The sequence below is a fragment of the Meleagris gallopavo genome, chromosome 1 (assembly GCF_905368555.1).
Source record: "Meleagris gallopavo chromosome 1, MGAL_WU_HG_1.1, whole genome shotgun sequence".
NCBI lineage: Eukaryota > Metazoa > Chordata > Aves > Galliformes > Phasianidae > Meleagris > Meleagris gallopavo.
This window is the reverse complement of record NC_139404.1, coordinates 37,943,427-38,439,669: the sequence shown is the minus strand read 5'-3', so window position 1 is coordinate 38,439,669 and position 496,243 is coordinate 37,943,427. Positions and strand designations below refer to the sequence as shown.

Below are 496,243 nucleotides of genomic sequence, written 5' to 3'. Positions count from 1 at the left end.
GCAATTGGGAAACTTTTTTTTTTTTTTTGGGGGGGGGGGGGGGAACCTAGATGTGTTATTTCTTTATTTTAACCCTTGGATGGAGGTGGTTGAGTTCCTGTGCACGAGTATGTTTTTGAAGGACGTTCTGCCTCTCAACAGCATCATGTTGTTGACTCATTATTTGACTAACTAGTTGTTCTCCTCCTTCATTACTTGTAGTAGAGCCATGGGAAATTAAGTGTCTTAACTATTTGTTACCTACAGTGTTCATGGCTTACAATATGCCTATACAGTTTAATTGATCTTTTACTTCCAAGAATTCCCTGGCTAAACCACCTCCACTCACATGCTGTAAATCACTTTCTTTCTCTCCTACTCTTTTGGAACTGGAATTGTCATTATGTCAGCCAAATGCAAAGTGTTTATCCACATTATACCCCAAGTGTTATTTTCAATTCCATTCTTCAGATCTCCCAGCAACGCATATGCCTTTTGAATCACCCCTCTGAAGTAAGCAGAGGTTTTTCCACAGATGGTCAAGTGTTTGCAATTAATTGAGAACTTACAAAACTGTATGAATAATTCCACGTTTATTAAAAGCCGAATTACTTACATTTGCTAATGCATTTTTCACTTGCCATTATGTGCTCGTGTTGTTTTTTTTTTTTCTTTCTTTTTTTTTTTTTAAACTCTCCAAAGATTTTATGTCCTCCATAGTCTAGAGAGAACCACCTCCAGACGTTACTATCGAAATAACACTCTTGCCCACAATTGTTGACAGCTCAAAGTTCAACATATTTCCAGGTCATTAATAATCATGATATAGACAGTGATAGCCCTAGATGCAGTGTTATTTGAATATATAAAGCTGTCATGATCTCATTTCCTTCAATCACTAGATCTACCTGTAAACTCTTGACATTGAACATTGCCCTTAGATGTTCACTCATCTATGTCACACACCTTTAAATAATCAAGGAGCATCAATAGCTCTGACCTTGGGGAGCAATCAGTATGTGTCTTGCATTATAACTGAAAATTTGCAAAAGAAAAAGCGAACTCCTGACCTGCAGGCAGTGAATTACAGCAAAAAGCAGATTATTCAGATTATTCTTTTTATTCAGAAGATGGGAGGATTATCTGGAAGTTTTTCTTACTGGATTGTAATAGAGAGGTATTGAAGAGAAACATAAATGGGAACTGCTACTGTTCCCACTTATTCTCTACAGATGAATTTTAGTTGCATGCAACCACCTGCAGTGTTTCATTTTAATAAATGATAGACTTTTTAAATAGGGCCAACCTTGGTTTCTTTTTTGATAATTCCCAGAAATACAGAAAAAGGAAGATTGGAAGTAACTTCTGAAGGTTATGTTGTCTGACCACTTGCTGAAGGCAGTTCTAACTTCAGTGTTGGAGTAGGTTGTTCATGGCCATATCTTTTAAAAAGTTTTGAACTTCACCAAGGATGAAAATCTCACAGCATCTCAGCATTCTCTTCCATTGTCTCACCACCCTCATTCTGATCCCTGCTCAGCTTCTTCATCCTACAGTTTACCATTTTAGGTGGGAAGAGAAAAATCATTTTGCTCCTTGCTCAGTTTTTACTTCTGAAGACAGAAAAGAATGTAAAACACCCTGACAGTTGAGAACAGCTCTGTATCACCAACCTCAGATTTCTTAACTAACCTAAATCCTACTAAACTAAATCCTTCCTCTGCTACTAGTAACCTCTTTTTCTCAGCTGCAGTGAGAGAATTAGATCCAGACAGATTCCAGCTGTGCCACCTGGAAAGTACAAAGCAGAGACCACTCACCTCTCTGCACTGATAACCATCTGAAATCAGAAGGGTATGAAGGAAAAGGCAGTACAGAAACACTCCTTTAGCGTTTAGATAAGGACCACCTCTCAAACACTACTCCTACAGCTGTCTCATGACAGCAGAAATAGACGGAAGGACTGGCAACAGATCAGAGAAGTTATTTCTTTGCAGGAAAGCTTGTTTCCCTGGGTGAAATTCTTCCAAGGAGGAGATGGGCTATTTTCTGTTTAGATTCTTTTTTCTTTTAAGTGATGCTTATGATCAGAGCCTTTTTTCCCCAGCCAAGAAGAATTAGCTGATGGTCTAGATTCATGTGAACAACACACTTAACTCATCTTTTATCACAAGCAATTATATCATTGCCACCTATACAACCCTGTACTTAGATGTGATCAATACACCAACAAAAAGTGGCAGGCTGAAGCGGAACATGAATTACAGTCAGCAAAGACAGCAGAGGTTGAGAGCAGGGTGATTGTTATTCTCTATTTGTCACCTGTTAGCTGTCAAGAGTCCCTTTGTTTTATCTGAGCATGAAGTCCACAGGCCTAGAAAACTCCAAGTGATGCAGACCACTATAGCTGGGCTAAACAGCAGCCCTCAACAAATCTATATGTGCAGTGCATCCGAGGTCTGTGAGAGCGATGTGTCTTGCCTATTACAATGCTCACCTCCTGCTGCCCACGACCCCTCTCTCACTTCTTCATCCTTGCAGCAGAACACACATTTAAAGACAGACATGTGAAAGCATCTTCAAAAAACATTTCTTCCTCCATCTATTCTGGTAGAGGAACAATTATAACACTAATAGGACATGACAGATGTTCATTATTGCATACAAGTCATCAGGTGCTCTTGATATCACATCAGAAAATATATGGATTAAAACATAAAATAGGTCTCTCTTCTCCCTGCCCACCTCTCCCATATTATTGTCCCTTCTTTCATCCTTCACCTCCTCATCACCTGCTACAGCCAACTGAAATCCTGCTTACTATCTGACACAGACACTGCCTGCCTGCTCATGCCTTTCCTCTTTGACCCTCTGCTCCATCTCTGTAGGCAAGTTGATGGCGGTGACATGCAGTAGAGCTACCTTGTCACAGCATTGCTTACAATGCCTTTGTTCAACTGTATCAAGAAGAAAACCCTGCATTCGGTTACCTGTAACATGTTTGAGTTAGATAGGGCTAGCTAACTCAGACTTGTATATTTCTTTAGCTATATAATTTTGACCATTGCTTGCACTGATGAAGGTTATAGGCATGTGTTTCTGAACATAATACTCCACATAGCAGCAGGGAGGACTTTTTCAGGGCAAATGGAGGAGTTGTTTCCCACTCAACGATTGCTTTGCACCCAGAATAAATGGAAGTGACTGCAGCCATCTCAGGAATGATGCTGCTGCCATCTCCTGAGAAAAGCTAGGCTGAGCATGTTTAACAGAACGTTACAGGCTCCACTGCCAGAGGTTGTGCCTGTGTCCTAGTAAAATGGAGTATTTCAGCTTATGGCTGGAACAGTGTGGTCTGTAAATGAGCAATACCTAAGATAGCTGTTATCAAACTAAAAACACAGGATCCAGAAATATGTCTAGCAATTGTCTGGAAATTGCATTTGCAGACATAACATTATATTATTGCATATGAGGTGATTAATCTTCTCTGTTTCCCAGAGGCAAACAGGAAATTCCTGCTCCACTAAGCCATGGAGGACTCCAAGCTCAGCTAACTGTGAGAGCTGAAATTTGGAATTCAGAAATAAGTGCTTTTGTGACTTGAATTAAGTGCTCATCCTTGTCACGTTTGACCATAAGCACGTTTGACATAAGAGGAAAATTTCAGAAACTATCAATGGATAGTACATCTATGGTAGTTTGTGACAAGTCTGTTGAAGCAGTCATCAGTCTTTATTGGAAGTAGAGCTCAGACTCCTTAGTCACTTAGATATCAACCACATTTGATAACTACTTCAATCTAGTGATTGTTTTTTTTTTTCCCCCCTCCCTTTTTCCGCACAGGGACATATATTTACATGCATTCGCACAGACAAGAAAATGTTTCTTATTTTCTAGGATCAGTCTCGTGGGTCTAAAACACTCTTCCAATGTCATTCATTCACCAAAAGCAGTATCTTCCATTTTGACAGTTAACAAAAATGTCCTGGAGGTAAGTATTGTATACAACCCCCACCAACAAATAAAGGATAGACAATAAGAATCTTAATGTCTGTAGTTTTCTTCATTAGCAGCATCTAAAGGTGCAGGTCTATGCATGAAGCTGTGCTGTATTGCCATCTGCACCCTGCTGCTGTTAATGAGATTTCTTTCCCATTCATTCCTTAACAATAAGATCCTCCTGACCTTTGTGAAGTACTTTGAGATGACGCTTGAATAGCACTAAGTACTAAATAATATTATCTGATAATTATAACTCCAGTGGTGGCTATGGAAAAATGTTTTCTGCTTTCCCCAGAGCTCATGACTACTTAACAAATATCACTATAGTAACATGACTATTCCTAATTTTCTTTGAAAAAGGCGAAGGAACTTTGGTTTACCATCAAGACAAAATGTATCTGTTTGTTCTCTAAAACTGATTCAAAATCCCACTTTTTTTTTTTTTTTTAATACAGTGAAAAATTCACCTTTCTTGGTCTGCAAATCATCACAGAAGCATCAGTGCAGATATTACACTTTGCAAGCAATAAAGCGAGAGAAGTAAACTTCTTTGGAAAGACCCAGACATGGTCTGAAAGTTTTGGAATCCTGTCCTAGCTCAGCACGTCTCCTGTCTTACATCCCACAGGGTCTTCAAAGCTAAGGAAACTACAAACTATTTTTGGTGCAGTACTGAAAAAACAGTGAAATACTGTTCTTTGGCTTAACATTTCCTAGTCAGCAGAGAGAGTGGGATAAGGGAAGCCGCAGCCCCAGAAACCATGCAACTTTTTCCCTGTGAATACACTGCTGTGGGTGAGGGTTAGGGCTTCTTCTCACAGCCTGCTACCCTCTCCCACTGCTACACCCGCAGAAATGCCAGCACTCAGGCAGCAAGCAGGAGACAGTGCGGTTCTGGATGGCTGTTGCCACACTCTGCTCAGCTGTGACAGCATATGCTCAGTGTTCAGAGCCAGAGAAGGACAGGATGCTGTCCTGGCACGCTCTGAGCAGCAAGCGGCCTTCTGGGGAGCAAGGAGGTGGTCAAGTGAAACGTGCCAGGGAGGGACAGGGAGCAAAGTGGGACATCAGCAGGAATGGCAGTGAGAAGAGGAACACTCAAGAAAGGCTAAACATCAGAAGGGCAGAGAGGAGAGGGAAAAACACGGAGGAAAAAACTGTGACAGTACCAAGAGCTATTTTCCTACCCAAGGGGAAAATAAAAAAAAAAAGAAAAAAAAAAAAAAAAAGGAAGGCTAAAAGTGGAGTGCAGTGCTTGGGGGGTGCTTTGAGCATATGCCTTCTCTGTTGGAATGGCACCTCCCAGAGTCAGCAGGATGGCTGCCTCAGCAAGGTGAATCACACTCCAGCTCACACTGAAATAGCAGCCTAAACCAACTACGATGGTAGCAAAAAATGATGGTTTCATAGAGAAATTAAGAATATAAGAATTTCCTTTCCTTTCCAGCTAGAATACTTCATGTTTTCATATCAGAAAGCATGCAAAAAGTTTTGGTCATATGGTCAGCAACGGATCAAAACAATCATGGACTCTGTCTCCTACCTCTTACTCATATCTTAGTAATTTTTAGACCATCTCCAGCACTGGGAGGCATATTCATATGAGCTGGAGGTGGCAAAGGTATTCCACTGCAATCTACCATAGCTTCAGAAGCAGCATTTGGAGCTGAAGTATCACAGCAGGGACTCTGGCTCTACAATGAGAAGCTTCACACCCTGAGTCCTAAGCAAAACTTCAGCAGATCTGCAGGCCTTCTGAAGCCTCAACTCATTGAGCTGGCAGGAAACAAGGCCCAGAGCACACCACACGCAGAGGACATCTGACATTTGTTTATTCTGACATTCTTGGGTGCATCACTTTGGCCTAAAAGGACAGCTTGTGTGGTTGCAGACTTCCTGACCAGCTGTGGTTTGGTATTCAGCAGTCCTGCTGAAAATGCCAAGGGGACAGAATCAGCAGTACATTGACTTTTTGTGAGCATAGACAGGCAAATGAAACAGAAATCCTTTTTTCTCTTTATCCTACTCCCTTGAACATCTATTGGACGAAGAGCAATATGCAGCATTCTTGTGCAGAGGCTTCTATGGATACAGCCATGGTTTCCATTTGCAATAGCACATCCCTGATTGTTAGGCAGAGTGTTTCAATATAAAACAGCCTTTGGAGCATACATACTTGTTTTAAAGTTCATATTCAACCTCAGCCTCATGTTTTATGTCTTGATAACTGCACATATATCAGACAACTAGTAAGATATGTTATAAATAGTTATAAAAGTTACCTGATTAATTCTACTAAAGGGTAGTAACAGTTGAATAATATTTTTCCAGCTTGCTCTGTGTAAAGCAATGGAAGGCTCAGTGGTGACAGCAAAATAGCAAGGTCCCAGGCTGCAGCAAGTGAGGATTCGCTCAAATGCAGCAGATGTGAGCACAGAAACGAAGGAAAAAAAACCACTTACCTTCAGAAGGCCTGCAGAGATCTCCAACAAGATACCTTGCCTCCACTGCCAACCCTTACGTGAGGTCTGAGAAGGGATAGAGCCAGAATCCACCCCTCCCAGTCACTCAGGTGCACTGCACGTACCTGAGCTCCCCTGAATTAGCCCTGCCTTCCCACGAGGTGCTCAGTCACTGCTTCAAGCCCTGACTTAGCATTTCTTCTTCACTCTGAAAAACATACTACAGCTTTTCTACCTTCCTTGAAGTGAAGCAACCTTTCTATTATCCTGCAACTACAAACAGGCACTTAGGTTTTATTGCTAGCAGCTGCTACACTCCAGAAAAGGAGCCCTCTCTCCATTCTGATTAGTAACATAGTCTGAAGGTTTTATTCAACTTCAGAGACTGTTAGGACAGGTAATACGGCATCTTACTAAATACCATGCCTAAGTGTGCAATTAAATTATAATTCTTGCATGTAATATTCTGAACAGTCACTACAAACCACATTTAGCTGAATCTCACAGCATTTAGTTGACCATCTTATCCTCTAAAGACAGTGGTTTATGGAAGAATGAATTGCAAGCACTGAAGTCTGAATTAGGAAAACACTTCAGCACATGTTTAACACTATCCAGGGCAGAAATTAAACATTGCTGGGTCATTTGTTCTTTAAAGTTATAGGCACTTAAGCTAGAGGTGAAATTTACTTTGTGGATGTAATGCATTAAATAGGTTGTTGGTATGAAATGAAGTACTAATCAACTCTTGAACAAGCAGTATTGTTACTCAGGAAGGTAATGTGTCGATGGCTGAAGTTTTTACAAGGAAATTATAAAGTATCTGAGACACACTGACACTGCAAAAGAGTAATGCAAAGACATTAAACAATAATGAGATAAACCACAGCAATAACGAAGAAGCATTGAAGTTTTTTTCACATTGTTAGATTTCTTCTTCCTATTGGATGAGAAATACATCTTCTCTGTAATGTTAGCTTAGATATAATGTAAAATTTTGTGTCCATTGTGACAGCACCGGACGTAATCAAGCTTCAGTACCACAAGTCTAACACTTAGCCATTAGCTCAACCTGAATTGGCATGGATGGAGTACACTAAAAATTACGCCAAGTATATAAAGTGTGCAGTAACAATGGAATTAAATCATTCATTCTGCCACCTAATTATTTCTTCTAGTTCAGGGACTTCTCTACAGAAACAGTAGATCTTTATTGGACGCAGTCTGCAGGAACTAACCTGCATTGAGTTGCACTGAGGAGTCCTTTTTCAGTCTGTGTACATTTTGTCATTGCATTTGTGAAGTGCAGAACACAGGACTATCCAGATGCATTTTTAGATGCATTAAATCGTAGCTAAAATAGAGTTTAGTGGTCTAAAGGATTTAATTCACTAAGACCCTGGGGTTTGGTGATACAGCCAATAAGTATTTTGTCTGCTTCTTCTTTCAGAGCCATCCATTTATGGTGTGATAAAATTATTAGTGCTGGTTATGTATCATCATGCAAATGCTTTATTTTGTTGCACTGCAGTTACTGGGTGCCTTTTCTTTCAGTTTTGGCATTTAATTGTCAAGATGCCTTTTAGTTTCCTAAATTATGTGGACTGATTTAATAAAGCTGCTTACAAAACAAGAAAATACACTGACAAAGACAAAACATTATTTCATTTATGAAATTTATTACTAAAAATAGGACTTAACTCTGTGTGCTCAGTCATTGCTATTTATCAATGTTTGCTTAAGGTTACAATTGAATGAAGAACAGTAAATGCAATTTAGTGTAGAAAGGCAAGGTCACGTGGCTTGGGTCTTAGTTAATTTATCTTTCATGACAGATCCTATTTTCTGCTACTGGTATTATTACCAAGCAATACATTTCTTCCATGATAGTGCATCTGCAGCTTACGCACTGTCAAACTTAGTGGTAGCATTTAATTTATGTGACATTATTCAGTTATCAAGAAAAAGTAGTGCATGCTGAGAAACATACTGGCTATTTAATAATGGCTTAAAAAATGAGTTCTTATGAGCGAGAGCAATGTCTCAAGTACTGTGCAAAAAACACTTCATTCCATGAAACTGTGTTGTCCTGCTCCTGTTCCTGCCATGGACGCCTGAGTGCTCGCTGGCAGGCCTCCAGATGAAGGATAATGGGTAGATGTGCTGACACAATAACTGCAGAAGGAGCTTGACAATTAGATTTCATACCTTCTCCCTTAAGTAATGGCAGATGGATAACATGTAGATATTACTACACTGAATGATAGGAAAATCACACTGAATGAGGTATTGCGGTACTCTGTTCTATTCCCCTTCTTGTATAAGACCAGCTCGACATATATCACTTTCAACAGAAACTAATGTAATCCATCCTTAGAGACTGACAGTGATGGAGAAACCTTGCAACTTGTTATATACACACATGGTTCTGTATATGTACTGATATTCATATCCACATTCACTGGAACACAAATATGCAGATGACTTAAGTGACCCGGCAACGTAAGTGTAAAACAGATTCCTTGCAGGATTGAACAGGAGTTCTTGTTACTATCTTCATCTACAAACTGGTTGGTTAGCAGTTTTTGGAAAACAGGGAAGCTGGTGGAGTGATAAATTATACAGATGCCAGTTGTAGATAATGACCTGAAACATTTGGTAGGTTGGGCTGATTTGAATATCCTCTTTTAATACAGTTAAATTTGCAGTCTTATATCTAATGAACAAAAAGCATGGCTTATATGGGCAGGATTGGACAAAATATTTCAAAATGATGCAACATGAAAAGAAATCAGGGTCTCGGTAGATAATTAACTGAACATGAGCCTGCAGCAGAACGATGCAATTAGAGAGTGAATGTCACCACTGAAGCCTAAGCAGGGAAAATATAAAGTGGGAGCAGGAAGGTGACATCAGCCCTGCCTTTAGCATAAGTAAAGTCATCACAGGAATACCACGTACAATTCTGATACCTGCATGTCAGACATGACAAGATGAAGAGTTCAGAAAGTCTTCCAAAAATGTGTTGAAGTCTGTATGGTGTGCCTTTCCATGAAGAGATGAGAATGAGCAAGCTATTTGCTTTACCAGAGAGAAGCAAGAAAGACTGTTATCTAAGCATAAAATATGTTTTTGGTTGTGTTTTTTTTCTTAGTATAAGAGGAAGAGGCATAACAAAAGGCAGTTTGGGGTATTTTTTCTCCCTAAAAGCAGGAGTTTTGTAAGATCTAACTACAAATAAAGCACTCAAAAAACAAACCAATCTAGTGAATAATTAGTCATATCGACAGCGGTACGCTCCATCTTCTAATCCCCACTTTAATCATTCCAAAGGTATGACAATTTCAGGGAAATAACAGACCTGCTGCTGTGGTTTAGAGCTGAGGTGCTACCATTCACAGGATCATAATGATCTCTTCCAGCCTCAAAATACGTTTGATTATCTAACTAACATATTTCTACTTGCTTTCTTTGAATTCTATTAAATTACATTGATTTATACCAGCTGAGGAAGCGTCCCTGAATCCTTCAGGTTTGAAAATGAGCCATAATACTGCACCAGTTGTTCTGCGCAGGTCCACCACCACTGAAATCAATATCCTTGAATTTGATGAAATTCTTGAAAATGGGAAACCTGTAAAGTTGTTTCTGAACTCCACAGCCTGTTCTCACCATGGAAACAGTTGGCCTAAAATAATACTGAATCCTGGAACTAGAAGCAGTACTTCACTTTGTTTTTACCAAGATGAGTTCTGCTGAAATCAGAACATTACATTCTTCATTTTGTCACATAGTTTCTGTGTTTTGTTTGATGTAATATAGAACTGTTATGGTCCTGACTGCAAAAACACCAGACTGTGTTTTCAATAAATAATTCCACTTTAATGGCAAAGTAATAATTTAGACAGATACAGTGTGCACACCTGCAAAAAAATATACGCAAGCTGGTTTACAAGCTAGAGGAACAATAAACCAATAGAAAATACATCATCCAGTTAAGTCCGATGACACCAAATACTTATTATTAGGGCTTTACAAAGACTACAAAACTTTTCAGATGATTTATTTCACTGTTTCTGCCTATTTACACGATATGTTACATCAAAAATGTACAAAATATAAAATGTATACAGACAAATGTTTCACAAACAATTTCTGAGTTGTAAACTAGGTGGACTCACTGAGATGTATTGCAGGAAGTTTTGTGTATGTGGAACGTGTGTTTGTGTGTTAAATATGGCAGGAAGAGATCTGCAAGCTTGCTCAGAGCACAGGTACAGGAAAGAGTAGCTTTCCTTTAATTCTTTGAGTCAGTCAGGATATACGCACTGACATTTTACAAACAGAAACAGATCCAGCTTCTGGGGCCATGATGTTGGTCTGGCTGAATCCGACATGCATAACATCAGTTGGAGTTTTATTAGGGCAATAGCACCGTGTAGGAACCTCTAGATTCAGTGATGCAGCTCAGTGCCATTTGAAAACTGCATTGATTTATCTTTGTTTTACAGCGAGTGACCACGGGGTGGCCACAGTTAATAGCACCAAATACACATCCTGAAGGTAACATCGATGGAGGTGTACAGGACACATCTACACAATGCCAAAGCCCTTAGATACCTTCTGGTTTATATGCACCTATTTGAACCGGATGCCTCTTGTGGAAAAAAGAGCACGTCCGATTATTCTGAGCAGTTTTAATGCAATCTGGTTGTAGCCTGCCATGACATATGCACTTAAATCATTTCCAGATGTTTAGTCCCCCAAAATGTATTGGTTTCATAGAGATATTGAAACATGATCACTGTAGCATTGATAGCTCCTGCATAGTCATAACAACTGTAAGTACAGGACAAACACACCAGGTAAGAACAGCTTTTAAGGTTTGCATTCTGTATTTGTTTGTAACATACTGGAAATCTCAGCAAGTGAAACATCTCTTAACACCAACAGAATAAAATACAATTTTTTGTTTGTTTGCTTGTTTTTATTTGATTTGTGCAAGGCTTTTTTTTTTTTTTTCCTTTTTTTTCTTTTTTTTTTTTTTCTTCATATATTTACATTACCCACCCAATAGACTGTGCAAAACCAACCCACTTTTACAGTATAAACTCTTCCTCTTCCACAGTGGACATCACTGCTTCAGTGTTCTTCTATGCTGAATTTTTTCATGTACAACAATAGCAATCAAAACAACATGCTAAAATCAGAAAAAGGAAAAAAAAAAAACCGAAACAAAACCAAAACCATATATTTGTGCTCATGCTGCATCAAGTGCATCCAGCTCTGCTGGATAAAAATTCAAAACATCTGTCCTCCAAAAACTCCATTCCATGGGACCAAATGGATTTGAGCCGATTTTCTCAGTGTTTAGGTGGCAGTGGAAGTGGGTTTGGGTTCCTTGTGTATTTCTGAGGGTAGGCAGAGCAATCTATTCACAAGATAAAAATATTATATAGCAACTGTTCTTTCTCCTATCCATTTCTTTAAAAAATCATGATATACAGATATGAGGCTACTGTGTTAACTGACGCTTTCTCATTAGTAAATGAAGAAAAAAACAGTGTAAATTACCAATGGTTTAGGAATTAAACCAACTGTAAAACTGTTCTAGAAATCTGTTTTAAGGCAGTGAGACAGCACCATAAGAAATGTTCCTTCTTTCACTGAAAAGGCTCAAACAAGTGAAGCCCTAAGAAGCCTTTAATCAGTGTTGGTTAATAATTGGTATAAAACTGTTGTTAAGGAGTGGGCAGGTGGTTAAAAAAGACCTTTGTGGTAAAAACAACTTTATAAAATCTGTGACTCGTATACTAAAAACTTGATGGAGCGCCATCACCGTGACCATGGCAGTTAGAATTAAATTGGCACTTATCCAGCATATCACAGTCATGTTTTCTGGTGATTGCACAATACTGTTTGTGCTTTCTGAGTTACGATCATCATCTTTGATTCATTTTGGAATGGGCAGTAGCGTACAACACCAACACCACTGCAGTCCTGTGACCAGCACCACGTGGCACAACAGAGGTTAGAAGAGAATTAGAAGACCGCATTGTTCATGCAGCACCTCAGGGTAAAGGAAAGGAAAAAAAAAAAAAAAAGAAAAAAAAAACCAACAAAAGAAGTTGCACTGTAAACTTGTACAGATAAACAGAGACAGAGAGAGAGACAGAAAGAGAGAGAGAGAGAAAAAGAGAGAGAGAAAAAGGAAAAAAAAAATTCCAGTTTGGCTAACGTGTGCAATCTGCTTAGATGCCCTCGATCCAGGGCCCCTTCCAGTTGACAAATGGAGTCTCACTTGGCTCCATAGGTATCAAAATGCCTTGAAATTAAGCTAATTCAAGCTTCCCACTTCAATTTTTCGTCCTGACTTTGCAGTTAGGTCTCCTGCCTATCTACAACACACCGTTCTCATTCAGGGACCTCGGCGTGCTGCTTCAATACTGGCAGTGGTCTCGTGGAAGCAGATTTTACCATAATCCTCCACCAAGCGCTGTCCATTTCAGAGAGTCGATTCAAGGGATGAATCCAAAATGTCATCGTGGTGGCTGGTGCTATCGCTGTCACAGCTTTGTGCGCTCGAAAAGTTGGCTGCCTCTTGAAGCCTCATTAGCATATTCATCTGAAAGAAGAAAGAAATGTTTACATAATCTTGTCTCATTTAATGCTGCAGCAGCCGTGTTAAAATTTAATTAAGCTGCCTTGCTGTACGAGGTGTGCTGGTATCTAGCTGAGGGGACCGTACAAAAGGATTTCTGAAAGGGCAGGGAGTCAGCAGCTCCTCCTGGCACCCTTTTCGCTGCCTTCTGGTCTTTAAATAGCAATGTGAGTTTAAAGGTCCAGAGAGCCAGAGGGATATAATGAAGCTGCCTGATAGCTCTCTTTTATTCAAGGCTGAGAATGGCTGCAGCTGCACCACCAGCAGGGGAAAGAAGCCGTATCACAGCCGGACATCTGGGTCCATATTTGCAGACAGTAGAGCTTCCAGATCATTTTTGGATGGCAAAGAAGTATCACACTGAAAAAGCAACTGCAAACAAAATCACACTAACATAGCCACTCCGCAAGAGGGAGAATGGGAGAGAGTGGGTGTGGGGTGGTTTGAGGCCAGCTGCTTCCAAAAAGGGTCCATTTGCTGCTGAAGGAACAGCCTAGCAGGGGAGCAGCAAGACACCCTCCTTCCCAGGAGAGTGGAAACACCAAATAACTCATTAGGGCATTGTTAGGATTTGAGGCCACCTGAAAACAAAACATCAAAAAGCAGCAATAGGCTCCAGAAAATTACTTGGGTGCTTGATGCCTACCTGTATAACTACCAGGATTTTATTTATAAATTATCTACTTCTACTTGCATACTGGGGGCTTCAAGCGACGCTGATGCTGCTTTAGTGTTGTTTTTTTTTTAAATGAATAAATAGGTTGTCCATTGGAAAAAACAGGTAATGAAAAAAAAACAGAGGCAAAGGCACATCCTTGTATATGAATATTAAGCTCTTTTTCTCTGTTTTCGGGGGAAACTACATTTCTGTAGTTTCTGTGGCACACAGTTTGCAAAGATTTCTCCTAGAATTGAAGAGCATTTAATAGTCTTTAATGCTATCAGGAAGCTTTTGCTGAAGGTTAAGAAGTATTCATGTGGAAGAATACTGGATACATGCATTGGGTGTGTAATACAGCCTTCCTGTGGAATGTCCTGCTTGCACAAGCACAGTGTTTAGATATGATCACGCTCCCCTTGTGTCATTGTGTCTCCCTATGAGCTCCACCTTAAGCCACACATTCACAAGTTTCATCTTCTGACAACTGGTCAGATAGATGAAGCTGTAAACAACAAATGATCACAGTGTGCAGGGAGCATGGGTGACAGGATGCTGAAATCTGCCTACCCAAGTATAGTGACCTTAGTGGAAGGAGATGCATGTGTGCTGGAAGCCTAGGCAATATGCTCACTGAGAGGTCAAATCGAAGGGTCAAACAATCACTCCAAATCTTTTGCTCATCTGGAAGATGAAATCAGATGAGCTGATTTCCTACACTTCCTTGGAATGCAAGGTCTGATTTGGGTACCAAATGCTTCCCCATACATTTGAAGGAGGCTGAAAAGTCACTGCTTTAGCATTGATAAGAGTTTAATGCATTTTCCTCTATGAAATTCCCTTCTTCCAAGAGCTCCCTGTATTCCAGAGGTACAATTCTCTAAAATAATACTACAAATTATGATTGACATTCTACAGAAGAAGTGCTATATGGGAAGAACAGCTCAATATATGCAATTTAATATCCCATTATCACAAGCGGAAATGGTTAATCTCAAACATTTGGAATCACATTTAGGTAATATGATATATTGCATTTAGGGAAATCAACCTCTTATCTTTTAAGGCCATTATATTTGCATTCTTTTTACATTAAGACTCTTATACAGTCATAAGTTTTCTTGAAATGTTCAGAGGAATGGAAGAGTATAACTTGCATTTCCACTAAATTCTCCACTATAGCAAAGTTAGATTATGTGAGTTTCTCAGTTATCCTTCTCATATATATATATATACAGGATATCCTTCATATATAGGATGTACATGACAAATTGGCTGACCTGGAAAAGTGTATTCAGAGCAAGCTGATTAAGCATGTTGCTTAGGAGTGGTGATCTAGATGATCTAGATGAGTACTAGATACACGGAAACACTTCTCGGCAGATAAGAAAATGATTGTGATTTAGGGACCTATCAGTGTGAAGGTGATTCTTGCCCTCTTGCTAGATTTTCCTTTTGTTTTCCTTACTTCATCTAAAACACAGTAGGCTTCATTTTAAAAGCACACTTTGGAACAGGTACAGAACACATTTACTGTAGAATGTACAATTTAACATATGACATCTAAGTATATACCGAAAATCATTTTTCCCTAAGTTTAAGTCATACCAAGGGATCCCCCTCTGTATCAGTCTGTGGAACATGCTTTGAGGTTGTTCCTTCTTTTGCTGACGCATAACCTTCATAACCAACATCTTCTGGTCTTAACTGGAGTAATGATGGCCACTCATGCTGTAGAGATGCAGAGCTCCACGGATATGTGTCAGCTACCCACTTGGAGGGATCTTCCCAGGGTGCCCTCTTACCATACATCTGTAGTGTGAATATAACACAGGTAAGTATCCAACAATTTTCCCTACTGGTTTTAATGGCAGACAAAAGTCATCAAATTCATCTAAACCATTCTAGTATAAGTTTGCTTTCAAACACGCTCAGCACTCAGATATGATAACACACTGAAAAGACTTCATCTCCATTAGTGCTCCTTCAACACTCAGAGTGGATGCAAGTTGAACAGCACTCTGTAACTAGTGATACTTGTAGGCAACGGTAGGAGCTACAAGCCTTTGGTATGAGAAATGAGACCTTTAGGTAACTTGCCTAAGATCTAAGGTGAAATTATCTTTGATCTATCTAAAACATTCAAGTTAACTGGATTTTATTTAAAGTGAATTAGGAAGTGCCAGCATTGATTGTTTTTTTCTCCTAGCAAAATGGGATGCAGAAGCAGACATCTATACAAACCTTGAGATCTTTCACAAGGTTAAGTGAAGAAATTCACAAAGGACAAGTTTTCCCCACTGTAAAGCACAGAAAGGCTTATAAATCTGTAATGCCAGAAGGAAGGAAGAATGAGAATACTATATATTTAGGAGGTCTAGTAACTTCCTCACTAAAATGCACTCTCTCTACCCTGCTGTTCATTAGCAACATGTCAACTGAGAGACCCTTGGCTGCAGCTTTACAAATTTCCTTTAGCTGTGCTGCCTTCAGTGACAGTGACATGTGGGGCTTGGGAGCCTGCCACCAGGGTCTTCCATGATCTCTCTCAGCTCAAACACCTTCATACAATCCAAGAAAAAGCATAACACTGGCAGAGGCATTTGGATGGGCTGTACTCCTAACATGATTCAAACAGTGAATGATTCTAGTGCTGTACTCCTAACATGATTCAAACAGTGAATGATTCTAGTGCTGAAGCCAGAAAGATGAGTTGTGCTTATCACTGCAACACCTGCTCCCAGGCACTTGCTTGATCCAGAGTTTCAGGTTAGACAGCCCAGTTCCCTGTATTGTATACAGAAATACTCAGACTCTTGCCTTAAACAGAGGCACAGCAGCTTAGAAGGGATCTGATTAAACAAGCCAAGAAAAAATGGAAGGTAGCAAGCTAATTCCTATGTCCTGGCTGTAAGTAGCACTTCCTCTCATCTGAGACAAACAGTGGCTAAACCCTCCTGGAAGCTGGGGCAAGGTTTGTAAATTGTGTGTTTGACAAGTGAGCTTACAAAGTACCAGGCTAGAAAGTAATTTTCTACCTTTCCCTGGTTCCAGGGACATCTAACTATATCATATAAAAGGTTTCTGTTTATTGTTAGTAATGCTGTTCTTTGGAAGGCATCCTAAGCACATAAAAAGTGGAATGGCTCATGAAACAACATATTTTCTTCTGTCTGCTGCCATCTTCTGCTCCAAAATTGAAGTTTTTATTTAAGGAGGTACCCCTGTATACTTGGAAAAATATGAACACGATGAGTATCACTGCGTTTTTATGGCTGATCTAAACAAGCGCTCTTAATCTTCCTGTGGCTGTTCTATTGGATGTTTGGCAGTTTTTTGCACACCATAAACACGCTGTAATTTCCAGAGAGATAAGCAGTTTTAGGATTGTGGAGATATTCAACAGGCAAGATGTGAAACCTCCATCTTGTCAGCATGCCACTATGTCAGTACAAGGCGTTAAAGAACCTGCAGCTGCTTACACGGATCTTTGACTGTTCCATAACAACCCCCTCTGCATCATGAAGGAATTTCTTTTGCTGTCATGTGTGGCAAAAAAAAGAAAAAGTAGCCTTTTCACAATGAGCCTTGCCAGGGGGCACAGAGTTGCAGTATGTAAAAGGAAAGGAAAAGGGAGAAAGCCAAATACAAACAGAAAAAAAAAAATAAAAATGGGATTAATTGCAAGATTTAAGTTTGCTCCAAACCTGCACAGAGGTCCCAGATCATAACCTGCATGGGACAGCTTACAGTCCTTGATACTGTGAAACTATTTGTAGTCTTACTAAAATTACTATTAAACATTACTGGTTCAATATCAATAGACAGGGAATGCTAAGAGACTGGAGCTGGTGTTAAAGCCTAGGTCTGGAGAAGACATGATGGAATGAGCAATGAAGTACTCTGAACTGATAATGCTGTTATCCACAATGATAATTACAGTCATTAGAAAGCCCATAATGAGAAAAAGATAAGGAAAAAACAAAATTCAGGGAAAGAGAAGTGGCGGTGCAAGATACAAGGATGAAAAGGGACAGATCTTCATGATCAACATGGCCAAAAAGTAAATTATCTCAGTCTTCTGAATGGTGAAAATATCCTTGTTCACAAGCTTTCCTCCACATGCCTACATGTGTACTTCTCTACATACGTTGAAGAAGATCACGCAGACTAAAGCTCTTTTCTTACACCAATATAGGATCTACTGACTCTCACATCCAGAGGTAGACTGAGACCTGCTCAGGTTATGAGCAAGTCAAAAGGAGCCAAACACTAATATCTATGATCTCATCAGAGATTTTTTCTTATAAATTCAATAGTATTCACAATTGGATGCATTAGTTAAAAGCAACTTAGAGGAAGTCTATAAGCAATTGCTAGGGAGCAAATGACATACCTGAAGTCCTTCTCTCACTGCTTCCAGAAGATACGGCACCAAGGAATAGTTCCAGAGGTCTGTGAACCACACTCTGGAGCCATCAACATCCATGGGACAAGGGAGGAAAAGGCGGGGACCTGAGAAGTCAAGTTGTGTATTGAAAAAGTAGCCCTAGTAAGCCCACTGAAAATAGCCTTTATAAAATTAAAAAAGTGGTATTCAAGCATAGAGAATACAAATAAAGGACTACAGTATGGGATCTACCAGTAACCTCTTATTAAAAATGAACTAGCGTCACTTTATCCGTTCTATGGTCAGATGAACACTTACCAGTTTTACTGCCAAACCAGAGTAAAAGGATGACTTGCTAACAAAGCTTTTCCACTAAAAGACCTCAGGTATATCTTCCGCTAGTTTGCAGAACTGACAGTCCAAGTGTTTTTATTGCTTTGATTATGCTGCAGTGTGATGGCCAGAAAAAGTAAAGTTTAGCAAAATTGTTGTTGAGGTAATATTTTGTAGAGTTATTTTCTTAAGATGATAGCAATTTACTTTAAAGTCTAGCAACCAAAGCACAGAAATATATACTATCTTTTCATTTTCATTTCAGCCTTGCTGGCAACACTAACTAGGTGAACTCCTCACACTTATTTTGTATTTACCACTGACAGATGACAAATTTTAAAAAGAGAATTCAACTTTCACAAACCTCTAAAACAGTCAGCCTGTGTCTTTATTTCAAACCAGTTTGCTAAGACTCACCAATGGTTACATCTGAAGAGCTGTGAGTTTCTAGGAAGCTGTTGAGATGATGCCATGTTTTTGGGATCCAGTCAATGATTTTGATGAGCTCATTATTGCGTATGTTCTTTTCTATTTCAGTCTCAATCAGTTTCCTTCTCAGGTATCTTCCTAAGAAACCTTTAACAGGTTCTGTGTGATTAGCACACAGCACCCACCTAGGTAGAAAGGATAAATGTCAAGTAGCAATTAACTGCAAGTAGATAACTTCCTCTTTAACAGATAGATGACAATAATGCCATACGTTTCTAAATCTTGTAAGCCAGCAAGTATAAAACTGCTCTAATAAACTGCATTATTGCACACTGTCACAGTTCTCAGCAGGAATTCAAGACATTGTTGAAGACAAATGGAATGCAAAAATGCTGTCATGTTCAGAATAGTGCTAGAGATGCTGGAAAGCATCTTGTTTCTTTCAACATTCCTAAACACCATACTGAGATCTCTCAGTACAGGGAAGTCACAGAATCTCAAACATTTTCCTGTGATGAGACACAAGAGCAATGTTTTTTGAAGAGGTAGTCAGAGCAGCAGGAAGCTTGAGAGTTCTGTGCAAACACAGACATAGTAAAAACAAAGTGAAGGTACCTGAAATTGTGATGCAGCTCCAGATTTGGTGAGGAGGAAACTCCCTGGTTCATAGTTCCAATAATATAGGGACTGGAAAGAGAAGTAGCATGTTTTGTTGACGGATATTCTTTTCAGATATTCAGAGAATATTCTTAATTTTATTTGTGCTATGCTAATTTTGAAGAGTGTGGATGTGTTCTACTCTGAGATTTAAGATATTTGTGTGGAAATGCTTGTTCTTGTATGATTTCCCTCTCTATACATTTGTAGTTTACTATCACTCATCTATAATAAAGAATAAATGAGGCAAGTTGTTCATATGCCTCATTATTTTGTGGGAAGCTTAGAATTTTAATTTCAGAAGACAATAAATCTCATGAATAAGACATAGCACTCAGCAATTTTATGAGGGAAAATCCCTATGATGGTGCTTTTACAGTAAAAATAGTCAATGACCAATAGAAATCCCAGAAAACATTGTTATTCTTGCTTAGCAATAAAGGACATTCAGCTAACTTCATACTTCTTCGCTATTACAACTCACAGAAAAAAAACTATCCACAGTTGCTTCTTCATGGCATGGTTCATGTGTTCCCACATGTCCCAAATTCCCCTATTATAAAGCACATTTATTATTCTTTCCCATAGGTCAACCTCATGGTACTAATGATCTTATGTGATCTGTCAGGGTAAAAGAGATAAGACCCTAATTCAGTCAAGTACGTTCTTAAATTCAGTCTCAGTGCAATGCAAGAGATCATAAAGAAAGCTGGCACATAAGTACTTGGCCTTGAAGAGGGTCAAAATTATTCAAGTGCTTAAATTGAAGGTGCTGTACAGAAGCTTTGCTGAAAGCCTAAGGGAATCTAAGTATTTACTGGAACATTTTATTTTGCAAAGTAATAAACAGCTTTTACTGTAATGTGAGTAAATGTGATGTGAGAAAGGGGAAAAAAGAGCTTCTACTTACCATTTATTATATTTACAATTGAGGAAACCGTTGAAGATGTCACTTAGTGAACTGATATGGTGGAGGTTATCCAGAATTATGACCACAGGGAGGTCAGCACCGTTGTTGTCAGCACTGCATTGCTCAGCTAAGTTAGCTAGGTATTGTCGCAGATCCTTCAGCAGAATTAACAAAAATGACGAAAGATTAGCTCAGTTAGACCACAGATGTAATTTTGGGGGAAAAGAATTTCAGAAAAAGAGGCTGCTACACAGTTTCACCACTGTGGACTGCTCAGCTGGATGAGCACATGCTTCTTAGACGGAACAACACTGAAGCCACGTGCTAGGAAGAACAAAGGCTCTAAACTTAAGGCAAATGACTGAAACAGACACATTTCTATTTGGTGGACACTGTTTTTAGAAACCTGCTGGCAAAATATGTCCAGTAGAAAACAGGTTGCAATAAAATATCCTACCCATTTTTATGAATACTACACACACATATATATATATATATATAAAACAATGAAACAAACCAAAATCCAAAAAACAATGAAACAAAATCCAACCAAATTGTCACACAAAGTAAGCATACTGAACTGCTCCCATAGATATCTCTTTTTACCATTCTCCTTGAAAACCTGATCTTTTGGGGTTACTATATCACATCTTACAGTAAAGATCCTCGTGTGAATCTTGTTTTTTTTTTTTTTTTCCTGTCTGGCTGTCATTTAGTGCTGAAGTAAAAGCAAGCCTTCTATAATCAAAATATTTCATATTTTCCTTGATGCTTTATTGCCCTTGAGGTTCTGAGCTATACAGTTTTATAGGTCTTTCCCTAGAGGTAACTAATTGTGTCAGTGTTAGGAGTGTTCAATATTATAGGCAAAGGTCCTATTGTCATTTCACTTCCTGGACTGAGGATAGCAGAATCTTCTTCTCTTTATTAAGAACATGTCATCCTTTTCTTATTTCAAGAAAGATTTTTCTTTGGCTTTCTATGCTCAGGTGTCTCTAGGGAACATCATGGGCTTCTTCCAAGAAAAAGCACCATCTGTGTTGTTTGAGCACACTGGCATTTGACAGTGATGTTTTTTCTTTTTTACTACAAACTCAAAAACTCTATGCAAATAGAAAGAAAGGCGGGGGGTGGGTGGGGGAGGAAGAAACCCACCGCATACATCAAGCAATTTACCAGCAATCTAAAAGCTTGCTCATTTGTGGGACAATTTCCATTATAAATGTATATGCAGTATAGCAATAAAACATGAGCACATTCCCCGCCAAAGTAAAAGGCACCACAAATCTTCTGTATAAAGACAATGGAAAGCGATGTTTGTACTGGAATGGTTCTCTCACCCCTTTGAGATCTGTATGTTCTTCCTTCTTATATTATGTAAACATTCATTATGTTCTGTGCAAGTCAGAAAGCTCTGGACAAAACCTTTCATTTTCTTTTCCCGGGGTACCAAGTTAGGAGTATACCCAATCTAGGATAGCAAGTGATTAGTATGATCTGGGGCTGCCACAGTAGTCACGTTAGAGGCTTGATAATTTAAGCCATGTAAATTGCTCTGACAGTGACATGATGTCACATTTAGGCAATTTTACTATGGTCAGCTTCCTGACCGATGTACAGCAGAAACCATGGCAGCAGTCATATTTATAGCTGATTCCTGCACCCAAGACAGTGGATCAAAATTCCCATTCTCAAATCTTCACTAACAATAGGCTGCTACTGCCACTATACAAAAGCAACCTAGACCAGCTGATCTATAATGTTTCTGATGAAGGAATTACAGATACATCAAGAATTGACATGTGACTGTGCATACAGCCTTAAGATAGAATTCCTCAAACGAGAAAAAATTCTGTTTTTCCTTCAGTACTTCAATAGTTTGTTTAGAATAGAAAGATCTGGTCTCTATTCTCAACTGGGATTGGAGAGTGAATCCTTGTCGAAAAAGATGCTAACTGAGCAACAATCAGTATGCCAGCTAACGGTATACTCTACATTCTCCCTACAAACCAGGAAATAAGTTATTATTTCATTTGTAACTTACCTTGCTTGACTTGTGATCTACATTAAAAGTTGTAATTGCATCTTCAGTTTTTTTCCTGCCAGATTTAGTTATAATATATTCAGCCAGCCTATTAGCTAAATAGGTTTTTCCTGTGCCACTGGGTCCCGAAAGAATAATTCTGCGATGCTCCATCAGTAAATTAAAGTACCGCTGCGTAATTGGCTTAGGAATTAATGTGTCAAACACAAAACTGTCCAAACTGTTTTCTTCCACTCCTGGGAAAGAAAGGAAAGAAAAATGGCTTTTCTTCATCCATGCTAAGGTAAGTACAGGTGTGGACCAGCATCTGATGACATCAGCTCTAAGCAAGGTAAGATACTTCCTAAACCAAAGACCTGTCAAGGGCTCCGTTAATGTGGAAATGCTGATATCCTTACGCAGGGGCAAAACATAAAACAGTGGCAGTGTGACTAAATGGATGGGAGAAAGCACATCAAAGTAAATGTGAAGAGAAAGGATCAGTGAGGCAAAGATGTGTGTTTCAGACACTACAGGCAACTATGCTAAAAAAAAAAAAAAGGTCAATTTGACAGCTACAGGGGTTACTGGTTGTCAGATCCATACATGGAGAATTCTGAAGGCCACTCCCCTCCAACAGCAAATCCCTACAGCTATCAAAATGTTTCAAATTTTTGCTGAAGAATTGGGTAATACACTATCAAAATGTTTCAAATTTTTGCTGAAGAATTGGGTAATACATACATATTTTTTGTCACAGTCTATGGGTTTTTTCCTGTTTGTTAGCTTGCTCTTCTTTGTCCAGAAATTTACACTCTGTCGTAGTAATTTGGCAATTAGACAGAGGAGAGAGAAATTCTTAGGTTTACCTCAGAATGTCCCTGTGTTAGGTACTGTACAATGTCATACAGAGAGTTTATGTGATAAATGAATCCTTGAACTGGACACAAAATACAGAAAGGTCAGGCTTTAGGAAAGAAGAAAGAAGTTATGGAGAAATGTGTTGAAGAGCTGTACAGTGTCTGCAAAAATATTCTTAGGGTTTTACCTTTCAGGTTCACAGTGATGATGTTATTATCTCCAACCAGATATCCACAAGGCAGCAGTTCAGGCACTTCTAGGCTATGGGCTCTAATTACATCCCCTATACAATAGCTAGCAATGCAGTCAGAGCTTAAACCCAAGCTAGCAGCTGGATCCACTCGGAAAATATATTCCTGAAATTATATAAAAATACAAGATGTAGAAGTGGATACAGTTATTGAATGAAAGCAGTATACCAAAGTATAGATGAATTCATTTGGAGAGGAGATTCTTGCAGTCAAATTCAATAGGAACCACCTATGATCATTAAAAAAAATACAGCAACATTAACAGCAAAGGTTAATAGTGGTGTTAGCTATATATTAAAAAAAATGACTTGGTAAGACAAACCAAACACATAGGCTTTTTCTTAATTGAGAAAAGATATTGAATTAATATTTAAGTTATGTTTTTAATACCTTACCTTAAAGAGACGTCTGATTACACCATCTAAAACGTCCCATTTTGTTTTGCCGCTAACTCCAATTGATCCTATCAGATACGTATGCGATTTCTGATCCTGAAAAGACAGATACTTTGAAAACTAGGCTAAAAATTGTGGCAATAAACTTGCTATAAAGACTCCTAATTTTCCCAAATAAAGAAAAGTAGTGTCATTTGGTATATGATGTTACACGTCTGTTAATAGCCTCCATGCCAGAAATAGGTATAGGTGATATTACTTTGGTGCATATTTATACAGAAGGAAATACAGTATCTTATTCTTCTATAAGCTTTCATCAGTAATTATAAAGACCTGAATGTAAATAAAAGTTGCACTGTATTTATAATTTTTCTGCAACACAGAACATGAAAAAACAACTCTATTTCAAATTGATTACCCAGCAGCATATTCATAGTTGCACTCTAAGGGGTATAAAGCATATATCTAATTTATAACTACTTTTAAATGGAGCTAGCAAGTCCCAGAATGTATTACTACTAATTAAACTGAGAATTGGTAATGTCTGAGCCACAACAAAGGCAGGAGGAGGACATATGACTTTAGTCTATGGAGAGTGCCAAACTGAACACAGACAACAGGGCAAAAGGCTGCAGCCTTTTGGACATTTATTCACTTCCTGGCTGAAAACACTGAAAAGAGCTTAGTTACTGTAATGGAGGATGTGCCAGAGTAGTAATTTTGTGACTGCTGGGTAACACACTTACCTTGGATCGACTATAACCCTTATTTATAGTGACTAAAATTTTCACACTATGGCCCTCTTTGTGGAGTGCCCCATCTGTGACATCATCCAACAAAATATCTGCAATAAAAGACAAGAGATCTAAGAAATCATATCAATTATGTTCACTTCATCAGTTCAACACTTGCTCAAAGGGTTTTTTGATTAAAAACAAAGGTTGCCATCACAACAACTTGCAATCATTTTAATCTCTATTTATCTACATTTTTCCTTTTTCTGATAGAGAAGAAAAAGACAATTACAATTTGTCAATTTTTGAAGCAATATTAGTAGCATTAATCACATAGAAATGAATTGGGAAACCAAAAAGAAAGACATTTTTGCATTATAATTTTGCCTTTTCTTTCCTTCTTGAAAATTGTTCAAAACCATTCATCTACAAAGAGATGTTGTTTAAAGCTTAAATTGAGTTTATGTCTTTGGGCACTCACTATGCCCTTTATAATGCTGTCAGGAGAAAAACAACAAGTCATTGCAATGATATGTTTGCTGCTCCAGTAAAACAGAATTTTAATTTCCCTTTCTAGATTATTTTCTTGCCTTCTGTACATATGGCATGGATAGAACGCTTTTCCCCCATAGTACAGACATAAAAAGAGAATCCTTAGACAATCATTTTTCGTTCCTCCAGAACATGTGACTGTATTTAGCCATTTCTCTAAAAAAAGTTTTACTTTTCTTGGAGGTAAGGAGCAATTCTGATCTGCACTGTGCCTCTGTTCCTAGCTCCTCACTAAGTCCTTAAACGAGAATATGGAAGGATTTATTTCTGAGTGAACACTGAGCCTGTAGCTTTATTTCAACAAATAAAATGTCGTCCTCTAGAAGTTCTGTTGGAGTCTTTAATGTTAGACATTTAATCTGTCAAATTTGGAGAGTTTATGAATTTGCATTTTCTTCAAAGGTCAGCACAGTAATCCACAACCATAAATCCTGCTTATTCCCATTATTACGATTGAACAAATGCACTGACTTAGGTCATAGTTTGCACAAAGTCCAATTCCCCTCAAGTTAAAGAAGGTGAGATTCAATCATAGAAGTATTCGCTTGAAGCAAAAGAAAATAAAACTTACCAATATGACCTCAGTGAATGTATTAAAAATAAGTAGGTCCTCATGTAAAATATTTGACAGTTTACTCCAAGACCTAGAAAACTGAGGTCTAGAAAGCAGATTCTACTGGTTTGTTTACTTATTTATTTTTAATGGATCAGATGAAGCACATTTTGCTGTGAGCTTGAAAAAATCAAATCTCTGCATATTTTGTTCTAGGCAGCCAGTTCTTCTGTCCACTAACACTGAATGTTTCACTTCACTTGTTTGGCATTTTGGCATATATGATAAACCTTGAGAGTTTTCATAATGTCACAGTTTATCTGAGGGCAATTTAAAATATCTCTGATCCTCTAAAATTTTTCAGTTTCTAAATGACTCCTAGGTAGCCTTTCAATACAGTTTTCAGTAAGCCTTTAAGAACAAAGCACCATTCTTTGGCTAGAAAAAAAAATACATTTGCTTCTGAGAAGTCTCTCTCATGGACACAATAAGCTGAGAAGGTGCACCCAATGGGCCTAAACTCCAGATGCATGCCAATTGCTACCTACTGCTAGGCCTCTGATAGCATACCTAGCTATGCTATGATGGCCCCAGAAACCTTTTGGTAGGGCTTTAGCATGCTTTTCATCAGATAGTGCAGAGAAAGATCTGTACTAGTCCTTGTTTTTTGTTCTTCACTCTCACCTATCTAGAAGATATGGCCATATTCTTGGGAAGAGGCAGTGAATTGGTTTGGTGATTTCCATCTGACATTGGTTTCTTAGAAAATGCCATAGCACTTGTAATGTGAGGAGCAAAAGCCCTCAGTACCTGTCTTAGCTTAGTTCCCAACAGGATTCACCCCTTCATATCTCAGGGACTTTAGTTCAACAGTGCCTCAGAAACTCCAAAGACCCCAAAATTCCTAAAACTACCCTTCTGAAAATAAATAAATAATTTATTTATTTATTTATTTATTTATTTATTTATATCTGTGTGCAAATGTGTGAGCAGGGACAATAGACAAACTTCTCTGTTTTTCACACTTCCTTGTATATCATGGTCCAATTTGATTTCATACATACTAAAAGGTAGTACCAGATTAAAAAAATAGATTGGAATGTAGATAAAAATATATTGATTTTCATATCAAATTGATCCTAACCAGAAGAAATATTTAAATATCCATGTAATTAATGACTGGCGAGATAATACGTCTGGCTGCCAACCCAAATTACAGTCAGGCAGTTTGGCCCATTCCCAGCTGTAGTCTTGCCTAGACTCTTTCTACAGTTATTAGCATTTTATTGCTTCCAGAGACTACATTATTCTTTCTGTGGAGTCTATGCTAATGAGTGCTGCTTTGCTTCTGCTGTGCTTCTGATTCTAATGTTAGAGACAGTACTTCTGTTTCTTGGCTACATTATCAAAACAAATGCAGAAGACTTATTGTCATAAATTCTGTGGCATGGAAAATAATGAAATGTTAATGTTCAGGATGTACACCACAGTTCTGCTTGCTTTCTCTCATTCATGGAAGACAATGAGTGCTTAATAAGGCCAGGCAGGATTTAGCTCCTGTGATGAATGATTTTTTGGTCCAACATGGGCTAGCTAGCTGTATCACATAAAGCATACGTAAGGAATAAAGCTAACTGAGACCACCTTCTGCTCAACATGCAAATGTGATGTTAAGGAAGATGACCAAAGAGATCGCTAAATAAACAAGGAAAGTTGCATGTACTACACTGATATTTGTCCCATATGGTCATGAGAATCTGTCTATACTGTTATTTTCAGAAATGTCTGTCAACTTTATTCCTCATCTCCATTACTGAACGTGTATCTGATGTTCATATGAGTGATATGAGGCATTTTAATTTTCATGTATATTTCTTAAGAAGATGAAAACTAATAAATTATTATAAATTGATGAGTCATGCAGGTGCTCAAAATATGTTTACCTGATGTAACAGATTCAGTGATGTTTAAATTGTTCAGAGAAAGTCCTAGCGACTGCCGTGATGAAGAAGATGATGTGCTACTTGAAGACTCTGATGATGGCCGGGCAGGTTTTCCAGTATTTCCAGTCTCTGCCTTTAGACGATCATTTTCAGCTTTCAATATCTCAATTTCATTCTGTATTCAAAAGAAATCAACATGAAAGCACAGGAGGTTATTCTTTTAGAAAACCACTGATAGTGCTCTTTCTGGTGCCTGCTGTTCACCTGGAGGAGATAAGTGGCTCAGCAGTTTATTTGCAGCATGTAGCAGTGTATCAGAAGCATAAACTCAATGAATGAAAAGTGGATTGCCCTTACGCTTGAAATGGTAGGAAAAGTCCTACAACATTGTTCTAGCTTTTGCCTCAACATACGTCACAAACACCATATTCTCCAAGATTCCACGTTTCTTGTACAGCTGACCATAGTTCAAGTACAGTGGAAAATTCTTTAGCTACTCCCAGTTTTAGAAGCTATTTTTAATTGCCAAGTAACTTAGATAAGTTATTAGCAAAATCTTAGATATATCAACATTTCTAAAGTTATGAAAATGATTACTGACACTGAAGGTAAAATATTCTTCTTCACAGAGGAGAAAGAAAATTAAAAATAAACAATTAGAAACTGATATTTTAACAGTTTCATAACCTTCCTTGTTATCAGATAAGATTTCTTGATCATTCAGACATGGGATTGGCCATGCAATGGCCAGCAAATCCTCTGATGAAAATACACAATGACAGATGAATCAGCACAACTAGAACTTTTTTTTTAACTAAGTTCTCTGTGATGCTAGGTGATTACTACATAATAACAATAAAATGAAATAATAAATAATAAAACGCAATAATAAAATGAAAACAGCCTGACAACAGCTTGGTACCAGGTAGAGCTAGTTTTCAGTCACATCACAAAGCACAGCACAAAGCAATGTTTATTCTCGCACACTGTTTTGCACATCAAATTTAATTCCAGATTCATTAACACTCTGCTAAAAGCCTTTTTATGAAGGCTGTTCAGCCACATTATACAAGTAAATCATATAGGATATTAGCACAGAAAAATGCAACTGCTACAAAATAAAAAGATGTTATTGGCAAAGATGAGAAAAAACTGAAATGGAAGGGTCAAAACAGAAAATTATTGACAGAAGGAAACAGGTGAATGTACCATTTAGCCTTGCCATCATATCAGGAGCTATGGTGAAACAAGTAATGTAATTTCAATCTACTCCACACTACATACTGACTAATCATACAGCTCTTAGCAGAGCTTCAGATTTTTTGCAGTGCTTAGAATTCACACAGCATTCTTATACCTTCCTCACCAATCCTACTCTTCCCCTTTCCTAATCCCCACCCATCCTCCAAAATGTCAGAGTCTGTCATCTCCAAGGTGGCTGTTTGTCTGACTGGGAAAACTTGAGAAGAATTGGTGATTACAAAGGGAAGCATCTGATGTAGTTACCTCTGCCCAGTTTTGGTGAAATTAAAGCTTTGGAGGCATGAAACTATGTCAAATCCCTCTCTTGGGGAAGTTCAACTTGTTTAGGTCTTCATATCCCAGTGTAAGATTGTGTCCTGTCTATATGAACATTGTGGGTATTTCTGAGCATGCAGCTCTAGACAATTTTGTGACAGAACTGAGTCCCACAGAGCTCCATGCCACACTGAAGCATGACATTCTTTCTGCATCTTTTCAGCCACATGAAAGGAAAAGTCTTCTGAAATAGTAAAATGTGTTCAGGAAACAGTTGGAGCACTATCACAAGTAATAATGTGGTGAAAACTGAGTGATGCTGGATACAATAATACAGTTCAATTTTACATAGTTTGCCTCTGGAAGCCATGACTAGGTTAGGAATTAGACATGAAGAGAGAATATGCGCATATTTATTGCCCCTTGGCTAAAGCATTTAAAGATCTACAGAAATCACTTCTTGATCTGCTTATCTGTCATGCACCTTTCACCAGATACAGAGTATAATGGATTTTATCTTTTTCCACCTCTCGCAGCCATTTTAACTGATAATATAAATGCTAGGGCTGCTATCATTGTAAGATGAACACTTCTTAGCCTTTTGAAGCACTGTCAATCTTGTAGTTTGCTGCATATCAACACCTACCTGAAACAAAGCAGAGGAAACACACCAAGCATACTTTTGGTGTGCACCCCTGTCATCGCTTTAGCTACTGCACTGACCTGCATGCGGTTCATGGCCTCCCGAATCTGATCCAGATGATGTGCAGAGCTGAGGGCTTCAAGACGAATGTCCGTTAATTTTAGCTCTTTCTCTCTCAGCTCACTCTTTAGCTGAAGAATAATTTCAGCCTCTGCCTCCGTGCACTCACAGATCCTAAAAAGGAGCAGGTGACAGGCAGGAGATTAAAGGAAGATTCTCCCCCCAAAGCAGTACCAATACTAAACATCAAAGTACAGAAAACGCTTGCTGCTGGTGAAACCCTATGAGTGAAGAGAGAATCTTATCAAAGAAACATGAAAAGGCTTAAATTGCAAATTAAAAAAGGGAAAAACCTCCTCCAGATGAAATGATCAGCTTGCTTTGTACCTTCCTATTTTAGTTAGATCACTACAGAAAACCCTTTCACGAATCTCTTTTTGGCTGTGCATCACCCATGAGCTTTAACTTGATTTTTCTGCATCTTTTCTTCAGTGTAAAGGTTATGATTTTTCTAAGCACTAATAGTAAGAACTGAAGTATGCTGGTCAAACTGTGCTACTGACACTGATTATCTTTAAGGCACAATTTTTTTTTCTGCTTTGAACAGACATTGATTTGTTATCCAGAAGATTTTAATCCATATTGGTTTTAATTGATCCATTTTCCTATTGTTTTGGAAATCTACAGTGTCTAAATTAAAAGGTGTTTTTTCTTAAATAGCTTTTTTTCCCCCTTGAATACAGAATTAAAAGTAGTCACCATATGATTACTTTTTGTATTAATTTTAAGGGAAGAAACCATTATTTTATGAGAAAAGATAAAAACATGACCAGCTGAGGCATTCAGCAACTCTTCAAATCTCGTTTCAGATTGTTTGGTATCTGTGTGTCTATCACACCCAGATCCATTGCATAACAGAACCAGTGCAAAATAGAACACTGAATTTTGGACCCATTGTTATACTGTGCAAAATTTTCAGCTAGTTCACCAAATGTTATTCATTTCTTATTACTGAAACTGTAAACAGTTAATATCTGCAGAACAATTTAAATATAAAACACATTTTATGACGATAAGTATTATTATTATTATTGTAATTATTACTACTAATACGACAAACAAGAAACAGAGGTCAAATTTAATCGCCAAATGCATGCAAATGCATTTTGGAGGAGAAGATGCAGCACTTTTCAGGTCAGCAGCTGGGTACACAACTCCATGCCCCACACTCAGTTTTACCGGGATCTATGCCTGTAGACCACGTGACCATTTTGCCTTTTCTTTGGTGCCCAGCCTAGAGAGGACCTGCACACACACGCATTGGACAGATGCAATTGGAAGAAAGTAAAGTCAGAGTTTTAGAACAAGAAACTCAGAGCAAGAAAAAATGCAAAGAAACTACAAGCAAATGGAAGATGATGAAGTTCATTGGAAATAAAAAATATGGCAAACTGAAGAAGAAAAAGAAAGAATATTATTCACAACACACACAAATATTTTAAATGTGAGCAGAGTGAAAAAAAAAGAAGCATATACTCGGATTTTTTTTTCCAAATATTATGCCACAATTCTTGGTTTGGAGTGCTCATACCTACACTAACAAAATAAGAAACGAAATTTCATTTAAATCCATATTTTAGCTCATAAAATAACTTTGACAGCTGGGAAGTCACCTAAATATTTTTTCATTATTTTCTTTCGGGCCTTTTTTCAGTACATTATGAGAAGGAGTACAAAAAAAAACACCTTGACAAACATCTTCAAAGTAGATAAAAACTAAGCAGAAAGCCTGGATATGGTTCTAGAAAAATCAGGAAATCAGGAAGATGCCGTCTAGATTGTTAGCAGAATGGAAGCAGAAAGTATGAAACAATTTTTGTTTTTGCAGTTCTTCAACATGCAGTTCCTACATCTATAAAGTCAAGAAAGATGTTCAGGCTTCATCAAAAAGGGAAAAAAAAATAAAAATAATTAAAAAAAGGAATGTCAGCATTCCTGAGCAGCCAGGAGGAAAAAAAAAAAAAAGGCAGAATTCTGATCGGCAGAAAAAAAATTTTAAATGTTTATGAATAATTTTAAGTTTTCTCTCTTTTGACAGTTGCAGGATTGTCAAATCATTAGGTTATTTTGGGTGAAGAGAACATCTTTAAACAGCAACTGCTGACAATTATGAAAGACAACAGAATTTTAAATGGTGCAATGGAAAAAAGTCCTGCAAAGAAAGTCACATTGTCAGTATGACAGAAAAAAAAATAATCTGAAGAAATATATTTTATGTGAAAAAAATGAACTTATTATATCCTTTGTAGAAAGCTCACAATAATAAAAAATTGATCCAAAAGATCAGTGTCCAGAAATGTTACAGACAAAGAACTAGAAGGGCATTAATTAGACAGAGCTTAGGAAGACAATGCTCAGAAACCTGAGCAATCATGGGAAGAGCTTGGAATAAAAAGACATGTAGTATTGTTCTTGATAAATCCAAGTGACTGGGACATCTAGACAGTAAGTCAAAAAGATACAGTTGGAAGAAAAAAAAAAGGTTATGAAAGCAGATCTGTGAATCAGGAATAGATAATTTTGTTGAAGAACAGTATTGTGTTTAACTTCAAGCATTTTCTATTTAGGTTTTTACTGGTGATTTTAAGATTGATAGCAAATCAGACTGAAGGGTACCAAACACAGAAATTATTCCCCAAATACACACATATACCTGAAATCATAAAAGTGTGAGCTTCACATAAAATGCCTAATAAAACTAGACATCTAGATGAGTTACTCTTTAATAGGCTGCATGGAATATGTGAAATGAAAAACATTTATTGTGGAGCAGTTTCTTTTATGCAAATATTTGCTGCCTAAACCTGGTAATAAAAATCCTTACAATCTATCAAAAATTGATCGTAAAAAGATGCATACCAAACATACGAAAACTCTACTCTAAACTTCAGCCATCGTTTACAAGAAGAGAATTCCCTGCATGCTCTAAGGAAGAATAGTTCTGAACTGGTTACTCTCAGAGCAAGAAAAGGAAGGTGGATGGCAGTTGTATATGCTTGAGTGAGTGTTCATGGAGGATGATTTATTTACCCATGTTGGAAAAAACTAGGATTGAATTTAAAGGCATTAGGAAAAAAAACCAAAGGTAGGAGAATATGATTGGGAACTGAGAATTCAATAAGAACGTATTGAAAATAAAAACAATGACAAGAGCACAATGATTTCATAGTGAAGAAATGAGATAACTTCTTCTGACTGATGATTTGTTCTCAGCCCTAACAGAGTAAAGATGTTGATCAGAATAAAATTAAAAGGTAAAGTCCTGCAAAAAAAAATTCAAGCTGAAGAAGCAGGGGAAATTGATTTAAAAAAGGATATAAATTAGTAGTTGCATAGTAGAAAAAGCAAGAACAGAAGGGATGAACATAGTTGTTAATGGTATAGGAAGAGCACAGCATAAACTTTTGAGGCATTCATTTTTAGAGATTTGTACCTAGATGATTTGGGATAAAAGCTGTGAAAAGAAGAGAGAATATTCTAAGAAAAAGCTGCTGGAAAATAAGTGTGTAAATGGAGTAAATCTGGCAAATGGACAAAGTAAGGGTTTAAAAGACCATGACAGCTAGCCACTTTGAGGAGGTCTTCACAGCTCATCCCATTTGGATAGAAAGGTTTGTTGAGGGAGAGACTTACGCAGAAGCTGATTGTGACGGTTTCATTGATGTTGCCCCGCACTCTCCTGAGCTGTGGGGCAATTTGGGTGATGAAGGAAGAGAGGAGTCTGTTTGTTCTTCAATGTCAGAATGGGAGGAGGGAGGCTTGGTGGACTTCTTCTTTCCAAAGGCCTGTTTGAAAGAGCTTCTTAGCTGGAAAATAAACACAGATCAAGATTATTTCCCTCATCTCAGTAATCTGCATGCAGGTCATGTTTTGAAGAGTTAGTTTGCAGATGCCATCCTAGCTACTGCCTGAGGTCAGTATACAGAAGCAAGGTATTAACATATGCAACACGGTATCTCTAAAAACATGATACAGTGTTTGTTTTTCATTTATTAATCCAGCACAGCGCAAACATAAGTCTTTGGAAAAGATGCAGGACTGAGTGTTGCAGCTCTGGGAGAGAGGGGTGCTCATTTAAAGCCAGTAGACCCCAGAGGAATCCCATTCCCATGGCATTCCCCTCCAGGGATGGCTTTAAATAACCACTTCACATCTAGGTACAGGCAGATCCTGGTGTTCCTAAATGCTGAAATCAAAAGACAAGTCCAATTTATTAGGTTTGCCAATTGACTAAAATTTGAACGGTCAAACCATTTCAATGCTATGATTTGGATCACAAACGAGAACACTTAAGTTGGGATGTAAGATTTGCTTTGTTGAACTGCTAAGAAGAACGTTAGCTGAAAGGTATCTACTCTGTGCTGCCGTTTCCTTTAGAACAGTAAGATCTCTGAATATACAAGCATTGCGTTTTTTCTCTAGAAGCTTTGCTGGCATTGAAAAGGGACAGAATAGCCAAAGAGCCATTTATTTCAGGAGCCAAGATGAGAACAGTTTTGTTTACATTGAATTGTAACTAGCCCATTCTTTGATACCTTCGTCTAAATACAGAAATTGATCATCTTAGGAGGAATATGTTGCTTTATTTATTTATTTTCAGAAAGTTGTTCTGATTTAAAATTGTATAAAACTCAATGACAAACGTCTACAAAAAAAAATGAGGTACTCAAACATTTTATTTTCATGATGTAACTGGGGAGTGTGACCACTGACCAGAGAAACATTGCCTAAGTATTTTTCTATTTTTCAGATCATGAAATCTAACGAGAAAGAAATGGATTTTGGCTACACTCCCCCTTTCTAGAGTCTAAACTTTGAGATTAAAATGAATGAAGAGAAACTGAGAAGACAAACAAGATAATCTGTTTTTAGGAGGTATAAAAGCCTACTGCCAAAATAAATAGCAATCATGCCAAGATAGGGTTCTTTATAGATGCATGCCAAATTTTCCATGGTACATATTCACCTCACTTCCTCTAGAGTTCACCTTGCAGAAACATGAAAGAGTGTGGAATTACAAATCAAGGGAATGAAGGCTGATCAGTACTTTAAAACAAATGTTTACGCAGGTAATACTTCTAGAGCAACAAAAACATATTTTCTGATTATTAACTGTAAATATTTGATTAAATCCTTAGTACCATGTGGTATTTGTGTGTTCCTGTGGGGAAGTATCTTACTTTCTTTAAACACTATACTAATTTCACATGATAATTATTAACAGATTTCAACTCCCTTCACAGCTAGATAATGTATTTGAGTCAAGTTTTTGAGTCAAACTCTTACTGAAGAAAAATTAAGTGGGATTTCAACATGGTCCATATATATTTTAAGGTCATTTCCAGTTGTTATTATTAATATAGTTTTTAAAATTATCCTGACTTATGCAAATAAATCCCCATTAGTATTCAACAATTTTTAGTTTGCTAGTAGTGTCACAGTATGTATCACAAGTGAATTGCTTTGCATCTGTCTGGCCCAACATGAATACTGTAGACAAAATGGGCCAAGTTTCCTACAGCATAGGAAATGACATAGTAGATAAAAGATAGGTTTAGACCTGTTGGGCACTTACCCAGTTTTTCTTTTTCTTTTTTTTGGAGTCAGCATCATTACCACTGCCAATACTGGAGTGGCTTGTTGCACTGTTGATGCTGGAAACACTTTCTGAAGAATGTTGCCGTCTAATACGTAAATCTAAATAAAAAACAAAAAAGAAAGAAAAAAGAAAAAAAAGAAATACATTGAAAGATATCTGACTAGGAAATATAAGGAGATATAGACTCTACTTAAAGGTGATTTTTTCTTGTATTATACAGCACCACCCTCCTCAGCTGAAGCCTAAATGCACATAAATGGCATTGATTCTTACTGTGGCTTGTATCCAACCTACTGCAGCTTGTGAGAAACCGAATGGGAGTCAATGGAGATGCACTCAGAATATGTATGTGATTCTCTGGATGGGAAGGCATGAGGGCAATGACCATGAACAGCAATTATGCAGATGTAACTTCACAGCAAAGCAGCTTTTGCTACAGATGGATTATTTAAGTTATCAAATGTGCTATAGGACTTTTTTTTTTTTTTTTTGTTTGAGAGTATAGGCACTATATAACTTGTAGATGGCCTAATCAGAATTCCTTGATTTCTAACAGAAATAAGTAGGTAGGTTCATTTAAAACAAATGAAACAGAAAAAGAATTGGAGATTACTAAAATGATGGCTGAGGCTTTTGAGTTTCAATTTCTTACAAGTTTCTAATATCTATAATTTAATCACTGAAATATATTCTTGGAGAACATACTCACTAATACCAAAGTATATCACTTTTTAAGTTAATTTTTTACTTTCAAGAAGTTGCATTTCATACAATTAAATGATCTCAGGACAGAGATCCAAGTAATGACCTCTTTAAGCAAAGACCAATGATGCTGTCAAAAATGAATGCTATTATTTTTTTTTCTGCAAGTGATTACTTTGCTATTGCTCATCAACACACACCTGTGAAGTATATATTTATCACATAACATCCGCCAAACCACATGACAAATTAATTCAGAATCCAGAATTTAAAATGCCTGGTCTCCTGCACTGCTTTGGCAACTTGTGAAGAGAGAGACCAGTTGTTGTCAGTCTGTCTCTTAATGATTAAAACAAGTTGCAGAGCTACATCTTATGCTGCATTTCCAAGGTATAACAAAGTTTTGCCTTAAGATTTCACTGGAGTCTTGGGATTACTTCAATATACAACTGCAGCAACAGGTTTAACTCTTGAAATCTCTTGACAGGCCATGTCTGGCCACCCAGTTCTGAGATGATAAGGTTCCCAGAACTCTTCAGCAAAGAGGAGATACAGGCAAGGTTTCCAGCCATGGAAATACCACAAGTATGCCTACAACTTGCTTCAGAACATGCTTGCTTTTGCAACAGAGCCCCCAAAACAACAGGTAAGTAGTGATCAGCCTTTTTTTTTTTTTTTTTTTTTAACCTGAAGAGAAACTGTATTTATTTTAATTTATTTTAATTGTGACACAAGCATACCTTTGTGGGTGTGATCAGGGCCATTCAGAGCTCCTTGAATAGCAGCCTGTGCAGCAGAATTCTGGGCTTTCAGCATTTCAATGGTTTCCCGTAGCTCTATAAGCTCAGATTCCTATGGAAAGGGAAATGAGAGCTGGAAATATATGGCACGAAAACAATATTTATCGAAGCCAAGAAAAGTGACAATAGTGATCAAACTGAAGTACCATAAGACTGTCAGGATGAACACAAGGATGACAGAAAATTCAAGTAGAATCTCTCCAACGATATTAAACTAAACTAATGTATAATTGTGTATTTTTTTCTATGCAATGTGATTATGTTATCCCTAAGGAGAAGAAATCCTTTTTTATATATCAAATTTGATCTAAAAGGAGTCTTGGTTGAATACTCTTTATTAAGTGGAAAAAAAAAGACAAAAACTTTATTGGCAAGAGGCAATAAAACCACTTGGATTATATCTTTTGTATCTTTCAGAATGAGAGGCTACTCTTTAGTGGCTGAAACTCAATCTAAATTTGTGTACTTCTCAGTAATACTAAAAAATGAATAAATAATTCGATTACAAAAAAAATCTGTTTAACAGTGACTGTCTTGTAATTTAAAGTGAAATTACTCTACTTCAGTGCAGGAAGTTCTGTACTGAAATGTAGAGTCGATTTTAATTACAAAAACACCTTTTTATAGTGATGTGTTAAAACCTTTCCTTCCAGTCCTTATTTATGTAACGAAGATTAAAGGAATTTAATCTCAACACCAGGGAAAAGAAAAGAAGGGATGTTACAAATCTTAGGTGGAAAAAGCTTGCTTATGAGATGATTTGTTTCAAAGTATTTAATCTCTTCTGGAAAGAAAATATTTGAGGGAAATTATACTTTGTAAAAAGTTGATTTTGAAATAAAACTTTTTATTTATTTAATAATTGTGCTTTAAAAAAAAAAAAAAAAGCAACATCAATATTATCTGCCCAGCTCACAATGCATCTTGCAATATTTCATGTCTTGGTCCTCAATCAGTCTGCAAAATTTTATTTTATACATAGGTACACTGATTTTAGAGGTGAGAAACAGTTCACTGATATACAGTTTCTTTCAGAGTTTGGCTCACTGAGGCCCCTTACTTTATAGGACAGTGTTCTATTAAGGGCAGAAGACAGTTATAAAAGTTCAATATTGAAACGTGCTAAGCACCCCCCTAATCTTCAGCTGGGGACAAAACCTCACATTAAATTTATTAGCTACCAGGTTTTTGTTTCTTCCCTGACAGTCACAGCAGCACGTGGAAAACCAAAACTGTTTTTAAGTGAACAGGCACACCCAGCCTGCATTAACAATGAATGAAGGCATTTTTCTCTGCCTAGAGTCCTTCCCTTCTCATAGTGTTCTCATTCTGACAAAGTTGTTAGGCTGGGCTATGACTGGTCTTTGTTACAGGATCTTTCAGTATGGATTAATTTAGAAATGCACACATTTAATTAAAATCTGGAAGCAAAGATTTTATCATCAAGCTATTCTGTGATATTGTATGGATAACCCTGATGTGCCGAGTTTAATTCTCCTGGAGCTTTATGAAGATTTGATCACAACAGCCATTAAGGAAAGATCTGTCTGCCTTACTGACTCCTGTGTTTCTGTTTCCCTTCAATGTTTTTTAAACAAAACTGTAATACAATCTGCTGACTTCATTCCTCATTACAGCATCTTCTCTGGTAAACATACCTTTTGCTCAGCTGTCATTGTAAGACTTTGCAAACGGCCAGTCATATTTCCCAAGCTTTTTTCAAAAGCTGCTACTAGATGAGCCTGTGAAAGAAACAGAAGACATCACTACTTGTGGTAATTGGTCTTACTTGCATTGTAAAACTTCAAGAAATTGTGGGATGCTCTATACATTTTGGCAGGACAAACAAGACTTCATAAAAGTCAGCACTCCCAGTTTGGGCTTTCCCCCAGATCTATTTCTTCTTCTTTTTTTTTTTTTTTTTAAACACTCTTTCCCCTCCAAGTTTATCTTCTCCAAACCTCTTGTATTAATTTTAAATTCAGACTGAACTAAATTGGCTATGTGTAGCAGCCAAGTGAGCCCAGTGTTCCTTGGGCTTCTCTCATTCCCAAGGAGTTTAGCTTCGGTACCTCTGCCTGCAATGAATTATAGATTTAATGTCCTGCCTGAAGTTACTGATTTATTGACCAGAAGTCTGCTCCAAGTAGAAGTCTACAAGTGATTATTTTCAATTACCGAACACTTCAACAGAGGAATTCAAGTGCTTTATCTTAAATGGAAAGTTCTAGGCTTCCAAATAAAACGTTCCAGTGGAATCCTGAGGATCAAAAACATTGCAGTTTTTTTGTACAGAAGATCATTGCTTGATCTCTTTCTCTTATATTGATTATATGTATGTACGGGTGTGTGTGTGTGTTTGTGTCCTTATGTATGAAATTAATATTGAGCTTACATAAAATATAATTATGATATTTATACATATAAGTGCAAAAAGGCATACCAAAGAGAATCTTGAAAACTGTAACTCCTGCTTTTCAAAGAGCAGGACACTGAAACTGAACCAAAGATTTAATAAAATAAGCTTCATTCTGTTTCTAACGTTATTCACCCTCTAACCTGTGTCCAAATAATACATCACTTCTTTAGCAGTTGCAATTTATATTGAGCTTCATAGGCAAAAAAGGGCACGCAGTCATAAAAAAAATCAACAAGATAATCCATCTTTGACAGTAAAGGGAAAGTGAGAATTTACTTTTCATGAAATTCCATAAAATCAAATCTCTCTTTACAATACCAAGTAGTTAAAACAGAAGAAAATACTTGTCTGTGTCTAGAATGATAATAAGTGAAGTTTTCTAACATAAGGACTATAATACACTTAGGAAGATAACTCACAAACAGCTAATTTATATCCACAAATGGATTAACTGAGCATCTTCACTCCTAAAGAATGACAATTTCTTTCTTTTAATACATTAATAGACTTACACTTTGCTTAGCAAATTTTCCCACTAGAGACTGGCATGCTTCTGTAAGTGTTGCTAACACTGGTCAAACATAGTTGGTAGTAAAGTCTCAAGTATGTACAAAAAAAGACGTAATCCAAAAAGGATTGTTAAACAGTTCCTTCAATCTCTCATCATAGGGCATATTCTCCAAGCCTTTCACACACCTTGTTGCCCTTCTCCTTGACCTGCTCCAGCACCTCGATGTCCTTTCTGTACTGAGGTGCTCAAAACTGAACACAGTACTCGAGGTGAGGCCTCACCAATGCCCCAACAGGAGCAGGATGACTTCCCTACACCTGCTTACCACACCATTGCTGGTACAAGCCAGTGGCCACCTGGGCACACTGCTGGCTCATATTCAGCACTGTCCATAAGTACTCCAAGTTCCCTTTCCATCAGGCAGCTTTCCAGCCACTCCTACCCAAGCCTGCAGGGCTGCCTGGGGTTGCTGTGACCAAAATGCAGGACTGGACACTTGGCCCTATTGAAACTCATACAGTTTGCCTGGGCCAGTTGATCCAGTCTATCCAGGTCCCTCTGTAGTGCCTTTCTGCCCTCTGGCAGATCAACACTCCCTCTCAACTTCGTGTCGTGAAGATGATGACCAATGTCCCAGAGCACAGAGACAAAGCAGACGCACTAAAACAGAGCTACAGCCAAATGTGTCTTTTCTACGTATGTTTAACAGGAACCTAATGGGGCTCTCTGTTCACTGCCTCATAACAAAATCTGTAGTTCTGCTGACGGCCCATGGGTCTGCTTTACTATGAAAATAAAAATGGGTATTTAAGGTTTGAAAAGAGAAATCATTTGCTCAATTATGCATTTCTATTGCTGATTTCTCACAATTGTATTGGGATAACTGCAGTTCTTTGGTACCTAATCATGCATGCTTGTGCAAAGTAATTTCCTATTCCATAGATACAACTTCAGCTTATATTTTACACGAATAAAGTACAGTGAACTAAAGAACTAAAGAGCATCACTGAAAATGTCATTAAAGGTCACTGAAACTATGAAGTTATTGTCTGAAGGTCTCTAGAGAATGACAGCCATGTCACAATTACGAATTCTTACAAAAATTTACCCAGTGATAGCGTACGTTACCTCAGAGTAGCACACTGTGATTTTTGCATCCTAAATGTAATTGGATTAAGATAATAATGGATCTTCCCCAGGTCATTTGAGACTACAGGTCTTGATTTGCTAATAATTCAAAGGCCCATCAACTGAAAACTAGTCATGAAAAAACCTTCAATCACACTGGCCATTTTAAATGTTTGTTACAAAAGAACACTATCCTATGAAATACAAGGTGTCAATTTTGTAATGAACTGTGCTATTTTTCCCCATAGTAGCAAATATTTATTTATTCAGCAGTCTTGGGGATACCTATTTGTATCCAGCAAATATCCAGCTTTATTATGATATACACCTTAGATACATAAACAATATACAGCTCTTAATCTCTAGATCCGACAAATACCAACTAATTTTGGCTGCTGCTTATAGCTGAAATTCCCACTGGAAAGTCAGAGATACACTCTCAAGGAGATATATGCTTCAATGTGAAGATAACAGATTTGATATAAAACATTTCCCAAGCCCCAAATACCTCAGATCTTAGATGTACAACCTATCTTGAACATACCCCTGGCATATCTAAAGACTTTGCTCATGCACATTCCCTGTTGAGTCCAGGCTTATAAAACAAAGGTAAATAAATACATGTCCTCCCACTTGACACAGCTGGAAGGAGTTGTGAAAGGGTGGGGGGGTCTGGTTGGCTGCAAGTAATGACTGCTGACCTTTTTTCTTCACTACTAGCTATTATCTTCTTGTTTGGTTGCAGAACTGGCCAAACAAGCATTAGCCAGCAAAACCCCTCCACTTTCCACTGGCATCCAGATCTACTACAATGGGTAAGCATACATCCTTCAGCTTCATACAGTATAAAGCAGTGATCAAAGACCCTCCAAACAAGCTGCTCGCTGGAATTTGAGCCGATTAGTCTCATAGGAAGTCTGCTGGCTGAACACTTTCAGTACTGAAAACAGCCCTTTCTTAATTAGCACTGAGATTTGCCCTTGAGCAACAGTGAAAGAGACATCAGGGAAAAGCCAGAATATATATATATAAAAGAAAAAGTAAATTAAGCATCCAAATAACAGCTGGGCCTGGCATGGATTTAATCACATGCAGGCAAAACACTTTGGGGTTAATCAAATGAAATAAACAGCTGAAATCAAGCATAGTACTTGAGTCCAACAGTGCCTGAATAATAAATGAAAACGAGTAAGAAAAGTCTCATCAGAGGTTTCCAAACGCCTAAGAAATGCTTTAACTTCCAAATGGTCAGATTCTGATATAAAATAGTACATGAAGAAAAGGCTTGACCAAGCAGGTCAAAATTCATTCTGATGGTCTTTTAATGACACTTGCACTATGAAGTGTCTTTTGTTGCAAAGCAAGGGAAAAAAGATACGAAAAGCATGGCTATGAAATGACTGAAAGACTTTTTTTGCTCAGTTCTACAAAGGGAAAGGATAACAAAAAATTCCAGCCCAAAATGAAATGAGATCTCTCATTGTTGGCTTCAGTTTGTTGCTCTCAGGCAAATGAAGAATTGTACAGCCTGGCAGAGACGAAGATTAACATTTTACTTCTAAAATACATAATAGAAGGAACCCCAAAAAACAGGATGGGAACACTGGCAATAAATTCCCAAATATATATCCTGAATTGCATTTAAAAATCACTATAAAACAGATTGTTCAGTAACTGTCTGGTAATATCATCTGAAGCCATAGTAGCCAGACCGGACTGCAGCTCACGTTCCCTATCTGGCATTATTTTCTGATAACATGTTCAATAACTCATATTATCAACTAATAACTGATAATTATCATATCAACAATTGGAAATTAAACCTGGGATCTCTCTGTGAAATGTCCAGTCTTCACTGGTTATATATCAGCATAGTTATTGAAGCCTGTAAATTCTCGGTATAATTTTATATTGTTCACATCTGTCTGTATTTTGCTGATCTTATCTTTGTGAAATTTAACTATCATGAATTCTATCAAAATCTTCAATTCATGCCCTTTCATTGGTTGTGTCTCCTTACTTCAGAGTTTTCCTCCTAGCATACAAAAAGCTGGGTATGAGCCAGGAGTGTGCTCCTGCAGCCCAGAAGGCCAATGGTATCCTGAGCTGCATTAAAAAAGGGGTGGCCAGCAGGGAGACAAAGATGATTGTCCCTGCTCTACTTGGCTCTTGTGAGGCCCCATCTGGAGTACTGCGTCCAGGTCTGGGGCCCCTGGTACAGGAAGGACATGGAGCTCTTGGAGAGAGTCCAGAGGAGGGCCAAGAAGATGATCAGAGGGCTGGAGCACCTCTCCTGTGAGGAAAGGTTGAGTGAGTTGGGGTTGTTTAAATTGGAGAAAAGATCAGCCTTCAAGTACTTGAGCGGAGCTTATAAGCAGGAGGGAGACTGACTTTTTACATGGTCTGATACTGATAGGACAAAGGGTTTTAAACATGGCTTTAAACATAAAGAGGGAATATTTAGGTTAGATATTAGAAAATTTTTTTTTTTATTATTCAGAATGTGGTAAGGCACCTGCACAGGCTGCCCAAGGAACTTGTGGATGTCCCATCAAAGAGGATGTTTAGGACTAGATTGGGTGGGGCCCCAGGCAGCCTGATTTGGTGTGTGGCAACCCTGCCCATGACAGGGTGATCAGAACTGGTGATCTCTAATGTCCCTTCCAACTCAAACTATCCTATGATTCTACGATTTTTTTATTTTATCAGGTATTCACCTTGGCAATGGAAAAAGACAGTCTCTGAAGTATGCTTACACAACTCAAAGTTGAGAGCTTTGCAGCATAAAGACACAATATTAAACAGATTTTAAGGAAATCCAGTAATTTACAATTCAAATATTAACTGTTTGGTTTTTTGTTTTGTTTCTTTCTTTCTTTTGGTGCTTGTATCATTTTGTATGTCAGAAAAAAATGTTTATTTTCCATTTAAGAAGTGCAGTAGCATATTGGTATTGGCAGTTTAATATCAACAACACTGACATAAATTTTTCTATGCCTCAAGATCTCTAATAAGCTTTAGTTTTGATAGTTTGGATGACATGTAATGGAACAGAGTATTTCACGTTACTGTTAAGCCACAGCATCTTATTTATCCTGGTCCATATTGAGCCCATCCCTATACATTTCAAAATGATTTTTAACAATCTAAATAGAATGGATTGATACTTCTGTCACAAAGCATCGATCTGCCACTCTTACTTGTGCAGAATCCAATTAAAATTGCTAGACACTAAATCTAACATTTCAAATTTCATCTTAAGGGACAGGTAACAAGACCAGAAAAAAAAAAAAAAAAGAGAAATCACAACCACTACCCTTTTCAGAACCATTGTGTTTGATCATAAGATTTCTTTTCTGCCTGAAGGTGCGGAGATGTAGATGTGAATGAAACAATTCATTTTAAAAACACCAAGATAAATAAATAGTAAAAGTATCTTAATCACATCTCGGAACCTGAATTGAATAGAAGTTATTAATCTATTTGACAGTGTTTTTCAGCAGCGGCAGAAATACTTACATTTGCAGAAAGTTGAGATGTAAGAGTAGCAACTTTTTCTTGTGATGCAACAAGCTCTCTCCGTAGTTTCTGAATTTGCTAGATGGAAAGAAGGCTACCGTCAGTATTTCAGCTACTGTCTTCTGTTGAACTTTTTTTTTAGTTTTTCTTGTGTGTGATCACTGTGTTAAACAATACCTTAACTTTTAATTTTAATCTCTAAACTGTGAAGAAACACAGATTAATAAAAGTAAGCAGTTAAGGGTACTCCAAAAATTTTCTTCCACTTAAGCATTATACCTGCTTCCAGTTAAGGAGCACAAGTGAGCATGTGCTTCATTACTTCATATGTACAGTTCCTTGTTTGTATATGCAAACGACATACTTTCTTTTTACCAAACTGTGGAGACTTCAAACATATCTTTAGTGTAACCAATGACTCTTTGGGGCCTGAAATTATGCAGTACAAATTTGCAAAGATTCACCTTGCCAGACAGTAGCTGTGTAATGCAATTATGTGTTGAACGTCTGCATTAGATGCAAAATAAAGTGCCAAAAGGTACTCCTCCACTGTCCATTATGAAGAAGGCTTCAATGGCAACCTCTGACAGAACATTATTTCATAGATGTCTAAAGTTAGATTAGATATGGCTATATATATATATATATATATATATATATATATATATGTATTTTCTCTCTAACACTATAGTTCCTGCATAACATTTGATTCAAATATGCAACCTTTAACCTTTCTAAATCTTATCTTTTTTTTTCTCCAAAAAATCTCTGGTCTGCTCACAAAAAAAAAAATAAATGTAGCTGTAAATGTACATGCTGATGTAGAAATAAACTACATTCAAAGCTCCTATATCCTTTTTACGAGAAACATAATCCTGAATAAAAGCTGAAAAAAGGCTAGATATCAAGCATGAAACTTGCATACCATTTTAAGAGCATTTGACTCTACTTGAGATCTTATAGAGACTCCAGGCATTTCACTGAACTTAAGCACAACATAAAGTTTCACTTTGAACCCCTTTCATATTCAGACATAAAAGGAATTACTGCAAACTAGAGAAGTAAAATGTCTACAGACATCCTAGCAAACAGAGCACATGACATTCTCATACTAATACTTTCACTGCAAGGACTACTGCAATATTTTAACTTTACGATTACCGTGAAAATCAACAGGGAATATTGTACATGCTTTAAAGGTAAACAAGCTTCTGTATGCCAATGATACAGAATTAATTAAATAATTTGCACTGACTCAGAATAAAAGACATTTTTGAGCTGTTCTCCATCCTGGCCTTCTCCTTTTCTTTTCCCAAGATTTGTCATTGGTTTTCAGTAGCAGTAATTCAAGCTTCCTGCTTAAGCTACATTTTCATCAGAACCCTCTGATTAGAAATGCAGATCTCACAGGGCACATCTAGATACTAAGAAAGCTTCATAAATGCTGTTGCATCACTATATACAGCCCTTTATGAAGGGAAATGAAACAAGGAATTGTCATTTACACTACTGAGCTATGATGCATCTTTTAAATTTGTTTGGTTTAATTGTCAGACAAAGGAGCTTAGAAAATCTCAAGAAGTCATACTGAAAAATAATGCAGTAATCAAGGACAAATATGTTTATTTGTTCAATCTTCCCAAAATATCTTTTTTACTTTTTTACTTTTTTTTTTCTTTAAATTTTTACTTTTTGCCTGATCAGAATAGTGAAAACAAGAGCAGAATAAATACAGTTTGAAGACATGCAGCTCTGGGAAGTGGACATGCACCCCTTGGTGCTGCAGCTTATTGCTGCTATTCCTTGGTGCCCTTTCAATACAACCAGAACTTTGTATGAAGAAAGACTGTAATTGTATCCAGCTGCTGACTCACTCCTGTCACTCGTTCTAATGTACTGTGAGGAGAAAGGAGCTGTTGTCCATGTCAGGTTTGATTTATATCTGAAATCAATCAGCGTTTCTCCGAAATTCATCAAGATGGTCAGTTTTGGAAATTTAATATAAAGCAAAGTGTAAGCGATGGAAGTTCAAAGAGAACATTTTAAGTACTTTTCTGCTGAAGTACACAGGGTTACCTTGAACTGTACAGTCCTTTAGACCCAGTACTGAGTGGTTTAAAGTCTGAGATCAGATGTATTACAACTCTTCTGCTCAGCAGCTTGATTCTTACTGATTTTTTTTTTTAACTTTCCAGAACCTCAGCCAGGAATCCTTCAGCACAATGCTAAGAAAACACCTTTTAGTGCAGTGGATCATAATTTTAGTTTAGATAAACTATACATTTCGAAGAAATATCAAACAAATACACAATTACAAAGATGAAGAAGTGTTCTTACCTCTGAATGTGCCTTTTCTTCTGCCTGGAAGAAAACAAAGAAGAAATGGTTTAGAAACAAGAGCAACATAATTGAGGTAATAGAAAATAAACACCAGATATTCTAAAGTGAAATGAATAGCTTCATGGATCCCTGACTTTAAGGGAGGTATGCAGTAAAAACAGTAAATGGAATTCTTTTTAACTTACTTGGAAAGGCTCCAGCTGAAAACCCAAAGAGTTTTCCAGCATACTGACAAGATGAAACCAGGGGTAGAGGAGGAATGGTAACAGAACTGTAAACTGCAGCTACATTTCTAACAAAGGAAAGAAAACTTGCTATGCTGTCAGCAAATGTACCTAAATCTCTACACATGAACTTTTATACCATAATGAATATTATGGCTCCTGTAACTATAGTTGCTTAACTGTATACTGTGCAGTAATCCTAACAGACTAATCCCTGCTAAGAAAAGTTGGCAGCGTACCAGTAAAACATATACAGGATAAGGTGGGGGGGAGGGCTACTTGTAGTTTAAGGTAATTTCTTCCATACAGAATATTAAAGTATATCAAGGCATGTTAAAGTTTTAGCTTACATTTGTTAATAATACTTAATAATTCTAGATGTTTTCCACATTTTTATGTATTACGATGCCAAGCTTCTTATTTATTTAGCAGCCTTTTTCAACAAGCTAAGCAACTAAGTCATTACAAAGCATACCTTTGGATGCCTGCTAAGATAAAAGTCATTGAATTTGTAAGCAGGGGAGTGGACTAATTTAGGAGGCATTTGGCAGACAGAAAAATCTCGCTTCAGTGGGATTCTAATGGAAAATAAAGATGTAATATGAGAGAAGAAATTATTCTGTAACACAAAATAAGAATGAGTGTACTGGAAATCAATGCACCCCATGATCTGAGGTAGCTGAACTTCAGAGAAACAGTCTGATGTTAGGTGGAAGAGTAAAACAAACATGAGTAGAAGAATTTGATGTAAAAAAAAAAACACTAAAAAAGGCTAGGAAAACCCAAGGTAAGCGTTCCTCAGAAATTTCCCAGATGTCAGGTAGTATCTTTTTTATTGTTTGCTTGTTTATTTTTGAGGCTCTAGAAAGCACAACTTTCATGTCACTAGAATTTTGCTACCTGACTATAGAAACATTTTCTTTCCTTACCTAGTGTTGGTGAGTAAAAGACTTAGAATAGTCCTTTTTCAGTACATGTCTATGTGTTAATTGCCAATAAAAAGGCTGAGATGCTATGATATTTCCCTGTGCAACACTTAGCTGAAACTACTGTAATATCTACATTACCACATGGGAATGATTTAGAGTAGCGATTGTTTTATTTGTCAGCACTGATGTGACACATCCTGACATTGGCTTTCTGATTTACGTTCACAAAAACAGGATCTGCCTACAGAAAATTTTGAAAATCTATTCTCATTATTGTTACTTCAAACACGTCGTGCATGAAAAGCCATTAGAGGATCAAGAAAGACTAAGCCTACCATGCCAAGAAAAGAAAACAAAAATTAGGTTTGGTGATCTTTTGCTGGAACTGCCTTGTGGGGACCTCAGGTCACTGTGGTCCCATTGATGAGAGAAGTGCTGCATGCTGCTAGCAGATGGCTCCCACAGCATACAAGGAAGTTTTGGCCCTCTTCCAGAAGTCACAGTGGCAGGTGCCACAAGTCATCTTTAGTGGAGAGTGGAAGGAGTAGATGAAAGAGAAAAAGGGTTCTGGGTGTTTTATAACTTATAAAGTAAGATCTGAAGCCCATATAGAAGTGTGCAGTTTTCAGTTAGGAGTTCATGCTGACATCACTGTCATCTAGTTCTCAGTCATAGGCTCACAACTTCAAAACTCCGCTCTGAAAGAAAGCAGTATTATTCCCTGTATTTCTCTATTGCACCCATGCATCTCATCCTTGAAATGTAATCTTTTCCTTTTTTTTGAAGTCTTAAAATATTAGCATACAAATGACATATCCTTACTCATCTCCTTTAAGCTTGGCTTAGCACAGCTAATGAATTCTGGAGATTCTAAGTGTAGCTAATGCTGAAGAGGCAGTGCGAGAAATAGAGCAATTAACTAAGTATGTGCAAATTGCAGTGTCTCACCTACTGAGCAGGAGATTAAAACTGGAGACAAACTATCATAATTTACACTATCACACATCTTTCTTCAGCCTCTTGGAGAGCTAGATGTACTCACTGTCAAAACGGGATCAGTGTTTCAACCCTAGAGTCTACTATATGCACCACATGGTATACTTTTCTGTGAAACAAAATGTTTTTCTCTGTAAAAGTATATCTCAACAAGCTAGATTCCCAGTTTATTCAAGTAAGTTCTGAAAATTCAAATGCAAACCCAGAAAGAAAGCCAATACATATAGAAAATACTAGAAGATCTGTCTCACTGGATTTATTCATTGCAATAACAGCAAATCATGAAGCGTCTCTTCTGAATCTCATATTCTAATTTTCAAAGAGGCAATCTTCTGAGAGCATGTTCAAGCTTTCCAGCTATCCTCCGTTAAAAATAGGTAAAGATCTTGATCTTTAGTGCGTACTTTATCTGAAGCATCAAGGCTTAATGCAATGCTTGAAGTCTGATAAACGACTTTTACTGATACATTTATGGAAAGGTAGCTGCTTTCGAGTTCACACTGAGTGATTTTGGCCTTCAAAAGTAAGGTAAAGCACCCAGCTCTTGTATTCCTCCTAGAATCTAGTAATAACTGAAAGTGAGTTACATGGAACATAATTCTGTGAAGCTAACCCTTTCTGGAGGCAATGAGGCACTGCATGGTATCACTGAAAAATGAATCATGGCTCTTATACTTCCAGATGATTTGATACTGATTGTCTACCTTCCATCTTTCCACTCCGTTTTTTCCTCATTTCTTGATTAATTTCTGAAAATGTTTACATTTTTCACAGGATCGAAGGGATCAAGTAGGAGAAATTCTAATCAAAACCATCCCTGGAGCTCAACGCTAGTAATTTTAGCATACTAATTCTTTCCTTGCCATTTTCAGATTTTTTCTGTAACTTTTATTATTCTGTCTACACAATTCAAGATTTAAGGAACAGGGCTTAGCAGCAATGTGAATTTACAGCCAGAAGTTTCAGAAGCTATCTCACTGGCTTATAGCATTATGTTCGATAAACAAGTTAAAGTTTATTTTACAGGAAAATTACCAGTTAAACCACGAGGTTTAACTAATATTCTCAAAATACTCTGCAATCTTGAGTGATGGTTATATAAATGGAAAGCATTAGTAAACCTTTACTACAATGCAAACATCAGAACACAGATACGTCAGAAAAGCATAAATATCAGGTGCTGAAAGCATCAATTGTCACTTTATAATTTGATTTTTACCACCCATCAGTTTCAAAATATTCTTCTAAAATCTGACTATAAAGCTTGAATGCATAGCATCTCACTGATGGGGAAATAGTTGTAAAGACTTCTTCCACTATCAAATCAAAAGGAAGAAGCTTTGCTTTGTACTTTACTTACATCTCACATGCAGACAGTTTGTATGCACCCTCTGTTCCTCAGATAATTCAGGTCTGATCACTACTGGAATTCCTTGCAACTTTGCTGCTAAGCCTAGACAGAACTAATGGATGTGTACTGACATTTTAGGCATGTCCCTGTATGATTAAATGCCTTTTACGATTAAAAAGAAGTAGGAGAGGCACTGTTGCAGTGGATGTTAGATTATTCTGTGCATAGATGCATCCCACTTTCCAGGCTAACACAAGTTAAGTATTGAGACAAGTGCTACCAGCCGTACAAGTGGTACAGCTGCATCAGCCAACAGGGTTGGGTATTCCCAGGCTAGAACTAGTGCTGGCCTAGGACACAGGAGCCCATGTTGTTCCAGGGCAGTGGAACACTATTCAACACCTGAAAATGTGGTGAAGAGGAGACTGTTCATGAATGCATTGTACAAAACAGGTGCAACTACAGCATGTAATTGTGGTTCGCAAATAGGTTGCAAAGCAGCTGTTTTCTATTAGCAAGGGAATGGAGAAACTTGTTTAACTCCTCCCATCTGGATGATTTTTTGTTAGTAGAAGAACTGGAAGAACAAATCATGCAGAAGAAATAAAAAGAAAAACTAAAACAATAGTAAAATAGAAAATAGCTTCTGCTTGAGACAGGAGAATACGATTAATGATTACTTAATCTAATTATCTAATTAACTAAGACTAACGACTTTAAAGATGCTCTTGACATTGGAAATAATACTGTCATTTTCAACAAAGATCAAAAGAAATTTAAACTGAAAATTCTGTCTCCGTTATTATGAAGCAATTTTTTTTTTTTAAAGTACAAACAGTAACAGGACAAAACAACTTTGTAAACTGTACAATTAGAAAAACAGCTTGAAAAATGTCAGAACCATTCAAGATTATTAATTACAACAGCATAAAGTCTCCCCCGAAGTGAGAGAGCTAGATTATTACCTTCTTTCTAGCTTTCAAAATATACAGTAGGTGATTTTGAGCAGTTTTATGTCAATCACTTAAAAAGATGGAAATAATGTATTTTAAAATAGCATATCAGTAACACCATCACTAAAAATAAATCTTCCTGCTTTATTCCAGTGCAATTTTTATCCTTCTAACCCTTAAACTATTAAAAGTGTTATGGAAAATGAAGAAGAGCAGAGGCAGGCAGAACTTTCAAAAATGTCAATACTCACCGTAGAGTAGAGAGAGGATGTGCTGGAGACAAGTGATAATGAGGACCCATGTACTTTAAAAAAAATGAAAATACAATGAAATATTGCAAGCATAGAACACTCCCAATAACTCAATAAGCTCAATAACTATGCATCTTTTTTTAAAATGAGAACCGATTTTCCACAAAGAGCAGTTATTATGAGTTACCAGTATAGAAAAGCTACTGACATTCTCTTTTTCTTTGACAACAAATCATCTTATAAGCACACTCTTTGTAGAAACCAGAAATTGAGTTATTTATGTACCTGTCCAAAGCTGAGCAAACTGATTTTTAATAAGAGACTATGCTCAGCAAACTAGTTCTCATTCCCCAGGATGAACTCCAAGGGTTTTCTCAGATGGTTTCTCTCTTCAGCACAGCACAGACTAGTGCATTATGGCATCTGTAGTTTCTGTGAAGGGGCTACTGTAAGATGTAGTGACATACTTCCAGTAATCATCAGCAGAGTCAGTCTCAAGAGCACTGAGTGAAGATTGGAAGACCTGACCTCAAGTTTTTCCTGACCTCTCTGAAAATGGGAAGTGAAAATTGAACTGTGACCCTTCTGCTGCTGGTGACTCTCTCGAGAATAGACACACTAACAGGGAACTTTGCAGGATATCATTCATTTCTTTAATACTTTTCATTTTTGTTTCACATGAAATGTGTTTAATTTTTATGCTCTGCTGTTCTAAATATACTATTTTGCTTAAATAGCTCTCTATCTGGCACGTGTCTGCATACCAAACTGAAAATATAAGATGCTTGGATTAGCTGAATAGACTTCAAATCTAATTTTGTAACTACATAATTATTTACAAATATATGGATGTCCTTCTGCTTTCAGTCTATCCCTGATTTTCAATCTCTGGTTTTAAAATCTTATCTAAGCTCCTATTCTGTCCTTGCACTCAGTGGCTCTACCCATTACCTGACTTGCTTCCCTAAAACCTTCCTTAGAGCTGCTATCTTAAATAAAAGACATTTGTCCTTCCAACAATATAATTTAATGTGATTCTCTAATGACCATGAACTGCTTAAAGCTGTTAATTACCACTGCAGAGTATTCACTTCTATTTACTCAGGTTTGATCATGGTTATCCACTTCAGCTGGATATGAGATGTGAACAGTGAAAAAGCTTTCATCAAAGTCATTGATGACAGATTATTGAAATTCTAGTTTTAACACCTCTTTTTCAATGCACAACTGTTTGTCTTGTTTTCTCTATTATTCGTCCACAACTATCTTTGACAATTCCTCCATTCCTCAGCAAAGGCTGCATTGCCACCTCTGTCCTTGAATATGCTTCCGTGCAGTCAGCCATCCTCTTTGTACTGACAGCTCACAGCTTAATCTGTCCTGCACCCTACTGCTAGTATTACATACCCAGATGTCTTCCTGACACATCATCTAAATTGCAGAAGAAGGAATAGAAAAATAAAAGTGTTATTTGTCCGCTATGTCACCCAGGACTTCTTTTTCTCCTCTTTATTTCTTGACTGTGAGCTTTGGGGGCAGAGGAAAATTTTTAATTTTCTTGTTATAAAGATCATTTGTATTGTCATCACTTAGCAGTAAGCAAGACTGAAAAGATGATGTTCTAGAATGAAGCTCCATTAAATTTTACATTTTTAAAATGAAAATATGTGAGAACTTTGTACTTAGGGGAATTCTGCAAATGATCAGATTTAATAGAAGTGTTAAGCAGAAGAAAATGTTATCACACATTTAATTAGGACTTGCTAAATGCTCTGTGGTTAAAAAAAGGACAACAAAACAAAACCAACAAATAATCTTTAAATTCTAGGTGTTGTGCATAGCACTAGAGAAACCAGAAAGACTAATCTCCTAAAAGAAATTAGATTAAATAGAGGTCAGACTAAATGGAAGAGTTAGAAAAGAAAGATGGTGGCATTAGAATTTGAAAAAAAAAAAAAAAGGAAATGCAGAAGTAGGACTACAAAAACATGAAGTCACAGTTAAGATACACTCAGAGACTTTAAATTTGGATACAAAAAGAATAAAATAATTTTCCAAGAATGGCTTCCTTTCCCTAAAATTTTTTGGGCCAAAAGTAAAGTACATTTGGAATGTATACAAAGGAATGATTACTCTGTATGACTAGAGAAATATCTATCTGTGCCGTCGGGTAAGGAAGTACTGTCAGTCCAGCTCAAAAGAACACAAAGTTATTAATAACTTTATTTATATTTATTTATTTATATGTATTTACAATTAGAAAATTATTTAAACTTTCATGTTGTAGAAGAAATATTGATGATTATGGGGCCTATTCAGTGATTCAAATAATAATTCAGTCTTACCTTCTTCCATGCTGTCCCTGAATGAACCTGAATGACTAATTGCACGTGGCCTTTCTTCTAGGGATGTAGCACTGCCGCACAGTTGGGAGTCATCATACAGATCAAAAGAAGTATCTTGTGCAGGAATGCTGTTTGAACGCATCATACTGGGTCCAGGAAGGTTAAACTGAGACAGGTTGGTTGGACTCACTGGAATACAAAGCTTTATTAATGAAGTATATTTCCATTAAATGAATTCTGGTTCTTAAAAAAATTGTAATTAAGGACTAGTATGGTTATGTGGATTTTACACTGCTGAGAAAATTTAAAAATGCATTTATTCCAATATCCGAAGCTATACAGAAAGGGGAAAAAGATGATTTCCAAGGAGCTGGAGTTACATGATCGTATTCCTGAAAAATACATGTAACACTAATGCTGGTGTATGAATAAAATTGCTTACTTTGACTTAGTGCCTAAAAGAAGCAGCTGTCTATTCAAATTCAATCAAACTTTTGGTTTAGATCATTCAAGATGTGCCTGAAATTTTGCTGTGAAAACCAGTTGTTCAGTGGGGCTATGATAATGGTAAACAGAGAAGGACATCAACAAAATAAATTAAACAGATCCTATTACTTTCTGATGTGAGTGCAAGAACTATGAACTACGAAAGAAAAGAAAGATAATAGTAAGCAGAAAATTGATAGAGTGAGAAAATCAACGTTTAAAGAGCACTGTGTCTTAAACTACTGCAGGTATATGGAAAAAATCCAAAGTAGTGATTTACTTAGGCAGCATCCAATTTCATTTTCAAAATTGGGTTTGTTCAACTTCTTTTCCCCATATGTAATAAAGACCGATATTTTTAAGGGTGATCAAATTGCTTTTGAGTTACTATAACCTACAAATGCCATAAGCTGTGACAGAGTGACAGAAGTATGAATACTTCACCAGCTGCAGCAAATTCCACAGTAAGGATCTAAAATACAACAGCTCACTGTGAACCTAGGTTTGTGTCTAGTGCTGTAAAAATAAAAGGTTTTATATCAATAATTAAAGTATAAATACATTTATTAACAAAACTAGATTTGGGTTGTATTAACTTGAAGAAAAACCTAGAAGAATTAAATCTAACTCTTGACCTGTAATCAAATAAAGTGTGATTCATATCCTGTAATATTATAATGATTAAGGATAGAACACTGATTGGATCCAAAGCAGCTGTATGTAGGTCCAGACACTTCCACTGGAATGACTAGAAAGACCTGCCTCAAAACAAGCTTGTTTACAGGAAAAAAAACAATGTTTAGCATCTGGGATGAAATCCAATAAACTCACTAGAAAGAATCCTAATACCTCAGATAGGCTAAAAGACGAGTAGCTCTGAGTTAAAGGCTAACTTCCAGCTCTGCCTTTGATTTTCCTATCCTTGGGCAAATCACAGAAAATTTTTGCTTTTTTCTTGTAAACAAAATAAGAAGTATCCTCATCTACTCCATGAAAAATGTTGTTTCTCTTTATTAATGAAATACCAAAATGTGGTGATAGAGCAGTCTAAATAAATTACTGAATTTAATAAAATTTAATAAAATAAATATGAACAGTTGGATATTCTGACATTATTCTGAAATGGGAGAAACAGTGAAGGGAAATAGCATTTACCCAGGTTAGAAAAGTGATATTTTCCAGTTGCAGATGTAGACATAGCTGAAGGAGAAACAAGTGGGGACTGACTGCCAGTGTCCTGCAGGCCTCCAGTGGAATGGGAGCGTAGCCATTCCTTGCCTTCTTCCTGACTTGTCTGCCGAGATGATGGAGTGTATCTGAAAAACCACAGCTGACAAGCTCAAAACAATGACAAGGTGGTGGTTTAGAAAGAAATGAATGTGTCATAAAAAGCCTTCTCCAGTTACAGAAAACCAAGCCCTTAGAATGCATCAAGTCTAGTTAGTGAAATGATTACCATCAGGAATTTTACCAATGTAATGTTTACTGTCTTACAACACAAAAAACATAAGGCTTGAAATCCCTTCCGTTTCATCCCCCTCCCCAAAATAGCATTCCCTTCATTTTAAGAAATACAATGATAAACCACAGAAAACAGATAGCTGACAGGAAAGAACTTCAAAGTTAAATGAAGTGTATAGGTTGATGTAAAAGCTTGGGAGCTGCATGTCTAGAATGGGCAATGGACAAACTAGAAGCCAAGAAAGGTGAGTAGCTGCTTACAAAATGACACCTGCCATATCTCATGGGAAATTGGTTAGATGAAAGGAATGAAACAGATCAACAGTTCTGAAAAAGCAGTTTGCATTGGTAATGATAACCACTAATGTTCACAGTCATGGTCTGCTGCTCTGAATGCTACTTGGCACTGTGTCCTGCCCCAAACTGCAGGGAGGGAAAGGGACAGGAAAAAATTGCAATTAGCAGAAAAAACTATTCGGAAAGAAGTCTGGAAATCAAACAGTTCATCTATTGCTTCCCACAGCAATCCAATAAAACATGTGCAACTGCCACATGGGCTAAGAAGGAGTAATGGTAACTCATTGCTTCAGTCTTTTATAGCTGAACTGGAAGAAAGGCAATTCCAGCAGTGGTTAAAAAGTAAAATGTGCAAGCAGAGCGGGTCATAACCAAGAGATTGCTTTCAGCATTGTGTGCAATAGTATGCTTCACTCAGCACAGTCGCCTGCTTAAAAATGAGCATGTTCTTCACCACTGTCATGAGCCATCAGTGTTCCCCAAACAGAAGAGCTGAAAGGGCTTTTCATATTCTGGCCTCAGGCCTATGAGGCAGGAGTATTTCTGCTTAGAAAGCAGATTGAATGAACATGCAAGTTCCCATGTTGTGCTTGGGGTTTTGTGCAATACTTTAAGGCATTAGAACATCTTGTCCTGATTAAATATTTACCTCCTTTCTTCTTTCAAAAAATAGCTATGATCTTTGCTTCTGAATGTGGTATAGAAGAGTTACCCAATGGTTATCAGATCAGAAAGATGGTAAAACGAGAATTCAAGATCTGGGTTTTGGTCTGGGATGTCTGCACATTGAATCAATCTGACAGTTCTTCTAGGATAACTGATCAGGCTTGCATGCCTATAAGTTGTTTCTCCATTTCACTTTCAGCTTTCAGCCACCATTACAATCTGTCAGCCACAAACCTCAATCATTCCATTGTACCCCTTCAGGGTCCCCTTTATGCCTCTTTCATATGCTCCACCTTTTCCATTCTCTCTCAATCCAAAATGATTGTTTTGGGATAATGGGAAATTTGATTAAATACTTTTAAGGAGAGGGTAGTGCAGAAGAGCAGAAGGTGCTAATTACTGACAACACTTTAGCACAATTTTAATAACAAAATACTGTTATTTATAAAGAACTTAAGAGATTTCAGCCATATAGTTTCAACAACTGGAAGGCTGTAGAGTGTCTCTGTGCGTGTATATATATATACACCTTTGCTTGCCAAGTCTACTAGCTGGACTAGGGCCATAAAGTGCCATGCCTGAGGAGACACAATAAATTAGTACTGATTCCTTCTTTTAAACATGGAGCACAGAAGAAAGCAGATGACTTCTGTTTTCTGTGTTGAAGACAGCTCTAATTAGTAGAGAATTAGTAGCAGAACGGGACTCAGTATTGCTATGTACGTACCAAGAATAGTAACTGGAGCAGGGATCATTTTATACTTTAAAATCTTGGAGAAAAGAATTAGTGTTTTCTGGATTTACCCTTTACTAGGTCTTCAATTCAGACTGCGTGAGTGTTTGCATTTAGAGTTCAAGTTCAGATCCACCTCTTAAATTTTGTTTTTCTCAATGTTTTCAGCAGCTAGTCCTACTGAATTGCAAAAGCACTTCGCTCTTTCTCCAGGATTGAATATCCCTTAAGAATCATCTCATAAGGAATCTATTAATTTTATTCAATTTCCAAGATATATCCAGAAAGGATATTTATGCACGAGGCAGACTTGGAAAGACAAAATCCATTGTTAAAATCTATGAGTTTTGATTGGAACCTAAATACAAAGAACTCTGTTGGGAACAGGATCGACAAGAGGAAAAAGAAAGGGAAAGACAGTGTAGAAAAAAATACAGTAAAACAGAGAAGTAACAGTCATGCTCAAAATATATGTATATATACCTTAATCCCTTTTTGGGTAGTGTATTTCTGTCAAGGTGCATGCTGTTAAAACAAAAAAAATCCCTAAGGACATATAGAAACATGACTGTTCAGAATTACAGATTTAAAGGTCCAGATACGGGTGCAAAACAGAAGGTCATTTAACGTTTTTAATGTATCTTTCACAATAAATCCCTGACTCATGGGAGGGGACAATAGAACATGTACTGTCACCATTCATTTTTCAAACAGACAAGCTCTGAGCTGGGTCAGTAGTAATTTGGAGACTGCCCAAGTCATAAAGAAGTCCTTCCCTATCATTTCTATCCTTCTTACAGCTTCACCGCACAATCTGTGCAAGAATCATATGGTCACAGTATGAATCTTTATTTTTCACAGTTTCCTATGATGCGCCAATAGTTTTTCAAAAGAAATGAAGGTTGTGGCACCTGCTAGGAGACAGCATGGCCTTGCCAGAAGCCAAATGACAGCTCAGCTTGAAGAAATACGTGCCAAACATACAGACCTTCGGCTTTCTGTTGCTGTGGGGCTCACATAGCTAAGTCGTATTGTGGACAATGAAAAGTGGCACTGAGACAACGCTATTCCATATTCATGCACAAAGATGGCAGGGTGGCTGATTATCAGAGATCTATGGCTGGCATTTTCCTAATTCAATCTCCATCACCATTACAGAGCTGTCTACAAGGGCACTCTCTATCCTTCCTTCGAACAGAGTGCAGTTTGGGCATTTCCTCAAAAAGACTTAGAAGATCAGTCCCTGGCTAGTGTGGGCTGAACTTGAACTTGTTATCATCAATTAAATGTGGCAATGCTTTTTCCCTTAAGAGCACAATGTAGTCTCACCACATGGATTAAATTACAAAATGGCCTTAAGAAGTATGTATTACATATCATAATCACACCTCTGAGAGCAATGCTAACTTAGGACCATACTTCCTATCTAAGAAGACTCTCATGCTGTTACTAAAGGTCAGTTCCTATTGCATCAGGGATGCTGGGTACTTTCATGTAACTACCTTTATCAAGGTAGGTAAAGGCAGTAAAATACTACTGGAGTTACAATTATGGTCATTCTAATGGCAGTAAACCACCTTTAGCATAAGGAACACTTATAGGCAATTTTCCTAGTTAATCAGGGCCTCGCCCTGCATGGGGAGTCAGCAAATCGAAGGAACTTAGCAGGATGTCAGTACTGGCCTAGTGGTCCAGGTGACAATAGTTCTGACAGAGAGAAGACTTAATTTTCAGCATTTTGCTCCTGAAATAAGTAACAGGAATGAATAACAACTAGTAAAAAGAGAACATCATTATGAATGTATGATTCCTGGATTTTTTAGTTCTCTACAAACAAGAACGAGGCCTTGATATTCCTTTATGTATCTTTATGCATTTCTAAATCTCAAAGCAAATAAACATGATCGTAAGATAAACAGCTCCCACAAATATTTCAAATACTTTAATAAAGATTATATTTTCTAATATTTCTTTAGCTTGAAGTCCTATATGTTTAACAATAATCTAAATCACATTATCTAAAAACAAGGGAGTCAGTCATTGCTTCTTTAAATCAATCCACAAGTTGTGTGTTTGAACAAGCCATATACACAGGTTAAGAGCACCATAGCGTTCTGCTGAAAAACTTTTGAATTCACATGCCCAAATGAAATTGAGGTGAATATTCCTAAACATAAGTATGGAGTTATTGCAATTGCATAAAAGTGAATGTATAAAACATTCATTTTCCTTTTTTAAAATACTAAAATTCACAAAGGCGATCCTAGATTTTAGCTAGTTACATGAAAATATTAACTAGGGTTCTATGTAATTATTTTTTCAAACCCATAAGTGGCCATATGTTTTTACTATCTGAAAACACTGTCTCTCCAAAAAGCTGGGTATGTTACTGCTACAGAAACTAAACTTCTTGTGAACGGAATTGAACTGCAATATCCTGTGATCCCCTTTGGAGACACCTCCAGTCTCACCCAAGAGCTCTAAATATCTTTAGAGATGATATGAACAAAAAGTCCTTCCTTTCCCAGAAGAGGCATTGCATTTATAGAAATCTGTTTCTGGCTCAAAAGAAATAGGAGCCACACACTCATTTAATCTATTAAATGAGATTGAGAATTTGCCACTCTTCCTGATGTCTTTCTTTGCCATGTCAGTTGCCAAAACTACTCTTTCAGGAATATACCTGTACCTGTAGGCTGATTATTGATCCCACCATCTATCATTCCCTTAATTTATTTTGCACTGCTGCCCCCATCTGCAAGTTCTCTTGGGAGAATCCCCAGGGAGTCTTATAGTTTTTGGTTCCTTTTCCTTGGTGTTGACTTCAATTTGGGAAAGGCAGACAATGGCCATAATGAAATATCTTTGGGCTATATTTAACTGTTGCAGAGCTGCTATGGAGTAAAACAAATTATTGCAAGCTAAGAACACTGAGGGCAGTCTAGGATAGCCAACCTGATATGGGACTTACAAATGAGTTTATATGATTGGCTGAGCACACCAGAAAATCTGATACATGATGCACTGTTTCACACCTTTAAAATCACACAACCATCAACTCAGCTGATAATTCATTACAACTGAAATCTTCAAGTGCTTAAATGGGTATCAATGCACATTCATGGTTCTCAGAACTGAACCACGTTCTAATGAAGTAAACCAAAACAAATCAGTCATGTAATTATAAAAATGCTCCCAATTCTGCTAACCTTGAAGTGCAGCCATTTTCGCTGAAGTAAAATTGCACTGTAAATTCCTGTATTTTTGCACTTTTTGTGCATCTGTTGCTGTCACTAAGACCAATCAAAAAAAAAAGGCAAATCTGTAATACTCAATAGTAATTAAGTATTAAACTAATTACTAGTGATGACTACCCATCGAAAATTTTATCAATTAAACCAGTGTTATTTCACCAATTAAGTCCAGTTGAGAATTTTATTTTAGAGTACCTGGAACTCTCCAGTTTATTTGAAACCCTCTAAATTGATGTAAGCTGAAATATAAGTGCCCTCCCAGATAGTGAGTTACACTGCAATAACAGAAGTAGACTTATCAAATAAAAGCTGCTAGTGCAAAACTAGAAAAGGCCCTGAGGGAGATGCAAATTTTGCTGAAAAAGAACCTTTTTTTCAGTATTTACTGAATATATTTTCTGTTTATTACAGTCAAAAAATCTTTGTGGAATGGCATAAAAATTGGCTGGAAGAGACACTGATGCTGTATCAATTCAGCAGTTGTCAGGAGGCCTGTGTTTGCGTCATGCCATTACCTGGTGAGTATCCTGAAGGGCTGTGGGCACTGCCCCCAGAAGGTCTGAGACCTGCCAGGTATGCGTGAGCACATGTGGCAGAGACCTCGTAGACTTACTGCCTCTATGGCTAGTGGATAATTTCTTGAAGGTAGCCAAGGGCTACTATCCTTAGCAAGAAAACCATGCCTTGAGATTTTAATCTCATTTTCTGTGTTCTTTCAAATCACAAGAAGTAAATATTTTTTCAATTTTTCATCACAAAGTCTTCAATCTAAAGACTTAACAAGAAAAAGTAGTATGGGATAACTACTTTCTAAGTCTTACACGGGGATTGGAACTAGATGATCTATATTAAAGGTCCCTTCCAACCCATTCCATTCTATGATTATATGATTCCATGATACATGAGATTATAGATACTGGGACAATGCTTTATCCTCCAGAAATGGCATTACAACTCCTTAGACACTCTTTCATCATTCTTTATTTTGTATTTGTGAAAATATATCGTGCTTTGTTACATCCCTTCAATCTAACAAACAATTGCTCACTATTAGATAACTCTTTTTCAACCTGGCCAAGCACCTTACTTTATTCCCTCATTTGTTTATGAGAATGTCATTTGAAACAACACATGAAAATTTACTAAGTTTCAGATTTCTTACTGTAGTTACCAATTCCTCTCCTTTAATCGCAAAGCCCAGACTTACGTAAAAGGATGGTAATGACAGACCCCACGCTGTTACTTAATCTGTTTTAACATCCTCTTTCCAAGGACATAAGGTCAAAGAGGCCTTGCCCACAGTCACCTCTATCCCATCCTTCCTCCTCATTCCCCTTACTCAGTACACGCCCTTTGAAACCTCTTCTTCATCCCCAGAAACTGCAGGGCCAATTCAGACTCTGTCTGAAGCATGGAAGTGAAAAGTTCATCAGACTAGTGAACTGGAGATGTCCCTAAGTAATATTTAACCTTTTCATTCACTTTTAGCATGCATGCCATAAATTTATTTGTATTATTTATTATTAGCTCTCTCTTCTCTTCTACCTTTCCCTATACTTTCTCTGCAGAGAATGTGTGTGGCTTGCTAGTTCTGTCTCTTTTTACACTGATCTTTCTGATCTTGTCTCTACATTATGTTAGTATATCTCACTGTGCAGACTGCTCACTCAGTCTTGTGCAAGCCCCCAGAGTGACCAAAAGATCACTCTATGACTCTAGGATATAACCTGGGTTCCCCCATAATGGCTTACCAGAGGAAAAACCATACAATATATATATCTGCCTCTAGCATTGCAAAGTAATGCTTTTGTTTGAGAAAACACTTTCCGGCATGGAGGTTTTGCTTTATAAAACATCTCGGAAATCACACATCACTTGTAAAATATCTTTTAGAAAAATAAAACTGCAAAAATCCTACTGGGGCTATAATTCCAGAATGGACACCCTTTTCTCGAGGTGCATTTATTAATTTTGAGGCCAGATCAATATGATAAATGGTTCTCTCTGGACATAACCATGATATCCCCATACGGACAAATCTGAAACTTAAAATATTGCCAAAGGCAAAGTATTTGGAACCACTGAAATTAAGTCACTGAACAAATACATACAGGATTAGAAGCAGAGGTTGCTCAGGAGCTTATGCCAAACCATTAACATTTCAAATGTGATGTTTAACATCCCCTGCATAAATATGATCTTTAGCATAAATTCACCACTCTTCTACATCATCTTATTAACCTCACCATCCATATACATAGTCGTAAAAATCAGTGGAAGGTTTTCTAATCTAAATATCGATAATTAAAGTTCTGAGAAATATTTGGTTGATGGCATACAAAGCAAATTGCTATTAGAAAAATTAAAGGCACAGTGCAAGTTATGAATCACTCATGTATCAGTGTACTATTAACTGCAAGATCATAGATTACATTGGTATATACATATATAATACTGTAATGATGTTAGTTAGAGGTGTGATTTGAGCTGATATAATAATATTTATGGAGGCAACTTAAGAGAATGAAATGTGTGGAGAGTTTCCATCTAGATTTGACCAAAAGTTACCTAGTTTTTGTTTTGTTTTTCATGCTGCTTCACTGAAAGTGAAATCTTTCCATTGGAAAGTCTTGGTATTGAATAATCTCTGGTTTAATACAAAGGAGAAAAGCTCTTAACAGTCTGTTTTTCAAATGTATACAAAAATTTTTTTCTTTCTTTTAAATAATTGCATTTTCCAAACAACTAATTTTAACCTTAAAATGTTTTAAATATTTCTGACTCACTATAATTTTCTTTTTTGAATCAGATGCTGCATATATATTGAACACTGAATTTTCAATCCTCATGTGAGATAAGAATTTCATTATCAAATCTTGGAAATTTTCACAGGATGTGAAAACTACTGACTGCCTACCAACACCTTATTTTGTCTCCTTTACAAAAGTCAAGTAAATGTTCCTCAAAAAAAAGTTAAATTATAAAAAAGAAATCTTCTCTCAGGGTGGCTACACTTAAGTGGTAAAGCAAAAGTCTTTCAGAGAGCAAACAGAGGAAAACCCTTTCTTGTTTTCGTCCATCTGTTCCAGATGACACTCCTGTTTTCTAAACAATATCCCTGCATTTTAATGTTTGTGTAACGATTACCAGGTAAGAAAAATTGGTCAGGGCTGGATACTTTAATACAAGTCTGTGTGGTCATCTGGAAGGCAGGGACCCTCTAGCTCTGCCCCTGCACTGTGCTTGTGGGAAGAAAACTGATGGGGTCCCACGTGTGGAGCAGGTTTGTCAGCTGGGGGGCAGTGAGACAGCTGTGGAGCTTCTGAATGCTGGGAGGGCAGGCAGAGCTGGCACGCAGGACTCATTGTGTGGCCCTTTAGATAGATATGCCTTTAGTTAGGCAATGTTCCCCTTTCTCTGGTTCTTCTCCAGAACAAAGGAACAACAAAAAAAAATCTCAAGGTAGAAAAAAGTGCTTGTAAAACCTCAAAAGGTGGTTGATTCCACATCCAATGCCTGCAGTAGCTTTGAGCTTTCTTTTCTTCCTTTGATCTTTTTTACATATAGGACTAGGCTGCTAGTTAAGCAGCGTCCTTTTAGGAAAATGGATGCAGGCTTCATTTTTTTTGGCTCCTGTCCTTTTGCCTCTCACTGGTTTTGTGGTCACTGTATCTATAGGCAAGCTCACCTTTCCGAAAGAGTAGATCTGACGCTTCCCGTCCTCATGAGCAGGCTCTGAACCTCCTGAGTGCTTGTTGTCAGTCCAGAGAGAGAGCCATGATGGCTAAGAGGAAGGTCAATAGACTCGGAACTGGTGTGCAGGCTAGTCATGGACTGGTAACTTGGTGTGTCCTTACTGCCCGCTGAAGAGCTGCTCAGGTTTGCAGCCCACACAAGAGCACCTGATGTGAAAGAGTGCACTGAGGCGGGACTGGAAGCCAAGGAGTGACTTAAGCTTACAACATCTGCATTTAAGTCCGAAGGTTTACTGAAGAGGGGGCTGCTGCTACCACTTTGCCCACCTGCACTGCCCATGCTGCCTGTGCCCGAGGACGGCGATTCCAGGCTGCCTTGCCGTGCCAAGGTGGTACTAGGGCTGGGCATTGCCGATGTGGGTTTCACACCTTCAGTACTGGGTGCAGAGGCAGCTTTACCACTTGCCTTGGCACCAAACAACCTAAATGTAAAACAAATAGCTTTAGAGAAACTGATAGCCACATTAAACATTCATGGCGTAACATCCTAAGAGCCGAACGACACATTTTAATTACTGCTACTAAAACCATGCCTACCTAGTTGTTCAACGGCATCTCAAAATTAAATTCACTTAACCATATCATAATAATCAGGGTTTGTTTCATTAGCAACAGCTATCATTTATTCCTATTCAGATGTGCTCTTTGCACATGCAGACCCTCCCAGAGAGAGGGAAAATAAGCACATTTTTGTCTTATTATTGCATGAACAGATTACACTTTCACCCAAATTCAGGAATTTAACATTCCCACAGTCATTAGGCTTTTAAACCTCTTGCTTCTCAAATCTGCTAAAATGACTGCAACAAACACTTGCCAAATCCTTCAAAGTTTAACAAACATCTGAGTATTTCTGTAAAATTTTCCTTTGTTGCTCTTGTGCAGAGTTCCTCATGTGGTCCCGTCATTTAGTAACCCTTCAGACAGAATAAACTGCACCAGAGCTAAACATGCCCCATTTGTTTCCAAGGGCAGTCCTGGCAGAGGTGTATTTCACATAATTGCTCTCAGTAATTATATAGAAGAAAATGTCCACAGCAATGATGAAAAAGTCCCCCAATTCTCTAAAATTGTTGAAATAAAGGCCATGTGATGATTCAATGTCTTACTGAAAATGTATTAAGCTTTAACTAAAGTGCAGCTCATAAATTAATGAGAAATAAATGCAAAGCTTATCGTGATGTGAAAAATGCATGGCTAATAATGTAAGAATCTGTTTTACTTATAACCAAGCCCACAAAACCAAGCTGCAGCTCCTTCAGCAGCTGGAGATGCTGTTTCGGTATCTAGCCACCAGAAGGCAGACTTGGCTTTTTTTTTTTTTTTTTCAGCAATGGAACTGCTTCACCCAAAAGTGCAAGCTGACTTTCACATCCCAAAACGTTACAGTAAGGCATCTCCAACTGAAATTTAATTTTGATTAATGTTTTTGAAGAAAGGCATGAGAAAGCTGCTTGGATAAATGAAACTCTTCTAGCTGGAGCTGCTGACAATGTACAAGAAAATACTTTATTAACCTACAGAGCTCATCAGTTCTCTGAACAGGCTACACCACCTGTTCAAGTGACAGAAAGTGCCTTAACAAGGTGTCCTATTTGTGGATATATCAGAATATTGAGAAAGAACTTCTCATGTGCTTGAACAGTCAGTAAGAACTTATTCTATCATCATGAGAATGTACTTAATTTGGTGAAACCTCAAGCAATAGCCACGGCCAAAGTTCAAGCAACAGCCATGTCATGTCTGGAGAGGACTTTAGGCCTAAACAAATAATTGTGTTGTGGGAAAGAGTATTACCCTGCTTGCTGCTTTCTGTATTTGGTTCTCTGCTTATGGGAAAATATACTCCAAAAACACTTTTTGCCCACTAGATACTTGTTTCACACATCAAAAATCTCTCTTTTATCTACAGCAACACCAGGAATTCATAGAAAAGCACGTACCTTCGAAATGTGGGCGATGCAATATCTGGGTATTTGGATCCTGGCTGCCTAAGTCCCGGTGTGCCAGAGGCGCTTGCTGAAGTTGGGCTGGATTTTGGAGAACTTGACAGTGAGACACTCTCAGAATCAGACACGGCCACTTTTTCCTTCTCCTTATCCGTCTGGTTGATGGTGACAGGACTGGACCGCCCAGACCCAATCTTGCTTGGCTCTCGCAGTTTGGTGGCAGCGGCGCCCGCAGACTTGCTGCTGACATTGGAGTCGATGCTGCTGGTGCTGGAGCGGTGCCCACCCCTGCCTGGGATCCCACTGCCGCTGGACTTAGATGGGCGAGGCAGGCTTCGATACTGCAGCGTTGTCTTCGAGTTCACGTGCAGAACGCCATCGTCCTGGTTCTGAGAACCGTCTAAGCTTGTCTTCCGTCCCGCGTTGGACTTGCTACCGATGGCTGAGGATTTGGGCATTTTCCCCAGAGTTGCCGATCCGCTTGTGATAGTTGCTCCACTTGTGGTGATTATGGTAGAAGATCCCATCCCAGACTTCTTGAACCCGAAGGACCCAGTAACAGTTGATCGCCCAATACCAGAGGGAGGCTTCTTTCCTTCGTCACCACTGCTTTTCCCTGCATCTGATGGAGAGCGCTGAATGGAGGCTCCTTTCAGAGGAGTTTTCACTTTTTCTGAAGCTTTTGCATCGTCTGTTTTTCCTAAATAAAAGTATATTTGAAAAGGTCACTTGTGTTTGAAGCTGAAATGTCTCCAAATCTAATTTTAATGCTATGCGATTACAATTTCAAAATGAAAAAGTAAACAGAAACACCATCGTAAAAAAGCAGATCCATTTAGGACTCTTTCAGTTCCCAATAAGCAGTCAGGATCAGGTACAGTACTTCTAAGTAAGCATCAAGTACTACAATTCTGAAACCCTCCTGAGTATTTCCACATTTTATACATAGCAAGAAAATGTAGATGTACAAAACACTCCAGGACGGACCATAAAAAATCTGATTTTCTGCTGTTTTGGTTTTCTTTTTCTATTAATGGTATTTTATATGTAAGAAATACTATTTGAAAGTAAAACATGACATGTAACTAACATTTCCTGAAGAATGACATTAATTATGAATGTAGAAATCAGTGGTACTTACTGAGTTTTCATCAATTACTTTTTTAGCTTATCACTAAATTTGTTCTTTTGTTAGCTACAAAAATTATCAGAGAGATTATGTTGTCATGGTACAAATCTTCTTGATCTATAATGATATCAATTATATGAGTTAATAGTCTTTGTCCTATCCTTAATGTCTTTTCAAGAGCCTCAAGAGAGCCTCTCCCATACTGCCTACATGCCATATATTCCTACATAAAATTATTGTGACATTCAGAAAGGTTTAAATAAGATACTCTCTTCTATCTCAAAAAAAAAAAAAAAAGAAAAAGAAAAAGAAAAAAAAGTGGTAGACAAAAATGCCATTTTTGTTCTTGTCTGATTTATCTTTAAGCATTTACTGTATGCTCTTAATTAGCCACAAATATTAGGCATAACAAAAACATCAATTCATATTTAATTCAAGTGGTTACAGAGTTTTTGGAGGCAGGCGGCCTGATTTTTCTTAATGAACTAAACTTTAACAAAGAGCAACAACTCCAAGTCAGAAATAAATCCACGTGCGTATTTGTGCAGTGCACATTTTATGCCACACAAAGGCACACCAGGACACTGATCAGGCACATGCACTGCGAACACACAGGCTATTACTACGTACTTAAGAAATTAGAGCCTCTGTTCTGTGTTGCATGGTAGCAAGTTCAACTGAACCTTCCACAAAACAGAAGACCTGTGAAACTTAGCTTGGCACATGGCTACCTTGGTAGGATCTCTTCTTTTAATTGCTACTATGAGGGTGTCACTGCTGCAACCATATGAGCACTTACTGCTGCAATGATCCTGAGTGATCGTACAAGATCAGAGGCTGACTAACAGCAGTTCCAAATTGCTAAGAAACAAAAGTGGCTCACAGTAAGTTCATTCTGAGAAGTTCCTTATTAGTACAACTGAGGGTTAATACACACTCATGAAGTGTTTCATCAGGACAGGTCAAAAGTGCTAGAAAATGTCCTACAAAGGACTGATAGTGCTTTAATAACATGATAAATTAGAAGGTATTAATAGATGGCTTCCAACAACTTTGGATTTTTTGCTGCAAAAGTAGATTACAAAAGCAGCTATTACTTCTGAGAAGCTTTTCAGAAGATAAGAAGTCATCTAGAATAGAAGGAAGTTTGTAAAATGAATAGTTTTAGAATTTTTATTTCTTAAAAATAGACTATAAGATACCTACAGTACATAGAATGTGGCAATTCAGGTTTAGTTCAGAAACACTAAATTTGAGTCCCCTGGTTTGACCTTTAAAGGTTGAAACTTTTAAACTCAACTTTTAACCTTTTGTGATTTCTACACATATGTTCAGTATAGGTTTATTTTTTCTAGAGAATAATGACAAGGCAGAAATGAGTCCAAAATTTTTTTTGAAGAATTGCCTGGTAGATATTGTGTACTGACATGATAATGAAACAAAATGCAATCACAGATTATCTACACATGTTTGATTAATAACTTAATAGTGTGCAATGTAGCACACAATCTTGGCTTGGAATCAGTTGGGAGAATAAACACCAACACACGGTTTTTGATGTCTGCCACTCACTTATAACATCCATTAACTATTTTCAACCCTTTAAAAAATCCTTATTGCTTTTAAGTGAAGTCAAAGTATAAAGCTTAATTCTTAATGCAGGAAACTGAACTACAGAAATCTCCTACCTGGGGTCTTGAGAGCACTGGTCCCTGCTTTGTGCCTGGACTGAGTGGCTCCTACTTGTGTAGTCATGCCTCTCCTCCAGGATCCCGTCTGCGAGAGGGGTGCTTTCTGCCCCCCCTTCTCTGACTCTTCAGACAGCCCCGAAGGAAGGCCTTTCCACTTGCCACTGCTGTCTATGTTGCTGTCAAAATCTTCCTCTGGTTTCTTCAGCTCTTCAGTGCTGCCCCAAGTTTCGCTGTCTGTAACTGAGCGCTTCTCCAAGTCTGTCTTCAGCTGCAAGAGATTAGTATGGAAAACAGTCAGTTTCAGCACCTTCAGAACTTGCTGATTTAAGTCCCAGGAAGGGAGAAGAATAAGCTTGTTGCATTTGAACTGAAGGACATAGAAAACTCTCGCCTAAAATGTCTCCTATTTTGGGAAAGACGTTTTCCTTTTTATACTCTTATTTTCAGAAGAATTCAACTCTTCCCTTCACAGGCGAGCTGGTATGAAGTAAAATATAATTTACTCTCATCATCAGCTCTAACACTTTATTTTTTATCATCTGCCTATGAATTTCACAGAAAACTCACTGTGCTGAGGGGTTTCACTAAAAGCCTGATTAGGACAATCTCTAAAGATACTACTAGCCTCATTGTAGGCTGCTTTCTTGCTTTTATTTACCTGCTGAAACCTTCTGCTAACCAAGTTAGAACCACTGCTCCAGCAGCACTGATTATGCTATACCACCAGTGACAAAGCATAGCATCTCTACTAACATCAGTGCTGCAGGGGCTGATGGCTTTTCTCCACATTTGTCTCCACTAAGCTTAATCATTTTGATCAAGAAAGTTGCTTTAAGTGCATAAGCCAGAAGAACAGCTTTTGCAAGCAGTACCCCACCAGGAGGGAAGGTAACCAGCTGGGCTCATGATTGCTCAGAAACTCAGACCCACGTGGAAGATCCCAGGAGATCCCACAGTGCTGTGGCAGTTGCCCCCCCATAGCTCCAGGTGAAAGCAGCATGTTGCAGGGAGCAACCCAAAATGCAGGCACCACACCAGCTTTGGAAGTGGCATAAATAGAAATGCCAGGGACTGATCCTACCTCTGGTGTTGAGACTCACTATCTCTGTGCTGACAGGTTGTTTGTTGTCACCTTTCCTCCTCCGTTTTCCCAAAGCCTCCCTACCTCAGTCTCAAGCCTCAATGGCACATCACCATCCCAGCAGCCTGTCCTCTTTCCTCTTTCATCTTTACATTTAGTTTACCTACACCTCTAACAATAAAACCAGTGTGTCAGTCAGATATCACTACTTATTGTGTGACAGCCCTGTCCCTACACAGCCACCTTAAGCAGTCCTACAACCTGGATGGTGATCAGAGGAGAGTTATTTATTATTCTGTTACCACAGCTCTTTCACAGAGACCCCTCTGTTGTTGTTTCCTAGGCGCTGCTGTCATAAGAAGGATTAATACTGACTAGATAATCAGAGTAATCAATTATTATTTACACATTTTTCATTTAAAGCATAGAAAACACAAAGGCAGTCAGCACTCCCGAAATTTCATATCTATTTTGGAGAGGCTTGCATAGATTTGGGATAAGGACTGTTGGGAAAAAAAACCTAAACAAAACTTCTACACAAATATTACAGGGTCCTTCAGATGAGAGTTTGTCTTGGTGCTATTTTCAAACGTGTAATGTTCTCAGAATTTTTCTCATAAATGAGCAGTTATAAATACATAGCTATACATTTTTTAAAGCAACCTACACCATTTCCAAGGAATGACAAAAACAATGCTTTTTAAAAGCCTTTTTTTTCACTATTACTGGACCCCAAAAGCAATGTTAATCCTGTTTTACTATGTAAACAACAACAAAATATGCAATGTAAACCTCAGGTTATAACCAGCCTGCATTGCTACAATCATGTGAAGATGGCAAAAGGGACCTCTGCATTGCAAGATTATGTCCAGCACCTGGAGAACAGCTGGCAAAATCCTTAAATACTGAGCTTATCTCAGCTTCTGGCTCAGATTGCAGCCAGTCTGGAATACTCAGTTTTCTGATTAATCTGCTTGATGTAAAAACTAATGTTCATAGCTTTCATGACATAATGCAGTGTTGGCAGAAAAGCAGTGTTTGAAAACATGCTGCTTTTATGTTTATCACAGAACAAAATGCAGCTAGTATAATGAGCATTCAGAAGGTGAGTTCACTCAAGCAGAAAACCCAGAAAGAGTTAAATGGTCAGTCTGAGATTTCTCAGTGATGATGATGATAGTGCACTGGAACAAGTTAGCCAGGACCCAGCTGGCTGTCACTGTTGGTACGAAAAGAGAGAAGCAGATCTCCAGTTAGCAACCATGGGAGGACCTGATTGAATGGGAAAGCAATGGTAAAAACTGAAGAATGCTGGCATCTGTGTGAGTACCATCTCACGAGTACAGAATCAGCCTGAAACTCATTTCAGAGCTTCTATTGCAGATTAAAGCAATCTCCGTTCCCAGGTAACTACTTCTCCATTGTCTATGGGGAAATAAAAAATGTGCTCTCATATTGACACAGTCCGCCATAACGTACATCTACAAAATGGCTCTCTCAACTGCAGGCACTGGCTGCCTGCAGAAGTCTCTATGGAATTCAGGGTGTCAGTCTTGGCTCCTGGATTTTTGACATGAAATCACTGGAGGCAAAAACTTTTCTCCTATGCTGAGTTTTCAGTCTCAAGGTTCCTTGTTTATAAACAGAAGATGCCATACTGTTCTAGCGGGACTAACTCTTCCCTTTTTTCTTGATTTTTCATGAACCAAGTCCTGTAAGCAGCCTATGTCAGCTTTTTTATCACTTGAAATTTTAAGGGGAGCTAGGAAGAAATAGAAAGGTGTCTGGCACAAAAACTTTTCATTATCTATCTATATATTTGTCCATCCATTCACCTATCCACCCACATATGTATATACTTACCTACATACACAAATATATGTACCGTATATGAAGCTTTATATAAAGCTATATAGAGCTTTCTCAGAACTCACAGCTTTCACAGTGTTGTGCAAAACTTGGATAAAAGGATCAGTGTTTGTGATTTAAAAGGAAAAAAAAGATTAATTATGAATCAAAAGTGACAGAGACCAACAGATCACGGGCAGTGTTTCATCTGCAATAGGGAACCAAATAATTAAAATTTAAGAGATAGTTAGACATTTAATGTTTCCTTTGTGGGGCTTTGGAAAATATGATTGGACAAGACTTCAAGACATGTGTTGGTCCATAACCCTATCCAAAATACAAGCTAACATCCAAAGACAGGATCTGAGCTGGTAAAATATAAATATTTCATTTGTTTTGGAGGCATTTTTTGTTTGTTTTTTAATACTGCATACCTGAGTGGTGTAGCAGAAATGGCAATGGAAAACTACTTACCTGGGCATGAGCATTCTTTCTTGAAGAGGCAGTTATATTGGAGTAAGAGCTGACAGATGAGGTGGTGTTCAAATCATCTGTGCTGAGGTTGTCAAGAGTGTCGCTGAGGCCACTACTAACTGAGCTGCTGTCATCCCAGCTGCAGTGAAAGAAGTACATCTATTTACATACTGTGTATCAGTAGGAAGAAAGCATCTCAAAATCAACAGACAGCATTACTTATTTTTCAATAGGTTTATCAGAAAATTTTCAGTTTTGCTTCGTAATGTACAGTGCATATTAGTTTTCAGACCTTAAAATTAATTTTCCACTCACTGACAAGTGGTTGCTTGTTCAATTAATAAACAAACAGTTGCCTTTGAAAAAACTAACGTCAGGTCTAAGCAAGCAAGGTAAGTCATTAAAACAGGTTGTTTCACGCTTCACTGCAAACACATTCAGTGCACTGGCAGGGAAATCCATTAAACCTACCTGGCATTGCTAGCTAAATCATTATTAATAGCTTGGAGAACACCTGATGGATTTCCAGGCTACAGAAAAATAGAAGGAGCATCTCTTTTGCAGTCTAATCAACTGTCAGTAGGAAGCCAGTATTTCCAAAAGTTTTATTTTCTTATCTTAAGCCTTTGTCTCGTGGGTGCAATGCCATCATAATAGGATTCCCTGACAATACAGTCACCAGAGTTGACAGAGAACATGTTATACATCTCTCAAGAAACACAGGCTGTCAACTCCTGTTTTGGGAGATTGAGGCAGAGAATGTGAATGAGTAAAAAGCTATTCTCACAGAATTGTCATCTCTCTACTTTCACAAAAGATTTGTTTTCCCATTGAAGGGAGGTGCATTAGTATTTCTCAGACCCTTCTCCACACAACTGTTTCTCCATGCTATTACACTATGACTACCATGGCTCTTAACTTATTGCTGTATCCAACATTATAGCTGTATACTTCCAATTCTGCCACATTTCCACCTGCTAATCTTGCTTTGGGTTATCCCCAGTCCAGGGTTTTAAAAAAATCCACTTTGTGGATTTTCTCTCTCTCTGATAGTTTTAGCCATCTAAAAGTTAGGTATCTCATTTAATCTATCTGCCTTAGCATCCTTTCTAACTAAGAAGGCTCCAAAAGGAGGCAATTTATCCTATTTTAAAATATATCATAGATTTGCAGGATGAAGGTACATTATATACCTCTTTCTCCCTCCTGGAGTAGAAGATTGATTAAGCCTATTACAGACACGTAAGCTTTGCAGAAACAAAGGTAGGTGACATGTTTAGGCATAATGGTAAAATTCAAAAAAACAAGAAAGGGTATATCTTCTTCTGCTGCAGCCTATGTCACAGGCTGCCTTTTAGGTGAGATTCTGTAATTCACACCCAGATTCTAATATTCAGCCCTACAGTCTAGTTAAAGCTAAGTACTATTGCTATTAGTCATTCAGAGAATGCTAAGAAAATACCAGTAAATCCTGTTTTGCAAGATTCGATTAACTATTTCACATAGGAGTTTAGAAAGTTCTAGCAGCAGTGACAATGAATTGGGTGACAACAGAATGTGTGCTGCGATGCAGCAGAAAGTTCAGTGCACTAGTCTTGTATCATAGCAACTGCAGCAAGCGTTATCTTCATTTTGTGAAGGGTAGAAAATCACATTAGTAAGCTACCTTGGTGACAAGGTAAATGTATTTTAGAGGGCAAGAGTTTATTGCAGTACTGTGCTTTCACTGTTAAGTACAATGACAATAAATAAATTCATCTTCTGCAACATTACCAGGCAATATACATACAAGTTATTTTAAAATATGATTTCATATCTAAGCCATTATATTATAGATTGTCCACATTGACCTAAGAGCCCTCTGTGAAGCACTAGGCATTTATAGTGTCTGTATTTTTCAGTGTCTATGAGATATGGAATTTCACTGATGCTAAATGCCATTACTGAAAAGTTATGCATCACATAAGAACATACCTTGTATAACTACAACAATCAAAAACCTTAAAGTTGAATAAAAACATAAACATTTCAAAATGTGATCTGTTTTTTGCAACGATGATATCACCTCATCACTTTTAAAAGTAAACAGTCATAAGATAGATCCAAAGTATTGGGTACTTGCACAAGCAACCTGAATTTCTGAATATGACAGTCACATTGATTAATACTTGACCATTAGTTTCTTGAGTCTATTGTAAGGCCCTGGGGATAAAGATCAACATTTAATTCGATTTGTTCGTGTCTTCTCATTATTTTATTCTATTTAATTTTTTACTGCTTCATTTTATGCCCATTTTTCTCAGTAAGAAGATTCAGGTTTTCTGAGTTCTGAAATAGTCCACATCTGATTCACAAAATATTAACACATAATTTTCTCCCAACAGCTGAAGTTGTCAGGCAGAAATGACTATGATTATATGCTCATTCTGTATGGCTTCTCTGCAGTGTTTCGCACTCATCACACCTCACTCACCAGGGGATTATTAGTAGGTTCTGGGAACACTCATGGCCATCTTGTAAGATACATACAAGATTACTTTGACACTTCCACTATTGACCTTTCAGAGTCATCACTGTATTTGTCTGGAATTTTTTTCTCTGACAGTAGGTGCTCAAGATGTTTTCTAAATGTGAATCATAGCATCATAGAATCATTAAGGAAAAGACCACCTAAGATCATATAGTCCATCCACTGTTGAACCCTTACCACCATGTCCACTAAACCATGTCTCTAAATGTCACATTTGCACTGTTATTGAACGCTTCCAGGGACTCCACTACTTCCCTGGGCAGCCTGTTCCAATGCATCACCATTCTTCTGGAAAAGAAATCGTTCTTAACACCTAACCTGAACCTCCCTTGGCTCAACTTTCAGGCAGTTGTAGAGAGCACTAGGGTTTCCCTTGAGCCTTCTCTTCTCCAGACTAAACAAGCCTAGTTCCCTCAACCACTCCCAACAAGACCTATGCTTCAGACCCTCCACCGCTTCACTGCCCTTATCTGGACACACTCCAGGGCCCCAATGTCTTTCTTGTAATGAGGGGACTTTCATACCCCAAATTTTCTACTAACATTCAGAATATCTAAAGCAACAGGATTACTCAAAATCTCCGTCTTTCCTATAGGTCATTTTTCTAAGCAGAAATTGATTCCTTCTTGACACACTTTTTTTTTTTTTTTTTGGTAAGATCTTTCTGAAAATATATAGTAAAAAAATGGTAACTCAAAACAGACCATATAATGAAGTAATGAAGAACACTGTCCTGTGTTTATTTTACTGCATTATCCAGAGTTGTTTTAACTTGATCAGGCAGTTTAATCTCTTTTGTTTTAGCACACAGTGCTTCTGCCTTTTGAGCTCCCTTTATTCATGTCTAGATAGTATAGTTGCCATCAAATGAGTTAATATAATTTCTGGATAATGAAGATGCCTCATTTAAAATTTGGAACATTTCCTGATGATTCATATTCATTTCTCCTTTAAACTAGAAAAAATATATGACAAAGAAATCCAGTAAAATCCAGTAAAAGACTGCAAACCCATTATTGGTACTCTGCAGCAAATTTTCACTATAACTTTTGCTGTTGTTCCTCCTACCCTTCACCAAAATAATATTGACATTATTCATTGTCAGCCTACCTAAGGGACTTAATATAGATTTTAATATATTGGAAAGGATTTATCTTTCATTTTAATTTAGTCTTTCATTTACTTTTCTCTTTTTCATGCATCCTACACAGTTTATGACAAGTCAGGTTAGCCCTCCTATTCATTAATGACTCATGTCACAGAAGCACATCTTACCTTTCTGTAACTTCGGCAAAATCTTTATTTTAATGTCAGCCTCAGGTTGATTTTATTAGAAGAAAGCTCAGCAAATGCAGCTGTGCTATCTGGGAGACTGAGGCTAAGAAAAATATGCCTTGTTTTGACAGATTCTGGCAGCCTTTTCTTTAGGAAACCGTTGGATCCCAAGAGGAATAGAACTACCTTGACGTTTTGCAAGTCATAATCCTCACATGAAGGATGTTGATTTTGCCTTTTATGGGAGTAATCCTATCAAAACTATCTAATTTAAAAATTTCTTCCAAGTCACACTTTGCTGGGCACAGACTTTTTAGTTTTTCAATCAACTAATGGCCCAAAGTCTTACCTCAATCTGCTGTGGTCTGGAGTTCAAAACACCAAACCGAGAGCAAGTCAGCAAGCCAGCTCACATTGTGAATAAATGTAACAGTTTCTAATAACCCAACCACACACTGGTACTTGTTCTCTAGGAACACTCATAAGATGTCTACTCTAGGGAAGAATCTGAATTTTGCATTAAAGCATGCTGTCTCTTGTCATTATTTTGTGAAGTTGAAAGACTTCTGTAGCAGAAGGGACTATACGAAGCATAATTGAAGACTCCTTGCAACCTGCAGGTTATTAGGTGACTGCTTCAACCAAAGTTTTTAACAAGTTGGACATGAATAAAGGGTTTCTAATTTTCTTCAGAGCTTAACATCTAACTTGCAAAGATGTAATGCTTGCAAGCGTACTCTTTGAAACTACCATGTGCTGCAGGCATAGCTAAAAAATTAGATTACCAGCACCTCAAACTGCAATTAAGTAAAACAAGGGACCACATGTGATGAGTGACAAGAGATATACAAAATTCCAAACAACTACTTTAAAAATGAACAGCCTAACCTCACATTATATAACACAAGGGCTCTAGATTTCAGGGAAAGTAGATCAAATCACGATTGCTTGCAAATGCATCTGCACAAGAAACATGCATTCAGGTGAAACAAGCAACTGTTTTCCTACTTCTGAGAGCCTTTACAATCCCATGTAGTTGTTTTCATACTGATAGCATTTAGTTTTATCAATAGTTAATTCTGATAATTATTAAAACACTTCAGACATACAGAGAGTTGAAAAGGAATCTGTGCAAAAGGAATGCCTCTTCAATTTGGGACGTAGAAAAAGCATGCCTAACCATGTGACAGGCACAGAATAGTGGCTTCCCTCCCAATTCCTGGTTAGATTTATGGCCAGCATGCTAGAATCCTTACTGAAGCATACCTCATGCTAGTTGAGTTTGCCTGGGATTTTTGCAGTAACATTTTCAATGTGCTTTCTACTCAGAGGATCTGTGGTTTGGGCTTTCTTCGATGCATCAGATGCGTCTATCAGATTATTTGCACCAGCTAAAGCTCTAAAACTCTATTTCTATCTTGGCTGCTTTAAATCCAAACAATTCTCATGCATTTTGAAGCTAGCAATCATATTTCCACTGGAAAAGACAGTCACTTCTGAACTGGGTTTAATTGCAGAAGATGCCTGTGAATATTACAGAAATCCCAGTTCTCCACAAATTGCTCAAAATTCTTGAAGTAAAATTCTGAATACTCTAGGAGGTCTAGGAATCCACAACTTGCTATCTACACAGTAGGTTAGTTTCCACTATCACCCTTTGTCTCATTTAATTAGTGTAAGGTACTAAAAAGATCTCTCTGTAATAATCCTCTTATTGACCTTCCTGCTGCTTAGTTATTCTGGAAATAGCAAGGTGTCTGAAGTCAAAATACCTAGTGCTTAACATCAGTATGTAGAGCTGAATGAAGATTGTAAGCATATCCCCATAAGTATATAAGTATTCTCTCAAATGGAAAGATAAATTGCACTCAGCTGTGCTCATGTAACTTTTGTGTTTATTTTCCACAAGTATTCAGTTTTCTCTGCTTCAAAAAAAAAAAAAACAACCCAGTTTTAAGTTCACACACTGAAGTATATCAACCAAAAGAGGAATATTTTATATGGAATAAGACACTGTTTTACACAGCAGGTGGACAAGCAGTGGAGTTTCAGGGCAAAGAGGCAGTGAAACAAGACAGAAAATACTTCATCATACGCTACATAAAAAAGACCTGCAGAAATATGCAACATTTTCAAGATGTTTTGAGTGACTGCCAAAAGCACAGAATGCACTTTATTGGGCAAGCAATGAATACTGAAGGTAAATGACAAGAGGAACATGAAGCTCACAATCCCTCTTAGCTCCATGGATACACAAAATTATTCTCCATTCACAGTACTGGTTTTAGAAAATCAAAGCAGTCTCTAATTGCAGAGAAGACTCGATGGAGAGCACAACCAAAATGATTGTTCCTTCCACCTTTCCTGTTTCTATTTTCAGCATTTTCCTATCAGCCCTTAAACTTGCCAGCTCAGTGAAGTTCACCATACTGATAAGCTGGGTCAGGGCCTGGTATTTGTTTCAACAGTGGTGTAATTCATTAATGTTTGAGAGTGCCTCCAGCCAAAGTGGCCTAAGAAAGTAAATAAAAAAGCTTTTCTCAAGCTGATCATCAGGCTAATGAAGGCAGCAAGACTCCAATCAATGTGAGAATGCTGGAAAAGTGTGGTTTCTTCAGAACACTCAGCCTTTGGAACGGTTGCACAAGTTGGAGATTTAGTTAGATACTAAGAGAAAATTCTTTACTCTGAGGGTGGTGAGGCAGTGGCAAAGCTGCCCAGAGAAGCTGCCCCATCCCTGGAGGCGCTCAGGGCCAGGTTGGATGGAGTCCTGGGCAGCCTGAGCTGCTGGGGGACAGCCCTGCCCATGGCAGTGGTTGGAACTGGGTGGGCTTTACAGTCGCCTACAACGCAAACCATTCTCTGTGTCTCAGGGAATCACACGTTGACATTTAATCCTCTAAACAGTGAGCAAAGGCAGGTGCATACAATGGTTAAGAAGCAAAGAGAGAAAGGATATGAGGGATATATCTTTAAACCAGATGCCCACAGTAAAAAGATTAAACTTAGTGCATCTTTCTCTACACTACTTGCACAAGTTTGGCCCTGCAAAAGTAAGACAAAACTCATTTACACCCAGTCCATGCTTAAACAAATCTCACACACTTATATCCACAAAGTAGGAAACACTGCATCAAACAGCCTCCACAACATACTGCACAGATGTGCATTTTTCTTCTCTACCATGTATCAGTAAAATGGATATCAGCATGAAGTCCAGGCTGCTGCCATGAACCATCATCTTCTCTGTATTTCAGCACATTTCAGGAAGACTAAGATTCAGCCTTAAAATAAAGACTACAGCAACTCCCCTATATGACTTTTGAGAACATAAATTATCTCTTAGCTCACTAAGAAGGTAATATAAGAAAATAATTGGACTGTTTTACTCAGAGCAACTCCTCAATAGCATGTCAATATATCAGCTGGAGAACTTTCTCCCTCAAAGCTCAGTTCATTGTGAATTAATCCATTTTACATCTTTTACTGGGAGCTCACCTGCCCATTATTCATAAAACAGATACAATGACCACTCGCACACGAAATCAAGATGGCACAGAGTTTATAAAATCAATACTTTGTTTCAATCCACAGACTGCCAGAGCAAAATCCCAGGCCCTGAATCAAACGAGAAACTGTCCAGGGTTACAAATTTCATTATAGCTATTCTGTCCTCACAGCTAAATGAAAATGTAGTCAGCTGGACTCATACTTCACTGCCTTTTCCTCAGCAAGTTTAATGCATTACCTGTCATACTAAAACAAGGCAACCACTGAAGCATTAATCTTGCATTACTTTGGGGTCACTGATAGAAAATCATGTCATGTACATTTCAAAATGCATTTATTTAGCATATTCTAAGGAAAAATGTTTACAAATAGGAAGAATAGCAATGCATTTATGGATTAGCTTTTGTGTAGCATCACTTTGGGAGAATTTTTGTTTTATGTTTGAAAAAAATTATATCCTACTAAAGCACAGTTAGAGCAAAATGTACTTTTGCAATGTCAATATGCTTCTGTATTTCTTTTTCCACATTTTAAATATGTTCTTCAAGAAATAATTTGGCTTTAGAGCCTGCAAGGAGAAAAAAAAAAAAGAAAAAAAAAAAGATTTGATAGAAGATTTACATTTCTTGTGATTACCTTATGTACTTCATTTTTCACATCTCAGAACCTGAACAATTCTTATCAAAACCTCTCATTGGTTTGCACTTATTTCTGAATATAATGCTTAGTGTGACATCAGAGGGACAGTGGAAACTCAGTAACTAGCTCTAAATTCATAACAGAATATTGCTACAATCACAGGAAGTAACTTGCAAAATTGAATTAGGCATTACCTAAATAATAAATTTTCAACTTAAAAGAACTTGTGTGTGTGTGTGTGTGTGTGTGTGTGGAATGTACAGTTCTTTTTTTGTATGAGGTAGATAAACAGCATCTATTTTTAATTACATTTCAAATAGCCTATGGAAAACACTAATATATGGGCTGAAGCAAGATGTAAGGAAATAATTCCATCAAAAACTGTTGACAATATCATAACAAACCAAGAGAGAAAAGCTTTTGATGGAATTATCTTCCCACTGCTGGTTGTTATGTTTTTAATACACTGTTTGGATCCAAGAGATGTTTAAATTTTTCAAATGCAGATCAGACAAGTTAATTAACACCAGCTGAATAGAGATAAATAAACAAATTAAGGAGCCCAAGCAATTCTTCAGAAAATACAAAACCAACTTTATTCCTTGCTACCTAGCCTCTTTAGGAAGTAGAAATGTCATGTCTGTACATGGTCAATTCGCATCCCCCCCAAAACTGAGAGACGTGAGATCCTGCAAGTATAAAGAAATATCTCATGGGAACCACTTTTGTGTTTAAAGGAAAATCATTTTAAAAACACCCTAAACCCTAAGCATAGTTTATTATTCACCTTTGCAAACTGCCAATCAAATTAGCTGAGGGAAGGAAGGGGTGCTTAGAAAAATCAAAGCTCTTCACTCAACCTTGCCTATGCAAAACATGAAGAAACCAAATAGATCCTGCTGAAAATTGTTCAGAGAAGTCTTCCTGGTAATTATTTGCCTGATGTCAAAGTTTTGATTTATTGGTAACATCCTCTCTGTGCACAGTCTCTTATTGTTAAGAAATTCTATTGCTAGAACTATCTACTCTGTTTTTGCTTATGTACAGGGATTTATTTTTCCTGCTAATGACTAAATTCATTCTGAAGAAAGAACATACATAATTATGTTAGCAGAATGGTTCTGTTCTAATCATGATTTTTTTTCTATAAAACTCCAACAAACCAGCAGTTTTCCACAGTTTTCCTATTGCAGTAAAGCAAGGTTGGGAACTGTTTCTGGCTTTTGACATGCTATTGTTACCGCTCATAGTTTCCTCACCTTTCTCCTTTCCCCTTTCCTTTTTCCCCTTTCTCCTTTCCCCTTTCCCCTTCCCTTCCTTCCTCTCTTTTCTCTCTTGGGAAGCAAGGGTGTCCCCCCAGGTCCCCATTCTTCAATTTCTCCCTGCATGTCTGAAGACAGTGATGTTTCGAAAGGTTATTGGTTTGTTGAGTTAAGCAACAGGTTGTTACTGTGGGAAAAGCTGCTAGGTTGATGTCTGAAGGGGCTTTTAATAAAAACCTTCACCACTGAAATTCTTTGAGAGCTTGATCCACATAAATATGTTCAGGTAAGAGGGTAAGCCTATTATTTGAAGTCTAATGTGCTTAGTTGCTTATAGTCAGCATCACAACAATTTGGCTAACAAACAAGCTGAACACAAAGCTGTTTCTTTTCTTATTTTTATTAGTCGAGGTTCTCGCATGCACTTGTTGCTCTTCTTGGAGTCTGCTGTGTGAGACCCAGATTACTGCTTTAGTGAAAACGAGAAAGGGACTTTCTCTTTGTTCTGCATGGCCTGATTTTTAGTGTCATTTAAGTATGGAAAGAAGCTGAAATGCTTTGTACACATCTGGCCTTCAGGCCCTTGCTCATTACTTGTCAGCATGGTTTTGATGGTTTTGAAAAGGGGACCCATTTCAATCTCTATCTCCTAAGCATGTTCAGAAGGAAAAAAATAATGAATGATATCCCTTGAGGTATACAAACAGCAGCCTGAGAGGATTTACTACTCTAACACACCAGGATTTAACCAAGTGCCTAATGAATGTGGTTCTAAACTTTCAGGGATTCCAGGATGATGGGGCTGCACATTGAGTTCAACACCAAAGGGCAGAAAGAGGTGGTGGGAGAGGACAAGAAGTGATAAAACCCCTCTGGCTCATCTTCTCCCAGTTGTGCTCGTGTGCTAGAGGAGAGGTAGCAGCAGAACAGACTGAATGGAAGAGACACTGGCGCATGAAAAGCTTTACATATCCACAGGACTGTGAGTGCAGGCTCACAGCATCCTACCTGGGACAGTTACCTGCAGAGCTCTAGCAGCCAGTTCACTTGGCTGCGTAGGACAACTCACCTCAGAACTAGTTTTAAACTCTCTGCAAACTGATAATTATATCGGGGTTGCAAATATGAGGGTTACAATTAAGACATATTTTCAGTGCAACTTATCTTTGTAGTTGCGTGAACTTTTAAATAGCTTTAGTAATACAAAAAGCAAGTTTGTTATTTGTTGTTACCGCCTGAAAAAGCCCAGGAAATTACAGCTTGGTAAGTGGGGAAATAAAGTTATCATGAAAAAGAAAACCCAGTAACAAACAAAAATTCCACAAAAACACTGCAGTTCTTCAATGCAGTTATTTCTTGCAAGAAAAAGAGAAAAAAATACAGTAATAGATGAGCAAGAAGCCTGCAGTTCTGCTGGAATCAGAACAAAAAGGAACAGCATCCTCTTCACCTCCTGCTAAGAGAATAAAGAATGAAAATACTCTGTAAAGTTACACAAATAATTAGGATGCAGGAAAGCCATCAGAAGATCAGAAAGATGTGGAAAGATGATGAATTGTGGTGCAGAGAGACACCAGTGTTCGTATCCTGGATGCACACTGGATGGATGTTACCCACAAAGGTCAGAGCAGAGACTGAGGAATGAAATCGCAGCACTCCCATGCAATGCATCCTTGGAAAGAACAGTGTGTTTACATCATTCAAGTATTTTGTATGTTTCACCTGTAATTGCCCTGTTCTGTCCATTTAAACCAAAATTCAGATAATCCTTGCTCTCTGACAGACCAAATAAAATCACTGGAGACGGGAAATGAAAGGGCAGAAGCTACCACAATAATGAGAACAGACTATGACAGGATGGGACCTCTGCCAGAAGTTTACCATACAATATTTACTACTACAGCTCTACAAATAACCAATGTGTATAATGTCAACAGCTTTTTCCCTAATAAAAATATTAATTTTCAAGTGTAAGCCTCAAAATGTCCATTTCCAGGAAAGGTACAGGTTTACTGGGATACTTATGTATCACAAAATGTCACAAAATTGTTTTGAATGAATGCATTTAAGGGTGAAGGGATACTTAAGCTTATTTTTGGTAACAATCAAGGTCACTGTGCTAATGCATTTTCTTACAAATAAAGGAGATAGGAACAACTAAGAGAGAAGTAACTTACATGTAAGTATTTAATTTGTAAGAAGTAAAACAAAACTACCCTTTGCAGCAGCACAGAAATCCTTGCCAAAAAACACCACTCTCTTATCTTGATTGTATTTCTTCAATCGCAGCAAAAGCAAAGCAGATTCTACTGCAAAAGTACTGCTTTTACGTGATTCTTCATTCACTTTAGTATGTTTTTGAATTCTTCCAAAGAAATAGTGTAACAAAACAGGACACAATTAGACCTCTGACTTTCTTCCACTTCTTGCTAACTTACTAGCTAAAGAATGACTTGCTCCCTCATCCTTCCATCAAAGCTCTGTTCTTCATATGGCAGCTCTCCATGTTCCCATTGCAAGTAACAGCGGTTTGAATGGTTCATTCTGAACATCATGTAGTACTTAATAATAATCCCATTCTAATTTTCTGATCAGAAGATACTGAAACACAGATGATCACTACTAAACTAATAATGAGTTAAAAATTCAATTTTTACATCTTTATGAAAAATGGAGATTGGAAAGAATATATACACACTATCCCAAAGCAAATCAGTTACAGGGTACTCTAAATTCAAGAGCGAAGCATGACACATCTCTTTCCCCTCCTCTGGTGCTGCTTATTTTCTCATTGAGAAAAGAGACATGATTCATGCACTGGAGTAAGTACCCTTCTTCTCTTGGCCCCAGATTCATTCTTCAGACACATAGGAGCTGAGCCAAAACATTGCTGGAATCATTGCTTGTGAAGAGCAAGACACGAGGATCTCAAACCAATACCAAAATCCAAAGCTAGTTGTAGGAGCCTGCAAGTAGACTTTTACATCGACCTGATACAGCCACCAGGAGCATCTCCCACATGCTACAGGTAAGTGCAAAAAACACCACAGGGCTCCTGCTGCTTAAGACAAAAGATACAGATGATGTCTTGGAGCATGCTGAGAGCAATGAGCTGCTTGGCCTCCCCCTTTTGCTGCAGCGCTGCTATTAAAAGCATTCAGCATAGTTGAACATGACAGACTGCAGATTCAGGCCTCTGGTCATACTCAACTCTGTCAAATGAGATGGCTTGCACTTGGGAATTTTGAAGTCTACAACGATGTAAAATAAACAAGCCAACTGTGCAGTTTGAGTCCAGCTTGTTGTGTCTTCTTCGCTTTTCCACTAAAAAAATAGTCTGTTAGTAGAAGTCAACACATTTCTTTGAAATAAAGAAATAAATAAATCTGACATCCTAGAACTATTTGATTTTCACAGAATCACAGAATCACAGAATTGTAGGGGTTGGAAGGGACCTCTAGAGATCATCGAGACCAACCCCCCTGCCAAAGCAGGTTCCCTACACCAGGTCGCACAGGTAGGCGTCCAAGCGAGACTTGAATATCTCCAGAGAAGGAGACTCCACAACCTCCCTGGGCAGCCTGTTCCAGTGCTCCGTCACCCTCACCGTGAAGAAGTTCTTACGCACATTCATGCAAAACTTCCTATGCTGCAGCTTATGTCCGTTTCCCCTCGTCCTGTCTCCACGTACCACTGAAAAGAGACTGGCCTCACCGCTATGGCTGCCACAGCTCAGATATTTATAAACCTGGATCAGGTCCCCTCTCAGTTGTCTTTTCTCAAGGCTAAACAGACCCAGTTCACTTAGCCTTTCTTCATAGCGGAAATGCTCCAGGCCCTTCACCATCTTTGTGGCCCTCCGCTGGACTCTTTCCAAGAGATCCCTGTCTTTTTTGTACTGGGGAGCCCAGAACTGGACACAGTACTCCAGATGAGGCCTTACCAGGGCAGAGTAGAGGGAGAGGATCACCTCCCTCGACCTGCTGGACACGCTCTTCTTAATGCACCCCAGAATGCCATTGGCCTTCTTGGCCACAAGGCACACTGCTGGCTCATGGCCAACCTGTCGTCCACCAGGACGCCCAGGTCCCTCTCTGCAGAGCTCCTCTCCAGATTTTCTGTTTAGTATACTTTTACCTTACCAAGTACTTCAGTTCAGGTTTTGTAACACATCTTTCTGGCAGACTTTTGACTGGTTCGTTTTTTTTTGTTTGTTTGTTTGTTTGTTGTTATTACTGTTTTATGATAGACAAACTTCTAGCAGAGTTTGAAGGAAATCCACACTGTTTTATTTATAGCACTATTTCTGAAACTCATTTCTTTTAAAATCCCCTACTCAGGAGGACTTGCAAAAGCATAGATCTCTTGGGGAAGAAACAAAACAAACTGAGATATAAACTGGCTTGACAAAATAAATTTGAAATTGAAAAACATCAGCAAGCGACAAAAATGAAATGTATTCCATAGAGTAGTGCATGATTAAATGTTAGAGCCTAGCTAGTGTTTTTAAAGGAATTAGGGATCTGTAAGAATAATGAGAATATTTTTGTATTAGAATAAACGTGAAAAACTTTACATTCTTAGGTATAAATCATCCTTAAACATCTTTGTTCTAGGATTCAGATTATCCTAGAACTTTCCCTTAGAGAAAAGATGTTTCCATTATTGTTAGACCATAACTTATAGTGACTTTAGCATTTATTTCTGAGTGACTCAAAATTCTAAATTAGATGGTATGTGGCATTGCTTTTCTTTATGATGTGTGGAATTTGGGCAAAGACCAAGCCTAAAAATGTGACACATAAGCAGTTAAGAACATGATTAAATGGTCTGATTTTCCCAAGGTATTACACACCCTTTAGTCTTTTGAGAAAGCCTGCCTAAAATTATAGCAAATAATGCATCTGAGCAAAGAAAGGAGGGAGGATTCCTATTGACTTTCTTTCTATCTAGCACTCCCACATGTCAGACAGATTAATTTAAATCTTTAATTATCAGAATGCATTCTTTTTCCTCTTTTTGTTTTTAAAGTTTGACGGGGGAGGAATTGGTTTACTCCAGAGTACTAAGTTTCCATCTTTTACACATTGCTGCCTTCCATTTCTCTGAAATCAATGACCTTTACCAGTACCGAAAAAATAATAATAATGGGAAACTGGCAAAATATTCTGCTTAATGCTGCTTGAAAAGATTCTTCCATCTCAGAGTTAATAATTTCTACATCAGGTTATGAATGCACTGTACATCAAACTTGACAGCTTTTCCCATAGAAAGGCTGTGCTTAACAATTATTTTAAGTGATCTAGATCTGATGAATATTTACCTAAACCTAAATTCAGTGCCTCCTCGCTCTTCAAACTAGTCATTTGTTTTCCTCTATCTTTTGTAATAAGTGCTAAGTGCTCCTTGCAAAAGGGTTGGGTGACAGGCAACAGGTATGGAAACCTAATTGTCTTTACAAGACCAGGCCTTCCCTTCCAAAAGAACCCGTGCCATTCAGGAGCTAAAAGTTTGTGGGTAAGCCAAAATGTTGCCTGGTTCAAGTAGATTAGTTCCTAAATTGAGTATACTGTTAAATTGATTCAGAAGCTGTGTACAGGCCTTGAGGCCTCCTGTTATCATTTGTGAACCCTACAAGTATAGTGCATTTTTGCAATGTCATTAAAATCAATGGCAGTTTGATATGCGTGTCTTTAGCAGATATGGGGTTACTCTTTACATGAAGTTTAGTCTTTTGGAATTAGAAACAAATATCTATCACAATAATTAGTTTATCTCCTAGAAAATAAGAAAGTCTCTATTTAACATTGCAACTGGTATAAGAAAAATGCAGCCGAAACAGAGGAATCAAGCACAGTATTAATCAAAATTACCCATATGAAGCAGCTCCAGATGGTCAGCGTATCAAATTCAGCTAGCCCTTAATGCAGCTGTGGACAAGGGCCATTAAATGCAAATAGAAAAGTGCCAATCAATTCTTACTTCTCACAATTCACTTCTCATTTTGCAAATTCAAGTTCTCATGCACTTCCATTTACATACAGCATGCTTATTGTGTATGTAGTATTCAGTATACAGCCTAGTGAGTTTGCAACACACAGCACTGTGAAAGATAAGTCTTTGAAATGGCATGACATTTCAGGGTGAACTGCTGAGCCATCATTTTTCAGGCAAGCAGTACTTCACGGCCTGTATTACCTCATGTGAACAAAACTGTCTCCTAAGGCCACTACGTGATACATTTTTTTTGAATCTTTAGAAAACCTGTACCCTCATGGCTAGTAATTCACAGTTGAAAGTAATTATTCCAATTTAAATGAGATGCAAAATGTACTTGGATTAAACAAGATCTCTCCATGAGATATAAACAAGTGTACGCAACTTATATAGAAGAATATAGAATAATGTGGGCAACTTTGAAAACAGGACAAAAAAAGGAAAAAAAAAAGAGCTTTCATATATAAGACTCTGTCGGTAGAAAAAGATCTTTCATTTTTACCTATTCACCGAGCAGCACCATGCTTGCTGAAGATTTTCCTTTTGGAAACATCACCAACAAATAACACAGGGCAGGCAAGAGCAGAGCTGACAGTCCTGTGAAAGTGACAGCTGCCTGGCAATAGTGATTAGAAACCTGGAATGCTGTTGGTAGGCAAAGATAAGGAGGGAGGATGCAATAAGCAAATCCTACTTATACCTACCAATGACTATTTTGTCCAAGGCCAAACCTCTCTTTGAGGCCTCACCTCTCCCAGTGGCAAACCTCCCTTGGGCACTGCAGCAGTGATCTTTTCCTACAGGGCTCAGCATCACTAATCTACCCTGTCAGCCATCCCAGCAACCGCTGTACCAAAACCTTCAATCTCATCGTAAGGAGAGTTAGTAGCTGCTGCCAGAACAGAATCATTAAGGCCAAATATTTCATCGACGTTGCTGTCACTACAATGAAGAACCTAATCTCAACTACTGTAAAAGTATTGATCAACAAAAGATTTTATAGAAGCGGCTGCAGTTATTTTCAAGAAAGTGCCTGCAGAAAAACGGAATTTGAAAATGGCATCCTGAAAAATTATCTTGTTTTCATTTAGGTTGAATGATTTTACCTAACTTAGATCTCATTATTTTCCAGTCATTTTACTGTGAACTGTTCTCATTTCACCCAATATTCAGATATTTGATGGATGAACACATTCTTAACCACTTTCTGGCAATGTAGTGAATATTTTATCATTACTGTAGTAATATTTCCATTAACTTAATGATACATTAACAGTAATAGTAAAAGAAGTGTGAATGAGAGCAATAATTTTGAAATAGTGCAATTCTCCTTGCTTCCTCTTTTTTTGTGTATGTAATAAAAGTAATTTTTTAATAAGCAAATCTTATTTAACTATTTTTTTTAGTAAAGTTTTTAGTAAAGATCAATCCAACGTGATCTTAGTGTTAGTGTTCAAAGTATACACGTTTGTGTAATACAATAAATTGAGTTGGGAGATGCCTTGATTAGACAACGAGCTCTTCTGGAGTTGTCAAATAGCAGACCATATTGCAATCAAGGAGATAATATGGGCAATTTTATGACAGAAATTAACTAATCATGAGAGGCACTACTGAGAACTTTATTAAATAGTTTCTTCCAGGAATCTGTAATGAATGCAAGGGAGTGGCACTACTGAAGAGCAGCAAGACGCTTGGCACATTCTCTTTCATCTCACCTTGGCTGCTTGTCAATAGATGATGCTCCTCTCTACACGTAAGGATGATGTAAATAATATATGCTCGAATATTCTGAATAAGGCATCAGGATTACTAAGCAGTTTCTCTTGATTCCACATGCATTCTATTCCCATAATGTGGTTCTGCATTTAACTTCTCTGATTGACTGGTACTCCCTTACTGGGTTCCAAAATTAAGTGAAGAACATCTTAAAGATTTTTCCTGCCTTTCCTTCTAAATGGTTGGATGTTCTTTGTCCAGATATCTTGCACTACTAAGCTATGAAGCAACATTTCTCCCTGTCACTGTTACTAAGTGCTAACTGCACCTTGATAACTAACTGCAGCCATATAGAGAATCAGTGGAACGCTCTACCAAAATGGGCACAGACATTAGTATGATAAAAGCACCTTTTACAATTCAATTTTTGAAAGATTATGAAAACTACCACTATTCTTATTCCATGGTGATTGCTTTATTGTTATTTTTTTAAACTCAGACAATGTTCTCATTTCCTTCAACTCCTAGCTCAGAAATTATTGTGTTTTGCTTTTTTGTTTCGCTTATTCTGACTGCTTTCCTGATAGCTACCTCACATATGTTTCTTTAAATTTCTTGCTTTCTACCATTTACAGCTATTTTTTATTTAGTATTTTACATTTATATGTTTGAGAAAATCTATATAAAAACACAACTCAGTGAGAAAAGGCAATTTAATATCCTGCAATGGCAGACCATAAAATTGTCACTCAGGGAAATAGAATATTCTGGGAACAGAAAGCCAGAAGTCTTTACTCAGCAACAGAGAAGAATTATGCTAGATGGGACAACAAAGGTGCTTTCCAATCCAAAATCTCTAATTTCACAGCCCCACTTCCTCAGTGCAAAATACCCTCAATTAACTTTTCATGTGTTGTTTCATCCCCTCTATTTTAGGCAAGGTATTTCAAGGAGGAATTCTGCTGGAAAAAATAACAGTACTCTGAAAGAAGTGCATGACTGAGTCATGGAGAAATAACATTTGGTGATGGCTTTGAATAAATTCAAAAAATGAGTGCAAAGTTAATTTTGTGAAGGCTGCTTTGAATGACTGTCACTAATAGTTACCATAACATTGACTGTGATATCTTCAAAAGAATAAGAACTCAAATATTTTAGTTGAACATGCCATATGTGCAGAGGAGCAATACACCAGTAAGAATCTTTGCCCCAGAAAATTTACAATTTCCACGGCATTTAGGACAGGGCAGAATGGGAAAACAGGGTGAGCACTGTGTAGTGAGCAGTTTCAGAACTGAGCAAAGCAGCAGAGCAGCAAGAAGCTGCTTGCCTAATCAATAACACAAGCAGCAGATGTAAAGGGCAGACTTACCACAGATAATAGGAAGAAAACATTTCCCCACTGCAGAAATAAAGCACAAGAAATGTGCAGATGCTTTTGAAGCATTTGGAAAACTTAGCATCGAGGGACTAAAAGTCTAGAAACCAGCAGACTTGTCTAATGATTAAAAACAATAACAACAACAACAACAGCAACAAAAACTCCTTCCTCCTCTATTTCCCTAGGTGCTTGGAGTATCTGTTAAAGTTGTGGAGACAAAGAAAAAAAATATTAAGTACTGAATGACAGAGTATAATTAAAGAATACTTCCTTCTTTTGTCACTGTAACAAAGGCAAAGAGAACACATGCAGATTTTTTCCATTCCTACTTCTGATATGTACAGTAAAATATAATGCCAATTAGGTCTGACACACAGCACCGTGCTGCCAAGCAAAAACTGATAAATAATTAGTAGTTTTGAACTGCACTGTCAGGGTAATTTTTAATTATCTAGTTCAGACAGTGGGAACCAAAACAGCTTCTCGAGCCTGATGTATCTTCACAAAATGCTTTGTTAATTTTAACTTATCTATTTGGAATCACGATGAAAACATTTTCACTGTGGTTTTTCTCCCTTGGCCCATAATGTCATTCTTTATCTGTTAGCTTCCTAGGACTCTTCTTATGTTTATCTTCCAAGAGCTGAAACCTTAGCGCGCCGTGTCAGTGCAAACCATTTAAGGTCACATCCTCTTAGCTTTTAAATCCCACCAGCTTGCTAGGTGACTTTCAAAGTCAACCAGCTTTGAGCACAGAGTCTGCATGAACAGTGACAGCATGAAGAGGCAGCACAGCTTGTGGAGCATCGCTCCTTCCACTGCTGACAACAGAGACACTCACACATAGTGTGTATGTGTGCACATGCTCCCACTGCTTGGGGACACCAGTAGGCAGAATGCACGCAGGTATACATCAGTGAGCTTCTTGGAAATTTTTTTGCCTCCTCTGGCACCTCTCAACAGTACCACTGGCATTACAGGAGATATATGGCATCTTTAACCTTGCAGGACACAAAAATAGTATTTAAATTCACTCAAATCTTGCATGGCTTACGGGTGGGAGGTGATAAAAATATAAGGCAAGATTCTTTCTACTGCAAAATTTGCCTTTTACAATACACGGACATTTCTTTCTTACTCCTTGGAAAGAAAAAAATCAGCCCCTAAAATGTACAGTACCAAGAAAATTTAAAATGGTAAGAGACATAGCATTAAGCCAGGAATTTCAGTTTTCTGTCCAGCTTGTCTATTCAATTAGAGGTTATATCTGCTTTCATGTTTGTTTCTTTTTATGTTGTCATTTTGTTTTGATTTTAGGTAAAGCAATTAAATTCAGGTAGCGTGAAATAGACTATACATACTTAATATCACTTCCATCAGTTCTGCATTGTGTTTCATATAATTGTGGGCTGAATGACAGCTATAAGTTAGTGACTTCGCACTAGCTAAACAGAGGAAAGATAGTTTTTTCCTAGAAGCAAAGAGAACCCATGTCATACTAATTTTCCTGCCTTGTTGTTTGATCGTTCTCTTAGAATGTCTCCTAATTATTAAAGCCCAAAGCATCTTCATAAAATTAAAAGATATGTCCAGAATTCAGAAGTGTTCATTCTTCTCTAAAAGAAAATGAAAAACATACATTACTTTTTCTAAGAAAAAAACCAAAACAACTCAGCATTCACAGGGCCAATACGTATCCACAACGTCTGCTTGCTGCAATGAAGCACAGTTTACTTATAACATGCCAATATTTGATATTAGAAAATGAAGTCATTCTTCAGCTTTGAACTTGAATGTCAAAGTCTGTGACACAGGAAAGTTCTGCTGAGAAGGTTCCAAGATCTCTGGCGAGCTGGGCTTATGGCAGTGAATGTGCCAGAATCTCAGTTAGGGAGATAAGGCTGCTGCTTTAATAAATCACTGCCAGAACAGCAGCCAGTCACCCTGGATCTCTCCCCAGCATCCTGAATTTCTCTCTTATCTCCCATAAACGTCATCCTGATTTAAAGCTGGAGCAGACTAAAAATCAGGGCTACTGTTTGGCTTAAGCTAGGCAAGAAAAGAACAAAACCAAAGCAAATGGAAAAAGAAATAAAACAAAAGCAAATAAAAAAAATCTTTCATCAGTTAGAAATGCTTCAAGAAGATGTAACAGCACACATCTCTAACCCACAAATTACTCCAGTTAGACGCCCAAGACTCAGAGGCAGATCACTAACATGAAGCTGGAGAAAACCTTGAATGGCTTCCGCATATCGGGAAAAACACAAATAATCAAAGAAACTCTTTGTTACTAAGAAACCCTTTATCTCTTTCTATATTAATAGATGACAGCAACGCTTGAGCTGGAGAGTAGACTAGCAGGACAGAGCTGAAATACAAATAGAACTGCAGACAGTGAACACATTTGAAGCCTGTTGCAATTAATAGTCTCTGCCAGTTTAGGAGATGTTCCTCTCTCACATTCCAGCCTTCTTGTCTGTCGCATTTGTTACCACCCACTCCGAGATGCCGAAGCAATTTCTATGAGTGTTTCACATCGGCAGTATTTATCAGGATGTCAAAGGCTTCTTTCCTAATTGAATACTGACAACAGCCTTTTGCTACTTTTTCTCATTTTTGCCTAACGATCCTGTCTTCCACCTCCCAGTCAGTGCCTAGCACAGAGTGCAGCTTCACACCAGAATGAACATGAGTGTGCCAAAACCAGGGTAAGAGATTGAAAGAGAAGCTGAAGAAAGACGGGGCTGTTCAAAGTGCAACACTGGGCTAGCATTTAACACCACAAAAGTAAACCTAAAACAGAAGGGCAATTGCCTTCATAAGTGTAACTGAACATCAACAATGCTTCTATTTCCTGAAGGGAGCCACTAAGATGATCAGATGGCTGGAACACCTCTCCTATGAAAAAAGGTTGAGGGAACTGGGCTTGCTTAGCTTGGAGAAGAGAGGAGAGGGAGACCTCATTGTTGCCTTCCAATACTTGAAGGGAGCATATAGACAGGAGGGAGAATGACTGTTTACAAGGGTGGATAGTGATAGGACAAGGGGGGATGGTCTTAAACTGAGGCAGGGGAGATTTAGGTTAGATATCAGGGGGAAGTTTTTCACACAGAGGGTGGTGACGCACTGGAACAGGTTGCCCAAGGAGGCTGTGGATGCCCCATCCCTGGAGGCATTTAAGGCCAGGCTGGATGTGGCTCTGGGCAGCTTGGTCTGGTGGTTGGCAACCCTGCACATAGCAGGAGGGTTGAAACTAGATGATCATTATGGTTATTTTCAACACAGGCCATTCTATGATTCTACAATTCTATGATTCTATGATTCTATCATTCTATGAACATAGATTTCAGACTGGTATCATCACTGAGCTATAATCCCACCATCAAAAATGCAGTGGTGATAAATTTAAAATGATGCAATCACTATGGGAAAATGTAAGGGAAAGTCTTACAGCTATTTACTGCATTATGCATTCAATCAAATGCTTATCAACAAGGAGAACCAGAGTGTATTTTGAAGTATAGTCTCCTTCAGAAAGATAAGACTACTGATTAGCATTCTCTTCTTTTATAATAAGAAAAAATAACAGTGGCAGATGCCGAATATAAGATTAAACATCCACATGAAAGGAGCTGGAAGAAGCCAAGAAGGAAAAACACTGCAAATAACTACCAGGGTATAGGAAAGCTGGTCAAGCCTAAAGGACACCCCAGGAGGTATAAAGGGATTCAGTACTGCTTCAGAAGATGAATGCAAGGAGAAATAAATGACTGGTGTGATTTCAGAGTTCGAAGGTTAAAAATGTCCTTTCTTGTAAAATGAAAAAGGGGAGGAAACCAATTAATAAGTTAGCTTCAGCCAAGTCTTGCAGGCAAGAGATAAGGCCTGAGAAGAAGCATCATGAAGTAATGCTATCCAAATGGGAATACAGAAGGCTTTTATAAAAATATCAGAGGACAAAACCAAGAAGTAGGCAGAAGAACCCATTAACGAAGGGGGTATGCTTTTAAATTAGCTTAAAAATAAAGGATGTAGTGCCTTCTTAAAAAACCTTGTTTAACCACATTAATTTAAACTCTGGCAAAACTTTGGCTTTAAAATCCCATGTTTTTCCAGTGATCATTTTTTAAAAATAATTCTAAATTTTTTCTAAAATTTAGAGAAAAATAGCAGACAGAACGTCTTCATAGAAAAACATTAATATACTACCAGCTTTCCAAAAATGCATGGATGATTGCCTATGTTCTTATCCAATACGACATTATGTGGCTGACAAAAATTAAGACAGTCAATACAAAAACAAAAACATACTCAGAATGCAAAAAAGTATTGTAATTGTTTAACTTAAGGAAAATTAAAGGAACTTGAGTATACAAAGTTAAATAGTAAAGCACACTGTTTGTACAACTAATCTAACTTGCAACATATCTACCACAAGGTTAGTCATTTGTTTGTATAAAATAATTACAGTCATATATTGTTTACCATCTTTGCTGTTGGTTTCATGTGATTTACTGGGATCGTGATAGAAGCCAGCTGATCCTTAGGCTTGTACAAAGTCCTGATGGCACTGGCACATAGACTTCATTACAACATGGCACATAAATATGGATTAGAGAATTTAGAAACTGCAGTAGAGAAGAAATCAGTACTTTTTTTGCTACTATAGGATATTACTCTGAAGTACTATTCTGATAAATATATTTTTCAGACGTAATACAGCACTGACTTATCTAGCATTTAATATAGTTTTCTATCTCATCTATCTGACTAAAATGTTACACAGAGATATTGCAAGTTACATTCCCTCCTTCACATCAACTGCACCCAGGGCACCTCCAGGCCATACCAGGATTTTCACAGCCTAAGGACAAATGGAAATTAGTGAAATGTCTTTTATAATTGAGAGCATCTGAAGGGCTCTTGAGCAACCATTCGGGTAAGTGCAGCAGCTGGCAAGAGCTGAAGCATGAAGCTAAAGGAGCCACACCACCTCTGTTGTGCTGCTGGCAGTACGGCAGGGACTGCTATGGCTCCTTCTGCACTTGGCCCATCTCCTCTGCAACAAAGGGCCAAGCGTAACCCACTGCAAAAACCTACTGCACCCATGCCGAAAATAGAGTCAACAGATATACTTGCAGTCTTTTCAGCAACAGCCTATAAAGTCATTTCAGAGCATCCCAGTTGAGTGGGATGAGGATAATGCACAGTCCTATTTTCCTGGTGTACTAACCAGGGCCAAAGTCAGCCTCACATTTTTGCAAACTGTACTTGTCATGGCACATATGTGTTCTCAGTATCCCTTTGATGTCTTGTGTGCACACAGCCTCAGAAGATCTCTAGGTGTTAAAGAGATATGTGATCATTCCCCTTAGGTACATAATTAGCAGTAAGATCTGCCCATTCTTCATGATAAAGTCACTTCTCTGCTGTGTCCCTAGGAGTTCCCTGCTCCAGGTTCAGCCCAGACCAACAGTTCATTTTCTGGCTGCCCTTTTCACATATGCTCCTTTTTAAGAACTACAGGGAAAGTACTAAATCATTCTTAGCACTCTCTGGCTAACTGTAAAGAAGATTTAGAGTGTGTTAACAATCTTTTTGGGGAAGCTTTTAATGGTGAATATGGTCTTGTGTGTAGAGTATGCGCTAGAGACCCACAAGAAAGCAGACAACATGGGGGGGCCAGTGTAGGAGTTGCTCCATCTTTCACTGGGGACGAGTACTAAATGCAAATAATAAATGGTAGACTGATTCCATATATCACAAATCCACAATATTCTCATGAGATTGTTCCAGCAAAAATACACTAGTCTTCTAAAATCATACTGGTTCAACATAGTGATGTTTATTCTTCTTTCAGGAACGAAAAGTACAAAGAAACACAGCAAGATTCATAGCTGAGTTTCTTCAAAGAGCAAAGGTTTTCTGTGACATGTACATTAATCTACAAATTTATCCTGAGGAAATTCTCCAGGATCAATTGAAAAGAGTAAGTAATTTGCTAAATCTACAACTTAAGCATCCATCTTTTGAATCTAATCATGTATCATTCAGGAAGATCTGCTTATGTGTGTGGCATAATCTTAAACTTATGGCACACTCTTACAAAAATATTTTTAGAAATAGTGTGAAGAATAGGGTAGAAGGCTGGAAAAGCAGGAGACGCTTCAAATCCAGCTTTATGAGGAACAATGACTTCTTAGAAGGATAATCAGCAAAAACAAAATCTGAGATCCCTTTAGTTTGAGAAGTATTTTTACAAAAAGCTGCAACTTGAAAAGTTGAAGAGTCAACAGCAATTTGGCATCATAATAACCTATGGCAAGACCACAACTACAAACCCAGAAATGCGCTGCTGCCTTCTGGAAAGAAAAGATCAAAACTCTTATTCTTATGACAATTCAATTCTTGGTGAATTAAATGTAATGTTTGGATTTACTGCTGTTTTCCTAGAAGACAGGGAACAGCTAAATGTTCCTAAAGCTTCAAGAAAATGAATATCACATACAAAACTCCTCACTGTTCTGTTCCTCTTTGTATCAACACCACGGCCAGTGCGAGAAATAAAGCTCCTGTCAAGGAAATAGTTATTATTCCCTGAGTAAGTGCTAGATATGCTCACTGAGGACTAAGAACCAATACTGCATGAAGCATTGATGGTCAGTTACCTTCAGTATTTATCCCCTCTATGCAAAGTTGTACTGAGCAGCAATCCAAAATTAATAAACTCTCTAATGTAAATTTTCTGTGATGGAGTCTGCTCTTACTGCCCACAGTGGAAATCTGCAGAAATTCTTGAGTCTCACTTACCACTACTCAGCAATTCAGAGGCACACTGGAATGACACACATATACAAAGCATAGTCTTATTAAAATTTCCTACACTGCCAGTCCAATCAAGTTGTTCCAAAAGAAAACATGATGGATAATATTATACAATGTAGCACTAATGAAAATCTGGTTGGAAAATTAGCTTTCACAATTTATCTGCAAGGCTTTAAATTATAACTGTCAACACAAAAAGACTATTTTTCCTAAATGGTTTTCAATTGAGTTTATCCACTTTATATTCATCCATTTCTTGAGAGTATTATTTTATCATTAATTTAAATGATTAAAGAAAGAGAAAGAAAGATGTACAAGATAGGAGATCATAAACTTCTTTCTATCCTGAACAAAGGGGAAATATATAGAATAGAGCCAATTCAGTGTTGTTTTTTTTCTTAAGCATCAAAAAGATTTCGGTCATATATGGCATACTGAGGCAATTCTTTTCATGAAGGGGAATGATTTTTACTGAAGAGGAAAAAGAATAACTTTTTATCTTTAAAGAAACATTGAATTTTCTTTCAATACCTTTTCTGTACAGAAACTGGTTTTCCTAAAATGGAGCTATTCTAAAATCCCTTGAAAGGCAATTCCTTCTACTAAGGGATGACCCCTGGATGACACTGTCATGTCATGCTGTGACTGTGTGGCTGATGTAAGTACATACAGGTTTGTCACATCACTTCAGTGCATCGTTAGAATTTCTTTTATTTTAGGAGAAAACCAAACAAAATCAAAACCAAGCCAAAACAAACAAATAAAAAAACCATCTTTTTTTTCAGTCTTCAAAAGAAGGGTGCTCCATCTTAACATAAGCTAAAAGCTAGCTGTCTAGTTATGTTTTAGGTGTAGACAATGAAAAGATGAGAGCTTCCAGACAATGGTTCACAAGTTATGAAGATTATACACTGTTACTGATCACTTGCTTCTCATAAAGCTTTACCTTTCTTCCAGTTACACCAGATACAGATCATTCATTAAATTCAGTCTACTTTGGTGTTTGAATCTGGCATAAATATCTAATAGAAACATCAAGATTTGATTTCAAAAATTAAGATAAGCACAGCTCACCTTAATTCTCGTGGCTTGTTCCTAACTTTCATGATCTTACTCCTAAAACTGAGTGTGTATTTCAAATCCGAATAAACATATTTTCAGATTTCAGGCAATGGCTAGCAATATTAATCTGTTAATTAATGAACAATTGGAAGATAGGTAATACATAGATTCGTATTTTCTGTCTCTGCAGTCTTTTTTCCAGAACACAATTGAAATCTCATTGATTTGAAATATCTGAATTTCATCTTTAACATGATATCCTGAGGAATTCACAAAAAAAATTGTAACAATAAAATATGAAACATTCCAGCTTGTCTCAGTAAGATTTATTTCTAAAAAAAAACACCTTGAGGAATGAAGAATATCTGTTCTGTCAATTATTGTATTTCTCAGGGAAATGCAATTATTTTCAAAGCCATATATGCCTTTATATTTCAGTAAAGCAATTTTTTGCTTTCCTGAATTTACTTACACAGCAGTTAACAGCTTTTGCAGCCATTTTACATTCTATTCTACAGTGCGAAATGGATCTAGAAAAACATACATCCAAAATAAATATAAGAAGTTTAAAACACTGGAGATAAAAGTTGATGTACACAAGCAATGGATTAAGGAAATATTTGTTCAGATAAGATTAAATGAGGAGAAGCTATTTATTTTTTTTTTTTAAATAATATAGTTTACACCATTTAATCTGCTATAGCTATATTGCATTCTTTTGTACAAAACTTGATTTGCAAAACGTACTGCGGCTTTCAGTCTAAAGTTTACACAACTGATCATGCTTAAATAGTTATAGTAATCTCTTGTTTACAAAAGAGATCTTTGAAGACTTAATATTTTAGCAATTAGGTACAGATGAGATTGGTGCTGTAACTTCAAAAGAAAACAAACTCTAAGCACATCGCTGCACCGTTTCCCTGTAAGCAGCTGAGGCTGTCACAACAGCAGTCAAAGAACAGATAGGAGGGGAAGGATCGTCTCTTACTCTCCCCATCACAAGAAGACTCAGAAGTGATACTTAAGGTTTATAAGCAAAATCTTCACACACACACACAAAGGAGGTTTTTTTGTTTGTTTGTTTGTTTGTTTTTACAATTAGAAAGGTTAGCAGGCGTTGAGTTCGACAGCAGGCATCATGCAGCAAGGAGCATTTGCTGCTCTGGCTGGTTGCTTTGCAGCCATTGCTGCATCCTTTCCAACTTATCCTCCATGCTTTCTCCTTTTGAACAACCTGTTTAGCCAGCTCACAGGGATGACAGCCCATTTCTTCCTCTGGAAATAAAAAGACTCCCACTTTTTTTTTTCAACCTGCCTGGCTTTTGATACATCCTTCTCTTCATTTTGTTTGATCATAAACAGCCTATAATCAGATTTCAACTAGATTCCAGTCTTCTTTTTTAGACACTACTGATGAAGTTACCTTGCAATGCAGTTCCCAATACAAAATAGATTGAACATCACCACAAGACAGATAGCATCACTGCTTTAAACTAAGATTAGCACACTGCAATTGAAAGGGTCAAAAGCTTGTGGTTTCCCCTGCCACACTGCAGGCGTCCTCACAAGTGAAGTAAATATGCACTCTCATCCTTGGGATGCTAAGCTTAAATTAACGTTATCTCCATTTTTTTTCTTCCTCATCATTCTGCTGAAGATGCCAAATCCAAATGATCTTTAAAGTGAACTTACCACTAATAAATCAAAAGCAAAGGATTTTTGTGGCATTTCAAAAGAATTGCTTTCTATGGAAGTGCTAATTGGAATATTCTCTTAATTTTTCAATTATGTTTGTCAAACGTGCGTATGAAAAAGTATTTCAATCTGGTAAGAAGCAATCAGAAAAACAGTTCTTCAATAAATGACTTAAGTAGTAAACAAGAATAGCTTATTCCATGAGGAACTAAGTCCCTCTGCTGAAAATTAGAACAAAAGACAGCTAAGTGATCACAAATTGCTCCCTCTCCAATACTAAATTCTCAAAATTACAATTTTTATATCTGGTTTCATGAATTATATCTAAAACATGCCATGTTTTTATGTCTGAACTGTAACCTCAATTGGAATTACTTCATTGCATATTTCAGTAAGTTTCTTTGTTTTGTTTTGTTTTTAAATAGGTAGGCAGGAGAACAAAATTACAACATTATTTCCTCCAGCCATCAACCAAATAACCAAATCAAGACATCTGAAAGAACATCATACGCTTCTTGACTTCAAGGCTCAAATATGCATCACATGGGAGATGCAAATTCTTTGATTTTATGTTTTAGGTATTTTGGGTCATGATTTACATCTTGCTACCCGTGTTTTGTTCTAACACAAGGGAGCCAGTATGATAGTCTTTGCTGACAGTGGTGAACTACAGTAGTTAACCAAAATCACGCTGCTACAGAAACTGGAAAATGCATTTTAGGTTGTTATTATTAAATAATATTACTATTAAATACACTGGTACTCTCCTCAGAAGTAAATTACAATCAAAATAAACCATCTGCATTTTTCCTGCAGGGAAAGTAATAGCAATCTCTTAAAATATGTTAAGTCCAGCCTCGTTTCAAATAACTTTTAAGTATCTAAGCAAAACTTGGAGATGAGCAGAAATAAAGACTGCACGACATTAATGCACAGCTCCACACCACCCACTCTGAAGAAACAGATTTGTGAAAAAGTTATATGTGTCAGCTGTAAACAGACACCCTTCAGTTTAATGGCTCTACAGAAAATCATATGCTCAGTTCATTTAGCACCACATGAGAATGTAATTCACTTCCATTCTTTGTAAGTCTAAAAACTTTCTTCCAATAATCCCTTTTTCACAAAACTGAAATTAGTCGATATTGTCCCTCTTTCTGCCACTTGACAAAAAAAAGAAAGAACAGAAAACTTCATTTGTCATTCACTCCATGTAAACACTTGCAGCTCATTCTTGTTTTAAAGTAAGCATCTGCCATGCACTGTTCTTGCATTTCCAAATGTCATTTCCTTATGTAAGCTGGATGTAAATAAACATTTCTGCAGACACGATGATGCAGGATCATGACAGTTTAACATACTAATGACAGCATGCTAACAATGCACTTTATGCCACCGATACTAATAAAATATCCAATCTAACAGCTTACACAGCTGTTAAGTGCTTCCATGTTCTGGTTTGCAGTTCTGTAGGCAACTTCCACAGACACTTAAAGCAACTAAAGAAGGGGACAACCTCACAAAGCAAGATCAAAGTCCAGTTGTTCTGCTTACCTTATATTGTCCAAATCCTTACTTTTGGAAGCATGATCAGAAATAAAGTCATACTCAATTCAAATGCAATTCTTTCTAAATTAATAATGTTGTACAAAATCATATTACTGAGAATTTTAATTTTGTGTTATAAAATAAGGAACTTATTCTCAAAGGATCCTAAGTACTTTAAAATAAAATGAGCCAAAAAACCAGGAGCACTCCTTTTTGATATAATTATTCTATTCTTCATGCATGGATGCACATGTGTTTATACTGTAGGTAGTTAAATTTAGTGTCCTTATTTTGCAGAAACATAAAAAAAAAGAATTATGTACTGAAATAGATAGTTCTGACTAGTAACATTCTTGATAGCCTAACAGATGCCAAAATGAGGAAAGATTTACACCAGAGATTATGAAAATGCAGGATCATTCGAGAATAATAAAAGTAAATGGTGGGAAATGTTAACAGTAACAGCTGTGAAAAGAAATTATACAAGATTAAAAGGATAGAAGAGAGCAACAATAGCAAAAACAGAGCTTTAAATTTAAATTGCTCCACAAGAGGCATACTTTAATTATGCTGTCTTGAGATATTTGAGTAATAATTGCAGAAACAGTGAAATATAGATGTTTATAATTATTTCAGTGTCCTAAGGACCTACTAATACTGTAAAATCACAGCCAGGAAAGTTATAACAGGTCACGCAACTGGATGAATGATGCTAAGTTTAAGGTCTATAACCACTTTTTTTAGTTTAAGCCCCAACCTCAGCACAGCATTCCCAGGCACACTAAGTAATAAAGACAGGTGCAGCAGATGTATAGGAAGCCTTCCACAGTGCAATAGATTTACAGCAAAAGACGACTGGCGTATATATAGAGGTGTATATGTCAATTTTATGATTTATTATTTCATTTCTACAGGATAATATTTGTGCTATTTCCACTGGCACTGATCCTTAGAGCTGGATAGAGCTGAAACGTTAGGAGATGGAAGGGCAGGTTGGACGTGTGCAGACAGTGAAGAACACAAATGCCATGGAATACACATTTCCTTTTAACTATTCACAGTAAATTCTAGAAGCGAAAGGTAACAGTGGCAACACAGCAGAGGAGTGATCACATCAACACCAAACTGCAGGGGCACATTGAAGGCCACGCAATACTAGCACAGTGCTCACATACATGATATTTCACAGAAGTAACTGGACAGGAAGATAATATAAAGTATGCTTTATATTACCTCTCAAGGAGTCAAGTTCTAAAACACCACAATCAATTCCACTCTAATGTCAGAATTTTCCAGTACAAGACTGGGCATCATATTCCATTTGATTTTAAGGATTTTAAGGTTACTTCGTGGTGTCTCTTGGCCTCTTCTGATACTACCATGAAACAGGGCTCCCAGTTCAATACCTTGAAGATCCTTTCCCAAAAGTACAATATTCCACCTCAAGGTTCATCTATTCTGACAAACACCATAAGAAGACTTACAGAAATTCATGCAGGAAGTTAGTAAACCTCAAGCAAAATCTGGAATTATTTTATTATAATTAATAATGTATTACGGTGATTATGGTTTGGCTGAGAACAAGCAGACCAGCCTGAATGCATCTGAGCTAACTGCCAAATCTCCTACACACGTGACAGATGGTGGAAAAATTTTCAGGGCTCCCTGTGCACAAGAACTCTGAAATCATGCAAAAGCAGGCTTAGATTCAATGTAACAGCAAAGTCATAAAGCAGGTCACGATAAAATCACACTAAGCAGCGCTAGCTACCTTTACAGATTTGGCTTTGTCCAAGGAAAAGAAGAAAAAAGTGCAGTCGAGATGTCAGGAGAAAATAGCAGCATAACTTAACCATTGTGAAAATGAAGAAATCTGTGACTTTTACTAGCGTGCTAAATTCAACAGGTTTGAGTGTGGAAGGACAATGTGACTGAACTCAGAAGAGTTATATATCCTCCTTGGAAGGGCTTCATTAGGCCTCCTTAACAGCTTTTATGGACAATACAGCGTGGTTTGGAACTACTACTATTTACTTTTCAATGAACCTTACTCTTTCCAAGAATATAATTCATTTTGTGTGGTTCTGTTTAATCTCCTTTGGCTCATCATACTTTGAAAAAGGTTTTCAACTCCAAGAATGTTCCTTAAATACTCCCTCTAAGAGTCCCAGAGGGCAAATGATAGAGAGTAGAGCAGGAAGACAGAAGAATAAATGAAAAGTAATACCATACCACTGAGAACTCTCCCAAACACACCCCTAGTTACGCTCACTGCAAACAAGCTGTCTTGCTCTCTAACTAAATTTTTTATGGTATCTGAAGGAAGGTAACTCACAAGGAAGAGGTACCTACAGACAAATGTCAATAAAAAAAAAATCAAGAGAAGAAGATCCAACCATTGGCATGTGCCAGTTCCCTTCATCCTTTTACTGAACCATTTCAATTCTTTCCCCAGAACAAACAACCACTCTGTATTCCTTTCTACGGCGATCTGCTTTCCAGAGCAACATGCAAGCAACACTTGAGCCCGAGCTTATGTCATGTTCATGCATTGAACTTTTTATGAAGTTGTTCAAAGGGCACTTTAATATTATTGTTTGGGTGAGTTTACTCATGCTATGTTTCCAAAAGGAGATCCTTGAACACTTTGCTTTTTGGCACTCACCAAATAAGCAGAAATGCAGGTGTTATCAGAAACCAACTTAAGAGTGCAATCAAGTTGGAGACCTGATTGTCTTTTAACACAAGATTATGCCCTTAATTTTAATGAATTATTCCAGACTTTTTCATGAGATGAGAATTAGATTGAAAGTATAAATTTCCCAAAAATGGCATTACTCTTAGGACTATTATCAGCCCACCTATCTGATGAATACTGTACTGTCAGCTCACAAAAACAAAGAACTTGTAAAATGTAAGCAGGAGCTGCAGTTTAGGTCATTAGAGAAAATCTAAGATGAATTTTCATGAAGAACATGGAGCTGCTGTCAGCAAAACTTGCTGGCTGTAGTGATGGACAGATAGTTTCTCTCCCTGGATGCCAGCTAATGTAAATCAGTATTTGCAGCCTATCATTTATTTTCTCCCTGCACAGAGATGCCAGCAGAATCTTTTACAACAGAAAGGGCAGGGCAAATCCTGCCAACTATGAAAATGGCTTATAATAATGATACTATAGAGAAAATGCAAATGTTGTTCCCATATCTATCTGGCCAACAGAAAATAGAATAATGTTCTTCAATGGAAGTTCATCATACTAGTGGCAAAGAATACCTTGGAACCCTGAAATAATCCCCCCTCTACTTTCCAGAGTATAAAAATTATATGTAAAAAGCTACCTGAGATGATAATGAATCTCAGGTATCCGCACTGTTGTGAAGGTTCAAAACATCTCCTTTCAAACAAAGCAGGAGTCTCAGCAATTTCTATATTGCTTTTTCATTTGATTTCATATAAATGTGATATGCTTCGGATCAAAATAAATGGTTTTATTAAATGACCTAGAACAATTTTTTTGTGACTCATTTTTGGCAAGCATATGTTTTGCTGTCATCAAAACTCATAACAATACTTGAGTTTTTCCCACTTCCTGAACACTCTCTTGTTGCTTCTTATACAGTTATATGCAAAAAAAAAAAAAAAAAAAAGTGTCAAAGATGATTAAGGTTCTAAAAATCAAGCACTGAAAGGTCAGAAAATGGCAAAATAGTCTAATCTTTAATTTAAATTCCTCATCCCAGGCGTTATGATTAAGTTTTTAATTACATGATAATAAATGGCATGTAATATGGCATCCCATTTAAAGGAGGGTCCGGACAAGCACAAGCTGTCGTTGTTTGTGTAACGGTAAACTGTCGGTACAAAGTAAATCCGACTTCACAACTGTAGGCTTTAACCTCAAAAAATTTACTTTGAGGACTGCTCATGCAGTTTACTAATGTCAAGAGCAGTCTGAGAATGTACAGTGAAGATCGAATATATGCAAATTTTAGTTGTTGAGATCAAATAACTCTTCCATAAGTATGCATGAATTCCAATATTTTAAAAGCTTTGCATCTTGCATAACACTGGTCAGCTTTTCACTCAAGACCCAAAACAATCTCCTGACGATTCTGAACTCTCTGCTTCAAAATCTAACATGAAAAAGACTCAGAGATGAAAGGCTCAGACACAACATAGTAGTTTTGGGCATGATATTTTTTAACTACTGTGATAAGTCTGTATAAACAAACCAAAACAGATTTATATACTGGCAAATACTGGACAACCTCATTAATTGAGAACTGATAGCCTCTTTGTATTTTCACATCCAGAACATACATAATTGCACACTATACAGAACAAATTAACACATACATTACTAAATAACACATCAAAGAAAAATAAGCACAAAGGCTTTGAGTGGCATTTAAGGTAGGAAGAATGAGAAGAAAATTTTAAAATCCCTAAATTTGGACTTCCTTTTTCCAAGGAAAATTTGTGGTTTGAAATCTGGTTGTGAATAATTCTAAGATCTCTAACAACTTCCCATCCCAAATGAACTAGATATAGACAAACATAAAAATGTAGGCATTATCAATGTTCTCTGTCTTTAATTATTGGATTCCTAACTCCCAAAGTGTCCACCATCTCTCCCACTTTATGCTTAAGGTTCTTGTTCTCACATACAGAGCTCACAAAAGTCTCTCCTGCCCACATTTCATTTTCTCCTTCTGTTACTGCCTGAGTTCTATCCAACTTATTTTTCTTAAACGCCTACTAACACTTTTCTGGTCTTTGCATAGCATCACAGCTTGTGTTCCAAATAACCAACACAAACCATCTAAAATTGACTTTATCTTCAAGGTCAATAAGTGTTAAGTCAGCTAAAGCAATCCTTTATTTTAAGTAACTGGAATCTCTAGAAGAAAACTATGTTATCTATCCTACTGCACTGCATCTATTGTTTAACTAACACAGACTATTCCTGACTTGTGTCATAGATATATTTTCACTGCAAAACTGGGTGAAGTGAAAATAATATCATATCTAGATTATCGTTCTGAAGCTTCAACTAGCTTGCTGGGTCTACAAAACCAAAGCTGCTCCACAAACCTTTCAACCCTTCTTGATTAAAAACATTGATTTTGAAAGGATGGGACTAAACCCCTAAATATGAAGACTGCCAAATTTCACAGCTGCTCCTTATCTCTGTGATTGTCTGACCAAAACCCCAGAGCTGACAGCTCTGTGATGATGAAGTTCTGCAAAAGTTAGGTTACGGATCTGTATTTCCCATAGATGGACACAAGCCAAAAGAAAACTCTTGCAGGATTTTCAGAAGTACTAGTGGGAATACGTTTTTATATTCACACCTATGTATACGTGTATGTGGGTATGATAATGTCTCTTTTCACGCTGCAGAAATAGTAGCACATAACCACACTTACCACCTCCCACTGCCCAGGGGCAATGTAGGAGAAAAAGAGCAGGGTCCTGGTTCCAGCCACCTCCAGAATTGTGTGTTGCCCCACTTGTCAGGCACAAGCAAGCGCCCTGCTGCCTAGGGACTGTGTGTGCTCATCTACTGAAAAGGCAACCCGTAAAAATCATGCCCTTTTTCAGAAATCAAGTTTATGGGTCTGAGGTCTAAGCTGCTCAATATATTCACTCACACATTCAACAATAAATTCTTCCTCTGATTCCCCTTCCCTTGCAAGAAACTTGCTTTTTCCCCATCCATTGCAGCATTTGGCATATTCAGTGATCACACATCTAGTCTTTGAAGCTTGCTTTCTCTTGCTATTCCTTATGAGCAGAATAGTGGTATATTAGCAGGTATGGAGGATGAAAAATATCTGTAAAGCTGAGATAGGTTTTTACTGTGCAAAGCACCATTACCTGTCTGCATCCACTGTCACATCATGAACCCCTCTCTGAATGACATCTCGAGAGGTAGCTAGGTCTGGTATTCGGTTCAGACTTCTCGTATATAGGTTGAGTCCTCCATCTGTCATGTACCTGAAAATAAATGTGTGGTCAATCAGTGGGAAATGCAGCCATCTGCCAACTGTGTTTCACTCTAAAGTTAATGGAGTGTGGAATTCAACCGCTTAAGGTAAAGACTACGCTATTAGATGTAGACTTAGACTAAATATTCCCAGCTTATGGGCTCAGTGAAGGAAGATTAGCTATGTGCTCATTTTTAGGATCATTTGGTAAGAGTAACCTGTTTTGCCAAAATATATTTAGACTGAAGCTCTTAAATGTCTTTGTAAATTTGAAGTACCTTTTAAGTACTGCAGTCTTGTCAAAGAATAACACTAGATGCAAGAGGTATAAATCTAATGGAAAACAAACAAGCAAACAAAATCATTCATCTAAATTGGAAACGAAATTAAGAACCTAAATCCATAGTCCCTGCTGGGATGCACACACTCATATATGAAGAGAGAGATCACCGAAGCCCTTACAGTGATATTTCTATTCTGAGAACTCTATTTCTGAGTTTCTATCTGTGTTTCTTTTGCTTAATTTCTACCACTTCACATTATAGTGAATGACTAATGAATTCAACAGAGGGAATAGTGCTGCTTACTCACTAGAGATCCATTAAAAAATTCTGAATTTCAAGTGGCAGCAGTAATTTCTGAAATGTCTACACACAGTTTAGTTATCTCTGTGAGATGTTTAAAATGGTGCTTATAACTGAGCGTTACTGTGAGCTTCTCTCAAGACCACTCCATTATTTTCTTGAAGGATCTTACATTAAACTGTCTGCCCTCAAAGACTTGATTTTTATATCTCCCTCTTGTTTTTGTAACTGAAAAATATTGACATACCCCAATGAACCTACTAAAAAACAAATGTACAGGCTTACTGAAATAAGAGTGATCTTGAATGCTGGGAGAATGTCTAAAATACAGAAGTTCACTCCCAATTCAAACAATCTTTAACAAAAGTTTTCCTAGATCCAGAAAATGATGCCATTCAAATCCATCTTTCAGCCAAAGTGTGTGTCCAAGTACACAAACACTTAATTTTAATAACTCTACACAGAATCTGAAGCACAAGCCAAAGCTCACAAACACCACTGGTGCTCCAGATGTAGTGTTGGCCCTCACCCCATGTTTCCTTCTGGAGCTGATTTAATATAAATCAACAGATCTCTCAATCCAGGAGACTCAGGGACTGACACGGCAGTCCAGGAACACCCATCATCTCCCCCATGATGTGAACTGGTCCAGACTTAGAGTTCAAAACTGCGGTAGGGAAGCCCTGTGAGACACCAACAGCTTGGGACAGCAAGCTGGATGGCAATCTGGATGATGGCAAACTCATGTACATTAAAACACAAAGGATTAGTTTGTTTATTTTTAACTAAATGCCAAGGGATCTGCAGTTCAGAAAGGGATTTCTGAAAGCCTGATATCAGAAATCTGCATAAGATAACTTTAATTTTTTTTTTTTTTCCTAAGGTACTAGGTTCCTTTTATTTTGAGACTTTCTGAGAAATTATTTAGTGAGGGGTGTATTCAGCAATACACTCCAAGTTTCTTAAATTGCATATTAAATTTTGCTGTGGTTTGAGTGAAAACCAGTCTATATGGATTATGTACTCTATAACTAAGGCCTGAATGGAGAGATATTACAAGTCTCTTAACAGGCCTCCCTCACACTGATTTCTAATTACTGCTGCATTCCTATCCCCAAGTGTTTAAAGTAATTAAACTGAAAATGGAAGAGGAATGAAGAAGATAAGACTTTATATGCCTCGATGAATTCTGAATTTTCTGAACTTATTAACTTGTTTTTAACATTTACCACACCTAAAAACATTAACTGAGCACACTGTAACTTACTGTCTATTGAGTCATTCTTATTACTGATGCAAAGAAAAGTCACACAAGATGACTATATTCATTCTACAAAGTGATAAGCTAACTAATGCAACTCATCAGTCACTGCAAAGGATTCCACTCTTTTTAAAATCTTTTTAAATAAATCTATGCATCTATTAAAGGCAGAATTTATATTTTCTTTATTATAAAAGGTCTTCAGACATTAAGCTATTACATTTTCAATATTACTTTTTTCTGCTTCTGCACTATAGTCAAGACTTACTCTTTGTTTTCTTCATTTCATTGTCTTTTCTAGCACACATGCATATGGCATCCAATTTTTCAGCCACTAATGCTACGCTCCAGGCAGGCTTATCAGTACTATTCTTTCATACATAATTGAGACAGTGCATTAACGGATATAGGAATTTGCTTTCTTTATAGTTATGGTATTTCTAGAAATTAGTCTTTTGGTGCTGCTTGAGGTGAGACAATAATCAAGGCACCGGCTGGATTACAAACTCAGATTTCCTTTTAGGAACGTAACATATCTGATTTCATCAGCTATCATTCTTTTATCATAGCTATACTTCAAAACAAAAGATTAGACTGACAGTCCTAAATGTATGCAGAGTGAAGTACTGCAGGTGACAAGGCCATTCGCTCTATGGGACTTTGTTCAAACCAATGTTTGAACCTCAACCACCAAGAAGCTTTGAGGTGCCAACTTGTCACCTAAAATAAAATCTTCTGCAACACTAAACAGCAATTTATGTATGGATAACGTTGTAATACGCCTCTTTTTTTTTAATAACGCTTTAAAACTTTTAACATACACAGGAGTGAAGTAATAGGATGCGTAGGAGTAAGAATTGTTCAATAGTAATTTGAAACTAAGTTGTATATTTTTTTGTTATCTCAGCATAAAGACTCTTATACTATATATACTTACAAATCAGTCAGAAACTTACTCTTCAAAAAACTGAAAATTGAAAAAAAATAATTCTTTTATAGAGAAACTCAATTTCCACATGAAAAAAGTACTTTGGTCACCCTCTTGGTATCACAAGGATTGCTGTACCTCAAAGTCCATTAATTGATTGGCTAAAAAATATGTTTATAAGTAATGTTCAGTCTTCCTCCTGGATAAACCAGGACAATAACCATTCTATTCTTCCATCAAAAGGTATTTTTCCGGCTTTGATGATACGCAATGCTGAAAAACTGCAGTATTGTTTTGAAACACAGAGTATACAAGACAGTATCTGAGGCAGTTAACAGAGAAAGTCAGGCCTGTCAGCAACTGCTTTTCATTAGCTGGGTCCAATACCATATCTACCATCTCAAACAAAATATAAAAATACTGCCAGAAAACCCATTTCAAGGCAAGTAGTGAAGGAGAAAGTGCTGCTTACCCACTATTGATGTCATCTGTTCTGAGACTTTTTCCAAGGATGTCCCCATCACTCATGTAGCCACCAGCGTCAACTTCAGAGGACATATCCAAATCACTGCTTCCCTTCTCACTCACGTCGATCTGTGAGATATTTCCAAGGCGAGAAACAGCTGCTCGGCGGAGTGGGGTGGTGTACATGAATCGAGAAGGGTCTGTGTGGATGAATCGACTTGTGCTGCTGCGAGGATACCCAGCACCCAGGGATGGGGCATCTCCTGCTTGGAGCCGAGGACTGGCTTGCCCAAGCCTCCAAGTCACTGGGGTGGACCGGCTTGTCAAGCTCGGTATGCTTCTTCCATTCACTTCTGTTGTCACAGTGCTGTCGAAAGTTGTCTCCAATGTGCTATCAGAACAAAATGGAGAAGTCAGAATGCTTTTCCTGTTCCTGGAAACAAGGAAAAGCAAGGGCTGGGAGAAAGGATGGAGTATTAAAAAAAAGTTGTGTGTGTGTGTGTGTGTGTGTGCATGTCTGTCTGTCCGCAGGCACACACATCTGTATGATAAAAATGTTTGCTTGCAAATAATCTAGAATAAATTTTATTAAATATCTATTAAAGGCTATTAAATGTGTATATGAAACAACAAACGTCTTTGTGAATGATTGCATAAGACACTGACAGAAAAATATACTGAAGTCACTTATAAGTGGTTGAAGGAGTCTAGAAAACAATATGGATAGTGTCATAGTTAATTTTCCTTGTTCAGTCTCTAATTCACATAGCAAGTAATAACACATTTCTATAATCCGATATTTAAGTAGTCTACACAAAAGCAGCATACCTGTGGCTTATCTGGGTCCCTCTAAGGCTGGACATAGTTTCTTCCAAATTCTGCCTCAGGTCTGCTATGTTCTTTACAGTTCTCATCCTTCTCGTTTCAGGGTCTTCTCCTGGAAGAAATAAAACAAAAGTCACATAAATTTCATGTGCATACAAATATATCATGTTAAATAGTTGAGAATACATACATATGATTGTAAACACATCTGTCTCTTGTTAAAAAATAAAACCTTTCTTTCAGTAATAAAAGACACATACATTGAAGAAAGTTCTAGTGAAGTCTCTGTGATAGGGCCCAAATCTATTAATGAAACTCAGATTAAGAGTGTTTGGCTTTTTATCTTCTACAATCAAAGCAAAATGCAACCCTGGACCACTTGAGACGTTACACATCTCCTTTTTCCTCCTGGACATTTTACATGATGTGGCAAGAAATAAAGCCACAGTAAATCTGTGTTTGGAAAGAAGTAGGATGACTGTTACAGCAGCTTTTCTGTCTGCACTTAACATCGAGACTATTTCAAAGTACTCAAAGCATCTTTCTTTAACGGTTCGGTTCCTGAAGTAGTAGATTATTCTACTATTATATTTTACTAGGGTTAAAAGTCAAAACACTCTAAGTATGTGAATCATTTATACAATTATGGAATTTAGTAGCCTTCAGCAGGGATGCAACAAATAGCCACAAGTTGTGCCAGGGGAGATTTAGATTAGACATAAGGAAGAACCTTTTCTCTCAAGGGGTGGTCAGGCACTGGAATGGCCTGCCCAGGGAGGAGGTGGAGTCGCCGTCCCTGGTAGCGTTCAGCAGGTGTCTGGATGAGGAGCTATGAGATACGGTTTAGTAGCTTAGTAGTAGTAATGGCAATAGAAGTACTGTTGGAATAGATGATCTTGTAGGTCCTTTCTTTTTGACTCCATTCATGACAAATTTGAAGTCATACCTCACTTTGTCAATCCTACTCCTCATTATGGAAAGTTATCATCAATTACAATATCATGCAGTCACTAGACACATCTCTAATATTTAACTCCAGATTCAACATTCCCATCCAGAAAAATCTTCTATTTTATTTCTGGAATTTTCAGGACATTGAGAAACTGTTTCATCTTTGAACACATCCATCATGAGATAGTCTTGTGAATTTAAATTCAACATTGTACAAATTTCAAGAAATTTAAACATAGACAAAATACTATGTAGCACTATAATATTTCACGTTTGTAAAATATAAAATACACATGAAAATTGATATCTAAGTTACTGCATTTCTCATTCTGTTCCCATCCTTATTCTTCCCATGTTTATATGTGGATTTATACAAGTATAAATTCAACACAGATGATGTCTCTAAGGCAAAACATGGTGTATCATCTAAGTGACAGAAGCATGTCTGGGGACAAGAGAGCTGGGAAATATTCTAAGGAAATAACCTGATAAGACAATTTAAATGCAACATTTGTTTGAAGACAGGGTAAAACATACAAAGTTTATGTTGTATCAAAACCACATTTGTTTAATGCAGGTTTACAATAGGCAGTATTTTAATATAGAGAGACATTTATTTCAAATACAAGAGAGAAACCACTGAAAGAAATGGTATTATTTTAACCATGGTTAACTTAAGTTATTTATTTTAATTTTTGACGAAAGGATAAAGTCTTTCAGATCAAGGACAAACTTGAATTTGCTACCGTGCTCTCCATGTTTCTGTCATTTGCTCATTATACAGGCACTTAAGAAACTTTTGCAGTAAATGGAAACATGTTATTGCATATAAAATCTGTACGCCCTTTCTTTCTTCTCTGATAGCCCAAGGATGTACAGTACTATTCAACATACTCTGCAGCTCTGGTAGATGTCAAGCTAGCTTTTGCAGCAGTGCCAGTTTGAGGACTTCCCAACTACCCCACCACTGGCTATATCTTCTGCCTTTTTGCTGCAGCCAGTAGTTGCTCAGGAAATGGTGCTATCCCAATTGTTTTATTGCTCTGAATAAATTCCACAGTGATTTCATGGCCAGACATCCACAAACCTCTGGCTTGGTGGCATGGAACAAACAGTGGGGTGGAGACAAGTACTGCTGCCAAACCCTCCATCTCGTCTTAATGGCATGCCCACCCACAAGGTTTTCCTCCTTAAAATAAGACATCTGTGTGCACTGAAGGAGGCAAATGTTCACACTCACTGAAATAACCACCACTAGTTCTGTGTTTTAAGCTAGACATCTGTTCAGTCAAGCACCTTGCTGATCACTATATGCATGGATCCCATGTACTATTTGCAGAGGTTTCTGTGCCATACTTGAAACTGTTAGACTGAGCCTGCTGTTGAAAGCCCAGACAGAACTCAGGCAAACTGTCCAGCCTCTAGGCAGATGCCTCCAGTGCACACAGTTCTTCACTGCCATTGCTCTCTGTCTCTCTGGCAAATGCAATTAAATTCACTTTCAGGAGTGAAAGTGCATCTTCCTGCCATAGTACTTACATGGCGGAAACTCCAGGCCTGTTCCCTACCTTGCCTCAAACCAGAAGTGAATCATAAGCTTGGTAGTATTCCATTAACACAGAAAGATAAATCTCAGGGTGTAAGCAGGCAAAATTAAGGCAAAACAATCATTTACCTCTGTATTTATTTGAGGAACTCAATATAATCTGCATATACAGTTTCTTTGTCTTTTCCTTGTTTATCCTTGCCAGTTGTCCTTTGCTGTATGCTAACTCTGCGAATTCTTGCGGCAACAATGACAATAACTGTCTTTTTTAATATATATTGCACAATAACTAGTATAACAAAGCCTTCAGGTGTAATTGCAAAGCAAAAGAAAAAAAGTATGTTTACATGGCAAACTGCCAAAATATATTTTCAGAGAGAATGTCTCATCTTCAGACAGATAACATCATAAAAAGTAGCACTCTTATCCCCTGGAAAGGTGGAAATTTTGAGGTTTAATCTCTTTTGATGTCTCAGTCACACAGGAGTAATATCAAAACCATTCCACTACTTTTTCTAGAAGAGATAGAACTGGAATGTTATGATCCAGTCAGAAATCCCCATTACCATAGCTACTGTTTTACAAGTAACTATTATTTTTTCTTTCTCTTACAGGTGGACTGATGGGCTTATGCTGTATCCCTCATTAATAAGTCAAAAAGTATAAATAACAGAACACAATATTTGAGAAATTTTCTGTGGTGAGTGTGAGACTCTCGGACCTGACTTGAACCTGACATTATCTACATTTTGAGGACTTTCCTGTTGCTCCTAATGTACATAAAGTCTTCCACACAGAAGACTATAGGGCTGGTGGATACATTATTCTGAAAGCTAGCTACAGCTCGTTTGCCAGAACAGCCACTATGTGCTTATTGCAGAAAGACTGGGACACAACGGATAGGTTCAAAGGGATCCCAAATTCCTCCTGACACCCTGTTGTAATAATAGGCACTGCCATCATGCAGTCAACCCATACTTGCATGCCCTTACATATTAGTAATGGTTTGTAATCTCAAGTACTCTGCTTTGCACACAAGAAAAGTCATTCTGCTTCATGCACAAAGAGGCTGGGATAAGAATGACTAAAACCAGGACACTGTGAAACTTTCTTTCAAAATACTGTTCCTCCTACACAGAAGTTGGATGTAGATATTTTAATAACTTCATGAATGTAATCTCCTTAAATCACTTGTAGCTTCATCATTTGTATTAAACATAAGCATTCCAAAAATTTGCCTCCCAAATTCTTGCCTGTTAGTAGTGAAACATTACAGCTTCTCTCAGTAAGTTTCTAAGAAACACTGCTTGTTCTTCCTGTATGAGATACACATACAGGAAATAAAAAAAAAAGCACATTACAGAAATCAATAATCCCCTAGGTTAAACTTTTACATTTACTATTCTGAAGCTTACCAACATTGAATATTTAAAAATAGCATTCAGAATCATTTTGGAACTTGAGTGCATGTAATTACAGCCCAAAGCAGATAATGAGAGAATAATAATTGCATTAATTTTGTGATTTTTACTAAAGGATTCAAATAATAAGCAGCAGAGAATTTTTTGCTCTTAGACATAAACTTCATTCACAAATGAGAGTACCAGTGTCACTCTGCAGGTGGGGAAACAGGCTCACAAAGAACAGAGATTTGCTCAAGGAAAGATGAAGAGAAGCTGGAGAAGGTGAAGAGTTCAGCTACCTTTGCTAACAAGCCTCTAATCTCTAGAAACCTCTTCTAGAATACGGCTATAGTCTACTAGGTTAATCATAAAAAGAGAGCGCTTGTTTCATTGTCATTTGGAGATGATAGCTTTCTACATTACATGTACAGCAAACTTTTTATCCTGAGTTTAAACACAATCAAGGCTAGCACACCCATCAGAAAAGAGCCTCCAGGCCAGATGCATGCTGGGTGACCTTGGAAAAGCAAGAAGACATTTCAACCATTTGACAAGCTAAAGAACTAAGCTCTAGAAATGAACACTTTGAGCACTGAGAGATGAAAAGTAAAGCCAGTAATACAGAAGCCTTTTGAAGAACCTATGGCAGCGGACTTCAAATGCTCTCTGGCATGCACTGATAGAGCTAAATTGTAAAACCCTGGCACTAACAATTCCTCATATATGGATGAAATTATCAACAGAGGGAAGGGGAGAGCAGTAATGGACAGTTTGTATGTAGGCCAAGATATATTTGCTATAAATTGGAATCCTGAATTCAAGGTTTGGTTTAAAATTCATGGAAACGAATGCCATGAGATTAATTTTAGAGTGAACTAATAGTACCTAAGTGTTTCACCTTAATTTTTTCCAACAGCTTAAGAAAACTACACTCAATTATTCACACATTGTTGCTGCCCATGCACCCATCAAAAACGATTTGGACAATTGTCTTCATTTCACAGTCTTTAGAGATAAGAGTAAGCAAACAAGGAAAAAGTGACCAGACTCTGTTTTTGCATACTACTGCAAACAAACCCAGTTCTGTCTCATGAAATCACTGTCAAGATCAAAAATCTGCTCTGTGCAGAAATGTGATAATTCACGGGTCTCCTGATTTCAAGACAACATAAACTTACCCAAAATATCAGTATAAAGGACCTGTTCTAAGTCCCCCAGCATCGTTATTATGACATCTTCATCCAGATGTGCAGTTCCTTCACGCAAACAGCCTTCCTCCTCCTCCTCCTCTGCCCAGTTCCTGCTAGCAAAATGAGCTGTGCAGGACACATTTTCATCATCTGATTTCCCCCTCTCCTGATTATCAATCCCAAAGCCTTCATCTGTACGCCGGTCTCCAGACCTCTTGAAAGTCCTGCTTCCAGCAGATGGTAGTGCTTGAAATGCTTGGGGTGTGGTGAGGCCAGGCTGACAGAGGGAGTGCACTGAGCGCGAGAGTGCCTTGGAAAGCAAGCCTTTGCTCCCAGCTTCTGCCTCCTGCTGATGGTAACTCTGGCTGGACTTGGAGGCATTTCCAAACCAGTTCTCCCTATATGAGTGTCGCCTCTTCTCCCCTTCGCTGATGAGCGTGAGGTTGGTTAGAGACTTCTGCTTCTGAAGACGAACACACCCTCTCCTAACCTCCTTGCCTTTAAACACTGACAGTTCAGCAGATCGCTGCATCTTCCCAGCTGTGCTTTGCCTCAGTCAGATTTCATATTCCCGAGATGGGCAGCAGTTCAGTTCTTCAGCACGGTCTGGAGGTGACCCTTGCAGCACCACACGCTGCACATCCCAGGGAGCACATCGTTTCACGTGTAATGAAAAGCACAGCTCAAACATGCACAGTACATACTGTAAATGACTAGACAGGCACAGTCATTTTCTTTAAAATTACGTTGCTGTCTCTGCTAAGCCACTTCTCTCCTGTCACATTAATTTGCAGTACTTACAGTCATTTTCACTTGGATTTCTCTCAAGCAGAAGAGAGTTGATCAAACACTCTGCTCCAGCACAGAAGTAATCCCAAAAGCCAGCCGTGTTTTCCCCTCTCCATCCAATCACTGGTCTCATCGGAGCGGTGGGCCTGCATCTCTGTCTACGGCTGCTGCACTCTGAAATCCAAACTAGGCACAAGTGCTATATCAGGCGTTTTTCCCTCTCTCACCAGATCATGACTGATCCCAGCGCACGGCTCTTCACTTCAGATGGGCTGCCACAGAACTGCAAGTACAGCCTCCACGTCAGAGCTCAATAAAGAGCCAAAATTAACCACTGAAGCAAAGCTCTGCACAAGCCTCCTTGCATTTTAGTATTCAACCTGCATTCCCAGATATATGACTCTTCTCTGCTACTGCAGCGAATACTGCTGGCTGCCATGGCAGCAAACATGCTGATGAATTAAACCGGAGACACAGAAGCCTCTGCCCAGTTTACAGTGCCACAGGTTTCAAGATAAAGCTCCACCTGAACGGGATGCTACAGTCACACAGCTAGCTCAGTGCAAATGCTAGTATTCTCCCAGAAAGGTAAGGATGATGAACTATTTCTTCCATATCACTGCCAGTCCTTGTGTAGGAAGCTAAAAGCAGATTTGCAAATGGACCTTGAGCCTTGCAATTTCTGTTATAAATTAGAAAATGTAATTTAAGATCATAAGGAAGCTAATAAATAGGATGCAACAGCAACTACCCAGCAAGGTGATTTATAGAAGGAAATATTTTGTTTCTTTAGTCTTAAAATATACCTTGTTTGCATCTCTGTGAGGTTCAGACTCTAGTATGGAATTAAAAAGCTGTGATTAAATTATTGTTTCACAATCTTCTGAAGAAATCCTATTAAATGGAATAGTAGTTTTCATATAAAGAAACTCGCTATCATGTCTGAACTAAGTTGTTCAAATCTAAATGTGTTTTTTAAATAAAACATCAAGAGGAAAAGAAGACTTTACATTTTAATATATACCTTTTCTCACAGGGAAAAAGATGTAAGCTCCAGAAATGGTAGAAGGATAAACAAAAAAACTCCTAATTTCTATATACAGATTTCCTTATCTAAGGGCAACTGGTGTCATAAAACATTATATAGAAATCTTCAAACATGATTTTTTTAATGTAACAATATATCGCTTCTCTCATATCCCTACCCGGGAAGCTTTGACAGGGAGGTAACCTTTGAAAATGCCATTCTAAGAATTATAAAGTATTCAGATTCCCTACAGAAATAAGCGGACATAAAGAGAAGCCTCAGTGCATTCCTTGCACTTCTCTTTCTCAATGCACTTTTTAAAACATTAGAAAAATAAAAGAACAGGGGGAGAAACTTCTTAAAAAATGTTAAAGGCAAACTGCATTTTTTCCTGGGTAACCCTCATAAACACAGAACTGAGAAAAGAGTCTCAAGCAATGAGAGTTTCCACACTGAATCACTGACACAATCCTAGAAAGACAGTCAAGAAGTGAGCCCACTCCTACCCCCCACCTAGCCCACAGAGTCATGAGAGAAGAAAACTCTGTCACCCTGATATGATTAAGTCTCACATATTACGTCTGAAAAGCAACACCTGGAGGGCTGCACCACTGACATAACTCCCATGGTCTGCTAGGCTTAGTGGCACATGCGCCCTTGGTGGTTTCTGCAATCGTGCTTGTGTCCACCAGCAGCAGCAGCTGGTGGGGATGCTCTCAGTGGGGCTCCAGCTCTGTGGGCAGCACCAAGCATTGCTCTCCTAGAGAAGCACTCAGCTCTCTGCACAGACACATTGGACACAGGAGCATCAAAACTGGCCTGGCATATGTAGTCCTCAGAGCTACCTACCACAGTCCAGTTGCAGCATGGGACAAAGTCCAGAATAAAAATGACAGCTGGTCTCTGTGGGGGCCCCAGGAGCATAGATGGCACCTACCCTTTCTTTTTGTGTATTAAAAACATAGTGAGTGAAATGTTGGGATATGGAGGCTCTATATGTGGTCTACTCACACAATCTTCATTCAGCCCTCATGTATACAAACATTACACTACAGCCCTTAATTATAAAAGTACACAAACTTTTCTCCTATGAATCCCACTGCCTCACTTGGTATACAGATCTATCCTTAGATAGAGCAAATGCACATGTACATTTTGACCAAATTGTCAGTGCAATGAGCTCTGGATTTATCCTCCTGCTTTACCACACGTCTCTGCAGTCTGTTATTTGACAAAACATAAAACTGCAGTGTGGAAATTCTCAGGTTTCTTTACTGAAAAATACTTTTGTAAAGCTCATGCCTCCATTTTAAACTGAAACAATGAATAAATAAATCTTTCCAAACCAACCGCACAGTATGGGAGAACAAAGCAAATGTCATGACAGAGCATTATTCCCCAACCACCCCGTGTTCCCCACCCAGCACACAGGAACATGGTCAAATAAAGAACAGCACAGGGAATTTCCCCACTCTATCACAGTCAGTATAATGCATGACACTGTATTTACCATCTCTTTCATAAAAGGAATTATAAAAATGATTTTAACCATTAATAAACTTGGGACAACTTTTGCTGTCAGATAAGATGTTCTCTGAAGTCTCTGCACATCATTAGCAGTTGTTCAAATGAATTATGTAATAGATCTGCAAACGCATAACATTATGAGTATCCTCAGTGAAGCCTACTTGAAAAAAATTATTTCTTTTTTTCCCCCTCATTTCTCTGTTCTTCTCTTTTCTCTATTTCTATTTCAGAGCACAAAAGAACACAGTAACATAAAAGCTTGAAAACTGAATGCTGTTACGAGAATCCTGTCACTGATATTAGCACATAACTCAAACTAAATTACTGTCATTTCTGCTTCATCCTTCAGATTTTTTTATAATTTACCAATATTTGTAAATTCATGAATAATGATTTAATTAGACATTTTGCTTTCAGCTCTTTGATTGAGTAAATGCTAAAATCAAACATTATCACTGATTTCATAAAATCACACTTTGTAGTTACAGATATGTACCACTTTTAGAGGACTGTTAAATAATTAACTTACTGACATCCTTCTTCAATAAATTTTCAGCTGAAACTGATAAATGTTTCAGATACTACATACAGAAATATTGCCACCAAAGTGTGCAGGAGGTGTTACACATACATACATACACAATGTGTGCTGTGCTGCTGATTTGCACGTCCACCATTGAAACATCTGGGAGTGCTCTGCTGAGCTGTGGAATATTCACCAAAAAGAAAGGAGGGAAAAATTCTGAAGCACTTGAGATCACAGCTGGAACACATTCCCAGCAGAGATGGAGGAACTGTAGAGAAACCCAGACTTACAGTAGCTCTACCAAGAGGCAGAACTGGCTTTAGGCATAACACATATGGTAAGTTAGCTATGGCAGCAGGCTGGGGACAATCAAAGAAAGGGACAATTAACAAGTGTTCATGTCTACACCAGCCTTACTATCTCCTCCACCTTCCAGCACCAGCCTCCTGTCCCATGGCTCTACAAGTAAAACCAAGTTATCACTTGCCCAGGCTAGAAGCAAGTAGGGTGCTCCAAAAGTAATACCTCCTATTTATTGCCATGGAAATTTCAGCATCTATGATAAGCACAAAAAACTGATACAGAAAAAACACTGTTTTTCAAAACAGTCACCCCCATTACCTGTGCATGTTCACCAGCCATGAACAAAAGCCTGCATCCTGCACTCATAAAAATCTGCACCAGCAGAAGTGATATACTGTTGCTGTCACTACTGAAACAGACCACCCATTGCCTCATTGTGCTCATATCCACTGGCTGGTCTCCATAACTGATCAGCAATCATCAATCCATGTCAATGGATGCAATTTTTTCCACACAAAGGAATTTAGAGACACACCTTTGCTTCATATATATTTCCATGTCAGACACTATTTTGTCAGACAGCCCCTCTGCTGCCATCTCTTACATGGCAACAACAGGGAACGGAATATTAGTGGAAAGGTTCAGCCTCAACTGCCATATCACCAACATCCACCTCTGAGGTCGTGGGCCAATATAATAAAATAGGAGGCATTACTTTCAGAGCAGCCCTCATAAGTGGAAAAAGCCAGCTACACTTTGACTTTGTGCCATTCTTTCACCAGCTCTGAGATGGAAGAGAGGAATGCCTTTTAAAGAAACCAACTGCCTTAGAAACTGAGAGGAATAAGGATTAAGATATCTTTGTCTTTAATATTTTGGCCTTATCAATAGTTGGTACCATAAAAAACAGTAAAGACTGATGAATTATAAAATATAAAACAGGTGGGACAGCACTTCATGAACCTTCTCCTATAGCCTGTCGGTGGTTTCCACAGATGCTCAGTCCCTTGCATGATTTTCACTGATCCTTTTTGCCTACAAATAAATTGTGCTAGTGTGTTTGGCTACCAATTTACGAAAAGAAATCTGAGATGATATTGAGAATGTGCTCATACATAGCAACAGCGGAAGGTTTCTGAGAAAGACAGTAGCCATGTGAAAGAGCTTTTTTTTTTTCATGCAGGTTCACCAATGGCAGTCACCAATTCCTTGGTGGTAGTTCACCAAGCAGACAAATATATATTCAGCAAATGTAGCATCTGAGCCATTTATGCTGTTACAAGCCAATTACAGGTGACACACATCTGTTTTCTGCTGCACAAAAGCCCTGAACCATATTTTCCCAGTGATTCTGCTTTGCTGCCTGTTATGTCAATCAACTGCTAATGCCAGAGTCTGAATAATCAGCTTAGAAACATCTCTGATGCCTAGTGCCCTTTATGCTTTTTTCTTCTTTTTGATACTGTTCCACTCTGTTCAGCACAGTAAAAGGCCGGGAGACATGATATCCTTTTTGATCATTTCAGCAAGTACTGAACTGATTTTTTTTTAATAATCTAGTAGATAATTCCTTGAAGCAACCTTTGAATTGCATTAAATGTTTCAATTTACACTCTTTATACTTACAAGACCAAAGAATATGACTTCTGGATTAATTCAGAATCTTTTTTTTTTTTTTTTTTTACTTAAAGAATTACTACTGTAAAATAACTTTAACAGGCACTTGTCACCTGCAGGGAACACTTTATCAAGCTTCAGGGTGTCGTATTTTTTATAAAATAAGGGATGTTAGACTTACAGAACTTTTGAAAGCAGTAAGACAAACCAGGACAAAAGCTCAATGTCAGTATGAATCAGCTAAATGCCAAGGCAGTCCCACAAATCCTGAGCATCTGATTTCCCTTCTGGTAGAGAGATAATTTTAGACTGATGTGTCAAATGAGTATTTTAAAGTGACTTATATCCTGTGTAAGAAATGCATGACTCGTTCTAAATTGATTTGAGTGTTAAAATTTTGGAGTAAAATGGCAAAACTAAAATTGAATCCACAGGAACAGGATTTCACCTTTTATTCTTGTAAAAGGGATATTGAGAATAAAAATGCTGATTAGAGGGAAAAGAAAAAAAGAAAAAGAAAAAGAACAACTCTGTCAAAGAGTCCTTTTGAAAGTACTCCCACACAAGCCTGCAATGCAATTCAATCCTGATGAAGAAGTCAGCTATGACACACATTGCTTTGCATCCGTAGGCATCTATGGCCAGATCATGGGCTAATGTAAATCAGTAGGTCTCTGTTGACTTTAAAGGAGCTATTCCAATATAATTAAAAAAAAAACAACAACAACCCTCACATTTGTAATCTAACAAGGGAAATAAAGCCTTTGCTCCAATTTTACAAGGAACTGAAGAACAGAACCTGTACCAGATTAGCTCTAGCATTAACTTAAAATACAGGTACAATAGTAAGGACTTGTTCATTTTCTTGTTTATTAAATAAAGATTCATTTTAAAAAGAAGAAAATAATCTTACGTCATTAATGTTTCAATTCTGGTGTTATGACTTAATTTGAAGGTCTTAAATGCAACACGGTGTCAAACATCCTGAAGTATAATTCCCATGGCTGTTCTGAAGCATTAAGTATGACTCTAAAAGTAACAATGACTTGAAACCCTCACTTATGAAAGCCCATTTTCGGCAACGATGAAGGAGCAGAACAGAACAGAAAGAATCAGTTCAGTCAAGGAACTGGTAACCAATGACAGAATTTGTGGGTGCCAGGGGAGGTTCAGATAAGACAGAAGGAAAAAATTCTTTAAGATGAGAATGGCTGAATGCTGGAACAAGCTTCCTAGAGAGATGGTTGAGGCCTCATGCCCATCAATGTCCAAAAGACATTTGGACAATGCCCTCAGTAACATGCTTTAATTCTTGGATAGCCCTGAAGAGGTTGTAGTGATATTTGAAGGTCCTTTCCAATTGAACTGTTCTATTTTGTTCTGTTTTGCATGTGAAACAGTAACTGTGCATGATCCAAATTTTCTATATACTTAAAGCCTCTCATGAAAAGAAGTCAGAAATATTATTTCAGTGAGCTGTAAAGCTCCTGGTAAGAAAAAAATATATAAACAAAGAAGCACACAATTCCAAAATTGAGGCTTTTTCTGACTTTTTGTCACTTACCAGATATCTCCTCTAGGCACTGTTTGGCAGTCTTACTGAACGACAAATCCATTTTAGTAGGACTGGTGCAAGAATCAGCAGGTGGTAAAGAGGTACTGTCATTTTCTGAAAGAGTTCTGAAAACAAGCAAGAAGATGGATTATTATCATCTGTCATACAGATATTAATGGAAACAAACACTAGCTGCAGCTCAAGCTAAAATTATATCTCGATATACATCCTAGGTAAAGACATATGTTGAAAAAAACCATAATGTCGCATTCTTACTGAATTAGTTTGACTCCAGTTAGACAAATTTGCAACTTTGTCTCTTCAAAAACAACTCTGGAGCTTAAGCTAAGAAGTTTGGAACCATTTTTTTTTTCTTACTTTTTCTTTGCAGGAGTCAACCAGATATAGGCAAAATCCATTTAAATCAGTTAAGTCACATGGTAAGACATATATAAGGGAAATGAAAACTTTCATTGCTGAAATACTAAGTGAGATAGGCCATGTGTGAAGAAGCTTAGGCAAGAATGGAATGGAAATCTGGCTCAGATATTTAAATCCATGTGCAGCTTCTTTCGATAATGCTCCTTATATAACTGGGGAAATGGAATAATAAAAAGTGTTTCCATTTACTTACTAACATATAGCCCATATGTTCTGTGATAGCATATTTCTGTGGATATCAATGGTAAACTATAATGGGTACGCTTTGGATACAGTGGATACAGTTATTTGCCACTGCATAATGATAAGTAGCAAGAATACACCGATACATAGATTATAATATAAAACATAACAATTACTATCTCTTCCTAATGAAGAACTGGAGCATAAATGGATGATCTTCAAGGTCCCTTCCAACCTAAGCCATTCTGTGATTCTCTGATCTCTCCTACCCAGGTGCTATTCAATTATGATGACATTAAATAGCAACCTGTGCCACATTTGTATACAGTAAAAGAATGCAACTAAAGATAATGCCAGCTATTTCTCAAAATAAAATGGAAAACATTCTTCAGTTACAGATGAATTTTCTCCGTTTTTTCTGACACGAATAACACACTCAGTCTTCTGATTCCTTGAAAGACTGGTGAAATATTTATATCTCAATTTTAAAGCATTACATTTATAGCTCAAGTCTTAAAATTCACAACTGTGTTTCTAATGACCAACTAAACTGTCAACACGCAAGCATTTAACTTATCACTCAAAATAATTCTATGACAATTTGTGTCATAAAATTACCTTCTTGTTAATGTTTTCTTCATTACATATTGCACAGATTTGTTCAGTAATTCATGGCAGTAACTGAGGGAACAGATATATGCATATACAATGGAGCAAGTTTTGTCATGCTGAGATCTGTTGATTGTAATCCTTTCAGTCATTTAACTCTGACCTTACTTAGAAACAGAAATGTAAAACCTGTGCACTCCTTATCTCTTTCTGCACTTTGGAGATTCGTGAAATAAGCAACAGACCTCTAAAAACTATTTTTGCTTCTTGTCTACTATTTCCCTTTTCACACTACTGGAAACACAAATGCAGCACACAGTTCAAGGTCAAACATGTCTTACTGACCCTGAATATGATTTTACATCTACTGTATGGAGACAGTGATCTCAGTGATAAACTGAAATCCCAGAGCCCCACCTGCTTTCCTGTCTTGCTTCAAATCAGCAAAATGAATGAGGGACACATCTACTTTCACTAAATGTAACTTTGACAGATCATGAAAGGTCTGTCTGGGCTTTATGATGACACATAGTGCTGTATCACTACGCCCAGGACAAAAGGTCAGCCCAAAATCACATCTCAGAAAAAGACACTTACAATAATGGTAAAGATAATCAAAATGTTCTGCACTCTTTTCATTAATCTCAAAAAACTATGCTACAAGGGCTAGAGACAGAGAAAGGTTGGCATTAAGAGGAACTAGAAATGTGCAGGCTTCTACTGGTCTTGCACTAAGGGCCCTCAGCTAGTTGAGAACAGTTCAAACATTTCTAGCCACATCTGTAAATGTATATGGACTTTACCTCAGTCTACTTCTGTGTAGAAGTAGAAAAGGATCTCTTTCACCTTCTGACCTTATGGCATTGCATGCCTGATTGTGTAACTGTCCTTCCATCAATCACTACATTAGCCCAGACAGAGGATGTAAAGCCCTCTCTGAATGACCAAGAGCCTTATGTATGCTATTTTCTAAGAGAGGATTGAAAGGATCTATTCTTAATTATTTGCCTTTCTATAATTAAAAAAGGATTAATTGATCTGGATCCTCACTGGACACCAGTATCCAACATTTACATGTCTCAATCTAGTGAATGGAGAGAAGGATAAGCACAGAACTTCAGTGATTTGGACTGCCCTCTGTCAGATAGTATTGTCTATACAGTCAACAAAGACAAATAAATAAATAACTACTAACTATATGGTATATATTTGCTCATGTTAAAAGGGCTGGATTCCCCTACAGGTAAAAGAGCACAGATAAGTAAAGAGTGAAGTAAGTAAAGAAAACTTCCGAATGAGTGCATCTATTCACCTAATATGACAATGAGTAAAAGTTTTCACTTGTTCAACTCAGGTCAAATCAAACCTTCTAGAGTTATACCAAACAGCAATTAAAGCACATTTCTGCTCTTCATGTTTTTGTTGTTGTTGTTGTTTGTTTGTTTGTTTTCCTCATTTTCAAATACCTGATACAGCTATAATCAGGAGATGCTAAAAAAACACCATGAGAAGAGATACTTACAAAGATTCCCATTGCAAATTTTAGAATCCGATTGGTGGGATGAACTACAGCACAAAATCCAGTTTCTGAGATATAAAATAGCATCAAAATCTAGTCTCAAGCTAAAAATACTGAATAAGTAATATCAAATAACACCACTGATTAAAAAATATTTAATTTCTAGAAAGACCATCGAAACACAAACCAAATGTAAATGCAATGAGGTTTTCTTAACTTTACAGGCAGCCTGAAATACAAGATCTAAGAGGCATGAAACATTTCTTTTATCTTACTTCAGACTTGAAATTTCAAATATGATGTAAAATAAATTTGATTTGATAGAATACACATTACAAAGAAACTGCTTTACTGACTTAATTCAGCAATTTAATGTTTGATTTAGTAAAAACATCAGTGATTCTAATTATTCAAAGTGACAGCAGAAATTCTACAGAGGACTATGGATTTTGAACAGTTTAAATTCTGCTAGCATAAGAAAAATAGTTATTTGCCAGTGGAAGCGTTGGGCCAAAAAGCACCTGCTCAAGGACTGTGTTTGAATAACCCAAGGAGGATCCTGTGGACAGGGCCTCACCAACAGGTCTTTCTCTAACAGGCCTCCGCCTGTCTTACCAACAGCCAGCACTTCCAGAGCAGCCCTGTCTTTGGTGCAAGATGGCCCAGGCCCTGTCTTCTTTCTGGAGCTAAGTTTAGACCACGTGGGTTGAAGATTTTCTAGTGGTAAAAGGCTTCCAAGCAAAACCATGCAGCTCCAGGGGAACAACGAGGTCCAGGTATGGACAGGGCCAATAAGACTTGCATCTCTCTTGTCATCAAGGAAGATTTTCAGTTTTTTCAAAACACGCTGTTGACACTTCTTCCAATGCTATGCATCTGCAGTTTAGGTTCATTTAAGCAGGCGTCATGAAATCAAGACAATCTGCTTTCTATTTTAATCGTGGCAATCAGAATAAGTTTACCCCCAACTCACTGAAATACGTTACCTATTTGTAAGAGATTAAGACATGCTTAATGGGACAAACTCTGTTCTCAATCACACCTGCACAAGTTCGATCAGTTTGATTAAAATGATTTTGTACAAAAGTAATTAAGAACAGAATTTGAAACACTACTTAATAATCTGCCTTTAACACAGTCAGTGATTTCCTGTCTCTAACAAAATAGCCAACCTTTAATAAACACAGATAACATCAAAGATTTGTTTGGTTACTGCTCGACATCTCATGATATCAGATGAACATGCTGCTTTTTTTTTTTTTTTTTTCCCCCAACAGCTCTCTAAGGTGCAGCTGTCTTGAATGTGTACTGCTGTCAGTGTAACAGACTGGCAGGACCACATCTGGAATACGAGTAGTTTGATCACCCATGTTCAAGACATATGAGTTAAATTGGGAACAGCTGCAAAGAACAGCCACTTGGATGATCATGGGAAGGAAGAAACTCTTAGAGGAAACAAAAGAGATAATTTGGTTTAGCCTTACAAAAGACAAGAATGGGGATAGGCTTATTCTCTGATGCTTTTAAAAAGAGCGATAACAAATTCAAGAGAGGGAAAACAATTTTTTAAGCTAAAGGATAATGACGAAATAATAAATTGAGGCATTCTCATTGTGCTGCTTGTAACAAATTTCTAACAGTGAGATGAAGGAATTATTGAAGGAAAGCTCCCATTGGAGTAGTGAGGATATCTAGTTTAAGATGAAGCTTAGTTGCTTTATGATAAAGGCTTACAGCGCTGCCAGTGACGGAAAACCAAACAGGACTCAGAATATCATTTTTGGCCCTGTATACTACATTTTACTGATTATTCAGTCAAAGGAAGAAGTGTGTATGACAATGTAGAAGAATAATTTCAGCTCGTAAACAGCGGGAAACTAAGTTATCAGGCTAAGGTTTTAACTCAGTAATCAAGTATGTGCTTAAATGATTTATTCCCCCGCTACCCTCCTTCCTACCTTTGAAGTCAACTCCTCTACACTGGAAACTTTTCTTGCACAATTACTCGAAAATCAAGCATGAGAAAATGGGAGGATTTTTCTAAACACTGATGTTATATGGCAATGTTCAGTGCTACCTATGACTGAGAAATATTGGTAGTGACTGTTGCTTTAATTTCACAGCAGTAGTGTAAATAATAGACATCAACAAAGCACTGCAGTATAAATTTGAGTCATCATATTTTTAAGAGTTGCAATATGCTTACCAGCACAATCTATTATTAACAAACACAATTATCTGATAAAACATCCTGTACTAAAAAGTTAATTTTAACTCCACAATCTATGACTTCAAGTCACTAAAAGTGGACACAAATATGGTTTCTACAAGCCCTGCAGGTGCTATGTTTTCAAGATCCTTGAAGAGTAGTTTAATTATTTCCTTAAGCTGGTACAAAAACATCCTGAAAAAGCAGCTGGAATTGAATTTCACTGTGCCTCCAGAGGTGCAACCAGATTATATCCTCCTTTCCATTTGTCATAGTTATGTACTTCCTATGTGCCCTTGAAGCTATGGTCTAGCAATACAATTGTTTCAATCATCATATAGGAAAGGAGATGGGAAGATTTTAGTACCTGGTAACATGTTTCTTTATTATATTTACTTTCTCTGTCTTTGTACAGTGAACACTTTAGTCCTCTCCAGATTATAATTTTGATCAGAAAGATGGTCTAGAAGCCATCTCATTCAGTGTTCTGCTCAAAACAGATCCAGTCACACGAAGTTGCTCAGTGCTTCATCTGGTTAAGCCCTTTCTGAGGACAAAGCTTCCACAACCTCTCTGGGCAACCTGATAAAGTCTCACCACCTTCATGGTGAAAATATTTTTCTAAGATTGAATCAGAGTTTCCCCTATTGTAACTTGCATACTACTTCTCATTCTATCATCCTGCATTTTGAAGAAGAGTCTATCTCCATCTTCTCTATACTAGGCTGCTGAAATCATCAGCTTCATCCTCTTGCTATTGAAATAGCAACTCTCAGCGGTCTCAATTCAGAAAGTACTGAAGGTTCTTTCAGGTGTGTCCATCATTAACTGACAAATTTACCTGAAAGAGTGACATTTAATCAATTCACAACAGGATGATGAGCAGTTGGCTAATCCTCTTCAGCAGCTTCTAAACTTTCAGAATTTAAGGCACTAAATACTTTCTGAGTGCTGCAGACTCTCGGATTTGGGCACTTCGAATTCTATATTCTAATCATATGAAAGAGATCCGCTAAGTTCCTGCAGCAGTGACTCCAGGAATCAATAAAATAAAACTAAGTGACAGTTCATGTAATAAAACTTGATGCTCTACTGAAAAAATTTCCTTTAGTATTTTAGCAAGTTCACAGCAAATGTTAATTGCCATCACTTCACATACTTCTTGTGGGTTTGGGATGATTTATGTCAACCAAGCATTTATATTATGGAGTAAGCTAATATTTGCATTACTACTGGGACTGTTCTGTTTCCCATTTTATTGGAACAAAATAATCTTACATAATTTGGCAAAATAAAGCAATAATTGCATACAATTGGCACTTGTCTTTGCAAGAAAATGTTTGAAAGTACCAGTTACATTACACTTCTGAGCAATATATTTGAAAGCTAAGAACTCCTAATACTGAGCAATTAAGCTGTTGTTATCCGATTAAGATTTCAGAACAAAGATTCAGACATTATTTTCATTTTTGTGTCTTCCTTCCCTGTTTTCAGCATAACCTAGTAAGCACTAAACTTCTGTATTACTCTTCACCAACTGAAATTTAAGCAACACTAGGAAGATAACTAAATTCTACAGCCAGTTTTGATACAAGTCCAAGGCATTCTGGCAGATGGTGCAATTTCCATTTTCCTCTAATTCTGTCTGCATGGAAGAATGTGTAATTTAAAGCAGGGGTTGATTTACTTCAAAAAATTATACAATCTCTTACACCCTCCTTTGAGTTGTTTTTCCTGCTGCATCTTTCTTATCAAGCTTTCTGGCAAACAAATTACATTTTCTTCAGCCTGTCATAAATCCACTGGACCCTGCAGGCAAGTTCAGAGAGGACATTAAAGGAGATGTAAATAACATATTCACAACTGCATCTGAAAATAAATAATTACTTTCTGATGAGGATGGAAGAATTTAAATTACATCCATTTAGATTATGTCAATTGCAGTTTTTACTGTTGCTAATCTTTGAAAAGAAGTAATAATCCCGTAAGAATTTCCATGCTATGGTGTTTAAGAGGCATAAATACAATGTGGCATCAGATAGTGACCAAGCACCAAGAGTGCAAAGCTGAACAGTGCAATGTAGCACCTGCTGGTGAAATAGCCTATTCTATCCCATTCTGCCCATTAACAGTGAAAATGTTCTACTTGCAGCCATGAGCGCTGATAACTCTTCAAGTACTCAGTATTCACGCTGGCCTCAAAGAAACTCTTTGGAGTAATTCCTTTTACTCACAAATCTACACTAATATCCTCAGAGCTAATAAATGATCATTGCCAAATATATGGAATCCACAGATATTAGTGATAAACCAGAAAAAGCACTTGTCTATTTAGCCTTGTGTTAATATACAACCATACTACCTATGGTAGTGTTTTGCAGTTGGATGAATTCTGCAGGTTTCTGGATAAAATGCATTATATTTTTTATTAGTTTATTTTGAAACGTTTTAGAAGAACTACAATAGATGTTCACTGAGCCTCGACATTCTTTCTAGCTATCAAAAAGCCTGTTAGTCTGAATGGTAACTACTGTTTACTACCTCATTGATCCATAAAGCTGTTCCAGTAGCCAATAAGCGTACCTGAAAATTCCAGGTATAAATTGTTGACATCACTCAAAAAACATTTAGATTTAAAAGCAATAAAATGTAAATATAGTACCCTATCTTTGTGTATACTTCTACTTGCTGTTTGTCCTCAAAAATAAATCTGCTGACTTCGGGAATATGACTATTTTATCCTTGCTTATATTTATATTCCTCTGTGAAATCGTCGTGTACTATTACAAAGCCCTTGAGAGTTGTAAGGAATGCAGTTACTGTGTATTTGTGGGCAGATTCGGCTTTTGGTTACAGAGATACACATTGAAGAAAAAACCTCATTAAAGTTGGCCTATTACCCTGGGCTCATGGCATTCTGAGATCAGACCTTGGCTCGGAGAAATTTATTTTCATGTGAGATTTAACTTCAAATGCAGTCTCTTTTACTGCTTGTTTGAAGCAAACAGAAGATTATTAATACAAAATTTTGCTGGAAGATGCACACTTATATCACCCTTTAGAATTCCAAATACAATTTTCATCACGATGAAGCTTAAAAGAGCAATAAGGTTTCTCCATCATGCAATGAAATGGCATCAATCTGTGACAACACTGTCATTAAGTAACAAAAGCATCTGAAAGCAAAGCATAGCCTCCTTTTCTCTCTCCTTATCTATGCAGTCTAACACATATGTAGGCCATGTTACACCACCCTGCAAGCGACTGTCTCACTGCAAATATTCCAGCCAGCTATACTGAAACATTGCATATTTAGTACACTCAGTAATACATTTAATTGAAACTCAGGAGGCAATCCACTGCATACTAGAATAAATGTATCTTATATAATGCCTTTTGCCCCTCCCATGTGATTTTCAGAACTGCTTTTGTTCAGAATTAACTTAAACAGTTTATCACTCATCGAGATTGGTTTTGAAGCTATGTTTAGTTGTATGTAATGATATACATACGCCCTCAGAGCCTACTTCAACATCTCTTTATTCTTTAGCCAAGATTATCTACAGCAATACTCACTAACAAAAACTGCCAGTATATTTTGTTTAATAACATATTTGTCATTTTATCAGATGTTAAATTTACCCACAACTGTAGCTGAAGCTCTCCAATAGCTGACATCTGAAATCATTACTCAAAGTGCCTGCCAGTCTTTCTACACTTACTCTGTCTTCTGGTTTGTATAACAGTGAAATCTCTCATTTTCCTTCGGTTGCTTTACTACATAGCAAAATAAATTCAGGTACAGATCAATACATTTAACTGCTCATTCCCCTATTCCAGAGCCTTGGCCAGCAGAAGATCATGCACCACCACTAAAAATTAACTGCCTCTAAGGAGTTAATCTATATCTAGTTCATGTATAAAAACTAACAGCTAGCAAGCTTTTCTCTCTGCCCAAAATACTGGAATGCTTTCAAACGCTTGCAAAAGTTTGTATATGATTTTTCTTCTAATATCCTACAAGTCACATACTCTGAAAACGTCAGCAGTTTATTTTAGGATTCTTTTAGCAAATGGTGTATTTTAAGCAAACATTATCAGATATCAGCAAATAAATGTTGAGGTTCTTAAACTGCACACAGGAATATTCTCACTGGAAACCTGACTCAGCCATGACCTTTCAAAAACAGAGCAGGAAACTCATAACGTGACTTGGATTTCCAATCAAAATATCCCAAATTTTAAATGGCAAAAATGGAGTGTTTTCATATAAAGTAGAGAATCAGTGTTCCAGGGGAAAAATTTTTGTGAAGCAGTAATACTTAAAATATCAACAAAACATGCGTGATGCTGTGACAGCATGTGGAACCTGGGAGATAAGAAACATGACAGTGTGATAGCTCATCATGTTCTACATTTTAGCTCTTTTCTGCATGGTAACACAAAACCAATTTTCCTGAGTGACCTTACCTATAAATGAAAGGAGCTACTGTGGCAGTGTTGGGGTGGCTGTATTGCTGTTGCTGAGGAAGTTGGACAACACCATTCCCCGTGCTTTGGCCACTGCTTGTTGCTGTGCCTGACAGAGCTGTGGAGGGTCCCGGGGTGAGAGCAGTGCTTGGTTCTTTCCCTTCAGAAAAAGCAAGCCCACAGGAAGGAGAAGCCTTCTCGTTAAGTTGGGATTTAGGTGTTGGTTGGGACTGGTTTCCTTTTGTAGTCCTCAGTTTCTCAGCCTCCTTACTTCCCACACATGCAGATGAAGTACTTTGCTTTGCTGTTGGCACCTTTGATCCAGGTTTTGGGATCCCACTAGAAGATGGTATTAAACTTTCCTTCTTGGCTGTTGCTGTCTTGCTTCCCTTTGGGATTAAGCTTGCAATTTTTGAGCTCTTCTTTGTAGATGCTTCAGTGACCTGGTCCTTCTCTTCCTTGACAGTTTTCTCAGTGCAAACTTTATTTTTGTCCCTGTTCTTTTCCTCTTTGTCCTTTGGCTGTAGCAAAGACTTTTTATTGCTGAGATTTTTGCTTCCAGCTTTCGGAGGAGTTAACTTCGGTGATACTTTAGGACTGCTACTCGTGGAACCGCTGCTGTTCACCCCACCACTTAGCACATCCACCTCACCACACTCTGAAAAGGTGTCATCCTCTCTCCCGCTGTCACTGGGCCCTGAGCTCAGCGACAAAGGCGGTCTCAGAGCAGTCCTAGCATTAACCAACTTGAATTTTTCCAGCATAGATTTTTGTCCAGATGAAGGGGGCTTCACACCTTCAGAAGGAGGTGGCTTAAGCCTGTCTGAGGATGGAGTAGGGGAGGTTGCAGGACTGGGCTGCTTCACGGACAGCATGGTCGAGGTCGCGCTGTGTTTGACATTCATGGATTTGCTGCGCCAAGGCTTGCTGGCACTTGGAGAGGGTATGGCAGAGACCTGCTGCTGCCCAGTGCTGGTGGGATGCTGCACGTTTCCATTCATGCCTGCAGATGGGTGAGGGCCTTTTGGTGAATCTGCTTAAAAAACAGGAAGAATGACAATGGTACAATTATTCTCTCATCATCTCCTGTCTAAAGGTAACAGTATATCCCCCAGCATAAAAAGTACAGTCACGTATAAACTTTCACAAATCAAGGTAAATGTGATTTCTAATAAATATATTTTGCATGTGTACAGGGCATGCAAGAATATATGATCAAAAATGCCTTTTTTCCCACCACTGTGGTGTTGCTAAATACTTCCCGCAATAAGCTCAAGCGTGCCTGAAGATGCCTGACTTGTAACCATCCCATTATATAAATTAAACCTTCCAATGTAAAGATTTTATCTTTAATAAGTTGTTAAAAAAAAAAATCCAATCAGTTGCTAATAATAAAAAAATCTTAAAGACCAAAGGAAAAGAGAATGCTACAACATTGGAAGAAAACAAAGAAAAACAAAACAAAACAAAAAAAAACTGAGAAAGATGGTATTTTTGGTGTTTATCTAAATATATATATATATTATACAAACATAGAATCATAGAATTGCTCAGGTTGGAAAAGACCTTAAAGATCATTGAGTCCAACCACAACATAACCATACTACCCTAACTAACAACCCTCCACTAAATTATGTCCCTGAGCACCACATCCAAATGGTTTTTAAACACATTCAGAGATGGCGACTCAACCACCTCCCTGGGGAGCCTATTCCAGCACTTAACACCCTTCGTGTAAAGAACTGTTTCCTCATATCCAACCTAAACTAACCTTGGTGTAACTTGAGACTATTCCCCTCATCCTGTCACCAGTGAGAAGAGACCACCTTCGCTCTCTCTGTAAGCACCTTTCAAATATTGGAAGAGAGTAATAAGGTCTCCCCTCAGCCTCCTTTTTCCAGACTAAACATCTCCAGTTTCTTTACTCTCTCTTCGTAGGGCATATTCTCCAAGCCCTTCACAAGCCTTGTTGCCCTTCTTTAGACCTGCTCCAGGACCTCAATATCCTTTCTGTACTGAGGTGCCCAAAACTGAATACAGTACTCGAGATGAGGCCTCACCAGTGCAGAGAACAGGGGCAGCATGACTTCCCTAGTCCTGCTCACCTTAAACTGAGACTACAAAACATGTAACAGAAATATAGTTCATATAGTAGAAAAACTATGCGTGATGTTTCACTTACACAAGAGGACAAAGTTATACCCTGTGGCTCCCCTGTCTAAATAATACAGCAGATGAGGACAGAAAGGACATATCTGCCTCCAGCACAGTTTGAAGCTGTGTGCAATTTCCATTTTTTCAGTCTCAGCCCTTAGGCCATAGTATGGATTAGACTACCCACCTAGAAGTCTTAAGGTCAGTAATACAGGAAAAGGGGGATTTCGAGCATCTCGGGAGAAGAACTGTTTTTTCTTTAACAAATAGAATGCACACATAACAAAATGTACTGATCCAAACAGGATGCAAAAAAAAAAAAAAAAAAAAAAAGGTTTAAAAGTAAGTAAATAAAAACCTAAACAAGATTAACACAATTGAAATGTAACAGCCCCTACCTGATTAACACTATTACCAATTGCACTCCAGAAATCCAATCACTTCCACCTTCCATAGATGTCTTAAATGCCATCTGCCTTGAGTATTTCATGTGCCCTCAGCAACATATGCCAACTCCGCAGCATTAAATGAATTGCACAGTAGGTTTCGAGAATATTTTGAATGCTGGGTCCGGTTGGTTGACAATAAAACATTAACAGACACGAGTGGCCTCAGAACATTTTTTGGGAGAGGTAAGGTGATGGCTTATCTCTCTGGCTCCAGGCAGCATCATGCATACAGAGCTGTGCTGCTGCAGAACTGTTCCCCATTCCATGATCAAGGCAGGAACTGTGGCTGGGCCCCTGCTATTTTTTGGTGAGCCTCAGATCCTGGAACAGAGCCTGGGGCAAACAACAGCTGTTACATATTAATACAGCCCTCAGGCTTCCTTAATTTATATCAGGGATCAGCCCTATGGCTGATAGCCTAGGACTGGGTGTGCATGAGGACCTTCTTTCACATATGCATTGCCTTCCACTAAACATGCCTTCATTACACAGGAGGATTGGGGTATTTAGCTTTCCCAGTGGTACTTCAGTTGAAAATTCACCTAAAGTACGTGCAAAATTAATGAAGAATAGATGTAACAATCTGAGCACAGCAGGATATCACTGAATTTTCTTGAATTAATTCTGTTATACTTGTCTGGCTTCAGGCTGCTAGTTTTACCAAAAAAGAAAGCATCCTGATTATAAAGAAGAGTACAAGCATTGCCATATTTCCTGCTATATAGTATTGAACTAATGGGGAAAAAATTGTAAAAAGAGAGGTATTCACTGTTTCACCACCAGCTTGTTCTGCCACATATGTAACACATGCAGATTCCAGAACCACTGATTTTTATTTGATCCCTATGCCACAAATCATAAACAGCATTAAAAAGTACAAACAGAGAACTTGCTTTTTATATTAAATCTGAAGTTTCCACTGCACACTATCAAGAAATAGAGAGAATTTGCATGTAATTAAAGATGTGGAATAGAAAGATTTATCCACTCCTAGTCCAAATGTATGACTTGAAGCTGCACATCCTTCATTGCTTTCTGAGCAAATGGATTTAGCTCTAGCTGCTCATTATATGAAATCTGTCCCCACCTTGTGGTGCTTTTGTAATATAGACTAGGACAAAAAAATCATATTTATATATACTAAATTTTACAAAGAGATGGGCTTCTGTATAGGTTCCCATTCCTTTATTATTGAAAGGCATAATCAAGTTCTGGTGAAAACAATCCTGCATTCTGCTTGAGAGCTCTGTGCTGCAGGGCTCAGCCCAATCTCCTTTGGGAAAGCATAACTTCAGCCTCTTAGGTGTGCACTGCAGAAAGTGAAATTGGCTCCAGAACCCAATATACAATCCTCCTCCTCTGCTTTTTCATCACTGACCTTTGCTGTATTCAGTGCTAGTAGGGAAGACAGGCTCTGAGAAAACAGCTCCCAGCTGCAGCATAGCCTGGCAGTGATTTTCCAGATACACTGGAGGAGGCTTATTAATACTGCTATGCCAGGTGCCCAGATCATAGCACTCGATGTTAGTCACTCACACCAGAAAGGTTAACAGAAAATGGAAAAGCAGTAAGGGATAGCTGTAAGGATGCCTGACAGAATGAGAGCTCTGTCTAGTGAGTTCAGTCAGTTCAGCTATCACGTTCCAACCAAAGCAAGCAGCCATCTCTTATCAGAACAGGAGGATAACACCATCAGGGATCACTGGCGGCGTACGTGCACCACAGCACACGTTAACAAATTGGCAGTGGGTGCACATACTGACCACAGAATAATGATATGCAGCCATCAGAAAATGGGGATCTACAGCAGCACTTCTCAGAGTCTTTATGAACAAAATAATCAAAAAGCATTGAAATTGATTTAGGACAATATATAAACAATATTTTATGTTGTAAAGGTAGGCAATTATTTTGGTGACATAAAGGTCCTTATTAGTATTCAGAGACAGTGTTCCTAAGCTCTGAAGTGTAAATATTTGTAGGTTTGTTTGTTTGTTTTTTTAATGTTAAATTTGCCTTGAATTATTTTGCTGTTATTCTCAAAATGCCTGCTTTATTACCTATGTGGACCATTAGCTTATTCAAAGAGTTTTATTTTCCCAGTTTTCTTTTCCTCTGTATTTTACTAAATCCAAAGGACATAGATGTGGTGTCACCTGAATAACTTCTTTGGAACCCATCCAAAAGCTGTGAAGTCCAGGGCAAGAAAAAGACTCAAAGTTCCACTGCAAAGTTTCTGCACATGACATCTTTATCATTTTGGTGCATCTTTTTTTTTTTTTTTTTTTCCCCGATTTGATCACTGTAACATAATATTACCTATATCATGGCAGTGCATTATGTCCATGGGTGAAAATTGGACTGTTCTGAATGAGCACCAAAACTGCTTTCACTAAAGGGGACCTTGGCTTTCATACGGTATAAACTACGTACTAAGCAACATTCAGAAGAGATAACATTAAAGAACCCACTAAAAAAGGACACACTACATAGCAGACACTTATTACATCTTATTTTGGACCACTTTAACTCTCCTTTATGTCTATGCCTGTATATCCTTTCCTTACTGTGACTGAGCTGAAAACTGTGTAATAGGAGAACAAATTTCAAGTATTACTTATAATTGGATCAAAAAACCCTTATGCTGTATATCTTTTCTAAGATCTCTTTATAGCACATACAGGAAGTTCTACAGCAGCAAAAAACAAAACAAAACAAAACAAAACAAAACAAAACAGTATCAAAAGTGGTCTGACCTTGAAGAGGTTTGTATATCCCCATTTCTATTACCTATTTGCATAATGCAAATCATCCCCTTTTCTGCTTCAGTTTATGTAGCACTAATGAAGAATCACCAGTTGTTTGCTATACGATCAAAGTCTCAGAAATTAGTGTATGTGGACTGTATGTCCATTATAAGCTGTTAAAGTTGTCTTGCTGCAAGCGTCTAGATTAGAAGCAAAAAATTAAAATACTAAGCTTACTGTGTGTGCTGGAATGTAAGGAAAGATAATTTTTTCAAGGTGCCACATTTTTTTTAAAGAGATTTGTTATTATTAGTACTGCTACTGGGAGGGTTCAGGTTTGTCTCAGAAAAAATTCTTCAGAAACACAGAACAGTCTTAAGTACTCAAAAATTAAGAAAACTTGGAAGTTTCATTGTAACATTTTTCAAAAATAGCCATTATAATCATTTCATTTTTAAAATATCATGCTACAACTACTTTTCTAGTTAGGCAAAGTAGTTTAGTGAATTGAAATACTGATTCCCGTGTGTTCTGTCAGCGTATTATAAAAGAAAAAACAACAGATAGCTATCCTTGCATTTGCAGCAGTCATTTTCTCTAGCATTTTCTTTATACACATATTGTAAAACTTGTATTCAGCTTATATTTGCATGAAAAATCAATATTCCTCCATCCATTTTGCTGTTTTCTCAAAGGAAGAAAAGACAGCAGATAGTAACATCTAATATGCAATACTTAATTTAGTTATGCAACATTATATTTTCTATATCCTGTAACAAGAACTGGATGCTTGAATACAAACAAAGCCACCCTTATCTTATTGCTAGTGATGACTTCACTAAAAACCTCATCAATGTTCTCATCCCCTGTGAAGAAACGAGTAAGCAAAGAAATCCATCATGCAAAAAGCCACGAAAATGTGCAATGCCATGTAAACCTTAGCAGTTCAAAGACAGTTTTCAACTAATGAACCAAGAGCAATCATACCGATGAGCATGCCATACCTTTCACTCTTTCACATATTTCAATAGAAAACTTATGTCAACATTACAAAGTAATTCTAAAACCTGAACTTGCTGTACATACCTTCACTCAAGCGGCCACATCTCCTACTTCAAAACTTCACTATCGTATTTGTGAACTATACAGTGTCTGTTCAGTTTATTCTCTGATCTCTTTTTAGTTTTAGTCTGTGTGTCTTGCAATAAATGAGTCCTTAATAAAATAAACTGCACTACAGAGCTATCTAAAACATTCAACTGATAGTAAAAATAAAAAAAAGGAACTATTGAAAGGATGGTTTTATATCTTCAGATACAGCTAGGGGCAAACTGTGTTCATCAGAATTTTATAAAAAAAAATATCTGGATAGCTGCCTGTTGCTTGGATGAAGAACATTCACTGCATACTTGTTCCTCCCACAGACCCCAAGGATGCAAATGGGTACTATGTATATTGTATCATTTTCAACTGTATTCTAACCCAGAGATATGAATAAAATGTTGTTCATTACACAGAGGGGAGGACTGGATTAGTTACACAACTCAGAAGGCTGAATTTTTACATTATTATTTCTGAGATAAAGCCTGAAGAGGCACATTTTCCAGGAAAACAGCATCAGAGGACTGATGAAATTGAAGGACTAGGGGAAGTTTGTTTGCAAAACAGACAGTCATGCTTAAAGAAGGTAATAAAACATGATCATTGAATTCAAGTCCCTACCAAATTTCATTACATTTGACCTAATTTTCAATTCTCTGTTCAGTCTGACATAGGGTCCAGAAACAATAGACATATGTGATGTTCTCATGTAAATGTAACATTCATCTCCTTTAGATGCTCAGATGCAAAGTTCTCATGAAAAACACGGCAGCCTTCCTATGGGTATGAGTGGACTTGAACGTGGACCAAGATTATAGACAAGCAATATGGATTTATTTTCCCTTTAGAAGTATCACTCGAAGACTTTTCTATCAAAGAGGGATGAAATACCACAGTAACATCTTGAAAGGTTCCATTCTTAAATTTTACTCCAACTCAATCACAAGTCCTGATTCAGAGGGCTGACACCATAGTGCTTCCTTCACAAGTCTAAGTATTATATTTATTTCTTTGACCCTTGTGAATAGGAGCTTTTTTTTCCCATTGTGTATTACTTCTGTAGAGTAAGTTGTCTAATCACTTACCTTTTTCATTTCCATTTGCATATTGTGGAGGCTTGTTTTTGTCAATGCTGTTAAAGCTCTGGCTTCTCCGATTTAAATTGGAAGCTCCCTGAACTTTGGTACTGCTGCCTGCAGCTGGCACTCTTGAGGGTCCTGGAAGCCTAGAAGTATAATCAGAAACTGGTTTGTTGTATGCAATGCGACATATAGAAGAGGCGGTATACAAATATCAGACCAGAACTCAAAACCAATGACCAAAACCAATGATTTTATGTAAGCAACAATAAACAAGAGGATTCAAATTGGGTAGACTCAACAAATGAAAATAAAAGCTTATCTTTATGCACACAGAAGAGAAAAAAGATGCTTTCTAGATTCACAAGACATGTAAGAAGATGCTTTGCATTTGCCATTAACATTGCTAAAACAGATTCACCTTAAAAGACCATTAAAGCGCAGCATCAACTTGTATTTAAATAAGTTACTTTTCAAGAGTAGATTTTACAGTAATTGATTAAAGCACAACAACATATAACTGAAACATATTTCATTTCTCTAAACTGTACTCAGTACTCCACAGCTGTGTTTAACACAAAAGCTGGTATTTCAGTTTTCTTATTTGGTTATTTTCCAGAAGACTATTGTCTTTAGCAATTCTACCTCTTTCGGCTTGTGAGATTGTAATTTCAAATAAGAGTACTGAAAATAAATGTTTTACCTGAATGCTACAGAAGAATGCATGCCTTTTTGATACAAGTACACAATGTAGGTTATGCAGTTCGTTTGTTAGTGTTTGCTGCCACCATCTGAACCTTACAGAGTGGCTATGCAAAGGAAAAAAAAGCAGACTGATATCCTCAGCAAGTGTAAGCCTGCATTGTTTCCTGTCTGAATCTGCTCTGTGATGAAAGATTCTTTAATACATCCTTGCATCAAACTTTCTGCAGCATCTTTGCGGGTCACTCCACTTCTTTCCACTTTGGTTCTGACAGACAAAATGAAATGCTTAAATTGGAAAGACACTTTTTCCATAGGAGAGGAATATCTATCTTGTGTTTTTCATTTAGTGCAATGATATGATGATTTTAATAATGTCAATGCAAATTAAGTCAGAGGTATTGAATTATGTTACACTATATGATGAAATAACGGCATGAGAAGGGAGAAAAACATCACATTACAATGAATTACAAAATGCTAGATTTCTTCTAAACTTTTTATGTTGACTGTACTAGTGTAACAGAAAGGTTCAAATTTTGTTTTCATGAGCAGACACGTGTAAACAGCTCCATGTTGTCTTCCTTTACCAATTTAAGTCTCAGAAAGCTAATCCATCCATTGTTTTTACTGCTCCTCCTGGCCACCAGCCTGCCCTGCTTGTCTGTGTCTCTGCTCTGCAGCTGTACGCGTGCTAACCTTTACTGTGACCCATGAATTCTAGTGATCTTCTGCTCCCTGAAGAATGCACTAAAACAAACTTAAAAATCCATTTGCTCCTTCTCATTACCCTAATTTGACAGGCAGTGAGAGCCCTGAGATCATTTGTCAAAGGTAATGAAAAAAGCAATGAAAAGGCATGTGCAACACTGGAAACTCATCTGTTCTATTAAAATATGAAATACTTATGCATATATTCTGCATGCCAGAATTCAAGAACTTGCCACAGTAAGCACATTATACTTGAGGTCATTTGCTCTACACACTTTCCAGTTTACCTCATATGCTGTCTCTTTTAATTGAATTCAGGTTTTAAATTGCTCTTGTAGAATCATGTTAAGCAGCTAAGGAAATGCAAAGAGGAGAATAACAAATAAGGGACAAGTCACATACCTCTGAACAGGCTTCGGAAACACTGCCACAGATTTAAAGTATTAGACATTAAACTGTTAACCCCAACATGTTGAATGCAGACAAGACAGGAGCATCAGCAGTAAGGAAAACGGAAGACCTATAAATGCAGGTGCAAAGCAACTGGACTGTGGTATAGCTCACTTCAAGCTATCGCCAGCAACTCAAACTGTGTTAGTGCACTATGCTGCAAAATGAAATCTTTATTGTAGATTATGCAACTTACAGTTCATTGTTCTCACCAATGAACTGTCCAGCAAAAGTATGATTAATGAACACATTAATTGCGCGCCACAAAAAAAGAATAAGCTTTAGATCTCAGCTTCTTTCTTCTGCAACCCGGCTTGTAGATTTTAGTGCTCGTGGTGCTCATAGTGCTATAAGTATAGGTGAGATCAGAATCAGAGCAGCTGTGTCAAATTCACAGGCATAACAAAGCATTTTGCTAACAGAGACTGTGTTGGGCCTACACTTGAAGGAGCAGAACTCTTGACAGTGCTTTTCACTGCTCTGTTTTGCTTCTGCACGAACTTGGCTCTATGAACCTCTCAGGTAGGTTCCTGATACATGTGAAACATCCATTGGGAACTGGGATGGCTCCCAAACATTTTTGTTTACGATTAAAGTAAGAATTTGAACTACAGAATAGAGAGCACTAAAATCACCAACTAACCCTCCACCTGATATTTTACATGCAGGATACAAAGATGCAGGATACATATAAACCAGAAATATTACTAATAAACAGTACAAATCAGCTCCTTCCAGTCCATACAAGGCTTTCCTATTGCAAAGCTCACTGATGCAAAGTTTGCACGCATAACATCAATACACATTGATTAATGTCCACTTATGTCCAAAGGATAAAATACCAATGGACAGTGACTCGCTTGAGTATCGCTAACAAGCAATAAATTAGAGATATTTAACTGACCTAGAAGCCTTTTTTTGACTGGTTGCAATTCCACTGTGATTAGACTGAGTTGCATATCTGGCTGTGAGACTGTATGAGAAGAAACAGAGAAATTGAATTAAAGAATTTCTTTGAACATGTATAGAAAGAACACACTTACCAGCAAACTATGAGTTAATGAATGTAAATTGAACAAGGAGAGAAAATACAAATCAACTGGCAAAAATATGAAGTAATGCAACATGCAGATTTTTATGAAAGATGCAATGCACAGATTATGAAATAATGGATATTGCTATAACTTGCCTTATTTTCTAGAAATTATTTCAGGAATTGACAGTTCGGGCACAATGACTGAACACTAGCTCTGCTATGTAAAGAGCACTTCAACACTTTATGCCTGTGCTTTTGCCCCCACAAAAAGTACAAAAGATGAATATACAACTATCTGCCCCCCCCAGCAAACTGACTGAGTTTGCAGTCTGGCAGGTAGAGAGAGATTTGCCGTACCAGACCCAGTGGGGACTCAGAATAATTTCTACTAAAGAAAGGCAACCCTCATGACAGTAGAGCTATATAGAAAGAGAATTCCATCATAATTTTCTTTATTGATGGCAGCACAGTTCATGTATACAATGCATTACCCAGGCACTGAATCAGAGGCTCCATTAGGAAAGCCAACACGTGTACTTAGATTCACTGTTAAATTTCATAGGAAAATGCATCTTAGTTTATTAAGACCAAGTAATATATCTACAAATGCTGTGCTACAGGGCTAAAAACTATACATTCCTTTTAACATTCTGCAACATTACTAAACAGCAGATTGATACGGCTACTGTTTCAACCTTTTGCACAAGGGATATCAAAGATATGGCCAAGGTAAGGCCTACTGCCAAGTAATTTCAGATACAATAAGCGGGTGCACCATGTGGGACCCATATAGCCTAAGGGCAGAGTCAAATGCCATCAAAAAATCAAATTCCTTGCATTCTTCAGAAAGGGACAGAGAACTGAGTAAGCAGAAGCTCTGACAATCATAGTCTCTTTACAGTTCTGCATATTCCTGTAACTATTCTGAGTAGTGGCAAAACCACAGTGTTTACTTCCACCTTGACAGACTGGCAGCACTTACAGGAAATGCCTAGTGACACTGATTTTACCAGAAGAACATTAAAAAATTTCTGCTGGCCCAATGAGGTAGATAGTGTAGAATAGAGGGGAAAAGTTCTCACAGGAGAAAAGTATTCCCACACAGGCATGGCTCCTCTGAAGAAGAGCACAGCAAAGGCACAAATAAAGGACAAAGTGACACTTGAATGTGCTGCATGATTATTGTTACTTTTCTACCACAGTGAAAGGTTCAAAACTGCCTCTGTGCCTGCCAGTTATAAAATGCACGTGCATACACTGAAAAATAAAAGGGAGGCTACTTCAGTGTTAAGAGGGTAAAACCAAATCATTCAATATATAAAAGCAGCATTCAGTTCTCTGAACATCTATCTACATAGTAATGCCGACAAAGTGCTCTTTCATATGATTAAAACTTTTGTGGGAATTGTAAAAAAAAATGTAACAATACCATCATAATTACACTATATATTTTTTCTATGTATAGTCCTTAGTATGTCACTTCGTATTTCATTTGCAGCCATTTTTTCTTAATGCCTAGACATATGATGAAAATATGATACATGATGCTTTACTGAAGTTATTAAAATTGTGCTTAAATTATTAGCCCATCTTTTGATAAATTCTTCCACTTGTTTTTTTTTTTTTTTTCCTACATACTAAACATTAAAATGAAGAAACCTAGCAATGATTAGCCACTTATCTGCACTGACTAAACTCAGAAGTTTGTGGGAAAAATGAAATGTCAAATTAAACCTTAGAGCATTTATGCTGTAGAAGTTACAGTGATACACAGTACAATAAACATGGACAGTGAGCTGGAAAAGCAGAATGAATAGGATGCATCTTAACCACAAGCTGAACAGCTGAAGGTTCTGCCTTGTCATGGTGCTTGGTAGCTTTTCTAACTTGAAGTGTTACTCCAATGGAGCTGGAATCTACTCAAATCACTCAAACTCAGTTGCTGAGTTACTGATAAGCTGGAAAAACTTCTTTCCTCTCAAGCCTGTTTGCTGGGATTCCATCCACTAGCAAATTCAAGAATCTTTCTGTAGACCATATGCAATTTTTCCAGACAGTACTGACAGGAATGGATAGATTTGTCAACATTGAATATAAGCATTGTGACTGGCTAAATTTATTTTTAAACCAACGTGTCAAATGAAAAAGAGAATTTTAGCAGCTCATAAAATAACTGTATCAAGCACCTAAGTATTTTGGTTCTTCCTTCTCCACTAGCACTTGATGTGCTGTACCCACTGAAGCTCTGCACAGATGTCTGTTTCCCAACTGCTGTCCCCCGTTACAAAGTGAACTGCAACATTTTGAAAGTCCAGCCACCTTAGAGCTATTCCGAGTGCATAAAATATTTATCTGCTACTTTTCATCCTACCCGATTCTTATCAGTGGGTAACATCTGGCAGTCAGGAAAACAAACCTGTTTTGCTCAAAGCTGTAATTTTTCTTATGCTAATACTCAAAGGCATAATAAATATATTCCTGCATTAAAGCAGCACAGATGCATGCTAACAATCCAAAGAGCAGAAATTTAACATCACAGCACTTAGGATGAGGAATGATTTATTTACCAAAAGGCTAGAATGTAGGATACTCTTAGTTTTCAGCTGTCTGCTCCCCAAATCCTTTCTATTGCCATAATATTCGTATCAGCAGCCTTCCCTGCTATACAGTCACAATTTCAGCTCCTTGGAGCAGCCGCAGCAGCTGCCTGCAAAGCCCAGCCTTGATACATTGGAATGAAGGGGACACAGGGACTGTGGAGGAGAACAGCCCCATCTGCAGAGCATTCAGGAAAGCCCAAAGGGGCAGCTCAGAGCTGGGGCTCAGCACTGCCATCCAGGGGCTGGCATAACCTGCATCTGCACCAAGGCCAGGAACAAATCAGCTGGCCTCTGGCTTCATGCTTATCACTCTTCTTCTATCTAGTGGATAGAGAATGAGAAAACAGATTCTTCTGGTTAAGTAAATCCTGCTCAAAAGAGGCAAGATTTATAAACACATCTGATCCCAAAATCTTAGAAAAACTCTGCAAACTGGCTTCCAGGTGAAAACAAGCCCTAATGTTTTCCTGTTTTCTCTCACACTCCGGCAAAGCACTAATCACCACAATAGAGATGAAATGACAGAGTTTGGTGATAAACTGTGAGAAAATGGAATAAGCATGCTGAGGCAGCCCAGAAAGAGAATTCACTGCAGAGTTAACTGGGGAAGTACTGAGAGGGAAGCAATGCAGATGTTAGAGACTGTGATGCCCCTGAAGTGCTAATGGAAAACCCCAGCGCTATACCACAACCAGTGGCTGTGCAGCGCTGTGGGTCACTATGGGGAGAATGCACCATGAGTGATAACACCCAGACAGGGAGCTGAATGAGGGCATGCAGCCACAGGCAGAATAAAAGGGTTTAAGAAATGGTCCTGAAAGATGCAGGCAATCTAGGAAGTCCACATCAGTCACAATACTAAATACTAATTCTTAAATGTCATCCTGCTGAAAGTGAAGAGAAATACTCAACTAAAATGGGGACATAGGAAAAAGAGACGAAGTGGGAAGATAAGTGACTGCTAGATACTGGACTAAACCGCCAGAAGATGTTTCTGCTGAACAAATAGCATCGTATACCAGGAAAGAAGAAGCTCCTTGAAAGAGTGTATAACATGTAAAGTTGAAGGATACAACTTGTAAAAACCTAGATAGTGAGTACCAATCAAGCTGATTCAAATAAAATATTTTAATTGCCTTCTAAAAAAGGTAACCCAAGCAGCATCAGCCTGCATATCACCTACTTTCCATTAACAGTCTTTTGAAAGATCAAAAGGATCACATTACGTTACTCTGTCACAACTGTGTAGCCATTTTCCTGCAATGTTGAGGTGTATGATGGCTCTAAAATGACAGCTATGTGATCTGTTAAAGCCAGAAAGAAAATCAAAGGGGGCTGTAGTATGTAATCAAAGTTCTACCTTACTGGCATACTTGAATTTTAGATGGTGTTGATCTTATAAAGTATATTTATATATCACTAGGGTGACTGCACTCCAGAGCTTCCAAGATTTTTTTTATTAGAATGATTCCTCAATTAAAAATGAAACAAAAAATAATGAAACAAAAAATACTAGTTAAAAATGAACAGAAAATGTTCCTTAGAAGATCTTGACTATGCTGTAATCAATGTTAACTGTCTCTCCTGCTCTCAGACTACTTGACTGTACACTGGTAGATAGCACAAGATACAATATTCTAAGGTTCACCTGATTCCAAATCCCAAGCCTGCCACAGGCTCCACAATGCTCTCCAAACAGTCTGGGCAGTGAAAATATGCCCCATTCCTCAAAAGAACAGACTAGCAAGACTGAGGAAAAAAACAACAAACTCACTTTTCAAAGAACAGTGTATTTCTGACATTTCTTGTGCTATTTTAGCCCAACCCTGGTGAAGTAATCTGTTTACATATATTAGAAAGTCGCTCTGAAAGTAATGCCTCCTATTTATTTCTATGGAAACCATAGCAGATACAAATAGCACAAGAACAGTTGTTGATAGAGGAAGTTCTCAGCTACGCTATTTTTTCCAACATAGTGACCACTGTTAGCTCTGCATTTTTGCCAGTGATGAGCAAGAGCCTGTATGCTGTGCTTATGAAAAACTGCATGGCCATCCAGAATGTCCTTGTTTTTCACATCCCTGCCACCACTATTGAAATGTGCCACATACTGCTTCATTGTGCTCACCATCCCGTTTGGTCCCCATGAACAGCATCAATGAAAGTCAATGGGTGCCATTTTTTCCACACAGAGGAACTCAGTTCCGCACTTTCGCTTCATACACACTTCCATGTCAGACACCATTTTTTCAGACTGCCCCTCTGCTGCCATCTGTCACATTGTCAACGGTTTACGGGCTGGTTCGGCCCGGTTCCGTGACTAGAAGGGCGGAGGGATCCGCGGATCCGCGCCCCCGGGAAAAAAAAGAAAATAAGGGACCCCGAAATAATTGAAAACAGTGGCAACAATCTGAGGTAAAACAAAGTAATTTACTAAATATGGTATCAACAGAATTTTATAAGGAGAGAGAATGTGAAATTGATAGTGGATCGGCCTTACCACAACGCTGAGATGAGAAGCGCAGGCAGAGAAGCGCAGGCGAGAAGCGCAGGCAGAGAAGCGCAAGCGAAGCAGCGCAGGCAGAGAAGCGCAAGCGAAGCAGCGCAGGCAAAGAAGAGAGCATCAGGTGACCTTGCCGGGAGTTATATCTCCTCGTTGACCGCAAAGCCCCCTGGGGAAACGTAGCTGCTCTTCTCCTCTGGACAGGCACCCGGAACTTGAGCATCAGCAGTCAAACCCCCAGTGCATTGCATGATGTTATGATGTGGAATACCGATAATGAAAAATCATGAAACCATGACATTCCACCCCTTATTCCACATCACTACATCATGCTTAATATATACAAACAAAATATAAACACACGCACTAGGAATTACTGACTGCACTCCCTCAACATCAAGTTCCCTTGCGGTACACATTGAACATCCCCGTTTTCCTGCATCACCCACCAAGTGGACCCAGGTCCCTGGGCAAAAACAGTTCCACGAAGAGGTTTGTCCTTCTCAGAGGCTGGAATAACCCAAACTGCCTTTCCCAACATATTCTTTACATGTACAACAGGGACTTTATCTCCCTCTACGGTATGTAGGGAGCTGGACTGGGTTGGACCACCACGATTGATAGATCCTCTGGTATTGACTAACCAGGTGGCTTCTGCCAAATGCTTCTCCCAGTGCTTAAATGTACCGCCTCCCATTGCTTTCAGCATAGTTTTTAACAACCCATTGTATCGTTCAATCTTACCTGAGGCCGGTGCATGGTAGGGAATATGGTAAATCCACTCAATACCATGACCTTTAGCCCAGGTACCTACAAGAGAATTTTTAAAATGAGTCCCATTATCTGACTCAATTCTTTCTGGGGTACCATGTCGCCACAGGACTTGTGTCTCAAGACCTAGTATGGTATTTCGGGCGGTAGCGTGGGGTACTGCATAGGTTTCAAGCCACCCAGTTGTTGCCTCCACCATGGTGAGCACATAATGCTTACCATTACGAGATCGTGGCAAGGTGATATAATCAACCTGCCATGCCTCCCCATATTTGTACTTTTGCCATCGCCCTTCCTCCCAGAGAGGTTTCATTCTCTTGGCTTGTTTAATTGTGGCACACGTGTCACAGTCGTGAATGATTTGCGCAATAGCATCCATAGTTAAATCCACCCCTCGGTCTCTAGCCCACTTATATGTCGCATCTCTCCCTTGATGGCCTGAGGTCTCATGGGCCCATCGGGCTAGAAATAATTCACCCTTGTTCTGCCAGTCCAGATCTGTTTGGGCCACCTCAATTCTGGCAGCTCTGTCTACCTGATGGTTATTTTGCTGCTCTTCAGTAGCCCTATTCTTGGGCACATGGGCATCTACGTGACGCACCTTTATAACCACATTCTTTATTCGGGCAGCAATATCTTTCCACAGGTCAGCAGCCCAAATAGGTTTACCCTTTCTTTGCCAGTTGTTTTGCTCCCACTGCTGTAACCACCCCCATAGAGCATTTGCCACCATCCACGAGTCAGTGTAAACATAAAGCATTGGCCACCTCTCCCGTTCAGCAACATCCAAGGCCAGTTGGACAGCCTTTACCTCTGCAAATTGGCTCGATTCTCCTTTTCCTTCAGTGGCCTCTGCAACTTGTCGTGTGGGGCTCCACACAGCGGCTTTCCATCTACGGTGTTTCCCCACAATACAACACGATCCATCTGTGAATAGGGCATATGTCTTCTCATTTTCGGGTAGTTCATTATATGGTGGGGCCTCTTTAGCACGTGATATCTCTTCTGTTGGCGGTGTTCCAAACTTTTTGCCTTCAGGCCAGTCCATGATCACCTCTAGGATTCCTGGACGGTTGAGATTCCCCATCCGCGCTCGCTGCGTAATCAGCGCAATCCACTTACTCCAAGTGGCATCAGTAGCATGATGGGTGGAGGGACCCTTTCCCTTGAACATCCAGTTCAGCACTGGCAGCCGAGGTGCCAGAAGGAGCTGTGTTTCTGTACCGATTACTTCGGAAGCAGCCCGAACCCCCTCATACGCGGCTAAGATCTCCTTCTCAGTTGGAGTGTAGCACTCTTCAGACCCTCTGTACGCCCGACTCCAGAATCCCAGGGGTCGGCCTCGGGTCTCTCCTGAGGCTCTTTGCCACAAACTCCAAGTGGGACCTTTCTCTCCAGCAGCAGTGTAGAGGATGTTCTTCGCATCCTGTTCCATCCGTACTGGCCCCAGGGCCACGGCACGGGCTATCTCTTGTTTAATCTGCTCAAAAGCCTGCTGCTGCTCAGGACCCCACATAAAATCATTCTTCTTCCGTGTCACCTGATAAAGGGGGCTTACAATGAGGCTGTAGTTTGGAACATGCATTCTCCAAAAACCCACTACACCCAGGAACGATTGTGTCTCTTTCTTATTAGTGGGTGGAGACATGGCACTGATTTTGTTGATCACATCTGTTGGGATGTGACGACGGCCATCTTGCCACTTTATACCTAGGAACTGAATTTCCTGGGCAGGCCCTTTCACTTTGCTTCGCTTAATAGCGAAACCAGCACGCAGAAGGATCTGGATTATTTGCTCTCCTTTCTCAAAAACTTCCTTTGCTGTGTTGCCCCACACGATGATGTCATCAATATACTGTAAGTGCTCAGGAGCACCTCCCTGTTCCAGTGCAGCTTGGATCAACCCATGGCAAATGGTTGGGCTATGTTTCCACCCCTGGGGCAAACGATTCCAGGTATACTGAATGCCCCTCCAGGTGAAAGCAAACTGTGGCCTAGATTCTTTGGTCAAAGGAATGGAGAAAAAGGCGTTAGCAATATCAATGGTGGCGTACCATTTGGCTGCCTTTGACTCCAATTCATATTGGAGTTCTAACATATCTGGCACAGCAGCACTCAATGGGGGTGGGACTTCATTCAGGCCACGGTAGTCCACCGTCAGCCTCCATTCTCCACTGGCTTTACGCACTGGCCATATGGGGCTGTTAAAAGGTGAGTGAGTCTTGCTAATCACTCCCTGATTCTCTAGTTGGTGAATCAGCTTCTGAATGGGGAGCAAGGAATCCCTGTTGGTGCGGTACTGCCGTCTGTGCACCGTTTTTGTAGCAATCGGTACTTGTTGCTCTTTCACTCGTAGCAACCCCACGGCAGATGGATCTTCTGACAGGCCAGGCAAAATAGACAACTGCTTAACACCTTCTGTGTCTACAGCAGCTATTCCAAAGGCCCATCGATACCCTTTGGGATCCTTAAAATATCCCCTTCTGAGGTAATCAATACCAAGTATGCATGGAGCCCCTGGGCCAGTCACAATAGGGTGTTTTTGCCAGTCTTTACCAGTGAGGCTGATTTCGGCCTCCAACATAGTCAGCTCTTGGGAACCTCCAGTCACCCCATGAATATAAATTGATTTTGTCCCTTGGTGACTCGAGGGCATTAGAGTGCACTGTGCACCAGTATCCACCAGGGCCTTATATTTTCGTGATTCTGATGTGCCAGGCCATCTAATCCACACAGTCCAATAAACTCTATTATCCCTTTCCCCCCCTGGCTGGGGGCAGGGCCCCTCTATTTGTTACCTTCACTGTCTGCAGCAACTGGAGCAATCACCTTTTTAGAGAAGTTCACCTTGGTGGTTGATTTGTCTTGTAACTCTCTTACCCGTGCTTGAAGTACAGGAGTAGGTTGTTTATGCCACTCCTTCATATCTTCTCCATGGTCACGTAGGTAATGCCACAAGGCAAAACGTGATGTGGTCTTACTGTTGTCACTTGCTCGAGCAGGAGAACGTCTTCTTTTGATAGCTGAGACATTAGATGCCACCGGCTGGGAGGAAATCAAGTTGATCAGCCCCTCCAATAGGCTGTTTTGGGGATTCTGGTCCCCATTTGATGTATCCGTTACCTCCATGGATTTATCAGCTTCAGGCACGGTTGATAGTTTGTCTATTATATCTTCTTGTTTGGTTTCCATTCTGTCCAGCTTTTCAGCTACCTTTGTAATGGCTGAAACACAAGCTCGCAGAGGGCTTAAATGTAACTCAAAGTCTTGAAGTTTATTAACCAATTCACTTATAAGGGGTCTTCTTTCCCCTCTGCCATACATTGCTGCAAATGTGCTGGCGTACCTTTCTGGTGCGGTCTTTGTGAATGTACGCCACATGTTTGGTGTACACCTGACTCTCTCGGGATCATGCTCTTGGTCTGGCTCGTCAGGAATGAAATCGGGGCTATGTAGCATTTCCACCACAGCATATTCTCTTAAATAACAGATGCCTTCTTCCATATCAGCCCATTTCTTTTTCTCAGGCATCAGATCATCTTTGAAGGGGTATCTTTCTTTTACAGCTAACAACATCCGCTTCCAGAGGGTAAAGGCCTGGTTCTGGCATGTACTAATACCTCTGTCAATGGCTGAGTCCCTAGCAACGCCACCCAGTTGGCGAGCTTCTCTACTATCCAGCCACACACTGTTGGCCCCATTGTCCCAACATCGAAGTAACCAAGTGGCAATAGGCTCATTTGGGTGACGTGAAAAGTCTTTTCTCAGACTTCGAATTTCATTCATTTTCAGAGATCGATCAACAATGGTAACGATATCTTGCTCACCTCTTACTCTTTCGGGACTTCTTGTTGCCCTCATTGGCGCCGGTGACCGTGGTCTTACTGAGGGCCCCTCCCCTGGACTTAGGGGTGCTTCTTGTGGATCTTGGAGCCACTCCTCTGGACCTCTCTCCTCTTCTTTCTTCTCTTCTAACTGAGTCGAGATTCGTTTCATTTTCCGTCCTCTTACAGGGGCAAGTGACATCAATTGTGGTGCTTCCTGTAGTTGATCAGGTTGGTCAGTTCCAATGCTCTCATCCTCCAGTTCAGCTCGGAGCCTGTCTCGTTCGATTATGAGAGTATCTAGCTCAGATTGGAGGGTGTCTTGTTGAGATTGAAGACTGTTGAGTTTGGATTGCAGGGAGTCTCTCTCAATTCGGAGGGCATCTCTCTCATATTGGAGGCTGTTTCTCTCGACCAGGAGACTCTCTCGCTCATTTTGCACTGTTTCCCTGAGACTCTCCTTTTCAATTTCACAAACTCTCTCCCTCTCCAGGATAGTATTGAATAAGGCCCGGTAAGCATTAGCCAGGCCCCAAACAATTTGGGCCTCCTCAGATCTTCCTGAGCCACGACATTTCTGTCTCAAATATCTGTTTAAATTTTCAGGGTCTTTCAGGTGTTCTGGAGTAAAGTTCCATGACACCGAAGATTTCCATCTCTCTAAAGTCTCACCCAGGCCTCTCCACATTCCCTGCCACTCAGTATTTACTGGTTTTGGGGCAGACTTCCTCAAAATATAATAAATACTAATAATAAGTGAAATGGTGAGCAGTACATTCACGGAGATTAATAACGTGATCAGGTGAGCATTGAAAATCCGCATAAAGAATTCAAAGGAGAGGCTGGAAACCTGCTTAAAAATCCCCAACCCTGTAAAATTAGCAGCTCCCTCTGGAATGGTATGCCACATAATATGCAGATGCCACATAGTTATTTCCATCCATGTTTTCAATTGGCTATATATACCTATTGCTCCATAGAGCAAAGTGGTGAACTTAATTAAGGCCCAGTATGTTTTTAGCATTAAGAAAGAAGAGACAGTGGCATGCAGCCCCTTAAAAGGCAGTTTCAGTAGAGAAAGCATTTTTTCTCTTTTTTTTCTTTTACAGAAACAAGATAGCAAGGCTCAAAGTTTACAAATATCCTAGAGTATTGGCCGTCCGCCTGGACTTTTCAAGGTCACGCTTTCAGACAGTACTGGTGAAACAGATAAACTTTCCCAATGAAGCTGTCTGAGAGCGGAGAGAGAGATTTGTTCAAAAAGCTAAAAAGCAACTGGTGCCCGCATTCTCCACCAAGAATGTCAACGGTTTACGGGCTGGTTCGGCCCGGTTCCGTGACTAGAAGGGCGGAGGGATCCGCGGATCCGCGCCCCCGGGAAAAAAAAGAAAATAAGGGACCCCGAAATAATTGAAAACAGTGGCAACAATCTGAGGTAAAACAAAGTAATTTACTAAATATGGTATCAACAGAATTTTATAAGGAGAGAGAATGTGAAATTGATAGTGGATCGGCCTTACCACAACGCTGAGATGAGAAGCGCAGGCAGAGAAGCGCAGGCGAGAAGCGCAGGCAGAGAAGCGCAAGCGAAGCAGCGCAGGCAGAGAAGCGCAAGCGAAGCAGCGCAGGCAAAGAAGAGAGCATCAGGTGACCTTGCCGGGAGTTATATCTCCTCGTTGACCGCAAAGCCCCCTGGGGAAACGTAGCTGCTCTTCTCCTCTGGACAGGCACCCGGAACTTGAGCATCAGCAGTCAAACCCCCAGTGCATTGCATGATGTTATGATGTGGAATACCGATAATGAAAAATCATGAAACCATGACACACATGGAAGCAAAATGTAACAAAGTATTGCTGGGAATGTTCAACCTCTTCTATCATACCACCACCATTTGCGTTTGACAGCATGGGCTAACATAATGAAATACTGTCTTGCTCCAAATGTAGTGCCTCCTATCTATGTGCTACATATATGCATTTAAATCTTACATAAGCACGTGTATTTCATATATTTGTATAACAGAGATGCATACGTATGATACAGAAACAGGAGGAAATGTCTATCGGTGTTGGAGCGGTGTCTCCCAGGGGTCCATCTTGGGATCGCTACTCTTCAACATCTTTATCAATAACATAGACAGTAGGATCAAGTGCACCCTTAATGACTTTGCTGATTACTCCAAGCTCATTGGTGCTTTTGACACAATAGAAGGAAGGGATGCCATCCAGAGGGACTTGGATAGGTTTGGCCCATAAGAACTTAATGAGGTTCAAAAAGGCCAAGTGCAAGGTGTTGCATTTGGGTCAAGGCAATTCCAGATATGTCTACATGCTGGGAGAAGATCTAACTGAGAGCAGCTCTGGGGAGAAGAATATGGGGGGTTCTAGTGGACAAAAAGTTGGATGTAAGCCAGAAATGTGGTCAAGTGTGTTCAAGACCAGGTTGGATGGGGCCCCAGGCAACCTGATCAGTGGGTGGCAGCCCTGCCCACAGCAGGGGGGGTTGAAACTATGCGGTCTTTAAAGTCCCTTCCAACCCAATGAACATATTAACACGTTAATAAGTATGCCCAACTGTAAATATACAATAGACAAGAAAGAAGCAGATGGCTTATGTTCAACCTAGTTTAACTTGTGCAATATTAAAAGAAACCAGTCAGCTTGATATAGTGTTGGCAACCTTGCCCATGGGCAGGGGGTTGGAACTGGATGATCTTTACGGTCCCTTCAAATCTAAGCCATTCTATGATCTGTTTTGTATTAACTAGATATCTTTCCCTTCTGCTTTAACTTCTACAATCTTATACAGGAAAGATATCTGCATCTGATTCAGGCTTGGAAACAGAAGCAAAACTCTGTTCTCAATGTTTTCATATTCATAGTTCATAACCCAAAAACTCAGATAACTCAGTTGTCCATCTAAATTTATGTTCTTACAGTGCGCAGTGATTTGTAGTCAGAACTAGTCCTCTACCACAGTGACTATATCTTTCCCACCCTGGTCCTAGTATTTGTAGTACAGTCATTCAGTGAAAGAATGTGAAATCACACTGTTAAAAGAAACAAGAAGGATGATAACTTAGTACAAAACACGCAACTTAATGTGTTTAGTTGGCATGTAACTCACTTCTAGCAACACAATCTTTTAAAAAGCACTAATTTTTCTGAGCAAATCAAGCAACACTGTACTACCAGAACTGAGACTGTATTCTTAGGGATAATTTTATCTTTTATGACCCTATCTCTGTGCCATTTTTGATCTTGAACAAGAATACACCAGATGACCTACACAGAAATGTATGCCATTACTAAGATTAAGACTACAACAAAGTTTTCTCCAAAAGGGAATGAAAAAGAGGGTGCCACAAAGTCTGAGGCTGTCACTCTTTGAAATCAAAAAGAATTGTCACAGATTTAAAGAAAAAAAATAATGACATTCATCAATGCATCTTATAGAATGGTTGGGGTTGCTATAAACCTACATTAATCCATTAAATAACACCACCTACACTTCTCTTTTTTTTTTTTTTTTTTTTTTTGGTCAGTGAAGAGAGAAACTCATCATATCCATAGCTGCTGCTGCAAAGAGTACTGTTCTCTTATTAACTGGTATCTGCCAAACAACAATATGTAGAATATCATATCACATTCACAGAACTGTCTGTGAAAATATTAAGAGATAAAAATGGATGAAAGAACTGACTGTAGCAAAAAGTAGCAGTACAAACATAAAACTGTGACTAGAAGGAATACGTGAATACAAGTGAAAGATCAAGTCATACATTGCCAGCAAGGAATCTATTGAGGAAGAAATAAAAATAAGAAAACATTTTGCTTCAGAATAGATAATAAAATAAACCATAGGACAAAAGAAAGAATGAAGACCATAATAAATCACTATGGCTCCCACTGCATGCTATATTTATTCAAATTATATTTGCCATTTACACAAATGTTTGCAAGCCATTTGAATTAAACAGATGCCAGATCTGGAAAAGGAAAAATATTCATGGACTTCAGCAGAATTTATTTTCAGAGAAACAGAAGAATGAATGAATCTGTACATATAGAGAAGGCAGAGCAGGAAAGAATATCTGAAAAGAAAATAACTATATTCTAAGGTTACGTCAAAAGGAAATATAGAAAAAGATGGATCCGGACATTAAAAAGATAAATGGAAGAAACCACATTAAGAGCTACAGGAAAATTATGGCTGAAGTACATCAAAAAGGAAATACAAAAAGTAACGAGTGATAAGAAGCAAAGGAGAAAAACAGGACCGAAAGTATCTGAAGCAGATAAAATGAAAATCATCACTAAAGTGAATTAAAACATTCTTTTGAAAACTGCAAGGACAAGAAGAAAGGATGACAGTTTCATCTTCAAGTGCAGACAAAAGAAGAGAGGTATCATCCTTGAGCAGGTGGCAGAGGTAATCTAACAGGAGAAATCAACTATATATCACTATATGCAGATACATGATAAATAACATAACTAACAAAGGACAAGAATTTCAGGAACAAGTCCAAAGAATTATGTAGGAAGGTGAAACATATCAGCAGTTTCTGAGAGGTCAATAGCAAAAAGATTAAATAAGAGATGAAACGTTTAAGGAAATCTGAAAAGCTATTACAAGGATCTAAAATGTTTTATAATTTACATTTTTATATTTCCTCTCTAGTATGTGGTATATTATAGCTATAAAAGAGACTATTTCTTTTGGAAATTGAAACTCTTCTTCAAAAGAAATTTTCTTTCCTTATGTTAAGCTTTAACATTGCTTATCTTAGAGAGCGTGGATTACAGGGAAGAAATCTATGAAAAATATATTGTTGCTATTGCACTGTCTGCCATTTCCAATGAAGGTTAGAAGAAAGGAACATCTTTTGCAATTATCAAAAAGCAATCCTTTTGAGCACAGTAATTTCTAAGTTGTTCAAATGCAACAGGAGTATGTATTACAAAACTACAAATAATGCTCATGCTTTGCCTGTTGTTTTGAAATATCCATTTTATTAAAAAATCACAACTTGCTACTGAAACTGTGACAGAAATATTAATATTTAGGACACAGCAATGGTGTATTTTTTATGTACTTCTCTGTCATTATATCATAGATACAGCCTAGAGAATTCCCAAAACTGTAATAATCTCTAGCATCTATGTGAGAGTTACATAAATGTGTAAATTAATTTGATACTTGTGTGATGTAAAAAAATGGAGTGTGCAAAAAGATTAACTGGTAAACTATATACAAGAACAAATCTCTGATTTATGCAATCCAACGTTGTTACATATAATCTATTTGCTTAGGTACACAGTTAACTGATATAACTGGTATGCAGATACACCACATAGTTTAGTTACTTGGGCTACAGGAAGGATGAACTTCATGCCCTGGTCTGTTAAGGCATCACAATTTCCTTTCATTGGCAACTGTAAGGACTGTAATGATAGTATCTTTAAGGAGCAGAATGAAATGGGGCAAAAGTTGACTCTTAAAGGAAGCTCAATTAAAGTAAAATGAAATCCCAAAGGTCCATTTGAAAGTCAGCTGCCATGCACCCTTTGCAATCACATTAGGTAATGCAGTTCATTCTGCATTATCTCCCAGACAAATAAAAACACATCAGATATGGCTATTAGCTCGTTTCATTCAGATATCTACTGGAAAAAAATAAAATAATAAACCTTTTTCTAATTTGTCTTCTTTTCAATCATTAAACAGTTATTATATAGTGAAAAAAGCAGGAGCAGCATACCTGGTTATCTTCATTAAAACAAAACGATCAGTAATGGCAAGAGCTAAGACAGAGAAGAGATGTAGTTCATCCCTTTGCTTTTCATTAACCAAGACACATGACTCATTTTTTAGCCTATGTTGGTGCAATGCACTTGGTGCAGACTATTAAGGCAATATTTTAAACCTCAAGAACACTGAAACAAAGGCCTTTTTCTAAACTGCCAGTGGTGGAACCAAGATTGGCATATGGATCGCCAGTATTCAGGCATGGATCTATTTAAATTCATAATCATAACCACTACATTTGCATTACTGTGTTTTACACAGCACTAGCTGTGTGTTCAATTCGCTTCATTTTTTCCCTAGTACATCTAAGAAGTAAGCAACATGAAACCGAGTTCATTACACTAGTTATATATGCAACTGCCTGTAGAAATCAGCTACCTAACTTTGTTTATGCACTTAGGAAAACCAGGGTGCTCTTTTAATATAACAAATTTAACAAAATCCATCTGGACCTCAAGCTGTGCTCATCATTCCTGTACGTGATAAAATAGTTTGTCCGTCTTCTGGAATTTTGCTGACAGCTTACTGAAACCAGTTACTGCCTAATCCATAAATGAGACAGAACTTCTTTCATCCACATGTGTTTTCTCTTAGTATCTGGGTGGTTGAAAGATCATCACTGCAGAAAGTTTAGATGTATTGCTGTGATAATGGAATCCACCAGCAAAATGAAGCATAAAAATATAATGTAACCATTGTTGTCATGTATCTGTACTGACAGATATAAATAAGGCCACCAGCACTGTATTTTTTAACCAAATCTCTAAGCAGCAATGCAGTCATAACTAAACAGTGAAGTGTCTATCCCAGATTTTGAAATATTCAATTCCCAGTTAGTCACAAAAGAACGTAGGAAATTTTAGGATGAAAAGAAATCAGAAATCCCATCTACAGCTGTTCTCTTCCTTGAATTACCACTTATTGTTTACCACAGACTTTTCCATTAATTGCTAAATGATTTTAAGAGATTTTATGCTTAGGGGTACAAAGTTACAATCTACCATAAATAAAGCATATTCTTTGAAATGAAATTCCACTTACCATAAATCAGCTTCCTTCATTCTTTTTATATTTACTTCATTATTTGGTTATCCTCACTAGAATTACATAGGACAATGATACCCTTCCACATTCAGAATCTCACTCCCCTTCTGTGTATACAGTTTTCAAAATTTTGAGTTTGTTAGGGATAGTTTACAAATGGCTATGGATGCTGAAGTACTGCCACACTGATCAACTGTAGATACCTTTGTTAGGAGCCTGCCACAGAAAAGTTTTCATGGAAAACCATCTAGCCTAAATTAACTGCAATTATAAAGACATATTTTCAAAGACTTAAATTACAACATGAGATGTGACTGAACACTGAACACTAAAAAAAAAAAAAGCCTGTAAAATGCATCTTCCTTTGTCAATGTATTTAGTTTTTGTTTCTTTGTGTTCATACAAACAGATGCACACCAAGCACACTGCAATGTATATAATCCTTAAAAAAGATCTGATTCATCTAACACGGTAGAACTATGGGATTTTTCAGCTAAAACAAAAAGAGGGCAGCACTTGAAGTGTGCTGTGTTGCCATCTACCCACAGGTGCATGTAGATATTTTTTTAAGGGTACATTCAGAACTGCAACAGACAGTAAAGAAAGAGAGTCGTTGCTCAATTATAAATTAGTAGTAAGAAATTGTCTTAAAGATTACTATCAACTATCAGTTCATAAAGACTTTCTAAATCCTGCTCTGTTAATCAGTCATAAAATTGTAGAATAGGAACATTTAAAGATCTTCTAGTTCCCTCTGTAATTAATGTTGAGACACAAATGCCGTGAAAGAAATTATATCACAGAATTAATTGAATCTTGGGAGTCATGTAAGCTACTTGTCCGTAGTTTAGACAGCAAAATGTAGGCAAGAGGCAAGATTAACACCATCACAGGAATTTTATTAATTTCATATTTTGACTTCCTTCTAAATGAAACCTTCTTATTCATTTCGATCTCAAAACTAAGAAGTTTTTTAGCAAAAATGGCTTTTCTGATTGAAAAAAATAACAAGTTGAGTTAAATAAGATGACTGTTAAGAAAGGGAGAGTTGCTAAGTCCCCCATAGGCAACTCACATTAACAGATACTTGCATATATACATCTGTGGAAATCATATTTTCCAAATGCAGTAGAGGTGGACATGTAACTCTATACTAATTTCCTAGTATTACTTCAGAGCAATGACAAATGAAAGAAAAAAAATCTATTTGTCAACTTGTTTAAGTCCTCTTCTTTGTATTGCTAGCAGCTCAGAATACTAGAAACATTCATTCACAATAGAAGATAAGAATCTTTCAAATAGACAACTTTCACAAAGAAGGATCTTTATCTTTACAGCCTTTATGGATAAATATGGAGATAGAGAAAATCGTGTTCAGTCAGTACAGAAGTTTGCAGTGAGAAATACTCAAAATACATATATGTAAAAGCAAACAGATAAATTCTTGCTTTTAGTTTACAGGTAGGAAATAAGACATTATTAATCTTGGTGTACTTCTTTACAAAGAAAAAAAAGTAGTTTAAATATAAATAGGTATAAATAACATGTACAGACATTAAATGAATGAGACAATCTTAGCCTCCCAGCATTAAGGCAGGAAGTCTAATATGCATTGATGAAAGTAGAAATTGTTAAGACAGCCTAAGATGTCACTTAATGAAGTCATGAAAGCTGAGATTCTGGATGCAGAAAGACTCCCTTCCTTCTAACGATGTATGTTTAAACTTAGCAAAGGAGAAGTGCAGAAATAGGCACTGAAGATCTTGCAAAATTATAATGAAAGGAAAGCTTTATATAAATTCATGCCCACAGCACTGACCATTCCTGAGCAGACAAAGAACTAGTGTTCAAGTTGTCTTCCAAATGATAAACAACTGCTTTTCTCCAAGTTTTTTGGACAAACAGAATTCTGTACAATAGCCGTGATGCATAAATGAACATCATAGCTAGTTTTAATTTAAAAAACTCCATGGCTGAATTAGAAAAGCAGGAGATGTTTTCAGTTTTACTAAACTGTAAACAAATCCCAATAAGCAGAAGTATCTGCATACAGCTAACTAAGCCCTTAACTCTATTGATCAAAGCAGTGAATATTTCTAGGCCTCTATTCAAAATATCTTTGTTCTAATAAAAAAGTAACAACTTTTTGAATAAGAAGATAATTATTTCCTCCTATGCAGATTAAACACCCTACAGATAGCAAGAAAATCAACTTCAGAAAATGTTCAGAGTGCTCAGATTCTTCCAGAATGATGCCATAATTCCTTAGATTATATGCTAATAAAAACTTCACAGAAAAAAAAGCATTCAAAGAAATTAATTTTTAGAAGCGGGAAAAAAAATGCATTCCACATTATAATGTCTAAAGCAATGCAAGTGTATCCTAATTTTTGCATCAAATGAGATATTTAAAATGCCACTGACAGTGTTCTCCTATAGATTTATTTTTGCAACATTCTGAGTCTCAAGGCAAAGTTTTCTATTATTTTGGAGTGCAGAATGTTTTTTCAACTGAAGAATAAGTTTCATAAACATGAAAGAGTATTTTAGGTGCAAACGGACTCAAGAACCAAAATTTAATCTGCATTCTCATATTTTAATCACTGATTTATCATATTCTAGACAATTGTTCATGAAGCACACAACATCCTTCAAACAAGAAAATTAATGAAACAAGTATTAAAGCCATCAGAGCAACATTAAAGCTTTTCATTAACAATTCACTTATAGTCTTATGCGTGAATAGCTTTTTTTCCTTCCTCAATACAGCATAACTTGCTAATACTTTTGATTTAAATAAATACTTGTTTAAAGCTGATTCTTTTGTCATGGCCAATGGGAAACCACCTTCTCCAAATATCTCCATAGCTTCAATATGAGAGGAACATAATTCAACTAGTAAGGATGCCACTGAATTTTTTGCCTTCCTATGTAAATCTTAATTTGACCCTTTAAAAGAAGAAAATGGATTAAGATAATTTTTTTTCCTTTTCTTTTATCATTTCAAAAGCCATTCAAACAGAATTAGGTACTTAAAAACAGAAAGCATGGGAACAAAAAGAGTTAACAAACTGAACTATCAGTTGTGCCTTTTTCCTGTGTATTTTGCTAAGCATTTGAAATAACTCATTTAGATGTGCAACTGGGCATAAGAGGAAAACATGAGTGTGTGCTAATAATCTCTTACTGTGTAAAGTACAGCTGAAGCAAAATGTAAAAAAATGCCTTAAAATTAACTAGAATTTGAGCTAACTTTAATTTAACTAGGGAGATTATCATTCTACCTTTATTATAAGAAATACAATCTTAATATCAAACACAAGATAAATATCGTATTCCTACATATATACAACAACAGTAATAATAAATAAATAAATAAATAAATAAATAAATAAATAAATAAATAAATAAAATACAAGTCTCTTGTAAGGGATCTATTTTTCCACAAAAAACTTCTCCTTTTTGAACACGCAAAATAAAATGCTTTTACTAATAAGAAAATTAATTTTTTAACCTACCTCGACTGCATATCTTGTGTTTTGGACTGGCTGATTTCTGCTGGAGATGAAGGTACTTGCTGTTGTAGCTCCACCAAAGACTGGTAGTACTGTTGCTGATGATGTTGCTGCTGTTTGTATCGAGACAAACTGAAAAACAGCCCTAAAATGGCTTTCAAATTTCCATTCCTTATTTCTATATTAAAAAGAAAAAAAGAAAAAGAAGTGAAAACACAGTGGTTTTAGACTTTCAGTTTTGAAGAAGTTTTACACTCTAACATCCATGTAAACAAACCTATACATATTTATACTCTTCTGCATTTCTCTCAGCTATGAGAGACATGCCAGGTGTCATTGATACTTTATTGTTTGTTATAGTCTTTGCTTATTTATGTGCTGTTGCAAGAAACACATCTCCCTAATGTCCTTGTGATGAAACACATGTGCATGGTCATAAAGAAGAGTAAAGCTAACATTAAACAGTATATATATTTGAAAATAAATACAGTACTCAGCCTCAACTCAGTACAAGAATTCTTGGGAAGCAGAGAGGCTAGAACAGCTAGTAAAAATCTCTGTTCTTCTGGCTTTAGGTAAACATCCCTTCTAACTAGTGGCTTTACATTTCTCTTCTGGCTTCTTGGGCAAATTCTTTGCCCAATGGCAGTAAACAATGACTTCTAAAAAAAGTGGAAAGAGGAGATGTCTGCAATCTAGTGGATGAGTGCATATGCACTCGCAAGAATTAGGAAGGAACACAAGAGAAGCAGATTAATGGAAAATACCAATGAAAAGAGGTGACCATAGGATTTGTGATTACATCTTTGAACTTTCCAGTAACATGATTTTCTAGTTTCCTATTCCATGCTGCTTGTACTGATTAACAAAAACTTCAAAACTACAGCTTTCACTTGTGGCTAAAATAGCTTTCCATATGAAATTTTGTCTCTGGGTAGAATCCTTAAGTCTCCCATTCCTTTCTCTTTGTCTTTGCACAGCCTGAGATGAAGGTTTTAAAAGGCTAATGTTATTCTTTGCTCATAAAGGATCTCCATGTCAAAAAAGAAGCCTCAGGGGGCCTTAATGAAATTATCTGCAGCACTTAGGTCTGTTCATAACTTCATTATTAATTTTCTTTGGCACTGGGCTTCTTGTGTAAGGTTTTCATTAGGCCGATAGCCTAACATGCAACATTTCAATCTTTCTGTCTTTCCTGCAAATACAAAGACCGAGTTTTATGTGTTACACAGCCTTTCCTTATAAATGCTTAATACAGCTTATAAACAAACACTGTAATATTAATGTTCTTTAAATCATATTAATTGCCTTTCCACAGGTGAAATGTTGGTGAATACATAAACGTGCCATCAAACACTACAGCACTTAGGCTCTCACTCTGTTCAGCAAGAGCAAACAATTCTGAACACCCTAATGTACCTTGCAAAATGGAAATTTGTTCTATGTATCTATACTTGCTCTTGTTCCCTATGAAGATGCAGTAGGATCACTGATTCCTCATGAGATCATCAGCAACATGCAGAAGAACTTTCTCAGAATTAGGAGGCTGCTTAAGGAATAATGGCTTCTGTAGTTATACTGCTGTCAAGGACAATCAAGGAAGCTTTTATTTAAGATTATCTTTAAAAAAAAGAGAAACAAAAGACAAACCAAAAAATGTAACTACCATTGTTCAAGCTTCTCCAGTTCTGTCCCAGATATTAATTTATTTATTCTTGTCATATTGCATCATGTAATTCTCAGGAAAATAATCCCTTGTTCATTAAATCACATCCATTTTATTTTTATCTTATAATTTCACCTTTTGTGTGTGTGTGTGTGTGTGTGTGTTAAACTATATGTGTAACTATTTGTAAAGGAGAATGTGAACTATGTTGCACTTATTCTTCCCTGCTTTCATACCAGCTACAGTTGGAAGATTTCTCTTAAAGCATAAACACCAGAAAATTATCATAGGTACTAAATATTTGCAAGGAAGAGGAGAGGAACTACTTTTCTTCACTGAAACTGGTTTATTATTTATCACTTGGATTCTCCAGTACAGATTTTGCTCTCAAGGTTTAAAAAACAACTTTTGTTCTAGAAATCGCTGCTCAAGCATCTAAATGAGGTGGGAAATTGGTTTTGAAATCATTAATCTTTGTTAAGATCATAGTTTTCTTTCTGGGAAACTGTCTGCAAAATGCATTAATACCCGTCTCAACAGTAGTAAGACATTTACTATTAGAAGTAAGAGCCATATTAGTTTGTGAACTTCATGGATTTTAAACACAGATGTGATGAAAAAAACCACTATGAAGATAACCTGATAATGATAAAAACGACATAGCAGTTTTTCTCAATTCCTTCTTTTCAAGGAAATTGCAATGTTCAAAATAATACATGTTAAAAATGGTACATTTAAGGGAGTCACGTTACTGCAAACTGATATAAAAACATCAAAGATATTAGAAGATCTACTCCAGAGTCAATATAGATCGACAAACAGCAAAATTAGTGTGAATATTACTTCAGAACACAAGGAATGCAGTGTTAAAATTCTGTCCTAATACAAGTTTTTAAAAATAGTCTTTGCTTTGAAAACTGCATTAGATTATTACTTTTAGTAGTATTTAATGCCAACCGGTTGAATCTTCTTACAAGTGGTTTTCCAAAGCAAAACAAAGGTTTGTATAAAGGCATGTATTACAGAACACACTCTGATTTTGATTTAATGAAGTACAGAGAAAAAGAATGTTGTTTTGTGCCATGCTATGAAACAACGAAGAGTATTGTTGTGAAATAAATTCATGCTACTCATACATTTGATTCTTATTTTGTATGCAAGTAAAAATAAGCTTCACTGAAAAAATTGAGTTCTAAATGACTTTCTGGGCAGCCTGGTCTAGTATTAAATGGGGAGGTTGGTGGCTCTGCATGTGGCAGGGGGGTTGGAGACTCCTGATCCTTGAGGTCCCTTCCAACCCTGGCCATTCTGTGATTCTGTGACTTTGAGATGATTGGCAGCATGTAAATATTCAGTATTCTCACACATCACCATATCTTCATTATATACAGAGGTTCCTTTTTATCACTTAAGGAGTTTTCCATAATTAAACAATTATAGAGAAAAGACAGCACATATCATGGCTGTACTATGCTTCCGCCAGAGGTACTTGAAAAGGTGGGGGTGGTAGAGGGTAACGATGAGTTAATTTTAAAATCAAGCACTAGCCAGCATTCAAATTTTTTCTTCACATTATCTTGTAAAAATAAATGGAAATTGGCATCTCTTAAAAAAAAGAATACCTTCTTTCTCTAAGTTTTGCCACATGCAAAATAAATATATAGCATTGTGACTTGGTAATACCTATTGGCTTCAGGTGCCACAGAATTCAAAGGGACTTCTATCGTGCACAGAACCCTGCAGAACTGTTTAATCCTTTACAAGACAGATGTTTGCATACATTTTATTACACTACAAAATAAAATAACTGCTTGAGTTAATTCTAAATTAATTCAGCAAAAATTACATATTAAGACAATTGGTACTTGATTTGATATATTGATTACTCATAACTGCATCAGGCACTAACTTGATTAAGACAATAAAAAGAGCTATACTGTAAGCAGTAAGACCGTTCTCTCTTTCATGTAATACAGCACATCACAGTTATGCAATACATTTCAGATGCATCCTGACAACACTATTACTGAGTATAAAAGCTCTTAAGCAGTTTTCCCCGGGTTTATTTATCTGAGCAAGATTCTTATATATCTATGTTTGTTGTTTTGAAACCCATATATGAAGAAGACAAAATGTGTACTTGGGGAAAACTGTACCTATCTGACATTTTGGCGATAACATGAAAGTGTTAATAAAGGTTGCCTTAAGTTTTGTAAATATACTATATTCCTTGGTTCAATTCCAATAGAAAACTAAAGTTTTCTCTCACTCCTTATCAGTAATCAATATTTGAATTCTGTTCATTCTGTTCAAAACAGCTACAGTTAGGCACAGAGGTACAATTCATATCTATTAAAAAAATTAGTTTTCAAAAAAAAATCCAGTTATTTGTTCTGATGATCAGTTTCTCTTACCTTCTGCAGAAAGACCTTGGACATTTACACCTCTGGCTGCCAGAAAGCTGAGGCAGACATCAACATTCTCAATCTGCAATATGAACATAAATAACAAGCAGCGTAAGACTATTTGACAAAATGTACTAAAGTGTAGGGGAAAAAAAAAAAAAAAGTCCTAGGAATGAATACTTTACATTCACTGCATTCTACAGCTCTTTACCAAAGTTTAACAAGAATGATTACTCCTAATTAGGGACCTGATATAAAGCTTTCATTGTCCACTTTGCTGCTTAAAAACAATTCATAAATGCCCGATCCAGAATGGCATGCTGGCAAATCAGCAACCCATCTACTTAACATAAAACTGGATTTGATACACTGCAAACAAACAGCAATGAAAGCATCCATAGAGAGTTAGGCACTGAACATATGTTTAGAGAAGTGGATGAATTAGCTGAAAAATGAAATCAAAAGCATCCAACAAATGTTTTAGCAAAGGTATTTCCCTGGATGATGTAGAATTTTGTGAAGATTATGTCAGAGCAATGTTTTATTTTCCTTTTCTTTTTAAATATCATTCTAAATAATTTTAATTTATTTAAAGATTATGTATCTCTGAAAAGTGTTTGCTTATTAAAAGATATGTTGCTGATTTCAGTTGATGGTTTAGATGAATTTTATAGTTGCTACAGACAGTTTAAGGAAAGAGAAGAAGAAAACTTAGCCCAAATGTAGACTAATAAAAGGATCAAACTTCTGTCTCTGCAATGACTAGTCACAGCATTAACTCTTTTCAGCTCTCTACATTTCACAGATAAGAGAGCGGAATGTTCCAAAAGGTTCATTTGAATGACCATCCCTGACTGATTTCCCACATCCTTTCAGTAAGTAACAACTTTGTATGACTCAATATATTCTTATCTACTCAAAATTATGCTATGTGGAGTGGTGTCCTATGTCAAGTGCCTTACACGGACTTGATTTAAAACTATATTTTTTAGGTAGAAGGATTTTTTTTTTATTTTACATAATTGGGATCACAGAAATAAAAAGTTTAACAATATAATTAAAATACCTATTGCCACTGGGAAATATTAAAAGAAACAAGCACCAAGCACCACACCATAAGCCTGCAGTAGATCAAGACCATGCTATTACTTTTATTTTAATGTTCACATGTTTTACAATGTCTCATTATCATCAGTTTTCAGCCCTCATAGCATGAGGCTTAAATTCACTCCTTGACTAAAAAGTATTTGATTGTTGACAGTATCTTTCCCAACCTGAGAGAAATGCCTTTCATTGTGCTTATATTTCTATGATTGCACTTCTACACTTATCCTCAGTGAACACTATTAGATAAAAGGAATAGAAACATTATTTTTAACAGTGACCCTTGAAATATATATTATGAGTTTACAGACTTTCTTGACCCACAGATACTACTTATAAACATAAACATCTGCAAACCTCTTAGATATGTGCTTGTTAAGCACAACAAACTCCAAAGCATTAGTAACCGTATCTTTTAAAAAGTATTTTCCTACACTGAGTTAACTATTTCTAATGACATACTACCATTTATAGGAAATAATAAGCAATCTCTCTCCTAGATCAATTAAAAAAAAAAAAAACACAACTCTGCTGCTATCTGTAATTAAAGTTACTCTTAAGTTGGGGTTCACCATAAAACTTTCTTCAATCAGCTTGGCAGCATTCACTTATTTGTACAGCTGGAACAGTGGAACAACCGTCATAAAATCAATGGGATTTTTCCAGTTCTGGTCAAGCAATGTAAATGCAGATGCTCAGGCATTAACTCTGTGATTTTCTTTAATGTTTATGTAGTTTCACATCATGAAAATAAATAAGCAAGTAGTCCAATAGATAAACAAACTAGGTCATTTCATAAAGGGCAATGATGTGATACACCTAAGTGAGTTCAAAGTAGGCTGCATCAAATATAGGAAGATCGACTTCTTCCTCACCTCCTCCTTCTTCTCCGAGGTGTGGAGCCCTGCTGCTGCCAGCTCGTCTGATCTTCAATGATTCTCTGAGCACACCAGGAGGTCGCTCAGCACACAGAATTCACCCAGCCAAGAAAGCAATCATATTTTAGTCACTCCAGTTTCCCTTGCAGACTGATGAGCACAGGCATCAGAGGAGGAGAGGGTGCGTCCAAGCCTGAGTAAGGCATAGTTTGGGGAGGAGAGGGCAGATGAGGAGGAGGGACAGGGAGATTAAACCACTCCTGACAGCAATGGCAAGAAAATGAGCTGGCTCAGCCCTGACCTCCAACTACACCCCGGGATCAGTCATGAAAATAATACACATGATGAGGATAGCTCTGCTCAACCTTTAAAAAAGGTCAACTACACAAGAAAACAGTTTGAATGGAAATTTTCCTGTCTTGAAGAACTTAACAGAAGTGAAGATTTCTTTGGATATAAGCTATATAACTGTGTCTCTTTGAACTTTCAGATCAACCATAATGCAGAATGAACTACTTCAAAGATGGGAAATTTTGCTCTGCCACTTAATACTGGGAATCAAATGAGAAAAAAAAAAATTAGACCAGAGTCAGTGCCTACATCCAAATATCCAAACCAATGTTTCCTAGCAGACCTGCTAGCAAAACTAACATTTTTCATAATTGGCATGTATTCTGTGTCATATTCCAGGAGACTATAACTATAAACAAAACCTTATTTTCTATGTACTATAGTACATAGTATTATGTAAAGTACTAATACTATGAAAACATTTCAATAGCTATCTACAATACTAAATATTTAGTAAATAGTAAGCCAAAACCTTACCATACGCTTAGGATGAAAAATATCCTATAGAAATGGCTCCTGGTTAGTTTACAGTTCAACATCTACTGTATGTGTCTTTGAAGTCACATCTCTTAAACCTGCTGACAAATCCAGTCATCATTATTAACACTGATGACTCAATATACTGAAAACTACAAAGCAAATTCTGTTTTGCTTCATAGTTCACCCAGAGAACTCTAATAGAAACCCTGAATCCAAAATCATTCCTCTTGGTGGTGCTGTATGAAGTAATAGCAAAGGCCAACTTTCAGACAATTGACTGTGGTTGCAGTATTAGCCTTATAATGAAGTCTTATTTTGGCTTGTGAATAGAGCAAGTCTGGCGTGGCAGTTCACAGTCACACAGCACACAGAAAATGTCAGAACATAACTCTTGCAGTCAGTTTTCTGATAATAACTGCAGTTACTATACAACTCTCAGAATCTGTTAGGAGATTCAGTGAAACATCTATTAATACATTTCTGGATTATTTTCACTTTCTTTCCTATCCAGAAGAAGCTTTCTAGAAGAAGTTAGCCTTAATGTTGTCCCATTTTGAAGCTTTCAGTATGTCTATAAATGCTGCTTTAATTACCTACTTCTTGCTTTGGCAAACCACAGTTATTCTTTGAACTCAAACCCCAGAAATACCAAACACTTTTTATTCAAACTTATCCACAGATGAGAGTAATTTTTCAATCACAAAAGCTCTAAGAGATTTCAAGCAGCTTCCAGTCAATACTGTTTCAATCAAGAGTGGTATGAATCCCTGAAGTCCATGTTTATTTAAGTAGTTAGTGGTGGCATTATTATAAGCTCGGTTAAATTCTTCATAGTGCTAACACTGCACATATAGAAGTCTACCTGCTAATACATCAAGGACTATGGATTTTGCTTTGTTACTCTTCACATGGACACCAGACAAATTTCATGATGTATGCCCACAATTTTGTAATGAATTTTGTTTTCAAACAGCACCCATTTACAACAGCGATGATGCTCCCCATTAGCGCAAACAGCATCATCAGAATTATGATGTAGATCATCCCAGTACAGAATTCAGGTTAAACAGATCCAAAATCCAATTTATCAAGAGATAAAAAGTAAATTAAAAGTGCAAATTTGCTTGTACAGCTAAATATTGCCAAGATCAGGCTGTTGCTGATCAGTTTTTCACTATCAATCCAAAACATTTTTTGTTCCAAGTCCCTTATTTTATAATCTCAATTTAAAAGGTTGGAAGATACGAATAACAGATTTGCCACATTAAAAATGTTAAAATATTAAAACAAAATAGGTAAATTAGCGATGTAGTACCACTTCCTTGACATGTAGATTTGTCCACCTACTTATTCAATTAACCATTTTGAAAGTCCATCACTATTACATGAGATTGCTCTTCAGAGGCAAACAAAACTATCACCTCTGATTGTATAATCACTTCCTTATCAAAGCTGAAGAATAATTTGCCCTGTTCTGAAAGGTAGCTTCAACTTCATGGGTGCAGAGAAACTGCTAAGAGGATGATAATCAAGATATTGGAGAATCATCAGCTAGATATAATACTATTTGATGCTAATTAAGTTATGCTTATACAGTATTTAGCTACTTTTGTAAATCAAATCTTTTAAATACCGTTTATGGACACAGCATTATGAAAAAATTCATCTGAAATACTTACACCATAAATACTACTGGATCCCAAGATATTTCTACACCCACATTTTAAAGGACTATTTTTTAAATGATTATGTACAAATAATCAGCAAAAGCACAGTTGCATACTATTATTACATTATATGGCATATAAAGAAGACACGTCTCAAATCTTCTGTAATATACTACATACTGTAGTCTTAGGTAATCTGCTTTTGACTTGTAGGTATTTGAAATTTTGCTGATAGAAATAAATGACTAAACCAGACACTGGGAGTTGCGTGTAGATGAACAGTAGCCCTTAATACCCAGCAGTCAGCAGACTTACAGGAAGAGATCATTTGTGGGATTGTGCTCACCAGTGACTCAACATATAGAACATGTCTATTTATTATAATTATTTTTGCTGTTACCAACATTAGCTTTCATCTTTTTTGTCTGGCAGAAAACACTTTCTTCACTTCCAGCATCAATTTAATTGTGGGATACTCAGAAGACAAGTAATGATGACTAATACAGTAGGATGTTTTCCTGTATTTGTAAGAAGCTCTGAAAAATATCTTGGTTTGACTAATTCTTTTTAAGTTTATGACAGTACAGTTTAGGAGAACTAATAGACACAGATGTGAGTTGTCATTTGCCTGCTTCTAGCAGGATTTGTCATTCTGGAGAACAGGATGCATTGCAACAGTGTTTTTATACCTACATACTACTAAATCTCTCATTATTTTGGTCACAAAAATAAAACAGTATTTCCTGTAAGCAAGCACTTAATTCCACACTACCTTCCCTAACAATGCATGTGCTTTAAACTTTTGAATCACAATACACAGCCCCAGATAAAACATTGTAAAGGGTTTGACCTATAGAAGTTTTACTGATGTTGCTGGCAGCTGATTATGGATGGACATGGGAAGTGTCACAGAACTCCAGAAAGCCACATATATACTCACCTTCTAGACCACAGAAACCATAAAACTGTTCAGTACTTGCTGTGGGGTAAGGCTGTTTCTTCTTCTTTTTTTTTCTTTTATTATTGATTTTATCAATATTGATACCAATAATGAGAAGAAGTAATTTGAGATTAACTACGACACATACTATTTCTAATGTATTCCAAATACAGTTTACTTTATTTTAGATTTCCATCTAAATTTCCCCAGAGAATTCATCTGACTTAAGAGCCGTGTCTCGCTCTTTTTTTATTCCTATGGATACTCATCACTAAAATCCAGGGAGATCAATGGATTCAAATGTATTGTTACAACACAGCTCACCCTCATCCACATGCAGTACTAGTAGAGTTAAAAACAAATTTAAAAAACCCAATAACAACAAAAAAACAACTCAGGCTACACAGAGAGCAACTTGGACTCTTGAGTATTAACAGTAGTGATTAAACTGAAAAATGGAAAAGCAGATCCACTTTGTATGTCTGACTATTGCATGCATGGAGTATGGAAGAGGACATAGTAGCTTTCAAATTTCAGCTACTGTCTGAGATTAGTCTGAGATAATTTTAGTTCTGGTCTTAGTTGTGGGTTGTATAACAGAGGTTCAAGCAAGCAACCAAGACATGTTCATGCATAGATAAACGCATTTTTGGTCCACACTTGAGCCAAGGGGAGTATGAAATTGTCCATGAAGACTTAGCTATATGGAATGCTTTGGAGGACACTGAAAAATATTTTAAGGTGGACATGGCCTAGACTGTCATCACTGCTTACATAATGTGGTGCAGAATGGTCACATAGACTCTCACAGATACTTAGCAAAAATGAAAAGTAAAAATAACAATTAAATAAAAAACTCCTAAAAGATCTTTTACTGGGTCAAATTTATAACCTTGTACAACCTGCTGTACCTAAAGCTGTTCTCAAGGACTGAGAAGGACAGCTTTATTTCACTTTCTGTTCTCAGTTGACTCATATGCTGTACATGGTCCAACTTGCTGACAACTCAGTTGTGGTGTGGGCAACTCCTAGATTTTCAGTTTGTCTTGTAACTTTACTCCTTCATTATTATTATTACTATTATTATTATTTTAAAACCAGCTGGTTTTACTACTTTGTGTTCCTGTTCTGTCTCTCGTTAAAGTATAGGGCTAGAAACCTACAACAGAGATATAAAGAGAATATATTTGCAGCTTTATACTGACAAATTTTTATCTTCACTTCTATCTCTAAGCTTGCTTATAAAAACTAGACTTCATAAACCAGGCAGGTGGGCATTCAGCTGTTTTGCTGTGTACAAAATGGACAAAGATCCAATATTTTCTTCACCAAAAAATTGAACTATAGTAACTCAAGTACTTCCTCCATTTCAAACAAGTGATAACTGAAAACATTACATGCTATTCTACTTAACATCATGCTTTCACTGTATGTATTTGCATACACTATGATTATGGAAAGCTGAGTGTTGGGCCCAAATGCCCATTGCAAATAGCTGGTTTATTCTGAGGACATTCAGTATCATTCCAAATTAAAACAGGTATAGCAAAATGAATTACTCTGTCCAATGTCTTTATTGATTCTGTCTACCCATTCTTCAAATGCCCCATTCCCAACAGTTCTGGGAGGTAATTCTTAAATGATCGCAGAAATAATAGGGTGGTGAGGCACTAGAACATGCTGCCCAGAGAAGCTTTGGATGCCCCATCCCTGGAGGCATCCAGGGGGATGATAGATGGGGCCCTGGGTAGCCTGATTGAGCGGGGGTGTTCCTGCCCATGGCAGGGGTTAGAACAAGGTGATCTTTAGGTCCTTCCAACCCAAACCATTCTATGATTCCATAACAATATTCATGATTTAGAACTCCCTATTGTTCTTCACTTGAAAACAGATGTTTGACACACTTGAAGTTCTGCACACCTCTTAAGAAGTTTTTTAAAGGGTAACGCAATACAATTAAAATATAAAAAGTCTCTAATAACTCTGCATTGTGTGCATTTTGCAGGACAAAATTCACTGGTCCACAAAGAAGACAACACATAATTCTCTGACATATCATAAGATTTATTATAATTATTTTTAAAGTACCAATAAGTAACCTAAATCATCAAAAGAAAAACCTTCTACGCCATGCATTCCACTCAATTTACCACAGCTGATGATATTCCTCTTACCTATAAAAAACTATCATGAAATTGTATTTACAAAATGTATGCAGTATTTTCACTATACTGTACTGGTTTATGTTATCTACAGTAGGTCACTCTTACGTATTCCAAAGGGGAAGGTCCTGCTGGAGAAACAGTTTGTTGCAAATGCACTTCTACTACAGCTAGAAAAAAAAAACAGGAGGGTATAAAGACTTTGAAAGGAACAATGGGAAATAAACTCCTATGAGCTAACTTCACAAGTATCATAGTTATACTGTAGCAAGCAGACTGGTTTCTTTTGATATTGCACAAGTCAAACTAGTTTAACAATCTGAATGTAAGGCATCTGCTTTCTTGTCTATTGCATATATACAGATGGGCATAGTTATTCACGTATGTGTTAATATATTCATAGAATGGCTTGGGTTGGAAGGGACCTTAAAGATCATCCAGTTCCTACTCCCTATAGTGGGCAGGGCTGCCACCCACTAGATTAGGGCCTCAACCAACTTGATCTTGAACACTTTCGGGGATGGGGCACACAGCTTCTCTGGGCAGCCTGTGCCAATGCCTTTGAGTAAACAATTTCTTCCTAACATCTAACCTAAATCTCCCCTCTTTTAATTTAAAATAATTTCCCTTGCCCTATCATTATTAGACTGTAAAATGTTGCTCTTTCACCTGTTTATAAGCTCCCTTTAAGTACCAGAAGGAAAAATAACAGCCATTCATACAAAGGATTATGACTTTTGAATGAAACTGTCGAAGCTTCATGCTTCCATCAAGATTTCCTGCAAAGTAACTGCATGTATTATTAAGAAAATCATTAGTCACTATGACTACTCATGAAAAGAGCAGAGAATACTGGTACACACACAGGTCACTGTGAAAGCAACGCCTCCTATTTATTACCATGGAAACTACAATAGATAAAGAGATTACAACACTATTTGATAGAGCAAATTCTCAGCTTGCTACAAAATGCTATTTTACAACAGTCACCACCATTAGCTGTGTACTGTTATTAGTAATGAACACGAGCCTGCATGCTGTGCTTGTAGCATCCTCACTGTCACTATCACCACTGCTGAAATGCACCACCCATAGCCTCACTGTGCTGCTCACATCCACTGTTTGGTCTTCATAAATATCCAGCTAGTGTTGGTGAACGTCAAATGGTGCCATTTTTCGATAAGGAGGAATTTAGTGTCACACTACTGCTTCACATGCTCTTCCATGTCAGATGCCATTTTGTCAGACTGCCCCTCAGCTGCCATCTGTTACACGACAACAACATGTAGCAGAATATTCGTGGGAAGGTTCCAACTCTATTGCCAAACCACCAACATCCACCTCTGATGTCACGGGCCAACATAAAATAGGAGGCACTGCTTTTGAAGCAGCTCTCCTCTTTCCAAACCATGAAGAAAATGGTATCAGAAAATACGTGACACAGAGTAACTGACATTAACTCTACTAAAAAACATCTTCAATTTCAAGATTTATTGGTCTTTGTGAAAGCTGCTAGTATGGCAGGCTGAATGTGGCACTATTCCCTTGACCTGCAACTACTGAGAATGGGAGAAATTTGCCATGAATACTTGGTTCACCATGATGTAGAACTCAAATGAAATGGGGAAAATTGAACCTAGAGGAAATTGAGAGATAAGTCAACTCCCCAACAAAAAAGAAGAGAAACTTAGAAATCGCATTACTTCTTGTTCTGATAGTTAATTTCCCATGAGTTTCTGAGATGATAGTTCATGGCAAGACATTTTTGTTACTGTACTGGAAGACTACGTTGAGTTTCAGAGGGTGGTGTAAATTTGAAAACCCACCCTGGTGAAACAGGTGTTAGTAGTCCTGCTGGGAGATATTAAGCATGTTCTGCTGACTTGCTGTTGCACGTGGCCAGTTACCTCACCCAGATGCAAGGGACATTCCATTTTTCTGTGGAAATTATTGTATGTTTCAGCGTGTTAAGCAAAATCCACTGACACGTATACAGATTCAGCTTGTTTTCTAATAAACTTGTTACTTACAATAAAAAAAAAATTAAGGAGCTTTTAATGAAAATAACTATCAGTGATCTATGTAACAACAATCCCAAAACTGTTCCAAACACAGCATTGACCATATAAGCAAATTAAAAAGTGATTTACTGGAGGCATTTGGGGAGAATTTTACCTTAGAGTATAATAACTACTGGTATGTAAAAGGCCTCCCAGGCAAAAATTTTTAGGAAATGATGTTGAAGTTATTTAATTAGGTTTTTTTGTTTTGTTTTGTTTTTTGAGAAAAGGATAATGGTGTTATTTATAACTGAAATACCTTCCACTTCCTTTTTTTAACAAGTATGATGGAACACGTACACCAAATTCTTCTAGTATGCACTCCAGACACGAAACATGAACAGTAAAGTCAGAAAATGTAAAGGAAATTAATGTCCCAAATACTTGGAGAATTCAACAGACATATGTACTGACCTGCTGATAAAAGAATGCATGAGGTCATTATAAAGGTTAGAGTACGAGCTGGGGTGTGTATTGATTTTAAGAAAATACAGAAATGGGAAATGGATTCCTCTTAGTATATATTGCTGTCAATACTGTCTGGAACATCAAAGTGACAGCTGGTGTTCCAGATATTTTACGTTGCCCCTAATCTGATGCTTTGAAAGCCTGGAGTGAATGAGAGGTAATGTCAAATGGAAGCTGTTTGCTGTTTCTTGTATTAGTATATATCAAGAATCAATGGTTAATTCAGATACTCTATGATTCTTATAAAGCTTTAATTTTTAAGATGCCCAAACATGATTATGAACATCTGTTGACCATTAATACATTAAAACAAACAAATACAAATCTACAAACCCCCCAGAACAATTAAGACAATACAGAATTTTCCTCTGCTTATCTGCAGTGGTACATTCTTGCTTTTCTTATCTTTCTTTTTTACTCTTTCTTCTTTCTATGTTTTATCCTACATTTGTTCCACCATAGTCTCTACAACAGCTGCTACAACAGACACTGTATTTTGTAGAATACAAAATACGGCAACCATATGTGAAGTGATTTTGTGCTGCTGTGAGAGAAACAGTGAGTAGAAAGTGTTGGATTTTTGGTTGGAACACAGTGCTGGACTTGGCCCTGATTAAGCTCCTGGCTCTAGATTCAGAAAGCCATCGAAGAGTATTTCATCATCTTGCACAAATTTCTTAGAAACCTAAAACATGACTCCACAGCAAGCCAGTATCAAAGGAAAAGACTAGGCAAGAATTCTCTTCTAAGGTCTCAAAGTAACACCATATCTTGGTGCTCCAACCTCCACAGACACGTGGCCATGAGCACTGTGAAAGATGCCTGTACATGAACTAAGAACACGAAACTGAAGATAAATGCTACCCTAGGAGGACACTTTTTAACATAATGATAAAGGGGACTCTGTACAAACATGGTGTTTGTTTTTTTGTCTGTTTTTTTTTGTAGCAAACTATCACTCTAGCAAGCCTGTCTACAACTTCTTTTTCAGTTATGCAATGCTTCTGAGTCAGCAAGGTGCCAATGTCTAAATATTTATGGAGCGTGGCAACTTCAGAAAATTAGAGGGTAGTGTGAAAATGCACACTTCTCTAAAACAGAGTAGTTTCTCTCCATTAGTTCAAAAGAGAGTCTACAACAGAGCATTCATTTACTACATTTAATTAAACCTCTGAAAGCATTCCAGTTCTCTCCTTCACCACTATTTAGTATACAGCAACTTCATTTAGCTCATCAAAAAAAGCAGCTTTTAAAGTAAAGGCAGTTACTGACAGTGAAGGAATTAACTCTGTCAAAGATAAGTAGATGTATAAACTATGGGGCATTTCAGTGCATCTCTTGAGTTTTGCAAATGGAGTCCATCCTGTTGGACTTCATGCTTTCTAACTACATTTCACTCTTGACTACAGAAGAAGCTATAGTGCTACAGCATGTGAGGGAAAGACTACAAGAATTGGGTATCTTCTTGTCTTTTTATTTCATAAACATTCTGATGTTTTTCTTAGATATATTTTTAATATTACCTTGAAAATATATTTATAGAAAGTTCAGCTGATCAGAATAACAGTGATACAGCTATTTGTTAATAAAGACCTCTGAAAGTACAGACTAGAGGTTTCTGTAGATCTAAAGTTATGTGGCTGGTCTTCCTACAGGAACCAAAAGTCCCTGGGGAACTATGCAGGAAAGAATATAACACACCACCAATTTCCCTGTATGTTTAGTCTAAATCTTAAGGTAAAAAACCTCAAAAGAAAGAAAAAAAGTCAACGATGAATTAATATCACATGTTAAAGTCATTATAATTAAACAAGAAATCATTAAAAACTATAGGTATAGTTCACATGGTTGAAAAAAATCTTATGAAAGATTCAGGCTTTCACTTTGACTAGTGGACTAGTGCACCTGTGCACTGTAATTTATACCATTTGGTATAATATAAAAATAAATATTAGGGCTAAATATATATTAATATGCTCATACACATGCTACTTAATCTCTCTCTTGATATATGATCATACACATGGGAAATGTTTTCCAAATTCTTCAAAAGATGTTGTTTGGCATATCAGTCGAGAAAAATATAAGTACCTATAAGGCAATGGGATATCTGCTCTTACATTCAGTAGAACGAGGATTTCTCTTGAATTCTTAACCAAATCTATAATAGAAACAGCAGAAATACTTGAGCCTGTATAAGGTCTGAGCAAACATTCCTTGTCATTTTACTTCCAGTTGTAGCCAATGAAGAGTGAAGTGTTGGAGGAAGTAGTGTTATAAATAATTACCCAAGTGTTTTCAAGTTATAAAATATAGTCAATACTATCTGAAAAACAAGCATTTCCTTGGATTTGGAGGGGCCACATATCTTCAAATAGGTTAATTTATAAAATGTAGCAGTATTAATCTTTCAAAACTGTTTATGCTAAGAAATCCTAACAGAAGCCTCCTATATACAAGAACTGCGAAGACACCCTGGCACATATGTTTGCTGTGAACTGGGGTTGCTGATCTGTCTATAGACTAAGTGAAAACTTCTACAAAAAAGCTAACTTAAAGTCATTACTGGGAGGAATTACTGAGCAAGTCTGTGAATGACAAGCCAAAGATAACATAAGACTGGGAGCAACCTATGTGTGCAGATAGAATACACAGAAGTGTAGCCTTCTAACTTTCTGACCTATTATTTATTTCTCATACAAATAGGTCTCAGTACTAAAGCGCGCAAACCCTGAGACAAAGGAAATTCTTATGGTTATTTTTTCCATAGGGAGAAATATTGATGGTATACCCCCCATAGTAATTCCAGATAAATTCAGAAAAATCAAGTATGAATAATTCAAACAAGGTTCCAATTAGCTTGCAGCACAAGCCTAAACAAAGCATATTAATATTATTTATTATAATAGAAATAAAGATGGCTAACAGCTAACAGTTAAAATATGAACATATTTATATTTCAGAAAGACCTCTCAGATTCAACATCACAGATTTCACAGGTTTTATCCAGGATTCCACCAGAAAGAATCGTTAAGAACTGCATACACAAACAGATGCACTGTCTTGATATCAGCTCTTCAAAAAGCAGAAGTAGCTTTTGATCAGTTTGTGAGGTTGAATACAATGAAGTCTTCACAAAAAAGTGTATCTTAGACTGACTCTGAAACTGTACCCTGCCTGGACTAATTCATATCCAAACACCAGGCCAACTTAAAATAAGTTCAACTTTAAAAAAGTATTGCTCTGATTTATGTCATAAGATCATCTGTTGATCATATGGTCAGCAGATTCCTCAGACTGGGAGTGTTTTAAATAATTCCTACACATCAGAAAGCTGCCAAACAAATTACTCTACTTGTACTATTTATTTACACTGAACCAAAAAAGTTGCACTGTATTCTAACAATTTGTGTATTAAGTTTCAGGTCAAAGTGGATTTAAACAGAATTCACATTTTAAAAAAGAAGATTTTGTTAATATTTTAATTAACCTGATAAAGAGACTTTACATGAAAAGGGATTAGCTAATGCTTTGAAATAAGCTGCCATTGTCATATCTTGTCCATTCTATTACTAGCTTAAGCAGTTTACCTTTTTGTACCTTAACAGTCTGTAGTATGGTCATAAGCGCTAATAGGGTTTGCATTTAGAGTTAACATCAGAACTTAAGTCCAGTTCAATATCACCAAGATGTTCACTAGTACAGCATAAGGAAGCCGAAGCTATCTCAAACTATTCCAGTTACCTAGTCTTCTGACAGTCAGGGATTGAGTAGAGATGGTTGATAGAAAAGTAAGTTCAACAAAAGAAACATGCCTATTCTGCACCAAGACTCATGGCTTTGTATAAGAATTTAGGAGAAAGAATATGTTTTTTTCCCCTGAGAAATCTAGCATGTTTCATTATGTGGAAATAACAGTGATCACAACAGTGCATAAAAATATATACTGAAGAAGCATGCAAAGTGCTCTCTAATTTCCCTAATAAAGTAACTGTAGGTATTTGGGAAAAACAAGAGGAATTGAGACAGGAAATTAGGCAGGGCCACTTTTTCTACCTAACACACCTCTCACACTGACACTCTCAGAGAGCAAATATTGACCTGATATGCCATGGCTCCGAAGCAACAGTGAATATTAATAGCAATACGCCATTGAGAGAAAGGATTTAAGTTGACAGGATTTGCAACAGGGTTAAAAGAGGAGTGGGTTTACACCTGTGGGTGTAATCAAAGAGCAAGGTCTGTTGGGTTTGTGCACATAAAATTCAATGAGTTTGAATATGGTAACTGCAAAAGGCACTTAAAAAAATAATCAAGAAGATTGGACATTCTTTCATGAAAAAGGCTATCACTTTAGCTACTGCAGATTAGATAGCTTCTCTTAAGCAAAGATGAGAGCAGAATGAGAAAATACATCTGGACTGATCATATTAGTTTAGTTATACACCTACTTTCTATTCTTTTCCCCTGATCTTCTAACACTGCAATCATTTTGTTTTGAAAGTAGTGCAGTATTGCTGAAAAGAAAACCTTGTCTGGCCTCAAGTTTTTGTATTTCTGTCTCCAACAGGAGAGCCGAGGGAGGTTATCAGGCTTTTTTGTATGAGTTGACAATTACAGTTACAGAACAGGATGGTTTTTGTTACCATGTTGGCTTGTAATTAACACACTACATTGTTAGGACATTCTGTGGTACTTTATTCTCCTTTCTTCCAGTCTCTTTGCTATAGTGCCAAGTTTTGAAATACTGGATATGCATAGCTTAAACAAGATGATTCAGCATGGTTATCTAGGCATCAAATACCACATAAAAACTCCAAAAGCTTGATAATTTGTTGGATATTATTTACAGTAATTTTAAGCATATGTGAGAAGATGAGCGTATTTTGATTCTCCTCTCCTGCAGCGAAATTCACAATACAAACCCTGTTCCACTTCAACACTACTAGTTGCAATCTCTTCCCTTTTCCATTCATTACAGTGTAAGCCACAACCCTCTTCCACTTTATGTGTTGCATAACCAACAGCAGCTTACAGACATTTGTGCAGCTCCTGTACCTCCCATAAAACATCGAGTTGCTTTTTCCAGCCCAGACAAAAAAAAGAGGACGGAATTCCTACTTGCTGTACGTCTTCATGTATTATTTTCAAGTCTTGGTATTTCAAGCTCAAAATTGTGTTCATTTCTTCTTTTCTAAATTCAGTCCCTACTTACCCTAGGAGCAGAGAAAGTAGCTCAGGTAATTCTAGAGAAGTACAGATATACTTGACTTGTATAGATGTGCATAAAACTCACACAGTAACAAAGGTCCCAAAATCCTCCATTCATCAATGAGAGGCAGAGAGAGCAGATTTAATGCCGTTCAATAAACTTCAAGAGAATTAAAATAGAGCTTTATCAAAACTACACAGAATACCTCATATAGATGCTCCATGTGCACTACACATCAAAACACACGCCTATACAATTTCTTGAGAATCTTGCATGTTACTGAAGCTGCAGAATCTACTACTGATGCCATCTGGACATGGTCCTGCGCACTCTGCTCTAGTTGTCCCTGCTTGAGCAGCTGTTGGACCAGACAACATCCAGAGGTGACTGCCAACCTCAACCATTGTGTGATGCTGTGACAGGCAATGTCCAATTACCTTCGGAGAAAGATCTGTGAAGAATCTTCGGATTCTTCTTTACAGTTAAGAATATTCTTTTGTGAAAAGTCTACCTCTCTGAAGGAATCCAAAATTCACAGACATACATAGATAACAAAAGAGTATAAGATAATCTGAGTAGAAGTATTGTAAATAGAGTGGTCATAAAGTCTTTAAATAGAAGAAACTCCTCAACTATAATCATAACAGAACTGGCACTTTACCACATTTCCAAAATAATCAAGCACTTGATAAAAATCTAGAAAGCTGACAAAATCTCAAAATTACCAGAAAGTCTTGTTTGGATATGCTGTAAAAGAAAACTACTTCAGAGATTGTTTATTTTCTTGTAAGGCTTAAATATGCATTTTTGCTGTTCAGCTAAATATCACGCACTTCTCTATTTTTAAAACCAGTAAACATTCTAGACATTCCTAGTATTTATAGCATATTCTCCCTATAGAAGAAGATGAAAATACACCATCATGAAGCACACATATTTACAGTAATCCTGCTGCTGCTGTCCTGGGAAAATGTATAACTAGAATCAATAAGTGCTTTCTAAAATGTGTATCGTAGTCAGTTAGTGTGTATGCATTTGACATACATGGTTGTGTTAAAACTTTTCAGTTCATTTTTATTAATTGAGCTTCCAAGGCCATTATTCATCATCTCTTTGTGTCACAAATATACATATGATCAATTACAAAACTTCAAGTAATGTTCAAATTACATTGTTGAGGGGAAAAAAATACAGAAAACTGAAGAGGGGAGAAAGCTGGGTGGGTGGAAATGGCAAGATTGCCAACCACATCTTTTCAAAGAAAAAATAATGCAAAGTATATGTCAGTCACTAATATTTAAACATAAGTAATTCCAATGTTTCATTCTCCCAATGCGGTTTAACATAACGATGTTTTTGATCATATTACATGCCTGACAAATATTGCTGAGGAATGGAGAGGTGAGTGAAAATGGCTATGCCTTAGCGTCATGGAGGTACTGGCAGGCAGGGGAGTTCAAAAGATTGCTTGGAGGAAAAGAAAAATTTTGAAGGCATTTTTCTTGCTTGCTTGTTTTAAGGAAGAAAAAAAGATCTTTTTGTTTTCAGCAATCTTAGCCTACAGAAGCAAAATGCACATAAATCTAATCCTAGCCCTAACCACGCAACCTTCAGCAAGCAAACCTAACCCTAGATGAACTTCTCAGTAGGTTTAATGAGATTGATACCATCACAATGTAAGTAATTCTCATGACACGATTATTTCATTAACATCTAGATGACTTATATTCATGTGACTCCACTCATTAATAGGGCAAGGAATTTGTAAGCCTAAACAAGACGACTAATAACTGCATGTGATTTATTTTTAATGAATAATGTACTTCTTCCAGTACAGTAAAATAAGAACCAAGATGTGTTCCTGTGGCATTTTATTTTATGACTTCAGAAAGTCAAATGCAGATGACTCGGGGAAATTTCCAGTTCACTGCCTGATGTAAGTGAGTAACTCTGAGCTGTTCTATGAAGAGGGATTGTCATAAAATCTGTGGTTCTTTTAATGTTCTCAGATCTTCTCTGGATGTAAAGAGAAATGCTTGTTTCAGTTCAGAATAAAGAGGTCTAATAAAAAGCCAAACCAGAATCAAATCATGTAAAAAACAAAAGTGATTATTTGGTTGCTTTCTCCTCCTCTTTTCATGACTGCAACATCCTTTGGCAAGATTGATGAAGTTCCCTTTCCTTAGCTTTCTCTCTCTTTCTCATGATAAAAGCCAGCTTACTCTGTTTATCTGTGCAGCTCTCACATCATCTACGTAGTTACCCCAAAAGTAATGCCTACTATTTATTTCCATGGAAACTACAACAGAGACAAATAGTCCAATAACACTATTTGATAGAGCAAATTCTACACTTTTTTTCCCAACATAGTCCCCAACATCAGCCAATTTTCACCAGTGATTAAGAGAAGCCTGTATGCCCCACTAATAACAGTGGAGGTGACCCACTGTTTCACAGCTGCTATGATAGGAAAATGTTGCCTGTGCAGTTCATTTTTCATTATTCTGAATAGATGGAAGTCAGAAAGTGACAAACCCAGACTCTAGGGTGGATGTAATAGGACTGTTCACCCAAGACGGGCAATGTGCTCCATGGTCTCCAAACTAGTATGAGATTTGGCATTATTGTGTTGCAAGAGAAAGGTTGTCTTTGTCTCTGGCTTGACTCTGGAAGTTTGAGCTTTCAGCTTAGGCAGCATCATGATGTAGTGGTCAGTTGATGGTTTGTTCCGTTTCCAGGAAATCCAGAAGGATCACTCCTTCCCTTTCCCAAACGACAGGGCACATCACTTCACCTGCTGAGAACTACATCTTGAACTTACTCTTCAATGGGAGTTCACATGTCTTTACTCCATGGACTGCCATTTTTACTCTGGCTTGTAGTGCTGACACCACATCTTACCACTGGTAATAATGCGATTCAGGAAACTGCCACCTTCAGCCTTGCGTTGGTTCAATAGATCCAGACAAACTGAATGCATACATACAGTATGCATACAATGTTCTTTCAGTTCCTGTGTGAGTATACATGGGATGCATCTGACACAAACTTCGCAATATGCCAACATTGCCACCAACATTTGCAATGCATTGAATCCAATATTCAGCTCCATACACAGTTCACTTTTTGTAATCCACTGATTCAGGCAGATGAGTAGATTGAGATGCTCCTCATTTTGTGTGACAGCTGCGCATGACTATCCAGAATGTGGCTTGTATTTCATGTCATTGTCACCACTGCTCTCAGACAGCAGAAATAAGCTTTGGAGCCATATAAATCTGGACAGCATTCCTAAATGGAAAGGTATCTTAGCGGTTACATTCCTATCATCAACCAAGGAAATTATGAGATTTCAATGGGATAGTCTGTTTGAACACTCAATAATAACTGTACACACTCAGAAGCTATTTTGTTAAATATTACTCAGAATATTGCATGTACTGGCATGTGGCAAATGTGTTAAAGAAATTCCTCCCTAGAATAGGGCCGGTCACTCATTGAAGGGAGTGGACATGGGGTTGGTTCTCAGAAGGGATGTCTACAGTCTGAGCATGCCTAAGAAATGACAAGATTTTTCCAAGAAAACATCTTCAGAAAGACAGAAGGTTCCTGGCTGTAGCAGCCTTGGATACATCCTTTGGAACCCAAGGGAAGATACAGGTTAAATGCAAACCAAACCCAGTGAGGAATCTCAAGAAGCATTCGTAGTTAAATCAAAAATGGTCTACTTGAAAGCATCATCAGAAAGTGGGAAATCTGAAAACGTGTCACACTGAGAAGTGTCATTACTTCCAAAAGCATCTGCTTAGATAATAGAGCTGAGTAAGTGTTACATGCTTCAATCCACAACTGTCACTGTTATAAGGAAAAACGGAGTAGTATAAGGAAAAGCAGAAGTATTTGCCACCAGTGTTGCACCAATAGATTTTAAACTCACAGTGTCCAAAAAAGAATAGCACAAGGCTATTCTCTGCCAAACCATAAGAGCAGGATTCATAAGTGTAGGATTATGCTGTAACAAGAAACGTGGTAGGAGGGGGCCAAAGAACATATAAGCTACCTTGTTGTGAGAAATTCTTGCTAGGGAATGGAGAGTTTGATACTTCAGCCACTGCTTATAAAGACCAAGGAAGAACTGCGTGCAAGGACAGGATCAGCTATTAGCGCAAAATGCCCTCATAATCCACCCCTCTATGTATCATCCCAGTTTGAGGCCATGTGAGGTTACAGACAATAAGGGCAGTTATCAAGAACAATGTTGAGCCCTTTGAACAACAAAAATTGACCAAACTCCAAATTAAATAACAGAAACAGAAGTTAAATGTGGACTTTTAATTACAGCAGATCAGAGTCAATTCTGAAAATAAAAGATCTCGAAGATGGAGGAAGCCCATGAGAGAAAGCTTCAGTCGTAACACTGACTACTCATCTTATGGCCAGGTCCTTTATAGAAAACCCGCCGGGTGAAAGTGGGGAGGATAGAAATATTACAAAAGCAAATAGAAAATGCAGAGAAAAAAAATCCAGGGCTTTCTTCACTCAACAGAAGAAAGTGAATGAAGTACTGTGAAGACAGAATTGGGACTCCAGAATCCTTGTAGATGGAACCAAAAGAAAACAGTAAGAACAACCAAATACATCAGGAATAGTTATTCCTTCATATATATTCGTAAACATATTCCTCTCATATATAGCTTCAGGTATCTTATTTAGAACACATATATTGCTAATGCTGCAGTCAGCACTATGTTACTATATCTTCGCTACAATGAATTTTACCAGTCAAAAAAATATCCCAAAGATCAGATAAGAAGGAGACCAAAATGGTTATGCATCATAATTTCAGAATATTTAATCAGTGAATCACTGCACAGGTGATGGCTCTCCACAGTTACTGTGGTATTGTACGATACAGCTTTCTTTGCTAAAGTACCAGAGGGAACAAGCCGCCCTGATGTGACACGTGGGGACAGCTTGCTACTGCAGGCTTCCAGGCTGTGATGAACTCACGCACTTAATTGACAGACAGCCCTAGAGGTAAGGCTGTCACCCTTGATGCAGCTGGAAATAAGGCTGCACATCCTCATCTCCAGGGTTTCCAGCATGCTGAGGTGCTATATTTATCACAATATATACAAATACTGCAACAGCGCTATGAGCTGAACAACTGCCATTCACCTCTGAAATCCCATGACAGAAGATCTTAAATTATTAAGATGCACATACAAACAGTAGGAGAGAAGTCTGAGAATGAAGTGCCAGGAGACTTACAGAGCAGAAGGTAACTCTGAGATGATAAAGGAAATTCCCATGTTAGTTGTACACAAAGAGACAGAAAATAAGGCATTTGATTCCTGTTACCAGGAAGTCAACTGATAGGAGCAGAAATTATGATGATCAACATTTTTATGTTTGTTAATATGCTGCATTGAAAAGCAGAAGTCCCTAGCTGCTGTTTCTGATGATGTACATGTTAAAAACTTCCCTAGCAAAGTATGCATGTTCCCAATGTGGTCAAGCCAAATAGCTGATGAGCCAAATGTAATGCTATAACACCATGGAAATCCCAGCAATGACAGCATAGTAGCAAAATTCTATGCTACAGCAAGGACTTGCTCAAATGCAACAGGTGTAGGTACAGAAACAAAGGAAAAAAAGTATCTTACCCTGGGAAAGCTCCAGGTATGCAGGGATCTCCTGCAAGATACCCTTATTTCCACTGCCAACCCTTAAATGAAGTCTGGGATCCTGGCTCCAGCCCTTCTGGTCACTGAGGTACATTGCATGCATCTGAGCTCCCCTGGGTTGGTCCTCCTTCCCACCAGGTGTTCAATCACTGGTTCAAGCTGTGACTTAGCATTTCTACTTCAGTGAATTACAATAATCTAGAATACAGATATACTGTCACTGGAAAGAGGATCTCATCTCTTTCTCTATTCCAGATCTGAATGTTCTCATCCAAATAAAAATAACCTTTCTTAGTTCCCTATGTGAGCAGAATTCTTAACCTTCCTCTGATCCTTTCTATGCAGTCCTTTACATAACACCTGAGTATATTCTTTGCTTTCCTAAATAGTTCCACTATGTTTTGACAACTTTTTTCTATGTACACAGCTAAAACATGAGTTTTCCTACATGTAAACACTGGAAACCTCTCAGAGGAGCTCATATTTTAATTTTTACCGTTTTTCTCTGGTTTTATCGAGAACATTTCCATAAACATACTGCAAACTTCTCATCTAAAAGTACTTGCATTTCTTCCCTTTTCAGAGCTACCCTATTATTGAAAACCAGATCCCCTTCCCTACCACAAAGGATAGGGAAATGAGCTTTTGACTTTGTCCTGCCAACACTTCAAGATGCCAATCCTTTGGTTGTATTTTTTAACAGAGATCTGCCCCAGTAAAAGCCTTGTCCCCTCTCCAAGGCAAACTGCATCCCAAAAAAAGAGCCATCAACTCAGAAGACTCTACGTATACTTTTTTAACATCTGGTGAAGGACAATAGAAGTTCAACACACCTTTTTGTTCAGAATTGCCAGATACTACTGTGATATTACCATAAGATTTAGATTTCATTATCCTGAATAATTATTTGGAAAAAAAAAAATACTTTTCATCTCTTTTCCTTTTTGAATATAATAAATGAATCACTTACAAGCACAGACCTTTGGGAAATGAGAATTGTAGCTTGTTTTGTGTGTACCAGTTATTCTTTGTTTTCCATTCTAAAGGAGTTGTTAATGGCTTTTGTGTTCATCTCCAAGAAAAAGCTCATGAGTGATCCATTGCCTCCAGTTCCATTCCAGGCAGCTTCTGTTTCAACCTACTGAAAAATCTTCCTGAAAATCTGCTAAGCATAATGGTACTCCCCTATTTTACAATGCAATACTTTTACTTCTCTTAGACTCAATTACATGGAATAGGGTACACTTCCATTGAAACATTTCAGGGTATTTACTTCATTTCTGAAATGTGCACACAAGCAGGCACTGCAGAAATACAGGAACTAGATTACTAACTTGTGTTCTGTTCCTTCATGCACACCAAACCTGCAAAGCTGACAAAACTCAAATCTCTCATTTCCTTTGTATTTTCAGAAGTCTCTTATAGCATCCAGTCATGAAATATGTGAAGATTCACTAATAGCCATGGGGTAATAGCAAGAATTTAAACAAAAAGATGCCACTGGACTGCAAAATAAATGAGATGGGATTCGGTTTTAAAATTAATACAGAATTTTCAGTTGCAACAGCATATTTTTACACAGTCAACTTCCGGTGTATACTTCTATGGCTCATACTTGCGTGGGAGGCTCACCTGGAGCTGCTCAAGAGCATAGGAAGCACATGAGTTACTCTTAGAAGAAAGTAATGCCAACAAGAAAGTTACAAGAAAATTACAAGAAAGTAACGCCTTCTATTTATTTCCCTGGAAACTACAAAAAATACAAAGATCACAGTAATGCTATTTGAAAGAGCAAATTCTCAGCTACAAAATGCTATTTTTAATACAGTCACCACTATTAGCTATACATTTTTTCCAGCAGCGACCAAGAGCCTGCATGCCTCACTCATAAACTTCGTGTGCATTTGGAAGATGCCTTGTCTTTCCAATTACTGTCACCACTGCTGAAACGCATCACATACTGCCTCACCGTGCTCACAGCCACTGTTTGGTCTCCGTAAACATTCAGCAACTTTTGGATATTGTCAACGTGTGTTATTTTTTCCACAGGGAGGTATTCAATGACAAACCTCATTGCTTCTTACGCACTTTCCCGTCAGATGCCATTCTGTCAGACTGCCCCTCTGCTGCCATCTGTTACATGGCAACAAAATGTAATGGAATATTGGTGGGTAGGTTGAACCTCTACTGCCATACCACCACCACCACCACCATCTGCCTCTGACACCGTGGGCCGACATAATGAAACAAGAGGCACTGCTTTAAGAGGAGCCCTCATATTCATGTAGCCAAAAGAACCACAGACTGCATGAAGAGGTAACAGAGATAGTTCTGAAAAATTCTCAAAGGAGAATAATGAAAATGTCACCATAAAATGATTTTCAGTTCAGCACTCTGAGTCTCTTGCATTTTCTCTGCCATCCCTAGGATGGATCAAGTTTGGTACTACATGTTTTATAGGATTTGTTTAGAGATAAAACACTGGCTATTTTCCAGTATGTTTTTAATATGCTCAGCAAGAAAAAAACCTGAATTCATTCTTTTGGACCAGTAGATATGATAAATGTAAATACTTTGCAATGTATTTTCTATCTATTATATTTTCCTGCTTTTTCTAATGGTGTTGGGATTTTCAATTAAAACTAAAGAAACAGATGGCTTAAAAATAAGCAGGAAAGAATAACCATTTTATTACATCAAAACAGAAAGTCTTGAAAGACTAGTATTAAAAAAAAATAAGTATTCGAGGTTTCCTTAACTGTTAAAGTTATGGAATAATTAATTAAAGGAAAATATAGAAATGAATATGGCATTATTTCCACAAAAGGGTTTGAAAGCGATATGAAGAAAAGGCTCAAGTGCCATATTCCTCTTTGAGTGGAATAGCTGAGAAAAAAGAAAACAGCAGATTGTGTATGATACAGAAGACAGACAATGTATCCTGAAATTAACAGAATGCTAAGTCCTTATTATAATACTTCATAGTAAATACCAAAATCATTTTACAATTTGGGTTTATCCAGGAGAAGAAAGTTTCACCAGTTAATGACAATTAATGGGAAAGCTAACTATGCAGAAACTGAACACTGCTGGAGTTTACAGGTTATTATTTTTCATAAACTTGGACCTCTGGAGCTGGTTTAACTGGTCTACAAGTTTTTCTGTATTGCTGCCATCATGACAGTGCAAGACATTGCAACAGACTTAACTAAAAGAAAACTAAAAGAAGCATTAAAAAAAATTCAAAAATAAGATGTTTATGAATTGGGGATACTGGTAGTGATTAATTATGAATTGGTATAGATATCACCTACAGTGTAGATGAACATCAAGAATTCTCAGCAGTGGACAATTCATGTCAGTATTCTCTAACTTAAGCCAATAAAATATGTTAGACATCACCTCCTGGAAAGGGTATCAAATAACAGATGAGTACAGAAAACATTATTTCTTAATTATAAGTCATGAGAAAAGATCGTGAAAACGTATGTGAAAGAAGGGTAGTGAAATTTTTGAGGTTAATAAAGGAAAGGGTGTCTTCTACTAGGTTATATGAGTGAACGAGCCAAAGGAGACAAATGGAGAACAGGTGCAATATCTGGGTTCTGAGAGAGGCTTTGAAAGCTGACAAATTTGAAGTACTTTACCTTCAGAACATTTTAAATTTCCTAGCTCGGTTGAAGAAATCAGCAGTATAAAACTATTATTTGAAAGCACAGGAAAATAATCTGATGAGGCACAGATATAAAGCAATAAAGTGACTGAATCACAGAAAGGGGAAAAAATATGTTACATTTCTATCAAGTTGAAATGGGTAAAACTGATGTTTTAGCACTGTGCAAACACCAATCTGAGATGGTGTACAGGTGTGAGTGTTTGAACGGCCCATTTGCAAGCCAAAACACATGAGACAAATACTCTGACCGGAATGAGATCAGAGTTGGGTTTACAGGAGAGAGAAGACAGATGCAAAGAACCCTGCAGGTACTGCTGTAGCATGGGTATGCACAAATCATGCAACATAACTGCAGATGAAATCTAGAATCACTATGTCTCATAAAGATTTACCTGCAAAAAGGAAAGATGCCATTTTTTTGTGTTTTTTTTGGGGGGGGAAGCTGGGGGGGGGTTGTGGGGGGGTCAATGCCAACATTGCTGGAGTTCTCCCTGCAGCTTGGCTTTGTCTCATGGAAATGAAGTTAGATAGACATCAGAGCATGAATCCCTCAGCAACCCTAGATGGTCATTTGCCAGTTACATGACCGGGGGAAATCATATCACTTTTCCATGCTTTTGTCTTTTCTTGTTTGCCTTGTCTGTCTGGAATGGCAGATTTTAATGTAATTAGAGTAAAGAGTGATTATCTCTCAATCTGTATGTGTAATATTAGAGTTCCACACTGGAGTTCCCAAAGTTCTCAGCCAGGGCCACTAGGTGCTGCTGTAATATGAGTAATTAAAATAATAACTATTATAAAGGAGATTTCCTATATTCTTGCTACAGAATGTTTCAAAAAGCCTGAGAGCCAGAGCAGAAACTTATTCTTACCCTCCACATTTTGTGAAAAGTAAGAATGGGAAAAAGCTTGATTAGTTATTTTGCTGAAACTTAAAATTCTTCCTTCCGCTTTCTATAGCCTTGTGGAAAAACACTGCAAATATATTCTATCTTTTAGGAATGCATTGAAAAAATGCAAAATTTTTATTTTCTGGTTTTACCTCAAAGCCCAGCTATCATACAATCTCACCCAAACCATGATACTACAAAATCCTTGCCAGCTGCACAACTGTGCACCTTTTCACTTACTATTTGGCTGTGAACACAGGCAAAGTCCTCAGCATGGGGGAGCATGGTTGTAACTGCAAATGATTCAGCAAATGCACGGTGATATTACTGATGCTCACATTCTGTACCTGCCAGTTCCACGGCCTTCTAATTAGGCTTTATCTTATTAAATGTAGTTTAGTAACCATAAGCACAGTAGAAGATTAATCAGACTCATATGAATCAGTCACAGAGTGCTTGTTGCCTGAGTGTATCAACATGTCTTTAAGCAGCTGCCAGTGATAGCTCAGAAAGCTATATGACTAAAGTGCTATTTCTGAAAGTTGTGGAGTCAGTGCATCTAACTGGACTTCACAGTGGGCAATCCAAAGGGCTATTTATATTCAGAAATAATTTGGCAAGTCTTGTTCATCAGACCAGTTTTCCAGACACAAAGACTCCACTTAAAAATTTGTTCTTGGATTTATCGCCCTTAAAAATGAAGTTGAATGAAATTATCTGGATAATCAGGAGAACAGGTTCACTAAGGCAGTTCTGGATTCATTAGTACTAATGAAGTTTTGCTGCTGGGTTACATCAAGACCCAAAGTTAGCAAGCACAAAAATGAAGATGCAGACACTAAGTTTATATGGAAAAAAGAAATGTAAAGAACAGTATGTGAGAATTAGGACTGTACACTAAGCATGGGACAGAATATTCACTGTTTAAAGAAATCACTGTTAAAAAGCATTTTAGAAAATGCAGAGATGTCAACGCACACTAAGAATATATGTTGTTCTTACCATTTGAGACTGGCTCCGGGGACAGCCATTGATATCTTCAACCTTCTCATTTGCTAAACAGAAACAGTGAGGTGAGAAATGAGAGGTAAACAGGGAGATTAAAGTTTTCTCTCCAGCCCCAACCTCGGCAAAACAAAACAAAATAAAATAAAAAATAAAAAAAAATCCACACACACCAAAAAGAAAGAGAATAAGCAGAACAGACACAGCGATAAAGTGCACGGGGTTTTGTTGACCCAGAGCTCCTTTCTAAGTAAAGCTCCGTTGCACAGTAACTTTTCTTGTTAGCAGCAGTTGCTTCCACATGCCAAATCATGCAAAGGGGGAAGTGTGAAGGAGATTGCTGCTAATTCTTCAGCCCCTGCAAAATAACTGCTGACATGAAATCTTCCACAATTGTCTTTGCAGGGTCAGGATACAGTTTCAAGGCAGCCCAGAAAGTATGAGCCACTCCAGCTAACGAAATGCACACATGGGAGACATACGGTTTAATGGAGCATTCATTTCTGACAATTCAAAGTGTGTAAGATACAGTTCTGGCCATTTAAAGTATGGTTAAACAGACAGTTCCAAACATGCTCACATAAACATATTTTTTAATTAAGACAAGGATGAACCACACAAATATCAGAGACATATGGAGTCAGTCAAATCACATTATTCCGGGTTCATCTTATTGTTAAATACATTCAACTTGAATTATATATTCCCCCACGCAAAGAGCTCACAGTACTTCTCCGAGCCTGGGTCTTACCGATGATCTGGATGATTTCTGCTAGCAGAACTCCATCTGCAATGTCCTGTTGCAAATCCTTGATCAACCGCTTGTGGCCAGATTTTGCTAGGTAGTGGTTAGCCCAGTCAGTGTAAATCTGCAGAGCAGAGGGGAGGGCAGGACGGAGAGAGGGGAGAGGGAAAGAAGACAATAAAAATTCTTAAAACAAATGTTGGCTTGCACACGAGAACTATTCCGGATCGCATTCCAGTTTAAGAAGTCAGCACCAAAGGAAACAATTTTAACGTTATTTTTTTTTAAAACAGCCATGCCCCTCCCACTGCCGTTTTCTGTTTTATTTTAACATCAAATGATTCACTCTGTTTCATGAGGGTTCAAGCTTGCTGTGACCAAGCAAAATTCCCCTTATGACAGTAGAGGAAACTCAGGCCATAAATCAGTCATGTCTGCCCCAGTTCTACCTCCCGCCGTGCCCCTACCTACACTCTCACCCCGCCACACGCCCAGCACGCAGAGACTGCCAAAGAGAAAGTGAGAGCAGAAGTGTGTGCCTGTGTTTTGGTGGGAGTTCATTGGTTTGTTGCTTGGGATCCTGTCTGTCACAGTGCCTCTGCCACACTGCTGCAGTAATCACAGTTTCCCGCCCTGCGCAATTCATTTGTTCCCATGGTTTTGTGTGTGTTGCACAAAAATTGAAAGCAACCAATGGAAGGTTAAAAAGGCCCAGCTGAACGACATCCACCAAAACAAGGAGGAGGGAGGCTGGAAGCGGGTGAGATGGAGAGTCAGGGACACCATCCCATGCATGCTGAAGGCCTGGAGCACCCCAGAAGGTCTCACACTGTCTCCCATGTTTCCCAGCAGGCAGCAGAGCCTGGACCAGTGAAACTTTACCCAGGCACGGCACTGCATCAGAGTATCAATGGCTCTTGGCAGGAAGGGCTGAGTCCCATCTGTGGGGTGCCCACAGTCCCTCTCACCACCCTAGGAGAAAGGACAGACCCTCCTGCTGTCCCTGCATGTGGTTGCTGAAAGCATATATGCATAGCAGCATCACTATGTAGGAATATGTAATATCTGTGGTACCCTCTATGCTGAGGTTATTGTTTGAAATTGTTGAAATTGCACCTCATCTATGAGAACAACATGAGGTCACTTTATAAACATCCTTTTATTTAACCTCAGAGACCCTTGGGAGGAAGGGGTCAGAATTCCATTTTGTGAACAGAAAAACAGAGACCAAAGCCATGAACTACTTGCTTAATTCAAGTAAATCTGTGGCAGAAACATGGAAAAACTGGAAATTGCCAGTCCTGAGCCTTATTTGGAGAACCAATATCCACTTTCACCCAGCAAAGGCATCATTGCTTAGTCCACACTCAAGTCAGGCTCATTTGCACCCTGAAAACCTTTGTCACAGCTTTTCTCACTCTTCAGTAAAATTGATAGGAAATTTTAATTGGTTTGGACTATCCTATATCTCCTCAAAATTCCTGCAAGTGGATCACCAACTGGTTTGTCTTAGCTTTCTTGGCAGGTTTAAATAACTGTAAACAACTACATGGCATCAAATGTGGGAGGAGATTCAAGTCTCCCACAGCCAAAAGATGCTGCTGCTTGCTGGGGACCTAAATTTCCCGCCTGTACCCAGAAGTCTGCTTGAGCCGTATGTTTTCAAAAACCAGAACTTTTTTTTTCATTACCATATAGGTGAATCACATGGAAGACTCCATTAAAATGTTTTTCAAAAACATTTCAAAAACAAGTAGATATGAAAGTGTTTCTTCAATGTGTATAAATATGTATAATGAATCCAATGCAGAGTCTCCAATGATAGTATTAACAAATATTTAGAACAATATGAATTCAGGAGGATAAAAGGCACATACCACATGCCCATAGCATCATGCACTCCCCACTACTAGTGTTTCAACTTCAGTCATTCTTTAAAAATAATGCATCTTAAGTATTCTCTGAGTTCCTACTATAAGCTGAACTATTTTCTGTACTCCAATGAAACTGATCCACTGGAACATACAGAATTTAATACCCACCAATATTATTTTGGGTTGATTCTGTACTCCAAATAAAAATGCTTTACCATGCACGTCATTTTTTTCATTGTCACACCCACACATAATCTGATGTACCAATCCTAATTTTGACTGCAATTTGAACTGCCGTCTTAGTATGTAGCCAGAGAAATTTTATTCTAGCAGCTGCTGTGCAAGTATCTAATACTCGAGGAATAGACTTCACCCACCCACACTTCATACATTTCTTTTTTTGTAAATTTAAAAGTAGAAAGTATGAAGAATCTAAACAGTGGAGATGGAAAAGAATTGTGATAAATATGGGTGATTTGCTATCAAAAGTTGATAATCCACATCACACTACTGGCCACAAAACTGTACCGATGGTCTCTGTATTTTAACAATCATGAAATGATGGAGAAAAAAGTGAGATGAGGTGGTAGTCAAATGAGTTTTTTCACTTCAAAAGTCTTGCAAAAAAATCAGAAAGTGAAGAGCTGTTGACAGAGACCATAGAACAAAGTAATATCCAGTTGGCAGTGGAATGTCACATTTAATTTCCTCTCTTTACAAAGGGTCACCACTTGCTTCAGCTTGTCCCCTTCCCCACAGGACTCCGTTTTCATTCATCTCATTCTTCCATGAACCCAACTGCTCAGGAGTCAGTTGTAGAAAATGAGAAGCATGCAGATGGATACATGAAATTATAAGAATGCGTGCATGCACTATATATTTCACACTAAATTCTTGAATGCAAATAACAAGGGACATAGAGAACCCCCTTCACAATGATTATCAACGTAACTGTAATTTTATCTTAAACTCCTCAGGACAGCAAAAATCTACAGTATACGTCATCACTGATGGTACTCAGTGGCAAAGAGAAGTTGCACAAAACAAAAGATAAAAGCCCTGTTTTGGGGCTTTGCAACAGTTTGCTTGTAGTTGGCACTCCCCTTTTTTGGAGCTCTCCATGCTCCTCCTCTTTTCAGAGCTAGCAGTAGATAATTTCATCTTGCACTAACTGACCAGCAACATGTCCCAAAAACATTTATTTATTATTTTTATTATTATTATTTATTATTATTATTGTTGTTGTTGTTGTTATATTTTATTCTGAGGTTGTTCCAGAGAAGGCAACACGCAGATGGGTCAGTGGTTGCAACACTTCCTCCTCATTGCACTGACCAGCCCAGGAACCCAGCCCAGCCTCACAACTACATGCTGGGGCGGGCTGATGACTTACTCATTTCCTCCCAGGTTTCCTCCCTTAGCCCCGTGGTTCACAAACCCAGCTGAAACAGAAGTATTTGCTCCAGTGCAAGGCTCCAACAGCTGAAGAAGGATGGTGGAGTTGCTGCTGTCTGCAGTGTGGAGGACTAGCCTCAACAACCTGATAGCAGAAGAGAGCCAAGACTGCGTTTGTGTGGTCCAAGCTCTGTGCTGGCATTGGATGATTTAACCACTTGCAACACAAAGCTCAATTCAGTGGGGCAATCTGAGCTTGGGCACAGCCTGCTTGTGTTAACAATGGTTTCTCCTAGCATTCTTCAACTGCTTGTCATGCTAACCTTCCAGAGGTTAGAGGAAATCAGTTCTCATTCCCAAATATAGTTATGAACTTCACCTCAATACTCCACACGTTGCTGTAAGGAACACAGGAGAGCAATTTGGCAGGAGTGGTGAAGAAACAAAACACTTTGCAATACATTAGTTTAACTGAGTGAAAAAGAACAGGGATCTCACAGGTTACTACCATTTGTTGAAAATGCTTTAATCATAAACCAAGCAATTATACACGAGGTAGTGCTGTAATTAACCCCCTTTAAAATTAATGCAGAAATGCTACCACACCCAATCAACGTCAAATGTGAAATGTCAACCGAATTTCAGAATTACAATCAGTCTAATGCAATAACTCGTAACACTTTGTTAGTGTCTTCCACAAAGCCACCTCAACAAGCTTTACAGAAATAAATGAGATCACCCCTAGACTTTATTTAAGATGTAGAGAAACCAATGAATAAAGGCTTCATTAGAGTATTTTATGTATGCATATATATTTTTAACATGTCTCGCTCAAGGGCAAGCAATGCTGAAAATACAACCCAGATATTCTGGGTTGTAATCATTTTTTTCTGCATATATATTTTTTTAATCTGATTTTTTTTTTCTTTTTTTTTTTCTTTTTTTTAATCTGGCAGTTTTATAAATAGTCATGGTGGGAAAATACATATTCCAGGAATCAAGATCCTTCTACATATTTTTGTTTATTTGCTTGCTACAGAATATAGATTTCCACTGAAAATGGTCTGTTGCTATCGAGAAGGCAGCTTTCCATACTTAGTGTGCACCACTGTCATTCTGTTATGTGCCAGTGCTGCTGCTTAGGAAGAACAACAGTTGCAGCCAGCTGAGTTATGCTGAGACCTCGTGACAGAATTCCATGCCTTTTAGGAGGATAGGTTATATCTGAAAAGATATTTTCCACTGTATAAAAATGTTTCCTCCCTAGATATCTGGGAATCAATAGATATTACCCATCTTTCATATTCTGTCCTTTAAAATGCTCTCTAGAATACAACCATGTCCTCCTTCATTAGTATGAAAGAATTGAAGTGCAGTCCCTTAGTTCTCCCTTCCGTTCACAATACCAGCCTCATATCTTTTGGGGAGGGGGATGTTTTCAATAACTTATTTCCCCAAAGGAACCCCTTGACATTAGCAAGCCTCTCACAGTTTCTTCTTTTTTTTCCCTATATCCTGTAGCAAACAGAAGTTGGAAAAATAGACAGTTATCTATCATGAAAAGTGTTGCTGGTTGCTGCAGAATACCTGGGTTGCAATGGCTCACAGCCATAAAAAATATTACTTTTCAGCATAGCAAGATTCTGTCTTTTATTTTATGTTCAGGCTAGATCAATACATTCGATATTCTTTTTTTTTTCTCAAACAAACAAACAAACAAAAGACCTGAAAAGAACACAAGAATTTTTAACAACCAGCCAAAGAGGAAATAAAGTATTTTTAACTTAATAAATGTGTTATGTGTCTAAGTAGTGTAATGTATTCAGCCTACTTAAAACATGGTCAGTGAAGACAACTCAATGCTGATAGCACTTAGAGCTTTTCACCCATTTCAAATCATGCTTGTACAAAAAGAGATTAATGACTTGTTTTTACTCTTCTCCAGCATGCTATGCAATGGGCTGCAAAGGCTGTATATCTATTTCTTGGACTGTTTTCCAGTGTGTGGCCTAAACTGGATGCTGAATACCCACAAGAGTCTCCATAGCAGTCCCAGAGTCCCCGATGAAGGGAATTTGCCAGACGAGAGGGCATGACCACAACTCTACTTCGACAGAGCTATTCTTGGCCAACGAGTCGTGGGTAGCACAACATGTGTTGGAGTGTCCCTGAAGCTGCTGGCCTTTATAAGGAGAAGTTGGGCAATGCGTTGACTAGTGTCAGAAGAAGGTGAGCAAATCATTTTGCAAAGAGATGCCTTTATCCTGTCTCTTCACTAAGGAAAATTTAACTGAAAGTCTGGTTCTGACCTTTTAAATATTTTCTTATTGCAGGTTTCCTCCCCAGGCTGCAAAAGCACAATTCATTAGTTTCTGTCCTCCTTTTAACAAGGAAAAGGGCTAACTTTGCAAACAACGGTTCAATATTTATATTTAGCCTGCCATCAGAGACAGATCTAGCATCCGACTTACATCAGGATTTAACTTACTACAGAACACACACTCCAACTCATGTGCTTCAAAGTATAGCTGGGGGTGGCACTTTTTTAATGTGGAGCAAATTACATGAGAAGGAAAAATATTTACACAATTAAAAATATAAGGCCAGAAAAATGAAACTGGAATGATACAATTTATATGCAAAATGGAAGCCAATACATTCCATTTAACAGAATGAAGTAAGTATTAAATGACATTCCTGATACCCTGTTTCTCGATTTGATTGAGCAGATGACAACAATCACAAGTTTAGGAATAGAAATTGTTTAGAGAAGTACACAGAAATTAACCAAAATGTCAGAATCCCTACACTATGATTCTGTGTTACAAACAGCAGTATGTATCCATCAATGTTACTCCGTAATTTTCAGATAAAAATACAATTAAATGAAATAAAATTTATTTAATCACAGCAAATAGAAGGAATAGAAATGATAGCATTCAACCATCACTGGCAATTTTTAGATGACTTATTCAACTTAGAGTTTGTGAATCACCCAAATGACATTTGTCCTGATGTACTGCTCTCTCTTTCCACACATTTCTTAACAAATCCAACTCAGAATTAATTTAATACATGTGTTTAGGCCAATATTTAACAACGGCACTGAGGCATGTATCTGCGTGGGTGGGTAAGGTTTGCTAAGTGATTTGTGTAGTGCAAATTAAACAAAAGTCAACTCTTTATAGAGTGAAATAACTTACTCATCTTTTGAAAATAATTGTACCCATTTGCTTTATTAAACACATAGTTTTGCTTACTATCTTATTGCAGCTGCTCATCAGCCCTGTGCAATAGCAATGAAGTACCACAGGAAGGAGCCAGATATTCATAATGCAGCTGCTGGGCCCCCGCAGATTTGTATTGCAGCAAAGAGATTCTTGTCAGAAGAGCAACAACACCACAGTTATTAATGCTGGCCTCAAGCTTCCTGAATTAAGAGAAGACAAGACTCACATAAAGAAAGCCTCCAAAACACCCAATCTTGAGATGTTTTGATATTAACACTCCATGTAATTGCCTGTACCACTAACTTTGGAATTATTTCTTACCTGTATTCTTCAACCTCAGAGCACATTCTTGCATCCTTTTAGCAAAACTACAGTAAAATATTATTCACTGCATCTTTTATATAAAACGTTGATTCAAACTGGTATCTCTAATATTATAAGGGCAAAGACAACCAGCATTCTCTGCTGGGCATTACTGTGAAACCCAGAGACACCATTCAGGAGGTGAGTTTGCCTTGGCATATCAGTTCAGATGCAGAGAGCACTCCTAAAGGTAATGTCCCATCACTTACTGCATATGAGCAGGATGTCTCTCATATGGAAAAAAAAAAAAGAGAGATGTGTTTCAGGAGCATGCTGGAAGTAATCCACTCACTAGCCAGCATACAGCCCATGCAACAGAATCTGACCCAACTACTCTTCCTGCTAATATTCACATATGTGTGCCCCAAAAGTGATGAGGAAGAGGGAGGATATGATGGAAAAAGGTGCCAACTGTCCTTTGGAGTGGGACACACACAGATATTCTTGTGGATGCTACAGCAGCAACAAATATGCAGTGGAAATATTTTCTTTTTGATAGCAGTGATGCATTAAGAAATTACTTTGACCAACAGAACACTGCTAGTATTCTCCAGACCAAATAAATGAGCTGATACAAAACTCTTTTTTTCTACAGGTACAAACGCACATTATCTGAGCCTGTGTAAAGCTTTCAACCACAGATGTCTACAACAGTTCCTGGCAAATGAGATCTCCTTTGGAAGAAATAGGTGAGTTGGGAAGGAGCACCTGTGCCTGTCCAAAAAAGTAAAGGAAAGCCTTTTTTTTTTGCTTCCTGGGCTATCCAGGATAGAAATGATGACTCTCTGCACCAGGGGCCTCTTTCTGTCCCTCTGAGTAAGATATCATTTATTCCATACTTGCATGAATCTTCTGTCTCATACATATCCTGTCACTTCTAGGATAAATTTCAAGACTAGTCTTACATTCATTTTAATAAAGAAGAACAGAAAAATACTCAGATCTGCCTGGAAATCACAATAATTTACAGAATAAAATCATCTTTGCTCTTTTCTGAGCAAAAGCAGTAAGTCACCAGAGCAGTTCTGGACAGAATGAACACCTGCCCTATAGATGCAGCAGTGGGCTCCTCACATGGAGCTGAGGAGATTCCACTGTGAAACTACTCCACATTTTCCATCAAAGCTCATTTTAAGGATTTATAACTTGGATGGAGACATTCTTTCCACATTGCGATTTGGCATTAAAGAACTTGGCCCAGGGATCAAAATAACCCTCTTTTCCAGCACTTCTTTTTAAGTATGGGAAGGCAAATTTCTGATACATAAAGATGCAAGAATATTAATACATACTTTTGCTCTTTTGTTACAAGAAATCAGTGGCAGAAAGACAGCAACTAACTTTATAATTAAAGTCTCCATCCAGCTTGTATCTTTTGAGGCTTAGGAAGTGATTTGAATTGTTTGGTTTCCTCTCATGTGGAAGAATGATTTTGCAAATCAAAATAAACAAAATAAAGTCTGCTTTCCAAGCTGCATATTTTATAACAAGGCACTTTAACTTCTACTTAACTTTTCTTTGGGCTTTGACAGTTAAAAGTTTTTTGTTACAAACACTATAATTTATAATTTAATATCAAGAAACGTCTCACATATTCAGCACAGCTTTCGGATACTGAAGGTAGCATATTAATATTAAGTGAACATATCAATGACTTCAAGCAAAAGCGATCTGGGCCTCTTCTTACTGTCATTCATTTTTGTTGAAACAGGTCTTTCTGGTGCATGCGTTAATGGTAATGATCATTGCTCAAGTGTTTGGCCTTTTGCTACCTTGCTGAAATTTAGGGAAATGAAATTGTGTGCACAGATGACAGCCTATGCATATATTTCTGCAGTTCAAATATACAAATCAGTTTTAGGGCTTGAATGACTAAGGATGCAGCTCAGTACAATAGGAATACCACTTTGTGATTTTTTTCCTTTTGAAAGCGTTGCCCCAAGATAAAGGTATGCCCATTTGGATGATAATAATACTTAAAATAGCAATCATCCAGCACAATAAATTTTATGTATGAAATCTGCCAAGGAATAATCTTAAATAACAAAGGGAACACAATAATCTTATCATTGTTTTTGCAGCAGAAAGCTTGTCATCCCAAATTAGATTCAACATTATATTCTTCCTCACTTCTAATCAAAAGCCCTATGTCATAAATTGGTTTTGTAACACAAACAGATCAGGAAGGACCATCCTATGGAAAGTAAAAGGTTGAAATGTTTTGAATACCCTTGTTTTCTATTATGAAAGGGGAGATCCGACTATAATGAGAGCTCTAACTGCACACCACACAGAAAAAGGCTGTTTCAGGAAGGGGTGTCCCATGGCCTGGTGACTATCCTTCATCTACGTCCTATCTGCAATCTCCCAGAAAAATCTTCGAAGGTATATCCCACTTTCTGGGGTTCTGCTACACGTTTCTGTAAGACTACACCACCTTCCTAAATTACATCAAAGATTCAGAACAGATTTTTTTTTCATCTGCTATTTACCTCTGAAGACAAGGAAAAAAAAAAAACTCTCTTAGCTCAGGGTAAAAATAGTGACATATACATACGTAAAAAAGAAAGAAAAACAATGGAATCTAGCATCTGATAAATGCACCACTTATATTAAAGTATATTTATTAACAAACTATCCCATTCTTATGCTGAGTATTATCATACTTACATGTGAACTTCAAGTCTGGAGACCAAGGAGGTTTTGATTGTGTGTGATAGTTTAGATGGATAATTACATGAAGTTTAAATGCAGAATCTTCTATCATATTGCAAAGACAAACGGAGGAAAGATCAGGGATCAAGGCTTACGTATAAAGATCCACACTGACGGAAATTAACACTGAAGTTCTTTAATGAGACTTTGTGGTAGGGGAGGCTCTTCTCATATCAATACTTCTGTGCATACACTGGATCCTACTGCTTCAAACTAGTATCCATACTATAATGCTTCTATCACTCCTACAAATAAGATGCATATTTTTTGATTCTTAATGTTACATCTCAATAATATGGTGTGAATTTTTAACCAGAAATAAAAATAACTAGCAGATGTGAGACTGGGCACTGGAAAACACTTCCAGCTCTGGACATATCTGCAAACTGAACTGTAGGATTTTTAGGACTTGTCATTGCTGAACACACACGAACATCTTATAAATGAATGTAAATCAGATGATCACTTAGAGTCTACTGGTCTGCCATCTGAGAATAACAAGAGGCTGATATCTGAAGAAGAAAAAGGTCTTGACAGAGTTACATGAAAGCTCAGCCATTACCTGATATATTTTTTTCATCTTCCCCACTATAGACATCATTGCCTGATATTTAAGTTCAACTGCTACTGTTAGTTCTACAAATGTGGTGGTTATTTTTTTTTACTTCAAGGCCAAATCCATCTCCCTTATGCCACAAAACAGCTGGCAATTCTGAGTTTGAGGTCTGTTCTCCAGGTCCTCGTGACTGACCATACAGAGGGCACTCACCATTGAACTCTTCAAGGGATTGTGCTCCACATCTGCAACTCTTCACTCACTGTCCCATGTTTCTCTTTAAATTATACACTCCAATGATACTCTTGTCTCTTGAATACCAGACTAGAAATGAAGGATAAGGATTGACTGACTCACTTTAAAGGGCCACTGTCTTAAATTTAATTAAATCCATATCTTCTACCTCCCACACAATGACTCCTTGGGACTAAAGGCTTCTGTAAGGGATTAGGGAAGGGATACTCTCATTGCAGCCACACCACTGTGCAGAAAATAATTCAAGATTTGGGAAGTAGTGAACAGGAAGCAGAGGATGAAGAAGAAAGGGACACTGAAAACACAAACAAATAACTGCTGGCTAGAGATTACAGGCATTCATTCTGGAGAGGAGAGAGTGTGCTCCAGCCTTTCCTTCCAAAATCCCTTTTGTATTTTTTCTTACTAATGTAAGAAACAGAAATGATCCTTCATAAAAGGAGCATCAGGTCTTCTCTCAAAAACCTGTAGCCTACCATTTTTTGCCCCTTTCCACGTAATGATGAATATTTTTGTTGGGATTGTGATGCAGAATGGCACTATTGACACCACTGGCTCCTGAGGTAACTCTGTCTTGAGGAGGTTGGCATCACAGGAGAGTCTAAAATCTAAAAAACACAGCCACTTAAATCATACAGAAGAGTGCAGAGTGTCACTTTGAGGACTTCTGTGGGTAGGTCTGCATTTAGTCTACCGGTTTAGGATAAGAAAAACTGCTTTTGTGGATCTTGTCATTTTAACTCCCAAATAAAGTAGAATGAAAATTAATTTAATTCTGCTTGCTCTTCCTTCCTTCCTTCCTTCCTTCCTTCTTTCCTTCCTTCCTTCCTTCCTTCCTTCCTTCCTTCCTTCCTTCCTTCCTTCCTTCCTTCCTTCCTTCCTTCCCTTCCTCTTTTCTTTTTCTCTTCTCTTCTCTTCTCTTCTCTTCTCTTCTCTTCTCTTCTCTTCTCTTCTCTTCTCTTCTCTTCTCTTCTCTTCTCTTCTCTTCTCTTCTCTTCTCTCTTTCTCTTCTCTTCTCTTCTCTTCTCTTTTCTAACAAGAAACAGCTATTGCCAATGAATACTGAATATTTGATTCTGATGCACTGCTTTTTTTTTTTCCCCCAACCATAACCTTTTGCTACAGTAGGCAGGTGCTTATTTCACCTGTCCTTTAAGTAAACTTTGCTGGTAAGGTGCTTGACTCTGTGAAGCCAATACAGCCTCTAAGCATTCTTAGAAATACAATTTTAAGTCCATACAGACACTTAATGTAAAAACCTGGGATGGCTATGGATAGACTACAAGCACTGCCAAAACAGGCAGCTGCTGAGTGGGAGTTTCAAGGATGAGAATGATGTATATAGGAACCTAAAATGCAAGTGAGGTAGGTCATAGGAACATAAATTCTTTGGAGGAGGTGGAGAGGTCTCATATTTCAAGAATTACTGTGAAAAGCAGACTCTGTTAAAAATTCAACTGTTTACTACATTATTTAGTGCATAAAATAGGTATGGAAATAAATAGTCCTTAAAACTTAAAATCCTTAAAAAAAATTTTTCCTTCAGTTTTTACAGAACTTCCTTAAGGCCTCTGATAACCAAAGATTACCTTTTTCAGCATGACCTGCTGTATATCTCTCATTTCTGATATAAATGTAAGGATAAATACTTTGGAGAAACTTCTTTAAAACATACGGAACACTTACGCATACTTATTCATTTACTGAAGAATGTATACATTTGGGACTCATGAGTTAGTGAGGAAAATTAAGTTTGAAATTTTCTTAACTGATATACCTCTTAAATTGCACATTTCCACAGAGAGACTTCTGAAACACAACACCAGATGGCTTTGCTCTCAGCTTCCTTTGTCAGATTCACATTACTTCACTATCAGCAATAAAATTCCATACCTACCTTAATATTTCACTTTATGTTACTGTCATTATCTTGTTACAGGTTATAACGGTATTGATATTATCTGTCTAATAATTACTCCTGAGTAACAGCAGTAAAAGTCTCAACTTTCAAGCTCTGATCTAAAATCTGCTGAAGCAATTAAGTTTCATCTGTGACTGAAAAAGATATTCTATACACTAAAAGAAGAATTAAAGTGGGCAAATTGCTTCTCTAGTTTGTGGTTTTACAGTAAACCAATCCCAAACTTAGCTACATAGATTTAAATCAATCTCTTCTAAAATACATTTATGTTTACTGTACACGTATTTCTTCAACAGGGATAAATCCACAGAAGTATTTTCTTCAAAAAAGTTATTTATACAAGAGTGTAGGATTACGTAACTTTGGTACGTGACGAACAACAAGCAAAATAAACATGAAGGACTGGGATCCCCAAAGAGCAGTGAAATGTCTGACAATACTGCAGTAAGATTAAATACAAAGTGTAGTATAGGGATAGCCAAGGGTCTTGTCCCGTAAGTCATTATAAAATATTACATCCTAAAAAAGGTATTTAAAATGTTCATGATTGTACTTAGTGATACGACACAGTTCTGTAAACAATTATCTTAAGAACAGGATATTTCAATTAATTGTGGTAGCATGCTCCAAATTCTAATCACACAATAACTGTAGAGATGGGGTGGATGTGACAGTACTGTACAATCAGCCTTACAACAAAGTTCAATCAAAAAACTTCCCACACAATAAGAATATCCTCTGGATTTATCTGATATCTAGCAAAGGATATTTAATCAAGATAGCATGCACATAGAATTGCATGTTGCCCACTCTTTACAAAACAAATGTTCACAAGCTCACTGAGCATTTAACTTTACATGAGAGGTTCACAGTACAAAACCAAACTAACCAACAACAACAAAAAAATCCCAACAGAGGAAAATCAACCTGCATTGCTAGAACTTAATCTGGCCACTGCTGTAAAAGATAACACAAAATGTATTTACAAATACCTTAGCAAGAAAAGGAGGGCCAAAGAGAATCTTTATCCCTTGTTGGATGTGGAGGGGAACATTACCACCAAGGATGAGGAAAACAGGCATACTCTTCACTGGGTAAAAAACTGACTGGATGGCTGGGCCCAGAGAGTGGTGATGAATGGAGTTAAAACTAGTTGATGACCAGTCATGAGTGGTTATACTCCAGAGATCAGCAATGAGGGCAGTCCTGTTTAATACTGATGATCTGGATGAGGGGATTGAATGCACTTCTAGTAAGCTTGCATATGACACCAAGGTGGGACAACGTGTTCATCTGCCTTAGTGTAGAAAGGCCCTATAGAGAGATCTAGACAGGTTGGATTGATGCCCCGAGGCCAGCTGTATAAAATTCAACAAGAATAAGTGGCGGGTCCTGCACTTTGAGCAAAACATCCCTAGACAACACTACAGGTTTGGGGTTGAATGGCAGGAAAGCTGTGCAGAAGAAAAGGACCTGGGGATGGTCAGCTGAACATGAGCCAGCAGTATGTTCAGGTGGCCAAGAAGGCCAACAACAATCTGGCTTGTATCAGAAATAGTGTAACCAGCAGGAACAGGGAGGCGATAGTCTCCATGTACTCAGCCCTGGTGAAGCTTCACCTCAATCACTGTGTTCAGTTTTGGGTCCCTCACTACAAAAAAGACACTGAGTGTCCAAAGAAAAACAAAGCTGGTGAGGGGTCTTGAGCACAAATCTCACGAGAAGCAGCTGAGGGAACTGGGATCATTTAATCTGGATAAAAGGAGGCTAAGGGGAGACCTCATCGGCCTTTGCAGCTGCCTGAAAAGAGGCTGTGCTGAGGTGGGAGTTGATCTCTTCTCCTAGGTAATTAACAACAAAACAAGGGGCAACAACCTCAAGTTGCACTAGCATTTGTTCAGATTGTATATTAGGAAAAATTTCTTCTTGGAAAGAGTGTTCAAGTATTGGAACAGGCTGCCCAGGGTTTAGTGGTGATGGGCTGAAGGTTGGACAGATGATCTTTAGTAGTCTTTTCCAACCTTAAGGATTCTATGATTCTATGAAAGTTGTGTGGTACGCTGTTATGTATATAGTTAGCCTTTGCTACTAGGCATGAAAGAATCTGTGCTGGGGCATGTTTGTGAGGGTTGCTGGGGCACTGCTGAAACAGAATTCTCTCCTATAGGGAACAAGTAGGCTGCTGCTTCTGCTGAGAAGCTAAATAAAAATAGTAACAAAACGAGAATGTGAAACATTTGGCAAAACTTGGAAAAGTATGGTGGCATTCATCTGAATCATTTAAGATTTTTTTTTCTGGTAAATTACTTCTCAGCAAAACTCAGGCACAGACTTTGTTATTCTAGCCCTGCCACAACCTTCTGAAGAGACACCTTCGCAGCTCCTGTGCTCTGTTCTTGACAACATCTCCACCTTGCTATCTCCTGCCCAGTTTCTTACATGGTTTATTTAACTGTCTTGACCATCTGAATTTGGCACAAATAAACCTTCTATATGGAAAGCTATCAGAATCTAAGTTGCAGGGAAACCCAAACACTTCTGAACACTCTGTGAATTCACTTAAAGCCAGAAGGCAGAACAAAGACTTAAAGCAACAAACAGTCTTCTTTCTTCCATTTCCTAAGTCTTCATTGCCCCTTGAAAGCATTTTAAAAGTTACTTTGGTCCATTCTCTATTCCTGCCTGGAAGCTCTTGGCTGCTGGCCTGAGTTTGCATGGTCAGTTCCTGAGTATGAGGTGGTTACTTGATCTAAAAGCAGCAGCATGGACCAGCCCACTTCAGAGGAACTCACATGTCTCTCATGAAGGAAACAGCCCAAAGTGGTCTGCAGCTACAAGGCATTGGCATTCACCTCTCTTTGGGAGTACTTTCAAGCAAGCAGACTAGAAGTGCTCTGTATGTTTGAGCACCACATCTGATATAACAAAAAGCCTCAACAACCTCTCACAAATAGTCCTGTGTCCTGTACCTCCTACCTCTTACAGATTATTCTTCTTTTAGCATGATCATGCTCAACCTTTAGGATACCCTTTGATATTACTGTTCTCACTCAGTTTCAGCAAGAGTAATCTGACTTCTTTCAGGAAAGGAATATTTCTCCTGCTTTTGCATGAAAGATTACTTTTGCCATCACTTTGCCTTTGTCATTTAGTTCTTTTAGTATGTTCAATAAGGTAATCCCAGGGACAAATAATATTTTAAAAATCTTTATAACTGTCAGCAGATATAACAACTAATCAAGGCAAAAGCTGTAAATGGCACATAAATGTAGAAAGCATGAAAAACAGAAGGAAAAAAGGCAACACTTCTCATCATTCTCTTGCTTAATGAGAAATTTCAGGAGCTACAGCACTGCAGTGAAGATAGAACTTTCATTTGGTCTTACCCTTAGAAAAGAAAAAAAAAGAGTAAGAAAAACAAAAAATACTTTGCTGATTTAAAAATACCTTCTGTAGAAATGTTTATAATCTATACAGTAATGTAAGCCAACTTACAATAAATATTGTGTTTAGCTACTTTTCAGATGCCTTAAAAAGCACTCCACTGATTCCTGTAGGACTGTTGTATATCATAGTAAATATTATCACAAGCAGAGAGCATTTTTCATGGTCTTATATGTATACTTATATATAAAAATTGAGTATTAAGAAGGAAAACAATTATGACAGAAAATATTTTTTCATAAAAAATCCTTATATTGACTTTTCTGCCACAAGAGATAGGATGTATCTCATAAGATATATCTAATATTTTTCAACACAGTCACCACCACTAGTGACACATTTTTGTCAGTGATAACGAAGAGCCTGTATGCCATGCTCATAAAAATTGTCTGGAACATGTCTTTCTCATTGCTACTGCCACTGCTGAAACACATTACCCACTGCCTCACTGTGCTCACATCCACTCTTTGGTCTATATAAAAGCTCAGCCAGTGTCAGTGGATGTATTTTTTCTGCATGAAGGAATTCAACAACACACCTTTACTTCATATATACTCCCATGTCAGGCACCCATTCTGTCAAACTGCTCCTTTGCTGCCATCTCTCACATGCCAACAAAATGTAATGGAATATTGGCGGGAAGGTTCAACCTCTACTGCCATACCACCAACATCTGCCTCTGATGTTGTGGGCCAACACAGTAAAATAGGAAGTGGTAATTTTGCAGCAGCCCTCATAAATTAGGGGATAAGGTTTATCCCTAGGAGATAGCTAAGCATATGATTCTGCATGGAGCTAAGGCAATCTCAAGGCCTCTCAGAAATTCAGATGTTTGGCAGAATTACTTTGTTAAAGCTGTCTTCATTGAGAGAGGCAAAGAGAAAAAACAACAACAAAAAAAGTAGAGAAAAAAAGAGCAGAGACAAAATTAATGAATAGAGAAGAAACTCAAAAAAAAAAAAAAAAAAACACAGAACAAACTGAATTACAACACCACATAGAAAAACAGAATTAACATTTCATGGTAGAGAATGGTTGAAATAACCAAGGTATAGAGATAAGAAAACTGCTCCAGATTGTTTTTCCATTTTGATATTAAGGGTGTCTAATATTCAATTAAAGTAGAAAATAACATAAGAATTTCCTCTTTTTTTTTTTTTTTTTCCTTCTGCTGGAAATGCTCTACTAAGGACCAAAACCTCTACTACTTATTCAAGTTAAAGGGTTAGCAATATATTTCACTAAGTCCATTTGCCAGCAAAATGCCCAGTGTAATCATGTCACACACAGGCAAAATCCTCTTCATCAGGAATGGCCAGTTGCAGCATATATTGATGTGAAAAAATAAATAACATTTTCCTCACAAAGGAGTTAAAAACCCATTCATCTGGGTTTTGGCCTCTTCTCACCTGTACCATAGCTCTGCTGTAGGCAACATATAAACAGAAAAAAGATTTTTATGCTTAGGGAAAGAGCTAGGGCCTGGAGCTAAACAAACAGGAAAACAAACAAACCACTTCTCTCTTTGGCACTGTTACAAATGGAAGTGTTCATCACAGCGTATTGTAAGCCTATTGTACTAATGAGTATCTGATGTCCTGTCTTGTCTACAGATGCTCAAAAATCTGATTTGTTTCTGCATCAAATCAATTGCTTCACTAACACCATTCAAAACTCTGTACCTCTCTAACCCTATTTCATGTGGAATTAGATAATATTCCTTCATGTTGTCATCTTGGTCAGGCATCACAATCAGTTCAAGACAGGCAAAAAAGTGCAGCACCCCCAGAGCTGCGGTTGGAGCTCAATAATATGAAGCTGTGTCAAGGCAGGTTACGTTGAGTATTAGAAAAAGCTTCTTCACCAATAGGGTGGTGGAAAAGGCCACAGGTAGTGGTCACAGCACCAAACTGTTGGAGTTCAAGGAGCGTTTGACCAATGCGCTCAGACATATGGCTTGATTTTGGGTGTCCTTTATGGAGCCAGGAGCTAGACTTAATGGCCCTACTGGGTCTCTTCCAACTTGGGATATTCAATCATTCTATGATTCTTAGATGTTTTTGTGTTCCAAAAGCCATTCTGTAATACTAAATAAGTTTTAAGTACAAAGAAAGCTAAAATATCCTAATCAAGTTTCTGGATTTCTCTGGAAAGGCTCAGATTACCGTTTCCCTTCTAGATTTTTGGTAAAGTCCCTGTTTTCAGTTCTGGGTAAACACAACTGGTTATTCATATTATACATACAATTTATTGTAAGCACACATTAAACTTAGGCTGTCTTTTTGGGAAACACTGATATTAAATCCAGCCACACTGCAGCAAAAGTCAAATAGCACACTGTCAACAGAAAAAATTGCTTTCATCAAGATCAATTTATCCCATCCATGGATAAATATGAGAAATAAAGTAAAAGCAATAAATTAATGTAGAGCTACGTATCCTTTCAATATAAAGATATAAACACATCAAGCAATATTAATACATTTATATGACATAAACTGAGAGCGTACTGATGAACTTAACACTAAATTGATTGCATTTGCCCCAATGCTGAGCCAGCTCTGCATCAGGCCAATACTTTGGCATTAATTAATGTAGCCTTAAAACTGCTCCAACTAACACCAAATGCCTAAAGCATTCACAGCACTTCTCATGAGTAAGATGGCTGCAAGCAATGCCCAGTTACACCTGCTCTGAAGAGACGCAGCCCCACCTCACCCACCACCAGTCATGATGCTCCTACTAGACCAGCACTGAGGAAACATATTCAGGGAGAGGTTTATACTTTGATGCATAATTTTCAGCTCTGTTTAAACAGAGTACACATAACTAGAACTGCTGGTAAGCTTTATTTGAATGTGAATCTTTGGTGAAAGAAAGAAAAGGCAATTATCAGTGCAATTATCCGTGATTAATTCAAATACGAACGCTCATTTTTCAAATAAAGCTGTAATTTACTGAAAGAAATGTTCCCAGACTGATTTCCTAGGACATCTGTTTGTGCCTACAAACACATTTTATTTACAGAAGGTAAAACACCTGGAAATATGTAAAATGACTGGCCTTTTAGACAAACTGGAATTGCGAGGTTCTTGATGTATATATGCTTGTTAAACTGTGTAGAACGAAACAACATAGAACTTATGGTTGCTTCTTGAAAGAGTCCCTCAACTGCTTAAATGAGAGTGAAAACTGGAAGGAATGTAATAAAAGCCACCATTAAGTGGCATCTTCGTGGGAGTGGTTGACTTTCTGGGTCTGGATTTTTGGCAGAAGGAGTATGCAAATGTTTCTTTGGTAAAATCTGGACTCCATATATATTTTCACAAGGGTAAGAACTATATTAGACTACTCACAATCCCGGAGATGTGTGCAATGTCCCCATCCACTCACAACTGAAGTGTTTCAGATGGTGGGAAAGAAAGGTGTTATTATCCCAAGACAAACTAAAGAGGTAACTTCCTGACATTTGCATGGTTTTGTTGAAGTGCAGCTGTAGCCTTTTCTTACCCTCAATTTCCTTTCCAAAACAATGCAGTCCTCTGAGTAGCAGTGAGTCTTGTTCTCCTGTCTCCATACACTCATTCGCTGCTGCTTCAAGAGAACTTTTGGTTGAGTCATTTTGCACTCTTACGTCACCAACGGAACTATATGTAGGTGATAAAACACTATTAACTCTAAAAGGTCTCTTTAAAGAGAAGCTTTATGTAAATAAAACGTGTCATACTCAGAGCCATAGCATATTCTAAAAAGGTGCCTTTACCCAACAATGTGTATTTCCTGTTATAACTTAAACAATGAAGAGTACAACCCATGAAATTTTATAAAACTATCTATTTTATTTACCATTCATTATATCCCTTTTTGCATCCCACAAAACTCATATGTAAAATGAGGTAATCAACTTCGTTTCATAAGGCTAAAGAATTAATAAAAGTACCTATGTGGCATCTTAATAGATCCAACTACAAGCCTCGCAGGACATCATGTACGCCAGAATCTCATTAAAGGTGGTGTTAAAATTTAGAAGAGCACCTGCTTCTCTGATTGGAAAATGTCAATTTGAACGCAGAACAGCCAGAGAAAGAAAAAAATTACCCCAAATGAGGGGTTTTCCTAATTCCTGCCTCTTGAATATGAAGCAGGAAATCAACCTTGTGCTATCAGAGGACCACTATAAAATAAACTGATTTATCTTTGATTCTGAAGTAACATACAGAGTACATATAATAAGAAACGTCTTTCAAGTTTTTATAACTCATTACAGGAACTCAACAGTCTTGTTTTGTTACTTTTTAAAGAGCAATACAAGAAGAAACACTAGCATAGTCTTTTTAAAAATATCTATTTCAAAACCTTTACTGGTATATAGTAAATCTTTAATTTCTTTCAACATACTAAGCTAACAGGGAATTGTATTTTGCCATTAGATACAGGCAGAACTCAACTGATTTTTTCTTTTCTGTACTGCTTGTTACTGTGATGTTGTTCTGTTTGGTAGTATGAAAAGCAGCAAGTCCCTGCAGATGTTTTGCCAGACAGTGATCTTTTACAAATTAATTTTAAATTAATCTGTACTTATGCCAGAAATGTCATCAATATTAAACAGAAACCTAAATCTTAATACTTTGGAAGGCATCATCCACTGATAATTATACAGAGTACGGGAGTTCAGTTCTGCATTCCTACATACTGTGTACTCCATAGATGGAGTACTTTACACTGGTTATGCAAGTAGCATATTAGGAAATGATGAAAACTTCCAACTCCATGAGGGAAGTGTTGCAGACAGGGAGATGAAAACCAAAACAAACACAAATATTAATGTCAACAATGAAACAAACAAATCAGAGATTCTTGAGAAAGAGCAAAGGAGACACATAAGCATTATGAAATGCCTCCTAGGAGAAATTCTATTAAAAAACTGGGAGAAAGAAAACCAAACAGGCTAGCTGGTCTATTACCTAAAAAAACCCACCACATTCTTTGAATTTAGACATAACTCTGACCTTCTATCTCACTACCAAAACAAAGTATGACACTTGACGAACCAATATATAATGTCATTATCAAATGCAGAAAAAAGACTCTTCTGCTGTTGTTGGGCATAATGGAATATCTACTGCATAAATAATAGGTGAACAAACTGCTTTTATTCTCTTGAAATATCATGGAAATCCAAAGTACTGTAGCAAGTGTTGAGGAGAAAATCCTGTTGTAGAAATGCCAAAAAATACTCAAATTCATGAAACCATGTTATTAAAATAACCATGGAATTAGAAGAAAAAATACTTTCCAAAATGCATTAATAAAAACTGAAAGAAAAAACAAAAAACAACAATAATGAGTATATGCATGGAAGAAAAGAAACATCAAGACAGAAGTGAACCAGGGAAAAATAAAATAAAAAATCTTAATTATTCTTCCACTGCCTCGTGTCCCACCCACATCATGAGCTTTATCATTTACTAAGAAAACAAATAAGACCAAGAGGAGGAAGCAAGGCCACTATGCCAGGAATGTGTTTTTGATGAAAAAGTTATTCCTGTTTTAGTCCAATGGTGACGTTCAAACCCCTCTCAAAGAAGGACAGATATTGGTTGGAGCAAACTAACAATGTGTTGTATATAATTTTAGTCCATTCTTCCTCTGACTGAACCAGCAATTTTCCCCTAATGCCTTCACACAGCATCAATTACCCCCCAGCTCGAAGAGGTTGCTCACACAGCTGAATCATGCAGCTCCTTAAGCAGCTTCTGCTGTGATAAAATCTCCTGAGCAGTTCTCATCACAAAGAGCACTGGGTCTTGGCAGCACACCAGCTAGCGGTTAAGGGCAGGCTCCACATCTTCAACTTGAAAACTTGAGAAACCACCTGAATATATGCACCTCGTCTGTGTACCATTGTAGCATGAAGGTCAACCATTCATTTTAACTGAGGTTGAAGGCAAATGAGGGCTATATCAAGATGAACTTGGAAGCTTATCTCAGGCAGTACCCGTTATATGCCTTGAGGCAACGCTGGCAGAACAAGAAGTGGTTCTGGGAATGAGCTTAAATGGCAAACATTGTCTGGGGAAAGCTTGTAACATCCAGGCAACAACAACATCCTATTTCCAAAGTAAGATCTCAGGAACCTATACTAGAATCACAGTAAAAATAAAGACAATGTCAGAAAGAACAATTTCTGCTAATAATATTACCTCTACTCTGTCAAAGTACACAGTCTTGCATGATCTTCAGATTCCTTTCTCATCGCACTGCAGCACTGATTAGGATTTTTAAAGAGATGATGAAGATAAAATCTCAGTATTCAGATTCCTTCACGAATAAGTGAAAGTCAAAAGCTTTTTAATTCAAGAGAAGGATAAGTGTTAATAAAAAACTGGTTAATGGTCTTCTGATGCCTGGAGTTTCTACAAGAAAGCACTCCTGCCTCCTAGAGTCCTACCTAATCTCTGTAATAACCCACCAATTCCTTTCCCTTTAGCACCAGTAATGTACCCCAAATGGCTCCTAAACTAGTGCAGCACCACTAATGATGAGAAACAAATAGATGATATCAACAGCAAACAGACCCAAAATGCACTTCAGAAATGACAGCAGCTGTAATGATTTAGATTAAACTACAGCATCCTCCAATCCAAGGATCCCAAAATACTTTTGCAACAGCTAAACTAAATGCCATATGCAATACTAATTAAATTACTACAGCATAAGGGAACCCTAGCATATTCTCAGATCCTCCAAGCAAAAGGAGCAAAAGGTATTTCTAGATCTAAACCGTGTAAGGCCTAGTTAGGAGATAGGACAATGACAATGCATACGGATAGAAAAAGCAAGGTATTTAGGAGAATACCAGATGTGCCTATGCTGTAAGTGCAGGCACACTCAGGTAAACCTTATTTCCCTGGAAACATGCTTGTTGTGTACACGTACTGCTCCTAGAGGAATAAACCTCCATCTCCATCTACGGTGTGTTCATACTTGTGTGGAGTTTTCTTATTAATCCACACAGTGAGGTGCAGCACAATGTAGGCATACTGAGACAGGTCACTGGGGCAGATTTTTCAGCCCTCTTTGGACAGCCACAGTGAAGTAATACAGATCCCTCTGGTAGAGAGCACTCACTGCATGTCTGCAGTACCAGGAACACCAGGTTTACTTTAGGCGTTGTAAACATAATGTTTTAACACTCAAATGATACAAACTTAATGAAGACTCTTTAGCTTATTTGGCCAGCTTAAAAGGCAGCTTACAGGCCTACGATGATAAATACTAGAAAATTCCAAATGTTTTGCATCTCATTGCCTTCATAAGTCCAAAAAGTCCTTCTCTTTCTCCCTGTTGAGACTGGAAGGAAACTAGTTCATACCTACTTTTTTTGGAACTCAAATGTGTAATATATTTCTAGCGAAGAGTCTTCTACTTAAATTTTTTTTCTATTCCTCACAGGAATAATTACCATGTATCTTTTAGCACATTAATCTTGTCAGGTGATCTGCCAAAGATCATTCATGTTTTGTCTCACTTATTTTGGGTTATTTTTCAGCTACATTTATAAGATATTTTATACTCTCAAGGATGATAGTCCAGAGTTTTTCTGACCATGTTCATCATCTTTTGAAATTTCACTCTTTCAGACTGATGCATCACGAGTAGCCTGGCACTGATCATGTTTTAATTATTATTTTAAAAAATTGGCATTTGAAACCAGGAAAGGAATTGATTAACATCAACATGTCACCTACTTAAAATATATATCTTATTTTTATAATCTGTCACCAAAAATCAGCATGCTGGAATTCTGCTGAACACTCTGAGCCAATGCCACAAAGGCAAGATTGAAAAAGGCGTGAGGGAAATAACGGCACTTCTCCTTAAGCAGTGAATAAGGTGTATTATAAGGTGCTGCACTCTGAGGAAATTCTCCTCTTCCAGAGCAGCAGCTGACTATCATAGATCTAATATGCCAGCTGGTGGAATTAGCTGGAGGAACTACCGCTGACACTGTTTACTGACAATGTGAAAACAAACAAACGAACCAACCATACACTCTCTCAAATGAATTATTAGAATGAATTTTCGTGTGAAGGAGAAGGTTCAAATTGCTTGGAGAATGGCTGTCTGAAATGAACTGGTTCAGAAAGCACTACATTCTTCCATCGGTTTCTCTTTTAAAGCATGTTCTTGCCTTCCTTCCAGTGCAGCTGTTCATCTTTGTAGCTCTTCCATACTTCTGAATTAAGCAGAGACATGCTGTGTCTATGTTCTGACTTCCTGCCAATAGCTAGAAATCGATGAGATAGAAAGAAGTTGGATCCTCTTTTCCTCTAGCAGGTAGAGGATCTTCAGTGACTCCAGAAATGAATTGAGGTCTCCAAGCAACCAAATGACTGGATTATGTGTAAAGAGCAGAGGAATAAGAAAAATGTAAAACAATGGGAAAAAGGAATCCCACTCACTCTTCAATATGTGTCAGGTACTAGACAGTAGAAAAGGAAATTCAAGGAACAAAGCAAGAAGAAGGCAAAAGCAGTGATTTAAATAGCCATAAAGAAGCTTTTATTTTTCTATATCTCCTCCCTTTTGTTTAAAAGGATTAATCCCAGCAGTGTTTTATGCAGAGAGCTCTTTGGGCTACTCTTTTTCTACACTCTGAATCACTAGTCTCTACATACAGCTCCAAACAATTCCCAATAGGGGCCTCAAGATCCTCTTGCAAATGCACAGTTTACAAAAGAAAATGTTTGTGATGCTCACACAGTGAATGAGGTTAACTGAATGGCAAATTATTCATGACTCAGGCACAAAATTAAATGCAACAGTCAAAGTACACTGCTGTGTAATATCAATACATAGCTTTTCTGAGGGGAAAATAAAAACAGCAAGGTAGTAAAGAAAGCTTGAATGTGCTCTGCTATCAATATCTGACATTAGAGGTTAGTCTCTACAGCCGGATATGCACACCGTTCACAAGTGAAGGCAGTTACTACACAAAGGGGAAAACTTTTATGGTGTCTTGAGCGCTACGGATGTGTGACCAAACTTAATGAAGCACTGGATTATTAACTGCGTTAACACAGAAACAGCTGGGTGAACCACATTCATATATGGTAAGGAAACACTGTCAGGACTCTGTCTGTAGCCAATGAAAAATTATCTGTACAATGAAGTTTGTTTAAAACGCCCTACCTTTTCCAGATCTTTTACTCATGAATTTTAAAAGTGACATGACTAAGAAAATCCCTACATATGGTAGTGAGGGATTCAATCTGATGCTTAGAGAAATACAATGGATTTTTCTGCTTGATTGTGAAAAGACCAAACAACCTGAGCAGAAGAGCTCTGTGCAGTGCTGAGAAGAGGTACCCAGAAGAGTTGGCAGCCATTCCACCAGAGCCCTTCCCACAGCAGTCATGCCAGTCCAACCAACTGGAAGACTCCTGAGATTTACAGCTCAGCCATCAAGCACTTCAGGTAGCCACAGGTAATATCACCTCAGTCTCACCTTTTCATTTCTATACATCAGTCTACAGAGCAATCGAAAGGTTTCCTAGCCATCTCTTAAATTCCCAAACATTACAGCTCACAGGATGTTTTACTCTACCAAACGTATCTTCCCAAAGCTTAGTTTTCACCACTCCCTTTTCCTGCACCAGGCAAGGTCCTCTCATAAAGAGCTAAGATCAACACAATATTCCAGTTCTCACCTGTGACACTCTCTCTGTCTTCTCATCCAAGTTTCCAGCCCTCCCCTATTTCTTCTCTTGCTTACCTGACTCGTTAGCCACAGCTTTCTCCCAGCCTCAGTTCCCTGCTAGTTTTCCTCCTCGGCACTGCCCTCAGCTCCAACCCCAGGCCTCTTCATCATTTCAGAATCTGAGGAGAAGAGATCCTGTTGCTCAAGGCAGAGATTCGATTTTCTCAGTGCCTGTGGCTGGTATTACAGCAGTTTCTGATTGCTGGGAAAAGCAAGTCTAAGGGCTGGAGCATGTTCAGGGCAAGTTTATGTGAACTGAGCGTTTCCAACGCTCACATCCTGTTCAAATTTCAGAAGATTTTTCACAGGGAAGGAGTGAAAAGCACTTTCCTGACCCTCCAGCTCTCCTTTGCCAAATTCAAGGATTCCTCTCCAAAATAGAATTGTCACAGAAATTAGTGGAATAGTTATGAGACTTTTCCCATTTTATTCAGTACAGTAGTTGCTCTCCACTTCAACTTCCCTCTCAGAATTAAATGAAACATAATTTTATAATTTTTCTTCTAAAATTTCTGGGTAAAGCCAACATCTGTTTAAAAAAATTATTAACCCATATGCTTAAAGTCGGCAAACCTAAAAAAACCCTGAAAACAAGGCCTTGTGATGGAAAGAGGTGATTCACTATGTTTACGTTCTTCAATACATCTTGGGGGTTGTCATCTGAATACCAGTGAATTCCTATGAATTTAATGAGCCCTAGATGCCAGGTCCCTAAATCACTTTAAAAAAACCGCTGAGAATTTAAGGTGAGCTTTATTTCTTTTTGGAGTTACAATAGCTCATATAGGGCATGTGACTATCTCTTTATGGGAAAACAGACATTGATTGTAGGGTTTATGGCTCCTTTCTGAAGCCTACTTAAAATATTTGATATCTCTAAACCATAAAGTCAGCAAGTAGCACTGCTCTCAAAGACCCTTCATCCTATCCTGAGACCCTGCAAACAATCAGGTAGCCTCCATGACCAGACATCTAGACTCCAGAACAAGTTAGCACAAGTCCCATCACTGATCTTCTTGATCTAAACTAACCTTCTTGATTCTATTAACCTCAGCGTGTGCATCATCTATCCACAGTTGTAGAAGCTCTTGCTGAAAAACAAATAGAAACTAAACTAAAATCCACAGCACCCTAACCATCCAGCTTGCTAATTAGTTGGCTGGAAGAAGCAGCAATAATAAATAAGCCTTTGACTCAAAAGCCAGATGTGGCAGAAGTACCCTGCTGCAGCTGCCAGGCAGGCTTGGGGAGGCCCCAGCCTCACCATCACACAAGGGGAAATGGCACTGCATCCTTCCCCCCTCCCCCCCCCTTCTTGTTATGAGGACTCTGAAATGTACATTGTGGCACTAAGAAATGGAGTGATACCGTCCTGAAGTATAATTCATAGTTCAGCAAGAGTGTTTATTCATTATGTTTTAAACATATAGCATCTAGAATGGGTTGAGGGTTTTTCTTCCATCCATAAAATAAGTTATAATTTTCTCCCAGTCCCAGCAGACCACAACCCATATTCTAAAAATAAGCCTTTATTAAGTTTCTCATAGAACTATAAAATAGGCCTACAAATGAAATGATTGCTTAAGTAAACTAACCTCCTCAGAAAGGCTCCATTCTGAAAAGTATTTATTCTACATGTATTCATAAAGAAACCATCCCCCCCAAAAATCGGTCTCCAGTCCTGAATTGGGTGGTGATTTTTTGTGACACAATTACCTGCAGCATCGAAAACTGTGTGGTATAATTAAAAAGAAAACAGAAACAAAAAAAAAACTAAACTAAACAAAAACATGGCATAGGCACATAAATTGCTGCAATGGGATGCGTGGGAACCACAGATGAACAAAGTGGCCTGAAGGAAAATGAATGTCACCCTGAAGGAAAATGAACAAAGACTGGCAATGGAAGCAGAATTGGTTGAGCATAAACACTGAACTCTTCAAAAGCACTGGAGAGGGAAAATAATAGCAAAAGCCCAAGATACACGTTGAGGGTATTTGCTTATTGCTGAAGAAGCCCCTTAAATCATTTGTCAGCAGACACAAAGCCTGTGAGGATCCTAAAGCACTCTTAGTGATTCTGTGTCATTAACTATCTTAGAAGGAATTGGGAGACTTGAACAGTGAGTGAGCAATCTCTCAGAAAAAAAATATGCTGTCACTTCATTGGCATCGTTGATTTTACAGTACTCGTGGTATCCTTGCAGTTTAAACAATGCTAAATCAAAGCAGGCGTGGAGTGTAGGCACAGGAAGGTTCGGTTTTTGTTTGTATTCAAATAGTGGCAGCAGCACTGGGGCTTAGAGTATTGGGATCTGTTTTCCTGTTACGCTTTTCCTTCGTAATAACTGCTTTTCATTTTTAAAAATACAGCAATAAAAACGGAAATTCCATAAAAGCTGTCTACTTTTATACGAAAGTAAAGGGGGAGGGGAACCACAAAACCATATGGAAGTCAATTAAATGCTTTATTTGTTCAAGGGGAAAAAAAAAAAAAAAAAAAAAAGGAGTGTGTATTTCCTGAATTACATTTGTTTTCATTGTCCTTATGCTGGTAACTGTTTAGGGAGATCACAAACAATGTCAAGTCCTCATTTGTGACTTTCCAAAGTACGAGACTGTATTCTCCAGATACACAGTTTTTCAGGCAAGGTTCACTTATTGACATCTTTGCTTCCTGTTTTCAGTGATGTAGCTGGAAGCAAACTATGTCCTGTTATTATTTTAGCAGTGAAGCTCCTATACAATTGTCAAAAGTTGCATAATCATGATATTAATAGCTGTATAATCTGTCAGTAACTGAAAACTTCAAGTCTTCAAGTGTCATAATCTTCCTGATTGTCTACAGGCTGCCAGTTCTTTCTGCAACACACCACAGTATACAGATTTTTTAATGCCTTCTCTTCCATCCTCAGTGAAGCTAACTTAAGTGGAGTTAGCTGGGTAAAAATAAAATAAGCGATTAAAAATATTCAAGAGAAAGGCATCTGTGTGCTTGAAGCAAGATCAACTGGCAGGAGACCAATGTCAGGGAACGATCTTGCAAATGTGTCATTGACATTGTGCGTAGCAGATGCTCACAACAGAGAAAGGTGGTAATTAAAAAAAGACTACTGAACATCATTGTCATCCTTGCACACTAAGCACGAATAAAGACACATGCTAATAGAAGGAAATGGCCTTCTGTTGAGATAATGAAGATCTTTTTTTTTTTTTTTTTACACTTTATCACTAAGCAGTTAGAAAATATTCTGAGTAGTTTTCATAGACAATGTCTAATAAAGTAAGGAAAAATATCACACAGCAAATGCTAATCCTTAACAGAAATGACCAAATAGTCATGTGGACTTTTTGTTTGCTCATGTTTATTTTTGGTTTTGAATATCCATGCAATATGCATAACTGGATAGTTTTGGACAGCAAGAATGTAGGACTCTGATTAAAAAAATCTATCAGCAAAAGATTAGTTTTAACCTGATCTAATACTGGAAATTGTGATATTGTTATGAAAATGGCACAAATCCTAACACGCTAATTCATTCCAATAATTTTTATTTGCTATCTTCTGAACATGCAGTGTTGTGCTATACATTCAGTATTTTAAATTAGAAGTTGATTTAAGAGAGAAATGAGTCAGATTCCCCCAAATCATTCTTTGTTACTGCTTCAGCATCACCCTTTCTTGACCTTTACATTTTCTGCTGCTCATTAGCATTGTTAGAATTGCATGCAAGACAAACTATTAGTGCTCTGGGACTCAAACAGTTATACTTCACATGCAGCCACCTAGCACATTGCTAATTGATTCAAGAACAATGTGAAAAGTAATACTAATAACTGACACTGAGATGTTCATTAGAATGTTGTCTCAACCTCAAGAAAATAAATTATATTAAAAAAAAAAAGAAAGAAAAAGAAAAAGAAGTAGCCTAGAAGATTTGAAATGCAGTTTTGACTTACCTGTGCAAATTTAAATTGGTATTTTGATGACAACAGCTGCAGATAGTATGTAAGAGCAAGAGAAAAAGACATAATAATGGAGAGCTGCACTTGATGGAAAGTCAAAGGAAGTGATAATAGGATGGGTACTGTTTTGAATTAGAAAGACTCACAGTCAGCTTTTTATACAGCATCTGAAGAGCTCAAAGCACACTGCTTTTTACTCTACACAATGAGTAAAAGAAATCTGTGTTTCATTATTCTCTTTGAACAAATACTCTGGCAGGTTTTTAAAATACAAAAAATAACTGTGTATTACTAATTTCCAAAGTTGGATTCCTTAGCCATTAAATTATTATTACATCCAAGTAAGCTCTGAGATAAGACTTATGATTTGCTCTAGTTTTCATACACAATGTTGATAGAAATGTGAAAGTAAGAAACCATCAGCATTTTTTTTTCTTAAACAAAACATAGCAAGCCAAACAAATTAATTACAAACATTCAAAACAAATACAAAAGCTGAGTTAATGATACAGAAAAAATCAGGCAGTGAATTCACTATAATTACTCACAAGTAATGTAAACTGCTAACTTTTTTCTTCACATTATATCTTTTAGGATGCAATGATGTAAATGCACATAATAAGCTTTTCTAAGAAAAGTTGTGCAAATAGAATAAGAAGCTGGGATCTATAATTTATATAATACATAAGAATCTGAAAACTAAGATGTTTTAAACTCTTTCAAAGGGTGAGACAAGCATGGATTTTTAAAATAACAAAAAATTCAAATGGAACCATTTGCCTATTTAAAGGGTTATGATAAAGCACAACAAAGAGACCAATATTTACAGGTGCCATGTGTTTGCAGTACCTATATTCACTGGTCACATAATGTGAACTCAAGCACCAGCAACATGGCACACTTATATTAACTGCAAGTCACACTTAATAATCCATTACATGGAAAGAGCAGCTGAAGCTGAGCAATAGGGGATACTGCTTGAGAAGGGAGTATACTTAGAAGCATATATGCCATAGTGAAACTGGAAGATTTGGATACAGTTTAAGATCACTTCTGGGCTTCCTGCTGACATTAAGCTTTGAGTGGTACACACAAATCCTCACTGTATCACCTCCAAGTGGGTAGCTAAATCCACCCTAGCAGAAAATACCTTCTTCACAGGTATTTTTATCATAGTCACTCCTCACCAAGATGCTGGAAATATATTTCTAATATGCACGCATATTTTAACAGCCATCAAAGTTCACTGGGAAAGAGTATTACAGCTTACTCAGCAATACAAGGTAGCTCCTGGATCCTGTCTTTTTATAGACCCTTTGACAAAAGCCACTACTGAAGACCCCATTTTCAATACATTATTGACCTCAGTTTTGTGAAAAGAATTTCTATGAGAAGAGTCTGACAAAACAGCTAGGACAGTATTGAAATCCCTGTAGGAAGAAAAATAATCTAATGAACAAGAAATCAAGTCTTCTTGGGAGTCAAGGCACCTGCACACCACAGCTTGGAGTCCCTATCCTAGATAATACATTTTTACAGTCAAATGCTGCAATAAGATTGCTACATTAAAGAAGCTTAAAACAGCTCATTAAAGCACACAGTATATTCTTACCATGCTATCTGTTTCACCAACGTGTTAGAGTCACTACCAACATACTGTTCTTAATATTTTTCAATCAATCTGAAACTTTGGTCTAGGTTATTAAAATAGATATTTTTCAGTTTCTCTTTTTTGCTTTCTTTTAGAACCATAATTAGAATCAAGAATACCATGGTGAATTAATATTAAATTGCCATAATTATGCACATAAAAACAAAAAACAAAAATATGAATAATTAAATCAGTATATAATGTCAATTATGAATAAGTTCATAAATAGTATCTTCATAAATAATGTCATAAACCCATGTATATGGACTACTACTGCAGATGCTCCATGTCTCTTTAGATATATATGATAATAAACCTTAAATATAGGAAGTTAAAGTGTAGTTTTTAAACATGTGGATTCATGAAGCAACCAAATCAAGTCTAAAGTTAAGTGATTTAGCCCAAAATGATGTCTTGCTCTATCCATCTCCCATCATCTGCTTCTACAATCACGTTCATCACCACTAGTCTTCCCCAAAGTTACATAGCTGCTGCCCATCTTGCTGGGCAAGCATAAGTGGAAAAAAGCCTGGCAAATAGAGGAAAGTTATTATTCAAAATGTGAACAAGTGGAATTAATTCAGCAAAGAGCTTTGCAAGCACTTGAACTAGCTCCAAGCAGGGGAAGACTGTATGTGGCCTGGAACAGGAATAAATGGAACAGGTGAGAGTGAGCAGGAAAAAAGACCTCTCTGCACAGGAGCGTTGGATCTGCTTAGCTTTATCATCCAGTGCTTCCCTGGAATGATGTCATGTATGTGTTTTCTCTCCTAGCTAAAGGGTACCTCTGAAGCAACGTTAATGGCAGAGACAAAAGAATATAAAACATAGTTGAGCAGAAGCCTATGTCCTCAAGTGACTTTCAAAGAAAAAAAGGCATCAGTGAACTGGGAGTAAAATGAGAACACAGCAAACATTATAAAAACATTGTAAATAGTGAACAATCTGATGAATGAGATTTAAATTGTTTAGCTTTCATATATGCTCTTACTGCTTCATTGCCACATATAAAACACAGGAACTTAGTATACATAACTGCTAGGGACCCAAGCCTTCAGCCCCCACATTCTTTCCAGTTAAACTGAGTGAATGTATTTACCTTTCCTGGATTATTTTCCTTTTACTGAGAGAAAAATCTAACTAAAAACAGATTATAATAGCAATTGATGTGCCTTCTGTAGATCAGGTGGTAAGTGGAAGTGACAAAAGAGTTGCCTTTCCTGTTTTGATCTTTGCACTGTAACATGCAATGAGCATAACTGGCTAAATGTTATGGAGCACAGCACAATGAATGCACACAAGCAGGAGGGAACAGCATCTAAGTAGATCCAGAATGCACATACCAATTTAATGGGAAAGCCTCAGGGCTTTTTCTAACTCCTTTGTTTACATATTTTACAGCCAATTGTTCTCTCTCTGGCTCATGTGCTAGCAAGCATGAGATGTAACCCAACAGACGACTTGCAATCAAACCCATTTTGTTGCTTAAACCTAGAAAATGTCATATCTTATTTCTGAAACTTAAAGACCCTGGTCTTTCAGCTATCTTGCTGCAGTGACCCAGAGTATTAGAAAACCTCTGTATCCTCTCCTTTTTTAAGCTAAACAAAAACTTGCAGTGAAACAGAATGAAGACCACTTTCAATAATAATTCTCTGAAACAACCTGAATGCCTCCTAAACATAATAGTAGAATTTTCTTCAGTATTTAGATAAAGGTCATCTTTTAAAAGCGTGCTTAATGAGATTTTTTCAAGGACTCTAATGGACTTTGACTGAGAAACAACTTTTTTACATTACTGATTTCTATTGCTTCATGGCTAATATTCAGAAAGAAATCCTAAAAATTACTTAATAATCATATACCATCTAATTAGTGATGAACCCTGAAACACAGTACTCAGCTGGTTTCCAACTCAGTGGTGAGAAGCCTGTAATAATGCAAAAGCCGGGTGTATGGCACTTACCCAAACTTAGTGTCATATCTAGCTTCAGTAAAAAAGCCCGTCATGTATTTGACAACAAGGTTATAAAAATTAATATGAGAAGTTGTAATGGCAAACTTTAGCATTTACAATGTATTCTGCGGAGTTCTGTAATTAATATTATTTTTTTCCATTAGATAGTTTTACAGATGGGCCTACATGAAAGCACCGTTATTGTACCTGTTTATCCATTGCTGTTAGATTTTTTAGAGCACTCCATTGGCTTGTGAATCAAACTATTATTTTTGCACTGTTATGTATTTCCATATTCAGACTAGAAGTTTACTTAACGAGGGTGTAGGATCACTGATCTATGAATTTGTCCTTCATCCTTACATACACACTCAGGTAATCAAAAGGAACCTTAGGCTTCTGTGAGGCTTCCTGACAGTTTGAACCTTGAAAGAACAAGAGAAAGTACCCAACTGTGTCAGATATCCTAATCTGTTTTAAAATTTGGTTAAAACCTCAAGCACAAAAAAGTAATGATTTTATGCCTGCTAATTCTTTGAACTGTTTTATTGTCATGATTTGCATCGAAGAGTTACCTGAGGATTCCTGTGGTTATGATTCTATGTTTGAAAACTCAAATGGACAAAAAAAATCCTGCTGGATAGAGAGGTTTAAAGATAAGATGGTCTATTAGTAGCTGTCTCATTTCTTCCCACAGAGAGAAAATGTTTAAGAGTAAATATAAAATAATTCCAGAAAAATTTAAAAGGGATGCACACAGCAAATGTGATCCAGGTCTTAACACAGGTATTTCTGCCTGAGAACTTTTTCTTTTCCTGCTTACAGAATATTAAAAAGGTTGCATGTATAACAGTTTCACTATTTTTTAAAGTACTGTGTTACAGAATTCAAAAGGACTGCCGGGTATCTGCTGGTGTGGTAAAAATTATCAGGGCTTTACACAAGGACCCCAGTGGTGGTGTGACTATGGAAGTGCTGCATTCATAAACAATTACAAGCAATATAAATCTACTGCAGTTCAATGTTTACATGCATATTTAGTCTTAATGCGTGTGAAAGAAACGTGAAAGCATATTCACCTGCAGATAGTTAAAGTCCTAATAACAAAAGACAAACATATTTCCAAGGCCAGTAAGAGGGGCTTGAGGACCTAATGTGTCTCTAACAAATATAACTTTATGATGAATCTTACGACTGCAGAAATATTTCACAACAGAAAGAAATAAGATTTTGTAGGCTTACAGATTAAATCAAATAATGTCAGAGATAATAACTTTATAGTTTGTGGCATAATTACCTGAAGTGACCAGTCTTTTCCAAAATGACCACAGAATCCCACTAGTAATGTTAGAACTAAGATTGTTCAAGATTTCAGAAAGTCAGTTCAACATCCTCCTAACTACTTTTAAAAAATCTTCCACGTTTACTTTTTACAAAAGCACATCTGCTGTCTCACAGAGTTCAGAAGTAAATCCCTTACTCAACTGCCAGTCAGGTGTACTTGTTGTCACCCCATGTCTCGAAAATATTGCAGCTTTGAGAGTTACAACTAAGAAAGTCAATGCCCTGAGTGGGAAGAAAACCATATTTCTCACTGTGACACAGGAAACCAGCCCTTCTTCTATCGCACATCTGCTTTTCACTGATAGACTGCCCCTCTCTGCATAAATGTGAAATTGAGATAGATGAGGATTTCCTCACCACCCTGCAAATGTTACAAATTATCTCTGGTTTCAGTGAGCAAGCTGGAATTTAACAGGCTGGCAAGAACTAACCACTATCTGTATGGTATCCTATATATATATGTATATTGCCTGTGGGTCCAGTATGCGGAAATCTCTGTATGGAACTGTACACAAATGGTTCAGTCAAACACCTTAATTTATTCACAATGAAATCTTTCACAAGCCTGGAAGCTTTTCCCTAAAAGAGCAAGTATTCCAGTCGTATAGGTTCAGCTTTCACTTTCTCTAGTACAAAGGGGTTTCTATTAGGATTCTGCATTTTCCACCCGTCTGTACAGATAAGAGGGTTTTAAAAGTAATCATGAGACTTCTATCCCCACAAGTAGACATAAGTAATTTGGATGGCAAGATCCAGCAATGTTGCTAGAAAGATGGGAAGCATTAATCTCAATGCTACTACATGAAACCAAGGTTAGGATACTGGAATCTAGCAGTTTTACATATTCTGTTTTGAAATGACTCTAACAGTCATTACAGGCCTCTGACATCTGCGGAAGTGGAATTTTTCTCTTTACCCAGAACAGCATGTAATATTGAAAGTAGCAAATTTCTTAACGACGGCTATGTTAGTTGCCACTGAGAAAGCCATCCCCTGGGTCAGAGGACAGTTTAGTCTCCAAGCTCATCTCGGTCACTGGCTTTCCTCGCTGTGATCTCCAGCAGGGTATTAATTGGTTCCAGTTGATGTATAGGCTTCCAAAATATCAACACATGCTCATATGCAAGACCACACACTTATTCCACATAGGCCATTTTACTAGTTACTACTGATCTGGACTTAAACTGAATCAGTCCCCTAAATGTGAAAGCCTCTAGCAGATATCACTAGTTTGCTTTTCTATTAATTCCATTTCAATTTTTTTGTGATTTCTTATTTTCCTTATTTACAAATTGTGGTGTTTTTGTTTTTGTTTTTCTTTAGATGTCTTTTATCGGGACTTTTCTTATACATTCTCCAAAAGTGTCTTTAAACATAGTTAGGAAGATAATTAAAGTACCAGACAAATAACAAAGCACTAAACTGAGCCAAGTCAGGCATAATTCAAATGTCATTAATAAATGGTGTATGCTTTTAAACTGTATTTGGATATCAATCTGAAGTTTAAGACATATTTTCTTAAGAATATTTTGATTAAGAAAAGAGGGGCTGCAGAAATCCAAGTATACACCCTTTTGTACTGCGTAAATGTTTTGATGTGCATACAGAAATTAATGAACGTATGTACAGTAGACGTACAAATGAATGCTATCTTCAGAAATATGATTACAGAGATCCAGTGTTAGAGGTGTTCCTGAAGGGATGCTTTAGAAGCTGCGGTGGGTGCAGAAACACTCTTCAGGAATAAGTAGATTCCATCCAAAAATTCTGCTGCAAATCCTATTTCAGCAATTGTTTTAATAGTCTATAATCTAATTATAGTATTTAAGCTGAATTTCACTTGAAAAACACAACATATTGCTTAACAAGGGGTTAAATTATGTGATAAGTTTGAATCTAAGTTTGATCTGGTTTTGTTCGAGGCTATCAGAACTACATAGATTATATATTTCAAAGTTTATCATTTTCTTTAAATCATGTAAGATTTTTTTTTCCTTTAAAAGATGAAGTTAAAATAAAAACAGTACTTTTTTATTTACATAGATACTGAATTCTTTCTCATTCTTCAGGATAATACAGCAAAATAAATAGGCCCCAAATAGAATTCTTACATTACATGAAAATCCACACTTGTCTGCAAAATTGTCAGAGCTCTGTTTTACTTGGCTTTTGCTTTATTTAGCAGGGTCTGAGGTCACTATTAGCTTGATTACAAAAGCATGAATTCATTAATATGCATTAGCTGACATAATCTAGAACTCCATGCATCAAATTATCCTCTTTTTCCCTGAAGTGATCACAGCAATTAAATTCAACCCTGATAAATTGGAGCGAGGAAAAAGGAGAATGTGATAGTAAAAACTCATTAGGAAGTAAAATGTCCCATTAGAACAGTCTGGGCTGCTCAGATCACAGGATTTTGACTCATTAAGGCAGTTGGGTGGCCTCTAGCTGGAACCAATATGGCTTCAAGGAACCACCATCACAGTTACAAAGGAGAAATCTGCTGCATCTCTTTTTCCATATCATAACCTGCTTCTTTTGTACTTCTCTTTCCACACCATATCCAACCACAAGTATTTTATGCCCCTAGTTTTCTGGAATATCACAAGCTAAGCAAAATCCACAGGTATATAAAGAGAATTTTATTTTGTTTGCAATCTATGGAGTATATCAAGGACTTCTGATCTCTACAAACAAAATCTGGACGGGAATATTAATAATTATTTAAAAAAATTAGTAGCCTAGATCCTGAATTTTTCATTGTCAGTTGTGCTGAACAGTACCTATCATATCAGTACTTATTCACAGGTGTGAACATGTCAGTACAGTCTCCCAGAATGCTCACGAAGAAACACATTAAAAGTATTCAGGCTGTGACACACTCTTAAGAAAGCATAAAATCAGCAAAATTTAGGTAAATGAATATAAATACACGGATATAAATATCAAGTAGTAAACTGCTTAACTTTAAAACTTTTGCTACAGCACAGAATTCATGAATCTTTCTCAGGTATTTAGGTTACCTGTGTAGAACTTAGAAAAAAATAGGGAACATCAAAAAGTCAAGTGATCCAGGTATCAGACATACAAGTGCTGAGGATTTACCTACAGAAATATTTCAGAGAAGAGCTGAAGCTCAAGTAAATGGCTCAGAGATCTATTTTCTGAGATCCTCACTGGATCTGTGTACTCCTTAATTAACTCCATTTTACATTTGCCCACAGCTGGGTGATTTCAGCACTCCTGCATGAAGTAGGAAAGGTGGGTTTGACTCCCCATCTAGAGCCAAAACTTCAGACTCTTCTTCTCACAGACACACCTGAGGTGTGTTACAATCATCAGATTCTCAGAAAAAGGATGCATTCCATTTTTGTATATTTTTATCTAAAACAAGCCCCCCCAGACACCACAAAATATGGTCACAACCACATTTAGAAAAGCTTCTGCTAGGTAAGTGGTGGAAATATCTTCAGGCACAATAGAGAGTGCACACACAATTCTGCTCCAATTTTAAACAGTCTCAAACAGAGGACTCCAATAGTCTGGGCATGTTCCACTGTCAAAAATTATGCCTCTCTAAAGATTCTAAAATTACTCCATGAGACATCTGGTAAATTTAAATACCATAGTGTAATATGTCAGGTGATACTGGGTTGAAAATCTTCGGTCATCCTGCTGTAGATACTTACATTCTTTATTTGATCTAGGATGTTATAACATTTTCTGAAGAAAAATTCCTTTCCTGACAAAATCTTGAATACTTCCAGGAATGGTGACTCAATCATCTCTCTGGCCAGCCTGTTCCAGCACCTGACCACTCTTTCTGAGAAGAAATTTTTCTTAATATCCAACCTGAACTTCCTCTGACATGACATGAGGCCATTGCCTCTCATCCTACCACTGTTACCCAGGAGCAAAGGCCAACCCATCTTGCCACAACCTCCTTTCAGGCAGTTGTAGGGAGTGATAAGGTCTCCTCTGAGCTTCCTTTTCTCCAGACTAAACAATCCCAGTCCCCTTGTCTGCTCCCGATAACTTGTGCTCCAAACCCCTCACCAGTTTCATTGTTCTTCTCTGGACATGCTTCAGGGTCTTGATGTCTTTCTTGTAGTGACAGGCCGAAAACTGAACATAGAACTCAAAATGTGGCCTCACCAGGGTTGAGTACAGAGTGATGATCACTTCCCTGTCCCTGCTGCCAACACTGTGATACAAGCCGGGATGCCAGTCACCTTCTTGGCCACCTGAGCACACTACAAGCCCATGTTCAGCAAGCACTGACCAAAACCTCCAGATCCTTTTCCTCTATAAAACAGAATGAATTGGCACAATAGTACAGATCGTGAAATTACATTTTCTACTTTCTTCTCTACTGTTTTACCAATAATCTCTAACATTTAGCTGGCCTTTCTAACTATAGCGAGCACTGACTTGACATTTTCATGTTGTTATCTGTCATAACCTAAGGCAGAACCTACCTCCTGAGCAGTAATTATAGATATTATCAGTTAACATGTGAACTGTAGGTGATGTGCCTCTTGTACGACTTGTGCCTCACTCTAGGACTTGTGCCTCTTATAAAACTAGTCTCTGAGGAATGTTATTTCTTTGCTCAGTCACTCAGTCTCATAATATTCTGCAATATCTTCAATTAGTCCTGTCTTAATAACTTTATAGCATAAATAACCTGGTCAGATAACTTTTTGTCTTTTCTCTGAGCCATTTATGCACATGGTTCTAGCACCAGTCACTGCTAATGACTGTTCACTATAGGAACTAATCATATATTCCTAACCTCTGTTTTAACCAACTGCACATTACAAAATACAAGAGTTCCTGCTTAGTTTCTTCAGAAGCTTTTCTTTAGGGAGCATCTTGGAAACCTTTTGGAAACTGAGGTAGACTGTGTCAACTAGACCTATTTTACCCCCATGCTCTATGACCCCTTCAAAAACCTCCAGAAATACTGAACAGAGTCTAGACTTCCTTTTGAGTCAGCACACATTTGCAAATCTTCACAGTACTGACATGAGAGTCTCCACTGTTTCTGCAGTTTTGTTCAGGAACTGGCATCACTATTTGGTGTCTTGCAGTCCTCTGGCTCCCAAACACAACTAAGCAAGACATTACTTATCAATGAAAGAGATTCTATTGATTTTTGTGGAGAATAATAACTGAACTTGGGAAATTGTTACTGTTCATTTTGTGCATTTCATTCACAGGAGCGGTTTCTACAGTCACATTAGGTTCATACAGAAGTTCTTTTGAGTTCCTCAAAGGTTAGGGTACTGCTGTCTCCCCAGAATTTTCAAAAGTAAGCAGAGAGTGATTAGAATCAGTGAAGATTTTCTAACCCATTATCTTCTCTGTACACTTCTACATTTAGATGAGCTGCTGGCTCTATAGACCAATGCAAATATTATCAGCAAAATTACTATAACTCTAATTTAACTTCAGATGATTTTAATTTTAATTAAAATAGTGTATCCATATATGACTGCTTGTGCAAATAACATATTTGCCTGCCTTCTCGGTAAGGAAATGGCAAACCCACTTGGAAAATTAAAGAGAACTTTAGCATTACTTCCCAATTATTACAGTGCAGTCTTAACTCCTATCAGAACTGCAGATTTAATTGTCTCAGCTGTTAGCACTTATAAAAGGTGGGTCATTTGAACCATCTAACAGGACTCAACAAATAATCAAGCAATTTTCAGTGGGAATAAGCACATAAATTTCACCTAGGATGAATTTCACTGAGCAACTGCCCAAAGATTTATGAACTGTCCTTACTATGCCTTGCTAGATTTTATCCTTACTGTCACATACATATCCTCTGCATGTGGATTAAGTTCAGCTCAAACTGAAAAAGTTAACAAGTGGCAAGCAGATTTCTAAATTTCTTACATGTTAATAATTTAAATTATCACAATAAATTGAATGATTATTAGAGGAAAAAATAAAGATTGTAATTTTATCTCCATAAGGATAATCCTAAATATTTTGACCTAGGCTCAAGATTTCTATTTCCTTAAAGAAAGGGGTTTTATTATGAATAGAAACATTCTCCATAGCTTTTGCTCTCAATTTTACTGGAAAACAATATTCATAAACATCTTATTTGTAACATGCTGTTTTACTGAATGGAAAAAAACACATCCAAAGTACAAAGCTGTGCCCCAGCAATGATGTACATTTTAATCAGCTACCATACATCCATGTAAGAACTCAAACCTTGGCCTTGGTGATTAGCATGTAAAATAGCCAATGAAACTTTGACGCAAAAGAGTAAAAAAAAAAAAAAAAAAAAATTTTTTTTCCATTCCAGTCCTCCGATCTTCCTTTCAAGTATAGCAAGCATGCTCTGAGTTCTGAATCATCAGCTGAAACCTGTTTTCTTCTCTGCAACAGTCACTATCAACTTTGATTTAAAATATGGAGGAAGAAGCATGACCTGAGTCTCAATAAGTAAATAGTTATTCTCATGAACAGGATTATAGCAGTGTAATTGTAATGCTTAGTGTTACCAGAGCTATAACCTAAGTTCTAGAATAGGTACATTCAAGATTTCAGTGAGCACAGACAAGATCAGGATTAATCTTGAGATTCACTGGATGCTGAGATGAACAGACAAGTAAAATATCCTTTGGAGAAGCTCTCTCTCCACTACAATCTAAGAACTTAGTCCAATATACAGGTTATAACCCTCAGGATCAATGACCATACTCTCAGTGGAGGGCAGTAGAATATTTGTAACTCAGAACTTTGTTTTTATAAGGTGCAGAATCTGAGTATGTAAAACACAGAATGACGAAAGATACATAATTCTCTTCAGTCTTTCAATTCATGTCTTTCAAATATTAAACTGATTTTCTAGTATTTTCAAAATGAGATATTTATAATACTGCTTGACAAATTTGAAATTCTAAAACTGCATATGCAGACAATTTCCATATACATTTACATTAAGAAGGAATCCAGGATTTATTGAACAGCAGGACTAACTTTTGCATTACAGTGGGAAAGCCAAAAGATTATAAATCTTCACCTTAGCCTCATGAAACAGTCCAGCTTTGCCTTTCCATGGGAAGCTCATTTAAACAGATGCATCTGTGTTTTTAAAGCAAGACATAGGAATTGTAGGATATAATTCTTTATAATCCAACTGATCTTTTGTGTTATCTCGAAGTTAAAAGCAGCCACACAGTCTATTTAGTTACCAAACATCACTATAAAGTATCTAGGCTTTTTCTAGGAAGATGAACTACTATAATTTTCCCCAAGGGCCACAAAACAGATTGCAAAATTTTAGTCATCAACAGTCCTTCTGTTCACATGACCCTTTCTATGAACTATTTCACGTTAGCACAGCTCATGACGCCTTCCTATCTTCCTGTCTCCAGTACTTTGAACTCTCATGGAGATTTCTGGTGTAAGACCAACTTATCAAGCAGGGAAAAGAACAGCTGCTATTTATTTCACTTTAGTTCTCTCTTGTGTTCTGCATTTGCAGGTGGTGGAAGGAAGTAGAACTGTTCTACAAACAGCTTTTCAACAAATTCACTACAGCTTGGAAACTATCAACATGGACGCTTGGACACTTGGTCATTTAGGGAGTAATGAGGACAACCAGACACACTACAGCAGTGTCTTCCCAATCAGAAATTCAACTGGTACAATAGGAATTGATTAGAAATATATGATATTCAATGGACATTTAAAGGAATTCATACTTGTAATTATATAGCAACATTCTTCATGCACATATTCACACTTTCAAGTGTGCTTGAAACATTAAGTAAAACTTCATTGTAAAATTTACAAATTAAATATATATATGAATACATAGAAACTTGCAGATGACCTTGCACTGTTCCTGTTTTTGTACAGCAATAATCTTCAGTTGCATTTTCTGTCACTTGTTCTGATTTATTCATCATTTGTCACCACATTTGCAAACTTGTTCTAAAATTCAACCACATGTGTTATTACAATAATGATGATGATGATTATATGGAGTTTGTAATTTTTCAAGTCCATTCTTTTCCTTATGTCCATGAGCCAATTTCTATCCTTTGGCTGTACTACCCTCTTTCGACTTACTGAAAGTAATGTATAATCAAGAACACATTTTGGTTCTTTTTCTTAAAATTAAAGTGTTAAATACTCAAAGATTATTTTCTCTTTATCTCTGTGGATATTTCTTTTTTTTTTTTCCCTATTAAAATGGTAAAATATTTCCCAGAAAAGGTGGAACTTCTTTTCTTTTTTTCAGAAGTCTCAGATTTTTAGCAGCCTTCACTGTAACCAGCTGAAGAACAGTAGTTGTTCCCTCTTATTCCCTCCATAATGTGGTTTGCATTAAAAACCTCCTAATAACTGATTATAACTGAATTTTCTCCTCCCTCACAGACATTCCATTCAGATATTTCCTAACTAAAACAGGACTAAAAGGCAGGTGATATAGACATTGTCTGTACAAAATCCTGCACTCACTTAGCTAAAATATGTGTGTTTCAAGCCAATTTAGTTAAATTCATGCAGTCTGTGCTTGCACACATATTTAGGTTTACAGATATATTAAAGAGAACTTTGCAAGAACAGCTGGTTGGATTATAGATTCTTATTTAAAGAGTGTGGCCTAAATTGAAATTGGATCCAGAAAGAACATATTTCTAATATCAAATCCATTTTGCCCTGCTGGAAAACAAAGAGAAAACTGAGGGATTGGTTGTGGAAATTTCAGTTCTCAAGAAGAAAGCTGTCCTTTTCTATTCTTTCTTACAAGGAATGAAAACTATCACATCATCTAATCCTGTAGAAGTAGTTTTCTGTAAACTTCTGTAGTTGTTCACTGGTGGTCTTTCTATTTCACCATTGTCTACCCCTTCATTTTTGCTGTGCAAAGCCAGCTTTCACAAAGAGCAATACTTAAGAGTCCTTATCCTGTAATTTCATATATCTAGCTATCAGGCACCTCTTCTTCCAAAGATTTATTTACCTTGTTTTTTGTTTTTGTTTTTAATATAGTCAGTCTACAAGAACAAGTTTTATCCTCTGTAAAAGTATGCAATGAAAATAAATAGGAGCACAGGGATAATGTTGTTTACAGTCAAGTTCAAATAAATTGATTTCTCCCTTCTTTATTGAAGAGAATATGCAGAAAGGAACCTTTCAATTATTCACCAAACCCCACTCCATTTAAGTTGTGCATTGAGTAGTCACCCAAAGAGAAGAAGTTATCCACAGTACAATTATTTCTGTGTAAGCTGTAGCAGTCACTGCATTCTCCTTCTTCAGCGCATAAGATGCAGCCTGCCTGGAGACTTGTCCCTTCCCTAACTTTCTCTCATCCAGTAACCTATTAAAATCCAATTTATCCTACACTTGTTCTTGGTGTAAGTGCAGCATTTAAGCACAATATTAATCTATTAAGATTATATAAGATTAATAAGAATCTATCAAGAAGTCCACCTTCTGTTGTTATTTGAAAGAGAAAACGGAACGACATGTTCACTGTGATCAATGTGATGTGAGATGTGTTTGGAGCTTGGGCAAAGTGTTAAGCTATCTCAGGGACTAAGGGAAATTCCTGCAAACTCCAAGAAGAAAGCAGGGTTCAACTAGGAGTAAACTACTTTAAGGCATCCACAGCTAACAGAACTTTTCACTAAAGCAAATCTTCGAAGAAAAACCTAAGCATGTCTGTCACTGGCTAAAGAAATAAGGCAAAATTGTTTGGATTATTTTTTTAGATCCGTGAAGGATGATGCAATTTGTGATCTCACTGTTAATGTAGAGCTGCTCAGCTTTAGCTACTTTGTTTTCTGTATCTACCTCTTAAAAAGAAGTCCTCTGTTAAAAGGATTATATCTCAAAGATCTTCTTATCTAACGGTGGTTTCTACTTAACTGATGTCAAATATATATCACCTCAGATTTGCTTATTATATCAATATCAATTCATTATCCCATTAGCTAGTACTCAGGCCATTGCTAATCAGAACTGTTAGTGAAGGAAAACCCCAAGGTTACATCCAACTTCCACACCTGGGGTTGAGAACATGAAACTTGAGCTTAAATCTGGAATCTTGCTCATTTTTCATTTTAAAAAGCACATCTAGTTCTGATAAAAAAAAACAACATCCAAATACAAAAACCCTATATATGCTATATGTTCTTTTCCACTGTTCATCCAGAGTATATTCATTCCTTAAAATTAAACCACACTCCTAAAAGTTCAGTTTTTCCTCATTTGGCATCATTTTTCCATATCCAGATCAAAATGCATTGAAATCTTCAGTCTGTTTCATTCCAAAAGAGATTTAAAATATGTTCCTCTGAGCTGTTAAAGAAGCTTTCCTTCAGTTGTCCCACTTCATCTCTTGCCAATATATGTTCTCCTTAACTAGCAGATGTCTTTCTTTTCCAATACCTTTCTTTGTGTTTACACTGCATGGGATTAATTCCATCTTCTACGCTGTCTCCTTCATCTCCTGGAAAAAATCTGGAATTGAATGACACTCCACCTTATTCAGTTCCTCTTCAAGACATTTCTTCTCAACCTTCTATGACTTCAAATCATGCTCCTAATAAAGCAACTACATTCTGTTCCTAAACCTCACACAGTCTAAACAAATATATGCATGCAAAACAATTATGTTGATACATGATTTAATGACATTTCCTCTTGACAGTGCATATTCTTTATATTTGTATGAACATTACATAAATATTTTGTCATTCAAAACCACTTTATGCTAATGGTTGCATTTTTTAGGTCCTAACAATTTTGTTATATAAGAAATTTCTCATGCAATTTCTATCTGTGATGAAGAGTGGAGAAAAGGGTAGCGCGTGCCAACTGATGAGTTCAGGAGCCCCCAGACTAACTCAACCAGGATTCATTTGAGCAAGCCACGGTCCACAATATTCTTTCTCGTGTGTTCCCATATTTTTAAAAGGACTTCTATGATTGTGTGAGGAGGGGAGGGGACTATGAACAGCAGGAAGAGATGCAACCAAGAACATATCCAGAGCATGGTTCAAAAGCAACAGTGAATCAAAAGAGCGAAGGAAGAGAAGTATTGAGTGAATGAAAAATTAAGTAAATTGAAAACATGTAAGCATTTGTTGAAAAAAACAAAAAAGGAAACTTTGTTGAGATCAGACAGTCATTAGTAAACTAGACTGATTGGAAAAGGGGGATAGATCAGAAGAAAATGAGCTGATCTCGTCAGATGACACACAAACTTGGTATTAATAATAATAATATTGTCTTTGGAGATATCTCAGCTTTATTTAACAGTACAAGTTCAAAAGAATGATTCAGTTCATAGATCTGCTTAATAACTCTCATAAAATGAATAATAATAAAGGAAAAATAAATATCATTAGCCAAGGACCTGTTCTTAATGATGAGAAATAATTCCCTTCATGTTTCCCAAACAAAAGCACAAACCTGCTTTTCATTCTCTTTGTTTGAGACTAATTTAAAAGAGAGAAATTGTCAGTCAACTAAAATATTTCCTTCCTTCCAAATACGTTTGTTTTTTTCCTTTGAAGCTTCATTATGTTTCTTATTTAAAGCAGGATTTAACATTCATACTGTTTTTTACATAGCTTCGTACAAAACAGTGTGAATATTATACTACTAATTCAAATATGTCAACTCCAGAAGAAAATTTAACCTTAATTTCTGAAAGCTAGCACAGGATAAACTCTAGCTTGTTACAAAAAAAAAACAAACCAAATCAAACCAAAACAAAAAAACAATAGTAATTCTTTATCAAGTAACTTCCTTTCATCACATACCTAAACATTCATTATAAATCATCTCTAGTAGCATACTATAAATAGCTTCTTAATCTTCATGCCTAATATTTGAGATACTAGGAATTTCATATTAATCAGCTCAACTCTTTGTAACTCTCACTGTTACCTTTTGAGTTCCTAAACTTAAACAAGTTCCTTCTCATGGATGGATTCTGCAGGCACAAAAAGTGTTTGCATGCTAGGGAAGAAAATTGTATGGAGGACGTTTACTACCTGTTCTTCCTTGGCTATTTTGTGCAAATTCTCTTTTAAAATTGCACAGTCAGCAGACCTTATGCAAAAGTGTATTTGGGACTGGCCAGAGGGACTGAAGAAATTTAAAGTAAGCTTAGAGTCTGGTGCATGGGGAATTAAGTAGTTATCAGAGAGCATGTCTGGTGAAATGAAGAAAAGGAACAACATTTCTGTGGGTAACTGTGAGGACGGGGTGAGAACTTCAGCTGATTCAGTGTTACTGAATGATTAAACAAATGAATGTTACAGCAGTGCCTACTCCTTCAGACTGTTTATACTTCCATATCTATCAGACATGCTCCTATAGCCTTTTCTTTCAGTTTTAAGTGTTTACCTCACACATTTTGCCGTTTGCAATATTAGTCATTTTAGCATTTATTGGTCGCAAATGCTGCATCATAGGGTCCACACAGGGTCTGCAGGTGGTAAGAAGTTCTCAATGAGTTTAATTACCTAAAAGATCTTCAGGCCACTAATTAGTATGTTTGTAGGAAATAGGTATATGGTGTGTATATACTGATACATAAGAAAATATACACCATCCCATGAAAAGCAATACAAAGGTTTACTTACGCCAATAGGTAAATCACCACAGACAGGAATTCTTCTGATGTTTCAAGATACTGTGCACTGCTAATTTTTCTCAAAATCATTGACAGATCTAAAGTGTTAGGAGTAAATTCTTTCTTATTTAATTCTTAAATATTACTTCCTTTTCCAAGGGCTTTATTTTATATAATTCTAATGCTTAATTTTATCAAGGACATACATACATTCAAACTGTCTCATTAGCAGACAGACTTCTAAAGATTCTGGAAAAAGCTAGGAAATAGAGTAATTTAAAGTCTACCCACAGTAATTATGAAATGTAGAGCTTCATCAGGGATATAAGTACAAGCATCAAAAGGCCTTCCATATTTATCTTTGGTGTTTTCATTTTTAATCTGAGTCTACTGAATCTCAGCCTCAGGAATGCTGAAATTGATATAACTGACAGCTGTTTTAAAAAGTCCCATCCTCTTCCTACACCCACCACTTACTCCTCTCTTTATCTCCTGTTACAAAAGCCTGTCAATAGTATCAGAGAACAGACCCAGATTAAGTCATATTTTTTATTTAGCTTCTGGTAGACATTCTACGAATTCTGTTTATCTACATGACTACAAAAGCTAACACAAAGCTGTGCACAAGAGGAATCGGGGCAGAGAAACGGCCATGTTTAAGTTTTTGCAAAAGCTTTATCCAGAACCGCAGGTGGAACAGCACTAGCACATTACTCATTGTGCAGAGTAACATGGGTGTTTTTGAGGGCCACGCAGATTACAAGCTGAGCGTGAAACAACAGACAGCAAACATACCAGACATAGTTATTAAAAGCATTTCATTAAATGGCAGGCAGATTTCTAAAAGAGACACAGACACTTTGATCTCTTTTAAAGTTTTGTTTGTATTGTCAAGAGTGGCTCTTAATCCAAAGTTCTAATTTGCTGCAACTGCCTTCCTGATTTTCATGTCTAGTGAAGAGAGCATGCCAATTACTTCTTTACTTTAGCACCCATGGTGCTAAAAAAGCTTTCAGGAAGCTCCTTTTTGAAAGGTGTTGAATATCAGCGCACTATGATTAAAATCAGACAGGCTTTTCAATTTTAAAAATATGATCACACCTCAGTGATTTCCTACGTCAAATCCTATAACTAGAACAATCAGCAGTGCTCTTAAAGGAACAAATGTGGCCAATCTGTAATCATCCTTTCCATTTATCTAACAGCAGTATAAGACAAGCTGTGCATATCAAGTAGAAAATGCCCAGTGACCACAATGGTAAAAGCAATAAAAATGGTAAAAGCCCTCAGCTGTTACATTTGAACAAATACTATAATGACAGACATTAATCGAAGGTTTAGCATAACCATTTGGTGCCTATTACACTATCACTTTCACCTGCTCATTCAGGAAAACGAAGTGCATAATAACTCAAGAAGGGTAGGACTGTTCATAATTCAGACTTATGAACAGGAAAAAAATTGGAAAAGAAAAGAAAGCTGAAACAAGCGAACTTAATATCCAGGATTAATAATCATGCTTTTCCGTGTCCCATTCAATATCTTAACTGTGTTTCTATGTTTTAATTATGCTACATTTTAAACAGGTTACAGTTTGGCTAAATTACATGTAAAAAATCAACACTAAGTGCTTGTAGTGTTCTTCAAGGGTCACTGTTGTCCTGTTCTATGTAAAGGAAAAAAAAATAGTAAAATAAAAACATATGGGACTGAAGCACTACTTTATTGACCAGAGAGTAAACACTTTACATAAAAAGACATCCAGGCTCTACCCAAAGCATGCCAGCTTCCTAGTTTTAAACAGCTCTGCCATACAGTTTATAATCCAAAATGATGCCTCGTGCTGCCTTTCAGGAAGTCTCCTTTCAAAAGCCTAAATTAGGGTTAGTGACCCAAGCAACCAACTTCCACTCCAAGATCAACGCCGGCTTCCCCAGAGCCTCTCAGCAGGGGACAGACAGAAACCAGAAAAGCAGTCGACACCTTACTGAGGTCTCTTGTATTTCCTGATGAGTGGGGAGCAAATACAGGAGGTGCCAAAGTAATTCCTAGCTCACAAGACACCACAAAGAGGAGCTCAGAGCAATCTCTGGAGTTGTGATGATATATGAAATTATACCAAATCTTTAAACAGATGTGAGTGGGTGGAAGAGAAGAGAGAATCAGCACACAGGAACTCTGAAAGGGCTGATGCCTGCTAAGGTTATCCATCTTCCCATCTGCAATGAAGTGAGGCAGACCATCTTTTAATTTGGCCTGAAGAAATGATAATCTAAATTACTGCTCCATCCCAAGGGTTACTACAGGGATCAAAGAACATCAGTCCTTCTAATATGCCTCAACAGCAATCTCTGTGAAATTTTCACTTTTCCTTCTGTTCAAAAGGAAAGGATGCAAAAATTGTTAAGAATAAAGTTTTATTCTTTGGCTCAGGAATGGGAGAAGACTTGGCTCCAAAATCTTTTAGGCTGGTTTATGAGTTATTAAGAGTACAGTATTTTCAGTACCCTGATTAAGTACACCAGAGCCTCACAGAAATGATCACGCTTTACAGAGTGCCATTCAACATATGGATATCTGCATTTCTTGGCATCCTGATCTACGTACAAAGGTAATATCTGCAAAGACATGTTCCAACACTCTTTCCATAAGACTGTCAGAAGAGAGTCATGGAGATGTACAGATTTCTGCAGCACAGCAGTATGTTAAATCATAACCTCAAAGTAGATGCCATACATTGGACAAGAAAGGAAATGAAAACATCTTTTTGATAAATTAAAACCAATATGAGAGGTAAAATCAGAGAAAGAAACTTTAAGAAGATGTGACGTAAATTGTTTCAATAGTACTTGCAGAAGAATAATAGATGCCATAATGAATACACATTTAACTAATGAAAGTTCTGCACTGATCCAAAAATCATGGCCCTACTGTTGAAAAGAAGCCTCTCTGTTTTAAGCACTGCAAAAAAATGCAGAAAAAAACATAGGTTTTACACACACACACAAAAAAAAAACAAACCAAAAGAACAACAGAGACACAGTTTGAAGACTTTCTCCTAATATTTATCAGTGAAAGAAATCCTCATCCAAAGCAGGGAAGCAAGTTTTCCAAGAAAAAATGGCTGCAAGGAAGTTACATCTCCTGAGGAGATCTATAAAAGGTATCCTCAGCTCAAGTCTTTCATGTTAAGATGTTTAATGTTTAGAAATGCAAGCCGTATTATATTTTTTAAAATAATAATAAAAAAATGATAAGGATTTGAAACAGAACAATCCACAACCAGCAGTTCTGTCAAGCCAGGTTTCAAAAACTTTCTTTATCCATTTGATATAGATTTTCCCTGCTGTCTGAAAACAAAAGAACGGGGCCAACCAGATGGCAACCATGAGTATAATCTTTCCCTGTGCTGGAATTTCAGAGGCAAGGATACCTGCCAACCACCATAAGACTGCTGCTGTGCACATGTGCAGCCTTCTGAGGAAAAAAGACAACTCCTAATATATGTTACAAATAAATTCTCTTAGTGCTAGGATAGTTTCATTAGAATGAATAACAACCATGAGGCCTCTGGGATTTTCAAATCCTTACCTTCTGGCAAAGAGTTAAAGGACCAGATTCTGTCTTTGGACATGCATGTGCATGGCTCCCAGATGTACTCAAAGATAAAACACTCAACCCGAAGTGATGTCAGGTGTGGTGTGAATTTAGTCCCAGTTCACTTTAATACAGTCCCACCAAGTCACGTCAAAAATACAACAACATCAGTGACAGCTGCATACAGTAATAGTGTTTCTGGTTCACTCTGTGTGCTCTGGTAGAACAAAAGTGATAGTCGTAACTATAGTTGGGAACAAGAACCAGTTACTGTGCATTTAAGTTAGAACAAAAGATGTCCATCCACATGGAGTACCACAGAATTACTAAGGTGTGTACATCTGAACTTTTGGATTACAAGTAACTATATAGGTCGCTCCAAAAGTAATGCCTTCTATTTATTTCCATAGAAACTGCAACAGAGGCAAAGAGCACAATTTGATAGAGCAAACTCTCAGTCACAAGACTCTATTCCTCAACATAGTCACCACCATTAGCTGTGCATTTTTGCCAGCAATTAACAAGAGCCCACATGTTGCACTCATTAAAATCTACACCAGTGGAGGTAACCCACTGTTTCACAGCTTCTATGATAGTATCATTGCTAGGAAAATGTTGTCCACCCAGTTCAACTTTCATCAACCTGAGCTGAAGGCAGTGAAGTCAGAAGGCGCTAAATCTGGACTCTAGCGTGGGTGTGGTAGGACAGTCCAGTCAAGATTTGCAATGTACTCCACCATTTTCAAACTGGTATGGAGGCTGGCATGACTGCACTGCAAAAAAAAAATTGTCATCTTCTCTGACTTGACTCAAGAAGTTTAAGCCTTCAGCTCAGTCAGCATTGCAACGGAGCAGTCAGAGTTCATGGTTTGTCTGGATTCCAGGACCCAAAAGACAGTACACATCACTTCCCCTGCTGAGGGCTGTATCTTGAACTTTTTCTTTGATGGGAATGTCATTTTGACTCCAGCTTGCAGTGGCAATATCACATTTTGCCACTGGAAATGATGTCATCCAGGAAACTGACACTTTCAGCCTTGTATTGGTTTAATAGTTCTGAACAAACTTGCAGACAGTGTTCTTTTTGTTCCTGTGTGAACACTCATGGGACCCACCTAATGCAAACTTTGCAAAATTCCAACATTGCCGCCATTGCTTCCAACATATTGAAAACAATATTTAGCTTCATACCCAGACTGATCTGCCAATTTGCACAGAAGAGGTGATCGAGACACTCTTCATTTTGTGGTGTGACAGCTGTTCATGGTCATCTGGAACATGGCTAATCTTCATGTCACTGTCACCACTGCTGATATGAACCACCTACTGTCCCACTCTGCTCACATCCACTGTTTGGTCTCCGCAAATGTCATGAATGTCAGTGGGTGCAATCTTTTCCTTATGGAGGAAGTAAATTATGCATCTTTGCTTCACCCATACTTCCACTGTGAGATGTCATTTTGTCAGACTACCCCACTGCTGCCATCTGTCACAGGGCAACAAAATGTAACAGAACATTGTCAGGATGGTTCAGCCTCTCCTACCATATCACCAACATCCACCTCTGACATTGTGGGCCAGTGTGATAACGTAAGAGGAATTACTTTCCGAGTAGCCCTCATAGCTTAAATAGAGAAAAGTTTGAAGTATAGAATAAAGAATAAAGAATGCAGGCCTGGAGAATTTGTCACAAATTTCACTGAGAAATCAAACACTTTTCTCATTAAGCAAGGAAAGGTATTTTCAATGCTAAATCTAAATGGCTTAATTTTAGGTAGCCTGGTCATTCTGTCTTTGTATATTGTTTAAGTGCAATTGTTTTCAGTTCAATAATATCTTGTTCTTATGTACTTATTCCATCCTTCTTTGTGTCAAGTAGGCCTTTAAAAGTGTCCTCACATGCTGCCTGCAGCCATCCAGTCAGAGCATCTCATATATTTTATGTCAAGAGAATTTTGTGTTCTTTCCCAACAAGAAAATCCAAAGGTTCTTGTTTCAATTGAAACGTGCCAAATTGCAGTAAGATTTAGCATAATAAAGATACAAGAAATAAGATACATGAACTATCACACTATCCAGTGTGTCGTAGCTACAGTAGCAGATTTGTCAGAGAGTAAAGACACATGAAGTGTTTTGGTAAAAGTCGGTTATTAGGAAAATAGCAAGTCTTCATGACTACTTCTGTTTGATGGAAATAGCTTTAACGTGAGCTATTTCTTTTTTCTTTTGATGGTCATAATGCACTGAGTTTAAAGTAAAATTCACATGCAAATCAACAATCTGTAGCTTCTGCCAGGGGATTACTGAAAACTGTTGTAAAAAATTGCCTGAGTATTAGAAATCTGTCATGTTTAACTCTACTGTAGAGTTAAACAGAATCTTGTTTAACATGCAATGTTTTAAAAGGGATAATTTCCTTAGCATTATCATGGTCTCACTAAGATAATAGAAAACATTTTGTTTTATTAGATAGAAAAAGCATCCGGGTTAAAAATAATGCTGCTTACTGAGTGCTAATCCAATCTGCTAATCCAAAATTTACACACTTGATTAACTGTGCATGCAGTAGGTAAAAAAAATATGTTTACTTTTAGCAATCAAATCTGAAAAGTAATTATTTGTCTTCCCTGGGGAAAAGAATGACATTTCCCCAATCCACTTCTTTAGAGCTGTCTATGAAATTACTGCGTGTCAGTGTAAAAAGCAGAGGAAGTAGGATATAACCTCTGTGTTCTTGAATTTACTTCCTTCCATTGTAACATGTTCTTACTCTATGTGGGATTACCCTGATCTTAAAATGAATTTTAAAAATTGACTCTTGTTCTGTTTTTGCCTTCTCCTAAACACAAACACAAGCCAATCTAAACATGCTCAAATTACTCAACAGACTCAGCAAAGTCTGGTCATGTTGTTTCTAACCTCTTTCACTAATGGTAGAAAAGTCAATTTTTTTCATTGTGGACTTAAAAGCGATTCGTCATCAGTGCATCAGACTCACAGGACAATGATCGAAAGAAGCAAAGAGCATCCTTTATCTTTACCACCAAAAAAATGTAAATAATTGCAACAGCACATAAAAGTCTTCTTTGGCCACAAGCACTGATGAGAAATGAGCTAACAGCTGCACATTTTTACTTGCTGAACTTAAGTGCATGAAATGAACCCAACACTGAGTCTAATATGAAGGAATCAATGGACTGTTGCCTTACTCAGTGCTCCTCCAAAGACTTTTGAACTGGAACAGAATTCATTTTAATGAGCATCCAACATCTGGAGAAGCCCCTTAAGAGTTACAGAAAGCCAAGTTTAAAAAAAAAACTGCAAGAATACCAAATCTCTACTGAGAAAACACCAGGAAAAAAGAAAAAAAAAAAAAATCCTCAATTCTTATATTTCAGATTTAAGAGTGCATTACTTTATGATTTGCAGTAAGAGAGATTTATTTTCACATAATTTCACAACAAGTTGCTCCTTTGATCATCTGATAAGCCTGGTCCACCCAAATTTGCAATAAATTTTTGGACTATTCCTAAGCTAGAATTTTTTTCTAATGGCTTGGAGGAATGAAGTTTTACTCTGTTCTATAAGAGCACAATACCTTTTCAACAGTACAGTAAACAACACCGAAGGAAAAACACTTCAAATCTCCAGAGGGTTTTTCTTATTGCTTCCTTTCTGTTTCCCGCTCAGTTTTCAAAAATTGGCTGCAATGCTTTTCTATCTTTAAAGTAAAAAGAACAGGATGCTCCTGCAACTGTATTTTACTCATCCTGTTGCTCATGCAGCAGGTGGCTGATGTAGGAAGAATTCAAGCCTGACTGTCTCTGTGCACTTGCATACATCCACAGTCTTTTCTAACTCAGACATACGTAACTATGTATACGTATTTTTACACAGTGGACTTTTGGCCTCAGTTCACCAACAATTTAAGTTTGGCTCTGAAAGTGGATGGATATGTGAGTTAACCTTCTCAATAAGTCCAGATTTTAAGTGCACAGTGAATGCTGTCTGCTGTACACTATTCTGAGGAAAGACAACAGACAGAATTTCACAGACTCTTCTTTTTAATCCCTCAGAATTTACCATCACCACTATGACCCAGAGCAAAAAATAAAAAATAAAAAAGAAATGAAAGAACTTTCAATTTCTTTCATAATTAAAGTGTTGGAAAGAGGTGAAACACTTCAAGATCGTCTTTTATCCTCTTTGTGCCCATAAGAAAAAGATAGTGATAGATTGTTAGATAAATAGGAGAAAGGTTGCATGGAGGAGAAATAAGTTAATATTTTCTGAAGAGCTTTCCTCTTCTTCTTGCTATGATTTTAATAAACTGTGACCCTATTAAAACCATCACTCCATACACTTTTATAATCAGTTCCTTTTTTGTAATTGTGCCAGCGCTGTATCCACTGTACGTGAATCCATGCCAGATAAACATGGCTATGCTTCAAGAAGCACTATTTTTCAAAGCTTTACCCTGAACTCTCTGGCTCAAGTACACAAATTTGAGGGACAAATGTCTCTGAAAAGAACAGTCTACAGTACTTTCCAACCCCTCTCTCCTACATGACTCTTCTGCAGTTGTACAAAGGCCAACAAACATCAAATGAGACGTAGAGTGAAGCCAAATAATTCAGACTAAACTGATCAAGTTTACCCACTCAGTGCAAGATGTTTTTAGTTCATAAGATTTTTTTTTCTTTTGTAGACTAATTAAAACAGTTTGACGAAGACTTACTGAAATATTATGCTCCTTGCCATTCAAAAATTGTATGAGCCAATGCCAGCACTCCTCCCTGTTTGCTTTTAAAGCCATATGTATTTCTCTTAAAGTTTTAAACCTGCTTGAGGTATCTGCAGCTGCTTCTAATATTCTCTTAAATTCTCTTCTTCCTCCCTAGCTGAATTTCTATGAAGTATGCCAAACAGTTAATGTTGTTTTGTTTTCTTGGCTTCTTGCGTAATGCTGCTGTATTCAAACACAGGAACTGTGTGACTGAACAACTAAAATCTGTATTTCCAGATTCAGGATCTCAGGCTTGTCCCTAAAAGCTGTTCTCTCTCTGCCAATTTAGTTTAGCATCATTCGTGTTTGTATCATACGAAACTTTTAGGATGTAAGCAAAATAATGAATACTAAAAAATGCATGTGTAGGTTGGAGAAGCCAAAAATAAAACACCTACCTGGCCTTTTAGGTTTACCCTGTGGAGTTAACTAGCATATCCAGCTTCTCAGAGCCACAGAGAAATCAAACAGCTTTGCTTAGACACCTTTCCTGACTGAGTTTCAGACTGCCTAAAGAATTTACTATTGATTTGGACAAATATAACAGAAAGAATGAGGTTTGTAGGTGATACAGATGCAGGATTAGGATAAGCGTTTTCTCTTGTTATTTCTTTGAAAAATATTCCACTTTCCATAAGCCAGATACTTTCTTAACATTTATGAGGTGTAGCTAAATTTAGAGTGTGAGCTTACCCCACAAAAAGTCTAAGATCTTCAAGGTTCACAACAAAAAATAAAAGTCACTCTGTGACAAGTGCATAAATAAGAAATCCACAAAGCCTTTGAGCTGTGTATAACATATATGTATAATATATGTGTATACAATTATATAGATATATGTACATCTCCATCTATAGTATCAACACTGTTCAGACAAGATGGACTACTGATGAGGGAGAAAGAAAACTGAGCTTATTTTTCTCCTTAAGCACAGTCTACTCTGACACCACTTTCTAGCAGATGATCACCAAAAGGCACAAAACATTAAGAAGCCAGACTACATCACTGTTTTGACGGTCTACATAATTTATACAAATATCAGCGATAGAAAAACTACGGCAATTTGAAATAATAGGAATGAATAATGGGAAAACAGAGTGCTAACCATCTCCATAAACCTCATACATATATTGTGAGCTTTGCAGTCTGCAGCTGAAAACTGTATTTTAAAAATCTACACAGAAAACCTATTCTCTTACTGTTTCCAACACAACATATGAAGGCTGTTGCTGCGGCAGTAGTTATACCAACATCAGTGAGTGCTTAGGTACCAGTCAGGTATGACACAAACTACCAAGATTTGGAGGGGGTCATGTTAAGGACTCTACTCACAGAGATTGTAACAATGGAGAAATTTTCACTAGCCTCATTAAATTAAACATGCTCTGACAGCATGCCTTGTCCTCTAAAATAACCAGATCCAGGAGGATCTGCATCAGCCTTGGTTCCCACTGTCCTACTTGTCAGGAACCGCCTAACAGGGACTGAAAGTGCTGTGTAAGGAAAATGTTCAGCCCCTGAAGGCAGAGAGGGAGGATGACTCATCTGGTGCTGTTCCCAAGTCGTCCTTGCCAGCCAAACCAAGAGTTTACTGATGTGCTTCAGAAACCACCCCATCTGGCTTTTCCAGAGTAGTTGAGATGGGTCCACAATCTGGGTCTTTCATGCAGGGGTAAATGAGCAGTTAGAAAAAGCGTTCTCCTACAAAGAATAAAGTGGCTACTTCCAGTGCTGTTAAATAGCTCCTGAGATAAGTTTTCATTACTCTACATGCTATAGAATCTTTCCTGAACATACAAAAAAACTAGCAAGCTTTTGCTGTTTCATACAAACAACAGCCAGTGGTAAAGCAAAAGCATAAAGGTTATTTTTTCTTGGTTTTGGTGGTAAATTTTGTGAAATGTTCCAAAGTGCATTTCTGAGAAAGCCTTTGATAAGAAAGATGAAGGAACAGAATCAGCAAAAAATATTGCATGGGCTGCATTGTTTAGTTAGATATTGACTTTAAATAGGTCAGCCATACAAGTGTAAAACACTCTACTAAGTGACTGGAATTACTCTGCTACATGATCAGATAAGAATCAAGCTCTAATTTCCTTTTCTAAATGTCTAAACTGACATTTTTTCAGAGTTAACATCATAAGTTCTGTAAGAATTAACATAGAAAGCGTAGAACCTTCTATGCACACATATTCACTAAGAAAGTTGCTGGGTTATGTCTATGCAGAGTCTGAAGGCCCAGACTTGGGTTCCATAGCCCTATCCTTTGCAGCTGTGATCTTATACTGTCCCCTCAGGGGGCCCTATATTCCCTCCTTGTCTACCTTTCCATAGATTTTTATTAGTCCAAGCCTCAAAGGTTGCCCACTATGTATTTAGGAGGAACGTGCTCATAAGCACAGTGACCCACAGCACAGAAGATTTGGATATGTGAGTATCATTCCTGACAAAAACAAGGATAAGGGATTTTGTCCTAATTTTCTCCTTTCTGTGCTTCTTCACTCCTGTGGACATAGGAAGAAAAGCTCTCTTTCAAAGACAAAATGAAATTGTTGGCTGCATGGTCAAGAAAGTGAATGCAGTCACTGTGGCATTTGTGTTGCAGTCATTTTCATAAAAAGGCTTCCAGATAACTTTGCAGTATCAGCCTCAATGTGTACTTTGTTCAGAAAAGATTTCCCTAATCATCAAAGCTCTGCTTTAACAAACAATCACAGCAATTAGTGCATGCCAGATAGTGGAGGCAGCTGTGAAGAGCTTTTTGTCCATTTCTCTGGACGTCCTTCCTTTGATTCACTGAATTTTAAATTGAAGTTCTTTCAAACAGCCAGAGCCCTTACATATCTATCAGTTGCTAACACTGCTGCACTGTCCAGAGAGCAATAGCAGGGCCTCAGTGCTCACACATTCATTCCTCTCCCAAATATACACATTTCTTCATCTCCATCCTGAGGGCAGTGAAGGTCTATAAGGCTCTCATTGCCCCTTACGAAGAGCAATTTCTGCTGTAGTATCTAACTAGCAATAAGTGAGCATACTCCAGCAAGGCCATGAGAAGTTCAATATTTAAACATTTATGTAATAACATAAACACAGATAAAAAATCCAATTTATCTATAAACTGCTTTCCTCTCTACTCACTTGTTTGAGGCTGTTTTTTTCATGAGTCTTTTAGAACAGAATCTATATCGTTGTCTCTCTTCTTCAGTATCTAATATCACTGGGCCCCAAACCTTATTTGAGCACCGGGACTTATAGTCTGGTAAGTCATAAGAATGATGGAACATCATTCAATCATGAGTTCATTTAAACTGTCGTCTTCAGTGTGCCACGTTTTTTATGTGAGACACTGAAACTTATTATCATGAAGCTACACGAGGGAGGTTCTTTAGCCTTAAAAAGTTAGTTTGGAACATCACTGGTTTCACATGAGTAAATAACAAATTTTAGTGGAATTGTAGAAGGCACTGAGTTCAGCATTCTGCAATTTAAATTAAATCTGTGTCTTAAAACTGATTCCAAAGAACACAAACATATTAACAACTTGTTGATTTGCTTTTCTCTGAGTTGAACTGTTTCAGTCTCGCTTCTAATGTAACAGGAGAGACAAGAGAAAATGTACATAGTATTATGCACCTTCTTTAGGATGATCAGCAGTGTTCGGTGTGATTAAGAAGCTACAAGATAAACAACAAGTCAGGTGCAAATGGTGATTATCCTTCGCTAACCTATAAACTGAGTAAAATATTAAATTACCAATTCAGGTAATTCTGGTTCTGAGGAAATGAATAAGCCATGAGCATGCGAAGAAGGAAATAGATAGAGCCTCTAAAAGAAAACAGCACAAATATAAAAAGAAAAGATTGCGGTTTTGATTCTTAGATGTAACCAGAGAAGTTGACAGTACCAAATGTTAGGTTGTCCAGTTTGAAAGGAAAATCATTTCTGTGAAAAAAGTGGTACTTTGTAAGGATTTTCCACACTGATATGTACATATCAGTCACCCTTTTAAAAAGCTCATTTCCCATATTCCTGCAACACTGACATATGAGAGTGTTTATATTTTTGGGTAGCAGGCATTGAGACACCTTTTGCCCCATCTCACAAAATATACTCTTAATCTACTTGAAATCTCATTCTCACTCTGGTAGGTTCTACATCTGTGTTCTTGTTTCTGCCTCATTTTAAATACGAATGACAACAACTGAATTGTCACCATCAGCACATAGATGCTGAGTGTATTCAGGACAATCTACAGATTCCTACTAGCTGAGACTTCAGTCATCAAGCCTTGTTAGACAAACTAGCTAGAGAGGTGACAGCTCCAACATTTTCCAGTTATCTTTATTTAGTTCAAGACAATTTGCCAAGCAAAAAAGTTTTTTTTTTGCTCAAGAGAGGATTTACCTGAGAGATTTCAGTGAATACAGATAGGAAAAATACTCTTTTCAGAGTACATACTGAATTTAATTAAGGGTGTGTGTAGTTTTGTTACTTATTATGAAGTTATATTATATATATATATTACTTATTATCAAGTTGATAAGGAGCAACCACAATTCCTTAATGCTGTCCTTCCCTGTAAGCAACAGCTGCAGCTGTTACAGCCATGTTATTCAATTCCTACTAAAAAGAAGAAAAGCATCACATGGAAAAGTTGTAATGTGCAAGAGAAACTTTTCTAAACTTATATATGAAATACTCTGCAGAAGTATGAGAATATTACTGAATATCTCATTTTTATAATGGGTAAATTACTTGATCTCATACCTTATTTCTTTAAATATATAAGTAGTTTCTGGATTGTGACATAAATGGAGAAGGAAGGAGTCTAATGTTGGAGCTGAGTGAAAATGACATGTAAATCATGCACTGAGACACTGCTGACATGGGGAAAGATTTTCAATATATGTGCAAATACATTGCTCACCAACTCATTAAATACTTTTCCTTTTGTGTGCATATAAAGCCCATGTATGTGTACACACAGCACCACTGTCACATATTCAGTAAACTAATTCATTACAGCAGTTCAGGGGTAATGATTCATCTCAGTATGCCTACTATCTCTGTAGCACTGAGCTGAAAGATAGCTGCAAGAATATATCAAAGTGAAACATATCTCCTTCACAGAGATACCTCGATTTCCTATGTGACTGGCTCATTTCAGTATTATCTTTGCTTGCTCATCACTCCTCCTCACTACTTCACAGGGACTTTCAAGAACTTTGTATCACCAATCTGTTTAAGTATTAAAAAACGATGCTCCTCGCCTCCTCAAAAAAGCATGCCTGGCTCCAGCACGCTTATCACAATAATGTCTGCTCCAGATTTCAGAGTAGTTTCAGAAGATTTAAATAACAAAGTTTGGAAAATAGGTGTACAATCTGTAGTAATAATAACATTCCGTACTTGAAATGGGAGTACTGGGAATATCTTCCCAAATAAAAGTTCTATTCTACAAGTAAGTTTCATCTCAATTAATATCACACATCTGAAAAGTAGGTGTTAAACCAGTTGGTTCATTTCCCCTTGATTAAAGTAAAGATGCACATTTCTCCAGAGGGTGAGTCATTCTACCTTTACATAAACATTTCAGAAAAGTGAAAGGAATTGCCCTCAGGAAGTATTTATCTTTCCAATCTGACTAGAATAGAAGCCCAAGCAGCTAGCTCAGACTAGACACCAACCTTGTAGCTGGCTATAATTAGGTAAGATGAACCATGCTGTGACCAGGAGCTCCATGCAGTCTTTGAGAACATCTGACCGCCTTGCCTGTGTGTTGTCTGTTCTCAGACTCCAGCAGAGTCCTCCATGCATTCCCAGTTTGACAGTTACAACTAATATGGTTTAGTTTTCATTAAATGCAAGAATTACAGGAAGGAATTAACTTTTTCTCAAATACTCTCTGTTCTGTGCTCCCCACACCAGCCAGACTTCACTGATCTGTGATGCAGGAAAATAGCTAGGGGCACTCTTGAACTTCACTGATATTTTTCTTTAATCCTAAGTTATTTACAGACAGGAAAAAAGCAGACCCAAACAGCCTGTCCCCTGCTCCACATCTTCTGCTCATGCCGACTATTTATCACACACATGTAGTCCTGACTAAAGAACAGTATTCAGCTAATAAGACCTAATATTAGTGAACTTGAAAAGAAAAACATTAAATAAATACAGCATTTCAGAACACTGGACTATACAGACCAAAATCTTTTTTTGTATGTATAAGAGGACAGAGAAGGCAAAAAGAGACTGGTAATTAGGATTGTGAGCAGATTTTTAATGTGCTCATTTCTACTGCCAAAAATCATTTATGGGTGGGACAGAAGGAGCCTCAATTTTAATCTTTGGAGCCATGAATGCGAACAATTCTATGCAGAATTTATGAGCTGTTTTACTTATCAGTATTTCCTCAGAGTTTTCACGCAGTCAGATTGATTACCCTTTCCTCATAGTGTTTGTGCGTGCTTCAGTTCAGCCATACAGCGCAGAAATGGACATGAGCTACATACTGTACCATACAAGGAAAGTAAAGGCAGTGACATGCCAATCATGGTTATTATTTTTGTTAGAAAACTCAAAATAATATCACTCATAATAAAAATCCATGTTTCCAAATACTTAAGCAGCAAGCATAACCTAAATATTTGGGGATTTTTTTTTTTTAATTAATCTAAGTTCCATAGGTCATCTAAATAGACAGAATAAAAGAAAGAAGAAAAAAAAAAAAAAAAAAAGACGGATGGAAGGAGTCTTATTTTCTTCTGTAATATGCTTGCCTTTCATGAAACAATTTGTCCTGAGTGGCTTCAGTGCATAAAGAGGTCTATTGAGGTCTATTTTTTTCTTTACAGATCCACAATTTATATATCCATAATTTCCAAGAATAAAAATCTCTGATTATCAGAAAATACCAGTTGCCTGGCATAAAACAGCTCAGGATAACAAAACAGCTTCATGTTCCCAAAAATGAGGCCTTTGTCCCGGGCCTACAATATAGTGCATTTATCCATTTTATTTCAAGGACTTTTTTCCCAACATAGTGCTGGGGACTCAGGCACAAGCTACAGCTCTGCACACAAGTACCATGATGCTCACAGAATTTGGGATACGCAATCCACATGACCCAAGTACATAAGGTATGCTACATCGATGCATCTACTGACAGATAAACCAATTTCCCCAATTAGCAGCACTATTAATGGCAGCTTTCACCCAAGTTTACCTGTAAAACCTCGACAGACAGTTTGGCAGAGAAGTTAATCACACTTCTCAAAAAAATAACTTCACTCTATGGCAATGGCTGACAGTTACTGTTTGGGTTTCTTGAGTTGGAAAGAAATGCCAGTACAGAGGTTTTAACTGTATAAACCTTGGATTTTAGGTATTGACTGAACCTGGAGTACTCCAAGAACTAACCTAGGAAGCATTTAAAAATGAACAAATGTAAAAAAATGAAACCAAGAGATTTCTCTTTTTTCTTCACAAAACAGAATACTTTTTGCATAGTTTATTTTACTCATCTACATAATGATGAGATTGGCTGTCCTTTAGTATAGCATGAGTAATGAGCGTGGATTAAAGACATAACATAAAGACCTCCGAGGCAGAGGTGTAGGTTGTTTGTTTAGAAAATATCACTGGTGTGTGGAAGAAGCATTCAGTATCTAAGCCTGAATGGCTTGAAATTCTATCCTGTGATAACATAAGAAATTAAGAATTTTCTAGCCACAATGAGTAGCTCCCATTGAGAAAATGGAGAAACTCCCACTGATAACATCAGTGAGTTCTGATTATGGAAGTATGATTTTGACATGTTTCTCAAATGAGGCACTGAAAATGATCTAGCTAAAAAATATCTCCCTAAAGTTCACTGGAGAGATGATAAAAGCAGAGAGCTGCAGAAGTATACAGATAGGGGGCAACAATATGTAGTCTGTATGGAAACTGACTCCTCAGTAACTTAAACTTCTTTTTCCTTCTCTGCATCAGTGACCTCTGCATTGCTGAGGAAGTTCATTTACCAGAGGAACAGGGAAAGCTGGGAACAGATAGTGGAGACAGCCTCTGTTCTTTTACCGGGATTTCAAGTTCCTTAGCTGCTGCAGGTTTATAAATGGCCTCTCACAATATTTAAAAAAAAAAAGTTCTTATGACTACTTACGCAATACAGATATAAATGCGAATAGGGACCTGTATACAAGCATATATACCCACTTCTAATATGAACCACAGATTTGTAATTTTTGAATGGTTTCCATCTACCTAGGATGCACTGCTGCTGCCAAAGGGCTAAACCTACATTTATTATCTCTGTGCTGTAAATTTAGAATCATAGAATCCTTAGAGTCGGAAGAGTTGCCACTGCTTTATAACTTGATCAGGATTCATATACCTTCCTAAATAATTTGGACAAAACATTTGTTTATTTTGTAACCATGTTGTAAATCACTGGTTACTGTGTGCAAAGGTTGTTGAAATCCTTAAAGACATGTATACATTTGAGTGAAAATCAGTGTTGAAAATCCTGACTTTACTGTTATACAAGCTCAAGTTTTTAATGGGAAGTGAAAGAAACATTTGTCCCATTGGACTGAAATATGACCACTATCACTCTGCCTTTGCTGGCATTTATATCAGTATTTCACAATGAGATCTTACCATTTCTCTCACATTAAATGAGATCATCTCCAGTTTTCAGAAGAGAAGGGATCAAATTTTCCACAAATGCAAATATGTCTCTAATCCCCTTGTTTTTAGGGAGTCTGAGTTCTCCAGTGTGTCTTTTGCTGATCTGAATCTCCTGTATTATATTCTTTCTCTGTTGCCAAACTCCCTTTAAGGTTTTTGTTTTTTGTGGGTTTTTTTGAATGACAGTATTTGGTCTGACAAACCAATTCCAAATATGCTCACTCTCGTGCGCTTCCTTCTTCAAAACTTTGCTTGGTTTGGTTTTACAGCTTCCCTTGGGACTCTACACTTCCCTGCACTGTGCCCACAGATGAGGCAGCACAACCCAGATAAATTCTGTACTGACAGTACAGCGCCCTGGGAAGAAAGCCATGTTTTACTTTCTGTACATTTTTCTTTTATTCCACATTCTCATCTGCTAATAGCTTATAGGCTCAAACTCTTGAAAGATGTTGTGACTGACATAGCTGGCCTATGCTGGGAGGGCTTCCTTGCCTTCACTCTTTGCTGATTCAACCACCAACCTATTGCCTTCACCGAGCTGAAGAAACCAAATTCTCACTCAAGAGTAGTCAGGACCTGAAAGTTTTGCAAACCAGATGGCATTCAAAGATAAGGATGTGGTGATGGTATTGCCTGTAAACAGGGCATCTGACTGTCAATAAGATGTAGTTTATTTACTGAAAACTCTGCTTCTTAGGTTTCGGCTACTAATTCAGAACTCTGCCAGTCTCTAGTGTGATACTACAGTGAGGTACAGAAACAGCAAAGACATGTTATTCTCTTCTTACCTTTGCTCTGATCATATGTTTCCACAGGACAAATGTACGTTGTATATTCAATGCCTTCTACTTGTGTCTTCTTATTACAAACAAGAACTAAGGATGTACGTGTTATTAAGCTGTCAGACAGGAAGCTGTTAACATCAGTAACAGATTAGGTGAAAAAAATCAGTTTTCCTAAGGTCATTCAAAGTAACTTCAACAATATTTTTAGAAGTAGCTAATTAGATTATTCCTTTGGTATTAAAAAAAATAAAATGCAATAATACTTAGCCACCAAAAACCTTTACTCTGAAATAATGGCATTAGTACCATTTTGCACATAAGCTGATTTCAAAGAGGTACATGATAGAAACCAGAAGTGAAACTAGTTTGTGGCTTCCCATGCTAATCGCTAGGCCCTACTCCCTCTCAGAAGCATTTCAAAAGCAAATCTGAACCTGCAGCCTTCAAGCCTTCAGATCTGTGCTGCTCCTTCATGAGAAACAGATTCCCCAGCACTTCCTTCCAGCACGCTGTCTCGGGCGGGTGAGCTGGCCAGCAATGACTAAAGCAGTCAGGCCGATCAGCTGAGGACATTTCTAAGCTCCTTTTGAACTTTTATTTGTTATTTTATGTTCTTATTTAATGCCTATTTATTTCCACTACAGAGACATCTTACAGAAAAAAAAAATAAATAAATAAAACAAGAAGGAAAACAGCTTGTTTACTGCATAGATGTGCTGCCAGGAAATCCCATTGTTGTAGTGGTGAGTAAAAGTCCTGCACCCTGACTTATGTCTTACTCACCCTAAATCTTGTATGAGCCATGCAGCTTTTCGTGATTAATGAAAGTGGTCAAATGTTTTACAACACATCTTAGGAAGTCGTCTCTCTGTGCATGACCACTCCGATTACTAAGTCATGATGGTTTTACACATGCCCTGTAAATCAACTCCTGATGCACAACAGGAAGCCTTTACTGCCAAGTCTTTTGGAGTTTAACACAGTATCAACATGATACAAAGCCAGGTGTTAAATTCTCAACGGCAGATATTTTGAAATGGAAAACACAGGAGAAGGGTCAGCATCTATTTTTGTTCTACCTTTGCAGATTGCAGATTTGCTGCAATTCATTCACTAACTGGTGAGTTTCACCCTAGCAAAATATTTTGAACTCGTGATGAGAGACATACAGAATGATAAAATATTTCCACTGGAGTGGGATTGGAAGGGCAGAGCAGTAAAGGAGGCTATGGGAAAATAAACATAACCAAAAAGGCAAGTCAGACCAAATATCAGGCTGAAAGTAGGTTAGGACGATATTAATATTGCACTTGCTTAACTTTTGTTATGTTTTATGCAGAGTTAGTTCAGTGCCTGGCACCTTCTCACTTTGTATACCCAAAAATACTGTGATCCTGCCCTAATAGCTTTAAAATTCTGCTTCCCTTTGATTTGCTTATTTTCCAACTTGGTTTACACTGAACATACAAAGGAGCCATCAGAAATCTACACATCTTACACAAGGGAATTATTCCTTTGCATTTACCAGACAAAACACTCCACATTCCTTTTCTGAATTTTAAGTAAGTTATGCTATTTTTCAGCCAAAGTTCTGCTGCCAGTAAAAACAAAAAAGCAAGGGTTTTGACCTTAAAAACATCACAGGCAAGTGAAGATTCACACAAAATATTCCACTAGAAGGTTTGAGAATAGATAGATGCTCCCTCCTCTCCCAGCTTAGTCCCCAACAACTCTAGCTGTCAAAAGGCTATTGTTAAAGCATGGGCTTCCTCCAAGACCACATCCTGTGAATCAGGTCAAAGTGAAACACAGAGCTGCTTTAAATGAACTACAATTTGCTTGCTTTACATGCAAGTGTAAGAAAAGCTACACAACTCACAAATATTAGTGTACTAGAGAAAAGAAGTCAGTAGGCCTAGAAATCAGGGAACGAACACAGAGTTAAAACAACTAGCATTTCTTTGCAACTAATTTGCCTTCATTATTTTGTAAACACAAGAACAACTGCTACAGGGAAGCTAATCAGTATATACAAAAGCAGACATAAGTACTAAAAATGTCATCTCTCTTTAAGAAAGGCCTGCTTTTATTTCATAAATATTTATACTTTCTACATCATGTTTAACAAGTGAAAAGCCTATGAGCAGCATTACACACAAGACTTTTCATGAGTGTTATACCATTCTACAAAGGGCACAATATTTTTGCATCTCAAATAAATCGTGTCAAAATCTGAGTTGATCAGATAGATCAAAACTGAAGAATGTGGCTCTGGAGTAAAATTCCAACTCCACCTCGGACCTGGGCCCAGGCTGATGCTGGCCACTGACATTAGGGAGAAGAAAGAAACAAAACTCTCCTTGTGAAGTAAACAGGATAAATAAATAATAATCCTAATGTTTCTTTCTTAATTGATTCCTTAGAAAAGACAAAGATTGGGTTTGTGTTTATATGAAGCTGGAACTCAAGATATGTATGACCTGAGATTCAAAGTCCTGTCACAAAGACCTTAGCCCAAGTGTGGGAAAACCATCCATTTCCCCTTAAATCTCCTCTCTCACTCTATACTGTGGTGATAATATTTTTCCCTTTCTCCCACACTCTAAAAGAGCCATATATGCTATACAGCTGTAACCAACTTCTACTGTATGCATGCACACTACCTGCTGCAATAAGGCCTCAATCTAGTAAAGGTTTCTAGGCTCAAGGTCTGGTTGAAACTGGAAAACAATCACAGAGAGGACATGAGAGCATATTTTTACTTAGGGAAAATAATAAGTTTCAGCTGAACTGAATTTCAGTCTTAGTGGTACCTCTCATTGCACTGGGTGCTTTGGGAAGCTCCTGGAACCCAGGGAGCAGTCTGAACAGCCTCCATGAAATGGGACAGGCTGAAAGACTTACTACAGTGTTCCTGAAGGGATTTTGAAGGATCTTATAGCTCTAAACTGAATTAGATTCTTAGGGTTTCCAGGTACCTTGCACAGAACTGGGTTTCTGTGTGTCCTTCTATTGTCAGACTTCACAGGTTCTTGAGGCTTGAGGGCACTCCAATGCTGACATCCCACATGGTAAGGAATATTTCTGAACGAGAAACTAGCTTGCTGGTTTCTGATAATATCTATTCCTGCTTTCAGGAAACTCAACAGGAACTGTAGTTTTTTCAAAGAAATACCTCTGGAAACACCCGTCCTGTGCAACGCCATATTTTGTAGCAAAGATGTCTCCAAATTGAGTTCTTACATCTCAATGATTCTGTAAGGCACAAGGCTATCAGCTCAGGCTCCCAAAGTAGCAGTTTCACCATCACACCTGCATTCAGCTGAATCAGTGAATGAGAAAAGAGACCTTCAGGAGAGTCACCTAGTCCTCTGCACAAGAAAGAGTCAGAGTAACCGTGCAATGACCAGCAGGTGTACATCTGCTTGGTTTTTTTGAATTCTCCAGTGGCAGAGACGGTACACCTTCTGAATGTAATGTGTTCCTCTGTTTAACTACTATTAACCGCTGGAAAGTTTTACTGAGGCCTAACAAAAACCTCCTGGGGTATAGTATAAGCCCATTATTTTTATGTAGAGACGGAGACCACTCATCTCCATTTATGGTCATGGAGAACAGATTTCACTCAGAGGCTGCATTTATTAGCTCTGGTGTTGCACCAAGCAAATGTTGCTGGGTTGCGTTGGGATCTGGAGTTCTGCTGCTTTCACACATTCTGGGAGCTGTGTGTGTACAATCAAAAACACTTCCATTTTCAAGGAAAGAGGATTTTTTAAACTTGTTTGTTCAGGAAATCCCCTGCCAGCTTCCCTAGGCACAGATGCAATACAAAAGAGTAAAAGCAATTGTTTTCTATCGATGCCTTGCATCAGCTCTCCGTACCCATTTAATATGAAATACGCTGAGTTCTAATTTCTTTTATTAGAGAAATATAGAAAAAGAAGTCTAAAGGTAAGCAGAGGTCTTAAACCTGAGTTAGTAAATACCCTCCCACTCATAATCCCAATTAAAAATTACAAACAAAAGGCATATTTCAACCCACACTCAATACAACTTGCTCATAAATACAAAAGCTTTTAGAGTTATATACTTGTCTTACTGTTCATTTATCTTAACTAAGTGAAAATGTGTTTGCTACAGATGATCAGAAAATAAACATGTAACAGTAAAGTTGCTTCCAAGCTCGTGCAGCACGAGACTCTTAAATCAGTTATAATATAGCACAGACAGATGGTGCTGAATACACAAAGCACATTAAAGATGCTGTTATCTGTTTGATAAAGAAATAATTCAGACCACAAGGCAAGAAGCTGAAAATGCTGACAATCTGAACTCCTGCCAGCTGTCCTGCCTTCACTGGGCCAGTGTGAAGTTTAAACACATGCAGTCCCAGGTGTCAGCAGCGCCGACTGAAATTTCTGGCAGCTAGTCAGTGCTTTTGAAACAGCGCTAGCTTCCCAGCACTAGCAGTCACTGTGGGGAGAAGATGGGCGGCCTCTGGCTGCTTCTGCTGTCCTTTTTGTTGCCTTGGCCATAGCACTGTAAATGAAACACTCGGCACAATGAGCAGCCTCCTTTCTTGCCAACCCACAAGGCAGACATCTCCAATGTACTAGCACTGGGAAAAGGAAGGGTATGACAAAGTGGGGAAATAAACTCATTTATTTATGTTCCCTAGACTAAGTATGTCAAAAAACTTTGTGAAGTTTGGCCCTGTGAGACCAGACAAAAAGGTATCCAAGAATCTGAAAGGTCAAATAGATGTGGGATTGCAACAGATGCCACACTTGGGAGTGCTGGGGAATGGTGGGAAAGGGACACACAAAAGCTATGGTGTGGAAGGGTTAGTTGAATAAAGACAGAGATATGGAAGTCATTCATGGCACATATCTGGTTTCCAGTGTCTCCCATAGGCATAATCAGGGAGCTCCACCCATACAAAGAAAGCAAAAATGTTTGTCTTAAGATCTGTCTGGATAGAGGATCCTAGCCGTTCTTCAAGTCTGGTATCTGGCAATAGGCAGGAGTTACAACACCGCTGATATTCTGCTGACAGTTGATGGGGCAGAAATGAGGGGTTTCCATGCTCATTTCAATGTCCTGCTGCAAAAGCACTGGCTGAATGATGCCAATACCAGAAGCCCTCAGATCAATAACGAAATGTAGAAGTATGGCACTAAATGAAATGAACTTCAAGAGCCCTTTTAATAGCAGCAGTACATGTTTTTTTTCCTAATCACACCAAAGCATTTAGGATTGTTTTGTGGCATTGACGTTAAATTTTATTTTAGACCACTTTAATGTTGTTTTCTTGGTACAACTAAGTACTACATAGCCTAGTCTTTCAGGGCCATATTCCCCATGTAGAGCGCATCTATTCATCTCTGTTCTGCTGCTTTACAGATCACTTTCCCAGTCCAGACGCTCAGATTTCAATGCTCTAGAGAAGAAACCACTCGCATGTCTTTCATCAGGTGGACATCATATTCTTTGGCATTACATCCAGAAGACTTTGCAGTAGATCCATTTTCTGAGTTCCCCTGAGACATTCCTGTCTCAAAACTAGATAGTTTAGTGATGAGCTTGGTGTGACTGGATCACTTTAAGAGCGTATCCATACATCCTCTGGATGCCAGTATCTCTATAACTCTACAAATACCTGGAAGTAGGTTGGCTTCCACTTGCATGTAACCAGTGATAGGACTCAAGGAAATGGCTTCAAGTTGCACCAGGGGAGGTTCAGATTGGATATTATGAAAAATTCCTTCACTGTAAGAGTAGTTAGTGCTGAAACACACTTCCTAGGAGGTGGATCAGTCACTGTCCCTGGAGGTGGACAATTGGACTGGATGATACTGAAGGTCTTTTCCAACCTTGGTGATTCTATGATTCTACAATCTCCATGTTACGAGAATCTTAACATAAACCCTAAAAAAATGATGTATCTATAAATTTTTAAGTTTATATACATATACTGAGTCAGTTGTAGAACTTAACACTTTCCTTTAAGGTATAAAAAATGTTGTAGTCATAACAAAGACTTGATTTGTAGATATAGAGAAAAATTAGTCTCTGTAGAAGCTCTAAAGATGTCTGCTAGTAGGAAGGAAGAAGATAAAGCAGACAGCGAAGGACAGATAGCACAGAGAAATTGAAAACAAGAGGAAGAAAAAAAGGTATATAAGATAATATGACAGTACAGGAATGAATTAGCTTGGGAAAGAAGGATAAAGTCTTATCTTTTAAGTCATACAATCAAAACACTACAATTAATATATTGGATTCAGCCCATAGAAAACTAAGTTGGCAAGTTTAAATGATAGTGCAGTACAATTGAAATACGAAAGTTTGATGATGGAAGGAAACTAAGGGGAACTTACAGCACAACACTACAAGGAGTAGCTCTGGGCAGCCAGGTCAGAAGACTGACATGCTCAGCATGGGTGCCAGCTCTCAGCATCTGCTCAGATTTTTGCCAGAGAGGATTTGTGACAATGTCCTTGTTGCCACAGCATCAAATATGCGAGGACTGCTGAAAGAAACTATATTCACCTTGAGTGAAATGTTATTGGCAATGACATTATTCTGCAAGTCAGTATAGTACAAAGTTATCATTTAGTGACCATAATTAGTTGCTTTTACAAAGAAACTCTCTCTAAGTTTCTTTCTTTTAGCCATTTCCACAGTATTTATTGCATTTTTTTTTTCGTTTTTTAACTTTTTAATAGAATACAACAAGAAGAGTAGCACAAGGAAGCCTAATGCAATCTGATAATTTTGGTCTCTTTATTTTAGCAAGTAGTATGAAAGGAGAGACACAGACATAAAACAATACTCTATATACAGTTAGAAAAATGTTACAGCAAATACTGGTATTTTCAGATGTGGATTTTCATAAAAACAAAGTATGGTCCTACTGAACAGCAAAACTCCATCTGCTTCAAGGCAAGCCAGCATTTCACCTCACGAATTCAGCAGCTGGATTCTTTTCCTGTGTACATATATAGGAATAAACTTTTGTCTATATGATACTCAGGGAAAAAGAATGTGCTCTGAATGCTTGTGTTCAAATATTTTGCATGACTATTCACATCATAAGTGCTCATGCAGTCAGCTTAAACATTAGCAGGCTTAGCAAGAAAGCAGATGGACCTACATACCAAAGCACAAATTCTGAACAAAAGTGTATTTGAATAAATTACACACAATAATTTAATGATTAGCAACTTATTCGCCAATAAAGAATGAGCACTGAATATAATCACTCTTTTTTTTTCCTTCTATGGAGTTCTTATTAAAATAATGTTACTTCTACTAAACTCCAAACTGCATCATGTCCACAAAAAGCCTCCAAGACTACATATGCAAAAGCAACAAAATCATGTGAGGAAGGAAAAATGCTTAGGAAAAACAGATCTGATGTTTGCAGCTGTATTCCTAGCCAGCCCTGGCAATGAAGTTGTGTGAGAAAGCCAACACAAGTGTCAGAAGTCTCAAACAATCAGGTGCAGTGAGACTGAAGGCCATAGAGGAAACAGCTGGGTGGCAATGACCTACTGACATATATAACTCAAATTTATCTTAGGGTCCTTAGCATTTATAGATAGCAAGAGGATGTGTCAGAGAGCCTACATGTCAATCTAACTGCCTTCTAGACACAAACCTGGTGATCCACAGAGCAGAAGGTGTAAAATACAGAAGAAAGCAAACCTATAGCCTGCAATTCAGCAGACAAGGGCAAATGTTAACCAGATGATTAATTCATAAGCTCCACCATCTTCTGCAGATAGATATTCATCATCTTACCCTCAAAAAGCAGTGCTGTTTTATACACAGCAATATAACATAAGCATACAAGCAGTATGCTATAGAAAAAGATTTTACTCTCATATAGAAACTCTGGCTAGGTATTTACAACATTGTGACTTAAAGACCTTTTATCTGATCACTGTTGTAATGGAAACATTCCTAAAGTACAACATTGTACACTACAGAACCATGTAGGAATGTCCTTGCTAACCAAAAAAAATAAAATAAAAATCAAAGGATCATGGGCTCTAAGAAATAGTCAAGTTTTAGAACACTGATATATGGAATCTGCATCCACACAACAAACCTGAAGCGACCTTCATCCTAACAACTCATTCAAATTTGTGCTTGAACTACTTAGATATTTTAGATATGCTCCTAAGGAGACCAGGCAATGGGAAACACGAGGCATGAATCTTCAGCACTGATGAATGAAAATATCACTCAGTAATTTAGGATGATATTTTCAAGTTTATTAGTGACAAAAGCCTAAAATCAACTTCTTCATCATAACCACTCACTTTATTACACAAATTGTGTTGCCAAAATGCTTCATGAAATTCACTCAATAAGTGAATAAAAGACCATTCTTAAAAAAAAAAAAATCTACTTGGGAAAAAACTGAACAAGGACATCCACCAAGCTTTGTTGGAAATGTCAAGACATTATAAAAGGGAATACAAAAAAGCTGCAGAAGTTAATCAATCCATCTATAAATCTAGGCGGCCAGGGGAGGTTTTCAGACCAGAATGTGCATAAACCATCTTTAAGGATCTTATTCTAAATGTGCTCAGCTGCCACCATTGAGAAGAGAGAGATGGATCTAATAGCTAGCAGGACATTTTTTATTTTATTTTTTTCCAAATAACAGCCTCTAAGTGTAAAAGCATAGTCAAACCAAAGAAACCTGGAATTCTCAAACTGAGATTTGAGAACCATTTGGGTCCACGTAGTCTGTTACTTTACTCACTAGTATTTCAGTAGTACTCAGGACCAGATGTCATGGAAGTAAGTGCGGATCACCAGAGGAACTGACTCCCATTGAGTCTCATGCTAATCACCAATAGATCCTAAGCTGTTTAAGTACTGAAACAAGATGTTCTACCTATCTCTACAATTTTTTTTTTCCAAAGAATCAGGAAATACAGTTCTCAGCAGGCAATGCTATCTGTATCCTTTTTTTTTTTTCCCCTGAACATAGTACTTCAAGAACTAAAATACTTTCCATGCAATATTCACTACAGAACACCATCAAAGGGTAAACAGAAGGAATCTTTTCTATTAAAGATAAATGAGTAAGCAGGAATTACATTGTGCTGAAAAGTTTTATTCTTATCTTCATGTTGCATTCATGTCATAGAAAAGGGTTGTTCATCATTTCTGGAAATCAAGAAATGAACAGTCTAGTCTCTGTCTATTGGACATCTTTGATATCATCAAAACATCATTTGAAAGGCAGGGGATAAAGTGACAAAGAGAATTCCAAGAGAAAAATTAAGTGACATGACCAAAATCCCGTGGGAAATATGTGGCAGGGGTTAAAAAGGAAACCAAAGGTTCAGAATCCTAACTCTATGCTTTAACCACAAAATCAACTTTCTTCTTGAATACTGAATTAATTCAGTAGCTAAAAACAAGGGAAAACCAAGTACATTACATCTATCTTGCTACTGTAACAGCTCTGATTACACTCAAGTGTCCTTAAATTAAATATGAAGCAACTACAAATACATGTTTAATCACAGTTTGGTCATCAGTTCCACAAACCAAAAGTACTTGGAAAGCATGAGAGGTTTTTTAAATTATCAAGCAAGAATCCAAAAGTACTCCTTTACAAAAGAAAGACTATATGAGCAGTCTAAAAATGCTATGGAATCTTAATTAAAAAAAACTTTAAAAAAAAAGAATCATAATGAATCAGAGCTAGATGAAGGCTAGGAAGAAGTTCTGTGCAGAAAAGAAAAAACACAGGTACTTTTCACTGGGAAGCTGCTATTCAGGTTCTGCAGCAAGAATATCCAGATCATTTGAAAAGTAAAGAGAAAATCAATTAGTTGTTTTAAAGGAGTCTCCCTGTGGGAATAAGTGTGGGTGTGAGATCTCTTTATAAATTTCATAATATACTGTGAAGCAGCCAAGATTTTTTTAATTTTTTATTTATTTATTTATTTATTTTAAGTGCAGTCATGTCATTGCTCTGTTTATGGGATGCTGGGATGATTTTTTTCTACTTGTGATTCTACTGATCTTTATCAGATTGTTCTGTGAAATTTATTCTATCATTAGCTTAACATTAATATTTCAAAAACAGAATATTTATTCAAATGACAACACTGAGCAAACAAAATTTACAAGGCTGCTATATAAGTTCACTGCTGACAGCAAAAGTCTATCTTTTACCCAATCACACCCAAGCTGTGCAGACAGCCAGTTTCTATCAGATTTTGTCCAAGCAAATTAACATTTTCTGAGAATTCAGATGTGCAGGAAAAGTTTCCAACTAACCTTGCTATCTTCCAGCTCCTGGGTTTTCCCTTGAAGCGCTCTCCTCTCTCCAAAATCACAGGTTGACTTTAAGGTGAGCTGACAAGACAGCATCGAGCTCTCTGCCCCAGTAAGCTCCAAGGACTTTGGTGAGTAGTGCTGCGTGCCAGTGGGGCCAAGGTTTGGTATCGGGAGGGCAGTATGAACAGGCTTTGACCCTACGGCTGGCTGTCTTAGCTTGGAGGCAACCCCAAGCACAGGCATGGCTTCTCTAAAAGTATCTTCTTTCTGCCAAAGAAAATGCTCCTGACCTCAGTCTCTGGTAGACTCCAGATTCAGCAATTCCAGAATACTTCAAACAAAAGTAGCAGTCATCTTTTCAAAAAGTCCTTAAAACAATAACGTTACGAGTTTCACAAGGAAGCAAAACTTTTCCTCCATCTCTGCCTTCTCCCTCACAGACACTCACACGCGCTGCTCAGTGAGTCAGTGGCTCTGTAAGACTAAACACTCCTTTGGGGCGTGAACTTTTCTTGAAGGTAACTGCCACAAAGCTGCCTGTCTGGGATTAAAGAACTCGTAAATTTGCTTTCTCTTCTTCCTACAGCATTCCAGGTCTGCACGTTAAGTGAATGAAGGACGGGAGAGAAGGAGGCAGAGAGGAGATGAAATCTCCCTGTACTCCAACTGTCAAAACAGCTCTGAGACCACAACACTGGAAGCAGAGACCTCTTCCTGACTGCATAAATAACCAGCCCACAGCTTAAAAAAAAAAAAAAAAAAAAAAAAGCAAGCCTCTTTTTTTTCTGATGAAAAAAAAAAAAAAAAAAAAAAAAAAAGACCTGAGCAGTGGCCAAAGCAAACAGCTGTTGGAAGAGTTTTTATCCCGGAAATAATCTCAGCAATGAAGCTGTTTGTCTGATTCCTGGCTATTTTTCACTGCTGACAACCATGAGCTAGAGTGTTTCATTCCCTGTTCCTCCCGTGAAATCAGGTTAAAATCGTGCAAGAGCATGGCTAGGAACAGACGCTGAATCACAGCGTGGGGAACGTCTGCCTGTGCTATGAAAAATCCATACAAAAACACAGAGCAGGATATAGGAAAATCACGAGCATTGTTAGGAGATTTAGTCAATACAGCTTTTCAGGGCACTTTTTTTTCTTTCTTTGGTGGTACTAACGTCATCTATTCAGTTTTAACACTTCCCTTTCTAAAAGCATTTAAAGCTCCATGAAGTGCACATCCAATGCATCGTTTCTGCTTGTTGTACATAGACATATTCTTTCTGGCAACCTTAAATCCTTCTACAGGGGAACACACGGCAGATAGGCAGACAGAGCAAGCCATAAAATGAATCACAATGGACAGTACAAATTGCTGAGCAGCATAAATGCCTGCTTAAAAGGACAACTGTAAATTCCTTTGAGTATCTACAGCAGGGAAACACATTTTAAACTGTGATGTAAGGGAAAAAAAAACCTGTACAAAAATGACACATCATTAAGCTCCTAAGGGATTTTATCACCCACACCATGGGCAAAAATATTCCATGCTTTTACTGTTATCTCTTCCAAAATAAAACATAAATACTTGAATGTTATTCTGCCACTAATACGCTACATGGTGTTAACCTGCTCTACCTGAATAGCAGACACTGTTCACACTAAGATATAAGCTCAGAGGAAAATAAGAGTCTGGAGGATGCAAGTTGAGGATGGCAAGAGTTACAAAAAGCTTTTAAAAGAAAACAGTATACGTAGGAAGCAGACTAGAAGGAAACTCCTAGGCCACCTTCTGAAATTTATTTTGTATTATAAAACTATATTTCCTCACACAGTATTTTCCTTGACCTTTCATTTAAAAGACCATGATGACATATTAGTTATGAATTCAACTTTCTTTCAACTTTTAGTTTAAAGGAGTAAATCTGACCCTGTTTAATGATCTCCTCAGTTTTGCAGTGTGTATACAGAGAATCAGCAAAACCTATTTCAGCATCCTCTGCTTAGCAATGAGCTTTACACAAGACTGCACAGAGGTACTTTCACTCCATTTTGGACAATTTCAGCACACTGCATCCAGCACGCTTCTCAATGGACGGAATATTCTTGTTCCAAGTAGTGTGCAGAGCAAAAGGGAAAAAAGCTCCTTGTGCAGTCTGCATTTGTTCTCCAGCACCATAAAGCACTGTAGCTTAAGTTTCTTAGACACAACTGTTAATGCTTTAGAAAGGGCACATATGCAAAGGCTGAAGTGGACCACAGGAAAAGAGGGATTTATCTGATGCAAGGTTTGAGGAGATGAAAAATCCTCATGAGGACTGCTGACCAAAGATCAAGACAAAGAATAAACTAGAGTCATGAGACAGATACTTTCTTAAATAGAACATTGCCAAAAAAATGCAATTGAGTCTTATTACTTCTCAGGGTTATAATTTTACAAAGTAATATATTATGGCAATCTTGCTGCTCTTCTTTTGAATATGAATGATGAGGTCATGATACCCACAGTCTCTTTTGCAACCCATTTTCCCAGCACAGAAACCCTAGAAGTAATAAGCAAACTAGCTTACCAGGAGAGAGTCATCTGCAATGCATAACCAAAAGGGTTTGGAAACAATGATGTGAAGCTGGTGTTACTTTTTCAAGAAAATTATTACTCTTTCAAAATAATCATCAATTATAGTATGATTACCAAGTCACTGCCATCAGCTTCAAAATCCCATTTTTCAAGACCTTTGGCACAATATAAGCCTGAATTGCTTCTGATCTGCAAAGATATTAATAAAAGTCTACAAGATTATTTGCAAGAATCATTCCTGATTTCTACAAGGTAATGGAGGAAAACAGTAGCAATAGTCCATAGGTAAGAATGCACTTGCAGGCCTGGTTACAAGATTAGCCCTCCTTTTTTTGTTCTTTCTCATTCTAATTCTCAGCAAAAGATAAGAAACAAACATCTGTTCCCTTAGAGATCACTTACCCACATTTTTCACTAGAAAGGATTTGCATACCTCACGATTACTGTGGATTTTATGAATATCAGGGGAAAGGCATATTTAACAGCTAAGTTTCAGCTGTGGTTTCCATGTGAACCATAAAGCAGAGCATAAAGCACCTGTGGACAAAGTGCCCCAAGTGGTACCAGGTGCAAGTAATGTCAATGGAGCTGGAAAGAAGAGGGACAACATCTCAGGTAGAAGGCGTCTGCACTGCTCTGAGAAGTGCCCTTGATGTACTGTAAAGGGATGAACTCTTTGAAAACTGTGGATGCAGGAGTTGCAAAGATCACCGTTAGGAATTATGATAGTAATGTGAATTTGGTGGGATTATTCATAGCAGCTCTAAAGTGGGGAGCTAGGAGACCAGCAAGCCAGGCTGCTATGGAGAATCCAAACAAAGAAGGAAGATGGCTTAGCTATCTGTGAATGGTGCCTACCTCTGAGAAACCACTGGTAAAAATGTTGCTAGAAGTGGCTATGAGACGGGAAATAAAAACCAGCACCAGATTATTTGACTAACTGCCATGAAAGGCAGTAGCATTGCTGGCAGGATAAAGAAAGTACAAAGATATGGCAGATATAAACAAGAGAAAAATATCTTGGTTGTGTGAAGCAGATATACGTGTATCCAGATAGGGTTCACAAATAAGTGAGGCTAAATGCACAGAGGACTTGCAGGTTTATCATCTACCCACTTAGATATTTATCAGCTTAGATACCCTGATGCCGGGCAAGTAGAGGGCTCTATTTAGTCTCAGGATGCAGGATAGGCAGGGATTATGACTGAAACCCAGACACAAGTGAAATGAAGTTTTGTGGGAAAGTTTAGAAAGTTATGAGAAAGCTAGAAGACATCTAAGCTTTGGAAGTAAAGTGAGAGCAAGATTTCAAGTGGTATGTTAAGCAAGAAGATAAAAATTAGGAGAAACCTAAATATGTGAAAACAGAACTAAGGTCATGATGCAAACCTTTGAAGTCGTGTCAACAGCAGTGGTAGTTCCAGTGAGATATTGAAAGCAAAACTACTTCTTTCTCTAATAAAGATAAAAAATGATGACTATATGGCCAAGAAGTACAACTTTGGAAGTATCAAGCAATCAAGTGTTTTAACAATAATTGAGTTAAATAAATGACCTGTACTTCAGAGGAAGACAGTATGTGTGCATTAAGTATAATTCCTGTGTCCCTATAGTATTTATTTCATACAACACCTGAAATCCAAGTAACCTCATAAAATAAGGTATCTGGTAGCTGTACTATTAACGTGAATTTTTGTTCTAAAGACTTAATATGAATAATTATTTACAGTACAACACCTCAACATAGATTTTCTTTCCCTCATCATATCTGATACCAGAGTCCCATGAAGGCTGCTCCCCTCTCTAACCACAGTTCTCAGACAAACTGCTTGCATGAACTGAACAGACAGCTGGCAATGTCTCCCACACCACAGGAAATATCAAGAGAGGGGACACCTGCCTCAAAAGTGGAGCCAAGAGATTTGTTTGCTCCTTCTGGTCTATGATCTTCAACAAGGAAGCTGTTGCATGTGTCCTGGGTCAAACAGGAAATGTCAGGGGTCCAGAGACTGCTGAGGTCTGTTCTGAGCCATTTCCCTACTTCATCCCACTGGTTCAACAGCTGTGTCTATAGCTTACAGGAGCCAGGCTAACTTCTGAAAGAGTTTGAATGTGATGATACAATCAGCCCATTTTGTGAGTACTGATTTCAAGTTGAGAAGACAGTTTTCCCCCAGTTAGAAACAGCAGGGGACAGAACTCTTGGAAACAATTACAGTACCTTTGAAAAAGAAACCAATGATTTTAAAATATTATATATAAATGTACGTATATATATATAAATATATATATATATAAATATATAAGTATACATTTATACATTTATATATTTTAATATATTTAATAACATTTTTAAAATGTTAATACAATAATGCTGACCTAAAGTAAGAAACGTGCCGTATTTGGTGTAATAAGGTATTTTCAATCTACCGGATAATGACGAGACAAATTATCCAGTCCTTACACATGTTCAGACCATAATCCTACCTACCCTGCAGTGCTTTTTACAAGAGGTAGGCAATTCTATAGTCTAAAAGTAAGCCATGTAACAAGTATTTAATCCTATCTGTGTGTAATGCTACTGAATAAACTGCTGTTGTTTTTCTTAACAGTTTGGAATTCCAAGAGATACATAATCCAAAGCCCAGCTATAGTCACTGAAAAAGGTGCATCCGGCTTCCTAAAGGAAATCCTTGTGCTTTGGCTGAATGTTTGGGGAAGTCTTTCAAAGAGGACAACTTTTAAATAAGGATATCTATTTATCCTCTGAGTAATTTGGCCCTTCAAAGACCAAGGAGTTAATGGTTTTGAACTATTACTGATGTAAGTGACCATATCTTTTGTAATTCTTTTGTAATTTTGTAGTTCTTCTGCTTTACAGAACAATTTGCAGTATCTTCCATCAGGTGGCTTCAGACATTTACACGCATACATTATATGTCCATGTAAAGTGCATTAAAATCTTGTGAACTGGATGCATGAAGTTAAATGACCTTCTAAAGACTACATGGGAAGTCAATACTCTCTTTGTCAAGTAGAGATTTTTTTTTGGCTTATGCATAGTGTGGGTTAAAAACGATAATTATTTCTCTGTTGCTATGCACTGCATTTAATCATGAAGTGTTTGGCTCAAAGGAATCAAGCTTAAATACTATCGGATTGGGAAATGTAAACAAAAATGTTGTAAGAATAAGAAAGGGCTAATACACTATGTAAGTATTTACATACTGACCTACTGACTATCCCATATGGCCAGCTGGTAAAGCTTAATGAAAACATCAGCCTTCCTCTTTGGGAGGTGGAAGAAGGTAAAATAAAATAAAGGCAATCTATTTGTTCATTTGTTTCTTTCTAAGTAAATGAAGCAAATAAAAAGCTGCTTACTCCCAAAAAACTGCTGTTAACTATGGCAAATAAGGTAACCCTCCATTAACATCACCCTGCATAAGCTAGTCTAACAGATTATATTCATTGTAAGAATCAAAGTATTAGGTTATCCTTTCTCTCTTCCTTGTATCCTCAGTTTGCCATTTACAAACTCCAGGCAGCAAAGTCCACAGCAGGTACTCTGACTTCTCCAGCATCCTTCTGGCAGGTATCTTTTGCCTCTTTCAATGCTACTTATTTTTGCCATAGAGTTTTCTATTTCTGAAGATATCTCTATCTTCTGACTTTGTATCTCTACCTCCATCTTCTGACTTTGTATCATCTTTGGTGCACTGTGGTGAGTTACAGATTCCAACGTTTGCATGGTTGCTGGTATCTTTATTTCTTAGAACATTACAGGTTCATAACTTCGCTGTCATATTGCCAAAGTAGTGTTTTTCTCAATTCTAAGGGCATTTAGGAGTGTTCCAGCTCAGTCTAGAGTTACTGGAGAAATGTCTAAGGTAAACAATACAAAAGCAGATATTTCTAGAACTTAGGATTAAGTTTGTGGGTTAATCAAAGCCGTTCTGATTCAGTACTCAATGTGAACTCTCCAGAATTTTCATTCAATGTTCCTTTACAACATAACCTTACTGTGAAATTTTTAAACAAACTGTAAAAAACAACAACAACAACAACTTGTTAAGGTAAAGCAATTAAGACTAAACAGGAATCTGCTAATTATCTAACATCAGGGAGCTGGCAAGAGTGAAAATATGCTTTTACCTGCTGATAAGGGAAACTTGCCTCTTACAAGCACAACAATTCTGATAGAGGGTTTTGAAATCATGCAGTGTAGCCATGCTGGCATTCAGTCCAGGACTTAAGTAAAAAACTGTTCCATAAGGTTCTCATTGGTCTATTAAAAAAAAAAAAAAAAAAAAAAGAAAGAAAAAACCACCTTAAAAAAACCTTAGAAACATCTGCTACAGTCATGAGCAGATTCTTGGCCAAGTGCGGCAACAACAGTGGCTTTGAAGTCAATCAGCTTCACTATCACCAGCAGACACCCCTGCAGTCAATGGAAATTACTGTAGAGAGAGTTTGGGGGATAGGAAGAGAAGTTTATTTCCTAGAAGTGGATGTAGATAGCAGTAAAAAAAGAGGATTTTTTTTTTTTTTTTAAATAATCATGAAAATGGTTGGGAGTGAAAGGTTAAGAATACGTACTTCCAGAAAACAGAAGATACATTAATACTTAAAGAATATTTCTTGAAAACAAAGATGGATAGACTTTCAGGTACTGGCTTTGATATTTGACCTTGAACAAGTGTGAGCTGCTCTGCAGCTGGAGAAACACTTCTAACTCACAATCTGCTGTCTACTTCCTTCTTTCTTTGAGACTGGTAATTTAATGTTGGCTTGTATCACCCACAATTTATAATATCAACTGTGCTAGTTATACCATCTCTCCTCATCTGCCTCCTCATATCTTGATCTAAGGTGCAACCATTGCAGAATATTGTCTGTTAGTTTTCACTGCTTATCAGCATGGGTGAATGATCCAAAACATGTTTTTGATTTCCTGCTACTACTTTTTCCTCTCTTTGCAGACAGCCACAGTATTTTTTTTTATCAAGTAAGCCTCCTTACACTACTACATTATTTTAATTTCGTTTAACTACATACATACTTCATATTTATCTGTATTCCCTATTATTTGCCATAATTAGGAAGATAGTGGCAGCAGCGCTTAGTATGGATGCACACTGCAGTTCTTAGTGAAGACTCGCAAGATAGTCATAGCATCACCCTCTCTGCCATCCTTCCCATTGAAATTTGGTGTTTAATTTACTCTGGCACTGGATGGATATCCTAGGAAAATTGTTACTCCCTACGTGCTTCTGTTTCCACACACTTTCTCTGCATGTCTTCTACTGCAAATAGTCAGAAACACTATACTGAGTAAATGATCTTTGCTATTACCTAACACAATTTTAGATCTCAAATTCTTAGGTGAAGACCAAATATCATGAAGTATTTTGAAGTCACACTAGGATTTTTTTTTTGGTAAGCAGACATGATCTCTGCCAATGTCTTTGGATTATAGGCCTACTATGATCAACCAGTTAGGATAATGCTACACAGAGTCCACATTTTTTAGCAGCATGTGTTCATCACCCATTTAGCACTAGGATTCATCACCATATTCACTGTTGCTTCCTACCTCTTAGCCTGTGCTTTGCTAGCTTGGAGCTCTTGCAGACAGGTCACTCATCTCTATCTGCACTATATTAATATGAAAGAAAAATCTTGACCACATACATTTTGGCTATATGAGAGTGCTCTTCTTTTTCAAATAAATATAGGTCCAGTGCACACACTGAAATTGCAACTGTCTGCTTTTATCTCCTGTTGGCCATATGTGAACATTTCCTACATTTAGCCTTGAAAGCTTGTGCTTTACTCTGTTCTACTGTGATCAGAGCGTGCTCCGGGCTAAATGCTGGAATGAATCCTGCATGTCTCTAGACCAAACCTTCCAGTTTTGTGATCAATAGGTGTCAAGGATGAACTGCTGCTTCTTGTTATCAAAAACCTCCCACCTATACCACATCATATACCTTGTGCCATCTGAACAGAAATCTGATTGTACAGTACAACAGCAGCTTTTCAGGTCAGCAAACTATTTCCTCAACTCCACTCTGTACATAGATACATAATTTTATCTTCTGTGTCTATCTTTATGTACATATGAGAACATATGTTTAACATGTCTGACAGTCATTAATGCCCTTTGAGCAATTCACCTGGGTTGTTTTATCTTTCACAAAAAGAAAGAAATACCCAATAGCACACAGCTGTCAAAAATAACTTCAAATCCTGCAGATGTTGGATGCTTCCTTCCTGCTTCTCAGCATATTGAGAAGAAATATTATCTTACAGATGTGGCATGTAAAAAAACAGGAGGCTATCATTATTTATTATATTGGACTTACCTTCAAGTAAGCAAGAAAAGTACTGGAAGAGAGATAAATGATAAAGCTTCTCTCCCAGCTTTCATCTATCAGCAAAGCTTTTAGAACTGACATATGTAACAAGCATATGGCAGCCTTAAAAGCAACATCAGCATTCACAAATTAAAAAAATAAAATAGAAAGCCAAAATAATTTTATTCCACCTACAATAAGCCTAGGATGAACTATGAACAAAGCAGAGTTTTATCAAAGCCAGAAGGGAGACTAAACTGGTTACTTAGCTGGAGCAGCCAGTTAATAGATACTAGCTAAAAACTAGCAAACACTAAGTTAACAGCCTCCAGTGAACACGTCAGCAGTACCATACATGCTTTCCACGGTGACAAAGTCAGAGACCATGATCTACAGAAAATGTCTTTCATTAGAAATTCTTTTAGCATCACAGCCAGTGATTAGTATCTTTGTTGACAGATACAGAAAGGTTTTCAGTAGGTACAAAACTGCATAATTCCAGGTACTTCATTAACGCAAGTGTGAGCCACACCAGTAAAGCCTCACTCTACATTTAGAAAAGGTATAACTAGATGCCATACATTATTCACTTACTGTTTGCTTTTACTCTCCTTGAAAGTCTTATTTTTCATTCCATTCCCTTCCCTGCACCCAGTGAGAGAATCTTCTTCAGAATAAGAACAAGATGTGTAGGCAGTATTTATTTTCTTTTCAGAAACTGTCATAGCACAGCATAGTACAAACCACCTGAGCACTGCTGGGATCTGTCACCTTTTGAGTAGAGTACTCAAAAGTGGAATCTGACAACTTGTCAAAGGATTCAACTTGTTTCTGAAACCTGCTTTAATTTCACAGAATCACAGAATCACAGAATTGTAGGGGTTGGAAGGGACCTCTAGAGATCATCATTTGGGAAAGATCTCTCTTTTTCCAGATCATTATGGGATCATAATATGGGATTTTGATTCTGTCTTTTTCCTCTTGTTTTTCTATGATTGTTCCCTGATCACTCATCCTTTGCAAGTCTCTGTTTACTCTCTCAGGCTATAAGCCAGCAACTTTTTATTTTATTTCCCAGCTTCCTTTTGGTCTTCTGTGAAGCTTCATGACTCTGCTATGAGAACTTCCCCCTGCCCTAAGCAATAAAGCTGAATCAGTCCAATACCTGGTGCCACGGGATGTTACTGAACAGAACTGAATGCTAGCCTCAGTGTCTTAGCTAAAGACAAAGAGAGATACATAATGCACAGTCTGGTATTTGACCTGAAAAAGGTTTCTTTCTGTGATTAGAATTTGAGTTCTTGGCAAGTTAACTTCTGGCCAAATTGATTTTCCCACCCTTACAGAACTGAACTCTGTTCCTTGTTATACGAGTGTAAATCTGCAGCAAAAACTTTGAACTTCCAATGAGTAATTCTAGATTTATGCCAGAGTAATTGAGAGCAGAATGTAGCCTCTTGGTTGCTCATAAATATTACACGGTTTAAGATTTCTATCCTCCAACACTCTTGTGAACATTCCAGTTCTTTGCCCCAACTCTCTTTTTTCCTTCAGGCTATTCTACAAGTTGACATCATAAATATTTGGAATTTTCAACACAACACTTCTTAGGAAATATTCTACTTCCAAGTTAATGGACAACGTAATTCCTTAGAATATAAATACTAGGAGATGCTTCCCTCCCCCCAACCCCCCAAATTGAAAATATTTAAGAACGGTACGGAAGGATTTTTCAGCACTGACAGAGGCAGGAAGGATGACTGCCCAGCTCTTTTTCAAGACTGAGGAACATTTTATTACCTTATTAATTCATTTCTAGACTGCTGCAAGTTTGATTAGCAGACAGCTCAGAAGTTCTCCATTAAGTATCTTTAAAATGTTGCACAATTATTCTGTAACCACCCAACTCGATATAAATACAAATCATTTCAATAAAAAATAATCTTTATTTTCCGAGTAAATTTTATTCCTGGTATAGATATAATTAATTCCAATTAATTATACGTATCAATTTTTGTTGATGTTATTTTTATATCATATATCAACAAATTGTTTAATAAAATACAAACCTCTCTTACAACTCCTGTTTAAAAATTTATCCCAATAGTCTTTTCTTTGAAACAATTTCGTTAATACATATCAATAATCCATCCTTGGTTTGATGTCCAGAGAAGCCAGCAGGGTCACAGAGATATTCCAGAGCATGCTAGTGGTTTCAATCCACCCTGTCTGTCCACAAAGCACAACAGTACCTGAAGCTCAGAAAGATCTACATTGTCCAACTGGGACTAGAGTATTGCTATTCTTTGATCTGGGATTTCAAGAATGCCACACTTCCCCCCCTTTGATGAAAGACAGTTGGTTTCAATTAAATAAAAATAAAAACATTCAACAGGAGACTTACCCAACAGGAAACGGAGTTTAAAGTGAGTCAGACCTTAGCATCATACCTTTTGGATCATACCCTGAGCTGGCTGTGAATATCCCCAGTCATTTCAGACTTCAGCTTAGGCCACCTTTAGTTCTCACTAATTATATTTGGATTTACACAGTACAAGTGAAAGCAAAATCTTACCGACTTGAACTATTCCTTAAAAAGACTTTGAGCAAAACTGTTGAAAGGACAGAATTTTAAAGGTCTCTGAGTACCTTAATTCTCATTGATTTCAATGAAAAAATCCATCCATTGCAGTGCACTCTGAGAACCCAAGAACCAAGCCCAATTTCCACAAAAATCTTTCCACAGACAGAAATATTTCCATACACTTCGATGGCCACAAGTGCTCAATAGTTCTCACTGAAGTATTCTGAGGCTGGGATTATATTATTCATTTATTTAAATGAGTTCAAAGAAAATGTAAAAATTAGTGGGGATGGTAGAAACTTTAGGCCCATTATGAGATTTGCTTAAATTGGCAAGCCAAACCATTCGGCTTCACTTCTCTGAACTCCTTGAAACAAATCCGGCTTATGCAGAAGCTCTCATGGACTGATTAAAAAATTATCAAGGCTGGTTTTAAAAATGTATTTATTCAAATTCTCCTATTCTGCTGGCAGCCAAGTTGAAGTCAAAACTCATGTGTGAATGGAATAAAATCATTTGAAGGGCAGTGGGTTATGTAAAGGCTGAGACTTCTTGCTCAGAACTAAAACTGTGAATGTTACATTGAAAGTTATATTCTAACGAATCAAGAAAGAATTTAGAACCTGAAAGACTCAGATACTTCCAAAATTATTTTGAATTGAAATAAACATGTTGCTTTTCCCCTTTCCTTACCTTCACAGAAAGCAGCCATTGATTTTTTTGCTGTTACACTCATAATATGAGCAAAACTTCAATGGCTAAAAGTCTTTTAGCTCCCATGCCCCAGACTTTTCACCTTAAAGGTAGGAGTCCCAGTGCCTTTGTGAAGTCTACTGGAAACCTTCTTACAACTGCTGATTTTTTGACAGTTCAGACTGTGGTACTATAGCAATGGAAAGCAACAGGAAACCTGGATTCTCTTTTTTTCTATGTGTTTTTTGCAGAGAGAGTCATAGCCATGGACCAAGACCCCATGTACTGCAAAAAGAATGCATTCTGACCCTTCCTGGGAATGAAAAGTGAGAGAGGTCATCTGGATTTTGTTGGTGATTCCTCACCATTACCTAGTATGACAGTCTGTTAGATGATCTCAGCTATTAAGTAGAAGACAGTAAGCTATAAAGGGGATCCTGCAAAGAAAAAGACTGTGAAACATCATAACCTCACAGTCAGCTGAAAGAACAAAATCCGGCACTTTCAAGCAGTGGATGACAGTTATGAAGATTCTGACATGGTAAGAATGAAGATGGAGCAAAGTCGTTACTCAGAAAAAGTATCTACTTGTAGGAGATTAAAGGTGGTAGATTATTTCCCTATCCAATCATCTATCTGTGCCAAAAAATGTTATAAGAACATGGCTAATGTCTAAAATATTCAGGGAAAAGATTACATAGTAGTTATTATTTTCGTGCTCATTTTATTCCTATAGTTATGTACAGAAAAAGCAAACTGTACTACTGTATTCCTATGCTTAGAGTAATGAACATATATGACTCATGATTTGGACTCTGTAATAGTTTCATCATTCTACTGTCCTTCAGGCTGATCAACGGAGGAAAAAATCCAGATTGTTATGCACAGCCCATGACTGCACTTCAGTTAAAAATCCTATGACTTAAGCTGCTTTCTGACCCTCCTAAAGCCCTTAATTATATAGGTTTGAAAATGCACCCTTATAGCTATTATGTGCCCAGATTGAAATTAATACTTATTTTCTTCCCCTTTTTAAAAAATTCCACACTTGACATCATTTTTATTTTTACTTTTAAAGATTCTATACTAAGTAGAAAGTTTTATTAACTAATAGTTCTCAAAGAAGTAAGCTGAAAGTCACCAGAAAATTTTCTGCATGTTGCGCAAGCTATTTTTAAACACAGTTAAGGTATTTATATAGCTTATTTGATGTATGAATAAATTACTGTACTTAATGAGCTATTTTTCATTTGCTTCCTCACATTAAGTCAAAGAAGATGAGGTACAGATTAAAATACATTAGTTCAATTATAGTTAAAGAAGCCAAGGCGGACAAGCTGCCTTAAGCTGTACTCTAGTGTAATGTGCTTCCTAAGGGTTTGATCCTGCAGCTTTACCACATGCTTAGTTCTCACTGCCATCAGAAGAGTTCAGTCATCAGATGCAGATTTAGGCCCATAAGGACGTATCCATTTCAAGACATTAAGAAGGGATTGCGAGCTGGAGCTGGTGGGAGTTGTGCAGCTACAGGACAGTAGCTGGCTCTGAAGTTCTCGCTAATTTGTTCACCACTCTTTGAAGTACAAAAGCAGAAAAGGAAACCGCATGAAATATTAAATCATCCCATACTGCCAGGAAGGTTCTGAAACAATTAAAACCTGCTACTACTAAAATGTATATGCATTAATTGGTTCTCCAAGAAAGCTATGAAAATTGTGACAGAAGGGATAAACTTTCCACTTATAATTCTAACAACAGAGAGCATGTTTGGTTCTTATTCACTGAGCAATAAAATACATGTTGAGGGCTGAAAAAAATAACCATATATAAGCATGAGCTGCTGTATTTCAGGCAGTGAAAATTTTCATTCGGAAATTGATTTAAATATTTCTCAAACTTTGAAGCCACACAGCCATCATAGTTTAAAATTTGCAGTGGAGCTTGGCAAAGGGAACTTGTATAAAATATGAGTAGAAAAATGGCAAAAGAGGAAATGTTTCAATAAAAACTAGAAAAAATACGTCTAGAAAATCTACATTTCAGCCCGAAAACTATTAAGACTAAATAATTCCTTTACTTCTTAAAGGATCTTCTTACTCCTCCTTCATCTCTCTAAATTACATTGTTCTTTTTCAAATTGACCTGTTTAAATTAAGTCTCCAAATCAACCAGAGATTAAATTCAGCCAAAAACATACTAAAAACTTGTCTTTGCTACATTCCTTCAAAAGAAGTATTTAATTCTTCATTTTGAAAGTGTTTCGTTTCAAAACTTTCCAGATGCTTTAATTCAGAATGGAAAAAAAAAAAAACAAAAAACATTTAAAACATATTAAATCAAACAATACACTTTTGTCTCTCTAAAACAATTTTAAAAAATTAAAATAGATTTGCACAGCTGTAGGACATAAAGAATAGCTGATGTTGGCAAGCAGCTGTTGTGCAACAAGCATGTTTCGCAGACGAGTCATAATTGTCTCTCTTGAAACTTGTGCTCCCCCATCTGTCTGTTGTATCCATTACAGAGAGGAACATGTCTCTATCAAATCATGAACTACATTTTGTATTATGTTAAAACACATGTCTAAACTTGCCCAAAGCAAACCTATCAAATTACTTCTCAGACAGCTGCTCTTCCTGCAAAAGATGCTTGAAATCTTGGAGGATGAATAACATAGAAAAACCATTGAAGATGCAGTTTGAAGCCTGTCTCTTTGAATGTTTCACCAGTGTTAGCTCACAGAACGGGCATTTAATTTTACACAGGTTAACAGTAATACATGGGAAGACAACTGAATGCAATGGAGCATTTGAGAAGATCAAAACAAGTCCCTGCTATGACCTGATCTGTACCAACAGAAAGGAATCACTCCAGGCAGTGGCATTTTGCCTATCTTAGGATACATGCAAGCAGGTATTCACTCCGTGCATCTTTATAGATCCAAGTTTAGGCAAACTGGCCTCAGTTGTAAATGCACTCCACAGATGGAAAATACAGGACAGTTTGAGGATTAAACTAATCAACTTCTTGAGAAGTCTTTTTCCTTCCACTCACCACTCTGTGCTTTTCCCCTAGGTATGAACAGATTTCAGACACTCAGGGTTACAGTTTCCAGTTATAAAGCATGAGAGAGAAACACTGCATTAAACTATCCATAACTTTATCCTTGTGCCTCCAACACCATTCTCACCTCCATCTCATAACCTCTTTTCCCCTTGGTAGTGCCAGTCATGGTTATGAATTGATCATTTTTAAGTAATATAAAGCTTATTATTCAAGAAATTTCTGTTTGTTTTTGTTTTAAGGATAGAATAAATTACTTAATCTGACTCCAGCACAGCCCATACTCCATACTTTTCCTGAATAATTAGGATAAAAGAGTAACTCAAGGCAGTATTGACACTGAACATTTTGTACTGTGAAACCATGTGAAACTATTCAAGCAGTACAATCTTATCCTGACTGGCATGAGTCTTGCAAAGTGCTATTTAAAGGGTTAATGAATTCCCCTGAAGCCGAGTTCCTTGCTTTCTTGTCATGCCATTCCTTGAACGTTAAAAGATCATGACCATCTCTGATGGAAATGAAGCTCTAGTGGAAACCAATGGGAAAAAACAAGAAGTCAAAAAATCACAAAAATGGTTTGATGGCACCCCTGGAGACTGCCTCGTTCAGTTTGTCACATGGCTTTTTCAAGCTGAGACCTAAAGGCTTCCACAGAGTGAAACTGCAGAGTCTCCCTGGGCCACTTACACTGTCTTCTCAATGAATGAAGTTTGGTCTCAGGCAAACCTGTGGTTTTGATTATTTCCAAGCTCTTCAGAAATGTAGATCAAATAGGCCAAATATTTTCAAATGGAAGAAGTCTAGGAAAGAGAAGCTGGTTATCAGAGGACATAGATGATCTTAGTTAACTATACTCAAAACAAAGGAGGCTGGATTCTCTCCACTGCATGAAAGGCTTTGTGAGAGAGGCGTTGATAAAATGGAGCAAGCTCAGAGTAGAGATAACAGGATAAAGCTTTACTAAGTGACCCATTACAGTACTTTACCTTCAAAATACTGAAAAATCTCATCCTGGCACCCTTTGTTTTGGTACCAGTATGATTCTGCCTCAAGACAGGTTTGATGAGAAGCAAGCCAGTGTACTTTGGCTACAAGAAGTATTAGGGTTGTTGCTCTTGTAATGTGGGTGCCCTACAATATTATTTTGTGAGCAACATCTCAGGAAGTTCAGTCAAATTTTATTCTGTCTAAAAAGTCTAAATTCTTGGCTACCGATTACATCACATCTCATGCTGTATTTTTTTTTTATACCCCAGGATTACTGTCCCAAATGAAAAAATAAAAAGTTGAAAAAAATGAAAAAATAAAGTTATCGTATCCATATAGAGAAAAAGAATACCAAAAGACGCTGTTACGGTATGATAAAGCAAAAGATAACCCAGATGCAAAAACATTTGTCTCAAAGAATACATACATTTTAAAATGAAAGTTCCTGTTTCTGTAAGCATTTCTTTTTATATTTAATTTTTTTAATAATCCAAAAGTGGCAATTTTTAAAACCAATTAATTAGTGAGAATTGTGCAAGTAAATCTTTTTGACGGCTCTTAAAATTCCCTCTGAATTTCTCCTAAATGATCACTTCAAAGGAAAAATTATAATTTGATGAGGCTACTATTTTTAGATACAATTGCATCAGTTTTATACCGCAAGGTGTAGGTGAGGGGGTCTTCAATAAAAAAAAACAAAACTTGCATGATTATTAAATAAGAATATATGAACATGACTGATTTTCTTAAAATATTTTAGAGCTCAGATCCTTGCTTAGTACTTTAAAAAGTGATTAAAAGAAAAATACTTTATCTGCGGCTTAATACTGTCAAACATCTGCATGCTATAGTTGCTCAAACAGACCCATCACTGTTTTCACACAAGACGGGCAGCCCTCATCACACTCTACAGCTCTTGACAGGTCTGAACATAAGTGGAACTCTTACTTTATAACCTATAAAGATACAGAACATTCCCTATTTCCTACTGTGAAAGAGCAGACACTTCCAAATGCAGATCTGTGGGTAGTGGCTGCATCTAAACAAAAGGATCTTGGACACTATCTGAGAAACCATATCCACTTGCAACCACACACAACCCCACACTGTTCCAGGCTCTCATCAGCCTTCTGCCCTCTCTTCATGTTCCCACCTTTCCCTCAGATGCACTTTGATCAAATCTCATCTCCAGAAAGCAATGGAAGCAGAATCTTGGAAAATAGCTCATCACATTTCACAAGTAGATTAGGATGCTACCTTAAAAGCAGACTCCAGCACCAGACTCTTATCTTTACCTTCTCTGTACTGCTCAGTCAGCATAAAGGGTGTCATTTCCATTACAAATAACCAAGGAATAATGTCTTGTTGGGTCTATCTTTACACCAAGTAGAGAGGCAACGCAGCTGACCGACCTGAAGGACAGTCTGTTGGTCATTTAGTAACATGGGATTCTTCAGCCTGCTCTAAGGTACACCACAGTCCACACCAGTCACTTATGCAACAGAAATCATGGCTACTAATTTTTTGATCGTATCTGTGATTCTTAAATCTATTTTACAGCAAGAGATTGAAAGTCTGCATGCATGTGTATATGGATTGGTTTCATTTCTAGTTTTTTTATAAAATGCTTCTCTAATGTTCACTCAGTTTTGGTCTTCCTCCTATTAAAGTCCTGGGCAATACAGTCTTGATTTTGACCACACAATTATACCCAAGTGCTCCAAAGTAATGTGTACATTTGGATAGTGGTTAGAATTGAATAAATGTAAAACCAGGGTGAGTTAAAAAAGACACTGAACAGAAATGTGTATTTTTAGAATCAATAATGTCGATTTGGTGAAAGAGGAATCGTTATATGAATAGAAGCCCAAATCTGCTACGTGTCAGTTCATAGGTAGGTGTGAAATCCACAAAGACTGACTTTTTAAACCTACATGCAAAGTCAGCCGCATTTACAACATTCATAAAACAAAATGGTTGATAGTGCTTGTCATTGCATTATTTCCAAACACAGAAAAATTGACCAGAAAAAAATATTTTTAATAAAAAAAAAAAACAAAAGGTAAGATAATTCTGGATGACCATCAGTATTTCAGCAGTGTTCATAAGAAACATGTATTTCACATCTGATACACACCAGTATTTTTCAATAGCTTTGTATGACTTCTTTTCTTCTTTTTTAGTGCACGCCAGCATTTGAGGGAACAGATACATATGCGTGATATTTTTTCTGCATGTGGAAACAGCAGGAAAAGCTTGATAAGCATGGTGCAACTCAGTATTTGTAAATGCAAAGGAAGTATTCCAAATGAAGCAAGATTAGAAATCAAGGATGTAAGAAAGGACCAGAGATTCAGTTTGTAGTCTAGTCCAAGAATGAATGTTTTTTTAAACACTACATTTTATTATTTTTCCATATACAAAATCTTGGAAACCAAATACATTACAAACATAAGTGTATGCATCTGGTTTCATGAAATTATTATCAGAACATCTTATACAGTTTTGATCCAAAATTGTAAAAAGTCATTTTAGAAGAGAAAAATAAATCTAAAGACTTGTATGAAGCAATAAAAGATAACTGCAGGTCAAGAACGATCCGTCCCTTTATAGCAAATGCAATAAACAGATGCATAGAAAAAGGCACTGGAGGGCTAGAGATAGCTCTGCACTAGGAAGGAAGTAAAAAGACTACTAACACCTCTGTTAATATAACAGGATATCTCATTTAATCACATCTCTTATTACAAAGTGCTTTTCAGGAGAATATTGCATATTAAAATTCACTTCTGTTCTACAAAGACTCAGTGTTTATAAACTTTATGTTTCTCTAATATCTTGTCAAATATATCCCAAGCTATTACAAATGGGGACAAATACACAAAACTTTAGGACTATCCAAGCTCATATGTCATAGAAAATACAAAGATGCCTCATATTTTTGCACTGCTACTTTTTCCATTTCAGTTCAAGTGGGTCAGATTTTGCTGCTCCCTACAACTTTGTTCCCATGCAGAATTTCTGAACTAGGAATCTCCTTATGACATTCTGCCAAACACATTGCCTTCTAGGTGGCACCACTTCTTATCTCGCTCCAAAGACCGTTTTTCCTCCCATATCATCCCCTGACACTTATGACAGAAATTTAGCTGAAACTTTTCATGGATTTCAGTTTAATTATCCATTCCCTTGTGAAACAGTGAAATAAGCATTTAAAGCGCCTAAGGAACTCTTAAATTAGGCAAGCTGATATTGAGAATTAAAAAACTTAATGAAGATTCAGACAGTCACTAAAATGACCCCGTACACACAACTGCAAAGCACGTTTAAGATTTTCAGGCCTTTTAAAATCTGGTTTTAGTAGATTATCTTTTTAATGTTTTTATAACAGTAAAGGTGACAAGCCAATAAAAATATCTGGCAAGTCAGTTTTTGCTATAGAAGAACATAAGGAACCCAAGTTAAGACAGATACAACAGTCTAACCAAGTCCATGTCTGTCATTCTTAAAAGCAAAATTGTTCTGTAATTCACCATGGAAAAAGCTACAAGACTTTGGTTTTGCTACAAAATGGAACTGAACATTTAATCTCAATTTGTGCAATGGTCAAAAAAAAAAAAAAACCTTTGAGAAATGAAGAAATCTTATTTGATTTGGAGTTAGTTTATTTCATGAACAAAATAATGGAGCAAGCTCAGTGTCATGAGAGTGAGAATATATGAATTCAGATATGAGAAAGGAGGGAATGAGGAATTTCATCCCTTCTTTAAACTGTAGATCAGTACAGAGCTACTCTACCTATAACTGTCTTCAAGATGCTACCTGGACAATGGAATGATATGGTTTCTTAAAGTTTTATTAAAATACGTACACAGAAGCACAATGGAGCAGATACAATTTTGGACTACCACAGCACATTTTCTCCAGAGGAACGTTTTCTTTTAATAAACATGGCAGCAGCAGCATTCCAAACTGCTGCACTTCATTTCAAGAATATCCAGCGGAATGCAAAATGACCTCCTTGGCTATCTCATTCAGGATGTTTGTATTTATTCAAAAGCATACACATGTCCAGATCTCTCCTTCTGGTCGAGCTTTGTTAAAGACTATTTGGCACATGTTCAGAACCATTACAAAGACCAATATAGGGTCACCTGCTTTAAGATTATTGAGATTTGTCATTTCTATATTTCTGGTTTTATGTAGGAAGAGAAGTGGAAACTGTAAGACTATCACTGGAATTCACTATTCCAAAATATAAGGAGGAAAAAGAAAGGACAAATTATACGCCATTAAAACAGATATATTTAAAAAACAAAACAAAACAAAACACAAACAAACATAAAACATGGATGTTATCTCCAAAGAGGTCTAGAGAAACAAAACAATGGACTGTCTGAAATAGCATAGTTTGAAATGTGGCACTTACATTTTGAGAATTTGGCCGAAACAAATGCCACGGATTTGGTGCTTGTGTATGTTCCAGCTATGAAAAGAGCAAGAATTTTGCACTGTATCCTTGTCTTCTGCATTCTGGCAAAAGCTTAAGTCCACTGGAAGTATATAGAACTGAGAGCACTTTTCGACTGAAGAAGAATGAAGACAAGAAGGCTCTCATTCCTTTTAGGAAAACATTTAGGATAGTCAGGAAATGTTTATTTAAGAGTAAAAGTAGTCAAGGATTACCTGACAAAAAGAACAGGAATTAAAGAGAAACTTTAGGTCATGCAAACACAAGGAGACAGCCTGCTATATGACTTCTATTAAGAAGCTCAAACAGGGAAAGCAGCTTTTATGGCACAGAAGCTGTGGAAAATCCCTAGGAAATGAGATCAAACCAAATGAATCCCAGCCTATATATTCCCTATATTAAGACTTAGGTTACCAAAAATGCCATTTCCAATATATGGTGAATTGAAGCAAACTACAACTCCTTTCTTAACATGAATGATTATTATCATTATTAAACTAATAGAGAAACTCTGGGTATATTGATTTATTATTTTTATGTGAGAAAAAAAAAGACATAAAAAGGTTGTCATAATAATTAACCAATGAAACAGGGTAACAATCGGTGGAGAATACTTCATTTGCCACTAAATCTTTCCCTAACAGACAGACTATAGTTCAACTATAGTTGCTGGAGAATATGTGACTCAGAAATTCAAACTGGATATGGACAAATATTCACATCATCCAACAAGTCAGACAACTTCAGTTTTAAAAATGAAAGAGTGTGTAAAAAGCTATACAGAAAATCTGCAAATCTAAATAAAAAGGAGAGAAAATGAAAACTAAGCGTGCATTCAGTATAGACAGAAACAATGCTGACAGTGCAGATCTTTCTGAATTCAAATCCTTAGTGTTCTCACAGCAAGAAGGGCAGAAAGGTAAAAGATTATTTGATATTGAAACACTTTGCCTCAGAATGTACCTCAGAATATACTGCGCAAATCTATTTCATAAATAAATAAATTCATTTTTCTCTATGACTGAGGGTAGATGGGCAAAGAACGGTATCCACCTCCATCTGACTATTATCTGATAATCTGATAATCTGACTATTTCTAGCATGGGCAGAGGTGCCACAGGGCTGACTTCCATCCTAGGACTTGTGGTGTTTTCGTTACCTGACGGCAAGGCCAGTCACTTCATGCTCCTTTAAGCGGCACCCAGTGCCAGGACAAAAGGCAACTGAGCACAAACAGACACAGGAGGTTCTGTCTAAATATCAAAAAGCACATCCTTGCTGTGTGGATGATGGAGCACTGGGACAGGCTGCCCAGAGAGGTTATGGTATTTCCTCCTCGACGAACTTCAAAAGCTGCCTGGCCATGGGCCTGGGAACCCTGTTCTGGGTGTCCCTGCTTGAGCAGATGGATCCAGAAGTCCCTGCCAACCTTGGTATGAGATTCTGTGATGACAGATCTTTGCCTGAGGAAGTTGCTTTTTTTCTAAATGTCAAAGTGGACACCATGAAGATTATATTTGCATATATTACATACCTTTATCTCAACAATACACAGACCATTAATATTTTACTGTTTTTATAGAGGGACTTGCTTTATACAGTTTAGAGAAAAGAAAGCTGCAATAAATGAAAATATGTTAAAGAGCAACCCAGTCTGACACACGACTTTCTGCTCTGATTTGTCTGGTACCAGTCTCTGACCACTTTGAGCTGGTTGCAGTCTGGCCCCAGACACACAGTGGGTAAAAGAGTGCTGCTGGAAGAATGAAGGCTCCCCTGGAATGTCTTCTCCCCTTACAAATGCAACAAAGTTTGCAGGTCAAACTATACTCCGTACAGATTGAGATGCCAGGCCACAAAGGCCTGTTAAACTAGGAAATACTGCCTATTAACAGCACTGTTTCAGATGCTTTACTTGGACCTAAGGCACACGCATATTAAAATGTGTGAAAAACACGATGTGTGGTCAGTGCATGATTTTGTGGCCAATTCATCTCATCGCAGTCCGTAGAAAAAGGCAAATCAGTTCTCACATGGTACAAGTCAGCCTTGCTCCTTCTTCACGCTGGTATGAGATCGACTTCGAGCAGCAGAGCACCTCCCCACCATCTCCAAAGGAGCATCCATAGCATTACTTCACCCAGTGTGACCAAAGGAAGAGAACTACAGCAAAACTCTACAGTTTTTCTTAGGAAAGGTACAAAACAATGCTGAGAATCAGACATTCTCCTGCATTTTATGGAGTTTATGAGAAAAACTATATCATATTATTGACAAATCTTTTGGAGATTCCTGTGAAATACTGGGGGCAGATAAGCATCAAAATTGTGTCACTAAGTGGTACTAGCTGAATAAATATTGCCCCCTGTGATGGTTCCAGTTTCCTCCAAACCCCACCAAATTTGGCTGGTTTGACAGTATATTTTCTGAAAGGATGAAAAGTTCTGCATTTACACAGTCTGATGAGAGATGATTTACACATTTGTTTAAGAGACAAGGGAGCTGAGAGTGGTGAGAAGAGGAAGGAGAGAGAGAACTGCCTCTCCAAAGTTGCTCACAAATTTTTGTAATTACACATACATTTTCCTTGGATATAGTGTGAAAACTAGCTTTTTGGCAATGAAAATCTTTTCTACTCTGGTTGGTGACACTTGTATTATTACCCTTTACTTGTGATTTTACTTATCTGAGGAGTTTAGTCCAAACAGCTGTGGTGTAAGATTACCAAAGAAAAATGGTACCATGCATGAACACAAGAATGAACATCTGAAGGGTAACTGATGAGTGACTACCCTGATTTTTACAACACAGCACTATATTGCCACATCTTATGACACATAAGTAACTAGAGCTGACTTATCACAGCTTTTTAATTCCTAGGTTCGGAAGTCCATACCTTATTCATACACTTTGGCAGATTGCTAAGGTTGAGTAAAGTAGCATCTTTTAAAACATTAATCCAGTTATGTTATTGAAATGGGTATTACACGAGCCCTGAAAGCACACTGACAACAGGAAAAGAGGTACTGCTTCGGAACATAATGGCTTAAGAGGCCCCCAGTTTGGCTGTAATCCGTAAAGCATACGAGTTTGTATCACATGCATTACAGGTATTGAATCAGTTGCAAATTCACAATTTGCACCACATAAGAATTTCAAAAAGCATCCATATCCATTAGAATACCACAACTTTTCCTTCTTATTTATTATCTAATGTGATAGCCTAAATGCTTGTTGCTTTTTTTCAACCTCTGTGAAGGAGCCAGAGTATGCATGTATTTCATACCCATGTACTCATACTTTACATATTATTTGTTAAACACTAAAAGAAAGCAAAAGATTTACACTACTTTTTGCACTGAGGTGAATTCAAAGTATCCCCAAAGCTAGGAGAAGTTCAGTGCCACAAAATGTCTCCCTGAATGCAGCTTCCCTGAAAAACAGCTGCGTTGATTTCAATGTGTGGTATACTTGTTGGATGAAAATAACTCGCTTTGAAACAACACTTGAGGCAGAGTTTACCATTGCTTAGATAAATGTTTACATTAAGATTTCCAACTACCATAAAGCCAAGATGCATTTCAATATTTGAAAGAAAAGCAGATGCATACCCCTCCTGTATGAAACTACTCTCATAAAATTACAGACCTAATTTCCAGAGTTCAACAGTAAGATTGCTTGCATATGTAAAGAAGAAGACTGTTTTAGTGTTGCTCTGATATTTTTTTTGTCCCTGCAATCTGTACAAATTGCATATATTGAAACAATATCTGAATCTGGCAGAAACTACCAAAGAATTAATTTACTTTAATACTGACTGAATTATTAATAAATGTCAACGGCAAAATGAAAACAAGAAAAACATTACAAATATTTGTGGTCTTTGCATCTATGAGTATCTTGGAAGTAATCCCAATCACAGATATCTTTCAATAAGTTTAAATTTAATTTAGCATCTATCCTTACAAAAGCATATCTACCAATAAATTATATTTGAACAGACAAACTACAGATGCAAACACATGCACATACATATACCAGACATCATACACATACAGAGATGAATAATTAAAAACAGTAACTATCTGGCTGAACACAAGAAATATGAAAAAAGAATAATATGTGAAAAGAAATACATTATGCTATGGCTGTATTACAGAAGGCAATTACATTTCTCCTGGTAATAACAATGAACAAATTATTTCAAACCACACTAATCCAAACTTTTCTGTGAGGTCCTTTCAGTGCAGGCTACTTTACATGCATTTGATCAAAAAAAAATTGTTGATGAAAAGGCAAATTACCTTCAAACCATAGACGGTCTACAGACACACTAAATTAGTAAGGAAGCATTATAGAACATATACTAAAAGAAAGTTCAGCCAAGCTAATACCATGCACAGAGTTTGTTTATTAAAAGAAACCAGACTACTTTTTCATTCAGAAATTTGATACTTAAAATGTTTAAAAGATTGAATTGACTGTTCAATATACTGAAATCACACTTCACAAATATGTTTAATGGTGAAACAGTGGCAAAATTTGCAGCCACAAGTTGCCGTGAACAGGATATCACACTTATGAAATGCTCTCATAAAATAAATAATGTCAGTAACTATCAGGTGCTGTACCACAAACTACACAGCTGACAGAGAAAAATCCAGTTATGTCTCAAATGCTCCTTTTTTTTTCATGCAGTTTAGTTCATAAATGTTCTGAACTATAGCATTTAATAAGTTAACATGGATTTACAAACATTTTAGTAACCCATAGAAGCAACATGCTGATTTAAATTCAAGCAATATAATAACTTCCCTATAAAAACTCAGTATTTGATTTCAAGGTGGCACAATGCTGTATGAAAACACCACTTGAAAAACACACTGTTAGGAATTAGACACAGTGACTGCAGAAAATAAACGAAGTAAATGAAAGACCCTTATTCATGCTGGATGAAATTCACCCCTGTGCGGAGTGCTGGCACAAGATTTGTGTACTCCTTACACCTCACTTAAGTCCCATTTTCTCAATAAGAGTACATAAATTTGTGCTGTCACAAATATTTCTCATACTCTGTTAACTGTATATTTCCTCTTTCCAAGCATGTGAATTTCTCTTTTTCCTTCAGTACCCTGGCCCCAATGAAAAACCAATAAATAACTAATTCTCTTCAATCCGAAGTACCATAGTTACGTCCCTCATTTTCCATGAGTATGGGCACAAATTTCAGTCACTGTTGGGATAATTTATGGTTACTGCATTGTTCTCTAATTGTTTCCTATTCTGAGATTATTACTGGAATACTGAATGGCATCCCGTTATTGTTTTGTTTTGTTTTTTTCATTTTAGCCTTTTATTGCAGTAGAGTAGAAGTAAAGTAAAATGAACTCTTTTCTTTCAGAATTCATGCAGGAATTTACTCGTGTTAGAAAAGTGCTTTTCCCCACTCTTTTCCTACTGAGATACAGAATTTATGGATATGCCATTTTTTTTTTTTTTCCAGTTGGAAACACTCTGTCCCAAATGCCTTCCAGAAGGTATGCTCCCAGAAATTTCAACTTTCCATGGAACAGGGCAATTTTGATGATTTAGAAAAGTGTGTAACGGCGACATTGAGCAAAAAAAGTTGTTTCTCTTGTCTTCCTGGTTCAGCTCTAGGGGACTGAAATAGTACTTCAAAGTCTTGCCTCAAATCACACCAAAATCCCACTGAGCTGCACTTTCCAATCCTGTTACACACTGTGTATAGGTTGAAGTACCACTTTCACGTGTGGCATGGCTTTCCTGCTACACAGCACACTGAGCCATGTGTATCAGTATCAGGGCTGACATTATGCATGGGCCGAAGAGGCAGCGTGGGAGTTCAAGGGAGCTAAGAGCTGGAGGGAAGCATTAAGAAAAAATACTGTAAAAGTTGGCCATGGCAATGTTGCCTGTGAGCCTTACTAGCACAGTGTGTATGTTCCTACTGAGAAAATGTTCTATTTGATCCCAGAAGCAGAAGATTAAATTTTGCTTATGCTTCTGATTGCACTGTGGAAACTGCATTCCTTCTAGGAGTCTAGCTAAAAAACAAGAGTGGTTTCCTCTCTGACAACCTCCCTTACAAACAAGTGCATTAATACAGAGAACTGAGAGCAATCCTTTATATCAACAAAACCACAGGGAATGTTTCCTTGTGATATATGTTTCCTCTCTACACAAAGCATCACAGAATCTGTATAAATACCAAGAAAAACTAGAAGTTTGCCTTAAGACTGCATTGCTAGCTATTTTAAGAGACAAAAACGACCTCCCCCAACATGTGTAATTAGGCCTGACATTAGGCTAGACTTAGCAAAATTGATAACCTGCCATGCTGGTTATCGATTTTATCCAGCCTATTCCCCTTGGTGGTTATTACTGACTTTCTGGTGTTTTTGGAAGAAGATACCTCACTCAGAATATGCACAACCTAAGCAGTTTCTTTGAGACAGAAATCTCTCCAGCACATACTGAATGCTGCTAGTTGCAACTGGAGAGCTGTATAATTTAAAAAAAAAAAGAAATAAAAGGAAGAATTTTGTTAGAATTTTCCTGATTAGGAGCATTAAGGCCACTGAAAAAAAGAATTCCCATCAAGCAGTTAAGATGATGTTATATTTGGGTTTTTCCTCACTGACAGCTTTTAGACATAAGAAGTACAAATTACTGAAAGAATTTCCATTTCATGATATCCCCACTGAAATCTCTGAGATACTGAACAACAAATAGAGAAAAACAGTGTTTATTTTATGATCAGGGAGAAGACAAAGGATGTCAGTTTGGGATGCCTATCAACAGTTTCAGCAAAAATTGGGAATTCATATGAATAAATTGTTACCATTAGGATGTTTAGTCTTCATCCAGAACATGCTCAGTAAAGACAACCTGAAACACCAGAAAAATTATCTTTATTGCTTTTACTACATTGCTATTGATGTACTGCCCAACTGTACAAAACTGTATTTCATTTGGCAAGATTTACAGTGAAATAAAATGATTTTCAAAGAGCATTTTCTTTAAATTGTCTATGTGTTACTTAGATGCAATAAATTATTTCATTCCTAAGATAGCCACGGATACTGTTCTCCCAGGTTTTAGACATATGACCTACTAAAGGACTATTAAGAGCTTACACTGAGGCAGCACTGTACATAACACACAGGGAACACAGCTCTAAGTACTTTCTTAACCTAGCCACTACTAATAATTTCTTGTGACATCCTTTTCTAACATCTTAGAGATGTATAGGAATAAAATGCCTGTTTTCTGTACTGATTGCCAATGAAATAGTATCGCTCCCATTTATACGAAATGAGTTAGAAGAAAGGTTATCAAAGCAATGAAGGGAGAAGGAATGAAAACACATTTCCCAAAACAGGAAATGAGAGTGTGTAAAGATCATCATTAAAAAATAAACAGTAAAAGCAATCTTAAAACACTTATTTTCCTGCACTTTCCTTTCTCAACTAGGGTTATTTCTTCAATGCACTTACACATTATTTCTGCCTGAGCAATGAAGACATCTTTTGGATTAAAGTTCCACAGCCAGTGACATCAGTGACAAAATTCCCATTGGGTTCAAGGTCAGGATTCCACTTCTCATCAGTGATAACCTGTAAAGTCCTAGATGCATTTGGAAGTTCATGGCACTTTGGAAGTACTATTTACACTTTGGATGTTCACGCTTCTCCTGCTGCTAGGTTAAGCAATCTAAGTTATGCTTTGAGGTAGGGCCCAAATTCTTGCTACAATGCTAACAGCTCTGACACAATTTAAACAAGTTACATTCCTCCTCAGCTTCCGCTATGTATTTTACATACAAACATGCATGGCTTCAAATATTAGCTGTACCTTTTCAAGAGTTTGAACGCTCAGTAGCAAACAGGGCTGCACTGTACTCCAGTGGGCCAAGCCCAGGGCAGCATGTTATGATGCAGGCAAAATTGCAGCCCTACAGGTAAAACTGTTGTTCTCTGCATTTTTAGGGGTATCTCTGACACCCTTTCTACCTTCTGCCACTTATCTCAGAGCTACTCATTGCCTCTCATGGGGAAGACGTCTCCCCAGTATCCCTATTGCTAAGATACCTTTTTATGAGCTGCCAGGACTGCTCTTGTGTTGTGATACCAGCCTAGCAGTGTCATTGGAAAATCACTTCTTTTAAAAGAGTTAAGATTTCCATCCTTACCACTGAAATACTGCTATGGTCCCCACATCATCTTAATGTTCTCTTTCTTTTAGCTGAGAAATCTAATCCTCAGTATTTACTTTCTTGTTCCCAGAAGAATCTTGGTCTCCCTGTGGATGTGCATTTTATCCTTCATGCTGATGGAAGGATTTCTCTGGCTTGCATCTCCCAGGTTTTCCCCTCCCAGTAGGCGCCTGCAGAAATGACACATAACCTCACTGCGATAACAAATGGTATCTTTCTTGCACCTCCGCTTGTGAGTGAACGCTTTTTATTATACCTTCACCCACTTGAAATATTTCTGCTGAGCTGATGAAAAAACTGGAGGATACTTCTGCATTTAAGTACTGCAGTATTTTCTCAGATATTTAGTAAAGTCATCCACGCAACCTCTGCATACTGTTTTTATTACACAGCGCAAAATTTTTCTGCTTTTACTGTTTAAATAGACACAAAAATACATGCACAGTATTGATTGAACACCTGAATACTGGCAGTAACAATTCTTGATGGAATAGAAACACACTTTTACAGAACAGCAAACAAATTACCTCAGTTTTCAAACTGCGGGAATGTGATGTGAAGACATAGAGCAAAGAGCAGACCAAAGCTTTGAAGATTGCCAGATGTTTATTTGCTACTTCTACCACAAGCCTTCATACAGAAATCAAGCACACATCACCCCAGTGCCACCATATGCCAAGGTCCCCTGACAGCAGTACCATATGGTTACAGCCTTTCTGTTTATTATCACATTTAGCCAGCCAGACGATAGAAAAACATTCTTTATTATGACACTGATTAAATTATTAGATATCTTGATACCAATGAAGTGCCCATAAGGATTGACCTGAGGTTTCTTTAATATGAAGAGATTCTTTGAGGAAAACCGAAAACAACGAATTGATGGTAGTAGCAGCTGCTAGGAAAGAAGAGTACTCCAGTCAAATGTGGAGAATCAAGACTGAGTGCTGTCATGAACACTGCTTCATATCAATGTCACAAAAGACCTTTCTGGCCATCAGCAGTAATCCTTAAAACCCAAGAAGAATGCAGCTTTGTTTCTGGTTGCTTGAACTGACTCAGGCAATTTAACGTCAACCCAGCTTCTCAAATGACATTATCCATCTAGCTTTAATCTCATAATAGTAGTCAAAAGGGACAGAAAATTAAGATAAAAATGCAACATTTGAACATAAAATATAGTTCTACTTTCAAAATACCCCTGGCAAGATTTCAGTGAAACTTTGCCCGTGTCCAGCTTCAATTCACATTGAGCAGCAGAGCAGCCCTGTCAGCAGTTTAGAAACAGTGCTAAGTATGGAAAAAGGAACTCTCAACTCTTTTCTAAAAAGAGCTACTTCTGAATTAACATGGTTATCTACCCTTTCCACATCCCTTTTCTTCTCCCTAGTGTAAAATGTTCTCATAAAATAAATTGCAGTATGAACCCAACTGGGAGGAAGGCTTTCTTCAAGACCCAAAACAAACAGAACTGAATGGTTTGGGATGCTTTTATAGGGCTTAAACAATTCAGAAAGTTTCTTGTTTTGTTTTATTTTATTGTGTGTTTTTTTTTCTTCGAGGAAGTAAAAGCTTGTTTGGATGAAATTCACTACAGCATGGAAGGTAGGATGCAGTGTCTACTCAGGCCCCACTAAAGGCCTCAAAATATGAAAAAAGAGATGGAAGCTAGTCCTCTTGTTCTAATACCAGAAGAAGTAGTGAAGCAAGGTGAAGAATCTCTTACTGGCTTTCAAGGGATGGAATAGATCCATAATTATCATGCTCCTGTGTTGCAGGATCACACCACATCATCTCTCACTTGGAATCCACCCAACTCTCTATCCTTTCTTTATATTTTTGACTGAGATTTTTTTCCTTACTTATTTATATTAAACTCAGTTTCTAGCCAAATACAATCTGTGAAACAGATTTTCAACCGTGATCACATTGTAGACCACTTTTTTTTAAAAAAAGAGAAAACCTGGAGCCACCTTTCCTACTAAACTCCCAATATAAACATATTTTCCTGTGGAAACTGGCATACTTGATTGCATAAAAAATAGTATTCAAATGGTGTGAAGAAAGCTAAGTGAAAATAGGCTGTGTTCATGGAGGGTACCACTTCTTCTAAACCATCCTTGCTGTATACATATATTTTTTTTCCCTCTTTCCTTAGTTAAGGAGTTTTACTTTAGCACTTACATCATCATTTACAGACCCACAACTTCTACATTTGTCCTCTCCTGACATTCCCAAAAATGTTTGAATACAGTTAACTACATTGCAGCAGTTCTAATACTGAAAAAAATCTGAATGAGGTCAAAGAAATTTTCAAATTTAAAAACATCTTTTTCCAAAATATATTTCGAATCATGAACAGAGCCACAAGAGAGTTAAAAATTGCTTGTTTGCTAACAGCGAAGGCCCCTGTATGGACCACGTGGAAGAATTCTATGAACCAAGAGGTAGCACACTGGATGATACCTCAAAGAAACACAGCACATAAAATGAACATCCCTCATCTGCAACAACTGGATACTGTCACGTAGAATGCTCAAAGTCTAAAGTTCTCTGAACAACAACTATTTCACTTAATATATAGAAACTATATCATACTGTCTATTAAAAAAATAAATAAATAAAGCATATTAAGCTTGTTGCACTAACACCACTGCAAGACAATAGAAAAACCTGGCTCTGCTAAAGGACAGCTTCTCATCCACGTAATACTTTTTCCTCTTGGAATAAGGAAACAAGTATGGAAGCTTTAAGCCAGTCAAGAAATGCACTCAGAAATAATTCAGCAATTCAAAATTTCCCATCTGTCGTATCACCACTGGACTAGACTAAACCTCTTTCCCAGCAGACCATCTATGACAACAAATTATTGTCCACTGATAACAGCAATGAGCCAGAAAAAATATGCAATTAGCCAACTGAGTAATTACGGTTTTTATTTTGTATACTTAAAATGTTAAGGAAAAAAAAAAAAAACGCAAAAAAAAACATTTTTCTCCACTTCCAACTACCACCCCTAAAACCAAAATGAATACACTCAAAAACCTATCTAAAACAAAGCAAGGTTTTGTGAAGAGCCAATAGAAACAAAACACTTCACATATAAATTGAGTTTAAATAGAGATACTGGAGAGCCACATCATTTACTTTTCCATGTCCTTATCCTACAAGTCTTTGTACACTCACTCATACACAGCCTGAATGATTCTCTAGAGTACTGCTTGATATTGCTTTCATTAGCTCTTTTCCAAGAAAAGGAATTTATTCTAGCTTGTACTTCAAGTGTGTATGCTCTAACAGCCTAAAACCCACTTGCAAATCCATTAAACCCTATGGGACTTTTCACTTGCATTAAGCTAAGCTTATGCATAAACAGATGCAGAATTGGGACTCTACTGCCTTTATATTGCCTTTATCAAGGTAGAACTTCATGTTTTATATCATTTTTTCCTTATTAAGAAATTCTAGAGCAATATCAATTCTTTATTTTTAGTATGTTTTTTGATTGAAATGCTGGAGCATTTTTTTGGTTCCTGAAGTAGAAGGGTCTTTGTTCAAAATACCTAATATTCTTAATGGTGTGGTATTAATTTCCCCTGTGGATCCCATTTCTAATTTTTACTCACCATTTTAGGCTGCTAACTCATCCTCAGTGATGCAATTATAGATGGACACTGACATTTCTTTCAAAACAGACTGCTCCAAGTGATCCAGGCTAGTGCGGATCATATGAGTTGACATATTTGGCAAAGCAGAGTAAATCATGTAGAATTTGGTGTTATTGCAGCTTGTCCGCTCCCAATACCTTAACTACATTATTCTGTTACTCACACTGAACATTTATCTCTGAGATAATCCAGATCAAACAGAACAATTAGGTAAAGGTTTAAAGCGTATTTTGGCATCTAATTCCCACAAAAAGTACTCGAATTGAAATGCAGATTAAAAATTAGTGAATACATGTGGGAATGAGAAGGGGTAAATTCCCCAGGGAAGGATAATCAGATGCCTGTGTACAAGAACACCGATGCAGACTCAGAAGTGTAAAACAGTCTTACATCCCAACAACAAATCTGCAAAACTACTTCAGCACCTACCTCCCATTGTCATAGATAGGACTGAGTCAGCTCAGTAACATTAAACATCTGGGTTTAATCCTAGTTTTTTTACTCTAATGTGTAGTTTTAAAAGACATTAGTTGCTGATAAGTGCCAAGGGGTATTTTCAAAAGTCTCTGTGTACTGATTTCCAAATCAAAACTCCATTAATTTCTATTTGTATGATTAGGTACACTGGAAAATCTAGTCTTACCTTGTGAATTGGAGATGTCAATATACCAATTAAACTAAATTTCATCAAAACACTAAGAGATGCAATAACCAGTGAAGGGAGAGAAGCAGGAAACCCTAACAATTGTGAAGATCTTTTTTTTCTCAGCCTTTCAGTATCTAAAGGGAGCCTATAAACAGGAGAGGAATCAACTCTTCGAAAGGGTAGATAACAGCAGAACAAGGGGAAATGATTTTAAGTTGAAGGAGGAAAGATTTGGGTTGGATGTCAGGGGGAAGTTCTTTACTCTGAGAGTGGCGAGGTGCTGGAACAGGCTGCCCAGAGAGGTTGTGGATGCCCTGTCCCTGGAGGTGTTCAAGGCCAGGTTAGATGGAGCCCTGGATGGCCTGGTCTAGTATTGAATGTGGAGGTTGGTGGCCCTGCTTGTGGCAGGAGGGTTGGAGCTTCATGATCCTTGAGGTCCCCTCCAATCCGGGCCATTCTGTGATTTCTGCAGGGACTCCTGGAAGCTTAACACATTTTATTGATTTTTATCAAATGGTTAAGTATCCTCCGTGATTTCATGTTTGCAACAATCTTTTCTAAACTTAGCATCCTCAGTAACCTTCAGTGAAGCAGTTGAAAACAGTTACACAAACATTCCCACAAGTGAGAACTGGATTTGGTCTTTACACAGTGGAAGAGCTAAGGTAGAGAAGTTTCGTATTACTAAGAAATTATTTGGAGGAATGACTGCAACATGCAGAATTCATGCATTCAAACATAACCACCAATATGTTTTCACAGAAAATGTTTAAGGCATCGTTTAATATTCACAGTTCTGGAAGCCATTCACTTCTCTATAAATCGATTATTTTTGGCAAACAAGCATTTTATATCTGCCAAAGTAATTTCTTTTTTTAAAAGTAAATTAAAGCCAATGTACAGAAGCATTATGTCAGGACTAATTTCTAAAAGAGAGACAATTAGATATCACTGCACTGCATTTTTTTGTGAAGCATTCAATTTATATTTTTTTAAAATTGCATTCAGCCTAGGAATTTTTTTTTATTTTTATTTTTTTAAAACAAATTGATTTCTCTGCACTGTCATTCCACCTTTAGAATTGTGGAAATTGGGCACAGAGAAAACTGCTTCTCTGAAACCAACCATGACACTTTATGGCAGAGCCAGAAAAATTTGGAGTCCTGAAGATCATCAGCAGAAGATCATCACTGCTTTCTGTACTTCATTTAAGATAAGATATTCAAACTACCACAAGAATTTAGGGTTTTAATTGGCTTTGTACCCTCAGTCATCTAAGAATTTTTCTAATTCTCATGCATAATTTACAATAGAAGCATGCTACTTCTGCTTCTTAAATAATAATAAAGGTGCTAATAATAAAATAGCATTTGATATCCTACTTTCTAAGACTGTATGCACTTCACAATGATTTTTTGTACAGAGGCTGCTCAGAAAATAATGCCTCCTATCTTATTGTGTTGGCTCGAAACACCAGAGGCAGATGCTGGTGGTATGGCAGTAGAGGTTGAACCTTCCCGCCAATATCCTATTAGATTTTGCTGCCGTGTGACAGATGGCAGCAGAGGGGCAGTCTGACAGAATGGTGTCTGTCATGGAAGTGCGCGTGAAGCAAAGGTGTGTCATGGAATTTCTCCCCATGGAAAAAATTCTACCCTTTCACATTCATCAATGCTTGCTGAATGTTTATGGAGACCAAACAGTGGATGTGAGCATAGTGAGGCATGAGGCAGTGGGTGGTGCATTTCAGCAGTGGTGACAGTGGCAGTGGGTCACCTCCACTGCTGCAGATTTAGAAGAGTGCGGTATGCAGGCTCTCATTCATTACTGGTGAAAATACATAGCTAATGATGGTGACTCTGTTGGACATGCGTGTTTTGTAGCTGAGAATTTGCTCTATCAAATAATATAGTTGTGCTCTTTGCATCTGTGGTAGTTTCCACGGAAATAAATAAGAGGCATTACTTTTGGAGTAAACAGATGCAGCAAACCTTACTGACATTTTAAGTAAAAAGTTAGAGTTTGGATAATCAACATCTTTGTATAGTTCTTACAGTACTTCTAAGAAAATCTAATATAAGCACTGTCCAGCAGATAAGGCAATCAAGTCTCTCACTGTAATCAAACTATTTCATAATTTAAGGAGTTCATTTAGTAACTTTATGGAGTCTACCGCTTCATGTAATGTGAAAATTGCTCAAGAAGAAAAATATTAAAAAAAAAAAAAATTGTCAGGAACACCACTGTTCCTAGAGTAACAGAAAGATTTTCTCAACTGCCTTGATGCATAAACACTTCCACTCCTTACAATTTTAATATTCATCAACAGATGTTATAAGCAAGCAACAAGTGCAGGCTGCACCAGCATGGTAACATACCAGCTCTACACTGCTCTATACCATGCTAACAGTTAGAAATTTTTGCAAACTCTCCTCAACAACTACAAGACTTGTATACAGATTTTGATAATCAGAAAATGAAAATCATAGAATCATAGAATGGCCTGAATTGAACAGAACCACAATGATCTAGTTTCAACCCCCCTGCTATGTGCAGGGTCACCAACCACGAGACCAAGCTGCCCAGAGCCACATCCAGCCTGGCCTTGAATGCTTCCAGGGATGGGGCATCCACAGCCTCCTTGGGCAACCTGTTCCAGTGCATCACCACCCTCTGTGTGAAAAACTTCCTCCTAATATCTAACCTAAACCTCCCCATCTCAGTTTAAAACCATTTCCCTTTGTCCTATCACTATCCACTCTTGTAAACAGTCATTCCCCCTCCGTGTTCCCCCTCCAAAATGTCTTTCAGTATGTTTTATTTGGGTGCTGCTATGTCAATATTCCTCAAAAGTAGCAAGTTATCACCCAAGATTTTGATTTCAAATATTTCAAGATGATCGCTGCTAACACGAAGTGGGGAAAGGACAAGATGAGATTGAGGGAACTAGAGTCTTGCTTCTGAGAAGCAGACTGGGGAAATGTATCCTTAAAGATCCTGTCCTACTCACCCACTCACCTTGTTAGCTTTGTTCCATGCAGCCTGCTTTGGCAAAAAAAAAAAAAAAAAAAAAAGTTGTCTCCTCTAAAACTCCCATTCAAATGATAAAACAAGTCAAAGTCTGCTTTGTAGCATTTTCTAGCTGTTTATTTCAACCTGAGACATCACCTCAGTGAGGGAGAATTTTATACCAAAGTTCTCTTTTTTATGGATAATAATGGAAATAATATCCATGAATGAGTCAAAATGATCCCAAATTACTTTTCCAAGTCCAAGTGATAGTCCCAATGGTCTCAAAATCAGTAGGATAAGTCTTTATACAGCACTGTCTAAAGTCCAAATAAGGATTATCTCAGTCCTTGATTAAAACTCAGCCATTTATTTGTAAAACACAATATATTGTTTTTTCTGATAAGACAGCAGCTATCTCATGGAAGAAGAATGAAGTAAAGTTTTCTGCAATAGAATAGAATTTATTTCATAACGTCAAAAACTGAGCAGAATTTCAGTCATTTGCTCCTTAATGAACCAACTTCACTTGAGCATCTAATTAATCATTGTCAACAAACAGACTATGTAAAATGAAAATAAATGTTCTATTTTTCTATGTAATCACAGCAGATTGAAACAAAAACTTTCCTTACAAACATGAACTTACCCTACAATGCCTCGTTTTAGCTTTATGATTAAAAGTAATAATAATTAAACACTAAATGCCTTATTTCTTATTTTTACAAAGGAGAATCTTATGGCTTTGGCGAAGTTCAGGCATCTAGAAGACTCTGCTCCTCAATTCTCTATAAAATTATTGTGAAAACCAATTTCTGACACCTGGTTTATAGGCAGTTGTTACACTCCATGCTTAGGAAAGCAACCTCCAGAGAAATAAGTGTGCCCAAAGCAAAGAAAAAACTATAATTACTTCTGTGCCCTCAGCTGTATCAGAATGCATCTCTGCAGGTTTAAAATTCATGAGAAGAAAGATCAGAAGAATGATCTGCAGCCTGAAGTCATTTCTCAGCTGGGAATTTCCTGGAAAACTGTACTACTCCTTGCACATGAAAATAACAAAAACTTGTGTATATATATGGACAGATGCAAAGGGCTCAGAACACTGTGCAAAAGGGAGTTACAGTAACCTCTGCATATTAGATGAGTTTAAATTAAATAACACTTATTACAGTCTGACCTCTACAGATAGCTATAATCCTACGGGTAAAGCTTAAATCCAGGAAACAGGAAATTCCCTTATTTCCTACCCTGAGTCTGAACCTTCCTAGCTCTGTGATTGATTTTTCACCTTTTGAACATATGCTTTGCTTGTCAGTATGTCCAGTAAGAGAATTCCACGTGGAAGACTGTAAGAATGGTCCAGTTTTGTCCCTTTCTTGCCGTTACCAAAAAAGTATCAAAATGCACTGTTTAATAAAGCCTGTATTTAATGAAGCAAGCACCTTAGAGCCAGGTGTTCCCCAACAGAATATGTTATAGCAGCTGGTGTAATTTGGTGCCCAGGATGAACTTTCAGGACCTGCCTATTTCAGGCTTTGCAGTTCCCTTAGTTTGTTAGTCAAGCTAATACAGTGGCATATGGGTTACCATGAAGGACATGGTAACAGAATAACACTGCTTACCAGATCAGGCTTTTCAACAAGTGATTAGTCTGTATCATGCAGCTGGGTTTACACAGACCCACCCACACATCTGGCTTGAAGTGGCAGGAGTATACAGTAGATTATTTCCATCAGGGGCTTTTAAACAATCAGTTACCTCCTTGCTGCTTGGTTTTGAAAATCCTCAGTTGGAAAAACCTGCAGGTGAACTCAGATTGCTTGACAGTTAAATATTTATACTCTAATAAAAATGTTGATACTTGTTGGGACTCACCACAATTATCACAAAATTCAAAATAGTAAATAAATAAATAAGTTGTTAGATAAACATATACTCTATGAAATGAGGACCCACAAGATATGGTTTAGTAGTTTATGGTGGCAATGTTAATGGATGGACAGTTGGACTAGATGATCTTGTAGATCCTTTCCAACCTTGTGATTCTATAATTCTAAATACATTTGCCATGGCACTCTACTGTCCTAGATACTTAAACATGGGATGCTTTTCTTCCCCTGCAACAATAAATAAAAAAATAAATAAAATCTCCCATGTCTGATGGTTTATCATTGGCAAGAGACTGGAGAAAATATTTTTTTTTCTCTCCAAACTAAAAAAAAAAATTCATTAGTTGTACTTTGCTGTGTTTACATGTTGCTGACAAGACATACAGAGTTTGTAGATAGGATAATGCACTCCTCAGTTTGTGTTACTTGATGAAAGATGTGGTGGTTAACTCGTTCATGGGTAACCTCCACTACTAAATTCTTTTCCTGCTATTTAGTGTGGCTAGATCTGTAATATTTTTCATTTAAAGAGCCAAGAGATGTGTCAGGTGTTGAAAGGATACCTGAAGCATCTTGCGATGGAGAACTCTGTGACAGATAAATAAACCACTCTGATTAACAGTGGATACAAATTTTAAGGAGGAACCTCAAGTAAATCCCCATATTCCTTCTGCATATCAATAGTTTTCATAATTTAATAGCAGAATGTGACCCAATACTCTAGGGAATGTTGGATTTTAATAATTTTTATTCAAACAAAGAGAAACAGAGCAAAAAAGTGAAAAGAAGTGAAACTGGGAAAGGGAAGGAAAGGATCAAATACTTAATTCAGTCACCTGCTCAGCAATACCTTGTTAAATAATGGCTCTCTGCAAGTTATATTGATTTCTACAAAGAGTTTTTTGCAGTTCTGTCATCTTTATTTTTGAGAATCATAGAATGATGGTATCACTAAGGTTGGAAAATACCTCCAAGATCATATAGTTTACCAACCACCTACCATATAATTCATGCTAACGATGAGAAACAAAGCTTAATTTGAAGAACACTGAACTGAGGGACTACACTGTCAAGCAGTAGAGGAAAATGGAATGGAGTAATGAGAAAAAAAAGTCTCAAATGACAGCTTAACATTTCTTATGACACTTCCAATCTTCTAGAAATTCTGATTTGCATGTCTTGAACATTCTTAGAAAAATCAAGCTGAGGCTATAATTACTAATAGTGTTAAAAGTTTTTGCTGATAAACACATTTTGATCCCTAGAACCATTTGTTGGTCCTTTTTCTAACAAAAAATGTCAAATGTGCTCAGCCCAAAGTCATGAGACACAGTTCTCACAACGAAGCCTGGGTAAAGGACAATAAAGAAGTCACCATAATGAATGTGACATAATGTGAGGGCTGAACACGACAAGATCTTAACGAAGCTAAAGTGAAGGAGGACACAATATAAACACAATCTAGTTGTTTTTGGAGGAGAGCCCAGCGATGCAGACAAGGAGAAAGGAATGTGTCTCAGCAAAAAAGGACTCTATGTCCAAGGTCATCACAGCTGCACTCCTGTTTTTCAACTAAGCTCCAAGAAATACCTAATAATGATACAACATGGCTATAATAAATCTGCCACATATGTCATATATGGAAATCTCACAAAAACAGATATGTTAAAAAACCCAAAAGCTTTAATAAACTTTGCTACACAACCGTAGTTTATATGTGAATCTATGTTATTTAATATATGTCACTCTGTATTGTAACATTAAACTAATAATCAGTACTCTTTTATTGAAGGGTATCATTACAAAAAGAGCTACTTCACTATTTTGTGACGCAGGCAATAAAGCATCACTTCTGCAGAAGAAGACCCTAAGGCAACAGAAATTACTGACACCAAATGTGAGAATTCCTGAACAAGAGTTATAATTAACAGAGTGCTGCCTTCTAGGCCTCTTTCCTCAGACCTTTCAGGTGTTCTCAGTTGTGGTGCACAGAAACGAAGACTTAAAATTCTATGTCTGTATTATTTTAACATCCTGATTTAAACACTGTAAAATCTTACCTCATAAGTAGTATCTAGCTGTACTCTTACTTAAATGAGGGACTTCTCTCTGTAGCTGACTGAAAATTTTGATAAGAATAACAAACAAACAAATATTGGTATGCTACAAAAATGAAATTTTACTTTTCTTGCAGATACAATCCTGTTGTTAAATTCAGGTTCAGGTATTAAATCTGCTACAGCTAGTGCTAAGATCCCCAGTGTATTTTGCTTTGAAAATTTTATAAAAGCACCAGTTCAAGTTAAGTTGTAATGACGTTCATCATCAAACATCTCAACAGCAAGGATACAGAGAAACCTGAAAACCCACATTTACATGTCAAGACCAAACAGCAAGGTACATGATCTCCCTCTTAGGAGGAAGACTGGGATAGCTGTTCAAATTATTTGACTAAAATATCTTTTTTATTTACAAAATACAGAGCTACCCACCTTAAATCTCAACAATATTAGTTACCATGTGAACTGAGCTAACAAATAGGAAGGTATGTTCTCTGCATTTTTCACCTATTTGAAGGCAGAAACAGCAACATGCACCATTTTAGACTCAGGCAAAGAAATGGAAGGGAAAAGACTCTAGGACAAAGCAGCATGATATGCAGAACTAAAGCCTGCTCTGTTCTCCACATCTTCTTTCATCCACGTTGAGATTAACAAAAAGGTTAAATGCAGCATCTTAACTCTGTCTGGCTAAAACTATACCAGGTAAATAAAAGAGAAGAAAAAGAAAGTGATTTAGGCCTACCTTTTGATAGTGTACATCACAGTGAATGATCAGTAAACTTATGCTGCCTTCAGTATTGATGAAGGGCTGTGAAAAGCTAGGAGATGCTACTCTCTCAGCCTGTTGTCAGAGGAACTTTAGTAGATGCTGTCTGAGATTGCAGTGACACCCACTGCACAGAGACTGCACAGCCACAACCAGGTAATAGATCCCCATCACCAGCAGCATTAGCTCAGTGAGCCCACTGTCTCATCCAAAGCTTTTTTTTTTTTTTTTGTATTTTTTTTTTTTTTTTGTATTTTTTTTTCTTCACAGTCTGCTTTGGATATCATCAGCTAAGATCATTTAAAGCAACCCAGTTGCTTTAAATGCAGTTCCTTTCTCTGCAGTGTGAATAAATAAATAAACTCTATTTATAATACTTGGTGAAACACGGGGGAGGGTTTGTGCTCCTATTTCAATCAGAACCCTGTGATGCAGTCTTTTGATTCTGTTATGCTTTATACTGATTTGATATCTCACGTTTGTTCTTAGAAGGAAGGAAGTAAACAGAAAAAAGAAGGGAGGAAGGAAAAAAAAAGGAAAGAAGAAAACAGAGAAAGGGGAAGAAACATCCTCAACTGCTAGCACCTCAATCTAACATGTATTTTATGTAAGAACTCACTATTACCATTGCTACCAGACAGGCCTACATGTGATGTTCTAGCGACTGTAGCTGACTTTTTCACTTTCACACATTTTCATTTTGCTCAAAGGTAATACAGTCATTCAGATGAGGAAAAATAGTAAGAAGGGGGTTATACTGCTCTCCAATGGAATACCCTCTGCAAAATAAATAGATGCTTCTCTGACTTTTAACCCCGCAGTATTCCTCTAAAAAGGACTGACTCTGGGAAATACTCAAACATAATGTAAGTATTCAGGGCTCATCCTTTATCTGTCCCTTACTCCTTTACGAGGAAAGTACAAAAGTTCAGAACAGAGTCCATCCTAAATCTCAGAGGAGTTAACTCCTAGCTTTTATGTCAGAATGGATCTTGTCTCATGTTTTACACCAGAGGGAGACACTATGCCAAATTTAAATTAAGAACAAAAGTCCCAGTAATGGTGCATCACTTGTGGTTTTGGCAGTGGTAAAGCAAACCCGATAGCCTCAAAGGAAACATACCTTTTATGAAAACCAAATATAGACCACAATTGGCATACAGAAAACTGCATGGACAAATAAAACTGCTGGATAAACAAATCAAAATTACACAGGAAGCTGACACCCATTCTTTTCAGTGGAAAACCAAAGATAAGAATGAGTCATATATTTTACATTTTTGGACAAGACAAACTTCCATCTGTCTGGCAGTATATGATTTACATTTTCAAAGTCTAATATTTCCAGTATTATTCCTAAATAACCAACCAAATTATCAGGAAGATGAATCATTTAAAACAGTTGATGTCATGGAATAGCTAACTACTTTGCGAATAGCAGGGAAATGGCTGTCCTTGAACTGTAGTATGTGTTTTAGATCAAATAATTAGAGTATATAGAGAAAGTGCGAAGAAGCAAGAGTGAAGAAGAGACAGGGAGAGGAAGAAGGGAAAGGAGAGAGAGTGAGAGGGAGGAAGAAAAGGAGAGGAAAAAAGAGAGAGAGGGATAAAGAGAGGGAAGAGAAGAAGGCAAGGAAGGGAGGAAGAAAGAGGGATGAAGGAAGCCCCAAGTACATTAGATGCTGAGTTTCTTCTTAGAGTGGTAATAACAATTCTAAATGGAATTGCATTTTCCAGAGTTGTCTTTCTTCCTAGTTTATTTTGCATTTAAGTTGCCATTTCTAAATACTGGTACTCATTTACTAAAAGCAAATGTAATCAAACATTAAATTCAATAATGATATGAAAGTCAGTACTATGAGCCAGGCCAGGAAAAGGGAAACAGTCCAACACCAACTTACCCAAACTTACTAAGAGCTTTTATACCTCTGACAACCCCATCACATTTTGCAGTAGTCTGCTTTTATGTATTCTTATCACCTCCTGTTATCCCTGTTGTCTCCCTCATCCCTTTGCCAGAGGTTATCACACCTGTAGAACAGAAACAAATTGCAGGTCTATCTTGGCTACTCTAGTTCACAGGTCACTGCAGCAGCTGAATCATAACTGAAAGGGGGAAATGCATGGCAATGGATTGTGAAGGACAGCAGTTTTTCACAGTTCTGCCATAAACTCAGCAATGCCCTTAGGGACAGAAGCTTATTATGTCTGCTTGAGTTGTAAGAGGGCAATAAATATTGCTTCCACAAATGATTCTTCATGAGTCATCTCCTACATGCCCCGTAATATCACTTTTCCTTTCAGGAGATGATTCTTGATCCTTCCTTCCTTACGCAGGAAAAAAAGAAAACCTATGCAGATTACTTGGAAATTTTGTCACGTTAAAGTGTATGTTGGACAAATTCTAATGGGAGAATCACGACTTTAAAAACTTAGCTGACTTTTCTCTTTTAAACAGTACAAGAATTAGATTATATCTCATCCATATTTACAATTCCTATGCTCTCCTCTACTTCAGTAACCTCAAGGCTACATAGAACATTTTACTAACGTGGAAGATTCTTCTCACTGAAGAAGTATGAAGTATGTCTTAAAAAATATTCCTGTATATTTAAGTTAGGACTGACTTAAATAAACTTCTACTCATCTAGCAATATGTCGATGCTATGTTTCACTGAAATGTGCTGAGTAGCCATGGTGATTCTACAAAGGTGTAAACAAAAGCAGGTGGGATTTATCTGTAAACAGAGCATACAGAGCCAAAGCAATTTAATCAATGTTTCCTTGAGGCACAAACAAATCATGTCTCCCCATTCTCCATCACACAGAGAATGATAGCTAGATGTATTTTGCTTTTGAGTAAATAAGAAAAGTGCAATTACATAACATACAGAGCAACAAAATAAAATACTTTACAAAACCCTTTAAAACATTTCTGACAGAAGTTCTGTCACCTTTTAATAAGGGAACTATGATTCATAGTAGCTGAGACTGTCAGTCTCAGCTGAACATGTGAGTAATAGTATATTGTGGTAGGAAATGGGCTAAGTAAGATTTCTGTACTCTAGGAAGCAGAAATAAATGCAATGATTCATAACACTTTTGTACACTGCAGTGAGCATTCATACATCAATGTTCTCTATCACTGCTTTAGCAACAGAGCAGGACAGAAGAAATCAGCATCAGCTCCTAAAGAGTTTGGAATAGCTCAGGAGGAGAAACAGGCCAAAAGATTTTTAGAAAGCCTTGACATAAATGCTTGTTCTGCAACTTCAGCAGTGGAAGAAGGAAAAAGAGAATCTAAGCGTCTCATTTCCTTTTCATTCTCCAAATCCATCGGTACCATAATGATACCACACTAGTCCCCTCAGTCCACAGAGAAACTGCCCACCCATCTCCCACTCTGAGCACAAGTGACTCCCACACAGCCAGCCCTTGCCACAGACTCCTGTGTAGCCACAAAAATATCCCATGCGTAGCCCATAAACATGATGGCCTCATCCCATTTCTGATCTACCCTGCCGATCAGAGGCACTTTGATCTGCATGTACCACACTGGAGTGGCTGAGTGCAGCAGCATGCCCGGGGCCATGCTAACTCCTAAAGCCCCACAGTGCTACGTCTGTTTTGGCTGTCTCCCTTCCTGCATCAGTGGGTATGGCAGAAGCATTCCCTATCAGGATGCAGGGCCAATTCTCCAACTGGAGAAGAACAGGAATTGATGTAAGAAAATCTCCCCAGACAACAGATGATAATAAATGAAATAAGTTAACCAAACACAGAGTACTAAACACGTTTTGTAGATGGCTATTTTATTATAAGCCAGAAATCATTTTCTGAAACATAAAATAACCACAGTCATCTGTATTCATCCGTTCTTAGTTTAAGATTTGCCTGTATTCTTGTGCTTTTGGGGAGGTTTTCTTTTCTTTCTTTTTGCAATACTTGAAGATCATGCCAAAAATTAAGATGGCATTGTATTCATTAGCAATAACGAACAAAGTATTTTGGTAGGTTTATTTTTAATAAACATAAAAAGAATGGAAGTCCTGCATTTTTAAGGGTAAGGATAGCCACAGGCAAGCTTCTTGTGGACTGTCTGCTCAGCCAGACCTGGGACAAGTGCAGACCTCGTAGTAGGAGCACATGGTGGCTCTTCTTCCACAGGTATCAACCTGACCATGCATACTGACCACACTTGGCTTTAAACAGGCAGCTGAGAACAACAAAAACCACAGGTCAGTTCAAGCTTCCATGGTACATCAAATGTTCGTTACGGTAACTCATTTTGCAAATGTTTGTGCCCCAAAGTATCCATTTACTGCTAAGCAAAATACCAGTGCAGGGCTGGATCAAAGCTGCAGCACACAATGGAGACCACCCAGTTGTTCTCTATTAGACACCTACAGTTAATACTTACTAAAATGGCTCAAGTTTTTACACCAGGTATAAAAAAACCTGAACTCCCAATGAGCAATTAAGCACCCCACCCCAGTGCCTCCAAGACAATTACCTTTGTCTTTTATCTGGACATGCAGAAAATCACCTCATCTCCTACATATCTATTAAAAAAAAAAAGTATATGCAGAGAATTATTACTCAAGTCAATATCCAAATACAACTAGATGCTCTGTGTCTCTCCACTGTTGGATGGCTCTATCCCAAGGGCAAATACAGAGCACATCTAACACGAGAGGCAGATAGGACAATATACAATTTTATTAGCTAACTCACACAGCAATCACACAATATGTATCTAAATACTTGTGGGAACTCTCCCACTTCCTCCTCTGGAACCTGCTCCATTTGGAAATTTGATACCTATTTCTGTATTATAGTCATTCCATTCTACTCATGGGACCTGTGAATTTTGAATTTTTGCTACGAAATAGGAAAACATTAGCAGAAGAAAGTGACCAGTCTCTCTGATAGTGCAACCTTCACATCAATTGTCTTCCTCAAGGCTGCTCACTACTCTGGACACTTGTATTTATATTCTGAGACAAGAAAATTGATGCCTAAAGCCAGAAAAGGATATCAGACAGAAAAAAACCTCTCCTTGCCCTCTTCTCTATTGCATTTAAGTCCCAGGTAGCTTTCATACTCTTCTGAAGATTATTTGCTTAAGTACTTTTACATGAATTAAATAAGTGAAAACTCAGGGTAACAATTAATTCTATTGAAGTCAACAGCCTAGGAAAAGGAGTCTTTACTGCTGCCATCACGTTTTTACTTTTGTGCAACTCACGTGCAGTGTACAAATAAAATGTGCTTCTCTCTGAACTGGAATTTGAAAATGTATTTTACATAACATTTTACAGTTTGGAATTATACATGTTTTTTGATCTTACAGTTGAAAGTGCAACTGGTGACAGCTACTTTTACCAATGCTTGTAAAATTCAAACAATTCGATGAGAGAAAAGCTGATGTGAGACATGCAGCACCAGTCACTGAATCCTCTTTTACAAAATATTGTACTGAAATAGTTTTTTGTGTTACCGTTAGGAAAATGATGCCTATATAGACACATGCACTCCAGCAACCGTAGCAACAGACTGCCAACAAAGGGGCAGATACCATTTAGGGTCTCAAAGGCACCAGAAAGCCTGAAAGGCCTCGGGTCTTACGGCAAATTCATTCAGAATACACAGCTGAGAACATATTTAATAAAGGAAGAAGAAGTCATCTTTCTTACCATTCCTATGCGGATTACCAAGCCAAGGAGCGACTGTGCATTCTCCAGCAATATTTTTCTAACTTATTCCAAATTCCTTTATTTTTCAAGTCATACAGAGAAAAAGCACTTTGGTTTTCAGGCTGTATGCTTCATCGATGATAGAACTGAAAATTCACTCTCAAGCCTACACTGAACATTAAAACAGAGGTGGGAGAATGGAGGAGGAATATAATGGGCAGCCTGCCACGCCAAAGTCATCTTGTTTAATAGAGTATGCATATATATATCCTTCATCACATTTGGCTTGTAAACTCATTGCCAATTTTCTCAGTTTTTCATCAACTCCTCTCACTGGGATATAGACAGTGTAGTAAGAGTTAACAGATGCAGCTGATTTTAGCATGTTTTATCCTTTCAGAGATAGGACTGTTGGTGTTCGTTTGTTTCTGTTTAAATAAGACAACTATATATTTTTATAAAGGTGGATAAGGTGCATACCACATTCTCGTCATGTCAACCTCAAGGGAGACTCTTAAAATTACAGGCACACGCCAAATTCCTTTTAGAGTCGCAAAGAAAGGCAGCATGGCTGCTTCTTCCACTCTCCTTTGAATTATCACTACTCTGTGCCAACCTTGACATTTACCAGATGGAGTCAGATTTGTCTCATGCACACGCATAAGCAGAGGCAGGCTTCAGCTAAACCAATATTCTTCCTTTCCAAATATTGGCATTAACACCTTAGTTATAAGTATGAGGTACGTAAATATAAGCATGAACTAAAAAAAGAAATTTCAAGCTTCTCTGCAGCTTTCTTGTGTGCAAGGGGATACAAAGTGATTTGTAACATTTAAAGACTTCATTTAAAAGTCTTTAATCAAAAAGCTGTTGCAATAAAGATGACAGAAGTGATGGTGTTAGCAGGTAAACGACTACATTTTTAATAATTGTTTCAAACTATGACCAGAATTAGCTATTACATCCACTCAAACTGTACATCTATTTTGTGCTGAGAAAAATGAAGGGAGGGAGGGGAGGGGTGAGAGGTTGAAGAAAACACCCTAACACTTACTAGCCTTATGGTTTTCTTGCTAAGTACTTAACAGTAATTTCAGCAACAACAAATTTGCTTGATGTCTTGTGTATTGTATGCATGTAAATCAAACATATGCTGTTTGGTATCATACTATTTCTTCCAACAATATTTTAAGTGAGACTCCTGAAATATCTTGCTGAATTTATTTGACTTTCCACAGCTACTGTGTGAGTCAAAAAAAGCACTGAACTCCATTCAGATCAGTACATACATTGGTGCTTGTCCCAAGGAAGGTGTGAGTTACATATTTAAGCAAGGCAATTAGATCACGCATTTGTTTAAAGCTACAGAATTAAGTATCTTACTAAACTGAAGTTTTTACATGAGAAATATCAGAATAAATCTGAATATTTTGGTTAATAATCTGATCTTAAGGGGGTTAAAAAATCTGTACTTTATCTCAGTTAATGTCAACAGTTATTACATAAAAATAACATTGTTCTGTTCTGTTTTTCAACTAATTTCCCTTGGTTTTCCATATGTGAATCAGTATCCAAAAAAAAAAAAAAAAAAAGGAAATAGATATTAGAAATCAGGATGTCACAAAATAACTTCACTGTAGAGAAGGATGGCTTCTCTACACATTTTTTTTAGTGTAACTATTGTTGGTGGCATAGAAAAGGAGGTAATGCAAGTAATGAGTAATACTTGCATTAATCTGCGTTAATGATGCAGAACCATGTATAAAGCTGTTGCTGAAACTCCCTTTTTCAATCATATCAGACTCTAAATCTCTTTGCTACTACTTTGAACTACTAGTAATAAAATGGCTCCTTAACATATAGCTAATAGAGAACCTCTTTGAGGACATTATCTATTTCCATTTGATTTAAAACTTACTTCTCTGTAATAAATATAAATCAAGAAAAAGACAAGACATGGTCTTTATTTGTGCTGCTAAAAACAGAAAGAAGTCACATTTTGCATGGCATGTCTATTGTGTCAACTGCTCACTAATTTGTTGTTGCTGGGATTTGTTTCAGAAAGCTGAAAGGAACCTAAAATATATTTTAACAGAGCTATTTGAAAGGGCAGTGATAGCTTCTGCAAAGTAATGACATTTCAAAGATGCACCAGTAAAGTAACTACCCACAAAAAAATCACAGCAAATACACATGAAATATTGCCAGAGAATTCTACAGAGGAAAAAATAGAGACCTAAAAATGCTGGCAGTGGTGCAAGGGACTTAGTACTATTTCTGTTTTACATGCTCCCATCTCATATCAAAAAAAGAATATGCTTTGAACATAAATTGTTCTCTATTAAGTAAAGAAAAAAAGCACACTGAAATTCTGAAAACGAGGCAGAATAAATCGCAGAAATCACAGAGATCACAGAAGTGTAGGGGTTAGAAGGGACCTCTAGAGATCGAGTTCAACCCCTCTGCAAAGCAGGCTCCCTACAGCAGGCTGCACGGGCAGGCACCCCGTGAGAATCCACAACCTCCCTGGGCAGCCTGTTCCAGTGTTCCATCACCCTCACTGTGAAGAAGTTCCTGCATGTATTGGTGTGGAACTTCCTATGCTCCAGTTTATGGCCCTTTCCCTTTGTCCTTGTATACGTGCAATATGAAATAAGGAAAAGGGATCCCATAATTAACTGTGGGGACTTTTAATAGTTAAATATAATATGCAATATACAGGAAATGAAAATCATAGAATCGTAGAGTGGCCTGGGTTGAAAAGGACCACAATGATCATCTAGTTCCAACCCCTCTGCTATGTGCAAGGTCACCAACCACCCGACCAGGCTGCCCAGAGCCACATCCAGCCTGGCCTTCAATCTCTCCAGGGATGGGGCATCGACAACCTTCTTGGGCAATCCGTTCCAGTGCGTCACCACCCTCTGTATGGAAAACTTCCTCTTGATATCTAACCTAGACCTCCCTTGCCTCAGTTTAAAACCATTTCCCCTTGTCCTATCACTATCCACCCTTGTGAACAGCTGTTCCCCCTCCTGTTTATATGTTCCCTTCAAGTACTGGAAGGCAAGAAACATCTTATTGCTGTAGAAGTGTAATTTAAGTATGACTAACTTCATCTCTTCTGTCCTTTTGTCCAGGCCATCTCTGCTTCTAGATTGCTCATTTCCACACCTCTTACCAGTGGCTGGCAAGTAGGTCACTCCTTCCCACTTATAACCAGTCCCCCATGTTCCATTACTACCAATCCCTTCCGCTCATTTCCAAAATCTTCCCTCTTGCACACATTTTTGTATTTTTGCTTTTTTTCCCACTTTCATTTGTCTACTCCACCAGTACATCGTTCTTCATTCTTCGCTCAGTCTGCTCTCTCATCTTATCTAGCCATTCTCCCTTGGCAGAGGAACAATGGGATGACTGCCAAGAATTCAGGAATTATGAGTTGTCTGGTTTTGGATAATACTTTATCCTACAAAACACTGAAATCCTGTTTCACCCACCCAGACTGAAAAATACACAGTCACTCTGGCACAGAGTTCGTGTGCAGCCTGAAAACATAAGCAGTTTTTTCAGGGAACACGTACCAGCCAAAAGTAGTCCACAGAAGTCATTTCTGAACATTCCTGACCTCTAAAATCTTTAAAGGCTTATTAATCTGCCAGACTTGGACAGATTTTCAGTAGGACAAAAATTTTGTGTTTGATACATGGGTATCACATTTTAAATTCCTTATAATGAAACCACCAGGATTATTTTAGCAGTACAAAACAAATGATTTTTCCCTCAATTCTCAACTGTAACTTTTAGAAACATCCTCAGATATAAGATTTGCAAGCCAAATTTCATTCATATTATGCAGACTTTAGCTAAATTCTACCTCAATAGTGCTGAAGTGTTTCTTGAGTATCTGGATGTCTGGTGGCTTGATAGCTTGTAGAGCTACCTGCCTCACTGCTGTAATGAAGAGTTTTCTGCCTTCAGTGTCTTGTCAGTTTTTCCTTTTTCCCCCTATTCATTTAAAGTTCAAAAGAGAAGATATGCCGTCCTCAGCAGGAAACACGTTAAACCAGCTATTAGATTTGAAGTAGGAATGTAAAGATGCTATGCTAGTTTCACACATTCATTTATCAATATCTGTCTAGTAGCAATAGCTGTAAAGGAAGAACACAAACATCATCAGCTAGAAAGCTGAAATCTCACTATTTCACTATATATATGTACATATATAATTCAAATTAAACAAACTTGGAAATTAAGGCTTTGTGTTTTGATGTATTTAAAATATATATGCCTTTCAGACTACTGCTAATAACAACCACAAGTGAGATATTCTATTAAACAGAAACCCAACAAGAGAGTACAATCTAACAACAGCAACAAACAAAGATGAAGAACATCTTAGTGTTTCCTGAATCCCAAAAGACTTCACATTGGAACATACTGGTATACTAAAAGTTTAATAATTCTGTATCTATAAGGAGTATTTAAAAACTTTTCCACTTTCCGGGATATTTGTGTGAAGAAACACCTTGAGATGAATATCTAAATAGGCAAGCAGAAAAGAGGAAACTGAAAGGTGCTATATTTCAACACTAAGTCATAAATCAAGCTATTGAAAAATTAAATTGAACTGGCTAAACATGCTGAGACTGCCATGAGGAGGAGACAGTGCATGAAATTACTGAGCTAAGAAATGCATGGATTTTATTCAGGTGGTTATCATATTCGTAGAGCTTTCATCATGAAGAATCATTTACTGGTGAATGTAGGGAAATGAAAAAGACAATGTCCTCTACATTTGTTCTAATGGCCTACATTTGTTTTAAAAACTTACTGAATCACCAAATGATGGAGGTAGGAAGGGACCTTTGTAGATGATCTGTTCCACTTCCCTGCCCAAAGCAGGATCACTTACAGCACAGTTGTTAAGGGCCATGTGCAGCTGGATTTTGAAGATCTCTGGGGACGAAGACTCCAACATCACTTTGGACAACCTGTTCTATTGCTTGACGATGCTCACACTATAAAATGTTACTTTATATTTACATGGAATTAAAAGAAGTGTAAATGATGCAATTTGTAGTGGTTATTGATTGCATTTTGGACATCTCCTTATCTACCATAAGTGGAAACTCTTAAAACAGCAGAATTCCAAGCAATTATTGGACAAGGTCAAAAGCTACTGTAGTTACATACTCAGATAGTGTATGAACACACAGCCAACACAATTAACAGCAAATTATCTTTTGGATTTGGATCATACCAATAGAAATGAAAACTTTCTGAATAAATTTTATTCTGTTAAATGGAATTTCTTTTTGGCAGCAAAAATCCAACAGTTAGTTCCTCATTGGCAATAGTTCTCTCTTTCCTATGACTAGAATTGCTGTAGCAATCCAGTGAACCTCCATGATGTCATCCCAGTCTTTGTAGAAGTGAACTTAAAACTTTACACAATAGCAAAGTGCTATTATAATATTAATTATAATAGCAAAAACTCGCACAAAAAATGGTAAGACTGTGACATTAAAAAAACAAACAAACAAACAAACATGATTTTACTGCAGGGAGTGAATTTTAACTGAATGCTGTGTATAAATAAAACAAGAGGGGGGCATTTTATAAACATTCAGGAAATATACCGTGGCTACACTTCATCCTTCCTTATCCAAAGGCAAATTAATTGGTCTATAATTAATGATAAGTCCACATTTTCACTTCAGTTTCTTGCTGCCTGCAGACTGTAATAGTGGCTGTTGCCCCTCAGTAGGCAAACTGCATCAACATATTCTTATTAACAATTAGGCATGTCTGTAATTTTTCCCAGCATGCTGGCTAAATCAAAGCCAGCATGGACCCACAAGTTGCCATGCTCCTATGGATGCAGATGTTCCTTTCAGAATAAACCATGCTCAGTTCAGAAATTTCTGTATGCAGGGAAAGCTGATGAAAACATTTTCTCTATTAAAGCTTTCACAGCTAAAAATATAGTTTAATTTAAATCAAAAATTTAAGAATGACATAACAGTTGCTGAAAACATTTGATTTTAGTATGAGAAATGCAGCTTCATTTCACGTTTTCAGTTAAAATGCAAAATCATCGTATGGAAGGTAAATTCAAAACAACTAATTATATTCTTAATGAAAAATGAGGCAAACTGTGTTTGAAAAAAGCAATAAAACAAAATACAAGTTAATTTGAATGGAAAAGAAAAGCAAGTAATCTCTCCAAGACTAAGAAATTCAACCCCACATTTAAATTTCAAGGTGTAAAAGCTATGAAGAGCATCATGTAAATCTCAGGTGAGAAAAGAATTTGAAGAACCCTTCCAACATGATCTGTATGTTAGGTTAGTGAAAGTCACTGGGTGGTAGTGTCCTTGAATGGACTGTTTCTTGACAGATTCCGCCAGATGCAATGTCTCCCAGACCCGGTTTTTTCACTGTCTCATTGGATGTGCATCTGTCAGCCAACACAAAGTCCTCTCCTCTGATAAAAGAACATCAGCCATGGACCTGAAATCACTTTTATGTTCAAAAAAGAAACCGGTCCCAAAAAAGAGACCTGCTCAGTTAGCTGTGTGAAAAGACAGTGCGGTTGGAATAAAAGCTGGGATACCAGCAGCAGGAGCATCCTGCTTAAAACTCACCCCCTAACAATGCTGGTGGGCAGCAAGCTGGATCCAATCTGCAAGTCAAGACAGCAGTGTCTCTGGCTGATTTGGCAGTTAGACTGCCATGGGACTGAAGACATTAATGTTCTCCTAACAAAAAAGGGACTTTTTTGTACCTTTTTTTTTTTTTCTTCCCGATTCTGATTCTAGAGATAAAATTGGGCTACAGTTTTCTCTTCATGCAATAATACTCTGTCTGGCACAAGTAGCACTGATCAATTGAAGCTTCCTGTGTTTGTAATACCAAGTAAAAAAAACTTAAAAAATAAAGGTTGAGACAGAAAAATCAGATGTATTTTAGCAAAACTCATACATGGTGGCTTTGAATCCACTAAAAATACTCATTATAAAAACAAGGCAAAAGTTTCAGGGCAGCCCGTTAAACATAATGTGTTAATTAGAATTCACAGAGAAACATAACTGAAACCTGTTATAGCTGACAAACATTTCTAATTTCAAAGGAATGGGATGATATTCTGCCAGTAATGACAATGTACGTGGCTGCATACAAGAATAGTTTCGATAGTTCTTTTATTTAAACCACATCCCTATGAAAATAAGTGTGGAAACAGCTTGGATATTCTTCAAAGAACTCAATGAGCTGAATAATAATACAAATTAAGGCCACTTCAACCAAACTAAAAGAGAGTATTTTCATTTTATTCCATTTCTGTAATTTTTGATGTAACTTGAGTACTGTTGGAGACTTAAAGTAAATCTCATTAAGTCTAATCAAAACCTAATGTACTGCATCATTAATATAAAATATGTATCAGATATTTAGTGTAATCAGCAAAAAGTTTGTTACAGTCTATCATATCAGACTCCTACATCTCATGTAAATTCAATTAATTAGAGGTTTCTATTTATTTACAATCCAACCACACATCAATTGTATTAGAATATGTAATCAGCTAAAATAAAGTTATGTTCACACAGGTGAAGTCAGGAATTTGTTGTGAAATTTCCTTATGGAAAGTCAATCTTCTTTCTTTTTTTTTTATTTTTTTTATTTTTTTTAATTTAAAAGCTATCGAAAATATATTTGGAGATAAATATTCCCTATGTCTGCACAATCTATCCTCTGACTCCCCCCAGTCTGCAGCAACAGGTCTTGGCACTAGCAGCGGCATCACTGCTGCTGTTACAGAACATAAAACTGTTGTGAATCAAATTTTGTCTTGATATCTTGCAGTTTAAATCAGATGTCTAATTTACAAAGAATGAAATTACTACAAAAGGAGAGGACTTTCTACCTGTCAGGTTGCTCTTGTTGGACTCATATAAATTTTGCTATGGAGATGATTTTGTTCAGAAGCAAATTAGGAAGTAAAATTCTGAAGCTCAGCATTAGCATAGCACTCCGATGGAGAGATGGTCTACAGTCCAAGCATTAGAAATGACTGGAGGTATCAACCTCAAATGGAATAGCAGCAATGAGTTAATGCATAACAGGAACCAAACTGTATCCTTTCAATTAAATCATTACCACCTAGGCTTCTATATATTCCATTAGAAAGTTCAGATGCCTAAGAGTCTAAAAAACATGTGGTTCTCTATACTTTTTATATATATAGCTTCTCTATACTTTTTTTTTTTTCACATAATCATAGAAAAGTTTTGGGTTGGAAGGGACCTTTAAGATCACCTAATTCTAACCCCCTGCTCTAGGCAGGGACACCTCCCTCTAGACCAGGTTGCTCACAGCCCCATCCAGCCTGGCCTTGAATGCTACCAGGGAGGGGCATCCACAGCCTCACTGTGCGACCTGTTCAGTGTCTCACCACCCTCACAGGAAATTTACAAGAATTTACAGTGCAGTTCTTATTTCACTGAAGCATCATTGTTAAACCATGCACAGAAATCATGTTCTTCTACCATGCTTCTCAGTCAAATATTTCTCAACACAAGATGTATTCAGAGGTTGCATCACAACAATTTCATCCCATCTAACTATCTACATTGCTTCCTAACACACTTTGGAATTGTCAAGAAAATAATATTACAGATTTTAAAAAAATGCAAATAAAATATGTTTTGCAATATAATATTTATTTGTTTAAAACCAGGTTTTCCCTTATTTGCTAGTTTGTTCATCTTGGTCTTGCAGACATTCATGGAATGGCTGTGATTCATCACTGCAACAGATGTACACCTCTTATCTGTCTATGAATTCATTGAATTTATTGTCTAAGAGAAAAGTGACTTAAAAAAAAAACAACATTTTTTTCTCTTTTGAAAGCCTTTCAGTTTATCACATTTAAGCCTCAGTATTTTCACGTGACCATACAAATCGGGGATAAAATCTTCTTTTTGTAATTATATAAAAACGGATATTACCAGTGTTTATAGTACAGAGAATTACTTTAGTTCCTGGCAGACATCATTTTATTTCTAAACGGTTTGGATTGGTTTTCTAAGCAGTGGCTTTCAAAAGCAAGTCCATGAAACTCAGGGGAACTCTGCGTTACTTCTGAAGGGCCTCGAAGCAGCAACAAAGTAAGATAAACATATTGCACAGAGGTTTGTACCACCACAGAAAAGCATCAAGTGTTTCAAAATGCAAAAAGATTAAAACCAGCATTCTAAAGCTGTTCTATAAAACACCAACAATAGTTGTTAAAGTTTTATCTTATGAATAGCCATAACTTTACTCTCCCTAAACTTTGTACTATTTTCTTACTGCTTTATAGGGGTTGAATAGGTCCTGCAAAACAAAATTTGTTTAGTATAACTGTGCCTTGTCAGGATGTAAACAAGCTGAGGCCTCCAAGAACATCAATTGAACTTTATCATAATTCACTTCATTCTCAGCAGAATTGGCACAATGGCTGTTAACAAAAATACTTGAACGGAATATAACCATGTCAGCAAATATAGATACTCAAACCATATGTTCTGAGCTTGGTTAATGATATACCCTGAGGTATATTAACAAAAGCTAATGGAAAAATGAATGTCATCGCAAAACTCATCAATAATTTGTACCTAAAAAAATATATTTTCCTGATAATGGCTGGTTTTATTTCAGTTATTGAAATATCCATTTTTTTTCCTACACTGTAACACAGTTAGTTTCCCTTTTACTATGGAAAAAAGACATTGCTTATAATACTTAACTCTTGATCAAGGCACGGTTGTTATGCTTCCATGACAATAGGCCACATTCATTAATCTGCTCATCAATTTTAAATATACGATACACAGAAATATATTTTTTCAAGATCTGTTATGTGTCCATACATTCATACTCACCTTAGCATAAGATTTATTTATTTACTTATCAAGTAAATACTTTTCAAGTTCATGATAATTATCTTCATGCTTACTATTGTGATACCATAACTGCAGGGTAAAACTTTGCTATGTTGTATATTTTATTCATTATGATGTATGTGATTATTTACATCAGGAGAATTATTATAGAATGGCAGCAGCTCTGAATTAGCCTTTTTTCTGCCTCATTGTAGATGACTCTGTTAAAAATTCCTTTTTTAATTATTCTTCTGCAATGCCTATTTCCTACTGCTGTCTTTGATTACCACTAAAATGACAGCTGCTGTTTTGAATTTTCACCTTCTCTTACAACTAACATTCACACACAGAAAATAGGGAAAGTTGAAGGTAAGTAACGAGAAACACAGTCATTCTGTATTCTTCCTCAGACACACTGACCCATAAACACTGACAGAGGCATCAGTCGGTAGGTTATAGAAAAATCATGGGAGTTCATATGAGAAGAGTCCATGAGATTCTAAGCTGTATTTTCAGCTGAAAAGCCATGTTATTTAAAGGCATCTCAACAAAGACAACACTTAGTGATGTTTTCAGGACACACTTTCTTTCATTTGCTGCTAGATTTCTGTCTTTCACATGGGGAAATATAAACAACATAAAGGAGAAAAAATATCTGATGCAAACGTAAATGCCAATAAACTCACAACAACCTGTAGCACTAGATATCTGAAACTACTATGCTTTTTATGAAACCAGCATATTTTAAAAAATGAACAACAGGTAAAATGCAAACAGAGAGAATGAGTAACATAATTGTCAGATTTTCACTTTTATTGTTACTGTTCCCTGGCATTAATCCCATAATGTTCTGAAAAACTCATATAAGAATGTAAAATATAACATTGTAATACACAGGGTTTTTAAGGTAAACTGGCTTTTTAAAAGTTGGAACAGTTGTATACAATAGCTATTTCTATGTGTGGGTTTTTTGTTTTTCTAATAGAAGCATTTCCATTTCGTGTCATATCCAGATATTCTTAGCAATACACAGCTCAGACTGCTGTATGTTGGCCATCCTGAATGCATTCTGCAGAGCTTTTATGTCTCTATTTCACACAAAAGATATTAATAGTTTCAATACCTCCAAAATATGCATATAATTAGGTCATAAAATGCTTTGTTACATTGGCTAATAATTTAAGAACATTGAGAGGGAAAATTTTATATATATGCATTTTTTAAAATGTCAGAGGAAATTTTAGAGTCTGGAGATTTGTGTTCACTGGCCATGAGAGTACATGGACACATTATTTCCCAATCTAAAAAAAAAATAACCAAAACCAGCAAACATCTGAGCAACAGTTTAGGCCAGTTGGGTGATAAATACTGTAATTATACTGAAGTCAGTTTTGGATTCCACCCTTTATATACCTGATGATTCCCACGAGAACCCGTTCCAAGAGGACAAGGGCCTCCCTCCTGCCCTCACATCCCTCCTGTCAAGGATTACCTAGACAAGCACAGGCACCTTCAATCACTCATAAAGACCCCTCCAAAACAAATATGGTCAAGTGTGTGGGCAAAGGACTCATCCTTGAAGTAGAGAGATCTAGAATTTAGATGTACTCCGTTTGCATAGCAATAAAATCAGATCTCCTGCAGTGGAGAATTATTCTCAACTCCTAGGCCACCAGCAATGCTGAAATTGATAGCACTCTCTTCTCCCAGTCCAGCTGTGCATCTGTGCAGTCAAAACCTGTGTGATCAGCTGAAGGCAGATGAAATAAAACCCAATCTAGTGATGAGGACGCTCAACTATGAGAACAGACCCACTGTTGCTGACCCAGCTCCCTGGAAAGTGCATGCATTTTACATTAGGTTTTCATCAGAAGATAACAGAAAAAAGATAACATAAAAAGGGCCCAGAGAGCAAAGGCCAGAACTCCTGCACCTCTCTTCTGAGTATCCTATCTTCACAGCATTGTTCCTGCTCTTTCTTATCTATATTGCAGTTTTCCTGCTGGGATTTGGATGAGTGTAAGATGCAACTGAACCGGTAGTAGTGGCTATCCTCAGCTCTGCATTTAGATGGTTAAAAAGGAATAATACTCAGACACTGATAACATACTTCAGTGGGAAGAACTCTGACAACTTCTAGGCACTGCAGAAGCAGTCTCATTGGGAACATCAGTGTGATCTGGATACCAAAGCTTTCCTTCCAAACCAGAATAACCCCAGGAAGCTGAGTTTGCTGCCATACAGGTTTTTGATAGATGATGCTTACTTAGAAATATCCAACGTTCCAATAATTTTACTTTGCTTTATAATAATTATAGTGAAAAGAAAAACAAAAAACAATTATCCGCAATATAAAGGAGTTTCTAGAAATTATAATTATGCTCATTTTAAATTTCATTGTTGAGTACAAAGGAGTGCAGCATTATAAAAGTACTTTGGCTATTTCATAAGCCATTCAATTTGGAAATCAACTAACCAGTATAATAGTACAATATTCATGCCAGGACAGAGAATCCAAATAAGAATGAAGCCAAGATATTTCAAATAAGATGGAAATAGCTGCCAGAAATATCCACATCAATAGAAAACAAAATTCCACTAAGCTTACACTTATCCATTCATTCTGAATTAGGACAGGAGAGGAAATAGAGCAGGGTGGAAGGACAGGGCAGTGTACAGAGAGGAGCAAAGCACAGTGGCATGGGGTAGCACTGGAATGCAGTACTAGTGGCCCTGAAAAATAATTAATGAAGGTTTAGGGGTAACACAAGCAACTGATGACTTTTTATTGGAATCATTTACTCAAGATTTTAAGGGAATGTATCAGTTTCATTTGTAGCTTGGCCTAATGCTTCAAATATGTATTAGCTGCAAGAGAGTGGTCGAAACAGTAAGCCTGCTTGTAGCTTAACTGATGATCTTACTTTGCTATTCCCCCCTTCTTGCAACATTTTATTGTGAGTCACTTCTGTTCAGTTATCTAAGTGCTTACATTGTTATGAATATTCACTGTGTGGAAATGTACTCTGTGATACCATAAAAATTCGTGGACAAGGGAAAGGAAGAGAATGGTATGGAAAAAATCATGATTCAGTTGAAAAATAAGGTGGTGTTCTTTCACTTCCTCAGGACTAACTTCCTTCTTCACATTCTATGATAAAGATATGTTCACTGGAATTTTAAATGGCTCAGTGATGGTGATTTCTCAGCTTCCTGGTATTTACCCATCTTGCTTTTTCCTATTTTCATCTTTTTATTGTCAACCTTTTCCTCGCACAACATGACATAACTCCATTCTCTTCTTGGTGTTTATGCTCTTTATAAGTGTCAGCATTTAGGACAGTTTTTGTGTTAAAGTAGCTGTGTGGTAAGCATTCGAAAAAGAGAAAATGAATTTACAGAAACAAACAGGATTATGGACATATGTACAGTTCCAGAAAAAGAAAGCTGACAACATTTTGACAATCCAAACAGAAGCTCATTTGCATACGTTAGTATAAATATAGTCCTACTGAAAGAATCAACGCAGATAAAAGAACTTGGGAGAGAAACATATCTAACAGTGATCTAAGAGAATAGGCACTTGATTTCCTTTTTTTTTTTTTTTAGCTGGGTACCATGTAGGCCCTTCCATTTACTCTTCTACTATCATAGTAAATTACATCTTATACTTCCCATTATAGATTTCCACCATACTGTATTTTGCAAAATATCTTTTTTTTTTTTTTTCCCCCAAAGTACTTGAATTTGAAAGCCATTCCATAACATCCCTTTTCTGATGGTTCTAATTTCTAACTCTAATGTTGTTCAGAGTCATCTTAAGTAGTTTTTCTTTTTGTGGCAGCGCTATCGTTTGACTTTTCTTTCCTACTGCTCATTCTTGCTCACCATATCTGATACATTCATAAAAATGAATTATATCCCTTCTCAGTTTCTGATTCACTTGGCTAAGCAAGCTTTCCTCTAATACCTGAGGTAAACTGATCTTTCTGCTAAACATCCTCGTAATCCTGTATGTGTATGTCAATACATTTACAATCATTTTTCTATAATCCAGAAGCCAGAACAGAGAACACAATCTTAGGTGACATCATACGAATAACTGTAGATAGTGGCATGAAACTTCCCTTCCCTTTGTCCAACACATCTATGATCAAATTTGGCTTTTAATTCCACTTAGAACGCATCATATTCATCTTGTGATCAACAAGTATCATTTTCTCTCTCGTCATTTTTAGATAAAGCATCCCATATATTATAAGCAAGCTCATTTATAATATCTTTTCCACAATTTATTTTACTCTATAGACTTCAAAGATACTCTTTCATGGTGTTTTGATCCTCTTTTGATGCATCTTAGCGTTGTGATCTACAAATGCCATTGGCAAAAACCTTGTTGTACTGCAGTCATTAATGAGAGTTAAACAAGATCCACCCCCAAAGTACTCCTGGAGCAAGTCCTCCAGCAACTTGCCTGCAACCTTAGTTTAATATATCCTCATTCATGTTCTTTATAAATCTTTCTAATCATGTTACAGTTCTGAATTTCTCTGCCTTAAAAAGGAGTTCCCAAGTTTTATATTATCAAATTAACATCTTTATTGGCTATGGATAATAGGATTGTGTGCACTCTCAGCAAGTTTTCAGATGATATCAAGCTGAGAGGTACATCTGTGTCACGGAATTATCTCCAGATCTATCTGTGTCCAGATCTATCTGTCGACAGCAGGTCCACAGGCCCACTGACCCGAAAAAGGAGGGGGGAACAAAGAGAGAAAGGAATAATAATAAATAAGGAAAAAAAAACAGCAACAACGATCTGAGGAGGAAAGTTAATTTACTAATTGTAATAGCAGAAATATAAGTTAATTGGGATTGAAGACAGTAAACCAAATAAATGACTATCCAAAACCCATTGCCTTGCTCTAATGCTGAAGGCGAGACAGCTAGGCAGCATGCTCTGCTGAGATGAGCAGTAAGAGAAGGGACAATCTCATGACTTGCAAGCAGGCCAACTCAAGTCATTACATGATTCTACGAATGTTTGTCATCTACTATATTTTCTTTTGCAAGAAGCGCAACTGTCTTCTCAAGACAATAAGTTATAAACTACGTCATTTTCTATCTCATCATTCATTTACCTCATATTTTTTCTTCCACAGGATATGATGAACCATCATTAAAAGTTTTGTAGCACCTTGGATTATTTTTTTCTTTAAATATTTATGAAATACTTGCTACTCTTTGTTCCCCCAGTGTCATCCATGATAGACAATTCATGACTTGATAGTCATTAAAACTCCTGCCCTATGGTTTCATATGACTGGCTTCTTTTTTCTGCATCCAGTGCCCCAGGATCAAAAAAGCTAGTCCTCATTTACTAAGATTACAGTCCTTCTTGCCTCTTTGTTTTATGCAATCATCCTAGTTATTTAGTCACCTAGCCTGTGGCTCCATGCTCATAGTATCACAGAGCCACAGAATCATTAAGGTTGGAAAAGATCTCTAAGATCATCCAGTCCAACCGCTTACATACAACCAATATTGCCCAGTATACCACATCCCTAAGTACCACATCTTGCCTTTCCCTAAACAACTCTAGGGATGGTGACTCCACCATTTCCCCGGGCAACCTGTTCCAACACTTGATCTCCTTCTGAGAAGAAATTTTTCCTATCCAACATGAATCTTCCCTTGTATAACCTGAGACCATTGCCTCTTGTCCTGTTGCTAGTCACATGGAAGAAGACGCTGACCTCCACCTTGCCACAACTTCCTTTCAAGGAGTTGTAGAGAGCTATAAGGTCTCCCCTGATCAACATTTTTACTGAATACTGACTCAAGCATTTGTTTACTTATGAGGTCACTCCAACTTTATCTTTAATCTTGATGTTAATAGTCGGTTATATGTTAATTTTTATAATAATTTCCCTTTTTTCTCCTTTTTCTTATCATGCTTCTAAAGAACCCAGCTTCATTTTAAGAAGCAATTTTTTTAATGTACTTCCTGACTTTTAAAATGGACTTTCACTGCTGCCTACTCAATTTTAAGTTCTCTGCATGTCTAAAAATCCTATCAAAACTATCAAATTATCTAGTTAAAGCACAAAGATTTTTTTTAATTCTTAATTGGGATGGGATGGACTACCATGTGACCGCATCAGCTAAGGATCTTTTCTTCTAACAGCTCTCCTATAAAAATTCTGTCACTAAATATATATATAAAATATTTGTTCTTGTTATTTATATACTCTGTGATGAAAAAACATTGCTCTCATTTCTGAGAAAACTGTTTTCTTCCTTTGCTAATAACATTTCTTCTCAAATTTGTAACTGGAGACATCTATACTGGCTGGTATTTTTCTCTCTATGAAATTTAAAGATACCACATTCCACATTAAAATCTCTATCCCAGCATTATCTCAATTTAAACTCTTTGAAAGTGATATTGATTCAAATAAAAATGCTTTCTCTACACTCTTTGTTGTAATATGTTATATACTGAACACTTCAGTATTGGTGCCACTATTATTAGTTCCTCAACCACATATCTGTTAATACAACAACACCCAGTTTCAAAGTGTACAGTAATTCACATCTCCATTTTTTACATTTAGGTAAAAACCTCTGAGTTGCATTTCAGGCCATGTTTGCTACGGTCCTTTCATTATCTGTATCATTTACAAATGTTTGTTTTATTTATTTTTGCAACTTGTTGTCACACCTAAGACCGATCTTTCATCCAATAGTTACCTTTCTACTTATTAAAAACAGTTAAGGAGACTGCATCAGTTCTTCTGCTCACTTTATTTTAAAGCTCTTCATTACAGAGCCAGTATTCTAATCAATCCACAGTGAAGAGACACATTTCTGTGAATGAAGTGTAAACTTGTATAACTGGTAATTATGCAGGTATCACACTCACTACCTATGTTTTGATTGATGTTACCTTGATATTTTTATTTGAGCTACTTCAGATACAATCTATTCCTTCAATGTTGCAACTAGTTGATGAAGCAAAACTGTCAGCTTAGGCAACTCGTGCTTGAACTTGTCCAGCACTACAGTTCTAGGTCTTATCATTAATTAGAGTGCCCATTTCCACAGAAAAAAATCCTAACAGCACCTTCCATCGAGCCATTTAACAAGGAAGACTCATTTTGCAAAGGCTTACTACACTGAAGTTAGTTGCAAAGACAACTTTATGTGATGCTGGAATCTGAATCAAACCTCATTTGGTCACTGAGTTTTTTTGTTCGCAACATAGAAGGAAGAGTTGAAATAGTGACAAGTATGAACTCTAACTCTTACAGGGTAAGAGGGAAATCATTCCCATTAAAGCAAATACCATTCAACCATAACATGAAAGTGAACCTAATTCCATATGTTTGCTTTGATGTGGTACATAAAAAATGTTAATGGCAAGTAAGCTAACTGTATATAAAAATATATTTACTGGCTATTCCTCTGAGAACAGGTTTTGGATGTCTATTTTTTTTCTGAAGTTGCTTTCCTATTCCAGAAGATTTCAAAATACAACCCCGAGTGATTGCTTCACCACCCCACTGAGATGGGAAGGCTATTTACGTGGTTTGGGAATTGACATATTACTGTTTCTCCCCCTAACTTCTGTGTTTAAAATTATGCCAGGAGAGATTTAGGCTGGACATTAGGAAATACTACTTTTCTGAAAGAGTGGTCAGGCTCTGGAATGAGCTGCCCAGGGAGGTGGTGGAGTCACCAACCCTGGAGGTGTTTAAGGAACGTTTGGACGTTGTGTTGGGGGTTTACAGAATGGTTTACAGAATCATAGAATCACAGAATTGTAGGGGTTGGAAGGGACCTCTAGAGATCATCGAGACCAACCCCCCTGCCAAAGCAGGTTCCCTACACCAGGTCACACAGGTAGGCGTCCAGGCGAGACTTGAATATCTCCAGAGAAGGAGACTCCACAACCTCCCTGGGCAGCCTGTTCCAGTGCTCCGTCACCCTCACCGTGAAGAAGTTCTTACGCACATTCGTGCAAAACTTCCTATGCTGCAGCTGATGTCCGTTTCCCCTCGTCCTGTCTCCACGTACCACTGAGAGCTATTGGTGATGGGTGGATGGGTGGACTGGATGATCTTAAAGGTCTTTTCCAACCTTGGTGATTCTGTAATTCTGTTTGCACTTCATGTTTATGTATCTCTTAGGTAACAATGCTTTGGATGAACACTGTTTTGCATTTGATTGAAGAATACCACTGTACCTCCTGAGAAATGTACATCCAACCCAACTGTAGCATTTAAGAAGCAGACACATAATTGAATGGCATGTTAGAGGGGATGTGCTGCAGACTTTTCCATTCAATTGACTGAGGACATTTTCTAGTTGGCTTAAAGCATGAAGAATCTACACAAAGACTGAGGAGAGTAGTTCTCTAGGACCACATATTTGAAATTGTGCTGCAGAAACTGCAGGGAGTATTAAGCCTAGGATGGGCTTCGTAAAGTGACTTGAATATTGCTTTGCCTTATGATATTTACTTCAATTCTGTGTTCATGGAACAATGCTTAATTTTTTCACTGATTCATTTTATAACCTCCTCAAGTGCCTGCATGGCCTAAAATGAACTGCTGAGTATTGAGAGAGGCTTTTCATATAGCTACTTGTTCTGCTCCAATTACACACCAATCATTTTAAAGTTACTATTCTCTATATTTTTTCATCTTTTTTCTTCCATCTCATCCTTCATTCAGTATGTATATCTAGAGGCTTAAAAAGGTTATACTAACAGAGACACACATAGCGTGGCTCTAAGGCTCTTGCTCTTTCATTAAGATTCTGTTTTGCATTTAAAAAAAAAAAAATTAAGCTGAGTTCACTTAGACAAATCTCAAGGGCAGAAGTTTTTTTCCTTCTTTTGCAGCTAATAGGGTGTAAAAATCCTTCAGCTCATCAGCCAGCACATTCTCATCAGGGAACTGAGAAAAAAACAGTTTGCCTTTCTGAACTGGAAGCTGACATTCCCCGGGGAAAACATATTCTGGAAAAGATTTAAAAGAAGTAATTGCTGGCTGCCATGAGGACTTTGACAGGCTGCAGAGAGCATCACTTGAAGAGAAACAGCAGTTGCAGAAAGAATATCTGAAGGGACAGATTTGAGATTTGACATCATTTTCATGCATTTCTACTTGAAATTTCTCTTGTGTCACGTCAAAATGCAAGCTGTGCTGTAACCTCCAGACTTCCCTGTAGCATCATCAGACCTGAAGAAGATGATCTTCCAGTTATCTTGAAGCTTGTATATAATTCATGCATAAAATCTAAAATCCCATTTAGAACTCAAATCTCATTAAAGGGAACGGTTCATAATGGAAAACAGACAAAAGATCAAATTAAGCCTGCTAATAATAACAAACAAAAATAAGCAAAAGGCTGAAGTAGCAAGATATATCATTTGCATAAGGTGAAATACTGATGGTGTTCTGCGCAGTACAAAAGATGAAATTTTATTTTTCTACTGCAAGCTGTAATTAAGCAGGAGCTTAATTTCAAAACCAGGTTCAAGTATTCTTTCACATATTAAATCATTCTTACTTGCCATTTTAAACCAACAAATCAGCATATGGTCATTTTTCAGGTTTCAGACTGAGCTGCAAAGTTAAAGTAGCAAGACTTGAGCATCAAGAGAGGACTGTGAAGCCAAGGGGAATGTACAAGCCTAAGAGTATTTCTATTCTGGAAAAGGTTATTGCACATTAATGCATGTAGAAGTGAGAATGAATTGTGAGAGGGACTAAAGGGTACTGAAATTACGAGGCCTTGACAGGGGTCATAACTCATTTTTAGAGTCAATAACTCAAACTTCACTTCCCTTCATGTCATCAGATACCCATAACATGTGAGCACTTTTTCAAGACTGTTTAACTGTTTTAAATTACTAGCTTCAAAAACATTCATATCACATCTCTGATTCTTCTGTAATGTATACATTTCTCCCATCTAAACAACTCTGTGTATGTTTCTCAATTTTGAATTTATTTATTTGTTTTGGTAGCTTACTGCTTTTATTCCCCTGTGTTGCTTTTCATGGCCTAGTCAAAATGCAAAACTGTTTTAGAGCAAAAATCTATTAGTTAAAATGATGTAGGACACAGAAACACTGCTTAAGACTTCGCCAGACCATGAAAATAAAAGCACTGAACACCACTACAATGGCTGGCAGAGAAATGAGGGCTACTTCCCCTGATTTGTGAACTTGTGCATAGACATCAATTGCACTCATTTTCTGCAACAGATACATAGATGAAGAAACCACACTCCTAGCATTTCAAAGGTCACTTAAGCAGCAAGCAATTCCGACAAAATCCAGAAGATGGCAGATGCCACACGCAGTACAAGGGACTCGCGTAAATGCACGAAGGCCACCTCCAAAATACCGGAATTATTGAAGAAAAGTCAATGTGTCCTCATATATCATTCCAAGATATTGAAAGTAGTGAAGGAAGAATCTTAACATTATCATTATGCAAAGCTGAAACACAAAACGAAAACACAAAACTAATAGTTGCTTCAAAAAATAGAAGCCATTTTCTTCATATTGTCTTGAAAAAGAATTGCCTTCAGTATAAATCAACGATTTATTATATGCCTTCCTTACATCGGATGATTATTTAAGTAAGAAAATATTTCAAAATATAATGTTTTCATAAAGCCCGACAGTCATTTTCAGGGTTTTGTAAAATAAAATGGCACACATCACTTAAAACAAATAATAATAGTAACACTGAAATATCACTAGAATTAATATACATTTGTTTATTTTCAAGTATAAATAGGTATAAAGATTTTCCTTTTTACTTTATGCACCTGGTTTTGTAAGTAGAGACAATGATCTTTATGGGATGTACCAAAAGGTCACAATTTTTTTTCCATATGATGTGGAAATGTAATCATTCCTTAATAGCTGGAGATGTAAACTCTGCTAATGTGGGCAGAAATAACTGATAAAACTAGTAGGGGAAGGTCATGGGCAGTAACTGAATTGTCTAACCATGACTTGTGACATTAGCTGAGTTTTTAAAGGCCTTGTGTGGTCAGGCTTCATAGTTCTCAAATTCCACTTGAGCGTCCTTCCCACCTGTGTCTATTCACAACTGAAAAGATAGAAAAAAAGCCCCTCTTTCTAAATTTAAGAACTTTCCAGAAGTTTTTTTGAATGATGAACTTCTGGCAGCATATCTAAGTATCATTCTATGATAGATGGTTTGGCAATGTTTCTTATTCTGAATTAATATAAGCACAATTATTCTTGAGGAAAAAATATCTAACTAGTTGCTATTAGAAGAAAAATATTTCTATTTTTAGTTCAGCTGAAGTACTTTGGCTGTTTCTATTTGTACTAATAGAATTATTCTGATTTAGTATATCTTACTGAGCCTGTTCTCCATTGCCATAACAAAACTGCTTGTTAATCTATGAATCTTCATAGAACAGATTACAAATTAGGCTTCTAATACTATCTTTATTAAGATTCTTCAAAGAACTACTTTTATATTACAGATACAAATCTGTAGCTCTTACGGGGGTTCAAAATCAGAAATTATGTGTTACTCAGAAGCTTACCTCTGGATCTGTTTATGACATGAAATACTGCTGTGCATGCAGGTAATGAAAGCATAAAATGCATTTGACTCGCTTAAGTCTAAAGGTTTTTGAAGGGGTGGTCTACAAATAATTGTCTGAATCTTTTTTTTTTTTTCCTTCTTTTTGCTTCTAAATACTCCTCCAGACCTACTTACACTTTTTTTCTTTTTTTTTAAAGAAACAACTCTTCTAGTTTCATCAACAGCGCTTTTGATGTTTCTTAGCTGCTACAGGCTAATAAAAGTCAAGTTTGAATAAAGCATGCTTTCTTCAGTGAAAAATACAATGATAGGATCTCTTTGCTGAGCAAACAGAAGCCAGTGATGAAACTGATTTATTTTTTATAAGACTCCTTGTTTTCAAAATGACTGCAAATAATTAGCCCAGCAACAAAGTAGTGTAGTGTCTTCAGGCGAACTGCCATTTCAGAAACACCCTATATGGCACACAAAAACAATTTTTTTGAACAAATAAGAATATAATCAAGATTGATTAAGAAATTATGAAAACTAGGAAGTTCTCCACTGATCAGTTCAAAAAGACCAGAAGAGAGCAACAGCTGAGAATTCCTCAACATCTTCTATCTTCTGTGTTGAGTACAGATGACAAACAGGTAGCGTTGTGGTAAAGCAAATTCTTTCCCTATGCTTCGTCTTCTCTGAGAATCCAAAATATATTGGCAATTTGTACACACTGTCATTGTGATATGTGTCATGGGGATACCTGGTCACTGAGAACTACTGTGCAATTGCCAACTCCTTCATCCAGGACAAACAGTTGGCAAGATATATTAATTTTCAATTGCTAACAGCTTGGTGTTCCTTCCAACAAGAGGATACAATCACAATTTAATTACAGTTCTCCAAGCCTTACACCTCCCCTTTATTTCTGAACTCTGTGAGCTGTGAAAGGAGTGACATGCGGCATTTTTTAAATGAATATCTGCATCGAGAGATATTCCTTTGAAAATGCAACACACAGCTCATTACCTATCAGTAACATCAATCTCAGAAGTGAGACGTAAGAACGTACTTTTCCAAGGTCAGACTCCTTGTAACATTGTCTTAGAAACTGCAGCTCAGGCTGATAGCTGCATATGTTCCTCCCTAAAAGAAAGAAATTAATTTAAATCTTGCACGCTGCTGCTCTTGCTGTAGTAATCTACAGTAAAGCTGACTGAAAATGAAAAACAAAGGCCTAAGCAACATACAGGCAAAACAATAAAAATTTTTGATAAAAGCATTAGGGGAGCATTCTGATTGTCTGTACAGCGCTGCTCCACAAGTCCAGCACCCATCTCTGAAGGGCCCTGCAGAGCTCAGCACCAACACACCCTGCAAGGAGGAGCTAATCTGCAAGCCTTCTCAGAGCAATGTCATCTTTTCTTGTGCACCCAGAAAGGAAGGGGTTATGACTCAAGGCACTCAACTGATAGAGGAGCTCTCATTCTGCTGCATTAGAAGAATTTTAATGCATGCTGAAATGCTCTGGTGATGTGGTGTCCAGAAATGATGTAATATAGATATCCCTCACACTTGTTTTTGCAACCTACAGTCTGACAAACACCCTAAATGTAGGTAATTTGGCCCATGCAGTGGGGCATTACTTCACCTTCGTTCATAGCAGTATAGGAGATCCACTGGTAATAATGCAGTATTTGGGTAACCAGGGTAACTAGAAACAGGAGTTGAATACATTTCTTTATATGATTTATGCAGTATTTTAATCATCAGAATTTAAGGCTATAGCTGTTTTATTCTCTTCTCATAACATACTATGAGGGCTGCTTCAAAATTAATGCCTCCTGTTTTATTATGTTGTCCCATGACGTCAGAGGAGGCTGTTGGTGGTATGGCAATAGAGGTTGAACCTTCCCACCTGTATTCCATTACATTTTGTTGCTGTGTCACAGACGGCAGCAGAGGGGCAGTCTGACAGTGGCATGTGACAAGGAAGCGTGGTTGGATCAAAGATGTGTCACTGGATTCCTTCGGGAAGAAAAAATGGCACCCGCTGATATTCAGCGATGTTGAATGCCAAAGAGTGAATTTGAGCGCAGTGAAGCTGTGGGTGATGTATTTCAGCAGTGGTGACAGTGACAGTGGGTAACCTCTGCTGGTGCACATGTTTACAAGTGAAGCACACAGGCTCTTGTGCATGGCTAGTGAAAGTGCAGAGCTAATGGTGATGACTGTTGAAAAATAGTGCTTTTTTCAGATGAGAATGTGGCAGTCTGCCCATTTAGGAGCATCTTAAGGTGCTAGTTATTCCTGATATTATAAAAATGCCTAAAAGCAACGTGAAAATTATGAGCACGCCTAAGATGGAATGAGAGAGAAAAATTAGCAGGTGCATTCAATTCAACTCTACATTGTTTGTACTCATACCAATTAAACAAATCATAATTTATATGCAGGTAATGTAACATGTAAATTATTACTGTGAAATAGATCCATGAAAAAAAAGAAATAAAACAGCTACACTTGGTGCTGAATTATTTCAAACTATTTCCAAAATACAAATATGATCTATAGAAATGTCAGAGACTAATTACCTGCAAAAGTATCATTTGCAAAATCAGCTCTTTTATTCTGGAGGAAACGTTCTCAATAAAAGCAAACAGAAAACTGTGTATGTTCTGAAAACTAATATGGCTTTAAAATTCCCAGAAATTCTCCTTTGTCTTTCATGATTTCCTGCCTACTTTAGCATATTTGAAATACTGAGAAAGTTTGTGTATATATAAGCTCTCTTACCACTACTTCTGATTAGTTTTATATACAGTAATCAAAACTAATGATATCCGTACCTTAGATAACATTGTGAAGTCATTTTTTTTTATCGGCTATGGTACCCCACATTTTAAATGGCTTAGAAGAATATAGGAAGACAAATTTTTCTTGGCCTAAGGTCGTGATTCTGCTAAAAGTTGGGACTCAATGGCAGAGATGGAGACATTTTCTTGGCAGAAAGTAAATCTGACTAAAAATGCCCTTTCTAGACATAGCTAAATTCCCTATGCTTTCAAGTGAAATTTGGCAAAGAATTCTGATTGGATTAAAATCCTGGAATATGTTTTACAGTTTTTTAAAATTAGAGTTTTGTAGTTGAAAATTTGTTTATCAAATACTGTTATTGTGCTCTTTGTATCTCTTGCAGTTTCCATGGAAATAAATAGGAGGCATTACTTTTGTAGCAGCCTTTGCAAATCAGTGCTCTCCAATATAACCCTTCCAAAGAAAAAGTTAAATATAATCCTGTTTATATACATACACAATATATTTTTTTCCTCGAAAAACTTTTTTTTTTTTTAAATACTACCAGAATTATGATAGGAAGTTAAAAATTAGGAAATGCCTGAATAAGGATGAAATTTAGCACCTGTTCTCAAGTGAACACAAATGATCTGTCTTAGAAAATGAAAGACTTGCTTGAAAGTCAACAGACATATGGTACATTTTACTTAAATTACTGTTTACATCTCAAAATTAAGACCAAATTTGTCTCTTGTGGATTTAATTTGACTTCCCAGCAAGAGGAAAGTTCATGCCTGACATGCAGAAGTGTTTTCTAACAACTTCCACACTTTTAAATAAGATTTTTTTGTTGTTGTTTTGAGTTATTCATAATATAATATCCCAAAGGCAAAAATAATATGAAGTATCACAGTTGCAAGGGCAAACACTCAAAATTTTGGGAAATGTCAGAATTATGCATTTTTGCCTCCCCTCCACTCAACTTGGTTATGTGTACTTTCAGAAATACCCTGGATAGACTGGATAGCATTCTCCTTCTTTGTGAGGTGGCAAACTAATTTATTGGTAACAGCCAAGACAACAGAAAATGAATCCCTGGATTCTGAGTGTCTAACTGTAGGATATTCAGATTCTACTCTTTAAAAAAATGTTAAGATTTAATGTCTACCATATCTCTGAGGAACTTAATTTGCAAATTTAAGTGTTCGGCACTTCCACAAGTTAGTCCTATCTGTATCAAATAGATCAAAAAATGCCAAAGATAAAAATCAGAGCCATATACAGTGAGGCAGTTGTCACTCCTATTATTTACGCCAGTAGATGAAAGATGCAAAGTTTCCTTATTATTCTTTATGTACCGGCTGTAGTCTACCTCTGCTGCATGACCTCACTGCATCGTTTATGTAGTGGCTGCTTCCTACTCTCTGCCTTCTGCGACTTCTGTTTTTAATATTTGCCTAAGTGAAATGAGGAGGTCTTTGTTCCTGTTGCTGCAACAAATAGGCTATCTGAGCTTCAAGGGATTTGAACAAGTGGTAGAAGATGATAAAAACAAGTCCAACTAGAACAACTCTCATTGATCTCTCTACAGTCGCAGGAAAAAAGGAAATTCTTCTGCAGGCTGCCTTAAAGGTCTGCAGTCCACCTGAAGCTGTTGTCTCTTTGTACAGGAATCTAATGTGTTATACTGAAGATCCATGTCTTCTCTCCAGATCCAACTCATTTTCTCTGCTTCAGAAAGCAGATGCCTAAAGTTGGATAATTGGACAAGTTGTTTAGCATTTATGCAGCCATTTCTTCAATTGCATAGCATTCTGGGATGCTATGGCATTAAAAGAAGTATAAAAATGCATAGTAGAATTGTAATGAATGGTGGATATTTATAGCAATGTATTTATATCGTTACACTTCAGTATAATACAGTACACACAGATTTAACATGCTCTGTAGTGAAAAGCATGCTAAGTGACTTTGAGGTACCATAGCAAGGACTACTTGATCATTTCAGTTACAGACAAGTATAGATGAAACTTTCTGACACCAATGGAAATCAGCATTAAATCTGAGAAATCTGCCATACTTAGAACTTATCACGTGAAGTTAAATCTCTGTGTCTGTCAGTAAAATAATGCGCAACTGATTTTGCTAATCACTCTGACCACACGTGATTCTGAGTGCTCTGTAGTGGTCTCCATGCAACAGTTTCTGAGGTGTTAGGGACTACAGGTCCTTCATCTCACAATTTAAAGAGAAACACGACTCAACTTATATTGCAATTATTCTGAATAAAAAAGGTAGAAAAGGTAAGTAAGTAGCTACACTGACATTCCTAAATTCAAATTTATATTATCCACCCATTGATTTAGAAACTTCTGGCCTACATGTTCAGTTACTACAATAATAATGCTATAATAAGAATCACACTCGAAACAGTTTAATAAAAACACCAGAATATTATATATTAAAACCTAACCTATTCCTGCTAAGTGGCATGTAACTTTCTTAAATGAACGCAACTTTTAAAAAGGTGCTTGTATTAGGATTCATATAAATTGAAAACAAAAAGAAAGATTTTAAGTACAAGTAATAGACGATAACGGCAACTATAAAGTTTAATGAAGCTTTTGAACATGAAGATAATAGAAAAGGAGAATAAAGATTTCCAAATGGAAATAAATAAATAATTCAACAAGTAATATAATCTCTCGAGGAACAATAGCATTTTTCATTCATAATTAAAACATTCATGGGAACCATAATTAAGAAAAACTATTCCACTAGCTTACTGCTGAATTAAGAGCTATTTTAAAGTCCTTGGGACATAAAGTTTACAAAACAACAACCTCCCTTAATAATTGTTATTTCTACGAGCTATTTTGATTTGTCCAATTGCTATTTAAAAATATTTGTCTTCCCAGAAATTCAGAATTACTATAAAGAATAAGTGAGTCCAATAGAAGAAAGCCTTTATACGGAAGTAAGAGGAACATTTATATCATTTACATTTGGTCCGTGGAGTATCGCAGCCTGTGTGATTGTGCTGTGGGTGCTGCAGTAGCACGTTAGTCAGACCAGTTGAAGAAAGGAAAAAAATCAAGCACTGTGCTCTTCAAGCACAATAAATACAAGATGCGAGGCACAATTTCTCACATGACAGCGACACATAGATTTTTGGAACCAACTACATTCATGAAACACGACTGCATGAAAAAAGTGCTTAGCACTTACCACTAATGTTTACTAATGTGATCTCTTTCAATGATTCATAAGAAATTACGAAGGTAGCTATTAAGATCTACTGAATCATTCATGGAACATGCTAAGCACAATTCTCTGGTAATGCAAGCTGATTTGAACAGATTAAATTTTAAATTCAAAATGCATGTGAGCTGTAAAATAAATTAGTCAATGTCAGCAAAGCTTAACTTTCTATAGAAAACACCAGAAGCTCATCCTTTATTTATTTTTACCATTTGGGGGAGGAGAGATGGGAGGGAAGAAAACAAGTGAAGAGGGCAAGAGACTATTGAGAAACTAGTAAGCTGATGAACATGTTTTCAGTAATTAAATACTGCTTACAGAATGAAATACAGAATAAAATCCATCTGTGTATGGAAAAATGTTGCATTTAGTTTTAATAGGGAGACATCTTCAGATAGAAATTATGTTTCTCAAACTCGTGTAATGGCAAACATACACATTACCTTATATAGACCATTATACAGTACACAATTTAATTTACTACCAACTCTTACAATTTTTTTAAAATATGTGTATATAATAAAGGATTGCATATTGTAGGAAGATAAAATATATGGGAAAATTGGCATTATTTAATGAAGATGTCTCCAACAGATAGAAAAAAACTCAGCATAGTTTCTGAATTGTTCATGCTCAACCAGTTAAGATATCTGAAACAGGAGTAATAAGGGAAATTATACACTACTAAATTTCTTAGCCTTGGTAGTCCATTCCATTCCTTTTTTTTAAACCTTAAGTTGTTCTTGAGATCTCATATTCTTTCATGAACTTATCACTTTGTACTACTAAGACATAAAATATTGAATTCATCTAGGTAATATTTTCATCATGTAGAATTCCTGTCGCCCTACAACAAGATTTTATTTCATAATTTCAGATAGTACCCTAAGCAGTAAATGCAAAGACTTACACAATGACAAGTTAATTACACTATAGTCTGAGAATTCATTTGCAGGAGCATACTAAATTCTGACTATCATCAAAGTCATTCTGTGGGCCATTTTATCTAATTAGTAACATGTCTGACACTTGACACAGAATTTTATAGTCTTCAGGTCAGACTACAGCATTCACATCTTTAAATTAAGCAATAATTTCCCCACAGTTCAATCAATACTCATGGTTAGTGACTGGTACACAGTAAATGATGTGCTTCTAGCTCTGCCATGCATTCTAGAGTGGAAATGTGCGTCTTTTTTTTTTTATTTTTCAGTACAAGGAAAAATATTATCAAAAGAACAGTGGGAAAAAATATGATGAGTAATAATAGCTAAGAAAACTAGCTAAGAAGAATTTATATAAGAGAAAAGAAGAAAGCTGCTTTTGTTTCCTCGTTGCCTGTTCTTAATCTTTAGCATTATGTTTTATGAATCCTGAGGATATATCTTCACATATTACTTTGAAAATAAGAAAAAGAGTGAATACAACGGATTAAAATTCTTAATCAGCTTTCAAGTTTTCTACCTGTATTTTCACATGATCCCTGCTAGAGGGGTGCGTGGTTATTCAGTAAGACCATGGGGTGACAGTCTAGGACAAAAACAAGAGAGCTGCAAAACTTATGACAAGTGTGGAACAGCTGTTTGCTAGCTAAATTAAAAGGCTGGAAGAAAAGCCCGTTAATTTATATTCAGTTTAGACCTGACTCAGACTATATTAGTTTTATTTTTAAAAAGTGCATGGGAAATTACATTGATTTTATTTACTTTTTCGTGTTCCCTTTGGGGTCATAAATGTTTAACCTTTTGGCTTGCCTAGGCTGCAGTGTGTGAAGAATTGTCTTGGGCCATATAGAAACTATATAACATAGCTAATATATGTAAGTAACAAAACATATATATGTTTATTAAAACATTAATAAAAGGAGAACAACAACAACACAAAACTTGCAGGATATTTGACCTGGTTTTTGTGAAACTAATGAACACGCTAAATTATTTTTACAAAATAACATAAGGCCAAGTTTAAATAAGAAAAAATATATATTTCCTTTATAACAAAAAACATGTGCCTCACATGTGTAGGTAGGTTGAAGTATTATTATTAGCAATCACCGTTTTTTTTACTCTCCAGGTGGCACAGGTACATGTAACATGTCATATATGCAGGGCTTGAGTCAACGGAGAGTGCGTGGTGAGCGCGAGAGGTGGAGTTAGCACGGCACTGAGCCCTCCCTTCCACAGCATTCTGTTATTGCCTATGCAGCCCAAGCTCAAGCTTTGGAAGTTTATACTCCCCAAGCATCTACAGCCCTGAAAGCCTTTTCTACTTTAGTTTTGCTTGCCTTTAGCCTTGTCATCTATCTCTTATGATTATGGACCTTCTGTAACCCACTGCTCCCATATTTTTATATTGGATTTGTGCCTTCTTTCTGGACACTTCTACTATCTCAATTTGAGTTTAACTTGGAACACGAATTTGTGGATACTGAAAGTCTTTTCACTACTTTACCTAGTTTAATACATCTTCACTGTGTATCAGTAAAGTAGTTTTATCCATTAACCACAGTAACTAGGAAAGCACAAGGAACGTATAACCTAATTTTCTTCATCAGCGGCTGTATTTATTGTGATGCAGGACAGTTATAATTTGTAATGAGAAATAATTTTACAAACAAAGAACTTAGGCATTTATTGGATCTTAGACTATAATAATGGGTATTCTAAGTGATATATTTTCAGGCTAATATCTGTTCAGTGAAATTTATCTTCTAATATTTATTGATAGTTTCAGTATTTCACGTGGTTCTGCACTTATCCAAGCACAGCTCTGCAGACTTGGCTGAAAATTGCGGGCAAAAAAATCACTTCATCATGTGTTTATGGATGGGTACAGCAGCAACGTATTCGGTTATATCCCCTCTTTTGTCACAATTGAGCACATGGCCACCTACATTTTTTCTCAAGTGTGTATTTGGAGTATGTGGAAAGATTGTACAAGCAATTACATTTCTATCAACTGCAAGATCTGAAGATTATCTTATTTTTTCTCATCCTTTGTTTCATTTATATTGGTTGACACAGATAGTAGGTAAGATGTCAAAGATATTTTATGTAATACAAACACTAAATTATTTGTTAGGAAATGGAAAGTGCAGGACAGCCTGACTGAATACTCACTGTTCAAATATGCAGACATTTGCAACAAAGTAGAGCACCTCCTTATCCAGAGGTTTGTATTTGAATGCTACAATGGTTTGTTAATGAGTCTAGCTCATTACAATGCCTCAGCCTCTGAAAGAATAAATTTTCACTCAAAGACAAAAGAAATAAAGCTTGGAAAGCTTGAAAAACATACACGGATGACAACCTAAAAATGAAGTTAGACATTTATGGATTAATTTATGCAGTCTTCATAAAAGGAAAGACACTATAACAACTCTACCTCAGTGAGGTCTTTTATGGCAGAGTAATATAATGAGCTTGGATCAGGGGAGCATCCTACCCTAATTCTCCATATTTTGGAAGGACAGTTTCTCCACAGTCACATTAATAATTTAAAGCCACAGTTAAAGAGAGCTATTTTCTACATTACTGATGAAGATTTATAACAAAAAATGGTTTGCTACCCTGATTTTTCAAGTATGCCACAAAATCTTAGTTTTCTGCTTCTGTAACATTTAGCATTGTTGACTTCTTATCTGAGGCTGGGCCTACTCAAAAAGAAAAAAAAAAAAAAAAAAAAACAACCCCACCTAATGAACAATAATAAACATTATCTCCTCTCTTTTATGAACCTTATAACACAATCTAGCCACTGGCCAGGTGGTATTCACTCTTCCAGTCTTATAGCTCAAAGTCAACATGGTGACTGCTGACAATTCAGCTGTGCCTGAGGTAAATTGTGACAGATGTTGGAACAGCATATAAGAAGAAGAAAGGGAAATGGAAAGACTACAAAATAAAATAAATAATTGAATGGAGCAAGTTAAAATGAGTAAGCTTCCCAGAGTTCTGTCTCATTTTAAACATTCAAATGTGGTACCCAATAAACAAGGAAAGATTTCAGAGAGAGGAAGCATTTAAAAATCATGTTGAACTGAATAGATCTAACAGATCTAAACATTATTTCTGTATCTGTCAAGTGTATCCTACCACCCATCATCTAAGCTTTTAAGTACAGGCATACAAGAGTACCACAACCAGCCATGCATTGTAGTAAAATTCAACCACCTCTGAATCAACTGAAGCAATAGATAAGCTAAGAAGCAGCAATATAAAGTGTCAGGATATCTTAATCACATGTCACGAAGTATTTCAATTCGAGCATATGAAAACCATTTTTACCAAGGTTCCCATGTTTAGAAACTGCACTTCTGCAAAATCAAGAAGATAAAGTCTGACATGAAGATGATATACTGATGAGGTCTGGAAGCATCTTTGAAGCACACATTTCTTTAAAGAGTCAGTCCTGAAAGAAGAGTGAGAAGACATGTCTCTAGAAGAAAAAGGTACCTGAAATCTGTTTTAAGAGTCATTAATTTCCCTGAGCCTGTTTCTTATACATGAAACTGCAGTCTTTTAGAGATGGGAAGAAGAGAGATTACATAAGTTTCCAATTTTTTAAAATACGTACAAAGCTAAACTACTTTAACCTTTATCTCCACCTAGGGAATATAAAGTGTAATGCACAGAACTTCCACTTGGCATATCTGTTGTTTAGTACTGCAAATTTCTGAAGAACAACCATTTCATTAGCCTGAGCTTCTAATTGTTTATTTACAGCAATGGCTACAGAGCATTTCACATCACTTGTAATTCATTTTTAAATTTGCAGGTCATTAAAACAATATTCATCTTCTGTGTCTCAGGAACACTTTCTAGCTAGGTCAAATTGTCTCTTTTATCATCTAAAGCAGATGCTGTAGATAGATCAAGTCTTCCTTGTCTATTTAAGATGCAGCTCACACTGACAGCTAAGCACTGATCTGGAGATCAAAAGACTCAGAAACCAGGATTATTTGTTAGTTTCTCACTCTCTCACAAAGTGAATTGGATATTAAGGTTTTAATCATTTGTATACTCAGTACTACTGGATTGTTAGATTTGGAAGTGGAGGCTTCTTTGTCTTTAGGAAATTGTAAAGAGGCCAAAAGTAAGCAAGTCTTCAAGAGTGATTTATGATTTCTTTTTGATTCATCTCTCCAAAACACTGGTACTTCAAATCACAGGAAGATGGTTTTGTATAGCTATACATTGCCAAAAGAGTTTCCAGAGCTCTCAGAGATGAAGAACTGCACGATATGAGTATTTAATTAGTAGATTTCCAGAGGTACTGGTGGCATGAATGACTATCAGCCAGAAAAATCCAAAATTCAGAGTACCTTGCAGCTTGATGTGAAAAAAAAATAAATATCCAAAAGATCCTAACTTAATCTTTTTATTTAAATGGGCTTTGATATTATTTTAACTGCAATTTGGTGAGGACTTGCTGAATGGATTATCTTGGTCAGATTAAAAAAAAACCAAAACAGTAAATCATGTCAAGCAGGAGAATTTTCAAAGGTTATTTCTTCTGTTGTTTGAACTATTTGAACACTTAGCCTACTCATCACTGTTAGCATTCTAAAATATTCTTTGCTATTTCATGCACGTCTTTCACCTTATTATAGTTTCAGCTCTCTCTTTCATGCTTTAACTCACTTAACCAGTAAAAACTGGATTGTTCCATGCTCCTGTTATAGCTCCTCATTGGCTTTTGTTTTCCAGTCATGCCTGTTTTCATGGACATCTGCAGTGCTCAAGAGGGAATTTAGTATCTGTACACAGAGGTTAGGCTTTTCCTAATACGCTACTGGGAATCTCTGTAAAACATCTCGGACCTGAGCTCTTTCTTCATTGCATTTTTAATTTGTTTTTGTTTGTTTGTTTATCATCAAGTTCAGTGCTCTAGATTTTTCACTTCCCCATGCTATTTTACTATTTTTTTCTTATGGTACTTATTTGATTTTCACTAAGTGAAAACATAGCAGCTTTCCTTCTCACCAAATAAGTGAAGTATTCTGCCTAAAGAGTGCTGACCTGAGGCACATGTTTAACAGTCCTAAACTACATGCTAAGCTTATGACTGAGAATTTCATAGTGCATGGGATTCCATCTAAACTAGGAATCACAGACCTAAAATATTCAGATGTGTACAAACATACATACAGGTTCTCATCTACTTACAGTTAAAGTAAAAGGCAAGAAGAGTTGACTTATCAATAAAGATATCTTCAACTTTAGCTTCAAGGGATTTGTACCAGTGACACAACACAAACATCTGAAGACTGTGGCAAGAAGACTGTTCATATCATGAAATGAATTCTAATGGAAGCTTTTGGGCTTTAGCATCTCTTACAAGAATCTTTCTAAATTAAGCAATAGCCTATTGTCAGAAACATGGAAACTTCTATTACTATTCATGCATGAGGTGTACAAAACAAGCTCAGTAAAGCTATTATATTAAATGTAATAAAAATGGTATTTATTGATGACTGATTTCACCAGATATTTTATACTGGAGGATAAGAATGCTCACTTGCATGGTAACAATGATAATATTTTCCTGCCGGACATTTCACTGATTTTGAAACTAAAGTATGACTGTGACGAATATAATCACATTTTGACATCCTGAACATGCAATATTCTGCTGTCACTCTCATTCTGCATAGAAACAAACAAACAAAAACAAATGTACAGAATTTTTCTGCATCTTAAAACAAGTCTGTATCAGTTGCTTATTAGTGGTCTAATTCTTAAGTATCAACTAACCTCATACAGACCAAAAAATGATCATTTTAAAAGGCAGCAGGAACAGGAGGGAAGCATGCAAACCAGAAGTCCCTGAGAAATCATTCAGATGTCAAACAGTTTTTTTCTGCCAAAGAGTTAATTATAGATTCAATTAATACACAGATCCAAGTATGGGCAACATAACCACGCTGGTTTTTCTGCATCTCTGAGCACCTACACGATGTTATATCTGTGAAAATACTTGCATATAAGACATTCTTAACAGAAATTACTCCCAATCATTTCTCACTGTGAAAAAGCCTAGAAAACACATTTATGGCTCAGCAATTTCAAAGTGCTAAACAGAAATAAAGATGCACATTCCTATTATGACCATTGAAGTTGGCCACACATGCTACACACACAAATGTTAGTACACACATAGATGAGCCATTTTGATTTCGATAGCTGTTACCAATGGCACAGGACATTGCCTTACCAAAGCTAAGACATTTTGCATCAGCACAGATAGCTAGGCTAGTGATCCATTCTCATCACCCATCTTTCATCTGCTACATTACATGAGGTACCTTCTTTAAAATATAAACGGATTACTGATCCTTATTAGAGCCAGGATCAGCACTGTAATATAAAAATGAAAAAGAGAAGTAGATCTGCATATGCAGAGAAACTGAATGAGCTTTCTCCGAAGCAGAACAGTTTTTCCATAGTTTTGAGGCATTACAGTGCAACACATCCACACTAAAAACAAAACAAAACATTTCTCAGAAACTAAAAGGTCATCAATTTTGATTAAGTAGTATGGAAAAAGCAACTTAATTTGCTGAATGAGGCAACATATATATCTTTAAATAGTGATAGAGAACCCCTTAGAGGTATACACTTCACTTACAGGTGGAAAAAGTCCTAGACTGAAAAAAAAAAGAATAGGATGTCACTGGGGAAAAAAAATCAGAGTTAGTAAAACCCATAGGATCTTGTATCTATTTTCTGTAGGCTCTTCCTGACAGAACCAGATACTGTTCTCTTATTTCCAAGCATGTGATTGCACTGTTATTTTCAAGATCCCATGTACTTGGGCTAATCCACCAAAAACCAGCAAAGGCATTCAACACTTTTGAGAACTCAGACATCTAATCAGAATTAAGCCCTGTTATAAAAGAGATGTTTAACAACTGCACAGAGTAATACCAGTTTCCCTTTCCTGACTGAGAGCTGCAAGGTTTGAGGGATTCCACCTTCCACATTCCCACTGATTGCTTCAAACTCTACTAAACCGACTGTCTAGTCATTTGATGGCTCTGAAGCACCCAGTTGGCAATCATAGTGTATGCTGAATGGCTAATTAGCCATCAGCTTCACTCAAAATTTGGAGGAGAAGTGTAAAACAGCAATTGGAATGAGAACACAGCTATACATTAAGTAACAATAAGCTGATCATGTAACATAACAAGGACAAGGATACTGCCTGCTACAAATTACACTGCCCTCCAGCATGCCATTTCTATAGACAAGCAAAGCAAAGGTTTAGTACTGTTTATTTACTTATTTATTTAGGAACAGAAATTAGCTTTCCCCTGTGAGAATAATTCTCCACTGGCATACTGTTACTTCACCTTCCAGACAAATTCTATATAATTAGCTTTGAAAATGCCATTGTGAAATCTAAATCTTTAATCACCACTGATGGATTTCTCTCCATTCCTTCCAGCCTTCTGGTGCCAGTCTGTCCAGAACTCAAGCCTACTCTTCACAGCAAACAATTGCGAAATTTGCTCCTGAGATCTCTTTTTGTAGTAGTATAGTGGTTAATTGGAGAAAATGTTATCTTGGGTATCATTTCTGAAGAACTGGCCTTCTAAACATGAACTGTAAGAGATCTGAATTCTAATACAGAATCTCTAATTAGAGCATGAAGCTTTTCCAGGCTTCAATCAAATTAATACTCATAAAGGCTAGAAAGACTAACATTACTGCTGCTATGAATAAATCTTATGCATTCAAATGCTCCTCTTATAACAGTGGAAAATGAAAAGAAGAAAATAAGTTAACAAACAAGGACTATCAATATATAATGCTGTATCACATGCAGACTTCGGTCTACTGAGTATTAATTCCCTTTTACAGACCTAGCATACACATGATCAACACAGATATGTGAATCAGCTGATAGCCCATGTCTATCATAAAAGATGATCACATGCTTCCATCCAATTGTTAATTTTCTAGTAGATCTGTCCTATATTTTCCCTACCTCATCTTCTTTTGGAGACTTTGATGAAATACTTTGTCAGAAATCAACACAACTGTGAACTCCAATGCTCTGCGGGTACCAAATAACACAACATCTCAGGTGGATCCTAAGCAAAAATGTGGCAATATATCTGGATTAGCATTAGACTGTTAGTCAGTATGGGCTTGGCTCTTGTTAATATGAATTTTGTATCAAAAATGGAAGCAGCAGGTTCTATCCTGCAAAAGTTGAGTAGAGAAATGGTCAGGAACTGGGTGATTAACAGGGAAATCGTGAATGAGAAAAGACAGATATAGTGAGGAGACATGACTTTCCAAGGGGAGAATAGAAAAAAGGGTGACTCAAACAGCAGGGCAGGAGGGTCTTCACAGAATTCCTTTTACAGAAACAAACCTTTCCTCTCCGCCCCATTTTGCCAACATCAAGGGGAGATGAGGCAGTTCCAGGTGCCCTTCCTCATCAGCCAGGATGTGGAATTATGTGGGCTGTTTTCAGAGGAAGGTAAGAGCTTGCTTTTTTTTCCTTTACTAACTGCATGACTGCAAAGGAAGCATTGTGGTTTTGATGTGAGTGCTTCAGAGTTGAAAAAAAGATTCCTTTTGATGTTGGTACAAAATGCAGGCATCCAGAGACATCTGCCTCACCAGGATAATCTGTTTTTCCTTCCTGTAATCCTAATCGAGCAAACCACTCTTACCGATAATGGCAAGCTCTGAGTTAAGTGTGTGTAAAAGTCCTACTGAATTTAATGTTAAGCACACAATTGAATGCTTTGCTGAAACTAGATGTAAGCATTCCCGCAAGCATTTGGCTGACCTGAGGCCACAGCAAGAGGTGCAGAAGCTCCCAGAGCATAATAGCAATGACAGAACAGATTTTCTTGCTGCAGACAGCATTTGGGAGTGCTCCTTTCCCTTTATCTGCAAAGCAAAGCCATGCTGAAAGCCAGTTTATTGCTGTTTTCAAAGAAAGAGAGGATTAGGTATCGTATCTGTAACTTAGCTAACCAGTATTTTCAGAAGTGGGAACAAGATTCAACTTAAAGTCACATATTAATCTAGGTTATTAGGCTTAATTATTTGAGAATGAGAGTAATTCTTCTTTTTGGTAAACAAAACAGATGGCCAGAACCACAGGTCAGCCTCCTCTAAAGCAAAAAATGAGCAAGAACTCTGAAATGATCTCCCATAACTACAGCAAGTGAAGACAATTAATGTTAGATGCAACTTGCTGTTTCACACATGACCATAACTTGTGTCAAGACATAGAGTAGATGGCATGTATTATCTCCCCAATCGCATAAACGTGACTAAACATCTCCATTATCATAAAAACTGTTTAAACACCACCACTCCACCACTCTTTACATGTGAGAGTAACCATCACATCTGTTCTTTAAGAGAATGAATAAAACATAGGGCTTATTTAAGTGACAGGGGCAGACTGTCTCAAGCACTCAAGTGAAAAAATGACCAATGTAAGAAAAGTGGACGGCACATTAATGGATTAGTAACTCCCTCCTGAGTACTTCGCTAGCAGTCATCCCAACCTTTCTATCAGTAACGCAGAATCCTTCTCTTATTACCCCAAAACAGAACAATAACAATTGCTCATTATTTTCTTACTATTTCTTTAGAACAGGCTTAAATACTTCAAAAAAAAAAATATATATATATATATATATATATATTTAAATTACAGACAGATCAGAAATAGAGCAGCTATGAGAGGGATGAGAGTGACTTTGTAGCCGTTCTCTGAGGAAGCAATTTCTCAAACTCACCATAAGGTATTCAGAAAAAACAACTTTAGAGTAAGAAAATCTCAATGTAATGAGATATAGTTCTACTGTCTGTGAAAAAGGCTAAATCCCTCTGCTTTGAGAGGAGCATCAGGGTTTTGTCTCCCTGTCCTAAAGGTAACAAGCAGTTTCAAGTGTTAGGTAACAATTTTCTTGGCAGAACTTCCTACACGAACATTTACAATGCTGGAGCCCAAGGTGGCAATGTTATCAGGGACTGCTCTCCATAACCCAAAAGAGGGAGAAGAAGCACTCAGTAATCTCCCACCAAATGCTTCAGACAAGATATCTTTTCAGAGAATGACTCGTCCCTTTCATACAGCAAGAGGAATATTTTATCAGGAAGAACTTCAGTCTCAATAATGCTTTTTCAGAGGATATGCTTGTGGGAAAATATCTCAAACTAATTTTTAAGCCACATAAGTTTCCATTTTGGAGGTCTTAATGACCACAGTATGAAGTTTGTATTTTATTCTAGAAAGTCATACGCTGTTGGATAAGATTTTGAACCACAAAGGACAAGACAAGAAAGGCAAACCCCATTTTCTCAAAAATATGCTTGGTCTGTATTTTAATACAGTCATTACTTATTTCCTTAAAAAATGCACAGTCACCTTGTTAACAAGATTTACAGAGAGTAAAATAGTAAAACAACCAGGCTTTTAATCCACTGTGAGCTACAACAGTGAAGCAGCAGGCTCAGTTATTAAAAAAAAAAAAAAAAACCACACAAAAAACCAGCCCTCTCAAGCAAATCTGCCTGAACCAAGTTATTATTTTTCCAGTTAAAAAAAAGTCGCGAAAAATTCAGAATCCTTAGGCATTATCTTCTTGCTCTTGTTGAGTCAACAGTGTTGTTAAAATGATTTTAATAACCCACAGCACTTTTTTTATGGTGCTCATATTGATTCTAGATGAAGAACGAAAACTGTAGTCTGTAAACCATCCCAGCAGATGCCATCATCTCCGCTACAGAAGCAAAAACAGACCAAGCAAAATTCAAAATAAGACTGAGCATTGTAAGAAACGTTGAATATAGCACTTGGGAACTGTTCTGTTTGCCCCAAAATCCTCACGGGAAGTGGTATGTTCTGGAAAGATAAAGCACATCATGTTGCTTCTACTCAATGTTCCCTGAGGCTGAGTAGGAAAAGTGGAAAATATCAATGTGGAGAGCCTAGCACTAATCACAGCATCATTTAATCAAATTTCAGCCACCTAAAAATCTACTATTTGTGCTTGAGCTTTTCTTAAAAATAATGGAAAGCGGAAAGGGGAGCAAAACACCGTCCAAGGATTTCCATCTTTCTCTGTCCATTTGTGCAATATGGACAATGATCCTAGAAAACCAATGCAGATTAGATGCCTAACTTTTATGCACCTGAGTTTAAGTTAGCTATGTCTTTGCCTACGTACAAAAACAAAATAATAAACCTCAAGGAATTCATGGTTTAAGAGGATGGAAAGGTAAGGGGTATTTTCTTATAAAGTGTTCCTTTTAAATATATATATGTTATTAGATGGTGCCTTGAAAGGTAAAAATCAATGCTGAAGTTTCTCATTTTTAATTAATTTATCAGTAGCTTAAAACAGCTATACACTACGTTTCCACCATAGGAAAAAAAAAACAGAGCAAACTGAGCACATCTGCTGTCCTTTATTCTACAAGAGAGGGAACTCCAGAATCCCCCTTTTAGCGAAACTGGTCTACAGTAGCTCAGAAAAATGGACAATTGCTGCTATAAAAGTACTCTTCAGACTACTTGCAGGAAAACTGCATATGGATTATATAATTACATGAACTTCATAATAACATTTCCTGTGATTTATGCATTAATTATGATGCTGATAATATTTTCTTTTCTTTTCTCCCCTGAAATGCTCAACTTTCTGTATTTCTCTAATCCACTAAGAAGGACTTATTATTTAATTGAATCAGCTCTGTGAATACCACTTTCTGCCACTTTGGTTAAAAGAAAATGTTAAAGAGCACATCAAATCAAATAATAGAAACAAAATAATTTATTACCTCAGTTGCAAGAAAATCTTCTTTATTATATTCATACCAAGAAGATTTAGAACAGCTAATTCTAAGAATTTCTATTTCCTCTATTTTTCTGTGTTTTGCAAACATACATTCTTTTGCCAACAATGATCTTCAATTTAAAACATTGCTGTCAGGACCAAGAGAAAGATAACAAACAGATCTGTCTAGAAGTATTTCTCACGGTGTTTTTGGTTGTTGTTTGTCTGTTTTTGTTTGTAAAGCAGGTGCTTTCAGAGAATGCTACTGTCATTTCTGAAGACAAAGTTATAAAGAAACATTTCAATTTCCAATAGCAGGAGGGTGCTCAAAACACTTGAATTCCATCCTCAGCACTGAGAAGCTTGAACAGGCACCTACAATGCATTTCTCAATGTATTACCAGCACAAGCTGACTAGTAGCAATTTTGCCAACAGCCACGCATGAGCTGGAGGCTGGCATGTTATATTTCTTCCAAATATTTTTAACAGTGACAGACATAAAGAGGAGCTAATATTCCAAAGCCCTAGACACCTACAACATTGATGGAGGAAAAGATATTGCTAGGAATACGTTATCAGCCAAACTGCATTCCAGCTTGAGAAGGCGCAAACACTGTCTGTATTCAGCACGCACTAATGAGATTGCCCCTCACAGTTACAGTCGGTATGGGAGCAGAATAACCCCTCTAATTGAGCTTACTGATGGAGGCTCGTATTATCTTCTCAGTGCTAGCAAGTCGGGAACACAACAATCTTTCATGACAAAAAGAAATGAAATGTCTTCCTTACCTCCCCAAAATCAAAACCATTATGTGTCAAGAGCACTACGATCCCTTCTTCTTATTCTTGGAGAAAAGGTAGATACTTCACCTACTGCTTTCTTATAAGACCTGAAGATACTGACGATAATGAAGTCACAGGTAATTCACATTTATACATTGGCAACAGTAATCTACTTAATATTTTTTTACTACTTTTTCTTCTTCTAAATGGTACAAATTCTTCTTGGTAGGGGATCATAAGCAAAAGTGTCTCCTATTTTAGCCTATATAAACTGTTTCCAGAGAGACCATATTTTCCACTATCATATCAGCCTCCTCTCTGTAAGAGCGTAATAAAATTAAAAGAACATTTCTGTACATTTTTAACAAGAAATCATGCTGGCAATACACAGTGCTATACCATATCATCCCTGCAGCCCACGACCAGATTGGTGTATACTAATACTTGAACTTAAGCAGAAATTCTCTGACTTCCAGGTACTTCTGTGCAGGCAGCACCAGCACATACCAGTAAGGAGGTGATTCTGGGTTATTCCTTCTGCCTCTGATTCAAAGGACACAGCACATTTTGGGTCAATATAATATCTGGTTATAATGACTCAAACTGGGTCATTCTCTCTTCAGACACAGTCTTGCTCACAGTTTCTGCTAGAAATTAAGCTTGATTAAAACCACGGGGATGTCAGCATATAAAAATATTGCCTGAACTTTGCTAGAAAATCTCAACTTCAGCAATTTCTACTTTCACCAAAATTCAGCTATTTGGATTAAAGATTTTCTTGTTAGTTTCTGCATTACACAGTAGGGTTGTTGTCTTTGATTAAAATAATTTGAGGTTTCATTTAGAAAAAAATCTCATTTCTGAAAAAATCTCCACAGTACTTACAGTTGAGCATGAACATAAAAACTACTTTTTGTTTTCTGTATGAAAATTTGCCCAAAGTCGTTATACTACTTTTATGAGGTAAATTCAATTTTGAACACTAAAACCAAGGTTGAAACTGCTAGCAATGCTCCAATTCCCACTGAGCAGCTGCACACCTTGAGAGATCCAAACACTGTGCAGAATTTTCTCCTAAGCTCTCAAACTTTCTAAAGTGCATCAGCCCTACCAAGACCCACATCTTCATAATACCAGCACAAGAGAAAACAGCACACAGCCTATTAAACAAAAGCATGCACTAAGCTAGGATTCTAGAGGTTAACACTGACCCTCCATTAAAATCAACATTTAGGCACAAGGAGGAAAAAAGGTTGTACTTTCATATTGTGTTAAGCTGCTGCATACAAACTTATTAATGATGAGTGTAGTGTGTGAAGGGTATGTGGGAGCTCCAAGAAATGCAAGCACTAAGAATTGAAATTGCTTAATGCACGGTCAAGGATGAAGTGCACAGTACATACACACTCTGAGATATAAACTGATTTTCACTTTCCCTGGCAGCATCTGACAACTAAATTGGACTCTGGTATCAAATAAAGCATTCAGTTGCAAGAAGAGGAAATGCAGCATTGTGATTACAGGAGTTCAGTGTTGGTGGAGAACTCCCTTTTATTCCTTTCTGTGCCACAAAGTTCCTGTATGTTGCCTGTCATGCAAGATAAAACCAAACCCTTCGCACATGTTCACTAATTGCCTTTTCCTCACTTTTTGGATGTATACAGGAAGCACTAAGTTCTGGTGTGTAGACATGCTAAGCTGGTACATCGGCAGTGGCAGCCAGTGAGATCTCTGCACTAAATTCAGAAAGTCCTATGTAACTCTAAATCTTGAGAAAATAAAAATCAGGGCTGAAGCATCTCTAGCTTCTGAAATTACCAAAAACTAACCTTCAAGGCCTTTAGGTGCTAATCCATAAAACAGTAAAAACAAATAAACCAAAACCAACCAACCAACCAATTGCCTCACTAGAAATATCACGAAGGTAGTTTGTAAGGGGAAATGTTCAGCTGCTGTAATGATAAATGTCAGAGAATAAGTCACAAGAAAAGTAGTAAATACACCCTGTGCCTTGAGTGATACAGGACGTTGGAAAAAAACAGTATGTATGTAATCAGGTTCTCAGCACAGTCTCATGCGAGGAAGCCCAGGCAATGAATCTGAGATGAATCATCAGCTTGTGCTGTTTTTTTTTCTGACTTCTGATGATTCAATAATGCAGGTCTTTTAATCTGACAGCATGTGTGTAAACATATAATTTTATATAAAGATTTTATGACAACTAGATTGCTACTGGTTTATATATAGATATGCATACGTACTCTGGAACACCAAAAGAGCCATTTTGGTTGGTCTCTCATCTTCAAGGCTGCAAGGTACTAAAGAGCAGAAATCTGACACCATGCTGAAGACTTAATCCATGCACATAGTATTAGAGTATGCACACAGCACAGCCTTTCCAATATTTAAATATTTAGCAGGAGAAAGGCAATGTACTGCTGCTCATTTTTGCAAAATAATTATCTGCTTGTAAACTGATTCAGGACACCGTCTCTCTCTACATATTCTACAGGGAGCCTCACAGACACACTACTCCCTTCCTATGTTAAAGACGTTCAAAATCCCTATATAGATTTAATTTTAAATATTTATTAGAAGAACAAAACAATGTATTATTATGTTGCAATTAAAACAGGTTAAGAACTATGCAAATCAGGTTTCAGAACAGTTTTGTTAGGATGGAAAATCAGCGAGGGCAGTTTTGTAGTCTTTCTAAAGCTTGTAATGCAGTATAACCACAAAGAACTGTATTATTATTCTTATATTTTAATAGAGCAACAATAATATTCTTTAAAAAAGAAAGTATAGTATAGTAGCTAATGAAAAGAAAAAAGCATCCCAAACTGACATTTAAAAATAAACCTAAAATATGCGTTCACAATGAAATTGGTTATGTATGACTTCATCAAAATCAAGAGATTAATTTCATCCACAAGGATTATCTGAAATGAGTTTTTCAATTAACCGTCACAGGCTGAATAAATCCCCAAGGAGATCTTAGCCTGTGTGACACTATAATATACAAATAAACTTGGTGAGAGCTGAAAAAGCTCTGAGACAAAGGTTCTCCTTTGGTTTTATCACAGGAAACCCATTATCTGAGAAAACCTTTTATTTACTAATTGTATTTTAAAATTACTGTACAAGCTTTTCAATAAAAAGATAATTATCTATAGGACACATGCTAGCCCGTAACACATTAAACTAAAATGTTACGAGCTCATCTCAAGATTCAATTTGAGGTTGAAAGTAAGAGATTTATGTTAAAATAAGTTAGTTTTAAAGAGACGTATTCCCTTTAAGTAGGAAGCTCTAAACTCAGTTATAAAAGTAGTCAGGAAAGAGCTATGAGTACTGTCTGATGGAAGAGGTGCTCTCAGCTTCAATACTATTCACTTCTCACTTTCCCCCTTTGCAGCTTCAAGTTCACCAAGTCCTAGGCTGGCTACTGCAGAGCAGGTATTGGTTGAGGTGATGTTAGTGCCACCTTATATAAAAACCTTCAGGATTAGTCATATATAGGTCATAATGAGTACACTACAAGAAAGACATTGCGGCCCTGGGGCATGTCCAGAGAATGGCAATGAAGTTGGTGAGAAGTCTGGAGCTCAAGCTGTGTGAAGAGCAGCTGAGGGAACTGGGATTGTTTAGTGTGGAAAAGAGGAGGCTCTAAGGAGATCTTACTGCTCCCTACAACTACCTAAAGGCATTTGTGGCGAGGTATGGGTTGGCCTCCTCTCCTACATAACTAATGACCAGACTGGAGGTAACAGCCTCAAGTTGTGCCAGGGGGGGTTCAGGTTGGACAAAAGGAAAAAATTATTCTCTGAAAGAATGGTCAGGCACTGGAACAGGCTGCCCAGAGAGGTGGTTGAGACACCATGCCTGGTGGTGTTCAAGAAACGTTTAGATGCTGTACTGAGGGACATGGTTTAGTGGGAAGCTACTGGCAGTAGGTGGACAGTTGGACTGAATGATCTTGGAGTTCCTTTAGAACCTTGGTGGTTCTATGATTCTATGTCATTTATTGTATTAAGTGCAAAGCTCTTTTTGAACCCATTCCTTGCTGTCTTATCCTATCTCCCAGTCTCAATCTATCTATTGTCCTGTCTTGCTCTCCTCAATCCTCTGCATACTATTTAATATTTTGAATTACCTAGAAGATTTTTTTCCATTGTTTTTACCGATAGTAAAAAGTATCAAGAGCAGGAGAAAAATGATGTACTGTAGAAAATTACAGACAAATGCTCCATTTAAATTGTTGAAAAATGTAAGCGTTATTGATGGGCATTAAGGTAATTTGGAATAATATTCATGAAAAATAAATGCCATTTTGAAAAACAGCTCTTACTTTTCCTGAGGATGATCTAAATCCACCGATCACATTAACTGATGAGAACAGTCCCTAAAAGTGGTCATCACTGTTACGCTTGTCTGTGGAACAACCTTGTTCAGCACCTACTGATGATAACACCCATATTGTGAAGAAGAATGAGGGAGAAAATAATCCTCACAAAACGTCTATGAATATAAATGATTTCTTAGACTTCAGTAACGAATAATGTAGTAATTCAGTGGGAATGCAATTCATATATGTCATCTCATCACTGAGAGTATTTGAAACAAATTAAATATATTCATATTTGCTTTTATTATTCTGTGGGTCTTTTTTGTTGTTGTTTCTTTTTTCTTTAGATACAGAACTATTTATTTTAAATCACATCAAATAGAAACAATTGTCATCTTTTTTCAATAGACAAGCATGTGCAGCAAATGAAACATTGTCTGTAAAAGAAATGCTAAACAGAACATGAATCTCTTGTAAAACCTATGAATTTATAACCAGTAATTCCCATATTTGATAGTATTCATAGCATTTTTTAAAGACCAAGCAAATGTAAAGACAAGCATTGTTTTCCATGTGGAAAAAAAATATAGAAACATATATATACCACAGAATCACAGAATGGCCAGGGTTGGAAGGGACCTCAAGGATCATGAATCTCCAACCTCCCTGCTACATGCAGGGCCACCAACCTCCCCATTTAATTCTAGACCACGTTGCCCAGGGTCCCATCCAATCTGGCCTTGAACACCTCCAAGGACGGAGCATCCACAATCTCTGGGCAGCCTGTTCCAGCACCTCACCACTCTCAGAGTAAAGAACTTCCCCCTGGCATCCAACCTAAATCTCCCCTCTCTCAACTTAAAACCATTTCCCCTTGTTCTGCAGTTATCAACCCTTTCAAAGAGTTGATTCCCCTCCTCTTTGTAGGCTCCCTTTAGGTATTGAAATGCTGCAAATATATCTTTTTCTTTTAAATGGCATGCCATTAATATAAACTTAATAGCAACCACTGACAAATTATTACAATCTTTAGAAGCAGGGTACTCAGGAATGTATTTCCTTAATCAGAATAGCATTTAATATACCAGTAAGTTTTCAAATGTTTTTAGATTGTATTAAGTAAATAAGAGTGTGCTAAGTTTTACAGATTTGGGGCCTCAGACATCAAGACTCAAATTCTTTATCATGCAGATTGTGTAGGAAAACTTCTGTCAAGTCTTCCACATGTAGTAAGTAATTTTCTAAATGTTTGCTAGTCATCTATAACACCTTTCACAAGTTTTTATATTGTCTACATATACCCACCAGCATTTAGCACAAAACACATTCTCTAAATGTTATTAATTCACCTGCCACTCTTCAGTAGTATCAGCTACTCTTTAAACTTTTTTTCCCCCTAAGGTCAATTCCAATAACCAAAATTAATAAAAGCCCCAGAAAATATATATTCTTAGCAGACATTCTTGCTAACCAACTCCACAAAACTTCCAGTAATTGAAATTCTCTGGCATTTCTTACGGTATGCCCTACTTTTCCTTTCCCTCTCACCTTTTCAACTCCAATAGACTTTCAACAACTCCTCGTGTTTCTGTATCATAAACTATCTGCAGTCAAGATTTAGCTATGAGGTCAGCATGTTTCAGAAAGCCACCCAGTTAGCAGTAAAGAGCTGCTTTTTCTTTGTATAAATAATGGGTTTCCCTTTAACTTCTTTGTTAACCTTTGAAATATTCTGAATATCCATGTGTGTTCTGGAATTAAACTTAATTCACATTCCAAAGTCAATAAATTTACACAAACTCATTTCTTTTCTTAAGTAAGAAGAAATGAGCAGTAATTCGCTAAGTCAGAAATCACATACGTGTATCACTATACGCACAGAATCACACAGAATGGCCAGGGTTGGAAGGGACCTCAAGGATCGTGAAGCTCCAGCCCCCCTGCCACATGCAGGGCCACCAACCTCCCCGTTTAATGCTAGACCAGGCTCCCCAGGGTCCCATCCAATCCAATACACACAAATGTATGTGCCTGAACTTGCCATACATGTTCTAGTGATATGATATGCTTCGTGCCAACAAGTTTCAAAAAATAAAAACACCACTTCCTAATTATAATGGATTGGTAAATCCATGCAGCCACCTAAGACTCTCTGACTTTCTAATCCCATAAGCAGTGACACATTTTCACTGCATAACCTGACAGCAAGATGCAGTTTCAGAATATTTGCTGCAATTCTTAGTTTATGAACCAAAGAAAAAAAAAGAGCTTTCCTACATAACTGAAAACAGCTTGCCAAGGCACTTCTACTGAAATGAGCTAAACCTGCAGTCCTCCCCCTCACCGTACCACCAGGGAACACATTGCTCAGAAATCCTTTCCGTTGATACTGATCACTGCATTCTCACCGAAGATCATGAGGTATGTGATGACATGACAGATGGAAATTGGATATATATACATGGATTATATATTAGATAAAACGGTTTATTTTTCATGTGTGACCACTGTTCACTTGTGATATATCCCAAGTATGTATTTCCTGAAGAAGAGTGTGAAAGCACCTTGTAAGTACAGAGGAATATCAGAGCTGGAATGAGGAGCTACACAAGTCAGAGTTGCTGGGAAAAGGAGTCAGGCTTCAGACATGGGAGAGAAACTCCCTGGATCTGCAGGGAATGGGGCTGCACGTCAAAAATGGACAAAGGTAACTGAAAGGAAGTTTGGAAGCTGAACCCTAAAACAACAAAATGGTCAGACAGAGAAAAAAATATTATTTTTTTAGTTCAATTTTCTGTCTTACTGACTTTGAACTCTTTTTTAAATTCTACTTTTTTTTTCTTTTTTTTTTTAACTTATATTCCATTTAAAGTTGTCTTTTTCTTACATCCCATAGGCATCTCACGTGGAAAGTGTAGGAGCATCTATATCAAAGCTCTGGATGATTCAGAATGTTGACATAAAGGGCAAAGCGAAATACAGATCCTGTTTTCATTCAGGGGTTGAACCAGTAACTAAGTGATAAAAATAGATCTGTCAAACTGAGTTCAGCTGAGGTTTCTTAAAAAGGGATATATTTCTGTGTTTATTTTATTGCAAAATGGAAAACCCAAAGAAGGAAGGCCTTATTTCTAGGATGACTTGGAGCCAATCAATTCTGTTGGCTTCATTAGCTGAATTACATTTAACTTTAAAAGCATTGTTAAAAGTAAACTAATACAAACTGTTAAACTATTCCTAAAATGAAATGCTTTATTTTTACTTTTTCAAAATGAATGAAGTTAAAGAAAACTACTTTTTAAACAATGAATTTTTGCCTACAATCCATGCTAGATCCAAAACTAACTTCAGTATCCACGAAATTCTAAGCTTCTCTTACATTAATACTCACTGAAATAAATCTCACTTGGTTCTGTCTTTAGGCATTAAAAACGTCAGTTAACCCAACAAGCCCAGACCACAGCGTTTCACACAAACTACTTTGTAAGCCCATAGCATCTGTCTGTTTGAAGGGTACTCTGGTTCTCAGAATTTGGACCAACATCCAGATGTACAGTGTTTCTTTGGGATTCAGAAGACTCTGTACCATAATTGTCTCCCTCAATTGCAATGTAAAACTGTACCACGGCTAGAGAAACTAGTTGAGTAGCTTGCCATTAGCACGTCCTTCCTTCCTTTATGAATTAAGATTACCATTTTCATATATCCATTTTTCATATTCTCTGGTAACTTGATGATTGTTTCACTAGTCACAGCCAACTAGCAAAAAGAATCAAGTTGGTGGCTTTTCTAGCAACTTATTGTTGCTACTGATTTCAAAGTAATTTTATTCTCTTCTTTTTCTCTGTCAAATGATTCCATAAAGAGAAATGTTCCTTGTTTTTCAGTTTACATCTTCCCATTTCAATGAACAAAAGACCCGGAGACCTTTATCTTTCAGGAAAGAAAAATACCCAGACCAGCTGGAGTTCTGAGAACATTTTGCTGTGGTTCTGTTTTTAAATATACAGGGGACACATTCACAATTGCAGTAGAAGAGGATTTAATACTGTAAAGATGGATTTTTATATCTTCCAGATCCCTCTCTGCCTGGAGCTAAACATCAGTCAACACTTGTTCCCCACCTAGTATACCCTTGCTTATCCTTATACTAGTAAGGATAGATCAAGTTTGTTGCTTCAGTTATCTATCTCACATTCATTATGAAAGATATACTGGATAGGTATCTATTCTGATTAAAATCAACACTACCAGGATATTACTAATATATAAGCAAGGTTCATATTAGGCTTTTAATGATGATATTGGTCATATCTGCACCCTCCACGTAAGAATTTCAGATTTTTTTTAAAGGATTACTTTGATTTGTTTCCTTTTATAGAAGCGCCACACATAAATTGAATCACGTCATCATCAGCTTCCAAAGGTCTTCATTTCTTCAGTACTGATACTTCAAAATATGGTTTGTGCTTACAGAATTGTGATCAGAGCCTTCCATCCTATATGGAAGACTAGTAATGTTAGGGGATGTTCCTCACTCACTCATGTTATTATAGCCCAAAATGTCTGGAAGAGCTGGATAGATACAAACAAGAGTAGTGCAACAACCATGAAACTTCACCACAGAAAATGGCAAGAGGAAGAGAGTAGAATGTATCTGATCAAATGTACTCATGACATGATAGCACACATAATCACAGAACAGTTTGGATTGGAAGGGACCTTTAAGATCCTCTAGTTCCTACCCCCTGCTACAGGCAGGGACACCTCCCTCTAGACCAGGTTGCTCACAGTCCCATCCAGACTGGTCTTGAATGCTTCCAAGGAGAGGCATTCACAACCTCTCCAGGCAACCTGTTCAGTGTCTCACCACCCTCACAGGAAATGATTTCTTCCTAATATCGAGTCTAAATCTACCCTTTTCCAGTTTAAAACCATTTCCCCTCTTCCTGTTGCTACATGCCCTTACAAAAAGTCCCTCCCCAGCCTTCCTATAAGCAATGATGTGTCCTTCACTTCCACACAGAAGAACTCTGAAAGGCAAACGTCTGGATTACAATGAAGCAGAAATCTTCTTTTGTAACTGAATGATTCCATGCAATTTAATAGTGTACAATAAAGGAAAATGTGAAAATGAATTCTGACTCCACTTTGGTGATGTTAAAAAAAAAAAGAAAACTGACCAAGTATTTCTGTCATAAGAATATAATTCTAAAAGGTAGCCAATATGAAAGGAGGTGCACTTCTTTTATCCCCTGTAAACTTGAACAGTTATTATTGTTCCTTTGTATTTGCCAGTGAATAGGCTAACATGGCTTTTCAGAGAAAGACTTACAACACATCTCTGAGTTCAAACAAATTGCTTAAAATAATATATAATCATATGATAAAGAATAAGATATGATAAAGGACTGTGCCATAATGCAAATGCACAAATGCAAAAAAAGAATTGCATGAGGTACCTTAATTGTGCCTCTAAATGATTGGTATTTGTGATGCCATCTCCTTCATGCAATTTTTCAGGATTCAGCACTATTCATTTTGAAATAGGTGTCAGAGCCCCAGCTAATGAGTGACATGGCCACTCTATGTTGGGCACTGAGTAGACAGACTGCAAGTAGAGATACATTTGCTATTTTAAATAGAAGAGTACTCCTATACCTCTGCTGATGCATTAAGACTTATCACAACATGAAAATTAAAAGGTACAGGAACCAATACTGAATAGCTATGGCGTACAGAAATGAAATGAAAAAAAATTTTTTTTTTTTTTTGTATTGTTGGTGGTGGTTTCTTTATGCCCATTTTACAAGAGAAAAGAATATAAAGAAACAGACTTAAACATTTAACCCAACATCTCATTTGGATTCCACAGGAACTTCAAGATTTAAACCCACTGCAACTCTGGATTGAAGAGCACATTCAGCATTAACAACCTAACTCAAAATGGATACACACATTTGAAATGCCTCAAGTCTTCATCAAAACATTATTACAGAGCCAGTTTCCACCAACACTAATAAAAACGTGTTCGTTTTTTTTTAAATGTTGTAATGCAGCACCAAGCACCTCAAAATTTAAAACACCTATTCAGTTATCATTTAAAAACTGATTAAATATCAAATTACTTCATATGTAATTGGATACCTGCAAAACAGTACACCACTGTAACACTGCAAACTGAATCAGACTTAGCTTGCAACTCAGCTGTCGGTGCCGCACATGATGAATCACACCCTATTTTGAGCCATTTTCCACACGCTGAAACTTGCATTCATAAATTCACATTAGGCAGTTAATGGGATAGAATCAGGGTTGCTATGGCAACAGTGTGACGTGATCTATCACTTAAGTGAGAAAATGAACACTAGTAATTATCACCAAGCAAATGGTATCTTTGCTTTTCGTAGATGGTACCTTTTCAGTGTTTGGTTTAGCTAATGAATGGGTTTGTGGCTTTTTACAAAGGTAAAAGATACTGTCCAAAATGACAATCCCTGATCCCAAACTAGAATACAGATAAAATAACTCAATAAGCAAAACCTGTATTGCTTATATATTCGCAAAACTTTTTTTTTTTTACAAGATTATAATTATATTAGGAAACTAAAGCCCTGATTTCAGTAGTAGTGAGCATCTTAAATGCAATACATAGGGTTAAAAAAAAATCACGTGTCTCAATTTTGCTTTCAGTTTGATATTAAGACTGTATTAAGATGCATGAAGTCAAAATGGTAATACAGGACATACATCTGCCTTTCTCATTAGATTTGCAACAGATAATATTCTGTACTGCAGCTAAACACACTATGAGTGTTATTACCAAAAGCTCAGCTGTTTTTGTACACTTGCTTTCTTCTCTTTGAAGGTCAGTCTGTCCAATAACACCTCTGGTGATTTAAAGGGACAGAAGCAAGCAGAATACAGCTGGATTGCTATTTGGCAAACATTGAGAATGTCATGAACTTATTGCTGTTATGCTTTATCTTATAATTTATTAAAAACACAGTTTAGAATTTTAAATGTTTAAGTTAATGTGTTAAGGAGAAAAAAGATCCGCTCACATTTAAACAGACTTCTGCCTTTGGTCTGACTCTCCTTTAACCTCCAGAGGTCTAAAGATTTGCTCTTTTGTAAGATTTAAACATGTTGGAAGATAATTTGAAACTGTTCCTATTTTCATGGATGCTGAGCACAGCAGCTATCATTTTTAACTTAAATGGGCCCATTGAAACTGCCATTGTTCAATATAGGTACGTCACTGCCTTATTGGCTAAACAAGCATAGCAGCGTAACTTGCCTTCTATGTGAACAGATGACTAAGGTGTGATTATTTGAAGATATTTTTGAAAGGCCTATCATCAAAATACTCAAAGGTGGAACACTTTAAAAATTATGAATAAACTTGATTATATCCTAAATTTCCATATCAGTTTAGGGATAATTATTGACAGAAAAAATGCAAAGAAATGCATATAAAGTTGAGACCTGACCTAACTTTACAACCCCTGCCACACTGAGAAGCAGATCTGCCTCTCACTGCTGGGACAGACCATAAAGTGTGCATGGAATTGTTTTTCCTCACACTACAGAGCCCCAAGAGACCAAATTAAGGATTCTTGTCCTGTGGTAACATCAGCATTCTGAAATTATGTATACAGCTCAGAGGAGCCTGAAGAAAAAAAAGAAACATGCTTGACTGATAAACAATATGGAAAGGAACAGGAGAGAAAGGAGATAGCACAAAATGAGTAAGACTCAAGGGATATAACTATCACCCACTATGTATAGCATTGTAAAACAATAACATTTAAAAAGTTGATAAATAACAGTTCTTATTTTATAAAATAATAGACTTCTAGATACTGTAAGCTGAGGATGTTGATAAAAATGTAATATAGGAGAAGGATTTTTTTTTTTATTGGCTATATCTCAAGAGGATGGGAAAAAAAAAAGAAAAAGAAAAAGAAAAAGAAAAACAAACACTAAAAACCAGAAGCATGATCAGGTAGTCAAACAAATGTCCCGGCTTTCCTCAAAATCCAGTTTGCTAAACATTCCCATCAAGTTTAGCTTTGTATATACACAACATTTGTATATCCAAAAGATTTTCCATCTAACCAGGACCTGTTGGGTTTATTAAATAGAGCTTTGCTGCAGCTGCTCTTTTTTTCTCACTCAAATTTTTTATCTGCAGGCTCACAGGAAATCTTTTTTCTTTAGATTTTAAATCAAAATAATGATTTGGAGTTCTAGAGCTGGCTGGGGAGTTAAGGAGATTTAAGGACTGCACTTCAGATAAGTAATCTCTATTACATGACCTTATGATCAGTGGCATTTTGTAGCCCAGACTGCAATTCCCATGATGTCAGTGGAGACAGTTTTTGGCTCTAAATGCTTTTCAATGCAGACTCTATCCCCAGGCAAATTATAATAGTTAGTTGCTCTTCTTCTGTGTATTTAATGATTAAACCACAGCCACTCAGAAAAGCGGATGACACAAGTTGAATTCTAATGTAGAACATAAGCAACATTTTGTAAACAAGCAGAAATTGGGTTCCAGGATGTAAAAAAGATACTAATGTTGCCCTAGCCTGAATGCTTTCAAAGGACAAGGGCAACAAACAGGACAGGAAAGCACGTGCCCTGAAGAGAGGTTGAAGGCACTAGGCTGCCCAGTCTTGGGCAGAAGAGGCCGAGAGGCAACCTCACTGCTCTCTACAGCTCCTGAGGAGGGGAAGGAGCAGGAGGTACCGGGCTCTGGGAATCGATGGCAGAATGGGAACAGCACAGCGCTGCAAGGGGAAGGTCAGGCTGGACAGCAGGAAGCATTTCCACACCATGAGGTGGTCAGACACTGGAACAGGTTTCCTAGCAAAGCGGTTGATGCCCCATGACCTCAGTGTTCAAGGGGCATTTGGACAATGCACTCAGTAAATAAGATGCTTTAATTTCTAGTTAGCCCCTGAGGTAAGGCAGTTGAGCTTGAGGACCTTTGAAGGTCTCCTCCAACTGAACTTTTCTATTCTATTCTAAGCACGTGTACTTACCAATGCTATAAGGGGACAATTGTGCACAGAGCACACATATGTCTACAGTATGCCTGTATTTCAGAATGAGTTTATCCTGCAAACTGTGTCTCTAACTACTAAGAAAAAGTCAAACATCAGTGAAGAGATAAAGGTAAAAGATGTGGAAAGCAATTTCTACTTCTGTGATAGATCAATAAGCCTAGAGAAGAGAAGGAGATAACTTGTTATACTCCCTCCATGGTATCATTATCACCACATGCAAGACAAGAGGCAACAGAAATTTAAATTACTGACACCAGCACATGCACAGAACTTTAAAGACCTCCACTAAATACCATATTTCATGGAGCACAAACAATATTATAAACAAATGAGAAATGATAGCCTCTTTAAAGTTGAGCCAACATCTACACAATTGCTCTGCATCTCAGATGCTCCCTAAGATTCCTACTACATCTATCTACATTACACTTTCATATTCAAGGATGAGAAGTATTAAAATAAAAATCTCTGAGATCAAGAGGTCAGCTGGAGACCTGTTTAAGCTCTTGCAGATTTTCTGTGCTACAGCAGACTTTGCAAAAGATGAATGCAGTAACAAGTAGAAGAGACAAATTTTCAGACATTTCTTACTCATATTCAGTGAGGGAGGGGGTTCGTTTGTTTGAAGATTGTGGTCCTACTCCGTGGGAATCCATAGAATCCCTTATGTGCTATTCATTTGGTTCTTGTCAAGGAGACTGCTGTATGAAACCATGGGGTCAATTCAAAATGAGGCTAACTGCATTAAAGCAGGAAAATAAACATTAGCTACCGATAGCACAAAAGCTTGCTCTTCAGAAACAGTAAGATGCCATTTGCCTGAAGATCCTGCCTTTGAAACAGCAGACTGATATTGTCTAAGCCTCTAAATACAGCTAGCAAATTGAGACTAAAAAAAAAAAAAAGTCACAGTCTTAAAGGAAAAGTGAGTTTGGGAAGGGATGATTAATTCACTAAGAATGCAAGTACTCAGAAGAAATTAACGTGTGTATAAAATAAATACATGCATCTTAACTATTTTCCCCAAATGTAAAAATTAAACTGTATCTTGTTCTGAGGAAGTTGTCCCTCTATTTATAAAGAGCACAGAACTTAGCTCCCAAAAAGAACTGCATGGCTTAGGCCAGGATGTTTCAGCTGTTTGTGGAAGGATACTTAGAAGCAAAAAAAAAAAAAAAACAACAACTTGAATAAGGGACAATATTGAGGAGAACAGAGAGGACAGAGCACAAAGGATGGAATCCCAGAAGTCCTGACTCCAAATATACAGCACAACAGCAACACCTTCCTCCTGAAACAACAGGAAGGCCTATCCTGGAGCTCTGACTCAGCACCTGACTGGGTGCTTGATCCTGGAGAAGATTACAGGAGTAACTCCTCCAACACCACCACTTCTGTAGCAGGATCTCTGTACTAGGTATCTTGCCTGTCTCCCTACTACCACTGGAAAACTCCATTTCTCCACTGTTCACATCTGAAAGATAACCTGGACTGGGCTGCAAGACTTCTAGGGCAAAGTCCAGAATACCTTTCTGTAGGGGAGCTGGTCAGGACTTGAACTGACGACTGAGCACCTTGTGAAGGTGCCTGTGCCCACGGAGCACAGGCAGACTGCACCTGTGTTCTCCACGTATTCAGAAGGGGTGGACACAACGTGGAGCGACCCTGGGCTCATATGAGGGCCAGCCACTGAAGGGAGGACATCTCTTGGATCTAGGTTGCTTCTTCTTGAGGAGGAGTGCTGCATAACCAGAGAGCACCTTCACCAGTAGAATGACTTCAGCTTTTCTTTCTGTGTGTGTCTATTGGCCCATCTGTGACTACTTTCCCTGGTATTGTCAAGAACCAGTCAGAAGCAATTTCACCTCTTCATAATCAGAACACCCTCAAATTGATATTCACCGTTTTGCAGGTCATATTCTTGACTACAAGCCTATAATAAGCCAGTGCCCCAAGAGTAGTATTACATTTCAGGGCACTGTACCAGTGCATGCTGTTTACACAGCGAGATGCAAAATAAACCCTTTCTTACCTGGGCTCATTAAACAGTATTTCCAAAGAGAATGGCTATCAACTGCATACTGTAGTTGCTTTCTTGCATTATGGATTAAAAAAAAAAAAATCACAACCAGCTTTGGCACAAAACTATTCAGCTTCCCACAGAGATAAAGCCTCCTCATGTTGGGGGATGGGATGGGAAAGACTGGGTTATCTTCTCTCCCACATCGTCTCACTGTGAGTGCTTTTCTCCCACTCCAGTCACCTACTACAGATTGTCAGTCCACAGAGCAAGTTAAATTGGCTCTGTAGATAGCCTGTATCTGCAGCTCCACATATTCATGTTTGCTTGTCCCTGCTGTCTCTGGTGAGAAGGCCAAATGTAAGGCAGAGATATTTACATCAACTGAGCAATTCTCAAAAGCAGCAGCATGTACACTTGAGGCAGTTTCAGATGTGACAGTAATCCCTGCTCTCCCAGTGAGATCTCTCCCTCCTGCATGAGGCAGCTCCACACAGCCCATGGGTTTACACTCAGCTGCCCTGCCCAGGCACAGACTTCTGCAGAGGGCAGTGTGCCGCCTGCAGACAGCAGCAGCTGGTCCCAGGACCTCATTGCTTGTGTCTTCTGCTTGTGCTGCCTGTTCACCTGCTCAGCCATGGTAAGAACGGCTGTGATTGCTCATTCGGCTTTTTGTATGGGATAGTCATCATGATGGCATATCCCGTGGATTCAAGTGGTCACCACGTTTCCTTGAGATTCAGAGCCCCTCTATACTAGAAACGGATGTTAACTGATAACATAAGTATGTGAGAAGAAACAAGCTACGTTTCTCAATACAGCAGAACATGTTCCAATGATGCTGCCTCATATAAAAGACTATCTTATTTCATAACCAAATAAGCCAGAAAAAAATGAAATACCAAAAATCATATTAGAAATGTACTTGATAATATTCAGTCTATGCAAACAAAAGTGAATACCTTTAAAACTCTCTGGGATCCTACATGAAGAACATACTTTCTTGCACTGCAGAAATGAAAACTCTGGAGAACAGTATAAACTGTAATTTGAGAGTACTACATCTATCTGAAAAGGCAAAGGCGAGCACTCATGTGGAACATCTCATGGTTACACAACATAAGATGGATAAGAAATGCGTTCCTAAGTGTAGGAGCAAGAAAAGCTTACTACAAAATTTTAAAATGTGCTTGTACCATTAAAAACAGGTATACCAGTAGTTATAAAAAAAACACTGCTAGTCAAGCCCATTCTCTGTAATGCCAGAGGGTACCACTAGCTGCCTCAGAAGTCTATTAAAAACAACATAGTAAAAAGAAATCTGCATCCCTATGACATTAAATATACATTCATAGACTTCATCATCAAACCACTTAATGCTAGTTGTTTTTATTAATATACTTGTTCATAAGAGTATTTGCAGAAGGCTATTACGAAAGAATTCAGTAAATTTGGAAGATCTCTGCTAGAAATTTCATCAGAAAGCAGTTGACAGTGTAGGAATTTTCACAGTTCTAATATAATCTCAAGAATATTCAAAGAAAACGATATCTAATAAAAACTCTTTGTTGTTGTTGAAAGGCTAATTTAAGCATGTGTATTTAATTCATTTAAAACACAGAAACATTACAGACTACTAGAATAAATTCCAATATAATATTCAAGGAAAATCACAATTAGAAGCCTTCAAATTGAAGGTAATAGCTTTGCTACAACTAAAATGAAACATTTTGGGTTATTTGCATTAAAAAGGAAAATCAATAGAAGCCCTGGGAAATACCGGATAAGAAGTAGTACAGGAAATAAAATGATCCTTTCATGTTCTGATTAAGGGTTTGTGGATAATGATGTATTTTTGAGGCAAATACCAAAGCAACCTAGATAAACACAGGAAGTATTCATCATACGCAGAAGATAAAAAATTGCAAAAATAAGAAAAAAATCTTTTTTGTTTATGGGTCTTTTTTTCTTTTCCATTTTTACACAAAGACAGAACAGCAGTATTTATACACCAATATCTGAAAATTCTTTCTTCAGGTTAAAAACTCCAAACATAAATTACAGAAGACCAATTGGTATCCTTGAGCTTTAGGGGCAGAAATCAGTCTGTCAGTGACAAATAGGAATGACATCATATATTTGAAGTTACTGAAAGATATTTTGATGTTTACAATATACTGTGATATTTCTCATTCCTAGCAATCAATTTCAGAGTATTATCTCCCGATACAGAATAAAAACTTTCATAACTAAAAGTAACTACCCGGGTATCAATTCTAGATAAACACTTTATGGCAGAGTGGCCATACCAGTGGGCTTTATTAATCAGAGATGTAAATTCAAATACAATGCACTGTTCACCATATTATGCTCTAGAGAACTGTTAAAAGGGGACTTGAATAGCTGTGCATTTCCCAATTGGAAGATGTAATTAATAGTCTAAACAAGACACCTAAAATACTAATGAGAAAAAGATGTCTATCACAAACAGTACATAGTGGGTCAGTATCAAGTGACCCATATGAGATTTTGATGAATGTGTGTGAGAGCTAAGAGCCAGTTAATAGGATCTTACAAAGGAGACATGACCATTTCACTTTGTTATTGACCACACTTTGAATCCTGAGAGTTGGAAGGAACCTTTAAAGGTCATCCAGTGCAGCTCCCCCTCAACAAACAGGGACACCACAGCTAGATCATGTTGCCCAGAGCCTTATCCAGCCTCTCCTTGAAAGTCTCCAAGGAGCACCAACCACATCTCTAGGCAACCTGTTCCACTGTCTCACCACCCTCACTGTAAAAAACTTTTTCCTTATATCCAAAGTAAATCTGCCCTCTTTGAACTTGAAGCCATTTCCCCACATTCTGTCACCACAACCCTGCTAAAGAGTCTGTCCCCTTCTTTCCTGTAGCTCCCCTTTAGATACTGAAAGGCCGCTCCCAGGTCACCTCTAGGTACAAGGCTCACACCTGACAGAAGAAAAAACAGAACTTATATTTATTTTGGGAAACAATCTTCGTATATGGTGGGATTTGCTTTGCTGAATTGATGGCATAACACTGAACCTAACCTAAGAAGAAATTCCAGTTTGACAATCTCGTCTGACTGGAGATAGTGCTATCAAAGAGCAGCTGTAATGGATGAATAGTTTCACATCTCTTTCCAGAATAAGACAGGAAGAACAACAGTACAGGTTCAATGATTGCTCTCTGTGAGACTGGAAAGCTAGAATTGGTAGATGCAACAGCAATATTTGGCATTCACTATTATACTTTTTCCTTGATCATTTAAATACTATACTATAAAACATGAGCATTTTGGTTTTTATAAAGTCATGCATTGCAACAAGATAATGAAAAAAGCTCAGTGGTTATTTTTTTTAAGGCTTTACAAAGTGGTATTTACTTTGTTCTGTTTTTTTTTTTTTCAGTAGCAGCTCTTTCCAACAACAATTGTGATTTGCATTCTGTGTTCTGTAAGCTATTCAAGATCAGTGCAAAATGTAAGTAGGCAGAAAATGTAGAGGGCAAAACACAGAGTCTGAAAAGATCATCATGAGATCATCCATCAATTTGTATTCTCAGTGCTGATGGCTAGAGAAGGCCACAATGTACTCTATATAGTCGTTGCTATATAGAAAGAAACTACAAAAATGACTTAGAGTGAAATAAGGGAACTTCCCGGTGCAGATTCCATTGCAATCCAGTAAGTAGGTACTTGTGTTCATCAAATAACTGATGAACCAAGCACAGTAATGAAGAATTTAGTCCTATCCAAGCAAGAAGCGCATGGGTTTTTCTTTAGTTTCTGACTTGACAAGTCTGATCATACCCCTTTCATATTACTAATGAACATGTTTCTTAACCATCTTCACCAAAACAAAGTTGCAAGTCCTAAAAAAGAATGCTCTCCATTCCAGGAGCTATTGCACATGTTAATCTCTCTTTAGGTATGATAAGTGTTCATTATCAGTTCAATGACTGCAACTTCTGACAGAACAGTTGGTTTCCCTCATTTAGTAATAAACAGATCTCCCAGGTTTGCATTTACCAGTCCACAAGCGATAGGACCCTGACTTTGCCAACTGATGCAATGCTTTAAGCTGCTTTGTGGGTAGCAGGAAGACCAGGTCAGGCTTCATGGGAATGCTAGTTCAACAACACATGACTGCAAATGAGATCAGCATTCCCAATGAGTTTCACAAGGAGCTGGATCTTGGCTTCTGTGACATCCCTTGTCTACTCCTATGATCATCTTCACTGAACATTTTTTTGCGATGAGACTGACCACACATCCTTGCTGTAGGCCTATGAGCAACTTTCCTAATTCTGTGTCTGTTTTCATCATAGGTCCAGGACTCTGCAGTCCTTCTGTTTCTTCTTCCCCCACTCCTAACTTGCAGAGTTCCAGATGAAGAAAAGACCGTAAGATACCACACAAATTTCATTCTTCCTCAAGGCTGACTTTAATGCACTATCATGGTGCTGGAAAACATACTGGAAGAGCTCCTGTCAGATCAAATAGTAGTGATCAAAGTTATTAGAGAAATAAAATGGGAGTTAAAACCGAAGGGAAAAAATCCTCTATGTAGAGCAAGGGACATGACTGTGGAATGTCTTCAGATGTTGCAAACAGAGCTCTTCTGTTTGCTACTCATTGTGCAAGGCTGGCAACAGGATGGAGAATTGCCCTTGAGGAGGAATGAGTTTTACACTATTCTGGGAATGTATAGTTCTATTCACATCCCTGCCTTCCCAAAGAGCTCTTAGTTGGTAGGTTTTTTTAAATTGTTGTTGACTTTTCCTTTAGGAAAAAAAAAAAAACTGTTTGTTTGTGGAAACAAGACTAAGCTGTTCCATCAATTGCATTAACTACCTCTTCTGGATAATCAAAGAATAATTCATTCTGGAAGAGACCTCAGAGCTCCAATCCAACCTTCTTCTCTAAGCAGTGTTCTTATTACATTGTTTAGGGCTGTCCCTAGATGAGTCTCATAAATCTCCAAGGACAGCAACTGCATTTATCATTCTTGAATTTTGTAACACTCATTAGTCCATTGCTTCAGACTGGCTAGGTTCTGTTGGTAGGCAGTCCTGTCCTTGATTGTTGTGACTGGTCTCACTCAAGTTGGTGCAAAACCTTACAATCAATTGCTTCATTACCTCCTTCAAATTATTCAGATATTGAACAAAACAAGAATAGACCCTGCAGCACTTTACTGGATACTTCTCCAGATAGAGCACAACACATAAACTATTGCTTTTCCCCACCAGATCACAAACACCCTCACACAAGAACATTGTATGAACTGATCTTAAAGGCTTTGTCAAAAATGGAGGTTAGTGATAACCACTGATTTCCCCTAATCTGTGAATCCAGATATTTTTATTATAGAAGGTAATTAGTGCTGACTTTCCACTGACCACCAACAAATTCATGTGACCTGAACTCTGTTCCAAAATGACTTACTCTATGACTTCCCTAGCATCAAATAAGGTGCAGATAAAACATACCTACTAAATCTAAAGACAGGCTTTTTCTCCCAGACTGAGACTGGGAAAATCACAAGTCTTCTGTGATCCAGACACGAGACCAGTACTGAGACAACAGAAGGCAGCAGTTGACTCTGTGCCCTGGATTTCTTCCAGCTGTCGAAGTGGCATTTTCTATTGTGCTATTTCAGCTGGTGCTACGGTCCAGTTTCTTTGCGGAATTCCTCCTGGCAAGTTCCAAAACACTGAATAACCTTGGCTTTGCACAAAATGGATCCCTGCATTTTTAAGAGACATAAATATCAATTTTACTAAGCATCTAATCTCAGTGAGGAAGGATCCCTGAAGAAATAAATAAATGTTCTATTCTCATCAGTAAGAGCAATTTTAGCTCAAGAGAAATCATATTTGTAGTGTTAATGTCAGCACTGTGTACGGGTTTAGCTGAATTAAAATCCATTTGCATTGATTTCTGCATTGGTGAGAAGTTATCTGAGTTTCCAAATGGCTTCCTAAAGAGCAGAGTAGTTGGCTTCAGCGGTATCTCTGACAATCTAAATGTACTGCCTATTGAGAGAAGTCCCTGGGCATGAAAACATGTTTCATTCCAAGACGGTGTTTTTTTCTGCTTATGTAGATTACAAAGCTGGGCACACAAATACCCATACAGAATATTTCTGCTTCTCTCCACTGAGCAACATCAGAAAGGTCCCTTTACATAGACTTTACAAAAGCTTCATTAGAAAATAATTACTACTATATGCAGAGTTTTGTTATATAAGCAGAGAGTCATTTTTAAATAAGAGTGGAAAAGATTATTTAAATTTCTAAAGATTAATACCATTTCAGCTCACTGCTCTCTCGTTTTCTAAGGAAAGTTTTCACAAGAAAGATCTGTATGTGGGAAGATGGTGGTTCCAATAGACATGTAGAATGACAGCTGATAACTTCAGAGATTATAAACAAACTATATTTCTAGCCTAAAATGAGGCAATTATTTAAGTAGCACTTCCCAAACAAAGATGTTAAGCTGCATAGCTTTTAGTTCTAGATTCTGAAAAAAGCAGTTTTGTAGTCTTTGTCCCCATGGCCATAAGGGATTAAGCAGCGTACGGAACAGTATTTTATGTAGATTTTAAGCTTCTACTAGAAAAGATTTTATTTCTATACCTGCAAAGACATAACCGTAGCCAGCTAGGGAAATTATTTTTCTCTAGTATTGCTGGTTTGGAACAGAAATAAAACATATTTCAAAAACTGCTATTACCTAAAGCAGGACAGTACTCATATCGAGTATTACCTAAGCTCTACATCCAGCAAAACAGCAGCACATTAATAATGCCAGAGAACTTAGACTAAAAGTAAAGCTACAACCTTGCATCAAGTATAAAAATTAAGAACTAACGTTTTGGGGGGCTTTTTTTGTTTCAATTACTCTGATTCATGAAAACATTTAACATTACTACAGCTTTCCTGCCTGGTGATAATTTCTGATTTCTGTGTTTTATAGAAACTCAAACTATAGCATAGCTATTCAGATATTAGGATTCCTAATACTTTTCACATATGCCTGCTGCCTACACTGTTACCTGCACTGTTTTTTGAACAAATGACTGGCTTTTACAGGAAATTGTCCATAGGCCCCTTCAGAGATCTCAGAGGTGATAAAGGACTGCACAGTCAAAAGAGGAAGGGATTGGGGACCTTACAGAAGGGGATGTAAATGCACACAAAGCTCTTCATACCTACAGTCAGAAGGGCACTGATGCATTTCTGAGAGTACAGAATCACATCACGTTGCAAAGATGGTGGAGAAGAGAAAGCTCATTGCCTCTCCTCAGCCTTGGTGAGCTCCTGATTTCACTCTGTGATGCTGCCAAATCTCCAGGTACCATTAGTTGGGTAGGTGCCTGTCTTGCTTCAGTCTTAAGCACTCCTGAGCCCTGCCCAGGATGGTGAGGGTCTAGAAAGGAATGCTCTTGTACATGGCATGATGGGTCTGCTAATCTCAGTATGAGAGCACAGGAGAATCAAGAGTGAAACAAAACCAACCCACCTTCTCCTCATTTATGCCTCTAAGCTGAGATTCCATTTTTGCTCTCTAACCATAAAGCAGCAATGAATTGCAGTAGCCCTCTATGCTTTGAAGCAGACTTATAGCACAGATGCTGATTTTGCACCTTATTTAAAGACACGGCAAAAGCAATTAAAGTCTGAATCTCCCTCCCACTCCCCTTTCTTACTCCAGACCATCTCAGAAACATTTTATCTGTATGAGATATAACAGTTGCTGAGAGATGATTAATTTAGACAGCTCCTTCACATTTCCCCACAGAGTAAGCTTGCAGTCACAGACATGTTTATGCACGTACGTGTTCCCTAGGAAGCTGAGATATCCCGCTTCTAGCAAATGATGCTAAGCAAAGCATAACCTGACAGGATATGGGATAACTATATCAAAGCTCAGATGACTCATGAATACAGGTAAATATTGAAACTGATTAATACACAGAATAGAAGAGTGACCATCTTAGCATGACATACTGAAGTAGAGCAATTATAGCTTTAATCACTTCTTTTCGGAAAACTCTGAAACTTTCTATAGAGAGAAAATCTCTTTTAAAAAGAGAATGGAAATAACCCTAAAATAACCCTTCAAACTCATGTCTTTTTTTTCCTTTTTTTTTAATCTCATATTTACTCTGCGTGTTCTAAAGCACATCTACAGAACAGCCTGAATTTGCTACTGCAAACTCAGTACATCCTGATTGAACAGCAAGAAATAGCAGCATTTACAATGCCTATGACTGAAGCCATTCAATAACACAAATCAAATTAGATTACATCAAGAATATCACAGAAAAGATCCTAGTCTAACTCTTTAGCATCCTTTACATTTCAGTTTCACATTATTTCCAGTACCTAACAAAGAAGACACTGAGTCATTTTAGACAAGTGTAAATGAACAAAACGAATTTGCATAATCTGTCCATCAAAGCAGGTTAGAAAAGCTTGTGCTGCAAGAATAGCCTTAATAAGAAAAATAGAATTCCTTTAGTACTTTAGACCTGGTGTTAGAATAATCATAGTTAAAATAGGGAGTGCAAGAAGTAGTTGACAAATTTTAGTTAAACCTAAACACATGTGAAATATCACCTATTTTCAATTAGTCATGGAAGAACTATCCAGCTTGCAGATTAACAATGATACACACAGAAAAGACCCTGAACTTTTTCCTTTTCATTTTTTAACCTATCTTCATTTAAAATTTGAATATAAATTATTACAGAATGTTCTTGTAACTCTTTTACATGTTTTAAATATTTGGGGGATTGCTTTATTTTCCTTATCCCACCTCATTTATTACCAAGAACAGCAAAGTCAACTGTAAATATATACATGTCAAGTGCACTTCCAACTTTATTTTCTTTTCAGTGGTTTTAGTTGGTGTTACAATGAATTTCAGGTCAGTTTTCTCTTTTACTAGGAGATTTGAAAGGCTTTAAATGAATGATCAGCTACATTACTGTTGTGGTTTAACCCAGCAGGTGGCTGAGCACCACAGGCATTCACTCACTCCTCTCTTTCCCAGTGGGATAGAGGAGAGAATCGATAAAAACAAAGTAGAACTCACGGGTTAAGATAAAAATAACTGCTAAGATAGAGAAAAGGAAAACAGTTATGACAAACATATATACATAAGACAATTACCTACAAAGCACAGATCTACATGAGATACTATAATGCAAGAAAGATGTCTTATTCTTCCTTCAACAGAAATTCTGAATGGTCTTTAGATATCACGAAACTTGGGCTACAACATCATAATCTGATCTGACTGTGACAAAGATTGAGATAAATATGGTAAAGGCTGATAAGGAAGAAAATGTACTTACAGGTAAGGAACAATTAAAGTCGTACTTAACATATCTATCTTAGAAAAAAATATGGGGAGTTCTCACCAAAACTTCTAAACTGCTCAGCACACTGAAATTGGTTGGTCAAAATCTTCCAAGAGACTGAATTTAACTCTCTCGTCATTTACAAATATTCTATAACTTGTCAAAAATCCTTCCATGTGATTTGGAATGAAGATCAATGTTCACCTCTGTCTTAATTTCATTTAGATGACAGAAAACATACCTTACGTGAAGACTGTTTCAGCAGAAGGAACTTTAGACTTAAACAAACTCTCACGCGTACCCCAAATCCTTCCAGGAATTGTCTTACATATGTAATTATATGCAGAAACATGCTTGTCCTAAAAGATGTGAAAATTTAAATCCTGAAATGTCATAATAGTATTTGTAGCACAGAAAAGCCACCAAACTTTTATCTTCTTCAAAGAGGGGAGGCTTAAAAAAATTAACCACTATTTTGATTCCCCTTGCTAAAACCTGCAACCAAAATAAAAGCCTGAACAATAAGGCCATTGTCATCTCAAAGGCAACTGACAAGTTTAGTAGAAGAGAATTGTCAGACCTATGGGATCTACTGAAGTATTCATAAACTGCAGCTGTAATGAACAGCACTCTTATTTTACTCCTAAAAAACAAAATGCATCTGAGTTCACAATCAAGCCCTTATTGTTAACATCCACAGCAGCAGAACATAAGATTTATTCTGATCTCATATTTTTTTGTACAGGATCTTATCCCAAACACATCTATGTCTCTGAGTGAGATCTGAGTCCTCTAGTAACCTACTTGATAGGGCACACTTGACAAACTAAGCTGTATGAAACAGCAAAAAGGCTGTCTAAAACTCAATGCCAGAATGATTCAGTATATCAAGAAATAAATGATCCCAAACATTTAAACATGCCAATAAGTTCCCTGCATCTATTTGAGAAACCCAATTTTACAGTTTTCCACAGAGAACAGGGGTACATACCTACATACTAACTCAAAGCTAGAATTTAGGTACTCTCCAGGAGCTAAACTATGATTTAAGGAAAAATTACATATATGTGAACTACCAAATACAATTGGGCAGAACTGCATTTGAATACAATTACAGAAACACAATCTAAATCACCATCTGAAAATGACAAAAATTTGAACCCACATTTGCTTAAGAGCATAAAAGCATCCAAAACCTTAATCCTCTAAATCAAAGCGCAATCTATCACACAGAATAGGATTTGTATTTCTCTTTCAAATGCTGTATATTAAGGTGAAAATATGCACTGCACATAGAGCAATTCAGACAAATCCTTGTGTGCTGGTCTCATTGCAATAGAATCTGTCCATGTGAAATGGCTATTTGTCCAAGATTTCCAGATGTTTGGCAGCCCAGCAAAGACCTGTCCTGAAAGAGAATTTCCACAAGGGTATTTAAAAAAAAATATGTCTGATATACCCAGACATAGAATCATAGAATCACAGAATGGTCTGGGTTGAAAAGGACCTCAAAGATCATCTAGTTTCAACCCTCTGCTATGTGCAGGGTTGTCAACCAATAGAGCACGCTGCCCAGAGCCACAGCCAGCCTGGCCTTGAATGCCTCCAGGGATAGACATGTAGCTATTGTATTGTGGGACAGTTTACAGTGGCTCAGCATTTTATCCTAAAGAACAGAACTGAGAACTCCCCTAAAATATTTGTATCTGATGAAAGAAAAATGGAAAATTATTTATCAAACATTACAAGTTTTGTGTTTTAGGAGCCCATAGATTAAATCATGATATCTGCTACATAAAAAAATGAACAATTGCAGATCCAAAGCAATTGGGATTATGAAATAAAACACAAACATCTCTCCATGTAAAGAATGTCTATCCAGAGCCCACAGATTGTCTTTGTTAGTAGTAACACAGGATTACATATGATTAACTGCATCAGTCATTGTGAGAAAAGAGGCAGCAGCCCTCCAGCACAAGCTGTCTGTGAGCAGAATAGGAAAGTGTTTCCTTTCTCTCTGAAGTAGACAGAGCTCACACTAAAGCTATATGAAGTTCAAAGACTTTCAAAAAGCACGTGTCATAGCTCATGTTTTAGATGAATCTGAAAGCACCAGCTTCAGCAGGCACTGGAGGTTTTAGGTCTTCAGGCAGGCAGTACTTTCAAAATGTAATTAGGAATTAAATGCATAAATCCATGTAATGACATCATTAAACTGTGAATTTAATCTCAGGAGTGAGAAAATCTAAAGTTAGAGGTTACCCTAGCTGGCTTATCATCTCACCATGCATCTATGCATAATGCTTATGTTCAGGTTGAACAACCTATTTGTTTTTTCCACACAAGACAAAAAAAAAAAAGAAAAAAAAAAAAAAAAGGTGAAGCACATTCACTATGAAATATTTCCTTTTCACTATCTGGAGTTTCTGATTCAGTTGGCCCCACAGCACTGCCAGATGGTATTTAGGAGACTACGAGTACCTGCAGGACATAATTGCACAGGCACAGTGCCATGCTCATCCAGAGCAGTATCTTACTGGATATAAACGAATAAATACAGCTATGCCTCCAGAAAGCTGGCTGCAAAGATTCAGCAAGGCCTTGCCACTGATACAACACAATTATGTGTGTAGCTGTAGACACAAAGGAGCTGCCAGCACTGATGTGTGAAGCTGTCTTCAACACGCCAAGACCTTGAAATTTTAAAGTGAAAAGTTCTTGGCTTCAATGAGGTGCACTGAGCTCACAGCCAACTGTAGGCCTTGCTGTAACAAAAGTATAAACACCTCGGCCCAGCGTTATGCACTCAGGCCCAGATGATAAACTTCAGCAACACTTCTTGCACTGTAAGCACCAAATTTTAGTGGCACAGATGCGGGAAGTCAGGGAAAAGGAATGGAGAGTGTGAGAACTAAGTAAACATGAGGAAAAACTTTGAGACCGGATCAACTAAAAGACCAATGTAATCAAAAGTAATATTTTGGAAAGGTTAGAAAGTTCAAAAGTAACTGAAATGACACAATCCCGATGATGTGGAAATCCCACTCGTTTAAGCTGATTGCACTGAGTGTAATATATTACATCATTTGCTTTTCCGGATGAAGGATACATTTTACACTACTTTACAATGTCTGCATGAATATTTGGCACTTGACAAAGAAAAATTAGTTATTTTTAGTATTTAAACAGAAATCCTATGATTTAGCTATACTTTCTAAATCAACCTCTGACTCTGGAAAATCATCTCCGGTCAAACATCCATTCCAGGAGAAGATTCTGCCAAACCCCAGTTTAGAATACATTTATACGAGAGTTCGTTCGCTTCTGAAACTGATTTGCAAGAAAAGTTAAACAACCTGAAGTAGAACAACTTATATCAGAGAAAGAAATTTTTCCAGGCTAAGAAAAGAATCGGTACATACAAGTACAGTATCACCTCTTCAACTAAAGCAAAGCATTTCTATGTCCGTTGATGAGATCTTCATCTGACACTGCCTCGACTGTTAGAGAGAGTTCTGATTTTTACCTCTTGTTCACTGATTGCAAGTATTTTTTTTTTCAGAGAAAATTCAGACTCGTCAAGAAGGCATGTTACACTGACACAATTTACTTCCTATGGTGCTTACAATTGTTTGGAAGCAAAGGCTACAAGAAAATTACCTGAGGATACACATCTGGAGTTTAAAAGCATAAGGATTATCTACAAATCTTCCCTCGTTTTTTTCCTCAACTCCTTTCTAATTGCCTTTCCTACCCATACTGCTAAAACTAAACACCTTTCAGTGTAAAACAAACAAATAAAACAACCTTTCTCTGCCCCAATAAAGGGCCGACTGAATCAAATTTGTGCTTTTCAGGATGGGTTACAAGTTGGATTACCTTCTGTTGGAGACCTCCTGAACAGAGGACACAACTTAGGTAGGCTGGCCACATCAACTCAGCTTGTTGCTGCACTTTGCAGTATTTACTAAGGGAAGTCACTGAATCACAAATGCTGTGACTGGCCACAAGCATCTGCAGGATATAGGCTCACAATCAAAATTGAACTGTTCAGCTGAGAGGTTAAGTACCAACATGTCATAATTTTCTCAGAAACACCTTAGCCAATGCTATTCTTTTTGTTCCCTGTGAAAGGAAGCAAAAATCCATGGGATTTCCTTCTGGTCTATTATTTCTGGACATGCTCTCTTGCAATATCTTAGAGATAGACCTCTGGAAGGTTACTTCCACTATAGAGTAAGATAAATAACTGAGCTTTTAATATCTGGGATACCTCCTCAGGCAGGCAGAATTGCTCACAGATAACAGTGTGATCCATTCCAGCAAGGCCTTTAATCACAAGATTCCAAGCAGAAGGAGACAGTCTGACAAGCTCAGGACAGACAAGGATGCTCCCACTATTTTCAGCATCGTATGGATGTTAAGCAGCAACAGTCCTGAACATCTCTAATCCTATTTGCATGTCTATTAAAATACAGTGTATTGTTTGAATGGTATAATTCTTCAGTCTCATCATATTTATGAATTTTATGAGTGCATTGTGAATAAACTTAATGTGATATGCCTGTATAAATTTCCCACAGTATCAGCTGCTTGCCTGAAAGCTATTAAAAAAAACAACATCAGAATAGCAATAATGCATCAGCAAATTGATTCATTCTCCTTCAGTGCCTTCCAAATGTCTTTTCCTGTCAGTTCTTGTTCTGTATATGCACTTATTTATTTTTGAGGTCTGACAGAATTGTTTCTGAAGAATACATTTAAATTAAACCATAAAACTTGTGCTCTATTAAACACATCACCCACCACTAGTGAAAGCATGGTTACATTGAAAGACTTTGACTTCCATATCTTACCTACTGCAGCATTAAAAATAATAATAATAATTTAATTAGTTATTAATAAAAATAATTAATGGATTTCTATTTATATATAAAAATGTAATAACGTACACAGACAACAGAAAAGTAAATAGCACAAGAGTGCCAATGTTCAGTTATTATCTTTGTTATAATATTAGTGGATTTTTTTGGTCAATGCTATAGTAATTGCTGCATTTACAAAGCATTTTAAAGCTATCAATGAATTTTTCAGAAAGATTAAAATAATAACTGCATGGTTGCAATTTTAATCTGTATTTCCAAGTCTACAATTAGCTTAAAAATGAGATAAAGTTTAAAACAGCAGATGAAAAAGGCCATCAGCACTGACCAAAAATAGAAAAAGAAAATCACTTTTTTTCATTGAGACTCCAGACACACATAACTAGATTAGGAGCATGGCAAAGAGATTGTTAACATCATATCTTTGTTAGAAAGAGACATTCCAGAGTAACACTCATTGAAAATACAGACAAGTCTCAAATACAGCATGGAAAATTGAAAGCTGATAGCTAAATTCATTTAAAAGGCACATTTGGGCTCTAGCAATAAAGCCCCAGGGAAAAAATAAACAGAGAATACACCTCTTCTAATTTGAAAGACTGATTTTTTAAAAGAAAGATGGAAATAACATCTCTAGCTTAAAAATACCAAGTAAACTTTAATATGCGGAGCCCACTTTAACTGCTTTTTCATAAATTCACTGGGATGAAAAGCAAATCTTACTGAAAGAGAGGAGCTTGCATATACATCAATACTTTGTTTTCCTTTGCTCAAACGTCAGCAGCACTATTCTAAATACTAGAGTGTTACAGCAGAAGGGTAAGTGCTTAAAGCTCTTATTTTCTTTTTATTCTTTTTTTTCCTGGGATGGGAGCAAGAGGCAATTATAAAAAGTAAATGCATTTTCAATTCAGTAGCCCTTTGAATTAACAACAATAAGCAATCATTATACATCTATATCTATGTATGTTCCTGGCTGCAGAAGTGGGGATGATGAGAGAAAGAAGACAAAACATCCTTCAAAATTGCTCCCCCCTCTGAGCTTTGTACAATACCTGGAGAAGCTTTTTAACCAACAATGTAAGTATGTTTGAAATGCAAAGTTGCAGACCTCATCCACTGGAAAAGGCTAGAAATAACGAAATGCTTCTTCACTGACACTTTTGAAAGGAAAATGTAATTTTGTACAATGTATTTTGTACTTTTGCAGTATTTTCCATATCAAATGTGCTTGGGGTCAAACATTTTACACACTCCCTTGAAGCTGAAAACCAGACTTTTTGTTTTAGCTTCTGTACAACAACTGCAGAAAATAACTTCTGCAGATCAAATTCTATTCTCAGTGCCTTACGTGTGGCTTAAAAGTCTTTACATTTTGACTTCAGCTGTTCTCAGACAACAGCCTCTTATCTTCCACTGTAATTGCGTAGATTTAGCTAAAGGCAGTTTAATCAAAGATGAACCAGTAATTGTACAGAGCAAAATGATTTAGGAGCTACTGTATAACAATGCTTTTACTCACAAAAGTAAAAATAGTTCAATTTGGATTTGTACAATCATAAATAGTCACACAAATCGTGATAGCACACTGCAGCAGCAAAGATGCAGACACAAGCAGGGGTTATTATAATGCTTTATCTGTCTTTTCTCATCAGGGAAGATTCTCTTACAAGCAGCTGATCACCCAAACTGTGCTGTGATCTAACCTACAGAAGTACTTTTTGTCCTGATCGGCTCTGACCTCCTTCAAAGTCAATGGCACATCATTTTTACTCAACGTTACGATTTCGTTTGTCTATCTCCAAAACGCTAAAAAGAGAACATGGCAAGAACAGTGTAAGAAGCATTTGTTGACAGAGTTTGCTTCTTTAAAGAGAAGAAAAAATACAGTGCTGTTGGCCAAACTGACTTAAGGTTTTTGAGATTATATGTTCCATAAACCAATTACAAGGAATGAGAAATCTTCACTAGAGACACATACAAGATAATAATATAATCGATGTCAAAATGATTCTCTCTTGTTATACAGAATATTATGCTGACAACACATAACATCATTACATTTTCCTATTAACTATAAAACTTTTTTTTTCAGTTCAATTTTTCAAGTTCAACTTGCTTCTAATTCAGGGATCATCTCACTTCAAGTGCAAGAACTGTCTATTCATGCAGAGAGAAGTTCATCAAACCTGCTGATATTCCAGCAGACATCACTTTAATTGTGACAAAATGTCATGAGGATACAATACAGACATCAAACCATACCATGTACTCCAGTGGATAAACGAAAAGATCATTTTCAGTAGATTCAAATATGTTTTATCTTTGCAATACTTAAAAGTTTTCCTTACCTCCTCTCTTCCCTATGGGCATGTGGTTATCGGTTACAAAGTCAGGAATGCCTAAAGCTCCCTACATTTTCATTAATCAGAAGAATTCTAACTATGGCCATTCTTTTGAAGCACCACTGCTATGAAGCATTCACTGGAAAAAAAAAGAAAAAAGAAAAAAAAAGAAGAGAAAAGAAAAAAGAAGAAAGATAATACAGAATCATAGATACCAACCCTCTGCTAAATCATGTCCCTGAGCACCACATCCAAACGGTTTTTAAACACATCCAGGGATGGTGACTCAACCATCTCCCTGGGGAGCCCATTCCAAAGCTTAACAACCCTTTCTGTAAAGTGTTTCCTGATATCCAACCTAAACTTACCCTGGCACAACTTGAGGCCATTTTTCCTCGTCCTGTCACCAGTGAGAAGAGACCACCCCCGCTCTTTCTGCAATCACCTTTCAGATACTGGAAGAGAGCAATAAGGTCTCCCCTCAGCCTCCTTTTCCCCAGACTAAACAGCCCCAGTTCCTTCAGTCTCTCCTCATAGGGCATATTTTCCAAGCCCTTCACAGCCCTGTTGCCCTTCTGCTTGACCTGCTCCAGCACCTCAATGTCCTTTCTGTACTGAGGTGCCCAAAACTGAACACAGTACTCGAGGTGAGGCCTCATCAGTGCTGAGTACAGGGGCAGGATGACTTCCCTAGTCCTGCTCACCACTCCATTCCTGATACAAGCCAGGATGCCATTGGCCTTCTTGGCCACCTGGGCACACTGCTGGCTCATATTCAGCTGACTGTCCATCAGAACACCAAGGACCCTTTCCATCAGGCAGCTTTACAGCCACTTCTCCCCAAGCCTGTAGGGTTGCCTGGGGTTGTTCTGACCAAAATGCAGGACCCGACACTTGGCCCTATTGAAACTCATACAGTTTGCCTTGGCCCACCAATCCAATCTATCCAGGCCCCTCCGAACTGCCTTTCTTCCCTCAGGCAGATCAACACTCCCTCCTAACTTAGCAGAGCTGAGTCACGTCGCTGGAGGTGTTCAAGAAACATGTCGATGAGGTACAAAGGAATGTGGTTTAGTGGGCAACATTGGTGCTAAGTAGACAGTAGGACTAGATGATCTTAGGGGTCTTTTCAAACTTAATGATTCTATGATTAATCGTCACTTCCATTAAGCCTTTGGGATAATCGTATCAGTGAAAATGAATCTGTAGGATCATCTTCCCTAGAGAAAGCTAGCATTTCTGCTACATCACTTTGACCACACCTCCAAATGAAAGTAGACCTACACATGCACTAGCATCATCAAATTATGTCATTCTACAGCATTCTAAATCACCGACATAATTTCAATTGTCAATTTATTCTAATGCTAAAAATACACTAAAACATATCCAGCTTTGGGTTAGTTATATAGCCTTCAAATATCACATTTCATTCAGGATGCTTGCATGCATATGTGTCTTTGTAAAGTAGGAATATGTGTAATTGCAAACAAAAAGAAGGTGCCTGGTGTTGGAAAAAATTTGAAGTAGAATATACACTCAAAAATATGTTCTTTATCTTTGTTTAGACTGCAACTTTTTCAATACAGCCTATGATTTGTACGTATGCAAGCAGTATCTACCACCATGGGACTTCTCAGGCCTGAGAATAACTCCAAAGATCTTCCTGAATATAAATTACTATGGAAAAAAAAAAGTAAAAATAAGGCTAGTAATTACTTATTCTTCCCTGGGGCAGCTGCTGTCAAGGCCAAGCCAAAGAGAATTATTTGCATATGGCATGCAAACGTGTAGCTGTACCTGCTTGCAAAATGACTGCACTAAAGGAGGTAGATCTCCACCCTCTGCTATAATAACAGATGAACCACCTGAACACTTTTAGTAGCTGTAAAAAAACAAAAGCAAAAATAAATAAATAAATAATAAATTTAATTAAATTTAATAAATAAATAATGTTTAAAAAAAAAAAAACTGCAACAAAATAATTAACCTAAAAGTGAATTATTTGATTGAAGGCTTAGTTTAAGCAAGCACAGCACGGACAAGCTGAAAAAATAAATTCACTGTCCCTAATTGCTTGCCGTTTCAATTTGTGATAATACATAGTGGGAAGGAAGAAGATGGGAGGGGCTAAGATAAAAAAATGAAGAAAAAAACCCAGGAAAAATAGACAACAGAGAAAGAATCCGGTACCAAAAAGACTAATATTCCCAAAATGTGTAAGCATCACCCAAATATTTAACAAGTGTAGGTCACAACTATTATATCAGTGACAGCAGTTTCGAGGCTTTCGTGCTACAGTGGGAACACACAGGCATTCCTGGTTTTTCTTTTTTGTCTTTGTCCTTAGTCATGCAAAGCAGTGTGCTACAGAGACTCACACAGGCTATCTTTATCCCTATTACTCCAACTTTTCATTTGTTCCATTTTACGAGCAGAAAATCTGACTCTTCCCCTATTACATGTCCCCCCATCCTCTGTGGTGGACAAACACTCTATGTGACAAATAATCAGTCAAAGTACTGGGGGTAATGGACATGAACAATACTAATAATTTTAGACAATATCATCACTGCTGCTTAAAATCAATCCTGCAAGCTTTTCTTTTTTAACCCAAATATCCATTGCTTCTTAATACAAATTTCTTTTCATAATCTACTCATAAAATCTAATCAATCCAGATAAATAGACATTTATTTCATCTTTATATTCTTGGCACAAATAATGGTAAAATCTTGTTTGAAAATTCCGGGATGAAGATAAAGAGATTAAGTGCATGTTCAATGACACTTTCTGCAGATTTTTATTTAAGGGATGCAATCTGTTCTTTTCCCCTGATAATCTACTCTTTCATTTTCTTTTCAGTGTCCTTTAGAGCTACACTGTTTGAAGAATCTAATTTAATTCTTGCAGAATTCAGCCTTATGAAACTGTAAAGCAGTATTCTCATCTCTTGCATTTATCTCAATAAGAATGGGAGACTGGAATTTTACAGCTCTCAAGAAATACTGAACTTCATGAAAGTAGAAAAAAATAACCTGACGCTTGCATATAACTGAAATTGCAGGGAGGATTGTCATGCCAGTATATTTTCATCATCCTGAGTGGAACCTACAGCATCAGAAACTTTCTGCATCTGAGTTTTCAAGACAAGCACATGAGGCACGCGCGTATGAAAAATAAGACAGCAGCTGATCCTGTGTTGGCAACACTAACTGCTTTAAAAAGTTAATTAACATTCTACACAGAAGCTAAGTTATTACATTGCTCCAAGTTGATACACTTAGCAAAAACAAATAAATACAATACACAGCAAGCTTAGTATTTTAAGTAGCATGGAGAGTGGTGACCAAATCAAAATACTGCACAAACAAAGCTCAATCTGATAATGAGAAATTCAAGAACGATAAGTTTTCTGTAGACATACAAGTCTCATTACGTTATATTGGAGCAATTCCCTGAAATTTTTAAGTAGCTTTCCAACAGTCTTTCCATACAAATTGTAAAAGCAAAAGAAAACTCATCTGCATAAGCTTCTCATTCTCTTTCCTCATCTTCTGCCTCCATAGCTGAGGTCCCCTTGACCATGAAGGAAACAGGTGGGGTTTGTAATAGCCATGACTGGGAAACATACTCTTCTATCTTGCTCTCGTCTGTTATCCTCTCTTTAAGAAGACATTAGTCTTTCTCCCCCAAGATGTAGGGCCAGACGGATGGCCAGCAGGACGACTACCAATTGGTGAACCGCAGAGCATACAGTACCTTGCTAGTACTGCTCTCTTCAAGCTCACAGCATTTCACAGAATCACAGAATACCCTGAGCTGGAAGGGACAGCACGGATTGTGAAGTCCAGCTCCACCCAAAATTCAAACCGTATGTCCAAGAGCATTGTCTAAATGCTTTATGAACTCCTGCAGGCTTGGTGCTGTAACTGCTGCCTTGGGGAGCCTGTTCCAGTGCCCCATTTGGAAGGACATTTCTAACACCTGGACCTACACACACCCCTCCACTTTAGCTAATGGATCTTCTTTCGTATCAAGGCAGGCAGACTGGGTGTAGCCTGCCTTTAAAGCTAGGAAGCTCTGAAAACATAATAACTAATAGATCTGAAGAAATCTGTCCAGTTCCCAAAAGGAAAATGACTGTATGAGAGCTAATACATGAGTAAAATCCAAGTATCACCTTGAGTCTTGTGTACCAGTTCAACTTGTGTTTTCAGGTCCTCCCAAATAGCAATAATAACCTGGATTTGATGAAGAATTTAGGGGAATTTGTAATGCTTCCTCGGGAAGAGTCAATACATGTTTGATCCAGGAGATATTAGAAGCAATTCAATCAATCATCAGCCTCATTTAGGAGCATCATTCAAGTAAAACACTATTTGAAAAAGCTTTAATCTTATTTTCAAAGCAGCCTATATTGCTGTCTTAACAACAGAGCTATAAAGGAACTCTCTCTGCAGCTTTTGGATAGTTGGGTTTTGTTTAATTCATTACTAGAACTTTTTTCCACTTATGTTCACTGCTGCATGCACAAAAACCTATGTACGTTGGCGACTGCAATTCTCCCCTATTGTGAGTAATCATTAAGTATTTCTTTCCCAAGAAAGATCTCTTTTAAGGGCCCTTTTCTTTAAAATTTTTCAAAAAGATGTTACACCATAAAATGGAGCCACGCTCAAAAACTGAAAGGCCTTGCAGAAAGCCTGCCAAATTTACTGGAAAGATTCTCACTGTTATCTAAGAGGTCAAGGAAACTTTAGTTATTACCGTGAAGTGTTATAGTGTAAACCTAAACACAGCCTTAACCTTATAGTGTAAACCTAAACACAGCCTTAACCATGAGACTGCCACCAATACTACGTCTCTTTAAAAAGTCCATACAGAGCTACTGATTTTATTTTTGAGAATTGGTTCAGAGAATAATTTACAAGGACAAATATTTTGGAGCAAACATTCATGGCACATGCCTGGAAACCTTAGCAGGTTGTGTTCGTAGATATAGTACTAAGACAATCACATAATATCTCGCAATCAAACAAAAGTTTCCCTGTGAATTCAATCACATACAGCATTAAAAGCTAGAAACTTTAAACATTACTAAAAATACAAAGAGAAATAAATACTCAAATCTAGGAAGGATTTGCCATAAAAATCTCCCACCCCTTGATGTACTTCTAGAAATTCTGTCTCCATAGAATTCTTGAGCATATGCTGTATTAAAGAAAGAAGGAAAAAAAAATGGAGTTTAACATAATCCAATTACATTTTCTTAATCAGTATATCGTGACTGGAGTAATGGATTCATTTTCCCCCCCTAATGAGGTTTCAGTTTTCAAAAGAAAAGCCCTTCTAAAGAAGAGAACAAATACATGAGACAAACTAAAGAAATATATAGCGTACTGATACCCATACGGGAGAATCTCTGATTTCCCTGGGCAGCTGTCAGAGCAATTGTCAGTCTGAAAACCAGGGAAAGAAAATAAAAATTATAATAAAAAACCCTCCCCCACACCAAACGTATGTTGCGCAGTTTTCCTTTTATCTCTCCTGCAATCCTGCTTTTAGCCAAGCAATCAGCACAGTCTGAGCTGTAAATTTAATGGTTTAAACCTGTGACCGAACCTACCTTGGTAAAAAAAAATTAATTCCTGGAGAATACAACTTCCAGTCTGTAATGCCAGCTGTTCTGCTAACAAATGGCAACTCCGCCTTCCTTTCTAGCTGTACCATGAACTGACATATCAAGATAACGCAAGATTTTTGACAGATCAAATTTTCAATTATTAGACATGCACTATAGATTACTTTGTTTTAATCACTTTGTCAATCTAAACAGATAAGAACATGGCGAGGAAAAGACTAACCACTGGTAAAGATATTTTGCTACTGGTTTTATGCTTAATAGTTTATAGCAGCACCAACAAAGAAGTGAATAAAACACACAGAAGGAGTTTGGAGCAAAGGAGAAGGCATTCTCTATTTCTGCTTATGATGGGCTAAAATCAACTCAGAGATCTCCACAATCACTCACTGGCCCTTTTGAATTACAGATCCACTCAGGAATTTTGCTCTTGGGATCATCTTTGTTTATCATGTTTACATTCCATTTTAGCTTATTACCGCTGAGCATGGAGTAGCAAAGAATAGCAGTCTTTTTCTCCAATGGATATCAATTAAACCTTGATGCAGTGTTAACTCCTTAACAGACAGCTTTGACTTAGGAGTGTTGTTTTGATGGAGCATTTAATTCTTTGTTGTAGGTAATGCAATTCTGTAAATGAGCTTCCATTACTGGTACATTTTTTTAAGGGAGCTTCTTTGAATTTTCAGCCAGAAAATATCTTTTACAGCAGAGCACTCTATTATCAGCTCCATCTGCTTTCAAAGAAGAACAGAATCCCAGTTATCTAGAGTGACAAAGGAAAATATTTTGGAAAATTTTGTAATTTTATTCTATTATCTCCTTCATCCATCTCCCTTACTGAGTCATTTAAATCTCCTCCTCTCATATGATCTCTTCAAGTCGTCATCTGGAAGTAAATAGAACAAGTAACTGGTGCTGTAAGAATTAGTCAAATGACAGTTGACAATAACTGCAAAGTGACTTATAGTTTAGTTACCAACTAAATCCAATGAATTTAGAATATTAACCCCTGCTTAATGCACAGCTGAAGAGACTGTTGAAATTCTGAAATGGTGTTCAAATGACTACAGTGAAGAAAAATCAGAAAATTAGATGAAAATACAGATGTAACGCATTAAAAAGTCAAGCTACTATTAATTTTTGGAAAACATGACAATAAGGCAAAGCCTGCAGAGCTTTATGTACACAAACTTCTCCATTCTCACCCACACACAGTACAACTTCCTTCTCCAGTGTGATTTTGTACAGACATTCTACCTGGAAAAAAAAGGCATATTCTACTATTGGGTGCTAAATTCAAGAGTGAAATCAAGGGGAACAACCAAAATACTGTAAAGTCTTCAAGCCAGACAGAGACATTTTGTTCTGGGTTCATACAGCACCAGCACAGCTCTGTCCTGATTCGTGACTGAGAATCCTCTCCTCTGCCACAATGCAGATAAATAGCTGTAACTGCAGTGCATTTATTTTAAATAATAGCAAGGCCTTCAATATGAGGATCTTAATGCTCTGAGAAAAATCAATGGTCAATGATTCAGATCTTTTAATTTTACAGATGGGTAAAACTGAGTTTAAGCAACTTCCCTGAGGGCAAGAAGAATATTGACAAAGCTGTAAGAGAAGCAAATCTTTAGCCTTTCTGCTTCCAGCTTTACTCACATCATCCTTCCTAAAGCGATACAGCAGCAACAGTAATATAGCATTAGACATACATATATTATTAACAAGTCACTGCTAGGGATGATTTTTCACAAAACAGCAATAGTTCTTCTTCCCCAAAAACAGCAGATTCTGACAAACAATCCTATAGCAATTTGGCTTTAATATTAATACGCTCCCTCTGAGATAAAAATGACAGCTGTGTATGGTAATTTATGTTTAAGATTTAAAAAGAAAAAAAGAACAAGACATCACCATTGAGAAGTCAGTATGTACCTCCATCACTATCACCACACATCAGGAAAATATCTTGATGACATCAGAGCACAGTTTATAGTAGCAATAGGTAGAATCTCTTAAAGCGATGCCCACCAGTGGTGTACACCACATGTATTAGCACTTCATAGCTACTAGAGGTTACTACACTGAATCACTGCACATTTCTGTACTGTGCTCTCCTTTGTTTCTCACTTACGATGCCGATAATAAACACAAAGTCATCTGGCCTCTGCAACTGAGCCAAAAAGAACATCCGGAAATTAGCCCAGCAAATCGTGGACACAGTGTTTACACCCAGCAATTAAAAAAATAAATTACTGGCAGCTTCCCTCTAGTCCTGTTTTACTGGTTAAATTACCTCAACCATAACGAAGACTAATCACACTCCCTACATAGACTTACCATGCAGCTTATTGCCATCACTTTCTGTATTCAGGGAGAGTGATTTCCTACCGCTGTTCCCTATCAGTAAGGAGGAACTGTCTATCAAAAGGTTGTCTTTTTATTGAGAACTAAGAGCAACCTGTCCCAGTTAAAAATAGTGGCTCCTGTCCTAAGTACACCTTCACTGCGCACACAGGACTGCAAAGACTCTGAACTAAGGGTATTATTTTCCAGAAAAATCAAGAAACACATAAAATATAACAGGAACAAAACATATTAATGTATGATTATGCTGGAAATTGTCCTACATATGATTGTCCATATCACATCCTTATATGCAAGCATCTGCTCAAAATACTCAAATGTATCTGTGTACATGTGTACTTTCATACATATCTATATGTATGGGGATGCATACTGAAATGAGGATAAAATCAATTAACTTGAGCAAGGAGAAAGGGAGAAACAAAAACAAACAGATAGAGGACAAAAGCCATGTGGCAGGGATAGCAGGAAGATGACAGGTAAGGAGAATACACCTGACAGGAAGGAGAAAACAAAGCAGCAGCAGCAACAAAAGGACAGAAGGAGCAGACAATAAATAAATAAATAAATATCAAGAGCCCAATCTTTAAAGACAGCCTGCTGACTCGCATTTCAACCACAGGTTTGTTTTTCCTTCCAGAACAATAAATGTTGACCTGGAACAGCAGCTGCTCTGTGATGTACTTTCAGGTAAAGCCCTGGATGCCAAGGGCTGTCCTGCTGCCTGGGTTCAGGCACTCAGGTGAAAGCGCTGTTAAAGGAAATAGCTGCGCCTGATGCTGACTATTCTAGTAAGATGCCAAGAAAATTTCTATTTAAAAAAAAAAAGTATTGATTTCCCATGCAGTATTGCTTACTGAAATAAAGATTTACTGCATCTAAACATACCAAAAATAGTTAACATTCTGAGATTCAGTTTAATAATATACGTGTATCCTGCAAGTTTGTGTGTTGGAGAGATGGCTTTGTTCTGTTCCCCTTCCCTCAAACCACAGCTGGCAAGTAGATGAAATACACTGGTATTAAACTCCATAGCTCTATCAGCTTTTTCTTCTCACAATCTCAGTTTGTGTGTACACATGCAATTATACTCAAGAATACTCATGGATATACTGGTGCTTGCTGTGAACAAACAGCAGGGAAAAAAAAAGAAATTTTGCACTGAAAAGAAAATCTTACCCACATGCAAAGTTCTTTCCTACTTTTGCATTCTTTTGTACTCCAGCACTGGAGAACAGCTACTACCACTACTTGAGCACTGAAAAACAAAAATGAAACACTTCCCAGAAGCATCCTGTTATTGAGATGCAGCAGGTATGCACTCTTACGCTTAAGTTTTAGGTATAACAAAGTATAGACTTCCATCTGGTGACAATATCATGACTCAAGAGAGCCTCAATAGTATGTCTTTACCCTAAATCTGCACGTTGCTTCCTTTCACGTGCATTTCTTACAATAAACATTCAAAAATACTAGAAAACTCATTTGTGGAAACTAGGCTTTAAACATGGCTGTGCATCTTTTCTGCATTTACACCAAGCTCTGTCAATTCTTTCTCACTCTCTCTACTCATAGGGTAACTTCACATACTGTATCCAGGAAAACAAGATCTAGTTTGATGCGGGACTGCTGGTAATCATTCCATAATTCCATCAGATCTTTTTGTACAGAAGCTAAAAACCACAATCCCAGATATGGATGTCCTCTCATATGTTCCTTAAGGCCAGATCTATCTAGAATGAGTTTAAAAGGCTGTTACAACTCTGCTTTACAAGCAGGCCCACAATGGTCTCCCAAGAGACTTCTTGCTTTAGCACATATACATCAGTCTTAAAGAAAGGTCTTCATATCCCTCCTGCAAAAGCATGTCGCAGTACACTCCCTCACTGGTTTATTTCTTAATATACAGCAGCAGAAGATGCTTCTCTTTACAGTGTCAACAACTATAGCTCCAGGGGAATTAAAGAAGAAAATAAGTGAGACTGCCATCCATGAGACAGAGATTCCACAGCACACACAGTGCTTTATTTCTGCTGTAAGAATGCAGGAAAAGCAGAATCCTTGACCTGAGTTTGGGATTCAGTTAAAATCTCAAGGTAACAGTACATGGTAACAACCACCATTTTTCTGTACCGCTCTACCAGTCTATAAACACAAAAGCATCTTTTTACCAATACAGAAGTGGAAAAATAATTAAAATTTTAAAAAAGGGGGAGGGAGGGGGGGGGCAAAGGAGGGAGAAAGAGAAGAAAAAAAAGTGAAGTTAGATACATTCAGATCAAAACAATGCTAGCGATTTTTTCTTTTTTTTCTTTCAGAAATTCACACTTCACTCTGGCACTAGGGTAAGAAGGTTGACTTTACTCCTACTTGGTCTTTCCAATATTTTGTGACAAATCTTAGTTATCAGTTTTATAGTCTTCTTTTGTAAAGTCTGTTTAGAATAGAAAACAATCCCATGAAAAGTGCAACAGTCATGAGAAGGGAGCCAAGAAAGTAGGCTTTCACTCCAAATGACCACTTTGATACAGGATCATCCACAAGATTTAATAGTACTAGCACACTCATTAACTCATTACAGGACCACCCCTATAGCAATCAGATTGCAAAATCTAACACAGGACAGTGCTGCAAACTATTTCAGCAGAAAAATCCTTTCCTAATTGTTGCGTGTCATCCTCAAAGGGCAACAGTTCCCCATATGGCAATTTCAAGACAAACACCAATAGTAATGGAGGATTAATATTACTTAGCAACACTTTTTAAAGAGTAGAAAAGAAAGCCATTCTGTTTACCAGCTTACTGGCATTTCTTTTACTTTTTTTTTTTCTTTTTCAAAGTTGGCAAATGAAAATTTTGCAGATAATTTGTAACCATCAAAGCATCCTACAGCAAGTGATGCAATTATGAAATATTGCCTCCAGAAATTTTATTGTGTTTTGCTTGCAGCCATTGCATTTTATTCTAGATTGGGTAAAACAGCTTGAGAAAAGATGTTTAAAATTATTACTTTTGTATGCATACTAATTACTAATACACACTAATGTAACTGGTAGAAATACAGAAGTTTGCCTTTAGTAGTAGCAGAAGGCTTACAGGACAGCAAGTAATTGTATCACTTCTGGGAAGAAAAAAAAAATCATATATAACCAACCCAAACAAAAAGCCACCTTCTTCTCACTCTGTAGTGTGTATCACAAAATGTGCTGTAGTGTACATGCAAAATAGTATTCATTTCAGCTATCTGATTACGCAAAAATCTGCCAGAACAAACAACTGCAAAGCAGCTGAGCTTCTTCCAGCCATGCAGTGATGATGTCCTGGTACAGCTCCTACCTGGTATTCCTGAACGAGTTTTATTCAGTTAGCAGGCAAGATGACACTGAGTAGAAAGGAACCAGCTAAGAAACCAAGACATACTACTGAAATACAAAACACAGCCAGCATCTTTTTTATGAAAACAATGAATAAACCTATTTTGATGCAGCACTGGGTCAAAATACTGCTCTGTAACTGACAGTTCATTGCAGATAATTGGTTAGGAAAGACAAAGAAGAGGGGGATAAAAAAGCATAATAAAGAAGTGGGTACTCTCATATTTGCATCGTGGTTCTCTAATAAGAGAAACAAAAATTGTAAGCATTTATAGGGCAAGGATTCACTTTAAGAATTATTAAATATAAGTTTCATATTCCATAAAATGATATTTAATACCATTTATTGAGCCTATAAAGACTGCAAATTGGAACAGCTGCACTAGCAGAGTGCATTGAACAATTTCAGAGAGCGAGATAGAGAGAGAGAGGAGTCAGGTGGTGGGGCCCTGGGGAGGTTTGACAGTGAAGGAAGTAATTCAAGTCTTTCTAGCATAAATTTTGAAACAGAACATTCCTGGCATATGGAGGGAGACAGTTTAAGGGAAAGAGGAATGTAATATGTGACAGACAGCTTTAAGAAAGAATTTGGAGAGCAATTGCAGTTATTCCCACAGCTAATTTCTCTTTATCTGTTTGATGGGTTCTTCCTATTTCTGCCAAATTCAGAAGTATTAAAGAAGGAACAACAATAAAACAATAAGAGAACAATTTTCTCTTCCCAACCGTGAAGACTTCTCCCCATCCACTCACTCTGCTATTTTTGGTGAAAACCCTGAATACATAACCTGAAAAATAAAACCTGCCAGCTGTTGTGAGATAAGGGATAACAGTGAACACTGAGCTTAATGATTCTCTGACTCTTCGATAGATCTTCAGACCTCCAGCTGTTTGAAAAGCATTTCTTGACAGAGACACAGATGAGCAGGTGGACAAAACAAAACAAAACAAAAAAACATACACATATGTAGGTATGTAAGAGGGACTGGTGAGGGGGAGGGAAGGAAAGCTCAGTTAGAGCTACCTTGGAGACAGAAGTAAAATCAGGATGGGAGAAGTCAACTTTTCAAGGAGAGAACAAGCAACACCATCCAGATCCTCGCTTGTCACAATAGCAACGAACATGGCCTACCCAATATTTAATGCCATTACTGTTAAAAATGATTGATGGCTGACTACAACATCAGTAATAAGTTAAGAATGGAGACATGCAATTCGGGAGTACAGACAAAGCAGTATGAGCATGTTTGCAAGGACAAATAGTGTTCCTGGTCCAGATGTCTCATGATGATAGCATCTGATATTCCTGAAATATTTCATGTGCTTAATATTGAGTACAATGAAGTAGTCAGGAAATGGAGGAGTAGTTCTGATTCTTCCCATTTCATTGGATTGCCCTTTTAACATCTTCTCTCTTGATGTGATTTTTAAAGGATTCCATATCAAGACAGCCTGACGACTTTGATGCTAGATTCCTATTTTATCTTATTAGCAAAAAGCTAACTGATTATTGGACGTTTAGTTAATCTGCAAAGGGAGATAAGCTGTGCTGTGCACACATTCAGTCCAAAACATCCAACAGTAGTCAAGGACTGCTCAGTATTCCTGCTTTTTAATTACATTTAATGACTACCCAATAATACAGTCATGGTGCCTATTAAAAAACCCTTGGAGCTCAGAGGCTCATCAGCCTCCAGAAAGACTGAAAGAAGTAGCGTGTTATGTTCTGAAAGTAACTGAGATCCTTACACTTTCTCATATTTAACATTAAAAGATACACTCGGGTGGTAATGATGAAGCACTAAACTTCCCTTCTTTACTGTATTCTGCATGATGGAGTTCAAATCTAGACACACATCATGTGGTATGAGTTAGGACAGAGACCCAGCAGGTTTGTCTTCCTCTCAAACAGCCTAGACAATGCAGAACAACAGAAAGCAGGAAATTTGTTAGCCCACAAAGCAGATGTGCCAAATCTTTGAGGGATGGAGTACTATTGTTAGTGGGAAGCATTTTGTGCGTTATTGTAGTTCTGAAACAATTTTACAAGTTTATACAAGGTCAAGTAGATAAATGATACTCGAGGGTGTTCTAATCCATGTTATTTGCCTCACGTGTACCCATACACTCGAGGTGAAGCACTCTCAGGCTCCAGACTTTAACAAGGCCACAGCTGCAGCATCATTCAAAGGCTTGGCTTTGCCTGCCTGCAGCCAGCAGGTGCTCTTCCAAGATACAGAGTAGCCCGGATAGTCTATCAAAGAAATGCCCACAATGGGACTTGCTTTTGGGAGAAAAACATTAAAATTAAAGCAGTAGCCAGACAAATGTGGATATGTATCTTGCAGGTTTGGCTAGCATAAACTATGCACGTGACAACAGACAACAAATTTTTCAAAATGGATTTTGAAAACAGAATAATCCCATTAGATGACGAAATGCAGATTAATCAGTCTTTTTTGGGTTTTCAAATGGTTATTTACAGCAAGTTTCTCACTGAAACCTGTTATTCAAACTAGTAGTTCTCTATGCCATTTACTGTGTTCTGAAATCATGAATCTGTACATTGCAGTAAACAGTAATAAATGTATTTGCTACTTAGCAGCATTCATGTCCTAAAGCACTGAATATTTCCGTGCTTTTAAAATAGGAAATTACACTGCACTACATGTATGGGAAATAGATGCAGAAGCACTGTTCAGCATTTAACCTGTAATGTCCATACAGATGAAGCTGCATGTCCCGTACTTTCAGCATGGTGCACATGGGAAAGAGGGTAGCCACATTCTGGACAGAGATACCATGGACACATGGACCTCAGGCAGAGGTGATGGACATCCCAAACCTGTCCATTCCAGCTCATTTCCTGAATCTTCACTCCCAGCTAGAAAAATTTGCAAATGGAAATCCAATGTCTGTGTTCCATAGGAAGTCAAATGAACTGATTACAGTGATCTTCCTGAAATCTCTTTCCTCTCTGAACTGCCTTCTGTTAGCCTGTTTCCCTTCTTTCCCCAACATTTCAAGCACAGAAACTGGACTACTGCTTCCATGCAGACAATAAAGTCTCTCATTTTGTTTTGTACATTATGAGGTCACAAAACAGTCCAGCTGGGTATACCTGCCACGGCTACAAAAGCAAGCAGCATATTGATAGAAATCAGTAAGACATCATCGTGTCTTGGAGTCACAAAAAAACTGTGGAGCTTGATAGTTCCGCAGCCATAAAATTAGTATGCACCTATTTAAAATGCAAATGATAGCATTTGAAGTGAGATAAGGAGCATATCTAAGCATCCTATAAGCATTTCAATTCATATTTTTAGCAAAATGAAAATATTATAAACATAGTTCTCTAGGCCCAAATCCAGACTTAGGGAAAGCAACCATATTGTTCATACTATCCTTTGAAATTATTAGAATAGTTAAGTGTCAAAGTCTACTCTGCATTTTTAAAACCACTTTATTAGTTTTGTATCTTCAATAGGTATGGAAAAAGTAGATTTTGTTTTTGTTTTCTAAATTCCCCATGCAAAAGCAGTCCAGTGGCAATACATACAGCAGCAACACAGCAGCTGAATCTTTCCAGAGTACAGTATTTTTCTTTTATTTATGAGAATGCAAGCTCTCTTAAGAGATTCAGCTTGACTTCTGCCTGATCCAGGCACAGCACCAGTATGGCATCTGGTTCTTACAGTAAGTCAGCCAGTATTTTCCTAAATGATCCATTTTTATTTCAATTATTTCTGTCTAACGTATATTTCTAACTACCCTTTACATCTAATTCAACGTAAAGAAATTGTCAAATTATTACTACTACTTGTGTAAAGTCTTATTTTAATAAAATGTAATGCCCCATTTAATAAGTAAAAAAAAAAAAAAAAAAAAGCAGGTGCTAGCGTAGCAAAGGTATAAAATTTTTAGTTAGGTTTCCTGTATGAAACAGCAACTAACCAGACTTCTGTTTGTTATCATAACATTCAATTCTTCAGCATCAACCATGCCACGTGAACAAAGATTTTTAAAAGTTGCAGAGATTCTTCAGTGAATCATAGTTCTGCAGCTGGATAAAATATCCTCCAGTTCACTCAAAGACAAATTTGACCTCAAGGTGCAACAGAACCTCTTTGAAACAATTTTTCTACTCCTAAGCAATCTGAAGAGTCATTCCCTACAAGTGAATCTGCAAAATCCCCATTGAGAAGAAAAAAAAAGGAGGGGAGGGAAAAAGAAAACCATCACCTTAGAGCACAGTCAATTCCATATCAGATAATAATGGTTCAGAAAACAGTTCAACGGATGTTGAGATTAACTCTAACATTTCTCAGCTTTTCTTTTATGCAACAAAAGGGTGGGAATTAGGACTTGGAGAAAGTTCCATGCTCTCAGCCAACTATCTTCTGTCTTCTGCATCTTTTCCATTACAAAGATCCTGCTCATGTCTGAATATATCTCCTCAATAATTTCATCATGTGTTATCGTGGTGCATTTCCAGAAATTCTGTGCGCTTCAAAATATGTGTGACTTCAAAATCAGCTGTGACTGAATAACTTAGATTAATACATACTAATTTCAGAGGTACAAAATCCAAATATTAGCTTTTATGGGATTTAAAAAGTTTCACTGTGTGCCCATAAGTTCCCCTCATTTGTATTTTTTCCCAAACGAGATTGAAAGGATTTGAAACAGTAGTCAGTGTCTCCATACCAAAAATTAAAAACCAACCAAGCAAAAAACAGCAGCACATATTGTAATAGTATGTAATAACAGAGTACACAATCTGTATTTTAATTCATGATTTGGTTGTTAACAGACTCCCTGAGCCTATGCAATAATTCAAAGAGGACACTCACTGTAAGACCCACAATTAAGTGCACAACAGCCGCAAAATGCTACACCACAATGAGCCCTTTGCAGGTTTGCCACTGGGTGCATGTGAAAGCAGAAGAAAGACCTGAAGATGTTAAAAAGCATCAAATCAAAATGTATGAAGTAATCATTAGGAAAAAAACAAACAAACAAACAAAAAAAACCCTCCAGACCACAGTCTGAGTAAAACGGATGAACCAGGAAGGTGAGTCTTTTGGGACAGTCTGTTACAGAAGTGGGATGTACAAAAGAATTTTCCATAGTGTGGAAATGTGAATTTACATGTGTTAATTGCTTTGGTTACCAAAGGGTGAAACTTGAATAGCAACAATCAATTATCATAAAACTAAATTATATAGACCTATTGGTAGGATGCAACAAAAGGGGTCTATTCATACATGTTAAGTACAAAGACCTCTCTGACCTCAGCCACTTGCTTCAGCAGGTCCCTGATATGGAGGAAGCACTGATAGCAACGAAGTAACACTTTTGCCAAACAATTTTCCAGTCAAATTCAGGGAGCTGTTAACACCAATTACCAAGCAATCAGGCAGTATTAGAAACAAAATTACTAGACAATGAAGAAACTCAGTCCCTAAAGGCAGTTAACTGCTGGTTGAATGATGGCAGACTACCTTTTCCATGAAAGCACACTGATTTTCAGTTTGAATATTAAAAGAGTTTGCAATCCATAAAAATATAATTAAGTACATGCTAAAATAACCTTACCTTTTTTTGATCTTCTAGTTTGTGACTTACTGGATTCCTTCCATGTTTGTTCATCTCTGAAGATAAATCCATCACATTCACTCCTTGCCCTCAAAACAAAATTGGTTCAGCAATGCAGCAAACTAATCCAAAAAAACAGGGGCTATAAATGCACAGGCAGGGTGTTTTTTCCATCACACGTCATCTCTGGACATCAATGATTTGTAGAAATGCCTAAGAAATCCATTGAACGAGCTGAGGAAAACTTCACAGTTCACTCTTGGGACTTTCCAAATCACCATAGCGTTTGAAAAATCTGATGCTTGAGAAGACAAATATTCTTCCACTACTATCCACAGCTGCTATCTGTGACTTTCTTCACAGGTTTCCATTTTATGTAAGGTTACATTCTGACTGTGAACCTGTTGAGGGGAAAAAAGAAGAAAAAGAAAAAAAAAAGTGTAAGGTTAATTTGCAATTTACTGTCACTTTTATAGATGGCTGTCCTTCCCAGGCATGAGGGTTTTTTTGCTGTTGTTTGCTTTTTTGAAAAGAATAATACTGTTTTGTGATTTAATAATTGGTAGGCTGAATTTAAACACGATCCCATTTTGATCCCCTCCAAATTATAGATGGTATACAGAATATTCACTGTGAAGAGAGTGAATTTCAATTATGGACAAAAGAGAAGTTCAAAGAAAAAGAAAAGCAAACACTATTTGACGAGAGACAATATTGATGAAAATTTTACACCATTGATGCTTACTCAGTTCCTTCGGAAAGTAGTAAAGCAATATCCAGTATAAAACTGACAGAGTCAGACATGATAAATCGGCAGTCAAAATATGAAGTCCAAGCCCATATGAAAGCTTTAAAAAAAAATTAAAAAAAAAAAAAGTAGAAGAAAAATGAACAAAAAACTTCTCCCTTAAATTCTCTTTAAGGCTGCAATCAAGGGAAGGTGAAGAGAAGTCACTGCAAGAAATGGCTGCCAGAAAGTTCTATTAGCAACAATACAAGAAAGCACTGAAGTACCTTTTCTGTCATTTTCAAATTGTAAAATAATAGAGTATTCATGCCTTCAGTGCATTTGAAAGCCAATTGTTGAACTCAACTAAATGAGTAGATGAGGTCCACACAGAAATTAACTTGAATGTCATTTCAATTCATTTTGAATGCCATAAAGCTCATAATATGTCCTCACTACCGCATGAGGAATAAGAAATGTGTAGGCAGGAGATTGAATAATACACACTAGGTCATGTAATCTATCTACAATAAAAAGTCATTGAAAAGGTGATTTTCTCTTAACAAGGTAAACAAACCTAAAACTCAGTGCAGTCGTTGCCAGTATTACTATCAGCTTAAGCTGACTTCTAATTGGACCTAAGTTGCAAGCGTTACTCCGCTGTAATTGATTTATACTCAGGCAAAAACTGTAAACATGATGGCCGGACTTTGCTTCCAGAGAAAGAAATCCAAATTTGTGAACCTATGATTTCTCCCCCCCCAAGGTTCCTAAACATGAAGTTGATGACCGAGTCTGACAGCAGTTTCTAGGAGGATGTGAACCAATCTTCTGTATTTGCGATAGAAGTTATATAATCACAGAATGGTTTGAGTTGGAAGGGATCTTTAAGATCAACCCCCTGCTATAGGCAGGGACTCCTCCTTCTAGACCAGGAGCTGAAACCAAGGCACAGGGAGAGCACAGCACTCTAGGACAGAACAAGGGAACTGATCAGTCACAGGCATAGCCCCTCCACTCCCCCTCCCTGTAGTTTTGGAGACACACAAAATCCCCACGTCCATAATTTCAATATGCAGGAATATGAAACACCAAGTACCACCACAGCCACCAATATATGGATTTTTAATTGCTAAAGCTCAGATAAGTCAAAGCCAAGCTGTTAAAAATGAGCAATTTCTCTGGTTCATTGCATGGCCAGACTTAAATTATATTACTCCCCATGCCTGGTAATTATGCTATACTAGGCAATTAAGCTATTCTGTGGAACTGTATAGTGTTTTCAAGCCAAAGTTGGATAGAATGCAAATAACTTTGTTTGGACTGCCCTCATTACTTTTAACATGCAAAGCACAGGGTGGCAATTCTTCCTTATTCCATTCAGCATATTGTTCAGTAGTCTCCAGCCTTTTCAAAATAAACAGCTGTAATTAAATTCTCTTGGCTAGCAAGTTTTTTTGTTTTTTTTTTATTACACTGGCACAAGATTTATTATTTATCATTTTACATTGATACTTAACACAATTACAGAATAAAATATTCAGAGTCCTAGAAACCCTACAGATCACAAGCTAGATAGCATAGATCACAAGTAATCTACAAATACAGAAGAAGAATAAGAGTTTTCTAGTAATGCTATTCCCTTAATAGACATATAAAGTGAGAACCTCTAATCATTTGCCAATGTTCTTAATAAAATAATCTGGCAGAATAAGCATGTAGCACTGCAAACATAGGCCTAAAGTGAGGGAGTGAGCTATCTGGGCAAGGCACAGGCCTAGACTCATTAAAAAGTACAATAAGGAAAGTATTTTGCAAAAGTGTTTCTGACTGTGGGTTACTGAATTACTCGTCTTAGAAACATGCTTTGTGAGGAACTCAGAGTGATTAAGCTTCTGGTTTAGGTATGTCTATTACATGCTTTAATTCAGTTAGATATAATTTAGATGAAACATGCCTGGAAAAACTTGTTTTACTTCATAATGAGTCATATGTTATTCACAGATTACTGGGGAAATCCCTAGATAATTTTCTGAGCTATAGCCAGAGCTATTCCTTCTATATTCTTATTATCAACACAGGTAGCTCTTGAAAATTTTAAACTGGTTGGGCCTTCAGGTGTATTAAAAATCCCTGACTTCCTGAGGTGAGTTCTGATGGCTACTTAGCAGGTCACACACCACAAAACAGTTTTGTTGTAGTCATTATTGGCAAGGATAGATACTGAAGCCACCAGAGATTATTCTTCTTCCACGATATTACCGTAATCCCTCCATGGACATTTTCAAATTTTGCTATGCCATCAAATTTACATTGCAGTGATCTTGAGCGAGGCCCAGGTATGAAATCGTGGACATAATTTATGGTTTTTCTATTTTCCTTGTTTGTGTATAGAATAAGTTTACAGAGCTGCACACTGAGCATTATCAACTGCACTGATCAGGATTTATCCTTAAGAGCATTTGATAGTTACGTTTTTATTAAAGCATTTCTAGAAATACTGATATAGAAATTATTGTAATTATCGTCTGGGTATGCTAATAGAAAAGGCCATGGATATTTTAGAGGGAAGTCATATCCATTTTCTCTGTTAATAACTTGTTATCAAATATCTTACATGCAGCTATTAATATAACTGGCGCTCAATGAACATGCTGTGTGGTGGTTGCTTTTGTTTTTTGAGGTTGGATTTTTTTTTTTTTTTTCCATTTTTCTTGTTTCTTTCCAATCAGAAAATGAACTGAGGTCTTGACGAGTTAGGCAGTAGACACAGATGAACACTCAATATGGAAATCCTAACTGAAGTTTAGTGAGTATGCAGTTTGCAAGTTGAGGGAGCTCCAGCAAAGAGTGGTGTGTACACTCATCATACTCAGGATCTTTCGCTTAAATGCAGAAGCGAGAGGCTGGGATAGAGCAGAAATCAAACATTTTATCTGTCAGTATCTTTCAAATACAACAGTAACTAATTCGGGTGCAAAAGCAAATATCAGCTTTAAATCTCAGTACACAGCTAGAGGGAATGCAAGATATGAGACAGGCACAGTTTCTGCCCATCGGCATTGCCATGACTGGCAGCGTGGCAGAAGGGCTGGAAGTACACAAGTCAGAGCGTTATGATTCTGTGACTCTCGTGAGATGAGCACAATCTCACGTAGGAAGTCCTCTGCACCAGTGTCCTCCAGCCTGATCTTTATGGTACAAAATGATGCAAAAATCTGTAAACGTCTGCACTGCAGACATGCAGTTCAGGTACACCAGAGATGTAACTTCCATCTTTGACATGCTTCTACAAACCATCTAGGCAACACAGCATCTAAATATGACCCTATTAATAGCAGTAGCATCACAGCAGCCTCAAAGAACTTACCTCTGATAATGAAAGCATCTTGATGTTCTTGTTGGGCTTTTCCCAAAGGGAGAAAGCATTTAGGAACTCTTTGTGAGTATAAATGCAAGTATAGAGATCAGGCACACAAAGAGTTATCAGGAGACAACGATTATGTTGATTCTTGGAGAATCTGAGAGCAGCGCCAAAGAACCCTGCATTTAGCCAGCATTCAGAATGAAAAGCCAGACTCTGTTCTCTGTAAACATGAATGATAAAAGTGCCATGGAAAGGCTTGTCTGCACCAGATAAAAGCCGTCTAGGAAGGCAGCTGGTGAGCCAAAAAAATATCTCTAAGCAGTGAGGCCTGCCTACAAATTTTTTTCTGATACAAAATTACTTCTGGTTCCAATAGCAGTAAAACTGGTCCAAATATACTGATTCACAGCAGTACAAAAAGCCATAGTGTATGCAGCCTTTCCCAATCAATGCAATCCTGTTCACTCAGATGAAAAGCAACCACATAAGGACAAGTCCAGAGATGATACTTAACTTCCTTTGTTAAGAGTATGTGAGAGTGAAATACTTTTTTTTTTTTGTAAGCAGCATCATTCTATCCTCTGCATTTCTTCATAAGGCACAACTCTTCAACACCAAATGCAACAGCGGTGTCATTGCATTATCAGCAAATACAAAATGACAATTGCTTGCATTGCTCCTGGCTCTTTAACAATTCAAGATAAAGTATGTAGTTTTCACATTTGTCCATGCTAAATAGATTTTTTTTAAATGAAGAATTAGAAGAGGAATCTAATAGTTACATTCTTGCAATGCTGCTCTGCAAAGGAGGAAGCTCATTACTTCAGAATGACTACATGAGTTAATACTGGTTCAGATAGTGATTCGGCTAGTACAGCTAAATAATAAATAAATAAATAAATTGAGAATATCCCTTAGCAGTATCTGGAGACATTACAAATTCCAATATTCTCAAAAATATTTGCTATAAATTGTACTTGTTTTACTTTTCCTTGTTTTTGCATGCAACAGTTGTAGACTCAATCCAGAACAGAGTTGACTTGGATTTGATAACAGTTTTGTAATAGTCATATTAGTTTATTTTGGATTTCTCAAATCCTTTTTATCTTTCATAGCAAACTCCATCAAACAGCATTAAAGCTATGCAGACAAGTTAGAGCTGCTGTTATGTATGAATTTTATTTCAGATTTGGAATCAGTATCAGACAGGAATGTCTTATCCCTTCCATCAACCAATTCTTTGGCCATTGATCATCAGAGAGAAAGAAACACAAGGCATATTTTTGAGATTCTGCTCCAGTTTTTATGATCTCCTATAGATTTCATGTGAGACGACAATTTTGTTATATGTGCAGCACTCTGCCAGGACACATAACTGAGCATCCGACCTGAATAAAATTTGGTTATCCTATCAAGCACTGTCCTCATGCTAAAGTAACCATTTTGTGTGATACATAAAACATCTATGCTCCAGTGTGCATCTTACAGCACTTCTGTAGAGGTGCTGCACTAGCCAAATTCCAACTGGAACAGTTATTTCAGTTACTTATGTACGCTGTCTATTTTCAGTGGGATATTTATGCATTTCTGTCCACATTTGTTTTGAATGCTTCTCGTACCATTAAAATAAAAAATGTCTCCTCACATAAAAAGCATGGTGGAACTTCTGCATAATATCAGTGAGTCAGTAGGAACAATGAATATTCATCAGCCTTCTATGATGTCATTATCAGCTGCATAGGTGAGAGGAGACCAGTGACGTAGCTTGACTTCAGCAAGGCTTTTGACACTGTCTTTCGTAACGTCTTCATAGGTAAGCCTAGGAAGTGTGGGACAGATGAGGGTGCAGTTGAGGTGGCTCAAGAACTGGCTGTCCGGCAGAGCTCAGAGGGTTCTGATCAGAGGCACAGAGTCTAATTGGAAGCCTGTAGCTAGTGGAGTTTCCCAGGAGTTGTTAATGGATCCAGTTTTGTTTAACATCTTCATAAATGACCTGGATGAAGGAATAGAATGCACCTCAGCAAGTTTGTTGATTATTCAAAGCTGGGAGTAGTGGCTGACACACCAGAAGTCTGTGCTGCCATTCATGAGACCTGGACAGACTGAAGAGATGGGCAGAGAGGAACCTTAGGAAGTTCAACAAAGGCAAATGTAGAGTCCTGCACCTGGGGGGAAATAATTGCATGCCATCAGCACAGATTAGGGACTGTCCTGCTAGAAAGGAGCTAGATGTTCTGGTGGAACAGCAGGTTGGCCATGAGCCAGCAGTGTGCTCTTGTGGCCAAGAAGGCCAATGGTAACCTGGAGCACATTATAAAGAGCTCTAGGTGCTCCTAGGAAGTCTAGGAAGGTGCTCCTCTTTCTCTACTTTGCTCTGGTGAAGTCACATCTGGGGTGCTGTGCTCAGTTCTGGGCTCCACAGTTCAAGACAGGCATTCTAGAGAGTCCAGCAGAGGACTACAGAGATGATTAGATGCCTGGAGCATCTCTTTTATGAGGAAAAGCTGAGAGAGCTGAGACAGTTCAGCCTGAAAAGATGGGGGGAGGGATATGTCATCAATGCTTATAAATATCTCATAGTGAGAGCCAAGTGGAAGAGGCCAGGCTCTTTTCAAAAGTTCCAGCAACAGAATAAGACGCAATAGGCACAAACTGGAATATGTGCTCCATATGAACATGAGGAAAAGCTTTCTTACTGTAAGAATGACAGAGCACTGGCACAAGTTGCCCAGAGAGGCTCCTTCTCTGTAGATATTCAAAATCACCTGGACACTTTCTTGTGTAACCCTACTGTAAGGAACCTGCTTTAGCAGAGGATTGGACTACATGACCTCCAGATATCCCTTCTGACCTCGACAATTCTGTGATATTTGTATTATTAATTATAACTCCACAGGTACCATAAAAGAGCTTCCTTGAAAAAGAAAGAACCTACCAGCAGACTAATTGGGATCTAAGAAAAGATAGCAGTGAGTCAGAAATAAAGGAGAAGATAGGAAGCATACTCCAGGCATATCATGGAAAGTGAGCAAGAAAATGCAATTTAATCCAAAATTACAAATAATTGCATATTTATATGTATTTCCCCACAGAAAGAGAATGTTTCAGCGAATGAAATAGAAAAATTTGAGATTCATGAGAAAGGGAAAGGCTAATAGAAAATAGTAGGACCTGCATACCTTTAAAATTTCGTTTCTTAGGGAATGATTACACCTTCCCTTCTGTTGCTTTTAGATTTTGATTTGCATGCTGAAAAAAGATGCAGAAGATGTGTGCATGATCAGTGGCCATTCTCATGGGACTTCTAGTCATCTCTAATTATGTTGCTAAGACACCAGAAATCCCAGGCAAATTACTAAACATTTATTTTTGCCCACTTTACAAAACTTACAGGAAGAAAAAAGCAGTATGCTTTGGGAAATACCTAGATGGCAGGTTTATGGAGATTAACACATCTGGCATTTCTTAATACTTCACATTCTTTTTTTTGCTACCACTCCATGAATGGCAATATTATCCAACAAGAAGCGTGTTCTCTCTGATTCTTAGGTCACAAGTAAAAGAAACAGGAGAAAGATTTACATATATTCACGTTCTGAGCAATTTATATACTCATACACAGCAATACCCTACTGAAAATTCTCCAGTTACATGCAAAGGTTAAGTTTACATCCCAACCTTACTGAAAATGAGAATACATGCTCCCAAATTTGATAAACCTAAATCCTTAAATCTTAATATTACCATTAAGCCACACAACCTCTCTTGGCCTACCATGACTTGCTAAATAACTTCACTGGATCAAAGCTAGCTGCTTCTTCAGAACATTTTTAACTTTATGCCTGTTGCAAGTGATAGCAAAAAAGCACACCTATCTTTGTAGAGCATGCCTCTAATAATTTCACGGGTACTTCAAAAGTGGATAATTTGTTTGTTCAATATTTGTTTAGTAGCAGTCTTTCCAAGGGAATTTGATGCTTACCCCCAAGAAATTACACATTGGTGCTGACTAAAGATTGCAAGCCATGCTCCACTAAGACTATATTTCAGTATTCTAGACATGGTCAAACTAGTCTCACAATTAATTGGACTGATTCAAACAAATATGTGACTGAACCGACAAACAGCTCCTAGAGGTGGCAGAAGGGAAAGACAGCTCAGCAGGTGAGAGAGATGTTGGGGGTGTGGGGGGGGGGGAGCAGGGAAGGAAGGATGTAAAAGGAAATATAAATATATATACTTATAGAAAGAGATTCAAGTTATATATATATAACGCAGCAGTAGCTGGTGTATCTTAATTCTAAAGTAAAAAGATGACCCTTAATGGTAGAATTTTATTTATCTTCAAAATCATAGGACCACAATCTTCTTTAAATCCAATCTGGAAGAGATTGTTTAGCCTCTCCTGGTACCTCCCTCAACCTCACTTTTCTCCTGGTGCTGTCTGCCAGAGGCCATGGGTGAGGCCATTCTCCACAGCTGCAGTGTAGAGCACATTTTTACATCCTAGATTCATACCTAGCTTCATCTAGGTAAGTCAGCTTCCTGATCTGCCAGTACAGAATAGAATTTGAAAATCTATATTCCAGTGCTTTATTCTGACATTACTTTAAAATCTCAAGTGACATAGCTCAAGGTGTTCTTCACAGGAGAATATTAAACAGTCCAATAAATCTGAATGCTCTAGGAAGTTTCTTAAAAGCTAGGCATATAGAGGTATGTTTTACATTTACATGAATTTTACATTCTTCAGGCATTCTGTATGACTCTTCACAAATACAGGCAATTAATCAATGTGTAAAAATATATGGAGTGTCTTTTCACAGTTTTAGACTACATCCATGTTCTAGTTTCTTCCGTTAAACATGAATATATAAACAAATTGAGAACACCAAATACACAACTGCACTTCAATATGTCAGAGCACTTTGTCAAAAGTATCTGAGCACCTGAAAGGTAGAAGTCCATACAAAGGTTACTTTAAAAGGGATTTAATTGAAAGTAACATGGGACCGGGAACACAGGAGCATATACATTCCAAGGCTTCTCTGAAAATCTGGAACTACAAAGAATCTAAGATAATACATAAGAAATAATCCTTTTTTTTTTTTTTTTAATAACTCCCTGTCATGTGATTACCACCAACTACGTTTTAGGCATTTGTTGCTATCAAAAGGATGCGGCCTTGTGTCTGCATAGAACAAAGCGCACCTTCACCCCCAAATACCCTATAATAAGTCTCAAGAGAGTAAGGTAGTCAAAGTACAAGTCATGCTCTGCTTATAAACAGGAAAAAGAAAGTACCCAGAGTCTGCGAGATCATTTTGGGTGGGATTCATTTGAACACACACAAGTCTAGTCACTCAGTGACTAGACTTGTATTTTGAGGGAACAAACAGGCATTTTGAGAATGTAATTCCTCACACTCAAAATAGCTCAGACCAATTGGTACCAAAAAATTCCTATCTCTTACTACTGAGTGCAGAAATATCTTTAACGTTCCATGAGATCACACTTTTTAAAGGACAGAAGACACGAAGTTTATAAATTCAAACTAAGCACAAGGTTAGAAAGTTGTACAAAAGGAAGACAAAAAAAAGCCTAAACCCAATAATACGCCCAATGAAGTCCCATCAAATAATGCCAAATGAGTAATCTATAGCTATTTGTAAATCTTAACAGAAAGTGGAGAGCAGGGTCTCTGACTGCAGGAACATCTGATCCCTACTGATTTGTTACAGTTGAGGATTTTAGTTGCTCCAGCAAGTTGCTCCTACTCAGGGGGAACTACAAAACTGCTCCTTTCACAGCAAAGTTGCCTACAGCAATCCTTTCACCAAGTTTTATCACTCCTCTTCTTTAAGAGTTGAATTTTGACGTAGAAAACAGTCTCTTAAGAATCTCAAAAGAATGTGATTCCTTTTCAGTATAGAACGCAAAAACTCTTACATACTCCTATCCTGGAGTTTTTGTTTTTGGTTCATATATTGTATAGATACTACAATTAATGATGATTTTTGAAAAGGTGAAGAATAAAAATAAAAAAATAGGGCTTTCACTATTTTCTTTAGACTTTTGGGATTACTTTTGAGCTGTTTTGCCTCTTAACAAGCAGAGCAATTTTTGACGGCCTTTTTCTGGTCACCTTAGCTTTTCCAATTTCTGTAAAATGACACTGAGAAGATCTTTTCTCTTGTGCCACATACAAGTTATCTGTCCTGAAAAGCAGCAGTAACAACTGCATCAATCCCATGAATTCAGTTGTGCAGACACCATTCCTAATGCAGCTCTAGCTCCTAACACATATCCTGTTTGAATGTTCTGAGATTCATTGCCACACAATGAGATTACAGAAGCTTAAAGAACTGTTTGTAATGTTTTTATACCCCTTGTAATATCTTCTGCTGTTTACTACACACATCATGCTGCCTTTGTACATGTTTTTTCTTTTCAATTTCTAAGCACTTTTTAACATTCTGCTAGCGTGTACAACTACAGATTTTGTTCAGAGCCTGAAAGTAGAGCTGTAACACTGAATTGCCACTGGTTGTTCATCCATCTTCATCCAACTTCACTACAGGATGGATTATTTATAAAGTATTACTTTCCCTTATTCTTGTTCCCAAAAAGGATATGGCCAGACTTGAAAAATATGTTGTTTTTTTCCCCACAGCTCTTAAAAGCTAAAAGTACTGTGAAAAGAACATTGTTTCCTGCCTTGCTAGTGCAACTATTTCTATTTTCATGCAGGATTGTTCTAGGCTGAAATTCACCCTGTGAAAAGGAGTATTGAAGACTTCCATGACAATGATGATAAGTTTAGCTGGCCCATAAAGCCAAGACAACACAAGTCTGAGTAAGATCTGGACATCACTTTAGATTTCAAAGAATACATTTATACAGTCTATAGCCTAGCAACTCCAGCATCTCCACTGGCTTTGCTAATTTTCAGCACTCTAGGAATAATGCTTTAATCTTCCCTTAAAAGTATAACAGCCTTTCTCTGAATCACAGAAGATTCATATTGCCAAATTACTATAGTTTAGCCCTAAGCCTACAAAAACATTAAAAAATGTAAGCACTAAAATGTACAGAGCCACAGATAGTACCTTAACAGCCTTTCCTCGAGGCTGAAATGTGAGAACAATACCAATAAATTTCCCTTCACTTTTAGCACCACAATGGCTACATACATAACACCGATCTCAAACTCACCCAGTCTGAAAGCTGAAAATGCCAGTAGATATATTTCACTCTTTTGTGCAAACACTTTCTAGCTCTTTGAAAAATGCCAGAAAACTAACTTTGTACGTATGAAACATGCCATAATTAAATAAAAAAGGGAAACGTGTAATTAACAATGCAAATAATTCATATTTTCTCTGTTGAGACAGCTGACACAAAATTTGCCCTCCCGATTATTAAAACGTGACTTATGTCACAAACATGCTCCTGAATGAGACCACAAATGTACACTGCTTGCATCAATGAATTTACATCTAAATATTGTCAGTCTCGCAGAGATGATTAGCAATCACCAGAGATGACATGCATCATTCAAAAGATAAACAAATGTGAGCATCAGAGATTGTCTGCATTGACAAAAGAAGGACAATTTCTTCACGTGATCAAACACACATTCAGAGTCTAATAAGGGCTGTGAGCAGCGTTAAGCTGGATAATATCTGCATCTCTTCTGTAGAATAGTCTGAATTTGCTTTTAGCAACACTGTTAATCACAAAGCATGTGTGAAATAACCCAGAAAGAGATAAGCAGCTGGGCTGAGTATGTATTTTAAGAAAATCTGGTTTCTGAAATTATGAACACATGTTTAATTAATTTGTTCACCAGCTGCTCAGACTGGCAAAAAAGATCGAAACAATCCTGTAAAATGTGCTGCAAAATTTATTAAAGAAACATTAACTACCTAAAGAACTTTCTGCAATTAATCGCATTACACAATTGTCTACAAATACAGAAGTCCCTCCCTAAAAACATACCCAGTCCTTTTATTTTTCTACAGCCAGGAATACTTAAGAACAAAGAAGTAATTCTGAAAATATTATTTCATTTAAAAATATAGCCAGTATACTCACAATATTATCATGCACAACAATGCTCCACAGTTTTTCAGACAAACTCATTCATCAGACTACTATAATATAGCATGCACTCAGGTAAAACATCTTAATGTTTAAATTTTCTTCAATCGCTTTTGCATAACTAAAACCAACTTTCTTTTAATTGTTAAGATCAATCAGCATAAACAACATCAACCAAAATATTGTCACATTTATTATCATATAATATACTAATAACACTTTGAAATACTGCCACAATATTGATGCATTCTTTAAAACAGACCACCGCATCCAAAATCCAACTAAGTTACACCAAGCAGCACAATATGAATGATGTCTCATTTTATAAAGGCTTATACATACCAGACAACGCAGTAAAAATGCATAATTTGTTTCCTCTTTCACCGTGAGATTCTGCATGAAAGTGCTATGCTATTACTACTTACATATTTCGACATTCTTGCCAATTGTAGATTTAAAAAAAAAAATTAGTATCACAGAAGTGGAGGTTAGAAGAAAAGGCTCAGAAAACAATGCCTCTACCCTACCCAAGGAGTGGATCACATTGCACTGATTGAAATTTAATGGTTCTTCAGGAAGCATAATGAACAACCTTATCTCAGGAGACCTCTGTTCTCTACACACATCAAGAGTGGTGACAGCTCATCCTTCCCAGAAACCAATACCAGGAAGAAAGTGAGCTGCCTGAGAGCGTTAAACCCACGGCAGTGTTAGATGCCTGCTGTCATCAGGGACAAGTATTACCATGCAGCCTACCCAGCTTGCTCAGATACTGCAATTCACACACAGAAAACTCTCTCCTATTTCCTAGCAATACAAATCAAGAGCATCTCTGTTCAATTCGAGCGTGTTTGCCTTCACGAACCTGGCAGCCCTCTGCCGAATTCCCCATACTGCTGTATGGAGAGCCAAGTCTGGCCTTTTCTCAGCAGGTGGTGGGGAGCCGCCAAGGCAGCCCCCTGCAGTGGAGGGGAATGTAAGGCATCATCCTGCCAGATGAGGAAGGCCATCAGCTTGCTGCAAGAATATTTAGCGCACACAGCCCCCAGTAGGTGGGTCTCTAATTTTGAACCCTCGAGTGTGGAAATAAAAAGAGTGAGGGAAAGCTGTTAAATATTTGGGGTTACAGAAGGATTTAAATGAGCTTTCTCCAAAATAAGAGCAGAAAGTAAGATAGCCTAACACAGCAGCTATGCACTCACACACACAACCTTCCCAGACAAGAAAGCAGAACATGGTGTTTTGCACAAGTATCATCATAAAAATTCATGACTTGGTCAGTTCACATAAGTGAAGCAAGCAAAAGGCTATGTGCCTCATAAAAGCTTAAGAAACAGGTAAGCAAGTTCAAAAGCAGTAAGACACACTCCACTAGGCTGTAAACAAATATTCACCCCAAAACAAAAAATAAAAATAAAAATAAAAAAAAAAACAAAAAAAAAACAAAAAAACCAGCCTCCAACAGCTCAGCTATATATTTCTGTGAAGCTCAGCACCAGGCATCAGTTCAAACTACAGTCCAGTATTTACAGTCAGGAGAAACTGATTTTTATTGCTGGAAGATCAGCATTAATTTGCTCAAGGCTTAGCTATACTGCATAAGAAGCTATTAACTCTACAGTGTAGATGCTATTAACTCTACTCTAGTGTAGTGCTGGTCACTCGAGCTAACGTCAATACCTGAGCTGCTGCTTTTACTTTACCTAATACACCAACCAAACATCACCGACAGCAATATCAGGCTTTCTCCTTGTAAGCCACAGAAGTACCTAGTACTCACAAATTTAAATTATAATAATAATAATAATAATAAATCAGGTTAATAGCAATTTTAAAAAAATAGGTTAAATCGGTAGGGTTTTGGTCTATTGGTCATCTCTGTAATATGAACACACTTATTTACCCCTAGCATTCTTTTATGAGAGTGAAGGGAAAAGGTGTCATACCTAACTCTTTTCCACCATTTCTTTTCCTCCTTACCCCTTTATGAAATGAGTTGAAATGAATAAAAATAACCCATTTTCATGGCTGCCTCACAGTGATAGCAGCAACAAGCAAAGCTTGTATTTGTAGTCTGTCACAGATGTTAGTGGCATAACAAAGTCAAAATGGAGGGACACATTATAATATATGATCCAAAATTGTTTCCATTATGTAGCGACATTTCTTTACATAAGATTTTCAAGAACAAAACAAAGGCAGTGTTTTTAGAAGCAAACTACTTTCTGTTTCAGATTTTGTGATCAGGCTAAGGCCCATCTTAGCAGCCATTTGCGCTTAGGGGAACACAATTTTATTTTGTTTTTTAGTCTCCACATGGAGGGTTGAAAGAATTACTGACGATGACCATCAAGTCCCCATTTCATCACCTTCATTAGTGGGCTCTTTCTTTCCTTTAACAAATGCCTTGTCCAGCTCAACAGCTATTTTTTAAAAGATCACCATGTTCATCCTTAGTACAAATAAAAAACGAAATGGAGAAAGATAGTGGCCATCCTGTTCATTGCAGGCAACCACCTACATCAAAAGGCTTCCATAGCAGAAGCAGGTATGCGCCAGCAGCCTTAGCGGAGCCAAGAGGCAAGCTCCAAGCTGGAGGCCATCCATCTAGGACAGGGCAGAAGCACTGACAGGATGACTCGCTACTGCCCACGGTGCATATGTTCTGTGGGGAACAGATCAGACAGTGCTGTCAATCTGGCACCTAGGATGAGCCCTAATTTCTCTTGCACAAACATTTAAAAACAGCTTGCTATTTTCACGATAACTTTTCCCCATGCATTCTATTTCTACAGCGCTTTTCACCAGGCAATTTTCAAGAGGCTAATATTAATTAACTCTCAAAAGGCTCCTAAGAAGCATTTCAAGAATAGAAACAATCATTTCACCCGCACTTCTATCCTCTGTGGCACAACGTGACAGCTTCTTAAAGAGCAAAATATAGCGATACGTTGCCTGAAGCTGGTTAGAGTAAATTGTCTTAAACTTCGATTTTCAAAGCCTTATCCATGGCCCCAGATGGGCTTCTTTGATTCTAGCTTTCCTACTGAATCCAAGGCTGCTTTCTCAAAGAAAAGAAAATCTGTTTTATGAACCCCTACAATGTGCACACTTTTCACACTTCTGTTCCATCTCTGTGCTTTTCTTCGCAATGTAGAATATTGTAAGATTGTGCTGAAAATTTCTGAAAGAATCCAAGATAAAACAGCCCCTGGCACACAGGCTGTAAATAATACTAAAAAGCTGGTTTGTGTTTAAAAGCCTAAACATACCAGTAATGATAACTAATTTACAGTTATTTGCTATCAAGACATTTTTCTTATTCATCTGTGATTTTAGTTATACCACGTCTATTTATGTACGTGGTAAGCACTGCAGACATTAGCACATGCACCAGAAAGCACATTGGAAGAGCAACAGAAAAAGATTTTTCTAAGCAGCCAAAAAATATCATTAGAGAACATCTAGTATGGAGATTGCATAGATGAATTACCAATAATGAAAGGAATAGCTAATGCTAATAACCAAGTTTAACTGGTAAAATAGCCAATTAAAATGCCATCTCTAATTAAAATGACAATTACAGCAAAGGGATATTAAGATACACGTCAGTGTGTAATTATTCTTTTACATTATTTCCTTTCTTCCAGTATCCTCCGACAGTAAGACTTCTACCAGAATTAGAACCAGGCTCTCATTGTCTTACCTTTAAAAATTTGACATTCGAACTATTCCAAAAGGCAAAAATTAATAGTAATACAGCAGAAAAAGAAAGCAGATTCAGATTCTAAGAAAGAAAGGTATCTCATGAACATAAAATAAATGAAAGAGCAAATGCACTGTCCTGAGGCAAGCTTTGTAGGGCAGCTCATAAGAAATGCAGATCCTCTCTCTCTGCCCCCCGGCAGCCTGCCTTTGGAAGGAAGTCTTCCTCTAATTTCAAAGCCTATGTAATGAGGAGCCAATAAAACATTATAATCTGCTAATGTCTATTACCACTGATTCACAGGACTTCCTCTCCCTTCAATTAATCCACATAACATAGATCACATGGTTTACCAGATGACGCATGAGGATAGGGGATTACACCACAGCTGATATAAGATATACACGTAGTAGAAATAGAAGAATAATACTTGCAGCAACCCCTGTAATTGGTGCTAAGACGCTGTAATGACAGATCTATTAGCACCAGGTCAATGGAAAACATCTCCGTTTCCAGATAACAAGGGACAGTTTTCTGGCCTGATCAAGAGTTCATAATTCCAAGATTTTTCTTTCCTGTTTTGTCAGTGAACTCTTGGTTGTGTCATTGTCATCATAGCACTGCTACCTTCAATCACACAATAATAAATCCATGCATATAAACTAGCCCACTAGTCTGATATTATGCCACCTTCTTCCTCTTTTCTCAAAATGAAAATTTAGCAAAAACGAACATACCATTTCACTGCATAATATTGTCAAGAACAAAACAATCAAAACAATGTCGGTGTTGTTATAAACAAACCACATTCTGTTCCAGCTTTTATTCCAGTAATACGACTGTATTCCAGACTGTGGGGAACTAGTAACAGAGACTTCACCACACTTCATTAAAACCTGCAGACCATCGCTAACAATACTGCAGATTGCTTATTACACCTTCCTCCATACTGTTTACTGGCATTTCATCTGCCCTTTGACAATGAAAGATGCAAAATGAACACATGCTCGTGGGGTTTATGTTCTACTAAGAGTTCTGCTAAAGTTCAGCCACAGGGACAAAATTCCTGCAATGTACTTCTGCAGTCCAGTCAGGACATCAAGTATCAGGCAAGTTTTATAATGTAATATTTGTTGGAGGAAAAAAAAAAAAAGAAGATTAGAAAGAAGATTAGAAAGATACCTGCAAGTTTTAACTGACGTCTCAGAAAATTGTTTTCTGAATTGCTCATAAATTAACTAACGTATATGTTGTTTTGATAACTCTTTAATAGTTGGTTCCACAACTGAAAAGCAAACTTAACCGTTTTATCTTTGCAGTTGACTTTGTTTAGCAGATGATTCCTGAGCACTGTTAAGAGCTGACTTAATCTGTCTCTAGATCTGCTCAGTAGTGCTATTGTACTTAACAATCTGTGAACGTTAAAAGTTCAAAAATTAGCTTAAGACATCCCAACCGTGTTGGCCTGTTTGCAGTACTAAAAATGGTCCTTTCAAAAATGCGTTCACTACAAAACAGATGCTCAAAAGTTCTGGCATCTGTAGATTATAGGCTAAATCTTCCAGCCAATCCAGCACAAACAGAGGAATATTTACATTTACATTCATTGTATTTACATTTACATTCATTGTATTGGCCACAGCAGAGCCTTACAACAAATTAAAACAGTGCAGAAGATGTTTCAGCTTACACTCAGCTCCTCCCAAACCTAGAGGCCCACTTATCAGCTAAGAAAGAGTAAACTACAGTCTAGTCAGAAGTCTCAATCTGTTAAAACTTCTCTTCAAAATTTTGCCCTGTCTGGAGATGGGATGGAGCTACAAGACTTTAGAAATGCCTCAGGGATCCCTTATCTCTGGGAAGCAGAGTGGGCTTGCAAGTAATTGCATACTGTGATACACTATACTCTGTGTCCAAAATACATATCACCAGGTCAAAGTTTCTTAGGATTTTGTTTCTTTGGATGACAAAATGCAATGACTAACTTCACAGAGCCTAAACTACATATTTGCAACTAAGACCATACAAGTCATTTCCAATTACTGCATATGAAAGAACAAACCTTCCCTCAGTAGCTTTACTGCAAGTATGCTGGACTATTTTTAGTAGTCTATAATGAAAATAGGCAGGTTGTGTGAGATCAGAAATGTTTAAGTATATAAGGTTGAAGGAAGTGCATCAAAGCAGGCTGAAACTGCTAAGTAAAACTTCAGTACATCAGAAGCCTCCCAAAAGAAAGCAAACAAGCTATACCAACAGAAATAAAAGATCAAGAAGAACAGAGATGTTTAGTAATAGGCACTGGAAAGAAAAAAAAAAAAAAGACGAAAAATTAGTTACAGTAAAATGCGTCCAACCAAAGGCCATAGCTCTTGTCTACCAGACATCCCTTCTTCAACAGTCTTTAGAAGTATCCTTTTAACTTAGCTGTTTTTGGTTTCTACTAAATCAACATATGGATAATTTGCTGAGGCATTATAAAATTCTAAATAGCAGAAGACCACTGATTCTGGGTAATAAATTAGCTTTAAAGTACTTAATTTGTACATCAACAACCAGTAGACTTGCATTATTAAGTATAGACTCTACACGTTATATTGAATAAGACAATAATACTAATATCCTAGCTTTCTGAATTACTAAATTTTCTGCTATGAAGAGAGCAGAGGAATCAGAACTGGCAAAAGAGTAAACACTGAAACAAAGTTAAAAGAAACAAATTGGAAAAAAAAAATTAAGAAGTAAATACAGCTTCTGACAGTGAAATAATGAGCAAACCAAAGCATATGAAATGAAGAGAACTAAAGATCACCGAAGACTTGGATTTTTGGACAAGAGTGTTCTAGTACATATTCAGCATCCCATACTACACATGAATTGTACACATGCATTTAAATGCTTTGCTTCATTTTCAGTCTCAGATGTTCTTTCCTCAGAAAAGGTGAGAAAATACACCATTTTGATGACTTGACAGTCATGTTTACTGCTGCATGGAGAAATTATTCAATGTTGGGTTCATGAATTGCAAGCTATCCCTGGGAATCAAGCTTTTCCCCATTCATTGCTCTGTAGCTTGGTCATGCTCTACGCTTCTGCATCATTTTACCAGATTACTTTTCCAGCTCTTCCTTCTGACTCTGGCACCCTCCTGCATATCTCATATCCTTTCATCCCAGTGAACTATTTTATTTGCATCCTGCTTGCTGAGTATCTATCAACACATTCTTAGGGGCTTCTTAGTATGCAATGAGGCATCACATTATTAATCTGTGTCATCACACACGTGAGCATATAGGACATCAGTCAAGAAACTTTAAAGAAAAGAAAACTACTGAAACCTTCACCTAGTTTGAGCTACTGCTTGAACGTTTTATACTAATTTCTTACCAGCTTGTCCTGTGCACTACGTTACTACTATGTTAGCACAGGAGCTATTACTTTAAACACACACATTTCTTTTCACACCAACATGCTGATACCACCACTACCAGATCACTTGCATTCTATTTGCATACCAAAGTACATGGTGCTACTGTCATGTCAAAAAGGCCATGCTGAAGATCTAAGCTACAGCATATTCGTCCTTTTCCTCTTCGAGTTTTCTAATGCTAAAAATGACTCTTCTCAAAGTATTTTTAAGATTAGACATTACAACAAACCATGCTTGCCCCAGCATCCTGCCTAATAAACATCTCAGAGATTCCAAGGTCTAGATGAATCTGACAAAACCATCCTGGCAAACTTAATTTTATTAAGAACATTATTGTTACAGGGGGAAGAAAAGCACCCATTTTCAGAAAGCAGTAAACCGAGGCAAGCTACATCTCTTCAGGCAGCAAAGATAGAAGCACAACAGAATACCTGACACAACTCAGCATGTCCCAGACTATCTCTACTTCTCTCTCCCACCAGGACAACCAAGGGCAGCTCCTCACAGCCAACACCAGTGCCTCGACTGCACCTGTGGACCATAACGAACAAAATTTCTGCCTGAGAACGTGGTCAATCTACTTCTTTGATACAGAAGCAAGCTCAAGGCAGGAATGAAAAGGGCTCTTCTTTTTGGGTTCTTGCCTCTAGCAAACTCAAAATCCAGCTACCAAAAAAGTTGCTTTTTCCAAACAAAAGAGTTCAGCATTTTGTTTGTATGTTGTAAGTTCAGCGCTATGCTCCCCTGAGTCAGAAATAGGGCCATTAATAGTATTTCTCTGTCATCCTCTTTGCAATATCACACTCTTGGGAAATTAATTAAAAGCCTACGCTATTCTACACTGAGACTTGCTGAATTTCAATCTGAATAGTCCACGCCCTCCTCCTCCCCCACCTCTTCCTCTAGGAAAGGATAATAAAATTAATGAAAATTATTTTCAAAAACAAAATTTTGGAGTCAGGTGTGACGCAGCATCCTAGATGTTCATGGTTTAGAGAACATCATAGCAGAGCAATTTATTTTACTGCAAGCAGTGAATAATAAAGTCTAACGACTCACTGCTCCTATCAGAAGCTCCTCAAGTAGAAATGACAAAGAAAATGAAGAAGATGACAGCCTTGTATTGCCTTGGATGGTCAGAAAATTACTGCTAGCACTGAAGTCATGTGTTGCCAGGATAGAGCTGTGCCTTCTCATAATGTATATTCACATAATAGACAAAGAGTAATTTTTCAAAGGCAGCCTCTGACAGCTTTCTAGGGAATCAAGTAACATGTACTCGTACATGACAAAGTTGTTAATAATGGCATCATACTACCAACTGACAAAGAGGTTATTCATTTGCTGTCCATTACATGCTGGCTGCATGAATCTTGATAGCTCTGAAGGAGAAGGATATCTGTTTATATTCTTACAAGACAATAATCGTTCACTGCACAACTAATCAGAATTTTAAAACAAAGTATAATACTGAGTTGTTCCTTGAATTTCAGATAACCATAAAGCTGCATTTATGTACTCTTAGGGTTTTCATTCTAGGGCAAACACTGCATTTGCACGTGATCTGTACCGGAGAAGAAAAAAAAAAAAAAAACAAGAATGAAAACTCAAGAAAGAAAAATCCAAAAATTAAAAAAAAATTCCCAAGAGAAATTAGTCTGTTTACAAGAGCATCTTGACAGGTCTTCATGTTTGTTAACAACATTATTACTTGTGGCTACTACTGCATTTGCTATGCTACCCTATGCCTCAACTACAAGCTAAAACTTGAAACCACGCTTTTTTGACATTTTATTTCCACATAATTACACTTACAAACTAAAGACTTGTTTCCTAGGCTTTTTTTAAACAGATAGTATACTCAACAATTACTGGTTATTGTTTTATCTTAAAACAACCAACCAAACAAACAAAAAAAACCCTACATTTGCATAACTATTTCTAGAAAAGATAAAATGCAGTTGGTGCTTTGGGAGGACTGCTTTTATTGAACACATGGGATATGAGGCATGAAAATTAACAGGCCTGCAATGAGATGAAAATAAGGGCATAAGCAAGTTTTCATATTCTTCTGCATTGCCATCTGCATATATGATATCTATAAGGCTCCACCACACGACGCTTGCTATTAAACATTCAAATCTGACGTGCACTGTATACACCTGAAGGGTTAAGACCACAAGAATTAAATACGCAATGAAAAACAGCAGAGCTATTGGGAAAACATAGCTTTTTTTTTTTTCCCCCCTAATAATTTTGCTTAAACATGAAAATATCCCCTTTAAAAAATAATAACAACAACATTACAGAAAAGTGGCTTGCTTTTATTTAAGTTTTGGAAGCAATAGCAAAAGATGCATCCAGGACCAAGTAATTCCCACAAAATCGACAGACCCATAACTAGTGTGTATGCCCATAAATGAGAACAGATCTCAAGTAGGTTAAATTAGCATTTACTAATATACAGATATACAACAGTTAAGTGAAAAGACAACATATTTCTCCCTAATGCTTATCACTGAAACCAAGTAGCAGCTCATAACTGACATGTCATTACATTAACTTCTTTATCATATAATATATCATTTAATTGTCAGTTAATTTCTATGAAGTTCCAGACAAGATTTGGTGTATTTCTGTTAGATTATTTATGAAAATCTACTTTGCTTGCGTGCAATTTAAAAAAATCTATAAAAAAAAAATTTAAAGGCCACACAGATTTATGAAAACAAGCTTCCAGAGGTGTGAATTGCTTCCAAAGTAATTGCATACAAAGAAATAAAATTGAAGAAAATGTGACATTAGTTTTGCAAACACTCCAAAATACATACAACTAACAACTATAAACAGTAAGCAACTTCCAAATATTTGCATTTAGAATGTAACAGATACCAAAATCCATTAATAAAAATTACAATTAAAACCTGTCAAATTTCTGATAAATGCATTATTGTGTGATGAGCACAACAGAGAGGAACTTTGCCAATTGGCAGCCTGGGCAGTTCTGTAAGAATTTGCTAACACAGAAGTGGTTACAAATGAGGAATAGCAGCAGTTGCAAAACTAAGAACTTTAAGTGGTCCCTATTAGAATGCTACAAATCTGTTATGTAAAATACCCACAACTTAACATTAAATAAATATATATGAACTACAGTCTTCAATACAGCATACACGATAAAGCTAGGATATAAATGAAAGTAATAAATGAAGCCTCCATTCAACAAGAGGAGTATTAAGAAATAAAATACAAAAGGAAGCAAATGTTAAAACAATTCTTTTCTTCTACTTGTAATGTTTATAGCGTTCTGTAAGAACTCATTTTCCCTTGAAACACTTAAACAAAACTCTCTTAATCCACCATCGATATGAAATCCTGCATGACTGCTAACAAGAATTCAGTGGGGTGCAAAGCAGGGTGGCTACAGCTTTTCTGTTCTGTGAAGCAAACTTAAGAGCAGTGCCAGGGCTGGCACATCAGTGGAACTGAGGCTCTCTGTAAGCCAAAGTACTGCAAACTCACCGCTTGCTTTGGGAAGGGAAAACAGAAAAATCTGCACAAAAGAAACTGGGGCAAATCTTCTCACTTATCTCTCTACGTCAGAAGTGATAACACAAGCATCTTGGATAAATAAATCTTGCACTGCAAGCAGATTCAATCTGCAGAAAGGAAGATTATCAGAAGCTGCTGTAGAAAGCGCTAGCATCTCACTAACTGTATTTGACTGGGAGAAAGGACAAGAGCCTGAAATATGTATTTGAGAATGTGATGTTGAAAACTGATCAGGGAAAGCATGGTGGAGGTGTGGGTGGAAATGAAGTGACACTGCCAGGATTGCACAACAGTCACAAGTCTTCCTCACCAGGAGCATGTCACTGAAACCTCTGTTGAAGACAGTGGGACACTGGCCTAACAACAAAGCCAAATGTGTAAAGACAGTGGACAAAAGTGATTTTTCTCTGCCTGCAAACTGGTTATCTTTAGAAGTGTTCACAAGACCACGCTGTTAAGTTTACCTCTGCTCTTTGGAACAGTGACTCATTACTGTCAACTGAACACGAGAAAATAGCTCTAAGCCACATTTCTGCAGAACTTTAATAAAAGGCACAACTCTGTCAAAGATCTCCCATAAAGCCTAGAGTAGCAGTGCAAATCACAGAATCACCAAGGTTGGGAATGACTTCCAAGATCATCTGGTCCAATCACACATCTACCACCAGAATTTCTCCACTAAACCATGTCCCTTAGTACACCATCTAAACATTTCTTGAATACCTCCACGGACAGTGACTTGATCATCTGCCTAAGCAGCTCATTCCAGTGCCTGACCACTTTTTTGGAGACAAATTTTTTTCTAATACCCAACCTAAACTTCCCCAGCACAACTTGAGGCCATTCCCTCTTATCACTAGTTACAAGGGAGAAGAGGCTGACCCCCACCTTGCCACAACTTCCTTTCAGGCAGTTGTAGAGAGTGGTAAGGTCTCCCTTGAGCCTCCTCTTCTCCAGACTGTACAATCCCAGTTCCCTCAGCTGCTTCCCATAAGGTTTGTGCTCCAGATCCCTCACCACCTTTGTTGCCCTTCTCTGGAAACGCTCCAGAGCCCTGATGTCTTTCTTGCAGCAAGGGACCCAAAATTGAACACAGTACTCAAGGTGCTGCCTCACTAGAGCTGAGTACAGAGGGACAATCACATCCTTGTTCCTGCTGACAAAACTACTTCTTATACAAGCCAGGATATCAATGGCCTTCTTCTCAGCTGGCTCATGTTCAGCTGAGTGTCAACCAACATACTAGGTCCATTTCCTCTGCACAGCTTTCCAGCCACTCTGCACCAAGCCTGTAGCATTGCCTGTTGTGGCCAAAGTGGAGGATACTACACTTGGTTTTGTTGAACTTCATCCCATCAACCACAGCCCAGCGATCTAGCCTGTCCAAATCCCTGAGAAGGGCCCTCTTACTCCCAGGCAGATCAACGCTTCCCCCAACTTGGTGTCATCTGCAAACTTAATGAGGGTGCACTCAATGCCCTCAGATATTGAACAGGACAGGCCCCAATACTGACCCCTGGGGAACACCATTCATGACCAGTCACCAGGTGGATTTAACTCCATTCACCATCTACTCTGGGTCAGGACCTCCAGACAGTTCTTTACCCAGAAAAGAGTGTACCTGTCCAAGCCTTGGGCTTCTCCAGGAGAACACTGTAGAATACAGTGTCAAAGGCTTTGTTGAAGACCTGGTAGATTACATCAGCAGCCTTTCCCTCATCCGCCAGGTGGGTCACCTCTTTATAGAAGGATACAATCAGGCAGGATCCACCTTTCATGGACCCATGCTGACTGGGCCTGATTCCCCAGTTGTTCTGCTCATTCTGTGTGATCGCATTCAAGACGATCTATTCCATGACCTTCTTCTCACCCTACCTGGCAGATTTACCATTTACGCATCAGATTTGCTGCTTTCTAACCTGCAGGTGCAGAACAAAATAGTCAGCACAGCACTGCAATAGGCTGTGGAGACTGGAGCTCATGAGGATGATAGGGCTTGTGAGGAGCTACTGATGCCATCAGGCAGCCCAGATCAGAGATCAGTCCCAAAATACTATGAAAAAGAAAATCATTTAGGCAACGTGAGAATTAGTCACTCTGCACTCCTCAATGAACATGACAGGAAAATATCCAACTTCTATGTGGCAGCTGCACAGATAAGTTTACAGATGCTCACAATCCAAAGCAATTACAAATTTTTTCATTCTGAGTTTGGATGCTCAACATTTTTATATTTATAAGTACAGTTACTCACATCTTGGTTTTGTAGGACCTCCACCCCACCTACCATAGCACAGCTATGGCTGAATTCCTTCCTCCTCTGCCCCAAATCAGACTTCCACCGCAATTGTGATGTGCAAATTCACATTCTCCATAACCTCTAGCAGAGCAATATATGAATTTATGGACACAACACTGCCGATTAAAGCACTCCCTAGCAATTATTCTTAGCAATGCATGCCACTGCTGCAGCAAATAAGGAATTCACAAGCAATTCGATACTGTATTCAGCTAAAAGACTTCTCAGAAAAAAAAAAAAATGAAGTGAGCCAGAGGTGGCATCTGTTTCTTGGTGTATCCTGCCATAAGCTAAGGGTTGGACAAAGCCTGTTTCTTCTGTGTTTTACATCTGTAGATTTCTTTTCCAGAGGGCACAGTAGTCCACAATCATTCTTTACCAAAGAGAAGAATCAACATTAATATTTTTAAAAGTCATTGAAAATGAAAATGTTCACACTAAAAGAAAGACACAATGCATATAGGGCAACTTCTCAGCCCAGTCTGGTTTAGCAGTTTATACTTGCTTCATCATAAAACACCAATTACCTAATCCTAGTAAGTATGGGGTTTTGTAATGGCAGAATTTCTCTTTCTACTTCTCTAGTCAGAGACTGCATGGCGTTACAGTACTAATTCAGTGCGAGTAGAAACTCCCAGGATAAACATATAGCAGATGGTTGGAACGGCAACATACATGCTGCATTCATTCACCCCTTCATTATTCAGCCTGAAGTCCCTCATGACTAAACTGTAATTTTCAGGAAATTGTGATGATAATTGTAGGTAAATTAACAAAAATAAAACCTAATGCAAATGAACTTCATCCATAAAATATGACTCTTCTCGGAGCTCTTTTTCCTTTTTTTAAAACAACTGATCCTCTTCTACATACAGATACGAGCAGCTAAAAATAAATACACAAACACTACGATTACAGGAACATAAAAGCACACGATGGTGGCTTTGCACACAACAGGATCCATCGCCTGCACCCCGCTCTTCTCAAAATCACCCCTTTGGTTGAGAGAACTGTAATTAGGGCCTGGAGATTTGTTACCATGTCACTTGAATGAATCGATCTGCCTTGAAGCTGAGAAAAAGGGACGTGACTTGTAGAGTGAAAAATGCTCTAAAAGACCAACCTTCAGTGGGTTTTGCAGTCAGCAAAACACTGTCTCACAAGACTGAAGATCGTGACACCTCCAAATAGAAACTTGTTTAAAACTAAGCACAGCCTAAAGCAAAGTGGAAGTTTTGCTACGTGTAACAAAACAAAAACAAAAAAAGCGTTTCAAGCCAGTTTGAAAGTTTCATTTCATGGAACAGAGAGAAAAAGAGCTTTTGTACACACGTATTATTAAGTTAGTCAAAATTTAATTCTGTGATCCATAACAATGGAAATTTAATAGCAGAATTACAGCTCAGAAGGAAAGGGATATAAACATAGTCTAGTATCTGGAAAACAATAGTGGAAAGAACAAACAGCATTTTATAATGTTAACTGCTAAAATGAAGGCATATAAAAAAGGGTTCCTTCTCCTGTAAGCAATTTTTCTTGGGCCAGGATGTTATAGAGGCTTATTTTGACAGTGAAGCTACATACATATAGGGCAAATCATGGTCAAATAAAACTCTGCAAAAGAAAGAGAGTAATAAATCACCATGTCCATCATTCTGCCTGTGTGCAGAGTGCCTGCTCTCTCTGGCACATTTTGAAGTGCCCTATTTATTGAAGGAAATGATTATGCAGGAGTCTGCCACATATCAAATACTGTGATAGACAGACACACACATTGAGTTACTAAGCATTGCTAACAAAGCCTCAATTTGTGCCAGAACTCCATGTTTACTTAAATTTCATCATTTTAGCAGACACAGAAGTTGATCATAATTGTTATCGTAGATAACTTAATTTTTGCCCAGTTTTCCATCAAAAAGTCCAATCCTTTCTTTGCTATGGAAGTAGCTCTTCAAACACTTGCTTGAATTAACACAGCATGACTGAGGAAAATACTGCTTTACTTTTAAAGGAAATTCTAAACTGAAATAGAATCACGAAGCAGCACAGTCAGAAAACAAATGGCACTTAACTTACTACAGAGTTATCTTGTAAATGAAATAATCAATCAAAAAGAGAAAAAGAGAAAAACACTCTGAACACTGCTGATTCACTCCGAATGTGTTTTATGGAGTAGTCATATAATACTACATGCAACACTGAATCAATCTTACTTTTTCAAGAACACATATCGTTACCCTCTGGTTTTAGCAAACATTACTCTTATTCTAGCACAAGTTACCCGTACCGAAGAGAAACAAATAAAGGTTCTAGAAACAATCTGACTAGAAGCAGTCAGACTTCAGTAACAACTTCATCTCTCAAAGACCAGAAAAAAAAACAAAATATGTGTGTATAAATCCAAAACTAGAACCCACTTTCAAATTTTCCTTATCTACATAGGATGGACTTCCAACAACAGAAAAGACATACATACAGAAGAATTATCTATACACAGCCAGTGTGTAGTAATACTGTAAAACATCTTCTAGATCTAAATGCACACTGTCAGATACTCAGGCAACAGTTTCACAAGTGCTTGAAATACAAACTCAATACAAATACAAATACTCAAAAGACATCCTGGCTTCCACAAATTCCCATCACAGTAAGTAGTCTTGGCAACAATGAAACAGTCCCATTTAAAAATTCAGGATCTGGATCACGCATCCCATTATTTCCTTAGGACAATACTGGCTGAGAAAACTGAACCCAGGTCTCCAACAGATGAAGCTGGTGCCCCGATTCATGAATTACTTGTGATATGAAGGATGCTTCACTACAGTATTAGTTTCACTAATTACTTGAGCCCATTCCAAACATCCTCCTATTGCTCAGAGGTTCAAGATTTATAAATGGTTTGGAAGCTTGAGTGGCAACTCATTTCACTGATCATGGCAAGAAACAGGAAATAATTTGCATTTGCTGTCCAAACGTTTTGCAGGTGCCCAGCTTAAGGAGTTCCCTTTAATCTTATCCATGCTCATATTCAACACCACATGCTACTTAAAACACTCATTTACAACAAGACCCAGATTCGCAAAGATCTACAAGAACCTAACCAGATGGGCACATCATCCTGCTGAGCACAACTTCCAGCTTTAATATAGCAGGCAAAGGTACAATTCCCTGTTCTGCTTGACTTGGAGCATATGCACTGGAAAAGCCACAGAATTTCTGATTCTGCATATAAATGAGGGTTTTGGTTGCTGCACAGAGAAGGAAGTGATCTAAAAATAGAGCAACTGAGGAAATCATACAGATTAATCTTGGAAAGTATTGACTTAACTCTACCACAGCTTTTTATGAAAACTACATGAAAGGAGAGCTATGTGAAAGGAGAAAATGGCCATCACACTAACCAACATCAATGGAGACAGTCAAGAAGAAAGGTCAGGCAAAGGTAGAAAGTTAAACTGCCAATAAATTTAATCTCCCTCCTCAAAATCTTGTACATAAGAATGCAAACGAATGTTAAACCACTTTTTTTTTTTTTTTAGGCTTAAGCAGTTCAAAGTTGGAGGATTTGGATCTCTTTATGCCTCAAATAACAGTTATACATCTACACTACAATCAGTGCTCAACACAAGGCAGTTCACCTCTGAAAACACAAATGTACAGTATTTCGAAGATTCCCTCCTTCACCTGTCACTTCTTGCATGATTTACACCAGTTTGAAAGAATAATGCATTATCTACTAATCACAGTTTGATGCTTTTAAACTAATTTAAAACAATAAACATTTCTTTTGATAAGGAAACAAAGAAAGAATATGGGAGAATGTACTATTTAACTACTTCCCATTAAGATTCTTTTTACAGAAGGCAAAAACTAAAGCTATACATTTGTTAAGCTCTCAATACCAAAAATCCATGAACCTCAGAAGTCTCAGTACCTGATCACTGCCAACTGACATTCCCTTTTCAATGAACATTCCAAAACAGCAAAAGACAGAAAAATGGAAGATGTACTGATCTTCACAGATGCTACGGGTGCTGCTTCTGTGCCAAAATCCACTCCCAGCACTACCCACATGAAAGCTGCTCCATTCTCAACTGTTTCTACCAATGGCCTATTTCATAAAATCTCTTGATCTCACAGCTTCTCTTTTAAAATATGTCCCAAAAATAAACCCAAAAACCCACAAAAACAACAACAGCAAAAAAAGAAATAGATAAAAGAACCTTATGTTTAAATACTATATTTACCTAAATTCAAGATGACAACATCAAATTTAAAACAATTCCATAGGCATTCATAGTTTGCTTAGAAAAATAATTTTTAAAGCTAGAAACTAATAATTTAGCCCTTGTATTTTATGATATAGATGGCATCCATAATGAAGGAACAAAATATTTAATTCTCAAAGATCTTTTATGTTGTCACACAGTTTTAACAAAGGAAGCCACTAAACGTTTTCTTTTAACCACTGTACATTACCAGGAAGAACTATGTTTCTTCATCCCGTACATATCTCTTTCCTTGTAGGGTTAATGTCCACAAGCAACAAGAATAAATATTGAATATTGTTTCCCTCTGCTTCAGATGCAGAGGCATTTTGAATTAAGTGAGAAAAAAAGGCCTCCACAGTTGTTTGGATAAATAAGGTGAATGCAGTGCATGAAGGAAATGAATAGCGGTTCACAATGTGGATTCAGGATCCACAAAAATATTGCAACTAACACAATTTGCTTACAAGTACAACAGTGAGCTAGAAGATGAGACAAAAAGTATGAGTTGGAAAGTGGAAGACAAAACAATTCCTGCTGTCATGAGGCAGCAGGGTCATTTTTACTGAGGGCAGGTAAACCATCAGGAAAATGTGAAAGCACTGCTAGCGTTGCAATGGTGTCTTGGAAGCTATCCATATAAGAGAGAGATAAATAGTTTGCTGAAAGACTGAATTATGTTACAGATATTAATCATATTATCATCTTTTCATTAACAACAAGGTTTCCAATCTGTAAGTTCTTCCATCCATATCCCTACATGACAAGACACGTGCAGAAAGCGCTCCAGGACAGTGGGAGCCAGGCACAATGACTGCATCCTGGGACCACTGTTTCTGAGCTGCGTCACAGCAGTGGTGACAGTCCCATAGATTCCCAGGAAAGGCTACGGGCAGGGACAGGAGGCATCAGGGCCAGGGCCTGTATGGGGAACTGCTGCCAGTGATGCTGCTCCAGCCAGATCCTCATACTCAGTCACTGAGCTGCTGGGCTCACCTCATGCCACATGCCCCACATCAGTTTGGCAATCCCTATTTTCTCTGTCTGCTGTTTTAGGAAACATGGCTCCCGAGGAACAGCAGATGCTGAAGGTCGCAGGATAGAGGAGAGGCCTAACATCCCTCTGCTGCAACTGGCATGGGGAGGATGTGCAATGGGGCAACACAGCTCACCAGTCAAATGCATTTTTCTCCCTCAATGACACCACTAGCCACCTACAGACCTTCTGTGGTGGAATGAAAAAGATCATTATTAAGAACATCTAACAGCAGAAGAGAATTAGAAGCAGTGGCTGAGGGATCTCTTCAGCTCTGTTTCTATTTCCTGCAGCAGCCCATGCAGAGCATGCAGGCCCCTATGTCCATTATTACTTTGTCCTTCATTTCTGCACACCCTTTATTAATCTCCCACTTGTTTGTGCCTGACACAGTAAGGGACATATAGTTTACATTCATTCACTGACTAATTACACTGAAACCAGAAAATGTATGTTTGGAGGGAGGACTGTTCTGACTGTGTGCACTTTTTTTTCCCCCCCTTTAAATCAGACATTCTCTGATTTTAATTTTGCTGACTTATTCTTCTAATTGTTAGACATTCGGCCAAATCCAGGTTACAAAGCTAATCTCACCATACCCAGTGCCTATGAAGCTTTATCTTTTCCTTACCTTCATGGACTAAATAACAACAGAATCTTCACACTAACAGTTATTCAGTGGTATCAGCAGGATCTGCAGTGACAGAACAAGGAGAAATGGCTTCAAGCAAGGGTAAATACAAGTTAGATGTAAGGAAGATATATTTTACAGTGAGGGTGGTGAGGCACTGGAAGCGGTTGCCTAGTGTATACCCACAAGGTTGATGCCCCATCCCAGAAGACTTTCAAGGCGAGGCTGGATAAGGCCCTGGGCAATCTGATCTAGCTGTGTTGTCCCTGTTCATTGCAGGAGTGTTGGACTAGATGGCCTTCAGAGGTCCCTTCCAACTCTAAATATTCTATGATGCTATGATCTGGTAGGACTACCAAATGCCTCAGAATGGGTAGTTAAGAACATCTGTTTTGACTACATAGAAACTTGTATAAATTGGAAAAGCAAAATTGCAGACAAAGGTTTTGGTCACATGAGTTTAGCTTACAATATGCTGACCAAATATTTGTTATATAAACATTTGTAACACCATGTAAATCAAGTAAATCATGTGTTGAGAGGAATAACTGCTTATTTCTCATTTGTTGCTCCCTTCCCACCCCCTACATGTTTAAAATGAGATTCTTAATAAGCCTGACATTTAGTTACAGGAAAGAAATGCTATCTAATTGGAAAAATGAATCATACGTTAAAACAAACAAACAAAAACCTTAACATCCAGTTCCAAAAGGATAACAAACAGACAAGTATTTGTAAACTAAATTACAGACAGGGCACAAGAGTTTGAGTTCTGCAAATATGTATATCAACTTGGTAGCTGTGACTTAAAAACTTATGCAAAACTATTTCTCCTTGAAAGGGAAGATAAAATGAAAGATACTTTGAAGATACAATGGAAAATATTTGTGCATTTCACAAAACCTAAAACAAGCCCTTGGATGGGCAGCCACATGCTTTGTGTCCTGTCCCAGCCCACCTGGTCTTGCTTCTTCAAAGATACTAAACAGCCAGAGCAGACCATCTTTTCATTAGCCAACCAAATTCTCAACCCTCAATACACTATCTATAATAAGAAGGAAAGTGTCTGATGAAAAGCAATTCCGTTAAATGAAATTGGAAAGCAAGGTAAATTATAACTTCTCTTCAACGAGTTAAGCAGACAGCTCCAGAGACTTTCGAGAACCAAGGTAAACAGAGAAGGCTACACAATGAATACTCAGTGAAATTCCACAGAGGCAATTACTGCTCTTGAATTGTCACCTATTAGTTTCAAGTGTGAATTGAGGCCAAAAGGGCAGCCATCAGATCTCCAAAATTCAAACGTTTACAAAAAACAAATCTCAGTATCACAGAATCACAGAAACACCAAGGTTGGAAAAGACCTACAAGATCATCCAGTCCAACCATCGACCTATCACCAATAGCTCTCACTAAACAATATCCCTCAGCACAAAATCCAAACGTTCCTTGAACACCTCCAGGGTCAGTGACTCCATCACCTCCCTGGGCAGCCCATTCCAGTGCCTGACCACCACCACCAGTTGGAAACTGCTTCAATCATTTTTTATTTTTTTTTTTAATAGATAAATAATCTTTTATTTTCCCTTCACTCTCATCATAGGTCACAATAAATCATTAAGACAATCCTGAAGATTTAGAATTTTCTACAGGTAATAGTGTATTCTCAGCTAAAGTACATTGCTTGTATTAATGCATTACAAAGTAATGTTAGGCAGTAAGTATAGTCTGATTAACATGGAATCAACATTACACTGTGAAGACACAAGAAACTCTTCAAGAAACTGTATTAAGTGATTCCTGATTAAGTCTCCAGTAATTTTCCATCCCTCCAACACTGGCAACAATGTCTAGAATTCAAATTTATGTATTAAGAAGTTTTTGATAAACCTTTGCTCACAGATGCAAATGGTGTTTTTTTTCATAAAACCAGACACAGATCTTACAATGAAGAGAATTCACTAATTCCGTAATCTTCAAATAAGAAGATATGAGTAAAGGGGGAGAATCCAAACAAATTTTAAATCTCTGAATGTGTGAACTGCATACACATTTAATAACTGAATTTAAGGAGAGTTCCCACCTATTTGAAGATAAGACATAATTTAATATGCCACTCAGTAAAGATATAATAACCAGTGGCTGATGAATCTGTTGTTTTTTTGGGTGTTTTTTTTTTTTTTTTTTATATTTAGCTTTAAACTTCGATATAATAGATTACTATTCATTTAATTAAAATGTTTTTGTTGTTTCTGTGATGAGTAATCCTTTTTGAATGGTTTCAGTGGTGGGCATCTGTGCTGTCATAAATATAGATGCATTATTTCTCTTGCAATATTAAAGGGAATATTTAAACATATAGTAAGTCAGTATTAATGCTTCAGTTGAAAACCAAAGAAAAAAAGAATTGCATGCATGAGTTGTCTGTTACCACAGTCACTTGCACAAAAGGTAGAAACAGACTCTACTGTAATTCTGTTAATATCTTTGGCAATTCTTTTCAGAGATTTTCAATGTTTTGCCATCAAGTATGCAACAGGAAAACTTTGCATTTGAAAGACACTTTGAAATAATGAATTTTTTGTTTTAAAGCAACCTGCTTATTTGATCTTCTGAAGTTTACTTGAAACTTAAGAAATAAATCCTCTGTTTCTAAAACATCTGCATTGCTTTAAAATTTGAAGTTGGTATGCAGTCCAATGAGTCATTAAGTAACATACAAAGTTGAACTTTATTCACTATATATAATCGCCTCCAGATCTTGTTTGTTTCGCCTATTTGCATTTCTTCCTAGTTGTCTTTAATTCTGAAAACAAACATGTAATCATGTGTTAAGGTATCTCCCTTTACCCCACATCATGAATTACCATTTTTCCCGACGGAAGGAAAGAAAGTCGGTAATATAATTGGTCACTGATTCTAATCAATGGATTATTTAGTTCCTCAGATTTTTCTGAAGTTTTTGCAATGTTCTGTAACTATATGGTATTGAAAGAACGATACCGCTGCCAAAAACATGCCAAGAGGAAAAATAAGCCTGAATTTAGTGTTCCACAGCTGAAGTTCACTCCAGCTTTTAAAGAGACTCTACAAGACATCTTGTGCGGAAAGGAAATACACACCTCTTTCAGAGTTCTGTATCACAATTCTGGTGAAAAATCAAAGCTCATTGTAGATACGAAACAGCCAAAGGTAACATCTCCCTGAAGGGTCTGGATTTCCAACCCACAGAAGTGGAGGAGCTTCCATACGTGGAAAATTTATCATTACTAACTTGCTTGTAGATAAATTTTCTAACATTAATTCCATTCACAACAGAAGTTTGGAAAAGATTAGTTGGAAGTCCATGAGATTTCAACTCTGCTGACTAAAACAGGATTTGGTGTTCCTAATCAGTTCCTTGGTACATACTTTACACTTCGCATCTTGTTTTGTTAAAGACAAAAGCTGTATGCCCACTGATTTCAAGTAACCCTTGATATGTCTTTCACCTTTCTGACAATAGCACAAAAACTGTAATAATAATATATTTGTTTCTGTATACGTCTGTCCAACAAGACTTGCCAAGACCTCTTATAGAAAGCAGAAAACTGACTAAAGTGAATAAATGACCCACTGAGATGGGGAGGTAAAAAGGGGTAAAATAATAATTATTATTTTAGAAATTCAGATTTACCTTACAAATTTAAAGATACTGGTTACAACTGTGACACTAACAATCCTGAAAAGTTATTTCAAACACTAGAAGTCAGGCTTAAAGAGTTAAAACGAAATATGATTTTGTACACCAAGCAGCTTTTACTTTTTTGGCTCATTATTTGATACATAAATGTATGATTATGGGTAGGAACTGAAAAGTGATTTACTGGAGCTTATTAAATCACAACAGAATTCCTAGATAAGGCAATGCAGGCAATGAGCCCCTAAATAAACAGCGGCTCTCCTCTAGACTTGCTCCAAAAACTCCATGTCCTTCTTATGTTGTGGACCTCAGACACGAAAACAGTACTGCAGGTACTCATTCATGACAGGGTCACAGAGGGTGACAATCACCACCCCCACCCTGCTGACCATGTTTCTTTAGATGCAGACTAGGATATGGTTGGATTTTGGGGCTGCTAGCACATTGCCAGCTCATATCAAGCTTTTAATCCACTAGTACATTCAGGTCCTTCTCCAGAGGACTAACCCGAATCCATTTGTTTCCTAGCCTATATTCATGTTTGGAACTGCCCCAACTCACGTGCAATTTTTGTTGAACTTCATGGATGAACTTCATGGATGCCCCCCATCCCTGGAGGTGTTCAAGGCCAAATTGGATAGGGCCCTGGGCAGCCTGGTCTAGTATTAAATGGGGACATTGGTGGCCCTGCATGTGGCAGGGGAGTTGGAGATTCATGATCCTTGAGGTCCCTTCCAACCCTGGCCATTCTGTGATTCATGAAGTTCTTGTGGGCCCCACAACTCAAGCTTGTCAAGGTCCCCCTGGATGGCACCCCTTCCCTCCAGCTGCACCACTCAGCTTGGTGTCATCTGCAAACTTGCTGAGGTTGCACTCTGTCCCATTATCCTCCTGTACAGGGAAGAATGCTGAGCTTTTGGAGAGGGTCTGGAGGAGGGCCATGAAGATGATCAAAAGGATAGCACACCTCTCCTATGAAGAAAGGTTCAGGGAGTTGGGCTCGTTTAGCTTGGAAAAAAAGAAGGCTCCTAGGGAAACCTCACTGCAGCCTTACAGTCTGACTTTTTACAAGGTCTGATAGTGATGGGAAAAGGGGGAATGGCTTTAAGCTAAAAGAGGGGAAATTTAGATTAGATATTAGGTAGAAATTTTTTACTCAAAAGGTGGTGAGGTAGTAGCACAGGCTGCCCAGAAGAAGCTGTAGATGCCTCATCTTTAGAGGCATTCAAGGTCAGACAGGATGGGGCCCTGGGCAGTCCAATCTAGTGGTTGGCAACCCTGCCCATGGTAGGGAGGTTTGAACTTTAAGGTCCTCTCCAAGCGAAGCCATTTTATGATTCTAAGATTCTATGATTGCTGGTCTCAACATCGAGCCCTGAGGAACACCACTTGTCACTGGTCTCTACCTGAACACTGAGCTGTGGACCATAGCTTTTTAAGAGTAGTCAACTGACAAGTAGCCATTAAACCCAAATCTGTCCAACGTGGAGACAACGATGTTGGGCAGAACTGTGTGAAATACTTTGCACAAATCGAGATAGATGACATCAGTTGCTCTTCTCCCTTATCTATCAAAACCATAGCAGAGTTTTCAGGATATACTCCACAATGTCACTGGGCATAGGGGTGAGAATGGCTGGCTGAAAGATGCACTCTACAAACAGCATCCTCAACTTTAGACACTTGAGTAAAAAATGTTACAGAATATTTCTACAGAAACTCTGTGGCTTCTCTCTTGGAAGATGTTCAATCTTAAGCATAAGCAAACACTTCCACTTGAGATCACCATAACTGACTTACTTTCTCCTATCCTACATACTGAGGGAAGTAATAATCATTGTGAACTATGCCTATCCACGTTGAAATTAATAAATTGCCTTTATTAATTTTCCATATTGCTTCAAATAGAGTGAATACATTTTGCATTAATCTATGCCTGAAAAACTGTGCGTGAATAATTCATGCAATGATAACTCCTGAAATCAATCACAAAATGATTTAAATGCATTTTACTGGTGTTGGACTAACTCAGTTCATTATTGCTCCACTGCATTCCATGTAAGAAACGCCAAAATTGCTCCAAATTCTACTATTATTAGCAAATAAAATTATTTTTGTACCAGGATTTCCTACTCAAGGAACATAAATTCACACTGGTTGAAAGAGAATTCCCTACTGCTATTCAAATAAATATAAAGAAATGCGTATCACTGAGGAAGAATGGCAGGTCCCTTGACAGACTTAGGGATGCAAACTCAGTGGGAGAAAAGCGTATTCCAAATCCATTATAATCCAAATTTCAGCTTTTGTAAATGCATCTTGTGGCTGCAGGTTTGAAAGTTTTCCTCTTCAGAGCATACCTGGCAGCCGAAAATGCTACGTCCTCCAAATCCACTTCACGTAATCATAACTACGACCTCCTTGTCTCTGTCCTCCAGGTATGATTCTGAGGCACACGTCATGTGAGGAAAGCTGAAACCAAACTGATTATTCATTTGTGTTATCATCATCCCTTCTGGATTAAATGAGAGGCTTCTATTACAGGGCAGATTTCTGCTTCACTAAATCCTGTTTTTTTACTTTAGTTTCTCAGATTCAGTTTTATCCTTCTTTTTTTCCCTCTTGTACAAGCCTTATTGTCTTTCTTTTCAACTGCAATTACCACTTTTCAATACTAATCCTTTTCCAAGCAGCCTAGATTTTCACCCCTTTGTACTGAACCAGATTCTACACCATTTGATCCATTAACTAGCTTATTTTACCCTCTAATTCCTTGCTTGCCACCTCTGCATGCAACCTCAGTCTTTCCCTACCTAAACATGCCATTTTCAACACACTCATTACCTCTTCCTTTATACTTTTCACCTTATTAGTCTCCAGTGTACAGGATTACTACTTCCTTTTCTGTCCAATAAATCTTGTTCCCTTTATGTTTTACATCTAATCTTATTTTCTCCAAATATATTTCAAGCCTTTATTACATTTAATTCATGTTTAATGCTCAGACTTTAGATGAGCCGCTGCCTGGGGTGGTGTAACAAAGAAAATAAATGATCATTACAAAGTGTACAAAAATACACAAAATAGAAGTAGAACAGACTTGTTTCAATTGGTTGTATGCATTCCCCTGCCAGATCCCACATCAAGGATGACAGCTCATGGGTCTATTTTGTAGTACCGAAAGGCGTGACTATAAGAATCTCATTCATTTTTACTTTTGTGGCATCTGGCCCAAACAATAGTTTACATCACTGAACAGATATTTCTTCAAAGATGTGGCTTTGAAAATGATCATTTCCTGATATACATCATACCTCAGACTATATTATTTCAGAACAGCTGCAGGGATACAAACATCACAGTGAAAGCAGAACAGATTGTAAGTATTTAAAACCTGCATTAGCATTAGTTTTATGCTTTTTACAGTTTCATGCAAAAAGCCATGAACGACCAAATCCAGTGGGGTAAGAGAGGTTAATGGGATTCATTCGCTAGACTACATACATGCATTTCCATAATCTTAAGATAGAAATGATAGATTTTTTCCTCAACTGTAAGAATTACCATCAGATGTCTAGAGGGCAAGCACCACGAAACAGAAGCAAAAGAATACTTATCGGACTATCTTTAATGTGCAGTATTGTTAGAAATAATGCAATTAAGGACAGTAATATGAGTTTCTCAAATAAATTATGTAAATTATATCATCATTTTAAAACTATAATTAAATATTCAATTATAAGAAACACAAAGGAGATTCAGCAATTACATGGCATGTCTTTGTTATGGTGAATATGCTTTAAATTAACATAGAAGCTCATTAAAACAGTTGGTTCTATGGAATCACACAACAGTTTTACTATGTTCATCCAACTACAAAGAAGTCAGAATCAATGTACAGTAATACAAAGGGAGTCCCTTCCATCATGTTTGCTCATGCGACATTGTTCAAATAGATTAAAACAGAAAAATTTTGTGCCACAATTTTAACTCGCCTTTTTCCTCTTACAGTGCAGATCCTCAAATACTCAAATACTATGTCAGTGAGCAAGTAGCAAAGTTTTATGCAAACAGGGACCAGAGCAAGTAGGAACTTCTTAAAATGGCTTCATCATCAAATCCATGGGCTCCTATGCAACCTAACTTGCATGTCTTACTGCTCAGGGAAACTTCTGGAAGTCTGCTCTGTAACATAGCTCTATTATTATGAACTACTTAGGACTTAAGCACATTCAGTAAAGCACATGCAGTAAAGTGATTTCAGGATAAACAGTTACTACACAGAGTTCAGTTTTTACTGAGTAATCACAGAATTTCCAGGGTTGGAAGGGATCTCAAGGATCATGAAGCTCCAGCCCCCCTGTCACATGCAGGGCCACCAACCTCCCCATTTAATTCTAGACCAAGCCATGCAGGGCCCCATCCGACCTGGCCTTGAACACCTCCAGGGACGGAGCATCCACAGCCTCTCTGGGCAGCCTGTTCCAGCACCTCACCTCTCTTTGTAAAGAATTTCCCCCTGACATCCAACTGAAATCTCCCCTCCCTCAACTTAAAACCATTTCCCCTTGTCCTGCTGTTATCTACCCTTTCAAAGAGTTGAAACAAAGAGTTCAAAGAGTTGAGTAAAATACCTTCTGCTTTCCCCCTTTGAAATAAAAGAAGTCCAACCAAGGTGCAAATGGCTGGAAGTTTATCCCATTAATTTCAATCCATTCTACTCCCAACACACTACTAAATGTTTCTGAAAAATATACTAAGCAGAATAGAAGGAAAATGAAGCTTAACTTAATTCAGTTAAAATACTTAATAGCATCATAGCTTACTTAATTTCTCTTTTTGTATAGCAGGGAAAGCTTGGTACAAAAAAAAAATAGTACAGGTGAATATAAGCATTTAAGTTTTGACTAGCTTCTCAACAGTTTAACTAACTTTTTGAAAGTCATTCGAAGTTCTGTGTTTAAGGAAAGCCCTAAAACCTCAGATCAAATACAGTTTGCAGTGTAAGACAACTCTGAAAATTAAGAGAAGCTGAAACTGGTAACAAAGCCCCTGCTTATTTTGGATTAGGTCATCTATAAATACTGCAGATTTAGTTCACTTGTAGCAACTTCTTTTTTTCCTGCTCATTATGAATATGTCTGTTCAATGTTTCTGATCAGAGGTTGCATTCCACTTAAATGCACCTGCATGCTATGTACAAGATGAAACAACATGTGAAAATTATTTAAATTATACAAGCTAGTTTAGTGAAAACATGGGTATAGATGTTTCTTAATACAAAAGTCTTCAGTATCTTTAAGTACTTTCCAGTGTTCCCACTATATTATTTAAGATCAAATGCCCCTCATACCCATTATCATCATTTTCAAGAAAAACACCACAGCTATTAATACAATAGCCAAAATACTACTACATTGTATGCAAAGATAAAAACACAATCATACTGCAGAAGGAAAAAAAGACACACGTATGTACCCACTACAAGAACAACATAAACTTTTCAGGATTCTTCGAGTCCCTTCAATTACATCCAACTGTTGCTCAATACTTCTCCCATATTTCTTTAAGAACAGAATCATAAAATGGCCTGGGTTGAAAAGGACCACAATGATCACCCAGTTTCACCCCCCTGCTACGTGCAGAGTCGCCAACCACCAGACCAGGCTGCCCAGAGCCACATCCAGCCTGGCCTTGAATGCCTCCAGGGATGGGGCATCCACAACCTCCTTGGGCAACCTGTGCCTCACCACCCTCTGTGTGAAAAACTTCCTCCTAATATCTAACCTAAACCTCCCCTGTCTCAGTTTAAAACCATTCTCCCTTGTCCTATCACTATCCACCCTCATAAACAGCCGTTCCCCCTCCTGTTTATATGCTCCCTTCAAGTACTGGAAGGAGATCTCCCCGGAGCCCTCTCTTCTCCAAGCCCAGTTCTCTCAACCTTTCTTCACAGGAGAGGTGCTCCAGCCCTCTGAAATTAAGAGACTACAACCAACACTGACTCTAACTTTGCATATTTCAAGCTGCTGCTGCTGCTTTCAAAGCACCTTCTTAACTGGCTGCCAAATACATTATTTCACCTAACCTTAAGTGACCATAAAGCAAACTGCCACTGAGTTCACTTAAAATGTAATACTGTGCAAAATCCTGGCAAGTATTTTAGTTAATGCAGGCAATAGTGGCTTTCTGTTTTACATGGATGGTGACATGCCCTCAGCTGACAAGTCCCACAGCTCAACTACCCCCATACTCTCACATTTCTTGTGCTGCTTTGCATGCCCAAGGGTATATCTTATAGCTTTATTCACAGACATTGATTTTTTTATTTTTATTTTTTTCCCCACAAATCATATGATCTACAGCAGAACTTGACAGATATTTTTAGGTAAAAGAAAAATAAAACATACTGGGAAAAAAGTTATTTTAATTTTCTTAATACTATAGAGAGTGGGTTCTTTTGCGGGTAAAATTTAAGTTAGAGTAAAATCCAACACCTCCAAGGGTAACCTCAAGCACAAACTTAAAGAAATTCCCAACCTGCTATGAAAATGGTTAGAGAAAGCTGGAGGAAGACCTACACAAAGTCCTCATAAGAGCCAAGCCCAAGAAGGAAAATCCCCTTGATGGATATGCCTCAGATACTTTAGGCAAGATGGTTCCCCTTTACAAAGTCAAAGGAAATAAATGTATTTCTCTCATTCTGTCTTTTCTTTACTGTTTTTGCTAACCTACCTCTTATCTCATGCAAGTGATGCACCTGAATGGAAAGTTAGAAGAATTGTTACTTTTCAGAATTTTCCACTCTGTTTGAGTTGTACTTGAAAACACAAAGTCAGATTATACAAGTAAAATGTTTACAGGGAAAGATGCTTAACAAATCTGTTCTTAGGCCCTGTCAAGTCCTTTTTGTTTACCATTTAGTATTTATCATTTGCTCATAATACACCCCGATCTTCAAGAGAGAAAAATCTGTTAGGCAACATGTGAAATTTGGTTAATCACAACAGATCATTTGTCAGGACTGACCTTTTCACAGCTGCTAACCTTTCCCCACCAATATATTTGTTAGCCAAATGCGAAGCTGTCAGTAGAACAGTGTTAGTATCACGTTCTGGATCTTGACTTTTCCAGAATGCAAAACAAAATATCTAGAAATACACAACAAAAAGAAAAATAAATAAATAAAGAAGGGAAAGTTTCTTTAAAAACTCAAGTAAGAAATAAGAGCTTCCAAGCACCATCTTCCTCTCACAGTTGCCCACTAATATTCACTAACTCACTAATATTCATTTGCTAAAATTTTGTAGTCTCCCTCCTCCCCCCTCCAATTAATTTACAGCACTAATTAAATAAATAAATAAAATACGACAAATCAGTCTGTTGAGTGGTAACTTAAAAAGCTGGCAGCAGAAAAGATCAACAGTGAGCATTTATCTTCAGCCAGTGGTTGTATTCCATCCACTCCCATTTTTTCCTTGTACAGTATCCGCAGACAGCTCAGTATCTTGCAGTTCACACGCAAGGCCTGTGAAACCACCTAATTTTTCCTCCGGCAACAGACAAAGCCTGCTATGGCTCAGGTCCATATTGAGTACCAGCTATCACATTGCCCAGGGAACGATGAGATTCTAGGCCCTAGGCCAGGGAAAGATGGGAATGTGATGAACCAGAAGGGCTCACAGAAATGTATTTTCTACTTACAAAATACAAGTGCTAACAACAATACGAGACATTTCTTATTTCAAAACTGAGAGCTTTCCACATGCACCTGCCTGGCACTAGCCTTCTAATGATACTGAAGACACAGTACACCTGTCCCTTTGTCCTCACCACTCTCTCTATTCACAGCAATGAAAAGTAAGGTGAGAATGGACAGTTATATTTTTCTGGCTTACACCCCATTCTTGCTTTTTTTCAGATAACAACGTCTAGGAATAGTTTTACAGCTTGTTGACAAACTGCATCAAAATTGTCCAGTCTGTGCCAAACCCAATACATACAAGCATTCAACCCGCTCCATCTCAGCTTTCATCTCAGAGATCTGAAATCCCTGCATTTTAAAGCAACACAAACATGCACTTGAAATAGATACGCAGTCATCAGTCCACGATGTTTCCATGTCTGAACTGCTTGACTAGGAAAATAATATTAGGTTTTCTATCCATTGTACGAAGTGCCATCTTCCTGGCAGAAAAAGGCTTTTATTTGCTTCTAGCTTTATTACACACAAGCACAATATGCATTTTGAGACAGCAAGTAATATTTTCAATCCTCTTAATTCTATGTCCGTAACACCTGGAGGGATTGATTACACTTTCTCAATGATTAGAAATGACAGACTCCAATCTAGTCTTAAGACAATTTTTTCCTTCAGAAAAAAATGTACATTTTATATAAACATTATTTTCTTCTTATATTATTCTTATATAAGAATATTCTTATATTCTTCTTTCTCAACAACTTGAGTAAGGCTATTTCATCTGAATAGAGCTCACAGTCACTCCTAAAATAAGCTGGAGATATGTTGCATTGTCAGACTTGAAGAAAAAATAGAAAAAAGCCATCAAAAACAGATTTTCAGTAGGCAGAAGAGGGGAGGAGGGTGACAAAAGTTAATGCGCTCTGAAAAAAAATGGAGCATGGAAATGCTTAATCAGTCTGAGTTAAATTTGAAAAGGAAAATGCAATAGCTTAGCTATCCATTGGCTGCATCTTTCATCCACCTTTTAAAACCCAGGAAAGTTGGATACTTTCAGTACCTATGCAGTAAAGTTCTACCGTAAGGACAACCTCCTCTTTGTCCCAGTTGACTGAGACATTCACATACACACACGTGCTATAAGGAAGGGTGCTGGAAAACTTGGGTTAGAGATGTGCATTTTACTCCATACAAATGCAATTTCTGAAGGTTAAGGCAACCGTGCCATTGTTGGTACATCTGCTATATCTCCCATTAAAAACAAAATCTTTACAAGCAAGAAGGTACTAAACAACCATGTACTTTAATCGAGTTTCTATGATTTCATATTACCTTTAGCAAGCAAAGAATATAAGCTAGTGCAAAGCCTAGTGAAACAGAAGATGAGGTATTATATTGCTTTGCTTATTATATTATTATAGCTATGCCTATGCCACCTTCAGCAACTGGGAATCACTGCTTCATCTTTTATGTCCTACCTGCTCTTGCACCCATACTCTGTTCTGAAATAGATGGTCATTTCCTAGGTTATAAAATGACAACCTAAATAACTTCCACGTATTTTGGTAGAGCTTGGTGAAACACAAATCTGTGTAACACAGGAGAATAAGGAGAGAGGACACAGGACTGTGTTGTGGCCTTTTACTCCGTCCCTTTTCATACTCCAGAAGCATATATAGAACTCAAATGGCTCAGATAGATACTTGGATTACAATTTCCTTTCTCAATAAGGAAAGAGAAGAAAGAAAAAAAAAGAATACTTCCTGGATTTTCTGTAGTCTGAATAAGAGACTGATCTTTTATTAGTATTCTCCATGCAACTCTTATCATATCACAATTTTAAGCAATAGAATTACATATGAACGGTGCATTCCTCATCACAGCTGAATTTGATCTCTGTTGTGATATTTTAATAACAAGGTAAAAACAGCATGCATATAATAGCAGGTTGAGCAGTTTAAAAATAAGTCTTCTCTTCAAAAGTAATAATAGCAGCACAATCTCTTCACTGCTGCTTCTTTAGGTAATGACTTTATTTAGATACCAACTGTCAGATTCGTGGAAACATTTTGAAGACTGAGAATGTTGAAATACTTTCTATAACAGCGATCACAACAGCCATGAAAATGACAGCAAATGACTCCTTCAAGTGAAGTACAAGACTGAAAAGGTATTTCATAAATGTTAGTTGCAGATGTTACCTGAATAACTCACTTCCCCTAGGTAAAGGCTTCTACCCATTTGTGTTGAAATTTAATTGCTTAAAAGAAATAAAGTATCATTTATTTGGAGTTTTAGATATAATTTTCTACTTTTATTTTTCTAGACATACCAGCAAAATATTGAAGAGGGACACTGAGTGATACATATGATTCTTTTGACTACTAACGAGCTTTACGAGTGATAACATCTCAGTATTATACGTGCAAAGTTAACTATGATTATCATGTATCTCATAACAGTAAGAAAGTTTTTCTTAAAAAAACAAGCACCTTTTCCTGAAATTCAAGATGTCAGTACAGTGATGGTGGCTGGTGACCAGTATTACCTAGGGCTCAGTCTTGAGATCACTCCAGTATATTCATAGACTTCGACAGGACCTGCTTCAGGGCAGGAAGGCTTTGAAGAGGAGTCTGGATAGGCTGGTTCAATTGGCCAAGTCCAATTGTAAGACATTCAACCAGGCTAAATGCTGAGTGCTGCACTGAGATCATAACTCCATGCAGCAGTATAGGCTTGGAGAGAAATGACTATAAAGTTGTCCAGCAGAAAAGGACTTTGGTGTGCCTGTCAACAGTCATTTGAACACGAGCCAGTAGTGCCCAGGTGGCCCAGAAGGCCAACGGCATACTGATTTGCATCAGAAACAAATTGGTCAGCAAAGCTAGGAGAATAACTATACCCTTGTAAGTGGCGCTGGTGAGGCTGCACCTTGAGTACTGTGTTCAATTTTGGGTCCCTCACTACAGGAAGGATGTTAAGTTACTGGAACGTGTTCAAAGAAGAGTAACGAAGCTGGAGAAGGGACCGAAAAACAAGATACACAAAGAGCAGCTGAGGGAAATGATGCTGTTTAGCTTGAAGGTGGGGAATCTGAGAGGTTCAACTGCATGAAAGGAGGCTGCAGGGAGGAAAGGTCCTTTCTCAGATGAGAGGTGACAAGACACATTCCCAAGTTGCACCAAGAAAAGTTCAGATTAGATGACAGGAAGAATTTATCCATGGATAGTGTGATCAAACATTGGGAGGGGCTGCCCAGAGAGGTGTTACAGACCCCATCCCTGGAGGTATTAAAGAGATGCACTGACATGGCACTAAGGAACATCGTTTAGAGATAAGACTTGGTAGATCATGAGGACGGTTGGACTTTGTGATCTTGAAGGTCTAGATGATTTTATGATTCTACACTCATACCATACAATTCTAAAAGTCATGCTGAATTTAACAGATCATTTCAACTTTTCAGACTGAACCTCTCAGAAAACACACTGAAACTATTTGATAAAGTTCATTGTGGAGACATTATGGGATTATCTACTTAGAGAATGTAGTTTTCCTTTCAGTCTTCTGTCTTGTACAATATGTCCTATATAAAACAGATGAGAATTACAAGATTCAGCAGCTCACTCATATACAGCCTTTCACAATACCAGTTCTTCAGTTCTCTGTTTTTCCTTTGATCTCCCAGATCACCAGGATCACTGAAAGGGTTCTTTCACATTTCCTTCAAATTCAGGATATTCATTCAACTTACTCAACAATCTCAATAAGGCTTTGTATATGAATGACTTTGCAATAGACTTTGGCCAACATACAGGAAAATACAGATCACCTCAAAGACATCTTAGTACATATTACATATTAATATATGGCTATTAACAACTTGTTTGATACCTTCCATTGCCACCACTGCATTTCAGCAGCAGTGAAAGCAACATGAAAGATAAACTGTGTTCCATATGGCTGTGCACATTTGTCACACCATGAACTGAAGAGCATTTCTTGATCAACTTATCCATGCAAACCAGTGGATTATGATCAGAGAAATGAGTAAAGAGCTGCCACAAATACTCAAGAACAGAAAGAACATCGTACACAACTTTGTCAGAACCTATTGAACCAACATGAGGCTGAAGGAGACAGTTTCTAGGATTTTATCATTTCCAGTGACAAGACATGGTATCACCACTACAAGTCCCAGTGAAAACAGCATTGCATGGAGTGGTGATGTGATTCCTCTGTCGAATAAAAGTTCAAGATAAAACCTTCAGTGGGTGAAAGTGATGTACACTATCTTTTGGGATAGGAAACGAGTGATCCTTCTGGATTTCCTGGAAGTTGGACAAACCATCAACTCTGATCAGTCCATTGCAATGCTGCCTAACCTGAAAGCTCAAACTTCGAGATCCAGGTCAGAGAAGAAGACAACCTTTCCCTTATAACAGGATAATGCCAGGCCCCATTCCAGTTTGAAGACCAAGGAACACATTGCTACTGTCTTACCAATCCCATCATATAGTTCAGATTTGGTGCCTTCTGGCTGCCATCCATTCAGGCCTACAAAAGATGGACTGCTTGGGCAAGATTTTCCTAGCAATAGCACCATCACAGCAGCTGTGAAACAGTTGATCACTTCTGCTAGTGCAGATTTTTACAAGCACGGTGCGCAGCCTCTTGTTCATCACTGGAGAAAATGCATAGCTAACAGTGTTGACAATGTTGAAAAACGGTGTTTTTTAGATGAAAATGTGCTCTCTCAAATAGTGTTATTGTGCTTATTGTGCTCTCTGTATCTGTTGTAGTTTACGTGGAAATAAATAGGAAGCATTACTTTCAGAGCAACATCTGTGCAATCTAAGCTATGCCAGTTTCATGAAGGATGAGCAATACTTGGAACAACGCAACGTTCTGATGATGTGTGGTAATATCTAATCTCTTCTTTGCATACATAATGTATGTCAACACCTCAAGGAAAGAAAATACATTAAGAAGAATAATCTCCAGGATACCTTGAAAACATTCGTTTTTCTTTTATTGAATGTTCAAAAGAATAAATGGAAGGAAAAAGCACTTTTTTAGGTAATGAGCAGTCTCCTTTTTAAGTGTCTTAAATGATATAAAGTCAAAATAAATTACACAAATAATTTGCTAAGATAAGCAGTTTGAACTTGTCAGTTAATCACAAATAAATGGTTTAAAATCTCTGAAAGTCTTTGAAAATTATATTCAGTACTATAAAGGCAAAAAGGCTCTGAAAGTATCAGAAGAACTCATCAACATAAAGATTTTTCAAGGGAGACCAATATTCTCCTTGCTTCAGACAAACATTAGAGAAGAGAGAAGTGAGATGTCAAATGACCATGACCAGAAAGAGGAAGTCAAGGGTTGACACATTAACATTATGGGAGGTATGGGGAAGGAAAAAAAAGCAGCAGCCTCAGCATTTAAAAATTCCCTTCCTGGGTTCATACCAGATTACTCAGACGCCAAACCCTGCCCCACAAACAGCTATTTCAGAGTAGCTGATTGAAGTCCAGCCATCATTTTCGCTTCTGAGACCCAACCACCATTCAGAGATGTGGATTTCACATTAGGATCAGCTCTCTGAGACCTGAACTACTCTCCAGATAGTCAAAACAGACCCTCAGCTTTCCAGAGACCAAGTTATTTGAGCAAACTCACCTAAAACTCCAATCTGTGGATAAGATCTTCTCCCAACCCCCCTTATAACTATCTACCTCTTCAAAATATGTAATACTTAAAATAAATCAAATTACAGAACTGTTGTAATTTGGAGAGGATAAAATACACTCAGATGAACAAAATGAGATACTTTTACATCTTATTTCAATTCTCTCAATACAAGCATTTTAGAATATGCTCACGCATCACCTTTGTCCTTAGCATCCTTCTGTCCTCCACAGCTATGGAGAAACTGAAATCTTTCCCTTTGATAATTTCAAGAATTCATGCTTTTGGCTTTCCATTGTCTTTAGCACTGTTTAGTACTGTTCAGATATATGAATTCTAAAATAAATTTGTTATGACAGCACAGACAGGCACCCAGACATGCTTAGTAACTCACAAAATCTGGGCCACCAATTGCCTAGCCTTCTTCACAGTAGGTGTTTCCAGAAATAATTAAAGCTATTATGGCTGAATAAAATGACTTTAAATCGGTAATAACATTTCATAAAGCTGAAGCAGATATCTCATATTTTCCTAAATTGTCCTTTTCAGCTGATTTGCTTTCTCACTTAATGTAAGTGGATATCACAGTTCTTTAAGTCTAAGTGATCAAACAAGTTATGTGGAAAGTGAGATTACTTTCATAAGATCCTCAGAAGCCTTTTTTTTTCCTCATCTGAGCTATGTGTAAATTAATTCAAACTTGAGTGATACACATAGGAAAACTAAAGTATTGGGTCCCAAAGATGAGGATCTCCATCCCAACTTGTTCACAATCCATTAGATGTTCCAAATATTTTCATCACATTATCTCTATTATGAGGTTTTACTTGCAATTCTTATTCCTCAATTTGTTTTCTTTTTTTTTTTCCTGTTAAAAAATTAAAATGAATTGTATCTTTTTTTTTTTTTTTTTTTTTTTTTTTTTTTTTTGACTCTGTAGAAGCAGGATGGTTTTTCTGTTGCGGGTTTTTGTGTTTTCTTGTGCTTTGTTTTTAAAAGCTAATCCTCACTGTTCTACAATTTCTTTTTTTCCTCTTAAATGTCATCACAAAGAAAGAAACCAGATTTTGTATAGAGGCAGAAAAGGCAAAGCTTTTCATTTTCTATCAGAAGCATCAACTTCGAATAAGCACATTCCTTTATAGAACATCAACCAGAATGAATAATTACTCTCATTTGACAGAACAAAAATGGTTGGCTTGCTTATATATGAGATTTTTTTAGTGTAGGGACATAAATCTCCCACATTTCCCTTGCATCCAAGTGACAAATGTTGGGTTTTTTTTTCCTTTTTTTTTTTTTTCTCCTCCTCCATGTCTGGGAGCTCTGAATTCTATCTGTACACAAAAGTAAAACTGTTCTTCATTTCCCACCCAAAGGCCTTCTGACAGATCTCTATTATAGCTTTTCTTTTGAAAAACTGGATGCCTTTTATCTTTTCCTACTCTCTATTTTCCCAGTTATCAGTCTTCATACAATATCATATATTTTCACTCAGCTGTATTTCATTAGCTATTGAAAATACCTCCATGTCCACAATGCTGAGACAGCATTCACAGGAAAACTAATGGAGAAAATGAAGAGTTACACAAGTATTTACAGACTATAGGTTCCAATGTGCAACTTTTCTCTGCAAAGAGAAGATAGGAAGACAGAACTGAGGACAGGAAGGAGCTTCCTGTGCCTTCTGCTTCAGGCTGGGACATGCTCATGCACTGGGGGAACCACCAGCTCCAGAGGAGCTGTAAGACAGCTTCTTAAGAAGGAGCACCAAGAGAGTCTCCTGTCATCATTGCTCTCTACACATTACATTTATGTGGGTAATGACTGTGGAAATTACAAGTAGCAAGTACAATGTCTACGAGACTGTTTAACATTCAAGTGAGGCAGAAGCCTAGCAGGACTACCTAATACCCAAAGAAGTTATTTCCCATGACCTTGTGACTAAAATATTAAAATTTAGCAATATCCTGTGCTATTCATCTATCATTATCATTCCCTGGAGGCACTCAAAAGACTAAGGTATCAACCAACCCATCTGTTCTAGCAGGAAAATATTTCTATTGCTAAATTAAGGCTGAATACAACCCGGCTGTCAGCTCAGCAGAGAGCTGACTGACCATTCCTGCCAAAGTCTTGCACTGCAGACATCAAAAGAGCCACAGGAGCTCCCACACAGCTACAGCATTCACTACTCCCATTCTTTCCAGCCTAATAAAATAGATAAAATTCACATAAATGCTCAGTGTTGATCTACCTGTGCTCACAGCAAGGCCTATGGATCCTACAGCGGCTTTACGAGGGTAGCCACACTCACCGGAAACATTTAAGAAGGCTCCACAAACATTTCTGACCAATAGTATCAGTTCTAATAAAAAAGCACAGAGATTTGCCATCACCTGCAAGTGTCTAGGCTGACAGAACAGTCTGTCATCTCTTATGATAACAGTTCAATCCTCATTAATTTTCCCGGTGCTTGTTCACACACAGAAAAATTATTTCTGTGACCTTTGCTTCCAAAAATTGAGCAGAATAATTGGAGGAATTAGTATATAATTGAAACTCTCAGTACAATGATTGGCAGATCAACTCCAGAGATTTTTACTTTTAATCAACACCTCAATTTCTGTAACGAACATCATCAGGAAACAATAGCAATAATAAATATGGTGCTGCTTAAGAAGGCCAATAACGTTATTCAGTGCTGTCAGTGACATAAGCAAAATGCATGTGAGAATAATCAGGTAGTAACGAATTCAGGACTAGCATACATGTTTCCGAACTTCCTTTCAATGGATGTTTTGTGTAAAAAATGTATATATATAACTGAGTTACCAATTCTTACGTGAACATCAGTAGACAAAAAGGACAACTGAGATATATGAAGCATATACAGTGCATCTGCCAGTGCTGTAGGAGAAATTAGTCAGACTTCTGAGGAGAGAAAAAAAAAAAAAAAACACTTGTGGAATATTTTTCCACGTTTTCTTTCCATAGTGTACTGCAAACATGAGAACATCAGACTGCAGGTAAGCACATCAGCTTTCCAGTCTCCCACCACTTGCCAGAACCTTGAGTGTAAGTAACTATTATATTCTTTCTCACCTCCGTTTATCTCCCCCTACACACTCAGCTTTCTAATACGAGCTCTCCAACACATTTTATTCTTTGCCCATTCAGACAAACCTCGTTTAAAGAAGAAAAAAAATAAACAAAAATTAGAAAATCCATCCCATGCCAAAAAAATAAAAAAAAAAAAATTGCTCTCTGATTCAGTTTTTAAGTTCTTTTCTAAAGAACAATACTATGCAGCAAAAATAGGAGTTCAATTCACAGCTCACAAACAGTACAATAGGTAGCTATATCACAATAGCACCTAAAGGTACCTATAGAGGCTTTTTTTTTTTTTAACCAATGAATGATTTAACCAGGACTAACTGAAGTTAATATATTGTCCCAACATTCACCACCAATTTTGCAAGGCCTGTACTCTTTGCCATCAATCTGCAACTCCCCATACATGTATACAGCCATCAAGACAGCTTGTAAATCCTGAGTTAAGCAGGCAGCCATTTGCATTTACTCTTTTGTCATATTTTAAATATTTAATTGCACTGAAGAAGATTATGAGGCTGACACTGCATGTTAAATTACATGTCCAGTAGATATTTCCACACGCAGAGAGGGGAAAAAAACTTAAAAAGATAATAAAATGGTACAATTCACGTGACAGAAAAATACCACAAACAATCCTCTAGTGGGAGAAAGCCCTGCACAAGGCATTCTTAAATTTTTTAAGCTCACATTGGAGTGAGGGCAGATGGCTGAGCACAAGTACTCTTCATTCCAAGTTCACTACCTCCTAACCAACAGCTGATGGGGACTTGACCCTGGGAATACCTTTACCCCAAGTCACAAAACAAAAAGTGAAATCTCGTGGTAAGTCAATCCCATAAGAGGCCTACCCCCAGTTCCTATGATTTTCCAACTTGTGAACTGCCAAACCACCTTATTCCGAGACATTTAATATGCCCATTCTGATTTTGCTGGATTCTCCTCTCTTTCTGCATAGCAATGCACATCTGGTTCAGCTACTTGGCACACACACGGAGCAGATCTTCATGCACATTCAAACTACCCCTTGTAAAAAGGAAGGGTGATGTATTATAGTCTTCACATTCTTTACTAAAAAAAAAAAAAAAAGCCACAAGAATCTCAATAGCCTGATCTTGCCCAGTATCTCCAAAACACACTGCCTAAAACTTAAATTTGCAGGAAATAAGGACATGGATAGTAGCCAGCTGATGTAAATTGTTACCGTTCTGTGCTAGAATCTGGATTCAATTTCCAGATCTGATACTAACTTCCTCCAGGATTTTGCACAAGCCTCAAATTCTCTTCATCTTCAAGTCTGTACGCTTAAGATTGTTAACGTTCCCCTGCTTCCTGAAGAGAAGTCAGAGAAGCTTTCTGAAGGGCCAGGTACCACAGAAATAAGGGTATACCTAGAAGTTTCAATGGAAAAAAATATAAAAGAATCAAAATTTATCATTAATAAAAAGCACATTTCTTAAACTAGTTTATATAATACTGAAGGCATGGGGGGGAGGAAGTATCTGGATTGGAGTGATCAGTAAGTATATAAAGTGGAATTTGGTCCACTGTGGAGAGAATCTTTCTTAAAAGAAATCTAATATGCAACTGTAAATTCTGCATTTAAAGATGCAAGCAATTATTTAAAGATTTGGTCTCTCAGACTAAATTTTAAGCTGTGGCATATATGGAAGATAGGAACTGCAAAGTCACTTCAAAATGAACTTTTAAATCAAGATGTAGAGACACAGATAAGAACATGACTCCAAATCTCTATCAAGCAGAATACATTTCTGTTCATTATTAAAATAAAAATACTTACAAATGCCAGTCAACCTTTCTGCTTGATTTCTGCTTTCTTCCTTATTAAGATGAAGAATGTTAGCATTTTTTCATGCTGCTTTTAGAGAGCAGTACCATTGTCTGCTTCTAGAGACCGGTAAGGCTAAGAATACCCAGTGGCAGAATACTGCATGAGTGCAGGGCTAAATATTCACCATTTTTCTGATCCTTTGAAATTAGAATTGATTCTGAAGAAAATTCCTTCTATCTGCTTGGATAAAACTAATCCTACCCCACAATTATTTTTAAACCCTAAAACACAAAACCAAGTTCAGAGGGAAAAGAAGTAGGAAAACGTGAAAACTACTAATCAAGGTTTAAATTCTGAACAAGAATAAAATACTGTTTCTGTGGTGCATACATTTCAGATTTTTTTAAGCTAAAATATGAGTAACTTCGATATATTAAACGTTTTTATTTCTTGACATCAGAGCTAGGAATCCTGCCAGTGATTTTGGAACTGCTATCACTTATGGCTCATTTGAAGCCAAGTTTGCACCTGGCTTCTGACTGCCAGCACCCATTTACAAGTTTATATCAATGACACTTATTAGAACATTCTCTGAGATGCACTTTAGTTTTTATAGTGATGTATTATTAATGTAATCACCTCAATAAGCCTTATCTCATAAAAATTATGGATTCAAGCTACAGGAAATTAATAAACTAGGAAGTTATTTCACTGTATATAATATTAATACTAAAAGGTAAGTAATTTGGTATATATTCACCTGAACTTATTTAATTGACTGACTAGAAGAAACACAAGTAAGGCCAACAGAAAAGCAGCAAAGAAAGCAACAGAAAATCTGAACTCTGTGCAATCTATGTGAATGGATTATTCTATACGAGTAGATCATCAGATTGTATCGTTATGGGATTTCTGTGCTGAAACAAAAGCAGTCCTCCAGAGCCGAGCATGTACAGTGCAGCTATTAGTTAGTTGAGCAGTTTTATGTTACCTAGATTTGACAACAGGCAATTAGTACTTCTGGGAAAAAAATAAGGTAGGTTGCTGATGTAATGCCCTGAACAGCCTCACTGTATAAGGAAACACAATGAAGTAAGTTATAAGTCAAAAGTATGTGTTCCAAAAGACAAGGGCCTGAGTGCTGCGTGTCTCTCAAAACTTGGCACTGGAATCTCACAAACCTGTCTGTATTTGAGAGTTTGCTCAGTGCTAACCATTTGGTCCAAGGTTGAGTTCACTGCAAAAATTAATCTACCATTTGAGACAATCATCTCCTATTTCTTCTTAGCCTGTTAAAATAGCACTCTGTTAAAATCAACCAAATGGAAACTTGATTTTTATTTTTATTTTTATTTTTTTTATTTGTGTTTGCTTTTGAGCATATCTTCCAGTGATTACAGACCCTCAGATCTTCCCACCTTTCTAAAGGAAGGGTTGTTTAAATACTTTCCTCATATAGCCTACGTTCAGCTAATGATCACCTTTAAGTGATCGCATTTTAAGTAAAGGTCAAAATTTTATATTCTTCACAGGAAGCGGGGCTGCAGAAAATGAAACTGAACCATGGGATTTATTAATGCACCAGACTCCATATCATTCTTAAGCCAGGTTTTCACCTTTATAATTAATTAGCTCTAGAATTTTATAAGCCGTGGTTGGCTATACTTACTGTTTAACTTATTGTATCACCTCAACAAGTGGGATATCTTTGTAAATGCCAAATTATGAAATACAGTTCTTTGTCATATCACTGGAGCAATAGGAAGGACACACCATCTGATACCTGTAGCAGAGAAAGCAAATGCTATTTCATACTTCACAGCAAAAACTAATCGTAGCAGAGGCTGTGATAGATCCTCCATTCTGTGGGCTGCATCACATCCCTGGACCAGTACCACTCACCATAGCAGATTTTACCATGGTACACTGTGCATAAGAGGTTCTGGAACAGGAACCAAATGGGACCCCATAGCTTCCATGCCACAGACCAGATCACACTTCCTCCTCTCCTGCACACAGCCCAAGAGCTAGGCTTGAAGCACAGTTTGATGCACTCAACACAGTGTCCTAAGCAACTTCCAACTCATGTTACCCAGCAATGCCATAGAAGAGAAAAGGCAGTATTTATTGAGCAGATCCACCATGCACATTAACATTCATATTTCTCAGAAGTCAAACTGATCAATACATCACCCAGAGCTGCTGACTCTTTTTTTTTCTCTTAAAACCCAAGATTTGTGATGAGGAAAACTACAGATATGGGAGTAAAAGCTTCTACATCATCTTTTAGCCTACAAGTTTTGTCAATACATTTTAAATGCAGACATGCCACATAGAGTGGATGAGGAGTTCATCAAAATTCACAGTTTGCATTGCTTGAGAGGCAAAATCCCATAGCATATGTTCACAAAATAAAGAACAGTGCAAGCAGAAAACCATCCAACAAACAGTGCCAGCTGCAAGCAATCTTTAGCTTAGTGAGACCTCTGAGATGAAGGCCACATTTGAATTGGTGTATCAGCATCTATTGCAAACTTCTGTTGGTATGTCCAGAACCTCCTGAAGCCATTAATATTCCTGGTCTGCTCAGGATGCTGGAACAACTCATTACACAAATATAGAATGCCAGAGAATTCAAATGAGAAAAAAAAACAAAATCACGGATTTTGGTTCAATGGCTCAACTTTGGGTCTCACATGATTTCAAATCCTTGCAAGATATTATGTTGAATAGGCAGAGATTCAGACTATGCAGACTAAAACATAAACTTCATAAAAAGAAAAAAAAACAGGCAGATCAAAAAATGTTACCTCTCTTTTTACACTCAGTGAGATTGCAAGGGTGACAAGTCACTGAGAGGACACATACAGTGCTAAGAACTGGAAGTTAAAAATGAAATGCCGCACTATATTATACGCATCCAAATGTGTGAAATTCTGACTCATTCACAGCAGCTCATGAGGCCAGGAGGAAAAAAAAAAAAAAAAAAAAAGAAATCAGGGATCAAGTGTTGTCACAGCAGCAAACAGGATTTTCTTCATCCTTTTGTGTAACATCTATCTGATCTCACTTCCCTCCTAACCCTTTTTCCTTTGTTTTGGTATATTCAAGAACTATCATCAGAAGAGACCAGAAAGGTTAGACGTTATTTCAAAGCAGGAATGGTAAAAAAAAAACAAAAGAGCCCAATGTTATCCCCCCTGAGCCATCCAGTTCTCTGTATGCATCTGATTTACTGTCTGAATGAGAACGTGCATAGGAACATTGTTAGCCATCCATGCTGCACAGCGCAACCCCAAATGCACACACAAAGCCCCACTATTAGAAGACTGGTGCCTGAGGGCTCATAACCAGCACTGAAAGAACTGGCATGGTTTTGGCTTGCGTTTTCTTCCCCCCATCCTTTAGGTACACACAGAAGCATATTTTGAAAGTTGTAACTGCAGAGAATAAAGGAAGAGTAGAGAAGTTCATGGAGAGTGGACAGGGAACACTATACCTAGGGAGAACAGATGAACATCCTGACAAGGAGAGAGAAATCTAAGAAGAAGCAGGGAGAAAAAGAACATTTCAAAAGGTATGAGAAGGCAAAGAGAGAAGTATTTAGAAAGGAGCTGAAGGGGAGAGATGGATTAAAAGTCACTGGAGACTGAAGAGAGAATGCAATACAGGAAAGTACTGCGGTGCTTTCTGTTTTGTTTTAAGCAGCAATGAAGAAATGGAGGAAAAGACTAAGTGAAAGGGGGAGAATGTGAGAACAGAAGAAGAGATAAAAAGACAAGGTGAGAAAGAACAGAGGATGAAGATACAGAAATGTTCTTCATTATCTGTTGCATTTTGTGCAGAAAAAACGCACAGCATCTGCTTCTGGTTGGTGACAAGTCTACTAGGTAGTCCTAGAGACAAATATTTAAGGAAGGAAAGAAAAAAAAAAGCCTTCTCTGCACTGCTGCTTCCTGACTGTTCTCTGATCCCATCAGCCATTTACCGAGCAGCAAATCAGTCAAAAGGTATTTCCCAGGCGGCCCGTTAATGTCTGTGTGTTCTGGGCGTAACACACATTTTCTACTTTTATTATTTCTTTAGATTTATAAGAGATGTTAGCTATTCCAGAGGGCCCTTTTCTATTCCCTAGCATCTTTTGCAACAGCCAATTTCACAATCTTATCAATGTCACTGAGGAAAACAGAATTGCTCAGTGTCCACTAAACACTTAATTCTTGTGATGGTCTACAAGCAAAATAAATCACTGAAGGAACAAAAACGCTGGTTCTAAAGAGGCCTTCACAGAAATACCTCAATAGCTGCCCTGAATCATCCAAAACTACAGAAATCCCTCTCACCTTTGCTGCCACTATCAGAAACAGGCTACGTACTGACCCTCTTCTCCAATCCCAAAACAGCTTTCAAATTGTCAAAAAACAGAATAAACCACACAAGGATCTTGCTCTAACACGCAGGCTGCCAGCTCAGCTCCCCAAGCACCAGCTCTGCTGCTGTTGGCAGGCTTTGCTGGGAAGCTGCTGTCCTGACGCGGCACATCAGAGCAGCGTGGCTGTGGGTGGCAGACGGGCACACAGGAGCGGAGCGAGGTCAGGCTGCTGAGCAGGTGACAGCATTTAACTTAGCAGCTTAGGCAATGAAAGATATGCAGTCCTTGTTACAGTAATTACCCAAAAACTGCCAACTGAATACCAAACTAGTGAATGAAAGTGAGGATGTCAATAGCAGCCTTGTGGCGGGTAGCCTTACCGTACGCCATGGTTGTCAAAATTCCATGCCTATTCAGAAGATTGACCCATCTCTTTTTGAAAATTGATAATATTACACTCATCTCTACATTTGGATAGCTCCATCCATTTTACAACTGTGCTTTGTGCAACGAGTCTTGATTTGTGGATAGCTGACGTCTTTCAGCACTGGACTGACATTTAGGGATTTGAATTCGTATGTTTTTTTATTGCTCTAAGCCATCTAAATGCCTCCTTTTTTATCTATGCATGTTGAGAAAGTGCTGTTTGGAGCTTTTTTTAGTTTTAAATCTTTTCCTTGTTCACTTATAGCAGCTTTGATGTTCAGCTACTTGGTCCTTTGCGCATTTACCTCATTAACATAGAATGAGGAAGCCCTAGTGAATAATTATCTGGAGTAGGATCCTTGACTCCCACATACACATTCCTAATTTGACATTTAAATTAAGATCAGATTATGGTGGCTTCATTTAAAAGCAATGCAAGGAAAAAATGTGGCAACCTACACAAGGATACATTCACAAAAAAAAAAAAAAATCTGTCTGCTACATATGCTACACACAAAAGCGCTGAGTTGTTTATGGAATTAATTCTATTGCACTGTTCGAGGAGAAACAGATTGAGGCTGTGCCCAAAAATAAATCAAGAGGAGGGAAACCTGTCACAAGGCAGCAAACAACTGTTATTCAAATATTTTTTCTAAATGTGGATAGCAATGGGTGATCCACTTTGCATGAAGAAGATATCTCAGGCTGACTCTAGAAGCGTTAAGGCGATTATGTCATTCAAGTGAAGAATCCTTTAGCAAATTCACTTCTGTATTGACAACAAAACATTTCCTGTCTTACCATCACAGCTACAAAGCTTATTACCTATCTCAGACTACTGCAATCTGCTTAAGCAGCGTCACTCAGGTATCTGTATCTATTTAATAACTCAAAAGAGGCATAGATATCTTGGATCTTGTTTAGCATCTGCAACTTCAGCATTGCTTTGTCCAATTTCTGCTGAGAAATACACAGACAAAAAGGTGAGGGGTGGAGGCGGCTGCACAGCTTTAACTGTTACTTCTTTGTAGAACTGCATTTCTACAGGTGAAGACAAATTAAATCCTGGATTTTTAGCACAAAAGATTAGTGGAAACATTAAGAGAAACCTCTTATCTTCATTACCGCTAAGATAATATGCTACACACCAAGTGAAGACTATCCAACTTGTTTGCCTACCACAAAAATGAGCTGCAAAGGGATGAAGAAGCCTGGCTCAGCCTGGAAGCCTAAGTTGCCTATTTTCTGTTCCAAAACTCTGAATTGACAGGGTGGAAAAAGCAACTGGACCAACCTGCAGGGACTACATGACAGAAATCACTGATTTAGTCTTAGCTCAAGCAAATCCGACAGTTCAACTTGTACTGCTCCTTTACAGTAGATAAGGTATGATTCTATCTGTAATACTCCACCAGATACTGTATCTGACATAAAACCGTGAAGCTAAAATAAACTTCAATCACATTTTCTGACTAATGTAACAGAAATACGATTGCATGAGTGCAATTGCCACTGAAATCTCTAAGATACAAGCATACAGGCATCATGCTTTGTCATCTCATCTTTTCCTTCTTTCCCTCCTGTGTTTATTAGGACTTTTTTGCAGGGTTTGGCATACAGTTTGTTGCACGGTGTTTTTGGCTGGGGATGGTTTGAAAACAGAAGGATCCTGCAAAAGCAGAGGCTATCTGCATTGTACCTGTTAACAAATGTCACTGCTAGTCTTGCATTTCCTCCACTGAAGCATCCCAACAAAAATTCTGCTCTGTGATCCAAGAGCCAAAAAGCACCACGTGCCGTCAGGTCACCAAGGGGGAAGGCTTTTTGGCTGTTTCACAGCTCCTTACAGATTTTTTTTAATACTTGTTTTAAAATGCTAATTAATATTATTGATATTATCTAGAAGCGAAGGTAAGCTATCTAAGCTAAGGTAAGGCTGAAAACAGGAGGGGGAGCTCTCACTGCACCATGCAGGAAGAAACCTGGTCACAATGGTGCTTTTGCCTGTCAGGAGAACTCGGACAGTGCCATCACTTCTGCAAGGCAGGTGGCAGTGGAAGGGTGCCTTGCTTTTCCAGCTGGCTCCTTATCTTTAAGGCATATCCCATTTGCTGTTACCACAATTTTTAATTTATGGCTTTCAATCTAATCTTTTAACTTATTTCCTCTCCCAGGAGCAGGAAAATAATACATTTTGCAATACAGAAGCCTACTTCTCTCCTTCTCCCCTGTGCCTTAGTCTGACCACTGCAGTCTGACCTGCATACATTTTGCTCTGTCATGGTTATATGTTCTCATTTTCCATTACCTGCCTGTGGTGACACTCGTTTTTATGACTGTCATGAAAAAAAAGTGAATTCAATACCAAAACAAAAGTCTCTATCATCTCTGTCACTCTACAAAGAATTTTCATCTCAAAAATCCCACAACTTTGGTTCCCACAGTAACTCAGATACCCTGCATTTATATATTAACACATCAGAGCTCAGCAAAGCTGATAAGTATACAGTACTACTACAGCATAAGTTAGGGAAGAATTACAGTTGCTTTGGTAACCATCACTTTGAATTTCCTAGCTTTTTTTCACACCTCCCATCTCTCTTGCATTCAAATTCTCAGCCATAACTCTACATCAGCTCAGGTGCCTGCATCGATATTCATAGGATTTAAACAAAGAATGTTGTTTCCCCAACATTACAGCCTGAAAATTGAAACGTTCTCATTGTAAGCATATTCCCCCATATATATTTGAAACTACTGTCACGCAGAGCCGAGGCAAAACTGCACCAAAAGACAGATTCAGCTCTGGTGGTTGGACAAGGCAGGCGCACACACAAACAAAAAACAGCCACGACTCTAGAATTGCTTTAATACCCTCTTTCCATTTCCCCAGTTCACAAGATACAGCAGATGCAGAGGGAGCACTCAGGGAGCTGCCTCCTAAGAATTCCCCGTGTCAGTCTGAGTACCAGTGCTAATCACACATGCACCAGCTTTATTACCAATCCTGCCCATCTGGATTAGGTTTCTTTAGCAAACACGTGCGCTGCTAATAAAAGCTGCAGCAACCAGCTCAAGAGAAACACAGTTTCTATAGATTATTGATATATTTCATTCAAATTGTCATTTATTTGGCTGATGTATGAAACTGTATCATAGATTCTTTTAACCAGTATTTCCTTTCCTGTGGAGCATCGGTATTTCACTGCTGGATATTTAAACATTCAGACTAATAACAAAAAAAAAAAAAAAAAGGCGGCACTAGCACAGAAAATGAAGACAGCAAAGACTTCCAGACTCAATACAGAAGTACTATTTATAGCTGATCTTGAGTAAGGAGAATGATGGCTAATTAACTGTTTACAGAATTTCTGCTTCTAATGAAGATCTCATAGAAACGGGAGAAACTGTTCAGAGATTCTAGAACACAGTATGTGGCTTGAACTAAACAATGAATCTGATTTTCTCTTAAAAGAAATCCTAATTTCTGGATAAGCCTGGCATTCATACTGCTAGGGGAAAAAAAAAATAGAAAAAAAAGGAAAAAGGAAAACTACTGACAAGTCATACCTTTCCTCAATTTCTCAGAACTACTTACTCCTGTAGACAAAAATCATTAAGGTGACGTTTCTACACAGCCTACAATTCTGCCTTTTAGAAGAGTTAATTAGATCAAGGACCAAACCAATCCCCAGAATGCAAGGACACAGCATTACTGACAGACTGATAAGAAGAGGGGTGAAGCAGTGGGAAGGTAGAACTGGCTAAGGGAAGTCTTCCAGTCTGCTAATGGTGGTGGCATAACTAGAAATGCGGGGCTATGCCATACCTCTAAGATCCGTTTCCCTGCTGAACCAACAGCTCTGAGCACAAACCTACCATGAGGAAACCAAGGTCCACATTTTCTACCATTGTTCTAAGAGTTACGTGAACCTTCAATAAGGTGCAGGTATTTGGGGTTTGCTGAAGGTTCGACTTGACTTTACAGACAAGATGGAGGAAAATCAGTGCTCCGTGGTATTTATGGTATATAGTCATTAATCCTTACCACAATAAACGCATACAACAATTGTAATTGGAATGGAATTTGTAACACTTTGTTGGTTCAAATCACCCACAAATGACAGAAATAAAAAATAATCACTTTAAACCACAATCACACTCAAGGAGTAGGAAAATAGCCAGTTTCCACCCTTCTTAGTGGAAGGATGCCTGGAATAGGTGGCATTCACTTGCATCCTTGTAAAAAGACTGAATGCAAATCTGTTCCCGTGCCTGGGCCTCTTTTAGGCAGGGCTGCAAATAGCCTGATGAGAAGAAACTCAGACTGACATAGTTCACCCACAGGATCTATCTTGTGGATGAAAAAGCACCTGAAAACCACTTTGAATTACTTTGGCATCGAAACCAAGCATTTCAAACTCATTTATAAAATTGCAAGGGTTACACCATATCAGAAGTAGTGTAACGACTGAGTGAATGTGAAATCCAGACCCTACTCCAAGAAGAAATTTATTTTTAAACATTCTCCATTTTATACATCATTTCTTTAATCTTTTCATGTTTAAAAAAGAAACCTCCTGACAAGTGGAACCAAATGCTAATGTTTCAAGCCTTGCTTTTACTGCCTTGCTATTACAATAAGACATATCAAAACAGATTAAGAAGGCTAATGCAGAATTATGCAGAATTCAGTAATACAGAATTACAGTGGGAAAACCAAGTACTTTGTCAAACTGCCTATAGAGCACTTGGAAATATCTGGGGCATTTGCCAGATAATAACCACTGAGTACTTATTTCAACAGAACCATCTCTCATCCTAAATTTTTCAGGATCTCTTAAGTCACTTTCATAAATAGAATGTTCCCACAGAAATTTTCATTCATGAAAAATATAATCATGATGGCCAAAACTGTTCTCAAGTTCAGGTTATGCCTGAAGAATAACTTTGGATTGTTGGACGTCTGAAAGAACACCAACATGATCCATCTGCAAATTTCTCCTTTTTCAAGCTGGATTCCGAGCAGGACAGAGCACTCTCCACCCACAGAATCATAGAATCACCAATGTTGGAAAAGACCTCCAAGATCATCCAGTCCAAGCATCCACCCGCCTCTAATATTTCCCCACTAGCACATCCCTTAATACAACATCTAGATGTTCCTTGAACACCAAATGAAGTTGGAGGCGCAGCTCCACCTTATAATGTAGAGTTTGTGATACACGACATCCAGGTTGAAATCTCTGAATTGTTCATCTCCTCTCTTCCAGACTAAAAAAAAACCAAAAAAATGCAAACAGATTAGGCCAAATCACAGAAATCCTGCAGAGCCAAACTTAAATGGTCAACAGGTACAGGCTAAGCAACATGATTTCCTGGGATTTTCTGGGATTTTGGAGACTGCAGTCCTAGTTCCTGAGAATGCCCTGGACAAGGCCATGGGAAGCAATGCCCAAGCCCCCAGTGCCGTGGCCAGACCCCTCTCAGCCTTCACCCTGCTGATTCCACCACAGGCACTGTTAATTCCCATCACCTGGCTCCAGTCAAACACTTGTTTTCCAGTAGCACAGCTCATTCTCCCTTCCTTCCTTCACTACTAGAGGATTCTATTCAAGTTGTTGCTGGCACAATCTCTGCCTAAACCTCCTCTTCTTCTCTTTTATATCATATTTTGCATGAGGAAACCTTTTACAGGACACCCTATGCCCATCGCATTCACTCTACCTGATCAGGTTATGCCTTACTGACTGAATTAGGTTCCCATAACAAAACAACACTGGCATTCTTAGGGAATTTTATCCGAAATATTACCCCTGCACATGGATATATCAAGCCTGATAAATAGGAACAGTTCCTTTAACTGCATGACACAGGGTAGCTCTATAGGTATCTCAAAAGCGGAAATGAATCTGGTCCATCACATATTCCTTACACAGCCCAAAAAGCCAGGTTCCTACTGACTTCTGCTGATGTGCTATTTATGAGTACAGCTGCTGCTTAAATTAGCAAGTTAAGTAAATCAGTTGAAGCTAAGCTGACTATTCAATTGCAGCATGGAGTTCCAGCTCACAAACACAGAGTAACTGTCTTCAGTATTTGCTAAAACTGTCATTTTAATGAGAAATCAATCTAATTTTTTGCTATGAAAATATGAATTATATTCCTATGTCAAACTTCCTTCATGCTAATAGAAATACTTCAGTTAAATGCTGCTGTTTCTCTAGAAACTGAGCATGCTATTACTTAGTCCAGAGGATGATACTATCTGCTTTTATTCATTACAGTAGAACAGTTACCAAACCAAGTTTAACAATTACCTGTGAAATCCCAGTACCCTTCAGAAATGTACTCCCTAGACCTCCGATGATTTCTTCCTATCCACCTCACTGCAAGCTGCTGCAAAAACCTGAATGTAATTAAACTCGTGCCTTTTCTGTATCCCACACTAACTTTAATGATTCACCAGGTTGGCAAGCCACAAAAGGCTCTGTCCACAAGCAGCACCAGCCAAATACCGAGACCTCCTCAGCAGCCATACCTGAGCCACCTCAGCCACTGCACCCCTGCATCTCTCCCCTGCCAAGTGCAGAACAGCAGGCCTAAAATCAGCACAGGATCCAGAAATTTCACATTGACAGCTACTGGAGAACTCCAAAACCATATACAGACTTGAAATAGCCTTCTGTTATTTAAAGAGAAAGCAAAAGACTATGAATCACATCCTTGCAACTCCATAAAATGTTGCAGTTATTTTGAAGTTACTGGAAATAACTGAGAGCAGATTTTGTTCCTAATTACTCCCCAGTGCCATTGAGGCATTTATTTTAGCAGCCATTAAGGAATGACGTAATGAAAATAAATCCTAGGCATCAAAGTTGTACATTGTTGACTTGGATACTTCCAATTAGATGCTAGTTTTGTATCTAGCTAGCTAGAATTGGGCTTTGTCATAGACAAATTGTACATGTTCAAATTACTTGAACAGCCAGTCTGTTTTAAGAAGTTACATTATGTTTCACACAGTGATCTAGACAGACTCAAGCAGAGAGCCTGGTAGAAACTCATGAGGTTCAATTAATCCAAGTGCAAAGACTTGTACCTGGGTCACAGCAACCACCACTATCAATACAAGCTGGGGGATATAAGGATGGAGCACTGCCCTGCCGTAAAGGACTGGCGGATGGGAAGCTGGACATGAGCCTGCAATGTGCCCTTGGCAGCCCAGAAAGTCAACCGTATCTTAGGCTGCATCAAAAGCAGCGTGGCCAGTAGATTGAGGGAGGTGATCCTGCCCCTCTGCTCTGTGCTGCTGAGGCCTCATCTGGAGCACTGTGTCCAGACATGGAGTCCTCGGCACAGGAGAGATGTGGACCTGTTGGAGTGCGTCCAGAGGAGGGTCACAGAAATGATGCAAGGGATGGAACACCTCCCTATAAGGATTCTGAGAGGCTAAATGATATTTAAGGGCCCCTTCCATCTCAAACAATTATACAGTATTGAGACGAGTTAAGCCAATCATGCCTGTTAACTACACACATGATCACAAATTGTCTTCTTGACTCTTCTTTCTGCAGGCCAATAAATGGAATTATACTGAAGAACAACTTTGTTTCTCCCTGTTAGATGTCCCCTATTCAATACAGAAAGGCCGCAGAAATAATCAATATGATCTGTTTGTAAATTTGTGCAAAGATGACCTTTACAAGATACATAATAGAAATATCAAATTTAAGAGCTGCCCTTTTTCCATAATCCAAAAATGAATAAGGAACAGATGAAACATTTCCCAGTACTCCGTTTCACAGGAGCCTCTGAACATTTCATGCCAGGCATGATTCATGAATGGATCAAAAGAAATATGGGAGCTCCTGCACACTTCTTTATCCCCTTCCACCCTCACATCTCAGAACCTTTCACTCTGAAAGGAAATTGGGGGAGGGTTACGAAAGCTCTTAGTAACTTTCAAGTGCTGGCTGACATGAATCTCAGTGCATCATACAGAACATCCAAGAGCCAGGAATATCCTCATTTACAACACGTGTTCCCACAGCAGGCCCATTCTCTGCAGACACGCTCCTGCTCTGCAGCAGATCTGTCACCACACAACTTGGTGTTTGGGGACTGCGTGAGAGGTGCAGGAGGATGGGAGGCACCACACGTTTACTGCATGCTACAATAGAAATACAGTCTTCAGCCTTGTGCTCCATCCCCACCTAAAACTGAACTACAGACCTCAGGGTACTGTCCTACAAGAGAGCACATCAGCACCAAGCGTAGATTTTCTTTCAGGCCGTAACTGTCTTGCACAGCAATATATCTGTGCTGAGGCAGCAAACATAGTCACAGGCACTTCACCCATATTCTCTCACTCCAGACTAGAGTGATTTCTGTTAGAAAAGAATAACCCAAATGTAATTCAGTCTATAAACGCGCATGCATCTCTTCATCATATGCATTGCTTCAACCATGTCTGAAGAGTCATTTGGGGCACTGTAGGAAAACAGAGAATCCTCTTTCCAAGATTTTGAATTTAAATAAGTAAATGTAAATTTAGTTGGTCTTTCTTTAATGAAGGAACAGGATGGTAAACAAAATACAAAATATGTCAGCAGAAGGGAGAAATCAGAAAAAGAAAGCAAAGCTACAAAAGCATAAATTAAAAATAAATGAAAAATAATTACACATTTTAAGTTACAATAATCCTTCATTTGTGGTCAAAACAGCAGTAGGCATTGGGAACTCTTTGTTTGATTTTAATGCTAATTAAGAATATGCCAACCCTCTGACTATTCCCACCTCCAAAAAAACCCTAAGCAAGCAGCTGCTATGAGGCCAATTTATTTATGACTTTAATAACTTCAGAGTGCATTAGTTAGCACAGTCTAAAGCCCACTGCCCACTAAAGTACCAATAACGGGTCTCATCACAACCTGTCCTCAGGTTTCATTCTTGGCAATATTCACAGCAGCACCCCAATTGCTTCTAGATTGGATCTCCATAATTGAACAAGGATTTGTGTAGGAGTGCAGACCAGTTGGAAAACTCTGCCCAGTGGGTTTTAAAAGACAAGCTCTGCCAGTATAGGACAGAATTCCTCTTCCAATACAAAACCTGTCACCAAGAAAATATATATATATATATATATATATATATATATATATATATATATATATATATATATATATATACACACATATATATATCTGCATTTACACCACTGCAATTATAATATTCTCAACATTTTAAATTACTGATGCCATGGAATTTGACTGGCCAAATCTGGAGAATTAATTCCCAGATGAGGGGCCAAATTTTATCAACTTTAATAGTTCAATATAAAGCATAATAAAATATATTCTTTGCTCTGCAAAGACTTTTCTAGTCAATTGGAATAAATAAAAACAGTGAAAGATGACTTTTTGTCATTTATGAGCCTAAAAATAAGATGATCAGATTTCCTGAATAGAAAGGTGTAACTTCTATAGTCATCCTTCAGTTTTGATATTAAAGCAAAAGACATTTATCTTCTCAGCAAACAGTACTGCTACATTTTTTTTCCTACATCCCCTCATCAAATTAAATAAGAAAGACCAATAACTTTGCAAAAACAATAAAGACTAAAGAAAGGTTATCCCATAAAAAAAAGCATTTTGTTTGGTCTACAAAGCAGCATGCACTACTAAATTTCAAGTCCATAACATATATAACATTTGATAGTATTTGAACAATAGGATATATTCAAATTTTATTACTGCATACTCTCAATTATCTTTATTTTTCTATTCTTTCTTTTTAAACCCAATTATATTTTTCTGAGCATGTGAATATCTCATAGTACTGTAGGATCCATTAAGCCCTTCATTAGATAGAGATATTCTACAAATCACTAATCCTCCAAAGACACATCCTTCTTCAGTCAATAGTTCTACTTTGATGAAATGATCTCCACCAAACACTGCTACAAAACACTGTAACAACTTAATATGTTCGTTAGTAACAGCATCACTAATGAAAATGTAACTCTGTAGTAAAATATTCAGCCAGAGCATGAAAACACAGAGAAATTTCACATGCCATAAAATTAACAGTATAGTTACTGAGCTCACAAAGACTTTGAAGAGTCAGCCATCCAGGAGAACAATTATTTGAGTTACTGGAATGAAGAGTTTTGTGGTTATGGAGTAGTGATGTATTGTAATTTTTAAAGAAGCATTCAGAAGTACGTGTACATATATATACACACAGGTGATACTGCTAACTTTTTGCAATTAATCATATAATCTGTAATAAGACTCTATTCAGCCAGTTGTATCTTTGAGAATTTAATCATTTAAATGGGTGTATTCTACCCAGGGCATCTACTTCAGGATACCATCATTTTCCATGGATCACATTTAATCTGATAAATCTCTATACTAATAACTCCACTGCTTAAGTGAAATGATTAAGCAAAGAAATAAGCTGGCAGTGGTTTGGTTGAGGTTTGGTTCTAGCATTTTTAATCTATTAGGACAGGGAGGTAAATGCTCCTTGCCATACCACCTCCAAGGATAACTTTTCCTGGTTCCTTCATTGCCTCTGTTGGTCAGAGGGTCTCTTCTGTCTGCACAAACCATTCGTATCACTTTGCTTCCATGAGATGCCACTGCATCATCCATACCACCTGGCCACATGTGGGATGGAGGATAGGCAGAGGCACCCTGAGGAGAAGGGGAGACGAGAATAGACAAAGGAGCATCCAGAAAGTGAATAACAAGAAACAGACTATTAGATGTGTTGTATCCCAGACAGACTGGTCTTGACACTCTTCAGACAGCACATGGGTTTGGCAGAAAATCTGCATACGTGGGTGTGCAGTCTGCATCCCATAAACAGGGTGGGATACCATGCGTCACCAAGCTGGCAAAGGTCTTTGAAACATATAGGACTCAAAACGTCTGGGAGACTGCTCTATGTAGTAGACCATGCCTTCTGCACCTCTGAAAGCCTGCATCAAACATAAAGATGTTTTCCTGAAAGTCTCAGTTCATGAATGCTCAGAGGTTCTCTAAGAGCTCAACAGCTGAATTCACCAAGGACTGCAGGCATGTGCCCTGGTTCCAACCTGGCCTTGACAGAGCTTCTATCTCTGATTCTTGTCAACAACTCTGCAAGAGCCCAAGGCAGCCCTGCTTCCCCCAACAGCAGCAGGTAAAGAGTCCTCACTGCCCCCGCCATGCTGAGGCAATAATAAATACAGTGTTTCCCCACAGTTCAAGACTTACACATACAAAGCAGCAGCTTGCACAAACTGAAGTCTTAGAATTTTGAAGGATTGTAACAACTTGTATCAGTTGATAATCCACTGTATAACATGTCTATAAATATAAATAGGTTGCTCTGAAAATAATGCCGCCTATTTATCCCACAGAAACTATAACAGAAACAAAGAGAAAAATAACACTACTTGATAGAGAACATTCTCAGCTACAAAACAATTTTTCAATGTAGTCACCACCATTAGCTGTGCATTTTTGCCACCAATGAACAAGAGCCTGCATGCCATGCTCATAAAAATCTGCACCAGTGGAGGTGACCACTGTTGCTGTCACCACTCATGAAATGCACCACCCACTGCCTCACTGCCCTCACATCCACTGTTTGGTCTCTATAAACATTCAGAAAGCATCACTGAATGCCAATGGGTGCCATTTTTTCTGCACAGAGGAATTCAGTGGCACACTTTTGCTTCAGATGAAGTTCCATGCCAGACTGCCCCTCTGCTGCCATCTGTCACATGGCAACAAAATATAATGGGATATTGGTGAAAAGGTTCAACCTCTACTGCCATACCACCAACATCCTCCTCTGATGTTGTGGGCCAACATAATAAAACAGGATGCATTACTTTTGAAGTGGACCTTGTATATAATTTAAAACAGGATGGGGTTTTGTGCTTTTCTTCTATTTGCTTTTACTTATTTAAACATTGCATGTCATTAACAAATTAAATAGAAATATCTATGTTTCTGTGCCCATCTTTCTGATTTCATACAGTCCTCCCTACCTTCTTTAACAAGAAGACATGCAAGGTAATACAAATTGCTGCTGAATGTCTCCAAACAAGAACCAGTTTATCATAAAAGGTGTCAGGAGCTGAAATGTAAGAACTGTAAGCAAAAAAACAATGAAGTCCTGTCAGATAGGTCCACATTATAGCACAAAGGAATCACAGTTAAATATTAATTATGAACAATAATACTCAACTCATAATTCCACGCATATTAATTCTTATGGATGAACATCTTAATTTGAGAAGCAAAAGTCTCATATGCCAAGAGACTCCCAAGGGAACAGATGAAATTAGGTAATTGGGCTCCTAACTCTGAAAAAAGGGTGATAAAATCCACCTCCCACCAACAAAAACACCACAGACATCTACAGATTGACTGGAGAAAAGAAAGGTGCACTCCAGTAGAAGAGAAAGAACAGCAGAAGCAAGTGAGGAAACATTAAAGAGAGAAACGTTCAAAATCTACCGGGGAAAGCAAATGATAATGAACACAAGCCCAGCGGGAGCATTTCCTGGTTTACTATATTGCATGGAATGCTTAGAGTTATGTGCCCCTCTAATATGCAAATTCCAGGCAAGCAGACAGACAGATCAGTGATGCTGGTGAAGCTCGCACTGTAGTGGGCCTTCAAGGTGAAGAGGTGGCACTTCACAACATGACGACAATCTGCCCCAGATCGCTGGGGAGCAGTCAGTGGTTGTGGCCTCCTCCCATAAGAACAGAAGAGATCAAATACAAGGGTTGAGAAAGAAAAAAAGAAAAAGACAGAAAGAAAATGTAAGTGCAAAACAAAATGTCCAGAAACAAACAAACCATTATAATCACTTTGTATATTTGATAAGACAATAAAAGCCAGCTACTTGTGATGGAAGTCACATTCAAATAACAAATCTCAAAATTCTGGCAACTTAAATGTAAAATAAGACTCATCAGTAAGGACCAGCAGTTTTGTATATGCACACCAGCAATAATTGATTTTTAAATATTATATTAAAATAAATGAATGACAGCTCTGTAAGAGAACTTTTATGGCCACTTATAGATAGCAAAAGGCCCATAAGACTCTTTTTGTACCAAGAGGTACAAGAAAGATCATAGAATCATAGAATGGTTTGGGTTGGAAGGGACCTTTAAGATCATCAACCCCCTGCTATAAGCAGGGACACCTTCCTCTAGGCCAAGTTGCTCATAGCCCCATCCAGCCTGGCCTTGAATGCTTCCAGAGAGGGACATTCACAGCCTTTCTGTCATAAACTGAACTGCCAGAAAATTAGCTGTAAAACAGATCGATAAAAAATAGTAAAAAATTGCCAAGACCAGATGGTTGCTCACCCAGGAGATATAAAAGAGTCCTTCTGTGAAATTGCCTAAGCATTGCCACAATATCCCATTTGCACTATCATTTAAATCTTTCTCATTGCTGGAAACTACAAGAATGGCATCACTAGATAAGTGATTATCTTTGATACACACAAATGACTTTATTGAAAGAATTGATATCAGACCAAAAAATATTAAGTGTTCTTTTAAGGAGTTATCTAGCATGTGAATAAAAGGCAATTCTATGGATTTACAAAATGTCTTTGATCAGGAAGCAGGACTGTGGTCACCAAAGCGGTAAGGTTCCATACCAAAAGCTATCCTGAAATAAGAGGAAAGATAAATTCAAAGATTAATATAATGTGTGCTTTAAGACAGAAGGATTATGCATGAAAAGTATGTTAAGTAACCCTGAGCAATTCTCAAAAAACTAAGGCTGTGAAGAGTTGCAAAAACCTTACAATACTGAGAAACCAGGCAATAGAACAGCAAATGACATTCAGATCTCAAGTAAAGCACGTAACCAAAACTAACAGTGGCTATCAGCAGCCAATAACGGACTGTAATTTTTTTATTACCATTTAGGAACAGTAGTTCAGATTCATCATCAAATGGTCCCTAAGTTATTCAGTTTCGGATGGCTGTCCAGAGTACCATAAGAATACTAGGGAGGATTACAATGAAAGACAATATTTCACCATGTAGCTCTTTATACACGTCACATGCTCCCAGCTTGGGTAACTTCGTGAAGTTCTGGTGTCTTTTAGAAATAGAGTAATAGAGAAAGAGTGAATACATTAATGGAAAAGACTTTCCCTTTAATAGAATTAAATAGTGTTATTGTTCAGGCTAAGTGTGGTAGGAAAGAAAACAGTGACCAAAAATTCAGTAAAATCATGAATTATCTGGAAAAGTAAACAGTAAAAGAAGTCTAGAATGAGATATGAAACGTCAGTAAAATAAAACAGCAAGCAGAACTTTGAAACAAAATCATTGGGTTTGGAGAAAATACATTTTTGAATACAGTAACACATGATGTAGCATACATTAAAAGCTTAAAAAAGGGCCCAATATGACAGAGAAGCTCACTGATTAAAATTCAGCATCTATTAGAAGTCACAAATATGAGATGCGACTTCGATTTAAGAAGCCTTTATACTGAGGAAAAGTTAAAGAGGACATACAATAAGAGAATTGTTTTCGCAGTTGTGGTCAGAAACCTCTTCTTCACTCAACCTTTACTGAACACTGTCACATACAAAGTGTGAACGATTGATCAAGGTGCCAAGTTTCATGTTCTTAAAGACTGCTGCAATAAGGAGTCTGTCCCCAGCTCAGAAAAGCTTCATGAAATCTATTCTTGGATGCATCAACATCTGTCTGAAGTAACTCCAGATTTGCTAACATTTACCTACGGCAGTTCAAGGAGAACAAAATTCCAGATGCCTGGAAATGACATTTCTATATGGGGACAGGGAGGAAAGGCATCCACAAGCAAAGCTGTAACTTAAGACTAGTGAAAAAGGCATAAATACTATGTATCTTGTCTTTAATAATGATTACTGACATTCCTTTCCTAAGGATTCCAAGCTAAGGATACGTAGATTAGATAATAATCTCGTTAGCTCAACAAACGTCTTACCACTCAGAGTAAATACATAGTCTGACCAGGAGAATGGAGAACGTACGCTCTTATCAAAATAATCCCCTTGGTATCATAACTCAAACACTGCTCCGTTCTTTTTTATTAGGTAGCCCTTTCAATACCATTACTGAAACACAACACAGATCAAGCTAGCCAGAGCTCTGAAATACAGGAGAGATGAAAGTCCTGAAGGAATCCTGCCTTATACTACTGCATTTCAGTAAATATGTAGACTCTCTACAGAAAGCCCAGTTAATGGTTGTGAGGATATTCAGGGTATAGAAAAGAGGTCTCCTGAGAAAACATCAAATAGAAGAGGATTCGTACGCAGAGAAAACATAGTCCACAGACATAGTCCACAAAAAAATGCAAGCTTTGGGAACTTTTTCCAGGACTAAGGACACAACTGGAATAAGTATCCAGAAGTGAACAGCAGAAATGGTGTCACTGGCCGATCTGCTCAAAACACCTTCAGACATCAGTGGGAAGCAACTTAGGCTGATCATGCACAAAGACATGATGGTCATACAACCAGGTCCGTTGCCATCCCTATTACTCAAGATTTAATAGCTAATATACTACTCTATAAGAAACAAGTTCTCAACATCTGTGTCTGATACCATGATACCACAACAACTGAAGCGAGACATGCAGCACAGACCCAGGTAGAAATTTATGCACACACTGAAAGAGGGCAGGGAGGAAAAAATCACATACCCACCTCCTTCCTCCATCTAAACTTCCCATGGCTGCCAAGTTATCTTAATATTATTCCTTGGAATTAGTAAATGTAGAAGTTAGCTTAAAAGTCTTATTGTCTTTCTTTAGCCATCTGTTAATACAAGACACTTCAAATTAAAATGTAAAAAAAAAAATCCATAAATGTGAGCTATTCTGTTCTTTGTATAAAAAAAAAAAGATATATATAAAAGATTTGTTATTAGCAGGTTAACAAAAATACTATCAGGGAAAAATGAGCAATTTTCTCAACTATGTATGCTGCAAACAGAGACACTGTACAGAAGTTTATCTACATTACTTTAAAAATCAGAGTAAAATTTTATCCCCAGACCACAGAGAAATCAATCCATGCCAGTGTTGTGAATAATTAAACAAATGATTATCTTTAATAATAAATGATAGATAGATACAGATCTCTAGACTTGAATTGTTCACTTAAGGTCTAAGACAATTAATGAGAGCTGAACTTTTACCATTTTAGAATAATGGAACTTTAATAATCTACTAAGACCTTTTTGAAAAAAAAAAATAGATTAAAGAGGTTTCTCATTCTTTTAAGTTATAAAACATTGAGCATTTCAGAAGAGGAAAAAAAACCTTCTCTCTGGAGGACACAAATAACATCACACAGTGATATACATGTAAGGGGAGGAGAAAAGGAAAAAAAAAGAAATGACTACAGTAATTTATAATTAAATGTAAGTCATCAATGTATACAAAGCTACCATTGGAACTAGTGGCATTTTATTATGTTTCAGTAATTTTTCTCTAAATGCAACGGGCACTTATAAATGCCCAGCTTTGTATTCAAGCAGAATTTATCAAAATTACAAACACTGATTGAACAAAGTCAGACCACTACTCTGGACAGCTTACCAGCAACCATTCTGGTTCATGGTAGAAGACAGAGAAATTAACTATATTCAACAAACTGATTACCTTCCTATTGAAAACATATGTTCCATACCTCTATTCAATTAAAACTACTACTGTAGTCTCATACCTCAAAAAATGCTTGAAATGCATTTATAAAAACAAACAAACAAACAAACAAACAAACTCATGTTATAGTGAGACTAATTTGTTGATGTAGTCTACCTAGATCTCAGCAAAGCCTTTGCCACTGTCTCCCACAGCATCCTCCTGGAAAAGCTGGCAATATTGGTGGTAGGGGAGGGTTAAATAAGCTGACCTTAGAGGGTTTTTTCCAACCTTAATGATTCTATGATTCTAATTGTTTAATAATTTTGTTGCAAATGTTTTCAGTGAATCAGAATGTTCACATCCTGTTGCCCTTTCAGGGATATTGCTCATGGCAGTGATTAAACCTTGAGACACAGCCAGAGCAAGGGATACTCATAAAAACTGTTCTTGCCCTACCACCATAAATACTATTTTATAGTATGCCAGGGAAAGCATGAATCAAACTATCACAGTATTTAAATTGTGCATTTTCATACCGCAGGAGAATTCAAGTGAAGAGCTGCTGCTGCCGCAGACAATGCATAACTGTCTGAAATAGGTGAGTAATAGTGAAGAAGTAACTGTTCAGTGACTATCCCTTTGAACTGCTTCCACTGGATGTAATGAATTACTTTCCTTGAACTGAGCAAGACCACAGACTTGAAGCATCACTGTCTTTGCCAGTAAAGTGAGAGAGATGGCTCTAGCTTCAAAGGATGTTTCACCACTGGTCACAGGCCATGATATATTATAAAATAATACTCTTAATGGAAGAAGCTGGCTTGGGAATAATCCAACAGCTCTGCAGACAGCATTTTGCTTTCCTGCACTGACAGAGATTAAAGAATCAAAGTCTGGTAGAGGAGGAGGGAAGCGTCATTATAGCCTGTATTTTAACCCAGAGCTGAAATATACATAGAAGGTTTTTCTTTCCTCAACAAAATGATAAGAACCACCACTTTTCTTAAGAGAAGCAAACAAACATCTTCAATATCAAAACTATAAATGGGAGTATTCTCTCCCACACCCTTTCATAAAGTTTTAATAAGCATTTATACCAAGCATTGCCGCTATTTTTGCATACATTTCCAGTTTCATTTCCTTCATGGAAACAGTAGCATGGTGGTCACTGAGTACTTCATTTCAGCTGCAGGCATTAAAATAGTATTTCTATTTGATAAGCAGCTCAGGAGTCCCAATACCACTACTTATATTGCTATCTTAAGAGGAAATTGCTGTTTAATACATTCTTTGCAGTGATACATATACAGGTTTCTATGCAATCAAGATTTTATGGTGTTAATAAGGGACTAGGCTTATGGTACTTAAAGACAAGGTGGAACAAGATTCAATAAACACGTTTTAATATGACAAGTACAATAAGCGAGAGAACTGGGGAACAACAGCTGCAGAAATTCAGAGCATTATTTACCAAAAAATCCATAACTAAACAGGAAAAAAAAAAAAAAAAAGCACAATTATTTAAAGAGTTATTCTTCTGTAATCTGAAAAGGGATATGACTTTGAATAATGTTTTTTTCTACATTAGTAGTAGAAATAGTACTTTCAGAGAGCCTACAAAATCCAGTGAGCATCAGGGATGGAGCTATACAAACCAGAGCAGTAACAAGGTACCGGGGAATGGCAGTTATCAGAGCAGTAACAAGGCAACCTGAGAAGAGGAAAGGGCAGAAGTAGAGAAAGATGAAATTAACTAGCTTCTCTTTGCCATGCTCTAGAGCTGCACATCATCATCCCTACACCATTCACATGAATGAGAGCACAATTCAACAGCAGCTCTCAGGACTAACACCCAGTGAGTTTACAGGCATGGTTGGAGGTCTGAGCAGGGCACAGGTGTGCCAGAAAGTCTTCAGAAGCCACTGAGCATTTTCACAGCTCTGCTCGGCTTTACACAGAGGCACTGAGGAGTGAAGGGCAGGCAGCGGTCCCTGTGAGAGAGCAGGGCTGTGGAGCTATGGCAGCACAGCTGGGTCAGAGCTGCTGTCCTCTCAACTTCTTCATATTCATGGCATTACCATCATGGAAGCAAATACGTGTGTTGCAAATCACGGGAAAAAATAGTTTTTAATTCACAGCAGTCCTCAATAAAGGTGGTATGAGGAAAACATCCTCATGAGTTCAAGAAACATGGGAGTAGAAAGAGGGACCAACACGTACATATTTGCAGCTTCATTGTGGATTATGTTTTCCAGTAACTGCAGGAAAGCTGAGTTAGGGATTTGCTGCCAATATCATTTTCCCTTGATAAGTATGCATTTGTTTCTTTAAGTAGACAAAGAGAACGAGCGGAGCACAGATATATATTCAGACACATATTCAGACACTTTTGCATGGCACACTGGTGAGTCACATATATGCATGGAAAGAGGATCTCAGCTGTGATATGCACATATTTAATAGGAAGAAAACAATCACAAAACAGCTATACGAGCTTGAAACCCAGTTCTTATCCACACAAATGCATGCAACACAGTTTTGCCAGGTTCTCACCTTTGCAAGCCCAAGTTAGCCAAGTATTTAACATAGATCTTTTTCTCTGAAACAGCGACAAGAGAGCCAACTGTGCACCAAGCCTCAAGTCTTAAAAGCGCTTCTCGCATGATTATTAAAATGGTTAATGTAATTTCATTGCTATGTAGATGTATTTACATAAAGCAATTCTGAGTTGAAAGGATCTCTAAGCTGCCCAGGCACTACAGTGTAAGCTGCTGATCTTGGCCAATAGCTTTCTCAAGTGCTTTGTACAGACAGACTATTCCACACAGGTTTCACTAGGCACTGCATGATTATCAGTTTCACTCATGAAAAAAGCAAGCCCTCTACATTTAGAAGGAGAGGGATGGTTCACTGGTTTAGAGCCTCAAGCAGAACCAGTCTGTAACCCCTAGAAAAGACATCTCTCCCACTGGCGTGCCCTGAGTCAGTTCATTTTTGTCAGCAGAGCTTTTGGGCTGCATTAGGAAGCAGCACAGACCTACAGGGGATTTGCAGCGTGAAACAGCCAGTGTTAAGGACATGACATCCACAGCATAAACACAGTGTGGGGAAATAAACTATATAAATATAGTTTATATTTATATAAAATAAAGTGTTGGAGCACTTCATCTGGTTTAGTTTCATCCTGGAGAGAGTGGTCCAATATCGCTTTATGGACCAAAAATGGAAATACTGACTTCAAATATATACCCATAACCCAAGCTCAAACACTAACAAGACATATGCTAAGTAAGCTGTCAGCCAAAAGGCTGTCAACACAGGCCCCATCATCAAAATGCCTATCTCCTGCTCTTTGCAACTATGTGACGCATCAGGTAATTTAATTAGGGAATAGAAGAGCCTACCAACTGCACATTCAAATCCAGGCAAGGGTCATGAAACCAATGTCCTGGTTCAAGTGAGCTTATAAGCCATTCCAAATATGCCAGCCTATGACTTAATTGCTTGTTGAGTCTAAGAAGAAGGGCACATATGTGTTTGGGAAGAGAATGACAGTAGGAAGATAAGAAGTCCATAGATAAGAGTCTGTGGCACACCTCATCCCCATCTGAGTCACCCTGAATTTCAGTTCATTCTAATCTGAATGCGTTGCTATCTATATGGTACAATCTATATGCCACATGTCATGACCATACACGCACAAAAAGAACGGGGACAGATTCCCAAGCATGAGTTGTCTTTTCACACCAAGTCAGCAAGAAGAGGCTCTTCTGCCAAACTTCACCAGCCAAAACCCTCTTCTCAGAGACTTCCTGCTAGCATACATCTGTCAATGCCTACTCTTGGTCTCATATTTTTCTGCCCTGCATTGCGAGCAACATGCTTAGAGCGAACAAAGAATACATTTGTTCCCCACTCCATGAAAGAAACTTGTTACTGGAAGATCCTATTCCAGCGACCTTGAGCTATGCGAAGAGTTAAAGTTGCAACAAATCCCCACTGTCTAAAATCAGGCTCTTGTCAGAGAAAAGCTGTACTTGCAGTATCCCTCACTCAGAAGTGGTATTTCAGCCATTGTGGATATGGTTGATGTGCCACCTGGCTCCAAGGGACAACGCCTCCAACCTGAAACATTTTCTGCCATCTAGAGGGTTCAAAGACATGAGGAAATAGAGGTTGGTCACAGTTGTTCCAATTAAAATAAAGCAGATAGGGTTTCAAGGGCAAAATGAATTTCTTTGCCCTCTCACAGTTTTCTGGGTTGCAGCCTACCTCCTGTAGCACAAAGAGTATGAGAGACTTTAGCTTTGTTGTTATGTACAAAATTCCACCAAACATCTTGAAAAACTGTGAAAAATGCACAGTTAAATACTGATGCTTGAATGCCATCAACAAGATGCTATTTTTGAGAGCATGTGTGACATGATATAATTCTGCAAAGCTGAATTTTGACGCTGCCTTCTACACAGATTGATTGTATTATTTTTTTTTTTAATCTGAAAAAATAGAGACAGTATTTTTGGTGAATCACCTCAGAGAATTTTCTTTATGATTCATCTGGGCTCCAATGTTTATATATAACTAACTCATTTTAGTTTTACCCTGCTATAATGACTGAGCGGGGGAAAGAAGTAATGGAAAGCTTAACTTGTGCAGGCCCAGCTGTATTCCAAGATAGCTAAAAATGGTCATCTAGATAGCTTTAATGCAACCAAAACCAGTGGAAATTTATGATTAATATTCTCTTACGGGTAGTGGTGCAGAAGTGGTTTATTTAATGAAGTTAGCAGGCTTCAGCTGAAGAAGTACACAGAGGAGTAATTGTGATGTTGTGCAAGCACACACCATGCATTCCAATACACAAAAGAGATGGGCCATTAAAAAAATACCTTCATTCCATTTTCAGTGGTCATAAATAAGGCACAAATTGAATGTGCATTCTATCCCTTATGTGGCTTGCAAGCACCACTAACCCATAGAGGTCTCAGACATTCTGAGCAGAATCATAGCTGATTCATATCAAGATCAGACTGGGAAGTTATCCTCCCCATAGTACTTCCTTGGTACCTAACCCAGCAGGTAGAATCACTATCCCACATGATCAATATCACTGACCCAATATGGAAAAGTGTGACAAAGAAGTTGTTTGTTTGTATGTTTAATTTAAAAAAAAAAAATCCATATTATTAATTAACCTATCATTTCTGTGCAGTTTATTGTGGTTTTTTTTTTTTTGTTTTTTTTTTTTCTTATTTGATGGTCGTCTGCTGAAGTATCAAAAGCAAAACAGAACAGAACTTGGGCAGAAAAGAGCAAAGGAGAGTTTTTGTAGTCATGAACTGACAAAACATATTCCAGACCCTAGAAACAAGCTTGACAACTAAATTATCTGTAGCAATAAAGCTTGAAGAGGTTAAAAGACTGAAATTGGAATCTGTATTAAAAAAACAACAGAAGTATGGTCCACTATTGTCTTCAGTTAGACAACTATAGGAAACAGTGACTACATGACATGGATACTGAATTAATTTAACAGCACCATAATGGAGAGTCACTTAGTTAGTCAAATATTTGTTGTGCTCCTAATCACAGCCTTTACCAATAAAGATATGTGAAAGGTATGATCCCTAGAGCACCCTGCTCCTTTCCCATTTAGGGCTCAGCATTAATCAGCAGGTGACAGAACTGCTCTAATCGGCAACCAAGAGAGGACTGGCCATGACAGAGTGAAGACAAACTATAATTAGCATCCATATAAAGGCAAAAAATGTAAGAGTGCATCAGTAAAATCAGGACAATAACCTTTATTTTTGAAATTAAATGTAGGAGGAAAGAAAAAAAAGTGAAGGAATAGAGCTTTCTCTTAAGTAGAACCATATCTTTGTAGGCACCCGGAGAAGAAAAAGGAAAAATAAACAAGAAATCATACTTCACGGGAGACTCAGAAAAAGGACGCACATGGGAAACAGATGACATGAAGTTAAAGTGAAGGAAGTCAGCTACAAGAAAGAGAGCAACCTGCAGAAATCAGACTTTCAAAAACAAAGTCCTAGAAAGAAGATCTTTAAATATCCTGGCCTGGTTTCCAAAGAGACCTTCAGAAAGGTGAGGATGGAAAAAAAAAACAGCTAGTACTTTCTTAAATGAGAAGCACTGAACCTTACACAAGGAATACATCTCTTTGCTTCCCTTATTGTATGATCCTGAAGGGATGTCTTGTCATCACACTCTTTTCCAGATTCAGTTCTTGATCTACCTAGAAGTTTGGAGAAATGAGCAATGGTCTCAGGACTTCACTGATGAAGCCACCAGTTCTCTGCTCTCCTGGAGGGTTCAGACCAAGGGAGAGCTAACGAGACAAGTCATTGCAGCTATCTCTGCATACAACCTTGCTTTTGGTTTGGGTTAAGGTCTTGACTTCACTCAGATCACAACAAAACGTGTTATACCAGATGCAATTGCCCTTCACTGACTGCCAGGTAAACACACATTATTTCACTTGAGACTGCTGCTGGTTTTGAGCTGAAGCAGAATGACTGTACTTTTTTTCTTGGTTGACCTAGACCAAAAGTACATTACATGTTGAGTAAGATAGTTAAAATTATGCTCAATTTCAATCCTACAGAATTAGTTTATCAGTTCCCAGAGGTGTTTTGAACTCCTCACGTAAGATTTTATGACTTTTATAAGGAAACCTTATTATTCTATTTGTTCAGTCCTTCCCTTGCCAAATGTTGGTCAATAGCAAACAAATTTCAGGTTTTATTTCTATAATATAAAGGGGAAATTTGAAATCCCTTTGCTAGCCCTGTAGTTCTAATTATGTCAGTATTAAAAATTTTTTCCTCTCTCTTAACAAAGCTAGTTTCAGTTATTTGATAGTAACATACAACCAAAGATCCTGTTGGCAAGTTTGCAGATTCTATTGTTGCAATTTTACATCACAGTCAAACATCATCACTGCCAAGCAATTGCCTTCCGATAAAATAGAACCAGCAGACCAAAGTTTTGTTCACATTATTGCTTTAGAATAATACAAACAAGAAATCAAGCATTCCACATGTTCATGAAGCTATTGGGATTCTGTCGTTTCTTTGATCTTTATAATGTGACTGTCTGAAAAATTAGGAACATAATGATTCACAGCTACCTATAGACCTATATATATTATATGCTATCTAGTCTAGGAAAGTGCAGTGTGCCATGTCTTCCATTTAGAAGTCATGGAGTGATTAAGAAACCATTCCTAGGTCAATTTTTAGTTACATGCACCATTCTAAACAAGACTATATAAAAATAAGTCAGTTTTCAGCATAAATTATTCTGTGGGAACACTTCAAAATAATGCAAACTGCTGCAGGGATCATTTGAAATGAAATCAGATAGTAAAGGAAATCTGCTCATGGTGCATCTGTGAGTGGAAAGAGCGAATGAATGTCTGTATACAAATTACTCCCAGCAAGCCACTTCCAGTTCAAACAAATACCAAGCTAAGTATTCTCAAGCTGCATATTCACACCCATATATAGGTTTTCTAGCCACGACACTATGTAGAAAATAACAAAGAAGGCCAGCATCAAATTGAACAAGCTTATTAGAGGTTTGTAGTTAAACAAAACTGCTGTTGTACAAGAATACTTGTAAGTTAACAACTAAGGCCATCAAAATCTCAACTTGTTATCAGAAGCAAGGTAATTGCTCTGACTGGGATTTATCCACAATTAAAACATCCACATTTAGGAGTCCCTGAAAAGCATTCAAGCTCTCTTTGTAGTCACTAGTCAAGGCAACAAACTTAAATGCTTACCTCAGGGAAAACTGAATCACTCTCTAAGAGCCAGTAGCCTGTCCTGACATGGAATTTAATTCAGCTGCCTTTACATAGGTGTTGGGTGACATTTAAAGAGCCAAAGGATCACAGATAACTAGAACTAAATGAACTTTTCCTAGATTTTCACTTATCACAATGGGAATTAGACATACGTATTTCATACATAAAATAAATGTTTAAATATAGGTGCCATTCTCAAACTGCAGTAATTCTTCAGATACTGAAATTTGATGCATCATCTTTTGAGTCTGGAACATAAGGAAAAGGGAAAAGAAGCGTGGGCATCCAGTGTTTAAAAAACAATGCTCTTTAGAAGCTTATGCTTTTTCTCCCACCTTTCCTTCTGGCCAGCATCCATCAATTTGCACCAGCTGCAAAGTAGGAGAATAATAATAAGTTGCATTGAAATTCTGTGAAAATGCAAAGCTACTTCACGTGCAAACAATAGAAAATTAGAGCCCTAACTACCACATATTTAAATAACAAAGGTTTAGCTGGTACTGTGTAAAATGTTATTTTTCAACTTGAAGACTTGGAGGGTTTGAAGAAGGGAGTGGAAAACACTGTTGCAGCGAATTTACCATGCATTGTTCATAAGCATGCCTAGGAGCTTTACACTTCATAATCCAGTCGAAAAATGCTGATAAATCTTAATTAAAAATAGCCTAGGGTGTAATGATTCTCAAGCTCCATGTAGTTCAAGCTTTACTTCCAAGAGATTATTTCAGCCCCCTTTCAACAAAGTTTCTGTAGTTGTGGCGTAGAATAAAAAACTATTTTGCCCTTTGAGAAAATCTCAGCTACAAACCTGAATTTAAGTAAGAAAAAGATACCTACAACCTACCACTAACACTTTAATCTTGTGTTTAATTCTTATCTTAAATTATGTTATTAGCTTCATTTGCAGTTTAATTTAGATAACTGACTTATATATCTTGTCTCTCAATACTAACGAGATGGAGGATTTTGTATTACATTCCAACAAGCTTTATTTCTGCCTTAAACATCATTTTTTTCCTTTTATTTTTCTAGATTATTTGCAGCAACTAGAAGTGAACTAGAGATTGCCGAATTTCTGTAGTTTACATAACACCAACAGTGACTGCCACTATTGATAACCAACAGGAACAGCCACTGAAACCCTTCAGTGGCTTTTTACCAAGGGATCTTGTCAACAATAGAATATCTGTTTGAAGAGTATCACAGCTAAGGAAGAAAGGAAAGGCCAGGCTGCGGTTCAGAAAGGCAATTGTCTCTGTAGATGCCACTACTCTCTTCTTCAAAGTCACGTGCACCCAGGGAACTCCAGGTCCAAGAGTCCTTCAGGCAAGTACTGCTGTGGAACCTCACAGTGCCTTACTCACGACTCTTTTAATCATATACACGGCAGGAAATGCAAGACTACCACAGGAATGCTGCCATCTCCCTAGATTTTTCCTATGGGTTTCTCCCAGAGGAAAGGCTGAATATGGCAAGAGAAAGCTATAGTTACATAACTATACTTTTATATAACTATATGTTTGTGTTCAAGATACATTCAGATGTTGTACTGAGGGACATCGTTTAGAGGGAAACACTGGTGACAGGTGGACGGTTGGACTGGATGATCTTGGAGGTTTTTTCCAACCTTGGTCATTCTATCATTCAATTATTTCATGATTCTGGAACAGCAGAAACTTCTCTTTATCCTTCACCATTTGGATAACAAATGTTGTGAAGAAGTGAAGGGAAACGTGAACATCATTTTGCCAAAAGTTTTATGCTTCATGAATACTTATATTCAAAAATTTCTGCTAAAATTTCAAGATAGAAGTTAAACACTTTGTAAAGGCAAACATAATGCGAGTCGCTATTAACTTTACTGACAAAATGATGATAAAGGTAATTGCAGTAAAATCGAGGAACAAATTTTAAAAAAGAACAATCACCACTACTCATTCCACATTTGAAAAAAGTTATCTTCTTTTTTTTTTTTTTTTTAAATGATGAAAATAGAAATTCTGTGCAACTGAAACCTGCAGCACAAGAGGAATACAGTCCCTGTATCTGAGCTATTCTATTTCGGACCTCTGTGACCTTCCCGGAGAGTCACTAACTCTTCAGTGACCTGCAACAAAGCTCTGAAATTCAATGGGCAGGCTGACTCCACTGCATTCTGGCATAGCTGAGAAAGAAATCTTCAAATATAATATTAAAAAAAAAAAAAGAGAAATAACTATTTCTGCATTCAGGAGAGTGTTAACAGCACCCAAATAAGAAGCAAAGGTGAACACACTAAGGTTCTCACCAAACCACTTGGTAGAAGCCTCCTGTTATCACTTGGTACGGATGGATAAGACTACAGTCATTAACTCACAGCTTTAACAGGAGAGGATCGCATGTACAGTCCTCACTCATCACGTATTCTTGGAATGAGCCCTTACAAAAGCACATCTTTTCAACTGCTATAGCACAGAGAAGAGAAAGCTATGCAGTTTTCCTTGACTGTTTCAGGCAAAGAAAGCCTGCAACTAAAGAACAAAACCAGTGCCATTACTTTCAATTTGCTATTGGCAGTACATACCATAGATGAAATAGCAGAGAGCCATAACTGTAATTCTGAAATTGTAGCTTTGAAATCCTCTGATCAGGAAAGTGAAATTGAAATTCTCACCTGCTTCTTTAGCTTAAAAAATAATAATTAAAAAAAACAGAGTAATAAACAAAGCTATGTTACAAAGACAAGCATTTGATTTTAACAACCATCTATTAATGTCATAGTTTTAACTTCTACAATTCTTACATTAAGAAAAAAGGAAATAATTCATTGCATAATACCAAGACTGATAAGGCTTAAGATCTATCAGTTTCAGCACCCTGCCTCCAGCAGTGCTCAAAGCTTAGAGACCTAAGCAGCAAACACATGCTGAGCAGTTGTTTCCTTGCGAGCCTTACAGCTCCTCCATTCCTATAACATTGCTTTGGTCCCTTTCAAATCCTTCATAGTTCTGGCATCTAACTTACCATCTGGCAGCAAATTCTATGTTGTATTATGTAGGAAAGGCTTGCCTTTCATTTGCTTGAAGTTTTACTGCTTCCAAGCATTTCCCTGTTTCTTGCAGCTAGTAAAATCCCCATTCCTTATTTACATTCCCCAAGGTAGCAAGTGAGCAGAGACAATTGGTAGACCCACTTCATCACAACATCCAGGCTGTGTTCACCAAAATAGTTTTCTCCTGAGGCCACAAAAAGGAAGCAAAGCATGATTTCTCAGTTCTTGCTGATAGCCAAATCCATGGTGCCCACTGACATCCCTACACCTACTAACAGCTCCTCACCCCCTAACGCTTCTAATCATCTCTTAAAGTTTTTAAGTTGTTTACTATCCATTTAAGTTCAGGCACTGTTTCATTTTCCACTTCTTGCTCTCTGAATGCTGCAACTCCCCTAAACCCTTGTAACTATACCTTTGTATTCTCTCCTGACATCCAGGCACAAATAATGGGACAGAGGTCAATGAGGATTTAGAGACAGTGCTCTTAGTTTCTGTCCCTTGGCTGTCAGAAGAAGCAAATCAAAAAAAGGACTCGTTCAGCCTTCGTTGCCCCAGCATCAAAACTGATACTGAAATGTTAAATAATTTTCTGAGCACTAACAAGGCTCAACTGGGTTCAGAAGGAATAGCTGAAACTGCCATGCTGAGGAAACCAGAAGTTCGAGAGTTCATGTTCAGCATTTCAACAAAAGAACAGAAACAAAAACAAGTGAAAATGATGTTTTGAATTACTGTTTGTTTTTTTTTTTTTCATTTTAAAAAGGCATGCTTCATTCTAAAACATTTCATTTAGAATGTTATTTCCTATTACATAGGACAATTAGAAGAGTTGAAAGCCAAATACAATGTTTTGATTTCATTAAAACAAAGCTTCAGTGAAGCTGAAGTAATGTTTTTTGGAAAAAAAAAAAAACAACTAGTTTTATGGACAAATTAATATTTGTTTTCATCTTCATTCAAAGGAGAAAAATTCAGAGTTGGCATTTCATTCAAAACAGACATGCCAAGTTTCAGCCAGCTGTAATATAGAGCAGTTGTGGAAAAAGATTACAGAGGTTCATAAACAGATTCCAGCCATTATTACAAATGACAACCACCATCACCATCCCCCAAAAAAAAACACTCACAAAATGGTGAAAATACATTGTTGCACAAAACATTCAGAAAACACTTCTATCAAAGAACAGATAGGCTTAAGCTTCTCAGAGTCACGGGCGTCTAACGTGGGCAAGGTAACGCACTTTCATATGCATGTTCTGAGAAAGAGCAGAGCTGCTTTTGTTGTATAAACCTCTCTTCAAGATAATTTGAGACCTGTAAAAGTAATGGAAGACTTCCACCCCAAAAGCTGAATATTCAGTAGAGTTTGAAGCGACGTAAGATATGACAGCCTCACGTAACAGTCTTACAATAGGAAGTGTTGGAAAGTAGGTACGTCTGTTTACAATGCCTGAAGTTACCTACCTCAGTACCACATAACAGATGCTAATTTACACAGACACAATGTAAATCTTCTCAGGAAAGACCTGCTTGCACATCTTGCTGTATCAAACACACTCACATATTCTTCCTGGGATTTTGATCTTAAAAGGCCGAGTTCTTTCTAGCGCAGTCTAACTGTGAACTTAAACACTGCACCCAGATTGATTAAAAAAAAAAAAGAAAATGAACCAGCTTTTTCAGACAGCTCAGTGATCACTTCCACAGCTCTTCGATTCTGAAATTGTTCAAGTGATTTTTGTTCTTCAGAGCGTAAATCTTCTGATGGATAGAGAGCTTAACTCATATGGAAAAATAAGCTTTGTGTAAGATGCTGGTGTTAAGCTCAGAAACTGTTCCCAACGCCCAAACAGAAACCAAAAAGTGGGATCCCCAATAAAAGTGAGAGCTATAAGGACTCAAAGAGACACAACTTCTATCTGGCACTGATCCATCATCAGAATTTCCATGCAGCATCTCCCAACACAGGCCAGGACATCCCTGTCTTTTACTCGAGGTTGTAGCAATTCGATGCAGCACAGCCAGTACTTTTGGGCAGCTGCCTCCACCTGAGCTATCTGCTCAGAGTGAGAGAGGCCACGAGGGGAAGCGGAGGTTGTGGATCACGTTGGGATTACTACAAAATTACCACAGTAGTAGAGAACTGGCTCAGCTAATTCCATCAGCAGCCTCTCTTCAGATGAGCATCGGTACCCGCTAAAAGAATTTTGTCTATGGAGAACTTTAATTTAGCAGTAACACTGACATACTAAACTAAAGCATCAATACAGATGATCCCCCTGGATCCTTCCACCTGAGGGCTCAGGGACTTGCAGAAGCAAACCAAGATTTCCCTCAGGGACCTTAAATCTCCAATGCTCCAAAGGTATTTTCATCTCAGTTTTTCATGCACTCTCATGGGCAA

The 496,243-nt window shown here is 37.5% G+C and overlaps 2 protein-coding genes across 12 annotated transcripts; both read right to left on the bottom strand.

Moving 5' to 3' along the window:
- Positions 1 to 10,306: 10,306 nt before the first annotated feature.
- Positions 10,307 to 408,742, bottom strand: LOC100539795 (neuron navigator 3). Of its 11 annotated transcripts, XM_031553705.2 has the most exons (40): positions 271,469 to 272,183; positions 196,229 to 196,346; positions 195,475 to 195,527; positions 168,907 to 168,979; positions 164,830 to 165,004; positions 144,630 to 144,698; positions 141,869 to 142,008; positions 134,333 to 135,368; positions 124,911 to 125,026; positions 112,471 to 112,579; positions 111,650 to 112,033; positions 108,295 to 108,414; positions 72,969 to 73,107; positions 69,563 to 69,833; positions 66,740 to 67,445; positions 64,730 to 65,218; positions 58,271 to 58,312; positions 55,786 to 55,946; positions 54,145 to 54,333; positions 51,800 to 51,852; positions 47,093 to 47,116; positions 44,756 to 44,833; positions 38,837 to 38,920; positions 37,119 to 37,230; positions 35,653 to 35,774; positions 35,044 to 35,064; positions 33,711 to 33,883; positions 30,038 to 30,191; positions 27,797 to 27,971; positions 24,761 to 24,858; positions 24,015 to 24,110; positions 23,556 to 23,724; positions 22,529 to 22,764; positions 20,485 to 20,639; positions 19,533 to 19,604; positions 18,906 to 19,102; positions 18,162 to 18,280; positions 15,374 to 15,577; positions 12,924 to 13,071; positions 10,307 to 11,877 (listed from the first exon to the last, which is right to left on the bottom strand). In XM_031553705.2, the coding sequence occupies exons 1-39, from the start codon at positions 271,709 to 271,711 to the stop codon at positions 12,952 to 12,954; spliced, it is 7,095 nt and encodes a 2,364-aa protein (XP_031409565.1). In that variant the 5' UTR covers positions 271,712 to 272,183; the 3' UTR covers positions 10,307 to 11,877; positions 12,924 to 12,951. The 11 variants fall into 11 exon arrangements, with proteins under 11 accessions (XP_031409565.1, XP_031409571.1, XP_085077788.1 ...); XM_031553711.2 differs by lacking the exon at positions 271,469 to 272,183 and adding an exon at positions 408,391 to 408,742 and having other exon boundaries at positions 10,307 to 13,071; XM_085221662.1 differs by having other exon boundaries at positions 10,307 to 13,071; positions 271,469 to 272,182.
- Positions 116,616 to 118,966, bottom strand: LOC146545257 (neuron navigator 1-like). Its single transcript, XM_085221728.1, has one exon. It carries the CDS (start codon positions 118,087 to 118,089, stop codon positions 117,526 to 117,528), a length of 564 nt encoding a protein of 187 aa, XP_085077854.1. The 5' UTR covers positions 118,090 to 118,966; the 3' UTR covers positions 116,616 to 117,525.
- Positions 408,743 to 496,243: the final 87,501 nt, after the last annotated feature.

Coding starts and splice junctions, on each gene's coding strand:
- LOC146545257 (XM_085221728.1), bottom strand. CDS start 118,089: ATGCAGCGATCTGCTGAACTGTCAGTGTTTAAAGGCAAGGAGGTTAGG.
- LOC100539795 (XM_031553705.2), bottom strand. CDS start 271,711: ATGCCTGTGCTTGGGGTTGCCTCCAAGCTAAGACAGCCAGCCGTAGGG. Junction 196,347..271,468: donor AGGAGCTGGAAGATAGCAAG/GTTAGTTGGAAA, acceptor TCTGCTCTGCAG/ATTTACACTGACTGGGCTAA. Junction 112,034..112,470: donor GGGACCCAGATAAGCCACAG/GTATGCTGCTTT, acceptor TTGTTCTGATAG/CACATTGGAGACAACTTTCG.